The sequence below is a fragment of the Crotalus tigris genome, unplaced genomic scaffold (genome assembly GCF_016545835.1).
Source record: "Crotalus tigris isolate CLP2741 ecotype Arizona unplaced genomic scaffold, ASM1654583v1 scf7180000018544.1747854, whole genome shotgun sequence".
Classification (NCBI taxonomy): domain Eukaryota; kingdom Metazoa; phylum Chordata; class Lepidosauria; order Squamata; family Viperidae; genus Crotalus; species Crotalus tigris.
In genome coordinates, this window is record NW_024097068.1 from 14,490 (window position 1) to 587,329 (window position 572,840).

General features: G+C 40.6%; 6 protein-coding genes across 14 annotated transcripts; 2 read left to right on the top strand and 4 right to left on the bottom strand.

The window, feature by feature from the left end:
* Nucleotides 1-3,233: 3,233 nt before the first annotated feature.
* RARA (retinoic acid receptor alpha) lies at nt 3,234-251,317 on the top strand. 5 transcript variants are annotated; one of them, XM_039353972.1, is made up of 9 exons: nt 3,234-3,512; nt 66,552-67,039; nt 219,360-219,508; nt 222,323-222,464; nt 234,829-234,989; nt 235,997-236,173; nt 236,879-237,083; nt 244,519-244,677; nt 245,145-251,317. In XM_039353972.1, the coding sequence occupies exons 2-9, from the start codon at nt 66,865-66,867 to the stop codon at nt 245,357-245,359; spliced, it is 1,383 nt and encodes a 460-aa protein (XP_039209906.1). In that variant the 5' UTR covers nt 3,234-3,512; nt 66,552-66,864; the 3' UTR covers nt 245,360-251,317. The 5 variants fall into 5 exon arrangements, with proteins under 5 accessions (XP_039209906.1, XP_039209907.1, XP_039209909.1 ...); XM_039353971.1 differs by lacking the exons at nt 3,234-3,512; nt 66,552-67,039 and adding exons at nt 172,282-172,747; nt 173,812-174,018; XM_039353976.1 differs by lacking the exons at nt 3,234-3,512; nt 66,552-67,039 and adding exons at nt 172,569-172,747; nt 173,925-174,018.
* Nucleotides 251,318-261,882: 10,565 nt separating this feature from the next.
* Nucleotides 261,883-280,760, bottom strand: GJD3 (gap junction protein delta 3). 2 transcript variants are annotated; one of them, XM_039353978.1, is made up of 2 exons: nt 280,357-280,760; nt 261,883-266,556 (listed from the first exon to the last, which is right to left on the bottom strand). In XM_039353978.1, exon 2 carries the CDS (start codon nt 266,552-266,554, stop codon nt 265,637-265,639), a length of 918 nt encoding a protein of 305 aa, XP_039209912.1. In that variant the 5' UTR covers nt 266,555-266,556; nt 280,357-280,760; the 3' UTR covers nt 261,883-265,636. The 2 variants fall into 2 exon arrangements, with proteins under 2 accessions (XP_039209912.1, XP_039209911.1); XM_039353977.1 differs by having other exon boundaries at nt 261,883-266,559; nt 280,357-280,757.
* Nucleotides 280,761-292,129: 11,369 nt separating this feature from the next.
* On the bottom strand, nt 292,130-328,880 carry TOP2A (DNA topoisomerase II alpha). The gene is made up of 34 exons (XM_039353979.1): nt 328,634-328,880; nt 326,385-326,534; nt 324,225-324,315; nt 323,912-323,975; nt 323,485-323,630; nt 322,789-322,886; nt 322,282-322,494; nt 321,980-322,153; nt 320,889-320,990; nt 320,144-320,281; nt 319,885-320,023; nt 318,737-318,894; nt 317,682-317,807; nt 315,604-315,714; nt 315,388-315,493; nt 313,898-314,007; nt 307,518-307,610; nt 306,741-306,855; nt 306,284-306,405; nt 305,649-305,797; nt 303,862-304,093; nt 303,324-303,458; nt 303,004-303,204; nt 302,196-302,391; nt 301,719-301,810; nt 301,293-301,442; nt 301,116-301,199; nt 300,535-300,732; nt 300,323-300,425; nt 300,100-300,237; nt 299,059-299,155; nt 297,545-297,603; nt 294,480-294,694; nt 292,130-293,723 (listed from the first exon to the last, which is right to left on the bottom strand). The coding sequence occupies exons 1-34, from the start codon at nt 328,661-328,663 to the stop codon at nt 293,580-293,582; spliced, it is 4,479 nt and encodes a 1,492-aa protein (XP_039209913.1). The 5' UTR covers nt 328,664-328,880; the 3' UTR covers nt 292,130-293,579.
* Nucleotides 328,881-338,711: 9,831 nt separating this feature from the next.
* LOC120312790 (collagen alpha-1(XVIII) chain-like) lies at nt 338,712-375,770 on the bottom strand. 3 transcript variants are annotated; one of them, XM_039353980.1, is made up of 21 exons: nt 375,543-375,770; nt 374,636-374,754; nt 370,495-370,605; nt 369,198-369,266; nt 363,087-363,143; nt 362,026-362,226; nt 360,435-360,794; nt 360,113-360,232; nt 357,688-357,714; nt 357,502-357,570; nt 356,405-356,443; nt 355,874-355,945; nt 354,388-354,429; nt 349,957-349,984; nt 348,446-348,498; nt 347,301-347,435; nt 346,888-346,950; nt 345,691-345,762; nt 344,428-344,622; nt 340,745-340,866; nt 338,712-340,134 (listed from the first exon to the last, which is right to left on the bottom strand). In XM_039353980.1, the coding sequence occupies exons 1-21, from the start codon at nt 375,688-375,690 to the stop codon at nt 339,927-339,929; spliced, it is 2,310 nt and encodes a 769-aa protein (XP_039209914.1). In that variant the 5' UTR covers nt 375,691-375,770; the 3' UTR covers nt 338,712-339,926. The 3 variants fall into 3 exon arrangements, with proteins under 3 accessions (XP_039209914.1, XP_039209915.1, XP_039209916.1); XM_039353981.1 differs by lacking the exon at nt 357,688-357,714; XM_039353982.1 differs by lacking the exons at nt 357,502-357,570; nt 357,688-357,714.
* Nucleotides 375,771-391,239: 15,469 nt separating this feature from the next.
* Nucleotides 391,240-432,647, top strand: IGFBP4 (insulin like growth factor binding protein 4). The gene is made up of 4 exons (XM_039353984.1): nt 391,240-391,705; nt 428,449-428,615; nt 429,202-429,336; nt 431,626-432,647. The coding sequence occupies exons 1-4, from the start codon at nt 391,357-391,359 to the stop codon at nt 431,758-431,760; spliced, it is 786 nt and encodes a 261-aa protein (XP_039209918.1). The 5' UTR covers nt 391,240-391,356; the 3' UTR covers nt 431,761-432,647.
* A 47,438-nt stretch (nt 432,648-480,085) lies between these two features.
* TNS4 (tensin 4) lies at nt 480,086-543,294 on the bottom strand. Of its 2 annotated transcripts, XM_039353986.1 has the most exons (14): nt 543,084-543,294; nt 540,734-540,825; nt 537,422-538,006; nt 514,989-515,391; nt 513,322-513,743; nt 511,605-511,691; nt 509,331-509,438; nt 506,915-507,007; nt 505,527-505,604; nt 505,145-505,213; nt 491,544-491,712; nt 490,068-490,136; nt 481,698-481,724; nt 480,086-480,896 (listed from the first exon to the last, which is right to left on the bottom strand). In XM_039353986.1, the coding sequence occupies exons 3-14, from the start codon at nt 537,888-537,890 to the stop codon at nt 480,767-480,769; spliced, it is 2,124 nt and encodes a 707-aa protein (XP_039209920.1). In that variant the 5' UTR covers nt 537,891-538,006; nt 540,734-540,825; nt 543,084-543,294; the 3' UTR covers nt 480,086-480,766. The 2 variants fall into 2 exon arrangements, with proteins under 2 accessions (XP_039209920.1, XP_039209919.1); XM_039353985.1 differs by lacking the exon at nt 540,734-540,825.
* Nucleotides 543,295-572,840: the final 29,546 nt, after the last annotated feature.

The following is a 572,840-nucleotide window of genomic DNA, read 5'->3' on the forward strand; positions in this document are numbered from 1 at the left end:
GGTAATCTTCTGACAACAGGGTAAAAATGGTTTGCAATGCCTTCTTCCAAAATACTTTTTTTTTTTAAAAAAAAAAAAAATCCAATCTGGTTTACAAATCTGGGAATTCCTGGTGGTTTCTTCTCCAAATTATTAACCAGGTCTGACCCCGTCATTAAATATTGAGTGCTAAAATTAAGCAATAAGGTTAGAAGCATTTTCTCTTATAACTGTTGAACATGTAGTCCAGCAGAGAATTTGTTATTTACTGATTTACTCACCAAATTTATGTGGCTACCCATCTCATGAATAAATGATTCTGCATGGTGTACAGTATAAAAATATAGACTGTTGCTTCCTGTTGATTAACTCAACACCAAATTTTGGCAGTCTTGTTTGTATTCTCTTGGCTAAAATATTGGATTCCACATTGATTCTTGCTATATTGTTTGAAACCTATTAAATTTCTACCCAGCATTAGACAAAAAGGAAAATAAAGATCTTAGCACTCAGTCACTTTAACTCATATACAGGCAGATCCATTTCATTGCCCCGATGGAACCCCAAATGAAAATTCCCTCCCAACAACACAGTCCCTGCAATCTTGTAAAAACTTTGCTGATCCTTATTAAATTGCATGTTGTCTATTTCAAGGTAACTTAGCCCATTCTCTCTTTCCCCAGTCCTGATACCTAGAAATATTTGCCTAGCATCAAGAGATATATCAAGACTGGGCTAAGTGGAGACGGGACGTTTTTCATCTTACTTCTCCTCAGCCTCACATCTGTTCCTTGGTCTCTTTTTGGCAATTAATATAAATGAAGAGCAAGTTTGTCAAGGTGAAATGCAGCCATTGCCACTGTATACATGTATGTATATGTGTGTGTTTGGGAGGCCAGATGGAGAATTGGTTAGAAGATATTGCTTCTCAATATACTGAATTAAAAAAAAACTTTCTTTAGTATTGTCCAATCAAACAACTACCGATTCCAATCCTGCTTAATTTTTTGAAATTAGTTAAAGATGGAAATCAATAAAAATGGAAATTGTATTGACAGATATATGTCTTCTAGCTATGATCCGATGGTAAATTACTCGATTGTATTTTTCTGGGACCTCTAGATAATAAACAATTTTCAAAAGAGTGTCCACTTTAAGGCAACATTCTGATGTATTTATTAATTTATATAAGTATATTCCTCTCCATATCTAATCTAAACTAAGATGTAATAAAGGAATTTAGCACACCCCAAGTGTTTTACACATTTAGCCTCAAATAAATTCCATTAAATTTGAGATTTATTTCTAAATAGAGATTGTATAGAATTATACTTCCTCATGAAAATAAAGAATTACATAAAAGCCACATTTTAAGCCTAATCAGTCTATTTTTCCTATTGATGCTCTCTAGAAATAGATTATAGAGCTTTCAGTTATCAGAATTTTGGAGGTTAATACATCTAGAGGCAACAGGTTGACAGAGACTGTCATAATCTTTGGACATGGCAACTATGTTATTCTATGGTTATTTTTCCATGTATCTTATAACGCAGAAGTTTTCAAAGGGCAGTCTGGGCCCAAGACCCTTTCAAAGACTCTGTATGATCAAAGAGCATACACATTTAAAATTTACTCAGTTTTATTTCTAATACAGTAAACATTGATGGATATAACCCACATAAACATAAGCTCTTTGGGGTTCCCAATAATTTATAAGAACATAAATGAGTTCTGAAGTCAAACTGTTTGAGAACCACCGGGATAATAAAACATTTTAAAATTATTTATCGAATTAGCAATAATAAAACTATGCTGGAAGAAAAGGACAAATGTTTTCATTTAACAATTAATGATTGGGAAAACCATATTGAATTCACAGTGTGAAATCAAGAGCTGAATCTTGAATTCCAATTCTGAGTTTTGGGTCAGCCCTGCATCGCATGGGGGGGGAAGGCTTTAAGACAACCCCCCCAAAGAAGCTGCTCTTCCTCCCTTCTCTTCCCTTGCAAGTGTGATTGGCCTATCACTGTTTCTTTCCATCTGTCTTGGTACCTCTAAGCTGCAGTCATATTCACTACAGGGGGCAACTTCCCCAAAGCCCTGGTGCAGCCTCCAAAGTTCACCAAGTTTACCACAAAACTGTAATGTTAAAGTCTGCAAGTTATATTGCAGCAGTTTTCTATGGAAACCCATCCCCCCCCTCCCATGAAAAGCAGGCTAGAAATCAAGTACTCATAACAGAGAAAAGATTTTAAAACAGGACCCGAGAGTGATCATGTTAACAGTGTATACTTTTAATTACATATCAATTAAATCAAATACATTTTTTTCTTAGCCCCATCACGTTTTGTGAGTGCAGAGGGAAGCATGGCTCCCAGCACACCAGAAAAAGCCAAAAGTTGTCCTTTGCCTGAAAAAAAAAAGTACTAGATAAGGCTTTCAAAAACAGTGAATTGATTTGAATAAAATGGGATTTATTTCTAAACAGCTATGGATTGGAGTCCACTTTTCATGATGCTCCCCATAACTCGTTATAGTCTTTATGCTAACTATAAACTAGGCCTGTGGTTATTCCCCACGTTGCAGGAGACAGAGGCTTGTTGAGAATCACACAAGGAATCCGTGATGGAGAACCGAACGAGGGAATTTCAGACTTGCAACTCCGTTTCTTATTGCAAGCGTCAACTTTTGGCCCCGGCATCCTATTTTCTCAGGAACCACCTTTTAAGATGCGCACACAGACCGGGAGTAAATGTGATGCTCCCGAGCAATATATAAGGTTTCTTAGCCCGCGATGACCTGAACGGAATACCAGATGAAATCCTCAGCAGAGTTTCTCGAATAATACTAATACGTACGTCGGTGTGGGGAAAGTCTCAATTTGCTTTCAATAGAAACTGCAGATTGCCCTATGCAGGGTTACATTCTAAGTGGGGCTGACTTTCAATTAAGTGCCCGTTGAGCCTTTACAAGCCGGGGTCACTGCAATGTGTGAGTGCTGTTTCCGAAGGGAGGACCGAAAGTTTCCCTTGCCCAGTTCCATTAAAGGCAGAGACTTCAAAGGGTTACTTCTGTAACGACCGAGGGTAGAGCTTTCCCCGTTCTTTTCCTCGTTCCGACCCCCTCCTCCTCCACGACCCCGCAGCAGAATCTATTGGCTGGGAAAAGGGAAATGGGCGTGGCTTGGCCCACCTCCGTCTCCTCGTTCATTCTCTCTGTCTCGCTTCCCCCCAGTCCCTCCCCAACTCGGTTCCAGTGTAAAGTTTCACTGAAGCACATGACTGGCTTTAATGGCTGCTGAGCGCTGGGGCGCGCGCGCTGGCTAGCGCAACGTTGCGTTCTCTCCTCCCTCCTTCCCCTCCGTCCCATTCGGGTCAGGCAGCCGTTCGGTGTGGATTTGCAGAGCTGGGACCCTTGAGCGTGTATCTCTGTCTTCGTGAAAACAAGACTGGCTTGGTGGGGGGGGGGGAGATTGGCGAGAGTTTTGTGCATGCCCTAGAAACAGAGAGAGGGAGAGGGAACCTGCTTTCCAGGTAAGAGTTTTGATTACCTGCGCCTCTTCTTTTTGCCGACTTTATTCTGGATATGTGTTAGGAAAGCAACGGGAGAAACGGAGAGTTGTCTTTATTTTTCTTCGTTCTCTGTACGTTAACTTAACGGCTGGAGAAGAAAAGTCTCTGTCCTTTTTGTTTTGTTTTGTTCCTTCTAGATTCCGATCGAAGTCTAGGATTACATTGCAGCTCCCCATTCCTTTTCCTCCTCCTTCCCCGCTCTCTGTTTGTGCCCCATACAGTACCTGTTTGAAGTTGAATGGGGTTGCTTTTCTTTATCTCCTTTCACCTCAGTGTACCCATCTTCCCAGTTTCCTGAATAGCATTTCACATCAGAGGACATTGTAGGTTTCTGAAAGATCTTTCTGGGGCAATTTGCAGTTGCTGATAGTTTCCTGAAGTTGTAATTATTCCTCAAACTTATTTTGATGGATGTAGCTGTTCAGAGGTTCCAGTGTGGGGGACAGTGAAGATTGCATTACTTTATTTCTGTTCCATACTCTTTGGGCAGTTTCTTAATAAATCTTAACTGTTGCTTTCAGTCTTCCTATTCAGCTGTCATGGGGCTGCCCTCACCCCCTGCTGCCGTCTGTTGCAAGAGTTAATCTGGCCAACTGGAGGTGGAGATTTTGCCTACAGAATCTAATATTCTTGTCACCAGGCACCCCTGTTCTTCCTTTGGCCTGTTGGCCTCTTCACTGTTCTTGATGTGTGAATATAGTGAGATTCTCTCAGTAGAGAGACATCCAAGGTTTGAGCTGCTGGTTTGCCCTGAACTCTCTGCTGATTAAGTGGCAACTTTACAGTGGCAGCCACATTCTGGGGTAGGCATAGACAGGATTGCACCACAAATGTTTTGACAGTACTTTTCAGAGTCCTATCTCCACAGAGTGAAGGAAAGCAGAGGAGAGGGAGACTCCCCGTTTCTTTTCTTTGAGCAGTTCCCAAAGTTTCTTTCCTTTCAGATCGTGAAAGAAATTATCGATCTGTTCTTCAGTGCCACGTGTGGGTGTGGCTGGCAATTCTGCTGCTTCCAAGTGAAATTTTGTGCTTCATATTATTGGCAAAGGAATTCCGGATCCTCCCCCTCCCCATTATACTTCTTGTGCAAAGGGTCTGTTTATGTGATTCCTTCTCTTTCACATTTAAAATTCAAAATGCTGTAGAAATAGCTCTGGTTGTGCCACTTCTCTGCCATAAAGTTTTTGGCCTTTGTAGGAAACCTTGGAGTCAAAATAAAAGACAGAGCCAGTGATGTCTTTCTTGCCAAACTACCAGTGGTTGGTCGACCTGTGGGTGGAAAAACAAAACCTTGGCTTAGCTTTCAAGAGGATGTTTCCAACTTGGTCTGTGTTTTTGCAGTGTCTGAGCAGCCTTGTGGGTGTGAAATTGGAGCCATGGCTCTCACATATTTTTTCATGCCCAGGTTTCAGAATTGGGATATCTAGTCCTGTGGGGTTTTAGACTAAGCAGCAGTTTGGATACTTTTTTTTTTTTTTTGCATGTCTAGTGTTAAAATGTGGTATTAGGCCTGACCAGGTCCTACAGGTGGCTTGCGTGGCAGCTGTGAAATGGGTTTAACACTTAAGGGAAAAAATAGGTTGGCAGCTAAACCCACATAAGATGGTCTGCAGCTGTGTGGAAGCAGTGATGGTTACCAGCCTCAGTTTGTATTAGAAAAAAGAACTCTAACTTGTGGTCAGGTACTTTGCTGTCAGTCATAAAAGTAAATCTGTAAAGAGGGAAGCAGTCATCCATGTAAAGAAATTAACAGCTGGTTTGACTTCAGACACCAGGCAGGAAGGGAAAGAGCACGTCGGGTGTATGTTTGCATCTGTGTTTGGATCTGTGTTTAATTCCCCCAGCTTTACAACTTTGTTCAGTTTCAATACTTGAGGTCCTTGGCTGAAAAGAACTCTTGAATGGTATGAACATTTGTAATCATGGCTTTCTTATTGTAGAATATTAATAAAAGTGATGGGAATCCTTATACTTTATGTAGCATGTTCATTCACAAACTGCTTCAAGTTCAAAGTCTTACCATGGTATCCTTAGCATATTGCAAGTGAGGGTGAGAAACAGGGTTTGTGGCTGAGGACAGAGTTGGAGCAGAGATCTTGATGTTCTTAATTTGTAGAAGTTCTATTTTTAATTTTTTTTTAAAGCATTCCAAGGTTTTATTTTTCTGGGAACTTGAAAGCACTGGAACAGTTTAAGATGTATGTGATATGCAAACAGTGAATAAGTAGCATGTTTCTAGATTACACACATTTCTTCGCTTGTAGTTTTTAAAAATCCAGTTTTATCAGTGATATAACTTTCCTTTTAAAACATCAATTAAGTTTCACAAATGGTTAACTTAATTTTATAATGTATATCACATGAGATCCTTCAGAATTATTACCTGCTATAATTGCTAGTCTTCTTTCTGACTGACAACCAAGGTCTCTGACTATCTTGAATATGCAAGATTGCAGATCCCATTTGGGAAGTAAGTGCCTTTCAAAGGAGTGAATCTTTTTTATAATTTCTGCTGGGATTGTAAAATAAGTCTGCTCCTCATGTGATCTTTCAGGATCAGTTGAGTTAAATACTGCCTATGTGGTCAATTCAAACTACTATGGACGTGCAGAAAACATAAACTTTATAAAAATGCCTTTATGCAGTCAGATCAAAGATGATCTCCGCAAACAGTGTTTTGTCACATTTCCTTGAAGAGGACAGGAAGCCCACAAGGAAAATTAGGTGGAGACAGGCTTTCTTATTCCCGTAAAGAGTCATTAGGGACAAAGTGTAGTACATCTACATCTGGATATTTCCTTTTCAATTATCGTGGCAGAAGGGAAACACAATGGTAGAATCCTGATTCTAATTTCAAGCCCATTAAGACTGTTTTGTCCATCTCAAAACATAACCAGTTTTGGAAAAAAACTTCTTGAAATATTATAATCGGAGCTGAGTTTCATTTAGTCCCAATCCAAAATGCATTTTGTTTTTTTGGCTTACTGTCAGACTCACCCCTTCCCACCCAAACTCTATGGTTTATATACCATAGTGAATAGTTATAGTAAATGAATAAAAACCCAATAAACCACATTATGCATTAGCTTTATATGGGGACCATTGGTTGAGTACAAACATTGTGAAAAACATGTGTTTGGTTTTGGTTTAACATAATGTGTGAACCAAACCGTTTTTGGCTTGTAACTATTATTTATGGCTTAATGTTATATGGGAACCAGCTCTGTATGCTTTGTTCAACTGCAGTGGTTAGAAAAAATGTTGATGCAGTAAACTGTGTGAATTCAGCATGTGTCTTCCCTAAATTTATTTAATCCCATTTTTAAAAGCCATTTAAGCTTTTCACTGTTGTATCTTACAGCTGCGACTCTGTTATTTACTCAGTGCATGGTGAAATTATTTCTATTGTTTTGTTTGATCTATACAGAATATTCTCATTGTATATCATTCCCAAACTCCTAGATCCCCAATGCCCACCTCTGAGGGGTTGAAGTCCAAACATCTTGAAGTTATTGTGGTTGACAAACCCTGTTCTAGGAGATAGGATATAAAGTCAATGCTCTTTTGTCTGACTTCCGTATAAGGAATTACAGTACCATCTATCCCAATGGTTTTCCAAGTCTCTTTTGGGCAATTATGCTTATTCACAAGTCTCCAAATCTTTAACTTTCTGCCTGAGTAGGAGATATTGAGAGCAAAACCAGGGGACCTTCTATATTAGAGAAATCCTTGACTTGTGGCCACAATTGGAACTGGAAATTCTGTTGCTAAGTGAGGCAGTTGTTAAGTGAATTATCACATGTCTATGCCTGATATTACAATGTTTTTGCTGCCATCATTAAATCTGACTTTGCCTATTGATTTTGCTTATCAGAAGTCCTCTGGGAAGGTCGCAAATGGTGATCATGTGACCTCAAGATGCTGCAACTGTCATAAGTACGTGCCTATTGCCAAGCGCCCAAATCATGACCACGTGATGATGGGGATGTTGCAATAGTCATAATTGCAAGGACTGATTGTAAATCACTTCTTCAACACCATCATAACTTCAAACATTAGTTAAATGAATGGTGGTAAGTTGAGGACTACCCATATGACTTCTAATAACATGCCAAGTTTAATTTTATTATTTTAAAAATCTTGTTACACATTAGTCTAAAAAAAATTTATTAACCTGTAAATATATTTGTTAAACTACTTTTATGTGCACTTAGCTTAATCAGTCATTCTATTTTACAATCATGGATAATATAATAAGGGGGTCATTCTTCAGCTGGCTTGTGGCAGACGCTGACACTGCTTTTGGGCTAAAATAAAGAGTGACTGACCTAAGGTTATTTTATTGGTTCATCTGCTTCTAGCCACCCAGATTAATTGATAACAACAACAATAACAATAATAAGAATAAAGTTGGAAGGGACCTTGGAAGTCATCTAGTCCAACCCCCTGCTCAGGCAGGAAACCGTATACCATTTCAGAAAAATGGCTGTCCAATCTCCAGTGTTGGAGCATTCACAGCTTCTGGAGGCAGATTGTTCCATTGATAATTTGTTCTGTCAGAAAATTTTTCCTTAGTTCTAGGTTACTTCTCTCTTTGGTTAGTTTCCATCCATTGCTTCTTGTCCTACCTTCAGGTGCTTTGGAGAATAGCTTGACTCCCTCTTCTTTGTGGCAGTCCCTGAGATATTGGAACACTGCTATCACGTCACCCCTTGTCCTTCTCTTCATTAAACTAGACATACCCAGTTCCAGCAACTGTTCCTTATATGCTTTAACCTCCAGTCCCCTAATCATTTTGTTGCTCTTCTCTGTACTCTTTCTAGAGTCTCAACATCTTTTTTACATCGTGATGACCAAAACTGGATGCAGTATTCCAAGTGTGGACTTACCAAGGCATTGTAAAGTGGTATTAACACTTCACGTGATCTTGATTCTATCCCTCTGTTAATGCAGCCTAGCACTGTGTTGGCTTTTTTCACAGCTGCAGCATATTGCTAGCTCATATTTAAGTGATTGTCCACTAAGACTCCAAGATCCCTCTCACAATTGCTACTATTAAGCAAGGTACCACCTATACCAGTGATGACGAACATTTTAGAGACCGAGTGCTCAAAAACTGGCCCCGCCCCTGCTCTACCCCCATCCCCCGCCCTGCCTGCCCACAAGACCACTCACCACCTCCAGGGCCCACCACAGACCGCCCAGGCAGCCCAGCAGCGCCATGATGGCCACACCCTCTGCCCATGCCCCTCAGCATCAACTGCATGATGGGGTGTGAGGGCAGAGTCTTGTCTACGCTGCCTGGCTGCCATGTCCTTGGCTGCGCTGCCACATGTGGGCCACGCTCGAGGGCAGTTCTCCTTCAGAGGGGCTGCTGGAGAGGAGGGGGTCACGGGGGGAGGCAAGGCTGGGGCAACAGCATGTGTGCCCACAGAGAGTGCTCCGATTGCCATCTCTGGCACCCGTGCCATAGGTTCGCCACCACTAACCTATACTATACCTGTGCATTTGATTTTTCTTGCCTAAATGTAGGACCTTACTTTTTTCACCATTGAATTTCATTTTTTTAGATAGCATCCAATGTACAAGTCTGTCAATATCCTTCTGTATCTTAAGCCTATCTTCTGGAGTGTTGGCTATTCCTGCCAGCTTGGTGTTGTCCGCAAATTTGATGAGTTCCCCATCTATCCCCTTGCCCAAATCATTGATGAAGATGTTGAAGACCACTGGGCCCAGAACAGAGCCCTGGGGTACTCCACTACACACTTCCCTCCATGTAGAATGCAGTTCCATTGAGGACCACACATTGAGTACCGCTGGCCAGCCAGCTATGAATCCATCTGGTAATGATGCTGTCTAACCCACATTTTCTATCTTATCAAGTAGTAGGTTGTGTCTGCTTTATCAAATGCCTTACTGAAATCCAAGTAAATTATATCCACAGCAGTGTCCTTGGTTGATCAGAATTCCATTGCTAAGTGATGCAGTCGTAAAGTATAATATCACATGACTGTATCATTTAGCAATAGGGATTCTGTTGCTGTTGTTAACTAAATTCCACCAGTCCTTAGCTGGAGGCCCACCCCAAGCCAAGCCATTCGGTGCTTAGCCCCTCCCAGCCCCGAGCCTCAGTAAATTAAGGGATTGCCTCCTTTTCAATTCCCTCCACCTGCCCATCTCCCCCCCATTGCTGCCTATTGGCTGCCCTACACCCTGCCTTGGGGGATGGCAAGCAGCCCCAGAACCCCACATGACTCTGAGGCTGTTTGCCCCACTAGCTTGGCAGTTCACGGTATAGCTTGGTTCTGGGGATGCATGAGGCCCCTGAGTGCAGTGCAATGCAGTTTAAAGCATTAGGCACCCCAACAAGCCTTAGCCACCATAGCCCAGTCACCCTCTCTGCCCTGTACTCTGAGACCCCTGCCATCCTGCACTCTGTTCTCACTACCCATTGCTGATGAGACATGCCTCCCTCAGACCATTTGTGAGACATCTGCTGGCTACATGATGCCATCTTTCTCAGGTTGGAAGGATACTGCCATGCACAGCCTGGGGAACAAAACCTCATGTGGCCAACCGTTGCATCACAAAGGTCCAGTATGAGCATGATTGATCAGCAGTGGGACCAAGGAGAAAGTGAAGGATAGCGAGGGCATCAGGAACTACAGAGTGCAGGGAGTCAAAAGGGAATAGATAGGGGAGGGGAGATAGATGGGTGTGAGAAGTTGAAGCACTCTCGCAGTCATACGTGAGGGCTGGCTTCCAAGCACCCAAATTTTGATCATATGACCCCAGGGATGTCACAATATCTGTAATTCAGGGACTGGTGGTAACTCCACTCAATGTCACTGTAACTTGAAACAGCCTCTGAACAAATAATTGTAAGTTGAGGACTATTGTATACCATTTTGGCCCTTTACATTATTACTACTAACTAGTTATCTACTGGTGATTCTCACATATCACAGGTAAAAAGATGATTGGCTCTTGGTAAATCTGGTTTATATATTTATTTTCATGGGTGATTTTCAGTTGCTTCAAATTTCAGAGTTCCTATTAAATATCAATAACGAGAGAGAGGTTTAGTTCAAAACATCTATAGGGCACCAGGTTAGTTGTCTCTTTCACAGCCCTAAAAGTTTAGTAAGGTGAACTTATTTAACCTTCTTGTTCATGTGAATGAATATCAGCCCTGTTGGAGCCGAGAAGCAGCTACCCAGTATCTCTAATGTTCATTTAAGAAGTTCCTGTGATGATATAAATGGAAGTATGTGCAAAATACATTATCCACCAAATGTATGTTATTCACAGAGAGAAACTAATATGTTAAATTAATAATTACTGTATGGAATTATTGAATTATCTATTTTGTTCAAGATGGCGGAAGATCACATATTTCTACTACTTTCTTTATGCAAAGTGCATTAGTTGGATTTAATAGAAGTTTTTTTTCTTAAATGATCCCTTCTTTCTTCTAAAGAACTTAGGATATAATTTGTATCTTTACAATCAAATTCTGCAGAATGAGCCTGCATACCTAATTAATGTAGTACTTATATGAAACTTGAATATTGATTCCCATGTCCACATTCACTGTATCATAGCAGGTATTATGACAGTTCATGTGGCAAGCACATAACAAACTCCACATTATTTTTTCACATCAGCAGATCTGTTGGTGTATTTTCTTTTTCTTTGGGTTATTATCAAAACTATGGCATCATATTATGCACAGAGCTATTGTTTTTCTACTTAAATGCATCAGGAAGCTGTTCCCTATTTCCACTTTCCAATGTGTGTGTCAGAATCCGGAAATATAGAGATGTTGCTATTGCACTGCACTTAAAAACATTTCTGCGAACAAGTGCAGACATGCATATGCCTTGGAAAGTATAATTCTTTGGTTTGCAAACTGTTCCATTTACTGTTCCATTTTTTTGGGGGGGGGATCTTTCCAATGTGATACAGAAATGGAGCTCCTGTCCTATAGCCTTCTCAGTTGTGCTTTGCTCCAGAGACAGTCCTTCCTCTTGGGAATTTTTTTTGCTGTGGAACTGCTCTTGTTTGTAGAGCAGAAAATTATCCCGTGTACCCATCTGAAACAACAAGCAACACATGTATTTCCCCTTTAAAGCAATATTTAAGTTGCTTGGTATGAGTGCATCCAATCATATGGTTTGAAAAGGAAATATTTGTTTTAGAATAGGAAGACCTAGAGGTACTCATTTTCATACTATTCTGCTAGTACTTTATACTGATCAAATTCCTCTTTCTGACCTCCTTGACACTGGGGCATTGTATAATGAAGGGCAATATAGAATGATTCAGACAAGTAGAAAATTTGTATAACTCTTGATGACTTATTTTCCAAAGTGTCTGAAGCTGAGTTGAGGCTATAAGTCTTTGTTAAGTTTAGTGCCTCAAGGGGATAACTGGAGTTTTCGATCAGCTCATCAGAAGAATGTCAGATTGGGGAAAAGTGCTCTAGGTGATTCTGCTTTATCCCCTGGAATCCCATGTGAAGGCAGGATGCTCAGGGAAAAAAACATTGGCTCACTAAGGGTCCATGTGAGGTTTTGTTCTGGGCAACTGGAATTATGGAAGAAATTCAGTCAGGTGATTTATGGGCTGTTTCAGATAGGAATCCTTCCTGAATGGTGGTATTATGGTGGCTATCCTTCCCTCAATATGTTTTCCAGATGTGGCCTATAAAACATTTTTATCTCAGGGTTGAGGGATTTGGATTATAATATTAGTTTCATCCTGAAGGATTGGATAATCATATTTATTTCCCAAAAATTTGGAGTATTTTTGCTAGGTAATCATCTTTTTGTTCCTTTGCCGGGTGGCAGTCTTTTCCTGCACTTCAGGGAAATTATTTGCATTCACATAAACTGTGGACTTGGAAGCCACTTTATTTGTAGATATCGGCTAGCACCAACATTTATTGTTTCTGAAAATCTCTGAGTATTATGCGGCTTGCAGCTGCAGTTGTATGAACTTCTGGGTCCCTGCCTTTACTCACGGAAATGACTCCCTGTGAGAGTAGAAAATGCTCTTATTGTTCCTATTGAAATTATCCAATGGTTAATAGCCACCAGCTTTAATTGTCTAAAAGGTCCGTAACAATATAGACCTGGCAGTCCTTGTATGTATAGTAAGCTAACAGATTGAGTTTTGGGAGCCAGTCTGAAGAAACAAGTCCAGATTTTGATTCAAATTTTTATTTTTGTCTGCATTTTATATCACATTAAAAAATGGATCCATTACAGCACATCTGCAAATTTTACAATTCCTTAATTGCGTAAGAGCAGTGTTTAAACTGAATTTACCTCCATTTTGGTCCTACTTATGGAAAGTAGGAAGGATGGAGACACATCATGGAGATTGTTTTCAGTTTTATTATCCTTTCTGTATTCTAATAGAATGAGTCTATTCAAGGCTATTCTAAATAATTTGCATGTAGGAAGTTTTGCCTATAAGATAGGCATTAAGAATTTTGTGTAAACTTTTCAGATATTTTCTCCATGTTATAACCATTAAACAACAGTAATTTTCCTACCTCCCATAAAGTGAATATTCAATAGGAATGGCTCTCTCCATCCCCAGTTCTCCAAGAACCAACAGTGCTACACATATTAGTTTTTGATATCCTTCAGACTCTATCTTGAGTGATTTGATGGCATTAAGCCGTCATCACCCTTTCATGAAACAGAATTTATTTTCTTCTTATATATTGTAATTTGGGTCCCATTGAGAGGCTTTACCTAACTATTGCTTTCTAATTATGATAAATTACCATCCGAATATTACAGAAGGTGAAGTTCACCAGTGCTGGAGGGAAGGCTATTATAGAATATGAAATGGAACATATATATGGTCTGCATGTACATAAATATTAAATTGAAGGGATAGATGTTCTTAATCTCATCAATGGATGTTCCCAGTTCCCCTCCATTCCCTGGCTGGTGTTGATCAATATTCTCACCATGAATATCTATAGTGGTACCTTCTCACATACATTGCATTACAATCTCCAACTGTCTTAAGACATGGCTGGCTGGGAATTATGGGAAACACTATTCCAAAACATGTGAAGAATGCCAAGAAAGAAAAGCTGCACTTTTGGTGGAAGTTAGTAATCCTCTTGTGCTTAGTTGTTGCTCTTGTTTTCTGAAGGAGAAAACTGATGCTATGTGGTAGCAATAGAAAACAGATTGTTCTAAACCATTTCAAAGGCCAAGTCCCCTGTCTTGCCATTTAATGCCACTGTTCATTTGTCAGTGTAGATTAAATCCAGAAATTCTGGGTGCTTTCTGCTTCTTTAACTTACATTTCATGTCTTCCCATCATCTCTTTCAGCTGGGCTTCGAACTAAGCACCCAGCTATCCTGGGATACAGTACTTCTGCTGGAGCTCACAATCTTCCCTTTGATGTAGAGCTCCATTGCAGATCTAAAAATGTGAGATATTTGTGAACTGTATTAACTGCCAGCATTGAGAGCAATCAGTTAGGTTGTGCAACCCAATCAGCAGTTTGCAAAATGGGGTAGCAAAATATTAAATAAATTGGTTGTCTCTTTAGTGTAGTGTAGTGTAGTGTAGTGTAGTGTAGTGTAGTGTAGTGCTGGCCTGCGGGCCGGTTTCATCATATCGAAGCCGTGCCCACCCAATTGCCAGCAATGCAAAAAGAGTTGCGATATATCGCAACACATCACATGATGTGGCGAGTTTGACACCCGTGGTGTAGGTGATAGAATGGCTATGGCTGCAGCTAAGAGAAGCAAGTTATCCTTGCTACAAGAAAGATCTCCAGTATTTTAGTTGGCCTTTATTATGAGTTAGTTCCACTTTATTTTTTTAACAAAGCATAATTAAAAAAATGGAAAAAAGAAAGAAAAACATACACAAAAAAAGGAAAAAAGGGAGACATAGACCCAAAATGAACAAGGTTATAGGCATCATAGAATAAGATTAACATTTAAAAGTTTCAGTGATTAATTTTAAGTAATTGAATGTAACATATTTTAAAAACTCAACCATTATTAAAATTCAAGTATGTGAATATCAACAGCAGTGCCAATAGTCCTCAACTTATAACCACATGCTTAACGACCATGCAAAGTTACAATAGATCTGAAAAAAGTAACTTACAAAAAGTTATAAATAAAGTTCATCAGATGCTCTGGATTTTGTGTTACAAGGTTTTCAAATCTGCTCAAGTTGGTTGGGTAGTCCTGGCCGTACTGAAGAAAAAGTCTAGGATAATTTTATCTTTGTCTTATTAATAATCCAAACCTGCCACTTACAGGAGTCTGTTCACTGAGTGAGTGGTTTTTTTCCTGCTTTTCTCTTCATGAAAATAAATATACAATATAAGTAAAAGGTAATAAGCCTGTTTTTTATTCATGTCCTGGTTTTATCTCAGATGTTCATTGTTGCATAATCTCTTAAAAGTTGTATGCAGGTGATCTTTGAGTTATCCATTCAGTGGCCGTTTATAGTTTGCAGTGCTGAGCAAATAATTCTTGTACTCAGTCTCCAAAGTTAAGGCTGTTGCAGTGCTTCTTTGATCAAATGATCAAAATTTGGGTTCTTGGCAGCCCCTTCACACTTATGGTCACAGGGACACTTCAGTTCTCCAAACCCTCCTACTCCCTCCCTTACATCTCTGCCCTTTTGGCCATCCTGTGTAGCACTGGCACTGTGGCTAAGGTAGAGGTCTTCAGCAGTCTCAGCCACCCCTCCCCTGTGCCTCTACTTCGCCCCCAACATACTTAAAGCTCCACACTATGGCCACCCACCTCAGTACCACAGCACAGAGCCTCAGCCACCCCTGCTGCCCTGCCACTCTGCACTTCGCTTATCCCGCCAGCTTTTCTTTTCCGTGCTCTGCTACTTCGAGCTGTTTTTGTCCTGCCGTATATGCTTCGCTCACCCTGCTGCTTGTGCTCCACTCATCCTGTCATTCTCCTAGCCCTGTCAGCCTTGCTGCCCTGCTGGCACGGCCACTCCAAGCTGATCTGGTATTCTACCTACTGCTGCTGCTGCTGAGGAGTGTCTGATATGGCTCTATGCAAGGCAATTGCTGGACATGTCAGGCCTCCTTCCTGACGCCATACTCATTATAGGCTATTTGCGCCATTCTCCAAATAACACACATCATTCTCAGTATGCTTTGGAAGGCTTCTGAGAACTTCTAAAACTATGTGAGAAGGCTACACTTGCTGTTCCCCAAACTCCTGAAGATTTCTAAAAGCATTGTGAGGACAGCGTGTATTATTTGGAGAGAGACCCCCAACAATGTGCTGTGAAGCCACAGTATCCTGGGAAGCCCAAGAGTGCAGCTCAGAGCCACAGCGTCCTGAGAAACACCAACAACACGGCCATAGCATCCTGAATAGCCCAAGCAGCATGGCACAAAACCACAGCCCAACAGTGCAGTGTGAACCAGTAGTTGCCCCAGAAAGCCCTAGCCCTCACTGCCATGCATCCCAAGACCCCGACACTCTGCACTATGCCCCCCACCCCCCACTCCCCCGCTCACCTTTGCTGTGTTCTTGCTCCTGCTGCTCCTGAGACATGCACCCATTAGTCTTTTGAGAGACTCATGCTGGCCACATGAGGCCATCTTACAGAGGTCTCATGAGAAGACCGCCATGCACAGCCATGTGAAGAAGGATGCAGCCAGTAGCTGTCTCACAAAGGGCCAGGCCAGGCATGATTGGTTAGCAGAAGCAAGAAAACAGTAAAAGTCAGCTAGGGTGCAGGGGCTGTGGAGTAAATAGGTGGAGATACGTGGGGAAGGGAGATATGAAATTCCTCTCTGGTCATAAGTGTGCATGGGCTGCAAAGCATCCAAAGTTTAATCACATGACTGTGGGAGATGCTGTAAGTTGTACATTATTTTCATTCAGCACCATCATAACTTTGAACAATCACTGAATTAATAGGTCATAAGTGGAAGACAACCTATACTTTAAACTTCAGGGCTACCAGATCACCATCTTTTTCAAATCTTGTATCTTAAATTCTTGGTCTTTTAGAAAGCCATTTAGGAGCATTTAATCTCTGCCACTCATTTAATATATATTTTCAATTTCATTGCAATAAATTTAGAACAGAAAATTGGTAGAATATTTGTTTTAATGCTGCAATTCTTCCTAAGCTAGATACTTTTAACTTTTTTCATCTTATAAATCTTATTATACTTTTCCAGATTTGTGAATATTATTTTTAAATTGTCTTTAGTTTTTTGTGTCAGATACATTCCCAGGAATTTTAATGATTTGAATTCTGAATGGGTCGACTGAGGCTGATAAGGCAACCTTGTGGCTTTGTGGGCTTCCTTGCATCAGTAAGAAAATTTAGCAGACTTTAATTGTTCTTTGTCTTATTATGTTTTTGTTTTTCCAAAATATAAGATACTTAGCAGATGGCTAAGCCAGTGATTTGGGACAGTTCGATTTATCTGGATGAAGATATTGAGATATGCTTGAAAGGACAATCTGGCTTTGGTAGGTGCAAAGCCTTCTGAATGGAAGATGGATTTAGGAGTGCTTTTTTCAGTATCACTTACGCAAAGTCCATCTCCTTCTATCTAAGAGGGAGAGAGCAGGCTAGAGAAATATCTGGCATTGGGAACTAGGGCTGAAGGTCAGCATCTGTGGCTTTTTGCACAAGAGACAAGCTAAAAAAAGCCGAGTCTTGACGTCACGGTCTCTTTAACTGGACCTTTCCCAATTCTGAGCTGAGTACCCGCTTGACTCTTCAAGAGCATATTAGGTTGATGGAAAGGGAATGGAAATATTGTACATGCACAGGTGGGTCTATTGCCGCAGGAAAGCACTCATTATTTTAACTCATCAGTCCTTTCCTTTGGTGTTGCAAGGTCTTGGAAATCTTCAGTCACAATCTCCAGTTTTGGGGGCATGTGATGACAGATCCATTACATTAACTCTGAATTTTGGGAAGGGTCTCCAGCAAGAAAAAAACTGGCACCTGTTCTGACATAAAAGCTGCCTCTACTCTGTGAGCATGTCCTGTCTTTAAACTGACAGACAGGATATTATAGAAGTGTGCTAAAACCAAATCCAGGCTGCATTTGCACTTTTAACAGAACTGAGCAGTGTTTCTCAACCTTGACAATTTTAAGGCATGTGGACTTCAACTCCCAGAATTCCACAGCCAGCATTGCTGGTTCACATGCCTTAAAATTGTCAAGGTTGAGAAACACTGGGCTAGAGAGCTAGTGACAGGGGCAACATGATGCAAGAAAAGTTTAAAACAGGTGACAGAAAGGCAAACCAGATGAATATGAAGAGCAATATCCTATTGTAGCTGAAATACTGGAGTCATTTTACAAATTTGAAGAAAGTGTTGGTTGCACTGATCATCCTTGGAATTCTCCTGTGTTCTTGCCAAAGTCACTAAAACTTAACGTTTAACTTTTTTTTGTATATCCCACTTTTCCAAAACAATTAGATAATTTGCATAAAATACCACATTTAGTTGAGAAAGATATATGTTTATATTATTTTTAGTATTACATATGTATTTTGAGTACTGCAAAGATAACAAAACATGTAATCTCATTAATTCAACTTTTTTTCCTGTTGTATTTCTTGTACTGTATTTTTATGGGTTTCATAAGCATTTTTAAAGAATAGTAACAGGAGATGACTTTTTTTTTAAAAAAAAATAGAGCCACTTATTCAGAAAAGCAGGCAAAAGTAAACTGGGGTAATAAAGAAATTTTGAGAGGCTAAAGCAATCTCATGATTTTGCCCTTTGGGGAATGCTGTAGTACAGGTAGTCCTCGACTTACATTTAGTGACTGTTCAAAGTTAAAACAATACTGAAAAAAGTAACTTATGACTGGTTTTCTCACAACTGTTGCAACATCCCTACAATCATGTGATCAAAATTCAGATGCTTAGCAAGTGACTCATATTTATGACAGTTGCAGTGTCCCTAGGTGATGCGATTATCTTTTGCAACCTTCTGTCAAGCAAAGTAAGTGAAGAAACCAGATACACTTAACAACCATATTATTAGCTTAACAACTGCAGTGAGTTGCTTAACAACTATGGCAAGAAAGGTCGTAAAATGAGGTGAAATTCACTTAACAACTGTGTTGCTTAGCAACAGAAATTTTGGGCTCAGTTGTGGTCATAATTCGAGAACTATCACTTAGCCAATTGTTTTGTTTATAAGTTGCTGCAATCAGAACCAATTCAAAGTAGCTTACAGTGCCTCCAAATTTATCTATTGCTTGGCATGGAACAAGGCCCAGTTGGGGAGGTTGTCCACAGTTTAGATCCCACCAGATTCTGTTCCAAATGGGACTCCAAGTACTGATTTGTAGTATTGCGAGCTGGACCTTTTGTAGTCTAGTTTTATTTGTGACTATGACCCATGAAATGGTTATTGAAACTGGACTTATGAGAGGTCACAAAGATAGTCTTTTAGAGACTGCTTCATTTTATGACCATTTGCAGTTACGATGGTGATGAAAAAGCAACATTGTGACCAATGCCCATGCTTAAAACGTTGCAGATGTGTAAAGTAAACTAAGATTATAAGCATAGTTGTGGTTTCATTTAGCGACTGCTTTGTTTAACAACTGAGTTGTGTGTCCCATTTGTGATTGCTAAATGAAGACTATCTGTAAATAAAAAGGGAGTAAATATGTTTTGTTCTCTGTGCAGACTTGAGAAGCTTATGAAGCAGTCAGTTTGTTTTAAATTCCTCTCGGGTTTTTGAGTTGTGTAGGACTGGGCAATCCATAACTATAGGGTGTTACACCTGGCTCTTGGCTTAACTTCACCCAGACTTCAACTGTCTTCCAAGATACCTTTGTGAACAGTCAGAGTGGACCTCTGGAAGCTGGTGAGGGTATGGTGCAGAACGAGGGTGCGAAAGGAGTGCAGGCAAAGAGAAGGAAAGTAGTTTTGGTTTCAGCTTGGCCTACCTTGTGGCAGTCAGGAAAACTATTCCTGACAGAAAAAAATGGCCCGTACCCCTGAAGCAAGGGAATTCACAGCTACCAGTTCAAAAAGCAGATTTCCTGAGATTAGAAAAATAATCTTCTTTTTTAAGGAATAGTACCTTCCTTTTTTAAAGGGCAAAAAGGAACTCTGGGAATCCCCCTTTTAACATTTCTTGATAAAAAGCTACTTGCCCTGCATTTGATAAATGCACAAATACATTTGTCCTCGCATAACCCTGGTAAAAGTATCCAGGGTTATCATGCCCTACTTTCACTTTTACACCAATGATGTAAATAGAGAGAATGCAGTTAAGTCTCCAATTATTATTGCAATAAGGTCGATGTGGATGAGTTATCCAAGATAGTTTGATTAAAAAAGGGAAAATGGATTATTGTGCAATGTGTGAATTTTGTTTTATTTTGTTGTTATTTCTATTTTTGTTTTATTTGGTTTGTCCTCCTATCTTTTTAAAATAAATAAAATAAAACCTTAAGTTGAATAAATTAATTATGATCTGAAAATGAGTTGTTATTCTTCTTTCTTCTTCCTTTCTTCTTCCTCTTCTCCTTTTTCTTCCTCTTCCTCCTCGTCTTCTTACTCCTCCTCTCTCCTTCCTCCTTCTCCATTAATGTACTGTACAATCATAGTATACTTTTCACTCTATAGTACTCTTGGGAGTTTTACATCTAAATCTGTAACAGATGTTTGTGACTAGGTATATGCAAATACATTGATTTCTTTCAAGAAATCCTTTCAAGAGAGATGGTTGTCTGTTTAGGAAGCAGGAGGGATGAAGAATAAAAGGCAGAGGGGGAGTAAAGTCTTCTGAAATGAACATCAGATGTTCAACCTTTTCATGGCCAGAGGTTGCATTTAAAGCAGGGGTGGGCAACTATGGCCTCTTTACGACCTGTGGACTTCAATTCCCAGAATTCTGTCTGGTTGGCTTAGGAATTTTGGGAATTGAAACCAACATGTTGTAAAGGACTCATAGTTGTTCACTCCTGAATTAAAGGATTGGTGGGCAAAGGTAGGTTGAAGCTATAAAGTGGGCTGTGTTATGTCACACTCAAGAATGGAGCTATGATTTTCCTTCTTCTGCTTCTGAGGATCTTTTAGAATCTGTTTTGTGAACTTTCATTTTAAAACATGCCAAGTTTATTTTAAGACTTACAGGGCAGTTTTCATGTGTTTAGTGTCTCAAAATGGCAGGAAAGAACATTTTCACCAGTGAGATGAAAGTATCTCCATAGCAGCAGATAACGGATTCAGGGTTGCATGAGTTTCTGGGTTCACTTTGCCTACCCATATCTTGAGAACGTTTTTACAGTGTTAATTTTCATGGAAGCCGTCCCTCTATATATGATTACCTTACGACAGACAGACATAGAGAGGCAGTCCTATATGAATGAATAGACTATACTTTAAGGCAGGGGTCCCCAACCCCTGGTAGGTGAACCAGTACCGGTCTGTGGCGTGCCAGTAACCGATCTGCACAAACAAGCAAAGCCCCATCCATGAGATGCAGGCAGCACACAAAATGACGCACCCTCCGGTCTGCAGAAAAACCTCTCTCCACAGAACTGGTCCCTGGTGTCAAAAACATTGGGGACCTTTATTTTAAGGAACTTACAGCTTAAGTTACTTAAGGTAAAGAGTAGCCTAAAGCAGTGTTTTTTAAAAACCTTTTACCAGGCTGGGAATTTCTGGGAACTGAACTCCACACATCTTAAAGTTGCTGCAGTTGAGAAACATTGCCTTAAAGCAATCAGACCAAGGCCCTACATATCTATCATAGATCTAAAGCTATGATACTTCTCTGTTGTATATACTTCTTCACTGCCAAGATACACTGCTATAAGTCCTAGAGCAAGGCTTTTCAACCTTTTCACCCATTGTACCACTTTTTGGATAAGGCCATATCCGAGCACCACCACTCGCCCAGTAAGATATCAAAAACGTGACCCAAAAAAAGAGGAAAAAAATGAGAAAGTACAGGTAGTCCTCGACTTACAACAATTCGCTTAGTGACTGTTTGAAGTTACAACAGCACTGAAAAAAGCGAATTATGATAATTTTTCACACTTATGATTGTTGCAGCATCCCCAGGGTCATGTGATTTACATTCGGATGCTTGGCAACTGATTCATACTTACGACGTTCACAGTGTCCCAGGGTCATGTGACCAATGGCCAGGGGCGTGGCCAACTGATCACTCAGGTTGCAGGGTGCCTGTGGGGGGGAAATCCGTGGGTCTCTGGGATGGGACTGGGGTGGGTGCCTGCCTTCTTTCCCTCCCTTCTCTCCCCTTGTGCCTTTTTTCCTTCTTTCCTTCCTTTCTTTCACCTCCCTCTTAGTCTCTTCCTCCTTCCTTCCCTCTCTTCCATTGTCTCTTCCTTCCTTCTTTCCTTCCTTTCCTTCCCTTCTTCTTTCCCATTGTCCCTTTTTTCCTTCCTTTCCTTCACCTCCCTCTTAGTCTCTTCCTCCTTCCCTCCCTCTTTTCCATTGCCCCTTCCTTCCTTCTTTCCTTCCTTTCCATCTCCCTCTTTGTCCCTCCTTCCCTCCCTCTCTCCCTTTGTCCCTTCCTTCCTTCCTTCCTTCCTTCCTTCCTTCCTTCCTTCCTTCCTTCCTTCCTTCCTTCCTTCCCTTTTTGTCCCTTCCTTTCCTCCCTGCCATTGTTCCTTCCTTCTTTCCTTCCTATCCTTCACCTCCCTTAGTCTCTTCCTCCTTCCCTCCCTCTTTCCCATTGCCCCTTCCTTCCTTCCTTCCTTCCTTTTTTGTCCCTTCCTTCCTTCCCTCCCTCCCTTCCATTGCTCCTTTTTTCCCTCTCTCATTGTCCCTTACTTCCCTCCCTCTTTGTCCCTTCCTTCTTCCCCCCCTCCGTACCCAGGAAGGGACAAGGGGAGGGGGATAGGCTGCCAGTGTGGCTGGTGGCTGTGCTGCCAGTGGTCATGGTGACATGCCAAACCTGCCTGTGCACAGGTAAAGGCAGAGGAGAGCTCCACCCAGCTCACTTGCTCATGCTTCGCCAGAAAACATGCTGCTTGCTAAGTTAGCAGAAGTGCCAGGATCAGCGCCGGGCTACAGCTGATTCACGCTTCTGCTAAATTAGCAAGCAGCATGTTTTCCAGCAAAGCTCGAGCAAGTTTGCTGGACAGGAGCCCAGGAGAGGAGCTACAGTGGATCTGCGCTTCTGGGCTGCTCTGCAGAAGCGCGGATCAGCCCAGATCCTGGGCTCTTGCCCAGCTCGCTTGCTTGCGCGAGCGAGAGTGCAGGGGCACAGAATTGGCATTTCTGAGCATACGCCGATTCGCGCCCCTTCATTCTTCTGAATGAAGAATTTTAGGGGGTGTGGAAAGCGAAACAGACTTAGGGCTGTATTAAGACCATAGATGTAAGGAGAGTGGAAGGGAGGCGAATTTGGAGTGGAGCAGAAAACACGGGGGGGGGAGAGTTAGGAAATAAGCACCAAAGTACATGGTGCCTTGCAAGGGATTCCCGAGTGTTCTGCAATTGTTTATCCTCTCTCCTCTGCGTGGGAAAAACTTTTGCGGCATAGATCTGAAACCAGGTGAGGTTTCTGTGAGGTGGCGCAGGAGGTTGTTGGGAGAGACGAGGACAAGCTTGGCATTTCCTCTCTCCCAATTCCCCTCCTCTTCTTCACCCCCTTCCCCGGCCTGCCTGCAATCTGAGCTCACAGCTCCATGGCTTTTCTTTGCCTAGCCTAGCCAAGCTTTCTTCCGCCCGCTCCATTCCCGGGAGCATCAAGGAGGTACGGCAGAAACATGTGAAGGGGAGAAGTAAAAAACAAAACAAATGCAGAGTTCCAGCCAGCAGAGGTTTGGCAGCTCGGCTGCCGAGGAACAGGAGAGTGCAAAGCCGAGGAGAAGAAGGTGGTGGTTTCCTCCTAAAGGGGGCTCCTTTTCTCCATCCCTTCCCCTGGGTTGTGGGGGAGTTTTTCATCTCTGACGCTGACAGGTGCTCCTTCGAGCCCGCTACGAACTCTCTCGCTCCTTTGCTTCTCCCCCCGCTTTTGTGAGGATTGTGGCGCCCTCGGGAAGCTGATCATGCTTTGAACCTTAGGAGAGGAGGAGGAGTCGCTTCTTCCTTCCCTCCCTCTCTCCCTGTCAAGCTCCCCACAGGCTTGACATGAATGGGTGGGGGGAGGGGTCGAGGATGACGTGCGGGGTGGCAAAGGAGACTGGCGACCGTTGCCAGACCTCCCAGCTGACAAGCACAGGTTTGGGGGGTTGCCAGCTGACGGGCACAGGAGTTCAGCGCTGCGGCAACCTCCCCTTCGCTGACCTGTGTGCACAAGAAGAAGTCAATCCGGTTGCTGCACAAGGAGATTCTGGGGAGGGCAGGGCCTTGCTCTACACCTGTGCTCTTCACACGCCCCCTGCAGGGCACATTCGGTAGAGTTTGTGGAGGCTGCCACCAAGCAGCATATTTTCCACAAACAAGTGAGCTGAGAAGGAGCGCAGCGGGGGGGAGGAAGGTGATGCCGCGTACCACCAGCCAGGTGGTCGCGTACCACCAGTTGAAAAGCCCTGTCCTAGAGGTTCCTCTTAGTGGTTCTCTTAATAGCCAGAGATGAGCCTAGCATCCTGAGCAGCTAGCATGAATTACACTGTTGTAGCAGTGGATTTTGTAATAAATTAATCATGGTATGCAATAAAATGCTTCTCTTTTATTGAACTAGAATGTAACATTAATTGAGATTAGATGATATTGAGTTGTACTAGGATAGTAGTGTGTTCCAGAGTAAAAATTACACAAATTCAATCCTTCTATTCTAGAATTTAATTCTAGAATTTAATTCTAGAATAAATCAAATGATTTAAGTAAAATAATCAAATATGTGCAAACTGCTTTGTGTCATTTATACATGTTATCTTAAAGGTACAAATACCAGGAAACCAGGATTTTAATTATTTGTTAAATAGGAGGCACTCCAAGGGTGAAAATAGGTGTAAAATTCTGCAAAATGCAGAAACATGTACTATTGAATACACAGTTCATTTCATGAGAATTTCAACTTCATTAAAAAAGAAGGAAGGCAATTTCTGATTATTATGCATAGCCAGATAGAGAACTACTTCTTAAGATATTGGAAGCTGAATGCTGTTTCTAGAGTTTGACAACAGGGTTTCAGTCCCTTTTATTATAAATTTTCTATTCCATCACTAGCAAAATTAAATTATATTTAATTGCATGTATGTATGTATAAGCCCCAGATTATACATTTTTCTGGTCAGAGCTTGGTTTTTCAGAATCTCCCATTTCTTGACCTAGATCCGTGGTGGCGAACCTATGGCATGCGTGCCACAGGTGGCACACAGAGCCCTCTCTGTGAGCACATGCACCATCACCCCAGTACTAGCCTTCAGCTGGGTTTTATAAAACCTTTGCGCTTTAGGCCTCCACCACTGTGTGCAAAAAAAAAAAAAAAAAAAGGTTCAATCAATCAATCAATTTCAACTTCTCAGTGGGAAAAAAAATCTTGCAAAGTTGGAATTGATTGATTGAACTTTTTAGACCCATCCAGTATGTGGTTACCACTGCAGCCACGCCCACCCAATGGGCCATGCCCACCCAATAGGCCACACCCATCTAATGGGCCACACCCACCCGGCACCCAATGATACATAAGTAGGTTTTGTGCTGCAGTTTGGGCACTCGGTCTCTAAAAGGTTCGCCATCACTGACCTAGATTTTAGAATGCCTACCAGCTCCAAATAAGATGTAGTGAAATTACAGTTCTGTGTTGTGGAAGGCTTGGTATCTGCATTTTGATGGCTGATGAAAAATATTGGCAAGATATTCCGTGTCATCTCTGAATTTTTAATTATTTTTTGGGGGGGTAAGAAAACTTGGACATTTAAAAAAAACTTTACAGAAAAATTTGGCTCCATTGAAAATCTTTTTCTACCTTTTTAAAGATAGTCCAGTCTGTAGGAGAATTGGATAGGTCCCAAACAAAACAAAATCATCAAAATGTTACTCTGTGTGAATACCATCAGTTTGTTTGAATCCATCATCTTTAAGGATTCTTAGATTGTTCTTTGCTTAATAAAGTTAACATCTATGAGGGCTGAATCCTGATTGGTAATGCTTAGAGGAGTATGTGCATATCTGAATGGACAATAGAAGGAAGCACAATATGGACTGTAGAAGGATGGATGTAAAGATAAATAGGAGCTTTTATTGAGGATGGTGGATTGGCCTTTTAATTGCACTATTGCACTGCAATTATTGCAGTGATCTGTCTGAAGAAGGAGGAAGCTTAAAAAATAAGTGATTGCAGCTAGAACAAAACCTATGCTTGATTTAATGTAGATTTACATTAACTAAAATAGAACAGTATGGTAACTCTCCAACCATCTATTTAGTCATTTCCCAACTGTATAAACTTTCTTCTAGTGAGGCATTATTCCCTTTTCTCTGGGTATTCAAAGGGATATATACAGTTTAGTACTTTTTCCCTCCTACTGCTTTCCCTAAGAGCAACTCCGTGCAGTAGGTTGAGCTGAGAGAGTTGCTGTTCTCAAAGGCAGCTGCCATGGGTGAGGATAGTGCAGAACCTGTTCTAAATCTCAACCGTTCTAGTTCAACACCTCAAGCGCTACTCTTCATTATGAATTCAAGATTATAAATGAGTACCTTTTTATAGTTTGTTTACGGTGAAAGCTATGGGATTGTTCATTTCTAGTGTAAACATTTACATTGATGGCAATAACCATTTTCCTTATTGAACAGCTATTTCCCATGCCTACTCAGGGGTTGGCAAATTGGGTAAGAAAGCTGTCAGACTTGATTTCTGCTTCCTCCACCCTGCCTGCTCAGAGATGTTCCTCTTTAGGTGTAATGAAACTATATGATGTGGGTGACACCAGGAAATATTGCGTCAGGCTTGATGACTGCTTCTTGTCAACTAGTTCTTTTTTCTTTTAAAAAAGGAACTTGGGTTTCCCTGGGAAAATACGTCTGTTTTTGTGTGTGCGGGGGGGGGGGAGGGTGTAGGCATCTGTAACACAAATTGAGAATTTGTTTCTGTGATATACTTTATCATGTTGTAGGTAGGTGGAAATTCAAAGTTAAGCCTTTTGGAAATTGGCAAGCTTCATTTAATTTAGCCTATATTAAGAAAAATAGTGTTTCTAAGATAAATACAATTCAGTTGCCTATGGAACTCCTTGCCACAAAAAACGGAGGTAATCACTAGCATTTTAATTCAAGAACTAATCACAAGGAACTTGAGGCTGCTCTTCAAATCTTTTCCCCAGTTGTCTGTCTGGAGTTGGCAGTGATGGAGTTTGATTTTAACTCCTAATAATAATCTTTTCAATATTGAAAAATATTTTTATGGCAGAGTGAGAGAACAGGTCATTTGGCTGCCTCAGTAATCATCATAAACAGAAGATTTGTGGAGGTAATGGATGAGATTAAGGGTTAGAGAAGATGGTTGAGACTCTATCCTGCATTGGTGGATATTTTTAAGGAGAAAAACTGAACTAGATGAATATGTATCTGTCTCAATACTGGTTCTGGACTATTTTTTCCATCTTGAATGTATCATAAAACTGCTGTCTTTAATGTCACATTTTCTGTTAGGTCAGTGGTGGCGAACCTATGGCACGGGTGCCAGAGGTGGCACTCAGAGCCCTCTCTGTGGGCACGCGCATCGTAGCCCCAGTCCTAGGCCTTCAGCTGGGTTTTATAAAACCTTTTCGCTTTAGGCCTCCACTGCTATGTGGAAAAAAAAAAGGTTCAATCAGTCAATTTCAACTTCTCATGGGAAAAAAAAGTTCTTGCAAAGTTGGAATTGATTGATTGAACTTTTTAGTCCCACCCAGTCTGCCGTTACCACGGCAGCCATGCCCACCCAATTGGCCATGCCTACCCAATTGGCCACGCCTAGCCAATGGGCCACACCCACCCGCACTCGATGATGCATAAGTGGATTTTGCGTTGCAGTTTGGGCATTCAGTCTCTAAAAGGTTCGCCATCACCGTGTTAGGTTGTCAATCCTTTCATACAAAACATGATACTTTAAATAAGAATGCAATAATAAAATAGTACATTTGGAATTATTCCCCCAAAGACATAAACCAGTGCCTGAGTTCATGCTTTTAACCATAGTTTGTAGAACTAACTAGAGTGGCTTGGATCATACATAGTAAGCAATAAGTAGTGGCTCATAAACCACATTAATTAGTTTTACATAATGTGCTGAGCCAAACTCAAATTAATGACTGCTTAAAGCATCTGTATTAACTTGTTCTCCTTGTATTGGCTAATTTCCCCCCTACAGTTGCTTTTTATTTTTATATTGTGTGTATGTGTGCGTGTGTGTGATAAAATGAACATAGGAAAGGAATTTTGTAAAATTGTGTTTGAAAAGAGAATTATCTGGATCCTTTTTGGTCATGTTTCAGGCCTGAGCATTTATTTGGACCGCACTGATCTTGTAAATAACTGTGGATTGAGATGTTAGAGAGTTTAATACTCTTGATAGTCCTGGACCAAGAAAAGTTACATGAAGGAGTTCATTTATAGATATAGAGTCAGATACAGTTAGTATGCTGATGATAGCCACAGAGCCAATCAAGAGATGAGATAGAAGTTCTGTCCTGGTGTCTGGCGGCTGTTGGGATCTGGAATAAGCAGAGTGGAATGTTGGTGAGTGAAGAAAGGAGTCAGTTCCAGTAATTTTCCATCTTTTCTCCTAGAGAGGATGGCACTGCCTGTACAGGGTTGACTAGTGGTCTGGATGTCTTGTTGGATTCCTGCATGAGGATAAGGTAGTAGTTGTGGCCAGTCAGGCTTTTGCACAGTCCCCTCTGGTGTGCCAGTTATGGCCATTTCTGTATCAAGAAGCTCTGCTCGGGATTATTGATGCATTGATTTCCTCTGGATTAGACTTGAAGGCCTACTATACATGGTGTTCTTTAAAGACCAAGTGAAAGCCTAAAGGCTACAGATGCAACCAGTTTTGGAGATATTGCTAGTTTGAGAGCTGCACCGACTGCCAGGTAACTTCTAGATGCAATTCAATAATGGTCACCTTTAAAGTTCTATATGGCTCAAGACTTGTATCTTAGAAACCTTTATTCCCAGTGCCATCTACTCATCAAGCAAAATCTGGAGGAAGGGACTTCCTCTGGGACCTAGCCATTTGGGACTATGTCATTGGGGCAGGTGTTCTGTATTGCAGCTCCTTTTCTCTGGAACAGAGATCAAAACAATCCTAATGCTGCTGTTTCATATGACCATCAAGACCTAGCTCTTCCAGAGAGCTTTTGGGGAGGGTACTTATGGGAGAAGAATGCTAGATTTGATGGTTTGTTTGGCTGTTATATTTTTTGTGCCCTGGAATATTTGTTGCAATTTGTGTGCTGTATCTTAGTTGTAATCCTTTCAGAGTTGCTCAATTGGGGCAGCATGCAAGTATAAATGTATAAAAGAAGTTATGAAAGTTGTTTGTCTTCTAAATTATGACTTGCCTATAAGATTTCATCAGAATATTAGAAGAAAGGGTTCCATTGCTTTATCATTTCTATAGTAATTAATGTGACTAAAACAGCAGCTAAACAAAAAGCTAATCTTAACATATTTTCCTTAAAAAAAAGAAAAGACAGGAAAAATAATTTTATATAGGAATATTCCTTTTAGCTTGCAAAAACCTGAATGACCTCTCAATAGCAGCAAAGAGTTACAGAAAACTCTACTACTTTTCTGCCATATATTGTACTAGTCATTTAGATTTTACAGTTTAGCTATACTATGGACTCCAGAATTTGCACCATAATTTCTTCCAGATACGTTAGTTGAGCCACAGATTATCCATCAATGCTTTCTAAAGGTTAAAATTTTGAAATTCTCCAGCATGATGACTGAAGAATCTACCAATGGGTTATTTCAGTCTTCCTGCCCAATCAGACTAAGCTGTCAAGTTGTCATGCCCGTCCTTGACTGGAACATCCCAGTTTCATCTTAGTCTTTCGCCCATGAGGACGTGATAACTTGACTCTTAGGCTCTTCAGGCAGGTTAGACTATTAGAAACTTTTCACCCATTAGTGGATTCTTCAATTTGGAGAATTGGAGGCTCCCAGCCTCTGATTAGTTCCATACAGGGAATTCCGTTCCCTAAGTCCTTTAAGCAAGGGGGGGAAATAAAGCCCCTTTCTCCCCTATTCTGGGGGTGGGGGTTTTCCTCTTCCTATAACCCAGCAGCCAGCTGGTCTCCTTCCCAGCCCCTTGCTGATCATTGGGGGGGTGGTGGCTTCTCTTCCTCTGTAGCTCAGCAGCCAGCTGAGTTCCATTACCAGTCCCTTCAGGCCAAACCATCGCCGGGACACGGAGATTGCCTCCGTCGGCACCTTAGCTCACGCGGCCGCCATTTTGATGCCGCTCAGCCTTTTGCTATTTCCTGGTCTCCGTCCACACCCAGCCACTTGCGGCCGCCATTTTAAGGCCGTTTGGGCCTTCCAACCTGGACGAAGCCTCCTTCGGCCCAGCTGAAGGGCCGAAATCATCAAATCAGCAGCACTGCGGGCGATAAGAGGGCGATCCTCGAATTTCCTCTCTCCGGCTACCTTTAATGATGGAGGCCCCAATAAAGCACTGTGAGCACAGTCGCGCCTAAAACGCTTTAGGTGCGAACCAGCCAGCATATCCTTTTGAGCTTAAGGGACCTTAAGTCAATAGAACCTTGCTGGGGAGTTTCTTGCTACACCGAACCAGGTTCCTTCTCTCCCCCCCCAAGGGTTAGGTGTGACAGCCATTTTGCGAGGCATTAGTAAACTTCGAGAAGCTTCTAGAATTTGCCTCTCAGTGGCGGGCGCCATTTTGTGTGATCTGGTCACACTAATTTAAAATAAAGAAGATATTTTTCCTTTGGACTCAATTCTGGTCACAAATCTAGGGCTGTCTGATCTAATTGAGTTAAGTTTTTGCAGTCACAACATTTGTGGATCCTTGCCAACTAGGCCCTGCTTGCCTAACATTCCTTCACCTTAGCCTCTGCCACTCTGCATCTAGTGGTCGTTTGCCAGGACCTGACCATTAGCCCTGGTGACAAGCGCCTTGAGGCGTCCAGCGTGAGTATGGCTTAGCCAGTGGGCCACTCACACTAATCCACATGCAGTCAGTCCCTCCACAGGGGGCAACTGACGTCTCTTGCAGAGCGAGCCAGTTCCAGAGCCTCATCTGGGACACTTCTTGATTGCTATGAGCCATAGTCTCTGGACACTGACATTCAATCCGGCCAAATTGATCCAGTTCCAGAGGCGCCTAAGGGAAAGGCCAAGGCAAAGTCCAAATACAGAAGGAAGGCAAGCAAGGCAAGCGACAAGCAGGCCGATCGCACGCACAGAGCCCTGGAGAAGCAATTCTCCCGGGCCCAGCACCTGTCAGCTGGGCAAGGACATATGTCTCCGCTCCCCCCACCTGCAGTTCCTGAGGTAGGAGTGCAACTTCTGGCTTCAACAAGGGCGTGGTCACCGGAGTGTGAGCATCAGCAGGTCTCAATTCAGACCTTTGGTCAGGGAGGACCACCGCTCTTTGGGGAGGACCTCGAACTGCCAGGCCCCTCCATGGCACCCTCAGTGACATTCACACCGTCTGCTGCGGGCCTTCAACCTCAACAAGAGCCTTCCTTTGCCGACCACCTGCAATCATTGATATTGCAGGCGATTTATCAAGCCATGGCCTCATCGGGTCATCATCATCAAACGCCACCCATACTGAGGTCCTCATCAGCACCCACTACCTCATTATGACCTACACTCGATCATTCCGGTATGGTCTCACCATCCCACTCACCGGATTCTGAGGTTTCCAGCGCTTTGGATTATGACGAAGGTGCAGACTGGTGGTCGGATTGCGAGGAGCCTCCACAAGACTCCCAGCCCATGGCAGAGCTCTTTAATACTTCTGTTTTTCCTTCCTTACTGCGCAGGGCTCTCAGACCCGGTCCCCATCCCAGAGTCTTCGACCGTTCAAAACACAAATCCCCTGTTCGCTGAACCAGTAGTTAGACGCCTACAAATACCCTGTCCCCCCTTATTCCTGAAGAATATTCAGGGACAATGGGAATCACCGGCAACTCAGCCATCCCAGGGAGTGGCTGAGCACAAAATTGTGGACATGGCCCAAACTTTGACGGACTTATTGGAGGTGCCCAAAGTGGATGAATCCCTAGCCCCACTTTTCTCAGCAGCCAGTCTTCCAGCAGATGTTTCTGATGCCCTTAAGGCGGAAGATAAGAAATCTGAACTAGCATTGCGCAAAGTTCACCAGGCATCTGCATGGGCAGCGACGGCGGCAACTTCCACCTCATTCTTCGCTAGAATCTCCCTTACCTGGCTTAGACAGCTACAGGACCGAATTCCCCTGGAGGAGGTCAGGGTCCACCAGGACCTGACTAAACTCATAGCGACCTCTGAGTATATAGCGGATGTCTCCTTATACTCTGCCAAACACTCAGTCTAGGCAATGGCTTCCAACATAGTCGCTCGGAGGCTACTCTGGCTTAAAAATTGGAGGGCCGAAAGCAAACACAAGTGGCGAGCGGCCACCGCCCCTTTCAAGGGAGGCAGATTATTTGGGGAGGCATTAACTCCGTATCTCATAGAAAATAAACAGAAGCAGAAAGTCATCTCTCATTTGATGAAGAGAGCTAACAGGCGCTTCCTCCCCTATGGTCGCTGTCAGTTCTTTTGAACTGGCGCTACGGCAGAGACGGGACAATCCTACTGGCCTTCAGTTCCCAAACAGAACGTACATTTGACAGGATGAGCTATAGGGACCAGTCCCGGTATCAGACCCAGAACAAGTCTTCCTTTCGTGGCAGAGTGGGTCGTCCCTTCCGTCGTACCAAGTGACTTAGGGGGGACCCCCCCATTGGCAGCAGACTCACTCTTTTCATCTGCCAGTGGGAAAACACAACAACAGACTTCTTATGGTTCTGCGCACCATAAGAGAAGGCCTGTCCCTGGAGTTCAAATCCACACCTATAGACCATTTTGTCTCTTGTTCAACCATGAGAAACCCAGTAAAAAGAGGGCTCATGGAGGACGCCATTTGACACTTACTGAGCATCAAGGTCATAGAGGAGGTCCCCCTGAACCAGGTGGGACAGGGGTATTACTCCATCCTATTTGTAGTCCCCAAACCCTCGGGGATGGAGAGCAATTCTTGACCTCAGAGGTCTGAACCTCCATCTCCAGTACCGGAAGTTCAAAATGCAGACACTCCATTCCATCTTGGGCAGTGTCAGGCAAGGAGATCTCATGACCTCAATAGATCTAAAAGAGGCATATCTGCACATTCCCATCCTCCTGGAGCATCGCAGGTTTCTGCGGTTTTGTTATCTCAGCCGCCACTTCCAGTACAGGGCCCTACCATTTGGCCTTTCCTCCGCTCCCAGGGTCTTCACCAAGATCCTGGGGTGCTGGCAGCTCACTTGAGATTGGTTCCGGTGCGCGTCCAGTGTTACCTGGACGACATACTGATCCAATCACATTCCGTCACGACAGCCCAGTCGGACTTGGCCCTCACTATCAGGACTCTTCAGAACCACGGGTTCCTGATGAATTTCAAAAAGAGCCAGATATCTCCCTCGACCTGGTCTCTGTAATAGACACAAACTCTTGCCATGTGTTTCTGTCAGCGGAACGGCACAGGAGCATTAGAGACCTGGCCCTCAAGGTACGCAGGAGCAGGGCAGTGACACTAGCTCTCCTTTCCCAACTCCTGGGAAACTTGATATCCTGCATAACGATAGTGCCATGGGCCCAACTACATGCCCAGACCCTCCAGTGGTTTCTGCTCCCGTACCAGAGACAACACACCAGTACCTCCAATCAGTTGGTCCGCGTCCCTCGCCAGGTGTGTCTCTCTCTCGACTGGTGGACATCTTTGGCCATCCGCAAGGGGACTCTTTTCAAGGAGCCTCACTGTATCCTTGTGACCATGGACGCAAGTCTCTTCGGTTGGGGTGCACACCTCCAAACTCAGATGGCTCAGGGACAGTGGTCACAGGCAGACCTGAGGCACAGCATAAATTGGTTGGAGCTCAGAGCAATCCATCTGGCTCTCAACCATTTCCAAACAGTGATCAAGGGGCAACATGTGCTGGTCCTAACAGACAACGTGGCTGCAAAGGCTCACGTGAATCGGCAAGGGGGCACTCGATCCAGGTCACTTATGACGGAGGCTCGGGCACTGGGCTCCTGGGTAGAGAGCAACTTGTTTTCCATCAGGGCCAAGCACATCTTGGGAGAGGTGAATCATCAGGCAGACTTCTTCATCAGGTCGATAGTGGACCATTCGGAGTGGAGGTTACAGCCGGATATCTTCAGGGAGATCTCGGACAGGTTTGGTCATCCGATCGTGGACCTGTTCGCCTCACAGGAGAACCCCAGCTATCCAGATTCTTTTCACGCTTCCCCTCTCGGGGAGCAAAGGGGATGGATGCCCTATGCAGCCCGTGGCCGCAAGGCCTTTTGTATGCCTTTCCCCCGCTGCCTCTGCTTCCAGCAGTTGTCAGGAAGATCGTGGAGGAGCAGGCGGAGTTAATCTTTATTGCACCTCACCTTTATTGCGCCTCTCCACCTCAGCTCCGTGGTGGATCCCCGACAGTCGCATACGGTTAACGCAGGGGGATCTACAACATCCAGACCCCCAATGGCTACAGTCTGCCGCCTGGCACTTGAACGCCGCACCCTGATTCAGGAGTCATATTCATCAGGGGTGATTGACATGATCCAGACTGCCAGGAGACTGGCGACTAATCATATTTATGATCATACTTGGAGGAACTTCTGTCACTGGTGTGACAAGAATCACGTGAGTCTGTCCCAGGTAACCATTCCAAGGGTATTAGACTACTTGTTGGAGGGTGTCAACAAGGGGTGTTGCCCAACACCATTCGTAGACAGGTAGCGGCTCTCTCCATGGTGCTTTCCTGGGACTCATCAGAGTCCTTGTCCCAGCACCCTGCGGTCCACTCCTTCCTTAAAGGAGTTACCAATAGCAGACCTCCCGTAGTTCACAAGTATCCCTCCTGGGAGTTACCCCAGGTTCTTCAGGCACTAACTTCCTCACCCTTTGAACTCATTACTGTAGAACCTGATCCTTGCGGTTCCTGTCACTTAAGGTCTCCTTCCTGATAGCCATTACCTTCGCCACGCTCATCTCGGAACTGGCCGCTTTATCGATCAGGAAGGACCTGTGCAAGTTTCACGAGGACAGGGTGGTTCTTAGGCTAGATCCCTCCTTTATCCCTAAGATAAACACAGTATTCCATAGATCAGAGGAGGTTATTCTTCCAGACTTTTGTCCCTGCCTGTCACATGACTTGGAACGGCAATGGCACTCATTGGATGTACGTAGAGCCTTGTGCTGTTATATCAAACGCACGGCAGCCTTCTGTAAGTCTGAAGCCCTGTTTGTATCCTTTCAGCCTTCATCCATGGGGTACAAGATATCCGCCTCCACCATAGGTAGGTGGATCAGGGCTTGCATAGCAGTTGCGTACGTATCACTTGCCCTGCCTGTTCCTACTCATGTGATGGCACACTCCACCTGCAGTGCTGCCACATCGGTGGCATGGGCAACTCAAGTGTCCATTGAGGACATTTGCAGGGTGGCGACATGGTCCTTGCCTTCCCCTTTCATTAGGCATTACCGTTTGGACAAATTTGCCTCGGCTGAGGCCGCCTTCAGTAGACGAATACTCCAACAGGTAGTGCCAGCATCAGGGTTACAGGCCCCAACTGACTCCCTCCCATAGGGACACCAGGAGCTTTGGTATGTCCCATTGGTGGATTCTTCAGTCATCAAGCTGGAGAACGAGCATTGGCTTACCTGAACACCTCTTCTCAGCCTGATGATGAAGAATCCACGCCCTCCCCTCTAGAAGTCAGTTAGGTCTATGCCAGGGACTTGTTTTTTTCCTTGTACCTGCTCTGAGAGTCATTACGTCGAACTGTTGTCATTGGCTACGCTGTCGATGAAACTGGAAGGTTCCAGTCAAGGAGGGGTGTGACAACTTGACAACTTAGTCTGATTGGGCAGGAGGACTGAAATAACCCATTGGTGGACTCTTCATCATCATGCTGAGAAGAGGCGTTCAGGTAAGCCAACGCTCCTTCTAATACTTTTGACTGTTGATGAGAAATTCTGTGTGGCGTGGGGTGGGGGGTTGTAGAATGCCTTACATGTGGGTTTAACAGGATCAATATACCTTGGCTATATTCTGCTTTGTGATAGGGCATTCTTCCCAACTATCATTGTTGCCAGTTTTAAAAATCATCTTTAGCCTAGGGCAGTGATGGCGAACCTTTTAGAAACTGAGTACCCAAAAACTGGCCCCACCCCCACCCTGCCTGCCTGCAGGGCCACTCACCGCCTCCAGGGCCCACCGCAGATCACCCAGCAGCTCTATAGCAGCCATGCCCTCTGTCCACGCCCCACATCAATTGTGCGCAATGGGACATGAGGGCAGAGTCTTGTCTACGCTGCCTGGCTGCCATGTCCTTGGCTGCACTGCTCTGCATGGACCACGTTTGGGGGCAACTCTTCTCCAGGAGGGCTGCTGGAGAGGAGGGGGTCACGGGGGGGAGGCAAGGCTGGGGCAACGGCATGTGTGCCCACAGAGAGGGCTTTGAGTGCCGCCTCTGGCACCCGTACTAGGCAGTCCTTTTATGATACTTGGATACAGAATGTTGGTAGGACTGTGTTTGCTTTTTGCTTTCTTGATTTGTTTTGCTTTGAGAGGCATGGCATGGCATGGCATTAACTATCTTGAGTAATGATTTTACTTGAGTATACTCTGCCTTTCCTCTTCTTATATGATAATAGTTGTATGCCTGCATGAGAATATGGCAGGTTGGTTGAAAATCTCTTTTGTGTCCAGCATGGCAAAACCAGAACACAGAGAAGCCTGGAAAGGTGTCTTATTTTCTGATTTAGGAAATGTTAGTTTACCACAACTTGCCATGGATCTCTGAAGCTCTTTTCCTCTTGTCTTTCCTCCTGTTACCTGATCAGTTTGATCTTTTGATAGGATGGAACAGTCCTCATGTGCCTGGGGAAGAAAATGTAAAACAAGTTTTGCACAGAATAAGAATTCAAGTTGAGGAACTCTGGGAGGGCTTGTTTAGCAGTAAGTAGCCTGAAGGGCTGTGCAAAGGCATTTGAAAGAGGCAGAAATGTATGTGTGGAAGCAAGAATGAAGCACCTCTCTTTAAATTGTTAAAAGACCCATACTTTTTGCAAGACTGCTTCACACTTGGATTCAAAGAGAGGTGCTTTGTTTGCATGCCCACATGTTGTGGAGCGCTTCTTTCAAATGTTTGCACAGCTGTAGTGGCCACTTCAGTAGAAATAAACCCAGCTGTCATTAAGAGCCTGATTTAGAGAAATTGGTTATGTGGACCAGAGAGTGACAGATTCTCCAAAAAGAGAACTATGATGTTTTGCCTAAAGCTTCCATTGGTATCTGTTGACTTCCAAACATTTTGAGGAAATGCTTTCTGTAGGAAGACAAATATTTGATTTCCAAGGAAATGGATTTTTTGTGATCTTTCTTATTTATTTTTTTAAACAAATTTGTATCCTGACCAACTCCCATGACTCTAGTGCCCAACACATTTGATTGAGAAATAAGAATGGCCACAGCCAATCCATGTCCTTGGAAATTTTAAACTTTTTTTTAGAATTTCAGGGAAAGGGGTAAAACTTCAGATTATATATAATCCCTTTCTGGAACCTCCAAAGGGGACCAACATGTGGCATTGTGATATGACTTTTTAAAAAAAAGAAAGAAAAGAAAAGAAAAATAGATGAGTTAAGCCTTCAATTACTTGTACAAAAAAATGAAAATAAAAAAATAGATGAAAGCAAGATTACCTGGCTGTTTTATAAAGATTTACTGCTTACAAAGCAATTGTATCCAACTTTTGGCTTGGGAAAAATTCCAAATACATATTAGGCCAATGCTAATATTAATTCCAAGTTCCAGGAGCTGGACCTTTAGGCTTTCAGCTGCTTCCTTTGGGTTGCCAGTGGTGGAATGACCACTAGGCAGAATAATTGCCTGAGATATTAGCTTTGTCAAATAAACAGTCATAGACAACTAATGGCAACTCTAGCAAGATGGAATAAGAATAAAATATGAAAAATGATACTGATTGGATAAAAATGCAGCATTTCTGTCTATTCCCCCCACCCCAACAAGGAGAGTGCTGTAACTTGGTGAGTAATATAGTATCATGGCAAATAAGTGTATCCCTAATAGAGAGCAATAGCCCTACTAGTGATAACTACAAGTAGAAATTAATACAGTAGTGGGACTTCCGGTGGCGACGGCCGCGTCAATGGCAGCTTTTTTCAGCCGTCCGCCCTGGGATGTATCAAAGCCAGCTGAGACAGAGAGCAACAGCTGTCTTGCGGCTTGGAACCTCTCTCCCCAGGCGAAGGGGAGGAGGTGAGCTTTCCTCAAGTAGTGGTAGAGCTCCCCGAAACCCCAAAGCTTTCTTTTAGGTGGTTGGAGGGTGAGAGCTCCCATGGAGTCTGAGGTGTCCTCCACATTCCAGGATGCCTTTGCCCTGATTTTTATTCAGGGCAAAGCTAGACGCTGCTTCCACATCTGCGCTTAAAATGAATTTGTGAGTAAAATTTAAAGCAGACAGAGCTGACCAGGAGAGATTAAAATGGTGATTATTTCGAGACTTTAACTCTTGAAAAGAATTTATCTTTTCCTTTTTTTTTTAATTAAGAGTGGTGAAAAATGGCGCTGAGATGTTGATTCTTTGAGTGAAAGGACCGGAACTTCTATTTGAAACAATGTAACAGATTTTGTATTTATATAAAATGCAAGATTCTTCTTTTTTCTTTTAAGGGGGCTTTTGTCTTTCCCCCCCTTTTTTGGTATTTGTTGATTTTATAAGTTTTTAGCAGACTTTTTAACAAGTGGTCTTAAAAATAAAATGGCTTCAAAGCGTCTTGGAGCTTCTATTGTTTCTAAAGCCTCGATCTTCCCGGTAATGCAGACAGCTCAGCAAGTTAAGTTTAAGTTACCACCACCTTCTCCATCGTTACCAGCATCTATACTTAAAGATTTATAGGAGGCCTTGGGAAATAAGGCAAGACAGATTAAAGAAGAGATGGAGGAATTTCTTGAAAATAAAATTAGGGAACTGAGAGAGGACATTGCGTCTGCGTTTCAAAAGTTTGTTGGTCATATAGATCGACTGGATGATTATATTGATGATGTTGTGGAAAATTTTGAAAAACTGGAAGATCGAATTGATAAAGTAGAAAATAAGGCGGAAATAATACTGGATGAAATTACTATGTTACAATATAGAGACATGGAATTTGCTTTAAGAATAAGGGGAATGAAGGAAAACATGCAAGAGGATTTGAGACAAGTGGTGGTAAAAGATATAGCTTTCATTTTGGGGGCTGAGTCTGAAGAAATACTGAGAGAGCGGAAAAAGTTTTTAGGGTTAATTCAAGGGTTGTGAGGCAGAGGAATTTGCCACAAGACATGGTTATTTATTTTTCTAGAAGATCACTTCGTAATGAAATTTTACAGCCTTTTTATAAGCAGAGATTTCAAATTGCAACTCAAGATGTTATAATTTTAAAAGAAATACCTTTAAAAATTCTTAGAAAAAGAAAGGATTTTGCTTTTTTGGCTGATGAGCTCAAAAAACGACAGGTCTGGTTCAGATGGGAGATACCGGCTGGAATAGCGGTGAATTATGCGGGGATATATCATAGACTTACCACAATTTCAAAGGTGAAAGATTTTTACACTTCTGTTTTGAAGGCAGGCTCTCCATCATCTTTACGACCTGAGATTACAGAAGAAAAGTCGGAAGGGCAGCCGGTTGAAGGTGTTATGTTATTGGATGTAGGAGACATACAGGCTGAACCTCTGCAGCAGTCTCTTGTGACAGAAGATTTTTTAAAGAAACCGAGAATGACTTGGGCAGCCTATAGACGTAAAGTAAAAGAACAGCAGAAGGCGGATGTTGGAATAAAGAGAAGGAAATGATGAACTTTTGTAGCAGTTTTTTGAGATAGAAGATGTTTTAAAGGAATACTGAATGATTTGTGTAATATGTAGAAGTAAAGAAAAAGAACAATAAATAGTATGTTTTAAAGGAATAGTGAATGATTTGTGTAGTATGTAAATGTAAAGAAAAAGAATAATAGAAGGTGACGATTTAGTGGAAAAGTTTAAATATTTGGGAGTATATATATTATAAATTTTTTAATTTAAAGTATATAAAAATAATTATGCAATATTATGGGTAAATGTGTGAAAGAAATTCTAATGATCTCTGTTGGTGAGAATTTTAGTGATTAAGATGAATGGTTTGTTGAAACTTCTTAAGCAGGAGGGTATTAATAGATTTACTTAGGGGGTGGGGAAAAAGCAAATAGCCAAGTTTATCGAATGTAAGTTTGTTGGTTGGGTTATATTGAAAGGAAAATGTTGTGTTTATTATGGATGAATGGTTGTTTAAAAGAAATATACACCTCAGCGTGGAGAAGATGGATAAATTATATGTAGAGTAAATAGAATTGATATGGGATTAAAAAGTATTATTTAGATTATGAATAATTTTTAGTTTTTTAATTTGGAATTGCTTATATTGTTATTTTTGTTTTTTCTTTTTTTATATATATTTTATTTGCTTAAATTTGTTTTGTATTCGAGTTAAAGTACATTATTGATTTTGTTATTTGTATAGTTGGATAAGTTTATTTAGAATTTGTTTGTTTATTTGTAACCCTGTAACCAGCTCTGGGAAGTGAGGGGGAGGGAGGGAGGGGGTTATTTTAGGGGAGGATATTGTTAAAAACTTGTATAAAACTTTTCAATAAAAAGGAAAAAAAAGAAATTAGTACAGTAGTTTGGAATGGGTGTAGAAACATATGCAGTGATAGAGATAAATATATATTCATATAGTAACATAATAGTAGCATGAAGGCACTGTGACTGGGAGATCCTTGTACATTATTTTCCAGAAAAATCATCAGTAACCAAAAATGCTATGTACATCATTTACTAAAAATGCAATATCCTCATTCTGTATAGTGACATCAAACATATACCAGGTAACATTAAAGTTAAAAAATCTGTGTGTATGTCTGTGTGAGTCTGTATATATTTTAGGAGAATTTGTTTTGAAGATTGAAAACCTCACACTATTCCATCTTAGATTTTATATATATAACCTTGAGGTCCTTAGTGGAGGGGGTTTTCAACCTTCAAAAACGGCCTTCTCAAAAACCTGATTCCAGGTTTTAATTAGGGCTTTTCCTTGGGCTTGCTGCGATGAAGATGCATATAATTTTAATCAGCTTTTTAAAAAAATATAAAACCTCTTGTCTCCTGTTTGAAGAAAACCTGTTTTTTTCATAAGTGAATTAAACTAGAGAGGTTTTTTTAAATTAATAAGTTGGTCCTTAAAATATAGTTTGAGTTGATTTCATATTTAAAATATATTTGAATACCTTCAGAAATAAAAAATAAAGGAGCAACTTGTACACAGTTTTGTTTTTTAAAGATTAGTATTTTTTTTTACTTTTGTGTGGTTCTATGGTTCTAGCTGTCAAAAATATTTCATCTCTATGTGCAAGTACAGTAATTTATTGTTATTAATGATTTTTTCTTCTTCTGTTCATGTGTGTCCAATTCTTGGAGATTGCCTGCACAAGTTCTTGCAGTTTTCTTGGCAAAGTTTTTTCAGAAATAGTTTATCATTGCCTCTATCCTAGAACTGAGAGAAAGTGATTGGCCCAAGGTCCCCAACTGGCTTTTTGCTTAGATGGGACCAGTGTTTCTTGGTTTCTGGTCTGATGCCTTACTCACTATATCAGATTGCTTTTTATTAATAATTAATAAATGAATGCTAACTCCAAATTGCATTGGGGGGATGTTAAGTGGCCCCTTCTGGTTCAGTCATATTTAAGATAACTTTACATCCTATGCCCTGTGTCTTTAATGAGGAGATTTCCTGGGTTCTATTAGTTGACTTCTGTTGCTGATGTCTTATTTAATCCTTTCTGCTGGGGATGTGTATGTGTGTGTGTGTGTTTATGTCTGTCTGTCTGTCTGTCTGTCTGTCTCCTTAGGATGAATCTAGCATAAAATATTCCCTTTTTAATTCTATCTGGGGTTCATTCTTTACTTTTTATTTATTTATTTATTTATGAGACTTATATACCGCTTTAAGTGCAAGCACTCTCTAAGCAGTGTACACCAGTAAGCAATGTATTTATATTTTACATTGCCCCCAACAATCTGGGTCCTCATTTTACCTACCTCGGAAGGATGGAAGGCTGAGCATCAACCTTGAGCCGGTGAGATTTGAACCGCTGACCTGCTGAACACAGTCAGCTAAAGTGGCCTGCAGTACTGCACTCTAACTGCTGCGCCACCTCGGCTCTTAATCTTTCCAATACACTTTTGCCTTTTGACTTCATTAGCTTGCTTGCAAACAGCATCCCAAGTCTTCCAATCTGGAGTAGTTTCAATAGAATTAAAAACTTTAAACCTACAGTAATGATATTTGGGGTTGGGTCATGTGTATTTATCCACCCAGCTGGATTTTTCTCTGTTCCTTTGAAATCTTTTCTTCTTGCCTCTCATAAGGAGTGAGATGTCTCTATTTGCAGTGCTTCGCTTGATTGGATCCAAATAGCACTTTGAAATGGGGTAGTGAGCAAGCAAGCTTCTCCTTTGAATGATCAAGCTAGAGATTGTGGATAAAGGTGTGATGAACTGAATCAGAGTTCTACAGTTCAGCGGAGATCTTATGCTGCATGTTTAAGAAATGTGCCAGTGTTGTTACATTGGGAATGAATGAGCTGCCATTCTTGGGATGCCTGATTATTGCGGAAAATCATTGATAGATGTAGAATTAAAGCACCTGAAAAAAGACTTTGGTTAGGAAAAGGAAATAGCATGAAGTTGTTAAGGAGGCTAACATGTACTTGAAAGTGAATTGGGGAAAACCCAGCAAAAGCTCAGAAGTGGAAGGGGAAAGGAAGGGAGTTTTCATTGGTCAAGTGGAGGGATTTCATTGAATTGTCTTGTCTTGCAAATGTTCTCATGGTTAGCAGAAACAGAATGAGTTGTGCAGAATAGAGCATGCATGATACAGTAATATCTGTGAAACTTTTTGCAGTGTAGTGTATGGAAATTGCAGCTTTTCTGGAGCTAGTTTGAGATAACACAGAATATGGACAGCCCTAGGTTTGGATGCACGAATGCTCTGTTTTGTTGTCATGGCTGCATCACAAAACTAATCTCTGTGTTAGACTGAGTTCTGTGTGGCAACTTATTTCCCATTTGCAAGTGCTGTATTTTGAAATATTTGCATAAAAGGGCCTTGATGCAGGAATTCTACAGGTTACACTATACAGAATTCTTTTTCCATTATCTTCCTGTCCCCCTCCAGAAATGTTTCAAATTGTCAAATAATCATGGTTTTTGTCATGGATGAGCTCTTCCACTGACAACAGTTTAGAAATTATATTGTTGGGAAAGTGAGATTGCGACTCTCAGAATTCACAGGCAGCATGTTGTCTTTGATGGTGAAGGCTGCTCTAGAAGGCTGCTCATTCTTTTAGTCTCAAACTCCAGATGTTGTGTTGTCTCCTCTCCTTGTCATTATATACAGCTGACATAGCTGCCTTCTGCTATTATATTCTCTCATCCTGGCCGGGCCCACAATAGGAAATGACTTTGTGTATTTCTAACATGCTGTCATTAGAGTACTGATGTGTAAACCTTTCTCAGGTTTTCATTTCGATTCAATTTTTTAAAAATATAATTACCCACAGACTAATTCTGCTTTGGGTTGCTGAATAAATTGGAAGGTAATTTATTTTTAACATTGGAGGGCATTGGGCAGAGAGAGTCCCAGATTCTGGGGCTAAAAAGGCAATGATATGAAACTCTGGCAGAGCATGACCTTAAAGCAAAAATCCTTGTATTTATGAGTTGTAGCAGTATGTAGTTGGCTTAGTTTTGATGGTGGGTAAGCCTGGTTGGTAGGATTTGAAAACCATGGCTTATGTTTTAACCTTAGTGTGTTGAGAGAGTCCATCTGATTATGACTCATTAAGCCATGGCTTAGAGTGACACATGGCCAAGCCATGCTGTGAAGTTAATGATCCACTTCCATGGTATAAACTCATGTTTCTGAAGGATATATATTGATGTGGAATGTCCCTCTTTCACATGATCCCAGTGGAAAGCCCAAAAATATAAATATGAAATTTTTCCCTCTTGCCCGTCTTTATTTATTTATTTATTTTCATTCAGGAGCAGGAGTTGGGGAAGATGTTCCAATATGTTTTGTTTTTTTTTCACCAGAGAGGTCAAGGAAAATGAGACTAGGAGAGGGAGCAATACTGCCAGCTTTGCTTCTGCTCCCACACAGCCTTGATCCCCATATCTTGACAAATAGTAAAAGGGACAGACAGCAAGCATTCTTATTGGTCCTGAGGTTGGCATTTCAAAATGTTTATATCTATGTGGGTGGCAATATTTGCAGAGGGAAGAGGAGAAAGCAGACACTCGCCTAAGGATTCCCGTAATCAAAAGGCACACCGTCACAGCATCAGATCACCCTCTATAATTTGTATGTGGTCCCTAGTGCTGGTATTATAAACCTTTATCCTTCTGCGCTCCATCTCTTGGGGTATCTATTTATAACTGGGAAGCTGCTTATGTTGCCATGTCCGCTGTTTTCTGCCCAGACTGTGCCGCTGCGGACTGGTTCTCTGCCTGCCTTGTATCTTCCAGACTCTTCCCCCCCCCCATCCCACTCCACAATATGGATTGGAAATAGTTTATTCCCGTATTTGAGCTAGAGAAATGATATTTCTAGCCTTTGTTTCCCTCCCCTTCAGCAAAGACCTGGAGATGAGGGAGCTGGGCGCCAGGATTGCCAGCGTCTCTCTCCCCCCACTTGTAAGCAGTTGGGGAGGGTTAGCGCTGTGATGAGAAAAGGAGAGATTTGGCAGCCAAAACTCCCTTGGAATGGCTTCATTGTCTGGGAAGGGGGGGGTTAGGGAAGGAGAATGGGTTTTGTGGATGTTGGTGAAGAACTTATACATTGCTGGGTGTTTTCATCCATTGCCACTTAAGTCTTTATCACATACCTGTTCTCCTGTTCTCCAATAAAAGTCAAACTCCTGTTCTCCAATAAAAGTCAAATCTTTAAAAAATCCCATGGGTTTATAGAAATATTTGGACTTTTTAGTTTGGAGTAGATAAAGGACAAAGTTTTTTGGTTTTCATTATTTGAAAGACAGGTGGAGAAAGCTGGTTTTGGGGTGACTCATTAATGTTCATGTGGATATGTGGCTAGATAGATTCTTGAATGATACAGTTATTGTGGCTTCAGGACATTATGACAATCTGGGCCCTATTTATTGGGTGTTGCGTACTCATTATGAAAGTATGAATGAAAGTTACTATCAGTCCAACCTACCACATAGGAGTATAATTGTAATGAAAAATGTGAAGGAGAACATTTTATAAGTTGCCTTGAGCTCCTGACAGGAAAGCAAGACATATATTTAACATATAAATAAATAAAGAGCACCCACTGGCTTTCCTGAGGCCTCAGTTGACTCTTGTGGGAATTGAATGCCGGATCAGAGAGGTTTTTGGTTTGATCTAGCAGAGCTCTTAAAGGATTCCCCCTCCCCCCATTTTAATAGTGGAGCAAATAAAGTTGCTGAAACATGGACTAGTGGATCTGAAGCCAGTCATAATCTAAAACAATATTCTAAGAAAAGATTTTCAGTAGGTTTAGCAGCTGCTTGAGCTGTTGGGCATAAGGAGTTCAATTTGTTTCTGCCAAATTGCTCCATATACGTTCAGCAAAATATACAAAACCAAAGAAGGATCTTGCCAATATAAATAAAAATGTTCCAAAACTGGAATGATGGATGTGAATTACAATGAGAACTTGGAGAAGGGGGGACTCTGCAGGCCTGAGATTTACTGAATAGAATACATCAGATCAAGTGAAAGTATCTTTGGGCCACTAAGAGATAATACAAGTCATTCTTTGTAGTTGACCCAAGGAACTATCTCCCTCATGTTCCGAAAGCATTATTTCTAGCTCTTCTGATCCTATAGTTCTGAGAGGATTGTGTTTTGCCAATTAACGATGCTGCACTTTTGTATTGTTAGAAAGATATAGATCTCACAGTTTGATCAAATGTCTGAATTTATTTAGCTTGTCAGGGAATGAATTTTTTTTTGTTAAGTTTTGACTGTTTTGTCCATCATGAGCTTCCTATGAAACTGTCCTTGATAAATGCATGTTACATGCAGCAAGGAGAACCTGCTACTTGAAGCTTCTTGTGTATATTAAATAGGCACCTCATGTGCAATGTATTTACCTGATTTTTACAAACAGGTCAGTTTGTTCAAACAAACAAATAAAAACAGTTATATAGTGTTTCCTCCTTAATCCTCACCATAACCCAGTTAGGTCAAATAGGCTAGGAAACTAGCCAAAAATCATGGAATAAACACTCATGGATTGGAAATTTAATCCAATACAAAACTGAGTATTCAGTGGCTTTATTTATTTATTTAGATTTATATCCTGTCTTTTGTAGAGGAACTCCATTCTAGCCATCCCTTGCTTACATAATTTTTTCATTTTTGTTATTGAAGTGGGAAGGAGCAGGTATGGAACGAAAGGAACAGGTATGACAAAAAATATGGGGGAGAGATTATGGAGTTCTGAGCACCTATTTGAAAGAAGCACTTAATCTCCAAACCCTTTCTTTCAGATGTTTCTCTGCAGCCAAAGAGACTATGTGCTTAAAAAATAAATGAAATGAATAAAATCAGTTTTCCTGTAAAGGCTACTACTGGCCTTCTGTCTTAGGGGTATGATCTATGGCCATCACTAAATAGCCTCACAGCAACTGGAATCTTGTAGCACCAAGTAACTCTTGGCTGATCGGTCAATTTGGGGCGGGTGGAGGGGAACTCTTTGCCCTTTGTGTTTAAGGGGGGGGAGTGGGGAGTTGCATTGATCTTGCTTCATCTTTATATTTCCCCAGACACAGCCCTTGGCGTTGGAATGTTTTCTCTGGGTGTGCTCTTGAAGTAAATGAGAACTGAGTGAATAAAGTGACCACATTAACAAGACATAGGCAGCCCTGCCATCCCCAGAGAGGGCAGGAGTAATTACCTGTCCGTTCCTGTATTGTTGCACCTCCCCCCCAGTCTCGTGCATATGCGCTTGCCTTTCCCACTTCCCACTGGTCACTGCACACTCAGTTGGGTAGCAAACTGTAATCACATTTACGGTGACAAATGTGGTTATTAAAGAAAATGGGTTAATCCGCCTCCCACAATTGGAGGTAGCTTAGTGAAGATAGAGAAGAGAAGGGGGTTTCTCTAATATCAAAAGGGGCAGGCAGAGTGGACCAGGAGAGAGATCAGTGGATGAGTGGACAGCTTCATTTAACCTCCTTGATGTGGCAGGACAAACAGAAAAGGGATGGGTGAGCTGTAGGTCAGTTCTTTAAACAGACTTGGTTGACATACAATAACTGCTGAGTCATTCTCCAGTACAGGAGATGGAGAATCCACCAATGGGTTTTCTCTGTCTGCCTGCTCTTGAGACCAAGTAGCCAAACTTGACACGCCCCCTCTTGCTAGAGATCCAGTCTTAATTTGATCTCAGCTCTTGAAGACATATCAGATTTGGCTCTCAACAGATAGCAGGTTAGAAATCCATTGGTGAATTCTCCTTTTTCCTCTAAATTGATGAAATATTATTTGGAATCCCCCCTTTATTCTAAATTCTAATTTGAAATCCTCCCTTAAAATCTTTTAATAACACTGGGATCAGTGCTACTTTTAATTAACAGAATTGGGGAGTGGGAGGTGGGGAGAGGCTTCTGCAGTTTGCCTTTCCTGTTTTCCCCAGGGCTCTGGGGAAATACTTTAGGCAAGTTTGCCTGGAATATTCCTTGTTCTCCTCCCCCCCCCCCCGTTTCTTTAAACCGTGCAGGATCTCACGCTGCAGGCTTGGAATTTTTTAGTTCAATTCGGGCCCTCCGGATCATCCCCGACAGCCAGGAACACCCACGGGTGCCATTTTGGTTGCCGTCAAAGGCAACAAACTCAAACTGACCAGGTTTTGCCTGCTGTTCGGAGGCTTCCCTTCTGAGCTCAATTTCGGCGCAGCGCTTAGCGCTGCCATTGCGTCTGCCCCAGCACCTGAATATTCATTTTTGAAGCCTCCAGTGCTGTTCCCAATGGGGAGCAAGTTGCGGCCACCATTTTGGGGCCGCTGCCCAGCGAACGGAGTAAAGAAACACTTGAAATTTCACTCGTTTGGGGCCTTTTCCTGAGTTCTTGGGAAAGACCTTTGGTGTTCTGGGGGTTAGGGTCCTTAGGTCCCACTGCAGCCCCGTGAATTTAACAGCATTTTCACAGACCCATTGCGGCCGCCATTTTTAAAAATCGCCACGTGGTCATTCATCTAGGCCACATAGGAGCCCTGACTCAGGAACTGTCTGCAGGCCTCATCACATTACCATAGTGAATTTTTCATTGGCAGATTGGCCAAATTTTCAATCCACCACCATTCTTCATCGCAAATCATTTATCACAATTTGGCCACATTGATCAGCCGCCATTTGAACCTGATTCCTTCGTGCCAGGCTTTGTCTCAGGCCCTCTGCGCCCTTCATTGGGAGTTTTTGTCTTTTCTGGTGCACCTTGACTAGCCACCTAAGGCCTCTGGATGGAGCCCAGAGCGGGTCCCCAACCGTGCCTTCGGCATCTGACGCAAGTGCCGTGACCAAAGCCCAGATAGAAATTTTTTCTGGTAGGTGGTCAGGGAAGCAGTCTTGTTACTTGTTCCAATTTCGCTTCCGCCAGCTGCTTGCCTGCCAGAGCTTTGTCTCAGTTTCCCTGAGACTGCTCAACCAGGATGGAGGACTCAACAATGCCTCCCCATCTTCAAGTTACGGCCGGCACAAATCCTCTGAACAGGAGGCGACAGGCAAGCCCAAATCTAAGGCTAAGATCACTCTTAAGAAGCCTTCTAAGTTGGCAGAAAAGCAAGCCAACTGTAGGCACCAGGCTCTGGAGAAGGAGTTCTCCAGAGTGCAGAGACAGGATGGATTGGAGACAGATCAGATGGCAATTCCTGAATTTGACCTTCCTCTAGGACCTAGGTCCTTCAATCTCAGCTCAAGGTGTGTGGTGTCTCACAGGGACAGCTCCCCTTCGGCATTAGTCCAACAGACAACAACGGTCTCAAGCACAGCCCCAGAGGCAACCTTTACTCCTATGGCCGCAGGACTCAGGAGTCCGGACATTGGAGACATTTTCTCCGACGGCCGTCTTGAGGCCTTACTATCTAAGGTTGTGGACCACACCCTAGCGGAAAGGTCCCTTCCTCCGTCTGGGCAAGGGGCTTCCACATCGACCATGCCACCATATGTCCCCCCCCCCCATGAGGTTTCCTATTCCTCAGGAACCCACATCTCCTGCACACTCCTCCATGAGCGGATACTCATCTCCGCAAGGTGAGGAGCAGCCGGAATTTAATCTATCTGAGGAGGAGGAACTTCCACCTGAACCCTCCCCATTGGGAGGTCTGTTTTCCCTCTACTTCGCAAGGCCACATCAATGGCAAACATAGGGTCCGACCAGTTCCCTCAGCCACAGGCAACTTCGGAGTCCAGTCCAAATCCAATATTTTTTGAAACGGTGGTAACCCAACATCATGTTCCGTGTCCTTCTATTTTTCTCAAGGGGATCAAAAAACACTGGGCCTCCCCTTCCTCCTTCCCTTCCATAAGCGGATCTGACAAAAAAATTTTCAGCACCTCCACAGACCTCATTGATGCCCTGGAGGTCCCCAAGGTTGATGAAGCCTGGACCCCTCTGGTATCTCAGACCGCGGTTGCTGGAGACATGTCGGAAGCGCTTAAAGAGACGACAAAAAGTGGGACTAGACTTTCCGGAAGACCCATCAATTAGCAGCATGGGCAATTAAAATGGCTACTTGTGCTTCATTTTTTGTGCGTACCACCCTTTTATGGCTGTGTCAGCTTCAGGTCAGCGTCCTTGCTGAGGACATTAGGACCATCAGGATCTAAGCAAAATGGTGGCAGCCATTGAGTATGCTGCAGACGCAACGCTCCAGTCGGCCAACAAACTGCATGGTCTATCTCTCCCAGGAGTGCTTGGTCAGCATCAGGGATCTGGCTTGTCGGGTGTACAGGGACCGTACCGTTCCACTGGTCTTACTCTCCCAGTTCCTGGGAAAGATGGTTTCCTGAATAGCCATTGTTCCCTGGGCCAGGCTCTACTTGCAGGACCTCCAATGGTTCCTCCTACCATTTCAGCGGCTGAATTCCAGTGCATCAAACTGTCAGGTCAGGCTCCCGGTTCACATCCTCAGATCTCTGCGCTGGTGGTTCTCACAAGCGGTGACCAAGGGATCACCCTTCAAGGAACCGGACTGCATCACCATTACGACGGACGCTAGTCTATTCAGTTGGGGAGCCCATCTACAGTCTCAGTTCATGCAGGGCTGCTGGTCCTGCGCAGACTTGAGACACAACATCAATTGGCTGGAGCTCAGAGCCATCCACTTGGCTCTTTGCCAATTCAGGCACTGGATCAGGGGACGTCATGTTCTGATCCTTACAGACAACATGGTGTCCAAGGCATACGTCAATTGTCAGGGGGGCACCAGGTCCAAGTCCCTCATGTCCGAGACATGGCTCCTGGGTTCATGGGCAGAGTCAACCTGGCCTCTTTCAGGGCCGAACACATCTTGGGAGAACCAGCAGGCAGACTTTTTGAGTCGCTCTACGGTGCACCCCTCAGAGTGGGGGTTGCATCTGGATCTGTTTTCCGAGATCTCCCACAGGTTCGGCCATCCAATCCTCGACCTGTTTGCGTCGTCAACCAGTGCCCAACTCCCCAGGTACTACTCTAGCTATTTTCTTCCAGGGGCGGAGGAGATGGACGCCTTGCGGACCCCGTGGCCACAAGGTCTCCTCTATGCCTTCCCTCCCTCCCACTCATACTGGCGACCATCTGCAAACTACTCCAGGAGCAGGCGGAAGTGATCTTCGTGGCCCCATACTGGCCACAGAGGCCGTGGTTTGCTGACTTGGTGAATCTTTCCTGGTCTCCTCCGTGGAAGATTCCTCCACATCGTGTGTCCTTACACCAGGGGTCCCTCCAACATACGGACCCTCAATGGCTACAATTGACCGCCTGGCACTTGAGCACAGCATCATGACACAAGAATTGTTTTTCCCCCGTTCAGTTACCATGATTCAGATCTCTCATTGCCCAGCGACCAATCACATTTATGATTCTACTTGGAAAATTTTTTGCCATTGGTGTAGAAGGTGACAACTTGATATCTGCAAATTGACCATCCCTCACATCGTAGATTATCTTCTGGATGGTCTGGTCAGAGGCCGGGCCCCTGCGTCTATTCGCAGACAGGTGGCCCTGTCAACATTACTCACTTGTGCAGATTCAGTTTCCTTAGCTCACCATCCTAGGATTTGCGCCTTCATCAAGGGTGCATGCAACACCAGGCCTCCAGTGGTACACAGGTACCCCTCTTGGGAATTGCCTCGCGTCCTTCGCGCTCTAACAAAACCACCTTTTGAACCCATAGCGACTATCCCGTTACGGAACTTGTCTCTTAAGGTTGCGTTCTTTATCGCCGTCATGTCAGCCAGACGTATCTCAGAGCTGGCTGCACTCTCGGTCAGGACCTTTGTATCTTCCACAGTGACTGGGTGGTCCTTCGTTTGGACTCCACTTTCATGCCCAAGGTCAACTCGCTCTTCCATAGGGCACAGGAAGTCATTTTGCCGAATTTTTGCCCCAATCCTTCCCATGACTTGGAGCACCAATGGCACACACTGGACGTCCGGAGGGCACTGCGGCATTACATGAAGCGCATGGAGCCTTTTTGTAGATCTGAGGCCCTATTTATCTCCTTCCGTCCGGCTTCTCTGGGACAGAAGGTGTCCGCTGGCACTATTGTCAGGTGTATTAGGGCCTGCATTGCGGAGGCGTACCAGTCCTCTTCCCTGCCGTCTCCAAGTCATCTTACTACCCATTCCACTCGCAGTGCTGCGACCTCGGCAGCATGGGCCACTCAGGCGTCCATTGAGGAGATTTGCAGGGCTATGACATGGTCCTCGCCCTCCCCATTTGTACACCATAATAGGATTGACCGCTTCACTTCCGCGGACGCCTCCTTTGGTTAGAGGGTCCTTCAGCAGGTGGTCTCTGAGGACATTGTTCCAGCCTTATCTGTTTCCCATCCATCGGGACAGTGAGGCTTTGGTATGTCCCATTGGTGGATTTTCCATCTCCTGTACTGGAGAAGGGGCGTTGTCTTACTTGAACGCCTTTTCTCAGTACGGAGATGGAGAATCCACACCCATCCTTTCGGTCAGTTAGGCCGATATTAGGGAATTGAGAACCAACACCTCGTCCTAGCATCAGCCACTTTTGCCCTCGTTAAGACTGGATCTCTAGCAAGAGGGGGCGTGTCAAGTTTGGCTACTTGGTCTCAAGAGCAGGCAGACAGAGAAAACCCATTGGTGGATTCTCCATCTCCGTACTGAGAAAAGGTGTTCAGGTAAGACAACACCCCTTCTCACCACGGGCAATCACCATGATTCAGGCCTCTTGTAAGCCGGCGACCAATCACATTTATGATTCCACCTGGAAGAATTTTTGCCATTGGTGCGGAAGGCGGAAACTGGATGTTTACAAATTAACTATTCCTCAGATTGTAGATTACCTTCTCGACGGTCTGGACATAGCCCCTGTGACCCTTCGTAGGCAGGTGGTGGCCCTATTGACGTTGCTCACTTGCGCGAATTCAGTCTCCCTAGCTCACCATCCTAGGATACATGCATTCATCAAGAGCGCATGCAACACTAGGCCTCCCGTGGTACACAAGTATCCCTCTTGGGAGCTGCCTCGTGTGCTTCGCACACTCATGAAACCGCCCTTTGAGCCCATTGCTAATACACCATTGCAGGCCTTATCTCACAAGGTCGCATTCTTAATCGCCATCACGTCAGCCAGGCATATCTCCGAGCTGGCTGCTCTTTCGGTCAGGAACAATCTTTGCATCTTCCACTGAGACCGGATAGTCCTTCGGTTGGATCCCACCTTCATGCCCAAGGTCAACTCACTCTTCCATCGGGCACAGGAAGTCATTTTGCCAAACTTTTGCCCCAATCCTTCCCATGATTTGGAGCGGCAGTGGCACACACTGGACGTCCGCAGGGCCCCACGGCATTACATCAAGCGCACGGAAGCCTTTCGCAGATCTGAGGCCTCCTTTATTTCCTTCCGCCTGGCTTCCCTGGGACAGAAGGTGTCCGCTGCCACTATAAGCAGGTGGATCAGGGCTTGTATCGCGGAGGCATACCAGTCTTCTTCCCTGCTGACTCCAAGTATATCACAGCCCATTCCACTCACAGCGCTGTGACATCTGCGGCATTGGCCACTCAGGCGTCCATTGAGGAGATTTGCAGGGCTGCGATATGGTCTTCGCCCTCCCCATTTGTACGCCATTATAGGATTGACTGCTTCGCTTCTGCGGACACCTCCTTTGGTCAGAGGGTCCTCCAACAGGTGGTTTCCGGGGACGTAGATCCGGCCTAATCTGTTTCCCACCCATTGGGACGGTGAGGCTTTGGTATGTCCCATTGGTGGATTCTCCATCTCCTGTACTGGAGAAGGGGTGTTGTCTTACCTGAACACCTTTTCTCAGTATGGAGATGGAGAATCCATACCCACCCTTAAGGTCTGTTTGGCCAGTATTAGGGGGTAGAGAGCCAACACCTCGTCCTAGCATCAGCCACTTTCGCCCTCGTCAAGACTGGATCTCCTAGCATCAGAGGGCGTGTCAAGTTTGGCTACTTGGTCTCAAGAGCAGGCAGACAGAGAAAACCCATTGGTGGATTTTCCATCTCTGTACTGAGAAAAGGTGTTCAAGTAAGACAACGCCCCTTCCTTTGGCTTCACTATGTGATTGTATGCATGGTTGGCACACATTTACAGTCTTCTTGTATTTATGCATTCTCTAAGGGGGGAGAGTGAATCCCCTACAAGGATTATAGTGGTGATGGTAAGGAGCAATTGTCTTTTGACCATTGCAAGAAATTATCAGCCAGAGGGTTGTCACACAAAATGGGCAAGCATAGTGGTGGCCAAGATTCTCCAAACAGATGCCATTTAGATGCCTTTGACTGCAAATCGTATAATTTGTAGACTGCATATCAGAGGCCTTGTGGATTTGGTATGTGGACATATATTTCAATCTACTCAGTGTGTCTTTTAGCTTTCATCTGGGGGAAGGAAATGTGTGAGTCATCAAGGGGCCTGCCAGTGAGATTGTTGCCAAGCAAAATGGGCGCTTCCCTTATCTGTGTCTAGTCCTGCCCCACCAAGGGTTTAGGGATGGTGTGGAGAAGTCCCGTTTACAGCCTCTTTTCTGTGCAGATGAATTTGTCCTGCTGCTCAAACCAAGCAGATTGCATAATCTGAATGCATGTCTTTCTACACTAACTGCGCTGCATCATCTGGAGTTGGGTGACTGGCTTTACATCCTTGAAAGTAAGATTCTAGACTCCGGAGCAGCTTGAAAATTTGTGGTCAGTGTTTTCATGAGATTTTTTTTTCCTTCAAAAAAGGCTAAATATGTTGTTTTCTGTTGTTCAAAAGATGGGAATGCAAAATACGCAAATCTGTGTAATATTAATTTGTATAAGTTATTCCAATTGTAAAATTTGGCTTTGGAACTTTTATGACCATAATACATCTTTGTCTGTTATTTCTAGTGTTTTGTCATTAGAATATATTTAATTCAGGTGTGTAAATAGTCATATGTTTACTCAGTGTCTGGATGGTCTCCTGGATGTTAATCTTTTAAATCATGGGAACTTGAAAATGTTAGTCACTTGTAGCTTTGAAAAGAGTTAAACTAGTTGTGTGTATTCAGGTGTGCTAGAAAACATTTTTTGTGGTAGCTGGTGTGGAATTGTTTGAATGGCTGGATGAATAGCCTAGCGTTCTTTAATCCTGAGCCATCTTATTGGCTTGAATAAATCTCTGTGTGATGCCTTAAATACGTATGCAGGGAAGTCAAGCTATTTTCCAAAGCGCTTGAAGGCAGGACAAGAAGCAACGGGTGGAAACTAACCAAAGAGAAAAGCAACCTAGAACTAAGGAGAAATTTCCTGACAGTCAGAACAATTAATCAGTGGAACAACCTGCCTCCAGAAGCGGTGAATGCTCCAACACTGGAAGTTTTTAAGAAGAGACTGGACAGCCATTTGTCCGAAATGGTATAGGGTTTCCTGCCTGAGCAGGGGGTTGGACTAGATGACCTCCAAGGTCCCTTCCAACTTTATCATCATCATCATCATCACCATCATCATCATTATCATTATCATTATGATGATGATGATGATGATGATGATGATGATGATGATGATGATGATGATGTGAGGTTGAAGTATGTATGTTTTGTCAAGAATTGGTAGTGGATAATTTCTCCTAATTATTGATCAATAGGCAGTAGCCACAGAATAATTCTTTTCATTTGTAGTAACATACAGTAAAAGCTTTGACAATAATTTCACTTATAAGGAGAAAAGAAACTCTAAACCATGGAAATTCTTCTCATTAATATTGCATTTCTCCTTTTCATTTCACATTTAATGTATGTAAATAATAGCATAGTTTCATATTTATATGAAATACTATCTACAACACAACTGGAGTGCCCCTTATTATGAGAGAGATTAACATTTTTGTTCAGTAAAGTTGTTAAACAAAGTTACTGTTTGTGGCTCTTTGCACACAATCCCATTTCTTGGAATTTCCCTTGAATATCTGAAAGCTGATCCTCTTTTTTTGGCTCTCTCACCTCCTGCCCTCCAGAGGTTTGGGGAGCACAGGTGTAGGTTTCCTAACTTGATTGTAGAAGGCACCATCATGAGGAAAAAGTGCACAATTCCTAGTACTGGTACACAACACAAAATCTGTTTTGTAGATCTGAGTATCCAGTCTCCTTTTAGTTTATTATAAGCAGTAAAAAGCAACCTTCTAATGGTCAGAAGCTTACCTGATGTTCTTTAAAAAAGAGGGAGGGAGGGAGGGAGGGGGGAGAGAGAGGGGGGGACTGCCATGATAATAATTTGGCTGGCAAAAAATGACTTCAGGGACTGATCCTGGACTGTTTTGGGATGCATTTCTCCAGCAATTTTTTGAGATTATCTCAACTCCTGGAGATTTCATGGATCCATAAAAATGGTTGATCTACAATTGTCTGTTTGGATTTTTTGTTTAATGTTTAGAATAGTAAATTTTCCAGTTGGTGTCTGATCCAAATACTAGGGAAAACCAATCCTGTTTAGCTTTTTGAGACTTTCTAGATTGGGGTCTAGCTTCCTCCATTCTGGGGTGTAGCTGAAAGCAAAGTTTAGTGTGTTCCTTGAGATAGAACTTGTGTATCCCTATGTTTCAGTTCTAAAATAAGGGTTAACAAAGCAGTTTGTTGTGTTCATTTAACACAGTTTATGTATTTGGGCATAGCAAATTGTATTTTATTGTGACTTGATTTATACAATGTATTGTACTAAGAGTTGCTTGGGTGCTGAACATGCTGAATTATAAATTGCGCATTTCCATTTTAATTTAGTTTAACAGTTTGTGCAGAACTGGATGCTAATTTACCTTTTAAGGGTGGAGAATAACATATCTGAAGAAAGGGATATCTCAAAGGAGCTGCTTTCTCCTCTTTTCTCTCCCAGCTGCAGCCAAATTCTTCCAGCTTCTTCACACTGCTCAGTTGGGTTTTTCTAAAGATAAGACTATTATATTCCCCCCCACCCCTATTCTCCTACCCCCGATTCCAAATACCCGTAGCCTTTTTCTGAAGGCGTAGGAGGATGGGTGGGGTCCTGCCACCTGTTCCTGAGGCAGCATGGTGCGTCTGAGCCTTCTCTGGGGTAACTGGAGTGGTGCATTCTTGGTGGTAATTTTAGCTGCTGAAGCTGAGCTGCTTCAACAGGTGGAATTTCATTTTGCTATTGAAAGGCCTGTTGTTGGGAGGAGGGGGAAGCTTGTCTCTATTGAGGCTGGGAATGGGTGGCAGAGAGGAAGAAGGGAATATGCAATAGATGCTGGATAAAGTATTAACATCCCGGGGACAGCAGGATCACTTCTTTTTTATCTCATGCCATTTAAGCGTTCCCTATATCTAAAATTTCCTGGGAATTTATTAACTGTTGCAAACTGCCCAGTAGCTTTCTAGACTAGGAATTGTTCAAATGATAGACATCCGGTTTCTGAGGGGGCTAAATTATTTAGGGAGCAGGGACTTTTTTTTTAAAGGAAACTCTAAGGCAGTCTGTGTAGTTTACTGTAAGGCACCTAGAGAATGAGCATTGCTAGTCTGCATAAAAAACATGTTATAGTAATCCACCTTCTTTTGTTTGTTAGTGCCACTTGGGCGATACATTTTGTTTTGTTAATATAAAAACCAAGGCAAGTCATTAATTAAAGAGGCTTTTTTCTTTTTTCTTTTTGCTTGCGAGAGGCAACATGGTATGCAGGAGAAGGAGTATTTTGAGATAAAAGCTTTTCTAAGTCTACTTATCTCTTTAACTTATGCCCAAATAAGTAAGCATTAAATTATGTTGAAAACTGTGAAGCTTTTGATTAAACCATTGTAGGACTGATATTGTTTAATGGGAAATTTGTTTAATGGGAATAACAATTTTGATTTTTACTATTACATTAAACATCAATACACTTTTATCTTGTTAGCAAATAATAGGGTATAATCACATTGAGATTCCTGTCCCTCTCCTTTTACAAAAACTTTCTCTTTTGAAAATCCAAACATGTATCTAAACATGTAGTAATTTTTAATCAAAGATTTAACATATTTAATAGTCATATTTTAAGTAACTCCACTGAAACTAAATTAATTCCAGTTTACTTATGTCTCTATCTGGTTGCTGCTAAGTTTTTTTATTTGGTTTTTTTGAAAACTTTAGTAGTTTTTCAATGAGAAATAGTTTTACTATGCTGTTTTACCTATTTCTTAGCAAAGCTTAGAATAAAAATAGATGAATAAAATTTTACTTGTGTTGTATGAAAATAACGTGATAGAACATCTGAGCCAGTTTGGTTTAGCAGTCAAGGCAGCAGTCTAGAAAACAGGAGGCCCTGAGTTCAAGCCCTGCCTTCAGCATGAAAACCAGCTGAGTAACTTTGGGTCTCTCTCTTATCCCAACCCTCCTCTCAGTGTTGTTGTGGGGAAAATTAGAGGAGGAGGAAGGTGTGTTTGGATATGTTTGCTGCCTTGAGTCATTTGAAAAACAATAAAGATGGGATACAAATAAATAAATAATAAAATTATATCAAGTGAATGAGGAAATTTTAATGTAATGTCTAAAGAGATACCTAGAAAGAAACAGTTGGAGATGAAACCAACTTTTGCCTATTAGTGTATGTTGGATGCTTCACCATATACCCTCACTGCAAATATAATGTAATCTAGATGGTTTGTCCTTGCTTTCTTACTCTTAATGGGGTGAGGATAAAAACTCAGTAGAAGCCTTATTTTTTTTCTTTGAAGTTAAATATTTGTTATAGCTTTATATTATTTATGATGCTTTGCAGATTAATAGAAGGGATCTCTGTGCTGAGTTTCCATCCAATAATTTTGACTGTATTCTCAGCATCAAGTTCTGGTCTAATTTGTTGTAAAAGAATTGATAAGCAGTGTGGTTAAAGGTATCATTGATTTGAACTGAACCTGGGTGACCTTTTTTGGTGTGGAGAAAGAGATCTGATTGTTTTTCTAATACAGATGAGTGGGAAGAGTGCTTAGTTAAGTTACGCACTTTGAGTCATTTGTCTGACTATTTTGTCTCAGAATTATTAATGTGTTTCTTCTTTAGTAGTTAGGAAATATGATAGTCAGAACCAACAAACTGATCCCCCATTCTGAGCTGTTTAGCATAAAAGTAGCAAGCTCAAAAATTATACATAATTTTTTGCCAGGGGAAAAACATGGGAAAAAATTGGAAATGAGAATTAATTTCATTTTTCCAATTCCCCTAGTTCTGATGGAGTGGTCTAATGCTTTCTTGCCAGAAATATTTGGATTATATTTTCTCTGTTGTGTACTTCCTTTTATGATGATCATCTTGGGTAACTTAATGCCCAGATAAATATTTAATGAAGGATATCCATCATGGGTCCGCTGACTGGAGGTGGTGAGAAGGAAAGCTTCCAGCAAATATAATCCAGTGCTGCTCAGTTTGATGAAGCTTTTATTGCACAGTTGCTTCCTTCATTCACAAAATTTTATGTTGAGCAAGGGAAAAATGGCAGCCAAAAAAGGTACTCTTTTAACCTTTCTTTTTCTATTGTTTCTTCCATATTCAATTTTTTCTCTCCCATCCACCCCAAAATAACTCTTTGGCGCTTTTGATTAGCGTTATGGGAACTATCTGAAAGTCCCGCTGATCTCCTATATGGATGCCACCTTACTCAGCCTGCTGGAGAAGCCAGGTCCCCCTTCTTTTACACGTTCTCCTGTGTGCCAGCTATGAGAGCCATGGGCCAAGACGCGAATGGAGCAATCTGCTGTGGTATATGTTCTTTTCTTTCCCCCCATCTCACTCAACAGCATGACTTATGACTCAAATGCAGTAACATAAATTCATCTTCCTGCTCCATTAGCTCCATCCCATTTGGACATTGATATCCTCAACTCTCAGATCAAGCAAGGTTTTCTTAATAATCATACCATACTCACCTCTTGGGAAGGGTGGGGGTTTTGTATATTGTCATCTCACTCTCTTTGAATCTGTGGTTCCACTCCCCCCTTCCCCGAAACAAAGTTGTTGTCGCGTGTCAGGCCAATGCCAGATACAAGGAGGAAATCCACAAAGCTGTGACCACACATCAGATTGTCATCACACTTCCTGTTCTGTCCCCACTTCACATTTACTGGGGAAGCAAGGGTGGAGGAAAGAGGGTGGCATTGCCATAGCAACAGCTTTAGTGTTGTCCTGTTATGCCTGTCTAACTACGGTAGCTGTTGTGTTATACTAGCCAGTGCTCTGAAACATGGTATCTACAGTCCACTGGGTTGGGACCAGAACTCTTTTTTCCAGTGCAGAATGGGAAGTTGCAGGGATGCAAAATGCCTAGCTTTAAAAAAAAAAATTGCCCAATTTTTTTTTTAATTCATTGGTGAGGTAGGAGTGCAGAAACCTGAATGTTCTTATGAAATCTTATTTCTTTAACATGCTGAGAAGTAATGAAGGATCCTAGTCGCTAAATTGAAGAATGCTATGATTTATACTTTCAAGATTTGCCATTTTAGATAAATAAGACCCAGCTATGGAAATTCATCAGTGAGAAAAAAAGAGTTGCACACAGTCCTGAAATTGCCATGCATCATTTCAGTTCTTGAATGAACTTTGAGGTACAACATTTGGTTAATATTATTGATACTAAAATACAAGAGCATGCTTGAAAGAACAAGATATATTGTGGTATATAAGTTGTGGTTTTTGTTCAGTATTTGTGGCACTTTCTCTACCTGAAGGGGGTCATTAGTCCAGCTTATTTTGAAGACCTGGAAAACACAAGACAGGCACTGATTGTAGGTCTTGGAAACTATATTTGATGAGGAGAAGTGAAACTGGGCAACACTGGGAATTGAAATTGATGACAGGGAAGTTGTGGTGGGCACATTCTGGTTGCAAGCCTAACAGGAGGTCCTTAATTGGAGCATGCCAGTATATGTCAGCTGGTATCTCTAATAACTATTCTATACCATAATGGTGTTACTTTACCATCAGTCTTTCAATTGTAAGATGGTGAAATTAGACAGTATAATGTCACTTCTACAATTTAGTAGGAAGTCATGAGGTGAGTTGATTTAAGTGTGTGGTAATGTAGCAAACCTTTAATTCATTCTGGTGCTCTCTGTAAACTCGTCTGAGTTTTGTTTAGCAGTTATCCAGTGGAAACAAAATAAAGGTTTAGTAGCATGCCTATGTGACCATTCCTGGTCATTGTTCAGTTTTTGTTCAATAATTAAATACAGGCCATATCAAAGATGGCATCCCAGGTTTTTAAGCAATGTAATTAATTTTAAAGTAGCTCTTTGGCTAAGTTATCATTTCTCTTCCTGTGGTTTTCTGAATAGTAAAGTAACTAATAACCAACAAGTCTCCTTCCCACACTCTACTATCCATAGTATATTATGTGCATGTATACACACCCTGCCATGGTGCTGCTCCTTCCTCTTCTACCCCCACCTTGCCTAAGATTATGAAGCTATCAGAAGAGTATATACAATCTACTTTCCCTTAAGAGCATAGAGATAACAGATAATTACATTATGTCATATATGGGTTTTTACTTAACATCCACTTTCTTTTTATTTTTATACACATTTATCCTGTGAGATATTTTCAATGACATTGACCACCAAGAAACACTGGTTTCATCCTTATTGGAACTCCCTACATGTGGGTAGCTTGATGTTACCTCATGAGGTTCAAACCTTGTATGGAGAATTTAACTCATAGATCTTCAACTTCATACTGTACTTTAGCTTTAACAACTATCCTATTCTTGGCACTCGGTAGTTGAAGTAAAGGATTTCTGGAAGGATAGGATTATGAAATATGTTAACCCAATCTACTTTGAAATGAAACCTGTTTTTTAAAATAAAAATAATATATAGTTGGCATTTTGTCTATACTCTATTCTTTTTATTGTTTCTTCCCCAATACATGGGATTAAAACACTGTTTTAGTTGTTTTTTTTTCTCGTCCCCCTCCTTTGTTTCCTTTTCTTCTCTCCTCTTTGGGTTTACACAATCCCACTAGTGAATTATTGTATCCTTCATGCTTGGTTGCAGTTTTGTTCCTTTTCTGGTCTCCTATCCATTACCTCTGTGGCAAAGCACTTTCCACAATAAGCTGTAGCAGTGGGCAATTCAGCAGTTGTCAGTTGAACGGGGCTATATTGATTTTTATTACTTTGCTTTAGTACAAAATAAGTAAATTCTTTCATGTTGCTTGCAGTCATCTTTGGATTTTGTGTAAAGGATAAAATTGGTTGCATCCTTAAAGAATTTGAGTTAGTTTTAACATTTGGCAACTCCTGGACAAAATCCTACTGTTGTCTTGCCAAGATTTTTTGCCCTTTCTTCCTTTCTAGGGCTAAGAGAAAATGACTGGCCCAAAGTCACCCAGCTGGCTTCTTGCCAAGGCAGGACAATAGCACATGGTATTCTAGTTTCTAGTCTGTTGCCTTAATACTGTACCACTGAACTCTCTTAAAGATTAAGATGTATATGTGCATGTGCATGCAGTTTTAATTTGTTTAGCCTCCAAGTGTGCAGGGGGAGTAGTTGAAAAGGATTGAAGATGGCATGCAGATTGCCCATCCTTTCTTTAGAGGGATTTTTGGGCAAAGTTATCCAAATCAGGCACCACGTGACGGGGTGAGCTCCCTTTTTTACCCTAACTCCTGCCAACCTAGCATTTCTAAATCATGCAAAATGCGAGCAGATAAATTGGTACCATTTTGGCCAGCAAGTAACACCTGTGTACCTCAGCATATAATCATGCTTGTCATATGACCACAGAAATGTCTTGGGACAACACTGGCCCCCTTGGCTAAGAAATGGAGATAAACACTGCCCCCTAGAGTTGGACATATTGGATTGGGGAAACCTTTATTAATGCTGTAATTTCACAGCTGCATCAAATCATTATTAATGCTGTAATTTCACAGCTGCATGTATAACTATTCTCTAGAATGTTTATTCTCTTTAAATTTAAATCTAATGTTACATTTTCTTTTGATTCAATGGTAAAATATTAATAGTGAGAAAAATTAATCCTCTAACTTTACAACTTATTCTCTGTGCTTCCTCACAACAATGCTCTACATGGCTTTATGGATATAGAATCCAAAATAATAAACAGCATAACCAAAAGCAAAATAGAATACTTAAAAGCAGCCCAAACATGAAAAAAATACCATAGTATTCCTAAATGCTATCACATGGTCTCTGATTAATTTGTTTAATTTAATTTGTTTAGATCAGTTCCCAAGACTATTTATATTATATAAAATATCTTTGTGACTGTCATTTCTGGATGCTGGAATGGCTGTGAGGCAATATCTAGGAAGACAGCTCTGTAACTGAGTTGTCACTTAGAAGGCTGGCAAAAGGTGATCCTAGCAACTTCATGGTTTTTCATTGAGCTGATAGCAGTTAGAATACTCATTCTAAATATATAGTGGTTATTTTTAAATGTAAGCCACTAAACAGTCCTTTTGGTCATAGACTTTAATGTAAATGGAATAAATAATTGATAGAATTGAATCTGTCCCAGCAGGGATTTGGGTTAAAACCTAAGCAAAGTCTGGTTAATACTTGGATAAAAGAAAGCCAGGAACTAATATAAGTTTAGGCTGGGAAGTTAGAAGCCATCCCTGAAGAATGTAGCTTCAGGTGTCATACGGAGATTGATGATTTAGGGGTGGGATTTGCTTTTTTAGTGATGGCTTCTAGTCTGGGGCTCCAATCTGTTATCTTTCCACTTACTTGGCTTCAACTAGCATGTTTCCTGTTTTCTGGATTGGCTGAGTTTTTGCTTCTTAATGTCAAGCAGAAGAAAGGTTCTGGCCAACTTACTTGGCCAAAAGGAAAAAAATCTGCCTTGCACCTTTCTTCCCAGGGCAAAATACAAACTTTTTGGACCTTGGGAAAGGGAAGAGTACTCTAATAGAATAAGTCCTTACTGTTTTCAGTGTGTTGTGCAGCCATCTGGAAATATGCCCAATTCTCCATTTAATTGGGAATGTAATCTAATCTACCCCTGGGAGTTCTTTTTGCATAATGTTTTTTAACTATTCTGCTGTTTGTTTTGGGGGGGGGGAAATCAGGTCTGAATTCCACCAGTCTTATAATATAGTCCCTGCCTCCATTTCTGAAACATTTATTTTTCTAAAGTTCCAGTTGATTTATTAATCAGATTTATTAGTACATAATGCTCCCACTTCTTATTTTCTCATAACAAGAGCCTTATGAGGTAGGTTGGGCTAAAATAGTGACTGGCTTATGATCAGCCAGCTTTAAGGGAGGACTAGAAATCTTTAGATCAGAGGTCTCCAACCTTGGCCACTTTATGACTTGTGGACTTCAGCTGCCAGAATTCCTCAGCCAGCCTGAGCAGAGGGTTGGACTAGAGCAGTGTTTCTCAACCTTGACAATTTTAAGGCATGTGGACTTCAACTCCCAGAATTCCACACCCAACATTGCTGGCTGTGGAATTCTGGGAGTTGAAGTCCACATGCCTTAAAATTGTCAAGGTTGAGAAACACTGGACTAGAGCATGGCTGGCTGAGGAATTTTGGGAGTTGAAGTCTACAAGTCGTAAAGTGGCCAAGGTTGGTGGGGAGCCCTGCTCTAGATCACCATCTTAAACATCATACCAGGCTGGCTCTTAGGAAGGCTACTAATACCCCAAAAGAAAGGGTTAGCAAATTGTCAGCTATCTCATTATTGATCCCAAGCATGGAAAAGTTTTGAGAAGCTGCTTTGTTTTAAGTCATCCATGTGCAGCAGTGTAAAATAGCAATATGTAACTAAGCTGAGATCTGGAGTCAAAAGTTTGATTTAGTTTAGACAGCTCACTACTGTAAATCATTTTTGCTGATAATTTATTGAATTGTCAATAGTAATTTGGATTTACATAATATCCTTACCTAAGACCAAATAAACCTCTGCATGGTTTAGGACAGTGGTTCTCAACCTGTGGGTCAGGACCCCATTTGGGGTTGAACGACCAGTTCACGGGGGTCGTCAAACAACGCAGTCCGCCATTTTTTCCCCTTTTCCTTAGCTGTGCTACTCCCTTTTATTCTATTGGCTTTTGAAAGCCAATAGAATAGACTCTCTTGAATAGAGTCTAATTCTATTGGCTTTCAAAAGCCAATAGGAATTGTCCAGGCTGTCTCTGCCCTGCTGAGCCCGCCAAAAGTCCCATTCTGCAAACGGTGTTGCACCGGTTGAGTAGTCCTTGACTTACGACCGGTTGAGTAGTCCTCGACTTACAACCGGTTGGGGGTCACGGCATTAAAAAGGTTAGAACCACTGGTTTAGGATATTGCATAAATACATGAATGGAGATAGAAGTGTACTTGGTGATATGAAGCAATAAAGTAGATGGGCAATCAATCTGTGGGTTTCCCTCTGTCTCCTGGCCCTTTTCCTTCGTAAACTCTAGTAAAATGCACAGGAGCCTCGCAAAGGCTCCATGTCAGCTGGATCTGAGGACAACTTTCCAGTAATGTGTGCTGTACTTTTGTCAGAAAGGCAATTTTATATTTCTTCTCTTGGGCATGTGATGAAGTAAGTGGAGCATGGGTTTTTGGTGTGGAAATGGTAGACTACAGTAAGGCCAGCTCCCCTCCCTAATTTCGGTTCAGACTTCGAATTTCAATTCAGACTTCTATTGGAATTACTTCCCTTCATCTGTTTCTTTCAGGAAGGGGAAAGCAAAGAGGCCTTTCATTTTGTTTTTCATTAATCAGCATTTCCTTTAGTGTTCTGGGCTCCATTCTGTTCCCCCTCCCATGATTTATGGTAAGGCAAGGGCAGCAGGTAGCCAAACCTTCCGACCTCCAACTCATTTGTCTGGAGGGGCTGGGCTACCTGTCACCTCCTGTCAAGGGAGAGCTATAAATGGTCTCTTTTGGTAATTAAGTGGGGGTGGGGATGGGGGTGGAGAATAGGGGCAAGACATGGTGTTGATAGCAGGACTAACTGATAAGAAAGTCAAAGAAGAAATTATACTCAGTGGCATGTAGGAAATTATATGCAGTGGAATGTAGGAACAAAATATGATTTGGCAGCAGGGGTTGAGCATTGATTTGAATTTTCCCTCATATTCTGATGGATCCTCCTCCCTGCTGTAATCCCAATTACTTGACTGAGATCAGAAAGTCACAGAGTGTGTCTCTTCTTCTCCCAATAGCTCTATATGATAGTTGTGCTCCTGTAATAGCTGCTGTAGGTAAGTTTGCCAGCAGCATTACATTAAGAATTGTAATAGGTAAGGTGGAGTTTGCTCAACTTAAAGTTTTCTTAACTTTTCTCTTTGCTAAATAATTTATTATGGTTAAATGTATTTTGTTATGGCTGTAAAAAAAGATTAAGCCACTTTTTTATAGCTGTTTTAAAAATTCCTTTTATATATATTTACCAATACTTGTTAAAGAATTATCTTTATTCTGTGTTGATTAAATGTAATAAAAGCATTGAGGGCCTTAAAAAATACAAAAAGGGCCAAACTTTAGCATATTGGCAAAAAAAGAACAGTAGTATGTAAATCCTTGTCAGGATGATGGAATTTTATTTTACTTTTTTATTTTGTACAATAGCAGAAAACAAACTCTTCTTCACTTCCTTAAATTGTACAACAGGAATAATATGGAATATATTGGCCATAGATATCTTATCTATTGGAGTATGCCCTTTATAAAAAAAAGTAAATGAAATATATATTTATTTGTATGTACCAAGGAAATCTATATAGATTACAAGATAAAATGTGAATCAAGGTCTCATATAAACAGAAATCGTTTCCAACATTATAATAGTTATGTTGATATGTTTTTCTTTTTATATTCTTTATATTCTTTGGACTAAAAGTTCCCAAAGCTTCGAGCTACATCACTGTTTGAAAAAATCCACTTCTTTATGACTGCTAATTATTTGAATATAGTCTGATTTTGTAATGCAGACCCTTGCATCTTTGCTTACTCTTATCTTTCTCTTTCTACAGCTCTATCACCACCTTGCGCAGAGGACTTTGCAGCTTCTCCTACATGCTTTTTTTTAGAAGATCTGTTCCCAAAGGCACCTGAAATATTTTTGAAATCTTGAGGATACACTCTGCTTGCCTGGGGAATTTTCTGGTGAACTGAACATATTTCTTCTCCTTAACTTTGTCCTGAACCCCAAGGGAAGAGGAAATTTATTGATTTTGCATCAAAGTTTCATGGTTCTGGGCTGCACCTCTATATTAAGTACTTTGCATTCAGCCCTTATGTGAGTCTTTTTTTTATCAAGGATCAGGCCTGTGGATTGTGCCAGCTATGGCGAGCAACAGTAGCTCCTGTTCTACACCAGGGAGTGGACATCTCAGCAGCTATCCGGTTCCGCATTATTTCTTCTTTCCTCACATGATTGGAGGCCTCTCACCTCCAGGAACTCTGCCTGGAATGCAACACCAGCTGCCAGTCAGTGGGTATAGTACACCTTCACCAGCTAGTAAGTAACCAAGTTCAATATCTAAGTGGTAGTAGGGGTGAATATGGGGTGATGCACACTTAGGATAAAGAGGCTCTTACTGTGTTTAGAGCAGATTTGAAAACACCATCACAATATTTGATACAAGCACATCCTTTTTTGTTGAATAAAGCAAAAATGACCATTGGCTGATGTATTTCATAAGTGCTCTGTTCTGTTACAATTCAAGTGACAACTTATGGAGGAATTGTGAGCTATACAAGCTATTTTTGGTTTCCCTACACTTTTGAGATCCTGAACTGTACTGTCTTCTTCATCTAGGAACTCCAAAATGGGTCTTAGCAGTATTGTCTCTGCTAATATGCACATTTTTTAAAGTTTGACATCCTTCCTGAATGCTACATTTGAAATGTTGTCCTCTTTTTCAATTTTAAAGTTTTGATATATAATGTTTATTATACATAATAAATCTGTAATCATTATTTTAGGATATTATTTCACCACTTTCTTATTAACTAAAAATAGATTTGACCATTCGATTATCAAATCTGTGGTTAGATGAATTGACACATGCCTTTTGAAGCTTTTTTTTAAATCAGGTTTAGGAATTTCTTCAGCTTCAAAATGTGTTTGGAACTCTGTTGTTTTTTATAAATTGGATAGTTTGTGTTGACATTCAAGTTTTCTCACAGTAATTGACATACATGTGAACAAGCACTATTCTAAACATCTTAGGTTTCTTACCGTACTCTCATCCTGAATACATATTTATTATTATTTTTATCCCAGTTTTTCTCCAAAGATACTGAAAAAATGATGTGAACTCATAACAACTCTGTGGGTCAAGTTAGGCTAAGAATTGCTGAATTTGTATCTGAGAGACAAAGTTAATCTTGAATGTTATGTCAAAACCAATTTGTGTTCATTTCTATATGCAACCATGCTAAAGTGAGATTGCCCTGTTTGTTACAGAAGAGAGTAAACTGTAGTTGGCAGCTTTGGTGACTTCATTTTGAACCTTGCTCTGTCATTCTCTTCTTGAGCAATTTTGGGCAAATACTTGTTTCTCATGCTTCGTTCCTCTTTAGAATGAGGAATGATGTAGTTTTTGAGAAGGGGATTAGGACAAATTTAAGATTACACTTGAGCCTACAATTTAAAAGTTCAAGGGGTCAAAAAACTATAATAGAAATCTGAGTTTGGGAAGTTCTAGAAATAACTTCACAGACAGATCTGGAGTTAGCTATTTTAGATAAATTAATTTCAGTTTTAGTGTATGGGCATAAAAATATGCTGATGAAGAAAGTTTTCCCAGTTGTTTTGTACAGCCTAGACAGTTATTTAGGTGCATTTCTGGTTCTGCTCTGAGAAAAACTCCAGAAGAGTATCTAAATGTTATAGAGGTAAAAATGTGCATCAGTACTGATTCTGTTCATGGGAAACAGAAAATGTTAGTTCTCCTGATCATTCTTCCCACTATCACTTGAATTAAAAATAATCAGTTCCTGAGTTATATTCTGCAGGAAACCTTTTTCAGAAGGTTTGAAATGTCCCAAACGAGAGGACTCTGCTCACATTGAGTTGCAGATTGATACAGTATATGCCCATTATGATACCAGTGTTTTGCATATTCAGTGCAGCACTTCTCCTTAAGAGAATAGGTTCTGAAATGAGAATTGCAGAGTACAGTGTAACATGGTATACAGTGGTGGTGAACCTATGGCACAGGTGCCAGAGGCGGCCCCCAGAGCTCTCTTTGTGGGCACGTGTGCTGTCGCTGGGTTTTATAAAACCTTTTCGCTTTAGGCCTCTGCCGCCATGTACAAAAAAAAAAGGTTCAATCAATCAGTCAATTTCAACTTCTCGCGGGGGAAAAAAAGATCTTGCAAAGTTGGAATTGATTGATTGAACTTTTTAGTCCCACCCAGTCTGCTGTTACCACCGCAGCCACGGCCACCCGATGGGTCAAACCCACCCGGCACCCAACGATGCATAAGTGCGTTTTGGGTTGCAGTTTGGGCACTTGGTCTCTAAAAGGTTCACTATCACTGGTATAGTACAATATAGCGAGAAAGGCATCTTTGGCAACAACTGTAAAAGCAACCAGTGCAATTCGAAATATGTTGCCACTTTAAAGCCCTACATTGGAGAGTCAGATTATTTGCTGAGTCACTTATCCACAATGATTGCACATTCTTTGGGTCCCTTTGGTAAAGCAATGTCATCTAGTAAATACTGGAAATATGTCTTCTTGTCGTGATGCCTGCCTTATGAAACAGGTTTCCTCCGGAGATGTGGATGGCCCCGACCATACTGGTCTTCAGTGAAAAACCTAGCTTTTTCCCCAGGCACTGGCATAGTTATGTGTTATCTGTTGGTGATGAGATTTTTGTTGGAACCTTAACTTCGTCAATCTTCTTTCTTTCACTTGAATTTGTATTATGTAAGCCTTTATTTTGTTTACTGTCCAAAACATACTTAGCTCTTACTGTGAAAAATAGAACTGATGTGACACTGTTACCAGATCACATTTATATGAGTCTTGGCAATGAGATTAAGTCATGAAATTATCCTGGTTACAATTTAGTCGTCCTCCTGATTTGTTTATTGTAGAACAAGACTACAATAAACTGGGGAATGTATCAAGCTGGATAGAAAGGAGCTATCAGTATACTTTTCTATGGTGAGTATACTGATAGATACTAAATGGTGTCTTTTCATTTCAGTCAAAAATCTCTGTACAAAATTCACGTATATTTTATTTTTTTATTATTATTATTTTTATTTTTAACCAACAAAACAAAGCAAAACATAACACACATACACACACAATATATACTCCTCTCCCCTTTTTTTACAGTGATTGCGTAACGGTAATCTATTTATTTACATTTCCCCCCTTATTCTTCTTTAGAATATTTGTCCTTATTGCCCCGTTATTTCTTATTTACATTTTTCTTCCTTCATGTTCTACTTCTTACTAAGAATAATTCATATTATTATTATTATACATTATTATACACATATATTCACTTTTGACCTTTCCATATTTATTCTCCTCTATTATTTCTAGTCTCCAACCAGACATACCACTTGTTCCATGTTATATAATACTCTGTGTCTTTTCTTTTATCTCTTTTGTTAATTTGTCCATCTCAGCACAGTCCAGGATTTTTTTTTATTACTTCTTCTTCTGATGGTATATTCTCATTTTTCTAGCACTGTGCATATGCTATTCTTGCCACCGCTATTATATGTAAAATTAAGTACCATATTTCTTTACTATATTTAAAATACCCAACAAAAAGATCTCTGGTTTCTAGTCTATGGGTTGGTCTATTATTTCTTCGATCCATTTTCTTATTGTAGACCAGTATTTTTTTGCAACTGGGCATGTCCACCATAAATGATAATATGTTCCATGTACTTTTTTACATTTCCAGCATGTTGGTGTAAATTCACGTATATTTTAATATTAATTTAATTCCCACCCACCTACTCACAAAAAACCTTAAATATCTGGCTGATCTTGAAAAACTGAGTAAGGTTGGAATTGCTTGGCATTTGGATGGAAGATTACCAAGAAACCAGAGGTTTGGGCTAGGAAATAAAAAAATCAATCCTAAGGAAGTAAATGACATTTCTTTATGTTACTAAGAAAGCTATATAGTCATATCCAGTTATGCTTAATTTGAGGGTGTATTTACATTTTTCAACAGCTGGCAATACTTAGCTGATCTTGGAAAATAAGTAGGAGTCAGTCTAGTTGGGGACCTATCTGGGAATTCCAGAATTGTTGGCTAGGCTTTGGAAGAAGAAAAAAAATCCCGGAAAAGGGAATGGCAAACTGTGCCAATAATGCTGCAGACAATGTCCATGATGCATTCAGTTGATTTGTTTGTGTCATGATACCATATATATTCTTGTGTTAGGATCCCCCCCCAACCAGATATTTGGATGTTATACCAGTTGAAACAAAAATATAAATATTTCTTTATGGTTTTGTCATGATGACCTGGAGACAACCTTTTATAGAATGTAATTTTGCTTGTTAGTAAACCACTTGCATTGAAGATTATTTGTTGCAGCTATTGAAACCCTATGCTTCTTCTAAGATTTCTGGTTTCGTCATAAGCTGCATCTCTTAATATATCTGATGATGCAGCTGAGGAAAGTATAGGAACATCATTGTATGACAAAAAAGGAATTACACATAAGTACTGAACAAGTGCTATATTTTTGTTGAATAAGATTTAGAAGAGCAAACACCAACTCCCAAAATAATTTGACACACATTATTATAATTCTTGCAATCTGTTTTTCTTTTTTTGAACTAGCTTTAAGTAGCTTATTTTTTAAATAAAATTAAATTTCATGTGTTCTTAGTAACTTTGCTGTGGCATAATTGCTATACCACATATCACATGCTCATTGTCACTTGGTGAACATCCTTAATTTGAGGAGATTCATGTTTTTCAAAAGCAGTAACATTGCTTACAAAGTGTTAAAATTATGCATATCCCAGAGTTTCTTTTGTATTCTATCTTGATTTTGACCATTATTGTTTAAAAATGTTTCTAGTCCCAATTAGCTAAAATATTATATGAGTTTTTGTTCATATGCTCTGTTTTTCATAGAAAATATCCTCTGATCCTTCAAACCTGTTCCATCTATTGGTCCCAAATCTTTCCCCATTTATTAGTAACAATAAAATACAGAGCAGTACAACAGCTTGTTTTATAGAATAGTTCCCCCTTGTGATAGTTATACAGAACTTTTATTTTTAATAGATACATTCCAAATTCTGCATTTATTTAGGTAATAAATAATTTAAATTTGAAAATAAGGCTACCTTGCATAAAGGAAGGCAGGAGTCTGAAACCTATAAATGGATGACAACTACAATATGTAAATGAAAGTTTGTTTATTCTTCCAACAAATAATTATGAGACAGAACAAGGAGCTATGTAAAACACTTTTGCTATAATGTATCTCTTAAGAATTGGAAATTGTACTTAAATTTTGGCTGTTAAGGTATTGCCTATATCTTTTCAAGCTGATCTCTTCAGTTAAAAGTATTGGACCATTTTTTTGAAACAAAGATACATGTATGAAATTTCATGTTTCTGCATGAACTGGACCTTTTCACTTCATAAGGTTGAAGTAAACTGAATGGTTAACATCTTTTAAAGGGGTGCTGGGAAGTTGTCTCCTTTTTGGGGAGGGTTATGTAATAAAAATGTTGGTTTATATGCAGTGTAAGAATATTTAGATATAGTCAACATAAAGTTGTTGCAGGCCAGGATTCCAATGTCTCGGACTAGATTTTCACAACTCAGGGTGAGTATAATATTCAGACATTTTGTCTGAAGGTGAAGGCTGGAGAGACCTAGAACATGGATGGGCGCAGAGGGTTCTTGTACTATGATAAAATGTGACCAGGCCCAAAGCTGGGGTAGCTATTGAGAAATGTTTTCTTACTCTCTAAAGCAGGGGTCTTCAAACTTGGCCCTTTTATGACTTGTGGACTTCAACTCTCAGAATTCCTCAGCCAGGCATGCTGGCTGAGGAATTCTGGGAGTTGAAGTCCACAAGTCATAAAAGGGCCAAGTTTGAAGACCCTGCTCTAAAGCAAGGATATCCAACCTTAGCAACTTTAAGACTTGTGGTCTTCAATTCCCAGAATTCCTCAGCCAGCCATGCTTAAAATGGCTGGCTGGAGAATTCTGGGGAATTGTGGAAGCTGAAAATGGCTGGCTGGCTGGCTGGCTGGCGAACTCTGGGAGTTGAGGCCCATAAGTCTTAAAGTTGCCAAGGGTGGGCTCTAAGTTTATCTTTAAAAGTCCACATAATTCCTCTATTTTTTTTCCTCTGGTTCTTTCTTAAATTCTGAAGATACTTATAGGCATGGGTGTGCTCTTCATCCTTCGTAGGATATTTGTGTGCATGAACCCTAATTTATGAAGGGAGGAATTGAACTGAAGTAAATGGGTATACTAAGTAAATTTTAATCATTCCTGTTTGGTAATGAATTCATTTCTAAACAATTATTTTATTTACTAAAATGTTTAAACTGAAGCTCTTTGTGTGGTTTACAGGAAATATACTAATAATACTATACTAAAAATACTAAAAATGACTAAAATGTATATGATAAAATCAGATGGTCACCACAATATAAAAAAGATGTTGAGACTGTAGGAAAAGTACAGAGAAGAGCAACAAAGATGATTAGGAGACTGGAAGCTAAAACATGTAAAGAACAGCTGCAAGAACTGGGTATGTCTAGTTTAGTGAAAAGAAGGACTAGGGATGATATGATAGCAATGTTCCAATATCTCAAGGATTGCCACAAAGAAGAGGAGTCAAGCTATTCTTCAAAGCACCTGAAGGCAGGATAAGAAGCAATGGATGGAAACTAATCAAAGAGAGAAGGAACCTAGAATTAAGGAGAAATTTCCTGAGAGTTAGAACAATTAATCAGTGGAACAACCTGGTTCCAGAAGTTATAAATGTTCCAACACTGGAGGTTTTTAAGAAGAGATTGGACAACCATTTGTCTGAAATGTTATAGGTTTCCTGCCTGAGCAGAGGGTTGGACTAGATGACCTCTAAGATCCATTCCAACTTTATTATTATTGTTGTTGTTGTTTGTTTGTTGTTGTTGTTGTCATATAAAAGGCAAAATAAAAGCACCATATAAACTAGGCTGCCATGAAGCAGTCACTCAAAAGCAAAGAATTAAAAAGAAATAAATGCCAATAAAAAGGCTTGGGAAAATAAAGTTTTAATTATTGCCAAAATATGCTAATGTGGTTGCTATTCAGGTTTCTGTGGAGGAAATTCTATAAATGGGGTCCCATCACAGAAAAAGCTCTCTTCTTTGTAGATGCCCACCTGGTGAGGAAATCTGGAGACAGCCAACATTAGATAGATAGATGAAATACCAGACTTCTATCCAGAACACTTTGACCTTTATAAAATATATTATTTGGGGATTGAGGACTTTTATAATTTAATGATTAAAAGCATGATTCACATACTCCATCCTTCAGAGATGGGACATCTATATTAAAACTAATCATGGACAAATATAAGAAATCATTATGACCTGCAAGGACATACTCCTACACTCTTTTGTAGGATCTTGAAAAGATGTTTGAAGTAGCTTTGACTCACATCAGACTTGACCTTCAAATAAAAGACTATATTTTCCTATTGCATTGCATGATAGGTGTTCATCATAACCATGGAAGAAAGAAAGCACATGTGAGGCATTCATGTGTCTTTCGGTATGTATATGCATTTTAAGTTTTGCCCATTGATTATATTGGAATAGAACGGAAAACTGGGAATTGGCTATTTAAATGATAAACGCATGCATGTTTGTGCTGATTGATATTAGTCAAAAGGGCTTGTATCTGGGAATCTGTTTTCTCAGTAATACAAGCTCACTTCATTTTGGAATTTGGTTTTGTGCTTGTTAGAAACTCTTTAGTCTCTGTGTCCATGGCAGCATTTGGCTGAATTATATTTTTATTTAAAATTCTCTCTCTCTCTCCCACCCTCTTTTTAATAAACCTTCTATGGTGATTAGCTATCAATGAGTCTTATTAAAAGGGATGTCCAGAAGATAGCCTTGGGAAATAGGTTTGAACATCATCTCTCTGCCTCCCCTTTTAGAAATATTTCTCTCTTATTTCTTATTGTCTCCTCCCTTTCCAGGCAAGAGGGCCCTTTTTTATAAATAGCTTGAATAACAGGAAACAAAGGTTTAAAAGGAATAAACAAACCTCTTGACATAACACTGAGGCCAAAGAGGCAGTGCTTAGGAGTGGGTGGTGTTGAGTAGAGACTAGAGAGATGAAGTGAGAATCTGTATTGATTGCTCACTCCCACATCATTTGTCATCCGGTTCCTTTGGATATTGTAAGAGTTATTAGGATAGAGAAAATCAGGGTGCCTAGGTCCCAAAGAATTTACTCAGGAGCCCATATACCTCACTCCAAAGAAAGTGTTCTGCATTTGCTATGGTGGATAGGATAACTGAGGCTGAAGGAAATGTATTAAGACTAATATACTAGGGTACAATCTTTTAAATTATATTATAAAATAAGTGCAGGCATAGATATAATTATCTGACATAGATAAACATAAATAGGAATAGTCATTAGTTTAATTTCTTACATTAAAGCAGTGGTTCTCAACCTTTTTAATGCCGCGACCCCCAACCGGTCGTAAGTCGAGGACTACTGAACCGGTCGTAAGTTGAGGACTACTCAACTGGTGCAGCACCGTTTGCAGAATGGGACTTTTGGCGGGCTCAGCAGGGCAGAGACAGCCTGGACAATTCCTATTGGCTTTTGAAAGCCAATAGAATTAGACTCTATTCAAGAGAGTCTATTCTATTGGCTTTCAAAAGCCAATAGAATAAAAGGGAGTAGCACAGCTAAGGAAAAGGGGGGAAAAATGGCGGACTGCGTTGTTTGGCGACCCCCATGAAATGGTCGTTCGACCCCAAATGGGGTCCCGACCCACAGGTTGAGAACTACTGCATTAAAGGGATAGTGAACATTAGCAGTTCTATCAGCTTTGCCAAAGCAGGAGCCCTCTGAAATCTCTTTGTTCAGGAATCATGAAGGTAAAATCCTGCTTAGTAGAAGGCACCAGGTAGTGGAAGACTGACATATAGGTAGCTTTTTCTTAATGGCCATAATTAGGACTGGAATCTCAGTCATTCAGTGAAACTTTTCTTAGGTGAGACATCACATAACTGCTTTGCTCAATGGCTTAAGAAATTATGTGGGTTGTAAAATGGAGCTTGGGGTGCCTCTGAGAGTGGGGATAGGGAGACTCTGGGAGACTCAGTTCTGAGAATCCTCCCTATCAAAATTCAAGCAAGATTTTTCAGAGAGAGAGGGAGAGAGACAGAGAAATACAGGAGGGGAACCTGCACCAGATCTCTCAGGGCCTCCTCCTCCTTTTACTTGAGGCACCATGAAGTCCTTATCTTACTACAATGCCTTCCCATTCTTTGCTTGGATTTTGGCTCCTCTCATCTTTAGGGGCTGGCTGAGAGAGCTACCTAATGAAAGAGTTTGCTCAGCGGTTCTCAACCTGTGGGTCGTGACCCCTTTGGGGGTCGAACAACCCTTTCATAAGGGTCGCCTAAGACCATCAGAAAACACATATTTCTGATGGTCTTAGGAACCGAGACACTTCTCCTCTATTCGTCTCCACACTGCTTCGAGCTAGGGGCCGTTGAGCATCTCCTAAGGGAGGCTGCGCTGCTTCACGGCCCTTTCTGCGGAGGAGGCTGAACTAAGCTCTGCCGGCGCTGTCGCCCTCTTGGCTCTCTCTCTCCCTCTCTCTTCCCCCCTCCCTCCCTCCCTCTCTCCGCCTGGGCGTTTCTCCAACCAGGCTGGACGGAGCCGGCCTTCCTGCCCCCCCTGGCCAGCTGGAGCCGGGCAGGCCGGCAACCTTCAGAAGTGAGGTGAGGACAGGCGAGGCGTGCTGAGCCCCCGGCACGGCGGGTGAGTGGGTGGTGTCGATGCGCGCTTGGAGAGCCCTTAGGGTTGGGGGTCACCACAACATGAGAAACTGTATTAAAGGGTCATGGCATTAGGAAGGTTGAGAACCACTGGTTTAGCTTTATCTTTGTGCAGAAAAAGCTGCTTTTTGTGGGGTGCTGGAATGGAGGTCAGAACTTTAGGACCCGAAGATCATTTTTCCACCCTACTGAAGGAGTTCAGCTCCCCTCAGCAGGAAGCCTTCTCAGCCAGTCCCCAGAGATGAAAGGGAATCTTCCTGTTAGGAAGCAGCAGCTTTCAATGTTCCCTGCTGGTCCACATTGACGTTTTGGGGAAGCTGTCAGAGAAGATGGCAAATGGTAATCACATGACTGCAGGGCACTTGGCAACTGTGAACAGGTTGCCAAGCACCCAGATCGCAGTCATGTGACTGGAGGTGCACATAATATCTTTTGATGGATGAAAGTGCTTCATGGATCGTAAAAGATCATTTCCTAGGCTGTCATAACTTTGAATGGTCATTAAACAAAAAGTCAAAAGTTGAGGATTATCTGTATCATTTTGAAAGTCAGTGCTAAAGTAAGTTACAAGAAGGATTAACTTTTTAAAACAAGAAATTCCACACAGGCAGCCTATCAACACCAAATGTCAAGAAAAAATATTCTGTGTTTAAATTATTTTGTTTTCCAGGTCATGATGCTCCTTCATCAGAATGTGTTTGCATTTTTCCTGAATAGGAGAGAAACTTACTCTGTATCCTCTTTTTTTTTTTTTTTAAACAGTGAGAAACCTGATATCCTCCCACAATATGTAGTATCTTTGGGTTTGAAGCTTGTATTAATAGTTGTATGAATTCCTTTTGCTGATCCATGTGGAATAGTAGCCTATCCTTTCTTGGGATCGTCACTCTTATAATTAGGCTTGCTAAATTGCTGAGTTAACTGGACTTTATGGGAAAATTGCAAGCTTACAGTAACTATTCATATAGGTTCTGGGACTGGATTCCAAGTAGACCAGCCTTCAGCAAAAGTTCAGGTGAGGAATGTGTGAAATATAATGGCTAACTTGTGTGAATATTTAAATACAGCTGCTTGGAACTTGTGTCATTTGTTCTGGAAATCCCTGCTCCTGACATGTAGGAAGACAAAGGCTGTATGTACACAAAGCACTGTATTCAGTGTTGTATGTATTGTGGTTGCTCAGTTCTTCGATCTATCATATCACATAAGAGGCAGAGACATTACATTAATCTCCATATTCTCATTAAGCCTACATTTTCAGAACTGCTACATATTGTTTAAAATAGATTCTTCCATTGATATAGTCTTCAAGTGCCCAGGCTCAATTTTTATAACAGTTGAATTATAAAATAAGATTGTAGCATGAAAAATTCAGGTAGTCCTTAAATTATGGCCACAACAGAGCCAAAAATTTCTGATACTAAGCAAGACAGTTGTTAAGTGAGTTTTGCCCCCTTTTACAATCTTTCCTAACAGTTGCTAAGTGAATCACTTCAGTTTTAAGTTAAACTGAACACGGTTCTTAAGTAAAACTGGCTTCCCCATTGACTTTGCTTGTCAGAAGGTTGCAAAATGTTCAGTGGTCCTAGGTCTGAAAAATCATGATAAATCACTTTTTCCAGAGCTGTTGAATAATCACTAAGCAAATGGTTGTAAGTTGAGGACTACTTGTACCTAAAAATTTGGGACATACTTGTAGGAGGAAGGACCTGAAGTAAGACCTGCCAGCTTCAGGTCACAGACCATCCAGGAACTTGTAAGTCCTTCTCCCCCCATCCCCAAGCCATTAGCTCACCCTGCTCCCAGGTCAGAGAATTCTGTGTCTGAATCTGGCTCCCAGCCCTTCTTTCCACCTACTTGCTTGAACTGTCGTCACATTCTTAGCATTTGCACAGTGGGGCAAAGTTCACCCACTTCAGCTTTTCCTGAGCTGCCGAGACTAGTTCCATTTTCCTCAGGCTCTGACTTGCTTTGGCATTGTACCCATGTCTTTCTCAAATCCATTTTGGAAAACAAAACAACAGTTAAAGTATTGTTTGTGTTTTTCTGAGATAAGAGGTACCACAAAACATGATCTTGAAAACTACAGAGCCTGAATTATTGTAATTAGTGAAGGGAAGATTATTTGTTTATTGTATCCAGCTTTTAATATTTTTACAAATAGCCCAAGGTCGCAAACATATCTAATATTCCTTCTTCCTTCTCCAGAACAGGAGATGGAGAATCCACTAATGGGTTAGCTCTCTCTTCCTGCCTATTAGACCAAGTCAACCAAACTGTGGTGAACACCCTTGATGAAAGGCCGAATGGGAGGGCCCTATATTGGTAGTGATAGTCTGCATAACAGAACCTGAGGAACTGCCGGTAGTCGGGAAGGATGGGGATATGGGGATATGGAGATACGCCTCCATGAGGTCTATGGACGTCAGGAAATCCCCATTCCTTACGCTGCCCAGGATGGACTGAAATGTTTCCATCTTGAATTTTCTGTATGCAATATGGGAATTCAGACCTTTGAGGTCTAGAATCTTCCTCCATCCTCCCAGGCTTTGGGAACCACAAAGAGGATGGAATAAAATCCCTGCCCCTGTTGACCAGCCAGCACAGGTTCTATGGCCCTAATCCGTCCCATGCCTTGGAACGGCAGTGGCACACACTGGACATTTGCAGGGCGTTACACTACTATATCAAGTGAACGGTGCCCTTCCGCAAGTCTGAAGCCCTCTTCGTTTCCTTTCACCATGCCTCTAGTGGACAGAGGGTGTCCGCTTCAACCATAGGCAGGTGAAATAAGGCTTGCATTGCGGAGGCGTACTGGTCACATTCCCTGCCAGTGCCACGTCATGTCACGGCACATTCCACTCGCAGTGCTGCGACCTTTGAGGCATGGGCCACACAGGCCTCCATAGAGGAGGTTTGCAGGGCAGCGACATGGTCCTCGCCTTCCCCATTTGTACGGCATTATAAGATAGACCGATTTGCATCTGCGGACGCATCCTTTAGAAGGAGAGTTCTTCAGCAGGTGGCTTCTGGGGACGTGGCTCCGGCCTCCTCTGTTTCCCTCCCATTGGGACAGTAAGGCTTTGATATGTCCCATTGGTGGATTCTCCATCTCCTGTGATGGAGAAGGGACGTTGTCTTACCTGAACGCCTTTTCTCAGCACGGAGATGGAGAATCCACTCCCACCCTTAGGGTCAGTTAGGCCATGTGAGGAGTCTGGGAGCCAATACGTTGGACTGTCGTCAGCTACTTTCGCCCTTGTCAAGACTGGGTGTGTCCTAGCCCAGGACAGGCATGGCAAGTTTGGCTGACTTGGTCTAATGGGCAGGAAGACAGAGCTAACCCATTGGTGGATTCTCCATCTCCATGCTGAAAAAAGGCGTTCAGGTAAGACAACGCCCCTTCTAATTTCTCCACAAAAACAAACCTATGAATTGAGTTGGGCTAAGAGAGTGTAACTTGCTAGCTTTCATGGCTAAGACAGGACTAGAAGTCATGGTTTCACGTGCCTTAACCATTAGACTAAAGTGGCTGTCAGATACATTGTGCTTCAACAGTATCAGTATTTTAAAATAAAGCGTTGCCATTAAAAAAAAACTTGAATAATGGTTTTGGCCTAATTGTGTCTCCTCCTTTCTAAGAGGTATAGATTTGATGTTTAAAGATTCTTGATTTTCTAGAATCTAACTGGGATCAGTATCTAAGCCAGTGGTGGCGAACCTATGGCATGGGTGCCAGAGGCGGCACTTGGAGCCCTCTCTGTGGGCACACATGCTGTTGCCCCAGCCTCGCCTCCTCCCACCACCCCCTCTTCAGCAGCCCCCCTGAAGGAGAGTCACCCCTGAGCGTGGCCCACGCGGAGCAGCACAGCCAAGGGCATGGCAGCCAGGCAGTGTAGACAAGATTCTGCCCTCACACCCCATTGTGCACAGTTGTTGTTTCAGGGCGCGGGCAGAGGACGTGACTGTCATAGCGCTGCTGGGCTGCCTGGGCAATTTCCAGCGGGCCCTGGAGTCGGTGAGTGGCCCTGCGGGGAGGCGGGGTGGGGGATGGGGGCAGAGCGGGAGCGGACAGAGGGTGTAGTGGGGGCAGGGCCAGTTTTTGGGCACTCGGTCTCTAAAAGATTCACCATCACTGATCTAAGCTCTTTCCTGTAAGTAGCTTCATGCAGCTTCTGGTGTCCTCAAGGTGAGTTTGATTGACTGCTCTAATTCCCAACCAGTCTTGATGAATTCTCTGGTGCTATCAGCTTTTGTTTGAATAAAAAGAGGCCATTTTGATTTTCTTCCCATAGCGATACGCCAATAAATTCAAAGCTGTTGTCTCAAGCTTGAAGTTGGGTCTTCCAGCAGCTCCAGAAGTTTTTTGAGTTGAAACAATTCTGTTTTAAATTTGAAAGAGGTGTTTGGGCTTGAAGCAATGTTTTTAGGCTTGGAACATTTCCGGGATGATCAGAACAGTGTCAAAACACTTCTGGCAGGATTGGAACATCTGTTTCCAACTCAGAACAGAGGATTTCAAACTTAACATGTAGTGTTTTGCATTTGAAATGTTTTGCACACCACTAATTCTCCAAAACATATGAAATAGAAGTGCATTGGAATGAATGCAGCATTTTATGCTTATAATATTTGGGCATCTGAGTTGGAAAATTTAAATTAACTTTTATTTATTTATACACTATATGGGCTGCCTTATTATGGAAAGTCCTCTGGACAGTTTAAAGGGATTAGAACTAACAAAAAGCAGCAAAAAAACAGAGAACTGATGTTTGTCAGCACCAAAAGTTATTAAAGTAGCAGCTAGGCAAACATTTCACCACCAAAGGTATTATATTGCTAAAATTAGTCTATTTCTACAGTTAGTTGTAGCTATCTGCTAACTGTTCTTTGTAGAAAATGTTTGGATAAATGATTCCTAATGGCATTCTGATAAATCAGTAGTATAACAGGGAAGGATTGTATAGCCTATGAGTCATAATTGATAAGATTTGTTTTTAATGCCCCTGAACACTCACTTCTCATTTCCTTTTTTAGGGACTTTTCAACTATTTCAAAATAGATGGTTGTAGTCCTTCTAGCTTTGTGCTTCTGTTTTGCTTTTAACACATACATGTATACCAACATGCTGTTTTCTTAAGATATCGTACATAGTGCAGAAAAAAGGGTATAAAATAAAAAGAAAATTAGTAAAGCTAAAACTAGTTTACACCATTTATTGTGTCTCTCTTGTAGTGGCCTTTGGTTGTGCACATTTAAGAAATAGGTTTCATGTATCATTTCATGCATTTTATTCTTGCAAATCATTCTTTTTTCCACTACAGATAATCCTTGTCTTACAACCATAATTGATCCTGGAATTATCATTGTTAAACATCTGGTTGTTAAGCAGGTCACTATGTGATGGCACCCGATTTTATAATTTTTTCCGTGGCAGTTGTTAAGCAACTTTCTTCTTTCATACCAACCATTCACTGTTGTGTATTAAAATTACATTCATTTATAACCAATTTATTGTCCCCTTTCCTTAATTATACCCATTCTAATGGCAGTCAGTTGCTATTATGTTACTACTGATACATCCAGCTTTCTTTTCATTTAACATTGGGGATAGAAAAATGCTCTTAATATGAGTAATCAAGAATGCACATCCATTTTTTGGCAAATATTTTCAAGTCTTAAAATTTCTTCATTCAGTTTCTCATCTTGCGTAAACGTTCTGACAATGTATATAAATTCATCAGTTTCCTTTCTTTGTTACCCTTTACGCATAACTACTGTGAGATTATTCATTTTGGTCTTTGATACATTATATGCTTCGTAGCATTATATTATCTAGCATTTACTGAAAATTATTTGGATTCTTAAACAACAGCATGGCATCATTTGCAAAGAATATACGCTTTCATGTCTTTAATCAACACATCTCTAAGTCCCTACAGGTCTTCTTTAAATAGTTATTGATAAGTACCTTAAAATAAGCAAGAAGATTTCCTCCCTGCTCAGTGTTGATCAATTTGCTTAATAGTCCATGGTTTGTTTCTAATTTATACAGCTCTTAGTGCACTTGGTAACCAAACTTGCTCCCTTTTGGCATTAAACATCCCACAATTCAAGTCTATTCATTGTATTATATACTTCTCTAAATTACAAACATACAATTTTCTTCTCACATGTATACTTTTGTTAGAGCACAAAATCTGGGCTTCACACCCTCTGCTTGGCCACTGCACTTTCCAGATGCTGTTCGTTGTGTTTTCTCGTATCTATTCAATCAGGATTCTGCCAAACACTTTCAAGGTATACTAAACAAACTAATTTCTCAGTAGTTTTTGCATTCACTCTTGATCTATTTCCTTTGGCATAAGAAAAAAATAGTACCCTTCCAGTCAGAGGCACTAGTGCAGCCACATAGCACTCAATTAGAAAACCTATATTTTAAGATTGAATACTATTTAATCTGGTATTTTTATTTGATATGCTCTTCTAGCATCAGCCCTGTGAGTAAATTGAGATGAAAAAGAATGGCTCAATGTTGTCCAGCAAGTTTCTGTGGTTGAGAGTCAATTAAAGCCTGTATCTTTGAATTTCTAGATATTTTTAGATTGATGTTAATTCCTTTGACATACTCATATGAATAAACTGTAATTTCAATTATATTACTTGAAGTATATTACAGAAAAAGATTTGTTTCTTAAACACTCATTAACAGTCACCATTCTAATTCAGTTTTGGGACTCCAAATAGTCCAATAACATTTTCCATACTCATCTTGTTTCCACCAATCTATTCATATCACCTAACAGATTGTTTTTCTTGGATTGAATTAATTCACAATGTTTACACATTCTTTTCCAGATTTCATCTCTGTTCTTCCATTGTCTCCATTAACAGGGACATAACATACGGTTATCACTAACCTTTAGATTAATACTCTGTCTTGCCCCTGTCTCTCTCACACTTACACACCCTAGATCAGGGGTGTCAAACTGTCGGCCCACGGGTCGGACGCATCATTGGGAAGCCACGCCCAGTCCATTGCCGGCAATGGCAAAACTCTCCTGATACGTTGCGCCACGTCACGTGACGTCGAGAGTTTGACATGTCTGCCCTAGATGGTACCAGTTTACATTTTTTAAAAAATTAGAAATTTTTTGCTATTTCATTTATAATTAAAACAACACTTTTGCTTCTCTGCATCTGTTCATCAACTCAATTCTTTAAGAACTGTGATTTAGATTTACAGGTAGTCTTTGACCTATGAATGGTCATTTAGTGACTGTTTGAAGTTATGACAAACCCTCCAAAAGGTACTTACATCATAGTTTTGAAGTTTTGACACGCTGGGCCCCTCTCCATTATATGATCATATTTTAGGCGCTCAGCAGCTGGCTAACATTTACAGCCATTTACAGCATTTCACAGTCATGTGATTACAATTTACAATGTTTATTGCCAGAAACTGGTGTTTACTTCTGCTTTCTGGCAAAAAATGCCTATTGTGTGAGTTTGCTCACACCTACAGCATTTGCTTTAACAAACATGGCATTTACTTATAATCATTGCATTCAATTAATAATTGCCACAAAAAATGTAAAATTGGGTTTCTCATGTAATGGCCCTTTTAACAAATATCATGAGATGCAATCATAATTCTGTGCTAGATTTCAGTCAGTTACCTATATTGCATTTTTTTTAATTTGACATCCAAAATCCTCTTCCCTTCATGTTCTTTACCACTTATTCTTCTTCCATCCCATCCGAAAACATTCCATTTGCTAAAAAAAAAACTCACAAGAAAAAATAGAGACCCACGTTTTGTAAACATATAATAAAGCACAATATTAAAACATTTATTGTGTCTCTCTTCCAATGCCTTAATGCAGAGAAAATCCTTTTTCAAATCCTTGGTTTGTGTATTGTATAGAATAGAAATAAAATGAGCATACTCACTTTAAAAAAATGTTGTTGATTTTAATCTGATTTCTTGCTATATCTTTGTGGTATCTGGGAATTTCACTTCTTAATAGTCTGCTACACATTGTAGATACGTGTTTAGATTATAGGCATGTCCTAGAAGAAGTCTTTTCTGTTTTATTTTTAATGCAATGAGTTAAAGGGAAAGTTAATGTAATTTTAATGAAAGAAATTGAATGCATACTCCTCCTTCTCTTATAGTCTTCCTTTATTTGATAATTATAGTGTTTATGTCTCTGCCAAACTAATAGTCTGGCTGGATCCAGTTAATACAGGAGAACTGAAGTAGGTCTTGCTTCAATTAGGGGTGAATGGGCACATGCCAATATTCAAGAAGGGGAATGAAGGGTCTGGCCTAGAGGAATGTTGATGAAAAGTCCATGGGAAGAAGGATGAGATGTTCTTGTTTTGGTCTTGGATTCAATTCATGTGTAATGGTTATGATGCAGGTTTCATGGCCCTCCTTAGGCATGGAAGAAGACTGCATGACATTGGGCCCTTCACTCATTCTCTATCCAAACTATGTTACAGAGTTGCTGTTATGTGAAAAATATGAAGGGACAGCTTTATTTATATTCCCTTGAGTATAAGCAAAGGTGTAATATAAATTTAGTAAATAAATAGCAAATTGTAGTCACACATGATTTTTGAGGCATGGCAGTATGACAATGTTTGCATGACAAGCTCACATGTTTAATCAAATTATGGTTTATTCAAACTGGTTGCTTTGGTTCACATTGTATTCTGAACTATAAATTAATCGGGGGCTGGCTTTGCACATATTTTGCAAAAAGGCATTTGACTAATTTGTAATTCATATAAATATAATCTGTTTGCCCGTAGCTTCACAAAAAGGAAATTTCCTGGGCTTTATCAGATATAGAGGATTAAAAGGACATTGGTTAACATTTGAGAGGGGAAAAAAGAGGCATTGGGGGGGGGGGGAAATCAGTGCATTGCCAACATTTTCCCAAGGAAATTTTGGACAATAGTAGATACCTTGAAGCTTTGTTGTCCAATGCAATCCCCAGATCCTTTCTATAATCGATAGTTCCTAGATATCATGGTGAGAAACATAAAAATTGTAATGTAAGCTCTAAAGAATGCTTAATATACAATAAGAAACTCCTCTTCAAATCCAAATCCAAATAATAACTTCATGTTCAGATATCTTATTTTGAAAGAGGGGAGAGATTTTTGAGAGGAAAATGTATTGCATACTACCTGCAGTTAGCAGCTTTGCAGCCAAATTCCAGCAGCATAAATCTAGGGGTTCTTTGGGAGCCCGTAGTTGTATTGAGTGATGATGACATCTGATCCATGGGCTGCTCATGTTCAATGTGAGATCCAGTTTCCTGGGTTCTGTACTCTTAGGAATAGAGAAGGATATTAGGGAGAAATGTGAGAGGAATGTTGGGGCACTACCAGGTGAATAAATAAGGTGTGTTAAGAATTGAGGGGAATGGATGGGAAACAGGGCTCATAGTTCTTGGAGTAGCAAATAGCATGATGCCTGGGAATTTATCTCCTGTTCCCCTAGCTGGAAGACTGAGGGCAGCAGAAAGATTCCTCTCTTTTTGCTTCCATAATCACTAGCTCTGTTTTCCCTGGCTCTTTCTCTGTTCCTTCCTCCTCCTTTCTGTATGCTTGATGCTTACAGTACTCCAGAACAGTCCTTTGATGCCAACTTGAGGTCATGGTATAGGCCATGAGCTGATTAAAAGCACATGGCCCTTTCTTGAGGCCTCCTCTCTCACCTCACAAACATTCTCAGAGTAACTTCCTACTACTACTCCATAGCAATCCAGTGTCTGCAAAAACATTTCTTTTTCTCCTCCTTTCTCTTACAGATGACTTGTATGATCCAGGGTTTTTTTTGTTCTCCCTCCTGCTCCTTACCACGAGCTAGAGACACGTCTCCAAGTAGCATAAAGACAATAATTAAATCCTGTAAAAAGAAGTTTTGAGGGGGCCCACATTGCCTTAGATGCTTTATAGGATACATATAGGGATTGATTATCTTGTGTACAAAAGAAGCAACGTACATTTTTTAAAATATTTCAAATATTGTGGCACTGATTCATTTGAGGTAAAAAAATTGGTCTAGGAATGGGATTCATAATTTTATTTTTCATGAATTAAAATATGATCATGGATCAGAAAAATTTGAATACAAGCAAAAAAGAGCTGCAAATGAAAATCACAGCCTAAGATAGAGTAGTATCTATTTGAAGAAAGACTTTGAAAAACAAATCTAGCAATTCAGCATTTTTTGAGTTGGAAGTCTTTTTTAAAAAAAATATTATTAATTTTCTATTGTTATATTTCATTAGTGCTTGATAAACATTGTGTTATCTGGGTCACTTTTTGTTTTGCTTAGTAATACAAATTATATTCTTAGTTTCTACACTATTTTTTCAACCATTGATAAAATAAATTCCAGATGTGAGGGTCTGGATGGGGGTGAACAGGCTTAGACTCAACCCTGACAAGACCGAGTGGCTCTGGGTCTTGCCTCCCAAAGGCCAACTGGATGGTCCATCTTTAGTCCTGGGGGGGGGGGCAAATTTACCTCCCTCAGTGCAGGCACGCAACTTGGGTATCCTCCTGGACTCACAGCTAAATCTGGAACAACATCTATCGGCTGTGGCCAGGGAGACCTTTGCACAGGTTCGCCTAGTGCACCAGTTGCGGCCTTATTTGGACCGGGAGGCTTTATTCACAGTCACTCATGCCCTTGTCACCTCAAGACTGGATTACTGTAACGCGTTCTACATGGGGCTACCCTTGAAGGGCGTTCGGAGGCTGCAGTTGGTTCAGAATGCAGCCGCGAGAGCGATTGTGGGCACGCCAAGGTACGCCCACGTGTCACCTATCCTCCGCGAGCTGCACTGGCTTCCTGTGGGTCTCCGGACGCAATTCAAGGTGTTGGTTATCGCCTTCAAAGCCCTTCATGGCATAGGGCCAGGTTACTTACAGGACCGCATTCTGCCGCACGGCTCCCAGAGACCAGTGAGGTCCCATAGATTGGGCCTCCTTCAGGTCCCGTCGGCCAGACAATGTCGGCTGGCAGGCCCTCGGGGAAGGGCCTTTTCTGTGGTGGCTCCGACCTGGTGGAATCAACTCCCCCCCGAGGTTTGAACTACTCCCACCCTGCCGGCCTTTAAGAAAGCCGTGAAAACTCTCCTGTTCCGGCAGGCCTGGGGCTGATGTCCCCGGGGGGCCGGGATATGATCGGACTCGCGGTATGACTGTATTATTTTATTGTTTTATGATTGTTTTAACTTTGTACACCGCCCTGAGTCCTTTGGGATTGGGCGGCATATAAATATTTGAAAATAAATAAATAAATAAATGTTTGAAAATATTCTGTATCTTCTTTCTCTTTAATCCTCAGTGTGAGTCTATCCATTTCAGCACAGTCCAATATCTTCTTAATTATCTCTTCATCTGATGGTGTTTCTTCCTTCTTCCACTGCTGAGCAAATACAATGCTCACTGCTGTCAATACATGCAATGTTAGATATATACTTTGTTTATCAAATTTTTCTGGTACTATACCTAATAAGAAAAGTTCAGATTTTATATGTTTCTCTAATATTTTTTCTAATCAAATGTGTATTTTAACCGAAAATTTTCTTGCTTTACCACAAGTCCACCACAGATGGTAATATGTGCCTGGTTTTTGGTTACATTTCCAACATTTACTGGACATGTTTATGAACATTTTTGCTAATCTAACCAGTGGTAAATGCCATCTATAAAACAATTTATATAAGTTCTCTTTATAAGAAGTTGCCATAGTCAATTTATAATATCTTTCCTACAGATTTTGCCATTTCTCTAATTTTATATTATATCCAAAGTTTTTTGCCGTTTGTATCATTGTTTCTTTCACTTGTTCATCTTCCATTTTCAAATTTAATAAGAAATTATATAATTTCTTGATCAGTTTTTCATCAAAGATCGGCAATATCTGATCAAACATTGTTTGAAGGTCTTTGAGAAGTATAGTAGTACAAATCAGAAAATGTAAAAGAAGAGCTGAAGTGTAAAGTTAAACATATCACTAGCTTAGAATTGTTGGATTCCCACAAGTGCTCCAAATGCATTCTGTTGATCCTTGTTGTTATTGTTAGTTGCGAAATCATGTCCGACCCATCGCGACCCCATGGACAACATTCCTCCAGGCCTTCCTGTCCTCTACCATCTTCTGGAGTCCATTTAAGCTCATGCCTACTGCTTCAGTGACTCCATCCAGCCACCTCATTCTCTGTCGTCCCCTTCTTCTATTGTCCTCAATTTTTCCCAGCATCAGGCCCTTCTCCAGTAAGTCCTTCCTTCTCATTAGGTGGCCAAAGTACTTGAGTTTCAACTTCAGGATTTGGCCTTCTAAAGAGCAGTCAGGGTTGATCTCCTCTAGGACTGACCAGTTTGATCACCTTGCAGTCCAGGGGACTCACAGGAGTTGATCCTTATCTAGTGCCAATTCAGTGCTGATCCTCAGTTAACCAGATTCTTATATATAGGCTTGAATAAATCTTTTATATGCAACCTTAATGAATGGTCCTGATTATTTGTGCCTGGTGGAAAAAATAGAACTGAGATTCAGAGTTATGAGGTATGCCCATTTATTACAATATAATCAAGAAGAATATGCTTTTTTGTATGGATGTTCCTTTCTAAAAAAAAAAAAGAAGCAAAAAAGTTCTGCCTTGAAACCACACATAGTAATGCTGGCACCCTCAAAAACTGCAGACTGCATAGCAAATCTGTTTCTCAAGAGGACCACTTCAGATTGCCGAAATGTCATATCAAAGTTCCTCTACCCCTAGGAAATGGAGCTAAAATTTTTCTTTCTGACAGTTTTCTAGATCAGAGACTTTCAAAATTTTTCAGGCTACAAAACGCGTTAGTAAAATAAAATGTTTTTCGGAGACCTATGGTCAAGAGGCAGAATACCAGTGATAGAAAACTGGTAATAAAATTAAAAGGAAACTACAAAATTAATATTTGCACTACTTATACAGAAAAGAATAATAAAAATAGAATTTCTCAATATAGGTTAATGTATTAACCAAGAGAGTTATGCCTTGGGGCATTTTTTCTTGTTACACAAAAATGTGCAAAAATACTATTTTCTTCTTATGGAATTTTGCCCATTTGCTTTGGAAATACCCAGGAGGTTTGTCCTTTAGGTGGAGATATTTGGTTTCCAGATGTCTTTGTAATTTTGCACAATTCAAACTACTGTGACTCAATATTTGCTCACGTTCAGCAGCTATCCATTTGATTTGTCTTTCTTTTCACTCTGTGTAAAACTAAAGTTCATAAAATTCTGCTCGTATTTGCACTTCTTTCTTGTGCTTAATTTCTCAAATGTTTTTCCTTAAGAAGCAACAGTAACACAGCAGCACAGGAATTCATTTAAGTTACTGGGTTTTCACCTTTTTTGTCCTGTCTGCAATTGTACTGGTTTGTAGCCAGTATTCCCTATCTGGAATAATACTTATGAGACTTCACCAAAAACAAAATGAAAATAATATGCATATATTGAGGGATATCTAGGATAAGTGTTGATATCATAGATATTTTCCATTGTGAATGCTTGGCTGATGCCACTTAACACTCTCTTCCTCCTTCCTGACTGCAAACCCATTTGCATGTACATTATGTTTACTTCAAAGGAAGTCCCCCTCCAAAGGGATTTGAGGCACAGGTGAACTGCAGGCTAGCAATACAATCCTAAATTTATTAATTCCCACAAAACTCAGTGGGACTTATTCCTAAGTAGGTGAGCACATAATACTATCTTGGTGATTAAGATAGTCACTTGGGGACAGACAAGTATTGTGCATACACACAAGTATTGTTGGCAGCCTACAGTTAAAAATTCTCTGTATACCTATTTAATGCAAATATTATTCAGGTACAGATATATTTATTTCTAAAACACTTCTATAACTACTTTTGTAAGCTGCTGCACTTTGTATAAATAATCCTATATTTCATTATATTTGTCCATACAAAGATTACAGTCTCCAGAGAATCCACTCATAGGTGGCAAATATAATTAGGTCTTCAATCCATTGAGTGAAAGGGGCCATACAATTTTGTTTCCAATGCTGCAGTATCAGTCTTTCAGCCATAATAAGGGCATATTGAATTCATTTGTATCAGCTGGTTGTCAAATTCCATGTAATAGATTATGTAATTCAAGACTATATTATGCTCTGAAAATTGTAGTTTTTGTTGCAGTTATATTTATATAATCTACTATTTTTACCCAGAATAGCACAAGGCAAGGATTCCATGCATTTAAAAAGGAAAGGTGAAAAAGGGCATTTATTTATTTGAAACATTTATACAGTCACCCATTTATATAGTTGCATCAAACTCTGGTTGGCTCATATCCTTGTCTAGTAGTAATAGTACTACTACTACTAGTAGTAGTAGTAGTAGTAGTAGTAGTAGTAAAGAATAGAATAGAGCTCGAAGGGACCTTGGAGGTCTTCTAATCCAGGGCTTTTCAACCGATGGTACGCATAACTGGTGGTACACAACCATCCTAGAGAAGTAGCAGAGGAGGGGAATGAGCTGAAGTGGCTGTAGCATGGCATAAGCCTGAGCAAGAGACGGCTAGAGGCTCAGCAGAGGCGCCAGGATCAGCACCATGATCCAGCTGATCGGCGATTCTGCAGGGCTCAGCAGAAGTGCTAGGATCAGTACCATGCTCCAGCTGATTGGCGCTTCTGCAGAGCTGTCAGGGCTCAGCAGAAGTGCCAGGATCAGCACTGGGTTCCAGCTGATTGGCGATTTTGCAGGGCTCTGCAGAAGTGCCCTGATCAGCGCCAGATTCCAGCTGATTGGCACTTCTGCAGGGCTTTGAGGGCTCAGCAGAAGTGCCAGGATAAGCACTGGGCTCCAGCTGATCGGTGCTTCTGCTGGGCTCAGCAGAAGCTCCAAGATCATCTGTAGCCTGGCGTAGATCCTGGCACTTCTGCTGAGCCGCTCAGAAGCTCCAATCAGCTGGAGCATGGCACTGATCCTGGGGCTTCTGCTGAGGCCCGCAGAAGTGCCAATCAGCTGTCAGGACTCAGCAGAAGTGCCAGAATCAGCGAAGGAAGGAAGGAAGGAAGGAAGGAAGGAAGGAAGGAAGGAAGGAAGGAAGGAAGGAAGGAAAGAAGGAAGGAGATGGGAACGAGAAGGAGGGAGGGAGGGGAAAAAGGAAGGAAGGAACCCCCTCCCAATGGCAACCACAATGCTAATGTGGTCCTCAATGAAATTGAGTTTGACATCCCTGATATAAAAGGTTGTTAAGTGGATCTGGTTTCCCCATTGACTTTGCTTATCAAAAGATTGCAAAAGAGGATCACAGACCTTGAGACACTACAGCCATCATAAATATGAATCAGTTGCATAGCATCCAAATGTAAATCACATGACCCTGAGAATGCTGAAATGGTCATAAATGTGAAAAATGGTCATAAGTCATATTTTTCAGTGCCATTGTAACTTCGAACAGTCACTAAGCTAACTGTTGTAAGTCGAGGACTACCTATACTTTATCACTTTTTTCCTTTTTTTTGGTCATCAAGTTTTTGACACCTTGCTAGGCAACTGTTGGTACTCGGATATTGCCATATACTAAAAGTGGTACAATGGGTGAATGGGTGTTCTAATCCAGCCCCTTGCTCAAGCAGAAGAACCTATACAATCTCAGACAAATGATTGTCTAGTAATAATAATAATAATAATAATAATAATAATAATGATGATGATGATGATGATGATGATGATGATGATGAAGATGCACTGAAATTAGTATATCAGGAAGGCTTACTGACTACTGGAGAGACCAAACTGGCCTACAAGAAAGACCAAATGAAGAACAGAATAGAGGCATGGGAAAACAAAGCACTACATGGCCAATACATGAAAAAAATAGCTGGGAAAGCAGATAATAACAAGACCTGGCAATGGCTAAGAGCAGGAAAATTGAAGAAAGAGACCGAAGGACTAATTCTGGCTGCACAAGTCCAAGCCTTAAGGACAAATGCATATAAAGTCAAAATTGAGAAGACAGCAACAGACAGTAAGTGCCGCCTATGCAAAGAAGCTGAAGAAACAGTGGACCACCTGGTAAGCTGTTGCAAGAAGATTGCACAGACTGACTACAAGCAGCGGCATGACAAAGTAGCAACAATGGTGCATTGGAAGATCTGCAAAAAATATCATTTGCCTGTAAGCAAAACTGGTGGGATCATAAAATAGAGAAAGTCATAGAAAATGATAAAATTAAACTGCTCTGGGACTTCAGAATTCAAACAGACAAGCACATGCAACATAACACCCCAGACTTAACAATTGTCGATAAGAAAGACAAAAAAGTCTGGATAGTGGACGTGGCAGTGCCTAGAGACAGCAGAATAGAAGAGAAAGAACTGGAGAAGATAACAAAATACAAAGACCTACAAATAGAAATAGAAAGACTGTGGCAAAAGCAAGCAATGGTAGTACCAATAGTCATAGGCTCCTTGGGCGCAATCCCAAAACAACTGGAGCACCACTTGAACACCATTGGCATTGACAAATTTGCCATTAGTCAATTGCAAAAGGCGGCCTTAATAGGAACTGCTTCCATCCTGCGACAATACCTGTAATACCATCAAACATCCACATCTGCCTATACCAGGTCCTGGGAAAGGACTCAATAGGTAGACAAAATGCCAAATCCAGTCTAAACATCTGGCTGACTGTGCGATGATCCATAATAATAATAATAATAATAATAATAATAATAATAATAATAATGACAAAAAAGTCTGGATAGTGGATGTGGCAGTGCCTGGAGACAGCAGAATAGACAAGAAAGAACTGGAGAAGATAACAAAATACAAAGACCTACAAATAGAAATAGAAAGACTGTGGCAAAAGCAAGCAAGGGTAATACCAATAGTAATAGGCTCCTTGGGTGCAATCCCAAAACAACTGGAACACCACTTGAACACCATTGGCATTGATAAATTCGCTATTAGTCAATTGCAAAAGGCGGCCTTACTAGGAACTGCTTCCATCCTGCGACGATATCTGTAATACCATCAAACATCCACCCAGCCGGTGGTCACCCTGCGCCGTTGCTGCCCCTTGCCCACTACACTTTGGACAGCGCAAGGGGCGGCACCACGCATGCGCGGCGCTCCTGGGCAAGGAAAGTCCTCGACTTACGACCGGTTGGGTAGTCCTCGACTTACAACCGGTTGGGGGTCGCGGCATTAAAAAGGTTGAGAACCACTGCTATAGGAAATCCATGCAATCCCGGTGTTTCACCATTTGCCATTTTTACAATTATTTAATCTCTGCCTCAAGTATTAGGAGAAATAAAAGGTATTTTTGTGTATCATTTAAATGGGGTAGGTTATTTTTATGTAGAAAGGCCTCCATATTTTCATTTTACACATTCTTTGGTTTATTATATAATTCTGATCAGGATTTTAAAAATTGACAATTGATATCCATTGAAGTTTTATATATTTCAAATATTCTATATATTATACTTAGCTGTAACCTGGAGAATGAATTGAAGTGAGGAGGAAGGGAGGATTTACTTTGACTGTTCTCATGCTGCTAAGTAAATTAGAATAGTGGTTTGGGGGGGCAGGCAGAGAGATGGGCTTTGTGCATGTGGGAAGACAGGAGGTTCACATGAGGTGACAAACAGTTGCTTCCTATGCACATTGGGGGTGATAACAAATGCTGAGGACATATAGCCAGTGAGAGGGGAATGAAGACTATTTGTGGTTTTGTTTTGTTGTTTTCCTGTAACCCTTTGTTAAACCCCTTCTTCACAGAACCAGTTTTAAAAGCCCTCTTTTAGATGTTTAATCCCTCCCCTCCTTTTGTGCATAGATGCAAACAAAAGGGTTTAAAGCTGGTGAAGTCTGAAGTGGAATAGTCCAGCAATGCACTATTTGTGAGAATTGCCTTCTATTTCAGAAGAAAAGGTGGGCATGAGATTAGAAGTGCACTCTCCATGTGATCTGATATTTTTATGAGTATGTAATATAGACTACATTAATATATCACTATTGCATTTGTTTCTTGGACATTCATATGACACATTAGGTTATAAAAGACTTAGAAACTACATTGCCAAGTTCATACAACATTACTAAGGAAACCAGGATATGTCATATAGTTTGAAAATTACTTTGTTTAAAAAATGTAGAACTGGATCATCTCTAAGGAATTGATTCTACAGTATTATCAACTGAGTTTTATCATGAAGACATTTCTCATAAAATTTGGCTATAATCTATTATCTTCTAATTTAACTCTATATTAGATTTTGTCCTGGGTAGTTGAGAGCAATGTAGTTTTAGTATCTGGTGCTGAAAACAGATAGTCTGCCATATCTCTATGTTGGCTTTTTTTTCTTTCTCTCTGTGTACAAAATACATGTCAATGCATTCTTTAGGTGTTGTCATCATCATCATCATCATTATCATCATCAATTTGGCCATTGTCTATCCACTGCAGGATGAAGGCCTCTTGTTTCCAATCAATATGGTCCTTTTGCAATTGGGCCTGCAATACTTGTTGATGTCGTTAGTCCATCTTGTTTTAGGTGTCTTTTGTGGATTCTTTTTATCAAGTGGGATCCATTCTATGACTGCCTTGGTCCATCAGTTTTTCTTGTTATGTGACCAGTCCATTTCCATTTCAATTCTTTTACTCTCTTGATGATATCGTATACTGTTTGTTCTCTAATCCATGTGCAGATCTTTCTATTTGTCTTGTCATGTCATGTATCTTTCTCCAGCAGGATGGCTGTAGAGTCCAATGGATGGGTTCTATGACAGCCTTCCTGCCTGGCAGACTGGGTAAAAACTTTGGCCACACCCTTCCCTTGGGCGTGACCCCAGTTTTGACTCAGTCTCGAAGCCCGTTAGCAGCTAGAAATTTAGCTCCTGACAGAAAGATTTCAATTAGGCCTAAAACCCTCTCTCTCTTTACAATTTCCAATTTTATTAGCAAGCTCTCAGGGAGGCAGGTTTTCTTCCTTCAGCCTTGGCTCGGGGCTCCGAGCAGCCGACGGACCGCCGTTCCGTGCAGGCGTCGCCTTTGGAGGTGGTGAGAGTATCAAAAAAAAAGATATTTATATAGCCAAGGGAAGCGGCGAGAGGCAGTGGAGAAGCGCCGCTGACCTATATTTGCTAGGATCAGCTGGGGCGCGCAAGACCGAAGCCCTCAGACAGCGGGAACCGCGTCGACGGGATTAGGGAGATTATCGGCCAACGGGAACGCGGCCATTGCACGAGTCGCTAGATCCCCTGGGGAAGAGCGGTCCGTACCCGGGGGGCTCGTTAAAACAACTTTAACACTAGCCTCTGCCGCGCCCCAAAGCCTCCCCAGCCGGCGGAGCGTTCGTTGGGCCCAAAACCGCCATTTTGAGCGGCAGAACAACCATTGGAGCCAGATCCGCCATTTTGAGCCTCGTGTTTCTCCTTGGCAGTGAGTGGGAAGGCGTGGCCTCCACCAAGCCTCCATTTTGGGTGGTTCCTTGTTCGCATAGCCTCCATCTTAGGTGGCCACATACTTGCAAGGTCTCCACAGAAGGACAGAGTGAGAGAGAGGGCGAGGAGAAAGAGTTTATTAGCACACCCAGTGGACTGTCTTTACAGCCACATAGTGGGGAACTCATATTTAACTCCATCAAACCATTGCCCTCTAATCCGGGCCGTTACAATTGCCATCGGTGAAGGAGAGGGAGGAAATAAAATTGGTCCACTGTTCCTCAGGGTGACCTTTAGTCACTGCCCCACAGGATCCTCCTGGCAAGGGACCTGTCTGTCCGGCCATTGTTTTTCTTCTGTGCAGAATAAGCCTTGCAGGCTTGATTCATCTGCAACCGATCTGCGTACAATTTATTCGCCACCCCAGGTATTGCCTACTCGGGATACCTGGTCACAATGGCAGACACTGTCTCGCATTCAGCTATGCAGGGCCCCCAATTGCCTCCCCCACAACAACAAAAATGCAGATCCTCAGAATCTGAGGTGGGGGGGAAGAAGAAGGCTAAAACCAAGCACCTGACCCAAAGGGGCCCATCCAAAACAGCTGAGCGAGAGGCATCGAGGAGACATTTGGCTCTAGAAAGACAATTTGCCAGGGCCCAGAAAACCAGTTCCAATGGGACAAGCATGGTTTCCCCTGTCCCATTGGTGGCCCCTAATACAGAACCTACTTCCCAGGAAGTTCTCAGGACTTGGTCTCCTCTGGGGGAAACTGAAGAGTTGGACTCCTCCCGCTCCTCTTCACCTGTCTCTTCACCAGACCATACTCCTACTGTGGCTGCGTCCACGGACAGAGCTCAGGAGGACATATGGTCTGCCCAATTTCAGGCATTCATGCAGGATGCCTTTTCCCAGTTTATGGCCTCTAAGGGCCAAGTAGCTTTTCAGCCGTCCCTTAAGGGACAAAGTAAGGCTCCGGCTACAAACATTTCTGAAACTTCCTCTCAAATAGGAGAGGGGGAATTACTAGACCTAGACATGTCTGATATGCCCCTCTCGGAGGATGAAGGGACCGCTCCTGAGCAGGCAACAAGCTCTGGCCTCTTTGATCCAGCTCTTCAAAAATCACTTTTGATAAAGGCAGTCTCTACGGTCAATTTGACCTCAGTTCAGGAGGAAAATCCTTCTACTAGCAAGGAGGCAAACCCTCTCTTTGCCAAGAAAGTTCCACAGGACAAGTACATTCCTTGTCCTGAGGTTTTCCACACCACGGTAGAGGAGCAATGGGTTTCTCTAGCAACACCACCAGCACCTAACAGTGTGGAAAGGAAACTATTCAATGTTTCTCCTTCCTTTTCGGGCATGTTAGATGTCCCCGCAATAGATAGTCCCTTAATCTCATTATTCTCTACTTCTGCAATTCCAGGGGACATGGCGGAGGCCTTGAAACCAGAGGAAAAGAAATTTGAGCACTCCCTCCATCGTTCCCACATGGCCGCAGCCTGGGCGGCAAAGGCGGCAACATCATCATCCTTCTTCGCCAGGGCGTGTATTATGTGGCTTCGCGAACTACAAACCACTGTACCTCCAGATCAGGTCAGAGCTCACCAAACTTTGGCCAAGATATTGGCGGCCTCACAATATGGCTGACGCCTCACTTCACGCAACCAAGTATGCGGCAAGATCTATTGCGGCCACAGTGGCCTCTCGCAGATTACTGTGGCTCAAAAATTGGAAGACAGATCTGAAGGCCAAGTGGCGTCTTTCGACGTCCAAGTACAGTGGGTCATTTTTGTTTGGATCCATTCTGGATCCGCATGTAAGCGAGAGTAGGGACAAGAGGAAAATTCTAGTCTATCCATCAAAGAAATTAGACAGGAGAGGCAGTCAGGAATTCCGGAGACAAAGTTTCCGCCCAGGCAACTCCTGGGACTGGAGACAGCCCTTTCGATCAGGGCAATCCTGGGACTGGTCTAGAGGCTCACGATCCTTCTATTCAAGACAGGATCATTCCCAGGATCGCCCAAACATGGGAGCCAGAGGCCAATTCCAGTCCAGGCGTCCCTTTAGAGGATCGGGAGGCCAACCCTTTAAACGCTCCAAGTGACGCCAGACAGGACACTCCCATAGGAGGTCGGTTAGGGAATTTCATCGAGGTCTGGGAGCAGACCACTACCGACGCCTGGGTCTTGGAGACAATCAGGCATGGCCTGACCTTAGACTTTTGCTCTCCCCCACCAAACCGATTCATCAGATGTCCCATCTCCAGAAAGGCACACAAGGCAAGGTTAGTAACCTCAGCCATAGCACACCTCTTGTCAATTCAGGCCATAGAAAAGGTACCAAAGGGAGAGGAAGGAAGAGGATTTTATTCCATCCTCTTTGTGATTCCAAAGACATCAGGAGGGTGGAGAGCAATATTGGACGTAAAGGGCCTGAATTATTACATAACTTACAGGAGGTTCAAAATGCAGTCCCTGAAATCCATCCTAGCCAGTGTCAGGAAGAGCGACCTCCTGTCCTCAATAGATCTCACGGAGGCGTACCTGCATATTCCCATCCACCCCAAATACCGCAAATTCCTCAGATTTACCTACGCACACCGGCATTACCAATACAGGGCTCTACCCTTCGGTCTATCCTCAGCCCCAAGGGTATTTACCAAAATTCTAGCAGTAATAGCGGCTCATCTCAGGTTGATGCCGGTGCGTGTACAGTTTTATCTAGACAACATCTTGATTCAGTCCAGCTCACATGAGCAAGCAAAATTAGATCTCCAGACCACAATCCACGTTCTACAGGAACACGGATTCTCAGTCAATGTAGAAAAGAGCCATCTCACTCCCTCAAAGAAGCTACAGCATCTGGGAGCGGTGATAGACTCGTCCCAGTGCAGGGTATATCTTTCCCAGGAGCGTCGAAGCAGCATCTCCAAGCTGGTCCATCAAATTCGAGGAGACAAGAGAGTACCTTTGATACCTCTCGAAGCTCCTGGGAAAGATGATATCTTGCATGGGCATTGTCCCATGGGCAAGACTCCACTCAAGGGAGTTGCAGTGGTTCCTCCTCTCCTATCAGAGGAGGAGCCTCAGTACCTCCAGCAGGAGGATCTTGGTACCAAGATATGTGCTGAAATCACTGAATTGGTGGATATCCCCCAAGATGCTCAAGGGGAGTATATTCAGGGAGCCGAACTGGATCACGCTCACGACAGACGCAAGCCTATTCGGATGGGGAGCCCATCTGGGAACTCAGATAGCGCAGGGCCAGTGGAATCAGGAGGACCTCTCTCACAACATCAATTGGCTGGAGCTTCGGGCCATTCACCTGGCTCTACGTCAATTCTCCCACATAGTAACGAGAAGACACGTTCTCGTTCTAACAGACAACGTAGCAGCCAAGGCCCATGTCAACAAGGAGGGAGGAACATGATCCGCGGAACTAATGAAGGAGGCATCAGCTCTGGCTCAGTGGGCAGAAGCAAATGTGAGTTCCATCAGAGCGGAACACATCTCAGGGGAGACAAGTCACCAGGCAGACTCCCTGAGCAGAGCCAAGGTGGATCAGTCGGAATGGCGTCTGGATCCGGCTCTGTTCGAGGAGATCTCCCGGAGGTTCGGACAATCACATCTGGACCTATTTGCCACTCCGAAGAACACTCAACTCCCCAGGTTCTTCTCCAGATTCCCGACTCAGGGATCGGAGGGAACGGACGCTCTCAGGTGTCGGTGGCCAGCGCAACTCCTGTACGCCTTTTCACCACTCCCATTGATACCGGCAACCATACGCAAATTGATCCTGGAAGGTGCAGAAGTAATCTTGATTGCTCCACATTGGCCATAGCGCCCGTGGTTTGCCGACCTCGTGGATCTTTCGATATCACCCCCATGGAGGATTCCCTCGGAGCGAGTAATACTCAGTCAGGGCAAACTTTTACATTCAGATCCTCAGTGGCTACAACTAGCCGCTTGGCATTTGAGCGGCAAAGTTTAGCCAAACAATCCTATTCCTCAGGGGTGATATCGATCATACAAGCATCAAGACGACCTTCGACAAACAGGATCTACGATGCTACATGGAAAGGTTTTTGCAGGTGGTGCGTCCTACTTCACCTAGATCCAACCTCAGTATCTATTCCCAATATTCTAGATTACCTATTGGAAGGACTTAATAAGGGCCTATCAGTCAACACTATTCGTAGACAGGTATCGGCCCTCTCAACTGTACTTTCCTGTGACAACTTAACCTCTCTAGCGCAACATCCAACGATTTTGAAGGATGCGGCCAATACTAAACCTCCTGTTATACACAGGTACCCGTCTTGGAACGTGCCCAAAGTTCTTCAAGCTTTGACATCAGCACCCTTTGAGCCTCTTGACTCATGTTCTTTTCATCACCTATCATTAAAGGTAGCCTTTCTAGTGGCTATTACTTCAGCGAGAAGAATTTCGGAACTAGCAGCACTGTCAGTGAGGAAGGATCTCTGTAACTTCTTCAAGGACAAGGTTGTTCTTAGACCAGATCCTGCATTCATTCCGAAGGTGAACAGCATCTTCCACAGATCTCAGGAACTGATTCTTCCTGATTTCTGCCCAAAACCCAGACATAGACTAGAACATAGATGGCACAAGCTGGATGTACGTAGAGCGTTGTGTTTCTACGTAAAGCGCACTTCATCCTTCCGTAAGACGGAAGCATTATTTGTTTCCTTCCAACCATCAACTATGGGAAAGAAGGTGTCATCTTCTACCATAGGTAGGTGGATCAGAGCCTGCATAGCCCAAGCCTACGTCTCGCAGGCACTCCCAGTGCCCCCACACGGGACGGCCCATTCAAAACGCAGCGCAGCCACATCTGCTTCGTGGTCCACACAAGCATCGGTGGAAGAGATTTGCAAGGCCGCAACCTGGTCTTCTCCCTCCGTATTTATTAGGCATTACCGTTTAGACTCCTTTGCCGCAGCGGATGCTGCCTTTGGTAGAAGAGTGCTACAGTGAGTTGTTTCTGCTCAGGATCCAATGGCCTAAACACTCCCTCCCAGGGGGACATGAGGGCTTTGGTATGTCCCATCCATTGGACTCTACAGCCATCCTGCTGGAGAAGGGGCGTTGTCTTATCTGAATGCCTTTTCTCAGCAGGATGATGTAGTGTCCAAGCCTCCCCAGGTATTAGGTCTAGGCAGGTATTGGACAAGGAGCTACTATATCGAATCCAACAAACAGATCTCGCCTCAGTCAAAACTGGAGTCACGCCCAAGGGAAGGGTGTGGCCAAAGTTTTTACCCAGTCTGCCGGGCAGGAAGGCTGTCATAGAACCCATCCATTGGACTCTACATCATCCTGCTGAGAAAAGGCGTTCAGGTAAGACAACGTCCCTTCCATGGCTCTTTGTGCCACTCATAGCTTTTGTTCTTCAGGTGTATAGGATATATTTTTGATATTTGAAGTACCTTTGATCTTGTTTTATTGTTTTTCCCATGACAACTATATGAGAACCATTTTGGGAGGGGGAAAACTATAATTTTATCTCATCCTTCAAGAAACTCAGGAGGGAGGAACTTCAACCAATTTTCCCATTGTCCACAGTTGTTTTCTCACTTCTCTGTGAAATTAGCTTTATCCCAAATTCTGTGCAGCAGTGGCTGATATTCTCTAAAAGATGGTTTTTCTGTTATGGCATCAACTGCTGTAAGAAACAGCCTGCTTTGTAAAATATCTATGAAAGCAAATAAATATTGAACAATTATGCAGTTTATAAATAAGCACTTTTTGCAAAATGCATGCTTATAATTGCAATAAACTGGAGGATAGCTCCAAATCATGGTTACCCTTCTTCCATCTGATCTGGAGTTTATTCTTCTTGTTTGCACTCTCATTGGAGTGAAATTTCATTCTCCCCTTTTAAAAATAAATTGATATAAGTTCCCCCTGTGTTATTTTCTCTCATTAAATTAAAGTTTTGCTTGACAACAGAACTTAGAATTTGCACATTTTTGTCTGCTTCAGTTGATAGCAGAGTAAAGGTGGGTAGATGGAATCTACGTGGGCTACTTTCTCTGTTATTGCTGTTGCTTTCCTTAATTAAATTGAAAAATTAAACCAGGGACATGAAACAAGAAATAATGCCATTGGGCCTTAGGAATTAAAGAGATGGGGAGGGACCCCAAGACTTTAATTAGGCCTTTAAATCCATGTGTAAAATAAATTTAGCCCAGGGACAGTAATGTTGAAATGATAAAACTCTTTGATAAAAATGCCATATTCTTGGCAAATGGCTGAAGTGGACAAAACAGTTCCCCATTCGCAAAATTAAAAAAAAAATGTTCTCTTTTGTCTTTCCCACCCCCTCCTAAATGATGCCCCAAGACTTTGGAGATTATTAATGGTGTCTTTTGTTCAACCTATAGTGCTCCCCCCATTGAAATGTCTGCTTGCCTCAGGGCCCCTGGAAGCCGAGATTGGTAAAAAGTGATAAATACAATAATCTTGTCTGCTTCTGATTAAATTTATTCCTGACAGCATCGTTTATCACAAAGAGGCCGGGATAATCACAAACACTCTAGGAAGGTTCTGCAGTATGTATGTTGGTGAAATGGGGGGGGGGAGAATTGGAGGATATTGAGCATGGTGGCTGCACACTTTTGTTTTTTGACCACAGAGAAAAGTTAGTAATCTGCAGAGAAGTGCTTGTTCCTTTTCCAGGGAGCAGAAATTAGGGAGACAGAAATTAGGGAGTGAAAGGCAGAAATGAAGTTACAAGGCACTTGCAACAAAGTCACTATTCAACTATACCCTAAGATTTAAGACAGGAGAGAACTTGAGCATGGTTTATTTTACTTCTTTAGGCAAGCACTGCTTTGGGATGACAGTTGACTTGCATTTTATGTGGATTTATCACATCAACACCCATGCTTGTGGTAGAAATGGAAACTCATCTTCTATCAGCCAGGCACATCTTTTAAGGAAATGGCAAATTATTCTGCAATTTCAAAGGTGGCGGTGGACGAGGCGGTGTGGGTGGCATGGCTCCACTGGCGGCCACTGGCGAACCCTGGCTGGCGGCGGGGGGGTGGTACTATGGAGGTCGTAGATCTGGGCTGACTCCCCCTGCATCAGGCAGGAGCAACCCGGCAAGGGCAGCTAATAGCAGCATGGCCCGGAGGGCAAAGAGCCCCCACGAGGCCAGCAGCAGCATGGGCAACTGCTCAGCGGCCAGCACAACACCCGCTATGGCTGAGAAATGTCTCACTAACAGGGCCAGCAGGCAGGGCTGGCAGAGGCTGGGGTGCGCCAAGAGCTTGGCCCGCTGAGAGCTTAGCTCCATGAAATCAGCAGCAGGGCGGTGGCCACAGCCAAGGTCAGGCAAGGCAACAGTAGGTCATGCAGCAGCCACACGACCAGCACAGGGAGTCGCTCCCAGCACTGCCCATTGGTCTGGCCAAAGAACAGTCCAGCCCAGGTGCCACCAGCCCCCAACATTAGCAGTTGCAGGAGGCCCAGCAGTTGTGCCTAAGGGCTGACCAGGCAACAAAGGCAGCTTCTGAAATCAATCAGAGGAAGAATGGATGGCTGAGAAGTCATTTCCTTCTCTTTCAGCCTCTTCTGCAGTTGCTGAAAGAGCCAAGCAGCAATTGCTTAGGGAGAAAAAAAAGGGGTGGGTGAAGAAATCTTCCCTCCCCCCCCCACAGGTGCCCCCCCATGCGAGCGACATCAAGCTGGCCACGTCACCCCTTGCAACCACAATACTACCGTAAATGTGTCTGTCTGGCTGATGATTTAACTGGAACTTATTTTTGGGGTAGGGCTTATAGTACAAGCAGCATGAAAAGTCATGCTAGGGCTTATTTTCTGGTTGGATCTTATTTTCAGGGAAATGTTATGAATTGGGTGATATCATGCTGGCCACATGACCACATAAATGTTTTCGGACACCGTTGGCTCAATGTTATTGAAATGGAGACGAGCACTCCTTATTGTTGGCAATGACTAGCAGACTAAAATCTGCAAGACTCCTTTACCTTTTACTTTTCTCTCTCTTACAAAGGCTCCTATGGAAAAAAAGACCCTTCTGTGTACAATAAGCAGAATGCAGCCAGGTTGCACAAAGATGTCAGTGGAGCAAATAAGTCTAGACCAGCGGTTCTCAACCTGTGGGTTGCGACCCCATTTGGGGTCGAACGACCATTTCACGGGGGTCGCCAAACAACGCAGTCCTCCATTTTCTCCAGCAGGATGGCTGTAGAGTCCAAATGGATGGGTTCTATGACGGCCTTCCTGCCTGGCAGACTGGGTAAAAACTTCGGCCACACCCCTTCCTTTGGGCGTGACCCCAGTTTTGACTCAGTCTCGAAGCCTGGTAGAAGTGCGAGAGGCAGCTCTCAGAACAAAACTAATTTAACTCAAAAAAAAAAAAAAAAGAAGAGAGAGAAGGAATCCCCTCTTCCTCCAGTTGAAAGAAAAGTTTCCTGGCAGCTGATAGGACTCGAGAGAGGCAGCCAGGATCGGCGGACTCGTGAGTGGGGCGTCAGGGACTTACGGGAGGCTTGGAGCCGGGCCGGATCGCTCGCCAATTTCCGGCCCGCCGAGCAGCTGTTTGGCGCGGGGGCCTCACACCGGGTTGCTCGTCGCCCTCCGGTTCCGCCAAACAGCTGAGTGGTTTGGCCGATAGAACGAGGCGCCGCTCAGCGCGAAACAGCTGAGCCGCGCGGAAGGCGGCAAACCGCGGCGCCGCTCGGCATAGACCAGCTGAGCGGCGCGAGAAGCAGCCCGACAAGAGCAGAACTAGCGCGAGAATTTCTTTCTCCTTAGAGGAGAGGCGCAGCCCCTTAAGACTAAAGGAGTCTTACTGATTGCCAAAGTCAAAGATCCGCCATTGTTTTGAACCTCGTGGATTCCCGGGCTACCATTGGGAGGCGTGGCTTCTTCCCCATTCGCCATTTTGAACGAACGGATCTACCCGCCGTTTTTCCCTTGGGGGCGGGGCCACCACCCGGATTCCATTTCCCTGCAGACAAAGGGGGAGCCCTTATGCTAGGATCTGTGGTTATCTCAAGAAATTGAGACAAGAGGAAGGAAGAGGGAAAAGAAAGAGAACCGTTCTGATCGTGGTCTGTTGCCACAGCCACAGACTGGGGGAGAGAGAGATATAAACTGCACTTTGTCTGGACTAGGTGAGGAGGTGAGGAGGAGCATTTTTCCCTGACTGTTCCTATAGTGGCCTTTAGTCACTGCCTTGCAGGATCTTCTGTCCAAAGACTCCTGTCTGTCCGGCCATTGTTTGTATAGGCAGAGGAGGGCTCAGCCCCAAGCATCTGCATCTGATCTGCGTATCTTGTTCCCCCACTCCAGGCATTACCTACTCGGGGTGTCTGGCACAATGGCAGACAATGTATTCAGTCACACAGGTCCCTCAATTGTCCCCCCCACAGCAACAACAAAAACGCAGATCTTCTGAATCAGAGGTGGGGGGGAAGAAGAAAGCTAAAACAAAGCACCTTTCTCAGAAGGGACAGTCTAAAACGGCTGAGCGAGAGGCTTTGAGGAGACATTTGGCTTTAGAAAGACAAATTAGCAGGGCACAGAGAACCAATGCCAATGGGACAAATTTGGTTTCCCCTGTCCCAGCGGTGGCACCCAGCACAGAACCTACTGCCGAGGAAGTGCTCAAGACTTGGTCTCCTCCTGGGGAAACTGAACAGTTAGACTCCTCCAATCCCTCCTCACCAGCTTCTTCACCCGACCACACTCCAGCGCCTCACTCCAGCGACAAGGCGCAGGAGAACATATGGTCGGCACAATTTCATGCATTCATGCAGGATGCATTCTCCCAGTTCATGGCTTCTAAGGGGCAAGTGGCCTTTCACACACCCCGTAAGGGTCGGGCTAGGCCACCCCCTACCAGCACCTCTGAAACTTCCTCTCAACTGGGAGAGGGTGACTCAGTGGACCTTGACATGTCAGACATGCCCCTCTCGGAGGACGAGGAGACTGCACCTGAGCAGGCGACGAGCTCTGGCCTCTTTAACCCAGCGCTCCTAAAATCACTCCTGGTAAAGGCTGTTTCCACAGTCAACCTAACATCAGTACAGGATGAGAAGCCCTCAACAAGCAAGGAGGCCAATCCTCTGTTTGCCAAAAAGGTTCCACAAGATAAGTACATTCCATGTGCGGAGGTCTTTATGACCACGCTGGAGGAACAATGGTCCTCACTGGCAAGCCCACCGGCACCTAACAGCGCGGAAAGAAAGCTTTTCAACCTATCTCCCTCCTTCTCTAACATGTTAGAGGTTCCTACTGTAGATAACCCCTTAATTTCATTATTTTCTACCTCCGCGATTCCAGGAGACATGGCGGAGGTCTTGAGACCTGAGGAGAAGAAATTTGAACACTCCCTCCGGCGTTCCCATATGGCTGCAGCCTGGGCGGCCAGAGCAGCCACTTCATCATCATTCTTCGCGAGGGCCAGTATCATGTGGCTGAGGGAACTGCAAGGCACGGTGCCTCCAGACCAGGTCAGAGTACACCAAACATTGGCCAAGCTCCTCGCGGCCTCGCAATTTGTCTCTGACGCTTCACTGTACGCAACAAAGTATGCGGCTAGATCCATTGCGGCCACAGTGGCCTCACGTAGGCTACTATGGCTCAAAAATTGGAAGACAGACCTGAGGTCCAAATGGCGTCTTTCGACGTCCAAATACAGTGGAGTAGCCCTATTTGGTTCCATTCTGGACCCACATGTCAGCGAAGGCAGAGACAAGAAAAAAATCCTAGTACATCCATCAAAGAAGTTAGACAGGAGAGGCAGTCAGGACTTCCGGAGACAGGGCTCCCGCCCAGGAAGCCCCTGGGAATGGAGACAGCCCTTTCGATCAGGGCAATCCTGGGACTGGCCCAGAGGCTCACGATCCTTCTACCCCAGACAGGATCGAACCCAGGATCGCCAGAGTCCGGGAGCCAGGGGCCAGTTCCAGTCCAGACGCCCATATAGGGGAGCGGGAGGCAGATCCTTTAAGCGTACCAAGTGACGCCAAACAGGATACTCCGATTGGGGGTCGGTTAGGAAATTTCATCGAGGTCTGGGAGCAGACCACGACCGATGCCTGGGTTCTGGAAACGATCAGGCATGGTCTGACCTTAGACTTCTGTTCTCCCCCACCAAACCGGTTCATCAGATGTCCCATCTCCAGAAGAGCACACAAGACGAGGCTGATAACTTCGGCCATAGCCCACCTCCTGTCAATCCAGGCCATAGAGAAGGTACCAAAGGAGGAGGAGGGAAGAGGATTTTACTCTATCCTCTTCGTCATCCCAAAGACATCAGGAGGGTGGAGAGCAATCTTGGACCTGAAGGGCCTGAACTATTTCATAAAGTACAGGAGGTTCAAGATGCACTCCTTGAAATTCATCCTAGCCAGCGTCAGGGAAGACGATCTATTATCCTCAATAGATCTCACAGAGGCGTACCTACACATTCCCATCCATCCCAGCTACCGGAAATTCCTCAGATTTACCTACGCGGGTCGACATTACCAATACAGGGCATTATCCTTCGGGCTATCATCAGCACCAAGGGTATTCACCAAGATCCTAGCTGTAATAGCGGCCCATCTCAGGTTGATCCCGGTTCGCGTTCAGTTTTATCTGGACGACATCTTGATTCAATCCAGATCTCGGGAGCAAGCAAGGGCAGATCTCGAGACCACAATCCGAACCCTACAGGGGCACGGATTCTCGGTCAATCTAAACAAGAGCCACCTCATTCCCTCAAGGAGACTGCAGCACCTGGGCGCGGTGATAGACACGTCACAGTGCAGGGTATACCGTTCCCAGGAGCGACTGATCAACATATCCAAGCTAATTCACCAAATTCAAAGGATCAGGAGAGTGCCCTTGCTACAACTCTCGAAGCTCCTGGGGAAGATGATATCTTGCATGGGCATCATCCCATGGGCAAGGCTCCACTCGAGGGAGTTGCAGTGGTTCCTCCTACCATACCAGAGGAGGAACCTCAGCACCTCCAGCAAGAGGGTGCTGGTACCAGCACAGGTGATGAAATCACTAAAATGGTGGCTATCCCCCACGACACTCAAGGGGAGCATATTCAGGGAACCGAACAGGGTCACACTCACGACAGACGCGAGCCTGTTCGGATGGGGGGCCCACCTGGGAACCCAGATAGCACAGGGCCAGTGGGGACAGAAGGACCTGTCACACAGCATCAACTGGCTAGAGCTCCGGGCCATACGCCTGGCCCTCCGTCATTTCTCTCACCTAGTAACGAGGAGGCACGTCCTCGTGCTTACAGACAATGTAGCAGCCAAGGCACATGTAAACGAGGGAGGAACGAGATCAGTGGAACTAATGAAGGAAGCATTGGCTCTGGCCCGATGGGCAGAAACCAATGTGAGTTCCATCAGAGCGGAACACATCTCAGGGGAGACAAACACCCAGGCAGACTCCCTGAGCAGAGCCAAGGTGGACCAGTCGGAATGGCGTCTGGACCCGGTTCTCTTCGAGGAGATCTCCCGGAGGTTCGGACATCCGCACCTAGATCTATTTGCCAACCACAAGAACACACAACTCCCCAGGTTCTTCTCCAGATTCCCGTCCCCGGGATCGGAGGGAACGGATGCTCTCAGGTGCCGGTGGCCGGCGCAACTCCTGTACGCCTTCCCACCGCTGCCATTAATACCGGCGACCATACGCAAGATGATCCTGGAGGGCGCAGAGATGGTCTGCATTGCCCCTCACTGGCCACGGCGCCCGTGGTTTGCCGACCTCGTGGACCTTTCGATATCACCTCCGTGGAGGATTCCCCCGGACAGGGTAAAACTCAGTCAGGGCAAGCTTGTACACCCAGATCCCCAGTGGCTACATCTAGCCGCTTGGCATTTGAGCGGCAAAGCTTAACTAAACAATCTTATTCGGCAGGGGTGATATCGATCATACAGGCATCACGAAGAGCGTCCACTAATAGGATTTACGACGCTACATGGAAGGGATTTTGTAGGTGGTGCGCTTCGCTTCACCTAGACCCGACCGCAGTATCTATCCCTAACATCCTAGATTACCTATTGGAGGGTCTTAATAAGGGCCTGTCAGTCAATACCATCCGCAGACAGATATCGGCCCTCTCAACTGTACTCTCCTGCGACAACTTAACTTCCCTAGCACAGCATCCAGCGATTAGTGCCTTTCTAAAAGGGGCATCTAACACAAAGCCCCCAGTCATACACAGGTACCCGTCCTGGAACCTGCCTAAGGTCCTTCTAGCCTTGACATCAGCACCCTTCGAACCTCTTGAAACATGCTCACTCCATCACCTATCACTGAAGGTATCTTTCCTTGTGGCAATTACTTCAGCAAGGAGAATCTCAGAACTTGCAGCACTGTCAGTAAGGAAGGATCTGTGTACCTTTTTCAAAGACAGGGTCGTTCTTAGACCAGACCCGACCTTCATTCCGAAGGTAAATAGCATCTTTCACAGATCTCAGGAACTTACGCTTCCTGATTTCTGTCCAAGACCCAAACATAGGCTAGAACACAGATGGCACAAGCTAGACGTGCGGAGAGCGCTGTGTTTCTACGTGAAACGCACCTCGGCTTTCCGAAAGACTGAAGCATTATTTGTGTCCTTTCAACCAGCAACTATGGGAAAGAAGGTATCTCCTTCCACCATAGGCAGGTGGATCAGAGCCTGCATAGCACAGGCATACGTCTCACAGGATTTGCCAGCACCCACTCAGGTGACTGCCCACTCAACTCGGAGCGCAGCCACATCTGCGGCGTGGCTAACACAAGCTCCGGTGGAAGAGATTTGCAGGGCCGCAACCTGGTCCTCACCTTCGGTTTTCATTCGACATTACCGTTTAGACTCCCTAGCAGCAGCAGACGCGGCTTTTGGCAGAAGAGTTCTTCAACAAGTCGTATCTGCTCAGAGTTCGGTAGCCTAGACATTCCCTCCCAGGGGGACATGAGGGCTTTGGTATGTCCCATCCATTTGGACTCTACAGCCATCCTGCTGGAGAAGGGGCGTTGTCTTACCTGAACGCCTTTTCTCAGCAGGATGATGTAGAGTCCAAGCCCACCCAGAGGATAGGTCTAGGCAGGGAGAGAATAACGATATAATAAAGAGCTGCAATGTTAATTCCAACAAAGTTTCTCGCCTAAGTCAAAACTGGGGTCACGCCCAAAGGAAGGGGTGTGGCCGAAGTTTTTACCCAGTCTGCCAGGCAGGAAGGCCGTCATAGAACCCATCCATTTGGACTCTACATCATCCTGCTGAGAAAAGGCGTTCAGGTAAGACAACGCCCCTTTTCCCCCTTTTCCTTAGCTGTGCTACTCCCTTTTATTCTATTGGCTTTTGAAAGCCAATAGAATAGACTCTTGAATAGAGTCTAATTCTATTGGCTTTCAAAAGCCAATAGGAATTGTCCAGGCTGTCTCTGCCCTGCTGAGCCTGCCAAAAGTCCCATTCTGCAAACATTGCTGCAAGTTGTCTGCAGTGAAGGTGAGCTGTCTGGAAGTTTCCACCCCTCCCTGCTAAGCAACTACTAAAAATGTAAGTAAAAGAGGGCCAGGGGTGGGAGGTGGGAGGCCGGCGGGCGCAGGGAGGGTTGCTGGCGCACGTGGGGCCCGGCGGGTACCTTACCTCCCTTGGGCTGGGCCAGCTGGTGGCCCAGCCGGTGGTCATCCTACGCCGTAGCTGCCCCTTGCCAGCTATGCCTCAGTCGGCGCAGGGGGCGGCACCACACATGCGCGGCACTCCCGGGCAGGGAAAGTCTGACTTACGACTGGTTGGGTAGTCCTCGACTTACGACCGGTTGAGTAGTCCTCGACTTACGACCGGTTGAGTAGTCCTCGACTTACGACCGGTTGGGGGTCGCGGCATAACTGGTCTAGACTAAAGATGAAGATAACTCTGACAGGTCCTGATCCTGAAACTGGCTTTTATTGTTTATAATATTGTTTATTGTTCTTTCCTGTAGGAAAGAAAAAAAGTCAGTTCTGAAACTGTGGGATGTACATGCATATCTTTAGTTGTCTCCAGTCTGAAATTACTTACCTTTTGTTTCATCCTCATATCAGCCTGACTCCAATGATATCATCCAGATAATTTGAAAGTAGAATTTTAACTTTTATCATACCTGGAAACTATGGAGTTGAAGTCCAACACATCTGGCTTTCCAGAGCAGAGAAAAATAGCGTTTCTCAGACTTTTTCTTTCATTACTCAAAATTATATCAGCATGTCTTATTAAACCCGGTCATAATCCTCTTCCTTCAGCATTTTTGTAACTTTGAACAATTGATGAACAAACGGTCATAACACAAGGACTACCTGTATTATAGAAATTATATCACTGAATGATCTTCAGATCATTTCAACAAATCTGATATAATCAATTTTCATTTTAATAGAAATACTTGAATATATTTGAATATATGTGTCATTCTTTAAGTCAATTTAAGTGATGGGTAATGTTTGTGCATTGTTACCCAAGAAAAGCCACTGATTTAAGGAAACTTAAATACCAACCAGGACTGGTTTAGTATACTTAAGTGCTTTCATAATGTCTTCTCATCATATTTAAATCTTCTATTATATAATATGTGTGTTTTGCATAGGGGCAGATTGATTAAGGGCATGAGTCTGGCACTTGTATCTCATTTGGCTCCAATTAACAATGAGCAGTTCACATCCAGAACAGCTGCGTGTCAGTCGCTTTTAATCATCATATAATTCGTGAAAGAAACTTCTCTGCTTAGAGATATTATACTTTTTTAAAAAAATATGTTTTATTGATTTTTAACATAATCACCTTAATATTTGGTAAACAGCGTGTTGCCTGGGTTTATATTTAAAAAACAATAACAATTAATTTCTATAATTCTATAGTCCATATAATGGCTTTGCTTGATTTTTCTCTTCTTCCAATAATCTCTTTTGCCAATCTTAAATTAATACCGTTCTTATTATTTGAATAAATTACAATTAAATATAGACATTTTTCTCACGTTTCTGCAAATAATAACCACATCAATATAAAGCTTCTTTTCTAATTGATCATCTTGATTGCCTCATCATAGATTCTGTTTACAAAATTCTTATTTAAATTTGTTTTCCCCACAACATTCAAAACATTCTTACTGGTTAAGATTTTCTCAAAATTAGTTACACTTAAGTATTTAAGTCTTTTTTCTCATAGAAGCCATCCCATCACTTTTACATTTCTCATACTTTAAAACAAAGAAGGGGAAAAAACAGAGAAAACATTTCTTTTATGTAAACCATCCCAACATTTTTATATTTCTCATGTCAAAAAACAAAACACAAAGGAGAAAAGAAAGAAAAAATATTATGTTACTTAAGCGGTTCCTCCCTCTTAAACTAATCTTCATTTATATCCAAAATCTTTCTATTTTTTAAACCATATTCAAATAGATGTTTAATTTTTAAATATTCCCTCTGGTAGATCCCATCATCTAATTTCTTAATTCTCACTTTAGTCTTTTTTTTTTGCCAAACATATTTCCTCATCAATATGCTTCACTGAATCAAAGAGTCTTCCCGGAATCTTGTAAATGTTGTTGCAGGTACAAAAGGCAAAACAGGTAAGATATTTTTATAGGAAGTTCTCCAGCATGAGGATGGAGAATCCACGAATGGGTTTAGACTGTCTTCCTGCCCAATTAGACTAAATCTGATAAAGTAACCACGCCTCCTGCTGGGCCCTAGCACCTCCGAGACACGACTTAGTCTTCAGCCCAGCAGGACACGATTGTGGTTGGCTCCTTTATCAGACTTCTGAATAGGTTGTAACTTTCCTTTTTCCCCTTCTTGGATTCTCTACCTTAATCTATAGTGCTGGGATCAGCAGTGCCCCAAATGCCCAGCAGCCTTATTCCTTTTCACCCAATTGCCCCAGCCTATTTAAATTTAAATTCAAAACGCTGGGCTCAGCGTTCCCTGTAGGGAATAGAGGGCCTTCGCTAGGCCAGCAGAAGGTTGGACAGCCGAACGCAGGCCTCAAGCCAGCTGAGAGTTGGCCAGCTGAACGCTGACCTCAAGCCACCGTGGCGGTCCCGTTTTTGGTGCGCCGATCGCGGCCACCATTTTTGGGACCGCACGGTCAGCCTCCTTTGCGCCCAATGCCGCAGGGGACCAGTGAGGAGAAGGGGCGACATCGCTAGGCCAGCAGAGGTTTGGTAAGTCAAGCCTCGGCCCCAAGGCTTCTGCTGTGGTCCCGCTCTTGGCGTGTGAGTCGCGGCTGCCATTTTGGGGTCCATGCGGCCAGCGCAGCCTTGTTTTTTTTAAAAAAAATGCCGCTTCAACCGGAGGCCAGCTGATCGGCAAGACTCCAGGCAGTGGGGATATTAGGTTTTTGGCCCCGATCTGGCGCTCAAGCCCAGCAGGCTCAGGGAGCTCTGCTGGGGCCCCTGTCCGGCAGCTGCCATCTTGGATCAGCCTCAGGCCGGCCTGGCCTCCAGCTAATCCCTCCCAACAAAGGCAAATTGCATAGGAAAAAATTAGTCCATGGCCCCTCCTCCACTAGCAATATCAGCTTAACTGATGCAGAGCTCCTGCAGGTAGTATCAATCCCTGAATCTTTCTATTCCTCTTCCCTCAAAATACCTATCAGGGGATCAAGAGGATCCTAGCCTGTGATCCCACAGATCACTGCAGTTCAGGCCGTTAGCCATAGCTAAACTTCACAACATCAGAATGTGCAGGCACATATCACTAAGGTGATTTGCTGCCACTAACAAAGGGATGTGCGTGCCGGCGTTCGCCAAATTGCGATTCTGGCCTCCCGTCCGCCATCACTGCACCATCAGTGCGCTCTCAGGCATTGATAGCCATCAGGAGCATTTTGGTGCATGAGAGGCCAATACTGGTCCAACGGCCACCATAGTCTAGAGCAATTACTGGCTCTTTCCAGTATCTGGGATCACAACCATACCCAGCGCTCTGCTCCCATACCTTGAGATCCTCCCCAGAACAACACTGAGGGATTTCAGTCATGATGGCAGACAACACAGCACCTCAGACCGCGCAGGGTGCTCCTGGCACTCCTGTGCCAGGGAACCCCAAGTGCTCCAAGTTGGAGGCTGCAGGAAAGCTTAAGGCCAAGGCCAAAGCTGTTCCTGGTAAGAAGTCCTCTAAGGCATCTAAGAAGGAGGCCAGCAGGAGACACCTAGCCTTAAAAAAGCAATTCTCCAAGGTTCAACAGCTGAAAACAAGTGGGACGGTCCACGCTACCCAGTCCCACACGAAGGTTCACTATTTAACGCACAGCTAGCCCCATCTGGCTCCCTAGTTCAACGAGCCTGGTCCCCAGAAGGTGAAATCAGGCAGGGAGAAGGTCCGCCTCTCAATCAAGGGCCAAGCCGCCAATGGGTGGCCCCTTCACCCAGGGCCCAATTGGTGCCAGAGGCCACATTCACAGGCATTACTCGCTCAAGCATTTGCCCAGGGCATGGCCTCCTCGTTCAGCCAGAGGCCCAGGCCAGAATTCGTGACACCCACAACTCCTCACTACCGGGCAGAAGCCCTGGGATATCTTGAATCTGTCTCGTCTGGTCACTCCTCTCAGAACAGAGACTCAGGTCCCGAGGAGTACGGGTCAATGGACATCCAATTATCCGAAGATGAGGAGTCAGTTCTGGACCCCTCTTCCTTCGTTGGTCTGTTTGACCCAGGGTTTTTTAAGTCACTTCTACTGAGGCAACTACCTTGGCCAAAATTTGCCCTGATCAGGAGCCACATTTGGTTCCTTCCACCAGCCAGGACTCAAAGCCCCTTTTCTCCAAGCCCATGATTACAGAAAGACATATCCCTTATCCCCCCTTCTTCCTTATCACCATTCAAAAGCAATGGGGGACTCCTGGCTCCCTCCCATCACTGGAGGGAATGGACAAGGCGCAGCAGTTAGAGTGCAGTACTGCAGGCCACTTTAGCTGACTGTGTTCAGCAGGTCAGCGGTTCAAATCTCATCGGCTCAAAGTTGACTCAGCCTTCCATCCTTTCGGGGTAGGTAAAATGAGGACCCAGATTGTTGGGGGCAATGTAAATATATATATACATTGCTTACTGGTGTACACCGCTTAGAGAGTGCTTGCACTTAAAACGGTATATAAGTCTCATACATAAATAAATTTAACATCGCCCCGGTCTTGGAGCTCTTGGAAGTTCCGACCGTTGATGAGTCGCTAATAATGATTTTTTCTTCTTCCACTGTGTCAGGGGACATTGCTGAGGCCTTAAAAGCAGAGGACAGAAAAATCTGAGTTTTCCTTATGCAGGTCTCACCAAGCCTCGGCATGGTTGGTGAAGGCATCCACATCCACCTCCTTCTTTGCCAGGACTTCCATAATATGGCTTTGAGAGCTCCCAGCCATAATTCCCCTGGACCAGGTTCGTGCTCACCAGAATCTGGGTAAGTTAGTGGCCACATCGGAATACATGGCAGACACATCACTACATGCCACCAGATTTTCATCCCAAGCCATAGCCTCTAACGTCATAGCCCGCAGGCGCCTATGGCTCAAGCAATGGCGAGTGGACTTAAAATCAAAGTGGCGCCGGGCAACCGCCCCCTATTGTGGCGGACAATTATTTGGAGAGGCACTCAACCTGTACCTGGTGGAAAACGGACAAGTGCAAGGTATTGGCCCACCTTAACAGAAGGGCGGACAGGCAGTCCAACTCGTACTCCCATAGGCCGCTGTTTCATTCAGGATCAGGATCAAAGTGGGCTCAGCCTCCTCGCCCTTTTCCCTCCAGCCCTGACCGCCAATCAGAGCGTCCCGCTCCGAGGCCTCACAGCAATTCCAGGCCAAGCGGCCCTTTTGGGACACGGGAGGCCGTCCTTTCAGAAGAAACAAGTGACTCCAGGACAGCCCTCCCCATAGGTGGCAAACTCAGCTTTTTCATTCACAAATTGGAGGCCACCACCACATACGCCTGAGTGCTCAACACCATCAGGTGTGCCTCCCACTCGAGTTTTCATCCCATCCCCCAGAATGATTCATTTCTTGCCCAACTCCCAGAAATCCGTTCAAAATAGGGCTCATGAGCGAAGCCATTCATCACCTTCTAGAAATCAGAGCCATAGAACCAGTACCGGCGGGACAACTAAGAAGGAGGTTCCATTCCATTCTCTTCATTGTTCCAAAGGCTTCGGGAGGATGGAGAGCAATACTAGGCCTGAAGAGACTAAACTCTCATCTCGTCTACAAAAGGTTCAAGATGCAGACACTTCAGTCCATTCTGGCCATCATCAGAAGGCGTGATCTCCTAACGTCTATCGACCTCACGGAAACGTACCTTCATGTCCCCATCCTCCCCGACCATCGAAGGTTCCTCAGGTTCTGTTACCAGTAATTCGGTCTTTCGTCCGCTCCAAGAGTATTTACCAAGATCTTGGCAACCCTGGGGCTACCTAAGACTGGTCCCAGTACGGATCCAATGTTACCTGGACGACATCCTCATCCAGTCCACCTCCTTGCAGAGGGCTCGAGCGGATCTGGCTTTGTCTATCAGGACCCTTCAAGACCATGTGTTCTCGGTGAATTTCCAAAAGAGCCAGACAGAACCTGCAACCCGCCTCCTTCACTTAGGCACGATCATAGACACCAATCTCTGCAAGGTCTATCTGTCGTCGGAACGTCGGGACAGCATCCGGGCCCTGATCAGGCAGGTACGAAGGGAGCGTGTGGTCACACTGGCCACACTTTCCCAACTGTTAGGAAAAATGGTTTCTTATACGGGGATAGTGCCATGGACCAGGCTATACTCCAGAACCCTTCAATAGTTCTTGCTCCCATTTCAGAGACAGGGCACCAGCTCTTCCAACCAGAGGGTAATTGTTCTGTCTCAAACCCTAGAATCCCTTCAGTGGTGGACCTCCCCAGCAGTAGCCAAAGGCTCTTTATTCAAGGAACGAGCCAGGCTTACCCTAACAATGGACGGCAGTCTGTTCGGCTGGGGAGCACACCTACACTCACAGTTAGCTCAGGACCGATGGTCACAGTCGGCCCTCAAACACAGCGTAAACTGGCTAGAGCTCAAAGCCATACATCTGGCACTGTGCCACTTCAGCGACAGGGTGGCGGGACAATATGTCCTAGTGCTCACAGACAATGTGGCAGCGAAAGCCCATGTGAACCAGCAGGGGCGTACTCGGTCCAGGTGCCTCATGATCGAGGCCCAGCTGCTGAATACTTGGGCAGAGACCAACCTCTCCTCCCTCAAAACAGAGCACATCTCAGGAGAGGCAAACCAGCAGGCGGATTCCTTGAGCAGGTCGACAGTGGATCACTCAGTGGCGCCTGCATCGCGATCTATTCAGGGAGATCTCGGAGAGGTTCGGGCTTCCAGTGTTGGACCTGTTCGCTTCCCCGGCGAATGCCCAGCTCCTGAGCTTTTTCTCCTGGTTCCTGGCTCCAGGGACAGAGCAGGCGGACGCCCTCCACAGTCCATGGGCCAAGAGTCTGCTCTACGCCTTTCTCCCTCTCCCTTTGCTCCCGGCCGTTATCCGGAGGATACTGCAGGAACAGGCAGAGATGATATTAGTTGCTCCGCACTGGCCAAGATGGCCGTGGTTTGCTGACCTCATGAGCCTTTCCATCTCCCCGCAGTGGAAGATTCCTCCAGATCATGTGGCACTCAGCCAGGGGGCTTTGCAGTACCCCAACCCTCAGTGGCTCCACTTAGGTGCCTGGCACTTGAACGGCGGCTCCTGACCCGAGAGTCCTATTCGGCAGGCGTAATCTCCATGATTCAGGCCTCCAGACGCCCATCAACTAACAGGATCTATGACTCCTCGTGGAAGAACTTTTGTCACTGGTGCACAAAGAACCGCCTCGATCTCTCGACCATCACCATTCCGAAAATCCTTGAGTATTTATTGGAGGGGCTCAACAAGGGCTTGCCACTCAACACTATCTGCAGGCAGGTGGCGGCTCTATCCACGGTGCTTGCATGTGACAATTCAACGCCATTGGCTCAGCACCCCATGGTATGGTCCTTTATCAAGGGCGCGACCAACACCAAGCTACCCGTGGTTCATTGTTATCCCTCTTGGGAACTCCCGTGGGTCTTGCAGGCCGTAACCTCGCCACTGTTTGAGCCCATCAATACATGTTCATTACGGTTCTTAACCATGAAGATAGCCTTCCTCATAGCTGTCACGTCGGCCAGACGCATCTCGGAACTAGCTGCTCTCTCTGTCAGAGAGGACCTATGTGTTTTTCACAATGACAGGATGGTCCTCTGACTAGATCCGTCCTTCATACCGAAAGTAAATTCTTTGTTCCACAGATCACAGGAGGTGATTCTCCCAAATTTTTGTCCTTGACCATCTCACGCGTTAGTGCACCAATGGCACACCTTGGACATTCAAAGGGCATTGCACCATTACCTCAAGTGAACTTCAGCCTTTCGCAAGTCGAAGAGCTCTTTATTTCCTTTCAACATTCTTCCATGGGGCAGAAGGTCTCGTCTTCAATGATAGGCAGGTGGATCAAGGCATGCATTGCAAGAACATACCAATCACATTCCCTGTCAGTTCCAAGCCATATCACCGCTCACTCCACCCGCAGCGCTGCAACATCAGCAGCATGGGCATCACAGGCATCCACTGGGGATATCTGTAGGGCGGCGACCTGGTCCTCACCTTCCCAATTCGTGAGGCATTACAGGCTGGATAGATTCGCCTCTGCGGAAGCTTCATTTGGCCGGAGAGTGCTCCAGCAGATGGTACTATCAAGTGGGACACAGGCCCAGACCGATTCCCTCCCATAGGGACAGGGTAGCTTTGGTATGTCCCATTCGTGGATTCTCCATCCTTATGCTGGAGAAGGGGTGTTGTCTTACCTGAACGCCTTTTCTCTATTTTTATTTTCTGAGAATGTTTGTGTTGTAAAGTTAAATTGGAAATATGTTCATTTATATTTTCGAAGTTATTTTTAATTTCCACGTGGTTTGAGATCATTGTTGTTTGAATTAGTTGCAACATAGCATAAATCTTCTTTTGGAAATTATTTGGTTTTTTTGGTATATTCTTTCTGCAGATCTCTGGTTTTCCATAATAGGCAAAAATCAGGGTTTTCCTTTCTCTGCAGACAGCTTTAGAGTCCCAGTTGAGTTAGAATTTGTAATCCAGAATGGTCAATTTTTTTTCTAAAGTTTATAATTCTCACTTTATAGATAGCCCAAAGCTGTCACAGCTGTCCTCTGTTATGAAGGCATTGAAGGTCACCAAAAACAAGATATCTTTTCCTGGGCTTTGCCAGTTCCTGTAATAGAGCAACTACTGTTGTATATTTTCATCCACCACTAGATGTTAGCACCAGTTCATTTTTCAGTAATAGACAATTGTTTTCTTCTATTTTCATGGTTTAAAAGGAAAATCTTAACAAATTCCGATTTCAAACTTATCCAAATTAAGTCTTACATTCATTACATTTCAGTATATTTCTGTTGCCCCTGAAAAGTTTAATTCTCCGCTTCCATCTGTAGAAGGATGGGGCAAAGATCCCCCTTCTCACTTTTGGAGGCTTTTTGCTTCTTGGGGTTTTTCTTTTTCTAGGAAATCAATTTTCAAGTAGAAGACAGAAAATCACTGTTCTTACCCAGTTCCAAACACATTGTTTACAATCAGAGTAGTGCTTTTGGGCCTCGGCTGCTTGTAGCTTGGCTAGACTCTGAAGTTAAGTTAGCCTTTCTTCTGCTGGTTTCTGAAGGCTTTCCCCAAACCGATTGGATCAACTGCCATTTCTCCACAATCAGTGGGACTTCCTTCATTCTTTGTTGTCTCTACGGGGCAACTTCAGGCCCATTTAGGGTCCCCTAGCAGGCAGAAATCGGCCATAGGGTGTGGAGCCCTATCTAAATTTGTAGTTTAGATAGATCCGTGGTCAGATATATCAATGGATCATTTTACTTTTGAAAGCACCCTCCTCCATTATAAATATACTTTCCCTAAATTTCCAGTGTCAGAGATTGATGCAATTAGAGAACATTTACTTTTTTAGCATTGATTGAAACTAAGTTTACTAATATTTAAAGTTATGGTTCATATTGATATAAACTATATTTCTCATTTTAAAAATTTAATCTATGTAAATAATTTCAATTATTTGATACAATGTAATGATAATATTTTATAATGCAGAAAAACAGTTAAAACAAAGAAATTGTTTGCTTTTGATAATCTTTTAAATCTAAATCCTAAAATTATTTTGTTTTAGAAATATAACTCCCCCATAGCTTCATAGTGTGCTATGGGCTAGTCCAGTCCCCACTTGGCTCTTTCTCCTTTTTTTTTTTTCTATTCACGTCTCTATCTATCTATAGAAAGGAATGCTAAATTATCTAAAATCTGCACCTAAACAATGCAAAGCTAATCTGTGAAGTAGCTGTCATTTAGTTCTGCTATAGATTGAATGGGGGGGGGGGATCTGAGGCTGGGGGAAGGAATATCACCGTATGCTATCGAGGCTGAGGGGAGGGGGAATTATAATATTTCTGATTCCTAAATGTCAGGCTTAAGAGATTGAAGAGAATCAGACAGAGTTAAGATTTGTGAAACTTGGAAAATACTAATCATATATTTGATCAGAGCTTGAAAAACAAGCTAGCACATCTTACTGTTCTGCATTAGTGTGAAAGGTTGAAAACCAAAGGGGGCCACTGGGAATTTGAAAGAACAGAAAACAGGGCCACCAGGGTAGAATTGAAGGTTAACATGCAGCGAAAATGGAAATGTGGCCCACATTGCCTTGTTTGTCCTTCTCCTTTCTCTATATCATCAAATTTGTTTTGTTTTGTAATTGTATTTTTCCAACAAAATGTAGGTTATGGGAAATTTGGAACATTTCCATTGATTATAAGTTAGGAAAAACAGAACTGATTTATTTTTATTTTTTTAATCAACATAGATTTTCTGAGCTGTATTTGTGTTGGGGGTAACAGTGGAATGTGTGTGTGTGTGTTTGTGTTTATCTATATCTACATGAATGTGATTGCAGGTAGTCCTTAACTTGAGCTGTTTGACATTGCTAAAAAAGTGGTATGCTCAAAGTTGCAGCCATTGTAGCTCCCCCAGGGTTATGTGATCAAAATTTGGGTGCTTGGCAGCCCACCTGCATTTACAATTGCAAGGGTGCCTTAACTCTCCCCCATCTCTCTTCCTCTCTTGTACCCTATTGGTTGCCCTGCATTTTCCCTTGTGGGGTGACAAGTAGCTCCAGAATTATAGGGCTCTGGGGTTGTTTGCCACACCCCAGAAAACCTCAGCTACCTTAGCAAGTGCCAGCAAAGATTTATTTGCCCAGTTGCTTTATCTCTCAGTGCCTCATACTGGCCTTTTGCCTATTGCACTCAGTTGCTTGAGCGAAGTAAAAGCATCTTGCTGCATTTCATGTCTCCTTTTTAAACTCAGGCTCTGTACAGACATTTCCTACATGTCACTCCCTGAGACTTTGGAACTGAGTTGTCTTTGGAAAGACTTTGGAAGAGTGCAGCTTTCCAAAGGCAATGCAGCTTTCTGGAGACTTAGGAGGCCACATGTAGGAAATGTCCGAGAAACTGGGCCTGAAAAAGGAGACAACAAAGGCAACAAGACACTTTTGCTTTATTCACAGCAGCTGGATGAAAAAGGGAAAATCTAGGTGCAGGGAAGTGGGAGAGAAGGCAGTTAGGCAACAAATACTTGCTGGGGCGAGCTGTGGTGTCTGATCCTTCTTGGGGTGTGGCAAGCAGCCCCAGAGTTGCCCAGTACTGGGGCCACTTGCTGCTCCATAAGGCACGCTGCAGGTTGGCTAAAGGGCAGAGATGGGGAGGGAAATAAATGGGTGGGGGATGTCACATCCCTTACTGAGGCTTGGAGCTTGGAGGGAGCAAGTCTAGAATGGCTTGGATTGGAGTAGGTGCTCACTTAATGTCCAATGATTGTCAGTTAATAACTCCAATGGGGAATACCAAGAGTGCTGTTATAAGTCAGTGTGGTCATTTGATATCTCACTCTGCAACTGCACTAACCTATGATGGCAATTCTTAGTCCCCATTGCATTCATAAGTTGAGGAAGGTTAAAGGAATATCTGTACCATCAAGTTGGTGTCAACACTTAGCAACCAGATAAATTTTCTCCATGACAATCTGACCTTAATCTGGTTTTTCAGGTCTTCCAACACTGTAATTGAGTCTACCTATTTGGTTGCTGGTTGTCATATTTTACTCTTTGTTTCCACCTTTCCTAGCATTAGAGCCTTCTCCAAAGAGCAGGTCTTCATACACTGTATTTCAAGCAAGATAATTTGAATTTGATCACTTGTGCCTCTAAGTGCAAATTCTGGGTTAATTTGTTTAGTGATCTATTTTTTACTTGTTTGGCTGGCTGTCCTAAGTATTCTCAGGAGTCTTGTCCAGCTTCAAAATTCTGCTTCTTCAAGTCCACTTTCACTTCCATTGAGAGTCACAGAAAGTGCCTTTGGTTGTACTGTTTTCATAGTTGTATAGTTCTATATGACAACTTTTCGTGAAGACCATGAAATGTTCTGAGATGCTTATTTTTCTAAAAACATTCAACAGTTTGAAACAATGGTCACAATCACAAGCCTTTGAAGCATGTAGTGATTTCTTTTTGACATTTAACGTTTCATATCTCTTTGACTTCTCTAAAGCTAGCTTCAACATCTGGCATCTGTTTTTCCATGTTAGAGCTTTAATCTTTGGTTGATCCTAAGCATTATTTTGCTATCATGTTAAATTAAGGATGATGTATGATATTTTGCACACTCTGGTAAGCCTCTTGTTTTGATAATGGAATTTAGATATATACAGAATTCTGAACACAGAGGGGTATTTCTGAAGCCATTATTTGATTTGTTTGGTACAAAAACAAATCTATAAAGCTTATTGTCCAATTGTTGGACAAACTTTCCTAGGATTGTGTGTTCCCTGCATTGGAGATCTTCAGGCAGAGCAAGCAATAATCTGTTCTATATATTTTAGTTTTCTTTCATTGTAGTATTTTCTTCAAAGTCCTTCCAATGTTACTATTCTAATTCCTATAAGCTTTTGTACATGGAGACCTCATATTTTCACACTGTCTTTTGAAAGTAGGAGGTGTAGAAAGTTAGAATACGTTTACTATAGTTTCTCACTTAGTGGTTGCTTGGAATGTTTGATTTTTCTTTTCTTTTTTCTATTTACCTGCATTTTTGTACATACAGGAGATGACTTAAATACTCCCCGCATTTTCTGCATCATAATCCTGATTTAGTTTTGGATTTTTCTGTATCATGATCCACATACAGATATACACACGACATAATGAATGGGAGCAGCTCTGTAGCGGACAAAAAAGCTCTACAGAGAATTATTAAAACTGCCCAGAATATTATCGGACTCCAGCTACCAGCCCTAGACAACATTTTTGAATCTCGCTGTTTGAGGAAGTTGCATAACATTCTCAGAGACTCTTCCCATCCTGCTTACAATCTCTTTGGACTGTTGCCTTCTGGCAGAAGATATAGAACATTTAAAACTCGGACCACACGTTTTCTGAATAGTTTTTATCCCAAAGCTATAATTGCACTTAATAATGAACTAAAGAGCCACCATCAGTGAACTGTTGGACAGTATTACTTGGTCTGTTGGGTGGATATTTGGGCGGTTTTAGGGGTGGGGAATTGTGGTGGGTGGGAGTGTGTTTGGGGATTATGTGTGTGGGACCTAGTCTTTGGGTATCACATAAATTTCGTTGTATATGTATACTGTGTATACACATACAATGACAATAAAGTTTATGTTGTTGTTGTTGTTATTATTATTATTATTATAATGAAACGTTTAGAAAGTACTGTTTGTGATTTTAAAATGATTACTTAAATCAGGGGTGTCAAACTGCCGGCCCGTGGGCCAGTTTCATCATACCGGAGCCACGCCCACCCCATTGCCGGCAATGGCAAAAAAGCTGTGATACGTTGCGTGATGTCACGAGTTTGACATGCCTGACTTAAATGGATTGTGCATTCAGAAAAGTTTGCCACAGGGGAACACAGCATTCTACTAAACTGATGTTTTCTCATAGTTATCTGCCACCTCTTCTTGGCCTCCCACAAGGCACTCCCTATTGTCTCTGTTTACCTTTGCTCTTTTCCTGGAAAAAACAGGACATATTTCTAAAATGATGATAAAAATTATGGTGCAGGTAGGTGCTTTGCATTTCATCACAGCAGTTTCCATTTTTGTGGTTTAATTAAATACTCTCTCTCGTGCATGTGTGTGTGTGTAGTTAACTAATATATGAACACATGTGATGTGTGTGATTGAGTGTGTCTGTCTCTGTCTCTGTGTATGTTGGTATTCCACACTCACATAGGAACCGTGATGCTGCAAGTACCATAGTCATGTAGGAACATGATGATGAAGCAAGGAAGACAGCAACATCCAAGTGCCACCAAAGATAAGATTCATCTGAAGAGCAACAGCTCATTGGGAAGAACAAGTTCCATTCCATTAACATATATGTTGTCATTGTTCCGATAGATGAGACCAGTAGGAATAAGAGCTCTGAGGCAATTGTTTTCCTCAAAGAACACTTTTAATGGCTAATATTGGCACAATCAAAGGTGAAACCAAGACTGAAAGTCTCCCCCAGGATACATAATAACAAGTTGAACTTCCCACCCCTGTAATATGTCATAAATCACAATTCCCAATTAACTACTTTGGCAGGCTTTCTAACAGAAGTTCCAGCCCGCCAAAACTTAGGTAGCTTGACCTTGGTTCCCACAAGAAAGTTATTGTTATGACTAAACTAGAAGAATGCATCTCCACTTCTCCCATTGCTGTGGCAACCAAAAACGAAGTGAAGATGGCTGCAGCCAGAATTGTTTGAAAGTTTGACAGTCGGATCCTCTAAAGAAGAGAGAAATCCTGTAAGTAAAAAAGGAGTTAGAGTCAGGAATCATCCCTAGGCTTATTCAGATGCTTATCATAAAATTTACATATTGATCTATCAGCCTTTACATCAGCACTTTTTACCAGGTGGCCTCTGATAGTGGGTACCCTTTCCACTGCACTATACTGTAACTTTCCCTTGTAAAACCTTGAATCAAGGATTTGTTTTATTTCATAATGAGTCTCTCCCTCCATGACAAGGGGACCAGTTGCCTGCTTAGGAAGATGTCTCAATGAGGACTCTCTGTATGGCTTCAAGAGGCTGCAGTGGAACACAGGGTGAACTTCCCTAAAAGAGGAGGGAGCTTTAATTCCACAGTGACTGGGTTTATAATCTGCACAATGGGGAAAGATCCAAGGAATTTTGGTCCCAATTTTTTTATTAGGCAGCTTGAGTCTTAGATATTTTGTAGAGAGGTAAGCTTTTTCATCCACACGAAATGGCCTCTGGGGGGGCCCTTCTCTTGTCTGCCTGCTCTTTGTATATTTTTGAGGCTTTTGTTAGAGCTACTTTCGCATTGTTCTATACGGTTTTCCAAGAAGTTACCCATTGATCTAAAGTTTGAGAAACAGGATGGTCCTGAGGGAGTTCAGGATGGGAATGAATTCCCTACCAGTAGCTATTTTAAAAGGAGTGAGTCCGGTGCTGCTATATAGGGTATTATTGTAAGCCACCTCAGCAAAGAGGAGAAGGTCAGCCCATGTTGTTTGCTGGTAATCAACATAACACCTAATATATTGTTCCACCATAGAGTTAGCTTTTTCAGCAGCTCCATTAGTAGATGGATGAAAAGCCTGTGACAAACCCTGCATGAATCCAATCAGTTTTAGAAAGTCTCTCCAGAACTTGGCAGTGAATTGCACCCCCACTATCTGAAATAATCCGCTTTGGAGCTCCATGGAGTTGGTAAATATGTTTGAGAAACATTCTTGCCAGCTTCTTTGTGGAGGGAAGACCTGTGCAGACAATGAAGCAAGCTTGCTTAGAAAAAAGCTCAATCACATTCCATATTACTGTATTTCCTCTACTTTCTGATAATTCCACAATAAAATCCATGGCAATTTTTTCCCAAGGTTGGGAAGGGTCTGCAACTCACTGCAATAGCCCAGGGGGCTTACTTGGACATTTTTTCATTGTTGCACAAGTTGCACAACTTTTCACATAATTCTCAATGTCTTTCTTCAGCCCTGCCGTTAACTTAAATGCAAAGGTTTTAGATAGCTAAAGTGACCTGTTCGTTTGCTATCATGGCTGCATTGGAGGGACTAAACTCTGAGGGTTTTTGGTAGATAAAGTTTGGACCCCTTCCAAGCCAATCCATCCCTACAAGTTAGTATGGTTTTATTTGCCAGGAATCAGGAATTGGTTTTCAACTCCCCTCCTTTAGCCTCTTTGTTAATGAGCTGTCAGGTTCAGTTAGTTTTGCCTGTGATGGCTCCCCTGTTGTTACTTGAGAGATTGACTCTGGTTGCAGAATAATGGAGTTCACAATCTCCTCTCAACGGCTTTTGTATTGGGGCAATCTGGATAAGGCGTCAGTTAGGAAATTTTCCCCCCCTGGGATGTATTTTAGTGAAGTTGAAACAGTTAAAATACTGGGCCCACCTAACTTGTTTAGGAGATAACTTATGGGGGGGGGGTTTCAGTGCCTCTGGATTTTTGTGATCAGTCCATACTTCAAAAGGCATGTCGCTCCCTTCAAGGAAATGACGCCATGTAAGCAGAGCCCACCTCACCACGAAAGCCTCTTTCTCCAGCACAGGAGATGGAGAATCCACCAATGGGTTTTCTCTACCTACCTGTTCTTGAGACCAAGTTAGCCAAGCTTGACACGTCCCCTGTTGCTAGGGGATCCCAGTCTTGACTTGGTCTCAAGCTCTTGAAGACATGTCAGGTTTGGCTCTCAGGTTTCAGAGTAGATTTAGCAGGTTAGAGATTCATTGGTGAATTCTCCTTACATCTCTTATTTTCCTCAATCCATGTCAGTAAATCCACCCTTGTAATTTCTCCCAGCTGTTTCCTAGGAGTGCTGGATCAGCGCTGTCTCAAACCGGCCGATTTGAGGCTTGAGGGGTGAGGGAAGGACAGCTGCAGCTTTCCCCTTTCTCCTTCCCCAGGGCTCTGGGGAAATTCCCCTTAAACATCCTTCCCTCGTCAAGTCCCTTGAACAGCTTCCAGCCTTACTGTTGCGATCAGCAAATTGTTCTCTGAGGCCTCTGGAGGCAGTCTTTTGATGGGGAAAGTTGTGGGCGCCATTTTGGTTGCCGCTGAAGGCAACAAACTTCAAATTTTCAACGGAGCTCCCTTTTTCCAGCTGATAGGAGGTTTCCATTGTCAGCCTTCCCTGCGCAGCGCCTAGCACTGCTGCTGCGATCCCTCTGATTGCTTAAAACTTGTCTTCAAGGTCTCCGAAGCGGCCCGAGGGCCGCGGCCGCCATTTTGGTTGCCTCCAAAGGCAACAAAGTTTTAAATGGACTCCCTTTCTACTCTTTATGGATCCCTCTCGGATAAGTAGCTCCGTTCTTCACCCTTTCAGAGCAAGGGCTCCTAGCTCTACTGCATAGCCCGAACACTCGACAAACTCCTCACGGAGCTTGCTGTGGCTGCCATTTTGGATGCGCCACGTGGTGCTTCCTTTAGGCCTCACAATAGCCCTGCTCCACTAACTGCAGATCTCAAACCTCTTACAAGGCCCTTTCCTTTGTCACTGGCCCCATTACTTCACATTTGGCAGAACAGCCTACCAGGCCCTTTGCACCCACACCTGGGCATTCTGGTGCAACTTGCCTGACCACCTAAGGCCACCGGATGGAGCCTCACAGTGGGTCCCAACTGTGCCTTTGGCTCAACTTTCAACAGCCGTGACTGTAGTCTCAGAGAGATTTGCCTCCCTAGTCAGGTGGTCAGGGGAGCAGCCTATTCCCTGCTCCAACTACTCTTCCCACCAACTGCTTGTTTGCCAGAGCTCCCCCTCAGCACTCCTGAGATAGCTTGAACCAGGATGGAGGATTCCACAGTATCTCAACCCATGAGCACCGCCTCCCCATCCTCAAGTCATGGCCGGCACAAAACCTCCAAACAGCAGGCAAGCTCAAGGACAAGTCGAAGGCCATCCTCAAAAAGCCTTCAAAGTTGGCGGAGAAGCAAGCCAGCCGTAGGCACCAGGCACTGGAGAAAGAGTTCTCCAGAGCGCAGACAGGCCAGAGCAGAGACGGATCAACTAGTAGTCCCTGACTTCGACCTCCCTCTGGGTCCTTCTACCTCGGCTCAGGGCGTGTGGTCTATGATGGAGGCCCCAACCAGACATAGCCCCACCTTTGTGGCAGCTAACATCACTGCTAACCAACCACCGACATTTCCCTAACAAGCTCTGATTTTGGGTCCTGAGGCCACCTTCACCCCAATGGCAGCTGGGCTCGGGGGCGGATCTCCTGAACATTCTCTCCGATGGCCGCCTTGAAGCCCTGATTTCTAGGGTTGTGGACTGCATTCTTACTGCCTGGTCTTACCACTTACCCGGGCAGGAAGCTACTACACCTGTACTTCCGCCTTATGTTCCTCCAGCTGGGGTCCCCACATGGCAGGAACCCCCGTCTTCTGCTCGTTCCTCTATTAGTGGCGACTCATCCATGACGGGATATGATCAGCCGGACTTTCCCTTGTCCAAGGAGGAGGAACTCCCCCCAGACCCCTCACCACCTGGAGGTCTGTTCAGCCTGGCTCTCTTCCTTCCATTACTGCGTAAGGCCACCACGACAGCCAATATAGGGTCCAATCAGTTCCCTCAGCCACAAGCCACATCCGATTCGAGCCTGAATCTGGCGTTCTTCGAAACTGGCAGTGCAGCATCATGTCCCCTGCCCTTCTATCTTCCTTAAGGGAGTTAAGAAGCAATGGGTGTCCCCATCTTCTTTCCCCTCCATGGGAGGTACAGACAAAAAGTTATTTAATACTTCTCCAGACCTGACTGATGCTCTGGAGGTGCCAAAAGTGGACGAGGCCTGGATCCCTCTGGTGTCTTTGACCGCGGTCTCAGGAGACATGGCCAAGGCACTTAAGGCAGAAGACAGAAAATGGGACTTGACCTTCTGCAAGACCCATCAGGCGGCTGCGTGGGCAATTAAAACGGCCACGTGCATATCCTTCTTTGCCAGGACCACCCTCCTATGCCTCCATCAGCTTCAAGCCAGGCTTTCTCCCGAGGATATACGGATCCATCAGGACCTAAGCAAAATGGTTGCAGCGACGGAGTATGTGTTGGATGCAACCCTACACTCAGCCAACTTTACCTCCAGATCCATAGCTTCCAATATCACGGCCAGAAGGATGCTATGGCTCAAGCACTGGCAGGCAGATGCCAAGTCAAAATGGTGTTTAGCTACGGCCCCCTACCAGGGCGACCATCTGTCCGGGGAGGCCCTGAATCCATTCCTCGTACAAAACAAGGACAAACAGAAGGTCATGGCCCACCTCTCCAAAAGGTCTGATAGACGCACCACTACTTATGGACGTAGGCAGTCCTTTCGGCCAGCAACCGTCCATATGACAGGTCAGGCTTTAGACCCAGACAACAAAATCAGGGCAAGAGGCCATTTCAAGGGGGCAGTCATCCCTTCAGGAGGTCCAAGTGACTCCCAGACCAACCCTCCCATAGATGGCAGGCTATCCCTTTTCTTCCATCTGTGGGAGCTCACCACCATGGATGCCTGGGTCCTACAAACTATTCAATTCGGCCTGTCCCTCAAATTTGTGTCCAGTCCCCTGGTTCATTTCATCTCCTGTCCCACGCCCCGAGACTCAGCCAAATGACAAGAGGCCATTCACCATCTTCTGCACATACAGGCCATAGAACTGGTACCGCCAGATCAGAAAGGAAGGGGATTCTACTCCATACTCTTCGTGGTTCCCAAAACCTCAGGGGGATGGAGGGCAATTCTAGACCTCAAAGGAAGAAATTCAAGATGCAATTGCTCCAGGGGGCATCAGAAAAGGAGACTTCCTGACGTCTATAGACCTCACGGAAGCATATCTCCACATCCACATCCTTTCGGACCACCGGCGGTACCTCCAGTTCTGCTATTGGGGCCGCCACTTCCAATACAGGGCCCTCCCGTTTGGTCTGTCCTCGACTCCCAGGGTGTTCACCAAAATCCTAGCTGTGCTTGTTGCTCATTTACGGAAGGTACCGGTACGCGTCCAGTGCTACCTGGACGACATCCTTATCCAATCATCCTCCTTCAGGGCGGCTCAGTTGGACCTGAACTTAACCATCCAGGTCCTCCAACAGCACGGGTTTTCGGTGAACTTTCTAAAGAGCCAGATGGTTCCCTCATCCAGACTTCTGCACCTGGGAGCCATCATAGACACTGCAGATTGCATGGTCTATCTCTTCCAGGAGCGTCTGGTCAGCATCGGGCCTAGCTTGCCTAGTGTACAAAGACCGCACCGTCCCACTGGTCTTGCTTTCTCAACTCCTAGAGAAAATGGTCCCCTGCATAGCCATAGTTCTCTGGGCCAGGCTGCATCTACGGAGCCTTCATGGTTCCTGCTTCCATTCCGGTGGTTGAACATCAGTTTATCCAGCAGACAGGTGAGGCTCCCAGTCCAAACCCTGATGTCTCTTCGCTGGTAGTTCTCACAAGTGGTTGCCAGGGGGTCGCTATTCAAGGAGCCCGACCGTCTCACGATCACGACGGACGCCAGTCTGTTCGGTTGGGAAGCTAACTTATAGTCTCAGTTTGCACAGGGCTGTTGGTCCTGTGCAGATTTGAGATACAATATCAACTGGCTGGAACTCAGGGCCATTCACCTAGCCCTACGCCACTTCCACAAACAGATCAGGGGTCGACACATATTGGTCCTTACGGACAACATGGTGTCGAAGGCCAACATGAACCGACAGGGGGGCACCCAGTCCAGGTCCCTCATGTCCGAGGCCCAATTGCTGGGCTCCTGGACAGAGTTCAACCTGTCCTTCCTCAGCGCCGAACACATCTCGGGGGAGAAGAACCGGCTGGCAGAATTTCTGAGTCGCTCCACAGTAGATCCCTCGGAATGGGGTCTCACCCGGATCTTTTCACCGAGATGTCCCAAATGTTCGGCTGACCGGTCCTTGACCTATTTGCATCGTCGAGCAAGGCCCAGCTCCTGAGATACTTCTCCCGCAATTACTCCCCAGGGGCAGAGGGGACGGATGCCTTACGAACCCTGTGGCCACAGGGCCTACTCTACGCCTTCCCTCCCCTCCCATTGATTCTGGCGACCATCCACAAGCTGATACAGGAGCAAGTGGAGGTGATCCTCGTGGCACCTTACTGGCCTCAGAAACCCTGGTTCGCAGACCTGGTGAATCTCTCCTGCTGTTCCCCATGGAGGATTCCCTCAGATCGCGTGTCCCTGCACCAGAGGTCCTACAGCATCCGGACCCTCAGTGGTTACAATTAGCTGCCTGGCACGTGAGCGCAGAATCATGATTCAGGAGTTGTTCTCACCAAGGGTAATTTCCATGATTCAGGCCTCTCGCAGGCCGGTGACCAATCGTATTTATGACGCTACATGGAAGAATTTTTGCAATTGGTGCACAAGGCGGCAACTGGACATTTCAAAATCAACAATCTCTCAGATCGTTGACTACCTTCTTGATGGCCTAGATAGGGGCCTAACCCCTGCGATGATCCGTAGACAGGTGGAGGCCCTATCCACCCTACTCACCTGCGCCAACTCTATTCCTCTGGCCCATCATCTCAAAATACTCGCCTTTATCAAGGGCACCAGCAACACCAAGCCACCCGTGGTACAAAGGTACCCATCTTGGGAGTTGCCTCGAGTTCTACGCGCACTCACTAGACCGCCTTTTGAGCTGGTCACTACTATAGCTTTGAGGTCCTTATCCCACAAGCTCGCCTTCCTGATCGCTTTCAGTCAGCCAGGCACATTTCTGAGCTGGCGGCTCTATCGATCAGGAATGATTTTTGCATTTTCCACCGGGACCGGGTGGTCCTTCGGCTGGATCCCATATTCATGCCCAAGGTCAGTTCGCTCTTCCACAGTGCTCAGGAAATTATTTTGCCAGATTTCTGTCCCAATCCTTCCCATGACTTGGAGCGGCAGTGGCACAAACTGGACGTCTGCAGGACGCTACGACGATACATCAAGCGCACGGCATCTTTTCGCAGGTTGGAGGCCCTCTTCGTCTCCTTCCTTCCATCTTCTATGGGGCAGAAGGTGTCTGCTTCCACCATAGGTAGGTGGATCAGGGCTTGTATTATGGCGTGTATCAGTCTTCTTCACTGCCAGCTCCAAGTCATATCACAGCTCACTCCACTCGCAGCATGGGCCACTCAGGCGTTCATCAAGGAGATTTGCAGGGCTGCGACATGGTCTTCTCCCTCCCCGTTTGTACGCCATTATAAAATTGACCGCTTTGCTTCAGCGGACACCTCTTTTGGTAGGAGGGTCCTTTAGCAGGTGGTTTCCAGGGGCGTGGAGCCGGCCTCTGTTTTCCACCCATTGGGACAATGAGGCTTTGGTATGTCCCATTGGTGGATTCTCCATCTCCTGTGCTGGAGAAGGGGCGTTGTCTTACCTGAACGCCTTTTCTCAGCACATAGATGGAGAATCCACACCCACCCTTAAGGTCAGTTAGGCTGGTATTAGGGGTTTGAGAGCCAACATCTCATCCTAGCATCAGCCGCTTTCTCCCTCGTCAAGACTGGGATCCCCTAGCAACAGGGGGCATGTCAAGCTTGGCTAACCTAGTCTCAAGAGCAGGCAGACAGAAAAAACCCATTGGTGGATTCTCCATCTCCGTGCTGAGAAAAGGCATTCAGGTAAGACAACGCCCCTTCTCCCAGATCGCCCACCTTCATTCAATGTCCGTTAGCTTTTTGGAGGTGTAGCACAGGGCTGCAAATCCCCACTCTCGTTCTTCTGCAAAAGAACGGCTCCTGCCACATTGCTGGCATCAGCCTGGATGATGAATTATTTTTCAGGATTGGGGTGTTTAAGAATAGATTCTGCTGCAAACAGTCTCTTTAAGTTCTCAAAAGCAGTCTGGCATTGTATGGACCAAGCCAGGGGCTGGCAGGGTCACGGCTTCCATAGTTCGGTAATTAGTAAACCAATCTCAGCAAAGAAGGGGATAAATTGCTGGTAGAAGTTTGTGAACCCCAGAAAACTCTGGAGTTGCTTATGGGTCTGAGGAAGCTACCATTCTAGCACAGCTTTCACCTTAGCCAGATCCATCTCAATGCCTTCACTGGAAATCCTATATCCTACATAATGCAGGCATGTCTGATGGAACTCACATTTTGAAAGCTTAGCATAAAGTTTAGCGCTCAGCAGTTTTCTGAGTACTTCATGTACTAATTTGACATGCTCCGCCATAGTCTCTGTGTAGATTAGGATGTCATCACCCTCTTTTATACAGGTGACTATGCAGTACTTAATTTATCAATTGCATGAACACAGCAAGTGCCTGATCTGCCCTACTACCTATCGAAATTCTCTTATGTACTCTCTTGCGGGCCGACCCCTCTACTTAACATCATGGATGTCTTTTTCCATTTGTACAGCCTGGATTCATCTTTGAATCTAGCCCTCAACCCACGCATGAATAGATCAAAATTCCATAGCTCAGGTGCCTGCTCCTCTTGTAGGCCAGACATCCAATCTGCAGCCTCCCCTTCCAAGTTTGTGGCTACAGCATCATTCATTTTGGCTTTGTCTAAGTAAGCCCAATCATAACGATTCACATGAGACCACACCTGGTTCAGGAAAATAGTCACCTTTTTGGGGTCTCCACTGAACGTGGGCTTGAGGGAAGATGGATCTGCAGGACAGCGATCCCAGAGAGCCTTTAGCAAGTCAGGCAACTGTGGTTGGAGCTGCTGAAATTCTCTCCAATGGAAAACTCCTGGCAGAGATCTTGGGCTGGCAGGATGCCAACAGTGGTCAGGACTGGCATGATGCCGATAGGGATTGATATCACCTGGGTGTTAGTAGTGATCTGGGCTGGCCGGGTGCCACCAGTGCTCGGAACTGGTGTAGCACCGATAGTGGTCAGGGCTTACTGGGTGTTGGAAGTGATCAGGGCTAGGAGAATGGCATCATTGATCTGGGCTAGCGGGATGCCTGTGTTGATCGGGGCTGGCAGACTGCTGGTAGTATTTGGGACTAACCTATTGTTGGGGTTGATCTGCACTGGTGTGCGTGGTGTGGTGCCGATAGCAATCAGGGCTTTGCCAGTACACTTGGCTCGATGTCAGGTCAGGCTTCAGCAGTGGTGAGGCACCCCCTTCGCTCACTGTAGGACTGGGAGTTTGCTCTGAAGGCCAGTAGAGGATCTGAACAGTAGGGAAGGGTACAATGTAAATCTGAAAAATAATCACTGTTTCCTTAACTCCTTCTAGTAAGGACTTGTCATCATACACACTTCTAGGCCAACTTCCAGAAGTGTGGAGAGGATTGAGTTTTAGAAGTGAGGAGGGGAATGTATATTAGACTGAGTTGATTTCTTTAAACTCATTACTCTGAAAGTGGTTTCTGTAACAATGCAGAGTGTCATCTGCCAATACAATATTTATATGGCACTTAGAACATAATGGATATTCAATGCTAGGTTTGTGAACTGGATCTCTCAACCATGTTGTAATGGATGACATTGGTTGTAACCCATCTATATATCTTCTGAAATCTAGGTGAGGGGAGCCTGCAATAATGTTGGACTTGGAGAAACTTTTCAGCTCATTGTCACCAATAGTGACAGACAAGCAAATGATCCCAGCTGCCTTTACGCTGTCAACGACTCTCTTCTCTGCCAGTTTCGTTCATTAAGATCCTCAATTATTGATAGAGGCTGGGGATGAAGTGCCTGCCTTACCACTGCTGACATAACAGCTTTTAATAAACCTCATGAATGCTTGAATTTAGATTGTGAATGGGGGTTGGAATATACTCTGGACAGTTTTTCCATTTGCTTTTTTAAAAAAGCAGGGGGCAATGAATACCCAGTGCAAATCAATGTTTTTCTATAGGGAAGAAAAAATATATCTTCATTCAGTCTATTTTGAAATAAGTTGATTATTAAAACCATAGATTTCATGTTGGAAAAGTACTATTGTTTGTGGGAGTAGGATTGGGATTGCGAGCATTGACAGATCAAAGCAAAAAAAAATGTTTAAAATAATAAGGCAGCTCAGAAGAAAGCAAATTGGAAGCCTTAGGTGTTTTGAACTACAGTTCCCACAATCTCTTGGACCATGCTGGATGGTATAATGAGATTTGACATCCAAAATAACTGGAGGGCTCCAACTCACCTATCCCCAGAGCAGTATATATGATTAAGAGCACAATCTATGTCTACTTCCTCAAACTTGGTACCCTCCAGATGTGTTGGAACTATATGTCTCATCCAATGATGGATGGACATTTTAGGAATTGCCGACCCTGTACAACATATCAGCTTGCCATTTTGTGGCAAGCTGACATAAATGTTATTCAGAAAGCCCATCAGCCAGAGTTTATGTGAAGATTTTTGATAAATAATAGGATTATAATACTGGCTTACCTTAGAGGGTTCTCTTGGTGATCGCTCATATATACAATGTGAAATATATTGAGTACTTAAATATTTTTCCCTTGGTTAAGTGAGAGATTTATTGGCAACACATCTTGGATTCAATGTAAGTAATGCCTTGGAGAAACTTGAAGTGTCTTAGCCTGGTTTATAGTATTGTTAAGTCACTGCCTTCTCTCTCTTGCTCCCAGCACTCTATCTGTGTCCGGATAAAACTACAACTGCTTTTTGGACTTCGCTCACCTTAGCAAATAATTTGAAAGTCTCTTCTTTTTGACAGCAGTCTAGTAGAAGCAATTGGAAGATGTCTGGGACTTTTATTTCTTTTATACATTTTTCAGTGTTTCTATTGTTTAAATGCTGACTGTGGATGTTTTTATTAGTTGTATATTTCTGTAAACCATTATGAATCTGAATGGATCGATAGATAGTTAGACATCCCTAGATTAAAAACATTTTTATTTTCCAAGCCTTTTAAAATGTGTTAATTGATTGCACAGCTATTCTTAATTTTATTCTTTATTTTATTATTATTTTTTATCTTGTATAATGTTTTAGTATATGTTTTATGTCCAATTGATTTCCTTTTCTATTCATTCATTTTAATATCTTTGTAAAATTTTTTGCAATGATATAGGGTCTCTTACTGAAGCAGGGGTTTGGACTTGGAGGAACCTCCAAGATCCCTTTTAAACCTGTAATTCTATGTTCTTTACTCCATCTAGCCCTTGCAAAGGATGGGGAGCAACTTCTCACTGTATGCTCAAACATTAGGAGTAGGCATTATGACTAATACTTAGCAAACAGAGAAAGGACATCTAAGCCATAACATTACTCATATACTATATTGAATAGAAATAAAACTGTGCAATCACTGGTGACCTTACCCTTGTAAATAAGGTGGCATTAATTGATGTAAGATGCTGCTAGTCATAAAAAGGGTAAGCTGCAAAGAGTCCCTTTATTGTGAGATGAGTGGTTATATATGTGATAAATACATAATAAATAGCAGCTAAAGCTGGAAAACTGAAATAGTGCTCTCTGGAAATCCTACAAATAGTCTCTCTTTAAATTCTACTTGTTCTTTCATCTGTTCTTCTCTTAGCGTTTCTCTAGCAACCTATACTTTGAAAACCTTTACAGCTATTAAAATCTTATTTTGTATTGATTATTTTGCATTTCTTTGAGTCTGTTGGTAAAACATTACAATACATGTAATTATGGGAGAGCAGCCATTTCCTTTGTATGTAAATGTGTACTTTTTATGGAGGATAAGACTTCTGAAGTCTTCAAAGTGAAAGCTTTTGCTAATTAGTAGTTCTTATCATATGATTATTAAGTATATTTAGTAGGCATGATAAGCATGATGTCCTTGTCCCTGGCCTTCCTCGGTTGATGTGGAGAGAGGGACCTTCCTAACATCCCATATGTTGAGTGATAGAGTCAGTATAGGCCTTGTGATGGCTACCATCAAGTGATGATCTGTGTTGTGGACAAGCCCTTGGAGATCAAATAATTGTATGTCATCTGCTACTGTTTCAGAAATGAAAGACTTTTTGGGGACGAAGGCATTAATCAGAAACCCTCAAGAGAGACAAAACATGAAAATATGGTGTGAATTGCATACTTTTAATTTAAAAAAACCCTTTCTAGCCTTTAAGTACCATGAAGAAGATATGTTTAAAGAATTGGATGAGATAATGCTGAAAGGGGCCTGAGCTGAGGCATTCATGTTCTCCATATAAGTAGATGCATGATTATACAATTTAGTTATGTAGAGATGCTAGTCTAATTGCTTTATATTATTGTTTGGATTGCAGAAGCAACTGTGGAGTCTGATGGAACCACTTATACCCTGAGTGTCTTGACATAAGCTTACTCTTTGTAACTCTCCACTCCTCCCCCCCTTCATTTCTTAGATGTATTTCAGGGTGACAGGAGTTGAAGGGCTGATGAAATTGCTTCTCCTTGTCTTTTTGGCTGAGTGATGGGAATTGAATCCTCTTTCTCCCCCTAGTTTTGTTGGGACTTTGTTTCCAAACAGTATTTGGGAAGGCTAAGCCGGGGTAGGCATCCTTGGCTTTTTTATGACTCGTGGACTTCAGCTCCCAGAATTCCTGAGCCAGCTGTGGTATTTGAAGTCCACGTCATAAAAGAGCCAAGGTTGCCTACCCCTGGACTAGGCCTTTCTACCTTCTGCTGACTGCATTTAAAGAAAAGGCTTTGTCTTCTTGTCCCTGGGAAATCCATTCCCTATTTTATTCATTGTAAAGAACTACGAGTTAAATTGTACATTACTTCAATTTGACAAAAAAATCCCTTTTCTCCTAATGTTTGTTTTTTCCTGATCTGTGCAAAAAATTGCAACTGTTTTAAAATATGTATTAATTCTGTGAAAAAGTGATACTGTAGCTTAAAATAATATCCCATTTTTTTCTCTCCACTTCAACTGAAAGTCTTTTTTTTCTCTTCTTCTTATCTTCATTCTGATTATATCTCAAATTCCTGAAGCATGAAGTCTTTTAGTGCTTTTGGACCATACTATCCTGAAATGGTAGCATATCAGGTTCATTGAATTATAACTGCATTAATTGATTTTTTTTATGGTTAATCCTATCATATTTGTAAGCTGCTCAGAGTCTCTGGAAATGTGGCAGCATGTAAATTAATATAACAAATAAATTAATAAAAATGAATTGTGTACTGAAAATGAGTAGGCTTTATATCTTCTTAATTACCATGGCTTCCACTATCATTAGAATTGGGGAGAAACTGGCAGGAATTTCAAGCCCAAGAGAGCCTGTTCGTTTCCCTTTATTACTATCTCCAAATTATTGTTCTTTGGGGAATGAGGATGACTGTGTTCAAAATTCAGTAGTGAGTTTCCATGAGCAGCTGGAGCTTGTTTCCATTCATATAGGAGTTAAAGACATTTTTTTCTCCTCTCACCTGTAACCCTTATGCACATCATTAAAACTAGCTCTTGAATGTCTCCCAGGCTTTTGAAGGAGATTTTGATGTTGTTCCAGAATCTGTGAGAAGAGGAAGATGGGGCAGTGATCATGATGATAGGAAACTGTTCATGGGAAAACAGATGTTGAAGTAAGGTATTTAAGTTTTACCAATTCTCCCTCACAGAAGCAGGAACATAAAACAATTTCATCATTATCTATGCCACTTGGGTGAGTATAGCATTATATATTTATGTGAAAAATGCTAGAAGTTTTCTAGCATTTTCTCTGTGCCACTGTTTGCTTGAATTCTTTTTATTCATCCTAATCTTAGAGCATGTTCTGTTCTCCACATCTGTGATTTTTATGACTACAGAACAGAACATAAATAGAACTTAATAGTTTTTCACTCATTGTAATTAACTAGTGTGTGCACTACTTTTCTGAGACTGTATTTTCTTGTCTAAAGGTAGTTTAAGATGTATATCATTTTCATAGAAGTTGCAAACAAGCCACAGAGAGAGGAAATGTTAAAATGAGTAAATTTCCCAAGCCTGAATTAAGTATTTTCTTCCCAGGGATCACATTTTGCCTTCTGTATATTAATTAAAGAGGTGAGGTGAGATAGGCAGCATAAAGCTTTAATAAGTGAATAAAAGAATAACAAATAAAGAGCATAATAAGGAAAAATGAAAAATACTGAAAATAAATTTCAGTTGCAAGAGAAGGTATCCCAGTATCCTGCAAATGTATTAGACTTTGAACTTATAATCTCTCTCCAGTCAAATTTAATTCCTGAAGAGCTGAAATCTATCACAAGTTTAAAATAGTTTCACTAGGTTGCTAATGATAAGTTGGTGAGAAGGAATGCATTTGCTGATATCTAAACAGTTTCCTGGCTCCCAGGTTGCTTCAAGCACAGCACAGTGCACAATGTTGTAATAAAATGTTGCATGGATTGGAATCTGGATATGTGAAGAATCACCTACTCATCAGCTGCAAGAACAATCAAAGGAAAGCCACCCATGGTAGTCATAAGGTGCCTAGGCCTGCCATGTATTGAAAATCAGCATGCACATACCTTTTAAAAATAGCAGTTTTATTATGTCTAATGTAACAAAATTCATGAGAGCTAGTTGGACCAGTCATTAGGTTTATGGGGTTTTCTGATAGTAATTTTACACTAAGTACCCAAATAATGAATTTATTTGCTAATGATGTTGGATTCAGAAAAGCAGTGATACCATCACAATATAAAAAAGATGTTGAGACTCTAGAAAGAGTGCAGAGAAGAGCAAAGTGATGAAGGGACTGGAGGCTAAAACATATAAAGAACAGTTGCTGGAATTGGGTATGTCTAGTTTAATGAAGAGAAGGACGAGAGGGGACATGATAGCAGTGTTCCAATATGTCAGGGGTTGCCACAAAGAAGGAGTCCAGCTATTCTCCAAAGCACTTGAGGGCCGGATAAGAAGCAATGGATGGAAACTAATCAAGGAGAGAAGCAACCTAGAACTAAGAAGAAATTTCCTGACAGAACAATTAATCAGTGGAACAACCTGCCTCCAGAAGTTATGAATGTTCCAATACTGGAAGTTTTTAAGAAGAGATTGTTCAACCATTTGTCTGAAATGATATAGGGTTTCCTGCCTGAACAGGGGATTGGACTAGAACAGGGCTTTTCAACTAGTGGTATGCATACCACTGGTGATTCGTCAGCACCTGGCAGGTGGTACGCTTGCGATGGGTAGAAAAGCACTGTAAAAAAAAAGGTGTAAAAAAAAAGTGTAAAAGTGTAGCATGGGGATGAACTGAAGCAATGGCAACGCAGTATAGACCTGTGGGAGAGTCAGCTGGAACTGCGGTGTTACTGGGGCTCTTCTGAGCGCCCAGAATCCGTGCCAGGCTCCAGCTGACTGATGCTTCCGGAAGCTGCACGCAGCCTGGGGAAAGGAGTCAGTTGCAGCTAAACCGAAGAGAAAAGAAGGGGAGGGGAAAAGAGGAGAGGATATAAAATAGACATGCCCACAGGGTATTTACATTTGGCCCAGGCTGCCCTGGAGACAGCAAGGGCCCACCCACCCCATCCCTCAATCAAAGGAAAAACCCGAATCCAGTGGGCCAGAAAGCAGCCCAGCCACCATGCCCCTCTGGTTCCTTCTCCTTGCTCCCTGGGCAGAGACACAGTTACTGCTCCTCGCCATAGCTGGGGCTGGACTTCAGGTACCTCCATCCACTTCATTCTGCAAAGCGGCACTTCTCCGGCGCTCCCATCTGCCACCATGCCGGCAGTCCCGATTAAAGGCTGCATGCTCCAGCCTCGCCCAGCCAAGGAAGGGGGCGGCAGCTGAGACTACACCAGATTTGCAGCTTGTCAGGGGTACTCAGAGCCTTCCTGATGCCGATGGGCCTGCCGGCATAGTCCGCCTGCTTCGTCCTGCAAAGCACAGCTCACCTGGTGCTCTTGCTTACCGCCATGCCAGCAGGCCCGTTAACTTCAGGAAAGCTCCAAAGGAGGTAGCTCCAGGGGGTAGAGGTAGGAGGCTTTCCAGCAGGTGCCGTCATGCCTGCAAACACAGCGCTGCCCCTCCGCTTTCCAACCCTGAAATTCTGGGGTAAAGTTGGGCAGCCTTTGAGTGCTGCTGACAGGCTGCAGCTCTGCTATACCTCGGCTGTTGCCTCCTTGGCTGGGCGAGGCTGGAGTGCACGGTGTTTAGTTGGGGCTGCCGGCATGGCGGTGGGTGGGAATGCCGGGGAAGCGCCGCTTTGCAGGATGAAGTGGGCAGCGGTACTTGCAAGTTCAGCCCAGCTGCATCTGTGCCCAGGGGGTGAGGAGAAGGAACTGGAGGGGCGTGGTGGCTGGGCTGCCTTCTGGCCCACTGGATTTGGGTTTTTCATTTGATTGGGGGCATATGGCCTGACCCTTACCGAAATGCAAATCCCTCTCTAAGTAGGGATTAGGAGGCTGAAGGTATCTACCTTTGTGGCCATGTAGTTCTGAAATCCATGGGCTGCTCTGGGGAGGAGAATCAAAATAGGGCAAAACAAGTGTAGTCCACCACAGTTTATTGATTGCAAAGTTTTCTTCGGGTTTTCCTATCCCTTCCTGAGCTATTAAAATCACATTGTCAAGGTCTGTACTGAACACCTGGCTGCAAACTACTCAACCAGATTTTAGCCTAGCCCTTTGTGCAGTCCCAGGCCACATTCTGGAGGTAAGAGGATGTAGTAACAGGAGAGAGCTGCAAAATTGATTCGTTATTTATTCTTACCTTTAGCAGCAATAACTGCGTTCTTTGACGACTTTGCTAGCAACCTGCAGGCTGTGAACTTTCTTTTCCTCCTTGGAAAAAGAATTCAGAAATGCTAGATTTATTTTTCCTGCTAATTATAGTATACCTTGTTGGTTTTGTAAGGAGCTTATGAGAAAAAGATGTGTCTGAAAATTAAAGGATGTATGGATTGAGTTGTGAGACAGGAAAATGGACTTATGCATTTCCAGTTCCTGACAAGTGTGCCACTAATATTCTGACTGGACACCTGCATACTCTCAGAGCCCCAAAATTATTTTCATTCTTCATAGGATGGTAGTGTGGATTAACTAAATTTTTCTGGGTTCTGATTTTAAGGTGAGTATTCTGAGCTACGGAGGCCTTTGATCTTCCTCTTAAATACATAAAAATAAAATAATAAAACTAAAAGCTCAAAGGAGACGCAGATTAAAAAGAACAAGACCTTTTGAGGTCTTCAATTCCCTTCCTGTTAAGAGTTCCTTAATAAGGTTTACTCTTCCTTCCTAACATCAATAAAGATGGTTTTTCCAGAAAATATGTGAAGAACTGTAATTAGTGATTTAAATATGTTTTCTCAGAAGGAATTAATTAAAAAATCTTTTTTGGATTATTATCAAAACCTATACAAATCTACTAATGTATAACTGTTAGATATAAATAAATATTTAGCTGAGGCAAGTTTTCCTAAACTGACTGAGGATCAGAAATATGAAATTAATGGTTTAATTACTAAGGAGGAAATTGCCTCAGCAATTCAACAATTGAAATTAGGGAAAGCACCTGGTACGGATGGGTTAACAGCTGTTTATTATAAAGCTTTAATGGAGGAGATGATTCAACCATTAAATGATCTTTTTAATGGTATCTTACAGGGTTTAGAGATTCCTCCTTCATGGCGTAGTGCTTTTATATCATTGATTCCAAAGGAGGATCAAGATCTTACTTTACCAAAAAACTATAGGCCTATATCTCTTTTAAACGTGGATTATAAGATATTTGTAAAAATTTTGGTAAATAGGCTTATGAGGGTGGTGCATCATCTTGTGCATAAAGATCAATCAGGGTTTATAACAGGAAGGTATATGAAAAACAATGTTAGACAAATTATTAACTTATTAGAATACTTAGATAAGAACAACCAAGTTCCTGCAGGGCTCATATTTTTAGATGCTGAAAAAGCATTTGACCAACTGAATTGGCATTTTATGCTAAGAGTAATGGAAGAAATGAATTTTGGTGAAAACATATTACAAGCCCTTAAGGTAATATATCAAAAACAAACAGCACAACTTATTGTTAATGGAGGTTTGTCGGAGGTTTTCACAATAGAGAAAGGTACTAGACAGGGGTGTCCTTTATCGCCATTGTTGTTTGTTTTAACATTGGAAATATTATTGATTAAAATTCGAGAGTCTCAGGAAATTAAAGGAATATATGTTAATAAAAAAGAATATAAGTTGAGAGCTTTTGCGGATGACTTGGTTGTTACTTTGTCGCAACCTGATTATTCTGTAGTAAACTTATTACAGTTGATTCACCATTATGGTTTGGTCTCGGGTTTTAAGATTAATGTAAATAAGACTAAAATTTTACCTAAAAATTTGTCGAGTCAGGAGAAGCAGATTTTGGTTAACTCGACGGGTTTTGAGATTGTTAATAAGGTAAAATATTTGGGGGTGATGCTGTCTGTTTCTAATGCAAAACTATTTAAAAATAATTATGAAAGGTTGTGGGTCGGGGTACAGAAAGACTTGAAGAATTGGGAAAAGCTGCAATTATCCCTCATGGGAAGAATTGCAGTGATAAAAATGAATATTCTACCCAAGTTTCTTTTTTTGTTTCAAATGTTACCAATTTTGAAAAATGAGATTAATTTAAATGAGTGGCAGAAGGGTCTCAATAAATTTATTTGGGCAGGGAAAAAACCAAGGGTTAAGTTCAAAATTATGCAAGACTTCCGTGAGAGGGGCGGACTCAAGGTACCAAATTTGAAATTATATTATGATGCGGTGGTTTTAACATTAATTAGTGACTGGGTAAATTTGACAAATTCTGAGATACTTTATCTAGAGGGATGGGATTTACTTTATGGGTGGCATGCCTATTTAATATTTAATAAAAAAATAGATTGGGCTTTTAAATCTCATATTTTAAGAATTTCTTTACTTAGGATTTGGAGAAAATATTATAAAAGTGATTTTAAAGTACCATTATGGGCTATACCTTGGCATGCGATAGAAGGAATAAAAAGAGGGGTTAAAATGGATATGGTGTCTTACAGACAGTTACTTAAATGGGATGGACAAAACTGGCAATTAAAATCACGGGAAGAATTAGCACAAGAAAATTTTACTTATTCTTGGTTCCAATATAGGCAACTACTAGATAGATGGAAGATGGATTGTAAGGTGGGTTTTCTTAGAGAAGATGAAAATCTTATTAAGCAACTGAAGGATCAAAGACAAACCCACATTAAGAGAATTTATGGGGTTTTAGTTGAATTGGACTCAGAAACGGAACTAATTAAAGATTGTATGATTAGATGGGCGCAGAACTTTGGTGAGCCAGTTTCATTGGACACCTGGGAAACTATTTGGGTGAGAAATGTCAAATTTACTCAAGCACAGAATTAAGGGAGAATTTTTATAAAATGTTTTATAGATGGCACCTTGATCCACAAAAAATGTCTTACATGTACCCTGACGTGCAACCTAAATGCTGGAGATGTGGTTATAAGGAGGCTTCTTATTATCATATTTGGTGGTCATGCAGAGAGATAAAAGCATTTTGGATCAAAATATGGTGGAATATCCAGAGAATTTTTAGAAGGAGGGTAAAATTTACTCCGCAATTATTTTTGTTAGGTATTGTTACAGATTGTGATACAAAGGAGGTTGTATTGATGTTAAATTTGATCACAGCCGCGAGGCTGTTAGTTGGACAATATTGGAAGAAGGAATCTTTGCCTACATTGCAGGAATGGTTTTTTAAAGTAGCTTATCTGGCGGAAATGGCAAAGATTTCGGCTTTCTTAAAGCAACAAACGCAAGAGAAGTTTTTTGCTATCTGGGACAAATGGATAAAATTTATACAATTTAGATTGGGTATACAAAAATATCATATAGTTTTTTCATAAGTTTTATTTTTATATATATTATAGATATCTTTTTTGTATATATAAATATAAAGTTTTTAATTTAATTTTTATTTTTTTTTACTGCTTAAGCCTATATTCTGCTCTGGGAAGCTCAGGGGGGGGGAAGGGAGGGTTTTTGGGAGGGGTGTGGGGTGGGGGTTTTTTTTTTTTTATATGTATTGTTTAATTTTCTTTTTTTTCTGTATATGTTGTTTTTTGTTTTGTATTGTTCTTGTTTTTTTTGTAAAATTTATAAAACTTTTAATAAAAAAAAAAAAATATGTTTTCTTTTTGGCTGTGTTATAATTTATATATAATGTATGTTTAATTGAAGAGGGCTTGGAGAGGTAGAAGTGGCCAATATGGAGGCTGCACCTTGCCCTCCAGATCTCTTTCTCCCTGCAGATCTCTGGAGAGAGGAGGAGGGGTGGAAGGGGAACTGTGTGAGGGAAGGCTGCCCCAACAAGCCAGCATCCTTTACCATGTACGATTGGAAATGGAAATTCCCTTTTGAGAAGAGCCAATCTCCCTTGTGCAGGACCCGGGAACGCTGTTCCCCTGCAGCCTCCTTTTGCTCTCCAGAGATCTATCAAGACAGAAGTTAGACTTGGAGGAAACTACTTCCTGCAAATGTCCTTCACCTCTTGCTTTGCCGGGAGGGGGCACCGGGCAGGGAAACACCAATGATGTTTTGGGATTGGGAAAAGAACATTTCTTTAGAGTGCTATCCACACACACACACACACACACATTCCAAGCTTGGAGTATCCACATCTGAGCTAGTAAATTGCCAATCATGCCTGGGCTTGGGGAGAAGGCACTCTCCTTCCTTTGTAGATAACAGTCCCCAAACCTGGAATGTGGTGTCTGTGTGCAGTCATGCTCTTGGCTGCTAGCAGTTTGGGGAGGCGAGTTTGTGGAGCACTGAGTTGTCCCCACATTGAGGTAGACGGTGCAACTTGTTCTGTTCCGACCCAGCTGTCTCAAGTCAGCTGTGTCCAGTGAGCAGGCCATGCATTGAGCAGGCCACACCCACCTACTAGACGACTGGTGGTACTTGAATATTGCCATATCCTAAAAGGTTGAAAAGGTTGAAGTCCTGGTCTACAAGACCTCCCAAGATTTCTTCCAACTCCTATTCTATTCTATTCTATTCTATTCTATTCTATTCTATTCTATTCTATTCTATTCTATTCTATTCTATTCTATTCTATTCTATTCTATTCCATTCCATTCCATATTAATGGCTGCAAGAAATATTACCAATACTAAATGTTTGTATATTAATTTTCCTTCAGTTAATTAATTGATTATTTAATGGCAAACAAATGCATTGATTAAAGTCTTGGCAACTGAAAGTCCCATCCTTCGAGATGAATGTCATGCAAGAACTGTCAATAGTCTGTTACGATGTGTGGAATTGATGTAGAACATCCCTGATGTAAGAATTTGCTAGCCCAAGTACTAATGCCAGGTCTTCTTAACTTTGCTCCACCTGGTGCAGCCATTCTTTGAAAGTTCACCCTGCCTTCATCCTGTCCTGTGCAACTGTAGACTTTGGCCCATGGCCCAGCTTATCTGCACTTGATCTGGATTCAGTTTCCCATTGTTGGTATAATTAATTAGATACTACAGTATTGACAAGATTTTTGTTGTTGTAGATTTAAACTATGGTGTGATTTTTAAAAAACAGATCTGATTTTATATATATACTTTTTAAAGATATGTAAAACATACATTGCATTATATCAACTTTCCTTTTTCCACCTTTTATATTTTTGGTGGCATAATAGATGAATCAGTGACTGGTGAGGAAGTTGGAGAAGCATGTTATGGTGATGTTTTGTAGAGAATGAAGTTTTCACAGAAAAGTAGAGGCTATTTCCCTAAGATTGTAATTTCAGAGTTTGGATATATATGTCTAATTGGAAGGATTTGGGATTTAGGTGAAAAATGCAAACGTATGCATGTAAAATGGAAATATGAAATATTAGGAAAAGACCAATGTAAGCAAGAAATAATTTTCTAATTTCACTATTATTTTTTCTTTCCCTGCATGTATGTTTATATCCTGCATGTTAGAATTTTGCTAAGAGGGAGAAATTCCAATTTTCAGGGTAGTAGAGAGACTCAGCTATTTAAGTCGTTCTCCTCTTAGCTCACTTTGCCATCTTATTTCTCCCTCTGCACCCCACCCTGTTTGGTCTGGAATTGAATTAATTCTCTAGTTCTATCCACCCTTCCAGGTCAGTAACATTTAAAGTGTTGCCAGTTGAACATCTGATGTGATCTAAATCGTCAGCTGCATTCAAGGGGTGTTATTAGTGAATCTCTTGGGCTGGCCACTGTGTTGAGGCTGCGTGGGAATGAGAGGGTTGATGGAATAAAAGAGGGGCTAAACTAAGTTTACTATATAGGTAGAGGGGTGGGGTGGGAAGTTAGTTCTATTTTTATCTTCCTTCCCTTATCTCCATATGTACGATAGAACCAGAAAATATGCTTGTTGTCATCTGCTTTTCCAAAATTCGTTTAACCTAAGTTTGTCTCCTTGTTTGTAAACTTAGTTGTATTGAGACTCAAATGAAATATGAAATGGGAACACAAGGACAATATTGATGGATTAGACCATGTCTTTATTTAGTTTGCATTCCTCTAAACTTGTCCTATCAGAAGCCTCTGAGAAATTGAGAACAGAACATCTGTTTGTTTCCTTCATGCAGTGTTCAGGGATGTACTGGTTTTGAACACGGAGGTTCAATTAAATTATTGCTGTTAATAGCCTTTGACAAGCTCATCTGCATAAATATTTTTTTTCTTTGAAGCTGTTTAAGCTAATGGACTTGGCCTCATCATGTAGCATGGAATTTCACTGATGATAAGTAGTGAGGCAAATTATGAAAATAAAGAAAATGGGGTAATGTTAAATCAGAAGACAATCATATTAATTGCATTTAATTATATGTAATTGTATTAGAACAATCACATTTATTACTTTGCCCTGACCTACATTTTCTCTTTCTTCCGGCTACTTTTAGAGTTACACAAAGGCGGAAATCAGCCCTTGTCCTCCAAAATAGTGGGATAAATAATTACACTGTGTAAGTTTATATCTGTGTTAGGAAGTTAAATGTGCCCAACTAACACCATGTTGTCATTATTCTTACAACTTCTCACTCACAATTTTGTGAGTGCTGGAATGGGGAAAGAAGGAATCTTAGGCAGAACTTTGTTTCCAGATGGACTGAAAAATATAGCTGACTTGTATGTCTCTAGGAGGCTTGGGATGTTTGAGGAAACTATTTTGTGTATCTTTGAAGAATTAGTGTTTCCACCAGCCCAAGAAAATGCCAAAGGAGGAGGGGGGTGGAAGGGTGAGAAGTGTTGTTGATGCAACTGCTGGGAATGGGGACATGTTGCTATACTGGCATATGAAAGTAGGTCAAAAGCTTATCACTCTGCAGTTATGTTGGTGGAAAATAACAGGTTGGAATGGGAGGTGGTGTATTAGGGATGGAAATTTAAAAAAATATGTCAAGAAATTATGAAGTAAAAATATGACAAGAAACCATAACTTTCCTGACATTTAAACAAATAAGATAATACAATTATTTAAAATATCTTTAGCTTTTTTGGTTAAAATGAATAAAAGTAAGATACCATGGCAAGTTGGCTATCCAAGATCTTGTAATGGTACCATGAACCAGTCATAGCAATCTATCTGAAACAAAATATCTTACTTGATATAAGGTAACTAATGTATTTCCATTCTTATTACCTACTTTGCCACTTATCAACCTTGACAGTTTCAGTAATGTAGTATCCTGAATTATCAACCTTGACAGTTTCAGTAATGTAGTAAGATTTGAAGAAGGCTGATATGAATACAAGGAAGCAGGAATTTCCAGCTTTGTGGACCAACTGGGAGGGGGAGGGTTCCACGTGACTGGCAGGTAAGCGTGCACACATGCTCAACTGCCACTTTCATGGCCAGTAGTGAGTTGTGGCCCGGGGATTGGGGACTCCTGCTCTTGAGGGTCAGAATGCACTATCCCTGATCTAAGGAGCTATTGGTATTGTAGGTGTTATCTACAGGGTTATATAAATTGCAATCCATACACATTTCCCGCCCAGTTGCAATTTTTAATGTGATTATAGGGAAAATGGCCATATGTACAGGGAATAAATACATTAATTGTAATTAACATTTAATCAAATTTAGTTTCATCATGGAATATAGTCATAATACACATGATGCTTAGAGTCTGTAGACTGAAACCACATATAAGCTCAAGTACTATAATTACATACCAATTCAACACAGAACAATTTAAGATAGCAAATACACATTTTGTGGTATCACAAGCAGAACACAAAATTAAAATGCAGAATTTAAACAAAGAGTACAAATTGCAAACAGAATCACAACTTTATCTCAATAGTTCTGTTCCATCCTGGTATGGAGACCTATGTAAAAATAGCCATACCAGATCAACAGAAGACCCTATACTTGCAACTGATGTTTGAAGGCAACAGACACTCCATCTAGATAATATTTAATCCCATGACTAATAGCTGTTGGATGCATCTGTCCTTGTCCAATCACATTTGAAAGGGCTACTTAATATTTGAGAACCTTGGCTGTGGTTTCTTACTTTTATGTGCAAATAAAATTCAGTCTCTTTCAGATTTAATGTTGGGATTGAAGCACATTAGATCTAGAACAGCGGTTCTCAACCTGTGGGTCGCGACCCCATTTGGGGTCGAACGACCATTTCACAGGGGTCGCCAAACAACGCAGTCCACCATTTTCCCCCCCTTTTCCTTAGCTGTGCTACTCCCTTTTATTCTATTGGCTTTTAAAAACCAATAGAATAGACTCTCTTGAGTAGAGTCTAATTCTATTGGCTTTCAAAAGCCAATAGGAATTGTCCAGGCTATCTCTGCCCTGCTGAGCCTACCAAAAGCCCCAGTCTGCAAACGGTGCTGCAAGTTGTCTGCAGCGAAGGCAAGCTGTCTGGAAGCTTCCAACCCTCCCTGCTGAGCAACTACTAAAAATGTAAGTAAAAGAGGGCCAGGGGTGGGAGGTGGGAGGCCGACGGGCGCAAGGAGGGTTGCGTGTGTGAGGCCTGGCGGGTACCTTACCTCCCTTGTGCTGGGCCAGCTGGTGGCCCAGCTGGTGGTCGCCCTGAGCCGTCACTGCCCCTTGCCAGCTACGCCTTGGCCGGCGCAGGGGGCGGCACCACGCATGCGCAGTGCTCCCGAGCAGGGAAAGTCCTTGACTTACGACCGGTTGGCTAGTCCTTGACTTACGACTGGTTGGGTAGTCCTCGACTTACGACTGGTTGGGTAGTCCTCGACTTACGACCGGTTGGGGTCGCGGCATTAAAAAGGTTGAGAACCACTGATCTAGAATAAGTTGCTTTATTGAGCTAAATCAGGGGTCTTCAAACTTGGCCCTTTTATGACTTGTGGACTTCAACTCCCAGAATTCCTCAGCCAGGCATGCTGGCTGAAGAATTCTGGGAGTTGAAGTCCACAAATCATAAAAGGGCCAAGTTTGAAGACCCCTGAGCTAAATCCTTCTAACATCAGAACTACTGTAGGCAAGATTATAACCAGAGATCAGAAATCAAACGGTACCATTTCCCATTGCCACATATGAAAAACAGTATAAAAACTGACTCTTTGTCTCTCTTAATTCTACACACATTCATTCTGCTGGGGACTAGTGGATTTCCCAAAATAATTTGTTTGGCTACTATGTGAAACAAAGATGCCGAGTGCTGTTTATGGATTATTTGGATTAATCCGGTAACATTCTTTTATGTTCTTTTTAATACCAATCTATTAGGGCACCGAACATCCTCTATTGCCTAATTGCAGGACTGGCCTTATATGTCTGTGTAAGAGAGAGTCAATCCCAATTCATAAAACACTAAATACTTCCAGTTTTGCTAAAAGATAAATTAGCATACCTTTTCCTCTCAGCATTACAAGTATCTTTCTCTCTCTCTGTCTCTTCCTCTCCCTCTCCTCCTCTCCCTCTCCTCCTCTCCCTCCCTCCCTTCCACTCTCCCTCTCCTCCTCTCCCTTTCCCCCTCTGTCCCTCTTCCCATCTCCCCCCACTTCTTCCATGGCTTTCCTTTCTATTCCTCACTGTGACTGTTTTCTTGCCATAACAGAATGGGACCAGTCAAGTGTGGCCAATAAAATATTCATCTCCCTTGTTTTTTTAAAAGGCTTAGAAAGGGCTTCGAACTGAGCGTCCATTATTTAGGACTTCCCATGCATTATGTGATTGCTTCTGGGTAAAAAGAAATAAAAAGGGATGGCAAAGACGTTTGTCTCTTAATTAAGAATGGTGCTGGGTAAAGATGCCGGGGAACATATGTGATCCCTCCATGTCAGATGTAACAGAACATTTGAGTAGGTTAAATTTCTGGGTCCTGCATTACACAACTATTTCCATAATTCCACATAAACTGGCATGTTCAAAGCACCGGTGATTGAGCATGGACCAGACATTTGAGAAGCAAACACAGACTATCTAAACTTGTTTATTGAAAAACTGAAATTTTATTGAAAAACTGAAAGTTCTCTTTCCTAAGTAAGATATAGGATGTTGACATTTTTTTAACTGAAGAAAAAAAAAGCTCAAAGAAAAGATATTTTAGATGTATCAATTTACTTTTGTGCTTAGTGCAACTGTAGAATAACAGTGCACATAATCCTGACCGTTTTTCTCTATTTTCTGCATTGTCAAAGCAGATGTCTATAAAGTACAATTAGTCCTCAGGTTATGACCAGTTGTTTAATGACTGTTCTGCTTGAAGTTATGATAGCCTTGGGAAATGTGCTTTAAGTACCCATAAAGCACTTCTGAACAAGCACTTCTGGATGTGATAAAACGCACCCCACAAGTTTCACACGACTGCATTTTTGGCATTTGGCAATGGATTCACATTTACAAAGGGTTGCAGTGCCCTGTAGTCACATAACTACAATTTGCAATATTATTAGCCCAGTCACTATTTGAGAGAATAGATTTGCTTAATGACTGCATGATTCGATTAAAGGAGATCTTGATTTGGACTTAAAACCAAGTGATTTGCTTAACAATCACAGTAAAAATGGTAAAAAAAAGAAATCAGGTCTAGTCACGTGGGTGCCTCAACATAACCACAACAACTTATAATCAAAATTCTGGTCACAGCTGTGGTTGTAAGTCAAGTTGAGAGCTTTTGCTCTCATTGTACTGTTGCATGCATGCATAGATAGTTTTTATTTCTTTAATGTCAGTACCAGTATAGTCCATTAATGCCTCCTGTTGACACCCTGATTTTTTGCTGTCAACACCCTGCCATTCTGTCTTTTCACACTTAACCGCCAATACGTGTAAACTTTCCTCCCCATTTCAGTAGTACCAGCCACCTTTTTCCCAGTTCAACAGTGAAGAAAAATAGTCAGAGGGAGGCATAGTTGATGGCAAGAAATATTATGCCATTCCCTACATTGCACATCCCATTATACTCATTCCTGGGCTTTTGGGGGCTCTCCAACGGTTTTGATTTGTCACCTCTTTCCTTGATCATGTCTGTCGTATGATTACAACTCTTCCAAAATCTTTTCTCTTTTACAGAGTGGTGGAAGAAAAGAACACAGAGTTTCACGCTTTCAAAACTCTGATCCTTTGCTCACATTTTCCATGTTTGCAGAAAGAAACCTCTGTTCCACACAACATTTCACAATACATGAGTTTCCCAAATCAGACTTTCTCAGGGTAGATCTTCAGATCTCTAGGGAGCAGAGCTGGGATTGCTTTTGAAACACACCATCTTTTCCATCTTCTATTTCACTATATTCAGCACACAGTCTTCATCTCCTAAGTGCTATCTGGCTCTGTGGACCTTAAAGGGACACTACTGATGTATTTCCAGATGAAGCTTTATTATAGAGTCACTCTTATTTACGTGCAGAATTTTGCAGTTGTCCTGCTTTTGCGATCTTCCTGGGTTTTCTAATATTTTTTTCATTGTTTTGCTTATAATACCAAAAATTTTAAGGAGCAGAAGATAGGACAGCTTCAGAAAAATATTTTAGGCAAAAGTTACTTAACTTACTAACTTATTTATTCTGTTTATATAGTGCTCATGTTAAACACAAGTTGGCTGACAGAAATTAATGTGATATTTTTTCAAGAATAATAAAAGTGTTTATATAAAAACAATTTTGAAAACTGTACAAGCAAGGTTTCTATATTACCTTCTTTGCCACCTTGCTCGGTTACGTGAGTGAGCTGGATATGTATGTGAGAGTATTTTCCAGGAGATGAGGCTGGAAAATATATTTTTATACTCTTAATATAAAGGCTAACATTAATAAGACTTAAAACCTGACAATTTCAAATGAAAAAACAACAACAAATGTATTTCCCAACTGAGTACTTTTGTAGATATATTGGACTGACCTTCCAGAAATTCTGACAATGCTGATTGTGAATTCTGGAATTCGCAATCCAAAGATACCTAGAAAGTATCAGTTTGAGGAAGATTAATATATTCTTTTTCTTTTTAAAGTTAATTTATAAAGACATCTAAGCTTATTCTAGCTTGCTTCCTTATACAATCTATTTTGGTGTGGTAAGACTAAAATACAAATGTCCACTAGTGATAATCTTCTAAGAATATGCTTGTTTAAAGTATAATAACACATTTGTTTTATTTTACAAATAAAATACATTCTTCAGTATAGACAATTTTAGTTGATGATCAACATTTTTGCTACAGAAAAATAAACTGGTGGCCAGATTTGTGTTTGTAGATGGTTGGTTAGCTGATTTATTTTCTTTCTTTTCCCATGAGTGCTGGATCCACTTTTGAGTTATTTTCCACTTTTAAAATTGGTCTGAATTTCAAAGTACAACGGAATTAACATTTGTATAGGCATTGTATGGATTGTTGTGATGTCACAATGAAGACACCTACAATTGAAATGAGTAGTTCGGGAGGGGGGCTTAGAAGGGGGCAATTTTGTATTGTATTATACTAATATTCTGAAGACTTCTGCCTAATGAGATGAGACTTATTTCTAAAAAATTACCAGACTGATTTCTTTAAAATTTGAACTGAAGAGGTATGCCTCTTACTTTTCAAATTCTACAGGGGGGGGGGAAGCAAGAAGGAAGCATCATATGCCTAAGAACTATATGATAGTTTGTGGACTCTAATAAGTTCTTATGATATTTTTCCAATGAGGCTGAGAATAAAGTAGATTCTTCTCTGATCTGATCTGATGTTCCCCCTTTTCTTGTTTGCCACCATATCCTTTCACCTGCCTTTCTCCCTTTTGATGCAGTTAGATTAATTATAACTGGTCTTCCCCAGCTGGGATGTTCAGGGGATGGGAAATACCCATTAATAGAAGGGTGGCTCTTTATCATTCTGTCAGAAGCTGGTAGTACTGGAGGACCTCATAATTCTCTGCTTGGAATTTGCCTGCTTTTAAAAGGGGCCTGCTGAATTGGATAAATGAGTTTTTCTTATTTGGAGGCGGTGGAGTAAGGAGGGGCTGACAGAAACTGCAGGAGGGGAGAATCCCTTGAACAAAAGCTAAAATATTTCATCAGAGACCATCCTTTTAAAAAAGAGAAGAAAGGAGGAAGTGAATTGTACATGACAATAGCCCTCACAGTGCTTTGCTGAAGGAATACCATGCATGTGCTGATGAATTTCTACTTTGAGTTAATGTTTATCATAGACAGGTTGGGAAGCTTATGTGTCCTGTTTCAATAGGGAGGTTGATTGGATAGAGAATCCTTCCTGGTATTTGGCTCAAAAACATCTTTTCTTTTCTCTCTTGGTATGTGGGTGTGGATGTGAGTATGAGATACAGCCTCTTCTTTGAGGCAAATAGCAGTGAGTTCTTTCATTTTGCAAATGAGGTCTTTATGTTTTATAAATGAAATCTGGAATTTTCTTCTGGCATAATTGTAGCAGCACAAAAATGCCTTGAGAATATTTTTAGAATTCTATGGCTCCTATGTTCCTTTCTGGGAGACATCAGGGTCTAAAATGCAGAACATCAAGCCACCTTGAAGGCTATTAGTGTTCAGTGTTTTTTTTTTATGGATGTGATTATGTATGTTGTGTGAGAATTTGAATCTGGAAAGCTCAATGAAACTGGTTAAGAAGAAATTGTCTATTTTCTCAGTAGATAGTCTTGCATGAATGCTATAATATATTCTCAATATTCTCTTAACTTTAGATATTCTTGCAATCTGTCTCTTGCAATAAAGGAGAATATTTGTAGCTCTGGATTGAAATTAAGGATCCTTGGTGCTCTCCAAGCTTGGTTGTTTTCTTGAAGATGTTTCATTATCCAGACTAGGTAACATCATCAGTGCTGATCAAACTAGGTAACATCTTCAGTGCTAGTCTAGCACTAATGATGTTGCCTAGTTTAGGTAATGAAACATCTTCAAGAAAACAACCAAGCTCGGACATCAGCAAGGACTTCTAATCTGTTTCTTGCTTCAGTTCTCCTATCTGTAAAATGGGAATAATTATATTTCCCTATTATTCAAATGGTCAGTGTGATATTTTGATTTTTAAGTTATATTTTGTTGTAAAACTGCCTTGATTATTCAAAAGGCCAGAAAGGCAAGGTAGAAATGTACTGTAAGATTGGTGTAGTGCAGGGGGCCGGTTGCATCATGCGGAGGCCACATGTGGAGGCAATGCAAAAAAAGTTGAGATACATCGCGACACGTCACGTGATGCAGCGAGTTTGACTCCCATGGTATAATGGGTTTAGGTGGTGGCCTAGAAACTAGCAGATTGTGAATTCTTATTCTGCTTTAGGCATGAAAGCCAGTTGGCTGACTTTGGGCCAGTCACTCTTTCTCAGCCCAACCCACTCACAGGTTGCTGTGGGAAAATAAGAGAAGGAAGGATTATTATTTCTATCTACTGCCATGCTGTTTTCTTGCATTTATTGACTTGATTTGTCGTCTGGAAAGAAATAGACAGTAGACAGAAAGGCATTTAAGTGCTGTGCAATTCAACTGATGTCATAAGTTCTTCAATAGATACTAAGGTCAACTGCTGATATGTACTTTAAGCATAAGTAAGTTATGTCCATGCCCCGGCTCAGAAATTCCTAGTTCTGTTCTGAAGTGAAGTCTTGATATAGGCATTAAAAAATTTGTCCTTTTATAAACAAGTTTTAAATGCCTGTTGCAACTCCATTTACAAATTTGAAAGATGAACTTTGAGACCTTGAAACTCATCACGCCCCAGATGACATTTTGGAAAATGTCTCCTAGATGCTTTGGAGAAGCATGTCTTGAACTGGAACAATTAATCTATGAGAGAAGTTTATGATATTTGGAGCTTTTTAATTTAGAAAAATAATGAGTAAAGTGGGGGTTGGGATTTTAAAAATGTATGGAATAATTCATTGTGTGACTAGAATCAATAGAATATTTTTTCTTACTGTAAGCATAGAGATTATCTAATTAAGGTAAAGCTTAAGAGATTGTGAAAGAACAAAAGGTCATCCCTTTTCACTTCAGACTAGATAATTATAAAATTTACTATCTCAAGTTAGTGATGGCCATAATCACAATGGGTTTTAAAGGAGGTTGTATAATTTACAGCAAGTGGGATGTTCACTGGCTACACATCAAGATAGTTGCTTATTAGGACTGTAAGCAGGTCAAATAGCAATTTGCTGGGGAAGACAAGTGAAAAAATGTTACTATTGTAAACACTTCGGTTTGCTTCTGGGCTCCCAGTTGACCACTGAGAAACTAAAATGGGCTTTGGTCTGCTCCATCTTTTCTTATTTTTGAAGTTAGGTGAAGGGATAGAGATTGTCATTTTAGAGAAATTAAAATGGATACACTTACCTGAAGCATAACTGGAAACCTATTTCAGAAAAAAAAGGACACATTGGTTTTAAGAATCAGTGGACTTCAGCTATTTTCAAAACATGTTTAAGCAGCCACAGTTTATTCAACGTGCATCATGGTTGAAAATTAACATTTGAACTAATTTTATTGAATGTGTATGCTACTGGTATAATGGCTCCTGTTTGGCATGCTGATGACAGATTCGCATGCCAGGATACATTACAGTTGTAAAGCATTAGACATGCACATATGAATCAGCCTATAGTTAGCAACATCTTGCAGACTTGATTGACCCATTATCTTTGTGACCTTCACCTAGAAGAAAACTTTTTCTTTCAGTAATTGGTGGATTTCCAAGGAGTAAACTTCTACCTATGTTTTGCTTACGTTACTTTCTCTTGTTGTTTAATTCACTTAGTGCCTGCAAACATCAAATCCTTGACATCAGTTTGAGATTTATTCATCTGAATTGAGAATGCTGGTCTGGAATCTCAACAATTCAATCATTTTTGCGCTGGACCTTCTTTTTCTTTGCTTTCTCCCTCCCAAAGATCTTAGTTCCACTTGTTTCCATCAAAGCCTTTTTTCAAGCTTTATTTTTTAATTTTTAAAAATATTTTTGCTGCTATAGCCTAGGTTAGCTAAAATCCCACAGCAAATTGGAGCAAAGATTCTACACCTGTCCCCCGCATTTCACACATCAGGATTCATGATTTTGACTTTGCCCTAGTTACATATTTCAAATGGATCATAAATTTCATATCTTTGGACATGATTCTCTCTCTGTGTATGTATATATGCATGCCTGTACTGGTTGCTTAACATGAGGAGTTATAGCAGGTTTAGAGAGTATTGTTTAGCACAATGAGAATTGAGTGGGTCCTGTCTCTTTCCCAAGCTTTATTGGTTGGTGAAAAATGTTTGATGATGATGATGATGATGATGATGATGATAATAATAATAATACCATCAAACATCCACATCTGCCTATCCCAGGTCCTGGGTAAGGACTCAATAGGTAGACAAAATGCCAAATCCAGTCTGAATATCTGGCTGACTGTGCGATGATCAATAATAATAATAATAATAATAATAATAATAATAATAATAATAATAATAATAAAGTTGGAAGGGACCTTGGAGGTCATCAAATCCAACCCTCTGCTCAGGCAGGTAACCCTATACAATTTCGGACAAATGGCTGTTCTGTTTCTTCTTAAAAACTTTCAGTGTTGGCGCATTCACCGCTTCTGGAGGCAGGTTGTTCCACTGGTTAATTGTTCTAACTGCCAGGAAGTTTCTCCGTAGTTCTAGGTTGCTTCTCTCTTTGGTTAGTTTCCATCCATTGCTTCTTGTCCTGCCTTCAGGCACTTTGGAAAATAGCTTGACCCCCTCTTCTCTCAGAGGCTTCAATTAAATGGAAAGAGGTTCTATGCAAATTTAAAATAGTTATGATTCTGGAAAGTGAGCTCTACAATAAAGTTTAACTGGGAATCATTAGGTTTGTGATAATCAAACTGATGGAAATTTAGTAACTGGGAATTCCCTCAACTCCCAGTTCACTTGTCAGGTAAATTACCCATTTTCTGATTACATAATTTTAAGTGTTCATAGATATGTAAAAGAAATTAAAATAGTTTTTAATCTACATTGTAAAATGGAGGGGAATTGCAGGCAGATTGGAGGAGTGCTATTCCTCTGAAAAAGTAATGTATCCTTCCTAAAATGAAGCCTCTGACTTAAAAAATTGTCATGTTTTCATCCATGGAAAATGGGGTTATCTCAAATCCCAAGTCTTCTGTTGGAGTTAGGAGCTCCAATCATAGCAGAAACAAATGCTTAGTCTTCAGCATTGCAACCAATAACAACCAATATACCTCTTTATATACATTTTCCCATTTTTACTTAACAAATTTGAGGAAGATGGCCTGCCAGATTCTTAAAATTTATTTCTATGTGAATTTAGTTAGTTGGGAGTTGCACACTTGCCTACCATATACAGAAAATATGCCATCTTATCCCTGTTTCGGTGTGATGAACCCCATTAGAGAGTTCACATTAAACACCTCACATGTTAAAACATGGGTGAAACGTATAGTGTTCTCCTGGCTATACAATTGCCATGCAATTAACTATGTTGTCTTTAAGCCATATGTTCATTAAGAGTTAGAAGCAACCATACAGTTAACAGGATATATATGTGCAGAAACCTTCCAAGTAAGGGGTACTTGAAGTACAGGTAGTCCTCGACTCACGACCACAATTGAGCCCAACATTTATGTTGTTAAGTGAGAAATTTGTAAAATGAGAAATTTGTTAAGTGAATTTTGCCCCATTTTATGATCTTTCTTGCTATAGCTGTTAAGTGAATCACAACAGTTGTTAAGTCACTAAAATGGTTGTTAAGTGAATCTTTGCTCATCAGAAGGTTGCAAAAGGTGATTCCATGATTCTGGATTCTGTAACCATGATAAATATGAGCCAGTTGTCAAGCATTCAAACGTAAATCATGTGACAATAGGGATGCTGCAACAGTCAAAAATGTGAAAAATGGTTATAGGTCCCTTTTTTAGTGCCGTTTTATTTTTGAACAGTCATTAAATGAACTGTTTTAAGTCGAGGACTATCTATACTCAGACTTTCTTCCTGTATGAAAGGATCCCTACAAGCATATTGTTCCTCTTCTTTCTTTCATACTACAGCCTGGTATACTTTTGGTGCCTGCTTTTGCTGAATTCTGCTGTTATCATCCCTTCAGAAGCTTTGCAATGGAGAGGTCAGAGGGAAGGGTTCTTGCTATCTGAAGATTATGTGGCAAATTGTGAATTACATACTGCATGAGATTTCTGAATTAGCTAGACCAGGGGTAGGCAACCTTGGCTCTTTTATGACTCGTGGACTTCAGCTCCCCAGAATTCCTAAGCCTGAGCTAGGCCTATAACAAAACTAGAAACTTGGAATTCTGCAGAGTTTTTCCTTTGGATGGGTGCACATCTATTGGTGACAGCAGATTTGGCCTGCAACAACTAATCTCAAGTCCTGATTCAAGAGGGTCCTTCTGAGCAGCACTAATATTGTAGTTACTTGATAGATGCATGATTCAGACAATTGCACTACTAACTTAATAACTATAGTGATTCACATAAAAAGTATGACAAGAAAGGTCGTAAAATGAGATAAAATTCACTTAACAACTGTCTTGCTTAGCAATAGAAATGTTGGGCTCAGTTGTGGTTGTAAGTCAAGGACCATCTGTATGAAGTATCTTTTGGCTTGTTATATCTCACCTTATGATATGTGCTCAATACACAAAAAGAATTTAATTTACTCAAAAAGTATTTTCTTTTGAATCTTAAAGACTGAAAATGCTATATGTGCTTAGCTGGAGCTCAAGGTGCATCAGATTTTAAAATTATTTACATTGATTGTGTTAATACAATCTGCTAAAGTTTAAACGCAGGTTAAAACATCACTGGTTTACTTTTTATTTATTTAATTGTTTATTTACTATTTATTTACTGTATGGCATATCATACATCGACTAGCAATATAAATTAACGTTTCAACTAGATTAATAGAACCCAATATAATATCAATGTTAAAAGGGTCTATGTTCAAATACCAATGTCTAGGCCAGGGGTAGGCAACCTTGGCTCTTTTATGACTCGTGGACTTCAATTCCCAGAATTCCTGAGCCAGCCATAAAAGAGCCAAGGTTGCCTACATCTGGTTTAGGCCATTTAACCATTGAAGTACAGCATCATTTATATTAAAAAAAAAATCAGATGACCGGTATATGCCCTCAGATTACAGCTGGTTACAATGTGACCTACAGTTTGACATGGGTCACACCAAGGGGAGAATACTATGCCCCATTATACAGAGAGTTCCGGCAGACACCATATCAGGTACAAATCCTATTCAGGCTTATAAATTGTTGATGTGGTAGTTCAAAGCTTGACACCTTTTTTGTGGGGTCTTTTATATGTCTTCCTATGTCTGGGTGTTCAGTGACCCATTTGGCTTTCCATAAGGAATCAATGTTAAAGTTGTTGGGAGATGATATGCAAGTGCCGGTGAGGGCTTCCTGGATTTGAATTTTCCTGCTGATAAATGAGGAAGGTCAGCATGCACCGGTAGGAGTGAGTTGTTCATAGTTTTTTTGTATTTTCTCACTAGTGCATCTTGCCTTCATAAAGCTGGTGGTGCTATATGGCTCAGAACAGGAAGCCAACAAGTTGGAGTGGTTGTAATACATGCGTTCATAATCCTTATGTGTCATTGAGTCCAGCTTACTAGTATGGCAGCTGTTAGGAGCACAGTATTCTGCTGTGGAGTAGACCAACTTTAGGCTGATCGCCTGAGGGTGGCAGCTGAAGCTCCCCATTTAGTTTCACATAATTTCTAGAGTATGTTGTTCCTAGTATCGATGTTTGCCACCATATTCTATAGGTGTGTCTTGTAGGGGGGAAGTCCAGTCCAATGTTAATCCAAGGTATTATAATCTTATTGGATTATAGGGGAGTAAATTGCTGTTTAAGTAGATCTTTGGGGGTTCATATGCTAGTTTGTTATTAAGGTGGAAGTACGTAATTACTCTTTTGCTGGTGCTAGGAGTAAGCCTCCAGTCAGTGAAGAATTTTCTCAAGTTTTTAAGATCTTTGGACAGGAGCCTGTCAGCCATCTCCATATGTTTTTCTTGTACTGCTGTGGCCAAATCATCAGCGTATCCAAATTTGCGTCCCATTATTGCCAGTATATCTGATATATATAACTTGAATAGCCTTGTGGAAAGCCACTGTTTAATCTTCTAAACTTACTTATATCCCCTTTTATTATCTGAAAGGACTATCATTCAGCAATTGCCGGCAGCCAGACTACTCTGTAGACTTTCCTGGCTTTCAAAATACATAGCAACGAAAACAAAAACATTACTGGTATATTCACATGATATGTTATCTCTTCTCAATAAGACCTAGTTCTTATAATTATGCTAAGGCGATGGGTAGCTTCCTGTAGCCCCCTGCATAACAAATTACTCATCCTGTTTTAGTGTTGTCTGTAGCATGTTCTGTGAATCTCTTTAGCCACTATTATGGAAAGGCTTTGTGTTTCGATCTTCTAAATTAATTTTAAGAGTCAGCTTTGAAATTGAGAAGATAGAAGTGTTGTGTGTCCTCTCTTTCTCTTTGATCACACAATGTTCCCCCAGTATCATTTTTATATTTATACTGTTTTGTCTTTTAATAAATTCTCCATTTCATTTTTCTCTCCTTACAGATTGGCCTGTAAACATGCATTCAGAGAGCTTAGCATTTTAAGATACTTAGGGAGAAATAGCATTTTAGGAGTGAGTATACGGATATTGAAATGGAATCCACAAGCATTTTTGAGGGGATTTCAAAATTGGATAGATATGGTATACACTATGTTTTGTGTTTTAAATAGGAATTGTGCATTAAAAGAGATTATGGAATCATAGTTCAATATTTCTGGAGGGCATCAAAGCTGGAATGGGAATAAATCACTAACTTCTCTCTGAGTGAACACAGTACAATTAAGTTGTTTTGTAAATTGAACTTCGACTGATTCTGGCATTCTTTGCATCAGTAAAATCAATACTAATTTTTAGACAGGGTACAATGTAAAGCATGCCTGTATTCCATTTTAAATTCATTGTTAAAAGTAATCACATACGTATACACTTTCACACATGAGAGAGGCTGAAAGGTGGATTTCATATCATTCATTGAACAGTCTTGTGATGCATAAATATTTGTTGCGAATAAAGTCTCCTTGCATGCAAATAGTTCTGCTTTCATGTACAGATCTCACCAGGAATTTTGGGAGTTGTAATCCTAACAAATCTGCAGGATATCAGTTGAAGGGTGAATTACACAACTTGCCACATCAACCATTTCTCATGATTGGTGAACAAAATCTGTTTGTAGAGGCTGAGTGCCCAGTGGAGTAAGAGGGATAAAGAGGATTGTTAAAGATGAAGTAGAACTGCCTGAATGAGGCCTGGTTCTCTCTCTTTCTCTCTCTCTATATATGTATATATATATATATACACACCATAAAGCGAAGAAAGAACTTTCCAGAATTAAAAAAAAAACAACCCCTGTAAAACAAACTTAACAGGTAAGGAGAAATTAGCCCATCTTCTTTCTTGAAAATGCTGGTTTGTAATTGAAGGGGTTTATTCCTTAAATTTCCAGCATTTTCAAGGCTTCAGAGTACTTTTAGATAGAGAAGGAATTTTTATAATGCTGCTCAAAATTGGCCCTGGAGTTGTCAATTATGGGCAGCCTTGCCTTATACTTACTAGATATAAATTACTAAAAACCTGCCCCTCTGCTTTTGCTGAATCAGTAGAAAGCAAAACAGGAATAGTTAAGAGTGCTTAAGTTAATATGTGTTTTGTGATCTTTCTTATATGTGCTTTGAATTTTTGTTGTTTTTTTATACCTGTTTAAAAGGAAGGTAGCCACAACTATACACATTCCCTGAGCAAGTCCCCATAGATTTAGAATATTTATCCCCATTCTTCTACTCTGATGACAGAATGTATCCACAGATAACATTTTTGTAGATTCACTTAATCTCATACAAGCCATGCAGTTGCACATAAATACAAATAAAACATACAAGATTATCACATACAAATAGTACTCGACTTACAACAGTTCATTTAGTGACCATTCAAAGTTATAGCAGCACTGGAAAAAGGGACTTATGACTGTTTTTCATACTTATGAGCATTGCAGCACCCCCCATGGTCACATGATCAAAATTCAGATGCTTGGCCACTGACTCACATTTATGATGGTTGCAGGGTCTGGGGGTCATGGCAATCGCCTTTTGATAAGCAGAATCAATGGGGAAGCCAGATTGACTTAAGGACTGTACTAACTTAACAACTGCAGTAACAATTGTGGCAAAAGAGGTTGTAAAACAGGGAAAACTCACTTAACAAATGTCTCGCTTATCAACATAAATTTGGGGCTCAATTGTAGTTGTAAGTTGGGGACAACTTGTATACTATTAACCGTATATGTTATATGACCAAAATATCTGGGAACACTAGAAATGGCAGCTAAAATGTATTTTCAAATGAGGAGTTGATATTGATATTGATTTATTCTTGAAGAAATTACTCTGCCTTAAATAACCAAAGGAATTGCATAGTAATCTAATTTCACTTAATCTAACTAATTTACTTTTTTTATTAGAACCTGGAGCTCTACCAAGTATTGTCTGAAGTACAATAATGATTTAGGCCAGTGGTTCTCAACCTTTTTAATGCCGCGACCCCAACCAGTCGTAAGTCGAGGACTACCCAACCGGTCGTAAGTCGAGGACTACCCAACCGGTCGTAAGTCGAGGACTTTCCCTGCCCGGGAGCACTGCACATGTGTGGTGCCGCCCCCTGCGCCGGCCGAGGCATAGCTGGCAAGCGGCAGAGACGGCGCAGGCCAACCACTGGCTGGGCCACCAGCTGGCCCAGCCCAAGGGAGGTAAGGCACCCGCTGGGCCCCATGCATGCCAGCAACCCTGCCTGCGCCCGCCGGCCTCCCACCTCCCACCCCTGGCCCTCTTTTACTTACATTTTTAGTAGTTGCTCAGCAGGGAGGGGTGGAAACTTTCAGACAGCTCGCCTTTGCTGCAGACAACTTGCAGCACCGTTTGCAGAATGGGACTCTTGGCGGGCTCAGCAGGGTAGAGACAGCCTGGACAATTCCTATTGGCTTTTGAAAGCCAATAGAATTAGACTCTATTCAAGAGAGTCTATTCTATTGACTTTCAAAAGCCAATAGAATAAAAGGGAGTAGCATAGCTAAGGAAAAGGGGGAAAAAATGGCGGACTGCGTTGTTTGGCGACCCCCTTGAAATGGTCATTCGACTCCAAATGGGGTCGCGACCCACAGGTTGAGAACCGCTGATTTAGGCAGAGAAAGACATGTAATAAACCTTAAGGAACATAGGAATATATAAAGCATAGGAATATATTAAAGTATTAGAAGCAAATTCACATATTTTTCCATATGAAAATCCATTCTTCCTGAAAAGCCCTGCTATATCTTTTTCTCTCTGTTTTGGTGCGTCCGCAGACAAACATTTTTCAGCAACTTGTTTGGAACTTTTGGTTGTGGCAGCAACTAACTACACTTGGGTGATCTGGAAAAATTAAGTAGGTTTGGACTTGACTGCTATTTGGATGGGGAGCAATCAGGAAATCCTTAGGGATTTCGTATATTGTTTCCAAGGAAATGCATGGATATGTCCAAGCATTCACTAGGAATTGAACTGAATTTGAAGGATCTAAGAAAATTAGGAAGCCATGATTTTAGCAGGATATTTTTTTTTAATTTTTATTTATTCCTTTTTCACTATACAACAAAAAATAAAAATGAAAAGTGAAAAATACGTTTTTTCCACTTAACAGAACTGTGTTATACATCTCATATATATTGTATATTATTTACTGGTAGGCCCCAAGCTTCCTTTCTGATTCAGGATATGATCTAGCTATAATTTTTTTTAATTCCATTAATTTTGGTGGGAAAATTAAATAGGAATTTTATTTAAATTAAATAAAATTAAATAAAATTGTTCTACTAGCAAGATCAGCAGTTTCTCAGACTTTTTTGTATTTTCCTCCTCCAACATAATCTCCTTTTCTAAATATCAATTGTATTCACTCTTCTTTTTTAAAATTTTTTAAATTTTTTAAATTTTCCTTATTATATGTTTCAGTCTTTACCTGTTTTCTTTTATTCTTGTTTTAGTTGCTCTTTCCCCTTCTTTTTTTCTTTTACTTTTCCTTCTGTTCCTTCCTTGTCTTATGTTGCTTTTTTCTTATGCATATCTTCTTTTTCTCCTCCTATATTTAATCTTTCTTTTGGTCCCTGATTTATGCTCTATTTTCTTTCTTATGCTTTTTTCTTTCTTTGTATGTTTCCCCCTTTCTCTTTCATGCCAGTCTTTTACTAAAGGAGTCAAAACAGACATTTGTCATGTTCCCTACAGGAAATTTGGGGGTTTTTTGTTGAAAATCTGCTGGTTAAGCAGAGTCTCTGACTTTCTATTATTATTTAAACAGGCCCCACTGAGCTTTTTCTGTTGAATGCAAGCAGCATATACATGCACATAAGCTGAATTTTTCTGTTCAGGTTGGGGGTCAGATTTAAAAACTCAATCTTTAAAAATTAATAATTTCAGTTGTATCAAATCTGGTTAATGCTATAGAAATGCTTATACAGGTTTAATATTATACATATGCTGATGTCATATTGGGAAGGAGTTATCAAAGAAGTTATTCTCCTAGGTTTTGCATTACAATTATATTAACCCTTTGGTTTTTCTGGTCAGCTGTATTTTTTTTTCTTTGATAGATTTTGTTTTCTTTTTAGTTTTAAAATCTAAGCTGCCCAACTCACTGTGGAGTCACTATATAGAGTCAAAGTTGGAATAGTAAAATAAAGTTAGGAATCCTCCCAGATATACTGTATGGTAACTAACATAACTCATACAGTATTTTTAATCCTTTCAAAACATATAAATTTAAATATTGGAATCCCAGGTGTGGACATTTAAAGTCAATAAAAGGTTTTTTTGGGTGGGCCAGAAAATGAACTTGCTAAACTGGATATTCTTCTTTATTGAAGGCCCTGCATTATGTTGCATGTATCAGCATAAAACTAATTATTCCATGATCAATTTGTGCTGAAAATGAAGAAATGGAAGTATTTTGATTCTCTACCATTAAGGTTTAAGCTAATGACTTTTTTATGAGCAATAAGAACCTTTATAAACATACTGGTATAATAGATTTCTAAATCATATTGTAATATTGTGTATATTATCATTATTTTCATTAATGTAAATCAAGCTGATTAGACTCAGCCATCACATTTAGTATTGGATTTAATCATGTATTACAATTTTGTGTATTTCATAAAATGTGTTATTTGTTGTTATAACTTCAATATTTTTAAAAATGAGGATAAACTATGCTTGCTTCTTTTTCGTTTCAGCTACATAAAATTTGAACAGCTAAAGTATTCATTACACATGTTCATTAACTTTGAATGCTTTCTCTCTCTCTCTCTCTCTCTCTCTCTCTCTCTCTCTCTCTCTCTCTCTGTGTGTGTGTGTGTGTGTGTGTGTTGTGTATGCTTTGCACATGGAGGCAAAGGGATGTAATTCATGGTCCCAAACCTTATCACATTTTGAATGATATTTTTTAAAAGTATGGGATAACAAGACTTTTGAAGGTTTGAAAAGGCCTCTGTTTATCTGTTACTGTTTTAACCAGAATGAGCATTGTCCTGTGAAAGAAAGAAAAAAGGCATTTTTTCAGTGATCTTTCCCATATACAACTCCCACATATTATAATGTTTATGTATCTTGTGCAAGAATTTCTTTTTTAGGAGGGAGAAGAGAATGGGGGTACGTGCGTGTTGTTTCTGAATGTTCTTAGGAAAAATCTGAAGCCTTGGGGGCCTTGGAAGGCACACTTATGTTGGATTAATATATGTTTATAGGATTGTCATAAGAACACTTTCACACTATATCAAACAGTTTGACACAAAGCTCTTAGGAGTTTCCTTATCAGATGAAGAATTATTGCTATTTTTTTTTCTCTGTGTTTGGATTTTAGAGTTCTTTTTATTTCTCAATACTAACTTTTTTTTTGAAAGTAAGACAGAAGTGCTTGTCTGTTTCAGGTTTCTGTTGTTGTGACTTCTGGCAGAGTTTAACTTATAGGAAAATATGGTTTGAGCATTTCGCTGTTTGAAAACTCATCCTTTCTTTCAAGACTCTGTTCCTCAGTGCATAAGATTTGTTTTCCTCTGTCCCATGATCCTTGATAGAACTTGGCATTTAACAAATATGGAAGGCCTTGATATTAATATTATAAGTATTGCACAAATTAAATATTGCATCTGACATTATCCATTGCCTAGAAATGTAGACTTAGTGTTTTAGAAAAGATGTTGGGTGGACTTCACATAAACTTGCTGGATGATTAATTTGATTCTGGTGATATACATGCACTATGGCAAGCATTCTGTCTTTTCTGATACATGGACATCTGGAGAAAATTTGTTTCAATATATGCAAAGAAGAGCATAAAAAAATCTTATTTTGAGAAAACCAGACTTATCTACCTAAACAGGTAAATTCTGCATAACAGTCCAGCATGCACTAGTATTTGCATTACATGGGCTTTGTGATTGTATCTATGAGTCTGTGCATCTTTCTGTGGGTTTGTGGGAAATTATAATATTTATTGCAGATACGGAAGATTGAACATTACTTAAAATGAGGGGTGGAGATTGAGAATTAATTGTAGGGAATGTTTGATGAATTACTGTAGATAACTATCTCTGAAAAGCTTCCTATGGTGATGCTATAAATTCTTCAAGAGCTAAGGATAACATTTCACATTAGAAATGAACTGCCTCATGAGTCAAGTTGACTAAGCAGTCTGGGGCAAGGAGAAATGCAAAAATGATTGTCTTCACTGCATAGTTTTAACTTGTGAATTATCTGTTTGGCAGTCAGTGTAAATGTTGAACATGGTTTTTTTTTGGAGTTCTCTTTTGATTGGGGAAATCAATATTGAAATAGAGATAGCATTTTAACAGATGTTTTGCCTCATGTTCCAACAAGGTTCTTGCAGGGCAAGTATGGGTTGCTTTGCAATATTGTGGTCTCTGTTGAATTTGAATGGGGGAAGGAACTTCTTCGGTTAGTGTTGGAGTTTTTTGGGGAAGTATCAATTGATTGGTGGTTAGTAAGAATGGTACCAAGTCTATTTTGATTATCCCTCATCAGTCTGTTGGGCATGGTTTAAATCAGGCATTTGACTAGATGATAAATTGTATCTTGCTCCATTGATCCAATGATAGTTCCTTTGTTGGAGTGGTAGAATTCAAGATGAACTCTTTTTCAGTATTAATCTTCCTAAGCCCAAAGAAGCCCAGTTAAAAGTCTTTGCAACAAATCTGGGCTATTGTTATCCCTCCAAATTCTTGTAAATATTGACTGTGCCTGATGTATACTTACTCTGTCTTGAAAAAGCTTAATTATGTGGTCACAATTCTGCAAGCCCCATTCTCTCTCTGAGAAGCCATTCTAGTTTCTTGTGTTCAATCATTATTCCATACTGTAAAAGTTACACAAATAATTCAAATAGAACAGATCTTTCTTGAAGAATTTATGCCAGTAATACCTGGAATATAAATCCATGAGCAGTATGTTATCTGAATTCCAAGACAACAAATTTGAATTGTTCAGTTTAAAAAATTTAATTTGTATAACTTGTTTGGTTCCTCTTGGGCAAGATAGAAGCATTGAATTCCTGACTCCCAAACATCTTAGTAGTCTTCATGTGGCTTCATCAGATATTATTTAGAATGTAATGTTTCAATTTTAAGAAGCATATTTTTCTTTTTTAAAAAAAAACCCAAAATCTAGAGAACTATTACATGGAGTTGAATATGTGACAGTTATCCTTGCCCTACAAAGGGCTCATATCTGTAGTCCTGGACTGCAAATGGTGTTGGCTTGCAGATTTCATCATCATAACTAATCTTAGTCCAAGTGTTTTATATATAGTTTAGCACTAAACTGCAAAATGTTGCTTTAGAGCAGACATGTCAAACTTGCGATGTCACGTGACGTTGTGTGACATATCCGAACTTTTTCCCCATTACCGACAATGGGGTGGGTGCGGTTTCCTCATGACGCGTCCGGCCCACGGGCCGGCAGTTTGATACCCCTGCTTTAAAGAGTTAGCATAATTTCCCATTCATGTATACAGAATGTGGCTCAGTGGGTCTGAATCAGTGCAAGGCTGCTTCCTTGATTTATGTGATTAAAAACTTGCTCTGAAGAGATTTAGGGGGTTTTCTTTATCACTGTTGCTCCTCCTCTTTTTAATTAATACTCTCTATTGTGAAAATTTCAGCCTCCTTCATGCAATTTTTGTAAATCAAATCTTTAAGAGAAAAGCACATCTTATTGAAAGAAAAGAACAGTGGAAGTAATGGTGAGATACAGAAACTCCTGTATGAGGAAAGGCTAAAGCTTTTGGGATTTTTAATTTGAAGTGAAAGTGGTACAGAGTCTGTTGCTATCAGCTGCAGTGATGTAAAATTAACGTGGTTATAAAACAAGACTGAGCAAATTTGCGGAAGTTTGGGCTATCATTGGGTAAGTAGTCTTAATAATAATGATGATGATGATGATGATGATAAAGGGAGGGGAAGGGACCTTGGAGGTCATCTAGTCCAACCCCCTACTCAGGCAGGAAACCCTATACCATTTCGGACAAATGGCTGTCTTCTTAAAAACTTCCAGTGTTGGCACATTCACTGCTTCTGGAGGCAGGTTGTTCCACTGGTTAATTGTTCTAACTGTCAGGAAGTTTCTCCTTAGTTCTAGGTTGCTTCTCTCCTTGATCAGTTTCCATCCGTTGCTTCTTGTCCTGCCTTCAGGCATTTTGGAGAATAGCTTGACTCCCTCTTCTTTGTGACAACCCCTGAGATATTGGGACACTGCTATCATGTCCCCCCTCATCCTTCTCTTCGTTAAACTAGACATACCCAATTCCAGCAACCGTTCCTTATATGTTTTAGCCTCCAGGCCCCTAATCATCTTTGTTGCTCTTCTCTGTACTCTTTTTAGAGTCTCAACATCTTTTTTGGTGGTGACCAAAACTGGATGCAGTATTCCAAGTGTGGCCTTACCAAGGCATTGTAAAGTGGTATTAACACTTCATGTGATCTTGATTCTATCCCTCTGTTAATGTAGCCTAGCACTGTGTTGGCTTTTTTGGCAGCTGCAGCACACTGCTAGCTCATATTTAAATGATTGTCCACTAGGATTCCGAGATCCCTCTCACAGTTACTACTATTGAGCAAGGTACTCCCTATACTATATCTGTACATTTGGCTTTTCTTGCCTAAATGTAGAACCTTACTTTTTTCACCATTAAATTTCATTTTGTTATTATTTTGAGAATCAAATGCAATACAGGTAATCCTCAATTTACAACAATTTGTTTAGTGACTGCTCAATCTTACAATAGTACTGAAAAAAGTGTCATTTTCCACCCTTAATGACCATTGCAGCATCCCCATGGTCACAGGATCAAAATTCAGACACTTGGCAACTGGCTCATATTTATGACAGTTGCAGTGTCTTGGGGTCATGTGATCCCCTTTTGCAACGTTCTGACAAGCAAACTCAATGGGGAAGACAGATTCACTTTACAACCACGTGACTAACTTAACGACTGCAAGAATTTGCTTAACAATTGTAGCAAGAGAGTTCATAAAATGGGACAAAATTCACTTAACAAATGTCTGGCTTAGTAACAGAAATTTGAGGGTCAATTGTGGTCGTAAGTCAAAAACGATCTGTATCTCTTAATACCAACTACTAGGGAGTTAACAGTGGAAGAAGGCTATTGCAAACTTCTTGAATGCATCTGGTTGGTCACCTTGGAATACAGAATTCTGGACAAGATTAGCCACTGGTGTTCTCCAGTAAGCTCTTAATGTTCTTATCTATCTGGTGCATGCTTGTTGTAACAAAGCCTACCATTTTATTCACTGCAAGTGCTGTGCTCATTTTGAACTCATGATATTATTTGGATAATTACGTGTCTAGAATGGAAGGTTGCAAACTGGCAGTTTGGAGATTGTACAAAGACTGAATATCCCTTTTGATGAGGAGATTGTACAAAGACTGAATATCCCTTTTGATGACTAAATATTGCTGAAAGCATGTTACAGCTATTCAGTAGACAGATCTATTGTGAGATTTAACATTTCAATTGACCATTCAAGATCTTTAAAGAAAAAATAAATGATTTTAGCGTGTTAATACCCTTTGCTTTAAAGGCAACACAGTACATACAATTGCAGAATAAATATATGTAATACAGTAGAAACAAATTTAAAAATTTGTAACCCCTGTTAGTAAGGCTCCATCAATTAAACATCATGTGTTCTCTCTCTCTCTCTCTCTCTCTCTCTCTCTCTCTCTCTCTCTCTCTCTCTCTCTCTCTCTCCCTCTCCCTCTCCCTCTCCCTCTCCCTCTCTCCACCCCCCCCCCATGTCTTTACTCCTTGTGTGTTTGTGTGTGTATGTCCTTACTGCTCAGCTACTCTTCTTTTTCTTAAATATATGAACAGCTTACCAGCTTCCTGAATAGACAAAACACCTCTTAATCTGTTTGTGGTAGGTCTGCTTTTGGCTCAGTGGTGTGGCTGCCGCATGCTGGTGGCTGCCCTGGCAGGCGAGGAGGAGGAGGAGGAGGAGGAGGAGGAGGTGGTGGTGGTGATGGGGAGCGCCCCTGTGATGTCACTGGGAAGGAGAGGGCCTGTGAGTGGGTCATTTGGAGGTGAAGCTTTTTGTGAGGAGAGTTCAGGCGGAGTTCAGCTGCATAACATTACGCAAATAGGGATGGCTGAAGGAGCAGCAGAAACCTCCGATTTGGAGACGGGGTGATGCAGGCAAAACAGGCGGCCCTGGCCAATTCCTTGCAACAAAAAAGAGGGGAGGGGTCTGCTTGCTTTTTTTCCTTGCAGAACTCCAGGGATGGAGAATACACACGATGATGAGATGTCTGCAGTTTTTTAGCTACAGACAGCTGCTGGAGAGGCACTTTTTTTTTTAACGCCAGTCCTTTTTCTCTCCTCCCTTCCATTCCTCCTCCCCTTCCTTTATTTCATTCATTCATTTCTCTCTGTTTCCTTCTTCCCTCCTCCCCCAGCCTATGCTTTTCCACATTTGGTTGGGGCTGCGCAAGACACAGCACGCAGCAGGTAAGGAAAGAGTTAAGCCGGTTGAGAGCCGACTTTTTGAGTGGAGGAAAGATTTTGTGCTGCCTTTAATCTATCAGTCCTATACATCTCACACACACACACACACACAAAACACATGCGCGTGTGCTCTCTCCCTCCCTCCCCCCCCCACACCTCCCTTTTTCCCAGGGAGAGAAAAACCAAGCGGCTGGAGAAAAATCCTTCTGCATCCAAGGCAATTCAAGGGTTTCAGGCCTCTGGCATCTTCCCAAGCATTGAGAACCTGACATTTGTATAATTCCATTATTTTTCTCCCTCCCTTTCCCTCCTCTTTATGCGGTGGGATAGAGATGCAATTTTAAAACATGTAAATATAATCCATGATTGCCTGCAGTTATCTGAAAGATAAGAAAACAACTCTTGAATTCTAGCAGGAAGTCTTATTTTTGTATGCATGTGTGTTTGAAACTTTTTCTTCCATTTTTTTTTCTGAAAAGAGTTTCTGCAAAGAATCCCTCTCCCTTCCCTCCTTTCCTCTTGTTAGTTTGGGGGAAGGAAGCATGGAAATGAATGGTGGAAATGTGTCCAAAATGCTATCTAATACCAGGGAGCTACTTCTATAAAGAATTTTACTCTTTGGAAGGCAGAACGGCTTGGATTCTATTATTTTTGTAGAAGTAAAAATACCAATTTTTATTTTCTAAAAAAATATTTGTTTGGATTTATGAATCTATCTTGATTGTGAAGCATACTTCAGGCTAACTTGCTAGCCTAATTTTCAAGGGATGCTTTTGGAATAGAAGATTGGGGAGTTGAATATTGTCCTTTGGATGTTTTTTTTTAAAACTTCTGTGACCAACCTGGTCTGTTTGGTGGATTCCCCAGCTGCTTTTGGATTCCCTAAATACCTCTCCACCAGGGATCAAGGGGGTGGGGGAGTGTAAGCAAGCAAGCAAGAGCAGCGCAGAAAACAGAAAACAACCAGTCAACTTCCCCTCAGCTCTGTGAATTCAGTATCATTATAGAATTTTGCTCTTTCATCACCAAAGTTCTGTTCTGATTGCCTCATTCCCGTTCCACACTAGATCCCAACCCCTCTTACCCCTTGTTCTGCTTGGAGAAGATGTACGAAAGTGTGGAGGTAGCTGGTTTAAACAGCAGCCCTAACTCCTTCTTCATGATGGATTTTTACAACCAGAACCGTGCATGCTTGATCCAGGACAAAGGAGCTGTGAACCCCAATCCCTACAGCACCCCTGTTCGTAACCAGCACTGGAACAGTTCCAACCACTGTACGTATAATGTGATCCTCTGGGACCTGACCGTGTTAAGTTGACACCCCGTTGCCCTGTTTCGTTATTCCCAGCTTTTAAGGTGACCTTATTAAGAAAGATAGAGAGCTATACAATGGTGCAGACATTTGCAGTATGGGAATCTGTCATCCATGGAATTTGAAATCCTTGGTTGGTTTATGGCAAGTGAAAACCTATTCTGTTGTATTATAGGATAATTGAGTGGGTGGAGGTGAGGATGAAGGATTGAGAATGTATTGCTTTTGTAGTGCTTGGATACTGCTTTTACAAAGGTATGCATATTGAGATCTTGCTTTCCTTCTCCTTTCCCCCTTTCCCCCATCTTCCCATGGTAGAGGTCTTCCCAATATACTTTTCTCCTTAAATGCATCACATCCTAACCTCTTGTTTTAATCTGTGAGAAGTATTGAATTCTGCTTTGGTTATTGGATGTTTTTTTCATTTTATGAAAAGCCGCAGAAAGCAGAATGAATCCATTAAAAAATAGAAATCCATATTAGAGCAAGAGTATTATGGTATTTAAAATAATTTTGCATGAATCAGGCATTTCTTTCTAATTCTTGTGAAACTTTATGTTATCATCACCCCAGATTGAAATATAGTCCTCCACATTTGCGTGGAGGAAAACTCTCTCTGTTCTTCACATATACATTTTAGTACTTTTTTTCTCTTCTTTGTGCCTTTCTAACTTCACAGTTTTAGATATCTAGTTCCACAACCTGTTTAATTTGTTCCTTCTGTTGTTAAGCCATGTTTTTTAGGTAATACTTGAAACTTAAATTTGTAAAGGGTGTGTGTGTGTGTGTGTGTGTGTGTGTGTGTTTGAAAAATATGAACCAGTTTTACTGAAGAAAATATAAGAAAGACTTGTGCCAGATAAGCTTCTCTCTCATCTTTTTTCCATCTTGGTGATCTGATAAGATCTCTGACAAAATCCAATTAACTAAAGAGTACACCACGTCTTTAATCTTTCTATATATACATATGTGAATTGCCTCTAGGTAGATGAATAAGCAAGTGGAAAAAGGAAAGTAGTATTTTGGGAAATAATCAAAAGTTGGGTGTAGTCCTTCAGGATCTTTGTCAGAATATATATATTTTTTAATATTGCACCCCATTGTAATTTTTCCTCTACCACGAACATTCCTTAAAATCATACATCTTTCTACCGAAAATATGTGAATGTACTTTTCTCCCTAGCTTAAATATTTTCTTTAAAAGTAAATATTATTGTTTTAGTCCCTTCCCTAATATCTATCCCAGATTCTTCCTGGAATATACAGACTAATGTGCTATGATTTGGATTTTAATTGTATATATTTCCTTCTCTCTCTCATTTTTTTTCTTTGTTCTTTCCTAGAGAGATATAGGCTTGTTCGTTTTGAAATTAATTTATTTCCAAAAGGGTAGACATGGGTGGGAACAGGGACAGGGAATAATCTGTGAAGCATAATTTGACTCTGACTTGGGAAGCAGCATTGAGGGTGGAGCTTGCAGCAATTAAAAAAAAATACTACTTAGATAAATTGTTTTGGACCTAACAATAAACTTTCTCTTTCTCAAAGTTCAGAGAAATCAGCATTTCACAGATATAATGTTATGCCTTTTGGAATAATTGTTGCATAAAGTGTTAGTTTGATTTGCTAATAACCTTTAACACCTGTTTTATTCTTCAGTAGGAAGATTTAAATCAAGGAATAAATATAAGTTTGGATTCTTCATTTGCAACTTCCCTCTAGTACCTAACACCTTTGTTTTCATGGACCCTATCAGACTATAGGTCCACTTTGTCTTTTCCTAATAATAAAAGTTTCTGAGATTCCAAAACATTTAATATATTTTAATTTAGAGGCAATTGTACAGTCAACAGAATTGAGCCATGCCAGCTCAGCCTAGAGATGAAAAGGTACTGTGTTTAATGCTTCCCTAAGGGATGTTATTCTATCTGCAGAAAATCAACATGTCAGGGAGAGTTGAGTTCTAGTATAATTTTCCTAATAAGCTATTTTCTATGTGCAGAAAAGGATTCTATTTAATCTTTCTTACTGATCAACACACAGCTGTCTTCCTGCAGTGAACAATCCAGGGCAAGTTTGACAAGTTGGTAATGCTCATTGTTTGAATCTGTTCCAGGCAGTCCATACAGTTATATACAGTGGTGGGATTCAGCCAGTTCGCACCACTTCAGCAGAACCAGTAGCTAATTTTTTGTTGCCCAGGCTCAGAATGGACTTTCGGAAGCGGCATCCACACAGAGAACTGGTTGTTCACATATTTATATATAACACATATTTGTTATATATAAAGCCAGACTGTGCAATCTCCATTTTGCAAAAGTAAGACTTGAAAATACAAACTTATCTAAGACCACCCAGTGAGTCCATGTCTCACAGGAACTTTGAATGAGGGAAATCTCAGTTATAAGAGTGATCCCTAGGAATCATAGGTTAAAGCTAGACAGATCTACCTTAATAAACACTGTGAATACTGTTATTTCTATTTATACCTTTGATCATATGCCAATCATCTCTGGTAAAACAAGAATAACTTGAATATAAGATTTTAGTGAAGCCAGTGACATAAAGAAATGGTAATAACAAACTCCTTGGTGTATTATCTCTGCAAAAAAAATTCCTTTGGCAAAATAAAAATTTGCATTGGGTCTTACACAACAGATATGGATGAGTCTCTGATATTGTAGTAATAACTCTGCTCAACCATTGTTAGCAACAGCACTCTGTAGTAAACTTCTTGCAGGCCTGACTATTTAGTACCAACAGCCATTCTTTCAAGTGAGAAAGCTAGTATTACAGAGCATCTTATGAACTGAATGCTGGAACAAAAAGGTAGAATATACATCTCCATGCAATTCAACAGGTTCATAAGAGCCCTAGTGGCACTTCCTCTGCCCCACAATTACTTATCTGCTTATGCTATAGTTGAGTTCATATTGAATCACAGGGACAAGAATGTAGCTATATTTGAAAACACGTTAGATAACAGACTCATTAACAAGGTTGCTAGGAGGATAAAATGAATAATCCCCTGTGAGCCACCCAGAAGACTTTGGTAGGAAGAAAGCATACAATTGTAAAAAAAATCATTTTGCTGTAATCTCTTCTCTTTCTAACACTCTGTTTGTGTGTCATGTAGGTGGAATTTGGACAAAGCTAGGATACAATTGCCCCAAATCCACTAGTGCAGTGGTTCTCAACCTGTGGGTCGGGACCCCATTTGGGGTCGAACGACCATTTCACGGGGGTCGCCAAACAACACAGTCCGCCATTTTTTCCTCTTTTCCTTAGCTGTGCTACTCCCTTTTATTCTATTGGCTTTTGAAAGCCAATAGAATAGACTGTCTTGAATAGAGTCTAATTCTATTGGCTTTCAAAAGCCAATAGGAATTGTCCAGGCTGTCTCCGCCCTGCTGAGCCCGCCAAAAGTCCCATTCTGCAAACTGTGCTGCACCAGTCGAGTAGTCCTCGACTTACGACCATTGAGTAGTCCTCGACTTACGACTGGTTGGGGGTCGCGGCATTAAAAAGGTTGAGAACCACTGCACTAGTGATTCTAGAGTTGAGGTTAATCCTGAATCTTGGTTCCTTGACGATTCCAATAGTTTAATTTATTGCTAACTCTTTTTTTTAACCACAGATGATCAATCTAATCATGGTGCCTTCCCTAAAGTTTATGTATTTATTTAAGATAGATTTCTGTTAAATAGTTTATATATCTATGTCTTTTATCACAGTATAGATAAAGCTAATAAACATTTTTAAAAGGCCCTTCTTATTTTAAAAGGCTTAGCCTTTTGGTTCTCAGATAGAGGCGTCCCATACCCATGTTTTCCCCAAAATAAGACCAGGGCCTTATATTAATTTTGCTCCAAAAGACACATTAGGGCTTATTTTCCAATTAGGTCTTATTTTCAGGGAAATATGAAATATGTCTGTCTGGATGATGATCTTAATTGGGGCTTATTTTGGGGGTAGGGCTTATATTACGAACATCCCGAAAATTTATGCTAGGGCTTATTTTCCAGTTGGGTCCTATTTTAGGGGAAATACATTAGAAGAGTCACTATGTTCAAGGCTTTCATAAAACATTTAAATTTCCCTTCGTTTTAGCTACCATTCTGGACAGGTTAGGTTGTAGCATATGTGGCTCCATTGATCATGAAGAATTAATTAACACACTCGTATAAAGAATCTTCAGGCATTAACATTGAAATATACAAGATTATAAAGAATGTTAAAATAGAGAAGCATATGCTTATTCAAGAACCTATAGCTAAGAAGGCATGCCCTCAAGCAGTTTGAAATGCCATTAAATAAATCCTTACAATCAAATACAGAAACTGACTTGCTCAAACATAGGCTCCTTTCAGCCTCACAGTTCAGTATTCACATGTATGCAGTTCATGGTGTGACCACATGTGAGGAAAGCTATCTGACCACAGCATGTGAGCTATATTTATAAAATATTTTAATTTTTGTATTGTTTTATTTATTTTTTTTAAAAAAATGTTCACTGCCCAGAATCACTTGGTAAGATGGGTGGCCATATAAAACAAATAAACAAACAAACAAATCATATTGTTTCATGTGGAAGAAAGGCAGAGGAGTAAAGATTTGTGAGGCACAATACATGACTGCTATTATTAATATTTTAAATTATTTAATAGCTTTTCTCTTCTTTTCCCGTGTTTCTTCAAGTAGCAAAATAACATCAAATTAAAAATCAACAACTCTTGCTCTCCAAAGGGGATTGTCCGTATTTTTTATACAACTAGGATTAATAGATGTTGAAGAAAATACTATAAAAAAAACCTGCCGTAGAGATTCCCTTTGGCCTGTAATCTGCAAGTGAGCTCGTTAGATCTTTAAGAGCTGTTTTTATTGGATCTTCTTTTTTTTACTTCACCCATTTTTGAAAAAAAACATCTCTCCTAAATGCTTGACATCCCCTCACTGTCTACATTGGATTGGCTGGGGAATTCTCCTTCAGCCCCACTTTTTTTCTCTGGCAGTCAGATTTGTTTGCTTTGCTTGGCTCCTGGTATTTTGTTCCCCTCCTGTGAATAGACACTATCGAATAAAACAAGAGAGTTGCCCCCTGGGATAGCTGCTTTGCTAGTTTTCACCCAGGTTCCACTCCTTGTCACCCCTATGTATGTGTTCCTGCAGTTTTAAAGGAAAGCAAAATAAAACAGAACAACCCCTTCTTCAAATCTGTACCGTTGTAAGTAAATGCATATGGATGCATAAATATGTTTATAGCTCAAGGATGGCTATATAGAGCACCAGTTGTATTTTTTCTGTGTATGGAGGGGGAGGGAATATTTGATATTTGTCTTTCTTCCATTCTCCACTTGATTTAAGTGTTTCCCATGAGAAAATCGGGGTGGGAAAGAAAGAAACCCCATATTTGGCTGCTATCTTTGTGGAATTTGCATTCTTTTTTTTCCTTGGTAATTTTCATCTCTGTCTTTGAAGAACTGGCTGGGAGGGATGGGCAGGCAGCAGGAGGGAGTTGCAGAACCGGAAGTCAGGGATGTCTGCAGAGGGGTTATTTATAGCTGAAGCTGGCTTTCTTGATGCTTTGCATGGCGCAGAAGGGAAATCTCTACCAGTTCCGTAAGGCTCACTAGGGAAATCCTTTTGGCACAGATTTAAGTGGGAAAAGGAACCCTACATCATCAGAAAAGATGGTGAAGTTTTATCACAAACTCTGTAGGACTTTCTTTCTTTTTCTTTTTTCTTCATGGGACAACTTCATATTTTTTTAAAGATCCAGTTAACACTACGTATTTGCTAGTCTATTGCTGCATTTCTGGATTCAAACGTATTTTGTATGTTCTCCTGTACATCCATTATGCTTTATGTTTGTGTACTGTACAAACACAATTATATCAATTTATTATGCATTATATTGTGCGCTAATCATACTTCAGCCTTAAACATCAGAATTTAGCAAATAAAACAAACTACTTCGCAGTGAATATTGTAAAATCTGCTTTCTTTTGTTTTAAATTTGGATTTTTCCTATAAGAACAATAGGGATGGAGAATGTGCAAGTAATAGGAACAATGGCTATTAAGTATATAGATAATCAAAGTTCATACTTCTAATTGTAGGAAGTTTATTCTAACCCCAATCGTGATCTTTTGGTTACAACATTTCCAAGGAATAAAATTTGTTTATGTTATAATATATCCAAAAACTAAAACAGGAAATTATTTGGAGGAAGAAATTTTGTTTGCTTTTACAGGAAGTCAAGTTAAGGGCAGTTTCAGAGCCCAGATGTTTTAACCTTTGTAGACCTTTTATAGAGACATAAAATGGATTTATGACAACCTAGGTAATATTTAAGAATCTTTTCAGACTTAGGCTTGACTTGCCTTTATCTCTATAAAGATATTGCATTGAAAACTTTCTTTGCCGAGACAGCATTCAGCAGTTACAGAGTAGGACTAAAGTTAATTTGTATGTTTTAGAAGCCTTCTCCAGCTAGCATTCATTAAAAATATAAGCAAAAATTCTATGTTCAGATCAAGAAGACAAGATAAAATTATAAAAACTGTAATACGCAGTGAAAATGAACAGGAACACATAGGTTTAGAATTTTAGGGGAATATGACAGAATACTGCGTACTATTTTATTCATATTTAATAGAAGACGCTTTAATTTCTGCAGCTATAAAAATATATACCTTTCTTTATTGATTATTAAAATAAATGTACCATGATAAAAATTTTGCAAACAAAAATTGCAGTGGCTATTAAATCCTTTCTTTTAGCAAATTTGACTTCTGCCTGAGTTCATATTTTTAACAGAATTGATGAAATATAACCAGAATAAAAGGTCCAATATGAAGAGTATAACTTTGTTTTAAAACAAGAAACAGTTTCAGGAGAATTTCTTAATTGATGTATGGAAACAATTACCTTTCAGTTTTTTTACATAACTGTAAACATTTATTTTTTAAACCATAAAATGCTATATATAATTCCTGAAGGATAATTATATTAATAATATGTTGATAGTTATAATTGTTCTAATAGACATTAATTCAGTCTTGAAGATATAATTGTCAAAAACATGTGATGATAAATGAGAACAGAAAGCAATCAAAGCTATTAAGATTCTGAGAAGTAATAAAACACTAGGGTTTTGCTTTATGTCAGGATATTAAAATATATTAAAGATTTCTGAAAATTAGGCAGAAAATTAGCTGTTAGCTGATTTTGCTTAAAATGAATTATGATATTGAGCACATGGTAAAATATGATGTTTGTAGATTTAGGGCAAATGTTTGATTCATAAATATCATAATTCTTAATTGCATTGTGGCTCAGTTTAGTTTGCATATAAGAATACACACTGATCTTAATCAGGCTTCTTAATGTGCAAGAAACCAGGCTACATATAACATTAAGTATGAGCCAACAGTGTGTTGCAGGGGCCAAAAAAGCCAACACAGTGCTAGGCTGCATCAGTAAAGGGATAGTATTAAGATCACATGAAGTGTTAGTACCGCTTTAACAGAATAATAAAGTAAGAGTTGGAAGGGACCTTGGAAGTCTTCTAATCCAACCCTGTGCTCAAGCCAGAAACCCTATACCATTTTAGACAAATGGCTGTCCAGTCTCTTTTTAAAAGCCTGCAGTGATGGAGCTTCTGAAGGCAAGACATTTCACTGGTTTATTGTTCTTACTGTCAGGAAATGTATTCTTAGTTCTAGATTGCTTCTCTCCTTGCCTTCTGGTGCTTTGGAAGATAGACTGACTCCCTTTTCTTTGTGGCATCCCCTCATATATTGGAAAACTGCTATCATGTCATCCCTAGTCCTTCTTTTCACTAGATTAGATTCACTAGACAATTCCGACAACTGTTTTTCATATGTTATAGCCTCCAGCCTCCTAATCATCTTTGTTGCTCTTCTCTGCACTCTTTCTGGATCTCAACATCTTTTTATATTATGGTGACAAAAACTGGATACTGTATTTCAAAAGTGATCTTACTAAGGACTTATAAAGTTGTACTAACACTTTATGTGATGTTGATTATATCCCTCTGTTAATATAGTCTAGGATTACATTGGCTTTTTTGGCAGCTGCAGTACACTGCTGGTTTTATACTGAAGTGTTAAGACCACACTTGGACTACTGCATCCAGTTTTGGTCACCATATTCAAAAAAAGATGTTGAGACTAGAAAGAATGCAGAGAAGGGCAACAAAGATGATAGGGGACTGGAGGCTAAACCATACAATGAACAGTTGCAAGACCTGGAAATATCTAGTCTAACAGCAAGAAGAACTAAGGGTGACATGATTGCATTCTTTCAATATTTGAGACACTATCACAGAGAGGAAAGGGACAATTTAAAAGCACCTTAGAACAAGACAAGAAATTGCAGATGAAATTCAACTTAGAATTAAAGAAAATTTCCTGTCAGTGAAAAAAATTAATCAGTGGAATGGCTTGCCTTCAAAACTTGTGGGTGTCACTGGAAGCTTTTAAGACAGTGGTTCTCAACCTGTGGGTCGGGACCCCAAACAACGCAGTCCGCCATTTTTTTCCCTCTTTTCCTTAGCTGTGGTACTCTCTTTTATTCTATTGGCTTTTGAAAGCCAATAGAATAGACTCTCTCAAAGAGTCTAATTCTATTGGCTTTCAAAAGCCAATAGGAATTGTCCAGGCTGTCTCTGCCCTGCTGAGCCCGCCAAAAGTCTCATTCTGCAAACGGTGCTGCACCAGTTGAGTAGTCCTCGACTTACGACCGGTTGAGTAGTCCTCGACTTACGACCGGTTGGGGGTCGCGGCATTAAAAAGGTTGAGAACTACTGTTTTAAGAAGAGATTGGACAGCTATTTGTCCAGAATGATATAGGGTCAGGTAGAGTCCACTGGATGGGTTCCATGACAGCCTTCCCGCCCGACAGACTAGGTCAACACCCTTCCCTTGGGTGTGACTCCAGTTTTGACTTAGTCTCGTAGCCCGTTAGCAGCAGAAAAATTAGCTCCGCAGATAGTCAGAAAGCTCTAATTTTACCTTAATTTAGTAGTCATCTGAATTTCTCAGTGAGCACAGGAGACGATCCGGTTATTAACTTGGAGCGCCAAGCTGGTCCGTTTGAACCTCGTGGTGAACGTATCTGTGCAGATCGCACAGAGAGACGGCCCCCTTTAAAGCCTTGCTCCGTTTTTGTTAAACAAACAAACAAACAAACAAACAGCTGAGACGCACGGCTCCCGCGGCCCCCCAGAGCGACTGGCAGGTCCGCGGATCACCGTTTTTCTATCAGACAGGGATCCTTACAGGCCTCCTCGTTAGGAAAGAGCTTTTTCCCCTCAGCGGCAGCGCGAAGGGCCCGTGATCTCCGGAACGCCAGGCAGAATCGCGGATTGCTCCATTGGATAAGTTACAGCATTATCGGCTCAAAAAGGGGATTTTTGAACCCCCCCTTCAACTTACCTGACGGGGGTTACCCTAGGGCCTGAAATCGCCATTTTAGCCTCGTGGCTTTGGCAGTTGGCAGTTAGGGGGCATGGCCTTCTCCCTCATCGCCATTTTGAGTGTGCTCACCGCTGTCCTCCATTTTAGGTGGTTCCACCACCCGAAGTTTTTTTCTCTCAGGCACCTCCATTCCTTCCTTGGGAGCAGGCTGACACACACAGAGAGAGAGGGAGAGCGAAGTTTTTTCACTTCCTCGGGACTGTTTTTTAACAGCCCAGAGAACGGGGGACAATACAATATTTCCATCCAATCACTTCTTAATTAATCTGTGTTATTTCTAATAATTAACCTGGTGAAGGAATGTGAGGGAATTCTCAATTTATCCCAGCTGTTCTTTAAGGTGACCTTTTGTCACTGGCCTTACAGGGCTTTTCCCATCAGAGAGGTACCTGTCTGTCCGGCCATTGTCTGTTTTCAGAGTCAGGCTTGCAGCCTTCATACTCTGTAGTTGATCTGTGTGTCAGTGTTTTCCCCCATTCCAGGTATTGCCTACCTGGACACAATGGCAGACAGTGTCTCGCATTCAGCTACACAGGGTCCCCAGCTAGCCCCCCCACAACAACAACAAAAGCGCAGATCCACAGAATCTGATGTTGGGGGGGGGAAGAAGAAGGCCAAAACAAAACACCTTACCCAAAAGGGACCCTCCAAAACAGCTGAGCGAGAGGCCTCGAGGAGACATTTGGCTCTAGAAAGACAATTCTCGAGGGCCCAGAGAACCAGATCCAATGAGGCAAAGGTGGTTTCCCCTGCCCCATTGGCGGCCCCTATACCAGAACCTACTTCCAGGAAGTCCTTAGAACTTGGTCTCCTCTAGGGGAAACCGAACAGATGGATTCCTCTCATTCCTCATCACCAGCATCATCACCGGACCATACTCCCACTATAGCTACGTTTAATGACAAAGCTCAGGAGGACATATGGTCCGCTCATTTTCAGGCATTCATGCAGGATGCCTTTTCCCAGTTTGTGGCCTCTAAGGGTCAAGTAGCCTTTCAAACATCCCTCAAGGGATGAAACAGGGCCCAGGCTACAAATATCTCTGAGACCTCCTCTCAAATAGGAGAGGGGGAATCAATAGATCTGGACATGAATGACATGCTCCTTTCGGAGGATGAGGGGACCACTCCCGAGCAGATAACAAGCTCTGGCCTCTTTGATCCAGCTCTTCTCAAATCACTTTTAATAAAGGCAGTCTCTACGGTCAATCTGACCTCAGTTCAGGAGGAAAATCCTTCCACAAGTAAGGAGGCAAACCCCCTTTTTGCCAAAAAAGTACCACAGGACAAGTACATCCCTTGTCCCGAGGTTTTCCGCACCTCTGTAGAGGAGCAATGAGTTTCCCTAGCAACGCCACCTACACCTAACAGTGTGGAGAGGAAACTATTCAATGTGTCTCCTTTCTTTTCAGACATGCTAGATGTCCCCACAGTAGATAGTCCCCTGATTTCATTATTCTCCACTTCTGCGATTCCAGGAGACATGGCGGAAGCCTTGAAACCAGAGGACAAGAAATTTGAGCACTCCCTCCGTCGCTCCCACATGGCCACAGCCTGGGCGGCCAAGGAGGCAACTTCCTCGTCATTCTTCGCCAGGGCCTGTATTATGTGGCTTCGCGAGCTGCAAACCACTGTACCTCCTGATCAGGTCAGAAATCACCAAACTTTGGCCAAGGTACTGGCTGCCTCACAATTTATGGCTGACGCCTCTCTTCACGCAACCAAGTATGCAGCAAGGTCAATTGCTGCCACAGTAGCCTCTCGCAGACTACTGTGGCTCAAAAATTGGAAAACAGACCTAAAGGCCAAGTGGCGTCTATCAACCTCCAAGTACAGTGGGTCACTCTTGTTTGGATCCATTTTGGATCCACATGTAAGTGAGAGCAGGGACAAAAGAAAGATTCTAGTCCACCCATCAAAGAAACTAGATAGGAGAGGCACTCAAGAATTCCGGAGACAAGGTTTCCGCTCAGGAAACTCCTGGGACTGGAGACAGCCCTTTCGATCAGGGCAATCCTGGGACTGGTCTAGAGGCTCACGATCCTTCTATTCGAGACAGGATCGTTCCCAGGATCGCCCAAACATGGGAGCCAGAGGCCAATTCCAATCCAGGCGTCCCTTCAGAGGATCGGGAGGCCGACCCTTTAAACGTTCCAAGTGACGCCAGGCAGGACACTCCCATAGGGGGTCAGTTAGGGAATTTCATCAAGGTCTAGGAGCAGACCACTACCGACGCCTGGGTATTGGAAACAATCAGGCATGGCCTGACCTTAGAGTTTTACTCTCCCCCACCAAACTGCTTCATCAGGTGCCCCATTTCCAGAAAGGCACCCAAGGCAAGGTTGGTAACCTCGGCCATTGCACACCTCATGTCAATTCAGGCCATAGAAAGGGTACCAGAGGAAAGGAAAGGATTCTACTCCATCCTCTTTGTAATTCCAAAGACATCAGGAGGGTGGAGGGCGATACTGGACCTAAAGGGTCTGAATTATTATGTAACCTACAGGAGGTTCAAAATGCAGTCCCTAAAGTCCATCCTAGCCAGTATAAGGAAGGGAGACCTCCTATTCTCAATAGATCTCACGGAGGTGTACTTGCATATTCCCATACATCCCAAATACTGCAAATTCCTCAGATTTACCTATGCACACCGGCATTACCAGTACAGGGCTCTACCCTTCAGACTCTCCTCAGCTCCAAAGGTATTTACCAAGATTCTAGCAGTCATAGCAGCCCATCTCAGGTTGATGCTGGTGCGCGTACAGTTTTATCTGGACGACATTTTGATTCAATCCAGCTCATATGAGCAAGCAAAATTAGATGTTCAAACCACAATCCGCACCCTGCAGGATCACAGATTCTCAATCAATTTCGAAAAGAGCCATCTCACTCCCACAAGAAAGCTTCAGCATCTGGGAGCGGTAATAGATTCATCCCGTTGCAGGGTATATCTTTCCCAGGAGCGTCGAATCAGCATCTCGAAGCTGATCCATCAGGTTCAGAGAGACAAGAGAGTGCCTTTGGCACAACTCTTGAAACTCCTGGGGAAAATGATATCTTGCATGGGCATTGTTCCATGGGCAAGACTCCACTCAAGGGAGTTGCGGTGGTTCCTCCTTCCTTATCAGAGAAGGAATCTCAGCACTTCCAGCAGGAGGGTCTTGGTACCAAATCACTTACTGAGGTCCCTGAATTGGTGGATATCACCCTCGATGCTCAAGGGAAACATATTCAGGGAGCCGACCCAGGTCACAATCACGACAGATGTGAGTCTATTCGGATGGGGAGCCCATCTGGAAACTCAGATAGCTCAGGGCCAGTGGGAACAATCGGACCTCACTCACAGCATCAATTGGCTGGAACTTCGGGCCATACACCTGGCTCTACGTCAATTCTCTCACCTAGTAACGGGAAGACACGTTCTCGTTCTAACCAACAACGTGGCAGCAAAGGCCCATGTCAACAAGGAGGGAGGAACACGATCCATGGAACTGATGCAGGAAGCATCAGCCCTAGCTCGGTGGGCGGAAGCAAAATTGGGTTCCATCAGAGCGGAACACATCTCAGGGGAGGCAAATCTCCAGGCAGACTCCCTGAGCAGAGCCAAGGTGGACCACTCGGAATGGCATCTGGATCCGGCTCTGTTCGAGGAGATCTCCCGGAGGTTCGGGCGACTGCACCTGGATCTATTTGCCACCCCAAAGAACACACAACTACCCAGGTTCTTCTCCAGGTTCCCGACTCCGGGAACGGAGGGAACGGACGCTCTCAGGTGTCGGTGGCCGGTGCAACTCCTGTATACCTTTCCACCACTCTCATTGATACTGGCAACCATACGCAAATTGATCCGGGAAGGCGCAGAGGTAGTCTTGATTGCTTCACACTGGCCATGACGTCCGTGGTTTGCCGACCTTGTGGATCTCTCAATATCACCCCCGTGGAAGATTCCCCCGGACCGAGTAATACTCAGTCAGGGCAAACTTACATCCAGACCCTCAGTGGCTGCAATTAGCCGCTTGGCATTTGAACGGAAAAGTTTAGCCATGCAATCCTATTCCTCCGGGGTGATATCGATCATTCAAGCATCAAAGCGTCCTTCGACAAACAGGATCTATGACGCTACATGGAAGGGGTTCTGCAGGTGGTGTTCTCTACATCACCTAGATCCATTTTCGGTAACTATTCCCAATGTCTTAGATTACCTGTTAGAAGCCTTAATAAAGGTTTATTGGTCAATACCATTCGTAGACAGGTAGCGGCCCTCTCAACGGTCCTTTCCTGTGACAATTCAACTTCTCTGTCGCAACATCCGGCGATTAGCGCCTTTCTAAAAGGAGCAGTCAATACCAAATCTCCTGTTATACATAGGTATCCTTCTTGGAATTTACCTAAGGTTCTTCAAGCCTTGACATCAGTTCCATTTGAGCCTCTTGACTCATGTTCTCTCCACCATCTATCCTTAAAGGTAGCATTTCTAGTTGCTATCACTTCAGCTAGAAGAATCTCAGAATTAGCAGCATTATCAGGCAGGAAAGATCTCTGTACCTTCTTCAAGGACAAGGTGGTCCTTAGACCGGACCCTGCATTCATTCCAAAGGTAAACAGCATCTTCCACAGATCTCAGGAATTAATTCTTCCCGATTTCTGTCCAATCCCAAACACAGGCTAGAACATAGATGGCACAAACTGGACGTGCGTAGAGCTCTCTGTTACTACGTAAAGCGCACTTCGTCTTTCCGTAAGTCGGAAGCTCTTTTTGTTTCTTTCCAACCATCAACTATGGGGAAGAAAGTTTCATCTTCAACCATAGGTAGGTGGATTAGAGCTTGTATAGCCCAAGCCTATGTCTCTCAGGCAATTCCAATGCCTCCACACGTGACTGCTCATTCAACACGCAGCGCCGCCACTTCGGCAGCGTGGTCCACACAAACCTTGGTGGAAGAGATTTGTAAGGCCGCAACTTGGTCTTCTCCCTCCGTTTTCGTTAAACATTACCGTTTAGATTCCTTTGCAGCAGCGGATGCTGCCTTTGGTAGAAGAGTGCTACAGCAGGTTGTCTCTGCTCAGGATCCAGTGGCCTAGACACTCCCTCCCAAGGGGACATGAGGGCTTTGGTATGTCCCATCCAGTGGACTCTACAGCCATCCTGCTGGAGAAGGGGCGTTGTCTTACCTGAACGCCTTTTCTCAGCAGGATGATGTAGAGTCCACACCCCCCCCCCCATGTAAGGGTCTAGGCAGGTCTCGAACAAGGAGCTACTATATAGAATTCAACAAACAACTCGTCTCAGTCAAAACTGGAGTCACGCCCAAAAGAAGGGTGTGGCCAAAGTTTTGACGTAGTCTGTTGGGCGGGAAGGCTGTCATGGAACCCATCAAGTGGACTCCACATCATCCTGCTGAGAAAAGGCGTTCAGGTAAGAAAACGCCCCTTCTTGAGCAGGGGGTTGGAATAGAAGACCTTTAAAGTCCTTTCCAACTCTGTTGTTCTGTAATTCTATAATTAGATTCCTGTAGGAATATGAGAGAAAAGACACAACAGTTTTAAAGACTGCATGCAAGTGCTACATTTATAATTTTAAATGGTCTCAAATAACTTTTTTTAATTGAATCCTACAATGTTACACAATCCTAATTAATGTTTTAGTGTACTTTGCAAAGAATATTTATAATGAATCCCATTACCAGGAACTTTAACAAGTCTAATTCCTTTCACACATATGTTTGTTGACATAATCTTTGCACGGATCTTAGTGATCAATACAGGAAACCTGAAGAGACGCTGTATGAATAAGGGACTTGAAACTGACAACTTTTATCTGTTTTGTGTGCTACCTTTATAATAGTTCTCCTATTGGTTGGTGTTGTTTTGTGTGTGTTATTGTCTTGACAAACTTCTTTTATTTGTCCAAGTCTTTAAAATAATATTTATATATTGGGCTGTGCATAAGTTGTAATTAAGTTTTTATTGTTGCTATTATACTTTATTAGGGAGATATATAAGGCAACTATTTGGAAGATTAGTTACTCTATCAATATTTTATTGCAAGCCAGATTTGTAGGGTTTTGGCAGCACTGGAATATACAATTCACTTATGCACTTGAAAGAGACACCTAGAAAAACTGGCCAGAACCTTTCATGCACACGCTAGAAGCCACTCATCAAGCAGGGTTTAATTTATCAGTTAAAATCATTGTGAAAGGAGCTAGTTGTAGAAGGTAGAAGATATAAAAAACACACAAGATACCCCCTCTCCTTCAAGGCCATCTCCTGTCAACAAAGCAAATCCTCTTGATCATTAATGAGCTACATTGTGTCTAGGTTAATTTTTTGCTCCTTTTTTTATATTGGATAGGTACCTCACTTTAATGCTTAATGCAATATTCTAAGCATCTCCCAACCTTGGAATAATTTGAAGGCATGGCATGGATGAAGGGGGCAGTGCTAAAAGAATGGGTATGGTAGAATGGTGAGGTTGGTCTGTTCAGTTTTTATTTCAGAAATACAGACCTAGTTGAATGGGGAAAGAAAAATCTAGTCTCCAAGTTTTGGAGATTCTACTTTGGATACAGAAAGTTCTAGGTCTAACCTCTGGCATTTTCGAAAACAAGAAATATTTTTACCCGAAAATCTGAGCTAGTCAATTTTGCCAATAGAGGACTTGGCTGCAGATTCCTAGGTTCCCAAACGTTTACGTCAGTTGTACTCTTTGCAGTTTAATTGGGAATTCATATTATTGATTGTTCCTTCAGCAATTTGAAATGTCTCCACAAATTTAAAAATAGCATATAAGAGAAAAGGAAGGTTATCTAGATTTTCTCCCTGAAATATACTTTCCAGTTGTACAGGAAATTATATTGCTTTGTATCAAGGAGGCGGCTCAGTCAAATGAGCATTTACAATTAAGACAAATAACAAATGTATGGGTTCAACAAAAATAAAGTTTCAAATTCAATTCTCCCTTGGACGGCCTATCATATCACAGTCAGTCCTGTATCACAGGATTCTTATGAAGATAATATAAGATAGCCTCGTGAATGTGAATTGTTCTTTATTCTCCTATAGAGGCTGAAGTTACTACTATATACAATTATGAGAAATATAATATATAGCAAGGGGAGATTGAGGAAAGTAAGACTGGATTTCCTTGAATCTGAAACATCCCAGGCCGTTATGATCCTGCATTAGACTGCTCTTATTGTATTTAATGGGTGAAAATGAGATAGGAAATCATGCTTTAATAACTCTACTTTTTGCTATTCTGTTCTCCAACTTTATCTTGTCTTGCTTTTCCCCACATCTTTTTAAAACCAAGATCTCTGGTGGTATACCCATTTTAATCTTGCAATAATTTTAACACTAATTTTTCACACATTATATAGACTGAAGTACTTGAGTACTTATATCAACTATCATCCTTGCCCAAATTGTAAATGAAAGGCTTTCTGGCTTGATTCTTTCCTCTACCACAAATACTTAGGAAAGCCTCTATTATCTCATGTTTTCTTAATGTTACTGGTTCAGACGTATCATAATAATTACTTAGATAATGTATGAATAAATAATTTGAACTCTCAAAAGTAATTGTGGTCATTAGGCCTTCTATCTTTCAACTCAGCTATGTTATCACAGTTTCCTCCTGATGTTTTGTAGTCCAAGATTAAAAAAAAAACAAAAAACCAAATGTTTACTTACAAATTAACAATGAGGCCTACTAGGAAGTTTTCTTGCGCAAGTCCTGCTGAGAAGGAAAGTAGTTCAAGAAGAAAGTGCCTATGTGTATTTATTAATTTCTTCCCCATTCTGCCAGCCTTAATGTCGCCTTCTCTTTGCCCTTACGTCTTTCCTATGAAGTTATTAGTGCTGTAGGGCAAGGGAGTAAGGCAAATGTGAATCTTCAGAAAGCAACAATAGGTTTCTTCAGTCTTTTGATGAAGGAGTTATATTTCTTGGTTTGGATGGTTAGTGTAAAATGCCTATGTAGCTTAATTTTGCTTTAGTTAAGGAACAGCACAAAAACTATGTTTGATAGCCATCCACCCTGGGACTAGTTTAAGGCCTGTGCCTGCTCAGTTGTTTATCTCTTGGATCTAAATAGCAAGTATTCAGGACAGGAAGAGTTGGAGTAGAACATTCTACTCTATTGATTCAATATGAATAATAAAAATAAACAAGCAAGAGCAACTAATGAATAGAAGTAAAGAAGATAAAGGAAGTTAGGATTTCATTGGATTTTTACCAGGAAAAGATAAGTGAAACATAATAATGATAGCAGATTATAACGATAAGATAGAGTTATGTAAAATTTTAAAATGTTAAAAATCGTGACATGTATTTGTTTTATTACTGTCTGCCAATATCGATTCTTAAACTGGAAACTGAGAACATTTGGTATTATATGGGAAAGGTTTATAGAAGAATCATTGAAATGTACTTTAAAAAAATATTGTGAATTCATGCATATGCTACAACAATGCCGAGTAATTGCTCCATTAACTGCTGCATTTCTACAATATGTTACTGCTTTCCTTGTTGACTTGATTTGATTTCTTTCATATTGTCCACGATATAACAAATGATAGCTTTTTTTTACCGAAATGTAACAGTAAAGATTTTTTTCAAGGGTTTTTGATCTAATCTAGTCAAACAGTGGCCACACAAAAAGACCCCATACCCATTTCATTAAAAGGAAATTAAAAGTGCTATTTGTGAGAAAGCAAATTCTCTCTTTGGGACTTACAGACAGGTTAATAAAGAAATGCAGCTTGTTTGCTTGGTGGATGACTCTCAGTGGAGGAGTTGGAGAAGGCTCTTGGCCAAATTGATGAAATGTAATAATGTTGCTAATGTCCCCCTTGCTTCCCCCTCCAGTGTTTGCCGTGAAGTAGAGGTATGATGCCACTCAACCAGATGGGAATCTGTAAATTCCATTTTTATATGTGTATAAAAGAAGGAGATATTTAGAAACTAGATAGGTAATTATATATCTATATATATTAAACATCATGGGGCAGAACAGAATTTCAAAATTTCAGGGCTCTGAAAACTGTTTACTTTTCTTCCTGTAATATATTATACATTTGGTACCCTAAGCAAATGTAGGTTTTCATTTGCATAATTGTATACATTGTGAGATGAGACTTTTTTTCCTTATGTGCCACTTTAATATCTGTTTATTGTCATTGTGTAATATAAGTACATTCTTGTACTGATCTCTGGAAGTTCTTGGGATACTATTTAGGAATGTTGACCAGTACCTTTTATACAGATTCTGAGAAACCTCAGTAAGGGAAAAAATGAATGGTGCATCAGTTTTATTGAATTTTGTTGGTTCATTTGTTTTTGCCTGAAAGTGCTCAAAAAGTATTGAACATGCTGTAGGACAGATATTGTGTATATGAGGTTATCATGAGGTCTTCAGGCTTGGCCTTCAAGTTGCTTGAATATGACCTCCAGAATTCTCCACATGTTGCAGCCATATAGGCATTCCTTAACAGATAAGTATCCTTTGAAAAGAATGTTCTAGATCACCAGTAGTATTTTGTCCTCACATTGAACTGTTTTTCTATTTGACCCACATCCTGTGATAATAATATTAATGCTTACTGACTCTCACTGACTCTTAATGATTATTCTGAGACTAATTTAGGTTAGCACAAACTATAAACATTAAATAAAATTCAATTGTAAATGTATCAGGCCTATTAACAACAAGTAGTCCTTGACTTACTCTGTACTTAGCAATTTCCATTGCTAAGCAAGTTAAAGTTGTTAAATGAGTTGTGCTGGATTTTATGACCTATTTTGCCAAACAAATCAATGCAGTTGTTAAGTGAATCTAACTTCCTCCATTGACTTTGCTTGTCAGAAGCTGGCTGGGAAGGTCACAAATGGCAATCATATGACCCTAGGCTGCTATGTCTGTTGTAAATACATGTCAGTTGCCAAGCACCCACATTTTGATCATGTGATTATGGGGATGCTATATCAGTTGTAAGAACAAGGTCTAGTCGTAAGTCATTTTTTTCAGTACCATTGTAACTTCGAATGGTCATTAAAGTTGTAAATCAAGGATTTCCTGTATATAAATGCTGACATAGCAGTAATAACAGTTGAGGGAGGTAAACTCAATAAGCAAAATTTCTATAGAAAGAAGAGAAACCCATTCATTGAAAATTATTAGAGTTCCAGTTCTAGAAGCCACAACTGTAGACTTGGAAGTCTTCCCTCCGTACTGCCACATTTAGAAGGAAGTATATTTTGTAAGGGCTGAGAAGAATGTATTGCCAAGGGTGAGCCCATTGCTTTGTTGAATATATGCAGAATCCCCTGAGTCCGGAATAAGGGAAGTTTTAAGACACTCAGCTCAATGAGTTTTCTGGCCTCCCTGGTTGTGTTATCAGTTTGCTGTTATTTGTAAAAGACTGGCTGGCTCTATGCGCTTTCCAACCAGCACAGGAATGCGAAGCATGCTGGGGCCCTTCTGTGCTGAGATCTTATCATTAGTCAGGAAGTCCTTGCCTCCCAGCCACACCCTGAGATGCAGCTGCCCTGAATCAGAAAGGAGAGAGGTTAGAGTCTTCTTTTTTCCAATCCAAATTACTCCCAACTTTTGAATTTTAGATTCTGTCCTTTTGGCTAGATTCTTCAGAAAGGAACTGATGCGGAATAGATAAATATGCAAAAAATAATCCCCAGATAGTTTCAGGCATTGTTGCTGAAAAGGATAAATATGAGACAAATAATCTAATATATAGCCCAAAGTTTAAATCCACATTGACAACCCAATTCCCTTATGAAATAGGGAAACAGTATTCTTTTATGTCATTATGAGTTAAATGGCTTTTAATAAAAATTTAAATCAATTTTACTAACATTGTAAGCAAGCTTGAAATCTTTAGTAAAAAAAAAAAAAAAAAGGTCTACCAAACAGATATATGCTGTTTTACAGGATTTCTAGATTTCTCCTCTGCCTAAAGATCCTTTTGCAAGTATTATGAATAAAATATTAATATTGGTCCATGGCTTTGTGATAATGGAAAAGACGAGCCCTAACTCTGCCCACACTGATCATGTAAAGAATACTTAGGAGTAAATAATTTTAGGAACCCATGGGTTCTTTCATTTGCCTGTACACCAACTGATTTTAATAATCAAGAAACCAATGAGTGATGATAAGTTTTCCCCTATTTGGCAGTGCAGACCACAGTACAGAGATGCACAAAATAATCCCATAGTCTCACATAGCCTGCAAAATTTTGAGGATGTTCTGAAGAGCCTACCAAAAATTGCAATGAAACCATTATTTATAGTATGAGGGAAGAAAGAACTAATTAAATTGGTGATGTAGTATTAAGTCAAATTATTAAGATTCAGCTCATAGCAAACAGATAGATTTTCTCCAGGAAGATCTGTCCCCAACTTGGTCCTTCAGGTCTTCCAATGTGCATTCATCATGGCTATAATTGTCCATTTTGCTGCTGGTTCTCCTCCTTCTTTCCACCTTTCACAGCTGTATAGATTTTTCCAGGGGACTAGATCTTTAGTGCATAACTTGTTTGAAAAATAATATTTTGAACCTGCTTATTTCTATCTTAGGTCAAACTCTGTGCTGATTTGTTCGATGATCCATTTGTTTTCTTGGCTGTCTGGGGCATTCTCTGGCATCTTCTACAAGTTCAAAAGCATATATTTCTATCCTGCTTCTTCACAGTCTAAATAATTGAATTTCCTGGGGAATAATGCAAACTCAATTTAATTTTAATTGAATGTAAATGTATTTTTGTCTTTTTTTCCTCTCCCTTCACCCCCCCCCCCAATGGGGAGTGTGAATGTGATATACCTCTGAAAAGCTACATTTGGTCCTTGATTCCAAAATATTAAAAGATAAATCAATATATATCCCACACACATTTCTCAGCAGGACTTGATTGGTTTTTATCCTCAAAATGCAATGGGAGTGATGATCGTTAAATAAATTTCAGTTTGATCAAGTTTTGTCCATGAAATTTACAGACAACACCAAGCTGGCAGGAATAGCCAGCACTCCAGAAGACAGGTTTAAGATACAGAAGGATCTTGACAGACTTGAACACTGGGCATTATCTAACAAAATGAAATTCAATGGTGAAAATGTAAGGTTCTACATTTAGGCAAGAAAAACCAAATGCACAGGTACAGTATTGGTGGTACCTTGCTCAATAGTAGTAACTGTGAGAGGGATCTTGGAGTCCTAGTTGACAATCACTTAAATATGAGCTAGCAGTGTGCTGCAGCTGCCAAAAAAGCCAACACAGTGCTAGGCTGCGTTAACAGAGGGATAGAATCAAAATCACTGAAGTGTTAATACCACTTTACAATGCCTTGGTAAGGCCACACTTGGAATACTGCCTCCAGTTTTGGTCACCACGATGTAAAAAAGATGTTGAGACTCTAGAAAGAGTACAGAGAAGAACAACAAAGATAATTAGGGGCCTGGAGGCTAAAACATATAAGGAACAGTTGCTGGAATTGGGTATGTCTAGTTTAATGAAGAGAAGGACGAGGGGTGATACGATAGCAGTGTTTCAATATCTCAGGGATTGTCACAAAGAAGAGGGAGTCAAGCTATTCTCCAAAGCACCTGAAGGCAAGATAAGAAGCAATGGATGAAAACTAACAAAAGAGAGAAGCAACCTAGAACTAAGGAGAAACTTCCTGACAGAACAATTAATCAGTGGAACAACCTGCCTCCAAAAGCTGTGAATGCTCCAACATTGGAAGTCTTTAAGAAGAGATTGGACAGCCATTTGTCTGAAATAGTATAGGGTTTCCTGCCTGAGCAGGGGGTTGGACTAGATGACCTCCAAGGTCCCTTCCATCATCATCATATCATCATCATCATCATTATACAGTTGGAAGCATCTTTTTTTTCTTTTATTTTTGGACAGCAAAACATCCTGGAAAGACTTACCTTGGAAATCTTAAAGAGATGGGAAGCATGGAGGCTAGATTAAATGATTTTGGATTCTCATGTGCTTATTTTGTGTGGATGGTGTGGATTTAAAATAAGGAGTACTTAAAAATTAGAGTTCTTCATTCTCTTGCCTTTTTTTCCTGAGTCAGTGAATTATAGCAGGCTTGTAAATAGTCACTTTTCTATGGCAACATAGAATTGCAACCAGGCAATGATTCCTCCTCCCATCTTCTTGCAATCAGAAACTGCAGATAAGGACAGTAAAATCTTCTATTTTAGATGATATTTTAAGATTCCATAAGCTGCTTTGAATAATGTTTGAACAAGCAAGCTATAAACATTGTAAATAAATAAATAAATCGCATGGACATATTGGCAAAATTGAATTAGAACATAAGAATGTAGATTCTCAGTTTCCGGCCTTGCTCCCTTTTTAAGTATGATAGGCAAAGCTCATTGTGGGAGCAATAAAAGTCTAATGGACACACCTTTAAAACTAACAGTTTATTTAAATAATCAAAATTACATTTGTGTCTCACAGCATAGGCAGAGACTTTTATTTCTCAGCAATCACAATCAGTTCTCTCACTGCCATGGCCTTCCTAGTTGGAGATTATGGAAAAGATAGAAACTATAATCTCAACAAATTAAAACATTTGTGTCCATATTTTATAGATATCAGTCCTTTATTTTGAAGATCTGTCCAATTTAAATCTTTCTTAAGTCATAATGGAGAATGGGGCTGGAAATTCTTCAGTTGTTAGCCCTTGGATAAATTGAGGAGCAGGCAAATGTCCCCTTGTTAGAGTTGCTGTTAGAAAGGTTATTACTTATTTTGATTTATTGTATAATAATTATAAATGTTAATTTATTGTTTAAATTTCTACAGGTATAGCTTAACAAATGTGCTTATCTGTATTCTTTTTCCTCTTGACTGTAGATATCTTAGTTTCAGAATGAGATAGTGTTAATCAAGCAGACCGGAATCCCAATATTTTGTATAATCTCTCTCTTTTATTGAAGCTGAAGGTTGTATTTTTGATATTGTTCCCTTTTTTTTAGGATGGGTTCGTAATATACTGCTCACAAAAATAAAGGGAACACAAACATATAGGATCCTATACGTTTGTGTTCCCTTTATTTTTGTGAACTGTATATATACATCTTAGGCATGGGGACAGAACTTGATTATTCTTATATTCTGTATATCATTTACTTTATAAGAATTAAGTGCTATTAAATTAAGTACTGGATCTAAGCAAGTTGTTTTATCTTTTCTCTGTCCTTGTTCCAAGAACTAAATGCAAACACTACCAGCTAAATTGGGTTGTGCAAAAGGGTATCTGTTGATCCAGCTGTGAGATGTAATGTGTAGATGTAATGTCCGGGACAAGGGTCCTGTTTATTCAGTGGCATCTCAGTGGCTCAGAGGTGGAGATTCTGGGGTATGGTGAAAAACATGCAGTTGGCATGAGCTATTCCTCCTGTGAAGATGCCTGAGTATGTCTGATCGGGTCTCCTGTGTAAAGGGCTCAAGGAAAGCAAAGTTTTGTGGATTTCAGGCAGGCAGATGAAGCTGTTATTCCTCTCACAAAGAAAGAGGATTCTCTTGGATGCAGCCTTAATATCTGATTCAAAGCCAAACTTCTGTTTCCATACTTATCTGTTTGAGGGGAAAGGAAACAGAAGGCTAGTAGGTTAAAACAGAAAATGTGGAGTTTCTTCAAGGCAAGCACATGCATACAGTCCCTTGTTTATTTTAGATTAATATATATCAATAAGTCCCTGCCTTCCCCTGATATATTTACATGGGGGCAGGGCATGATTCTGTTCTTACTTGCTCCTGTTCTGTTTTTTTCCTTTTTGTCTATTCCTCTGACAGTGGTTTCTATGAGGTAAGACACTATTCACTTCCCTTCCCATAGTAAGGGGAAAATGAGGGCAAAATTATACTGAGAGCTTCTTTCATGGAGGTTTCATAAAATGCCCAGTTTGCCCCTTATATTTATTCCATAATTGTAGGATGCTTTGAACAAGACCAAAGATGGACTCTGCCTTTCATTCACTTTATTATACATATAGAAACAGAAAGATCACAGAAAGTTACGAGAACTTGTTCTTTCTTAATTTTATTTTGTGGAGAGAGAGAGTGAAAGTTCTTGTGTGTGAGGATAACATTTTGTCATTTTTATTTAAAATCAAAGATGTAGGGTTCCTGCCTTAAGATTGTAAAGTATTTAGCGTGATCCTTTTTTTTACATAAAACTTAAGTTCCACCACTTAAAGACTGTAAGAAAAATAACTTGTAGTCCAGTCTTTTTCAAACTACTATAGTGTCCTCTGTAAGTGTTGGATTGATTGGGAATTCTGGAAGTTGGGGGTTACTGTCTCTGAAATGGGTGGTATAAAATTTCAGGATAGAATTCCAATGATAGAATCATTTAAAGCACAAAGTCCTGTTTGATTCCCTTTAGGGTAGGGATTGGTACAGAAAGACCCCAAGGACACCATCACAAAAAGCAGAAGTAGCTGATAAATCTAAGGATGTCACTGCTAATTTCCTCTATAACCTCCCTTGGGGAAATTAATCAAAAACTAAATTAATCTTTCTAACAATGAAAGTAACATAGGTTTTTTTGCAGGCAACTGATTTAAAATGATATATTGATCACAAGGTGATCGCCAAGTCTAAAGCTAGTTTGCTCTTTAGTTAGCACCATGTCTTGAATTATCCCATTGGTAAATTTCGGATATAGGTGCTTAAGGTATATAATGATTACATGCTTAATATGCTGCTTGATAAAAACAAATGTGTCAGATTAAACTTTTACCTTTTTTAAAAAGTTGAAATTCATAGGAATCTAGCAATCTACCACATCTCAACTAGCTTTGTCATTTTTCACTTGTGTGGTAAGCTTAATGGTCTCTGAAATAATTGCAGGAGGCCAATTAGGGGCAAAGCTAGGAACCACCATTGACAGGTTAGATTTGCTAGGTGCTATATTAAATAGCTCACAAAAATGTGTGACTTATGAGTTAGACATGATTGAAATCTCAATCCTGAGCTAGATTTTGGAGCTGAAGTGGCAACACATCATTGGAAGCAGTAGAATCAAGTTGGCCATGACAACTTCTCTCCATTGGGCACCTTTTTTTCCCAATATGTTACAGTTTTTTTCTCAAAATTTAAAAAAATATCCTGAGACTATTACTCTTTATTTAATGTAGAGGCTCAACATGCATCAACTGACTTAGTTTGGGTTAAAATATATTTTATATTAAATAATGGCTTGGAAAATTTAATGGTAAATATCTAACTGGGAGTGATCTTGGACTTTTATATTCCATGAGATCAATCATATATAATGTTGATGCTGAGTACTCACATAGTAGTTGTCACTTCTAAGAATGCCCCTAAATAATTTGTTGTGATGGAAGTAGAGGAGATTTGCATTGTATATGTGTTTTCAAAAAAGATGTTAACATCCGCAGATATTAAACAGCAACTGTATATTTATCATCCTTTATGCTGATGATATCATCATTCTGTACCAAATTCAGGTTGGCTTTTGATCGATCCTAAATATTCTAGAAGATTGCCATGACAAAAAATAAAAAATTAATTACTTAAAAATGAAAGTGGCTTTATTTACCAAGTATTGTGCCAGCTGCCACTACTAGTACAAAATTAATGACATTCAAGTTGAACAGATCAAGGTTTTTAAATATCCAGGAATTTATTTTTTAATGTATCACAGCTTGGAGCAACAAACTCAAAAAACCACAGGCTATACCCCTGAGGCTTCCAATTCTGTAAATAGATTTGCTAGTTGCAACAATAAAAACCTGGTTTCTGCAACAGTAAATTATTTAACACCAAGATGCTCCCGCTATATGAAGACAGTTTTGCATTTATAAAGATACAAAAGCCTTAGAAGTAATTCAGTAAAAACGTATGTGTCCTCAGTCGATGCCAAATGTACTTATTTGGCTTGAGCTGGGCTTCCTCTTTTGAAGCCCCCAAGATAATTTGCTGTTTGAAATATTGGGTAGATTGATTTTCTGGGGTGGGTCCTTAGTCCAGTCATTTTGAGAAAGTTAGCTGGAAAAGTATTTAGCTTTGGAATTGTCTTACTGCACTTTCTCAGTCCAATCTCTGCTACTGGTTTGTCCCAAGGAAAGCCATGATGCAGATCAAACTGAGTGCTCCTAATTTGAATCTTCAGAACAATAGATCCAAAATTTCAAATAATTAATGTGGAAACTTCTATAGTGGACTTTTATATAGACTGATTGTAAATATCTTTCTTTCATTCTTTTCGTTATACATAGGACAGGGGTAGGCAACCCAAAACACTTAAAGAGCCACTTGGACCCGTTTCCCACCAAAAACAAAACACTGGGAGCCGCAAAACCCTTTTGATATCTAAAATGAAGATAACACTGCATATATCCTTTTTTACCTTTATTATAGGTGTGTGTATGTGTATGTGTGTGTGTGTGTGTGTGTATGTGTATGTATATATATATATATCTCCTTAATGGGTATACACACACACACACACACACACACACATATACACATTAAAAATAAAAGTAAAAATATGACTCTTGGGAATATACATACTATTAAAACAATGATCACCAAGAGAATGCTTTAAGAGAATAAAATTACATACACACACAGGTAAAAAAAGGATATATGCAGTGTTATCTTCATTTTAGATGTCAAAAGGGTCTCTCTCTCCCTCCCTCTCTATCTGCCCTTGATCTGCCACTCCTCTTCCCCCACTCTCTCTCTCTCCCTCTCTCTCTCTCCCTCCCTCTCTATCTGCCCTTGATCTGCCACTCGTCTTCCCCCACTCTCTCTCTCTCCCTCTCTCTCTCTCCCTCTCTCTCTCTTTCTCCCCCCCCCTCCTATCTGCTGCTCACCTGGCAAGCTTCAAGCTGTTGTCCAACAACCTCCCAGGTAGGCAACCTCGTCTCTTTTATGACTCATGGACTTCAACTCCCAGAATTCCTGAGTCAGCCTAGCTGGGCTAGCTAGCTCTCTCCTGCCCTTCCTGCTTCCTGCAGAGACGCAGCAAAGGGAGGAGCTCCGCCCAGTAAGCTTTTCAGCTCCTCGGAGAAGACTGTGAGTGCGCTCTCTTTTACACACACGCACACACACACACACACAAAACACACACAGAGAGAGAGAGAGAGAGAGAGAGAGAGAGAGAGAGAGAGAGAGAGAGAGAGAGAGAGAGAGAGAAGCAGGGAAGTACAATTGCCTCTCTCTGTCTCTGTCTCTCTCTGCAAAGGCAGAGGAGGCTGGGAGCCACAGGGGAAGGCTCAAAGAGCCGCATGCGGCTCCGGAGCCGCAGGTTGCCGACCTGTGACATAGGAGGATGTTTGCATTGGCAACAATTAATGCTTTACCTTTGAGTATGTTGGAGGAGTCTGTCAATAATATGCTCGCAGAGCCTCTCTCCATGCTTGGATGAAGCTATTGCGATAATTCCCTATGACTTCCTGTACCACCCTTATATTCTATACTTGGAACTTTGTTTTTCCCTTATTACTAAATGCACAGGATGGTTTGAATTTGAGATTGTGCACTTTTTACTAGGAGACTGATCTTTTGGTTGCAACTAGAAGATGCTGGGTTGCAACTAGAAGATGCTGGGTTTGAACTGTGCTCAAGGTTGGATAAGCTGATTAGTTTGTCTTATGTGGAAGGTTACAGCAATCAGAGCTAACTTTTGTCCCCATAACATGGTAATTGCATATTTTGTTTATTTTGTACTGTACTATCTTTTTTGAAAGAAAGAAAGACAGTTTTTGTGCTGTGTTCTTTGTTACTCTTAACAAGTAGAAATATTTTTTTAAAAAAGAAAATAATTGTAAATTGGCATTAATTATACCACTGTCAAAAACTTATAATACAAAGTACTTTAAATCCAGTCATGTTCTTTCTTTTTTCTAAATCTCATAAATCCTGTCTGAACATCTGGAAGTATGGGAAGGGAGGATATATATGAATAAATTTAGTCATGTTAGGATGCAGTTAAACAAGCCTCAATAAATGATGTTGAGATAGGGGAGATATTACTTAAATGGCCCCCCCTGGGAAGAATGTATTTCTGGATACCAGATGCTGTTGGCAAATAATTGATAAAGGAGGGAATGCAATTCATGTCCTGCTTATGCACATCCAGGCATGAGATTTGATGGTTAGAAATAGTATACTAGACTAATTCTTGGATATTCAATTTGATTAAGCTAGGTTGTTCTTAAAGTATTATATTGTACATTAAGTATTCAGGTAATCTGCCATTCCAGATAAATCACCTGGTCCAAATTCCATCATGGTCTTACCTAATGAGGGATACTTTAGAACTTTCAATCAAACCTCTTTATCATTCTACTGGATGAAAGGAATGCTCCAGTATCCTTGTATTTGTGAGCAACAATGCCAAATATGCAAAGTATTTCTTATTTTCTTTATTTTTCTGTTTGAAGGAAGTCCTTCATCTTCAGGCCTCGTTTCCCTCCAGCGACAGGCCACCATGCATCAAAACCTTGTCAAATCTATACTTTGCTGGTGTTTGCTCTCCACTGAGGAAGTTCTTAAATTATATAAAAGAAGTGATAAATTATTGACACCTCTCTCTCCATCACTTTAATGGATCTCCTTGCTCAAATGGGAGCTGTGATTTATTCAGTGTACAGGCCCAGGGGATGGGGAGGATGTTCAAAAGAAGTGCTGTGTGTGTAGTTTTACTATGCATTGAAAATGGCTTCTGTTCTCCCCAACCTGTGAACACAATCTTCATTACCATTCCAAATGTGCTGAGTACACTCCAAAGGTACTTTCAAAAAACAGTAGGCAGGCCTGTGTATTAAGATTGTCTAAGATATTCAAGAATAGTATGAAAACTTTGAGGGGAGATTGGGTTGAATTCCTTTCCCACATGGTGAACTGCTGATCCCTACTGTGCAAAAGGGATACCAGAGCAAATTAACTTTATCGGTCAGGTAGCTCTTATGTTCTTTATGTTTTTCCATTGCAGTTCTCTCAGGGAAGGACTTCTGATAAAGTTCTAAACTAGGTGTGGAGAATCTTTCAGTCAAAGGCTACAATTCTTTACAGTTAATCTAGCATAATGATTTTCTCTATTCATCTGATGAAGACAACTATAGCACCTGAACATTTAAAATTATGCTTTTTGATGAATTATATCTTTTGTAGCCTGCAAATTCTTACCAGACTAACAAAACGTTTTTCCTGCAGTTACTACATGTTTGTTGTTTGTTGTAGTTTTGTTGTAGAGCCTCTTTAGAAATTTCCAGAGCTTCCAGAATTCTTGGTAGGTGTTCCAACTTACATGCATACAATGCAATAATAAATAAATTCCATTTTAAACAACTACAGGAGTAGCATATTCATTCTCTAAGCTCACAATTATATTAAAATATTTCTTTATTTTGTTCTTTTTTTCCTCTGTTTGAAAAGTTTTGGTCTAGATCAGGGGTGTCAAACTGCCAGCCTGTGGGCTGGATGCGTCATCCAGAAGCTGCACCCACCCCATTGCTGGCAATGGCAAAACTGTCCCGATATGTTGCGCGACATCACGTGATGTCATGAGTTTGACATGTCTGGTCTAGATATTATTAGCTCATAGTTTTATAAGCTTTCTGAGCTTAAACATCCAGTCTGAATAGGGAACGTATTTTCTTTGGAGCCAAGGCAATTGGTCCACATTAAAATCATTGCAACATGGCATTTTTTATAATTTGGAAGGCACATTGAGCTTTCGTGGATTTTGTATGAAGTAGGAGATCGTATCAAACAACATTGTGGACCATAAATAAGTTACAGATATATATATACCGATCACCCTATGTACCACCTTATCCAAGTGGGTAATTAAACAACAGTACCCTGGGTAACCAGCTTAGCAATGCTAATGCACCATAGTCTTTTCAAAGACCATTCAAGATTAAACCAGTTGTATGCTTGTCACATTGTGATGACTTTTATAGTCACAACTCATTCTCCTATTGTATTTTATTTGCTGAAACTTTCTTATTTCTTCAACCATCTCAATCCAACTTACTGTTCATCTATCAAGAGATAGTGTACTACCTGCACCTCAATTTCTTTCATTTCACAGTTTGGAGAATTTGATACTGCCTATTCTCAAAGCCAAAGTAAAGGAGGTACTACTAATTTTTTGAAATCCATTAGTGGGAGTTTTTACAGTAGAAATCAGGCTATGTGTGCTCAGAATTCTACTTCTCAGAAACTCTTCCCATATTCATGCACTAGATAACATTAGAAGCCTCACAGGTTCAAAACTTCTAGGTAAATTGTTTTGTAAAAGACAAGAAAGGAGTCATACATATGTGGGAGACCTGCTTAATGCAAACATTGAAGTCAAGTTAGATAGATATTTATATAATGATAATATCAGCCCTAGGATTTAAATTTTAATTCTATTCCTCCTGTCCTTTCATGCCTATGAACTTTCAGCATTTCTTTGAAATTGGAAGGCACTTACATTATTTATATCATGATTATTTCTGACCTGAGTGTGAGGGTTGCTGCCACTTTAGCTTCAGTCTTTCCATACATGCAGTGCAAGAATTCTTTGCAGATGTTATTGTGCCTCCCCTCCCCTACCCTCCTCTCCTCTCCTCTAGGTAAAGCTTGTCATGAAAGGTTTGGTTTCACTTTTATTTGTCTATTTGTGAACTTCTCTCATTTTGCCCCCCATGAATGTAAAATTGATGTCTACTATTTCTAATCATCTCCTACTATGGAAGATGGCATTTTTATCTGCTACGACATTGCTCTTTCAAATGAAGGTGTAATGTGCCTTGCATATAAAGCCACCTATCCTTATTCTTCATAGGAATAAAAATAGTTCTTTCCTTAAATATCTCCAGTCTTTCAAAATCCATTTTTGCATTCCATTTAAACTAGGTCATTATATTACCTCCTTTTTCTTAAATTGTTTGATGATAAAGGAAAGATTGTCATCTCTTCACTATCTTGATGTCCAGAGATTGCTGGCTTTCTTCATGTACTGAACAGCATCATTACAAAGACAACATCACTTATTTTGATTTTCTATGGTCCATCTAAAGCACGGGTGTCAAACTCAATTGTGTCATGTGACATATCGTGACGTATCATGACATTTTTTGCCTTTGTGGAGAAAGGGTTGGCATGGCCTGTGTATGGTACATCTGGTCTGCGGGCCGTCAGTTTGACACCCCTGATCTACAGGGTTGCTTTGTTCTAACATTTGCCCAATCAAATAGTGATGATTATCAAAATTTGTTATGAGGTGGGGAAACAATAGTGCTCCCTTCAGTACTCCATGAAAAAGTAACGGGGACATCTGTATTTTTCATCTGCAAGCCTTTTCACTGAACTAATGCCAGACAGCTTTGTGGGCTCACACTTTCCTTTCACATTGTCCCAGTTCTGAGAAAGATGCAGCAATAATTGTTCTCTACCCCCCTCCTCCCCCCTTTGGTTACCTTATTACTAGATACTCCACCAAGTAATAAAGCTTGTTACTCAGCTATGTACATGAATCAAGGACCAAAATGAAGAGCTATATGAGTGAAGTTCTTAGTCATCTCTGAATTTACCCAACCTGCCTCCAGTTGTGTCAGATGACTTTGCTGATCCTTCTTAGTTCTTCTCTGTAAGTCTTTTGAGGTTAGGGATTAAGGTTTTCCATTACCTTAATTGTGAGTAGTTTGCAGTGATTAAAATATAGTTTTCCAAGTGCTGACCGAAAATTATGAAAGTGGTAATACAGCACAGAGAGGCATGAGAGGTTGCTCTTGGCTCTTTTATAGTTGCCTTGCAATTTCTAACTTTCTCCTGTTCCCCACCATGAATAATCTGGTAACTCCAAAAATACCTAAGAGTAATTTATGTGATTGATTTGTAAAAAAGCAGAAGAAGAGATTTTTAGTTTATTAGCAATTGGTTGACAAGCCATCCACTTCCTCTTTTGTAGATTTTTTTTTAGATTTTTTAGATAGAGAATAGAGTTGTCCAGACCTCAATGAATCAATTAGCTCAGTTAGCACAGCTTTGATTGTATTTTGAAATTCAGATGCTCCTATTTTCCTCTATCAGATTTAGTGTGCTCAAGAGTAGCACCTAGAGCAACCATACCATGATTAAGTTGAAACTTCTAAATGAGAAAAAGGCTCCTTCATCTTCTGATAAAACAATTTTAAAAATCAGCAATTTTCAAATGCTTATTTCCCAACTAAGAATTTTTTTTGTCCCTGCCTCCCTTTATCCCCTAAACTTTCTCAGTCATTCTTTTGTAAACTAGAAGTTAAACAATCCTGGGGAGTAATATTAGTTGACTCATTTGGTCAAATAAAGGTGTGCTCTATGAACACAAAAGTAAAAGCTCTTTTTGTGGCCTCTTAGTAATCCTTCTGGAGAAGACAGAGTGGGAGGGAGAATAAGCTCCCCAAACAATTTTGACCCTGGTTATTTCAAAATCAGGACTTGTTCTCCTGATTCAAGGAAAGTAGTTATGTTATGGAGTACAGTAAGAAAAGGGATGACTTTGTTTTTTAATTCCATTTTTTAATGGTTTGAAACTAATGCTGGTATGTTTCCACCACTCAGCTGGTCCAGGATCCAGCTTATAATACTGAGTCATATGACCACCATGTCTTTGGACCATGCTGGCTCCCTGGGCTAAGAAACAGAGTCAGACTGGACAGAGGAAACCTTTACCTTTACTATTAGTACAACTATCTTGGTATTGTAATCATTCAGTAGCAAAATCTCTTTTTTAGAGGGATGTAACAGATATTTGGGGGGATCATATGAATGAAGAAAGTTTGTGTACTTATCTGAGATGGGCATAAGAAAAGGCTCTCCTGTATTCTTTTTGTGTACTTATTCTATCCCAATCTCTTTAAACTCATCTACATACACTTATACATATGGTATATACACATGACATTATTTTAATTACCAGCCCCCTCAAAGACTTTTTAAGTTGGCTATGCAGTTATTTTCATTATTAATCAATGCTTCTTTTCAGCTGTGAAACCATCATTCAGTTAGTGCCCCATTCTAGGCTAGATTTTGGAGGAAAATGAAGGCCCATATGGAAAAACTTAATAAAATAAATTCCAAATGCCATGCTCCACCAATCCATGTTTTCAGGATTGGTCCACATCTGTAGCTGGCTGAAAAGTTGCTCTAGATTCAATATAGGTGCATATCTTAATGCACATTCCCAAGACTATAGTTGCCCATTTCTGTTTAGGTATCTGATTGCCAGAAAAAGTTAACTGTGAAGCTGCCAATTCACCATTCTTTTATTAAACTTAAAGACTAACTGCTTTCCATGGTGGTGAAAAAATAATGTGTTGGCTATTTTGCAGTGAGATATTTTTTTTCTCAGTAACTGTGATTCTGTTTGCGTGTTACATTTATGACTATATGGAGAATAGGGTGAGATACCTTATCATCAGAGACAGACATTCTAAACAATAACTACAGTCAGTTACCAAGACAGGAAGCTTAAAGTTCCCTATACTGGGATGTGGGAACAGTTTTGCAGCAATAAAAAAATCCCATCACTCCCATTATCCTAGACAAAATGGAAAGAAAAGAAACTTGTAGCAGTCTCAATCCATGCAACAGTTATTCAAACAAAACAAAGTACAGGATGCAACTGGATTCTTTGCAGCCATCACTCCCTTTTCAAAAAGAGATGGGAAAGTTAGCACTCCTGTCAATTTCTATCTTTTTGTTTTACTTGTGAAAACAGAACAGTTGCAAGGATCTACACTTTCAAAACAGATCAAATCAATCAAGTCATCTTACCTTCTAAGGACCTTTTAATAATGCTACTTCATCTGCAAAGTCAACCAAAAATTCTTGCTTTTGAGAAAGCAGAGACTTTGGTCTCTTTGCTGGCAATGGGAAGGTTGAACCTTTTTAATGATTTTGAATACTTCACAACTGAGCTACAAATAAATATGCTCAGCAGCAGAACATAGACAATATAGCGAAAACACACAATTCTAGAAATGTGGAAGTGTTTCCATTCTGTCTAATATAGTTTTAAAAAGTTATGACCACAATTGGACCAGAATTTCCATTGCTAAGCAAGGCAGTTGTTAAGGGAATTGCGCCTGATTTTATAACCTGATTTGCCACAGTTCTTAAGTGAATCATGGGGTTATTATATGAATCTGACTTCCCCCCATTGACTTTGCTTGTCAGAAGCTGGCTGGGAAGGTTGCAAATGGTGATCACTAGATCAACTATCGTAAATACATGCCAGTTGCAAAGCATCCAAATTTCAATCAAGTGACCATGGGGATGCTGCAGTGGTTATAAGTGTGAAGAGCAGTTGTAAGTCACTTTTTTCATTGCCATTGTAACTTTGGATGATAAATGAATGGTTGTAAATCAAGGACTACCTGCATGCATCTCTCCTATTACAACATGTTTTTTTAATAGATGGAATTTTTAAGGAGAGTTGTATGACTTGAACTCTACTGTCTCTTTGACCCCAGGAAACCTGGGCAAGATACATGTTAAGAACAGTGAGGAAATAATGATTTAGGATCAACAGCCTCCAGCAATCTTATTAATAGGATTGTTTCCTGACCTCTAATACTGTGTTTCCCCGAAAGTAAGACCCTGCCTTACTTTCTTTTGGGCTCTGAAGTAAGCACTAGATTTTACTTTCGGGGAGGGCTTACTTTTTGCCTGTACCAGTACCAGTAGGCCGCGAGTGTGCGGGTGTGGGTGGGGCCTGTGCATGGGGTGGAAAGCAACGCGACAGTGAGAGCATTGTGGTGGACTAGTTGCTTCCCTCTGCCTGCCAGACACTTGTCGAAGCTGCATAGGGTAAGATTGCCATGTGGGAGGGTGGAGTTGCTTCCCTCTGCCTGCCAGAAACCTGCGAAAGCTGTGCCCCTGCCCAGATGCCCTCACCCCTCCAGCATTTTTTTTACTAACCTGCCTTTCAGCTGCATTGCGTTTCTCCATTCGCTTCTCAGCCTTCACTGCATGTTTGTGGGATTACCGGTTTAAAAAAAAAAAGTTCAATCAAACTTTCTAACTTCTTGAGGTCTCGTGAGAAGTTAGAAAGTCTGATTGAACATTTTTTTGTCCCACAAACACGCAGCCAATGGCCCGGCCATGAGGCCTGGCGGATTTCCCCCATCTGACCCATGCAAGTCCATAGCCAGGCCTAACCCCCACTGCCCCCCGACCCTAATGGGAGATGGGAAGCCCTGGGGAAAAAAACAAAAACTTGGGTGGGAAGGAAAATGGTTTTTACTGTTTGTTTCCAAAGCAAAACACTATATTTATTATATTATTCCCTTTAAGGAGTTTTTGAGGTAGGATAAAATAGATAAGTTATGCTGAGAAGTAAACATTAATAATGATGTTATCCTCTGAGCTACACAGCTGGAGCAGTGAAATTGGTCTTGATACTAATCCAATGCAATCTAGCCTTGTGTACTCTTGACATAATATACTTTTGCTAGTTTTAGAACTGTGCCTAGATTGTGGCTTTGGCTCACCTCTGATTCATTACATATATTTTATATTTTGGATGTGTCCTTTTAATGTGTTTGAACCATCTTTGTGGTGTGTATTTTATGAGCTGTGTGTTCTGGTCACTCACACATACAGATTTTTCTGTTACTTAAGTGTGCATTTGAATGATCTTGTTATGAATCTACTGAGGAAGACAAATTCTGAATATGCTCAGAATTCAGATTCTCTTTTTTTTGGCAGTACATATCTTTGCAATCTGAAATATACATTAAAAGCTTTCATTCAACTCAGACCAGAATAAATAGATTTGATTTTTATTTCTGAAAAAGTAAGTCAATTCTCCCCATGAAAATTGCTTGGATATTTACTTTTAAGATGTTTGTCAACTTGCTTTTAATCTCTGTTTCCTCTCATTTTCTTAACCCTGTTCTACTGAAATGTGTGTTGTTTAATTATATTTTATAATTAAGATAGTGATTGAAAATGAGAAAATTCAAAATCAAATTTAAATTACTTTTTTCTTTAAAATATAATATTCTTCCAAATTCAGTATAATAATGTTGCCTTCCATTGGAGAGGCTACAGATATTAGTTTTTTCCTGAAAAAATAGCACTTTGCTTGTTTTGCTCACAATAGGTTCTTAGCTGCTCTGTTTGAAAGGAGGTGAATAGAGAAAATAGCAGTTTTCAGTTTACTACTCCTAGATAATAGTGGACAATAATCTAATCTCATATAAAGCAGGTTTCTGCAAAGGTAATAAACAAGAAGATGGTGATAAATTTTCAGAGCGAATGTCTTTTAGGAAGGTATTGACATTTAATATGTGATAAATGTACTGCACTCTATTCTGCCAACCACTGACACATTTTTTATGGATGAAGAAATTCCCATGAGGCACAGTAGGATCCTATTTTCTCCCTCTTTGATGTACACATATGGAAAATCTCCATACCAGGTCATTTCTAGGAATGAGAAGTTTATATTTCCCCATTTCTTCTGTCCACCCTTCTCTGTCAAGGGCTTGGTCTTTGATATGGGAGGCATATACAATCCTCTCTTTCCTACAGTGATCAAATGCAAAGACTGTATGTGCACTGCCCACAGAGGGATTTATCTGTCACTGGGCTCTCTTATGCCCCATCAGATCCTCCCAGACGTATGTACTACACTTACAGCAAACTTTTGCGTTCAGTCCTTGATGCAATCTTGATGCAATAAAACCTTTCATATATGTCTTTTTCCATTCAAAGAGATTCCTCAAAGAATGTTTTAAACTTAGTTTTCCTTAGTTAGGTATGCATAAATATGTGCAGAGAATTAAATTATAGTTTCTATCTTGCCGTTCTTTATTTTGAACACAGGAGACAGGCTAGGCATTCCTCAGGCATTTCTGGATGAGGGAGATAATTCACTTAGCTTGAATTCACCGTCAACTCTCTGCTAGAATCACTTCTTTTTTCCCCTTTATCATGCAGTGACTCTATCACTTTGGTGTATCTCCTAGCCTGCACTTTTTGTCAACTGCTCTTTTTAATACCTCCCCTGCTATTGGTTTCCCAGTAGCTTTGGAAATGAACTCCATCTTCCTCAGTGAATTGGCCAGGAGGTATTATTTCTTCACTTTATTGGTACAGGGTATAGATAGAAAAATATTTTCGTCTTTCTCACAATACTGTAACAATCTAATAATACCTGTTTGGCATCTTGATCAAGATAGTCAGAAGGAACTTTACCACCGAGTATATTATTAATTTATAAAACATACTGGCCTAAGACAATGTCTTATTTATCTATAGTAGCTCTTATGATACCTGTTTTGTTTCTTAGTTAATAGAGCAAGTATTCCTGGGCAAATCCTTTATCCTGCATTTTATAATTAACAAGACCTTTTCCACTTTTCTACATAGTACCGAAAAGCAGAGTTAAGGAATTAACATTTGATAGTTAAGGAATCTTCTAGGTGGCTCTGTTTTCTGGAATACCAAAGTTGATAATACATTTTTCCATTTTTAATTTTACAGTGCTTTCCAGTGCCCATTAGTAAATAAAATTTGTGAGATGGAAAAGTGGGCTATTACTTCTATAATGTCACTTGCAGTAGCTGAGTTTCATCTGAAAGTGTCTCAGATGTTCTCCACTTGACTTCTGGTTTAGTTGGATTGTCAAAAGATATTACTGGCATTTTTCTGCCAAATGGGAACAGTCTTGTTCACATTCCTTTTTAGTTATTTTCTTAAGAATTTTCTTTTAGCAGACTGACTAACCTTTTTGACATTTGCTCCCTTCCTATCCCCATCCCATTCATTGAAATTAAGTGGAAAGGTTGTGGAGACTGAGCATAAATGTTATCAAAAATGAAAGAAACAGCTTTAAGGAGTTCAAAAGAGTTTTGGATTATGTTATTAAAATGCTTTTTAAAGTATTTTGCCAGATTTTATTAAGAAAAGTGAGACAATGCTAAATCTGCCTCATGTTCTAGAAGCAAACTCTGGTTCTGAAGTGCAAGTCTGTGGGACAGTCTTCAAGGATAAGGGAAGATATGTATGTGTGGTCAGAAGTTTTCTTTTTATTCGTTCACATCCATTATTTTAAGTACTTAATAGGATTAGTGGCACATGCTGCTAAATGGATGTGGCTAAAGAGAGAAAATGAGCACTCTTTGCACAAGTTTGTTCCAAAAGGACTGAAGAACTCACACTTTAAAATATGATTCTACTTTGGAAACACTTCCTTTTTTACAGTAAAAGTAGAGGATTGTGAAAACTTTACTTAGAATAATTCTCCCTTTCTCAAATTCTGTGACTTAAAAGGATGAATCTGAGAATAGGATGGAGAGCATGATGCCCCAGTCTGCAAAGTCCAGAAGTATGGACTTCTCCTCCCCCACCTGCAGTTTTTGTCAAAGAATGCAAAGTCTGTTTTCTGCCTTTGGGTAGGAGGTGGACATCGTAGGAGGTGGGCATCATCCCAGTAAGAGCATGTCAGGGAACAGTTAATTTGCTCCTCTATGGGCATAATTGGGTAACCCAACAATCATTCTCTTGGCCAGGGGAACAGTCACTCGTTGTTCCAGCTACTAACTTTGCCTTTTGTCTTTGTCTGTAGCAGCGGGGGTGCTGGAAACAATCCATTCTGAATTATACATTCCTTTTTCTAGGGCTAAGCCCTGTTTGTAAGGTGCTGAATAGCCTTTTCTTTTGGCAACTACCCCATTTTGAAGAAATAAGATCCTAAGTTAGGTAGATTGGGCAGCTACTGTCCTTAAAATCTGAGGCAAACTACCTGAAAGATGAAAAAAATAAGTGTTGTTACTGGAAATATTGAGTCCAGAAAATGGTAATTAATTAGAACTTTATAGTTGGTGTTGGATCTTTTGCTAAGATGGTAATATTGCAAGATTGCTTTTGGTATGGTACTAAAATTGATAAGATTGGTAAGATCAGTGTGGAAAGAAAATTTGGGAAAATGCTTATTTTTTCCAAGTTGGTTGTTGGAGCTAGAACTCTCCTTTAGAACATTGGTTTTAATATATGGTCTTCTAGAACCTTGGGGATCCCTGAGATTATGTCAGGGGTCCTTAAAATCATTTGCCAGTTTATGTTGAAAAATAATACTAAATAATATTTAATAATATTAAAATCCCATCAAACAATTGTATCAAGTGGTAATGTCAGTGAATGCATCTATTTTAGATTTTATAACAGTAAATATCAGTAAGTATAACCCATATAAACCCATATCAGTATAACCCATTTAACCCATATAAACAAAAGCTCTTTTGGGGTCCTCCATCATGTTTAAAATTGCATTGGGGTCCCAAAAGAAAAAGTTTAAGAAACACTGCTTTAGAACATATTGTAGTTATGTTACTAGGAAGCATAGGCTGCCTCCAAGTTCTTTCCTCTAAATCAACTGAAGAAGCTTCTAGTTCAAAAATCAATGTACATTATCCATTGTTTCAGGTTTAATTTGGTGACATCAATGTTTATAAAACTTTAATGTCTATGGCAAAATTGCAAACATTAGAAAGAAACAAGAAATGGCAGATATTAGCAAGGAAACAAGGTATGGCATGTGTTGTGTGTGTGCCTTCAAGAGAATATCTCAAAGAGATCTAGAACATTTAAGAGCGAGGAAAAGAGAAGCAGGCAATCAAATAGAGAAAGATATAAATTCACAAGCTTGTTTTTTTTCTTCAGGAATAGTGAAGTAAGAGACATGTGTGTCTTATTTAAAATATGTTGAATTATATACACTCAATGTCTTGACCATAAATACCTCAGAATTATGTTCTCCTATATTTCCCAAACTTCAGAATAATGATGAAAAGTCTGTGACGCTTGAATAATTTTATTTTACACAGATGACAAGGAATGGGAAAAAGGGAGGAAAGAGGATTGCAGAAGTAGAAAATCTAGACTTTCCCACCTACTCTTAAGTTGCCCACTGTTAATCACTGCTGGATGGCAACTCTTGGCAGAAAAGTGGTCTTCTCTCCATTCCCGAATCAGAATATGTTCTTGCACTTCAGGATATTTGGGTTGTTCTTCAAAGAGAAAGAGTGGTAGCTGGATTAAGATTTATCTGTCTGTCTATCTGTCATATGGTACATTCACATCACATTTTGATAAAAACACGGGAGATAGAAATACAAGATATGAAATATAAAATATTATAAATGTATGTCTAGATTACAGGTATAGTTTTTGCTTCAGGCAGGAAATTAGCAAAGTCTCCGTTAGAAGCTTTATTTTGTCAATCTGATACTATATGTTGGATAGTTTGATTTTCCACCCCACAGTCACAATTCCGTGATGATATTTTATCCCACTTGTAGAGAGCATCTACGCATCTACCATGGCCAGTGCAAAGCCATCTTTCAATAGATTGAGAAATATAAATAATGATAAAGATAGGACTCTGAAAATTTATGTATTGGACCTTCGTCATTTTCTTCCATGGTTTATTTTCTAGATTGAATTATTTTCAAAATCAAAACCAAAGACTCGGCTTCCCAAATATCCATGTTTTTCCATCCCAGAAGGCCACAGTACACTCTTAATATAAGAGCCCTAATTTTTTTCCCCCACCCAAACATCATTAGTTCTTTTCCAGTGTAAGAAATTCTGAGCTTTAATAAATTTACTCAGCAGAATTATATAATAAAACCTTTCCTGGATTATGCCACATTGGCTGAGGGAGGCAATCACATTTTGGAATCCTCCAAAATACAAGGCTGTGTAGCATTTCTGATTTAATTCCCAGAGGTCCTTCAACTTAATACGTATCTGCAACTCTTTAAAGCAGTGATGCCTTCTTGTGGACTGCATAGCTAATATTTACTTTCAATTCCACAGATATGCAATGAATTTCTGATAATACAAAAGAGTTCCTTTGATCATCTGCAGCGTATCTTTTTACCTTATAGTTAACTCATTGTCATAGTTTGTGGACTCCAGATCAGACAGACTTCTAGCCTCTCCTCCTAGTTGACCATGGTTATCCTGCCCAGAATTAGGAATGGAAACCAAGCCTCACTTGTATAGCTGTCTTGCCTTATTGCTTTTCTGTGGCAAGATGTGTGCCTCTAGTCTCCCTTGCAATTGGCTCTGGGCCATACCTATGTGTGTTAATGGAGGGAGAGATTAGTCCAGAGAAACCTTGTGTTTTGCACTGTCAGGGTGGGGATGTTATGGGCTGTGAGTAGGTGGAAATCCTTAGGGTGCATTCCCCAGCTGTGAGCCTCTTCCTGAGTAGAGGCCCCATTCAATGCATCCCCTTTCATGTCTAATCTCCTGGCATGTGCCAGCTCTTTTGTTTGCTGGGTTCACATCCTGGCTCCTTTCTCTGTGAATTGTGTGTGTTTGTGTTTGTATGTGTGTGCATGCGCACATGTACATAAGTACGTATAGGGGATTACTTGTTTTTTTGGCTAAAAAGGAGGTAATCAAAGCCATCCTTGGGGGACTGGCCTAGAGGCCTTTCCCATCTGAAGGCCTGTTCTCCCTGAATGGGGCCAAACTTTTTAATATCCTGTCTGACTGGTTTACTCCGGACTATAACTTGAAGAAAAACATCGGCAGACATCCTACAGGAAAAGAGCTGTGGATGTGCAGCCAAATGCCTTAACCTTTTCATGTCTGGGAGAACAGCAAACACTTTACACATGTGCTGGCTATTCTTTTTTGTTATTGTTGCCCAGTGCACATGCAAGTCTGATCCTGCCATTATGGTTTGACAGGATTCATGTGACTTCTTCCCTTGCAGCTTTTCAGCGCAGCAGTGCAACCTCCAAGTTACTCTGTCCCCAATTTTTTCTCTGCCCCAACCTTAAGATCTTTTTTCCCCAGCTTGTTAAGGAAAACAAATAACCCTGTCATATTTGTCTCTGGAGTCAGGGCTGTTTCTTCCATCAGGAGTCATGGGAATCAAGTCTTTTGAAATAAGCTGTGCCAGAGTGGAAGCTATATCAATAAACCTATTTATGTATGTGAGTGTCAGTAGGATTGATGTATTTCATGGAGCTAGAGGACAGCCTGCTGGAAGTTTAGAGGGTGGTCTCCATCTGAACCTAGATGTCATTGGATAGAATTTTCTTTAGAAGTGTCTATGTGGTGTTGATCTGTGGTGCAAACAGGTTCTAGATAAGTTATATAACCACATACAATTACATTACACTCTTATCTTTTATGTTATCTTATGTACTACATTAGGGTTCTGCAAAATAACAACAAGACGTGAACATTAATAAAAATGGTAAACTATTAATTTTTAAACCAAATGTTTTGTTATATGGTAATAGAGTGATCCTACTTTTTAATCTTTTTTTATGACAAAACACCTAAATAAAATAACTGAGGCTATGCCAACATTCAACATTCAATGGAAGACTGTAGTCCACCCTGATAGATGGAAGAAAAGACTAAAAATTACCTTGGAAGGGTAAACATTGAGAGGAAAAGGCCTTCACCCGTTATACCATAGAAGGTCTGCCAGTGATCTCAGCATGATAGCAGTATTGTAGGAAAATCAGCCATCCTCCAGATGGACTGGTCCCAACTTATTACGGTTAGAAAAATGAAAAAAAGTTTTTTTTTTGAATTGGAAACAAACTGCAAACCAGTCCAAATTCAAAAATGTAGAGCAATATATTCTGTGTAACAGATCTCCAATGCCACCCAGGCAGCAGCATTTTACATTAGTTGTTTTTTCCAAATGTAATTAAAAAGCAGCCCTCACTATACTGATCCAACCTGAACATAGCCAAGATTTATATGACAAATTAGGCTGGCTTCTAGCAAATTCAGGCTATCCTCCCTACAACCTTGAAGACTGAGTAAACAGAGAAAATGAATGTTGTATGGACATCTAGCAAGCTTCCTGACCAATGGGAATCTAAATCCAAAGCTCAGGCTAATGTCTTGAACACAAAGCAACATTAGCTTACCAGCCAAAGTAGAACAAAAATATTACAGCCCCTGTTTAACACTTGACAGGCATGGCCCAAGGCTAAGTTCTATTTCAATCAAATTGAAATATTAAAAAAAGGACCTGCAACCCCAAAATAGAAGAAGTTTCCTTGCTGATAAATACCACCCTTTTATCTGGATTGACCCAACCACCCTTTCCTTCACTTCTTTAAGTGGCTCTTTCATTTTGCCTGCGGATGAGTTCTGCATAACTTGGAAGCTTTCATGATTTTATGCTGATGGAATTTTGATGGATGGAATTCTTTCGTTGTCTACTTTTGAAGACTGGCCTTTCAGAATCCTGGTTCTCCATTCCCCATGTTACTCCTTTTCATTTTAGAAGCTGAGATAATAGCCACCTCCCACTTCATTAACCATATCCCAGTTAAATGAAACCATTGTTAATTCTTATGCTATTTATCCATTCTTCTCTAGAAATTATTAATTAGGGGCTTTAAAAATTGTTTAAGCCTGCTTGCTATTAATCACTTCTATGTTTAATTAATATTAAATATCTCTTATGACCCAACTTAAATTTTCCCCCTTTCTTGTCCTTTGATGGACAGATGATTCCCTATTTTGTACTGTATATTGCTTAATGGAAATTAATGTGAACAAGAAGACGAAATTAGTTATTGTTTTGCTGAAAGCACTCTGTGTGTGCTCTGGAACACTTCTTCTTTATTATGGTTTTATCATGCCTCACTCAAATCCAACCCTTTTTGCTTTCAATTCCAGGAAACCTAATTATTGCTATGCTGCTTGCCTTCCTTTCCCTTCTGCTTCTCTCCTCCATCACCTTAAGCTGCAACACCAAGATTTAATGTACCTGGGACTGGTTATGGCTGACTTAACTCCACATTTTATTTCCCTGGCCTGAAAATGTCAGATTGCATCTTGAAGAGATGCCATCCCTACCTTGCAGAAAGCATGCTGGAGGCGGCTTTCAAAACTTCCAGGCCTTCAGGTTTACAGAATTGGGGCTTTTCTTGCTCACTGGGCTACTACATTCCTCTTCCATTTTTCTTGTGAAGTATGTGCTATGTTAAAAGCTTCTTTGGGTTGCAAAATCAGTCTGGCCAAAATATAAGTTACTGGAAAGCATTTCCCAGCAGGACATACTGAGATGGTTCATTCTTAAATGATGTTGTTAAAACCACAAAGTGGTGCTCCCAAGAAGCTAGCTGGTATTTATATTGAGACTGTCTTTGATCAGCAACCTTCACAGGCTTTGCAGAACTTTCCCCTTCTCAATTTCCATATTCTTTTCTGAAAATCCATAGTCAGTGCAAGGGGTCCACTTGAATTACAAAAACAGCAATCAGTTTGTTATTGTAGATAATTTTATACAAGTATCTTTCTCTTGTTATTCATGCCAATAGTTTTCAACAGAAATGTTGGAGGTTTTTTAAAAATCTAAAATTATAATATGGTAAGGTAGAGTAAGCATTTCTGCTATGCAAGCATTTTAAGAACACAAGCTCTTGCTAAGCCTTCTCCATTTATGTCCATTTTGCAAGTGATCGGCATCACATTCCACATCAATATCTCTGTACGTGTGAATGGGAAAACAAGATAGAACTCTGTGGACCAATCTTCCATCTTTTTCCCCCCTAGAACATATTAAACCATATCCTTTTAACAGCATTATTTCATATCAACCACTGGAAAATCAAGCAATGCCATGCACGTTTGGCTCAAAAGTAGTGTAACTAAAGTGAATTGATTAAGTAACTCACATATAAGTTCCAGATAGATTTGAAACCTCACCAGTTCTTTATGTGATTTTTTTTCTCTCTTTTTCTGTAGCTATTGAAACACAAAGTACCAGCTCAGAAGAGATTGTACCCAGCCCTCCTTCACCACCCCCACTGCCCCGAATCTACAAACCCTGCTTTGTGTGTCAGGATAAGTCATCTGGCTACCACTATGGTGTTAGCGCCTGTGAAGGATGCAAGGTGAGAGTAAAAATAGATGGAGGGATATGTAAGCAGGAAAGCTAAAGAGAAAATGGGTCACTCAAATATACAGGTTCCAAAGAAGAATTGTGAAGAATGCAGAATGCTAATACAAGCACTGAGGTTTAGAGGAAGTCACAAATGTTAGAACACACTTTTTGGTATCAGCTATGACTAGTGTATTTTTCCTGGCCCAGGAAGTACCATTTTCTCTGTCTTTTCCAACTATTCCAGAGGGCTTCAAGAATGTTTGTGGAAGTGTCCAGTAATCATCTGGCAATTGTCATCATGGGCTTTGCCCATGTCCTGTGACTTTAAGAATGTGGAGGAGCAGAACTGTGTTTTTTTACAGAGCTGGGAAGATTTGAGAGTGATGCCTAGCTCTCAGTCCCTCTATTTCTCTAGGAAATGCTGGGTTTTGTGCTTCGTTGGCACTTTGATGCCCTTCGATATTTTGGGTTACAACACCCATTGTCTATAACCATTTGCTTTATGGATTGCTTTTTGTAATAGAGGCTACTAGTTAATTATTTCTTCTCTATTCCATTCTTGATACTTTATCTGTTATTTTTAAACATACTCCTCACTTCAATATCAAAGAAAGATGAACTGCTGTGACATTACCTGTTCAGGTATGTGCTCCCACTTGCACTAGGCCATCACCATGACTTTGTGTGAGTTAAGCTGTCAGAGATCAGATTGGGGAGGAAGGCATGGCCCAATCAGCTGATCTTTCCCTCAGTTAACAGAGAACTCTACATGCCTCTGACACAAAAGAAAGGGTTTTCTTTCTCTCCACCCCAAATCCCTTAATCTCATTAAGAAATTCATTCCCCTGGTTCTTGAACAGTCTGGCTGCTTCTGTGGTTACCATCTCCTCCTCCTTCCTTTTCCATATCCATTAGCTTCTGCTTTAAGTGATCAGTCAGGTGCATCAACAGCCACCTTTTTGTTAAAAATAAAAGCCATTTCTCGTACTATTTTTTGGTTGCAAAATCAGATTAAAATTGTAAGCTTACTTTTAGAAATTGGTTTGAAATGGTTTATACATGTGTGGGCTTTTGGTTTCAAACAGAAGGTTTTATTAAGTTATTAAATAATTTAAAATAATAATTGTTAAAATAATTTTTCCATTTCTCCTCTTCCTTCTCTATTAGCTTTTCCTTGCTAAAAGCTTTAATCTCTTGCATTGTTTTGAGCATAAAATCTGTGTATTCCAAGTTAGATGGGTTGTTTTTGCAGGAAACGTACAGTCCAAGTTATGAAGCCCTTCCAACCTTTTAAAAATTATTATTATTATTATTATTATTATTATTATTATTATTATTATTCCCAATTTGGTCTAGGCGGGGCTAAGACATCATGCTATAAGTAGGAAATCATGAGTTCTAGTTCCACTTTAGACACAAAGGCAGCTGGGTGAACTACTTCTGATATGCATGTATGTATGTATGTTTGTATGTACACACACACACATACACAGGGAGGGAGGGAGGGAGGGAGGGAGGGAGGGAGGGAGGGAGGGAGTTTTAATGGACTAGTAGGGCAATGGAGCATCCATTAAAGCTATATATCTATAAGTGGCAAATGGCCTTTTATGTACATATATCCTGTATTTAAAATGTGCTTAAAATTATAAAGATTTTACAGGCTTATTCATTTGTTGTTGTTGTTATTACTGACTAAACTGCAGTTTTTCTCCACTGAATTGAAGATTAATGGCGTTTCTTTTTAAATTCCACAATTTTTGGGAAGACAGAACAGAAGACTAAATTGATTCTCAGAACACCATATGCAGAAAGATTTCAGTCTGTAAGAAGGTAGCCTGTGTGTATGAGAGAGAAAATCTTACGTAATATGCACACTCAGCCATTACTATCTTTCTAAATTATCTCTCTATAATTTTAATTCCAGTTAATTCTGTAACAGATCTAAGATGGGTCAGGAGTTATGACAATTATTCTAGAATGTTGAGGTGGAAGAGAATAAGGCATGTCTGCTACTGACTTTTTAGTATTTATTTTCATCTGCAATATGAGATAAAGGTATTCATCTATTTTATTATAAGGATTATTGAGAAAAAATACACGCACTATACTATCTGGACAGTGAAAATGCTTTGGGCCCAGAATGTAATATAACTTTGCCATCTTGTTGAATCTAAGCAGGTTTTGGATGACAGATAATACAAAGACCTCATATTACTGTATTTGTATTGTATTTGTATTAATGGTTGTTTTTTCACAAATCAAAGCAAATATAAAATTGTTTGTTTTTATCCTGTCTACTTATTGACTGTTTATTTTGTATTTTTATTGTTGATTTTTTGCTGCATATTTTTTTTACTCCTGATAGCCACCTAGGGTCAGTTTGAGATGGGAGGCCATATAACTTGAATGAATGAATTGACAAATATTATGCTGTCTTGAATACATTGATGAACATGATAGATAATTTAATGTGCTATGTGCCATTATTGATTTTTGACCCCATTTTAATACCTAAAATCTCAAAACATTATACTCAATTTTTGAAATGGTTGAATTGCAACATTTTTAATATTATTAGCTAAATCTGCCCAGAAATATTAGTAGCAAGTGACATAATTGTCTAAAGACTAGCATGAAAGTTATGGTTAATTCTGAATTGGAGACATTATGATTTTTTTTAATGCTACACCTGCTCTCAGGGAGCAAGGATACTATGAGAAGAGGCCAAGCCATATGTTTTCATACCATGGGAGAGAGAGAGAGAGAGAGAGAGAGAGAGTTGATTTGCTCATGCCATTTTTTTTTTCTTCTCTGAACTCTACAGGGCTTTTTCCGTCGTAGTATCCAGAAGAACATGGTATATACCTGTCACCGGGACAAGAACTGTATCATCAACAAAGTGACCCGGAACCGCTGTCAGTACTGCCGCCTACAGAAGTGCTTTGAAGTTGGCATGTCCAAAGAATGTGAGTGAGTGGTGAAGGGAAGAAAGATGAGGTGGCCAAGTTGTTGCCATTAATATTTTGTTATAATAGCAAATTTCAAATGTCTATCCATATGAAGACCAAGACTTAAATCTCAGTTATCCATTAGAAGCCATTGTTTGCTAAGGCAAATTATAATTCAAATCAAAATGCTGTATAAAACCCCTAGCTATATAGAATTCTGAAGGTGAGAATGACAGCAGTCCTAGAAGGAAAGAAGGCAAAGAACTGACAGAAAGGGAGAAGTTGAAGTTGAAAACAAAGTTGAGACAACTGCTGATTCTATAGTATATATAGAGAAAAAAATTAAGATGAGAGAGGCAAATCATCTAACTACAAAAAAACCCCCCCCAGATTTCTTGTTATCATTTATTATGGAGATAATGATTACTCAATTACTCTTACAACAAAAATTAATCTCATCTGATACTATCTGCAGGAACTAGATTCCAATTCTCATAATTCCCAACTAGCAATTCCATATTAAGGGAATGGTCCCAGTAAAGCCAGAGAGCATTAGCTAGGAAAAAGACTGATTTGCTGGTTCTAATTTTTTTTAAACAAGATTGTATGTTAGGTAGAAGAAATGGATGACTCTTTCCTCCTGTGACTAGTTCTTAACTGAGCTACTCTTCAGAAAGTTGACATTAGCATATTTTGTCAAATAGCATTCTCTTTCCTCTTAAAAGAAGAAGAAACCTGGGAATTTTTCTAGTTTTTCCCCAAAGACATGGTGCAGGGGACTTACCCCTCTGCTTTGTTCTAATTTTGAGGGTGTTTCCCCGGCAACCATGATTGATGATGTCAGAGATAAATGACGCAGACAGGACCCTCCTGGCATCTGCAGTGCTTAGTTGTCATGGCTCCCGACTGTAATGGGGCGGGGGGACAGAACCCCAGTTTGCCAGGGTTGGACTGATAAATCCATGGAATGAAAAGAAATGTCTCAGATGTGTAGAGAATCAATGGTTAATTTGGGGCATCCCAAATCCTATTGTCTCTTTTTCCCTGTTCATTCAAAAGTGAGGAGAAGAGGATGATGGAAAAGGGAATGTGGGCAGACTGTATTCTTTGTGAGTTTGTGTTCTTTTTGGCTTGCTAACAATATAGAACTGTATATTTCAAAGAACTAGGTCTGTCTGTCACAAGAGGGTAGAAAAAGTGGGGGTGAGAAATTGGTTTTGTTCCCCAGATTTTAACAAATAGGGCATGCTACCTGCTGATGAAGTCTGTGGCAACAGGGAGACTAAGGACTCCATTATAAGCAAGGACTTTCTGAGGTCTCAGTGAGAAAATGGAAACATCCATCTAGGATAGAGAGCTCCACCTTTCTCCTAGGCATTGTGGGGAGAAAGGAGAAATTTCTGGTAAGCAAAAATATGGTGTGGTAGAGAGAGGCCAGGAATCGAAAATGTGGACCACTTTAACCGAGACGGCTGCTTTTTAAGATGTGCCGTGTGCACACACACGCACACACACACAGCACAATGTGCTTTTGAATCCCTCCTTTACTCATTTCTCTTGGTGTTCTTCACTTTTTCTCATGACAGCTGCTTTTGCTTACCCCACACCCTCTATGTGATGATGGATGCACCATTCCTCCCTCCCCCTTCCTAACTGGCTGTCTGGTCTGCGCTTTATTGAATTTGCCAGGCAGACATGACTGATTTCCGAATTATCCCCCGCCCCTCCTCCATCAGGCAGGACGGTGATATGTACCAGCATACCCCAAGCAAAAGACACATCTGGCATTCCCTCACCAGTTGTATTAATTTAAAGGAAGATTCTTTTTCCTAGAAAATAAGAGTCAAGAAACCTTGCAGTTTGAAAAAGATTGTTTTGCTTCCTCCAGTAGGATATTCTCATATGGATTCTTTATAAAAATACATCACACAGAAAACAACAACAACAAACAAGGTTTTGTAATGCTTCCATAAATCCAGCATGCAAAAAAGCAGTGCCTCAAATCTGATACACTTGCTTATTGTTTTTTGCAGCCAACAGAACTTAGTTTTGTTTTCTGTAGATTAATTTCCATTATTTTAGGAGCTGCTGTCTGAATTTCTTTTGTCTATTGGAACTTGAAGTTTCACTTATTTTAAAGTTTTTATGAGGTTAATTGTTTTAAGTTAAAATGTAGAATAACATCTAATTAATAATTAGTCAAGAGAAGTAAAATTCTGTTAACTTAGATTAGCTCATTCTTACACATCAATTAACAACTCACATTGAAAATGGTCTAAGAATGTTCTTGTTAGGTTAGTGAACAGTAGTAGGTAGGTAGTAAAATGGCAGGCTGAAATAGGCCTTAGGAAGCACTAATAGAGAGAAAGAAGAAGATGAAGAATGAGTGGAGCATAATAGACAAGGCAGAGATCATGAGAGCAGGCCAGCCTAGGTTGGAAGGGGTTTTGCCCCATTTTTTTTCCTAATTAAGATAGTTCCCTTGATTCAAAGATGTTTGTATGTATGCATGCATGCATGCATGTTTATTTATTTGTTTGTTTGTTTGTTGGTGAATTATCAGGTGACTATAATGGACTGAAAGTAATTGCTTCTTTCTGACAGTCAGCAAAAAAAGTACATTCAATAAAACAAACACAACTTCCCCCACAACAAGAACAATTAGCAGCCATTTGTGGGTCACATTTACACATAATATAGTAATATTTTGCTACTTTTAGAGAGATAAATATATTGTGATTATTTAACAGATAAAAGTTATCAGAGTGCCCCATAAATGTAAATTAAAGAGGGGTAATCAGTTAGTGGCGAATGTCCCTGTAGATCTGACAATACAGAAGGAAGGAACTGTAGTTTCTTTTCTATGGTACCCATATTACAGGGGCAGTATTGGGTTTCATGCAGGATTTTCTAGATTTCCCTTCTAGGACAGCTGTGGGGAGAGCATTCAATCAAGCTAAAGATCTCTTTAGTTTGTATAAATTGGTAGAAATACTTCCTCAGTCTTTTGGTTACGGTGTGCTTTAATTGCTGTAATATGTGGAGAAGACCTTGGAAGAAGGCTTGACAGTGACTGCTTTTAATCTTGAGTGCTGAGTCGTGCCTCCTGGCATGGACAATGGATAGCAAATTCATAATCATAACCCAACTGCATTGGGTATTGAACTGCTTCTAGGCTGAATTCTGAAGCCTGTACACTTTGGGAAGACCTCTTCCATTTATTCCTCCTGGGTCCCTTTGATCTTCTCTGTAGAATGGGGCTATTAACTGTGATGAGAAGCATATCTGATAGTGCTCACATTCTGGAATACCTGTTTGTAGTGAAGGCATATCAAAGTGTTATTTGGCATTTCAATGTCTTCTTAAAATTTCTGTGTTCTTTAGAATGCTTTTAATGATGTTTCCTGACTTTTATGTTAATAGTTTAGATTGTTATTAAATTTATATATTTTAGTTCTTTTTCATTGATAATTGTTATTCTTCAAATGCTGCTTTGGCAATTTGAAATTGAATTGTTGTTGTTAGTTGCAAAGTCGTGTCCCACCCGTCGTGACCCCATGGACAACGTTCCTCCAGGCCTTCCTGTCCTCTACCATCTTCTGGAGTCCATTTAAGTGGAATTGAATAAGTAATTAGAATAATTCAAAAATGTTGTGCGAATAAAGAACTCTCAGAACTAGATAGGATTATATTTATCTTTAAGATTTCTTTTTTTATTGCCTGGGCTTTAGTTTGAGCATATTTGTGCACATACAATAATAATAATAAAGTTGGAAGGGACCTTGGAGGTCATCAAGTCCAACTCCCCTGCTCAGGCAGGAAACCCTATACCATTTCAGACAAATGGCTGTCCAGTCTCTTCTTAAAAACAGTGTTAGAGCATTCACCGCTTCTGGAGGCAGGTTGTTCCATTGGTTAATTGTTCTAACTGTCAGGAAATTTCTCCTTAGTTCTAGGTTGCTTCTCTCCTTGATCAGTTTCCATCCGTTGCTTCTTGTCCTGCCTTCAGGCGTCTTGGAGAATAGCTTGACTCCCTCTTCTTTGTGGCAGCCCCTGAGATATTGGAACACTGCTATCATGTCCCCCCTCGTCCTTCTCTTTGTTAAACTAGACATACCTAATTCCAGCAGCCGTTCCTTATATGCTTTAGCCTCCAGTCCCCTAATCATCTTTGTTGCTCTTCTCTGTACTCTTTCTAGAGTCTCAGCATCTCACCGGCTCAAGGTTGACTCAGCCTTCCATCCTTCTGGGGTAGGTAAAATGAGGACCCGGATTGTTGGGGGCAATGTAAATATATATACATCGCTTATTGGTGTACACCGCTTAGAGAGTGCTTGCACTTAAAGCGGTATATAAGTCTCATAAAAATAAATAAATAAATAAATAAATTTTACACCGTGGTGACCAAAACTGGATGCAGTATTCCAAGTGTGGCCATACCAAGGCATTATAAAGTGGTATTAACACTTCACGTGATCTTGATTCTATCCCTCTGTTAATGCAGCCTAGCACTGTGTTGGCTTTTTTCACAGCTGCAGCACATTGCTAGCTCATATTTAAGTGATTGTCCACTAGGACTCTGAGATTCCTGTCACAGTTACTACTGTTGAGCAAGGTACCCCCTATATTATACCTGTACATTTGGTTTTTCTTGCCTAAATGTAGAACCTTACTTTTTTCACCATTGAATTTCATTTTGTTAGATAGCGCCCAGTGTTCAAATCTGTCCAGATCCTCCTGTATCTTAAGCCGTCTTCTGGAGTGTTGGCTATTCCTGCCAGCTTGGTGTCATCTGCAAATTTGATGAGTTCCCCATCTATCCCCTCGTCCAAATCATTGATGAAGATGTTGAAGAGCACTGGACCTAGAACAGAGCCCTTTGACACCCCACTACATACTTCCCTCCATGTAGATGTGGTTCCATTGAGGACCACATGCTGAGTATGGCCGGTCAGCCAGCTATGAATCCATCTGGTGGTGATGCTGTCTAACCCACATTTTTCTATCTTATCGAGTAGTAGGTTGTGATCTACTTTATCAAATGCCTTACTGAAGTCCAAATAAATTATATCCACAGCATTCCTCTGATCCACTAATTTTGTCACTTGGTCAAAGAATGCAATAAGGTTTGTCTGGCATGATCTATTTTTGACAAACCCATGTTGGCTTTTAGTAGTGATTTTGTTTGCCCCTAGGTGTTCGCTGATTCGTTGTTTGATTATTTTTCCCAGAATCTTTCCAGGTATTGAGGTCAGGCTGATAGGTCTGTAATTTCCTGGATCCATTTTTTTTCCTTTTTTGAAGATGGGAACTACATCAGCTCTTTTCCAGTCCTCTGGTAGTTCCCCAGTGCTCCAGGATCTTTGAAAAATATAGTTCAGTGGTTCTGAGATCACATCTGCCAGTTCCTTGAGAACCTTGGGGTGTAATCCATCTGGTCCTGGTGATTTAAACTTGTCTAGGCTGGACAGGTGCTCATTTATCATTTTCTTGCCTAGCTTAACTTGTGTTTCTATACTGTTTTTTATGGCACTATTTTTGATAGGTTGGTCTGTTTTTTCCCTTCGTGTAAAGACAGATGTAAAAAACGAGTTAAATAGTTCTGCTTTCTCCCTATTGCTTGTCACCTTCTTGCCATTTTCACCCACTAATGGACCAATCATTTCCTTCACTTTTCTCCAGCACTGGAGATGGATAATCCACCAATGGGTTTAGGCTGTGTTCCTGCCCAATCAGATCAAGTCAGCCAAAGTTGCAACGCCTGTCCTGGGCTAGAGTGTCCAAGTCTCGACTTGATCTTGCCCAAGACAGACGTAGCAAGTTGGCTCTTAGGCAGGTACAGTTTCCATTGGCAGATTCTTTATTCTCTATTCTCTTCAGTCTTCTGTGACAGTGCTGTATTCAGCACTGTGTTTTTTCCTCTCAGTTGGCTGAAGAACTGTTTGCCTTTAACTAGGAATGGAGGCCTTCGTTCCTCCCCCCTCCCCACTTCCAACCCTAAAGGCTTGAGGCTGAGGGGACTTGCTTCCCCTCTGTAACACAGCCCTCCTTCTCCTCTTGGACAGCACTGGGCTCAGTGCTGCTCCTCAGCCCTCCACAGTTCCCCATTGCCTGGAAAAGCCTCTGGACACGCGTGAAGGCTAAAAATGGCCGTTTGCAGCTGGTGCGTGTTCAGAAGGCCGATTACCTCTTTTCCAGCCTTTCTTCGTGATAAGAGCCAGAGAGCATTCCAAAGCTCCGTTTTTTTCATCTTGGAGGGCTGCTTGGTTTAGGGTGGAAGGGGGTGCTGACAGCAATACCCCCAGACCTCATGCGGCCGCCATTTTGAGTGTGGTGGCCATTTTGGTTGTGGCTGCCATTTTGAGTGTGCAAGCCATTTTGTGGCAGGCTTTTTAAGTGTGGCTGACATTTTAAGCTGACATTCGGAGTGTGGCAGCCTTTTTGGGTGTGGCCGCCTTTTTGTGTCCCTTATTGGGACTGGGTCTTTCTTGAGGCAGCCATCTTGGGGCCTGCTCTACGCCCTTTTCTCTCCTGCGGCCACCATTTGAGGCCTCTGGAGCCTCAGTTTGCACAGGGACCCTGCACGGCCACTGTTGCCTCAGAATAGGCCTGCTAGCCTCCTCAGGCCTACTTCCTTCATCTGCTCTAAATACAACCTTACATAACACCATTCCAAGGCCTGTCAGACCTCAGTCAGTATTTGATCTCCACAGCCACTGAGGCCTGCAATATATCAATTTCACAGCCTACTTAGCAGGTTTGGCTCTATCTGGGTTGTTCCTTCATGTGCATTTAATCTCCTTGGATTCAATTTCTGGTTCTTGGTGTCTCCAGGTCTCCCTGAAAACCAGGATTAGTCCATTGGGATCCTGGGCCTAATTATATTAACAGTTCTATCTGGATTCCAGGCGTCCCCTATCGTGCACCTGTTCTTATCCACACAAACAGCTCTATCTGGAATCCAGCGCCCCCTATTGTGCGTCTGCTCTTATCCACACAAACAGCTCTGTCTGGATACCAGGTGTCCCCTACCGTGTGCCTGTTCTTATCCACACAATCAGCTCTATCTGGATTCCAGGTATCCCCTATAATGCGCCTGTTCTTATCCAACCAATAGCAGTCTTCGGATACCAGGGGTCCCCTATCATGCTCCTGTGTTACCCGAGGATGGAGGATGCTAGGTCCCCCACAAAGGACGTCTTGCCGTCCTCCTCGACTGCTAAACGCCACAAATCCTCTAATCAAGAGACCGCAGGTAAGATCTCTACCAAGGCCAGGTCTACCTCAAAAATCTCCAAGGGAGCTGAAAAACAGGCCACCAGGAGACACCAAGCCCTAGAGAAGGAATTCTCTAAAGCACAGAAGCTAGCCAGGTTGGAGACCTCACAAGCTGAAGTGCCTTCTGTTGATCTGCCCCTGGGGCCCTCTGCTTCTCCACTGGGGATATGATCAACAGGAGAACTATTTCCTACACCGAGGGACATCGACAGGATTCATCCCATCACTCAGCCCTCCGCTCCACGGGCTCAACACGTGGCCCCTGAAGCTACTTTCACCCCCACTGCGGCCGGACTTAGGCCAAGTGAACCGGTCCCCCTCCCCACGGAGGACCGCCTAGCTGAGATGATTGCACAGGTGGTAGAGCGTGCTCTTGAGGCCAGATCACAAGCAGGTAGGTCACCCGCGGTCACCTTTTTACCCACCCACCAGCCGGCTACTGAGTCCTATCATGCGCCTTTTCCCCCTTCGCAGTCCATTTACTCTGGGGACTCGTCATCTCGTGAATACAAGGCTGATCTGGAGATTCTGATGTCTGAGGAGGAGGAATCCTCCCCTGAGACACCATCACTTAGCGATCTCTTTAACCCTGCCTTTTTTGTGCCCCTGCTTCATAAGGCCACTTCCATGGCACATCTCGGACCTGATCCTTCCACGCTGGCAACTTAGACTTGGAGGCAGATCCAAATTTCACCGAACCGGTAACAACACAATACCGCATTCCTTGCCCTCCCATGTTCCTCAACACAGTCTGAAAGCAATGGGTCTCTTTTCCCCTTCCAAGTAGCGATGAGAAAAGACTTTATAACGTGGCCCAGGACCTGGAGGTGGCTCTGGAGGTACCCATGGTAGATGAACCTTTAGGACCCCTTGTGTCTCCAACTGTCATTCCTGGCGACATTTCTGAGGCTCTCAAGGCTGAGGACCGTAAATGTGAGCTCTCTTTCCATAGAACACATCAAGCGGTGGCTTGGGCTATCAGAGCAGCTACCTCTGCATCCTTTTTTAACAAATCTGCTCTCCGCTGGCTTAGACAGCTTCAGGCCAGGATACCGGCGGAGGATATCCACACGCATCAAGATCTAAGTAAGATAGTGGCAGCTACAGAATATGCTTCTGATGCCACCCTCCAGGCCGCCAGATTTTCCTCCAGAGCCATGGCATCCAACGTCACTGGCCGCCGTATGCTCTAGTTGAAACACTGGCATGCTGATGCCAAGTCCAAATGGCACTTGTCAGCAGCCCCTTATCAGGGAGGGAAATTGTTTGGTGAAGCTCTGAATCGTTACCTCATTGAGAATAAGGATAAATGTAAGGTCCTCAATCATCTCCTTAAACAGTTAGACAAACATCCCAACACCTACTCACGGAGGCAGCCCTTTCGCGCTGGAGCCAGGTCCAACTACTCCTAGCCCAACCGTTCTTTCCCTATCAGACAAGACAGACAGGACAGTCTGACAGACAGGTTTCCAGACCCAGACAACAATTTCAGGGCAAACGGCCCTTTCGTGGGAGCGGCCGCCCCATCTGCCAATTCAGGTGACTCTCAGGTGGATCCTCCCATTGGGGGTAGACTCTCTCTCTTTGCCCGCCAGTAGGAAGCCACCACCATGGATGCATGGGTCCTAAACACCGTGCGTCACGGACTGGAGTTCATCTCTAACCCCCCGAATCGCTTAATTTCTTGTCCCCAACTAAGAAATCCAACAAAGAAAAAACTAATGCGAGAGGCCATTGGTCACCTCTTAAACATATGGGCCATAGAACTGGTGCCATTGGATCAGAGAGGTCGGGGATTTTACTCCATTTTCTTCGTTGTCCCCAAGGCGTCAGGAGGATGGAGAGCCATCCTGGATCTAAAAGGATTAAATTATCATCTTGCATACCGCAAATTCAAGATGCAAATGCTCCAGTCCATCTTGGAAGCGTAAGAAGGGGGGACTTCCTGATGTCTATCGACCTCATGGAAGCGTACCTCCACATCCCCATCTCTCTCACCCATTGCCAGTTTCTAAGATTCGCTCACAGGGGATATCATTATCAGTACAGGGCACTCCCGTTCAGTCTATCCTCGGCTCTGAGAGTCTTTACCAAGATCCTGGTGGTTCTAGCAGCTCACCTGAGATCCAGGCGGATCTCAAACTGGTGATAATGCTGCTCCAGAATGACCGGTTCTCGGTGAACTTCTCCAAGAGCCATTTAGTCCCCACAACAAGGTTATTACACCTAGGGGCCATCATAGACACGGTGGAATGCCGGGTCTATTTATCCCAAGAATGCCGAGACAGCATCAGGGAGTCGATTTTCCAATTGCGCAGGAGTCAAACGGTGACGTTACATGTTGAAAGAAGCTTTTTTTGTTGTTATTTTTGACTTTGGTCGCAAGCCTTTGTTCATTATGAGCCTTAGCTTCCTCACTTCATCTTTGCAGGCTCGGGCTATTTATTGATATTCTGATTTAGTTATGTGCCCCTCTTTCCACTTTCTATACTTGTCCTTTTTATCTTTCAATTTATCAGAGAGTTCTTTATGCAGCTATGCTGGTTTCTTTTGAGAGCTGTCATTTTTCCTCTTTGTTGGTATTGAGCTAGGCTGGGCTAGTTCTATTATCTTGCTTTTCAAAATTTCCCAAGCTTCCTGAGTTTTTTTCCCCTGGAGGATTCTCATCTATGGAATCCTTCCCAAGCCCTCTCTAAATTTATTGAAATTAGCTCTCTTGAAGTCCAAGATTCTAGTTTGACTATGTTCTATTGCTTGTGCTTCCATAATGTTGAATTCCAATATTGCATGATCACTACCTCCCAAGGTTCCTGTGGCTTCAACACCTTCTAACATTTCATTTGATGCCTACATATGTATCATAAAATCACATTTTGTTTCTCCACTTATGCTAAGGCATTAAAAATATTACAAAAGGCACAAGTTATTGACATAAATATGATACTGTGGTGGATTGGATGAATTATTTGCTTATATTCAGTAATATGCAAGAAGTATTTTTATTTCCCATGCAATATGACGTTGCATCATTGTAACGTGTTTAATCTTACTTGGAGCATATGACAGCATGTATTGGTTTGGGGCTAAGAAGGAGACATTTAGGTCATCTACAAGAGGTGAAGAAATCAGTCTGTAGCTCTTTTTGAGTTCTTGGGAACCAACAGTCCTAGGGAATATCAGCTTCGTGATAGAGAGATCTGCTACAGTCTTGTATTTCCAAGTCTGATTCTTTCTTCCAGAGAAGATGGTGATAAAAAAAAATCCATTACTGGGTGAAATTTCTTCTGTTGTATGAATATATTCTGGCCTGGGTTTTTTTGTTGTTATATATGTTTTGTTCTATCCTTCCTTTACTGAGCTTGCTTCTACACAATATGGGAAATTATTGCAAATTTTCTAGTTAACTAGTATTCAAATTCTAGGAATGCATAATTGTCCTGGGAGTTTCCTCCTTTTAATGTCCCCTTTTAAATGCATATTTTAAATCTCCATTTCAGCACCTTCTTGCAAATGCCCCATTGCTTCTTTTGTTCTCTGACTCCTGCTGCTTTCTATCAACTCGCATTCCTATTTAGTTCTTCTTCCTAACTCAGCATCTTTGTTGTTCTTCCTTCTCTTTGCCTTCTCTCTGCATTCTTTCAGGAATACAGTTTTGTTTTCTTTTTTCAGTCAATTTTTAAAGATTTACAACTATCTGGATAGTATCTCTGTGTTCTTTTCTAGCAATTACTTATTTATTAGGCAGGTGGCATAAAAAAAATAAAAGCATAATACATTTAATAACTAACTCTTCAGTTTTCCTTCCTTGTCTCATGCTTACTATTGAGATTTTCCTTACCAAAGCATGATTTTCTACATGTGATAATGTGAAGATAGATACATGCACTGGAACAATTCTAGTTGACAGCTTGTGACCTAAGCCTATATTTACATTATAGAAAAAAGCAAGCACAAAAACAGTCTGGGATTCTGGTAAAACTTAGATTCATCAGGAGACCTTCCCTGCCTTCTGCCAATACCCAGAATGGTATTCCTCTGTTTCTGCCTTCCCTGATGTAAGAGATGACCCAGGCTGAGCCCAAGGGAGGGTCAAAGGTGTCATCAGTTTCAAGTCCCTTCACACTCACAAAAGATTTTAAGTCCAGCCCACCTGAATTCTGTTGACTCGTATTTACTGCCAATTTGCTTTGACCATTAGTAGCTTAGATTCTTGCAGAGAGCTTAAGCATACAATAAATGTATGTATTCATTTGAATTGCTTGGGTTTTCCTGATTTTCTGTGCTTCACACCTGACTTGGTACTGAATAGATTACAACTTCCATAATTTCCCAAAAATATGACCAGGTATTGTTGAGGAGAAAAGTTGAGGAGAGCACCAGGTTGGGAAATGCAGCATTATCTTTTAGCATCTCTTTATTTTTGGAGTTTAAATGAAATCACCTACATTTTGGATAGGAAGCACCACTAATAAAAATTACCTTATTTATTTGAGAATTTTTAATTATATAATAAAAAAGAAGGTGAGGGGGTGGGATGAGATTCACAGAAGATCAGCAATCAGAAACAAAGTGAGAAATATGTATCTTTCTTGAAAAGGAAAAATAAAGTTGTATCGGCTGTATTGCTGTCATTTGCAGAAAAGCAGGACACAGCTTCCTTTAGCCAGATCACCTAACCAGTTCTCGCTAGCGCGACTAACTCTGTTTTCAGAATTGATTATCTGATTCCAAAAATTCCTATTATGTCTTAAATTAACTATATCATCATCAACAACAACAACAGAGATGTGCTGGTGCAGTGATTAGAATGCAGTATTGCAGGCTAATTCTGCTGACTGCCGATTCCCAGCAGTTTGGCAGTTTGAATCTCACCAGCTCAAGGTTGACTCAGCTTTCCACCTTTCCGAGGTTGGTAAAATGAGGACCCAGATTGTTGGGGGCAATATGCTGACATTGTAAACCTCTTAGAGAGAGCTATAAAGCATTGTGAAGTGATATATAAGTCTAATGCTACTGTTATCATTTGTATAAATCTGCATGAGGAATGGATTGGTTGTTCATTGAAGCTTTTGATTATATATTGTCCCTTTGCTTCTCTTTGCAGCTGTCCGCAATGATAGGAACAAGAAGAAAAAAGATGCTCCAAAACAGGAATGTTCAGAGAGCTACATCATTACACCTGAGGTGGAGGATCTCATTGAGAAAGTGCGCAAGGCTCACCAGGAGACCTTCCCTGCCCTCTGCCAATTGGGCAAATACACCACAGTGAGTGACAGCGAAGATAAGGGCCAAAGAAGACTGGGTGGGAAAGCTCAGCAGGACAACTTTGTCCAAACTCAGTGTCCTCCAGATGAATTGGCATCTTAACATCTATAACTCAAGCCTTTGCAATCCCTCAGAGAAATTTGTAAAATAATAGATGATTCAGAATTCAAAGTCTTAGATGTTCTGAACAGAGATATACACAGTCCCCTATTTTGTTAATGAAATTTTATGCTACTGTTTAGACTAAACAGTCTATCTAGCTTTCTTGGTTTTCATCAGGCAATTTTCTACATTTTAAAAAATCATTTCTTTAAGCAATAAAGATGAAAAGTCACCTTGACCATTCATTTAGTTGGTATAGAAACCACTAAAGATGACATTCAACACATGTTTTTTGAAAGTAAAAGCAGAGGTCCTCATTTTTGTTGCTAGAATTGGCTTAACTATTCCCATATTATTAAGGATTATTTTTATCAGTTTCTAACTTCATTTTTAATATGTAAGATTTAGTTATGTTATAGCCAGAAGAAAATGACAAGGAACTTTAGACAATTTTTGAGGGAGAATGAGCAATTTAGAAATGTGATTGATTGATTGATTGATAAAGTGAAAAGCTGTTTATTTCATGAGTAGACAAAATATCTGGACCACCAGGAATAACATGGGAAACAATTTTTTAAAAACCACCACTTTAATACATCGTGTTAAGCCCTGAGTTATTATAGGCATGGATCATTGAACAAATTCAAGTCAATTTTTTAGACAAGCAGTTTAATTGTGGTTTGTTCAGCCAATTCCTTGTCTGCTTTTTCTCCTTTTTAACTGTTTTTTGTGTGATTACAAAACAAATCAAAATAAAGTCAGGAAACCATCAAAAGAAACTATTGACTTTCTCACATCACACAAAGAATTATAACCAATAAGCTAGTAATGAACTGTGGATTTATTGCTGTAAATCTAATCCACTCATTCTTGTTTCTCAAATGCAATTTCCCTGTCGCCAATAGAACAACAGTTCAGATCAACGGATATCTCTTGACATTGATCTGTGGGACAAATTCAGTGAATTGTCCACAAAGTGCATCATCAAGACAGTTGAATTTGCCAAGCAGTTGCCAGGTTTTACCACGCTCACAATTGCTGACCAGATCACACTCCTCAAAGCTGCCTGCCTTGACATCTTGGTAAGTAGGTGATCCTTTTTCTTTTCAAATAAAGCTCAGCAATAAAAAAAATGAGGAAATGTATAGAATTATGGAGTGAGAGGAGTTAATTAGCACACAAGCCATACTTTCACAGGATCAGCCCAAGGCTAAAGAAGAAAGATATGGTGGTAGATGATAGGTCTCCATTTCTTATATATAATCATTATTTGGAGAGCCAATTTGGTCTAGTGGGCAAGGCACTAGATTAGAAATCAAGACATTGATTTGAGTTATATCCTGCCTTCAGCATGAAAACTGGCTAGGTAGCTGTGGGCCAGTCACTTTTCTCATAACCAATGAATCAATACTTGGTTGATAAAAAAGCACAGCCTGCACTTGCAAAAAAATGTTGGGAAGAAACAAAAAGTGCTGTCCATCATAATTATGGTGATAAGCTCAGGACAGGTGTTGGGTCATACACAACAATGTCCAGCAGAACAGAGTGGCCAGGATGTTAAAGAGTATTGTATAAAAGGTAGCTATAGTGTCTTCCCAGGGATCTGCCACCTGAAACAAATGACCTACTCTGTTTAACAATATTACAAGTCCTGCAGCTGAACTTTGATCACATTTAGTGTGTAATATATTAATATTACACACTAAATGTGATCAATATTATAGGTAGAACATAGAAAGGATGGGGAACAACTGTAATGCATACCTCTAACATACTTTCCATCACAGATCCTTCGGATATGCACACGCTACACACCAGAGCAGGACACCATGACCTTTTCTGATGGCCTGACCCTCAACCGCACTCAGATGCATAATGCAGGCTTTGGACCCCTCACAGACCTGGTCTTTGCCTTTGCCAACCAGCTGCTGCCACTTGAGATGGATGATGCTGAAACAGGACTCCTCAGTGCCATCTGCCTCATATGTGGAGGTGAGTGCCATTACTGGGCCAATAAATAATAAATAAGATCAAGATTAAGTTTTGGACATTTGCATATTTTCAGGGCTTGCCTATGGAATGCACAGAGGCATTGACCCTTACCTGCCAAAGGCAGAGAGCAAGCTATACAAGCATATGCAGCTAGGTACCTTGATTTCAGACAAGAAAAATGTACATTGGATAGCACTCTGATGATAAGTGTCATAATACCTTCTCAGACCTACTGTTTCTATGTGTAGCAGCTCCTGAGTAAATATGAAAACTCTGTAAACTCCACCCACTGTCACAATTGACCCAGAACTAATTTTAGGTAGTTCCTAATAGTATTAATATTCAGTTTTATTCCTTTTTCTTGCTTTTGTGTCTGGAAATCTTTGGAATTCTCTTCCACCATGCCACTGTTGCTACAAAATGCAGTGGTGTTAATATATATGATCTAGGCTTCTTAATATGTTGTCTCTCACATTAGCATTTCTCATTTTCATGCTGTCTGGAGAATTCTGGAAATTGAAGTTCATACTTCTTAAAATCCTGAGGTTGCAAAACATAGGCTTGCATGATGATTGCCTACTGTACTTGGGTATGAAAGGAGTAGTCCAACAATAAGGAACACATTAAGTTAGGGAAGAATGAGATATGCATTCTATATTCTAAACAGCCAAGTACAGTTGTATCTTGGTACTCGACTGTTTTGAAACTCATCAAATTTGGTACTCAATGCATGGCTCAACTACATTCTCTTTTCTCTTATGAGAAAAGTTTGTTTGGTACTGATCATTGTTGGTACTCATCAAACCTCCTGGAGCCAATGATGAGAACCAATGTAGCTAGTTCTCATTGGGAAAGAATGTTTGTGAGCTTTCTTATTTTGAAGTAAGGGATTTCATCGTTCCTGCATTATAATCTTTGCTGGTTACAAAAAAAAAAGTGAATTTTCAGTCATATAAACCTCTAACCACAACCTACATTCCAAAGTACCATACCATCTTTTTGAAGTTTACTTTTATTTATTTATTTATTAATCCAAGTTTCTAATTGTTTCTTTCAATGCAGACTTTCAATCAAAATAATGCATGGGAAGAAAAAATGACAGATTAAAAAAGAAGTGAATTTTCAGTCATATAAACCTCTAACCACAACCTACATTCCAAAGTACCATACCATCTTTTTGAAGTTTACTTTTATTTATTTATTTATTAATCCAAGTTTCTAATTGTTTCTTTCAATGCAGACTTTCAATCAAAATAATGCATGGGAAGAAAAAATGACAGATTAAAAAAGAGTAATAGATAGATAAATGTCAGACCTTTTAAAAAGAAAAAAAATCAATCAGCAAAATTGTTAAAGACAAATAATAATAGTAGAAACAAAGCCCATTAAGAAGGAAACAGCAAAACAAATGACCAAAAGTGTATATGTATGATTTATTATTTACATTTATTACGGCCACCCAACTCCAATGTAGTGTAGGCTTGCAATTCAGATTAGAACATAGAACATAGAATCATACGGCTGGCAGGAACCTTGGAAGTCTTTCAAGTCCAACCCCCTGCTTAAGGCAAGAGATCTTATACCACCCCATCAAATGGTTGTCTTGCTATTTTTGAAATCTCCAATGATGGCACACCCACAGCTCCAGGAGATAAGCATTGATTAATTGTTCTCACTGTCAAAAAATTTCTCTTTACTTTTGACAGAATAACAGAGTTGGAAGTTCTTCTAGTCCAATTCCCTCTTCAGTCAGGAAGCTGTCTATCTCTTCAGACAAGTGGTTGTCCAATCTCTTCTTAACAACTTCCCGTATAGGAACAGTCAATGAGTTCCATTGATTAACTGTTGTAACTTTCATGAAATTTCTCCTTAGTTCTATATTGTTTCTCTCCTTGATTAGCTTCCATCCATTGCTTCTTGTCCTGCCTTCAGGTGCTTTGGAGAATAGATTGACCCCCTGCTCTCAGCTTAAAAGTCTCAGTTTTAATTTTTTTTAATCCCATTGTCTTCTTGCCTTATTTGATATTTCTGTTCAATACTTCAAGAACCAAAATAAACAACAAAAGACAAAAGCCTTGATTCCTTCTAAATATCACATAGTTCAACCATAATTGGAGCCTTCTGAGGCATATGTATCAACTTCAATCCTTGAATAAAGTTCTTGCCAAAGTTCATATCTTCCAGAATTTTAATTTTAAAAAAGGCCAATTCAAATTATTAAAATTTTTCTCTGCATCTAGGATTAATGTGGCTTGTTTTACGTTATGTTGTAATATTCTTACATCCAATACAGTTCTTATATTATCTTTTAATTATATTTTAGATAAAAACCCACACTGAATAAAGTGAATAAAATCTTGTAAAAACATTTTAAATCTACAGGCTATATAATTAATGTGAATAGTTTACAGTTATTCAGTAAGGTAATTGGTCTGTAATTTTTAGTAGAGGTTAAGTCTTGTCCTTCCCTTGGTAACAAAATTGGCCTCTTTCCAGGATTCTGGAATAGCATCTCCCTGAAAATAGATATCTTTCTCTTTTAAGGGTTCATTAACTCCAAATAACCACAATTTTCTCTGTCTCTTTCTTTTTCAAGAGCCATTTTTTCCCTTGTTTTGTGATTTTATCTTGATTCATTCTCTATATCAGGGGTAGTCAACCTTGGCTCTTTTATGACTCGTGGACTTCAACTCCCAGAATTCCTGAGCCAGCCATGCTGAGGGGGAAGGGAGAGGTTTCCAAGCTGAGCCATGCTGGCTCAGGAATTCTGGGAGTTGAAGTCCACGAGTCATAAAAGAGCCAAGGTTGACTACCCCTGCTCTATATCATCAGACTGCTTACCCATACGTTTTTCATACTGTTCATTTAGCTTCTGTATTCAATCTAGATTAATTACCCCACCTTTTTAAAATAACTGATTTCCATTGTATGCAATTTACTTTTATGTTTCTTCTGAGATATCCAACTCTTGCTTTCATATAACAATGTGGGAAGAAGCAGTTTGATATTGTCATGTACTGGATTATAATTTGTAACTGTCACCAGCCAATGGATTCCTGCTTTCTTGCACACCATTTTGCTTTTTCTGACCTATATTTTAGTCCTTTTATTTCTAAATTGTCTGCAGCTTCACTCATCTACATGTGTTCATCAACTCTGCAAGATTAATCAGCTCTGCTCCACAAGATCGACAACGTTCAGTCATATCTATTACAACCTTCTCCTTTATTTTACATCTATTTTTCTTCCTTAATTCATTTTATTTTTTTAGTTTATGGTATTTACTACTGTGTTTCCCCCAAAATAAGACCCAACTGGAAAATAAGCCCTACCATGATTTTTCAGGATGCTCATAATATAAGCCCTATTCCCAGAAGAAGCCTCACGTATTTCCCCGAAAATAAGACCTAACCGGAAAATAAGCCCTAATATGCCTTTTGAAGCAAAAATTAATATAAGACCTGGCCTTATTTTGGGGGAAACATGGTACATTCTAAATCACGATTTCCATATAACATTCAATTATCAATCAAATCTTTATTACGACCATGGACTAACATTAGAAGGATGGAACACAGTATTTTTAAAAATTAAAAAAAAAACATAAAATATAGTTAGTTAAGATGGATTTTGTATTATGATAGATTTACTTAGCTATATATTAAATTTTGTGGGGGGGATTGTGTTTGCTTAGTGCTTTTAAACTTTTTAATAGATTTTTTAAACAATATTTATGTCTTTATATTTTTTAATTTTAAAAATCTTTTTTTAATTATTTTTCTAGCTTTTAAAATTATTATTTGTATTTCACCCTTCTTATGCTAGCTTACGACCGTAATAAAGATTTGATTGATTATCCATATGACACAGTCAGGATCAAATAAATCCATAGACCTTATGGCTTTGATCACTTTCAGTTTTTATAAATTATTTTCCAGTAGAATAGTGGGTAGATTTGATTACCAGCCTTGGTGGTACCTTTGTTACATACCACATTCTCTATTAATGATAAGGACAGTAATGGTCACTTTTTGCATATCTTGGCCAATATGGGACAAGGGTAGCCAGAACCCTATTTTATTCTCAGGATGTTCACACTATTCTGTGCATGCTAGGATCTAGAAATTTTCTTGCAAGCCAATACACATCGCCTGCATTGCACCAACCAGGGGGTATATGTAGTGCCTTGATATGCAGAGTTATACTAATAGGCAATTCCTGTGATTTATTTGCTTACTAAAGTCACAATTGTATGTAGAGAGTGATAGATACAGCTTTTTACTTGTACTATATGTGTACATTTCTAGAAAGAAAGAGAGGCTAAAAGTAATTGCGCTGTGTCCTGACCAATAGCACCACCAGGTGGTTAGAATTAAAATAAATCTGTAATGATTGGTATTTTTTAAAGCTTTTGATAAATGCAATACGATGTGGGAAATGCCTGGATCCATTTATTCTAATTCCTTCAAATATTAATACTATTGACTGAAAAGGTAGAGGAAATCTGTTCATAATATCATGTGTTCATCTCAAACTGAAGCATGCGTTCGAATGGTGCGGGAGTATGGACAAATTTCCAGAAAGAAATGCAGACTACAGGAACCATTTGCGCTTCAGCTTAAGATGCAGACAACACAGACTCATTCCCAACAGCCTGCATCTGTCTTCAGCGGTGAAGGGACACAGCGCAGAAAACAAACCTCTAAATGGTCTCAACAGCTCTAAAAGAATGCAAATGACCAGCTGTCTACAAGGAATACAACTCTTTCCATGCCCCACCATCCAATCAGAGCTGAAGAAGCTTCTTGAATGAGAAGCAAAACGTCTTCAAAGAAAAACAAGAAAGTCCAGTTGCCTCATGAAAAAGCACCTTTGGGACTTTGCTTAATGGCAATTCTTTCAGTTTTAATAGTGGTACTTATGACCAATCCTCAAAATTCTAGCCATCGTAAAGTCCCCACAATCATGTGATCGCAGGTGTTTCGCAACCAATATGCACATAACAACAGTTGCAGTGTTCTGTGGCCATGCTATCACTTTTCAAGATCTTCCCTGCTGGCTTCCCATAAGCAAGGTCAATATTTGGGAAAGTTGCAATAGCTCTGGAAATCCCTCCTTCCTCCTGCATGCATGCTGCAGTACCCCGTTTTCACCAACTCATGCATGGCTTGTGCTGGCCCTCCAAGACCTATCCTTGCTTCCCCCATGCCCCTCAGTACTGCCATGCTCTTTCCATGGGATTCCCACCCCTTCTCATTAAGCAAACATTACATGTTTTGGTGTTATGATGGCAACCAGGTTTATCAGGATTGTCATTGCTAAGCGATGCACTCATGTGGCAATGTGCTTTAAGATTAAGATAAGATAGATAAGCTTTATTGTCATTTTTTACTGTGGGCACAATGACACACATCAAAAATGAAATTTAGTTGCCCACTCTCAAAGTGAACTCATACATGAGACACACCTAAACATATTATATACAACATATACATACTATATACAACATATATATAGACCTACACCGCTAGATATACATAACATATGAATATTAAACACTGTCCGTCTTGAATATATAACAGAAGGAGGAAGCTTGAAAGTTCACAAGGTTTATATTGTATGGAACAAAACTGTGGCTGAATCTGGATGTTCTGCTTTGGATACCATGGAGCCTCCTCCCAGAAGGTAACAAGGAAAACAGGTTGTGAAGAGGATGTGTAGTGTCCCAGACAATTTTACGGACCTTGCTCAAGCAACACTTCTGTACTATGTCCTGGATGGGAGGGAGGGAACTGCCAATGATCTTTTCGGCCATCCTCACCACTCTCTGCACCGTCTTCCTGTCTGAAGCAGGAAGTGATGCTTCCAAACCAGACTCTGATGCTGTATGACAGGATGCTCTCGATCATCCCCCTGTAGAAAGTGGTAAGGATAGGGGAAGGAAGATGTGCTTTTCTCATACGACGCAGAAAATGCAGGCGCTGCTGTGCCCGCTTTACCAGTATCTCGCTGTTGAGCGACCAAGACAGCCTACTTGTTAACTGCACACCCAGGATTTGATGCTGGTAACCATTTCCCCAGGTGAATCATTAATGCACAGAGAAATGTGGCTGTGCCTGCCTTTTCTGAAATCAAGAATGATCTCTTTGGTTTTTCTAGCATTTAAAACTAGGCTGTTCTCCTTACACCAGTTCACCAACCCCTCAACCTCCTTGCGGTAAGCATCCTCATTGTCGTCATGAATAAGGCCCACTACTGTTATATCATCTGCGAACTTCACAAACCTAGCACAACAGTCATGGGTCAATAGGGTGAACAGCAGTGGACTTAAGACGCAGCCCTGAGGAGAACCTGTGCTCAAGAAAATGGTGTTAGAAGTATTTGTTCCAACTCGCACATATTGGGGCCTGTTGGTAAGAAAATCAAGAATCCAATTGCACAAAGGAGTGTTTAAGCCTAAAAGACCCAGTTTTCTATTAGATGCGGGGAGTGATTGTGTTAAATGCTGAACTGAAGTCGACAAACAACAAACGCGCATGAGTATTTCTTTCCTCTAAGTGCTTCAAGCTCAGATGGAGAACAGAAGAAATAGCATCCTCCCTAGATCGATTTGGTCGGTAAGTAAATTGAAGTGGGTCAAATGCTGGCGAGAAGCTAGATACAATAATGTCCTTTATCAGCTTCTCAAAGTATTTCATAATGATGGATGTCAGTGCAACCAGACAGTAATTGAGGCCTGTAATTGTGGACTTTTTTGGCACTGGCAAGATGATGGCCATCTTAAAACACAATGAGAGATTGAAAATATCTGTGAGAACACAAGCCAGCTCATCTGCCAAGCAATCCTTGTCCCAATTGCTGTTGTAAAATGAGGACTCTTTGTTCCCGTGACAAAACCTTCATTGGATGCTGCTAAACATTTACTTTCACTATGGAAGGTAAAAACATAAATATTATGGGTTTGTTTTTTATTGATATTCCACCTTTATTTTTTGTTAATTTAAGTTGGTGAGCCTAGGACTCCCTTCTCCCACCACCATAACAACCCTGCAAGGTAGGTAATAGAGGTTGACTAGGTCACAGTTACCCACCCTGTTTCCATGGCTAAGGGAAAACTAGAACTCACAGTCTTCCAGCACTTTAGTCACCACAGCAAACTTACTCTTATGCTCAGTTTTTGTTAAAGGTGACAGTGGCATACAGGATTATTTGATTATGCACAGGTAGAAGTCAGCTACCATCCCCTATAAAGTGCCTTCCAAAAGATAATGGGAACTGAAGTCAAGCACATCTGGAGGATACCAAATTCAGAAACACACAAAAAAACGTTAAGTGATACATTTTAAGGCAAAGACTGTATTACTATAGAGAAGATATGAAAAGTAGAATGTGTTCTATTCACTTTTTAATTGCCTCATTTCTCCCTCCTCTCCAGACCGACAAGATCTGGAACAACCAGACCGAGTGGATCAATTGCAAGAACCATTGTTGGAAGCCCTGAAAATTTATGTGAGGAAGAGGAGACCTAGCAAACCCCATATGTTCCCCAAAATGCTGATGAAGATTACAGATCTACGGAGCATCAGTGCAAAAGGTAAGGACAGAGTTTCAGACCCTGCAAAAAAAAAAAAAAAGTTTTCTTCTTTCTTAGATCTGTAAGGAGCAGAGGTTTAAAAAATGAATTCACAACTAAAAACTTTCTGGTATGTAGGATCATGTTGAACATCATGTTCAGTGATGGGATTCAAATATGTGAACAACCGGTTCTCTGTGTGGATGCCACTTTCAGAAGTCCACTCTGGGCCTGGGCAACAAATAATTAGCTACCAGTTCTGCCGAAGTGATGCGAACCGGCTGAATCCCATCTCTGGTCATGTTCAAAACTGAAAGGTAATTCTGGGAATACAGTGAGTCTTCTTTACTATATACTGCACTTTTGAATGTTTTTAAAAGTAAACTATATTGAGTACTGCTTGCACCCTCAGTATATTCTCTTAGCTTACTTGGAAAATGCTCTGGTTATGTTTTGTATTGGTAAATCAGCTGTCTTCCCTCCTGCAGGTGCTGAAAGAGTGATAACTTTGAAAATGGAGATTCCTGGATCAATGCCACCCCTCATCCAGGAAATGCTGGAGAACTCTGAAGGCATGGACTCTTTGGGGGGCTCAACAGGAGCTCCTTCCCGTATCAGTAGCTTAGCTCCACCTCCAGGCAGCTGCAGCCCTAGCCTCTCGCCCAGCTCCAACAGAAGCAGTCCTGCCACACATTCACCCTGACCATGCTGGACCCCTGAACTAGTTGCTTGAACCCCCCCCCCTCTGCGCACATTGGTCTTTTGCTTCCTGGGTCTGCCTGGACACTCGTCTCAGGAGGAGCAGAGGTGGGGTGAAGGCAAAACAGTGGGACAGACTGCCGCAGCAGGCATTCTCCTCCCTCTCTGTACCACATCAGTCCTGCTCAGACCCAAGAGGGAAGGCTTCTTATGTTCTCCTGTACCAGCACACTATTTCTCACTTAGCTGTTCAAACAGGGTTCTGCTTGCAAGGGAGGCCCCTGTTCTCATGGAGGGAAGCCCAGACCTTCTCTGAAAGCAGATCAGCAAGTAGATCTGAAGAACGGCTGCTCAAAATTAGGAGCAAGATTTTTTTTTTTTAAAAAAAGAAACTAGTTACAGAAAAAAAACAACCCTTCTCTGTGGCACGCATCCCTCCCCCACTCTTCAGTCTTGTCATGCACACGTACATGCCTCCACAAAGATGTTGCTTGCTTCTTGTTGCAGTGAAAATGAAGTAGTGGGGGTTTTTTCCAGTTGAGTTTGCATTTCAGATATTTCGAGGAAAGGGTATAACATTTTTTTTAAATTGCTCAAACCTTCTCTTCATCCTCAATTTGACCGTGCAATCTTACCTCTTTTCTTGCCTCCTTCTACTTCTTGTCCACTCACATATTCCTAAAAATGTCACCAGCAATTTTTTTTAAAAAAAGAAACAGTTCCTCAGTTTCTTTTTTTAAAGTACAGTACAACATGGAGGGAAGGATTCATTTAAGAAAGAATATCTGTTATATATACAAATATCTATAAATATATATAAATACATTTGAAAAAAAAAACTTTGTACAGGTTTGGAATTTGAAGAGTTTCTAAAAAGAGGGTGGCAAGCAAAAGGCCAGAAAAGCCAAACCAAACCATGGAGATTCATGTATGGGGTTGGTCACGCTTCTCATTATAGATTCAAAACTATTATCTAACCAGAGTTACGTACTTGAATTTGGTAGCCACTCTTCTACAAACACTGTGCCAGGAATGACCGAGATACCTGGCATTGGTAAGTAATAATCAGCTCATGCACAGTTGCTCATGAATTCTGCTCAGTTTAAACAGCCAGAAATGCACAATGGGGAAAAAGTTAGCACTGCATTCAAAACTGAATTCTTGGCTGGTCTCTTATTTAACAATACAGAGTCTAAAGAGCAAGGCATATTTAAAAAAAAACCCCACAAGCCACTGTTCTAATTTGCTTTGGTCATATTTTCAGGGAGAGCTAATTAAAAGCAATAGGACAACATTCCTTGCTGCCAGAATTTCCTGGAGTGTGTTTAAGTTTCAGTGTTTCCTGCAACTGTGACTAATATGAGTTAAAGATACTTAATTTTGGCTAGTGGTGTACTTATCTGGCTGCTTTTATTTGCAATATATCTTGTTTGGATCACATGGATACAAAGCCAAAATCTCACCATTCTCTTTTTTATTTCGATTTTGGCAAATGAAAAATTGAGAAGTGAGGGGGTTCTGAGCATTGTGATAAAAGTATTGTTTTGAGCAAAATGCTTTGTTTTCTAAAGGTGTGTCTGTGTGTGTGTGTGTGTCAAAAACACATTGTTACATGTTCTTACTAACAAAAAGCCAATTTCCCCCCTCTTCCTCAACTCTTAATTCTTATTATAAAATACTTTTGAAAGGGCAACCCTTAATTTTGTAAGGCACAGAATTTTATCAGGGGAAACATCTTACTTTTTTTTTTCTTCACTCCACTGCCCTTTGTTTACTTTACTGGTTTCTGGGTTGAATAATTTGAATCTTCTTTTGAAGGAGAAAGATTAAGGGCTGGGGTCTAAAGAGTTAATGTTAGAAGCTTTGTGGTGTGTGAAGGGTTTCTTTTCTATAACAACTCACACAATCTGAATTGCCCTATCACCAAATAACTTGTGTCATGTGGACCAAGAGTTTGGGGAAGGATTGCTTTTCAAAGAGAACAAGGCAGGTGGACAATCACTGTAGTCCCTGAACATAATAGGACTTTCTTCTAAGTTCCATGCATAACATGACACCACTAGACTTCCTCCCTATGCCTATTTATCTAGAAATAAGGATTGTTCTCTAACTATACAATCCTGCTTGTGTTTATGCAGAAGTAAATCTGCAAAGCTTAGTTCCAAGGCCATGGAAATAGAAATGAGGTCCTTCAAAATCTTGCCCCATTAGGTTGAAAACAACTTATATGGGTGGATTCCTGATTTATCTATAGAATATACAGAATGCTTTAAAGATATAGCCAGCTCTAAATCTCTTTAGGGCAGACTGAGGGGATTTCCAGCATGATTTATTCTTGCTTCTTTCTTTGTGTTGATATTTGAGTGTGTAGAATATGTAACATAACATTTAAACAGAATTGGGTAGGGTAGCAACAAGATTTTTATTCTCACAGAAGCTCCTCCCCAGGTTGTAAGGCATGTGCTCCACATTTCTCAGATATGTATATAAAGCTGTTATTTCATATAAGAAATGGTGAGTTTAAATTGTTGAATTAGATGGGGATGGGCTGATGAGATGTCTTATCTCTTTTCCTTAAAGTTAAAAAAATGACTATCTCATGTAAATGAATTACCTTGTTCTCAGCCCTATTGCATTAGTGATCAGCAATTTATTGAAAGGTTAAGTCAACAGGGGTTAGCCATGGTAATCCAATGCACCTTTCACATGACAAGATACTATACTTTTAAATATTAGGTGCCAAGGAGTAACAATAAAGGAAACCTCTGTGTGTTACAATTATTTTTGAAATTTCAGAAATATTTGGCTGGTTGCCCTGAAAATAGAATTAGACCAATGATAAGGTAAATCCACATCTTAGTTCTTATTACACCAATTTACAATATTGTCTATAACCTTGCACATAGCAAAGGATGCATCTATAAGGACACTAAGGTGGAATTTTGATGGCATAGTGAGCTTTGTTTAGTAACCGTTTACTAAATGAACTACAACTACCCAATTTTATGTTTTTGGTAGTAGAGGCAGAACTACTCTGCATGGCAACTCAGTGCTGTCCAATCAAAGTGGAGAAACATGACCATATTTAATCTATCATTAATGTAAGGATTAGTTATAAAAACCATACATTAACATTAATGTATGGATTATGAAAACCATGTAGTACAGAAGTTTGGATGGCCTTTTCAGATGAGTTTGTCAGAATCATTCTGGGCTGAGAATAATAAATAGGTTTAAAAGTAAATAATTACCTATACTCTTTTCAAATCATTTGCCTGAACTATGTTAAAATAACCCCACAAAATATTGGGCTAGAAAGATTCTTAAAAAATTCTCTCATTTAGAGTTGTGTGTAATCCTTAAAGTCATATTGCAGCATTCTAATAGGAAACCAGCTGCTTAACGTTGTAATTCTTTTGAGCATCTCTTTGATGAAATTGAAATGTTAGCGGGATGAAGTTTAGGTTCATAAAGCCCCTTTCTTCAAGTTGTTGCCTCCAGTTATGTTGGACTACAATCTTCCAACATATAGATACTAATAGCATTTGAAAAACACCTTGAGAGAAAAACCAATTTTCCTCATGCTTTTGTTTTAGAGAATATGACATTTGAGAAGGCGGAAGGTAATCCTCTGTTCCCAATTCATGGGAACAAAATGCATCTTTTAACTAGCAAAATGCACTGTTTGTGGTTGAACATCTGACTTGCAAGGCTCCTAAAGAAGTGTGATGGTGCTTTTGAATCTTTTGTAAAATTCTCATCCTGTAGAGAGATGATTGGGCAACAGCTTTATTCCAATACTCCACTAGAACATTTTAAGAATAGTGCAGGCAGAAATTCTACCAGATACATTTTCTCTTGTTTGAAGAAAATGGAATGAAGAAAGAAAAATAGAAATGTCCATTTTATAGTTGCCAATAATCTCCTGGTACCCCAAAATTGTGATTGCAAAAATAAGCTAAAATATTTGTTGGGTATACTTCACATTATTTCACATTCAGAAAATATACTACATTTGTTTGATCATTGACAGTTCTCAAATGATGAGATTACGTTTGTTCCTGGAGTTTTCTTCTGTTACAGGCAGTGGCATTTTGTTCTCCTTTCATTAGTGTTTCTCTTAAAACCTATTAAAGATTGGAGGTTGACAATCTGAGTAACATTTTGTTGCACAGAGTCGTGACAACAACCCTAATATGGATCAGTTGTCATGTGCATCACCTCTTGTGCTTCTGTGCTTTTACATTTGTTTACAAAAGGCAGACAGGTTTGATGGATCAGGCTTACCAGGCTGCACCCCTTTAATGTAAGGATGAACAATCTCTTTTTGTTATGATCTTGCTTATGATGTATTAATGTTGAATGGACTCAGAAGAATCACGGGATTTAAAGTAATCCAATCACATGATTCAAGTAGATGGAGTTGGAAAATTTTGTCCCTTTCTATTTTCTTTTTGGTGATGGGATTTATTACTGAATTTAGCCTTTTGTGAGGTTTGTCACCCCTTATCAGTTATACAATATGATGTGGTGGGCATAGTGACCTAAGAGATATAGAGGCTATTCAACCTTGTTTTAATGATGCCAGCATCTAGAATCAAGTCCAGGAAAAGATGGAGTTGCTTTTTCACCTGTTCAGCAGTGGACATAGAAATGAGGCTAATGGCATTTTGTTATTTAATCAAAATGGAATAATTACAGCTCTGGAAGTGAAGTTCAGTCCTTCCTTTAAAAACTGCAACTCTTAGCCCTGGAAAACATACTTTGTAAGAGTTTGTAAAAATGAAATAAGGTGTCAATACCTCTTTTAAAGTGGAGGTGACAAATATGGAGGCTGGCTGAGTATGTGGCGGGGAAGGGAAGAATAATTTCTACATTGTGCTGCAGTACAATAGTAACTATATCAAATACTTGTGTCAACTTTCATTTATGAGATTTCATCTGATTTCAACCTGTATAAGTGTTTTTTGCTTCAATTGTTCTAAAGCCAAATCTTTGCTTCTGAAGACTCAGGGTATATTTGGTACACAACAGTGTAACGTGGCTGTAATTGCCACTCATTAACCAAGCTTCTTTGCCAAGTACTGTGAGAAGGTAAATTACCAAGTATGCAACATCTCATGTATGCACAATGCTCCTTCCCTCAATATAGGACCCATAGGTAAACAAGTTTAACATTGAGACTACAAATGTAACAGAATATAGGCTAGAGCAGGGGTAGGTAACCTTGGCTCTTTTATGACTGGTGGACTTCAACTCCCAGAATTCCTGAGCCAGCACAGCTGGCTCAGGAATTCTGGAAGTTGAAATCCACCAGTCATAAAAGAGCCAAGGTTGCCTACTCCTGGGCTAGAGTGTATTAGTGTGTCTTGAATAAGCCTATTCCACAAAGACAACATTTTCCTCCCCCCATCAGTTTAAACATTTGTATCCTGGTCACTATTTCTGCTATTTCAAAATTTCATTGGCTTGGTCCAAATTGATCCTATTCTGTAACATCCTCCCTCTTTCTGTGTACAAAGGGAAAGATGGGGGAAACAACAGACTTGACAAATGCTAGTTTCCTGTTGAAGGTCAGAGTGAAGCTGTCAATGGCACCCCTGCTGCTTTGCCAGGCTAGTGAGGAAATTGCAAAGCTGTGAAGCCGGCATTTCCATTTCAGGACCTGAAGCTTGAGCTTTTCCAGCTGAAAAGAACTTTCAAAGCAGGTTCTATTGCACTGCAGCTGAGCCAGATGTACATCATTTCTGGAGGCATAAAGAAGACAAAAGCATGGGATTACTGTACACAAATGTGGAATCATTCCAAGAATGACGAGAACACCACTGGTGCAAGTCCCAAAATGATGGACAATAGCCAAAGATGGGGAGGGCTTTAAAATCAAAGAAATGTAAAGAGAATTATGGGAATGGTTGTGATAAACTGCTTCTGAAATAAAGAGAGAATTTGAACTGGAGAATAACTCTGATGAGGGAATGTGATTAATCTTACATTTGTTTTAAGAGAGAATGGTATTTGAGTTCTTTATCTTTGGAAGCCTTGACCCAGTATTTTACCAAGAAGACAGAGCAAAAGACTCCCAGAAGCAGTTGACATACACAAGCCTTTTGGCGACATCAAAGCCAGTCTGAATTTTCATAAATGGAATTATTCAGAAGTCACTTGAATTAATCTGGAGTACTGATAGTTGCACCACCAACTTTCTTCTTATACATCGTGCAGCCTTTAGTCAAGCAAATAGGGATAGCAAATGGATATTTCCCAGTAACTTAGCAGAAGGAAAAGGATGGCCAGAGAAACTGAATAGTCATCTGAATAGCTGCTGATGGCGGAATGGGACAACTCACTGTGGCCAACTTGCTCCGGCCAACTCACCATGGCCAACTTGCCACAGACAACTCACTACAGCCAACTCATAATAGGATGATGAAGGACAACTTGCCATGGGGCAACTTAACAGTTCAATTCAATTATTTAAAATAAAAAAATTAAAGTTTTGTCATTCATTCACATTTCATTTTGTCCCTGTTGTTGCATCCCTTCTTTAATGATTCTATTCCACCATTTCTTTGCTATTAGTGTAACTCTTGTCCCGCAGTGAGTTGGCCTCTAGCAAGTTGTCCTGTGGTGAGTTGGCCACGGCGAGTTGTCCTGCAATAGTTGGCCATGGTAAGCTGGCCATAGCGAATTGTCATAGACCCACTGATAGTCCATTGTGGGTGACTGGGAATAGGATTCCTGCTAAGTAAGCAGAGACTAGGAAGAATACAAGGTAGCCAGGTTCCAGGGAATGAGCTGACTGTGTGAACAGAGAATTTAAATAAACATTTTCTCATGAAATCTCTAACTTTCTAAGTCAAGCACTGAACTGCACTAACCTGAGAACCTGAGAAGGGAACAAGAAATAAAAGCTGGTGGTTAGTGATGTCTGAATAACCAAACATGCAAACAAACCAAGTAGTTACACTCATGACCTGCAATGTTTATAACATTCTTGTATTCTTGCCCCCAACCCACCTGGCGTATAGTAGTTGCATCAAATGCAGGCTTGTAGCAATTGCTGCACGCTGGGGGGTGGGGGTGGAACAGAGAGTCAAAGGATTGGAGCAGCGATCAGCCATAATTCAGCCAATAGGACTGTAGGTTCAAAAGTTTCAAAGTAACTTTCAATGCTTAGTGACTTAATGAACCAATCCATCCTGATAACTGAACAAAAGTGATGTGCCATTATTTTCCACTATGGTTTTTTTTCAACTTTCCAAACTACTATTACGTACGTTCTTGACTTACGATCCAATTGGGATCAGAATTTCCACTGCTAAGCAAGGTGGTTGTTAAGTGAATTGCACCCAGCTGTACAACCTTTTTACCACAGTTGTTAAGTGAATCACTGCAATTATTAAGCGTATCACACTGTTTGTTGTTCAGCAAATCCTGCTTCCCCCACTGACTTTGCTTGTCAGAAGCAGCCTGGGAATGTTGCAAATGGCAACCACGTGACCCCAGGATGCTGCAATTGTCATAAATGCCAGATACCAAGCATGATAACATGAACGTGAAGGTGCTGTGGACTGTTTGTAGGTGTAAGGGACAGTCATAAAGTCCCTTTTTTCAATGCAATTGTAATTTTGAAAGGTAGCTAAAAAAATACTCTTGAGTCAAGGACTACTTGTATTTGAACAATTGGATATGCAAATGGGGTTGGTAGGAACCATTTACTTCTGGAGTTATGAGAGTTATCTAAATGATGGACTACTGGCATGAGTTATTCCTTGTAAGACCTGGTAAAAATGTTTTTTGGCCAAAGCATCATGAGCTAGATGGAAGGGCTTTTAATTGAATCCTATAAGAGATGGAAATGAAAATTCTGAATGGGAATCTTAAATAAAGATTTTTGACTTCTATAGGAAGAGTTGGGAGTGTAAAACTTGTGAAAAATTGTTATAGCTGGTGTTTTCTCAAGGAATTGCAGATAATTCTTTCCAAAAGCAAACTGCAGGTTTCTTAAATAATAGGGGATGTTAATTACACCTACTGGAAAAGAAGTAAATTCCTAACTTGTGTCACTTACGATTTCTCCTTCAGGTGATCGAAGAAGTCTCAAGAGCATTTACTCTGACTTGATACCAACTAATAAAGATAGTTGAGGAAATAGAGGAAGTAGAAATAATAGAAACATTAGAAATTGGGTTTGGGATAATGATAATGTAACCATGAAATTATTGATTATCAGGCAGCTAAATATATTCAAATTCAAACCTTGGATTTCAGCCCATACAGTTTTAACACTTTTAGCAATAATAAGTAGAATTCCATAGCAGGTAAATGGAAAAGGATTCAAATTTAGTCTGAATTCCTACAAAAGGAAATGCTGAAAAAAAATTACAAATAAATTCCAATGGGAAATGGAATAGGACAGTAGAAGAAACCAGTGCTGATACATAAAACTTGCAAAGATTTGAAACAAGTGAAAGGAAATGTATAGAAAATGGAAACTAGAACACGTCACCAAGAAAGCAGAAATATAAATAGATCAGAACTGTAGAGATGGGGTCAAGAAAGCTAAAGCTCAGTGTGAACTTAGCTTGGTAAGGAATATTTCAAATATCACAAAGGTCATCCTTAGATGTCTTCAAAATAGAAGGAACAGAATCCACATACTGTCTGCTAAATGAAGTAAAGTAACAAAAACAGAGTCACTCATCTCCTATCAGTATTTTGGCTCAGTCTTCTCCAACAAGATGTAGTTGTGAGGAGCAGGCGAAGCACGAGGTTAAAGATAATTTCAACAACAGCTCAGTCTCCCTGTTTATTTCAAACAAGTTTAAATCTCAGGCCCAGATGAATTGTTGAGTTATTTGGAAGTCTTGCTGACGTCTGATAAACCTTCCATAGATAGCGTTTGAGAAGTCTTGGAGATTTCTCAAACGTTAATGAATAAAGAAAGTAAGTAGTTTAAAATTTGTAGATAACACAAAAAATATTGGGATAACAATGCAGAAATGGCAGGTCTTTGAGTCCTAAAGGCCTCAGGGAGAGGAGTGGCCATGTTTGTTGTACCTGTTGGTGCCTGATTAAAGAAGACACACCTTTTTGTGGACTTGAACTGTAGCTCAGTCCCATGAAAAGTTTTTCCTAAATAAAAAATGAGAAAATGATGCCTGTCTCAGTGTTTTAGCCCTCCTACTTAGGCATTTTTAAAATAAGGTCTGTCAGTTTCAGCTGTTGATCTTACTATTTATGCAATGTCAGCCCTTTCCACTCCTAAGCTGTTTCCCTTCTCAATCCTCTCCCATTAAACTGGCTGCTGATGAAGTGATAGGGAGTTGCAGCTCACTAGCCTTGGAAAATGCCTTTGGTTTCCTTGTTTTTATTCTATCCAATCCTAGAGCAGTTTTGCTTAAGTTAACACATAAGTATCTAAAGCCTTGTCTAATTTAACCTTAAAAGGTTGGTGATCTGAGTATGCAGTCATCACAAACAACACTCAGAAATAGCTATTTATTTATTGCTGCTACTTTTGGCCACAAGAGGCCAGCAAAAAACAATATGATGACAATATGATGAAGATACATTTCTAGCACCTCAGCAGGACAGACCTTGCATGGCAGTAGCCTTCCTTGTTAATGTTCTGCGAATCCCAACCACACAGTAAGAAGAAGATGCTGCTGTTTAGATTGGAAGATGGACATGCAGCAGAATATCCAAGAGGTAGAGTCAAAAAAGTCAAAATGACAGTCACTACACTGTGATGGAAATTATGCTTGGTCTATGTGTCAAATGTGCAGAGCTCCCATCATGTTATTGTGTGATCAGGCATCCCACTATTGATGCTGCCATCTCAATTTTTTTGACCACACCTGTGTACCCTTCCCCCCCCAATGAACTCAGCTATCCAGGTCTCCTCCCAGGTATTCTTAGCAGAGCGTCCAGTTCCTTCTAAATGCCTATGCAGCTGTCCATTTAATTTGGCTGTTGAATTAAAGCTTAAAGTGGGGACTTTAATTTGTGAAGAGCCAGTTCAGTCTAGTAATTAAAACCCCAGACTAGAAAACAAGAGACTGTGACCTTAACCATGAAAGTCAACTGTGTTCTTCAGCCCACAACCCACCTCACAGAATTGTTGTGGAGAAAGCAAGAGGAGGAAGGTGGGTTGGATGCATTCACTGCCTTGACTTGATTATATCAGGGCTTTTCAACCTTTTCACCCATTGTACCACTTTTAGGATATGGCAACATCCGAGTACCACCAGTCGCCTAGCAAGGTGTCAAAAACATGATGACCAAAAAAACTGAGGAAAAAAGTGATGAAGTACAGGTACTCCTGGACTTTCAACAGTTTGCTTACTGACTGTTCAAAGTTACAATGGCACTGAAAAAAGTTCCCCCCAAGCCACAGCCGAGCAAGACACTTGCTTGCCCACCCGGCGGTGCTCTTCCTCCTTTCCAAGGTTTTCATTGTTGTGAGCATTTCTGTTGAGGATTGGCAGCGGGGGTGGGGTGGGTTGTGTTTGGTTTTTATTCCCCCCATCTGCTGGGTGTTTGCAGCAGGTTTTGGTCACTTCACATGACCCTGGGACACTATGGCTGTCATAAATATGAATCAGTTGCCAAGCATCTGAATGTAAATCACAAGACCCTGAAGATGCTGCAACATTCCAGCTGATCGGTGCTTCTTCTGGGTTCAGCAGAAGCACCAGGATCAGCGCCAAGATCCAGCGCTTCCACTGAGCCCTGACAGCCCTACAGCTCCGTACCACTGGTTGAAAAGCCCTGGCTTATATGACCTTGAGGTGCTAGAATATAGTAAAAACATTTCTAAAAACAGAATAATGGTAAAAAAGCAGCCTACTTCCAGAGATGTGGTAATTGTGTCTCCCCCAAATCCCAACCATTGTCCTTGCCATTCCTCTAAAAATACCAGATGGATGGCTTGTACCATACAAACAAGTTTACCCAATGTGAATAACAACTATTGGCTGCCTCTTGGGAGCAGAAATGTACAATGTTGTCTCCCATCCCATCCCATCCCATCCCAACCAGACTACAGGTAATCCTCAATTTATAACCATTCATTTAGTGACCTTTCAAAATTACAAGGGCACTGAAAAAAATTACTTATGACTGTTTTTCACCCATGGTCACGTGACTAAATTTGGACTATAAGCAACTGGCTCATATTTATGATGGTTGCAGTGTCCTGGGATCATGTGATCAACTTTTGTGATTTCTGACAAGCAAAGTCCGTTAATAACTGTGCCACTAACTTAACAACTGTAGGGATTTACTTAACTGTGGCAAAGAAGGTCATAAAATGCGACAATTGTAATCATGAGAGCTGTTGAGAGAGACTTGAGTTAATATTGGCATTTGAGTTAAAGGCTAGTTGCATTCTTATCCACAAAGAACCTCAAGAATCACAACCAGTGGTCTCATCCCATGGCTAGCTAAGCATTAACACAGAAGCCTGGCTCAGAAATGATTGACAGACACCTTGAAGCATATAATAAAATAGGATGGGCATATTTCTAGAAGCTACAATTCTTTCTTTAAACATCCTTTGCGGTCCCTGGGGAAAAACATGAAACAAATGCCTATCTCCAGACAAAGATAAAACTCAGACTAAACTATATGAAGTTGTGGGAACTTGGTTGGCAGACGCACCTGGTCTCAGGATATGGGAAAACAGCGCCCTTGAGAGCCTCAGATAGCTGCAGACTGAAGCCTATACAGATAAGCTCTGCTGATACTGTGGTTACTCACTGTGTCACCAGACCTGACTATTTTTTTTCCTTTTCCCTTCCCCTTCTCCCTCTCTTCTGTCCTTGAGAGGTGCTTGGGGCTGTGAACTTCACTGAAGCCACATCCCTGGTAGAGCAGCATGCTTGATATTTTCTTAACATGCCACTTTTGCTTTTAAAATCATTTCCCATTTTTCCCCCACCACTGAGGTTGAAACAGAGATTTCATAAAGTTGGGGCATAGGGGATAGCTGATACTTCCCTATTCTAAACTTAACAACCACCACCACCCCAGCCTGAGTCAGGATGACTATTCTCAGGATACCCAGCCAGTGCAGGGATGCCAGGCAAGGGGTGATACCCTTATCATTAGGCCAGGTCTCTCTTTTTGCTTAAATTCTGGAAGCTGTAATTACCACTGACATCAAAAGTAGTAAACTGGACAAGGTGAGGTTACAGGACAATGCATACAATGCATGATAGGAAGATTTCTCAAGTATTTATGCATCTGGCACAATAGAACTGCAATTATTATTCACCATGGCTGTTCCTCGTTAGGAAAATCCTCAGAAATCATCACTTTTTTGTTCTTTGTATCTCTATAGGTGAAATCTTCCTAAACCTGTGTTGAATTCCTCCCTCCCTCCCTCCCTCCCTCCCTCTCTCCCTTCCTTCCTTCCTTCCTTCCTTCCTTCCTTCCTTCCTTCCTTCCTTCCTTCCTTCCTTCCTTCCTTCCTTCCTTCCTTCCTTTAGGACTGTAGCACAATATGTATGACAGTCATTTCTGGCAATTCACTTTAGTTATTCTAATCCTTACAGCAATTGCGTTCGAATACTTTGAAAAAAGCTGAAAAGAAAAGGATCTATTTGAGCAGGTACTTCTTGAGATATTCCCTTTTGCCCAGCATTTGAAATCAGTCAATAGTGCTGAATTGAACTAAGTAGTCCACTGATTTTTGACAATTTCAGAGGAAAGGTTGACATTTTAAGGAAAATAAATAATTAAAGACAGAGAGATCAAACTCTTCCTGCACTGAGTACCAGCTTTGGTCCTGTTTTGGGGAGTGGATGCCATTGGAGTTTTTGATGGGGAGTTGGCGAGGCAAGGAAATCTTTTTGATTTTAATGAGTCTTTTTTGGCTTTGACATGTCACTGTGAAAAATCTGAAGCTATTGGTTCTGCAAGTCTTCCTTCACTTATGTTAGTGAAGTTGTTTCCCTTCAATAGTAGCTCCATGCAGCTATATTGAGTGTATATGTATATGGAGGAAAGATGCAATCCCCTTCAGCAGCCTGTATTGCCAAAAACTAGGAAGCTCAAAGACATCATCTCTAGAAACAACAACAACAAAAGTCTGGATGAAGACTGAAGGGCAAACAGGGAATGAGATAGTGCAAGTGGAGTGATTGGAAGAGAATGGTGGTAGAACATTATTTGCACTGCTCTGATATGAAATGCTCAAATCAACCTAGAAAATCTATACTTTATATTTCAGTTCCATAATTGTTCTACTGCAAGTTATATATGCATGTCAAGAAAAAAGGGGTTAATATGAGAACAAAGGGGAGGGTGAACTATGCCAGATGACTCTGTTTGTTTTTCTTTTCACTTTCCTCCCCTGACAGCCCCCTTTGAGTTTTGGGTCCCATTCCATTTGCAACAGGAAGCACCATGGTTGGCCCCTGGCCATCATATCTCTACCCCCCACCCCCCACAGGGGCAGTCCCCACCCCCAAATAGCAGTGAGTAGTATTGAAACACAAGACAGAGGAGCAAAGGACAGGAATTGTTCCTTATTGCAAACACTTTGGCTTCCTTTGTTTTACAACCTGAGATCTGTAGCCATCCATCTATCACTCCTCTTTACCCTCTTATGATTCAAAATGGAACACAAGCAACAAAACTAGGTTGCCTAATGAACAGGATAAACCATGAACCCGCAGATGTTATGTGTAAATTAAATAACATTGGGTAAGCTAAGAGGAGTTAGTAAAATACTGGATCAAAAAATATTCAGGAAAAAAGTAATGGCAAACTATGTATTTTTATTTGTATTTTATTATTTTTGAAGGCAGAGAACATATCCATCATACCATAGATGTGTATCATTTCATGTAAGGAAAAAAGTCAGCAGGAGCTGAGCTTGACTCAAAGGAAACTTTGCCTTTACTTTAAAATAGATGCCATTTAATTTTTGAACCCCAGAAGCAATGCTTTTAATTGTATTTATCATCTCTACTTTGGAATAGCACCAGCCCTGGAACCTTGATTTGAAGACAGGATACTGTGAGACCAATGGAGCACACCTATGGTGTACCTTCAGAACATTTACATTTAAAATGCAGCTTAGAAGGTCATTCCCCATAATAACTTCTCAAAGATTGGCAAGTGTTGACAATAATGATAAATGCAGGCCAGGATCAACTCTGAGGCCAATTTGAATAGGTTGAAGTCCACTGAGAATCACTATATCCCTCTTCTGTCCTCTGCCCATTCAAATGAAGCTGGTAGCTGGTTCCCTAACCCTTTCTGGCCAGGGCTACCACCTGCTCCTGGAGGTTTTTGGGACAGTGCCACCCCATCCAAGACCAAAGATGGCAACTGTCCCTGGACCAAGAAACCCCTGGGCTATTAGGTTAGATAGTGGTTTATAATAATCAAAACTTGGAGATCTAATCTGAAATAGTTGATGGGGAGCAGGAATAAAAGAAGGCATTCCTTCTACTTGGCCATTCTAGAACATAAAATGCTGAACTAGAGTATTTTTGTTTGATCTTGCCATCTTCTCTTTTATTCTTGATGGTGGCAGGTATGAGATTTGTTTGAACATATTTCTCCTTCTATCGTATGATGGGATGCTATTATTCATTAGACAGGGTAAAGGCTTCCCACTTAACAATAAAACGTTCCCAAATTGGATCTGTTTAAGGCATTGTTAAATTGGTTTTAACATAATGCCCATTTCTCATAGTACCTGCCCAGTCGATCTGGCAGAATTGGCACACTCTTTCAATTAAGCAACACTATCTATCAGGACCTTATAAATGTGCCTTCTCTTTCTCAGTTCTTGTCCTCTGGAAAGGGGTTACCCTTTGAAATCTGAACACTCTCCCCCAGCTCCAGTCTTCCTGGTGTTTCAGAGGGACCTAAAGCCCTGATTTTTTGTCTAGGCCTTTGGTGGTTATGAGTGAAGCCTCCTTTTAACCTAGTTTGTTTTTTGTTTCCACCTGTCTGATATTCTGCCATGTCTCCCCTTTTTTGTTTGCTATTTTTATTGTCTTGTTTTCATGTTTTAAATTATTTGTAAACTATCAAGAGTTTCTGGGAATTGGTAATAATAATAATACATTGATATTGACAAATTCGCTATTAGTCAATTGCAAAAGGCAGCCTTACTAGGAACTGCTTCCATCCTATGACGATATCTGTAATACCATCAAACATCCACATCTGCCTATCCCAGGTCCTTGGTAAAGACTCGATAGGTAGACAAAAATGCCAAATCCAGTCTGAACATCTGGCTGACTATGTGATGATCAATAATAATAATAATAATAATAATAATAATAATAATAATAATAATAATAATAATAATAGGAAGCTTTGCCAGAAGTTTGGGTTTGAATGCAGCAAAAATTACTGGGAACACCAAATTGATAAAGTTCTTGAAAATGAGCAAGTCAAGATCTTGTGGACATCCAAAGAGACAGACATGTGACTCACAACACACGTGACATCACTATCGTGGAAAAGAAAAAAGTCTGGTTCATTGATATTGCAATAGTAGGTGATGCACGAATTGAAGAGAAACATATAAAAATATGGAGCTTGAGTGACTGTGGAGGAAGAAATCAATAGTAATAGGAGCCCTTGGAGCAATACCCAAAGGCTGCCTAGATACAAAGAGATTTTGAACTTATTAGACCTGAATATCCTGACTTTACAAAAAACCACCCTACTCAGAGCTGCCTATATACTCAGACGGTATCTTAACAGCTCTTAGGTTCTTGGATAAGACTTGAACTGTTTTTACCAGTCCCAGACTATGACTCAAATCGAAGATTAACCATAACAACAACAATAATAATACATTTATGTCTGTGATGAATTTTTGAAAAGTGATATAGAGAGTTGTGAATTACAATGTGCCTAAACAACTGAACTTATTGGGCCAGAACTAGGAGCAGCAGCTTTCTTCACTCTTTTCTGTTGAAGAGGGAAGGCATCAAGCAAATAGGATAAGGTTAAAAATAAGTCTACAATCATCTTTTTATTCTCTGTTGTTCAAAGTTCAAAAGACAATTTCTGGACAGCTTTGAGGGGGTGAGATTCTGGAGCCTGCAACAGTTGTGGTTTGAAAAGATGCCTGTTTGGCAGTGTAATTCCTTCTCCATCCATAAATAGATTAGGTACTAAATTGTCTCTAGTACAAAGATATGCTTTCAAAATTGTAACCCACTAGGTGAATTAACTTTAATGCATAAAGACTGAAGTTATTAACCCTCATCTTACTGAATGCTACACAAGAGTTAATACAGTAGAGAGAAAAAAAACTGCTTTTAATCTAAAAACAATTGGCCAAGGAAATAATGCCCCAAGGGAAGAGAAGAGGAACATTTGCCACTGGAAATATTAAAAATAGTGTTGGATAAATATATATTTTTGGAAGGGCTGACAATTTTGGTTTAGCATACTACACGACCATGTCCAAAACCACCTCCCTGAGCTGCTCATTGCATGATGAACAAAACGATTTAGAAAAAAACCAGTGCAGAACATTTAAAATATATATAAATGAATTTCTTTTAATGAAATATTCCAAGTTTAATATTTTGATATTAACAGGTTAGAGAGAGGAAAAGGAAACAACTACCTCTTCTACTCCATGGGTCAACTGTTATGTACACTATTTATGTATGTCTATGTACACATAAGGATACATAGTATATAAAGGTCAGAAGGACCTTGGATATCATCTTGTCCAACCTCTGCCCAAGGCAGAAAGCCACCAGTAAAACATCCTTGCCAAATGGCCATCCAAAGTTTGTTTAAATGTTTCCAGTGAAAGAGTGCCCACCACATCTCAAAGGCAATCCATTCCAGCTCTTAGGATTAGAAATGTTTTTTTCCCCAGTGTTATACCCAAAATTATTGTCATTTAAATCCATTGTTTTTTTTTAATCCTGTATTCACTATTCCACCCTGTCTTCTAGAATGAGAGCCCTTGTGGTAAGTCAGGGTAGCCATTAATTCTCCCAGGCTAAACATGTTCTGTGCCTCCAAGTGTTCCTCATTAAGTTTTTCTTCTGTCCCTTGTTATTTGGGTTGCTGCTATTTGGGTATGCTCCAGTTTATCAGTTCTTCCTAAAATGTGTCCAGAATAGGAGATAGTATTCTTGACGTGGTATGACCAACACATAATAGAGAAGAAAGATAGGAGAATGGTGATTCTTCTTGATCTTGACACTATACTTCTAATTGATGTAATCTAGAATTTAATTTGCAATTTTTTCAGCTGCATCAAATTTTTGCCTCACATCCAACTTGTGAGTTACCGAGACATCCAAATCCTTTTCACACGTATTGCTCAATGTGATTCTTACTTTTTCCTTGTGTCTTTCATTTTTCCTACTCAAATGTAGAATTTTGCATTAGTCCTGATCAAAATTCATCTTGTGGGTTTCTACCTATTGTTCCAGTATGCCAATGTTCTCCTAAAGCTTCAAGCTGTCCTCCATGGGGTGTTCGTTATCACTCATCTTTGTATCATTTGCAAATGTCAGAATTGTATTTTGTAGTTCATCATCCAAACATTTATAAGTAAATTGAACAACATTGGCTCTAGAATGGAGCCCTGCAGTACACCATTTGAAGTTTCCTTCCAACTTGACATTGGTGTATGAAAGGCACATGAATGCTTTACCAGTTGTCTATCCATAGAATGGTAATTTAATCAAGCCCACATTTTGTCTTTTTTTCTTCTCTAGGATATTGTACAAGATTTTGTTGAACGCTTAACATTGTATCCATCAGATTCCCATAAACTGATCATTGACTAAAAAAGATGATATACTCCAGAATGAAAAACGTTATGGCACTTAAATTTTGTTAGCCTCAGGAATTTAGTTCAGCTTGAGTTAGCATCATGGAAAAAAATGGCAAACCATCTCTGGTTACCACTGCATGGATTTGGTTATGAAGTTATCAAATTATTTGACCTGAAGATGTTGTCGTCTCAAAAATATTACATATCATACAGACATCTGGAGAATGCTGCCTTTGGCTGTAGACACCTTATGTATATGGTTCAAACTGCACTTCTTTTTAAAAGCAGATGAAAATATTCCCATTGAGACTTTTGGGACAAAAAATTGGACCATGTGGAAAGAAAGTACAAGGAGCTAGAAACAGAAGCTTTTGTCACTTCTCCATATAGACTGATCCACTCTATTTTTTACTTCTCACTCTTTCTCTAGCATCTTTCTCCGGTTCCATAGGTACAATGTTTCTGGCTCTTTATTTCTTTAAAAAAATCATTTCCTGTAATTGCGATATCTGTGTGCATTCCCAATGAGCATTTGTTGTGAGAGCAGAAGCAAATCTGCAAAGGCCCCAATGCTTTAATTTTTCTTATCCAAATGTAGGACATAATAAATGGCATAATGGTATAGTTAAAATCTTTTGAACAATTGATTTAAGTACACAGTGTAATAGGTAGCTATTAAAATGAGTACATTACTCACAGAAGCCTTAAGTTTTATGATGAAACTTATTAGTTTTTTCAATGAGATCAGAGCAATACTTTTGATGTAAGGTGGAGGGACAGTCCACTACTGAGCCCCCCCTCCAAGATCTCAATAGTTCCCAAGATGGGTGCTTTCTAGGGTTGAGACTATGATATAAGTCAAGCAAAAAAAAAAAAAAAGATTTGCTGTTGATGGATCCCGAGTATAACCAGCCCTCTCGCTATCTGTTCTATCTAAGTTAGCTCTGGAGCTGTGTGACAGCTAGGGAACAAAATGAAATGCAGGCATGCTATCTTTTCTCAGAACTAGCTATCAAAGATTTGGTGTCCATAATATGTATCGGTAGTCGTTGCTTAGTAACCACAATTGGGAGTGCTAACTCAGTTGCTAAGCAAATCGTCATTTAAGTGAAAGTGCAATTGAGTTTGATCTTACTTCAGCTTTCTTTTGCCAAAGGTCTCAAATGTGAGTTATTTTTTCATCACCATCGTTAAGTGTGAATGGTAATTAAATGAAGGTTACATGTAGTTGGATTGCCCCTGCCCCAATAAACAGCATTCAAAGGTCTCTTTATGATTCAACTACCGAAAGGCAACTCCATATTTCAATACACTGCTTTGGTAGGGTTTTTTTTAATTAAATATGGGACAGCTATAGGGTACAGATTTATCCTAAATACTTTTTTGAGAGGAAAAACTCCCATTGAACACATGGGCAAAAAAGCTTGGTATAAGTATTCTTGAAATCTTGAGAGCATATAATGGATCAAATCAGAAAACAACTGCCTAGAGGGATGTATGATTGGGTTGGGCTTACCCTAAAACATCCCTGTACCCAATCCTTTAATTAGATCAGGTTGTTCCCTTTTATAATTCTAACAGAATGACTTCTGTTCTTGGCTTACTTGTGCGATATTTTTAAGCAAAACAACATCTAGCCTCTTTTATATGTAAAGAAAGTCCATGAGTCCTAGATGGGATTCAAAGTCATCCTGGGATCATATTAAAATGAAGCTTTACTCTGCAACATATTATAACCCCCCTCCCTCCCTGTGATTATTGTTTTTTAATGTGAAACACACATTTAATTTTTTTTAATTTAAATTCTTCAGCAAAGGTCCCTCATGCTTTCTGTGCCAATGGGCAGTTTTTATTTCTCTGGAAGATAAACCACAATGAGAGTGCATCCATCACCACATCTACCCAGTTTTCTTTTGCACATTAAGCAGTACTGGATATCTCAGTAGAAACCAGGTAGTCTTGTTTTTGAACAATGGTTAATACCCCTTAACTGATTTATAGTCCTCTGACTGGGAGGACCTCTGACATCCATTGGCCTGAATTTTCTTTGCCCTGGCATTTTATAATTCCATGTATATTCACTTAAAAATAAAGGTATCCTTGCTTGTTTTTTCACTGATATATTCTTCTACAGCCAGATAAATTCCAGCTTCAAATGGGAATTGATCAACTACTTAGGAAAATCCCAGAATACTGGAAAATAATCTTATTCCTTTACTCCTTCTATTCTAAAATATTAGGATCCTTCTCAATTTATTTTACATGGTAGTAAATTTAAGCATTTTTAGACATATCAATCTACCCTTAATATGTATGTGAAAGTAAATAATGAATTGTCGCAAATATGACCAAGTCCCATAGTGCAGAATGTTGCATTTTAGATCTAAGTTATTCAGCTTCAGCTGAAAATAGAGGTCCATTCATATTCCAGCCCTAGAAGAATCCAGCTCATCCAGGGAACAAAACAAAGAGACAAGAAAGTATTCTCTGCTCTTACACTGTTAAGTCGCCTCTTGCTGAAGAGCGAGAAGATCGGCTGCTCTTGGTGGAATTCTTATGATGATAATGAGCCTTGGATTCATAATGGTTAGCTATCCCATCATGAGAAGATGTCCCTATGGTACCTCCCTCAGCTGGGGCAAGAAAGTGCTGTGATTTCTCTTGTTTCTGATTGGACCAATTGTCCTGCTGTTCATATGATGTAGTTACAGGAGTAGTGATCACATGACATCTCCGGCACCGCTTCTTGAGCAACAGGTGAGCTAGCTCCGCCAGGCTGAGGAAAGCTGAAACAAGCCCCACCATGAAATAGAACTGAATGAAGATGGTCTTCTCAGTTGGCCGAGATACAAAGCAATCAATGAGATGAGGACACATACGATGCTTGCAGATGTATTGATATCCTACTTGGAAGCCATACAACATCCACTGTCCTACTAGAAAGCCCATCTCAGCCAAGATTCTTACTATGACATTGACTATGTAGAAAGTCTGAATATTTCGGTTTCGTTGACTGGGCTGGAGTTCAAATTGTTCCTGAACTTTCCTCCCTGACTGATTGGCTTCCTCCTGATTTCCTTCAATTTCCTTCAAGCCACGGTTGATCTTGGTAGTCTGGTGCATAGAATAGATGACAAACAGAACAGCTGGGGCTGAGAGCACTACAATGTGGAAAACCCAGAAACGATAATGGGAAATGGGGAATGCCAAGTCATAACAAATCTGTTTGCATCCCACCTGCTTAGTGTTGCACTCAAACTCTTCCTGCTCATCATCAAAGACATCACTGCCCACTGTGGCTAGAATGAGTATACGGAAGATGAGCATCACCACCAGCCAGAAGCGTCCAACCATGGGTGAGTGCTCCTGCACTGCATCTAGCAAGGAACTCAAGAATCCCCATTCGCCCATGGCTGCTGCAAGAGAAAGGAAAGAAGAACAGAAAGATCATCTTCAATAACGTTCAATAAAGGGAATTGGTGTCTTGCTAAAAGCAAATGGTCATAACAAATTGTTATTCTGAAGAGGAAATAGAGGACAAATGCAGTCAAATGATGGACCTACACAAGCAGTGAATAATTTGGTATTATCTATTAGCAGACAATTAGATAGTAGGTAATATCCTACTAGTAATGGAGTGTAGAATAAAATGAATGATTTTGCAATAGCAGATCTTGCTGTTTCAATTGTGAGCCTCTCTGCCTTCAAAGAGGAAGGTGGAGGTGATCTTGGTAGAAGCTTAAGATTGCATTTAAAGTTAAATTAAAGAAATAAACACATTATTGGGAATAACCTTTGAGCAATCTAAGAGGTACATGACAGTTTTAAGTTAAGCAACCTCTAAAGTTATCCATGGTTTGCTGTTGTAACTGAATAAAATCCTGAATAGATTTTTTTTTATCAAGCTCTGTTAAACTAAGTGCTCCAATATATCTAGATACATGGTGACTTCTCAGGAAAATAACTGAAATAACCAGTATGGTGTATTGGTTTAGGAGAAGAGATGTCTGGGTTCAAATCCTCTTTTAGAGATAATGCAGATTACGTGATCTTAGTCTAGATTTATTCACAGAATTGTTACACACCTAAACAAAGAACATGCACCGTGAACTGAATACCCCTTCCCCAGCCATGCAATAAAATTCCACACGAACTTTTTATTGCTGAAAGCTGTGCATCTAAATCAACTTAAAGGCACTATAATACTGCATATTTATTTACTGCATATTTATTTACATTTATGCAGCATATTTTAATGCTGCTGAACTCCAAGCAACTCTGGGTAGTGAACAATAAAAAGTATATGCCGAAAATACACAAAGAGGGGACCCCATTAAGGCCCATTGTGGCATTTAGGGGCACACCCATGTTTGGCCTAGCTAGATGGCTAAGTCGGTAGCTGCAACATCTGGTGGAGGATAGGGCAATCACAGTAAAATCCTCACAGGAGTTTCTACAGAGGCTTAAAGCAGTGAGGATACAGGACGATGAGACTATGGTCTCATTTGATGTGACATTACTATTCACATCCATCCCACAAGAACTGGCTTTCTCAATAATAAAGGATTTATTACAACTAAAGGGATTGCGAAGTCAGGGTTCCCTTAGGATGGAGGACGTTGTCAAGTTATTACAATTATGTCTGAAAACACACTTCACGTTCCAGGACACAATGTATGAGCAGATTAAGGGCACACTGATGGGATCTCCCATTCGGGGATCATCGCCGAGGCGGTCCTACAGTGCCTGGAGGCTAAGGCAATGGCTGATTACCAACCAGAATTTTGGGCCAGATAGATAGATGACACGTTCGCCATTATCAAACGAATGAAAATAACTGCCTTTATGGAAAGAGTGAACGCAATATTCCCGGACATACAATTCACGGCGGAGGAGGAAGCCAATGGAAGTTTGGCCTTCCTGGATGTGTTGGTCACACGCCAAACCAATGGTGCCCTCCACACGACAGTATATTGGAAAGCAACTCACACCGATAGAATGCTGCATTACACGAGTAACCATCCAGCAGCCCATAGGATTACATGTGTTTAAACATTATTCGCACACATAGACACGCACTGTAACACTAAAAAGGCCAAGCAAGTGGAACGTGCCCACCTCCATCAAGTGTGTAGGTGGAACGGCTACCCAACCAGCTTCACCCGAAGATACAGCAAATGCCAAGAACCCCGCAGGGCACCGGATGACCCAGGGACAACATCCTGGACAACGATACCGTATGTCCAGGGAGTATCAGAGGCAACAGCATGCATATTAGTGCCTTATAACATCAAAGTGGCTCACCGACCCAACCAAACACTTCAGAAGAAAGCGATGCGTCCCAGGGAACCGCTACCAAAGGAAGAAAAGTCATTGGTCATATACGGGGTACACTGCAAGGATTGCCAATGTAACTATATGGGGGAGATGGCCAAACAGATAAAGACCAGAATACATGAACACAGATTGGCTGTCAAAAGGCAGGAGCAGTATTCCCAAATATGGACGCATATGGTTAACAGTGGGCACTCATTTGATTTCAAGGGAGCAGAAGCCATTGCCCAGGATGCCTCCAAAGGAGGACACTTGCTGAAGGAGGCCTGGCTTCCAACATGGACTCGATCAATCAATGCATAGAATTGCCCCCGGCGTGCCAGACATTAAAAACACATGAGGAGCAAGTCAGGATGCGGATGGTGCTTGCCAGAGGCAGAACCAGAACTGGGGAAGGCAGTCATTGCATGGCTAGGCAAAGAAAGGATTTGGAGGGAATAGGGACTATAGGGATGGATGGTGAAATATTGGAACCACAGATGGATGGATGGGGTGAAAAGGAGGGAGAAAGTGAGCATGGGAAATGGTTGATGTTGCTGGATCCACGCATGCGGTCTAGGGTGACAACTGAGGGAGAGGGAAGATGAGTGAGGAGCACACTTCCAACGGCGACGTCAGGAAGAATAGGGGCAACAAGGAGGAGAAAGGATGAATCTGGGGATGGATTAGCAAGCAGACCAGCTGACCATGGACAGACAGGGTGGGGGGTAGGATGTGTCAGGGGGAATTGGAAGCAACAGGGTTGGCAAGGACGGAGCGTGGAAAGCTGGAGGTGCGTTAGGATCAGTGTCAGCAGGGGGGAGGAGACAATGAGGGAGCATTGGGAATGCCGGACCTGGCCGTACGACCCAAAATACATAGGACAGGGATACCAAAAAAGATAGGATTAGCCAAGAGGGAGAAGGAGGGGGAAAGGGGTGAAAAAGGGGGGGAGGTTGGACTCAAAGAGGAGCCGGCGGATAGTCCAACTGATCGTAGGCAGATGGAGCAGAGAGACAGGACACGATTGTGCGCATGCACAGCCAGGTGTGAAAGGAAATTGGGGGAGATAAGGCTAACAAAGACGAGAGGGGCTGAGTCTAAGAGCAAGCCGATAGGCATCCCCACCAGTCATGGGCAGACAGAGCAGAAGGATGAGGCATGATGGACCGTGCACACAGCCGGGGGTGGAGGGAAATTGGAGAAAAAAAGACTGACAGGAATGAATGACGGAAGGCAGGAACAGTGTGTAGACCAATGGGCTAGAAAGGAAGGGAGCGCTGATGGCAAGCCTTTTGGAACACTGGATCTGAATGCGCAGCCTGGAATGAGCAGGAGGGAGCGGTTAGAGAGAACACCGGCAGCAATGGTGCTGGGAGGGAGGAGATTGACAAGGATGAGAGAAGGGAAAGGTGTGGAATTGGAGTGCAAAAAAGAGAAGGCGGGACAACCAAGGCAATTACGGTTAGCCAGGAAGGATGGCCCTATCACACGGGCAATGAGTAAGCAGTTAGGCCAGCAAGGTGTATAAAAAAGAATCTCCCCACCCCCTAAGCTTTACTCTGAGGATGCTGGCAGGGGACCACCAAAAGCTAAGTTGTTTCTTTTAACATTGTAAATAGTTGTTTTTATTGTTTTTAAATATCTTTTTGTCAATAAACAACAGGTTTATACCTCTCCCAAAGATCGAAGGCTGTGTTATTAAACACACACACACACACACACACACACACACACACACACACACAAACACACACACACACACACACACACATCTTTGGTTATTCAGGTTTTCTCTAGTGTCAAATTGGAATTATATATATAATTATGTTAAAAATGCGAATCCTGGGTAAATCCATACTATAAAATAATCTGAACACCAGGATAACACTAAAAACAAAATTGTTTAATTAAAAGCTGAGCCTTTCGTCGGTCAACACTACTGACATCATCAGAGTGTGATGCAAGATTGCTGGGAGTCCTTCTTATGCTGCCCGGCTTCACAGGTTTATAAATAACCAGTACTTCAAATTGCACCAAGAAGCTTATTGGCAACCAGTGCAGCTAACAAAGCAGAGGTTTACATGGGCATATCAAGGCATAGCTGTATTTTGGACCAATTGTAGCTTCTGAGCAGTCCTCAGAATGGATCATATATCCATGTAGGATATATGATCCAAGAGTCCACATGTGTTCAAGAAAATGGGATTAAATGAATGAATTAGTTACACCATAAATAACAACAACAACAACAATAATAATAAAGTTGGAAGGGACCTTGGAGATCATCTAGTCCAACCCCCTGCTCAGGCAGGAAACCCTATACCATTTCGGATAAATGGCTGTCCAATCTATTCTTAAAAACTTCCAGTGTTGGAGCACTCACCACTTCTGGAGGCAGGTTGTTCCACTGGTTAATTGTTCTAACTGTCAGGAAGTTTCTCCTTAGTTCTAGGTTGCTTTTCTCTTTGATTAGTTTCCATCCGTTGCTTCTTGTCCTGCCCTCAGGCGCTTTGGAAAATAGTTTCACTCTCTCTTCTTTGTGGCAGCCCTTGAGATATTGCAACACTGCTATCATGTCCCCACTTGTCCTTCTCTTCATTAAACTAGACATACTAATTCCAGCAGCCGTTCCTTATATGCTTTAGCCTCCAGTCCCCTAATCATCTTTGTTGCTCTTCTCTGTACTCTTTCTAGAGTCTCAACATCTTTTTTACATTGTGGTTGTGTCCTGAGCCTGCAAAAGCAGGCTCGGGATGTTGCATTGGTCCCGGGCATTCCAAAAGCTGCCCGGGACCAGACTGAGTGGCGCCAACCTTGCGCGCATGCACAGGGCATGAAAACGCTCTGCTACTTGTTCCCATTGTGTCCAGGTCTCTGGACAGATAAAGAGAGGCTTGTGTGCCGTTGCATTGTTGGGATGTTGCTGTTAAACGAATAAAGAGCTGTTAACTACACAATGAGTCTTCATCTTTCACCCACGATCAAAGGACTTAACACTGGCGACGAAGGTGGGATGCTTTACAAGCTGAAGAAAAAAAAACTTTAAAGACTTACCCAAGAAGTCCTGAAGAGGGGAAGACGGTGTGGGAATCAGTGTCCCAGCCTGCCAGTATAGTGTCGCTGGAGGGTAAGCTTGGCTGAAAGACCCTTTCCCCAATAGAAGTTGTAGAGAAGCGAGTGGTGAAGGTTGTAAACTACAGGATGGCGAAGATTGGTCGTTTATCCGAATTTGATGTCTCACATCCAGAGAGATGGGAATCCTACATTGCAAGGGTGGAGAATTACTTCAGGATAAACCAGATTAGAAAATATGGCTTGAAGGCTGCAACCCTGTTGTGTGTCTGTGGACAGGAAGCTTTTGAAATTGCAGGAACCTGGTGGCCCCTGCACCTCTGGAGTCAGTAACTGACTTGAAGAAACTGCTGAAGGAATATTTCCAGCCCAAGTTGTCTGTTATTACTTGGAGGCACACGTTTGAGCAAAGGGACCAGAGGGCAGGTGAATCTGCTAAGGATTTTATTGCTACCTTAAGGCGAGCAGCCAGACCGTGTGAGTTCAAGGATCTGGAAGAGAGGCTGCGATATCGCTTTGTACATGGTTTAAGGAACAGAGTCTTACAACAGAAGATTTTTGCAAAAGAAGATGTCTCTTTCCAAGATGCTCTACAAGAGGTGACAGCTGAGGAAGCAGCAGGTGGGGCAGTAAAGACTTTGCGGCCCACCAGGAGCCCTCCAGAGGCAGCCACTGTCCATCAAGAGGACGCCCGAGAAGGTTCGGAAGCAGATCCTGAAGAAGAGGTGGATAGGCTTTACCAGACAGCTGAAAGGAAGCAGAAGGAATGTCCAGACAAGGCCCCAGTAGCTCTTCAATGCTTCGGGTGTGGAGGATGCCACAAGCGAGCTTATTGCAGGTTCCACTCCGCCATTTGCAGAGTGTGTGGCAGGCAAGGCCACATTGCATCTGTCTGTTTGGGTCACCAGAAGGTCCAACCTCATGAAGAATTGCATCTGAAAGGTACCAGGGTCCCCAGCCAACATAGGGTGGGTTTCTGCGCATCGCGCAGGAGTATTTTGAGGATAGGCACACATAAACCCCTAAAGAAGAAACTGTCCATTAAAGTAAGGTTGCAAGGGGTTCCTTTATCCATGGAGTTGGACACTGGGTCTGCTCTCTGCATTATTTCTATTAAGACATTTAAAAGGATTTGCAACAGCAGTGGCCTTCGAGCCAGACTCAGGCCATCCAATATAATACTCACAGATTTTCAGAATTCTATGGTGTGTGTTAAGGGGGAGGCCACCCTTAAGGTACAGCACAAGGATTTTGAAGGTCCCCTAGATGTGGTGGTTGTTGGGGGTGAACACACACGTCTTATTGGACTCGATTGGTTCGAGGTTCTGGGAATCCAGGTCACTGGGCTGCACCATTTGCAAATGTTGAGCCTGGCAGAAGTCTGCAAGGAGTTTGCAGATGTGTTTAGTTCAGAGCTTGGATCCTATAAGGGGCCTCCAGTTTTGCTACGGTTAGACCCAACCATCACGCCCATCAGGGTTAAGCCTAGGAGGGTACCTTTCGCCCTCAAAAGCAAGATTGATGCTGAGCTGGACAAATTGCTCCAGCAGGGTATTTTAGAACCTGTAGATTCAAGTCCATGGGAAACCCCCATATTAACGCCTCTAAAGGCTATGTGCAGACTACAAGTGTACACTGAACAAGGCGCTGTAGCAGCACGCTTATCCAGTACCTGTAGTAAGTCACATACTGGCCTCCCTCAAAGGGGAGCACATTTTTGCGAAGCTTGACCTGGCACAGGCCTATTAACAGCTACCTGTTGATGAGGCAGCTGCTGAGGCCCAGACTATTGTAACTCACAGAGGGGCCTTCAAGGTCAAGAGACTGCAATTTGGAGTAAATGTAGCCCCTGGCATATTCCAAAGTGTCATGGAGAGCACACTTTGAGGTATTCCTGGAGTCTGTTCCTATTTTGATGATGTCCTCATTGCTGGAGAGTCATCTCAAAACTTAGCAGAGAGATTAAGGGCTGTCTTGCTTTGTTTTCGAAAAACAGGCCTTAAACTAAAGAAGGATAAATGTAAGATAGGAGTCACTTCTACTGACTTCTTAGGATTCAGGATAGATGCTCGAGGCATTCATCCTGCTGAAACTAAATTGCAAGTTATTCAGCAGGCCCCAAGCCCTAAATCTAAGAGTGAGCTACAAGCCTTTTTGGGGTTATTAAATTTTTATCATGCCTTTCTCCCACATAAAGCTGCAGTGGCAGAGCCTTTACACAGGCTCTTGGACAAGCAGGCTTCTTGGCAGTGGACTAAAGTCCATGACAAGAGTTTCAATGAGGTTAAGGCCTTGCTCACGTCTAATGCTGTTTTAGCACATTTCAATGAGCAACTGCCTGTTTGTATCGCCTGCGATGCATCTCCTTATGGGGTGGGAGCTGTACTTAGCCATATGAAGGCTGATGGGACACAGGTCCCTGTGGCCTATTATTCAAGGACTCTGTCTTCTGCAAAGCATAATTACACTCAAACTGACAGAGAAGCATTGGCTATAGTGGCTGGCATTAAGAAATCTCATGATTTCTTATACGGCTGCCATTTCATGGTCTATACTGACCATAAGCCTCTGCTGGGGTTGTTTACCACTCACAAACAGACACCACATATTATTTCTCCTCGTATGCTGAGATGGTCCATTTTCCTGTCAGCATATGACTATACATTGGTTCACAAACCAGGAAAAGAAATGGGTCATGCCGATGGTCTGAGCAGATTGCCCTTGAACCAATTGGAGCCTGATCCTGCTCCAGCCGTTAATATCCTGTCCATTTAGGAATTGCCTGAGTCTCCCCTCAATGCTAGGGATGTGGCTGCAGAAACTGCCACTGATCACACGCTTACATGCATGCTGACATGGGTGTTGTCAGGATGGCCTGACAAATGCCCAGATACTGAGTTCCAAAGCTTCTGGCACAAGAAGCATGAGTTTTCCACTTTCAAGGGATGCCTGTTATGGGGTAGCAGGGTAGTGATCCCAGCCTCATTAAGGTCTAGAATCTTGGTCTCTCTGCATGAAGGACATCCTGGGATAGTCAGGATGAAAGCGCTTGCGCGCAGCCATCTTTGGTGTCCTGGACTCGATAAAGCCATCGAGGCCAGGTGCACGGGTGCCAAGTGTGCCAACAGTCTCAGCCTGAAATGCCTCAGGCCCCAGTACATAGGTGGGAGGAAATTCAAACCCCATGGTCTAGGGTGCATATAGATTACGCTGGGCCCTTTCAGGGGCAATTCTTCCTGGTTGTTGTTGAAAGCCATTCCAATTGGCTAGAGATTGTTTCTGTGTCCTCCTCTACTACTGCCAGGACCATCCAGGTGTTGAGAGGAATTTTTGCATCACACGGCCTTCCAGATGTTCTGGTTTCAGATAATGGTCCTCAATTTACCTCTTCTGAGTTCCAGGCTTTTCTTCAGGCCAACCTGATTCACCATGCGACTACGGCTCCCTTCCATCCATCCTCCAATGGATTGGCAGAGAGAATGGTGCGCACCACCAAAGATGCCCTCAAGAAACTGACTTATAGTAACTGGCATCACAGGTTAGCAGATTTCCTTCTTGCACATCGCACCACACCATGCACTGCCACAGGGAAGAACCATGCTGAACTCCGCTGGAGTTGCCGTCTCATCACTAAACTGGACAGGCTGCACCCCGACCGGGTGGCTTCACAGGTGTCACAACCGCGGGCACCTAGGAGACTCCAAGTGGGCGATCCGGTCTGAGCACGGAACTATGGGCCTAGTCATCTCTGGGTCACAGCTGTGGTCTGCAAGGTCTCTGGACTGCTTTTATATGAAGTAGCCTTGGGAGACAGCCACATTCTTCGCAGACACATTGACCAACTGCTTTGGAGACTGGACTCTCATTCCACTCCTGGCTCTGCTCTGGGGGGGGGGAAGGACCATAATATGCATTCTGAGGTTCAGTTTCACAGGCCATCATTAGCTGCTGCTGAGGCTATGGGGGAGTCATCCCAAGGTTCCATAAGTACTCCAGACAGGGAGTCACACAGGGGGTATCCACATTATTCACATATGACATAGAGTGCTCCAGACAGGGAGACTGACTGGGGGTATCCACATAATTCACAAACAACAAGAGAACAAGAAGTATAGCAGGGGTGCTGGCCCAATTCTGCAATTGCTCCCAGAAGGAGGTCAACAGGGAAGGGGGTAGCCAGGGAGGCGTCTCCTGACTCTGGCGCTTCTGGCAAGTGCTTGGGGGCCACAGAGTACTTGGGTACTTCAGCTACCCAGCACTCTCCATCTGCTGGCCTTGGGTTAGAGGGACAGTGTTCCCAAGAAGGGTCCATTGTGGATCCGGGGACTACCATCTCTCCAAGATATGCTGGTCTGGACTTAGAGGGTCCAGCCAGCCAGCAGATGGGAGGGTCAACCGGGTATTTGGGGCAGTAAAGTCCTGGCCTGCTGAGCCTGGTAGGCGAGCAGGTAGGCCAGGCAACAGCACCAGGGTCATCTGGTAATTTAGGGCAGCAACGCCTTGGCCCACCTAGCCGGGTAGGTGAGCAGGTGGGCCAAGCAATCTCTCCTGGTCCGAGGAGGTTGCAGCGGGCTAAGTGCCCACCCAAATATCTTAGGGAATTTGTGAAGTTGCTGTCAAGTTCAAAGGGGACTACTCATAAGGGCCCTGAATAAAAGGGCATGGTTATTTTGTATTATTTTCTGATTTTACATTTATTCCCAAAACAAAGTGGAGGGGTTTTGCATTTGATTTATGGAACTATATATCACTTCCCCAATGTAGGACGTACATGAATGTGCAGAGAGATGTTCCATCTAGGGGGGAGGGGTGTTGTGTCCCGAGCCTGCAAAAGCAGGCTCGGGACGTTGCATTGGTCTCGGGCATTCCAAAAGCTGCCTGGGACCAGACTGAGTGGCGCCAGCCTTGCGTGCATGTGCAGGGCGTGAAAACGCTCCACTACTTGTTGCCATTGTGTCCGGGTCTCTGGACAGATAAAGAGAGGCCTACGTGCCGTTGCGTTGTTGGGGTGTTGCTGTTAAACGAGTAAAGAGCTGTTAACTACACAATGAGTCTTCATCATTCACCACGATCAAAGGACTTAACAGTGGTGACCAAAACTGGATGCAGTATTCCAAGTGTGGCCTTACCAAGGCATTGTAAAGTGGTATTAATACTTCATGTGATCTTGATTCTATCCCTCTGTTAATGCAGCCTAGCACTGTGTTGGCCTTTTTGGCAGGTGCAGCACACTGCTGGCTCATTTTAAATGATTGTCCACTAGGACTCCGAGATCCCTCTCATAGCTACTACTATTGAGCAAGGTACCCCCTATACTATACCTGTGCATTTGGTTTTTCTTGCCTAAATGTAGAACCTTACTTTTTTCACTATTGTATTTCATTTTGCTAGATAGCGCCCAGTGTTCAAGTCTGCCCAGATCCTCCTGTATCTTAAGCCTGTCTTCTGGAGTGTTGGCTATTCCTGCCAGCTTGGTGTCATCTGCAAATTTGATGAGTTCCCCATCTATCCCCTCATCCAAATTGTTGATGAAGATGTTGAAGAGCACTGGGCCTAGAACAGAGCCCTAGGGCACCCCACTACTACACTTTCCTCCATGTATATGCGGTTCCATTGAGGACCACACGCTGAGTACGGCCGAACTAAATGAACTAAATATCTACACTGTAGAGGTAGTACCAAAGATCAGGGTGAATTAGCCTCTCCATTCTCATTTCAACTATTGCACAGGAGATTATTTTGCTTTGAAAAGAACATGAAAGTCTTGGCAACATCAAGACAGGTAAATGACAACATCAAAACAGAGATGGATTTTCTTTCTTTCTTTTTTTTTGGCCTGTTGTTAACCTATCTGGAAAGAAGGAATTTCAACTACTATCTCACAGCTTATCCCAATCCCAACTAGCTAAGTGGGTAAATTGCTTTGGGGAGAGATTGCTTCATTAGGCTGAGACAAGAATTTCCACTGGACATTGCAGAGACAGGAGCAGTTCCTGGAGAAAATCAGTGCCTAGAAGCAGTCATCAAGATGGGCTAAATGTAGACTAGGAAAATGAAGCATATCTTTTGAACTAAAAGAAGAGGCCAAGTATACCTTTACACTTCAAAAGTTGTGCTTTTAGAGTAAGGGTTCACAAACATTGGGGGTTAGTGGATAAAATTAGAATTTTGAGAATAGGCACACTCACAAAACACCTTTCTATGAACATTGCTCTCTTTCACTTCAGGGATCTTTCTCTGGGCAGGGATGCACTTTTCCAACACTATTTTTATCTACCATTTTTATTTTCTAGGAATGGCTCTGGCTTCTGAACTGGAAAGTGGTGCTAGTGGGGAGCGGGAGGTTTTCATGCTAAAAATAGATTCTTTTTCTCAAGAAGTCTCAATTAAAAAAAATACATCTACCACTGGGTAGATCAAAATATCTAGCCCATCCTAACCAGTCCTGCTTTCCATGAAAGAACTTTCTCCAGCAAAAAAGTAGGAAGAAAGTTGCCAAAACCTACAGAATCTAAGCTGTGAACATGAGAACATTCTGGAACCACGAGAGGCTTTGTATGGCTGTCCTCGACTTACAACCACAATTGGGACCAGAATTTTCATTGCTAAGCAAGGTTGTTAATTGAATTGTGCCCAATTTTATAATCTCTTTTGCTACTGTTGTTACGCAAATCACTGCAATTTTAAATGAGTGGTTGTTGAATGGAATCTGCCTTCCCCTGTTGACTTTGTTTGTTGGAAGCTGGCTGAGACGGTCACAAATGGCAGTCACACAACCCTGGGATGCCATCAAAAAATACATGCCAGTTGCCCAGAGCCTGATTTTTGGTCACATGTTCGTAGGGATGCTGCAATAGTTTTAAGTGCAAGGACTGTTTGTATGTCACATTTTCAGTTCAGTTGTAACTTTGAATGGTTGCTAAATGAATGGTTAGCCATTAGTATTTCATGGGAGATTGTTTACCACAAATATACTATGAATTTTGTGAGGAAGTAATCCATTCTGAATTCTTCTTTTCATATAGTTTTAAGGAATGATTGCTTCTGATAGAACAATAATAGAATAATAAGAATTACTCAGATTTTTTTTATCTCACACTGAGCAGATGTTTATGTATAGTATGCTCATTTTTGCTTCTTATTTTAAATTATTCTAATAGGATAATTCAGCACCAAAGATTTGTATGTGGATTAAATTAGAATATATTACAGAATATATTGCAGATATCTTTTTTTCTACCCCAGATTAGCTTTTGTATACTAAACTGTACATTATTTCATATTATAAGGAAATAATAGTATTCATGTGTACTTACACATATTTATAAATTTATCAGGCTATTTATTTATTTATGAGACTTATATACCGCTTTAAGTGCAAGCACTCTCTAAGCGGTGTACACCAGTAAGCAATGTATATATATATTTACATTGCCCCCAACAATCTGGGTCCTCATTTTACCTACCCCGGAAGGATGGAAGGCTGAGTCAACCTTGAGCCGGTGAGATTTGAACCGCTGACCTGCTGAACACAGTCAGCTAAAGTGGCCTGCAGTACTGCACTCTAACTGCTGCGCCCACCTCGGCTCAGTACCCAAAGCCTTAATCCTAATTCATTGATTAATAATTGTATGCTTCACTATAGTTAATTTATAATATGCATGGTCATTTATTTGCCTATGAGCTTATTTTCATTAATAGCCACACATATACAAACAAACAAACATAATTTCAATGCAGTTAAAAAGCTACTGCATAAATGTTTAGGAAACAAAAGAATATTTGTGTATTTATAAGAGGCATTGGGAAATCTTTTTAACAAAATATAAATGTCTCCATGAAATTTCTTTTAGTAACAGTGATGATTATACCTAGAATGATTCTTAATTTTTCAGCACATATAAATTTTGCTAATTTTTTCAGGGTTTTAACTATTCGTATTTTATTTGAAATATTAGCTGCTTGGATCACTCTAGAAACAAGTGAATTATAAATGCAAATAAGAAAATGAACTGAACAATAATCTGAACAGTTAACGGAATAAGGTATGTTTAGCCTAAGAAAGAGAAGGCTTGTAGTGACATCATAGCCATCTTCTAATAGTTGAAGAAGGAATCAATTATTTTCCAAAGCACCCGAGAGCAGGACAAGAATCAATAGGCAGAAACTCATCAGAGGAAGAGCCAACCTGGAACTAAGGAGAAATTTCCTGACAGTGAGAACAATTAATCAGTGGAACAGTTTGCTTCCTGAAGGTGTGAGTGCTCCATCACTGGAGGTTTTCAAAAAAAGATCGGACAGCCGTTTGTTTGGAATGGAATAAGGATTCCTACCCTGGACAGGGGGCTGGACTAGAAGATCTCCAAGATCCCTGCCAGCCCGACGATTCTATGATTCTATTCCTGTAGCTATTTCTCTACTATTTCTTCCTATGACCCATCCAGAAAAAATGGTTTGTCCCTACTTCGTCCTGTAAAGTTTATAAAATAGAGGAAGGCCCACATTATCCCTGAAATCATTGAATATTTGCATAAAATCAGTTGGGAGTAATGAGGAGAATTAGTAGACTTTTTCAGCCCAGTCCTTTCTATGAAATATTTGCTTCTGATAATCTTCACTCTAAGAAAAGACCTGGAAGGATCATACTGCAAAGGTATATGCACAAAGTATACACATACATCCAGCAAGGTGTTCTTCTCCTTTAGACTCCACATTGCTTTGCTCTGCATTGCCTAGCCCACTTTTCTAAATAAAAATATTCACATGGCAGTGAAATTTTCAGAGGACTATTTTCGGAAAGCACATATAACTTTTCTTCATCTTACCTGTATTTCAGCTCTGATGTGGTGCCTTCCTTCTGGCTTGGTCAGGGATCTCAGCTCTCCATTATATCTTGTCACCTGGGATGCTGGCACCTGTTTTACCTAAAGCTGGGTTTTGTCTGGCATCTTTTGTTCTCTTCCTGCAGACTTCAGCTCTAGCTGGGACAGTGGCATGGAGAGAAAGAGGGTGGGCTTTCCCTTTAGCTCAGCCTGGAAATATTCAACTGTTAAAGTGACAGGGCTGTTACTCTGGCCTGCCTAGTGGTCTTCCCAGCAAGTGGACAATGTCCCATCTCCCCTCCTCTCCAGGAAGCAGATATTTTTTCATGCTTTAGGGGCAGCAGGCAGCGGTGATGTCTATTCAGATTTTAATCTCAATTTTAAAAGTAAATAGAATTCTGCCCTATCTCTTAACACAACTAAATGTTATAGTAATCTCCAATAAAAGATAATAGACTAGAAAAAAACTTTAGAAGATTATTAAAAAAATATATTATTAGCCCTCCTCGTTGTTCCTCGTTATTTTTGATTCTGAGGCTCCTGCCCTCTTACATTTAGAAGGGACCTGGAAATGTCTCCCAAGAGGAAGTTAGGGACTTCTCATTTCTCAGAATTGGACTTTTTTCTTTCCCCTTTTGGCTCTGTAGAAAAGATCTTTGTAGGAAAGATGCCAAGAACTAAACATAAGACCTTCAGATAGATGTACCTCTGAGCTGCTGCCAATATCTATCTATCTCATAGCTGGAGAGATAGAGAGGATTTTAAAAGATCATCTGGTCCAGACCATTGCCAACTTCTGCTGTGGAATTCTATTTGGGATGCTCTTCTGCTTTCCACTTGTGGAACGGACCTGTTTCCTTCCATAAACAGAGCCACACCAGGTTTGACTTTGTTTCCCCCCCCCCCCCAATCTCTCTGCCTGAAGCCAGGAAAAAGAGAGAGAGATCAGGGAAAACTCTTGACATCCAGAAGAATGGTTGTTTGCAGAGTGAGCAGCTGATGTCTTGGCTTCCAGACTGTAGCTATGACATCATGCCCTCAACAATAGTTTATAGGCCTACCATCATTAACAAGCTGTGCTTCCCTTAGAACATTTACTTGTTCCTAATGCATTATTGGGTCCCAGTATGGAAATATTGGTTGCTGGCTATCAGTAGTGAGAGTATTTTGGAAACATATGAGAACATATTAACCTTTGACCCAATTTCATTGATTGGATTCACTACTAAACCATAGTGTGGCATTAGTTTATTCTGAAGTTATTAATATGTGCTTGCCTTCCAAGGTAATACTGAGTTGTTTTCTGCTAGCTATCCTTAAAATTAATATTGATAATTTTACCATCTCGTCCTTTTCTAACTTAACATGTTTTTTCTTTCTATTGATTATGATCTCACATGGTTGTCCAGCATTCAAATTTAAATACAGCCTTTTAACACACCTGAAGAGTAGTTCTCTATAGCAGGGGTGTCAAACTGCCACCCTACGGGCCGGATGCATCATGCTAAAACCACGCCTACCCCATTGCTGGCAATGGAAAAAAAGTCGTGATAGGTCACAACGTGTCACGTGATGTTGCAAGTTTGACACTCCTGCTCTATAGCTTTGAGGGCTTTCTTCCAATCTTTGAAGCTGAAATTAATCTGATAACAGACATTGCCTTGTTTTGTTTTTTGTTTGTTTATAAGAAGCAGGACCAGTATAGAACGTTCATGACTTTATCATCTGGCTTAAAGGACACTTCTGAAATTTTTCTTAAATTCTGTAAAAACAGAAAAATCATTTGTACATAAAATAATAGTGAGCTTTTTTCAATTGCAAATAACAGTGGCTACGTTCAGGGAAGGCATTAAGCCAGTAACAATGAAAATACACAGCTTTGTATATTGATATCTCTTAACTTTCCATACTGCACATGATTATTATGAAAACAAGGGGAGAGTAAAGTAGACTATACATGTTATGAATAAATAACTAAAAACTGTTTTCCAGCAGGACATCTGTACTGAGTCCAACAGCACATCCATAATTCTGAAAAAGCTCTTGTTAGACAAAGGAATTGGACATCTGGTTCCTTCATAAGGTGCATTCAATGTTGCTGAGAGTTTTCTTAGTGATTTGAGAGCCTTTAAATAGCACAGTCCAGGAGATTGGAGTGTTGGTTGAAACTCTGCAGTTATCCCTTTCCATTCCACACCCTCCTCTCTCCCCCCCCAGTGGAAACTCTGACAGCTCTTTCGACACTTGACTGCTTTCCAGTAAACACTTTGGTCTAACTGATAGAGGGCCCTGGAATGTCATTTGGATGATCCATGCTGGGTGGGGAGGAAGGGGCCACACCAAAGGTCCGGGCCAGATAACATCATGCTCAGAATCTGTGTTTTTTCAAAAATGAAAGATTCATCAGTGGAAAGAAAGCAAAACATACAGTTCGGGGTTTGGCCCTAAAGAGGCTTTCTGCATAACCTTTTGCAGGTGATATATTATTTTTTCAAGGCTGTGGAGTTATGTTGCTATCACTTGCTCTCACTGCTGCCATGTGACAAAATTATGTATCTCCGGAGCTGCCTGTTATGTACCTGTATGAATCTCTGCTCTAGATTTTCTGCCTTCCAATCTGGTGCTTATTTATGTGCTCAAATAATGCAGAGATTCGGGGAGGAGAGGGTACAAGATATTTCTTAATAGACAAATATTTCATTATTCCAACATTTTACATTTCAGCTTGATGGGGCGTTGTCTTACCTGAACGCCTTTTCTCAGCATGATGATGGAGAATCCACAAGTGGGTTGTCTTAATCTTCCTGCTCCAATAAGACTAAGTCTGAAGTGTAGCTACGCCTCTGCTGTGCAAGAACACCCCAGTTTGAGACTAAGGCGAGACACAATCGTTAGTCTGACGCGTGTGCTTTCCTTACACTGGAACCAGGGCCAAAACTGCCCCTAAAAGGGAGAGAGTGGATTCTCCATCATCATGTTGAGAAAAGGCGTTCAGGTAAGACAACGCCCCTTCTCCAGCATGATTCGATGGAGAATCCACAAGTGGGACATACCAAAGCCCTGCTGTCCCTAAGGGGGGGAAATAGTGTGGGCCTGGGTCCCGCTGGTTGATATTACATGTTGCAATACCCTGCAACCAAATCAGGCCTCCGAGGAGGCATATTTGTCAATTTTGTAGTGCTTGACAAAGGATGAAGGTAAGGACCATGTTACCGCCCTACAGATTTCCCCGGGCTGTAGTGGCGCCATGGGTGGAATGGGCCATGATGTATCCAAGAACAGTCAATGATTGTGACCGGTATGCTAGGGCAATGCAAGCCCTAATCCATCTCCCTATTGTTGAGGAAGAGACCTTCTGACCCATGGAGGAAGGTTGAAATGAAACAAACAATGCTTCAGATTTACAGAAGGCCGAAGGCTATTTGATGTAACATCACAGGGCCCTGCGAACGTCCAGAGTATGCCACCATTTCTAGAGATCATAGGAAGGGTTAGGGCAGAAATTTGGTAAAACCACCTCCTAGGACCTATGGTACAATGAATTGATCTTGGGAATAAAGGAAGGATCTAGTCTGAGGTTCACCCTGTCTGCATGGAAGATGCACAGGTCCTTTCTGATGGAGAGAGCGGCCAGTTCTGAAATTCATCTGGCTGACGTGACCGCCACGAGAAAGGCCACCTTCATGGACATTTTAAAAGAGCGTGTGTTAATGGGTTTGAAGGGTGGCAAGATGAGGGCCTGCAACACCCGGTGTAGGTCCCAAGAAGGGTATTGGTGAACCGCTGGTGGCCTGGCGTTAGTCACTCCTTTTAAAAAGGAACGCACCGTAGGATGGTGTGTCAGGGGAGCGGAATTGTCACACAGGAGCACCGTGGATAGAGCTGCAACTTGTCTGCAGATGGTGCTCGGGGATAGCCCCTTGTCCAACCCATCCATCAGGAATTCCAAAACAATCGGAACAGAGATGTCCAAAGTTCCACTTTATGACCAGAGCACCAGGTACAGAAACTCCTCCATGTGGCATCATAGATTCTATTCGTTGAGGGGCGTATGGATTGCTGAATCATGGCAATCACCCTCAATGAGTATGAGTTTCGGTCAAGGCCTGCCTCTCCAGTGCCAAATGGTTAGTTGGAGCCACTGTGGGTCTGGATGCTGAAGTACTCCCTGAGTAAGTGTAATACAACATGCGGGGATTCTCCACGGGGAGGAGATGGAGAGCTCTACCAGGTCGGCAAACCACAGACATCTCGGCCAATGTGGTGCAATCAGAATGACCTCCACTCGTTCGTGCAGGATCTTGCGGATCGTCGCGGGAAGGAGTGGCAAGGGAGGAAAGGCGTACAGCAGCTCTCTGTCGGAGACGAGAACCTGGAAAAGAATCTCGGGAGTTGGGAATTGGCTGGGGAGGCAAAGAGTCTAAAGTTGGGGGACCAAACCTGTCCATGATCTCCCTGAACAATCTCGAGTCCAGGTGCCATTTGGCGTGGTCCACAGTTGATCTGCTTAATGAGTTTGCCTGCTGGTTGGCCACTCCGGATATATGTTCTGCCTTGATGGAGGTAAGATTGTTCTCTGCCCAAGACCCCAACAATTGGGCCTCCTCCATGAGAGACCTGGACCTGGTCCCCCCTTGTCTGTTCATGTGGGCCTTTCCAGCAATGTTATTTGTAAGCACCAGGACATGTTGTCCCGCTACCCTGCTGATGAAGTGTCGTAAGACTAGACATATGGCCCTGAGTTCCAGCCAGTTTATGTTGTTTTTCAACTCCTCTTGGGACCACCGACCCTGAGCCCATTGAGACTGGAGATGCGCTCCCCAGCCGAAGAGGCTTGTGTCCGTGGTCAGAGTAATTCTGGCAGGCTCCTTGAACTCTGTTCCCCTTGACATTGCTGGGGAGGCCCACCATCGAAGGGAGTTCAATGCCTGACGCGGAACTCGAACCTTCTGGTTTGAAGCGCTGATGCATAGCCTCTGGAATGGAAGTAGAAGCGACTGCAGCTCCCTGGCATGAAGACGTGCCATGGGATGATCTATATACAGGACACCATCTTCCCCAGGAGTTGTGACAATAAGGCTACGGTGACCACCTGCTCCCTCCAGATCTGATAAACTAGGGCCCGTATGCTGTCCCGTTGGTCCCGTGACAGATAGACCGTGCAATTGTTCATGTCTATGACTGCCCCTAGATGCAGGAGACAGATTGAGGGAACTGTATGGCTTTTCTGAAAGTTGACAGAAAACCGTGCTCCTGAAAGGTCCTGACAGCGAGGGAGAGATCCGACTGAAATATCTGGATGGAGGGGGACTGTATCAGTATGTCCTCCAGATAGCACTGAACCCTGATCGGGATCTGTCTCAGGTGGGCAGCCAGCATTGTCAATATCTTTGTAAACATTCTGGGCATTGAGAGACTGAATGGAAGGGCTCTGTACTGATAGTGTTGGTGGGCATAAAAAAAATCTGAGAAATTTGTGATGTCCAGGGAGAATAGGGATGTGTAAGTATGCTTCCATTAGGTCTATCGATGTCAGAAAGTCCCCTTTTCTGATGCTGGGTAGGATTGATTGTAGTGACTGCATCTTGAACTTCCTGTACATCAGATAGTAATTTAGACCCTTTAAATCTAAAATTGCCCTCCAGCCCCCCGAGGACTCAGAACAACAAAAAGAGTGGAATAAAACCCCCGTCTCTTCTGGTCTTCCGGTACTGGTTCTATGGCCCGTATCTGTGACAAGTGGGAGATGGCCTCTGACATGAGGTCTGCTTTGTTCTTGTTCGTGGGGGGTGGGGCAAGACCGGAAATGTTCTGGTGGACTGGACCAAAATTCCAGCATTAGACCTTGAGCTATGGTGTTCAACACCCATGAGTCCATGGTGGTGGCTGCCCATACGTTGGAATAAAGGGACAGTCGACCGCCTATGGGTGGAGTAAACTTGGAGTCACTTAGCTCGTTTGAAAGGGTGTCCTTCTGAGCCTCGAAAGGGCCGCTTGGATTGGAATTGTGGCCTGGGTCTGGATGCGGGACGGTCCTGCTGGCACTCTGATCTCTGGTAGAAAGGACAAGAGGTCTGGGGCCAGTCCCAGTTTGAGGCTGCCCAAAACGACTGCCTATGATAATAATTCTGTGAAGCCCCGCCACTCAGTCACTTATCCCCCTTCTTACTGGTGTTTATAAGAGTCTTGAGTTTGTCCTTGCCCTCCACCAAGTAAGGGTTGAGGGCTTCACCAAAGAGGTGTCCCCCAGCGTAAGACTTAATAGCCAGGCGCCACTTAGCCTTTAGGTCCGCCTGCCAGTTCTTTAGCCACAAAAGTCTATGGGCTGAAATGTCTGCCGCTATGGCTCGCAAAGAGTATCTTGCAGCATGGAGGGAGGTGGCCACATCCCAGTATACGGTGGACACCTCCCTCCATGCTGCAAGATACTCTTACCCAGGTTCTGATGAACTTACCCAGGTTCTGATGAACACAAACCTGGTTGGGAGGGATCATATCCTGAAGCTCACAAAGCCACAAGATGGAAGCCCGAGCGAAGAAGGCCATGGATGTGGAGGCCTTGATTGCCCAAGCCGAAGCCTGATGTGATCTGCACAAGGCAGCCTCAATTTTTTTGTCCTCTGCCCTGAGTGCTTCAGCCATGTCCCCTGGAATATTAGAGTTGAAAAAACGAGAGTTTAGTGGTTCATCAATTAGAGGGATCTCCAGCAAAGAGGCAAAAGAGGGAGCCACATTAAATAAGTTTTTCTGTGAAGTCCCCAGATTGGGGATGGATCCCAGGTTTCCCCACTGCTTCTGCACTGTGTTGCGGAAGAAAGGGGGGCAGGGAACATGCTTTTGTGGCACCACCAGCTCAGCATACAGTAGATTGGGGTCCTTGGATGTAGAAGATGTTGGCTGGGCGTCCTGTTCTGGGGTGAGGTTGTCTGCCGTAAGGCCTTGAGAGGTAATGAACTGAAGAGGGATTGATCAAAAAGGCCAGCGGGGAGAGTTGGATCCAATGGTGGGACGTCCTCATCATCCGACAGGATCAGCCCTGAAGTGTCGAATTCCGCAGAATCTGACTCCAAAGAAACCTCCTGGGTGTAGTCTGGCGTTCCTTGAAGGAATGGTCGAGGAGGTGCTGTGGATGGGCCTTGTTGAGGACATTGGCAGACTGATGAGGCCATCAACTGGGCGAAGGCCTGAGTCATCATAGCCTGAAACTGGTCAGGCCATACTGCCTGTGGTTCATGGGGCGGAGCCCTGCTCAGTAGGTGTAAAGGTAGCCTGCGGCCCAGATAGGAACATGCCTTGGACCGCACCCCTTTGGGCTTCTAGGTCTATCCCTGAGGCAACGGGTCCTACCTGTGTTGCCTCCCTTGGGGGAGACCAAGCTTCTGGGGCCAAATTACAAGGGACTGACTGGGGCTCAAATAACGAACCTCCAGGTGGAGTAGCATTATGCGCTTGACCTGAAGTCAAGTTCCTTGTCCTGGAAATTTCTCCCTCTAAGCTCTTCTGACACATGTTGCCCTCTTTGTCAGCTATTTTAGGCTTTTTAGAGGACTGAGCCCTGGCCTTTGCTGTGATCTTCCCCACAACCTCCAGAGAGGAGAGCTTGTGTTTCCTTGTGGTGGGGGAGTCAGTACTGTCTTGTGAAGTCTGGGGAAGGGAATTGTCTGCCATGTTAACTGCACAATTCCCCTTCAAATATTATTCTTGGATAAGGATCCCCCTACCTACTGCTTCCAGTGAAGTCTGAAAGCACAGGCCCCCTTGACAGGTCCAATTTCAGTGTTGTAGTGCCCCCCTAATGCTATAAGTAGCCCCTGAAGGAGCCACCACCCTCAAGGACAGCGGTTCTCAACCTGTGGGTCACAACCCCTTTGGGGGGTCGAACGACCCTTTCACAGGGGTCGCCTAAGACCATTGGAAAACACATATTTCCGATGGTCTTAGAAACTTAGTCTAGGATGCGCGACGGTGTTCTTTTGCATCTCAACGGCTGCATCCACCTCGGGATCGGGGAATGGCTTTAAGTTTAAAGGCTCTCCATGCGGTCCCGGATGTCCTTTGGCTGAATCAAACAGGAACGCTTTTTCCAGGGAAGCCTTTTCACAGCCAAGCTGGTCTCTCCTCGTATTCTGCGGAGGAGAATGTGACATTGCTTGGCTTGGTCCCACAAACCACGGAAGGTCGGCTTAGTCCAAATGCTTCCCGGATGCAGGAAGGCACCGAGTGGTAATAACCGGAGTTGGAAACTTCCTCCGCTGCCCCGATCGCTAGTTCTGGTGGGCTCAGTGGGAATCACCTGCGCTAGATAGGAATGGCACGTCTGGGGGGGGAGTAGAGAGCCCCGGATTCCGTGAGGGCCCAGCAGAACCAAGCGGAAGGGAAAGCCATTGATTTTCATTCAGCCAGGCCCGGAGTTCTCTGAAGGATGTTCGATTTCATTCTGGCTCGGGGAAGCATCGCTCCCTCAGGGGGATCGTGATTTCCGGCAAGCGGCCAGTTATCGAAGCTCGGCTTCTTCCTATCCCCTTACCGCCCTGTGCGTGCATCCCCCCCCAACTCTGAGTCCCCTCCTCTCTTCCATCTTTTACTTCTTGCCCTGCAGTGCGATTGGTGCCCTTTGCTTTTCCTCAACGGCTAAAGACAACTTTGCTCACCAGAGCTTTTTCCTCTTTCCACGGCAGCTGATTTCCCCCCCCTTGTCCTCTCCTCCTCTGAGATCCCTGCAGCCCTCCGTAAGACAGCACATACTTTTTAATTCCTGCTGCTCAATCCCTCCTCCTCCCCCCCTTGATGTCTTCCTACTTGTGGGATGCAGGGGAAGGGAGTGCCAGGTGGGAGAAGGAAAACTGGTCCAGGCAGTGAAAAGGGAAGAGATCAAAGGGGGAGGGGCTTTGGAGATTAAAGCTGCTTGGGAGGATGTTTTGGTCTGCAGCATGTGTTTCCCTTTCCCCTCCTGCCTGCCTTTTCTTGGTTTCCTAGTGTGCCTCTGGAAAGCCGGGAAGGGGGGGGGGCAAAATGAATCTGTTCCTAGTGTGGAATCAAAAAGCTCCAAGGGGCCTTTTCTTGCAGTTGCTGCAGTAATGCCCCCCATTCTTCCTGCCCTGGCTGTTGCTCCAAAAGCAGTTGATTATTGCTCAGTGGAACCAGCTGTGGGGTGGGAGGAAGGAATGGATTTCCCTTCTGCTGCCTCTGTCTCAATGGACAAGACCTCCTTCCAAAAATCTCTCCTAAGATTCTGGCAGGCACAGCTCCAGAACTGAGCTATGCTGGCTCAGGAATTCTGGGAGTTGAAGTCCACGAGTCATAAAAGAGCCAAGGTTTCCCTTCTGCCTTCTTCAGAGAGAGAAGCTCTGAAAGTCATTAGGATCAATTGTCCTGGAAGGACAGGGGTCCTTTTCCACACCCTCAGTGAATTTCAGCTGGAGGTAGAAAAACAGGCAGTGGCTCAGGCTGAAGAGGCAAATTGTGTGGGCCACATCACACACATGGACAACAAATGTCTACAAATATAGCTCCCCTTGAGAATCACCTCAACTAATCCTTATTTTCTCCCCCCCATAAGCACCCCCCCTCATACACAATCATATTAATTTTTCACAGGTCATGCTTAACCTAATCAGGCAACTTCAAGGGCTCATTTAAAGAAGAGAAAAGATCAGGTCTCCCTTCAGACCCATAAATGGAGCAGCTGAAGGTGTGATTCGGCACCCATGCTTCAAGACAAAATTTCATTTATTTGTAATTAGAAATAAATATTTCACAATATATAATTACATATTGTTTTTGTGATTAATCACTATGCTTTAATTATGTTCAATTTGTAACAATGAAAATACATCCTGCATATCAGATAGCTACATTATGATTCATAACAGTAGCAAAATTGCAGTTATGAAGTAGCAACGAAAATAATTTTATGGTTGGGGGTCACCACAACATGAGGAACTGTATTAAAGGGTCACGGCATTAGGAAGGTTGAGAACCACTGCTCTAGGAATACCCAATCCCAAGGGATAGTGAAGAATTGGATGAGGCGGGAGGTGGTGGGGGTAGAGTGGTGAGGCAATGCGTCCTTGTAGGGATGAGCTTGCCCTCCCCAAGTACCGAGCAAAATGCCAAGGCAGTAAAATGAAGAAAAAGATGATCCCCAGTAGGCGCGGCTATCAAAATGGCGGTCGCGATTCAAGCACGCCAAAAGCAACTGTTACTGGGGCTGAGGCTGGGATAAGCCTAGCTGAGCCTTGCCCAAAATGGCAGCCGCGCCTCACTTGTGACAAAGTAGGCCATCAGGGGAACCCCTGAAGCTGCAAGAGTCAAAATGGCGGCCGCGCGGTTTCACGCCTAGAAACGTTACCTGAATTGCCTGGAATTTTGCCCTGATTGCTGATCTGCGCTCCGCGCTGATCAGCTGGCTGGCACTCCCGTGGAGACCTCCGGATAGCTTTCTCCTTACTGTGTCCCAGCCGGGTCAGTAAAGTCAAGAAATTTAATTTGGGAAGGTGTCTGGAGGTGCCGTGCTGACTCCCCTCAGCCTAGCCCAATGATGGCAAACCTTTTAGAGTCCGAGTGCCCAAACTGCAACGCATAACCCACTTATGCATCTACGGTGGTAATGGCAGACTGGGTGGGACTAAAAAGTTCAATCAATCAATCCCAACTTTGCAAGATCATTTTTTTTCCCTGCGAAAAGTTGAAATTGACTGATTGATTGAACCTTTTTTTTTTTTTGCACATGGCAGCGGAGGCCTAAAGCAAAAATGTTTTATAAAACCCAGCTGAAGGCCTAGGACTGGGCGATGGCACGCGTGCCCACAGAGAGGGCTCCGAGTGTCACCTCTGGCACTTGTGCCATAGGTTCGCCACCACTGGCCTAGCTGCTATCGCCTGAACGTTCTAAAGGCTCTAGGGCTCCACGCCGGTCAGCTGGTGAGTTAAGCAATTCGGCTGTTAATGGCCTTAGGAATGCTAATTGAGGGAAGAATGGTTCGTATGAGCGGTCCCAATTCAGGCAGGCAACTGCCTGTAGGAATCCCTACAATTAAGGCCTTCCTGGCCAGAAAGGAAAAATGCCAATCAATTTTTCCCCTTTTGTTTAATTATTAACTAAAGTCCAGAATGAAGGGAAATTCCACAAGTGGATTATACAACCTGTTGGTAATCTGAGTGATCAATATGCGTCTGTTGAGCAAGAGACTAAGTCTAAAACTGGGGTGCTCTTGCACAGCAGAGGCGTAGCTACACTTCAGACTTAGTCTTATTGGAGCAGAAAGATTAAGACAACCCACTTGTGGATTCTCCATCCAATCATGCTGGAGAATGTAAATATTCTCAGGATTTTAGATTGATAACATTTGCTTTTTAATAGTCTCCAAAATCTACTTAAACTTGAATCTTTGCACTCTTTTTTTTGGCAATGCTGTCTAGCATTTTGTAAATATAATTGTGCCTTGGATTTCCAAGCAAACCCCCACCCCACCCAATACTTGTACTTCTGGCAAATAAATTCCTTTTGAAAGGACCCCTGAATGGCCTTTCTTACTATTTCTTCCCTTCTGCTAACCAGAACTGGAGCAAGAAAAGAAAGGCAGATTTTATTCTTAGGCTTTTGAAGTTGCATTCTAAATAGATTTGGACTACTGTACCCAAATTACTAAGATTTTCTGCTTGGACCACAGGAAGCAACAAAGGTAAATGACTGTTGACTTGAAGCCATTAAATACCTTAAGAATGTAGTTTTTCAGTAAAACTTCCCGCAGTAATGAATGAGTCACTCAAAATGTGATGTCCTGAACTGGAATTTATTAAAACAATTGTCAAGCTGGGATTTCCTTGGAGAAGTCTGCAGAAATCAATATATTCAATTTTAATTGTGTTTAGATAAAGCACAGTGCTGATATTGCTCCCCACCCCAAATGTTGTCTTAGTGGAAGGACAGCTTTCTGAGGCAGCACTTAAATTCAGATGTGTCCTTCTGTGAATAAAGGCAATACATGCATTATGCTGTTAATAGGTTTGACCAGGGAAGAGGAGCTTTGGAGTACAAGGAGCACAAGCGCAGCACTTAACTACAACTCATGAAAGTAACTGCCTTTTTGTGATTATCTGGAAAGCTCAGAAATGGTTGAAAGTGATTTACCATCTAATTAGAAGAAGGGAGCATTTTGTAAAACATTTTCCCCCTTGAAATGAAGAAAATATCTAAACAAGGCTTAAGTGTAACTGTTCAATTCATGATGCAGTTAGAGAATATTAATATTGCCGAGTGTTTTTTTATGGAAAGAAATTCAATAAGTATCTTACTTCAGGGCTTAACTTTCCAGATTCCTGGCTGTTAAGATGCTAGGCCCTCAAAAACCCTTGTTAGATCAGAGGACAAGCCAATCTATCCTATACTTCTATGAAGTAACCAGATAATCACAAAAAGGAAGTTACTTTCATGAGTTGTAGTTAAGTACTGCACTTGTGCTCCTTGAACTCCAAAGATCCTCTTCCTAGTCAAATCTATTCTAATGCATGTATTAACTTTATTGCCCAGCCTTAATGTTTTTATATTCCTGACTCAGAGAACTTTCATCCCCCCCCCCACTTCCCATTGTGTCTGATGCTCAGAAACTCCCTGACCCAAGCACCTACATTTTTCTTGGCAAGGTTTCTCAGAAGTGATTTAGCACTGCCTCCTTCCTAGGGCTGAAAGAAAGTGACTGACAACTGGCTTTGTGCCCAAGGCGGGACTAGAAATCACGGTCCTTGATTTCTAGCTTTATGCCTTAATCCCTACATCAAGGTGGCTCTCACCATTCTCCTTCACAGCAATTTAAATGGCAATAACTCTTAAGTCATAAATACTGCTTAGCATTTCAGTTGCCAAAGTGCGTGCAAGGAACTTTAGAATGGCAATCTGGATGGAACAATTCAGAGAGAGCTTTGAGATCAGATGTTCTAATATCTGAATGCTGCTTTTGAGCCCAGAGAATAAAGCATACACATTTTACTACCGAAAGACAGGAAAAAGGTAAACTACCACTTTTTATTACTTATGGTCTTATCAAGAATAAAAGTGACTGCTATAACTATAAAAACACAGAAAAATATTTACAGCATTAGAAAAAAGACATAACATTTTATTCTATCAGGTAGCCCCTCAAAAGTATTTGGAATCAACTGCTGTTTACTAAAGAATTAATTTTTCACTACAGTAGAAAGAAATGCAAATATATTTTGCTGTTAGATTAGAACTGCTCATCGTCCGACTGCTCCAGATACTGAATTAGCTTCTTGCTGCGAATTGGTTTTTCACGGATCAGGGTTGGAACAGGAAAGTCCTCACTAGAGCTCAGTTCAATGACAAATGATTCATCGACATCCTTGGATTTCTACAACAATAAACAATAAACTCTCAGGACAGCTCCATGTGTATCACTGCAATCGTCTATATAATGGATGCCACAATAATAATTATAATATTCTAGGAAAAGAAATGGGGTGATAATATTCAGGGTAAGGGGCGATGCTAATTGACTCAACACTCCATGTCTCCATAATCAGTTTGTGCTTTCTTGAGCACCAAGAGACAAAAACCCATTGTGATATAATATCCATTTACCAAACAGGGAAAAAGGAAGGCAGCAGTTTTGGGGGAATGCTGCACACTAGACACCAAACCATTTTTCAAAGAATTTCATAGAATTCAAATAATTCTGCTCTAACTTGGTGGGAGCCTCTCCTGTCATTTTCATAGTTGCTATAGGAACTATATGTCAGGATTAAAAAGCTCTTTGACTCTTTGTCCTTGCTTTATAAAGGTCTTAAGGAGAGGGGAAAGACTTCTAGTTTACAGAATAAGCATCTGAGCTAGAGAAAGATATATTAGAATATTGTAACATTACTTTTCACAAATGACAAGTTAGGTTTGTTGCAGCATAGGAAGCTCCTACTCAGTATGAGAAACTCAGGCAACTTATTTGCGTCAATTAATGCTCAGTTTTTACTCAACTGCCTGAAAAATACATATATTTATCCTAAACATGCCAAATAAGGTTTGTGATCCAATAAAGTAGGTTTAATCTAGGGCATCTTTTAAAATTACTTTAAACGATTAGAGATAATGATGAAAATATGAACAAACAAACCTTAAGTGCTATTCTTTTTTTAAGGCTTTGGCCAAAGTCAGGATCAGAGTCTTCTTCACTACTGCAAGAGGAAGGCAACCTTCTTTTAGCAGCTTTCCTCATTCTGGCCAGCCTTTTGGGAACATCATCTGAACTGGAACTTGAAGTCTTAGTCTTGCTGTGTTTGGTTTTTGCCTTTCTCTTAGTGAAAGCCTCCTGAATAGAAGGCTGGTTTCCTAAAGGAAGAGAAACAAATTTTTGTGGGCACACCTTTAGCTCCTCTCTACCAAGAAATACTGATAACAGCTTTGGAAATGCTTATTCCTAAACAATAGGTTGCACTTCCTAGTTGTTCTACTAGACAGAAATAAAAAAAGCCCAATCCCTGTCTAAGAAAGTATGGTAGAGGATAATTATTTGTAGGTCCCAATATTCCTTTGGGCAGAACTCTGAAGATTCCAGTTGGTGGTCTTTTCACTGAATTTCATCAGCCACTTAACCATACATCTTCCCCAAGAATAACAGAAGTGCAAGCTCCTCCATGGAAATGAGAGTATGGCCTCTGAGAAAATGAGGACAAGGCCAGGACCTTTCCTTCCATGTGTAAACTGTGCAGCCTATTCCTCTCTTGGATCTAAAACAGTGGTTCTCAACCTGTGGGTCGGGACCCCATTTGGGGTCGAACGACCATTTCACGGGGGTCGCCAAACAACGCAGTTCGCCATTTTTTCCCCCTTTTCCTTAGCTGTGCTACTCCCTTTTATTCTATTGGCTTTTGAAAGCCAATAGAATTGACTCTCTTGAATAGAGTCTAATTCTATTGGCTTTCAAAAGCCAATAGGAATTGTCCAGGCTGTCTCTGCCCTGCTGAGCCCGCCAAAAGTCCCATTCTGCAAACGGTGCTGCACCAGTTGAGTAGTCCTCGACTTACGACCGGTTGGGGGTCGCGGCATTAAAAAGGTTGAGAACCACTGATCTAAAAGACCTGATGAGATATGCTATTTGTCTTAGATGTCCTTATAAGTCTTACTGGAGACTTTGTTACTGCACATGCTCCTCTACCAACAGCTTGGGGGTGAATGTAATCATGTTACATATGAAATTGTAATATAGAGAACATATCTCTCAAATTTATTTTACATACATTTAAAAATATTTAATTCCACAACAGGAAGGAATTACTGGGAAATTCTCTCCATCAGCAGCTGAGAATATATATTCAAGGTGGTTATTAGCATTTGATTTGCATAATGTCTCCACAGTGCTACTCTCATACAAATTAAATTTTGCATATTGTTCTCCTTTTACTAGCAAAGCTTCTACAAAAAGGAGTCTCCTCTGCAATCTTCAATCTCAAGAGTCAAGGCCTAATTGAAAGAGAAACATCTCTGGTGTATTTTTCAACAAGAGATTGTTTCTTTACTATCAAACTGATATAGAGGAGCAGGTAGAATGTGTATACAAATGACAAATCAAGAGAATGACCTCTTGATTATTATTAGATGTATAAAAGACTTGTTAAACCCTTGAAGAAGTGTGTGCCATAGGATAAAAATAATTAGAGAAATTAAAACCTACAGTATTGGATTGGTTGTCCTTTTGTTTGTACACTGGATTTTCAAGGATTTTTTTTTTTTGAAGCATTGCTGTCACTCACTGGAATGTTAACAATGACTAAGCTCATAGAAAAGAATGTGCAAAAATCAAAACTGCAGAATCTGAGAAACATCTCTAATGTTCATGCTGTTTCAATTTTTTTTGTGTTGCATTTGAGTTCAGTGAGGGAAACAATTGTTCTAAAAATGCTTCAAAAATTAGATGAAATACAGGTAGTCTTTGACTTACAACAGTTTATTTAGTGACTGTTCAAAATTACAACAGCACTAAAAAAGTGACATGATTGCATTTCATACTTATGACTGTTGCAGCATCCTCTAATCACATGATCAAAATTCAGATATTTGGCAATTGACTCACATTTGCAATGTACCAGGATCATGTAACCAGCTTTTGTGACCTTCTGACAAACAAACTCAGTGGGGAAGCCAGATTCACTTAACAACCACATTATTAAATTAACAACTGCAGTGACAACTACATTTAAATTGGGCAAGAAAGGTAATAAAATAGGGCAAAATTCACTTAACAATTATCTCAGTAATAGAAATGTTGGGCTCAATTGTGTTCATAACTTGAGGACTACCTGTATTTTGAACCAATCTTTAATGCTTTATAGCATTGTACTACAAATAGATGGGGAAGAAATGGAGATAGTGACAGATTTTATTTTCCTGGGCTCCAAGATCACCTCAGATGGGGATTGCAGCCAAGAAATTAAAAGATGTTTGCTCCTGGGGAGGAAAGCTATGGCAAATCTAGACAGCATTCTAAAAAGCAGAGACATCACCTTGCCAACAAACGTGCATATAGTCAAGGCCACGGTTTTCCCAGTTGCAATGAATGGATGTGAAAGTTGGACCGTAAGAAAGGCTGAGTGACAAAGAATTGAGGCCTTTGAACTATGGTGCTGGAGAAGACTCCTACGAGTCCCCTGGACTGCAAGGTGATCAACTCTGACTGCTCTTTAGAAGGCCAAATCCTGAAGTTGAAACTCAAATACTTTGGCCACCTAATGAGAAGGAAGGACTCACTGGAGAAGGGCCTGATGCTGGGAAAGATTGAGGGCAATAGAAGAAGGGGACGACAGAGAATGAGATGGCTGGATGGAGTCACTGAAGCAGTAGGCGTGAGCTTAAATGGACTCCAGAAGATGGTAGAGGACTGGAAGGCCTGGATGAATGTTGTCCATGGGGTCACGATGGGTCGGACACGACTTTGCAATTAACAACAACAGTGTAATGTAGTATAATCCATGACAAATAATAATCCTGTATTAAAGGAGAACCTAATAGGATGCCTTGTTACAACATTGGCTATAGTCCACAGACATATTATAGACTCATTGCGTGGCATAATATCTAGGGCTATGTTAGGTAGTACCTAGCATTAAAAATGGTAATGGGTGAATGAATTCTGGATTTTATAGGCTAAACGGAGATTATGATACAAGTGAATTATATACTCACCCAAGCTACTGCTCTGTACTTTGGATGATTTGAATTCAACTTCCTCTTCCTTTGTTTTCCTAGAACATAAATTCTGTATTAAATTATGCATTTATTTTGCATCAGGGCCAGCAATACATGCTCATAGACATTCCTAACTGAAAAAAAATTAAAACTTTACCAAGAGATTGTAATTAATCTTGGGATTGATTTGCCCAAATTTTGAGATTTAATCCATTTTAAAATTATTTTCTTTTCCAATATTTGCACCACTGCAGTGAAACCAAGCACCTGAAAAAGGTTGTGAACCTCTTGAATTGCATTCCATTGTTGGGTTGGAACTATAAAACAGAAGCAACTTATTGTAATATTATGGTTAAAATTAAAAGTGGTATTTTTCATAGAACATTTGAACATAATGCTGACATCCATCTAGCAGAAAGAGCAGGATAATACAACAAGGTTTGAATATATTTAAAATAGAAACAACAGGTCACTTTTGTATGATCAGTTGATGAGATGTATGGACCTAAAGTTTGTGGAACTCTTCATCAGCAAAATGGGGAAACTGGAAAGGCCCATCTCAGTTATGGTGCATCTTTCTGCACGCAGATGATTCCAGGTTCTAATTTTACAGATCCTTCTGATTTGGATAACTGTCTAACATCCTGGAAAACAATTGCCTGTCTGCATAGATCAGGGATGGGTAATTAATCTTCTCTGTGGCCACATGAGATATGGCCCAAAGCAATAGGACTGTGAAGATGTGTAGGCACGCATGCACGAGCATATATAATTTTTTTAAAAAAGCGGTCGTCTTCAAAATAAAAGCAGTACAATAGTATTGTGTGCATGGCATAGGAGACCCTGGTCTACCAGTCCTCTGGTGGGACTAATCTACAAGCTCTGCAATTTCTGACGGCCTTAGGAAGGATTGGTTTATTGTGCATCTAGCAGCCCAAGGAGGAATCTAAATGCCTCCTGGAGTGCAAGAAAGTCCAGCCTGTTGGGCTCGCCTGTTGTAACTTCTGCCTTGTTGGTATTTCTGGCAGCAAAACCCTGTTTAATTTTTGACTGACATCATGTGGACGAGAAAGATCCAACCCAAAGGTGAATGTGGCCTGGGTGTAGTGGTGGGATTCAGCCGGTTCACACCAGTTCAGCAGAACCGATAGCTAATTTTTTGTTGCCCAGGCCCAGAATGGACTTCCGGAAGCGGCATCCACAGAGAACGGATTGTTCACATATTTGAATCCCACCACTGCCTGGGTACCTTAAAATGCCCACGTCTGACAGAGCTGGTACAGGTCGAAAAGAGCAAATAACCTGACCTTGTACATATTGACTTTTTTTTAAAAGGAAAAATTATTTCTGGTCTTCTCAGCATTTCTGTGTAATAAACACGAAATATAACAAATCTTTGCAAAAACTATTTTCTCAATTCTGATTAGCCTTAAAGTGCTGTCTGTTATCTAGGCAAATATTTTTTAAGAATCAAAGTAGGAGAATCACATCTGCATTTTGAACAAACTTACTTAGGAACAGCCTTTGGTTTTACTGTTGCTCTCGCAGAGTCTTCAGCCATAATAGCACCTTCATCTGTATCCGAATTAGAATCCTGCATACGTGTTGCTTTTGCCAAACAGGGGAAAAAAAAAAATCAGCTGCAACCCAAAAATGTGGGAAGAAGGAAGGCTAAATGACAGTACAGGTGGTCCCCACAATTCATTTAGTGACCATTCAAAGTTACAACAGCACTGAAAAAGTGACTTATAATCATTTTTCACACTTACGACCATTGCAACTTCCCTTGGTCACCTGATCAAAGTCCAGATGTTTGCAACTGGCTCATATTTATGACGGCTGTAGTGTCCTGGAATCATATGATCAGCTTTTGCGACCTTCTAACAAGCAAAGTCAAGTGAAGCCAGATTCACTTAACAACCATATTACTAACTTAACCACTGTGACAAGAAAGGTGGCAAAACTCATTTAACAATTTTTTTTTTGCTTAGCAAGATAAATTTTGGGCTGAATTGTAATAGTAAGTCGAGGACTAACTGTATATTCTTAAGCAACAGGGGAATATAGCAAATGGGGAAATGTTTTGTTCCAATTACAGCATAAATAATTGCATTGTGAAATTTTTATTGAACTGTTAAGCAACCATGGTTTGAAAAAACTGGAACAAAACCTGGGCAGAACAAAGCTGGTGCACCCCGGCCTTCACTCTCCATTCCACCTTCCAGATCAATTTATTGGATTGCTGAGCTGAGGCATCCCCTTTATCTACTTAGTCGCTGTTATTGATGTTTTTGGCTTTGTCCCATTCTCTCTCTCATTCCACACTTTTATTTGGGCCACAAATAGCTCAAATGGATCAAAGCAGCTGTGTTTCAGTTCAAGCATAGGACAACTAGAAACCTTCTTGTACAGTTTGGTTTCTGTGTGCAACATTTTGTATTACCTTACTATGAACTGTGGACTAGGATGTTTTATAGCTTTCTAAACATGCTTTAGAAAGGTGCCACCCAAATTAAGATTCCAAGCTGATTTTAAATTCTTTGAAAATTTACCTGTTACTTGGTGTTGTGCATGAGAATCAACCTCGGGGTCAACAGCATCTTCATTTCCATATTCTAAGTCAGACCAAGGACTTACTTTCATTATTTTTTTTACTGGCTTGAATGGCAGTTTGGACTGTTTCTTGGCATCTGAAATTCAGCAGGTTTGTTAGGCTACTTATAATACATCCCATAGAAAACATAAACCCACAGGGAAAACGCAAAAGGATTTTACCTGAATCCATTTTCAGTTTCTTCATTAATCTTTGTTTAAGATTCTTTGGTTCCTTGCTGGTCCCTGGGAAATCTTGATTCTCATCAAGCTCAGTTTTTTCACTCTATAGATGAGCAAATGGAAGGAGTTTATCATTACTGGAGATAGGTAAAAGGAAGTTATGAAGCTAGTTAAGAAAACTAAACACATACACCCATCCAAAGGCTGTTTACCTTGATTTTTCTTTTTAATTTCTTCTCTGCCCCCAATTTCATTTCTTCAGTTATTCGGGGGATAACTCTCCTTCCTTTGGGAGAAGGCAGGATTTCCTGAAGCTGCTGGGTTTTTGGTTTCGCTTTCCCTCCTTTTTTTTTGTTAGGTTTGCCTATGATTTCTAACTTCTCATCCTGTTTTTCTTTTTCTTCTAACACCTAAAGCGTGGATGATAAAAAGAAACTAATACCTTGCAATATTTGGTTTTGCAACTGTGAAATTTGACCTAAAGAAAATGGTCCTATTGAGGGCATTTCTGCTTTAGCTTCACTCTGCAGTTCTGCACAAATGGAAGAGAGAAATTCTATATCTAAATCTGAAACAGGTAGCAATTTCTGCATTAATTTTGGTGTTATGTATGCATCTAAGCCTTGTTTGTTCTGTAAGCTTACTTTAAAACTTACCACTACTCTCAGCATTTCAGTTCCTCTTTTTAAATGCCAGCACCCTACCCAAACGAAGACACGGAGCTATTGATAGGGAATGTTTCACTTAGACTGGAAATTGATTGTTTCTGGCCCAAAAACCCAAGTTTACCTACATCAAGTTCCTCAATAAAAGCAGCCAGATCTTCTCTCCATAAGTCAATAGGATTCTTCTGTTTCAGGTTTTCTAGCTCCATTTCCTAATAAAAGCAGCAAGAAACAGTTAGGTCCATATTTGACCTTTCAATACTACTGCACCACAAACATTTTTCTCTAAGAACTCATCCACCTACTTTATTATCCCGCTGCTTGCACAGTTCATCCTTTTTTTCTTTTGTTAGGTACCAGAGGGGCATGTTCAGAAGGTAATTAAAATCTGGTCCAGTGGCCACAGTAGGTTCATTTTCTTTATCAGTATCTTCTTCTGCATCTTCATCAATGTCCTGGCATGGCAGAAGAGAAATGTAGCCAGGGGTTAATAGCATAATAGCTGTTATTTAGTATTTGTCCTTTCAAGGGGATCAGTCAATAACCCATCCCTTTCTCACAGTTCTTTCCTTTAGAGTACCTATCTGCTTCAAAAAACCAGTATTTGGCATGAAGATCTATTTTCCTTGCTGCAGTACCCACTATAATATCATGGAATTGGCTTTTTTAAAGTTACTGAGCCAAACCCTTAACTATTGAGTGGATTAAAAGGAAGAGCTTGAGAATCATACCTTCTGTTGAGACTCTTTCCATGTCTTTACTGGATCAGAATCATAACCCCTTTCTATGAGAACCTTTATTAATTCTTTCTTGGGCTTGTTCTCTAGAGAGGAAGATCAAACAAACCCAGATGAGCCAGCAGCCAAAATAAAGCATCACATTTGGCACCATGCTAAGAATATGTTAACTTGCATGCCACAAACACAAAAGCCACCCCAAAAGTTTTGGGATTACTCTTAACAGAAAGCAGGAAAGTAAACACCCATATACATTTAGTATTTCAAGTTGTACATTCAGCTTAGATTTTATTGTATAAATTATTTAAGTTTTTATTTCTAGAAAAGTAAGCTTTCTCTGCCTGTCAGGAAAAATAATTCTTTGGTTTTTGTTTTGCCCATTCTGACCCAGAATGGGAAGCTAGGAATTATTTCTGTAAAAGTTGTTCTACTACCTTTCATGGCTTGTAACAAAATCCTAACAGTCCTTACCTATCACTATTTTGCCTTCTATTTTTTCAAGGATGAAGCGAGCTTGATTGTTTATTTTTGCAGATTCTGCACCCAGCATGCCAGTGAGCCAATCCTTTCTTAAACAGTAATAACGCAATCTGACTTGATAGAATTCCAGCAGAATATCCTCTGCGGTCTCATATTTTTTTAGGCAGCCAGCATGGTCGAAAAGTACCTGGAACAAAGAGTAAGGTCCCAAAGATCTATAGATTGTAGGGCTGCATTTAAAAGCTGGATGTGATTCCTTTAACCATTACATGGCCTACCCCCACTCACCTCCATTTCTCATTATGGTGTCTTGTTACTTTTTAGGAATTGTAAATGTATCTACATGCCTGGTTTCTAAAACAGGTCCTTACTTACAGTTAAGTGCAAATCTCTCTCAAAGTGACAAGAGCAAAAAAGCTTTCACTATTTGGAAAAAAGCAGCTCTCCATTCCCAAGGCAACAGAGATAAATAACTAAAATGGAGGAACAGGCAGGCATAGTTAAATCTATTAACAAGACTGATTTTCTACTTCTCCAGTTTTACCTGAGAATTTGAAGTCTAAGATTTCAGTTAAAAACTATTGATTTGATCTTGCCACAAAAGGATCCTACTCTGAGATTCTGTGTCTTAGCTGAATGGAGATGGCTCCCAGAGAGTGTCATCCTTTGTTCTATAATTTATATTTGTTTAAAAGATATATATAGCCTGTATATGTGTGCGCATATGAGAGAGACAGACAGACTTTCTAGGTATGCTTATCCTGTTACAAAAATAGAAGCCTTCTGAATTGTTACTTACCATATTGCTACAAGAAAGAGGACTTTGTAATTTGAAGACCTTATGTAGACCAATAGCTTCTGCCTCCACTAGTTTCTGTTCACTCATTGTTATGATGAATTTGACCGTAGTGTCTGTGTGGTACTCTTTATAGTCTGTTATGAGTGAAGGAGTCTTCTCTGTGCCAATCAGCATAGGCTCCAGAACCTGTTCTTTATAAGTCTTTTGGAAGACGGGAAGAAACAACATAATGATTTTATATTTTCTCTTATATGGTGAGTTCAGAAACATATTGTTATTATGGCTCAGAGAGCATAGTACAAAAATAAAACAAACCTTACCTGTGTCCATGTCCGAACAGGAAGCTCTGAAATTTCAATGGTGGTTGAATTAAGGACTGACACTTCTCCATTGATAAGGAAATGGTTTTGCCCTAGTTCATCTATTGTCCCCTTGAAATTCTTGTAACTAGGAATCTAAAAATATTATTAGCTGAATTAAAGTAAGCCAGGGTGAACATGTATCTTGTTTGCATAATATAATAAGAATCCAAATTAAGATAACAAGGGTGATAATTTCAACAAAGGCTTCTGAAAATAGAAGAGAGGTTGTAGAGAAAAAGTCATAAATAGTTTTATAAAAAGCAGTACAAAAATCTCCAGTACAGAGATAATATTTATTGACTTCATATTGCTTTCTTTTAAAGAAAGTGTCATTTTAAACTTTACTGCATACTAGGAAGGTAGCTATAGGCTGGGTTTTTTTTTATAAAAAAAATTAAATTGTAATGGCTCTGACGTCCAAATAAAGAAAATCCAATTGTATCTTTGTCTACACACAGAGATCATTTTTATTTAATTATTGATGCATTTTTTTTACCATTGCTAATGGCTCATCTCCATCAAGCATACGTCGAATGTTATGAACCACTTCTCGAATGTCATAATTAGGAACTTTACATGACCAGCCAGTTCCAATGCCTTCAGCACCATTGATCAGCACCAAGGGAACAATGGGAATATACCATTCAGGTTCAACTCGTTGATTATCATCGTACATAAATTTCAGCACATTGTCATCTACTGCTGGGAAAGCCAATCGTGCCAAAGGACTAGGAAAAATGAAAAGCTTAAATTAAAGTTGTGGTTAAATATTTCTAGAAATAGGTTTATGATTATGGGGTCTTCTCTGCAGGTGAGGAGAAACAAGGAAGAAAAAAAATAGCCAGAGGTTGTCAAGGAAGTGAAGAAATGACAGTAACTTTCAATTCTTTACTTTCCCTTTAAAGCAGGGGTTCTCAACCTGTGGGTCGGGACCCCATTTGGGGTCGAACGACCATTTCATGGGGGTCGCCAAACAACGCAGTCCACCATTTTTTCCCCCTTTTCCTTAGCTGTGCTACTTCCTTTTATTCTATTAGCTTTTGAAAGCCAATAGAATAGACTCTCTTGAATAGAGTCTAATTCTATTGGCTTTCAAAAGCCAATAGGAATTGTCCAGGCTGTCTCTGCCCCGCTGAGCCCGCCAAAAGTCCCATTCTGCAAACGGTGCTGCACCAGTTGAGTAGTCCTCGACTTACGACCGGTTGGGGAGGGATCGCGGCATTAAAAAGGTTGAGAACCACTGCTTTAAAGACACAAGAGAAAAGAAAACCTAAAGGGGGTGGGGGAAAAGACCCCAACTACCAAAGACAAAGCATGAATGTATTGATTGATCTCGTCACTTAGAGAATAAAAGTTAAACTTTTCTTTTGATTCCTCTTTTGTTGACAGAGAAGGAAATCTTGCTAAATCTCTTTAAAATAGACTTTTACACATTAAATGTGTATTAAACCCTTGATTAAATGGAGTATGGGAGTGTCTGTGGACACTGGCTGTTGAATATTGAACGGATATTTTGGCTGTTGAATATTGAAGGGATATTTTTTAGGTACAAAAACACATCTGAACCTGAGAAAATACTCATTTTGAGGGGAATTACTGAAAACAGTAAACTTGGTTCAGATTGATTTGTCCGAGGCAAAAACTATTATTACCTGAAATTCAAACATGTTTTGTCTGTTAGACCTGAAACTTTTAGATTATGATTTGTTAAATAGAAAGTTTACTGCATTTAAATTCACAAACAAAGTAAATCTAAGATCTATAAATCTAAGTACATCTGAAAAGACATTTCCATCTCAAGTCAGCCTTTTTGTTTGGTTATTCAGGAACTGTAGTTCCAACATCACTAGAATACAGGTAGATCTCAACTTATTACCACAACTGAGTCCAAAATTTTTGTTATTAACTGAGACAGTTGTTAAGTGAATTTTGTCCCATTTTACAACCTTTCTTGTCAAAGTTGTTTAGATAGTAACATGGTTTGTTAAGTGAATCTGGCTTCCCCATTGACTTTGCTTGTCAGAAGGTCACAAAAATTGATCATATGACTGCTGGACATCGCAATCATCATAAATATGAGTTAGTTGCCAAGCATCTGAATGTTGATCATGTGACTATGGGATGCCACAACAATCATAAATATGAAATAGAATCGTAAGTCATTTTTTGTTGTATCTTTGAACAGTCACTAAATGAACTGTTGTAAGTCGAGGTCTTCCTGTACACTAAGTTGGAAGGGAGTATCTAAGTCTAAACTAAGAAAAGCAACCTGCTTTTACCAACCTGAGCATTGTAAAGATATATCTAGGGCTTGCAGCGTCTTTTCCACCATGCAGCCTAGTTCCAAACTGACCAATGGGTTGAAGTAAGTTCAGGTTGTTGCTGCCCACAAAATTTTGAGCCAAATTAATAATAGTCATCATCAGTGAGTTCTGAAACAAAGTAATAATTATAAGTGATGCATCACCACCAAAATCATCAAGCATCAATACAATGAACAGGATAAGCTAAGTCACAAATACTAGCCAGAAAAATCCAAAGTCACTAGAAATCTACTTCTACCTTATTCCAAATAAACTCTGCTTCAACTATTGGCCAACTGACTTGTGGTTGGAGAATTACAGAGGAAACTCCATCTCCAGGCTTTGTTACCTGCAGCTGCAACAGGTATAGGCAACCTATGGATTTCCAGAAATCACTGAATTTCAACTCCCAATGGCCTTAGGCCAATAGAGCAAATGATGAGCATGCTGGGAACATAACTTAGTAATATTTATAAGGTCCCAGATTGCTGATCACTGGGTTAGAAAATGAAAAATCATGCTCACCCTTCCTTGTAACAATTTCTAATGCTCATACTCCTTGCAAACTATATTTTTACTTGCTACTTTTTGAGATCCCTTTAATATTTTTCTTACCTCTCCATGGTGATAAGAGGACATTTCTGCAACTGATCCAGCCAGCTGAGCTACTTTTACCTCCCGTTTGTCATTTCTTTTCAAGCATGTATATAAAACTTTCCTCTGACCTGGTTTCATTCCTGAAAGAATACATTAGTAATTACAACTTCTCTCCATAGTGAGCCTCTTTTAGCTAAGGCATTCACAAAAGGATAAATTTTCCAAATTAGATTATATATTAGTTTATTGCAAATATATCTGCTTTATATCTAGACAATAAATATACATTTTCTGATGCATTAAAACCTTCTTCAGGCAAGAATGTTTAAGAATATAAAGTTTTATAAATGTTTATTTGCCAGTTACAAAATTTTCCCTATTAAGTCAGCTCTTTGTGGTCTATCTCTTTCAAAAATATGATGCACTAAATTTAAAGTACACAAAATCTTATTTATTTGTAAAAGAAAACCCTTACCATCAACTAATGATGGAATAGATCGCTCATTATCAGAATTTGAAAACAGCACAAGTTCCTTGTTGATAAAATCATTGTAGGTCAGGTAATTTGTAGTTTTCCCATATAGGTAATCCTAAAGAAGGTAAGGCAGTTTAAGATAAATCCTTAAATAGTATCCAAATGCTTTCTTCTACTGAGGTGTTATCATTTCTAATGTCTTGTGGATTTTTTTTTTTTAAACAAAACACAGGAATCTTTCCCTTGAATCACACATCACTAGATATGAAAGGAAAACCTTTATACTTGGACCACATATTGCTAGATGCATCCTTGTGGCAGAAGGTTCATAAAGAATGCATATGCATCATTTGTCCTTAATAGATCATTTCATTAATATACATAACAACTCCCTCCATCAAATCTTTGTAACTGATGGGTGAAAAAGTTTTCACTTAGGAAACATCAAACTTAAAATAAGCTATTCTGACTGCAGTGGAAATATGTGAGACTGAGGCTTCTAGTGAGGTTGAAACTGGCTGATTTTAGCTCAGAAATTTTTAAAACTCAAACGTTTATATGTTTCTATTACTAATTATTTTTTACTTGCTACCAAATGTTTAGTGATAGTCAAAGATAAGGACATCTCACTGATGCTAAAGTAATAAAAAGAAACCATCTGATGTATGTATGTATGTATGTATGTATGTATGTATGTATGTATGTATATGTGTGTGTGTGTATTGTTCTGCCGAAACCATATAGAAGGAATCCCATTTTACTCTGTAAAATACTTACATCTGGCAGACCAAGAAGTTTCCGTTGCCTTCGGTCTTCCATGAAGTTTGTCAGCCACTCCTTTCGGTCATCCACCTTTTTTTTACTAAAGGCCTAGAATGAACAAGAATCTTACTAAACAATAGTTTTCACTGCCAAGTGCTTAATTAAATCACAGACGTTTTGATAAGTAAGGAGGAAAAAGATGCCAAAAAGCAGGAATTGCTGCAAAGAACTCCTCTGAAAAGGTATTTATCACCATATTTTTAATCTCTACACATCTGCTACCTTATTAAAAGCCTCAACAACTAGAAAAAGCTGAGGAAATTCCAGGACATTACTAATAATCAAAGAAAATAGAAGGAAGGGACATCATACACATTCTGCAACACAAGCTAGATCCAAACCCACAAAAAGTTGAACCTACCTAAGGAGCAGATAGCCAACTCCTGTAAATATTCTTATTCCCTCAAATGCTTTGTGAATATGATGGTTTAGAGATGGATTTACAAGCAACGGTTGAAAGTCAACAGCTTATAGATCTCTTCTCTTCAATGGAAGAGAACTCTCCATCCCCCCAAGCACACTGCTGCAATAAGCAGTTAATACAGGATAGTGTGAGTATCTAACCTGATAAACTTAAAAGAACAAAAATGTAAACTAAGTCTGCTGACGGCACAAACGGTTCTCTCTATCTTTGACTAGCCCACAATTAAAATCAAAGTGAACTCCTTAAAAGAGGAACCGTAAAACATTGAGAACCAGCCAAATAACAACCCTACCAAAGCACATATCTGCTGTATCACGTGTGCCCCAAAAACACCAGCTGGAAAGCCAAGGGCAAGTTTATCCCTACACCAAGGAAAAGAGAAAACAATCAGAGACAGCTGACCACTCCTGTGGGAAAGGATGGGAAACAAATTTTCAGTGGGCACGTAACAAAGGGGGAGAGCTATTTAAATTGTAAATATTGTCTACAACCTAAATAAATCACCTTACAAATATTAAATAATAAAGTAAATACAGATCAGTGGGGAATAAAGAGAACAATTGTCTTGCGAGAAGCATCTGATTTGATTTAAAGCAGGATGACCGACTTCCATCTAGAGACCAAGAACAAATTCTACACACATTTGGGCAACCCACAACTCCTAGTATATTGTTTAAAATAAGGCCTTTTCTGTATACTTTTTGCTGTGGCTTTCCTTTCACAGTATCTGAGGGCTGTAGGGATCTGGATGGGAACAACAGGCTTCAGCTGAACCCTAGCTAAACAGAGTGGCTGAGGGTGCAAGGGACCTCATGATCCAATTGTTTATCATTGTTAGTTCTGGATCGGTCTGCATTGGATCCATCTATGGTTTTTCCTGGAATCACAACTCCTGTTCAAAGAGCAGGTGACAGTCATGGCTAGGAGTCTTTATACAACTTCAAGTTGTGCACCAGTTGCATCCTTACCTGGATCTTGAGGTTCTGAGCATGGTCATTCATGGCCCGGTCAACCCTTGATTGGATTACTATAATGTGCCCTACATGGGGCTACCTTTGAAGAGTATCTGGAAGCCAGAGCTGGTGCAGAATACAGTAGTGTAATTCTGAGGGCTCCTAGGTGGCACATATAATAACACCACTGTTGTGTGAGCTGCAGGTTGCCAGTTGCAGGTCGAATTCAAGGTGTTGTTTATTTCTTTTAAAGTCCTATATGGGATGGGTTCAGTTTATCTGAGCAGTCGTCTCATCCCAAGGGACTAGACCGTCCCCCTTGCGCCAGAAGAGGCCTGCTGCAGATCTCATCTGCTAAAGAATTCCAGTGGGTGCGGCCAAGGAAAACAGCCTTTTCTGTTGTGGCCCAAACTCTGCGGAATGTTCTACCACTGGAGGTGAGAACTGCTCCCATTCCTGTGGCCTTCTGGAGGGGTACAAGCAGTCCTCAACTTACGACCACAATTGAGCTTAAATTTTCTGTTGCTAAGCAAGAGAGTTGTTAACTAAGTGTTTTCCTCATTTTATGATCTTTCTTGCCATAATTGTTAAGTGAATCACTACAGTTTCTGGGACACTGCAACCATCATCAATACATGCCAGTTGCCAAGCATCCGAATTTTGATCAGGTGACCATGGGAATGCTAAAATGGTTGTAAGTGTGAAAAATGGTCCTAAGTCACTTTTTTCAGTGCCGCTGAATAGTTAATCCTTGACTTATGATCACAATTGAACCCAAAATTTCGGTTGCTGAGACATTTGTTTAATAAATCTTGCCCCATTTTATGAACTTTAATTCTTGCTACAGTTATTAAGTGAATCACTGCAGTTAGTAGCATGGTTAAGTGAATCCGGCTTCCCCATTGACTTTGCTTGTCAAAAGATTGCAAACACGACCCTACAATTGTCATAAAGTTACCTGAATTTTGATCACATGACTTTGGGAAGGTGGCAATGGTCGTAATTGTGAAAAATGATCACAAGTCATTTTTTTCAGTGCTGTTATAACTTCAAATAGTCACTAAATGAACTATTGTAAGTTGAGGAGTACCTGCAATTCCAAATGGTCACTAAAGGAATGGTTGTAAAATGAGGACCATCTGTATTATAACTTGGCTTTGCCAGTCAGCTTGGGGGCCTGTTGGAGATGGCTGATGGGGTAAGAAGACCTCATCCCTGTGTTGTCCGTCTCTTAGTCCTGTTTTAAATTTTTAATTTGCATAGTTTTCTATTTTTTTTTTAATAATCGGAAAGCTGCCCAGTGTCGCCTTATAATGGAATGGGCAGCATGAAAATGTAATAAATACACACTTTTTCAATCTTTTAAAAATGTGTAGTAGGCTCAGAGAAACTCAGCCCACTCCTAAACCAAATCTGGCCTCTATAGCGACTTCAGATAATCTCAAGGACACTTTACCAGTTCATCCCCCTCTTCCCCCCATGATAGTCCAGGCGAAAAATCTCCTCTTCCCACAGCAAGACACAGCACAGATGACCTGGGGAAAACATCTTAACTCTTTCAGTGTCCTGCCAGATTCAGAACAAACCGATATTCTCAAAAGAATGGACATTTGAGAGAAATTCTGGTGACATCACATAAAGTAACCAGAGCTCTACTTGATTTGGTTTTACCAACCGTCCAAGACAGTTGACATCATTTTGAGAAAAGACTTGTTGGCATGGCAGTCCCCTCCTGATCTATGGAATCTAGGGGACTGGATTAGGGGACACACTATTATTCATTTTGACACTATTGCTTGTCCATATTCATTCATTTACCACTTTACAATGCCTCGGTAAGGCCAAACCTGGAATACTGCATCCAATTTTGATCATCACAATGTAAAAAAGATGTTGAGACTCTAGAAAGAGTACAGAGAAGAGCAACAAAGATGATTAGGGGACTGGAGGCTAAAACATATAAGGAACAGTTGCTGGAATTGGGTATGTCTAGTTTAACGAGGAGAAGGACGAGGAGGGACATGATAGCAGTGTTCCAATATCTCAGGGGCTCCCACAAAGAAGAGGGAGTGAAGCTATTTTCCAAAACACCTGAAGGCAGGACAAGAAGCAACGGATGGAAGGAAACTAATCAAGAAAAGAATCAATGTAGAATTAAGGAGAAATTTCCTGATAGTTAGAACTAATTAGTAGAATAACTTGTCTCCCAAAATTGTGGGTGCTCCAACCCTGGAGGCTTTTAAGAAGAGACTGGACAATCATTTGTCTGAAATGTTATAGGGTTTCCTCCTTGAGCAGAGGGTTGGGCTAGAAAATCTCCAAGGTCCCTTCCAATCCCGTTATTCTGTTAAAATAAACTGAGAGCAAACCCCATTCCTTATTAGCATTGATGCTGATACTTAGTTTGGACAATGATAGATCTGCAAGAGAACCAAGCTCAGAGAACATCAAGGACACCCCAGCCCCATAGAGTCCCGTACTTTTATAAGTTACTTGTCCCAATTCAACGTCCAAGAGACTTGGTCAACAAATGATTACTTTACTGGGGGATATAAACCATTATTTCTCTTAACAGGTCCTGGCACTGTATAAGGGAGACATTGTATTGGTCTGAGTGTCCATATCTCAATCATTCTAAATACGGAGATTATGTCAATAGGCTCATTTGAGAACCTAACACAAACAGTTATTCTCAACTTTTCTAGAGAAATTGTTTCTCATTAATTTCTATATACCTCTCAAATTTGGGGAAGATTATATCAATGTCTTGAATTATGTTTTCCCACTGCTCATATTGTCACTGAAAGGGACTTCGATGCCAGACTAAACCCAAATGATAATCAGCTATTTGCCAAAGTTCCACCTAATCAGCAGACTATCTCTAAATAGCCAATCTCTTCATTTGCTGAAACTGGGAGAAACACAACTATTCTTTTGTATGCAAACAACACTGTGCTGCTTTCTCAAACAGACTGGCTTGAACTGGGTGCTCCAAATATTAGCTGAACACTGCCAAGAACTTCCAATTACACTAAAACCAAGGTCACAGTCTTTGCTAAGCATCTAAGATGCATGTATAGTGACTAATAACTATCCAACAGAGCAAGTCAAAACATTTAAATAGGCTAACTAGTCATTTGCACACAAAAAAGTGTTGGCTTTACAAAACTTTTACTTCTCCAAAGGAGCTCAACATATGCCTGCAGCAATTAGTCTCCTCAGCTAAGATCTGAGCCCAGCTCTGTTTGGAGCTCTGAAGGGTCCCTACAGGTCATTCCTGTCTTTGGAAAAATTGAGCCCATGTTTTTGAGAACCATCTTTCAAGAACCCTCTATATTTCAAACATGGTCCTATGTTATTAAACTGGTCTTCTTGAAACTGAAACTTCTGTCTGGATTTACATCTTCTTCCAGTGGCTTAAGTTCCTCTTCTTTCCAGTTGGTTTGGTCCTTTAACTATGACTGACAGTTTTCAGTGTTCCTAGAACCAGGCAATACATGCCAAATTGCAACTCTATGGCTATTCAGGACTAGCCATTATCTTTTGAGCTACAAACATGCTCTAGCTCAGCGACCCCTAACCTTTGAGGCTTGGCAGCCCAGCGGAAAAAGGGGAACTGGCCTGCATGAATGGTGGGGCAGCGCAGATATGCATGTGCACACAGCCTGACTTCCACAAGTAGTGGGCCATGGCCCAGGGGTTGGGCCCCCCTGTTCCAGCTGATTTCTAACAGTGGGCTATTGTTTTAGAGTTGCAAGCAGATTTTCCAGCACTATCAATAAACACCTTGAGCCACTCTGAACTTTCTCTCCAACCAAGTAAATATCTGTTGCATAACAATCCTAAAATTCAGAAGGGGCTTTTTTTTTTTGCCAGATTCAAGGCCCTCCCAATAGCTGTTACTGAAAGAAGATACAAAAAACAAAAACCGCCTCTTCAAACAGAGACTGGTCCACATGTGGAGGGATAATTGAATTGACAGAACATGTCAATTCTCTATTGTCCTCTCTATACAGGAGCATGACAGAAATTATTTCCACTTTTTACTACAAATACTGATCATTTCAATCTGTTTGATCTCATGATGTTATTATCGGATCAGTATGATTTTATTTTTCTGACCACAATCAAGTACTGTTTTATAGTTTGCATATAAGTTGTGGTATTAATGTTAAGCCTTCCCCCCAGACATATATCCTTTTATTTTAACTAATTATGACTTTTGTATTCTATTGCTGGTCTATGACCAAATAAAGATTTGATTGATTTTATAAGCAAATTAAATTTATTTATTTTATTTATTTTCAGTATTTATATGCCGCCCAATCCCAAAGGACTCAGGGCGGCGTACAAAGTTAAAACAATGATGAAACAATAAAATAAAGCAGTCATACCGCGAGTCCGATCATATCCCGGCCCCCCGGGGACATCAGCCCCAGGCCTACCGGAACAGGAGGGTTTTAACGGCCTTCTTAAAGGCCGGCAGGGTGGGAGTAGTTCGAACCTCGGGGGGAAGCTGATTCATGTTAAGTTCCACTAAATTATGCCTAAACTATTATGTCTCTCATAGTGCCTGCTGATAGGAAATTAAAACCTCAAAATATGATTGAATTAAGTGGAGTTTATATAAATCCAACAATATTTAGGAAGAAAAGTTAAAGTTACAGAGTTCATATATTTTGCAAACACAAAAATGTATATTTATCCAAATTTATCCAAGTGATAATTCATTGTGTCTGCAGTATATTTTAACTTTTATAATTGCTATTAAATAAATGAAGCTTAATTTCAGGCACCTAAATCCTACATCTAAAAACTGCCCAAATCCTGTGGCAGGGAATAAAACTACCAACTGGGGTTAAAAAATAAAACTAAGCAGAAGGGCTTCTGGTGATTCATTGTCCAAACAAGTTTGCAAACTCAAAGGAACAGAGGGATAAGAAGAAAATTTAATCTACCAGGGTGATTGCAGCATCATCTTCAGGACCAGAGTACTTGAAAGGTATTCGATGCCTTGCCATTGCTGCAAAATATTCTTTTGCTTCCTTTGAAGTGCTGGTACCCAGACCTAGGGAGATAGAGAGTCTGTGTAAAATTTTTTTAGATAAGACAGTCATATTTCATGTGCAACTTTTATTTGTATTTAATTATAATTTCAGTTTCAAGGTTCCCCGATTCCATAGTTACTCTGGATGGCTTACAAATAAAAATTAAAATAAAACAAAATAGAAAAAAAGAACAAGAAACAAAATTCCAGTCAGATTGCTTCAACAGCAATTCATTTTCTTTGCACCAATGAAAACAGTACTTAGTACTATAATCAGATTTAGTGTACGAATAGTAAAAGAAAAACTATTCACAATTATTCACAAATGCAATAGCAGAATCATTTGGTCTGAACTTATTCTGTATCCATCTACACTAACAGGTAAAAAAACCCCCCACTCTTAAGCATTCTCCTATAATTTGCCACTCTTCAGATGTTGACTATGACCAGGGCTTTTTTTTGGGTCATAGAATGGAGTTCCGGCACCTTTTTGGGATGGAACCTTGTAGGGTAGGCAAGGTGGGTTGTATGACATGTGTGAACTCCTGCACCTTTTTTTTTTAAACAAAAAAAAAAAAGCACTGACTGTAACTCATTGACTAGGTTAGATAGAGTTCAACATGCTTGAGGGCATGAGGCTTATAAAGGTTAAATTAAATGTTTAACCAGTTGCTTTTCTTGTTAAAACTTTGCAATCAAAATGACTACTTGTACCTACTGAGGCTTTACAATTTAAGTAGAGTTTTTATAGATTAGGATACAGAATACAGCACTTACTGAGAATGTCTGTCACTTCGCTTCAATTACTATATCACAATCAAGAACATTTTCATTCGATCTTGGTGTTATGTGCAAAGTGGCGCAGAGCCGAGGTGGCGCAGCAGTTAGAGTGCAGTACTGCAGGCCACTTTAGCTGACTGTGTTCAGCAGGTCAGCGGTTCAAATCTCACCGGCTCAAGGTTGACTCAGCCTTCCATCCTTCCGGGGTAGGTAAAATGAGGACCCAGATTGTTGGGGGCAATGTAAATATATATATACATTGCTTACTGGTGTACACCGCTTAGAGAGTGCTTGCACTTAAAGCGGTATATAAGTCTCATAAAATAAATAAATAAATAAATGTAGGACAAATTAAGCGTTTTAACATACCCATTCAGCCTCCTGTTTAACATTCAACCTGACAGCTAGGCCGTAGAGAAAGAGCTTTTCTCATCTTTATCTTCCACACTTTACATGGAACACATTTCTTGTTTTGATGAGTTAGTTTAAAATAGTTGACATATAGCCCCTAATCCCTTGATTCCAAGTAAGGTTAAAATAGTTCTATCCAACACAATGTATTCTTTCTAAATTCTAAAGTTAGCCTTATTTAGTTCATCTGACATTACAGTTTAGCCAAACCTTTGTAGTATTTGATTTTCCAGTTTTTGTGGTTAGAGTTGCTGTTCTTCCATTCTTGAAATTCAGGAATGCTGTAGAAAGACATTTCTTCTCTGTTTTTGGAAACCTATGGAAAAGCCAAATGTCTCATTTTGAAGAATTAACAATATAACTAAGGACATTTAGTAAGAATATTTTCAGTTGCTAGTTATCACTCAAAGGGGTGGGAAAGCTCACCTTTACAATGGGAGTAATGAATTCTTCTAGGAAACGATGCTTCAGAAGAGATGGCCAATTATGGTGAATGAAATTAATCAATAAACCTTTGATATGGGAGCCATCTTGATCCTACAAAAGTGTTCAGAAGACAAGATTTCATCCATTGGTGTTGGAAGAGTCAAGAATCTTACTAGCTTTATATTCTGAGGCCAATATTAATCAATCTTTTAATTATGGCATTTGTTTGTCAGTTTTGCCCATAGTGTCTTTTGTCACTTTGTAATGTTACATTACAACACCTCTAATTTCTAGTCCAGTGTTATTTATGGATTATGAAGTTCAGCACTTCTGGAAGGAACTAAGAAGAACAAGATTGTTTTATAGTGCAAAACCAGGTATGATTGTTATGTCTAACAACAGACACCAGCGATTCACTGACCACTTGTTTACCCTGTAACTGATAAAGAATTATGGCCTGATTATTCCAGTCATAATCAGAATGCTAATATAGGATATCTTCACAGAAATAACAGCACAATAGAAATACTCCTTTACTAATCTATTCTAGTTATTATTAAATATTTTTGAGTGCTTGATTTCTACATTTCTGGGAGTTGGGAATGGTTTACATCAGGAAGTACTTTTTTCACATGGTCCCTGTCCAGTTGCTGATGAGATTCTGTTCTGCAGCTTAGTCATCTGAGAACTGAAGGAAGTTATTCTCTTTTTGTTTCTTTGATAGCAATTTGTAATAATTTGGGAAGTTGCATATACAAGGAAAAGTAGTAAGAAACCACATGCAATATTCTTTTCTAAAATCTCCTGTCTGGAACATCAAATATTTGCAGGAATACTACTTCAAGACAAGACAAATATTTTCCAGGAGGAAATGTATGCTGTTGCAACTAATTCAAATGATAAGTTGATTAAAAAAGACATTACATACTGATGTTATTGTTAAATACTACAAAAATGTTTATGCTCAAATTCGTATGTATTGATAGTACTAAGAAATATATTTGCTATAGGAGAACAATATTGGAAGAGAGGACTAAGGAAAGGTATTTCTAGTTAGCATCCCAATTATGAAAACATAGAAATTAACTATTATTGACTGCTGTTAAATATATGAACCCAAACAACACATTGTTTACTAAGCACTAAAGATTGTTATGCTAAAAAATTAATAAAATATATTAAAAAAGAGAAAGTTTAACATTTACATTAAATTACAATTTAAAAGAATTTTTTTATAAGATGATGTACTGCTGGTATTTAATACCAGGCAAATTGGCAAGAATGTTTAAAGGTATCTCAAAAATGAATGTTGGAAATGTAAATATAAATAAGGAACTTTTTATCATTTATGGTGGACATGTGATAAAGGAAAGAAATATTGGAGTAGGATTCACATCTTAATACAGAAGATTCTTAAAGTGAATATAAAGATAAAACAAGATACTTTTTTGGGGGGGTTTAATGGATAAAGAACTGGGAAAAAATGGAACCTTGATGTTATATATGTTGACAGCAGCAAGAATACCTTATGCACAAAAATGGAAGGATACTTTTTCTCACAATGGACAAATGGCTACAAAAGTTGATAAGAATTAGAAGCTATTGTTTAATTGATTGCTTTGATTAAAGAAAAGAATACAATCAATTTTCTTTCTACCTGAGAACCGTTTTTGGACTTTCTGCCTTAGGTGGAAAAAAAAATGAAACTTTGATTTTGGGTTTTGCTGATTAGATAGGTTTATTGTTATAGAAATGGTTATTATTATTTAAAGTAAAATGTTGAGGAGGTATGTTACATTCTACTGCACCAAAAGGACTTGGAAGTCAATGCTTTTCTTCTTTTTCACTCTTTTACCCTAGATTTTTTTTTTCTGTTCCCCGTTTCCTCTCCTATTCTCCCATTATTTTCATTTTTCTTTGTATTTCTGTATTTTATATTTTGATAAACTAATAAAATATGAAATCCAGAACACCTAAATGAAGAGACATATTATATCAATTGAAGGCTTTGGAAAAGACTGGCTGGGAAGTCCCTTTTGCCTGAATACAATACCATTGTCTCTGACATTATGACTGACCTGATCAGTCATGATCATGATCTTTCCATAGCGGAGGCTTTTGAGCGAGTCTTCATCATCATAGCTCTGCTTATATTGGAGCCCCACAATCTTAATAATGTTGTTAATTTCAACATTCTCCATTATCTGAAAAAAAACAACCCAGAATTTACTTAGATTCAGAATATGAATTTATTCTGCTCACTTTAACCCTGGAGAGAGGGCATTGCTAAGTACCAATCAACCCAACCCACCTATTCATTTTGTCAATGGCTGATGGCAACTCAAAGCAGATGGCTGGATAAAGGAGAGATATCATCAAAGGAAGTAGGGATGATACTTTTAGACTGTTTTTTTTTGGGGGGGGGGGGGAAGACTGTTTTTCTATTTCAAATATTTATTGACAAAGAGAATCAAACATTCTTCCTGATATTTTATTACTGATTCTCAGCAGCATAACTTGGGGAGGGGGGGAAACCCCTCCAGGTACTGCAAATAACCTATATATACAGTCACATTTCAGTGAAGATTCACTTGGGTAGAGGAATAGTCATTATACAGTTGAAGAACAATAAAACTCTAACTTCAAGAACTAATCACAGCATGGTTTTATAAATGCGCTTTTGAGCTAAAATTTAAATGAAGGCTAATGCTTCTAGCTTTGCAGAACATTTTTTTTTTAAAAAAAAACCATTTCAAATACAGGTAGTCCTCGATTTACAACCATTCAATGACCAAAGTTACAATGGCACTGAAAAAAGTGACTTATGACTATTTTTCACATTTACAAACACTGCAGCCTCCCAAGAGTCATGTGTTCAAAATTCATCCATTTGACCCATACTTATGATGGTTGCAGTGTCATGGGACCAAGTGATCTCCTTTTATGAACTTCTGACAAGCAATCGGTGAGGAAGCCAGATTCACTTAACAACTGTAGCAAGAAAGATTGTAAAATGGGACAGAACTCACTTAGCAACTGTCTTGATTAGCAGTGGGAATTTGGGGCTTTATTGTGATCTTAAGTTGAAGACTACCTATAAGGACCACATGTTTGCAAAGTATTGCTAACTAACCTGTTTGTGGGAGGCTTCCCGTACGTTCAGAAGTTTTCCTCGCAGTGGAAATACTCCAAATTTGTCCCTACCCACAACTCCAAGGCCAGAAACAGCTAGTGTCTTAGCTGAATCTCCTTCTGTCAAAATGAGCGTGCAGTTGATAGAATTCTTGCTCCCTAAAAGAGAATTAAATATCATAACCCAGAGCTCCATTTAATAGTACACTACAGATGCTCCAAATCTTGTGATTCCAAGAAGTAGAGATTTCATTCATGTTTTGGTAAAATATAATTGATCTGGGGTTCAGAAGAAGGAGATGAATAATTTTGAAGAGTTCTTGCTGCTCCCTGAGCTTGTTTTCTTGTAGATGTTTTATTATACAATTTATTATATTAACATCATCAGTACTAATAAAAAGTGGGGTTTGTTCTCAGTGTTATATTCAAGTGCTTGCCCTGTCAGCGTTGATGGAAATGGTCTTGGAAGTTCTTTGGCTGGGCTGCTTACTGCTAGCTTGTTTGGTAGTTCTTGATTGGTGCATTGTTTACTTCTTGTTCATTGGTCTGTGTTGCTCTTGATGTTACTCTCTGCTTATCTAGGCGTTGATTGCTAGTGAGGAGGTATTTTGGTCTTTTTGTTCCCTTTTTTGGCTTATTATTTTCTCCTTTGAATGATATATAGATGTCACCTAGTTTGGGTAATGAAATTTCTACAACAAAACAACAAAGCTCAGAGAGCATCAAGGACCTATTTCAATTCTGAGCTATAAAAACTCGTCTACAGTGTAAACTGCCCCAAAGTGAAGATTTGGTTCTTTTCTATCTATTAACCCAAGTACCCTAATCCTCCACACAGTACCTACACCATTTCTGTAAATGTAAACTAAATTTGAACCTTGTATTCAGGAGTAGCATAGTCTTACAACAGAGGTGAATAGCCTTCTTACAATCTGGAAGGGCAGGACCAACATTTTTAGTATTATTATGTCCTGACATTTGAGAATTTCAGTTGTTTTAAAGGACACAAAAAAGGTTATGCCAGAAGCATTCAGCATCCTCATCTTGAAAAAATTATTGGGGTGTCAAAAAGGTGGCTGAAGGGCTGAGAGACTGAAGGATTACTTATCCCTGTACCCATCAACTTAAATATAACACTTGAACACATACCAGCATCATTGGCATCATCCAGTTTAGGAATTCCTTTAATTCGAGTGTGCTTAACAGCAGAACATTTTTTATTTAGTTGTGTCTGGGCTTTAAATCTGACCCAGTTCAAAATGCTTTCCACTATGCCACAACCGATAGCCTAGAAGGAAGTGAAAAATGTTGTTGAAAGAATTCTGAATTGTCTTATTCCTGGATTGATTCATTTTTTCATCATCAGAATTCACAGAACAAATTATGAAGCAAATTGTTTAGTACTTACCCCCTTGATGAACTTCTCACTGAATTTGCATGTTGAACCAAAATTCTTTGCTTGAAGAGTCATATTCTCCTTTGTTTGGGAGTCAAAAGTTGGATTTTCAATCAAGCTGTTTATGAACACCCACATATGATTCTTCACCTGGAATTAGGAAGCAGGTAATATTAAAGATTGTATGTTGGTCAATCACTAAATAAAACAAGCTAAAAGTAGGATTTCTAAAGGCAACATTTATTGGCTTAAAATGCTATACGGCATCTGAAAGCTAGGTTATGCAAGGCTTTAGATTCAAAGGCACAAATGTATTTTAGAGCACGTAAGAACATACACAGTGAAGTTGTCTGAAACTTTTTAAAACACATTTTCCTGAGATTATGTAGCAACTGCAGAATTACAAGACACATTCATTTTAAGGAATAGACAAATGCTACATGAGCGCCTTCATGTGCTACAAAGCCTCTTCTTGCCTTCAAATCTGAAGTGTGGCACGGTCCTAATAAAATATATATTTTGTAATTACTTTTCTCCCACTCAGGCTTTTTGCATCCCATCATGCTATCATTGAAAATATTCCTTTATTTGCACACTATTTTACCCAGTCTATATTTATTATTGGAGCATAGTGAGGACAGTTGGACAGAATTACTAAAGATTTAACTATTTTTGTATAAGACTGAAGCATTAAACATAAATTTTTCAATTCGAATAAGTATGAGATGGGTAAAAAAGAAACATTTGAGAGTTATACCTGAAAAGGCTTTACTGCAACTCCACCTTTGTTTTTTTTTTTAACTACATCTATGAGTTTGTTGATAATCTGATCAGCAACATAGTCTACATGTCTGCCACCCTAGAAGAAAAGTGATTTTTAAAGAGGATATTACATGTATTTTGACAATGCAGACACATCAAAGTATAAAAGTAGTTATTAGCACAGTAGCCTAAAATATTTACACAAATTTTATTAAGTAAAATCTGTTTTAATAGAAATTTGCTATACAGGTAGTCCTTGACTTATGACAATTGGGCCCAACATTTCTGTTGCTAAGTGAAACATTTGTTAGGTGAGTTTGCCCTATTTTACCATCTTTCTTGTCAGTTATTAAATTAATCACTGTGGTTGTTAAATTAGTCATGTTGTTAAGTGAATCTGTTTTCCCCATTCACCTTGCTTGTTGGAAGATCGCAAAAGGGGATCACATGATCCCAGGACACTGCAACAGTCATAAATATAAATCAATTCCCCAAGCAATTGAATTTTGATCACATGACCACGGAGGGGGGGAGGCACAACAGTCATGTGAAAACTGGTCCTAAGTCACTTTTTTCAGTGCCGATCACCAAACGAACTATTATAAGTTGAAGACTACCTGTATGTGTTGTTGTAACAATCAATCATTTATTTCTTCATAATTCTCATTACAATTTCTCTACATTGTTAATTAGGTTCAAAGAAAAGCTTAAGAAAAAATAACTCCAATGTAGCCTCAAAAAGTCTACAATTAGAGTCCATTTTCAGGTAATGATCTTGAAATTGTATTACATTACCTATGTATTTTAATTCTAAACTATGGCAGGAAGATTAAGTTTAATAAAACACAAGATGCAGAATTGTTTATTTTATTCTATTATATACAACATGGATATATTTAACAGTTTAGATACTTAAGCAAAATTTTAACCTTTCAGAAATGTTCAGAATAAAAAAAAGCTGCAAGTCATCTACCAGAACAAATAGATGCTTAGTAAGAAAAGTTTCTTTTCTTCACTGAATGCTTCGATAAGGTATGATTAGATGGCAGATTCACAATACCCTTGTATACTTTTGTAACTGTTTACCTTAGTTGTAGCAATACTATTGACAAAGCTAACTTGTTGGAAGCCCCTTTCACTCATGGTTAGACATACTTCCCATCGGTCATTAACTTCTTCATGGATTATTTTCAGTGCATTGCCAGTTTCGTCCACTTTATCATTTAAGTACATGTCTACATAACTACGGAATCCTTTGACCTACAGAGACAAGCGCAAATATTTCTACTTTAAAAAAAAAAGTTGCCTTGACTATTAACATGTGAAAAAAACGGGCCAGTGAATTTTTGCATACTAGCAGATTTGGTTTTGCCCATTTAGTAACTCACAGGTAACTTCTTTCCATTTAAGAATACTTGGATGTTTTTAGCTGATCCTGCAATATCATAGGCTCTGCGAGACATAAGAGCCACAATATCTTTATCCAATGCAGTCATTTTAAATTTGGACAGGTCAGGCTGGAAAGTAACACATGTGAAGTCCTGGCCATCAAAATTCTTCAATTGTGTCTCTCCTGCTTTAGTCATATTGTCAGTCCAAGTCTGCAAAGGAATCAAGACCAACAGAATTGTTAGATATATTGGAGGGGGAGGATACATTCCTTCTACAGAATATAGTTCTTCATCTAGGCTTAAAATGTATGTAGCTTGTTGGCCCAAACTATCTTGATTTCATCCCTTATACTTATCACTAAATATTTGAGATATGCTTATCTCTAAGTGTTGAGATGCTGAAATAGATGAAAAAATAAAATAAAATATGAAACAAATTTAGGAGCTTTGGGGCCCATAATTTAAAAACAGTGAAATCAGTTATTTTTGCAAAGTCTCTTATACCTGTTTAAAAAGCTTTTTATATTCGTTGCATGCTGTTTCCACTGTAAATTTGTTACTGAATATATTGCACAACTTTGCACCATAACCATTTCGACCACCTGGAAAATATTAATTATACACAATAATATTTTGTAACATTGAAGAGATATACATTTCAGTTACAGGGCACATATGTTTACTCATAATCCCCCACTAAAATCAATAAAATTATTTCACAAATATGCATGCATGCAGTGGTATTTCTATAAATAATTGATTAGACTCCATATCCTGTTGCAGACAAAAATGTATGGTTGCTTTTAGAAAAATGGAGCACTACTTGCTCCTTTGCTGTATTCAAAGAAAAGTGAAAGAATAAAGATAGGGGCAGTTCTCCATCTCTGCAATAAGACAAATGGTAAAAATTAAGACATACAATTTTAAATAATCCATGTTTTCTTATCTCTTATTTAGCTACCACTGATTCCAGTGCACTCAATAAAAAATAAGAGGCTTCATTTATTCATGTATTTTTTGTGTGGAAGAGATTGCAATATAGAAACAGAATGTAGATGGAATAAAATTTTGATTTCCTGATCATTCACATCTTGCAGTTGTGTAGTAGAAACATAATTGTGAAACTTCAGATGCAACTATTCATATGAGAGGCAATTAAAGATTTAAAAGTGACTGCCTTGCAGGTTTTTTTTTCCTGACCTGTGACTTTCTTTTCATCATCATCATAGTTGCTGGAGGTTAAAAGATGTCCAAAAATAAGAGCTGGCACATAAATTTTTTCTACTTGATGCTCTACAATAGGGATTCCTTTTCCATTGTTCCACACAGAGATTGAATTATTCTCCCTAGAAAGAGAAGATTAAACTGATATTCAAAGAACTGCAAAGCAAACTTCTTGTCTCTCCAGATTAAACAAAAAAAGATATTATTCACTGAATGATAGGAAACTCTCAACAGCAAATTCAATTACACTGTGATCAGAAAGTCAAATTCTATGCTAATCATTACACTATTATTTAAATCTACAAGAATACAGATTCAGTTTCAGAGAAATGCATATTCTATTCCAATGAACCAATCTTCAACGAAAGTCAGAAATATTAAATAATATTAAAGCAAGACTTACGGGTCAATTGTAACTTTGATACAAGACATATTCTTATCTCTCTGTTTGTTATCAGCAGCATTGACTAAAAGAAAGAAATACAGTTTTTTAGTGATTGTTAACACTTGCAAGTTAAATTTAGTCTTCAGTTTATACAACACTTAATTTCAACAAGTTTTTCCAAACAAGAGCAAGCATTTTGTAGCCTTTTCATGAAGCCAATTCAATTGCAAAACTTTTGTATAGTTATTCATCAACTATGGACCTAGAAAAAAATATTCTCATAAAATATTTATGCCTTCACTACGAATATTTTATCCACGTGTCAACATACCTAATATTTCATCGAAGATTTTATAAAGTCCAGGAACAAAGGTGACATCCCTGTAATTCAGTCCTTCATCTTCATCAAACACCCACATTTGCTAAGAAGAAAAGAGTAATTTTATTTATCTGCTGCAATATCTTTAGGTACCCTGAAATATATATTTTAACCGGTGTATTAATTTTAATAAAAATCTGTTTTTTAAAAAGCATACTTTTGTTTTCATAAATTTAGACAATTGTGTTCACGTTAATCATAAATGGTTTAATAAATGTTTAGAATAATATTAATAAAGTTTCAAGTGACCTTGGAGCTCTTCTAGTTCAACCCCCTGCTCAGGCAGGAAACCCTATACCCGTGATGGCAAACCTTTTAGAGACCGAGTGCCCAAACCACAACCCACTTATTTATCGCAAAGTGACAGGGCTGCATCAGCATTGTGGTGCCCTCAGGGGGGCAGGGGGCATGGCTGTAGTGATCACAGCAGACTGGGTGGGCATGGCCACCTCAATGTTGCTTGTGGAGGAATTCCTGTGGGGGCCAGGCAGGATTAGGGAAGATCCAGGGGATCTCTGGAGGGTGGGGTGGTGGGCAGGAGGCTTGTCCTGTGGGGTGAAGCGATGGCGGGGGCATTGCCGTGGGGCAAGGCAAGGCGAGGCAGCTGCTACCTGACACCATTGGCCCCCACACACCGAGGCCAGCAAGCACATGGGGCCAACGGTGTCTGTCAGCAGCCATAGCCTGCTGGCCCCTCAACCAGCGCACTCTGGGCTCCGCAGCCCGCTGCCAAAACTGGACCAGCCCAACAGCAAGCAGAGTAGGGGAGGGGCACATGATGCAGACCGCCAGACACACCTACTCCGTCCCATCTGTTTTTGCTTGTGGTTGGAGAGCATGTCGTTGCTGGTCATCTCCTCGACCCCCTTGAAGATCACCATGACAACGATAGGGATCCGGCTTTCCCTGCTCAGGGTGGCCTTTTGCCTTCTGAGTGTGGTTTACCACCTCTATGTGGGGCTTCCTAGCCAACCGCTTCGCCTCCTTCGTGCTGGGCGGGCCTGCAGCTCTGGGTGGTGACCTAATGGACCTGCGTGAGCAGCTGGTGGCTGCAGTAGGTATCAAGGTGCATGAGGGGAATACGCTCCACCCGCAGGCCAAGGGAAAGACCCTTGAGGGAGCTGAGGAGATGGGATGGAGTAGGTGCTACTGGTGCCGCTGCAGCACTGCTGCTGGAGCTGCCAGCTGCTCGCGCAGGTCCATTAGGCCGCTGCCCAGAGCTTCAGGCCCTCCCAGCATGAAAAAGCAAAGCAGTCGGCTAGGAAGCCCTGCGTAGAGGTGGTAGAGCACACCCTGGTCCAGCAGGCAAAAGGCCACCCTGAGCGGGGAAAGCTGAATCCCCATCGGCATCATGGCTGCCTAGGCCCAGCACAGATGGGGGATGGGGAGAGGCACACAATACTAGCTGGGACAGGGAGGGCCATATTGCTGATGGGGATTCGACTTTCTTTGCTTGGCGTGGCCTTTGGCTTGCCAATTCTCCTTTGTGCTGGACGGGGCTGCCGCTTCAGGCAGCGGCCTAATGGACCTGTGCAAACTGCTGGCGGAGGCACGCGTACCCAGAGATGGCTCTGAGTACCGCCTCTGGCACTAATGCCATAGGTTCGTCACCACTGCCACGTCTCTTCTTAAAAACTTCCAGTGTTGGAGCATTCACAACACTGGAGGCAGGTTGTTTCACTGATTAATTGTTCTAACTGCCAGAAAATTTCTCCTTAGTTCTAGGTTGCTCCTCTCCTTGATTAGTTTCCATCCATTGCTTCTTGTCCTGCCTTCAGGTGCTTTGGAGAATAACTTGACTTCTTCTTCTTCGTGGCAACCCGAGATATTGGAACACTGCTATCATGTCACCCCTAGTCATTCTCTCCATTAAACTCTTTCTATAGTCTCAACATCTTTTTTACATTGTGGTGACCAGAACTGACTGCAGTATTCCAAGTATGGCAACAAAGACAAACAGATATTAATTATAAATTACTTGGCTGATAAAATATAGTTTGTCAAGAAAAACCTTAATTATAATTTTAATTTGATGGCACATTATACTTAGGAAAATATTTTACAATTTAGGGCAATTTATCTTGTCTTTCCCCCAAACAAAAGATTTTTTACCTGAGTGACTTGCTCCACAGATCCAATGTATGTATCCGGCCGAAGCAATATATGCTCCAACTGAGATTTCTTTTGATAGATTCTTTCAACAGACAACCTCCTTGAATTATCATTCTTTATCTTCCTCACTTTGGGGTTCACATCAAGAACCTCAATGGAAATAAAACAAGAAAAATTGCAAAGAGAAATTCATTCCCTAAATGCCTGCTTGTTTGTAATAGGAATTCAGGTGGGACTAAAATACATAGAACATATATGTCAGAGCTAAATGTTGAATGAACAAAACAAACTGAAGAGAGTAAGGAGATAGATGCTGCTGGAGGTCAGCTCCAGATTAAACATCTTAGTTGGCTGGGTATTGCAGGAAATAAACATTGTACAAAAGCAGCTTCACATCAAATTGAAAAATGTCCAATGCATACTGCAAAGTCCATTCCATGTCCTGTCCTATCCACATAAAAAGGTGAAATGCAATCTTATGTTGCTTCCTCATTCAGAACTGATATGATTGGGTCAATACTGATCCCCAGTTGTTCTCTGTAGGAGAATACGCACAGGAGAAAGAGATATTCTAGGGAGTGAGTGATTAAACATGCTGCTCTCCAGGATAAAATCTGTCCCCAACCTATCCTTCCATAAGAACCTAAAGTCCTGGCTCTGCAAATTGGCCTGAGGATTCAATGGGGGAGCTGTACTTTGGAGGTGACTGCTAGATTGACAGTAGATTCTATCTCTCACCCTAGCTTTCTGCTCCCTACTTACCCATCTTTTTTAGTAGTTGCATCAATATACTCCCTTGTTTTCTTTTTCCTTATTATTCTATTATTTTACTTTTGTTTAAATTTCTTTTTTTATGGTTGTAAGTTGCCTAGAGTAGCCCTATGTGAGATAAGCAGCAAATATAATTAATAATTATAATTAACTGCAACACTAAAGCTGATCATGAATGAATATGTGTGTCCCTGAATAATGTTGCAGGATCCAATCTGGGTCAGTCCCTAGTAAGATAGAAGTTCCTTGAAGATGGGCTCCAGAACCATTCGAAAAGCTCAGAATACAAAACCTCTGATCCTGGTGACCGACCCATATTGGATCCTGCAATTAAACCTGATGTTCAATTACATCATCAGGGTCTATCTGCCTTAAAAGGCTCCTGCTCCATTTAGCATGCTTGTAGTTTATCTGTGCCTCCTCCATACCAGTATAGGTGGCAAGTTGATTGCCTCCCACTTGGAAACTTGCTGTCTGCCAGCTTGGCCAAATTATTCCCCTCTCTACAATGTAATTCATTAGCCTTTAAAAAGATTTCTATTTCTCTAATGGAACTGAAAGAAAAAAACAACCTTGCTGATTCTGTTAGACTTGAAGAGCTAACCATTTCAGGTTGACCTGATCTTTTATAATAGAAGGCACAAACTTGGTAGTGTCAGTTGTAAAATAGGCTTAAACACTGTGTATACACATTCAGAAAGCAAACATCTTAGTTCCATTCATAGATTCAAAACGATCCAAGTGAATATGCAACACTCCCATCAGATAATATTGCTTAATAAATTAGATTTTAAGGGGCAAGTAGAAATGATGAAAAAAATGGTAGTTCTTTAGGAAGCCCTCCATAGGTGAATTGCACCCAGAAGCTCAGCTGTAACCAGTACATCTTACTTAGCAGAAATGTTGCATAGGTATAGGAAGATATGCTCTTAATGCTCATACTGATACATTCTGGACTAGCTGTAGTTTCTTAGTGATGGTCAAGTGCAGCCTCCTGTGAAACACATTGCAACAATCCACATACAAGGTGGCCAAGACATGAGTAACTATGAGTAGGGATTCTTTGTTTAGGAAAGGGTGCAATTGGCACATCAGATAAATTTGGGCAAAAGTCTGGCTTTTATTGCTCTTAGATATAAGCTTTTGCAAATTAAGCCTCTTTTCATTAAATATAGTTTATGAAAACGGAGGCTTTTTAACTTTTCTATTTTATGACTCAAATACGGTGACCTGGATCCAACTTGTAACACTCAGTAAGTCAGCATCCCTTAAACTACCTTACCATGTCCATCAAACACAATTCAAATGGGATACAGATGATGGGAGTCATAATTTCAATATAGCTCAAACCAATCAGTGGGAGAAGGATTCTGATCCCAATCAGTTTCAAGGTAAATCAAAACAAATAAAAGAGAGAAAAATCGCGTCAGAAAGAATGGAAGAAAGGCGGGAAGCCCAGGATAGACAGAAAAGCTTACCTTGAGAGGAGAGGAACAGTCGAGATCCATAGTAGCTTCAGAAGCGAGAAAAAAAGCGGATCGGGATATCTGGCTTTCGCAAAAAGTCAAACCAAGCCAGAAAAGGAATGTCAGCGCCTCAAAATATTCGCACTGTTGGGGGATAGAGGGGTGGGGGACTAAGGTTTGCGACGAGAAAAGCCGCGGTCGCCTCCCCGCCAACCGCTCTCCTAACCAACCGCTCCCGCGCGTTTTGCTTACACAACGTCTGAGCAAAAGAACACTTCCAGTTGAATCAGAGTTCAAAAAACACGGTTCAACCCGCCAAAATACATCTCACCAATCAACGAAGGCCTCCATATAGACCTGACCAATCCTTGCCGAGGACAAGAGCGGATAAGCAGAACGAAAGAGGGGAGGGACGTTTACCCAGCCAATAGAGACAATACTAGAACATTCAAACACACGCACGCGCACGCGCGCACACACACACACACACACACACACACACACACACACACACACACACACACACAGACACACAAAAAAAAAAACAAAACAAAACAAAAAAAAGTTCGTGTGTAAGCGACGGGGCCGTACTTCGGGATTCGTGATGCTGGCTCAGGAATTCTGGGAGTTGAAGTCATAAAAGAGCCGAGGTTGCCTACCCTGGTATAGGTCAATGAGCCTAGTGCTGAAACAATGTCTAGCGTGCGACTTAGTTTGCAAATTAATCTCAATAGGCAATGCTTAAATATATTCTGTTGGCACGCGTAAAATATTTTATTTCTATACGTAAGGCAGCGATTATTCTAAAATAAGTAATCTAGGAGTGTAAAAAGATCGATCTTGGAAAAAGGATCATAATAACTATTTTTATTAACCCAACAACCAATTGAACAAAGAGCAAGCTTTAATTTTAACGTTTTACCTCACTCCTTTTGGCTGGTTCCAACTGGTCTGTCCCGCTTACTGACTTATATTTTGTTTTTGGGTTTTACTCCGATTATTGTCAACTGCCCGGAATCATTGGAAGTAGAGTTGCATACAAGTTTAAATAATAATGCTTATCAAAAAAAGAAATTTGTTGTGCTATCGTGATTGGAGTCCTTGGAGCAGTTCCTAAAGGACTCCTTCGATATTTGAAAAATTTGAATTTGTCGGATCAAAACACTCAAATTAAAAAAAACCGGCTAGAAATTGCCTGTATTTTCTGATTATCTTAATAATTCTTACGTCTTTGGTTATGACATGAATTATTAGGCTTTCAGTCTTTGAATGTGGATTTAATTATGGATGATTGATTGATTGATTAACTGGTGCTTTTGAAGAGGGGGTCAACTTATTTTCCAAAGCATCAGCGGGCAAGACAAACAATGGAAACTAATGAAGGAGAGAAGCAATCTGGAACTGAGGAGAACTTCCTAACAGTGAGGACAATTAGTGGAACAGCTTGTCTTCAGAAGTTGTAAGTGCTTTATCACTGGAGGCTTTCAAGAAAAGACTGGACAATCATTTATCTGAAAGAGTATATGATCTGGTTGTGCAGGGGGTTGGACTAGAAGATTGTCAAGATCCCTTCCAGCTCTATTCTGATTGATTGATTATCCTCAGTAATAATAGTATTAATAACTTCAACAACTGATAAAATGGAAAATATTTTAGTAGCTGTTTTGTTTTTAAGGGAATGAGTTGATAAATAATACACCGAGAAGTGTTTGCTGTATCTAATATACTGATAGAAATACCCCAAAAGCCATTAATACTTTAACATAGTGAGGAAAGTCAGCTCCCCAGAGAAGAAAATATTAAAAGGGCAAAAAAATATACCGTATTTTCCGGCGTATAAGATGACTTTCTAAAGCAGTGATTCTCAACCTTTCTAATGCCGTGACCCCATAATACAGTTCCCCATGTTGTGGTGACCCCCAAGTGGGTGTGGCCACCAATAAGAGGGAGTAGGACAGCTAGGGAAAAGGGAAAAAAATGGCGGACAGCATGGTTTGGTGACCCCCGTGAAATGGTCATTTGACCCCAAATGGGGTCTCGACCCACAGGTTGAGAACCACTGTTCTAAAGCATGCAAATCAGCTCCAAAGTTGGGGGTCGTCTTATACGCCGAGTTGTCTAATATGCCGGAAAATACGGTATTTCCTCAAAAAGGATTTTAAAAGCAGAAGCCAACTCTGCCCCCAAGTTTCTCTGTCCCAAGCAGAAGCTAGCCCTATATAAATGCAGATGTAAACCATCAGAAAGGCCCCAGCTAGAAGATCAAGAAGACAAAGACCTAAAATCTGTATACCCCACCTGAGATGGGACATAATAAGACTAACCCATCACTATCAAGAATACCAGAGAGGCACACCTAGATTCAGGTCAAATACATACCACAGGAAATAGCCTCAAAGTTCATGCCACAGGAACAGGAAACTATTCCAAACAAAAGGCTTTCAGAGGGTATAAAAACTTACTCCACATGTGCTCAGCCCTTTTCTTTTTTGTCTCCTCTCTGCTGCCAGAACCATCTTTCTGTCTGGCTCTTCAATAAACTGCAACTTTCTTTCTAAAGCAGTCGCCATGTTGCTTATTTATCCCCGGTTTGGATGAATCAGGATGAAGACTTTTCTTTCAACAATAGAACATAGAATAGAGTTGGAAGGGACATGGAGGTCTTCTAGTCCAACCCCCTGCTCAAGGAGACCCTATATCATTTCAGATAAATGGCTGTCCAGTCTCTTAAAAGTCTCCACAACTTCTAAAAGCGAGCTATTCCACTGGTTCATTGCTTTCACTTTAGGAAATTTCTTCTTAATTCTAGGTTGCTTCTTTTTTATTAGTTTCCAATAATAATGATACTAAGGAAGCTGATTACAGGCAGTACTTGACTTATAATTGGCTATTTAGTGAATGTTCAAAGTTACAATGCATCTCCTGAGGGCTATGTGCACACACCTGTGGTGATTTACGTTTTTTGCTGGAAATGGTATTTACTTCCAATTTCTGGCAAAAAACACCTGTTGTGGACAATGAATTTGCTTAATGATTGTGACATTCACTGCTGCAAAAATGTCAGTCATGCTGGGAATGATCAGTGGAAAAAAAGAGAAGGTGCTGTCCTAGTATCCTTTGGTTGGAACACTATAAAGGATGACACCGGGATGACCATAACAGAATAACAGAGTTGGAAGGGACCGTGGGTCTTCTAGTCTAACTACCCACTCAGGCAGGAAACAAATGGTTGTCCAATCTTTTAAAAACCTCAGGGTTGGAACACCCACAATTTCCGGAGACAAGTCATTCCACTGATTAATAATTGTTCTGTCAGAAAACCTCTTAGTTCTAGGTTGGTTCTCTCCTTGATTAGTTTCCTTCCATTGCTTTTTGTCCTGTCTTCAGGTACTTTGTAAGATAGGTTGAATTCCTCTTCTTTGTGACAGTCCCTTGGATATTGGAACATTGCTATCGGTATCATATCACCCCTAGTCCTTTTGTTTATTAAACTAGACATACTCAGTTCCTGCAACCATTCAAATTTTTTAGCCTTCAGTCCAATCATAATCATAATCATCATAATAATAAAGTTGGAAGGGACCTTGGACGTCATCTAGTCCAACCCCCTGCTCAGGCAGGAAACCCTATACCATTTCAGACAAATGGCTGTCCAGTCTCTTCTTAAAAACTTCCAATGTTGGAGCATTCAGCACTTCTTGAGGCAGGTTGTTCCACTGGTTAATTGTTCTAACTGTCAGGAAGTTTCTCCTTAGTTCTAGGTTGCTTCTCTCCTTGATTAGTTTCTATCCGTTGCTTCTTGTCCTGCCTTCAGGCGCCTTGGAAAATAGCTTGACTCCCTCTTCTTTGTGGCAGCCCCTGAGATATTGGAATACTGCTATCATGTCCCCCCTCGTCCGTCTCTTCATTAAACTAGACATACCCAATTCCAGCAGCCTTTCCTTATATGCTTTGGCCTCCAGTCCCCTAATCATCTTTGTTGCTCTTCTCTGTACTCTTTCTAGAGTCTCAACATCTTTTTTACATCATGGTGACCAAAACTGGATGCCGTATTCCAAGTGTGGCCTTACCAAGGCATTATAAAGTGGTATTAATACTTCACATGATCTTGATTCTATCCCTCTGTTAATGCAGCCCAGCACTGTGTTGGCCTTTTTGGCAGCTGCAGCACACTGCTGGCTCATGTTTAAGTTATTGTCCACTAGGACTCCGAGGTCCCTCTCACAGTTACTACTATTGAGCAAGGTACTGCCTATACTATACCTGTACATTTGGTTTTTCTTGCCTAAATGTGGAACCTTACTTTTTTCACCATTGAATTTCATTTTGTTAGATAGCACCCAGTGTTCAAGTCTGTCCAGATCCTTGTGTATCCTAAGCCTGTCTTCTGGAGTGCTGGCTATTCCTGCCAGCTTGGTGTCATCTGCAAATTTCATGATTTCCCCATCTATCCCCTTGTCCAAATCGTTGATGAAGATGTTGAAGAACACTGGGCCCAAAACAGAGCCCTGGGGTATCCCACTACACACTTCCCTCCATGTAGATGTGGTTCCATTGAGGACCACACGCTGAGTACAACCGGTCAGCCAGTTACGGATCCATCTGGTGGTGATGCTGTCTAAACCACATTTTTCTATCTTGTCAAGTAGTAGGTTGTGATCTACTTTATCAAATGCCTTACTGAAGTCCAAGTAAATTATATCCACAGCATTCCTCTGATCCACTAATTTTGTCACTTGGTTAAAGAATGCAATAAGATTTATCTGGCATGATCTGTTTTTGACAAACCCATGTTGGCTTTTAGTAATGACTTTGTTTGTCTCTAGGTGTTCGCATTCGTTGTTTGATTATCTTTTCCAGAATCATCTTTGTTGCTCTTCTCTGCACTCTTTCCAGAGTCTCAACATCTTTTTATATTGTGGTGACCAAAACTGGATGCAATATTCCAAGTGTGGTCTTATCAACACATTTTAATTTGTATTAATACTTTGCATGATCTCAATTCTATCCCTTTGTTAATGCAGCCTAGGACTGTTGGCTTTTTTGGCAGCTACAGCTCACTGCTGGTCCATATTTAAATGATTGTTCACTAGGACTTGCAAGATCCCTCTTGCAGGTATTATTATTGAGCCAGGTGCACCTATTCCATACCTGTGTATTCGATTTTTCTTGCCTAAATGTAGAACTTACTTTTCTCATCACTAAATTTCATTTTTTTAAGATAATGACTCAGTGTTCAGGTCTGTCAAATCCTTCTGTATCTTGAGCCTATTTTCTGGAGTATTGGCTATTCCTCCCAGTTTGGTGCTGTCTGTAAATTTGATAAGCTCTCATTTTATCCTCTCTTCTACATTATTGATGAACATATTGAAGAGTACTGGGCTTAAGATAGAGCCTTGGGGTATCCCACTGCATACATGTAGATGCAGTTCCATTAAGAACTACACATTGAGTGCAATTGGTCAGCCAGTTACGAATTCATATGGTAGTTATGCTGTCCAATCCACATTTTTCTATCTTACCAAGTAGTAGGTTGTGGTCTGCTTTATCAAATGCCTTAGTGTAGTCCAAGTAAATTATATCCACAGCATTCCTCTGGTCCAGTAATTTTGTCACTTTGTCAAAGAATTTGTCTTGGCACAATCTGTTTTTGACAAACAATATTGGCTTCTGGTTATGACTTTGCTTGCCTATAGGCGTTTGCTTGATTATCTTTTCCAGAATCTTTCCAGATACAGATGTCAGGCTGGTAAATCTGTAGTTTCCTGGATCCATTTTTTCCCCCTTCAGATTCCATCAGATCCATGGTGGATCTGAAAGAGAAAGTGTGAGACACAACTGAATGGCTGATGATGATGATGACACAACAAAGGTTGTAAAAACAGACACAATACATGGTGACCTGCTTAATGATCAGCACAACTTAGAAACCATAATTTTGGGCTCAATTATGGTTGTAGGTCATGGGCTACCTGTACAGAACAGAGGGACGATGGCATGCATTTCTTTCAAAATGATGCCCCTGTCAAGTAATTTTAAGAAAAATATAACATAAATACCAGGACAATTTAGAAATAAACCACCGTTTGAGCATGTGCAAGAAATAGGCGGGGATAGTGATGCCCATCATATGGCACCATGCGCAGTAGTTCAGTAGGCAGTGAGGAGTGGAAAGAGAAAGTTGGTTGCAGTTGACATGTCCACTAGATCAATTTTTAAAATGAAACAGTGGCTTGCATTGCACCACTTCAACGATGACAATACACTTCATGATGCTATTACAGGATGACTTCATTCCCAGTCAGGAGATTATTTTGCAGAAGGAATTTCAAATCTTGTAAGATGTTATAAATGCCTCAATTTGAATGGCAATTATGTCAAAAAGTAATGTAATGTTGTTTTCTAATATGTATAATACAAGTTCTGTGTCTGCAAGTGTCTGTCATTGATAACCAAGCAGAGGTTTATTTCCGAATTGCCCTCATATAATAAGATATTTTGCCTGACTCTATTCTAAGGTTTGGATCATGTAACTGAAGGAAGTAAAACGAGGAACAAAAACATTTGAAATCAATGAAATCTGATGATTTCAAAGAATTTACAGCAAATGTGAGGAAGGTTGTATCTAATCCCCAATAATATTTGACAAGAATAGGCGGAATACAGTATCAAATTAAAACTCAGAAATAATGTTCCCTTATATGTCTGACTGGACTCACTTTTTCTCAACTAATATTGTTGCAGTTTGTGCAACTACAGAGGTTACCATTCAAAGAAGACAATACATTCTGATAATCTGACATTTATTTACAGGTGATCCTTTGACCTACAACCATAATTGAGCTTGGCAATTACAGTCATAGTTATGATAGTCATAAAATGGGTTGTCACATAACCAATCCAATTTTATATTTTTTTTTCCAGTGGTCATGGAGTGAGCTCTGTAGTCATTAAGTGAACCCCTTGTTTGCTATGGGCCGATTTTTACTGGAAACAGGAAATAAATCCTGGTTTACCTAAAGAAAAATTATAAATTGCAGCCATGTGACTGCGGGATGTTGCAAATTGCCATAAATGTGGGCTAGTTGCCAAACGCCCAAAATGTGATCACATGATAGTGGAAGATCGGAGGGTGGCCATCGGAGCTTCGAACTGGGTTGTAAGTAGGATCTCTACTTGCGGGATGTCTACTGTAATTTCAAATAATTGCTAAGAAATTGGTCATAAATTAAGGACTACCTGTACATCCCAAATACTAATCTTTTTGTCATTAATTTTAAAAAATCTATCAGAATATGCAGACTACAGACCCAAAGTTGCATATTCTTTCCAAAGCAATTGTGCCTTTGGAGTTCTTCTGACTGCCAAAACTTGTGGCATGGCTTCCTACTGATTTGAAGCACAAAAAGATATGAAAGCACAATAGAACCTAAGTAAACTCCGATTTCTCTCAAACTGAAACACAATAACGTGTTTACTCACTTGTGATGAGGTCCTATGTTCAGTGGCCTTTTCTCCTATCTGCTTAAAAATCCCCACATATGTTCATAATAGGGGAGCCTGAATTTAACATAGACTTAGAAATGGTCAACAGCAATGTTCTGATTGTATTTATTTATTTGTTTGTTTATTTGAAATACCATCTTTATTATTTTTACAAATAATTTGAACCAGTGAACATATCCAATACGCATTCTTTTTGCAAATTTCCTTCCAACAACCATTCTGTGAGGGGGAGGGTTAGAATGAGAGAAAATGACCGGCCCAAAGTCATGTAGCTGGCTTTCATGGCTAAGGCATGTCTTGAACCTGCTGTCTGTCCTAGTGCCTTAACCGCTAGATCAAACTGGCCAATGTACCAAATTTCATAAGGCAATTCCGCGGTTGTTATGTCCAAAACAAGCTAACAGTAAAAAGCTCAACCTCCAAGATCTCTTCTACCAACAGGGCAAACATTAGAATATAAACTGAGACCAAACAACAGTCCTTACTAGCACATACCTAGTTTGGGTATGAAACATCTGCAAGAAAACAAGCTCAGAGAACATCAAGGACCCCTCATTTCAGCCCTGAGCTACAAATATATTCCATTTTTAATTATGTCAAAAGGATAACTTATATCGTACAACCCTCACCATAAGATTATTTGTTTACCAGTAATCCTCAATTTATAACCGATCACTTAGTGACTGTTCAAAGTTAAAACAGACCTCCCCAGGAGTATTTATGACCAGGTTCCATAATTCCGATGGGCCTTTCCATTACATGACTGCAAGTGAATACTTGACAACTGGCCTGCATTTATGACCATGTTTTATGATGTTTTGGCAAAACCCAGCATTTATTTCTGATTTTCAGCAAAAATGAAAACAATGGGTTTGTTTAACATCCACTGCAAAAAAATAAAATAAAATAAAAAATAGGAAAATTGGGTTGATCATGTGAGTGACCCAATTTATGATTGTCATGACTTACAGTCGTAATGGGCAAGCTCCATTATGGTCATAAATCAAGGGCTGCCTGTATTTTATAATATTTGGCATTAAAACTAAACTTTAAGGCCTCCCCCCAAATCCTGATTAAATAATCAGTATGCAATGACTCCCCCATTGACTTTGCTTATCAAGGTCCCAAAAGCTGATCACACGATCCCAGGACACTGCAACCATCACAAATACATCTGGAATTTGATTACGTGACATGGGGATGCGACAAGGGTCGTAAGTGTGAAAAATGGTCATGTCGCTTTGAATGGTAACTAAACAAACTGTTGTAGGTTGAGGACTACCAGTATTGGTCTTCAACCAAAAGGCTTTCAGAATAACTATAGTAATAATTTATAATTACTACAAAATAATTTGTACTAATAGAGGACCTCTGTTCACAGGTTTATATCTAAAAGACTTAGCACAAAATATATTTTTTTAAAAAAATACATAGCAAGAAGTTGCTTTATAGTAGTAAGCAATTACAATATGGAAACATATATCAAAACATGATTTCAATTTTTCTAAATAGGCATTTTTCTTTAAAAAATATTGTTTTAAATCCTTTTAAAACTATTTTTTTTAAAAAATAAAAAAAATCTACAAATATAGGTTAAAAATTTTAATCTCAGTAAAAGGCTTTTATTTTGCAGACTTGTAACTGATAGATTCAGAAGATATTAGGAAACAGAGAGCAGATTTAAAAGCCAAAGAACAGCTATTAGTTGAAAAATGGCATTAGACAAATGAGAATTTTAAAAAACAAAATGGGTAATGTAATTGAAATTTATTTGAAAGACATAATTGTGAAGCAGTTTAAGTAACATATAAACAGCACCTTCTCTATACAATAGGAAAATTCAGAATTTATTTTGATTGTTTCCATAACTTAGCACATATAGTAAAATTGCTGGAAGCCCAAGCAAATGTAGCACCTCCATTAATTCTAAAAAAGACTTCAAGGCAGTCTTTGGAGGAGAGGCTTCCAGATCTTCTCTAGAATCTGGTAAACAACAATTTCAATCCAAAGCAACAATGTGGTTCTGACAAATAGGTATTGCCGTTTCAGGTAGCATTGCTGGGAATCATAGTTTGCATATCTTGGATAATGCTTTGGTACTTAGGCCTGATACCACAGAGAGAAAATGAAAAGAAATATAAAGATTACACCTATGCAGAATTTAGTGATTAGAATGAAAGTAAGTTTGTTTGAGGTGGCCATTTCAGGGGGTAATAAGTTGTGGAAAGGGTCCTTAAACCTTTGCTCTTTTTGCAGTTTCCTTCCCCTCATTTATTTTGGTCAACCACTATGAATCAATGACAAATGGAGATCCTGAGAGTTTCTGTAAACTGTATAGTTTGTGAAGACATCAAATAACATTTTCCTTGGCAAGAATTCTTTAGTTTTATCTTTTATCTTTCCAGGAAATGAGGGGGAGCATGAAAAAAAGTAAGTCCCCTCTCCCCATTAAATATTATACTATTGCTTCCAAACTCAGACACCCGGAGTTTGGTGTGGAGCTGAAAGAACTTGGTCCCTGAATCTGAGAGACTTTTACTTTTGCAAAGAAGCTTCTTTGCCCAACTGAAAATACAAATCACCATTTATGCAAAGCAAAAGCATTTATTAAGGGGAGTCAAGATTCTGCAGTACAAAAACAAATGATACATACATTTAGTATATATAATATATCAGAAAGCAATAAAAATATTGGTTACATGTAAGACCTGAACAATAGAAAACATTGATTCTAGACAACGTTCCACAAGTGGCAAACCTTTGGGTTACGTTACTCTTTCCAGCTGGGTTTGTATCTTTCTCAAAATTTCCAAGTGTATTTAGGGACTTTCAGAATATGTTTCTAATGTGTAGTTGCTGAAAAAGCAAGTTCTCACACATATGAAACAAATGGCCTTGACTCAGAAGAGAAATTAAAAAAGAAGTCCAGACTGCCATGTCAAAAGTGCTAATAACACCTTTTAATGTTAATAATGAAGCCTAAAATTTGAGTCAATATCATGGACACCACTTTTGCATGCCATTAATGTATTTTTTTGGAGATTTACATACAAGAGTATAGTTCCAACTTTATTATTGTTATAAACTAAGTTATACTCTACAGAGATGATTACAAAAGCTCTTTCTTTGGCTCTTTTCCAGATATGTTAATTTGACCAATAATATTTTAAGTCAGTGTTTCTCAACCTTAGCAACCTTAAGATACATAGACTTCAATTTCCCAAATTCCATAGCCAGCATGCTAGTTGGGAAATTCTGGGAGTTGAAATCCACACATCTTAAAGTTGCTGAGGCTGAGAAACACTGCTTTCTCTACATGCTATGTTTTTTGGGAAGAGAATATTTAGATTATTTATCTCATTAGTTTTTGAAGTAACAGCTCCATGATATTAAAGAGTGTACGTGTGCTATTAACCCATCTGCAGACCTCTCTTTGTCAGATACCACAGAATTCCCTTTTCAGGAATTTTATAGAAATAAAGGCACTTAATATTTCTTAAACATAACCATGACTAATGAATGTCATATTTTGACCAAGAAATGTATATATGAATATATATGTATATGCAAATATAATATTTTAAAATCGTCTCTATCTATATACTGAGACCAAAAGACAAGCAGTTCTGGCAGCTTGCAGTAAGATAATGGGTGGCCTTGCTTCTTTACACAATTCTTTTCTCAGCATGTGCTTTGCATCCTAATACCTTAATGCACGGGCCTCTTTCATTCAATCTGTTCCAACCTGGATGGTAACTAAGGCCTTCTGTTGTTCCCTGCCAGACTAATGATGTTTCTCCTAGGTGCTAATATCAAAAGTATTTTCCACACACAAAACTATCAGGGAATCTGAGCATCTCCAGCTGGTCTCCAGGAGGAATATACCCTTAAGTGGAATAGAGGCCTGTCCTCTTAAATATTGGGATGCTTTTCTCCAGTTTTCACAGTCTTGAGATTTGGAGTGGTTCACCTGAAGCGCCAAGCCATGCCAGACAGCTTTATAGATCCTGAAAATACAAACAATAGGAATTATACAAAAGAGGAAAGATGAAGTCAGCTTTTCACAATTCTTGAGCAGACAGTCTCTTGTGGAGGGAAAGCCTAGATATGCAAATAATTTCTGCTCTCCTTGCCTGTGTGCTCAGAAATATGTCTCAATAATCTTCCATGTGATTGACGGAATTAAATCATGACCTTGCTGCCAAACCTATGTGGGCTTCATCATTTCCTTCAGTGTTCAGTACAGGTCATGTTGTTATTCTTACAACACTCCTGGAGAGGTTGGCGTTACTCCCAAATGTATAGAAGGCAATAGAAATGAAAGATGGCCTTGACAAATTGCTATTTGCCGAATTATTTTGATGTGCCGAATGGAAAAGTATTGCTTGCCTGAGAAAAGCATTTATTTTTTTAATCATATTCTTATTTTTTTGAAAAATGTAACATATGCTTAGTTTCTCATGTAGCTTTTCAAACATTTCTCTAATACTGCTTTTTCTGCTTTATATTGGGGACTTGTTCTTCACTTGAGAAAAAATGAATTATATTCTTAAAATCCAGTTGGGTAATTTTCCAAAATTACTTATCATCTGGATGCTCTTTCTATATTTTACTCACCATGTAGGGTCTGTCATGACATTCAGCCCATTGAAGGCATAGATGGGGTACTCCATGGGGTTGAAATCAGAAATTCCATGTTTAGTGAAGAGGGAATTCCAGCTCTTTGCCAATAGCTGACCCTGTAGCAGAAGTGAGATTGAAAACTTCTATGCGTGCATCTAACTATGGCAGGAATATGGTGCAGCAAACTCTTTTTTTCTGCCATTTTTGATGTGACTTTCATCTGATGCCTGAGACACCATTAAGATTTCCTGAATTGTTTCTGGATTAAAGGAGTATTTTCTATTCTAACCCAAATCTTTTATTTTTGTTGTGATTCCAGTTAGGCATGTTTAAGCAAAACCTATGTTGGAGATATTGCCAGGTGATCCTTAGATGAAGGGAGTGGTCCCCTTTTACTGGCTAGCTTAGACAAGTGGGCATGCCTACCCCCTCTACGTCTCTGAGCATTCCCCTCTGGGAGCATTCCGGTCTGGCTAAGAGAGTCAACGTTTTTTTAAACCAGTTTCTCTTCCAGTATCTGCCAATTTTCTAAAGTTGGGGATTGGCTTCATGCCTGGCTCTGAAAGAGGGAACACCTTAAGTAACGAGAGGCAGGCTCTGTGGTATGAGGCCGCACAAAGCAGCAAGAAATTTTCTTCCTGCTTCACAATGCAAACCCTCCCCATCAACCTGTCATCTGCTAGACAGCTACTTTTAAGTATGGGTTTACTGCTTTTTGAAAGGGAGTGAAAATCTTGTTTAAAAATGAACTGACCTAGCAGGCAGTGGGATGGAGAGGTGTTGAATTATGAAGCAGGAGAGAAGTTAAGAAAAATTATCTCCCTCTGCAGTACACAGAAAACAATACTGCTATTTTGAAAAGCCATTCAAAAACAGCTGATAAATATTGTGCTCCTCTTTTCCCAAAACTGTAGAAGTCTTGCTATTGAAATGTTAGGTGACACCTTGCTGATGATAGAGAAGTGATGGTGAATTTATGACAGGTATATCAGAGGTGGCGCTCCACAAAATTTTGGGTGACATGCCAATATTCATCAACACCTGACAATAATTATTCTTGAAAACATATGATTTTTAGTGGCTGTGTAAGCTGCTTGAAAATGAGGTATGCTCTTATGCCAACTCCAGAGCTTCTGAAAATCAGGCAAGAACAGGTGTGATTTTTGCACAGTTTTCAGAGGCTGCAGAGGTCTGGAAGAACGTTCTCTGGAGTCACTTCAAAAACAAAGGCCTTGTGTGACTCAGAGCCTCTTCAGGTAGGCTGCAGGGGCCTGTCAACAGAAAGAGACTAGCGCTTAAAAGTAAGTGGCACACAGCAGATCATGGGGATCACACATGATTGGACTGATTTTTTTTTAAAAAGAAATGAATATGTAAAGAATTGCTTCTTTTTTGTCTGGGTGAGTGTGACATGCTAGCAAAGTCAAGTTTAGAATTTTCCAAATTTTTGATATGCTGAATCCAAAAGCCAACACAAACACTATGACAGAATTAGGTACTGAGATCTGCCTTGCTTTTATTGGCTCTTTAGGATGCTGTAAGCATAGTCACTCCACTTTGGTTGTGGAGGGCATTATTCCTCCCAGCCATTCTGTCTAGATAAGCTGGATACCTACCTTGTGCGGAGACATCTCCCAGTGTAACACTAGCCTGTACTTTCTGACAGTCCATTTGGATGGTCTACATCAGGAGTGTCAAACTCAATTTCATTGAGGGCTGCATCAGCATTGCGGTTGCCTTTGGGGGGGCGGGTGGGTGTGGCCAGGGTGGGTGTGGCCTACTGGGTGGGTGTGGAGTGGGTGTGGCCTACTGGGTGGGAATGGCCAGCTCTACATTGTTTGCGTCAAGGGTGCCTGTGGGGGCTTGGGCAGGAGTGGGGCAGATCTGAGGGTCTCTGGCAGAAGGGGGTGGGACCGGGGCAAGTGCCAAGGCATGATCCATTTCTTTATTCCTCACAAAGGGTGACACCTCCCCAGCATGCACCCAGGGGGCGGGGCCAACACGACAGGGGCCAATCCCTTGCTGTTTCCAGACGGTTTTGTGGAGCTAAGACTGAATGCGTTTCAGCATAGATGGCCACCACAAAATTGCACATTGGCTCCTGGCCAGCCTGGGCCAGGGCCAATGCAGTGGGGGCCGTTCCCTCACTGTTTCCAGGATGGCTCTGCGGGCCACATGAAACCACTTCGCGGGCCGCATCTGGCCCCCGGGCCTTGTGTTTGACATGTCTGGTCTACATACTCCATATATAAATAGATTTGCCACATAAGGGCAAACTTTAATCCCCTTTTAAAGGAGCACAACCCCTTTTTAATGAAGCTTTAGAAAGGGGGTTCTGGTTTTGGAAGAGGGATGCAGTCAGTACTTTCATTCAATCTATCTGCAGTTCTGCTGAGGTGGACTGCAGATAATTCCCCCACCTCTACTTTGGTTAGGCTCCACAAACTTCAACAGTTGCTTGTCTTTATCCCATCCAATTCATCCAGAAATCAGGAAAAGCTGCCCATAAAACTGACTAAAGAAGGGGTGAAACTGATCAAGTCTGTGTCGACACAATCAACCATTCGTTTTCCCCCCTTTTGCATGTTGAATTTTAATCATTTTTCCTTTTACAACCTCCCAAGCTTCTCCCCATCCCCCCAAGACTACCTTGAAGTCCTTTTTAGAATTACTGGAGGTGCTATAAATAATAGTATATTTGGGGTGGGTTTTTGTTGGGGGGAGTATCTATTCTAGAATAGCATTATATGTGTCTACATATTGATCTATCCATCTGTCAAAATTAATTTTACCAGCCCCAATCCCATTGAATGTTAAGGAGACTGACTAGTGGTGCTTTTCCTATAGAGTGTAATGCTCAATGGGAAGGGAAACAAAGCCAGAAAAATCTGCCAATTACTTCCCTTCATTTATCCCACATGAAAACTATACAAATAGTACCACTACCTGACTTCATTGTAGAGAGGACTTTGCAATGAGGACAGTATAATTTATGCCAGTATAATAAAGACTGAAGATGCTGGCTAGAAACCAGGAGTCTGTGAGTTCTAGCCATGCCTTAGACATGAAAGCTAGTAGGATGAGTTTGGACTAGTCAATATCTCTCAGCTCAACCCATCATACAAGGTTGTTGTAGAGAAAAATAGATAAGAGTATTATGTATATGTTAAGTATGTTTAATTGGGCCATAGTGTTTTGAATTTTGTATTAATTTATTTTTTAAATTTATGTAGTTTTATTTTTTGTGATTGTAAACTGCCCGGAGGTAAGTTGGGTGCCCTATAATTTTACAATTAAATAAATAAATATGTTCACTGTCTTGATTTGACTAAATATATTAAAAATGTCTACAACTAAGAATAATAATAATTTTCTGCCAATTTAGGGATTAGGGGACTACATATTAATATGGGTATGAGAAAGAGACTTTATTTCAAAGTTTAGATTAAATTAAATAAAACTTTATTTCAAAGTTTTTTTAGATAGTTAAGGAATTTTACAACAGCTTTGTTGGCTTTTCCTGTACAAATAGAATTAAATTCTCAACAACTTTCATTTAGAAACAAGGCACTGGACTTAGTTGGGCAACATAAACCAATCTTAATCTGCCTGCTTTTCCATAATCCTATCCAAGAAAGATGTACTGACTCAAGAGCCAATAAGAATCTGTTACTAACCTTAAGGTTAACAAGTGGCAAATTCCTGTCTGTTCTCTTTACAACTGAGATAAGGCTTTGGGTATTTCCGGACAGGAAGGTTCGGAAAGTTCCTTGCAGCTTTGCCTCTTGTGCCTGCTGATGGCACTGTAGGTCCACTCCACTAATCCCATTCAAGTTACCAGTCAAAGGGAAATTTAGTGCCACTAGGCGGAGCTGGAAAACGAAAGAAATCCAGATAAGTACCATACATGGCATCGAAGTAGAATCTAATTCAACAGAAAAATTAGCTGATACTCATCAAGTTTTATTCTTTATCTTAAAAACGTTGTTGCATTTTAGCATTGAAGCCAAGTTCAATCATATAACCAACCAAGGACCCAAGAGGATGATAATTAAACATTCACAAATTATCCCACACATTAAAGCTATTGTTCCCAAGTATTCTTGGGAAATCTTTACAGTTAAATCAGGGGTGTCATGTGATGTGTCGCGACATATTGCGACTTTTTTTTGCCATTGCTGGCAGTGGGGTGGGCACGTTTTTGCTATGATGCATTTGGCCTGCGGGCTGGCAGTTTGACACTCTTGAATTAAATGAAATCCATGTGGGTCTATATTTTCCATGCTACTACATTCAATGACTTGCTTTTTAGAAAAACAACAACAACCAAAACTATAGCTCTAAAGATAAATATGAATGATATACAAATATATTTATCCATTCTTCATTTAGATCAGGGGTCTTCAAACTTGGCTCTTTTATGACTTGTGGACTTCAACTCCCAGAATTCCTCAGCCAGCATGCCTGAGAAATTCTGGGAGTTGAAGTCCACAAGTCATAAAAGGGCCTAGTTTGAAGACCCCTGATTTAGATATGAATATGAATTTAGATGAATTGCCTATCAAATATAATAAACATTTAACTCCCTTGACTTCATTGATTCCAGCCTGTTAGGAAGGGCAATGAAGACAATTGGGCTACATAAACTTTATCCAAAATGAAAGCCCCCAAATATATACTGCAATTTCTAAAATTTTGTAGTTAACCTCTATCTAGAAATGTGGGGGTGGGTGTATATTCTTAATACTTCTAAAGGGCACTGAGTTGAAAACATTTCAAAGCAGTTTCTGCTTTTCTGAATGGGCTAGGATTGCTTGTTTTGGAAGTTTTTGGTTGTCATATAGCAAAAACCAATTTAAATTGTATTCTGTTTGTCCCAGAAGGGATATGAGGATTTTTTTTTATAAGATTGTGCCAATGATTTGTCTTGCTGAACTTACTGAAGGAATCCTCTGGGGGACACTAGTTGGTGCAATTGTCAGAACTGTTATGTTTATTTCATCAAGCTGAACCTAAGAGAAAAGGATTATTATATTACTCTGTATATGGAAGATTTATAGATCTTTTGATCAATTCTTTATAATAAGATGCTAACACAAAACCCACCCAATCAAGCCAGCCCTTAATTTTTTCACTGTCTACTGCAGTTGTCAGAAAAAGCAATGACAATAAATCACTAACAGATCACTTTGTTTAGTCTGTCTCACTTTACTATCACTTTTCTATAGGATACTCACTACTACATTGAATGACAATCAGAATGAATCAAAATAATTGATTTATTTTCTGTTTGGGAAAGAAAATGCTGATGCAGCAGGATTAATAATCCCAGCACCCAATGAGATTGATAGTAGAAAGAACTTCTGTCACTGGATAGCTCTCCTTTAATTTATACCTGCTCAGTTTAAATAGAAAATCACACTAATTTTAATAGCACACATGCTTTTAATAATTGTCTATTATTTGCAGCATTTCTTTGGCATGCCATTCAATATTCCACATATGAAAAAAGATTGTAGGTTGTAATGGGAAACCTTACTGAGCCTTTATGTTAAAAAGGCTGTTGCAGGAGTTAGTATTAGAAATTTGTCATCATTTTGGTCAGATTTACCATATTATAAATAGGAAATGAAATTATTCCAGGAAAATAAAACAGAGTTTATAGATACCTTCCACATGTGCAGTTATCAAACAAGGAAACAAGAGGATGTTCACTGATTTTTGTGTGTGTGTTCCTCAACTTTTTAATCCAAGGAGTTAGAATATTCAGGATTATTTTGTAATACTTCATGAAATGTTGCCATCACAAATTAACTATGCAAATATATTTTGAAAACATATTTCTTAGGTTTTGGTTTTGTCAGTGGACCCTGACAAAAGTTTCCTCAAGACTACTTACAAAGTCATATTTTAAGATAAAATAACTACAAAAATCACACAGTAAACATTTGCATACATCCCTTTACCATTATCAATCTTTCTTCTCAAAAGTGTCATCTAAATGGCCCTGTGCAAAGATTGCAAGCCATTTTTTTTGCCATCGTTGTACCAAAGTAAACTCCTTAAATGCAATACTGATTTAACAATACTATTGTGCAAGCACTGACATGGCATAAAATGCTGGAAAAAATTTTCACCTGATCATTTTCCATAGGCACCAAAGGGTCATCAGCTGCAAATAGAAGTGCAGAATCCTCCATCTAGTCAAGGAAACACATACAGTACAGGAAAACAAGTATAAAATTTAGCAGGTTTGCCACATAGTTCAAATAAGCAAGCCAAGATTCATCATGAAAATCTAATGACTGATAAATTCAGTAGTTAATCTGCCTTGAAAAAATGAAAACGATGCTTTCCAATTTATATTATGGAATATAAGAAGTCAGTCACATTAGCCTAAATAGCTATCTAGTTCAGCTTTCTGTAATCCACAATTTTAACCAGATATCTGAATAGGAAAGAAAGCAAATCCAATAATGTAATTCCATAATCTTTTAAAACCAATACCAAATTCTACCCTAATAAAAGGGATTATTACAATAGCTCCTACCAGAATTTTTTTCCATCCTTTGGAGGTCTTGAAGAAACCTTCAGCCTCTTCAGTGATGTAGACCAAACTGCCTTCAGGAATGGAGGAAGTAGATTTCAACATCATCTCTTTTGAATTGAAGGTCCAGGTGGGATGCTGAAAGGAAAGCAGAAAATATACTGTATCACCTCTCTTTTAATTAAAAAAATACCACTGGATCATATTTAGCCAGTAGTGGGAAAGATTTATAAACATTTTTGGATTAACTGATCAGTTTTGATGTTTAGTAGTGCTAGAAACTATTCCTAAAATTTACAACAGCTGTCTGACTTGCAAACATTGTAGCAGCTACTACCTTGAACAGCTATAGATTTCTTTGATAGAAAATCATTATTTTGTAATGAAAACAATATAAGCACTCCTAACAAAACATAGTACATAGTTGCCCCCATCTATTAAGACAGTGGTTCTCAACCTTTTTAATGCTGCGACCCCCAACCGGTCGTAAGTCGAGGACTACTCAACTGGTGCAGCACCATTTGCAGAATGGGACTTTTGGCGGGCTCAGAGGGCAGAGACAGCCTGGACAATTCCTATTGGCTTTTGAAAGCCAATAGAATTAGACTCTATTCAAGAGAGTCTATTCTATTGGCTTTCAAAAGCCAATAGAATAAAAGGGAGTAGCACAGCTAAGGAAAAGGGGGAAAAAAATAGTCGTTCGACCCCAAATGGGGTCCCGACCCACAGGTTGAGAACCACTGTATTAAGAGAATGGACTGAAAAAATATATGATAAGCACCATTAGCCCTGATAGGTCTATGTCAGTTCAGAAACTGATGCTGAATTTATTTGTCCTACATGCATAATACAAAGAGTATTTGAAAAATACTAATTTACTTTTATAATTAAAAAAGCAAAATGTGTGCATTAAGCCAACTATTTTCTACAGCTTTCCTCTGGCATAAAAAATCAAGAGAAAATAAATGGGTAATAAATACTTTTGAATGCCCCCCCATGACATCTTTGTATCATAACCAAAGTTCAATATAGCTTTCAGAAGCCAGATTTTTTTTTTTAAAAAAAAGTTCAATCTGTAGCCTTAAATATTTGCCTGCTCTTACTTTGGGAGAGAAATAAAAATGGAGAAACTCGTAGTAATAACAAACCTTATATCCATTCTGGCTTTTGTAGGGAGAATCCTTCATAGGGGGCTCTATATCTGTGCAAGAAAAGCAAGTTTGAATGAATATGCCTTCCCATCCAGAATATAAATATTTTCCTCTATACAGACTAGGAATTTGTTTCTTTCCTACACATGAAGTATTAGTACTGCTTTATAAATGCTTAGTAAGACCACACTTGGAATACTGCATCCAGTTTTGGTCACCACATTACAAAAAAGATGTACTTGGAAAAAGTGCAAAGAAGAACAACTAAGATGATTAAAGGCCTGAAAACTAAGACATATGAAGAACGATTGCAGGATTTGGGTTGGCTAGTCTAAAGAAAAGAAGAAATAGGGGTGACATGATAGAAGTATTCCAGTATTTGAGAGGCTGCCACAAAGAAGAGGTTGTCAATTTATTTTCCAAAGCACCAGAGGGCAGGACAAGAAACAATGGTTGGAAATTGATCAAAGACAGCAACAATCTGGAATTAAGAAGAAACTTCCTAACAGTGAAAACAACCAGTGGAACAACTTACCTTCAGACGTTGTGAGTGCTTTATCACTGGAGGTTTTTAAGAAGAGACTGGACAGTCACTTGTCTGAAATGGTATCGGCTCTCCTGCTTGAGCAGGGAGTGGACTAGAAGACCTCCAAAGTCCCTTCCAGCTCTATTCTGATTCTAATTTTACAGATGCCAAACATGTCCTAAACACTAAATTCATGCCAAGCTAGAACAGAGGAGGATGATGCAAGGAAAGAAAGTACCTCAGGTTTCCTCACAAATGCTCTGATGAAGGACAGAAATATTTCTCTTTAACACCCTGCCAAAGTCACATCAGGTTGCCCTGCTTTGTACCTATGTTCTTCTATTTTTCTATTGTACAGATGGTCCTCAACTTACGACCTCAGTTGAGACTGGAGTAATCATTACTAAGTGGTGCAGTTGTTAAGTGAAACATTACATGACTGCACCTGATTTCATGACTTATTTGCTGTTGTCATTAGGCAAATTGCAATAGTCATTAAGTGAGACATCACATGATTGTAACTTATAACCTTCTGGCTTCCCTATTGACATTGTATATCAGAAACAAAGGTTGGGAAGGTTGCAGGTAATGGTCACATGATTTCAGGACACTGCCCATTTTAAATTGTGACAGTTGACAAGTGTCTGAATCACAATCACATGACTGCAGGGATACTGAGATGGTCGTAAGTGTGAGGACTGTTTGTAAGTCACTTTTTTCAATGCTATCATAATAAAAGCAAACAGTTGCTAAATAAGTAAGTCAAGGACTACCTATAATCTTGACAATTCAGCTAGGAACTATAGCTATAGTAGGTTGCATAGCCAGAGAAAACATCCAATTGATCAGTCCTCCAGATTGCAGGATTGATATGTGAACAACAGATTAGGAAATACTAAGGAATTCTTACAAGGTATTGCACAATAAAAAAAAACATTTCAGTGTATTTCTGTTTTAACTAAAACGAAGAATAAAATAATACCTGAATCAAAACATGGATCCTGGTTCACCTGAAAGGAATAAGAACTGAGACTGATGCCATGTCATGGGGAAATACTCCTAATTTTTTGAAAGATTATAAACACATCTTTCTTTCACCAAATTTTTATAATTATTATACTGATTTTATATGTTATTTTTAATGTGTTAATTTGTTCTGCCTAAACTACTATAATAAACAGAAAGGTGAGGTATATTTTCAATAATGAAGAACTGAACATATTAGTCAAGATACACACACACACACACACAAACATTCACTCACGCACATACACACAGTAACACACACTAGTTTGTAACAATACTTTTTCAGTTTTAAGTGCAGGTTGGAACTATTGATTAATTTGCTTTTTAGTTTGCTTTTTCCCATTGAGCAAGAGGTTATTTAACCTCATTTTGTCCCTTGTATGAATGTAGCTTCTTGGAATTTAGGATCAGCAGAATTAATTTTTTACAAAGAACCAGCATTCCTTATTTATTTTGGCTGTTGTAACTTTTTTTATTGAAAATTTTTACATTTTACAAAAACAAATCCCCTTCCCATACCCCCCCCTACCTCACCCCCCCCCTTCCCAACCTCCCAAACCCTCCCCTGGACTTCCCAGAGCTGAGTACAGGCTTAATTAAAAAAAAAAAAAAAACTTAAAACACTTTTAAAACCTAAACAAATTTAAATACAATCATCATTCTATATAAGCTCCCTCCAAAAACACAAATTTAAACATTACTTTCTTTGAATATCTATATCTATAATATAAAATCTAATTTCTCCCTCTTTCTTTATCCTAAAACGAAAAAATAAACATACAAATCTTTGTTATACCATTAAAGCTAAATACTCTTAAAGAACTTAAAGTAAGTACATATTTCCTTCAATCTTCATAATCTTCTCTCCTATCCAAAAAGAAAAAAAAAAAAAAAAAAACAAAAAACAAAAACTTAAAAAACCTATAAGTCCTAAACAAATCTAAGCACATTTAATTAAACAAATTATTTTGTCTTAAAAATATTAATAATAATATTTAAAAACTAAAAACACTTTTAAATCCTAAACAAATCTAAATACAATCATCACTCTATATAAACTCCCTCCAAAACCACAAATTTTTAAAATTTAAAATATTAGAATCCACTCACTAAAATAAGCAAATTATAATCCCTTCAAAACACAAATTTAAACAATATTATCATTAAAGGTTCAAAACTTAAAACAACAAAGTTAATAAACACATTAAACATTTCAATCTTCACCAATAACTAATTCCATCCGTAAAAAACTACATCCTTATCAATCTCAATTATATTAGTATTATTAATTATTCACATTCCAGTTTTTTCCATTCTCCATTCTTCCATTCTTCCATTTCCCTTCTCCATTCTTGTATCAAACTCGTAAGAAATGCTGCAAGTTCTGCCTTAGGAGACTGCTCCAAAATTCCTGAATCTCCCATCGACTCCGAAGCCAATAAGGGTTCCTTAAATTCCTCCTTGTATTGATCTTTACAATTGTAAGTTGTACAAGTTATCCTCTGCCCGTTCCTCTCTTGTTGATGCCCCTCAGACTGAGATTTCCCAGTTTCCATTTCAGGCAACAATTCCACCCTTAAAGATTGCTCCAAAGACTTTGTAGGTCTAACATCTCCCAGAGATTCAGAAACCACTAAATATGAAACTTCCTTAACCTTCTTCTGTTGCTGCTTTTCTTTGGGATTATATACTGCACAAGTTGTCTTCTGCTCCTCAACCTGGACTTGTTGAGGCCTCTCACACAAAGATTCTCCAGTTTTCATAAATATAGGCTCTTCAAACTGTGATTCTACATTCTTTTCTTCCAAAGCTTTAAACTTAATTGATGGCGATGCACATACCCCCAGGACCGAAGTATAAAAATCTTTTGCTTGAGAAACAGTATTAAGTCTATAACATGTCCCCAGGTAATTCACCACCATTCCAATCGGAACATCCCATCTAAATGAAATTTTTCTCTTTTTAAGTTCATTTGCTAAAAAAGCAAACTCCTTTCTTCTTCTTAAAATTTTAGATGGGATCTCTTTAAAAATTATAACATCTTGTGAAGCAATTTGAAATCTCTTCTTATAATAGGCTTGCACAATTTCATTGCGTAAAGATCTTTTACCAAAGTAAATTACCACATCTCTTGGCAGATTCTTCTGTGCTGCCACCACAGAGTTAACCCTAAATAATTTTTCAATTTCATTAAGTATTCCCTCTTTTTCTTTATTCAAAATCAATGCAAAGTCCTTTGCAACCATCTCCTTCAGATCTCCTTGCAAAGACTCTCCCAGGCCTCTAATTCTTAAGGCATATTCCATTTGTCCATATTGAAGCATAAGAATCTCATTTTCCATTTCTTTTTCCATACTTTCAATTTTCCCCTCCATTATGTCCACTTTTTCAGCTACCTCTTCCACATGGGAGTTCACCTTTTCAAGAACAGAAGCAACACCTTCTAAAGCCAAAACAAAATCTTGTCTCAAGATCTTATTGTTTTCCTCTAAAATCTTTTTCATTTCTGCCCTAATTTGAATTATAACATCTCCCATCATGTCTTGCAAGTCCTTCATAGTTATTAGCTGACCCCCAGAAGAGGGTGAAACTGTTGATTTAGAAACTGTAGAAATCCCTGGACGCTTTGGAGCCATCTTAAAGAAAAACCTTTAGTCCTTCTTAAGCAATTATAAAAATTCCTTCAAAAATATAACTCCCTCCAAAGAAGGTCATTATAATAAAAAGAAAAAAGGGAAAAAAAGGAAGAGAAAAAGAATTAAAAAAAAGTTTTACTCCTTCTTAAAAATTACAAAAAATTAAACAGAAAAAAAGTCCTTCAAAAAAGGGTCATTACAATAAAAAAAAAAAGGGAGTTCAAAGGAAAAAAAAAGGGAGAAGGGGAAAAAAAAAAATAATTAAATAAAAAAAGTCCGTTCCAAAAAAAATACTTAGAGATACCAAAAACAACCATTCCAATCATAAGGAAATAAAAAGAGAAAGGGAAAGGAAAGAAAGAAAAACACCAAAAAGCCTGCCGGTCAGCATTCTAACTTCCAGAAAAAAAAACACCGAGGAGTTTGCCGATCGCCATTTTACTTTCCCTTTCAACAAAGAAAAAAAATAAAAAGAGAGAATAAAAATAGAAACAAATCTTAAAACTTAAAATCCAAATAAGTCAAAGAAAGCAAAAACTAAATCCTCTACTCAGCTCTGTCCATTTAAAAAAAAAAAACTCACCAGTTCTCTTTAAGCACGGAGGTGTTTGCGGCGGCTCGTTTTGTCCCTGAGGACAAAAACAGCTGGGAAGCGGAGACAAGTCTGAACTCCGTGGGAGCACTCCTTTCACCCCCCCAAAAAAAAAAACTTGGGGGGTGCGAAAGAGGCTCTACCACTATTCAGACACTCTCTACCCCCCCCCTTTGCCCGGGAGGGGGATTTTGAACCGCTGAACAGCTGATATCTGCTGTTCATAGCGGTTCTTACACTTACCCAGGAGGACGGCTACAAAGTAGCCGCCATCACGCACGCAAAATCCACCGGAAGTCTCGGCTGTTGTAACTTTGTTACACTTGCAAAACAGAGTTTAAAGATATATTTTATGTAAATGCCTGTTCTACCTTGAAGGAATCCTGGACAGCAAGGAAAAGCTCAGGCCATACCATGCCAGTCATAATTCCAAGTACTGCAATTATTGTAAAAGTCAACTGAGAAATGGTATGAGAGTTCTGACAGCAGGATTGTTGGGCAGCCAATTGGTTTGGCACAACAATAGGAAGGCCTAATTACCATATTTTGTTTTATGCTAAACTTTTCTCCATCCTCCCAAGTAGCTTCTTGCTCGAATTGGTAAAACATAGACTTGGCAGAAGAGAATCATCAGCTGACATGACCTTAGGATAACTTCAAGTTAAGAGTTATATTGTGTATAGAATGGTCCAAGAGATAACCACAGAAAGGGATAAAGGAGGGATTAAAACAGGGCTAGTCAACCTTGGCTTTTTTATGACTCATGGACTTCAACTCCCAGAATTCCTGAGACAGCTAAAGCTAAGTTGCATAAACCTAAGCTGGCTCAGGAATTCTGGGAGTTGAAGTCCACAAGTCATAAAAGAGCCAAGGTTGACTACCCCTGGATTAAAAGGAGGGATACATGGAAGAACTGCTCACTATCTTTTGACTAGGTAGGACTAGACATCCATCTAAAAGCATCTCAATGCCCTGTCAAAGCTGCCACCTCTGTATCAATTGCTTTTGCATAAGAATTCTGTGCAGAGCACCTTCTTATTGGTTGTCTTTCAAATAGCACAGGGCTTTTTAAATAAACAATGTGATGGGGGAACTATAGAGTACCTGCCTTTGCATGATGTGACTATAAAGAGACAATCTTATGACTTAGTCAACTCACCGGTTGCTTGCAATGTGGCCTGGGTCGGACTGGGTACACTCTCTGGAAGGATACAAATTCTCTTATTATAAACCATATAGATAAAGAGGAAAAAGGTTTTTGCTCCCCCCCCTCCAATTTCCTTCTTTGAACAAGAAAGACATTCCCATTTCCTAAAGTATTAATTAATTTCCTATTTCATTTCAACTTTGGTTTTGAGCTGATATGAGTTTAGTCAGTCTAATATGGTCTGAGCAACAAATGAAAATTTCTTTCGCATTTTAAATATTATCTACCACTTAAAGGGAATGATAAACTATTATTTTGTTCTACTCATAAAGATCAATCCCATCATATGCAGGTTGAAATCCTCAAAAGCACAAAAGCTTTTGGCTACTCCTATTATTCATCTTTCATGGGACTAGTCTCCTCCTATGGATGGTACCACTTGATCCCCAAACAATAATAAATATTGATTCCATAGCAAATGAAAACAGATGTAAAAGAGCTAAAAGCAGGCAAGGAAGGGGGTATTTCTTCTTCCTTATGCATTACTTATGTGCCATAATTGTCTCCAGTTTCAAAAAAGACCAGTGTTCCTTAACAGCAACCAATGGTAAAAATTATGCATAACATTTATGCAGAATACCTAAAAAGCTGGATTTCTAGTTTTCAGAAAAGAAAATAATAGAATTAGAAGGGATCTTGGAGGTCTTCTAGTTCAGTCCTCTGCTCAAGCAGGAAATCCTATACCGGGGTGTCAAACTGTTGGCCCGCGGGCCAGTTGCATCATACAGAAGCCACGCTCATCCCAGCTCCAACAATGCAAAAAATGTCACAATATGTCATGACATGTCACATGATGTCACCCGTGCCCTATACCATATCAGACAAATCGTTGCCCAGTCTCTTCTTTAAAAGCTCCAATGTTGGAGCACCTGTAACTTCTGGAGGCAAATCGTTCCACTGATTCCTTTCCATAAAATGCTTGACTTCCCCTCTGCCCCTAATACTATGGCATACAATGAGTGGGATCAGATGGTAAGACCTTGATGTGTAATTGTTCTGCCTTGAGAAAGGATCCCCACAGTAGAGCGTTTCTCAGCCTCAGCAACTTTAAGATATGTGTATTTCAATGCTTCAGCATGCTGGCTGGGGAATTCAGGGAGCTGAAGTCCACCCGTTGTAAAATTCAGAAACACTGCCATATTGAGTTACAGCATTTTCTGCCGTCATATAACATTATGAGTTAGTAACACAACATAATAGTAATGAGTCAAACTTTTATTGCCTCATTGGTAACGGAGATTCTATGGCACTAGAAGATTCTGTAAATCACAAGGCAGTGGGGGTGGAGTAAGGATCCTTCTTAATTCATAGAATTTTATAAGCTGTCAAATATCCTGTGTTTGCAATCTAATCCTGCAACATATCCTGAAAAATCCATCAAAAAGGAAAAGACAGAATAACTGAGTGTTGGCAGAATTAAATAGAAGAGTTCACTCACATTTATATAAAGTACACCGGGTGGTCCAGGAGGGCCTGGAGGGCCAGGCTTTCCTGGGAGGCCTGGAGGTCCCTAGAAGAGATAACAGTATTATTTGCATATTTTCAAATTAAGCTTTGCAGATAGATAATTTCCTGCAAGTTATTCCTATGTGTGTGAATGTTTTATGAGGCAGATCCATAAACACTAATATTCTACCACAGTGTTTCCCAAACTTGACAATTTTAAGGCATGTGGACTTCAACTCCCAGAATTCCACAGCCAGCGTTGCTGGCTGTGGAATTCTGGGAGTTGAAGTCCTCATGCCTTAAAATTGTCAAGTTCGGAAACACTGTTCTACCACAATGTAAATTGTAGAAGCATGCTGCCTATACAGTATGAAAGTATGCACAATTCATTCAGACAAGGAATTTTCTTTGAGGAAAAAGCTGGGATGGGATTGAAGACTTCCCAAAGACAAAAAAACAACACATATTTTTTATGGGACCAAACTGAAACTTCGCAAGTAATGATAAATTGGATATGACTTACGTGGTTGGGACCATACATCTCTAGGTCTTCTTTGAATTTCTGGAAGAGATAGAGATAAAAAGAAGTAAACTGACTAATCATCTGTACTGACATATTGCATCCATCTACACTATATTCACTTAAACTATACATTCCTTAATTTATTTTATACATTCCTCAATTTATTTATTAATATTGATGGAAAACATTCTAAATTACAAATATATAGGTAGTCCTCAACTTACAACCATTCATTTAGTGACCATTCAGAGTTACAGTAGCACTTAAAAAGTGACTTATGTCCATTAACACACAACAATTGTGGCAACCCCATGGTCACATGATCAGAATATGGATACTTGGCAACTGATATGTATTTATAATGGTTGCATTGAGCTGCGGTCCAGTGATTCTTTTTACGACCTTCTGACAAGCATCAGCAATATGGAAGACAAATTTATTTAACAACTGTGTTACTAACTTAACGATGGCAGTGATTCACTTAACAATTGTGGCAAGAAAATGGGGCAAAGCTCACTTAACAGCTGTCTTGCTTAGCAATGGAAATTTTGGAGTCAGGACTACCTGTATAGAGATTTTTCTTGAAATGGGTATCTGTGGGCAACCAAAGAGAATTAAATCCACTATATAATTAGAAGAATGCCACTTGAATTGAGAGAAGCATAAAGAGCAAAAACATGCTAACTGTTTCTAAGTAGGAGAGTGTAGCCTTAAGATGTCTATGTAAAAGAACTCTTGGAGAATTTAATGCAGTTTGCTAAGTTGTTATATGTGCAACAATATCTGTTTGCCTACATTATGTCCTGGTTTTGGTTTTTGTAAATGGAGCAAATAATGAAATGGCCTACAAAAATCTACAGAGCTGTTTCCTTTAAAAGAAATCAAATTATATTATATCTTTGGGCTTCTCTCCATGAGATAAAGTGGATAATTTGCCAGAGGAATGAAAATTCTGCCCAGCAGTTTTCCAGATTTCCCTGGATTGATGTTTCAGAATGGGAGGACAGTAGAAAAAGTTACTTTGATTAGAAGGGAGTAGTTGGAATTACTCCCCCAGACCAATGGATCAAACAGGGAATACTATCTCTCTAACATACCTTTTGGAAGACAAAAGCTACCCAAGAATCAATGTCATTTCTTGCCTCCTTGCAGCAACTGCTACATTCCTGTGGAAAAAACAAGCCTTTTAAAGCCTTCTAGAGAATTCTAAAGTACAATAAAAACAATTTATTTTCCATCAATGAGCCTTGAAGTATGGGATACTGTTTTCTATGACTACATACCACTTTTCCTGGTTCTCCCTTTTCACCCTGCAGAGAAATCAATCAATCAATCAATCAAAAAAAAAATCAGATCGTAGGATTGCAAGTTCTTGATTTTGCCTTCTGGAAAGCAGGATAGAAAAGCTGTATTTGAGGTATGGGAGGTGGTCTTTTTACTACAAAATGAATTTGTGGTAGTTAGAGAGTCTTGACATGAATTTCATTATAGAAGCTGGAATGCATCTACATTTTTGCTGTTGTAGCTTGTAAAGCCTCATTTAACTCTGGGGGTTTCAAACAGCACTTGTTTTGCCATCATTGCTGTTTTGCAGTAAATTGCTAGCAGTATCAAAATAGACTTTTTGCATGGCTAGGCAAAGGGAGACATTCTAGATCAGCGGTTCTCAACCTGTGGATCAGGACCCCATTTGGGGTCGAACGACCATTTCACGGGGGTCGCCAAACAACGCAGTCCGCCATTTTTTTCCCCTTTTCCTTAGCTGTGCTACTCCCTTTTATTCTATTGGCTTTTGAAAGCCAATAGAATAGACTCTCTTGAATAGAGTCTAATTCTATTGGCTTTCAAAAGCCAATAGGAATTGTCCAGGCTGTCTCTGCCCTGCTGAGCCCGCCAAAAGTCCCATTCTGCAAACGGTGCTGCACCAGTTGAGTAGTCCTCAACTTACGACCGGTTGAGTAGTCCTCGACTTACGACCGATTGGGGGTTGCATCATTAAAAAGGTTGAGAACCACTGTTCTAGATGTTCTTGAACGAAAGTTTCCAACAGCTTCAGCCAGCTAGGCCACTGATGAAGGATGCTGAGAACTGCGATACCTGGATTGCCTTGGATTATCTATTTTTCAATGCCATCTATCTATGGCTGTTGAATTTGTCCTGGACAAGAAAAGAACAACAACTAAATTTGATTAATTGAAATGAAATTCAAGAGGTTTACAGGATTTTTCTTCGTATGTTCAATCAAAGAACAATGATAATTTGTTATGTATATAACTGGCGGTTTAAGGAAGGTCTCAGAGAGTTACAGGGTCGTTTTCAACATACAACCATGATGGAACCTACCCATCAGGGTTGTCAAAGTGACCGACCAGCTTTACCATTTTTTTGTGGCAGTCTTTAAGAGAACGTGGCAGCTATGAAGTGAGTGCTGCAGTCTTTAAGTGAACACTGTAGTCATTAAGTGAACCAATGGTTTGCTATGGGAACAATTTTGCTAACAAGTGGAAGTAAATGCCAGTTTTTTTGGGCACACTGTTGTAAAACATAGTTACATGACTTCAGAGTGCTGCAAAGAGTTGTAAATACAGACTGGTTGCTGAGTGCCAAAGTTTGGTCACATAACTATGAGATTTTGGTGTGTGCACAGGTGTGTATGTCTGCTGATTGTCAGTACTTCAAATCTAGGTCATAAATAGCTCCAAGTAGGTAGGCCTGTTGTAACTTTGAATAGTTGCTAAGTGACTGGTTGTAAGTTGAGGAATACAAATACTGAAGCTTTAAAGTGTATGGGACATATATTGCTGGGACTACAACTTTTTTTCCTGTACTTTAGGAAGTTTGAATCCAATGCACACATTAGAAAGACAGCCAATAGCTATTGGATATGGTTAAGACCACTACTCACTTAGGACCAGGAGGCCCTTGAACACTTGCTTCAGAATTATACTAGAGAGAACAAGAGAAGGGATCAGTGCAGCCCTTAGAAATAGCCCAATCCCTATTATTAGTGTGTACAGATAACAAAACTTTTAATCTTTCTTATGTGTACTCTTGTCAGAATGCTGTGTTAATGGCTAGAGACAAACAAAAAAACTTACATCAGACAATGAAGAATTATTCTAACTATATTCATGTATTCAAAAAGAAGCTTTGTTTATAAAATTTCCCCTCTCCTCTCTAGGAATAAGATTTTTTTTTCTCTTTTGGCATTCATTAAAGGAATGGACAATGGGAGGCAAATAGTAAAACATAATTTTGAATCATGACTTGGTATAAAAAAAAAGCCCATTTGACTTTTTGGATCTTTCCTTTAGCCCACAATAAGAGTATAAAATTAGTTTAATTCTATGATATTCTGTCCTGCTGAATATTCTAGTGACACTGGGATATCATTAGAATTGCATTTGTATGCAAACACAGAATGTATGCAGGACAAAGAATCCATTTAGCTTCTTAAACTTCCCTCCTATGGGATTGCAAGTAAGGGGATGGAGCACAAGTGGTTTACAGGCTGTGAGCACCCCACTCTGTCTCCAAAATAAATAAAGCATCTGTAAGTTTCAGGTTTATAACTTTTAAAAATGGAATAAGGGTGTACATTTTTGCTTCTAGATGCCAGTTCATAGTGCCCATGACAATGGAAACACCTTATATGGAAAACAAATGGGATGTCATGCGCTAGCTGGAGGCTGGGTTGCTTCTACTCACCTCATTATCACCAGGTAAGCCGGGAGGACCTATAGGCCCGGGTGGGCCCTGTGCTCCCTTTTCTCCAGTCTGTCCTGGTTTGCCTGGCAACCCAGGTTCACCGTGGTCTCCTTTCTCCCCCTGAAAGGATTTAATGCTCACAAATTAGCATAGCAAGTCCAAAAAACAAAACAAAACAGATCTCATGAAGTAACAATCAGCTCTGAGCACTTTGTTTCTTTCATAATTATATCTTGATGATCAATAATTTTATTTTGTTTTTTTCTGAACTCATTCCTCTACCCACATATCCCCAAATTCTTATAATACAGGCAATGGTTACCTTTGCTCCATTCTTTCCGGGAGATCCATTTGCTCCTGGAGGACCTTCCGGTCCAGGGAAGCCTGATAATCCTGGTAGTCCAACCTGGCCTGGAATTCCTGCATGACCTTCAGGGCCGGTGACTCCTGGAGGACCCTCTGGCCCCACTGGCCCTGGAATTCCTGGGGCTCCTGGGGCTCCTGGAGGACCAGGCTGGCCTGGAGACCCAGGAAGCCCTGGAGCCCCCTGCTGGCCTTCATGTCCTGAGAGGCCAGGGGGACCTTGGGGGCCTTCAGGTCCTGGGTATCCCTGGGGTCCTGGATGACCTGGATGACCAGGTAAACCTGGTGAACCAGGAGGCCCTTCTACAAAACTGACTCTCTAGAAAAAAAGGAAGATGACAGAGAAACAATTGGAGAACGGAAAAGACTAATTTAGCATGTTGAAAACTCATCATCGGTATCTCCAGAGATATGGTCTTGTCAAACACTTCAGTGATATTCAAAAGTTAAATAGGTTCAAGAGGTACAACAGTCATGAGGGATATTCCTTAACTTCAAGCCATACAGTACTAAATTAGATGCCATTCAAACTTATTAAGACATAAGCCATTTTCATTTACGTGTACAATATAGTATTTTTCCCCCAGTCTATCATTTATAAATTCATTTGTTGTATTTTTTTTTAAAAAGATGATAGGTTACTATCATTGTTCATCCTTGTTGTGATCAATGGGGAAATAATTTCTTTATATATTACCTTTTATTTTTCTTTATTATATTCTTATTTTTTCTTTTCTATTTTTCTTTATATTTGTTCCTTTTCTGCACTTTCTATTTTTTTATTCTTTTTTTAAAAGTTCATATTGTTTTTTTTATCTTTTTAATTTAATTATTAAAAAAAAGAATTTTGAACTGGCAACATTATCTTGGCAATAAAATTGAAAAGGACATAATGTTGGTGTATGTTTCTTGCCTAGGACTGATAACTGGGTGTGCTTCCTCCTTCCAGTCTCATGCTGGGCCCATAATACAGGGTCACGATATTGTGTTGTTCACATCCCTATGTATAGGCTGGTGAGGAAGTCCAGAATAATAAAAGTTATTTGGTATGAAGGGGAAGCCAACTTCTTTTGGCTTAGAATTGTGTGTCCTCTTTCTGCCTTAACATCCATATTTTTATGGTTCGGTGAAGTTATGATTTTACTGTAGTGGTGAGAAATAATCTATTCCTTCTTCCCTCATTTTAGACTTTTTAAAGGAGCACTGAATTGTGGTTGTAAGACTGGCCACTTTTCTTTTTTACATTCTAGTCCCCAGCAAACAAAAGCTTAATCCCTTTGTCCCTTCCAACTATGGTATGAAGTCCTCTGGAGGCAACAAATGGATTTACCATAATCACCAGATAACTAAAACAACACCAGGTTTTCAAGATCAGCGAAAACAAAAGCAAGCAAGCCAATAAAAACAGATCACATTTTGAATGAATGTGAAGCACTATGTGAATTTTGTATAACAAGAAAGGTGAATATAGTATCTTTGCTTGGTGAACATAATATTTTTATATTATTGTAAAAACATTGATATTGCCTTAGTCTATCAACAAATCTCACCTTTTCTTCTTCGTCCTTGGTATCAGTGAAGTCTCTTATATTAGGAAGAGTTGAACTTGATAGACCTGGTGGACCTGGTGGACCTGCTGGTCCTGGTAATCCCGGAGGCCCTGGAAGGCCAGGATAGCCAGGTTTGCCAGTTGGTCCAATTTTTCCAGTTAGTCCTTTTTCTCCTGGTGGACCTTGGTCACCCTTTGCTCCCTGTTATAAAAAAAGAACTTTGGATAAGAAGTACAGTGCACATTCTGACAACATGGTGGCTGGGGAATTCTGGGGACTGAAGACCAGACATCTAAGAATTGCCAAGATTGAGAAACAGCAGTCTAAAGCATAATCTAATCTAACCCTTTTCAACAGATGTGTTTGGAAGATAGCTGTCTGATAATTCTTGGAGTTGTTTCTGAAGGATATCAGGTTGGAGAAACCAGCTCAGATCCTCAAGGTTTCTATTTAAGTGTCTTTTAGCAACCCACACTCCCATTGCATCCTTGGCAGACATTTTATGCCATTAACTTTAACAAATCCATGACAGTAAATGTAACTTAATAACTTCAACTCATCTCAGCAGAAGGAGAAACTAACAGCTGAATTTTTGACTGACAAGCAACTTTTAAGGCACAATACTATTGATTTTTTGGGGTGGTTTGACAAGGTAATTCACAGCAGTAAATAACACAAGTAGCTTAATGTGATTTAGTTTACATTTGGGGAAAGATAACAGATGTTTTCTTGTCTTGGGCAGCTTTCTCAAGACAGAATGAAACTTTGAAATGTAGACTTAATGCCAGCTAAATTGCAAAGGTACTGTATATGCCGGTGTTTAAGGTGACCCGGCGTATAAGAGGACCCCCATCTTTGGCGCCGAGTTGTATGCCTAGAACATCGTCTTATATGCCGGAAACTATCAGTATTTCCGGCGTATAAGACGACTCGGCGTATAAGACAACCCCTGTCTTTGGCGCCGATTTTAATGCTTGCGGAAGTCACCTTATACGCCGGCATATGCGGTACCTAGATTTGTTGTTTCCACTAAGGAAAAAATAAATATATAACATACACACCTTTGGACCAGGTGGACCAGGTATTGCAGGACAGACACACTGTGAAGTAATATTAATCTAAGAAAGAGAGAAAAAACAGTTAATGATAAACCATCTCTTTAAAAAGCAAGAAGGGAGAAAAGGAATATTGACCTCGTGGAAGTACTTATTTAAATACATAAACAATTATGTTGATCAAATGGAAAACATAGTTTCTAATTCTGTAGGAAATTACCATGCACAAGTATTGGCAGGTAGCAGTATTATGTTTGCGGGTTGGAGGCATTAAGAGGAGACATATCATGTAACAACAAGTCTTCTTTATTGTTCTCATCCACAACCAACAACAGCCAAAATGGCACAAAGGCCTTTTATAGTGTCCTAGCCCCGGACAACGTCAACCAATGATTGCAGAGGTTGTTTCCTGCCTTGCGCATGCACGCAAGACTGGAGACAGCCAATCTGGGCCCGGGTAGCTTTTGGTCTGCCCGGGACCCTTTGCAACATTTCTGAGCCTGCTGAATGCTACTACATACCTTACTATGTAGTAGCACAGGTACACACGTTCACTGGACTGGGTATTATTATGAAGCACAATACGCCTGCACACAGGCAGAACACTCTTACATTTATAATTTTTCACAGAAAAAAAATACAACAAAATAATATGCTGGGAAGAACACCCTTTACTGAGTGTTTGTTCTGCATTTGTTTAAGGATTAATAAGGTTCCCTTGACTTGACAGAAACCTCACATAGTCCTCAAGATGTTTGGGTGGGCCCTTGGCCCGCTGTGACCTTCTGATGGCTGGTGAGTGTGCTTGGCCTGCCAGCTCGCCTGCCAGGCTAGGCAGACCAGGACTTTGATGCCCCAAAGACCCAGGTGACCCACCCAGCTACTAACTGGCTGGTTCCTCTGAATCCAAGCCAGGGTTCCTTGGGTGGGTAGAATTCCCCAAGTCCAGTGGTGGGGTGGAATTCCCCAAATCCACAATAGACTCCTCTTGGGAGCAATGTCCCTCGAGCCCAAGACCAGCAGCTGGAGTGGCCTGAGTGGCTGATGTGCCCCAGTAACCCATGGCCCCTGTGTATGTGCCAGAGGTGCCAGAGTCAGGAGCCACTTCCATAGCAAATCCCCTTGCTGAAGCCTGGGATGACCCCTGTTCTGGTGCAATAGCTAAATCCTGTGAATGTCCCCGTTCTGCCATGGGAACATGTGTGGTAGCATGTGAAAACCCGCTGGAGCTGGAAGACTATGGGCCAGAATAAAGATTATAGTCCTCCTCCCACCCAAGAGCAGAGCCAGGAGTGAAAGTGTTGCTGGGCAGCCTCCAGCGCAGTTGGTCTATGTGTTGTCGGATGACGTGCCCATCGTCCAAGGCCACTTCGTATGACAGCGGCCCAGAGACCTTGCAGACCACTGCTGTGACCCAGAGATGTCCAGGACCGTAGTTCCTTGCCCAGACCAGATCGCCCACCTGTAGTCTCCTAGGTGCCCGCGGCTGTGACACCTGTGAAGCCACCTGGTCTGGGTGCAACCTGTCCAGTTTCGTGATGAGGCAGCGACCCCAGTGGAATTCTGCTGGGATCTTTCCTATGGCTGTGCAAGGTGTGGTGCAAGAAGGAAATCAGCTAACCTGTGATGCCAGCTGCCATAAGTGATCCCCTTGAGAGCATCTTTGGTAGTGAGCACCATCCTCTCAGCCTGGCTGTTGGAAGATGGGTGGAATGGAGCTGAAGTTGCATGCTGGATCAAGTTGGCCTGTAGGAAAGCCTGGAACTCAAAAGAGGTAAATTGGGGGCCATTATCTGAGACCAGGACATCTGGAAGTCCATGAGAAGCGAAGATTCTTCTCAACACCTGGATGGTCCTAGCAGTAGTAGTGGAGGACACAGGCACAACCTCTAGCCACTTGGAATGGCTGTCAACGTGGAGAAGGAAGAATTGCCCCTGAAAGGGCCCAGCGTAATCCACATGTACCCTTGACCAAGGGGCTTGTGTTTCCTCCCACCTATGTACAGGGACTTGAGGCATTTCAGGCCTTGACTGTTGGCACAATTAACACCCGTGCACCTGGGCCTCAATGGCTTTATCGAGCCCAGGCCACCAGAGATGGCTGCATGCAAGCGCTTTCATCCGGACTATACCCGGATGTCCCTCATGCAGAGAGATCAAGATTCTAGACCGCAATGAGGTTGGGATGACTACCCTACTACCCCATAACAGGCACCCTTTGAATGTGGAAAGCTCGTGCTTCTTTTGCCAGAAGCTTTGAAACTCAGTATCTGGACATGTGTCAGGCCATCCTGAAAATACCCATGTCAGCATGCATGTAAGCGTGTAATCAGTGGCAGTTTCTGCAGCCACATCCCTAGCATTGAGGGGAGATTCAGGCAACTCCTGAATGGAGAGGATGTTAACAGCAGGAGCAGGATCTGCCTCTATCTGTTTTAGAGGTAATCTGCTGAGGCCATCTGCATGGCTCATTTCTTTTCCAGGTTTGTGAATCAGTGTGTAGTCATATGCTGACAGGATAATTGACCATCTCAGCATTCTGGGAGATATTATATGAGGGATTTGCTTGTTTGTAGTAAACAATCCCAGCAGAGGCTTATGGTCTGAAGTGGCAGCCATATAAGAAATCATGAAATTTCTCTATGCCAGCCACTATGGCCAAGGCTTCTCTATCAGTCTGGGCGTAATTATGCTCTGCAGATGACAGAGTCCTTGAATAGTAGGCCATAGGGACTTCAGGTGACTGAGTACTGCTCCCACTCCATAAGGGGATGCATCACATGCAATGCACACTGGCAATTGCTCATTGAAATGTGCTAAGACCACATTTGAAGAGAGCAAGGCCTTAACCTTATTGAAACTCTTTTCATGGACCTTAGTCCACTGCCATGGAGCCTATTTATCCAAGAGCCGGTATAATGTCTCAGCCACTGTAGCCTTGTGGGGAAGGAATGCATGATAGAAATTTAAGAGTCCCAGGAAACCCTGAAGCTTGCTTTTGGACTTGGGACTTGGGGCCTGCTGAATTGCTTGAAGCTTGGATTCAGCAGGATGGATGCCTTGAGCATCAATTCTAAAGCCTAAGAATTCAGTGGAAGTGACTCCAATTTTGCATTTATCTTGCTTCAGTTTCAGACCCACTTGGCAGAAATGAAGCAAGACAGCCCTTAATCTTTCAGCTAAGCTTAGAGATGACTCCCCAGCAATGAGGACGTCATTGAAGTAGGGACAGACTCCAGGAATACCATGGAGCGTGCGCTCCATTACACTTTGGAAGATGCCAGGGGCTACATTAACCCCAAACTGCAGTCTTTTGACCTTAAAGTCTCCCTTCTGCGTTATGATTGTTTGAGCCTAAGTTGTTGCCTCAACAACAGGTAACTGTTGGTAGGCCTGTACCAAATCAAGCTTTGCAAAAATTCACCCCCCCTTGAGGGAGGCCAGAATGTGATTTACCACAGGCACTGGATATGCATGCTGTTGCAGCGCTTTGTTCAATGTGCATTTATAGTCTGCGCAAATTCGGACTTCTCCATTAGCCTTTAGAGGCATTACAATGGGGGTTTCCCATGGCCTAGAGTCCACCGGTTCTAAGATGCCCTGCTGGAGCAGCTTGTCCAGCTCTGTATCAATTTTGCTTTTGAGAGAAAAAGGCACCCTTCTAGGCTTAATCCTAATAGGTGTGATAGCTGGGTCTAAGCATAGAGCAATGGGAGGCCCCTTGTATGAACCAAGCTCTGAGCTAAACACATCAGCAAACTCCTTGCAGACTTCTGCAAGGCTTAACGTTTGCAGACTGTGAAGCCCAGTCACTTGGATCCCAAGGGCCTCAAGCCAATCGAGTCCAATGAGACTCATGCGATCACCCCCAACTACCACTACATCTAGTAGGCCTTCAAAAGCCTTACGCTGCACTTTGAGCATAGCCTCTCCCTTCACACTGACTCTGGAATTTTGAAAGTCAGTGAGAATTAAGTTTGATGGCCTGAGTTTGACTCGAAGGCCACTGCTGCTGCAAATCCTTTTGAAGGTATCATGTGAAATGATCGATAGAGCAGACCCTGTGTCCAATTCCATTGACAAGGGAACCCCTTGCAGCTTCACGTCAATGCGAAGCTTTTTCTTAAGGGGCTTGTGTGTCCCTGTCCTTAAAATGCTCCTGCGCGATGTGCAGAAACCCACCCTCTGTTGGCAGAGGACCCTGGTACCTTTCTGAAGCACTTCTTCCTGAGGTTGAACCTTCTGGCGATCCAAACATATGGAAAATGGCGGAGCAGAACCTGCAGTCAGCTTGCTTGTGATGTCTTCTGCACCCAAAACACTGAGGAGATGCTGGGGCCTTGTCTGAACGCTCCCTTGGCCTTCTCTCTGCTGGCTGGTGCAGCCTGTCCACCTGCTCTTCAGGATCCTGCTCTGGATTTTTTCGAGTAACCTCTTGATGGACAGTCACAGTGGCTAGAGGTTTTCTGGTGAGCTGCAAAGCCTTCACAGCGCCACCCGCTGCTTCTTCCGCTGCAACCTCTCTCAAGGCATCTTGGAACGAAACATCTTCCTTGGCGAAGATCTTCTGCTGCAGCTCACGACTCCTTAGGCCACAAACAAAATGATCCCGCAGCCTCTCTTCCAGGTCCTTGACTTCACAAGGCCTTGCTGCTTGCCTTAAGGCAGCAATAAAGTCCGCAGCAGACTCAGCAGGCCTCTGGTCCCTCTGCTCGAACGTGTGTTGCCAAGCAATCACAGAAAGTTTGGGTTGGAAATGTTCTTTCAGCATTTTCTTCAAGTCTGCTTAAGTCACTGACTCCAAAAGTGCTGGGGCCACCAGATTCTCTGCTATGTCAAACGTTTCCTGTGTGCAGACACACAGCAGGGTATCCGCTTTAAGGCCATCTTCCCTTATCTGACTGACCCTGAAATAGTTTTCCACCCGCTCCACATACGAATTCCAGCGCTCCGGGTGTGCAATCTCAAACTCTGACAAGTGGCCAATCTTAGACATCTTCTGTAACTCTCATTAATGCCTTCGTTGCAAGCCTGTTATCTGGGGAAGGGGTCCCTTGGCTGAGCTCACCTCCAGCGATGCTGTACTGGCAGGCAGGGTCGCTATGCTGGAGGCTGAACTTCCTAGGACTTCTTGGTAAGTCCTCTCTTCTTCGTTGTTAAATGTGGCTTACAGTGATCCCACCTTCGTCGCCACTGTTATGTTTGCAGATTGGAAGCATTAAGAGGAGACACATCATGTAACAACAAGTCTTCTTTATTGTTCTCATCCACAACCAACAACAGTCAAAATGGTGCACAGGCCTTTTATAGTGTCCTAGCCCCGGACAACGTCAACCAATGATTGCAAAGGCTGTTTCCTGCCTTGCGCATGCGTGCAAGACTGGAGACAGGCAGTCTGGGCCCGGGAAGCTTTTGGTCTGCCTGGGACCCTTTGCAACATTTCTGAGCCTGCTGAATGCTTCAGCAGGCTCAGGACATAACAGCAGTGATGACATCAAAATGATTAAACATTCGTAACATCAGAGGACAAGTTTACTCTTTTATACCTGAGTTGCAAAATTGCATGCAAAAATGTAAGAGGCAGAGTTTGCATTACAATGCAGTCTGCCCTTTGCTTCCTTTCTATCTACGTCTGTGCACTCATATACAGTAACTGATCCCTCATATTCAGTAATTTCTTAAGTGGAAGCAATTATGGATTCAATTGGGATGCTATTTTAGCCCTTCCTAGAAAAACGAAGTAGTGTACACTTATCTTGATTGAATTGATGCATCTTTGATAAAGTTTCAAAAACAGTAGGTTGTTAAAATACAGATTATTGAAATCAACAATAGTATTCCTTAATGTCCATTTATTCCTATTTTTAGAATCTTTGATTCATGATCAACTTGGTCTTGAAAACCTTAAACCTGAAATTGAAAACCTGAAATTTATTAAATATTGTGGATTTCAACTTGCACTTCCAAACTCATGCATTTATGATCAGGTCGATGATTTAGGAGTGATGGGAAATTTAATTGGTTCATCTGCTAGAATACCTTCTATCTACAGATAATTTGATGAGATTCTTAATCTACAAGAGTTATATAATACACATTTGGTAATTTTTAACTTACTGGTCTTGCCATAAAATCCCCTCTGGTAGAGGACTGCTGATCTGAAGTCATGAGGACTTTTGAAGTTGTCTAGGATAAAAAAATCATGGCAATAAGGAAATTAATTTTTAAAGCATCAGTTAGCCCCAGGCTTCTCGTTTCTCATCTAAATTTTCCTACCCAACTAAATCCTAGTACTTTTTTTTTTAGAGAAGAGGAAATCCTAGTAGCTGCAATATTTATAAATTAAATTTTCACTGGTTTGAAATACTATATATCAGTGGTGGCGAACCTATGGCACGGGTGCCAGAAGTGGCACTCGGAGTCCTCTCTGTGGGCACACGTACTGTTGCCCCAGCCTCGCTTTCCCCTATGACCCCCTCCCTCCAGCAGTCCCCCTCTGCCAAACAGCAATGGATTGTTCAGCCAGGAACCTTGGATCTTTAGGGAAGAGGAGAATGCAAATACAATAAAAAGTTGTGGAGCAGAGGGAGTTTGTCCTCACTAATATAACACATGATGTTTCAACAGAACCTACAGTTCTGGGATAAAAATAAAGTAGGCATAAGATGTGAGTCTTAATCCTTTCCTGTAAACAGAAAATGACTAATTTCATACAAATAGAAATGGCAGGGGACGTGGTTGCTTTGGGAGCCCACAAGTACAGGTGCATGATTGCCCTTCATCCTATTCCTTGCCCCACATCTTTAGTAATGCTGGTGTTTTTTTTTTCTCAATTGGGGAAGAGATACTTTATGATGCTTGAGGAGATAAGAGGAGACTCTAGGTAGGCTGCTAGGTAGGCTGTGGCCTACTGTCGACTTGGCCACACTTAGTTGCTTCAGAGAGCTTCTGTGTCTGATCAGAAAGCCTCTCTATGTGATTCCCCTTGGATCTCAGAGAACTCTACATATGCTAATGATTCTTCAAAGTAACAGAAAGAAGCAGTAATGCTGACTTTTATCAAACCAAAATAAAACAAATCTATGGTTGAAATTGTTATATCTCACATTTTTGAGATGTGGGGAAGCCTTTGTGGTGATGCTTGCACATATTTGGATACAATATTAAGAAATCAGCCTTCTAAATGCACCAGACAGGCAAAATCCTAAATTTCATAACCAAAACTGCTTTCAGACATGCAGACTAGGAATTTTAGAAACTGTAGTGTCCACACTTTGAAATGGCACTAGATTGAGGAACAAAAAGACAGTAACTGCTGTGGCCAGTGCTGACGAAAAAAAATCCAGAACCCAACCCAAAGAATTGGATGTATCTGCCAGGGCAAGATTTGGACAATCTTTCTATGGATTGTTACCTGGACCGTTAGGAATTCAGACTCTTCTTCCTCTGCGCTGCCCTCAAAGAAGGTTGAAACAGGAAGGCTATTATCAAAAGCGTCTTCCTTTGTTATACCTGATGAACTTGTCTGGGGAAAAAAGGAGTAAGCTTGTAGTTATTTCTGATTAGGAATATTTGTTTATTGCTTTATATCTAGACTCTTATAGAAGTGCAAGATAGTACGCCCCTTATAATTTTATCTTTACAACAACCGTATAGTAAGTCCCAGCTGGAAGGTGCATTGTTCCTATTGAGTTTCATTGCAGGGTAGGACTTTCTGATTTTTTGATCCTTGATCCCTGTAGAAAGGAGAAATGAGGGGGGAGGATTTTGCTCACCAATTCAGGTCATTCTGCCACAGCACTCAAGGCTTTGTTGAGTCTGACAAGACCCTGAGTGTTGATAAGGCACAAGAAAAATGTCAATGTGAAATTGTGCAGAGACAGTGAGAAGGAGCCAGAGACTGTCACGTGATGCGAGAGAGCTGGCCTTGGGACTTTGGCCTCCATCTCTGCATCTAGAACATTCAAATTATCAGTGGCTGAGTCTCAAGTTTTCATGTGGGATTGGGGGGGGGGAGAATGTAGAAAGCTATGAGGCAGCTGCTACTAACTTAAGAGAAAGTATTAATTATGCTGTCTGTAACTGAAAAAAAAAATTGAGCAGTTGCTTCTTCCAAATAATTTACTACTGCTGCTACTGCTGTTGTTGCTACTACTACCTTTTTCAATGTTTAAGGCCACTGAATCAGAAAATTTTAAGATGGCGTCCAGAAGCCCATCCCAGTTTGCTCTGTGTTGGAAGAGAAAGAGAAGGAGAAGCAAACAAACCAGGTGTATCCAATCTTGACAACTTTTAAGTCCTGTGTACTTCAACTCTCAGAATTTCCCAGCCAGCATGTTAAAATTTCATAAAATCCTTACAGAAATATGAGAGTGTCATCTTAAATTTACTGAAACTATGATAATGGATAAACAGCCAATGTGATGTAATGTTCAGGAGCAGGACTGGGAGTTGGAATACCCAGGTTTGAGTCCTCCCTTAGACATGGAAGCTCACAGGAAAGACTTGAGCCTGTGATTCCCTCTTAGAGTAGGATATTTTAAAAAATATATCCCAGAAGAGCATAGGTGTCAAACTCGCCACATCACATGACGTGTTGCAACATATTACGACTTTTTTTGTATTGATGGAGCTGGGGTGGACACGGCCTCCATATGATGCAACTGGCCCATGGGCAGACAGTTTTACACCCCTGCAGAAGAGGGAAATGGCAATCTATTTCCATATAATAATGCCAAGAAAACTTTACCTGTCCATGAAGTAACCAGGAATCACTCATTGTTTCCACTCCCCAACATCCCACAATATAGGATGTTGGGCAACCTTTGTACAGCATTGTTACCTGGATCCTTAAGAACTCAGAGTTTGAAATTAGAATGGCACTGAAAAAAGTGATTTATGATCATTTTTCACTTTTACAACCATTTCAGCATCCCCATAGTCAATTTGATCAAAATTCAGATGCTTGACAATGAGTTCATATTTATGAAGGTTGCCGTGTCCGAGGGTCATGTGATCACCTTTTGTGACCTTCTGACAAGCAAAGTCAATGGGGGAAGCCAGATTCATTTAACAACCATTTTACTAACTTAACAACTGCAGTGATTCATTTAACAACTATAGCAAGTAAGGTTGCAAAATGGGGCAAAATTCACTTAACAAATGTTTTGCTTAGGAACAGAAATTTTGGGCTCAATTGTGGTTGTAAGTCAAGGCCTACCTGTATAATTTCCTAATGAATAAATCTTCACCTCTGAAATGCAACTAAAATAATCTATAATGAACACAAAGTAACCACTTTTCTTTTTTGCTTTAGTGGACAGAATTTAGTGGTTCTATATTCACCACTCTCATCATTATAGATTTTGCTTTTAGTCCTTAGTAATGTCAACTATTACTACTACATTCCAAAGAAGTTATGGAGGGAATTGCTCAAGTTACTTGCCCTCAGGGGGAAAAATATTCTTTCTGGAATGTATAATTCCAAAGAACTTGGTTGGTCTAGTGCAGGTAGGCAACCTTGGCTCTTTTATGACTCGTGGACTTCAACTCCCAGAATTCCTGAACCAGCCATGTCATAAAAGAGCCAAGGTTGCCTACCCCTGGTCTAGTGGTTAGGGCACCAGGCTAGAAATGTGAATTCTAGCCCTTCCTTAGTCGTGAAAGCTGGCTGGGTGACCTTTCGCCAGTCACTTTTTCTCAGCCTCATTTACCTCACAGGGTTGTTGTTGTGAGGAAAATGGAAAGAGGAAGATGTGTTGGATATGTTTGCTGCCTTGAGTTATTTGTAAAAATAATAAAGGTGGGATATAAATACATAAAAATAAATACAGAAAAGGTCTATCTGATTTATCAGCATCTATCCAATCTCTAATTTTTATGACTGTAAATACTACAGTCATTAAAGAATAGCCAACCTTGTTATTTTATTTTATTTATGTGCCTTAAGCTGGCACATGGTTATACACTCATACACAATTGCTAAAAGTAGTATATGTAAGGGAAAATAGCAATATTTAAGCAGAAGGTTGGACTAGAAGACCTCCAAGGTCCCTTCTAACTCTGTTATTCTGTTAATTCAGTGACAGGCTGAATGTTTTTCCATGAAGAACAGAGGTCCCCAACCTTTTTGGCACCAGGTACTAGTTCTGTGGACCGGAGGGTCCGTGGTTTTGTATGCTGCCTGCATCCCACGGATGGGGCTTTGCTTGTTTGTGCAGACCAGTTGCTGGCATGCTGCGGCCTGGTACTGGTCCACAGACTGGGGGTTGGGGACCCCTGACGTAGAAGATAGCAGATGCAATTGATGGTCATCTGCTTCTATCATTAGATAGAGTGAACTTACCTCCTCAACCATCAGGTGTTAAGAAAGGGGCAGGAAGACTGGTATGAGATACGGGATGAATTGTTATGGGCATTATGTAGTTTGTTTATCCCAGCTAAATTGTTCTTCAGATGAATGGGCAATAGATTTGACTTATCACTGTATACAGGTTCTGTTTGTGGATTGGGAATAAACAGCATTTTATTTTTGCCTCAGGTAACAAAATATGTTAAATGTTCATTTAGGACAGATTTACATAAAAGAATGTCGCTAAATCTCTAGTTAGTTGCTTCTCATAAAGAGGGCCTGAAGTGTCATTATTCAGGGACACTGAAACTAAATTTCTGAGAATTTCCCATGCATTAGGACTATTAGTTGAGATAGCTCTGGGAATTGCAGCCTCCCACTTGTTCTCTCAAACACACACACACACACACACACACACACACACACACACACACACAACAACAACACAAAAAAACAAGCCCAGACTGGGAAAGATGATCAAGGATGGGAAATTTTTAGCTGTCCAGGTGTCTTTGAAATAGCTCTTGGTCATGATTAGAGATGCTGGGAACTTTCGTTCAATGATATCAGAGGATTTCAAGCTTCACCCATGACCAAAACAACTACGTAGCAGGAATTATTTTGTGTAGATTATAGTATAGTGTGATGGTTCTGAACTTCTTGAATGTTAACTTTAATAATTACATGGAATGAGGAAATAACTGTTCTTTCAGATTAATTATTATAGAAGGGTGTGTTTTGATATATGCATCCTCCTTCTGCTCTTTTTAACATTATCTCACATAATGACATGTAACTTTCAGATTATTTAATATAAATAATGACTATATTTTCATAACTTTTGTTAGCAAGCAAAAGACTTGTAAAAGCTCAATGTGTCTTCTGCTTTACCCCCCCCAACACACAAACACTGCCAGATATTTTTTTGCCCATTCCTCAAGTGATTTATGCATTTCCCATCAACATACTCATAAAGAAGCATTTAGAGCATATCATATTCAAGTATTTAAAAATAAAGGACACTGAAAAGTTATATTTCCTATATGTTTTTTTAATCAAATGTGCAGTTTTTTGCTATGTGCTTTTGAAAGGCAGCACACAGAACTCTGGTCACCCTTCATTCCAATGTTACTATTCATCTTAGTTGCTGTATAAGTCAAGAATAAGTTATCATCTAACCCATAACCATATAACAAATGCTCACCAAATCCAGAATCTGTTCAGTAGTGGTAGCTTCCTGTGCAGTTGTATCTGGTGCATTATGAGTAATGGAACTACTTAGGACTGTAGGCATAGAAAACTGCTTCACATCAGTTTTTGCCTCTGAGAAAGCAAAAGGAAAGCAGATTGGAAACTACATGTTTATACTACCAACACATAAATGTAATTGCTCTGTTCCTGACACTGATTTTCCAAGAATGGAAGCAAGAAGAACAATAGAGAAGACACAATATTAATTACACATTTTTTTTAAATAGTTGAATTTCATCTTTCTTAGAGCTGACAACCAGAGTTGCAATAACCCTGTGAGGAAAGTAAACTAACGATTAAATTGTATGAAGACACTCATCAACAAGAATCTGAATCTGTCTTCCTAATCAACATTATGAATGTTACACAGCCTCCAGTTTTCTCCTGTAACTCAGCTGATGCACAACTTTCCCCATGCATAAAGCCTTATCTATTATTCCATCTCCTTTTATTCAGTGAAATTCAAATTCTGTGAATGAGTCATCTGAAACTGAAGTTCTAGGAAATGTGGAGAAAGACAGCCACTCTGATTTCAGGTAGCCTAATGGCCAAAGCAATCTAGATCAGCCTTTCTCAATCTAACATCTTTCAAATGTGTTCACTCCAACTGGAAAATTCTGCAAATTACAGTTCAAGCACAATTTGGGAAGGTTTTATTAGATACATTATTGCCCAACCTAGTGTTACTCCCATGAGCCCCAACCCATATTTGACTTCAAAACATTCTATGGCCCAAATAGAGTACTCTTTTAAATGGGCTTTTCTGGATTTTATTTGGCTTTCCAGTTCTTTCCACACAGAAATAAATTGAGAAATGGGCAAGGAAAAAAAACAAGGATAATCATACCTTTCCCACTTACCTTGTGGAATCATAGCAGGTGTGGTCATAGCCTTAGGATTTGCAAAAGGCCACCACTGGTACTGAGCAACGCTAGGGGGAGTAAGCCCCCCTAACAGCAAGACAAGGCAGAGGAAGCCCAATGGCTGGCTTCCCCTAAGAGTCTCCATTGGCCCTGCAGTTGTCTGCAGCTTAGCTGTCTCCACACTAACCTTTGGCACTTGTGATCCAAGTTCATATTATTCCAAGATGCCCGCCCACCAGTCTCTCTCTGCCAATCAGCATCTCATTTTAGAAGTCATGTACTGTGACTAAGTAGCCTTACTCTCTCCTCCCCCCCCACATGCTTGACAGAAGAGTAGATTTGTTGTTTTACTTTGCATTCCTTTGCATTTTGAGTCTCTATGTACAGAGGGGATGGGGAAGATTGATATCAAATTATATGGACTTATTTTGCTTTTCAGATCACCTTATTTATCTTATTACTAACTTGTGTTATTGTAAAGGGCAATGTCAATAACACATTATTGCATTTGATTCTCTATTTTTTTCAGTTCCAGAACCATGTGCATTGGCCACTTGTGAACTTTTAACTAAAGATGTATCCAATGAAATGAACTGAAGTTCATGAATCTTTATGATGCTAAAATATTATTTTTGATGAATTATGTTTAGTGTTGGAGTAATCATCCAAAGCAATCCACTAATTTGGATTCACCAGCTTTCCAAATATTGCAGAACCGTAAGTTCCAGCACTTCCCAAAATCGAATATTCTCTTTGAGGCTGACAGCTGTTGTGATTCAGCTGCACCTGAAGTCTGACAGACATCCTATCCTGCCTTGTCATGCAGCAGTTAAGATGTCTTTTATTTTAAAGCTTTCTCTTTGCCAGCTGATTAAATCTGTTGTAGAGAGCCAGTTTGGTAGTAGTAGTTAGGGTACTGGGCTAGAAATTGGAAGGCCTTAAATTCTAGCCCCACTTTAGGCACAAAATTAGCTGGGCCCCTCATTCTATTTCAGCTGTAGGAATAGCAATAGCAACAGTACTTAGACTTATATACCACTTCACAGTGCTTTGCAGCTCTCTCTAAGCGATTTACAGAGTTAGTTATTGCCCCCAACAATCTGGGTCTTCATTTTACAAACCTCAGAAGGATGGAAGGCTGAGTCACCTTGGAAGGAGGCAATAGCAAACCACTTCTGAAATCTTGCCCAAAAAACTGCAGGGACTTAGTCCAGGCAATTACCTGGAGTCAACACTAACCCTAAGGCACACAATTAAATAAAAAATAAAAAAACCCAGCTGTAGTAGAATTAAAATTTCAAAATGTAGAACTCTAACCTCAAACAGTTTAAGAGGACCACACATTACTCTTCTGAATTTAGTGTCTACTATATGTAAATGTTCTTGTATCTTTAAATGTTAGTGCATCAGGAAAACTTATTGTCTCATTTGGGTTTAAGGCAGGAGTGTCAAACTCACAACATCACTTGATACGTTGCGACATATCGTGACTTTTTTGCCATCGCCACCAATTGGATTGGCACGGTTTCACTATGATGCATCCAGCCCGCGGGCCAGCAGTTTGACACCCCTAGTTTAAGGCAATTACACTGGTAATTCTGAGTATGATTCACCTTTCTATTTCACAAAAACTCAATGAACAATGTTTCCTTGACTTGGAAATTTTGGAGCAAAAAAAAAAAAAAAAGGTTAACATTCATCAATAATGACGAAGTACTTGAAATGTGGGGCTAATAACAGACCTCTGACGTTGTTAGGCCAAACATTTAATTACTTAAAACCATCATTTCCATTTTCCCCTTTGCCTCTCTCTGATAAGTGCAAACCTACTAAATAATTTAGACTAAATACCATTCTTGGGCGTCAGTGCTGATAAAGAAGATTCCTGTGACACAGGGCACCACTTTGGGTTTTGAAAACAGCTCAAGGTTTCTTTAATGTGATGGAAAGAAGGAGAGCTGGAGTGTTCAGAAATTGTTTCCAAAAACTGAGGAATACCATACTTCTTCCATCAAAGTTTTTTCTGCAACCAGCAAATTCATATTTATCCCTATATAATGTATACAAATGTGCATATTAGTTGCATATGGATCAAATTATCTCTGAGGAAGAAATATGACTTGGCCTACATTAAATAAATGCTTGAAAAGGAAGAGAGGGCTCTGAGTGCCGCCTCTGGCATGCATGCCATGGGTTCGCCACCACTGAGCTAGACCGCTTTTGGGTAATCTGGAATTAATAAACTGGAATAATGTGAGATAAATGGTCCTGCTACCAGATGACTTCACAGTTAGCTATGAACATGTGATCCCTAATGAGGCTATGTCCACAGGGAGGGATGCATGCAGTGGAATATCTACAGGTTCTGTGCTGGGTAGAGTGCTCTTTAATATCTTCACCAAAGATTTAGATGAGAACATAGAAAAAATATTCATAGAACATATGGATGAGTCAAAGCTGAGAGGAACTGCTTGTACCTCAGAAAATAGGCTCAAGATTCATAAGGATCTTGATAGACGTGAATGTGGGGTCCTACTTCACAAGATGTTTAGTGGTGAGAAATGTAAAGTTCCGCACTTAGGCAAGAAAAAAGTGGTGCAGAAGTACAAGATAGATGGTACTTGGCTTACCAATGATACTTGGAAGAAGGTCAGGATGTTCTGGTAGACAGTAGATTAAGCATGAGGTAGCAGTGTGCTGCAGATAGGAGACATGATACCAATCTGTCAATACACAAAAGGATGTCTTGGGGAAGAGGTGTGGTTTTATTCTTCAGTACACTCACAGCTAAAGCAATGGACAGAAGATTAGAGAGCTAAACTTGAAATGAGGAATTTTTTGGCTATGAGAATAATTAAGTAGTTAACAGTCTGCTTCCTGAAGTTGGTTTGGGATAAAATAGATCTACTCATTTGATAGCTAAGAATGATGGAAGCTATAGTCTCAATACATGAAGAAGGTCCAAAGCTAACAGATTTTGATGTTATAGTTCACTATGATAATTTGTTTCCTCTTTTCCTTTTTTATAGTGTGTCTCATGTGGACATTTGTGAGAAGATAGATGGCCTAGTACTCAAGAATCCACTTTTTTTCTCCAGAATTAGCTTAATAGTGATAAAAGTGAGGCCCTTTCAAAGAAGAAAATTTACTCATATTTTCTTGAAGAAGAGTCTCTCTACTCGTTATATTAAAACCATTTGACCTTAGCCAGAGATTGGAACATTTGGTTATTTTTTTCAATTCAATATACAGTTTCTTACCTATGTGTAACTTGAAGGTATATTCAGAGCATTGCAAGTCTCCTAGCTGGTGGAATATGAGCAGCCCTATGTTGGTTTACTAGGTAGACTCTAATTTGTACTGAATAGAATGATGGTATGGTAGCAGAATAACAGAATAGCAGAGTTGGGAGAGACCTTGAAGTTCTTCTAGTCCAAATCCCTGCTTAAGTAGGAAACCCTATACCATTTCAGACAAATGTTTGTCCAATCTCTTCTTAAAAACCTCCAGGGTTGGAGCATCCACAAACTCTGGAGGCAGGTCATTCCATTGATTAATTGTTCTAACTGTCAAGCAATGTCTCCTTAATTCCAGGTTGCTTCTCTCGTTGGTTAGTTTCCATCTGTTGCTTCTTGCTCTGCCTTCGGGTGCTTTGGAGAATAGATTGACTCCCTTCTCTTTGTGGCAGCTCCTTAGATATTGGAATACTGCTATCATGTCACCCATATTCCTTCTTTTTATTAAACTAGACATACCCATTTCCTTCAAACTTTTTCATATTTTTAGCACTCAGTCCCCTAATAATCTTCGTTGCTCTTCACTGCACTCTTTTTTTAAATCTTTTTTTATACTGTGGTGTCCAAAGCTGGATGTAATACTCCAAGTGAGGTCTTATCAAGTCATTATAAAAATAGAAGCAAAAGTAATAATTGGTTGGGTTTCTCTCACACTGGCCGAAGTGTGACTGATCAATTTTAAGGAATGCTGCAGGTGACATAGATATGACCAAGGCTGGTCACTTCATCTATTTTTCATCCATCTTGCAAAAAAAGGTCATGTGAAAACCTTAGTTGATCAAAGCAATGATGGGCAGTGGAGTCTGATTTTTATGAATCTTTTTGGTACTAACATGACATATTGTAACATGCATAAAAGAATAGTAGACAGTAGACATCCTACAGTAGACATCCTGCAAAGGATGTAGGCAAAGAGAATGGAAAAAGTAAAAAGAGGCTATTGGCTGTTGAAAAAAACAAGGCTGCAAAAGTAGATGAACTAATTAGAGAAATGCTTACATATTTCAAGTTATTATAAATAAATTAGAAATGTTAATTTTTCATTAGATTTTCATACTATTGCATTTACATGATTCTTGGTGATATGCAGCATAAAATATTTGTGCTGATATTCTAATACAAATAATACAAGAATTAAAGCAACTTCAATAAAAATCAACTATAACTGAACAAACTATAAAATTCCAATACTATGTCTAATCAATAAAGAGAATATCTGTTATAGTTATTTAATATAGGTGTGAAAAGTATATATATATACATACATTCACACACACACACACACACACACACACACACACACACATATATATATATATATATATGTATGTATATATGCTAGTAGCAAGGATGGGTGCAAAATCTAGGAAGGGAGTAGTTTTTGAAGGCTGCTGAAGAAAATGCTTGGCAGAATTGTAATAAACAGGGATAATGAGCAAAGTTATTGGAACTGCAGTGCAGCTTTAGCCTTGATAAGGAATGTGCAGGTCAAAGGTTTGCTCTTCACCAAGTGGCTGAGAAATTACAAAATGAGAAAGTTTAACAGCGATCATGGAGAAAGTCAAGTATATTTAATGTCCCTTGATTGTTTAATTACATATGAATAAAATATAGGGAATGCTTTGGGAAGATGTTAGAAGTGTGTTGGTCAGGGACATAAATATTTATATATTATTTACATGCAATGCAGTGTTTTTGTTGGAGAAGCCAAATACCTGAATATGCATCCCAAGTAACAAGGAAGACAAACAAAGAGAAAAGTTATCTATCAAAAGAAGTAAAAAGTTATCTATCAAAAGAAGTATACCAGGGGTCCCCAACCCCCTGTCTGCGGACTGATACAGGTCCGTGGCATGCCAGCAACTGGTCCGCGCAAACAAACAAAGCCCTATCCACAGATGCAGGCAGCACACAAACCCATGCATTCTCCAGTCTGCGGAAAAACTTTTCTCCACGGAACCGGTCCCTGGTACCCAAAAGGTTGGGGACCTCTGCTCTATACATTATATTATGTTGAATGCAGAGGGAATGGAAATGAGTATATAAAAATGTCTGTAGTAAAACTAGAAGAGATGTGGTCAAGAATGAATAAATAAATATGTAATAATAATAGTAATAATAGTCAGGGCTTTTTTTGTCACAGAACGTCCAGAACGGAGTTCTGGCACCTTTTTTGGATGGAACCTTATAGGGTAGGCAAGGTGGGTTGCATTCACCACTTCTGGAGGCAGGTTGTTCCACTGGTTAATTGTTCTAACTATCAGGATGTTTCTCCTTAGTTCTAGGTTGCTTCTCTCCTTGATTAGTTTCCATCCGTTGCTTCTTGTTCTGCTTTCAGGCACTTTGGAGAATAGCTTGACTCCCTCTTCTTTGTGGCAACCCCTGAGATATTGGAACACTGCTATCATGTCCCTCCTCGTCCTTCTCTTCATTAAACTAGACATACCCAATTCCAACAACCTTTCCTTATATGTTTTAGCCTCCAGTCCCCTAATCATCTTTGTTGCTCTTCTCTGTACTCTTTCTAGAGTCTCAACATCTTTTTTACATTATGGTGACCAAAACTGGATGCAGTATTCCAAATGTGGCCTTAACAAGGTATTGTAAAGTGGTAAATAAATGAATTAATATGGACAAGCAATAGTGTGAAAATGAATAATAGTGTGAAAAAAGACATTAAGGTAGTTTAATCATATAGAGATAATAAATAATGATCCAATCACAAAACAAATGCAGATAGTCCTCAATTTACAAAAGTTCATTTAGTGACCATTTGAAGTTACAATGGCACTGAAAAAATTACAACTGATTCATTTTTATGATGGTTGTAATGTTCTGGGGTCATGTGACCATCTTTTGCAACCTTCTGACAAACAAAGTCAATGGGGAAGCCAGATTCACTTAACAGTCATGTTACTTACTTGACAACTGTAGTGATTCACTTAACAAGTGTCTGAAGAAACATCATAAAATGGGGCAAAATTCACTTAACAAATATCCCACTTAGCAAGATAAATTTTGGGCTCAGTTGTGGTCATAAGTTGAGGACTACCTTTATATGAACGAAGAATAAGCAAGCTGAGAAGAAGAGGAAAACAAGAAAGCCTTGGATGAAGTTGATGAGAATCTCAAAAAAGAGAGAGATAAGCAATATAAAGACCAAAAGACAATTTATGAATTAATATATGAACATGATGGAAGAAGCAAATTGATTTGCAAGAATGGAAAGGTACAATGAATATTATTGGTGTAAACTACAGGTACATGCATTTTATTTTCTTGTCTCTGATTCCATATGTTTGATTTCTTTTTTCTTTTTCTTTTTGTTTCCTGTTTCTTTTTTCTTTTTCCTGCATTTTCAATAAATTTGCTTACTCAAAAGAGTCATGGGTATATATGAAGCTCTGTAATTCCTGATCCAACATCATTAAATATGTTGCTTATTATTTACTCTGCAATGTTTCTTCATATCTGTGACTTGTTCCAGGAGTTGGCCACTTGGTATATCAGGATATTCTGGTTTATAACGGATGTTGTCTGAGAATCCTGAAAGGATATATTCTCAAGATGTTTAGACAATGGAAAGTTGAGAAAGGCTGCATTAAATTATTTCTGCTTTGTGGAAGATTGGAAGCCTGGTTTCAAGGGTTTTTGAAAGAAATGCGCCACCTGTAGGCTTTTTTTTGCAGTTTTCAATTTCAAATACTACTGGTATATATACTTGTGGAAGCTGACAAATTTCCTTTCCATAGAGCTTCCAATTCATATTGTTGTTAATTTGAAAAAAAGAAGATAAAAGATAGAAATCAGGAAAGTTTAACAATGAGAAGAACTTCACTCTTTTGGTGAATTCTGGGACTAATTTGGTGAATTCTGGGACTAATGGGGTCTGCACCTGTCCCCAACTAAGGCGATAAAACATTTTGTATGGTATCACATGAGGGCGCTATTCCCAAAGACTTAAGACATACCACATTTGCATATAACTGGAAGGTATTTGAAAAGGAGATTACTTATTTTCTTCATAATACTTGGAATTTGACACATTATAGGCAAGATACCATTGCTGGCTTAATCTGGTCAAGAGAAGAAAGATGGGAGAAATTTAGAAAATTTTGCATAAAAGGAAAGCCATAATAGGTATCTTATTTTGAAAGTGTCTAGTGAATTTTTATTTCTTTTCAGTTGCACTTCAACATCTTCACCACTTCTTCTTGCTAACAAAGATATTGGTTTCTTTTGTGGTTTTCCTATCATTCAGAGAAAAAATTGTGCACCAAATATAGTTCTGTTTTCCAAAGATGCTCTTTATCGGCTATGGCTGACAAGCATCATCTGGCTCAAAAGTTCCTGAAATCCTTGAGAATGAGGTTTTCAGTGTTGGTGCAAGTTTGTTGCAACTGGAAACATATTTGTATGTGCATTTGTCTCTAATGTCCCCACCTCAGTGCTTGAAGGTAGAAAAAGGGGGCAGTGATAATGTAACAACTTTCAAAGAATTGGGATATTCCTCAGTCAACCAGTGTGGATGAATATCTATCAGTGAAAAATCATATTGCCAGCATTCGGAAGTTGGACTGCTGTGGATAACACAGTAGAAAGGTGTGATAGCATTAAGTTTGATAAAGCAGATAAAGATAAGTTTAAGGACAGGGCAAATAGAGAGAGAAGGCAAAAATCCCTTCAACATTTAGAAAAACAGTTATATTTCATCCTGCTTCCTATAAAACTGTTGGCAGAACAGTTGCCAGCTTCTGAAATTAAAACAACAACAACAACAATGGTGTATGTGGGAAAAATACAATGGTATAATTCATATGAGATCCAGGATAGAAACCCCATTGGGCTGGGGGTTAACACCAGCGCACAGCTGTCCGTTTAATTGAAAGAAGTTTGCCTGCTTACTAAAAACTTTGGGAATTGTACTTCAGCATATCTGGAAAATGTGGGTTAGGAATGGTGTTCTAAAATGTCCAACCATGAGTTGGAAAAGAAAATAATCTAGCTTGCAACTTTTTCCCATGTTGCTTAGTGATCTTATTCCTAATACTCTTATATTCAATTGCATTAATTACATTAATGCTCTGTCATTCATTCATTCATTCATTCAATTCACTCTCATATTCAAGCATGCTGGCTAGTACAGCAGTAGCTTTGAACAGCATATTTGTAAGATTTGTAAGGTATTTTTTCCTTTCAGGCCCCCTCTTTCATAATATAATTTCATGCACATTATTGGCGAGAGGTATTCTCTTATATTTTTCAAGCTTTTTTCTCTTTGTAAATCATAAAATATTGTGGATTTCCTTCCTTCCCTGAAATATTTACAATATATGGAGATCATGGAGCTGTGAAAAATACATGTTCTAATTTAGAAGATTTGCACTGATAGATATATAAACACACTATTTGGTCAGTTTATGTAAACTAGGCCATTTTCAACCCTCTTTTTAATCCAAGAAATAGAATTACATACTGATTTATGCAGGCAAACTACATTTTGAATTCTTAATCTGGAATAAGGAGAGTCTCATCCTACCAGCCTCTCTGAAACAGGATGATAACCAGAGGCAACCATCTTCTGTGGACAAGTCCATCAAAATTTTTTTACAGGGATGTCCAGCTCTCTTTGAGGCTGAGTTTGAGACATTTATGCACTTGGGTGGCTCAGAGACATCCCAAAGATCCTTTAGGATGACTCTGGGCTATGTTCCCAAACACAGATTTGATGGGCTTCTGTAACATAATAGAGCTGGGCAATATCTATTTTAATGTGTTGTGATGGGACTTAGCTATTCTGTACCAACTATTTTGCACCCACCAATCTTGGAGAAATCCCACAAAACTACAAACATAACCAAAGATTCTAAATCATCTCCCCAATCCATTTATGCTTTTATTTCTACATTCCATTCCATTCACTTGGGAATTATTCTATATATTCAGCTCATATATGCAATTGCATTATGTTGACAGAGTGGTCATATAGCCCAGAACTATCAAACTGATTTTAGTGAAATAGTTCTCCTAGCAAAAGCCTGGGATAGGTGACTGTGATTATCCAGGTGAGCCTATTTCTCTCCCATAGCCCGTACCCCAAATCTGAAGCAACAGCAAAGCAATCCAAGATTTGGCCACATGTGAGAACTGGCCTTAAACTTTATGAATCATAAATACTATTCAAGTAAATGAGAAATAGTTGTGGTGCAAATAAAATTCTGATCAATGCGAGACTCATGAAAAATTCACAAATAAGTAAGTCTATAGCTGTGTTTTTGTGTCAGCTTGGCCAGGTTCACACAAAATAAGCCATAAAGAAAGAAATGACACAGCAATTAGGTAGGCCAATTTTAATTCTCCAACATTGCTATTATTGATTGTCCCCTCAGTTCTGAAGTTTTTAAAATCCAGATTATCATCATTCATGTGACCATAAGTGGAATTTCTTATATTTTAGTTTAGAACAGTTTTCATTTATGGAGGGAAGTATAGATATTTGGTAGGACCCAATCCCTTTTGAATGATGATTTATTGATTAATTTATCAAATTTATATAGCCACCTATATCACTGAAAGTGACTCTGATGGTACACAACAGTTCATTTCAAATAAACATATATTTTCATTTTAAAGATTTGACAATCTTTTTGCACATCTTTGACAAAGTGATAGAATTAGTGGACCAACAAAGTGCTGTGATATAGTTTACTTGGACAACAGTAATGTATTTGATAAAGTAGTCACAACCTACTTCTTGACAAGATAGAAAAATGTGGGTTAGACAGCATCATCACCAGATGGATTCATGGCTGATCAACCACACTCAACATGCAGTCCTTAATGGAACTGCTTCTACATGGAGGGAAGTATGCTCTGGGGTACCCAAGGGTCGGTCTTAGGTCCAGTATTCTTCAATATCTTCATGATTTAGATGATGGAATAGAAGGGGAACTCATCAAATTTGAAGACAACACCAAGCTGGCAGGAATAGTCAACACTCAAGAATATAGATTTAAGATACAGAAGAATCTTGACACACTTGAACACCAGGCCCTATCTAACAAAATGAAATTCAGTGATGAGAAAAGTGAAGTTCTACATTTTGGCAAGAAAAAAACAAATGCACAGGTATAGAATAGGTAGTATCTATAACTGCAAGAGTGATCTTAAAGTCCTAGTGGACAATCATGTATACAAGACCCAGCAGTGTGCTGAAGCTGCCAAAAAACCCAGCACAGCCCCAGGCTGCATTAAAATGTTTATACCACTGGGCTTCCAGTTTTGCGCAGTAGTGCAGCAGCCAAGGGATTGTGGGGCTAGGCACCCTACGGCTGATTTCTGCCTGTTAGAGGACCCTAAATGGGCTTAAAGTCGCCCCAGAGAGGCGCTGAAGGAGGAAAATCCCATCAACTGCTGGTCCAATTGGATCCAATTGATCCAATTGGTCCAGTAAAAGCCCTTCAGAAACCAGCAGGAGAAAGGCTAGCTTAACTCCAGAGTCTAGCCCAAGCTACAAGCAGCCGAAGCCTGAAAGCACTATTTTAAGCCGATTGTAAACAACGTGTTTGGAACTGGATAAGAACATTGACTTTCTTTCTTCTACCTGATAATTGATTTCCTGGGGGGAAAAAACTCCAAGAAGCAAAAATCCTCCGAAAGTGAGAAGAAGGGGGATCTTTGCCCCACTCTCCTACAGGTGAAAGTGGCAAATTAAACTTTTTATGGAGACAGAAATATACTGAAATGAAATAAATATAAGACTGAAATCTGGATAAGTTTGAAATTGGTGGAATTTGTTAAGATTTTCTTTAAAGTCATGAAAACAGAAGACAGCAATTATTTTGAAAACTGAAAAATGAACTGATGCTGACATCTAGTGGTGGATGAAAATATACAATAGTAGTTGCTTCAATACAGGAACTGGCAAAGCCCAGGAAAAGATAACTTGATTTTGTGACCTTCAATGCCTTAATAATAGAGAACAGCTGTGACAAAAAGAAAAAGAAAACATTTTGGGCTACCTACAAAGCGAGAATTACTTTAGAAAAAAAATTGACCTTTCTGGATTATAAATACCTACTCAGTTGTGACTCTAAAGCTGTTTGCAGAGAAAGAAAAACCCTGATTTTTTGCTATCATGGAAAACCAGAGATCTGCAGAAAGAATATACCAAGAAAAAACAAATACTTTCCAGGAGGAGATGTATGCTATGTTGCCACTAATTAAATAACAATAATCTCAAACCACGAGGAAATTAATAATAACTTTGAAAATATAAATACATACATCTCCAATTTAACTTTACAACAAAAAACTCTCAGAAAATAAAAATAGAGAGTGAGCAGATAAAATAGACAACTGAACATAAACCAGAGGAAAGAAATTTAAAGATGGAACCTAACAACAGAAGAAAGTATGACTTAATCCAGGTGGAAAATACTTGCAGGAAATATTGGATATGGAAAAGATAACTTATATTCTAAGGCAGTGGTTCTCAACCTGTGGGTCGGGACCCCATTTGGGGTCAAACGACCATTTCACGGGGGTCGCCAAACAACACAGTCCGCCATTTTTTTCCCCTTTTCCTTAGCTGTGCTACTCCCTTTTATTCTATTGGCTTTTGAAAGCCAATAGAATAGACTCTCTTGAATAGAGTCTAATTCTATTGGCTTTCAAAAGCCAATAGGAATTGTCCAGGCTGTCTCTGCCCTGCTGAGCCCGCCAAAAGTCCCATTCTGCAAACGGTGCTTCACCAGTTGAGTAGTCCTCGACTTATGACCGGTTGAGTAGTCCTCGACTTACGACCGGTTGGGGGTCGCGGCATTAAAAAGGTTGAGAACCACTGTTCTAAGGTCACAAAATAAGTCTGAGGACAAGAAAAAAATTCAACAAAATGGATTACAGAGCAGTCAGGAGAACCATGAGAACTTGAAAGACAAAAAATGATAAGAGAAATTAAGAGAGAAAGAAAGGAAAGGATATTTAATGAATATGAAGGGGTGAAATCTTCCCATAAAAACATCTTACTTGATTTGTCTTTTGTACCTACAACAACATCTACAAGACTATGGGAAGACTCTTTCATTCAGCAGAGCACATTGATCAGGAAAGAGTTTGGCAAAAAAAAAAAAAAAAAGCTAAAATGAGAATTAAGAAATTAGATGATGGGATTTATCAGAGGGAATATTTAAAAATTAAACATCTGTTTGACTAAGAAATATAAAGATGTTGGATAGAAACGAATTTTAGTTTAAGAGGAATGAGCCCCTCAAGTAACATTTGAGTATTTTTTCTTTTTTTTCTTTTTTCTTTTGTTTTTTGACATGAGAAATATACAAATGTTGGGATGGTTTATATAAAGGAAATATTTTAGATACTTAAGTGTAATTGATCTTGAGAAAACTTTAATCAATAAAAATGTTTTGAATAGCTCTAAAAGATTAGGTAATTGGATTTATTAAATGGAACATTTAAAGATTAAACATATGTTTGAATATGGTTAAAGAGAAGAGAAAAATTCTGGATATAAATGTACATTAGCTTAAGAGGGACATGTATGAGGAAAAAAATACTTAAGTGTAATGAATTTTGAGAAAATCTTAATTGGTAAGAATGTTTTGAACATTGTGGGGAAAACAAATCTAAATAAGAATTTTGTAAACAGAATCTATGATGAGGCAATCAAGATGATCAGTTAGAAAAGAAGCTTTGATGTGGTTATTATTTGCAAAAATATTAGAAAAATGTCTATATTTAATTGTTATTTATCAAAACAATAAGAATTGTATTAATCCAAGTGTTCTGCCCAGACGGAACTCGTGGCTCTGATTCCAATCTAAACAGTCAGATAACTCACAAGCTTGGCAAAAGAGAATATTATTGGAAGAAGAGAAAATCAAGCAAAGCTACTATGTGAACTATTTAATTATAGAAACTAATTGTTACTGCCTTGGAATACTGCATCCAGTTTTTGTCACCATGATATAAAAAAGATGTTGAGATTCTAGAAAGAGTGCAGAGAAGAACAACAAAGATGATTAGGGGACTAGAGGCTAAAACATGTAAAGAATGGTTGCAGAAATAGGGCATTCTAGTTTAATGAAAAAAAGGATTAGAAGTGGTGTGATAGCAGTTATCCAATATCTAAGGGACTGCCACAATGAAGATGGGGTCAATCAAAACACCTAAATGCAGAACAAGAAGCAATGGATGGAGATTAATCAAGGAGACAACCAACCTACAATTAAGGAGAAATTTCCTGACAGCTAGAATAATTAATCAGTGGAACAACTTACCTCCAGAAATTGTGGGTGCTCCAGTCCTGGAGATTTTTAAGAAGAGATTGAACAAGGATTTGTCTGAAATAGTATAGGAGTATAGAGTTTCCTGCTTGAGCAGGGGATTGGACTAGATCATCATGTTTAAATGTATTTTGGCTGAACTAGATTACGGCTACTACATGCAGGTTGCAAAAATCCAGAAAACATTAGATAGTGGCAAAGAATAAAAATATTTGTATTTCTCACTGCCTTTTGGTGGCAGTCTGGATTTTTGTCTCCAAAATTTGATAGGTGCAAGCTAGAGAAGATGCCAGTTGAGATGAAATGTAAAGGTGCAGTCTTCTGAATGTCAAAGATATCTATATCACTCTGGAATTTTTGGCAAAAGGTAAAATTTCTTATGCTAAAAAAGAAAAGAAAGAGAAAGAGTGAAAGGGTAGAGCTCAGCCTCTTTAGCATAGGCAGGAAAGGAAATTTTAAGAGGATTGTTCAGTAAGCTATAATTAATGACATTCCCTCTCCTCCTCTTCACACAATATTTTATAGTGAAGAATGAAGTTGTGTCCTCCTTTTGATCTTGCTGTCCTGAACAAAAATACTGTGAAGTTTCACAGAGTTTTACTCTGGAATTTATTTTTAGTGCCAAAACCAACTCTAGGAGCAGGCAAAAAACTAAGTATAAGGATGCCCTTGAAGATATTCAGGGTGGCTTTATGGTACCAGGTAACCAAAATCAACCCAGAAAGATCTAAAATTAACACCCAGCATACAGAAAATGTTCAGGTGAGTATTTTATTGATAGGAAATATTTTCTATTCTCTAAAGTCCAAATTATGTCTTTAAAACTTTGCAGGATAATAATTATCTTGAAAGGTGTTCCCAGGTTTAAAGCTTCTCTTCCCATAATTCCAAGGACTGGATTCATGAGTCATACTAAGTCACAATATGATTGCTTGTTTGTGGCTTAACATGATGTATGAACCAACCTTTATGGTTTGTAAGCTATGATTTATGCCTTAATGCAAAGATATCCAACTTTGGGGGCTGATGAACACATCTAGAATCTTAAGAGCATGCTGCAGGCAATCTTTTAAATGATCAGGTAATAATCCTGCTTTTCCTTAATCTGGTGCCCTTCAGAGGTGATGCAATAAGCATTTCCAAAATTTTCAGCTAACACAGTCAATGGAAGGGTCTCACTTGATAAAGAATGGCTACAATCGTAGGCAATGATGTTCTTGGGCTTGCAGAACTGAGAGTGACCATTTTGTCTACCAGAATCAGTTCTCAACCTGTGAAGTAAGAGACAAACCAAAGTGAATGTTTCTTTAGTGTCCATCTTAGGTATCTTTAGATGTTGTGGCATATGCATGGTAGAGCTGTTTATTCCCCCCCCCCTTAAATGCCTATACAGAAGGAACCTGTGCATCTTTCTCCAAGGAATGTGGAGAAGTTCCAGACACATTTTTGAGCATATTCCAAAAACTCACATTTTGGGGAGTGACTTTCTGCTCAAGCAAGGGAATGCAAAGAGAAATGTGTATCTACTTTCCCTTGTTTCTAGAGAATCACAAAAGAAATGCATTTCTGCAAAAATAGATAATGGCCATCCACCTAAATTTATGAAAAGGAACTTTAGACAGTTCATGAAATATGCAACACAGTAATTAAGCTGGAACTTCCAAAGTCAAAGGCAGTGTATCTCAGTTTTCTATTGCTGAAGAGAACAGAGAATGACCTCACCTTGGAGGGTTGGCTGAGAAGCAGAGCACTGGATGAGTTGTGCTTTTTATACCGCGTGCTGTACATGTAACAAAAGAGTTTGTGAGAAACCTGTTGGGGAAGTGCCCTCACTCATAACTTACTAAAGTAACAGGGGAAGCATGGTGGGAGGGCTGCTGCTCCTGTTGCTGTTTTCCATTCCTAGCACAGGTTTCAGTCTTCGCAGCTGTGGCAGGCTCTTTGTGCTTCCTTCCTCAGGGCAAATAAGGTCTTTTCTGGGCTGCGGGGCAAGCTGCCTCAGTTATGTGGCTGCTGTGCTGTTCCTTCTCTGCTTCTCCCTAGAGCAGGGAGGTGTGGCCAGAGAGTGGTATAAAGTCCAAAGAATGAGCTTCTCCCCCCTTCAGTACAGAGTCCCCCTCGCTGGAGATCAGGCAGTCTGCTCTAGCAGCAAGACTATTCTTTGCAGCCTTTGTTTCTTGGCCCTTCACTCTCCAGGACCGTAGCCTGCCTACCATGCCCTCCCACGGGGTGTCTGTTGCCCTGCTGCTTTTAGCCCAGGTGGGCTTTTCTGTGAGCCTTGAGGCTATCCAGTGCCCTCCATGTTCTGAGGAGAAGCTGGCACGCTGCAGGACACCCTCTGGATGTGAGGAGCTGGTGCAGGAACCAGGCTGTGGATGTTGTGCCACGTGTGCCTTAACAAAAGGGATGCTCTGTGGGGTATACACATCTCGCTGTGGTTCAGGGCTGCGATGTTACCCACCACGGGGAATGGAAAAGCCCTTGCACACACTCATGCATGGCCAAGGTGTTTGCATGGACCTGTCTGAAGTCGAGGCGATTCAAGAGAGCATGCAGTCAACAGGTAAGGTGCCATCAGGTTATTGGACCCTTAAGGCTAGAAGACATCATTTGTGGCATGCACTGTTTATTGGGAATGATTTACAGAGCTATTCCACATGGGGAGGAAAGATTGATTTGGAGTACTTTAGATGAGAGGGCAATGATTTGAGCACACAGAATTTAAGATGCTGGTGCTGCCCACATCTACATCTCTTAACCAATGCCTGGAAGGAAATTGGCATCAAATTTGCATTCAGTATGTTTAGTTTAGGCAGGATTAAGTGCTCTGTAATCTCTCTGGGAAATCCATCAGAACTGTGTGTTGTATTTATGGCTAGCTGTATGTTAATTTGGCTGATAGTACAATGGCATGTTCTTAGTGGTGATCCTAAAATGATTAGTTTCAAAGAGCAAAGGGTTGGAAAGAACATTACTGAAGGGAGTAAGGATTTTGCTGTAATTATTTACTGATAGTAGTAAGGCAACACTGTTAGCAAGGTAGTTATTACTGTTAATGATGTGGTATACTTCAGGGTTGTAATAAAAAGGAAAGCTGCAGAGAAATGATCCTGTGTGAATATGGTCTCACATTGCCCAATTCCTGGCCAGGAAGGAAGCCAAATGGTTATACTCCAGGAAGGCTGGAGAAATAACTTTCCTACCTGCTCTGGCTTCTATATAGCTGAATAGGATTAAAAGGTGACCCATTTTAAATAATGACTTCAAACTAAAAAAACCCAAACACTCTCGTCTTCTTTCACATTTTACTCATATCACTCAAATAAACTTATTTTACTCAAATAAGTTTCTATTGGATAAGTAGGATAGCAAAAAGAGAATTGCAAACTGGGGCAGCATAGGGTTCATATGCTGAATAATAATAATAAAAAGCTGCAAAGAGTTCCTCTTGGATAATATGCCCAAATTGTGATTTGTTTTGAAGTGGAAAATGATACAAGCAGGAAAAAAAGAGAGTAGGAGAGAAATTTGTCCCTTGCTTGTTGCACTGGAGAAAGTTTTGAAAGCCACATGTATCTATTTTGTCCATTTATATATCATGCTGTCTAATAACAAATGGTATTTTTCACATATACAAATATTCAGAGAGATTAGTATAAGGATGAAGATTAAAAAATATCTTCAAAACTTTCTTGATAGAATTTGGAAAAAAAACTGATTAGACCATTTCTCTTCTTTATACAAGTTATGAAGATGTTTCACTGTGGACTAAAATGGTTTCTTCTTTGTATGAATCCGATATTTTTTTTTATCAATGATAAGAAAGTGGACTATACTACAATCCTAATGGTCAACTCACTAATCAATAAAGTATTTATCTGATGGTACATGACTAACTGAGAAATAAATTCAAATAAATTGAATGAGATTAATCTTAAAATAGATGGAGTAAAACTCTATCCTGAATGATATATTGATATATTGAAAGACTGGTTGGGTTTCTTTTTTTCTACATGCATTCTCAAGTGGGGAAATATGTATGAAATGGTATATTTATCATACACATACACTCACACATACACTCTCATACACACACACACACACACACACACACACACACACACACACGTACATTCAGTACTGTAATTTTGTATCCCATAGTAATGTGCAATAATTATTGCTCTTTAGGTCTTTTTGTCCTAGACAAAGTGATCCTCAGATCACTCAAAAAGCATATAATGGATGGCTAAGTGTTATTTCCAGTTTGAAGTTCTTAATGGTAAAAAGCAGCAGAGGTTTTCAAGATTACAAAGGCATAATTAATATCCATTAAGTGATAATTCATATGCATTAGATTGATATTCATACTTCCCTTTGAATTAAATAAATCCATAATAATAACTATTTCTTCTCTAGACTTGTCCTAAACCACTTAACCACATCATTGCTTCTGCTATAGCTACAAACATGCATTAAAAAGAGCAAGGTACACATCTTTTAATTCTTTGTTAATGGTTTTCAAGGATTTCCTCTCCTCAATTTTTGTATCTACCAGCTGCATGGAATAGGTGAACAACTCCTGTGATGATATTTCACCCATCATTACATTTTCTGGCTAATAGAGGTTTGGTATCTGCTGGAATTGCTCCATGTGGTGCTGCAATGGAAGACACTGAAGTTATGTCTGAAAGAATAAAGAATATTGTAATTTTTTTCATCAACCTTCATGTTATGGATGAATTTTTTTCTCACATTAATTATAGGCTTGTAAGAGCCACTTTTTGTGGACAAGGTCATTGCAGAATCCATGATCACAAAGGGCTGGTCAGGTGTGTAGGTTTCTCTCCTGCATTTGTTAATCTGTCTCATCTAGATCAGCTCAGATTTTATAATTCCTTATTTAATAATTCTTACTTAGTCATACAAGTGCCTCCTCAAAATAGAATAAACCTATGCAGAAGTGCCTCCATGCTGCTGGAATGGCATGCAAAGAGTTATAAGAGGCTTATTATTTCATGTTAATCTATTTTATATGACTTTTAAAAATACACCATTAGTTATTATGAGGATATGCACTATGGAACCCATAGGATGTTGCTCCAAATGAATTATTCTGGAATAAGGAAGGGTTAATTTTGCATATGCAAGACAGAACTAATATTAAAATCAGGATCAGAATGATTGTGTTGTTATGATCAAGGAAGAAGATAGAATAAAAGTTTTATATACAGTACATGATATGAAAAAATAGTCTTTGGTTGACAATCTTATCATGAGTAGATTCACATGCTAGGACAAGCAACAAACACATGGTGAAATAATAATAAAAATTATGACTTGGTGTTGCTATAATAGATACTAGTATTTAATTAATCAGAGAAAGGCATGGCAATTGTGTTCTTATAATCAATGAGTTTAGAAGATGCAAATTGCTTATACAGCTTGGAAAACCTTCCTCTTTTAAATAATTACAAAATGTACAGGTAGCCAAATCGTTACAAAAAATAAGAAAAGGGGAAGGCTGAGAATTCTGAAATCTGCATCGGCAGCGTCTTAATGTAAAGTTTGTAGGAAAGCATAATAATTCAGATTAAACTCTCTATTTCTGTGATGATATAAGATTGTACTCTGTACTGCTCTAAGGTTGCTGGGCTATAGAAACTTGCAAGCAATGGCTGAACTTTCATTTCTGAAAATATAGAAACCAAGTATCTTCAACCGCATCTTCATCCTTGGGAAAACACATGGATTTTTTTTTTGATAGGTAGAAAATAGATGTACAGTAGATCTATGACCAACTTCTTTGTAAACTAAAAATTAAATATAAAATTGACAACACACTTTTTAAAAAGATCTGCAGTAAAATTAATTCAGCATAAAAAAGAAAGTCTTGTAACAATGTGATTCTCAACAACAATACATTATGTATGTTCAGGCCCTAAGTTAAGATTAAAAACAATCCAGCTCCCCCAAGTATGGGCAAAACCTATAAGGTAATTGCCATTAATAAAAGTATTGTGGCAATTATTCTAGTTTGTGATCTTCTAGATACAGTATATTGGGAATGCAGTCCCAAAATTTCCCATCAGTTAAATGGTGAAAAATACAAAGGATGTGTGTGTGTGTTTGATGACTTGGCACATCTGCGAATCACTAAACTAAAAAAGACTGTTTCACACCCACAGAAAGAACACAAATACAGTTAACAAGTCCCCAATACAATATTCAAAGCCAATCATTGCATGAAGATCTGCTGGTGTTTTAAGATTAAAAAAAAACAGAACTAAGATAAATGTAATACAGAATGTCCATGTAAATGTCCCATCCATGAGGGAGATGGATGTTTTTTAAATGTGATATATAAAATAAATAAATAATGGTCACAGGCTTCATATAGTCCAAATAATTGGTCAAAGAAACTTGAGCTATAGTGGTACCTGGTTTTTAAAATTAAGTATGATTATGGATCTTTCTGTTCATCCTTCTAATAGAGTTCTTTTAGATTCTCCTCTTCTCACTCCTGGTAAATTGCACACAATTCTTTAGCTATTTGTTTTAAAGAGAACAGAATCTCCTTTTTGGAATTTTTGTTTTGAATCATGACATCCTGAAGCATTCTATCCTGGAAGTTGCTACAGGAAGCTGACTTTCCTGCTCAAATAGGTTGGGGCGATTAGACATCTGGAAAACAGCTGGATCATCAGAGGAATATCCTTTTTGAAAAAGAAACTTGAGCAAGGACTTCCTCCGTAACTGGATAGAAACAGCTTTTTGAACACTAGGTATGAGTGATATATTTATATTGTATCACACTTGTAAAAGTAATATGCAGACATTTAGTTGTTGTTGCTATGATCATTTGGAAAGTCCATGAATGCTCTGCTATTTAAGGAACAAACATAATGGTGTCTATTCAGTTTCACTAAGGTAAGGTTAAATTTATAATTTGGCTGCTGGAATTAATACATGTCATAAAAATGAGTTGTCTATAAAAGGGCAAGAACTAGAATTGTGACTAAATTCTGAAAAATGCAGTACAGGACTGGGCAAATGGTTGGCGTGTGGGTGTTCTACATATCGGATATTAGAGGACTATAGTGGAAATTTGGTATTGCGAACTAGATACGTGTATAGTATATAATATACATGGGCAGGTCTAGAAAAGTAATTTCTTCCTGCTTTCTGAATATAGCTGAAGTTTATTTTGCTTTTAAAAATAGTGTTAAGTCTATCTGATTAAGATCACCAGATATCCAGCAAAAGGAGGACATGTTCTCCTTTTTAACCTCATGTCCTGAATTCAGAAGGCATAGCCTTAAAATCAAATATTGTCTGCTCTTTGGAGTATTTGAAAGTATCTCTTTTGCTTTTCAAATAAGTGCTAAGTGCAAGCTAATAAGCTCTAGCTGATTAGTACTTTCCATTTATGCTGTCATCAGTAACATACTGAAGATTGTTGTCTTCTATAGGCTCTACTATATTCCTGCCACTGAAAAACAGTCTTTCTGATGTTGGAAAAAGTACTTCGTATGCAGATAGACTTATTTTTTGTTTGTAATTTTTCACTGTAATTTTTGTTGTAGATGTCAAGAAAGTTAAACAATATGTACTCCCCCTCCCCCTCCAAATATATATGTGCTTCTTTCTTATTGTTTATGTCCTTCTTTCCAGCTCACATATGTAGTAACTATATATTTGGGAGCATTGTTAAAATTCATAAAAAATTGTTGTGCACCAATTGCTGACCTTGATATGCTCAGAAGAAAGAGCAATGATATCGGTGGCTAAAAAGAAGATATAGAATGCGACGAGGCAGGGAAATATTAAGAGAAGGGCAGTGGAGAAACAAAAATGTACATGGGGAAATTTATGTCCTATAAAAATTGAGAGTATAAGAAAATTAACACTGGCTTTTAAAAGTCTAACAACATGAAATAAAATAACCTCCCCCATCTAGAAATCCTAAGAGATTAATGAATGTTAATGGGGAAGATTAAGATATAGAAATAATCAGTGGTGGGATTCAGTCAGTTTGTATCAGTTCGGTAGAACCGATAGTTAATTTTTTGTTACCCAGGCCCAGAATGGACTTCTGGAAGCGGCATCCATAGAGACAATCAGTTGTTCACATATTTGAATCCCACCACTGGAAGTAATCCTAGTTTAAACTCTTCCTAGTGACTGTTTGCAGTTATGACAGTGATGAAAATTAAGTTTGGAACCAATCCTTGTATTTGTGACTATAAAGCAAAGGAAATCTGAAGTAAGCTTATAATTGTAGTTTTACATAGCAATTGCTTTGATTAATGACTGAGTTGTTGGTCACAATTACGATCTATAGGCTTATGTTTCTATTTAATTGGGTTCTCCATTATTTACAGCTCCTTAGCAGGCAAGGAGTATATTAAAAAAAGGGTATTGTTTAGATCTCCTAGAAGAGAAATATTCCAGAATGTAAATGACCAATTATCTAACCAAACCCTCTCTTCTATTAATAGTCTTTTTAGTTTGAAATGGTACCATTCTTGAAAAAATATTTCTATTTAACATCACAGTTTTTGCAGTGGGAGGCATTGAATATGACTGTCTGAAAACTATTCCATCATCTATGGACTTTTCATTAAGGATTATAATTGAGTATTCTAAGAACTTTTTATGATGCTTATAACCATCATTTGATAATTCACACAGTAGATTATGCTGTCACAATACTTGCAATATAATTTGTGCTCCACTACAAAAAGTTTGTTTGTTTGTTTGTTTGTTTATTTTCAATTTCATATACCGTTTTCAGCACTACCTCAATGTTTTCTATTTTTGTGCCTTTATATCTATTTCTAGATGCTCAGAATAGTAACATGAGAATTTACTCTTATTCTATTTTAACAATCCTGAGAAGGAGGAAGACTTGAGAAATAATGATTAGATTCACACATTATACTAACCCATAATTTTGTAAAGATTGTTTCTTGAAGCCATAGTTTAGTGGGTTTGATTGTTATGCTAAACTACATTGCATAAAGGATATGGCTGGGATCCTACATTATAATAAAATACAAAAAATAAACAACGATTTAGTTTAACGTGTATTTTGAAATTAGTTACTTATTGTCCCATAGTAAGCTCTGGAGTTGAATAAAAGTTCCCAACCCAGTTCAGCATTAAATCACTAGTCTTATCTACACAGATTCTAACGGATGTAATACAAAATGTATTTCAAAAATTATTTTCTAAATCGTTTCATGATTATGAATACAGCTATAGAGTCTAAGTGTCTGACTATTTGCCATTTATGCAAGGGTTATTGGAGGTAAGATAAAGAATATCTTACTGGATAAATATTTAATTCTATATGTACAAGAGGGATTCCCCTAGTACATTGCTTTTTGTTCAGCTATTATATTTTAAAGTAGATTTTTCCCCCCCCATTGCTTACACTTATATAAACTCAGACATACAAGATGCTGGGTATACTTTGCAGTAAAATGGGATTTACAGTCTAATCTCTAACCATTTTCAAGTAGAATAATGGGGGATGACTAACATATTCATAATATGTTATACAATATAGCACATTTGCAGGTGGAACAAATGGCTCTTAATGTTCACGGCTAGGGAAATGTGGCGAGGTATTGGAACAAAGTAGGCTGAGCATAAACACAAAAAAGAATAATCACAGAATATTTACTATGCTGTGTACGTTTTGCTAGTTACTAATTTGCTGGACTGGAGAAGGAATAGTCTGTAGGCTGAAATCCCAACTACCCATCCTACAAAATAGTTTGCAAAAAAACCCCCTTTTTTTTGCTATCTTTTTTTTAAAGGTTAAATTAAATTAGATTAAAGTTAGATTGTTTGAAATATGAAAAACTGAACATGCAATATATTTTGTATAAGAAAACTAACGAAACAACAGATGGCAATATTGTAAGATAATAACAAAGATAAAATAAAAACAATGGTCAACCACTACTTTTGCCACTGTCATTAACAAGACACGCAAACCATTATAGTGGTCTGTTCTATATAATTGAGAAAACTGTTGTGAGCTGCTTGGAGCCGTAGTTCAAAGATGGTTACACGTACAAGTCTTTTAAATAAGTAAATAAAAAGAGAGTAGACCCATAAAAAGTTCATCTTCCATATTGATGATTTTGTAATTAGCGCAGAAGTGATTAACTGTGCTGCCTGAGGCAAATTTGTTGTAGCAGTACTGGCAACTAATATCACATTATTCTAATTTTTGAGATTGACTCAATTTCCCCAATCTGGTGCTTTCCACATGTGTTTGGGTTGCAACTCTCAAAATAACAGCCAGTTTGGCCAAAAGCTGTGGAAGACTGATTATATAAATATGCGGAAAAGCAGATTCATTACTGGGTCCTATGAGAGTCATGTAACCATTCAGAGATTACCCAATATTAGAGTTCAGTGACCATAGATGGAATCAAACCTTCCTGAGATACCTGGCTGCCATGCTAGACAAAGCCAGAGGTGTCTGCAAGGAGAGGGTAAACATGTTACGAGATGGCCATAACCATGCTGTCAAAGTCTTTGCCCTTTTTTCTACAACTACATAATTATGGCTATTATTTTTAACCCTGTCCCTGCAGGCTGCCTTGGACAAAACCCTGATTTAAACGCCAAGTTTCAGACTTTCAAACCTAAAAGTTCAACATGGTTGAGGAGATGACCGACTCATAGTACTTTCTTCTCTATGGCAGGTTCCCTTGGCAGGCAGGTTAATGTGTAGTTGAGAGCAAACATTTTTGCTTAGTGTCACCCTCAATACCAGGAATAGGTTTTCTGAAATTGTTATTTTTGGTGATGTCATTTACTGAGTGAGAAGGACAAATCAGTGCCCTTGGCAGAGTGGAAAAAGGTCATAACAGGAAAGAGGAGCAGGCAGGAGTGAGCTGAGTTGTGATTTAAATCAACAATTGAAGTATTTTTTTCCTCCAGGAACCCAAATAGAGAACTAATAGAGAGTAATAGGAATAGCTAGGAACCAAGACTAGATAGGGAAAAAACTTTTTGAATAATAATTGACAAGTAACAGAGACACCATGGGACTTCTTTTCCTGTACTGTGTGCGGCCAGCAGGTAACATTGAGACCATGTGTTCCCTTCATCTCACCTGGTGGTTGCTAGGTAACAAAAGGCAGAATGGCAGCATAACCTTTAAAACCTACTATATTTTAACGGAAGGCAATTCCTTTGTTTATTTATTTTACTCCCTATCTTCATGCTCCCCCCCTCCCCCCCATTAGATTCCTCCACTGCCAACTTAATTTTGTGGCTTTTAACCAAAGCTTTCTTTTCCCTCCTTATTTTAAATCTGTTTCTCATTTAGTGTGGCCCTTTTCCTCTCAGACAAGCCCCCCTTTCTGGCTCTGGTGAAAGAGCTGTTGACTTGCCCTGGATTGATTTCCTCTCTATTTTGTCTCCATTTCAGTCATGCAAGTCTGAGACTTTCCTCAGTGAGGGTTAGTCAATTTGCCCAAGCCACAATGTGATTTTTTAAAATTACAATAAAATAATACCAACTGACTAAAGGAAAGTGGCTGGTAAACCTGGGAATGTTATGCCTACTGGAGAGTATGATCTCTTTTGGTTCTCATCTCAAACTTTCCCACTTCAAATACAGTACATTCCACCTTTTTTTAAAAAATAAATAAATTATGTTTAATAATGTCACCTTGCACATTAGAACAATTATATCAGTAGTATTTGTCCTGATATAAAAATAATTTCTTCGTTGGCTATGTACATGCAATTACGTTAGATCATTTATTTTTAAATTTGAGAGCTTAGAATAAGAACAAGTATTGTATACATTCCCTTCCCTGCCTACCTGCACAGCATTTTCCACCTTAGGAACGAAGCCAGGAAGCAATGCTTACCTTGACAGGTTCAATGCAGAACAAAGAAAAGGAATTGGTGGATTCCTTTGGCTTCCTTACCCCTCCCAACAAGTAGCACATGTTGGAGGGGAAAACATGCAAACAGGAAATACAGTCTTTGTCTTTGTCTTATGACTACGATTCGGACCAGAACTTCTGGTTGTGGAATTGGTTGTGGAGTTGTGCCTGATTTTATGACCTTTTTTCCTTGGTTGTTAAGTGAATTACTCTGGTTATTAAGTGAATCATATGATCATTAAGTGAATTTTACTTCCCACATTGACTTTGCTTCTTGGAAGGCAGCTGGAAAGGTTGCAAAGAGAGATCATATGATCCTAGGATGCTGTGTCTGTCATAAATACATACAGGATGCCAAGCATCTAAATTTTCATTATATCACCACGGGGATGCTGTGACAATTGTGTGGGGTAACTTTTTTCAGTGCTGTGTAAGCTTGAATGATTGTTAAATGAATTGTTATAAGTTGAGGACTATCTATATTCTGTTTAACATATGTCAGTTTCTGGGAAAGTGGAGGTTGGTGCTTTAAACAGCATATATAGTGAATTGACAAGGAGACGGGGTACTTTCCATCTGCAGGCTCTCAGATTATTCTAAACCAGTCTTAACCCAGCTGACAGGCCAAGGTAGGGAGTAAAGCTTGGGAAGAGAATCCGGGCCCTTCTTCAGCTTCATCCTTTGCCCCATTCGCACTCTTGTCTCAGTCAGGTGTGGAAGAAGGAACAAAATCAAGTGAGAAGGAATGATCACTAAAGAAAGAAAATACTGCAAGAGAACGTGAGCAAATGGTTGTGGCAGGCAGGAAGTGGAAAGGAGCTTGTGGAGTAGGCAAAATGGTGCTTCCTCAAAGTAAAAACAAGTAAAAAAGCAGTCACATGAAATCTCTTGTTGGTGGAACTGTTCAAAAACCAATTGTGGGATCACTTGGGACAGAACAAGTAGCACATAGCTGACAGAATTTATCTAAAATATCCATATTTGAATCAATTTTCTGTGCAGCATAGGATTCCTGTTTTTTTCAGCACAGGTCTAGCCCTCTTTCAGAAGAGCACCAGATTCATGCATATAAGGTGGGTCTGACAAGGACCAGAGTCAGGCATTATGTGAGTAGATAATTCTGCAGAAGCCTGATGACCAGTATATTTCCTGGTTATAAAGAGGTGTGAAATTAGTCCACAACAGTCTAAGCTGTACTTGTCAAGAGAAAATGTTGGATTCTAGCGTAGCATGTTGTGTGACTCTAACCCCCTCTCCCCCCCTTTGCAAAACATAGGGATAGAGAAAAAAAAGTTGCTGAAAATGTTGCTCAGCATTTTCAGGTCAATCATGAAAACTGAAGTGAAGACTTCCTCATTAAGACAAATAAAAGGAAGTACATTGTCCACAGGTTGCAAAACCAAGAAGAATTCTGTGGAATACTTGTTTGAAAGTATTAGATGACACTGAGCCATTCCCTAGAAGCAGTTCTTGGCACCACTCAATCCTTGCTGTATTAGTTAATTAATTATTTCAGGACATTATTGTTGCCCACCTTTGCAGTTTTGAAACATTTCACAACACAACACAGAGCTCTATGAGTGACAGAAGTCAAATGAAGTTTATCAGTTGCTTTTATTGGACAACAAATTCTTCCAGAATTTCACAAACAGTGGCAAATCATACCACTGTTTCAAATGGGTTTTAAACAAGAAATTTAACTATGAGAGAATTGCAGAGTTGCTCCCATTATTAAATCTCTAGCAGAGTCCAGATTTTGAGGTCCAATGATTTCATACTTTCTCCTCTATTAATATTGCTATGCAAGATTTCTTCCATCTTTCCTTCCTTTCTCTATGCAATTTTAGGTTTAAAATAAAGATTGTATGATTGCTCACAGCTGTTCAATTATGTAAGCATAAGAAATAGTGGTGATGGTGGGGAGAGAAATGGATATCCATTCTGAAAATTCTTTCTGACGTTAAAATAGTTTAAAAACTGTTTTCCCCCTCCCCCCAAAAGTAATAATGCATATAGATTATACAGCATGAATTGGATAGTGGCAGAAAATTGCAGTCATTTAAAAATGCTGGTTAAATACAGTTTCTCTTGGGCAGCGGGAGGACATGGGGAGATAAATAACATTAGGAGAAGGAATATATGTTCAAGTTATCAGACAATACAATATAATGAGAAAATGATTGGGGCAGAATTGCATACCTTTTATTCATTAGGTCAAGCACAAACAGTTAAAATGTCCAAAAAATTAGAAAAAATCAGTTACAAATCATACTAGAAAAATAAGTACTAGTCATTTTAATAATTATGATAGGAATGATAAAAAGCAAATAAAAATACCAAAATAAATATAAATATAAAAATACAATAATATAATCTTAAATTAATTTAAAAAAAATGAAGTTGGCGACCACAGCTAACCCCCAAATATTCTTCAGAAAGATTTCATATTAAGTAGTTTTGGGAATGTTAGAAGACAAGCTTTGTTAGAAAACAAGCTTGAATTCTAGGGAGAGGCTACTGCACAAGGCCAGAGCAATGAATGAAAAACAGCATCTTTTCTTTTTTCCTACTTTCATTGAAGCATAGACATTACCAAAAACATCTCCAGCTGGCTTGTTCTGCCCAAATCACTGAAGCAATAGTATCTCAGTGAGATAATGGGGAACATATAACCAGGGAAGGTCCTTGGCAGGATCAAGATTTTAGGATTTTCTGAGGGAACCATTTAGAACAGAGATAGTCAACCTTGGCTCTTTTATGACTCGTGGACTTCAACTCCCAGAATTCCTGAGCCAGCTGTGCTGGCTCAGGAATTCTGGGAGTTGAAGTCCACGAGTCATAAAAAAGCCAAGGTTGACTACCCCTGATTTAGAACATTCAGGCAGCAGTTTAATGAAACCGAACATCTGGATCAAATGAACATACATTGTAGATGGGAATGGTCAACCTTTCCTTATTGGGGACAATAATTAGATAGAAAAAGAAATTTTAAGAAATACATATTTGTTGCATCTCAGTGCTGCTAGAGGTTGAGGTGGTGCTTCTACAGAATAAAATGCTATATACTTGGAAGACCCAGTGTGCTTTTCGAATAGGGCCATATATGATCATTTATAGTAAGTCAATATATTCAAATAGGCCTTTCTCTGTTGGTAAATAAATGTGCAAGTGTATGAATAAATACACTTTTATTACTTACTCAACTTTTTGCTTGTACCTGAATGCAGAGCAAAGAAAAAAAGCCACAGAAATATTTAGATTCAGAGCAACTCCCTGATGTAAGAAATTTCATCAGGTAAATTTCTTCTTGCTTCTCCCCAGTTGTTAGTCTGAACAGGTGTATTGGGGAAAAAGAGAAATTGTAGAAAAAAAGATACCAAAATAAGAAAATACTATAGTACAGTATGTTCAGTTATAATAACTAGCTACTAAATTGAAATAAACTATATTGGACTAGGTGTACATTTGATTTAACTTGCTAGAAGGTTGCTTTGTATAAGCTTTGTAAAAACTGTAACCATTCTGAATGTTTTGTTTCTTTAAAAAGATTGCAAAATACAGTGTAAATCCTGCAGCTTATATTTGGTGAAAGCTGTTATTAAATTCATGTCTCCATTCCAGTTATATAGGTTGTTATTAGGATTTCAAGATAAGATTTTTTTAATTTTATTTTTTAATCCATATGAGCTGCTAAAGAATTGAAAGTGTGGAATAGCTGCCTATTAGCATGAGTAAAAAGCTAACAAATTGGGAATGGATCAGTTGTCCTGATGGAGAATAGCAAATTAGGGTCAGCTTTTCTTTCCAAATCTGCATCTGTGATCAAATTTCCTTCACCACTGCCCAGTTTTCCCTCTTTTTAATCTTGTTCTGTGTTCCAATGACTTTATTTAACAAGCTTTTGTTTGCATCTGGCTTCATTCAAAATGTTTTTATTTGCTCCCATTTGAATTCAACACTTTAAAAGGGTGACTTAAATTTTTGCAGAACTGGCCAAGCCAACTTCTCTGCCCCGAGTGAACGGGCATTAATCAAGTTGCAAGGGAGCATATAGAAGTCCTGCAATTCCAGAAAGTATGTGTATTCTTTTTTTTAAAAAAAATGGTCTAGTTCTGTGATTTTGTTGGTCTAACTACCATGTGGTTAATAACGCAGAAGGGCAGCAAAAAGCTGTTAAGGCTAACATACTTGGCCAAAAAATCAAAAGCCAACAAAAATATTGAAGCACAGAAATGAAATTAAATTGGCCTGAAGCTGTTTCAACTGCCAGGTTTTCTTCAAGAAAATCTTAATAATTACTGAATAGTCCTATAAGGTCTTGCATGTATATATGCAAAAGTATGAGATGATATTATTTTGAAAGAATAGAATGGATTTCAAGTTACAAGTGAATATTTTAACTTTTTTTCTATGAAGAATTAGCAGAGGAAATGGACTCCATTAGACAAGAACATATTTGTCATTGTTTAAATGTCTATAGTGTAAAATGATTTCCCGTGAGGAAAACATTTAAGCACAATATGCATATCTGTCAAGAGGTATAGCTTGTTCTGCCAACTCTGAGTTTTATTAGACAAGGTCTGCTAAAACCTGTTGAGAGCTCAGTGCCCAGCAAGGTGCCTTAGGAATGATGATTCCTTGAAACTCCTGCACTGGAGGGCTCAGAGTTCCTGTGTTCATCACACAATATGTTGGAACAATGCTATATAAAAGGATTGTGGCAAAATTAAATATATCAGTTGTTACTAATGTTAAATGGATTGGTAGAACATGTCCACCAGAGGGCGCTTTGATAAAACCTCCTTAAACCTGGACCTTTTTCTATTACCGCTTCTTTCTGTTCCATCTGTAAACCAGACCAAGGGCTATTGAGTAATGTCCCCAGCAAAATAATAAGCAGGATTCTTGCCTTATTGTAACTTGAACTCCAATAACACAGCTCTTCTGTCTCCCATCACACCATTAAGCGAGTCCACACTATTAGTATTTTTTTAACCTGTTTTTTTAATTCTATAAAATATATGCCATTTTGAGGGGGCTGGCAGATGTTATCTCAGAATCACTGCACCATATCTTTAAAAAATCCTGGAGCACTGGGGAAGTACCTGAGAATTGGAAAAGGACTGATGTGGTGGTTCCCATCTTCAAGAAAGGAAAAAAAAAAAAAAACAGACCTAGGAAACTACAGACCAATCAGCCTAATATCAATACCTGGGAAAATCCTAAAAGATAATCCAAAAACAGATTTGTGAACAACTAGAAGCAAACAACGTTATAATTGGTAGCCAGCACAGGTTTGTTAAAAATAGATCATGCCAAACCAATCTTATTTCATTCTTTGATAAAGTGACCGAATTAGTAGACCAGCGAAACACTGTGGACATAGTATACTTAGATTTCAGTAAGGCATTCGACAAAGTAGACCACAATCTACTGCTTGGCAAGCTATAAAAAGGTGGAATAGACAACAACACCTCTAGATGGATTTGTAGCTGGCTGACAAACTGTACTCAACAAGTAGACCTCAGTGGTACTACATCCACATGGAGAGAAGTAATCAGTGGGCTACCACAAGGCTCTGTCTTAGGCCTAGTACTCTTCAATTTCTTCATCAATGACTTAGATGAGGGACTAGAAGGGAAACTCATCAAATTTGCAGATGACACTAAACTGGCAGGAGTAGCCAACACCCCAGAAGACAAGCTCAGGATTCAAAAACATCTTGACAAACTGGAACAATGGACCCTAGCCAGCAAAATGAGTTTTAATATGGAGAAAAGCAAAGTTATACAATTAGGCAGGAAAAATCAAAGATATAAGTACAGATTAGGTGAGACCTGGCTCAAAAATAGTAAATGTGAGAGGGACCTTGGAGTCCTAGTGGACGATCACTTGACTATGAGCCAGCAATGTGCAGCTGCAGTCAAAAAAGCTAATACAATCCTGGGTTGCATAAACAGAGGCATAGAATCAAGATTACGTGAAGTATTAGTACCGCTTTATAAAACTCTAGTCAGACCACACCTGGAATACTGCAATCAGTTTTGATCATCATACTACAAAAAAGATATTGAGACCTTGGAAAAAGTTCAGAGAAGAGCAACTAAGATGATCCAAGGCCTGGAGACTAAAACATATGAAGAATAGCTGCAAGACTTGGGTTTGACTAGTCTAAAGAAAAGAAGAAATAGGGATGACATGATAGCAGTATTCCAGTATTTGAGAGGCTGCCACAAAGAAGAGGGGGTCAAATTATTCTCCAAAGCACCAGAGGGCAGGACAAGAAACAATGGTTGAAAATTGATCAAAGAAAGAAGCAACCTGGAATTAAGGAGAAACTTCCCAAGAGTGAGGACAATTAACCAGTGGAACAGCATGCCTTCAGAAATCGTAGGTGCTCCATCACTGGAGGTTTTTAAGGACGGTCACTTGTCTGAGATGGTATAGGTTCTCCTGCTTGAGCGGGAGGCTGGACTAGAAGACCTCCAAGGACCCTTCCAGCTCTATTCTATTCTGTTCTGTTCTATTACTCTATTCTGTTCTGTTCTACTTTAGCACTTTCTAGTTATATATTTTTATCGTATTTGTGACCTCATTTATCTTGTTTAAAAAGACAGGAGGCAGCTTCCGGTTCCAGTTTGCGATGTTTCTAGTCACACGGGGAGACTCGTCTCCTCGTCAGCTAGCCTTCCCTCCGCTGGTCGACCCTTATACGGGTCGAAAGTCGCCCTGGAGGGTGCGACCTCCATCGAGGAGGCTTTAGCTCGGCTACGGAGGAGTGGTGGCTCCTCCAGCTGTCCGGGTGATCTCTGAGGGCCAACGGAGAAGAAGATTGGCCAGTAAAATGGCTGATCACCCTGCTGCTTCAAACCACAAGTCAAAGAACATCTAAGCTGTAAGAACCCCCGTGGTAAATCCGGGTGAGACTTTTCCTTGTTACTTTCTCTATTTTACTTTGCTTTTGGAACCTGTAAGAGCCTTGTTGGAATTATTTCCCTGGCTTGAGAAGGCAGCTTTTATGTGTTTGGGAAAGAAGACTTTTTTTAAAGACTATATCTTATTTTCATACTTTTTGGGATACAGAAAATTCTGTCTCCTTTTTTCTAAGAATTCCAACATCATCTGATGTTGGAAAATTATTTCTTATTTCACACTATACTTTTAAAGACTGGAAAAGACTTTTTCTTAACCTACTGAGGACATCTAGTGGTGAAAATTTAACATTGTAATTTCTGGTTATTGTTTGGAAAGTTTTGACCTTCAAATTATTTTTGAAAGAAGATAAGCTTTGCAGCTGTTGGGAACTGTGGGGGTGGACACTGACTAATCTTTATCAAATACAGTCCCCACAAAAAAGAAAAAGAAAAAAGAGATTTTTTTCTATTCACTATTAAAATGGAGGAATTGCATTCACAACTAAACTATAATCTTATACTGGAAAAGATATATGAGGCCACTGCAGAAACTTGTGCCCTATTGAAAGAACCTATTACAGAACTAAAATCCAGAAATCTTACGTCAAACATTCAAATGGATGCCCAGACTACATCTGATTATTTGACAAATCAAAACATACTAGAAGAGGAATTAACAGAGATAAAAGAGGAACTCATCATACCTTATAAATCTCTCATTTGTAACCTTGAGGAACAGAAGAAGCAAAGACTGAGATTTGAAATTACAAAGCAACGATATTCTAAGGAGGAGAGAAACAGACACTTGACACAGAGGATGGGACTCTTATTCTTTCAAAGCTCACTGCAAGCAACAAAAATAGATCTACTGGCTGAAAGGGAAGCGTCTTTATGGAAATCTACCTGGCATAGGAAAAAAGCCAGAATTAGATTACTTTTGAATGTTTGACCACCCAAACACCACGCTGGGTCTTGAGTACTTTTTCTTAAGAAATTAAAAAACCAATAAAATGTGTTTTTTTTTTTAAAAAAAAGACAGGAGGCAAATAAAATAAATAAGCAAGACTGTAGAATTCCTCCTCTCCTATTTCCTTCCTGATCTGTTCATCTATCTATCTTCTATCTATCTATCTTCCTCACTTGCTGTGCAACAAATTGCGTATTCTGCTCACAGCAACATGTTGAGGAGGGTGGGGGTAAAGAACAGGAAGCAACAGTAGCTGTTTAGTGTTCCATATCAACATATGCTTTGAAAGGTTTCTCTAGTTTCCAGGAAATGTTAATTCCCTGGATATCTTGACAGAAACTCTGATAGTTAAATTGAAACAGGTTTAAATACTACATTAGATGCATTGATACACATTGTGAAACTTAGTGATCCTCCAGTGTATTTCCCTTTCATATTTATGATTTATTAAACAAGCCAAACATCACAATGTTGAATAAATGTATAAACTGGCTTCTGGAACAAACCTCAGATACTCATTTAGTTATCACTCTAAAAATCCATGTTAATTTTTGAGCACATGGATCTGTAATAAAACTGTACATAGAATAAATCAGAATTCCCTGGATTTTTTTTATTTAATGGGGAGTGAGGAGATGAGCTCTTGAATTTTTGTAAAAAATGCAATATAGCAAGACCTGGACTATGGTTTCATTTAGTTCCTTCTCCATAGGATCATAAACTTAGCTTATAAGGAATTTTCTGGTATCTGTCTTCAAGAACCCTTGTAGGGAATGTATGAAAGTATGCTAAGCTTAGTACATTCTGGGGTTTAGGAACATCCACAATGCCTTCTCAGTTCTGTGTCCAGGCTTGAAACCTAATTAGAAGGAATGCAGATAATCTGTTTCATCTGGACCCTCTGAAGCAGCTGCCCACCAGAAAGGAAAGTTACAGATGGGCTGGAAGTAAACCACCATTACTGGGTCTAATCATGGCTTCTTGAGGAGGATATACATCACCTACTCCTTAAAATCAGGAGGAACCACCACTATTTTTCAAAAATGAACCTACCACTATTTAGATTCAATCACATATCTCCTCTTGGGAGGTTTTAAGCAACTGGGAGACACATGGATCTAACAAGCAGATAGATGGCTGTGCAGCAACCTGGGGGACTCTGTTCACTTTCTTGGAACATACAGGCAGAAACGCTTCCCCGATGATCATAGCAGACTATACTTCAGTCAGTTCCAACCAGTTCTGCACAACCCAAGTCCAACACAGAACAAATCTGAATGATTTTATTTAACACAGGATCCAATAATCCTCACACTGGGTATATGGATATATCAACAACCTGGTTCTTAATATGTTTTTTTTCTGTTTGTTGATCTTTGTATATTTTTGTAACAATTTAAATTGTTTCTTCTTAAGTGGCTTTGGTTCTGGATAATCAAGGCTTGTCAGCTGTGTTTTTGTTCTAAGAGCTCACAAAATCAATATGTCCCATTGATGGGACTTCCCATCCCCATTTGACTGTTTCTCACAGTGTTTCATGTAGGCTTCTGCAGAGAAGGAGCCTATTGGCAAGGGGCCTGGCATTCTGGAAGAGACTTTTGTTTCATTTCTGTTCACAAGAGATGCTCCTCCTCACTGCAAAAGCACCATGGAGCTTTTTTGTTCACAGAGATCGATAATTCAGTACAGACTACAGTGGGTGTGGGAGTATGTGTTTAAAGGCATGACATCTCGACCTTACAGCTGCAGAGAAGTTCAGCAAGAAGAAAGTAGAACACATATGCATACACATTGGGGAAAAAATCATGTTGTGCTCTAGCAAAATATTAAGTTTAAAATGCCCTGAATTCACAGTATCCTACATTTGCTCTTTCTTCTTCTTTTTTTTTAAGTTAAACTAACCAGATGTGCTCTCTTGACTCTTGCTTTCTGGGTTGCCAACATCTGGTAATCCCACCACTGGAATCACATTTAGCCCAGAAAATGGTTGCCAAGACTCTCCATAGTTGTTCACTTTGATACTCTTTGCCACAAATCCCTCCCCCCCATCCTGTTTAAGAACAGGATGAGTTCATAAGTGCTACTTATTGTACAGCGAGCATCCTTTAATCTGCCCTTCAATTTATATACTCTCCCATAATGCTTTACAACACTCTCTGGGTGGTTTACAGTGTCAACATACTGCCTCCAACAATCTGGAGCCTTGTTTTACTGACCTTGGAAGGATGAAAGGCTGCATCCCATCAGGATTGAACTCCAGGATGTGGGTAGAATTAGCCTGCATTCTAACTACTGTGCCACCATGGCTCTGTGTGAGCTGAGGGGCAAAATGCATAGCTAGATCACAGCAAGGACACCATCAAGTTAGCCTGTAAGTTCAAAACTCCATCCTGTGTTCATTGTAATGAGATGGATGGGGTGGGATGGATGGGAGACAGTAGGTTCTTTAAAATCCACTCAGCTGTTTTCCTGGCACTGAGCCTTCTGTTCACACAATGAGAAATTGCCAGAAGCAAAATGGTTAATAACTTTTGTCATGGTTACAAGCTTTTCTAGAGCACTAGTGAGGTCTTTGGCTAAAAGGCAATTTGAAAGAGGCCAGCATAAAATCGACATTATCCAACTTTTCCCCTTGCGGAAAGAAAATAAAGTATATGGCAACATCAGTAGAAAATGAGCATCCTCGAAGGTCTGATCTTTGAAGCTACATACAAAACCTGAAGAATCTTACATTCACTCGTCTGGATGATTGAACTGTAGTGGATGGCTGAAGAACAGTTGAATGGATAGCTGAAGGAAGAACACTGCCTCAGAGGAGAGGGACACCAGAGGAGGATCGCCCTGGGGCTTTTAGGGCAGGGCAATTCATTCAAGTGTAATGGGCACGGGGTGCTTAGACAGGAGGCAAACAGCAGACCAAGAGAAGGGAGCCCCAATGCTTAAGACTGACCCTGCGAGCTCATGCCCAGACCCATGGACCACAGTCCTTCCTACGTCTGGGTCTTCAGTTGCTGCAGACAAACATTAGATTGGTTAACAATAAGGTACCATCTTATCAGGGAGGAACAGGCTGACCCGGTGTGCATTATTAAGACTTTGGCTAATCCCAGACGGCGGTGTTCCCCTTTTGGAGATGTGTCCAGCCGGGTTTAGAGTTGGAGGGGAGTCTCTTTTGATCTCTTTTAATCTTCAAGGGCCATGCTCCCCATGTTTTAAGATCTGAGACCATGTTCCTGAGACTGGGCTTGCAGGATCAGTTGGGACTGTTGCTGTCATTCCAGCTTCCTTGCTCTGTAGTAACCTCCCTTCCTAAATTGCTGGACACCATCTGAAGGTTGGCAGTGGAGTTCTCCAGGCTTATGGTCCTAGGGGACTTTGATCTGCCATCCATGGGTTTGGCCTTAAAAAGGGTGTTCATGGCCATAGGTTATCATGGCCCAACTTGAGACAGTGGCCACACTCTAGATATTAACTTCTTCTTGGATTAGTAGTAATATGACCTGTTGGGGGGATCTGTCAGTGTCCCCTCTGCCAAGAAAAGACCACACCCTGGCTGCCTTGAGATCCTCTTATGCTGCACCCCCCTCTGCAGGGAAGCTGGACCTATTAGAAACCTCAGAGATTTATCCACTGGGGTTCCAAACTGGGGAGACCCTGGGGATACTGCGGCATGTTCCTGTGGAGGCTCTGGTGGCAACCTGGAATCCGGATTGCACTATGGACAGGATTGCAGCTATCTGTCCTCTCCTGGCCCATTGACCCAATACTCTTCGTGGTTCATGTAGGAGCTGAGGTTGAAAGGGACCAAGAGACATCTAGAGCACTGTTGGAGGAAAACAAAGAACAAATCTGACCAAACACAGATTAGAACTGTGATTAAGGCATACCTTGGCAATAAGACTGGTGAAACGCCAATATTTCTCTGCATTTATTGCATCCACAGAGTGTCACCTGATAGCCTGGTTCAAAGTCACCCTTGGGAAGGAAGGCTCAGGCAATCATCTTCAGGGCTGTCTGGAGGAGTTTATGCAATGCATGATGGATAAAATTGCTCAGATTTGCTCTCAGATTCTTCTCTAATGGAGCAAGTCCATTAGAGATGCTTGGAAATGAACTCACCCTGTTATCAGGGAGCAGCCTGGTCCTGAGGAAGTGGACAGGGTCCTCAGGGCAGTCAGCATAATTACTTGCTTATTAAACCCTTGTCCTTCCTGGCTATTGAAAGCTTCAGAATGGTGACTTCTGGGTGGATGCATGCAGTGGTTAACAGATCACTGCTTTAAGGAGACCATGATCTGCCCCCTCATGAAATCATCATTAGACACCAGATAGGATAGTATATTCATTCTTACTCTCCTTGATATCCTGGCAGCTTTTGATATAATTGATTATGGTATCGTTTTGGACTAGCTGTGGGATTTGGGATTGGGCAGTGCACTGATGGGGTGCTTCAGTTCCTTTCTCTGTGACCACTTCCAATTGTCCACCCCCCCTGCTGCTCCTTTGTGAGGTGCTACAGCATTGGTATTCTCTCCAATCCTTTTAATATGAAACTGCTGGGTGAGATTATCCAACATCATTAGATCAGGTACCATCAATATGATACTTAAATTTGTATCTCCATGTCTGGTAACCCAAATAATGCTGTGGTTGCCCTTTTGTGTCTGATGCCAGCTTTTGCTGGTTGTTTGCAGGTTCCACATATTATATTAAGCCTTACCACATTAAGAAACTACAAAGACTGGATTCAGACAACACATTAAGCATAAGCAAACCATCTCCATTATATCTTGGCAGAGAGTATGAATCTGCCCAATTGAATGGCAGTGGCTCTTACAAGCTTCCAGCAGGAACTTTTCTAGCTCTACTAGGAAATGACTGGAATTCCACTGGAAATTCTCCTTTGCAAAGCAACTCTTCTGCAAATGAGCCATTTTTTTCTACTTTAAGCTGATGGATAGGGCCATTGAAAAGGAGGGAGATTGAACTTGGCACCTATCTCCCACAAATGAAAGGTAAGAAATCTGTGTCTTCCAATGTTGCTCACTATAATTCTAAGCAGCCCCAGTTAGCTTGGTCAAGGATAAGTGATATTAAGCCTATGTTTCAAGCAACCTATGAAATACCAAAAAAAAAAAAAAAGATCATCTACTTTCAATAGCCATTTGCCAGCATTAATGAAAGGGGATTTAAGAAATGAAGGCTCACAAATCTTAATCGTTAAGCATGTTGAGGCTAGCATTTTGCCAGTAGTGCTCATGATTAAAGCAACATGTGTAGATACTATAGTGGTTTATAATCCACAAAGCAGCCTTAAACTTTATCAATCTCTCAGTCAGGATGATAACCTAGGGAAGTTATTATTCCACATTAAAGTTTGTGAAGTCTCAAATCTTTGTATAATTTAATCCTATTAAAAAGACCCCAGACTCCTTATTAAGTGGATAGAAGAAAGCAAAAAACTTTACTCGCCAATTTCTTTGTGAGCAAGTGAGAACAGTTGGTTTATTATAAAATTGATGTCCTTAAATACATATTTAGTCAAGAGGAATGCCTTTTGTTAGTAATTCCTGAGACCCCAATGAGCTGGCTTATGAAAAGTTTGTATGTGCAAGACAATTTCTTGAAGGATAAATTTTGCCCAATTTTCAATGATCTTTTAATTTTAGCGTTACATATTTTCAGCAAATTAAATAATTCATCAAAAATAAAATCATACACAGCCCTTAATATATCATCCGTAGGTAAATACCAGATTAGTACAGATAAAATCTTACAAGTTCTAAAAGATTTAGTCTGAAAAAAACAAAAATTCATGCAGAAATTATTATAAGCAAAATTGAATGAAAGGACTATGCTAAAAACTTAAATGAAAAGATTGTTGTTTATATTATGGAATTGATAACCTTACTTCGAATTCTTGTCAATAGTAATATGTTTCAACTTTTTCTGATTTATTCCTCTCCATATTTGTTGGGCTATGATTTCCATAACTGACTCCCAGCTAAAAGCCTTTTGAGTTATCTTGTTCCATCAAGATGAAGATAAGATGAGCCCTAACCACAAGTATCCACCACACGAGAGGGCCGAGAACAACAGATGACAAAAGTGGCATCACAACATCACAATGGAAGTTACTTTTGTCTATTTATATTCAGTGTTGTGATGCAAACATAAAAGGGCAAAACTTGTGGTATGATAACATATTGTGCATTTTGCCATTTTTGGAATCACAATAGATAGGAACAGACATCATGTCCTAATTGTAGTGATCAATTAATGCAACTCTCAAACTATATGAGGATTGAAAATTTTGTTATTTGCACTAAAGTGGTCTGAAAAAGAATGTATATCTAATTGTAGTCAGAGATGGGATTTTAGTTTCTCTGAAACATTGAATTCCATCTCTACACACAGCTGGAATTTGGAGAAAGAAAATAAAAATAGTTATAAACTGTTCAGTCTGTCCAGGAACTGTCCCTAGACTTATTGTACTAGAGAAACAATCTAAAATATTAGTTGTTGCCTAGTTTGGCAACAACTTGTCATTTGGAAAAACAAGCTGCCCAAGCCATCTTAATATAAGATGGGAGGTTGTATGAATGTTTTAAATTAAATAACAAGCAATTTGATTTTTTTTCATTATTTGCAAGAAAATAATGGAGACAAATACAATTGAGCAGGTCATTTTGCCAATAATAGAAGAGCTAATAGAGGCTACAGTGCTGAACATGCACAGAGGGGTCATCATCTGCCATCCTTAAATTCCTTAAGACCACTATATACCTATACTAGTACTAGCAGAAGTTGAATCCAGCTGCTTCCAACCTAGTAGGAATGTTAAGGCCTATGGAACAAAGAGAATTGGGTCAATTTCTGCTTCTGAATGTACCTCTATGTTTAGAGCTTAAAAACCAACAATTAGTGTGATGTGAGGATTTAATATTTTTCACTACCAGATCGATAACTATGGTTCTAAACTGCTTCCTGAGGGATTTTTTTTTTTTTGGTGCTATTGCATAATCTGTACTCAATGTGTACACAAAAATGCTTTTTTTTCCTGGAAGGGGAATCTATTTCATCAGTATATAAAAAGCTGTCCATGCTGCCTTGCTATGATGCAAAAGAAGCTTGAAGAGGTTGTATTGCATTCATTAAAGTCTGGGATAAATTTCCTTTTCCGCCCAAAGTCAGTTGATGAGAAGGAAAAGTAATGACTTAGGAAGAAGAAGAAGAAGAAGAAGAAGAAGAAGAAGAAGAAGAAGAAGAAGAAGAAGAAGAAGAAGAAGAAGAAGAAGAAGAAGAAGAAGAAGAAGAAGAAGAAGAAGAAGAAGAAGAAGAAGAAGAAGAAGAAGAAGAAGAGAAGAAGAAGAAGAAGAAGAAGAAGAAGAAGAAGAAGAAGAAGAAGAAGAAGAAGAAGAAGAAGAAGAAGAAGAAGAAGAAGAAGAAGAAGAAGAAGAAGAAGAAGAAGAAGAAGAAGAAGAAGAAGAAGCAGCAAAAATGGACTTTACTCTCCTGGGATGTTCTTTCAACTTCTCAATTGGTGGTGAGCATACAGCCCTCACATTTCCTGGTGGTCCTCCATCAAATATTAATGAGGCCCAAACACCCTTAGCTTTTATGAGATCAGCCAAGGTCAGCTAGAAACCAATATTTCTCTTCAAATGTATTTCTGCAGATATTGCTTTTGTTTCTTAACATAAATCATGAAAATAATTTTTATCTGCATTCTAAGTGTTATGTTTGGTGTTCGGTGAGGCATCGACGACACAGTAGGTGAACAAACAACTCTTTATTGCAGGTTTAAAACAGAAGCCAGGATAACTGCAGCTCCACCCTTATTTATACACTCAACAACTAGGTGGCAGCCAATAGAATTCAAATATTAGTTCCTGCTTTAACACAAGATAATTAGCATGTAGACAGCAAGTCTGGCTCTTAACTGATAAAGTCTTATGACTGTTTTTTTCAACAATTCCAAATTCTTTACCTCAATACATTGCACCCCTTTCCCCTAGATAGTTCATAAGGTCATATGTTGAACATAGTCCCTTAAATACATTGGTGGCCTTTTCGCCGTTCTGAATGCCTCGGAACTGCTGGAGGCCCCTGGTCAGTCAGCTCACCTGCCAGACTTGGAAGACCAGGGCTATGGGACCCATCTATCATGGGTAGTGTTGTGTCCTGAGCCTGCAAAGGCAGGCTCGGGACGTTGCAATGGTCCCGGGCAGTTGCAAGCTGCTCGGGACCAGACTGGCTGGCGCCAGCTTCACGCGCATGCGCGAGGCGCGGAGCACGCCTAATTGTTGCCATTCTGTCCGGGGATCATTGTTAAAAGGAGCTGGGAGGCCTGTGAGCCTCAGAGCTGTGATGGAGTGGAAAAGACTGCAATAAAAGACCTGTTGGAACCACGAGATGTTCTGTGCTCATTCGCCATTAAGCCAAGGACTCAACACTGGCGATGAGGATGGGATGGCTTACAACAGATAGAGAAGAATTGTAAGCTTACCCAGGAGTCCGGAAGAGAGGAAGACGGCGTTAAATTCAGCACCTGGCCTGCCAGTACAGCATTGCTGGAGATAAGCTGGCTGATAGACCCCTTCCTTACAAAGAAGAAAAATGGCGAAGATAGGGAGACTGTCTGAATTCGATGTCATGCACCCAGAAAGATGGGAGTCTTATGTGGCCAGGGTAGAAAACTATTTTAGAGTAAATCAAGTAAGAGAAGATGGCTTAAAGGCTGCTACTTTGCTGTGTGTCTGTGGTCAAAATGCATTTGAAATTGCTTAAAATTTAGCAGCTCCTGCTCCTCTTGAATCTGTCACTTACACAGATTTAAAAAAAGTATTGAAGGAACATTTTCAGCCCAAGTTGTCTGTTATTGCTTGGAGACACACTTTTGAACAGAGGGATCAAAGAGCTGGTGAATCAGCTAAAGAATACATTGCAGCCTTGAGAACAGCAGCTAAGCCTTGTAATTTTAAAGACTTAGAAGAAAGGTTGAGAGACCAATTTGTATGTGGGTTTAGGAACAGAGACTTGCAGCAGAGGAAGACATATCATTCCAAGATGCCTTGAGAGAGGTCACTGCAGAAGAGGCAGCAGGTGGGGCAGTTAAGAACATGAGGCCTATCAGGAACAACCCAGAAGCTGTTTCCGTGCACCATGAGGGAGTCCAGGAGAGCTCGGAAGAAGATCCTGAAGATGAGGTGGATCATATCTACCCAGCCAAAGAAAGCAAGCAGAAGGAAGGCAAAGAAAAGTCTTCAGCTGTACCCAAGTGCTTCGGGCATGGAGGTCGCCACAAGAGGACCGACTGCAGGTTCCGTTCTGCAATCTGTAGAGCATGTGGAAAGCAAGGCCACATAGCAGCTGTGTGTCTGGGCTGTCAGAAGGTACAACCCCGAGAAGAATTGCGCCTGAAAGGTACCAGGGTCCCCAGCCAAAACAGGGTGGGTTTCTGTGCATCATGAAGAAGCATTTATAGGACAGGCACACACAAGCCACTTAAAAAGAAACTGTCACTTAAGGTGAAGTTGCAAGGAGTTCCATTGGTTATGGAACTAGATACTGGGTCTGCACTTTCAATTATTTCATTCACACATTCAGAAAGATTTGCTCTAGCAGTGGGTTCCAGGCCAAGCTTAGGCCATCCAATATAGTTCTAACAGACTTTCAAAATTCCAAGGTGTGTGTTAAGGGGGAGGCCACCCTTAATGTACAATACAAGGATTTTGAAGGTCCATTAGATGTATTGGTAGTTGGGGGTGAGCGCACGAGTCTCATTGGACTCGATTGGTTTGAGGCCTTGGGAATACAAGTTACAGGGCTTCACAGTTTGCAAACATTAGGTCTACAGGAAGTCTGCAAAGAATTTGCAGATGTCTTCAGCCTTCAGCTGGGTGCATACAAAGGCCCCCCAGTTTCCTTGAAGCTGGATCTCACTGTCACTCCTATCAGAGTAAAGGCAAGGAGAGTTTCCCTTTGCTTTGAAAGGGAAAATTGATGCTGAACTGGATAAATTGATTCAGCAAGGTGTCTTAGAACCTGTTGACTCAAGTCCTTGGGAAACTCCCATAGTTACGCCTCTTAAGGCTCATGGGGACATTCGCATCTGTGCAGATTACAAATGCACTCTAAACAAGGCATTGCAACAGCCTTGTACCTGTAGTCAGTCATATTTTGGCCTCCCTCAAGGGGGGGGCGTATTTTTGCAAAGCTGGATTTAGCACAGGCTTATCAACAGTTACCTGTTGATGAAGTTGCTGCTGAAGCACAAACCATTGTAACTCATAGGGGGGGCATTCAAAGTCAAAAAGACTACAATGTGGCTCCTTCCAAAGCGTAATGGAAAACACCCTGAGGGGTATACCAGGAGTTTGTCCCTATTTTGATGATGTCTTAATAGCAGGAGACTCCACTCAAAATTTAGCTGAGAGGTTGAGGGCTGTTCTGCTGCGTTTCAGGAAAACAGGCCTCAAACTTAAAAAAGACAAATGTAAAATTGGAGTGTCTTCTACAGATTTCCTGGGATTCAGAATAGATGCCAAGGGCATTCATCCTGCTGAGTCTAAATTAAAGGCTATCCTGCAAGCTCCTAGGCCTAAGTCTAAAGCTGAATTACAAGCTTTTCTGGGCCTCTTGAACTTCTACAATGCATTCATTCCTAACAAAGCTAATGTAGCTGAGCCACTTCATCAGCTCTTGGACAAACAGGCAGTGTGGCAGTGGTCACAAACACATGAAGCAAGCTTCAATGAGGTTAAGGCCTTACTTACATCCAATGATGTGCTTGCACATTTTAATGAAACTCTTCCTGTGTGCATCGCTTGTGATGCTTCCTCATATGGGGTGGGAGCAGTACTTAGCCATCTAAGACCTGATGGAACTCAGGTTCCTGTTGCATATTACTCCAGAACCTTGTCTTCTGCTGAGCGAAACTCAGATAGACAGAGAAGCCTTGGCCATTGTTGCTGGGATTAAAAAATTCCATGATTTTTTATATGGCAGACATTTCACGGTCTACACTGACCATAAGCCTTTGTTGGGGTTGTTTATTACAAACAAACAACCCCCCCATATCATCTCCCCCAGAATGCTGAGATGGTCCATCTTTCTGTCAGCCTATGACTTTTCCTTGGTTCACAAACCTGGCAAGGAAATGGGCCATGCTGATGGCCTTAGTAGATTACCTTTACAATTGGTAGAGGCTGACCCTGCCCCTGCCATCAACATCCTTTCCATTCAGGCGTTGCCTGAGTCGCCTTTAAATGCCAGGGATGTGGCTGCTGAATCAGCCATGGACCTTACACTCACTCATGTATTATCCTGGGTTTTGTCTGGATGGCCAGAGAGTTGTCCAGGTACTGAGTTTCAGAGTTTCTGGTTTAAGAAACATGAGTTATCCATTTTTCAGAGTTGTCTGCTGTGGGGCAGTAGAGTTGTTATTCCTACCTCAATGAGGCCTAGGGTCTTGGCTTTCCTTCATGAGGGCCATCCTGGCATTGTCAGAATGAAGGCACTTGCGTGCAGCCATTTGTGGTGGCCAGGATTAGACAGGGAAATAGAGGCTAAGGTGCAAGGATGTCACCTGTGTCAGCGCTCACGCCCAGAAATGCCCCAGGCTCTTGTACATAGATGGGAGGAAACACAGTCACCTTGGTCTAGGGTGCACATTGATTACGCTGGGCCCTTTCAGGGTCAATTCTTCTTGGTCCTTGTTGACAGCTATTCAAAGTGGCTTGAGGTTGTACCTGTCTCTTCAACCACTGCTGCCAAGACCATTCAAGTACTGAGGGGGATTTTTGCTGGACATGGGCTTCCTGATGTTCTGGTGTCTGACAATGGCCTTCAATTCACTTCTTTCGAGTTTTAAGCTTTCTTATAGGCCAACATGATTCGCCATGCCACCTCTGCACCATTCCACTCCTCCACCAACGGTATGGCTGAATGGATGGTCCGCATCACCAAGGATGCTTTAAAGAAACTGACCTACGGGGACTGGCACCACAGGTTGGCAGACTTTCTTCTTGCTTACCGCAACACCTTCAACTTCCACTGGGAAGAGCCCAGCTGAACTCCGTTGGGGGCGCAAACTGATCACCAAGCTTGACAGGTTGCACCCAGACAGACTGCCTCCTAAGGCCACCCAACCCAGGGCACCGCGGTATCTGCAAGTGGGTGCCCCGGTATGGACCCGTAACTAAGGGCCTGGTCACTTGTGGGTTCCTGCTGTAGTATGCAAGGTTACTGGCTCTTTGTCATACGAGGTCTCTTTGGATGACGGTCGTGTCCTTCGGCGGCATATCGACCAGCTACATACAAGACTGGACTTACCCTCTGGAACTCCTAGGCCTTTTCCAGGGGGGGAGGGGGACCACTATGGGCAAAGGGAAGGGTGTTGGCAGCAGCCGGGGTCAAACGGAGAGGCCACAGACAGCCTATTCCAAGGTTCCGCAAGTGTTCCCAACAGGAATCCAAGGGAACAAGAAACCACACAGGCACCAGTGCCTACTCCAGCCAGGGAGTCACCCAGGGGGCATACTCATCATTCACAAATACCATTCAGCACTCCAGTCAGGGAAAATAACCAGGAGCATCCTAATAACTTAAACATTGCAAGAGAGCTGGCACACAAACAGTCAAGTTGGCCCAGTACTGCTACTGTTTCCAGAAGGAAGCCTTCACACAGGGAGGTGGTCGGAGAGACAAATCCCAATTCTGACACCTCCGGCACAGATTGGGGGGCAACTGAGTTTTGGGGAACTGCAGAAACCCCAGACAATCCCATTACGGGGCTTGAGACTGAAGGGATGCGTTCCCTTGATAGGTCCAGTGTGGGCTTGGAAGGCTCTACAGAAATGCCAAACAGTGGCAGGCTTACAGAGAGGCCAGAGAGCCTACAATTAGGCAGGTCAACCAGTTTCATGGGGGAGCAAAGTCCTGGTCTGATGAGCCCAGTGGGCAAGCAAGCAGACCAGGCAATGGGGCACAGTTCACGGGGACCACCAGGGTTTGAAAGAGGGGGTAACTCCATGTCATCCTCTGTACAAGAGGAAATAGGGGATTCTCAGAATCTAAGGAGGTCACAGAGAGTAAAAAGATCTCCCAAGTATCTTGAGGACTTTGTAACTCTGCTGGCAAAGCAGAAACAGTGAGAGGGTGCCTGCTGTTGTGGAAATTGGAAGTATGGGCATTGGGTATTAATCCCAGAACAATAGCCCTGTACCATTTGTGGCGTGGGTATGGCACAGCTGTAATAGTTGTGCAGATTTGGGGGTGGCACACCAGGCTCGTGTTGAGGTCGCGTATAACTACCAATATAGTTTTAAGTTTCAGCCGGGGGGAAGGGGTGTTGTGTCCTGAGGCCCGGGACGTTGCAATGGTCCCGGGCAGTTGCAAGCTGCCTGGGACCAGACTGGCTGGCGCTGGCTTCGTGCGCCTAATTGTTGCCATTCTGCCCGGGGATCATTGTTAAAAGGAGCTGGGAGGCCTGCAAGCCTCAGAGCTGTAACAGAGTGGAAAAGAGTGCAATAAAAGACCTGTTGGAACCATGAGATGTTCTGTGCTCATTCGCCATTAAGCCGAGGACTCAACAGGTAGACTTGAGTCTCTGTGGCTGGGCTGTTCTGGTAGGCCCAAGCCAGGGTCCACAGGTGGAACAGAGTCCACCAGTCCTGAAAATGGAGCCATCAGCTGGCATTGTCCATTGGTTGTGGTATCAGTGGTATCAGTGACTCATCAGACACTTGAGTCTTGTCCCTTAGTCAGAGAGCTCTATTGTTGCTGGCACAGTCTGATGTACTACTGCCATCGTGCTGCTCCTGAGTTTGACTGTCACTAGAGTCATGAGTTATTGGCTGGTTTGCTAATCTCTGCCACAGTTGGTTAATGTGCCTGCGTAGCATGCGACCGTCTTCCAGGACCACTTCGTAAGAAAGTGGCCCAGTCACCTTACAAATCATAGCTACCACCCACAGTGCCCCTTGTCCATAGTTCCTTGCCCAGACCAGGTTGCCAACTTGCAAGTACCGTGGTGCCTTTGGCTGTGTTGCTTGTGAGGCAACTCTTATCTGGATGTAGGTGATCCAGCTTTGTGATCAAACGTCGGCCCCATCTTAATTCTGCTGGGCTTTTGCCCATAGAAGTGCATGAGGTTGTATGTTGGCAGAGTAGAAAATCTGCCAGTCTGTGTTGCCAGTTACCTGAGACTATCCGCTTTAAGGATTCCTTCATTGTTCAGACTGAAATTCTGAAGCAGTAAACAGGGCCCCATTGTCAGAAACTATCACATCGGGTAACCCATATGTGGCAAAAATCCTGCGCAATTCTTGTATGATCCTGGCAGCAGTCATGGTGGGGACAGGTGCGAGCTCTAACCACTTGGAGTGACTGTCCACCACAATGAGGAAGAGTTGTCCCTGGAAAGGCCCTGCATAATCAATGTGGATCCTGGACCAGGGGGCGTGTGTGGTTTCACATCTGTGGACTGCGGCATGGGGCATCTCTGGCCTAGATTGCTGGCAAATGTGGCAGCTATGTACCTGAACCTCAATATCTTTGTCCAGCCCAGGCCACCAAAAGTAGCTTCGCATGAGTGCCTTCATCCGGACTATTCCCAGATGTCCCTCATGCAGAGAGTCCAGGACTCTAGTCCTCTGTGAGTTCGGGACTATAACCTGACTACCCCACAAGACCCAGCCCCTGTGAGCTGACAACTCATCCTTCCTCCTACTAAAACTCTGGAAGTTAGGCCCTGGACTAGTTTCTGGCCACCTGTGAGCATCCAGTTTAACACGCAGTTTAGCGTTGTGTCGGACGCTGTCTCCGCAGCTATGTTCCCTGAGTAAGGGGAGACTCAGGCAGATCCTGGATAGCCAGGATGTGCATGGCTGGAGCGGGGTCAGGCTCTAAATGTGGCAATGGCAGTCTGCTAAGGCTGTCTGCATGGCCCATTTCCCTACCTGGTTTATGAATCAAATTGAAATTGTATGCTGACAGAAATATTGACCACCTCAACATCATAGGAGATATGATCTGGGGTGTTTGCTTGTTCGTTGTGAACAACCCCAGGAGTGGCTTGTGGTCTGTGAAGACCATGAAAGTCCTGCCATACAGATAGTCATGAAACTTCTTGATCCCTGCCACTATGGCCAAGGCTTCTTTATTTGAGCGTAATTATGCTCTGCAGAGGACAAGGTCCTCGAGGAATAGGCTATTGGAGCTTGCCTTCCATCAGTCATTACATGACTCAACACAACCCCAACCCCATATGGTGATGCATCACAAGCGATGCAGACAGGCAGCTTTTCGTTAAAATGCATCAAAAAGGAGTTTGAAGACAGCAATGATTTGACTGCCAAGAAGCTCCTCTAGTGGAAGCTGGTCCACTTCCACTGTGCATGTTTATCCAAGAGCCGGTGTAACTGCTCTGCCACTGCAGCCTTGTGAGGTAGGAAGGCATGATAAAAATTGAGCAGTCCTAGGAACGCTTGGAGCTCCCCCTTTGATTTTGGACTGGGTGCCTGCTGAATTGTTTTGAGCTTGGATTCAGCAGGATGAATGCCTTGGGCATCTATATGGAAACTGAGGAACTCAGTTGAAGCTACCCCAATCTTACATTTCTCCCACTTCAGCTTCAGCCCTGCTTCGCCGAAATGCTGAAGGACAGCGTTGAGCTGTTCTGCCAATTTTTTTTACTGTTTCCCCAGCTATGAGGACATCATCGAAATATGGGCACATGCCTGGAATATCCTTAAGTGTGCGCTTCATCACTCCCTGGAAGAGGCCTGGGGCAACACTGACCCTAAATTGTAGGTGCTTAACTTTGAAAGCTCCCCTGAGTAACTATGGTTTGAGCTTCCACCATGGCATCATCCACCAGCAGTTGCTGATAGGCTTGAGCCAAATCTAACTTGGCAAAGATGCGACCTCCCTGTAGTGACTCCAAAATGTGGCTGACTACAGGCACCGGATATGCATGTTGTTGGAGTGCTCTATTGATAATCTGTAATCTGTGCATATTTGTACTTCTCTGTTGGCCTTAAGTGGCATGACTATGGGGGTTTCCCATTGACTGCTATCCACTGGCTGAAGGATGCCTTGCTGCACCAGCTTATCCAGCTCTGCATCGATCTTCTGCTTGAGGGTGAAGGGCACTCTACGTGGTTTGATCTGTAATGGAGTTATGGCAGGATCAAGCCGAAGAGCTATGGGAGGACCTTTATATTTCCCTAAGTGAGGGCTAAAAACATCAGCAAACTCTCAGCAAACTGCCACTAAGTCCACTGCTTATGTGCTGTTTATTCTAGTTACATGGATTCCCAATGCATCAAACCAATCAAGCCCAATGAGGCTTGTGTGGTTGCCCTCAACTACTATGACTTCCAGGGGGCCCTCAAATCCCTTGAATTGCATCCAGAATGAAGCTTCCCCCTTGACTGTTACTCGGGAGTTTTGGAAATCTGTTAAGACGAGGTTCGACGGCTTTAGCTTAAGCCTTTTGCCCCTGCGACTACAAATGTGTTTGAAGGTTCCCTGGGAAATTATGGATAATGCAGATCCCATATCTAGTTCCATGTTGCATGGAACTCCCTGCAGCTTAACTTTGAGCTGCAGTTTTTCCTTAAGAGGGTGATGGGCACCTGTTTTAAGTACGCTTCTCCTAGTGGCACAATAGCCCACCCTGTGTTGCCCCGGGGCCCCAGTATCTTTCCGAGGAAACTCTTCTGGTGGACTCACTCTCCAATGACCCTGACAGACTGCAGCAATGGGGCCTTGTTTGCCACACGCCCGGCACATTGCGGTGCGGAACCAGCAGTCCGCACATTTGTGTCGGCCTCCACACCCCGCACATCAAGAGAAGGGAACTGCCTTGTCAACTGGATGTGGTGATCTTCTTTCTGGAAGCTGCTGTAAGTGATCGACCTCTTGATCCAATTTGGAGTCTTCAAGCCTCTCAGTGCCCTCCTGGTGGACAGCCTCATCTGGCTTTTCTGTAGCCGGGAATAGCCCTGAAATTGGCCAGGCTGGTGGAAATTTGCTGACACTGCAGACAGACAGCTTTCTAGTGGGGGACTGAGCACTATGCTAGGCACTATTTTTATTTACTTTAGAAGAGGTAACAATGGTGGCCTAAGTTCAGGTAATGTAGGAAGAAAGGGAAAAGATAGAACATAGAACATGATTTTTCTTACTTCCGGCCTAATCTCAGTAAGAGGTTTTTCCTTGGGCAGGCCACCTGGGTAAAAGCTGGAAGTGTAGATCAAACTGAAAGCCAGAAGTGAAGTTGAAAAGGATCAACAAAATATACTTTTGCTTAGAAACATGAAGTGGGATAAAACTAGATAATGCTGGTTTTGCCTTAATGTGCCTTTCTACTGGAACATCAGAAGAGGCAATTCTTGAAAATAGTTGCTACTCACCTGGCCTGTTAGCTTCTCTAGGGCTATTGTACGTAGGTGGCAAAGATGCAAGCAATCACTAGATTTTCTGTAGTTCTAGGCTTCCCTCTATTAAGGCAGTGCAAACTGTTGAAAAGAGATCTTTCATCAAGTACGTTTGTTTTCAAGGGCACGTAATTGTAAAGCCCTATTTGGTATGTTGATGAAGATTCTCAGTCATCCAAGTAGGACTGCCTGAAAATTGAGTCCATGGCAACTGGACTTATTTTTGTTGATCTGAAACATTTGGCTGCTTATCCAAGCAGCTTCCTCAGTTGAGACAAGTTAAAGAGTCATTAGAATGTACCAACTCCTCCTGTACAAAACTCAGGGTTTCTTCCCCAAAGTGTGTAACAATATGTCAGTGAAGATTCTTAGTCATCCAGGTAGAGTTATCTGAAAATTGAATTGTCTGGGTTGGTGCTGGAGGAGTTGTACATTCCAGTGACTCTCTGGATAACCAACATCCTCAAACTGAGGAAGTTACTTAGATGAGCAGTGAAACATTTCAGATCAGCAAAAATAAGCCAATTGCCATGACTCAATTTTCAGATACCCTTTGGAATGTAAAACAAAGTCATAATCATTCAACCCACTAAGCCCAACTTAGTCAATTATGGTTTAGGGAATAATCTATCCTGGCTGGATTCACACAATGTTTTAAGAAGTAAAGTGAGTATATAAATTATGCTGGCTAGGTTTAAACAACATTGTGCCTTAGCATGTGGTATGAGTCTATTGGATGTTCATTCCCAATTTCTTGGGAAAAAGAATTTCTTGGACAAGACAGGTGTTTAAAAAATCTGATGCTTACTATAGTTTGTTCATGTTATGCTAAATGATAATATGAATGCTGTCCCTTAAGACAAAGGAACTTTTGACTTAGGAGGCTACTGAGTCTGATAAAGAGTTGTCATATCCAAAACACCTCCTTCCCTGGAGTTGATTAAACAGAAGCTGGACATCTTTCTATTGGAGATGTAGCAATAATAGATTTCTGGATTGGGCAAAATATTGGACTAGATGATCTAAAAGTTCTTTCCAAATTTTTTCAGTGAAAATGCTGAAGAACATAGTTTTGGGGTGAAACAAATAGAAGGAAACCTCACTGATGAAGAAAACCTTGTCTCCTTGTTTGACAAACATGCAAGTCCATCTCCGATGTTTGTCAGCTTATGAGAAGTTGAGCCAAAGTTTTATAAAAATTCTTGGAAACTTGGGCTCAGATTTTTTGGAAAAGGAGAATTAAAAAGAGAACATGATCATAGTTTGGAAACTCAAACACAGCCAATTGGACAAAGTTTTGAAGAGACAAATGGACTAGGAGAGAAAGCTTTAGGCAAAATACAAATGGCTTGTGTGTTAGCGAAAACAGAATTTAAATGAGGTGGGCAAAAAAATATTTTGGTAGGTCACTTTGCTGGAAACATATTCTTCCTAGAATTTATTTGTGCTAAGCTTTATTATGTCCATATGGATCCAAGCTAGTGTTCTGACAGCCAACAGTATCAAAAATAATAGCTTTTGAGTATGTATTCCAGTATTCAAATGGTGCTTACTTTTGAGCAGACTTCAATAGATTGTCTGGAAGCTGTAAACTGTTGTAGGAACACAATGCAATAATATAGTACAGAAAGTATTTCTATCATTGTTAAACCCACCCACGGACATAATTGTGAACTTATTGGGCAAGGTTTCTAGACTGCAGGTTATGAACTCCAAAAAGGATTCAACCATTTTTCTTTAGAGAAACTGAGAACAAAAAAAGCTACCATAGCTTGGCTGCAAAAAAGGTCCTAGATGGAGGCAAAAACATAAGAGTGTCTTTAGCGGGTCTTTTGATTTTGGAATCTGATTTGGGAACCCTCCAAATGAATTGAGGCTGGAACTACTAGAATTCTCCCCAATATTCCTGTTAACAGGAACAATGCACACAAGAAACTTTTATGCAGCCAGACTTTCAGAAACATAGATAACAATCTGGACAGGCATGTTTTTAAAATACACCTTCAAGACCAATCTGCTTTGTTTTGATCCTTGTCATTTCCTCGGCTCCTATTTAGAGCAGGCAGAGCTTGAGCTCCCTCCCACCAACAACTTCAGTCCCTGCAACATCCATGACCGTAAATGCCTGCAGAAACAACAAGCAAGAGCACGGGAACGAATAAACATTGGTGTCAAGATGAGGAACCATGGGAGCCTCATGCTCCGGGAGGATATCCGGCCAATGGTGAGGGGCTTTGGTCTTTCTTCAGAGAAAGGGGAATAGAAACCATATTTCGTTGAATTAGGCTCTTCCCATTTGCTGTTCAGTTTTGCTCTTCATTTCCTAACATTTCAGATGCCTTCCAGATGTGTTAGAATTACAAGTCCCAGAATTACCCTGCCAGCACAGCCATGGAATTTCTGGAAATTTTAGCCTTATGCATTAGGAGGATTGAGGACAATCTGATTAAGAACACCTATTTGAAACATGAAATACTTGTGCTTCTATTTCTAATTTTTGGTACTTTATAAAATTCATTCCCAATTTGACTCATTGTTGGTTATTGCTAGTCCTTTAAATCAATGCACCAGCTGAACTCATGGAGGTTTCCCTGTTATATCCAAAGTCCCCTTTTGAATATTTCACTAAGCCTGGCTAATCAAGGCATGGATGGCTCATTAGCTATCTCCATACCAGGGAGAAGTAAACTGGTCAGAATAAAAATGTTCAGATAACATGATACTCAAATTTACTATGAGAGATATTAGATGTATTCACAGTTCCTATTCCTGTGTTCTGACTGCAGTTCCTCCTATTATTTTGCCAACAGGTTCAAGGCTTGTGTCAGAGTGAGCTTCAAAGAGCCCTAGAGAGACTAGCAGCTTCCCAAACCCGAACCCATGAGGACCTTTACCTCATTCCCATCCCTAACTGTGACCAAAATGGAAATTTCCACCCCAAGCAGGTAACCCTGAAATATGGGAGGGCATGGGTAAATTTTTATTTTGTGTGGGATGCATTCCCCCCCTCCAAATTCTCTTGACCTACAAGCAGATTTTTAATTCATTACAACTCAGATCTGCATAGCACATTCTATGAATTATTATTAATTGTCATTAAGGCAACCCATGGGTGTTTGCTTTGTGTTATGGAACTCCAACAATGTGTCAGCATAATTGAGAAGCCTGGGTGCAAAAATAAACATAGAAAGAGCAACAAGCTTGCATTTTCTTTTAATCTATGGGGTGATGAAAAGTCCCTATTGATGTTAAATATGATATTATAACAATCAGCTTACTGTTCTGACACCTCAAAAGCTGGAAAGGGCATTGCAATATTTAATAAATAGCCAGTTCTGACTCTGAGAACTGGCATGATGTTGTTCAGCCTTTTCCAGCCTAACACCTTTCTGATAGGACAGATTACACAAGGTGGAAAATTTTAGTGAGAACATTCTGAAAGTATATTTTCGGCATCTTCAGTAAATAATTGTTATGATGGCCATAAGTGGTCAGAGAACTTATCAAGAAGCTGGTGAGATGACTATCCATCATCCTGGTAGTACCCTCTGCTATTCTATTTGCCTTTGTGGAGTTGGTGGCACAGTTCAAGATAAAACACTAAACATATTGCTATTTAAAAGTAGCTCTGGACCTCTGTATTCCCACAGTATCAGTTGTATATTCCCACAGTTGTAGAGTGGAAACAGCTTGGCATATAAAGAACCAAGGTATCTCTCTCTCTCTCTCCCCCCCCCCCCAGTTTCTAGCCTGGTGCCCTAACTAATAGACTAGTGATTACAAACCTCTTGGCCTTAGCCTGTCAAAAATTCAGAAAGTGCCTAACCTGACTCTGCTGGTAACAAAAGATAAACAATTCTTTATCTCCCCATCACCAAATCCAGACCACCAGAAACAGCAACACTTGGTGATAGTACTGAGGCCGGGCCTGAAGTTGAGGCCCGGGCCTTGATTTCAGCCCTAGAGCCACCACTGTCACTCAAAAAGGCTGCCTTTTGCCATTCCCCATTGTTCAATAGCCTTGAAGAAGGGTAAAATATCCCTTGTGCTTCCTAGGTTCTGCTGTGTACCACTTACTTTTACATGGTGTTCTCTTTTTATTGACAGGCCCCTCTGGCTTACTCAAGACTGTTCTTGGTTGCACAAGGCCTTCATTCTTGAAGCAGATTTGGAGAAGGTTCTCCTGCAGTCTCAACATCCCAAAACTGTGTAAAAGCACTCACCATTCCTACATAACTTTCAGATGCTCCGGAGGCCATGCAACAGCATTGCCCTTTTGTGTGACTTCTGGAGGGTTTGGAGACTGCAAGGAAAGCACATCCCATTCTTATGCGGCCTCTGCAGTCCTCAAAAATTAAATGAGAATGGGTTGTGCTTTTGAAAATAGTTCTTGGATATTAGCGAACACTGATATATCACCCAAAATATCATGGTGTATCATTGGTTTGCTATCACTACACTACATCAAACTGGCTCTAATGAAGGCCATGAGGTGGGATGTGGAGTAAAGTGGGAGGGAGCAATCAACAATGAGTGAATTCTATCCTCCACTTGTGCTGCAAGGGAATGGCAATGCTGGAAGCAATTTCTGTCTTTACGGCCAGCAGCACCTGGAAATACTCTGGAGTTAGTCATGGACCTGGAACTGAATAGTTTCTTCCACTCCTTAACAAAAGCAGTGAAAGGTATAGCCATACAAACTTTTTGTTAGCAGCAATGAAAAACCTGGAGTCTGTTAGTGACAGAATAAGCATCACTAGTCCTTTTACTGCTTATTGAACTTCTAGTCCTTTTACTGCTTATTGAACTTCTACGCAACGTAGTACTAACACTCTTTTCCTGCTTTTTAAAAATATAATCCTAGTGGTTTTTTTAAAAGAACGCATTAACCCATATTTATAAAGAAACATGGAAGACAACTGATTCTTTGAAAGCTTTGGTTAGGTATTATGCAGGTAAATTGCTTGCAGCAACTAAAATGGACAATAAGAGTTGGGTAGGTTCCCTTTTCAATCACACCACAAACTACATTGCTGAAATTGTATTGTCAGCTAACATTGTGTTGAGAAAAGATGGAACAACTGAAGTTTTGTGTTGCCTTGGCTGTGGGTAAAATGAAGGCAATGTTATAAGGATATGATGTCAAAAATAATTGGGAGCAGAGGAATGTGAGAATGAGATTGTTTTATTTTTTTCATAATTATGAGAATTAATCTTCTATCTTTCTCTTTCAGTGTCACCCAGCTTTGGATGGGCAACGAGGGAAATGTTGGTGTGTGGATCGGAAGACAGGGGTTAAATTGTCAGGAAGTTTGGAAGTGAAAGAAGATTTGGATTGCCATCAGCCTGTAGATGGAGTGGAAGAGTGACCAGGCTGATAAGTGGACAATGAGACTTGCCTTGACAATCTGCCAAGGGAACTTGTTGTACTTAGTGTTTGATAAGTAGATGCAATGCAAATTGGGAGTTACCACAATGCCTTTTTTCCTGAGGGGGAATAATAGCAGTATGGCTGCCTCTCTCATCAAAATAACTGCATTAATCTAAGCATGATGTGGCTTAGTCAACCCGTATTTCTCTGCTGTTTAACTGGATAGCTATTTGCATCCATGGATCATTCTTCACTCACAATGGAAACTGTATTCCATGTGAGTGATCACTGGCTTTAATCTTGAGTACCTCAATAAGTCTTTTGAGAGTTTCCTCTGAGTAGACCTGCTCTTGTTTTTGGGGAACTTGCTCTTCTTCTACTGAGAAAGGGAAAAGAAAAACAGGGGACAAAGCTCTTTCCCCCACTTTTCTTAAAGGTCCACTAAAACCCAAGCTGTTTCAGTAACGCCTAGATTTCTTCCATCCTAATATACTTTATCTCCTTAATGCAAGGGATAAATTATATTTAGGATGAGAAAAAAAATTCTCTAGCCATGATACCAGTCTTCAGTCCTGGAACCAATTTTTATTGTCATGGCTTAGTCTTGAAACATGTTAAAGCAACAACATAGATTAGAGCATTCTTGAACAAAATGCTCCAATTTATATTGACCAAACAATTTTTTTTAAATCCCATGTCTCTCCAACAGGACTAAATTCACTTTGAATTTAGAATGCTCTTTTCAGGCATAATTTCTATTTTTGCTTTAATTTAAAAGAACTACAATTGTTAATTCATATTCCAAATAGAGATACAGGAATACAGTTACAAAAACTCAAATCATAATATATAGTAATTAAAAATATCCTTCTATATTAAAAAAAATCAGAAAAAAAGATAGCTGGTATAATCCAGATGATGTGCTATTTTTGCGCAGTAATTTACTATTCAGTATATTTTCAAACAGAATAAACTAATCTTTGATGCATAAGATAGTATCTTTGAAATCTAGAAAAATGAGATTCTAGGGTATTTGGTAAAAATAATAATGGCTTCCAATTTGTATTAATAGTGACAAAATAACTTTTAGAAATTGGCATGGAAGCTGGACTATAGCAACATTTTCAAGGATTGTATTTTAGCTTATTTGAATAAAATAAGGGTATGGGAGGGAAATCCTAAAAATCGGTCTATATATTTATTTAATTTACATTGCTGGTAGGATTCGGATTCACCTGATACAATTATTTGCTTTCTTTTCTCTTCCTGTTAAATGCAGAGTAATATAGCCTTCATATTAAGAGATGTACCTAACCCAGGAATACTTCCAATCTGGAAACAAAACTGAAAATGTTTAGAGCATCCAAGACTAATTTTGCCAATTCTAGAGCCCAGACCCATTTATTACTGAAAACAAGGCCCCTTTTTTTTCTAGCTTACAACCTTCTTTTGAGTGTTAAAACATTTCTAGTTATAGAACAATAAAATTAACCCCATCAAGCAATCTTGCTGCAGAACAAGGAATTTCTTCCTCAAATGAAATGTTTCTTATTAGCAAATAGAATTTGCATCATTGGAGAGGGGGAGTTCAGAGACTCCAGCCCCCTTCAGTTTGGGTTGCCAAAATTTGTTGGTAAAACCATTAATTTTCTATGGGGCAGCTTCTCACATTTTGCTGTTAAAAGGACAAAATAGATTTCCATGAGGTGCAAAGTAATTCATTATCTTTTTCTTAATTATATCCCTCAGATTAGGATGTTCTTCCTTAGTTATAAATACATATGTTGGTCTAACTCAGTGTTTCTCAACCTTCCTAATGCCGCAACCCTTTAATACAGTTCCTCACGTTGTGGTGACCCCCAACCCCCCATCCAGTTGGCTGGGGGATATCAAAAACTTGACCCCAAAAAAGAGGAAAAAAATGGGAAAGTATAGGTAGTCCTCGACTTATAACAATTTGCTTAGTGACTTTTTGAAGTTACAACAGCACTGAAAAAGCGAATTATGATCATTTTTCACACTTATGATTGTTGCAGCATCCCCAGCGTCATGTGATTTACATTCGGATGCTTGACAACTGATTCATACTTATGACGTTCACAGTGTCCCAAGGTCACGTGATCAATGGCCGGGGGGGTGGCCAGCTGATCACTTAGGTTGCAGAGTGCCTGTGGGGGGGAATCTGTGGGTCTCTTGGATGGGACTGGGGTGGGTGTCTGCCTTCCTTCCCTCCCTTCTCTCCCCTTGTCCTTTTCTTCCTTTCCTTCACCTCCCTCTTAGTCTCTTCCTCCTTCCCTCCTTCCCTCCTTCTCCCATTGTCCCTTCCTTCCTTCTTTTCTTCCTTTCCTTCACCTCCCTTAGTCTCTTCCTCCTTCCCTCCCTCTCTCCCCTTGTCCCTCCCTCCCTCCCTCCCTTCCTTCCTTCCCTCTTTGTCCTTTCCTTCCTTCCCTTCCTTCCATTGTTCCTTCCTTCCTTCCCTCTCTCATTGTTCCTTCCTTCCCTCCCTCTTCGTCCCTTCCTTCCCCCCCTCCATGCCCAGGAAGGGACAAGGGGAGGGGACAGGCTGCCAGCGTGGCTGGTGGCTTTGCTGCTGGTGGCCATGGCGACATGCCGAACTTGCCTGTGCACAGGCAGAGGCAGAGGAGATCTCCGCCCAGCTCACTTGCACAGCTTTGCCAGAAAACATGCTGCTTGCTAAGTTAGCAGAAGCGCCAGGATCAGGGCTGGGCTACAGCTGATTTGCGCTTCTGCTAAATTAGCAAGCGGCATGTTTTCTAGCAAAGCTCGAGCAAGTTTGCTGGGCAGGAGCCAAGGAGAGCTGCTACAGCTGATCTGCTTCTGGGCTGCTCTGCAGAAGCGGGGATCAGCTGTAGAGACTCGCCCCAATCCTGGACAAGAGGGAAGGAAGGAAGGAAGGGACAAGGGGAGAGAGGGAGGGAAGGAGGGACAAAGAGGGAGGCGAAGGAAAGGAAGCAAGCAAGGAAGGGAGAATAGGAGAGGGAGGGAAGGAGGAAGAGACCAAGAGGGAGGGAAGGAAAGGCTTGGCAGCCCAGCAGCCGAGGAACAGAAGAGCGCAAAGCCAAGGAGAAGAAGGTGGCGGTTTCCTCCCAAAGGGGGCTCCTTTTCTCCACCCCTTCCCTTGTTTGTGGGGAATTTCTTGTCACCAACACTGACAGGTGCTCCTTCGAGCCCGCCGTGAGCTTTCTTACCCCTTTGCTTCTCCCCCCTGCTTTCGTGAGGATTGTGGCGCCCTTGGGAAGCCAATTATGCTTTGAAGCTTAGGAGAGGAGGAGGAGTCCCTTCCTCCTTCCCTCCCTCTCTCCCTGTCAAGCCCCAGCGGGCTCGACATGAACAGGCGGAGGAGGAGTTGAGGACAGGTGGGGTGGCAAAGGAGACCGGCAGCTGTCGCCAGACCTCCCGGCTGACAAGTGCAAGTTCGGGGGTCGCCAGCTGATGGGCACAGGAGTTGGGTGCTGTGGCGGCCTCCCCTTCGCTGACCTGCGTGCACGAGAAGTCAATCCGGTTACTGCACAATGAGTCTCTGGGGAGGGCGGAGCCTTGCTCTGCACCTGCGCTCTTCATGCGCCCCCTGCAGGGCACATTGAGTAGAGTTCGTGCAGACTGCCGCCAAGCAGCATATTTTCCACAAACAAGTGAGGTGGAGTGGAAGGGGGGAGGGAGGCACCGCCGTGGGGAGGGAGAAGGCGGTTGACAAGCCCTGCCTAAGACTATCAGAAATATGTGTTTTCCGATGGTCTTAGGTGACCCCTGTGAAAGGCTCGTGCGACCTCCAAAAGGGTCGCGACCCACAGGTTGAGAACTGCTGGTCTAACTTTTGATGAAGTCCTTTGCCTTCCAAGAGTGTAAGACCTCATTACTCATTACAACAAGCATGGGGTGTAGTTCTTTCAAGTGGAAAAATCTTTGTTTGGACCTTTTTGCCTTTATTAGATGACTGGTTTTAGAAAGGGAACAGTCTTAGTAAGGAACTGAAACTGTCAGCTGCAGCCTTTCTTCCTGAAATGACAGTATTCTAAATGTAGGTTCTTTTTTTAGAATGTACTAAGACAATAATATATCAAAAGATAGAAACAAAAACACGATGCATGAACAATAAAAAGGGAGGAACGGACAAACAGGAAAGGAATAAAAGGAGGAAAAACCGAAAATAATCCATAACACGAGGAAAGGACATACATATGGTTGAACCTTATCTCAATTAATCTATAAACATCAACTATCTCCCAATAAACCTGTCAACTTGATATCTAACAGAGCTAACTAGGGAAAAAGAAATAAATAGTTGATCATCCACTGTTTCCAAATCTAGGCTGCTCAAAACAGCATTTGGGTTTTATTGTATGGTAAACTTTTTATTGGCTTTAGGGTATTTATTATGTGGATTTGGGGAACCTAATCTTTTCTGGGAAATGAAGGGGAGGGTAGATTCAGATCTACTGAATCTGAAGCTGGCTGCAATCCACTGCTGGAAAGTTTTGGATTTCAGTTTAATTCCTTTCAGGCCAATGGTAATTGCTTGGGGCTCTTCTGGTTTATTCCAATCCTTTAGGAATTCCCTAGTCATTTTCAAGTTGTTGGACTTCTATTTTCATAATTTCTAACAGCATCTGGTGAACAACAATCTGGGAAAACCTATAACTCCAAATTTAGCTTTGGCACAACCAAAGTCAAAGATGAAAACATGTGAACTTCCATATGGTCCATAACGGGGCATATTAATTATTGCTAGCTAGCTTTACATTGCCTGTGATATTTTTTAGAGCTACACATTATGGCCTGTGCTTTCCTACAGATGTGAGTAATCTTTTTTCATCTGCAGGCTGCTCTAACACAGACATGTCAAACTCGTGACATCACATAATGTCACGCAACGTATTGGAACGGTTTTGCCATTGCCAGCAATAGGGTGGGCACGGCTTCTGGATGATGCATCCGGCCCGTGGGCCAGCAGTTTGACACCCCTGCTCTAACGTTCATGGCAGTGTTCTTCATCCTTGGCAATTTAAAGATATTGGACTTCAACTCCCAGAATTCCGCAGCCACTCTAATAAGTGGCTCAATTGTGGAAATTAGTTAGAGTCAAGATTTCCCTATTTCTCCCCCCTGAGTTTACAGAGAAAATTTTCTCTTTTTAAAAAGAGTTGTTACACTTCTTTGAGGGAGGGGTAACAGTTTTGTAGATTTTCCTGCCTCAAAATGGCACAACCAGTTTTTGACAACTGTGGTGCAAAGGGGCTCGATGGGTCACAAAAAAGAAGTTGGAAGCCTCAGGCTGCCTATCTTTTCTTTATTGCTTTTCTATAGGTTCAGTGCATTTTTTAAGCTGCAGTTATCTGAGAGCCAAATCCACTGAACTCAGTGGAATTAATATTTGAATTGCTATGCATTCTACTGCACTATTTCATATTTGGCTACATCAGACATACCATCTTTCAGCATAATCGCAAACAACGCTCAGCAATTACACTTCTAGGTGTCAAGAATAGAAACAGTGAAGATTAATTTTTGTTGAGAGGAAATACTCTCTCAGCACCAGAAACTACCCTTCAAACATGATTCGGTTTGAAAATTAAGTCAACTCTTAAAATAGCAGCACATTTTAAGAGTTAGTCTCTTTAGCAGATTATTTCAGAAGTGCAGAGCAGTTTTTCTGAATCCATTTTGAAGCAGGTACAGTCTTATTAAATGCCTTGTGTTTTATATCTGGGAACATACGTCATTTTCACACAACACATGTAATCCAGTCAAATCTGGTAGTATTGTATACTTCTATTATGGTGCCTCTCTTTATCCTGTCAAGCTTTTGCATACAATAAGTGCTGTGATTATCTGCTAGTATATTGGTTGCAATGTTTTTGTTGCTGTGAATGTTATTGCTCTTAATTCTATTTTTTTTAAAAACAAACTTTTCAAATAATACAGTTGTTGTATATCACTTAATTTGAGCATTTCTGGGAAAAGCTATTTATAAATGGTAAAAATAAAAGAAAAAAATAAACCAAAAATGTTCAGAGTGGATATTTTTCACATTTATATTTCCAGGTTTCTTTTTCACTGGGGATGATGAAATATTCCGTGTGCTCCAGATAATCCAGTGTTTTTTTTTTGAACCTGGCAACTTTAAGAACTTTAATAGATCTAATTTGCCAAGTTTGAAAAACACTGAGATAATCCAAAGGAATACAAAGGAAGAGAATCACCATAAATAGTAAGAAAAACAGGCATTTGAAGATGTTGATTACTACACACACACACACACACACACGCACACGCACACACACCAATTTGAGGGAAGAATATTCAAGTCAAACTACATCTTACTTGAAAGTATAAGCAATGTCCTTTTCCTCCTTTTTCTTCAAAAGGAACAGAGGTGAATTTCTTACACTTTTAACCTGAAATGGTTCCAAAGTAAGGGTAAGAAAGAAACAGATGGGCCTAAACTAAATGCAGTTTATTAAATGAAATATTTGCACTCTTAAAAAAACCAAAACCCATAAAGTAACCTTGAGATTTCAGCGGTCATGGAGAAGGAGTTTAAATATTTGTTCCCTGAACAACGTTTGCTCTTCTGAGAGATATCTAAAGACAAATTTTCTTCATAGTGTAAATAACCTCTTTAGAAGAGTGCTTTTCCAATAACAAAATTCCAATAACCCACTGTTCCCCATTTCCCTCCAGCGTGTACCTTTTTATATTTTAAAAAGAACAATCTTACATATGAAAACTAAAGGCATGTAGCATTACAGGAAAGTGGAGTGCAATAGATTTATTCAGGCATAATTTGGAATTATATGAAGGAGCTCTAGGCAGCCCCAGACTAATGTGCTTCTTCTGTCTCTTTTCTTTATTCATATACAACTATGACAGATCCTTGTTTATGCAATCTGTTGTTCAACATTGCATCTGATTAGTTATGCTACAGTTGGTCCTTGCCTGTAAACAAGATTTGTTGAAAGTAAAGATGAGAAGAGAATCACAAAAGAAAGGGGAGGAGGAGAATGCAGGAGCCCAAAGATACACATAATTCTTAAATCAATGAGGATGGTAGTACTGAAAAAATGGCGGTTGACTGGCATTCTCCCCTCAACTTCATTCTTTCCTAACTGAATTTCCATTTCAGGGATGAAAAGAAACAAAACAAAACAAAAAAAAAAACCCATCCCATGTCCCATCCATCATTCTTCCCAATGTTTTCTCTGGAGCAATTCCTAAATGCTATGTAAGCTCCATTTCCTCTATTTAGGCTCAATTTGTAAAGAAAGGAATGATTAAAAAGACATCATGAGTCAATCTCCAAACCTCTCTCACCCAAACAAAAATAAATCTAATAGAACCTAATCCAACATTCAGAATATATTATTTTTTCCCCAAAGAGTAGGAAATGCAGAATGCTTATTTGCAAAGTGGAAATTTCCTTTGGGAAGAGAGCCTTGAAATTTTACCATAGCTTAGAAAATGTAATTGAAATTGCACATGGGACTTCCTACAGTAAAGAGTATCTATATGTTTCATACAACATTAGCAGAATGCAAATATAATTAATGTGCAATGTGGAGGCTAATTGTATAAGATTTTAATGGGGGAAATAACATGTTGGATTAGGTTCTCTCTTATCCTACACGGTAGCTAAAAAATAAAATGAAATAATTTCTTTGGTTAATTGGCAGAGGAAGATTCTCATTATGCTGCTCTGCGTTGTAACATCTATTTAACAGTTTAACATACAACAGACAATTTCCGTATACTATATATTTTTGTATTGTTAGCTTTCCCAATTCAATGTAGAAGTGACATCAATGAAGGCAAGGGGATCTAATTATATTGCTTCCTATTGCTTCTATTGTTTAGAAAAGATATAAATATAAGTGTTATTTTCCACTGTAAGCCAAATAAACACAAACTATGACTCTAAGGCAGTATTGACAGGAAATTCTGAGACTTGAAATCCCCACCCTCTTAAAGTTGAGAAACATTGCATTATGATGTTCTGCTTAGGTTAAATTGATTTATTTGTTCAACATCTTAGAGTCACTTTATAGGGGAGATGGGCATATAGCAATAGCAATAGCAGTTAGTCTTATATACCACTTTACAGCACTCTCTGGACAGTTTACAGAGTCAGCTTATTGCCCCCAACAATCTGGCTCCTCATGGAAGGCTGAGTCAAATTTGAGCTGGTGAAGATCAAACTACAGGCTACTGTAAATTTAAATAAAATACATTCTTTTTTGAAGAACCTGAAAATTGCATTAGCAGGCTTTACACCCAATCCCTTATTTCACAAATTGGGTTCTCTATGGCACTTCCACAAGGCTCCTGTTGCATTCCCCTAACACTGCAGAATTGTCTTGGTGGAAGAGGCTGCATATGTGCAAACATACTGAAATGTGATGGAATAGCACTCATCGATTTCCACAAGGGGTTTCTAAATCATCCATCCACAAATGGCTGTACCTTTTCCATAGCTTCTGGAAAAAATGATCTACTCAAGAAAAGGCAAGTTAGTAATCTTCTTTCTTCAGCAGGTTGACCTGACTGGAGGATGTGTGCTACAGCCTGTTCCCTTACCCTAAAATAAATGTCATTGGCTCATAATATGCTAAGGAATTCATTTTGAATATCAAGGTGAAATAACTAAAGGAAAGTGAAAGCACAAAACAAATTACAGGAAATTACAGACCTATCAGCCTGACCTCAATACCTGGGAAGATCCTGGAAAAGATAATCAAACAACGAATCAACGAACACCTAGAGGCAAACAAAGTCATTACTAAAAGCCAACATGGGTTTGTCAAAAATAGATCATGCCAGACAAATCTTATTGCATTCTTTGACCAAGTGACAAAACTAGTGGATCAGAGGAATGCTGTGGACATAATTTACTTGGACTTCAGTAAGGCATTTGATAAAGTAGATCACAACCTACTACTTGACAAGATAGAAAAATGTGCGGTAGACAGAACCACCACCAGATGGATCCGTAGCTGGCTGACCGGCCGTACTCAGCGAGTGGTCCTCAATGGAACTGCATCTATATGAAGGGAAGTGTGTAGTGGGGTGCCCCAGGGCTCTGTTCTGGGCCCAGTACTCTTCAACATCTTCATCAATGACTTGGATGAAGGGATAGATGGGGAACTCATCAAATTTGCAGACGACACCAACCTGGCAGGAATAGCCAACACTCCAGAAGACAGGCTTCAGATACAGAAGGATCTGGACAGACTTGAACACTGGGCACTAACGAACACAATGAAATTCAATGGTGAAAAAAGCAAGGTTCTACATTTAGGCAAGAAAAACCAAATGCACAAGTACAGCATAGGTGGCACCATGCTCAATAGTAGTAACTGTGAGAGGGACCTCGGAGTCCTAGTAGACAATCACCTAAATATGAGCCAGCAGTGTGCTGCAGCTGCCAAAAATGCCAACACAGTGCTAGGCTGCATTAACAGAGGGATAGAATCAAGATCACGTGAAGTATTAATACCACTCTTCAATGCCTTGGTAAGGCCACACTTGGAATACTGCATCCAGTTTTGGTCACCACGATGTAAAAAAGATGTTGAGACTCTAGAAAAGAGTACAGAGAAGAGCAACAAAGATGATTAGGGGACTGGAGGCTAAAACATATAAGGAACGGTTGTTAGAATTGGGTATGTCTAGTTTAACGAAGAGAAGGACAAGGGGGGACATGATAGCAGTGTTCCAATATCTCAGGGGCTGCCATAATGAAGAGGGAATTAAGCTATTCTCCAAAGCACCTGAAGGCAGGACAAGAAGCAACGGGTGGAAACTAATCAAGGAGAGAAGCAACCTAGAACTAAGGAGAAACTTCCTGACAGTGAGAACAATTAATCAGTGGAACAGCTTGACTCCAGAAGCAGTAAATGCTCCAACACTGGAAGTTTTTAAGAAGAGACTGGACAGCCATTTGTCCGAAATGGTGTAGGGTTTCCTGCCCGAGCAGGGGGTTGGACTAGATGACCTCCAAGGTCCCTTCCAACTTTACTACTACTATTATTATTATTATTAAATTGAAGGTGAAGACTTGAAGGAAAAGACATTATATTTAGGTCAAGTGAGGGTCTCTGTAAAGACACACATGGGGCAGAAAGTTACACAGCTTTCACCTGTGTAGCTCAGATCTCAGTCCATAAAAGAAGATAATTGCATACAGCAGCTAGTTTTTCCCCAAGTACCTTGCTGCATAATTCTCTGATATCCAGTCTGGATTTCTATAGACTGAGGCTTCCTTTCTTCTCTATCTGGTATCTCCTAAGCAGAGCAGAGGAAAAAGAAAACCATTTTCTCTCCCCCTCCCTTTTTAAAGACTATCTGAAATTTGCGAGACATATATGTTTGAATGTCTCTTGTCCTTCTCCTGGGTTGACAGATTCAGTCCCCCCCCCCAATTCTACCAATGCCTGAACCTCTTGTCTGGATGGCTGCAGTCATCCTGACTTTTCTGAATTACCTGTGGATGTTCCAGGACTGGGTGTACCCATTATGCTAAATTATAATATGATTGACTTGATTTTTGCTTACTATTTTTGCCATTGTGGTGTGCAAATCATAGCTTGCACATTGTTTGAAGCTAGCCATTATGGTTTATTCAATTATGCATGGTTAACAAATTATATGATCAGTTCAAGATGTGCACCCAGATACTATTTCATCTGGGGTAACACAGAATGTCTCTTTTCATCAACACATAATACTGCTGACACATGTTCGATATGTTATCAAAACTAACATAATTATTATTGGCAGCTGCTACTGCTCAGCTAGTTATTCCCCCTTCATCCTATCCTCATCCCCAAATTTGGCAAAGTGAGTCTTGGCTTTAAATTTTTTTTGCCTGTTGTTACTTTTAAAAATGAGAAAGACTGGGATTGTTTTCCCAACTTGTAGGAAAGCTCTAGCAAGATGAGTGTACAAAAGTTAGATTTATGTCCTTATTCTGTACCCTCCCCATCTTTGTTGCCAACTAATAACAAATATTATGTAGACTTTTGCATTCATTTTAATGGGCCTTTCATTGGGGAATGACATGCTGATAAGATAAATGTCATTTGCAGCTGCTCCTTCATTTTCTTGGCAAACTATCTTGGAATTCTTAGACTGTTTGTTCCCCCCAACCCACTTTTGTTGAAGGACTCAGCTGATAAACACACAGAGAAAAAGATGTTCAAGATGGGGGCAGAGGGCCAAGGACCCCATCAGCATAAATTCTGAACAGGAGCCAACAGCTTGCTAAGTCTTCTCTCTTCACCTCTGGCAGCAGCAGTTTTGCGCAGTTCAGACCTTTGAAAAAGAAGAGAAACAGGAAAATCTTTAGTTACTAAAGAAAGATTCAAAAGGCCTGCAAACCGCTGCTCCCTCACATGTAATCTCTCTGAGGGACATGGTAGGTCCCTGAAGGAGGGTCCCTATATGCACTCTTGGTGCACATAGAATACAATAAAATGTTTTCAGTTCTTGTTCTCTGAGCACAAGAATGGCTCAAACTGGCATGAATCACAATAGTCTATTCTTGACCATCCTTGAATGGGTGGTTGTGTCTCCTAAGCTCTACAGGACTTAGTGGAAAAGCCTTATGTTGCTTGTATTCCCCCTTCCTTCCTACCCTTTTAAAACAGATCTGCTTCCAAAGGACAGATTTACAATGCACTAGGATTTTCTAACCTCATACAGTGATGCTACGTCATGCTGAATGGCTTGAGAGAGATGGTTCCTATAATTCAGTCCAACCCTTCACTGACTGATTTATTGTATCAATATTTTTTCCTTAATATTTTGGGATAATTCTTTTTCTATAATACTTGAGGTGAGTCAAGTATCTGAAGGCTTGGAATGCAGATTTAGTGCTTAGGAAGCCTTACTGTGCATCTTAGCTTTAATGAAAAATTGTTATCTATCAGGAGCAGAAATTTTTTTTTTAAGTCCCCAATTATTTGCAAATTTTTCTCTTTATGGTTTATTTCACACATTGGTCTGTAGCCAAAAAAGAAATCACTGCACAATGTCGACCTTTCTGGAGAAAGCTTTGAGATGGACCTTTGTCAGCCAGGATAATAGCAAATGTTTTGCTATTTGAAATTCTGCCCTGAAATATCCTCAGGACTTTCCAAATGGAAAATTTGGTTGTGGTGGTTCCACTAATTTTTAATTCATCTATCATTACCAATTGTCTCCCTAAGAACTATGAAATATTTCCAATGAATCCCAGCACAGAGCCAATCAATTTTTAAAAAATGGATTAAACCAGTGATTCTTAGACTTTTATGGTTTTATGATCATGAAGGTGGATCATGAACAGTAGGACTTTTGCCTCAACAAAGTCTTTCTCCCTGCTTCTTGCAAGGATGGGCTCTCTATTACATAGTGACATCCTGGCTGCATTCTAGTTAGTTTGTATATGTTTGTACCATTATGCTTAATGACGTATTTGACCCTACCAATGTATTGATTATTTTTTTATTTGCAAGAATCTTTTTTGACAACCTTTTTTTGCCTTTGCATTTTCTTTTTTTCATTTTTGAATGAAAAACTTTCATTCAAACTAATCAGAATCCCTCCTGTTGCAATTCACAAATATGCCCACATCTCATCTACTTCTGCATACCATTAAAGCTATGTGTTCTACTATTAAAACATCTTGGATTGAATATGACAAATCGTTAGACTGTTTCAGCATAATATAACTGAATATGAAAATATCTTCCTATATGTCACTCCATATAGACTTTACCCATTCTTTGTTTAAACTATTTTTAGTATTGTTTTGGATGATGCTTGTGCATTAGTAGACTGGTTTGCCGAGTTGTGTTGCTCTCAGAATAGAGTGTTTGTCTAAAGTTGCCATGATCACTTGCCAATCATACTACATAATCATTTTCTTCTCAATCATCTACTTACTGGTCCAGAGAAGTGAGAAACCAACAAAATGTTAGTCTGCCTGCTCATTGGCTCTCTTCTAAGCAAGAATGCTGGATCCGAAAAATTTAAAGAAATGGAGCAGCTGCAATTTTCAGTAGTTTTTTTTTTTTTTAAATAGACTTGCTTAGGTAGCTTGCTCAAGTCTCCCTCACCTGGGTTTGGAACTGGAGCTTTTTCAGACAATCACATTTCCAAAGTTGTGGGGAAAAATAGTATCTAAAGTGAAAATGTGGGAATGGTATGATATAGCCTATTTGATGTGTAATGACAAGTTAAATATAATATTGCTGGAACTATATATTAAGAAAGTTACAACATTTTTGGAGAGACATCAGTTAGAATCTTCAACCTATATGAACAAAGCATAGCAGGCAATTTTGCACAATTGTTCTTATTTCCACAATTAGTTTTGCTTTTCTTCATCCTGAGATGGGACAAAAAGCTTTCCAAAAATTGAAACCATCACCTGAATCCTTGCCTGCCCTATCACTATCATGAAATCTTACCACTGCTGCTTCATTTAAAAAATATAGGTGTTTTATAGATGGCACCTTGATCCACAAAAAATGTCTCTTATGTACCCTGACTTACAACCTAAATGTTGGAGATGTGGTTGTATGGACGCTACTTATTATCATATTTGGTGGTCGTGCAGAGAGATAAAAGCATTTTGGATTAAGATATGGTGGAATATCCAGAGAATTTTTAGAAGGAGGGTAAAATTTACTCCGCAATTATTTTTGTTGGGTATAATTACTGATTGTGATACAAAGGAGGTTATATTGATGTTAAATTTGATTACAGCCGCAAGGCTGTTAGTAGGACAATATTGGAAGAAGGAATCTTTGCCTACATTGCAGGAATGGTTTCTTAAAGTGTCTTATTTGGCGGAAATGGCAAAGATTTCGGCTTTTTTAAAGGAACAAACGCAAGAGAAATTTCTTGCTGTTTGGGATAAGTGGATAAAATTTATACAATTTAAACTGGACATAAAAAATATTATATAGCCTTTTCATAATCTTTATTTTTATATATATACATATATATCTTAATGTTATATTTTCTTTTTTTTATAAACATAATTTTTAATTGTTTTTTAATTAAGCCTATATTCTGCTCTGGGAAGCTCAGGGGGGGGAAGGGGGGGTGTTTGGCCGGGGGTTGGGGAAGGGGAGTTTTGTTGTGTAATGTTTAGTTTTTTCTTTGTATATGTTGTTTTTTGTTTTTGTATTGTTTTGTTCTTTTTGTAAAACTTATAAAACTTTTTAATTAAAAAAAATATAGGTGTCATTTGCATTTTTTTTCATACTCAGAGCTTCAATAAAACTTTAAAACTCCTGAAGTGAGAGGTTGAACTTTATACCAAATGCCACATCCTGCATTTTCACAGTGCTGTCAATTTATGACAGACAATGTGACCTAAAATACTTATGGGCAATCTGTAACAACTTTAGATTATGGAAAAAGAATTTTGAAATGGACTTTGGCTTTGTGCATGTTCAAAATCTGGGATATGCAATGTGTGAACATTCACAAAAAATATTGCAAGTATTTTGCAAAATATTACAACATTGCAATAGCACTTCTAGACTACTACTGCTTTTACTTCAGGAGTGTCTATGGGAGAGGGGAGGTGTAAAAGAAATCTATATGCCAGCTGTAATTACACAGTTGAAGTACTGCTCCTTTTTAATATGTGTTAATTATGTGATCATTTTAACCCCTCCTTGAAGATGTACCTGTTCCAATCTCTCAAAAGCATCCCTTGCCAGATGTTTATTGCTGAAGACAAGGAACAAAAAACAATGTGCTTGAGATGTTCAAGATCAGGGGTGTCAAACTCAATTTCATTGAGGGCTGCATCAGCATTGCGGTTGCCCTCGGGGGGGCCGGGTGGGTGCGGTCTACTGGGTGGGCATGGATGGAGTGGGTGTGGCCTACTGGGTGGGCATGGCCAGCTCTACATCGTTTGCGTCAAGGGTGCCTGTGGGGGCCTGGGCAGGAGTGGGACAGATCTGAGGGTCTCTGGCAGAAGGGGGTGGGACCGGGGCAAGTGCCAAGGATGCACCCAGGGGGCGGGGCCAACACAGCAGGGGCTGGTTCCTCGTTGTTTCTAAACGGCCTTGTGGAGCTAAGACTGAATGCGTTTCAGCATAGATGGATACCACAAAATTGTACATTGTACATTGGCTCCCAGCTGGCCTAGGCCAGGCCAAGGTAGCAGGGGCTGTTCCCTCACTGTTTCCAGGATGGCTTTGCAGGCCACATGAAACCACTTCGTGAGCTGCATCCAGCCCCTGGGCCTTGTGTTTGACATGTCTGTTCTAGATCTTGAGGAAAAAATTATTTTCACTCCTACTTCATGGAAAAAAAAGAAACAACACTTCTTATTCCTCTTCAACAGTTTTACTTTGCATTGCGTCCAATAGTTAGTTGTATAAAGGTGTATTGGACTACTGCTCCCAGAATCTCCATTGAGTACTCTCTTGGCAGGGTGGGTTTTGCAAGGCATTTTAGTTGCTTGGCTCTAAGCCCACAACACTGGCAAGATTAATCAGAACAGTGGAAGGTCCAGTGGAAGCACTCACATACCACAAACCATGCAATCTGACTTGGGGCCACTCCAAAATAGCACCTGCTTCTGGGAGGGCCCCATGTGGTCCATAGGGATGGCCAGGGACAAATCTTCCTGCTCTTCTTTCACAGTGAAAGCTTAGAGTTGGAGGCCTTGGGATGCCTAGCCAGGCAGACCTGGACCTATGCTAGGCCTCCCATGTCCTCTCCACCATGAGGCACCCCGTGCCCTGCTTAACTACTTGCATGGTCACTTACAACTGCATCAGGGGGAGCTGGATTAAGGGTCATTAAATGAAGTGATTGATTGCTTGCTTCACTTAATGACCATCACAACTTGCAACTGTAATGGGTAGACTCCATTGCAGTCAGAAGTTGAGGATTATCTGTGGTATACCTCATGCGGTATTCATGCTCGTTTGCTACTATATCATCGGTGAATGAAATCTTATTTTATTTAGACCTGGTTGAATGTTTATGGAGATTCTCAATCATCCAGGTCACGGTTGTCCCAAAGTGCTTTTTTGGTTTTTTTCTTTGAAAACATTTTGCTTCTTATCCAAGAAATAGAGAGCTAGTGACCGACCCTCAGAGTGCTAACGACCAGATGATTGCAAAGAATATAAATATAAATTCTTCTGTTCCTCACTATTCAACTGAAGAAGCTTCTTGGATGAGAAGTGAAAAGTTTTCAAGGGAAAAATCCAAGAAAGTTCAGTTGCCTTTTGGAAAAGCACATTTGGGATATTTAGACCTGGCATTTATCTGCAATAATCTCAAACCAAGACAGCCAGTGATTCACCTATTAAACTTAAGGAAAACACCACTATATTAGAATTGGGGGCTTGCAGCAAATTGCTGATCTCTTTTTTTTTGTAATAGCCAACCCAGTGGGTACATGATCTCCCACTTAGAGCCCCCACACTTTTGATAAGTTATAGACTTTTGCAGATAACAGTGTTAGAGAATTAAAATATTAAATGGAGAAATTAAAAGAATTTGGTGCATTGTCAGGTTCTAGGATTAATATATGCAAGATGATGTTTATGAAAATGTGAAAATAGAAGATCAAACAGAACTCATAAAATATATTTTAAATTGAGAAGAAAGTAAAATATCTGGGTATCAGTATGACAAATATGAATTGTATGTTATTTCAAAATAACATGTTAAGATAGAGAATGAAATTCAACTAAAACCCCATAAATCCTCTTAATGTGGGTTTGTCTTTGATCCTTCACTTGCTTAATAAGATTTTCATCTTCTCTAAGAAGACCCACCTTACAATCCACCTTCCATCTATCTACTAGTTGCCTATATTGGAACCAAGAATAAATAATATTTTCTTGTGCTAACTCTTCCCATGATTTTAACTGCCAGTTTTGTCCATCCCATCTAAGTAGCTGTCTATAAGATACCATATCCATTTTAGCACCTCTTTTTATTCCTTCTATCGCATGCCAAGGTATAGCCCATAATGGTACTTTAAAATCACTTTTATAATATTTTCTCCAGGTCCTAAGTAAAGAAATTCTTAAAATATGAGCTTTAAAGACCCAATCCATTTTTTTATTAAATATTAAATAGGCATGCCACCCAAAAAGTAAATCCCATCCCTCTAAATGTAATATCTCAGGATTTGTCAAATTTACCCAATCACTAATTAGTGTTAAAACCACCGCATCATAGTATAATTTCAAATTCGGTACCTTGAGTCCACCCCTCTCACGGAAGTCTTGCATAATTTTAAGCTTAACCCTTGGCTTTTTCCCTGCCCAAATGAATTTATTGAGGCCTTTCTGCCATTCACTTAAATTAATCTCATTCTTCAAAATCGGTAACATTTGAAACAAAAAGAGAAACTTGGGTAGAATATTCATTTTTATCACTGCAATTCTTCCCATGAGGGATAATTGCAACTTCTCCCAATTCTTCAAGTCTTTCTGTACCCTAACCCACAACCTTTCATAATTATTTTTAAATAGTTTTGCGTTAGAAGCAGATAACATCACCCCCAAATATTTTACCTTATTAACAATTTCAAAACCCGTCAAATTAACCAAAGTCTGCTTCTCCTGACTAGTCATATTTTTAGATAAAATTTTAGTCTTATTAACATTAATCTTGAAACCCGAAACCACACCATAATAATGAATCAGTTGTAATAACTTTTCTGCAGAATGAGTAGGTTGCGACAGAGTAACCACCAAGTCATCCGCAAAAGCTCTTAATTTGTATTCTTTTTTATTAACTTCTATTCCTTTAATTTCCTGTGACTCTCGAATTTTGATCAACAATATTTCCAATGTTAAAACAAACAACAACGGTGATAATGGACATCTCTGCCTAGTACCTTTCTCTATTGTAAAAACCTCTGACAAACCTCCATTAACAATAAGTTGTGCCATTTGTTTTTGATATATTACCGTAAGGGCCTGTACTATCTTTTCACCAAAATTCATCTCTTCCATTACTCTTAACATAAAATGCCAATTCAGTTGATCAAAAGCTTTTTCAGCATCTAAAAATATCAGCCCTGCAGGAACTTGGTTGTTCTTATCTAAATATTCTAATAAATTGATAATTTGTCTAACATTATTTTTCATATACCTTCCAGTTATAAACCCAGATTGATCTTTATGCACAAGATGATGCACAACCCTCATAAGCCTATTTACTAAGATTTTTACAAATATCTTATAATCCACATTTAAAAGAGATATAGGCCTATAATTCTTTGGTAAAGTAAGATCTTGATCCTCCTTTGGAATCAATGATATAAAAGCACTACGCCATGAAGGAGGAATCTCTAGACCCTGTAAAATATCATTAAAAAGATCCCTAATGGCTGAATCATCTCCTCCATTAAAGCTTTATAATAAACAGCTGTTAACCCATCCGTACCCGGTGCTTTACCTTGTTTCAATTGTTGAATTGCTAACGCAATTTCCTCCTTAGTGATTAAACCATTAATTTCCTGTTTCTGATCCTCTGTCAGTTTGGGAAAACTAGCCTCATTTAAATATTTATTTATATCTAAAATTTGGACATTGGTAGATTTATATAATTTTTGATAATAGTCCAAAAAAGATTTCTTAATCAATTCCTTCTGAGAAACTAATTTACCCTGATAATTTATTTTATCTATTATTCTCTGTCTCTGTTTCTTTCTTAACTGGTAAGCCAACCATCTCCCTGGCTTATTAGCGTTACAAAATGTATTTTGTTTCATAAACAATAAATTGGTTGCAGCCTGATCCGCTAACAACATATTAAATTGTGTCCTTAATAACTTTACAGATTCTTTAATACTTTCATCAGAAGGATTTAAAATCAAAGACTTTTCTTTTAATTTAATTTCATCTTCCAATTCTTTACGTTTCTGAGTCTGCTTTCGCTTATGACAATTATTCATTTTTATCAAGATGCCACGCATAAATGCTTTGCCTGCATCCCATACCATTGACATTGAAGTCCCCTTATACATATTTAAAGCAAAATAATCCTTTAAACACTCCTTTAACTTTTGAACATTCTTTTCTTGTCTGAATAGATTTTCATTCACTCTCCAGGATCTTCTCTCCTCTTTTTCTTGAGTCAGCTCCATCCAAACTGGACTATGATCCGTCAGCGACCTAGGAAAAATCTTTACATTCTTTACTCTATTATATAAGTCCGTTGTAATAAAAAAAAAGTCAATTCTTGAGAAGGATTGGTGTCTATCTGAAAAATAGGTGAAATCTCTCTCCTCTTGATTACATTCCCACCAATAATCCCTTAGTTCCCAGTCCTCTTTCATGTCAAAAAAAGCTTTAGGTAATTTTGCTTGTTTAAAAAGAGGAGAAGAACCTTTCTTATCCCTTTGTATATCTAAGACACCGTTCCAATCACCCATTAGTACCACGGATCTATAGTCCAGCAAAGTTATTTTTTGATGTAACAACCTATAAAATTGTTCCTGTTGTTGATTTGGTGCATAGAGACCCACTATAAGTACTTTCTTACCATATAAGCCAAGTTCAATCATCACATATCTTCCTTGGGGATCTGATTCTACCAGACAAGCTGGTAAACTTTGCTTCACATAGATAACAACTCCCCCCTTTTTCCCAGGAGCAGAAGATACAAAATGGGATCCCAGACGAGCATTAACTAAATATTTCTGATCCTTATGTAAAATGTGAGTTTCCTGTAAACAAATAACATCATTGTTGTGTTGCTTCAAATAGTAGAAGATTTTTTTCCTTTTCTGAGGAGAATTCAATCCATTAACATTCCAGGTCAGAAACTTTGCCATCACCCTTGGCCAGGGGCCCGGAGAAGACACCTGCGAGATCTGCCATTGCTGCATGTGTTGCATAACTCTTGGGTCTTGCTCCTCCCACCGGCATTGATACACTTTCAGAAGAAGCTTCTTTAGCCTCTTTCTTACGTTGCTCCTTCTCTTTACGTTTATAAGCTGCACGGGTCATTCTCTGCTCTTTAACCTCCGTTTGACGTTGCCATTCAGCTTGCAGCATCCCAGCGGAGACCAAACCTAATGCCTCAGATTGCTGCTCCGACTCTTTGTCACTCAAAGATTTCTGAACAGGTGGGGCTGAGCCTGCACCCAGGACCGTGTTGTAAAACTCTCTGGCTTTGTCAACCGTATTCAATCTGTAACGTGTCCCCGCATGGCTCAGAACAATACCCATCGGGATTTCCCATCTGAATGGCATCAATCTAGCTTTAAGCTCATTGGCTAGAAAATAAAAATCTTTCCTGTTTCTTAAAAACTTTGATGGGATTTCCTTTAGAATAATAATATCTTGAGAAGCAATCTGGAATCTCTTATTATAGAAGATTTGTACAATTTCATTACGCAGAGACTTCTTTGTAAAGTAAATCACCACATCTCTGGGCAAATTCTTCTGCTTCGCAATCCAAGAATTGACTCTATAAATTTTTTCCACTTCTCTGCGTAATTCTCCTTTATCCATATTCAGAGCAACAGCTAAGTCAGTAAGCACCATCTCCATCAGATCTCGATTCATATCTTCCTTGAGGCCTCTAATCCTCAAGGCATACTCCATCTGTTTATACTGGAACATAAGAATATCTTCTTGTGAAGTCTCCACCTTCCTTTCCACATCTTGAATTTTATCATCAAAAGAATCAACTTTATCTTCCACTTCCTCCAGTCTTACATCCAGCTTCATCACCACCGTAGCCAAGCCTGATACTGCTGCAACTATATCTTGTCGCAAAATAGTATTATTAGCTTCTAATAAGCCCTTTATCCCACTTATCTCTTCTTTAATGTCAGATTTAATATCAGATTTAATCTGTATAACAAATTGCTTCATTTCGTCTCTCATTTGAGACATAGCATCCCCCATTATACCTTTAACCTCTTGTGCTGACAGGCCTGGCAAAGGGGGGGGTGGTGGTGGCTGAGCCGGTGGTACATGTTTAAGTTGTTGTTGTGGTTGTGCAGTAAGAGTTGGATTCAGAAACGGAACTAATTAAAGATTGTATGATCAGATGGGCGCAGAATTTTGGTGAGCCAGTTTCATTGGACACCTGGGAAACCATTTGGGTGAGAAATGTCAAATTTACACAAGCACAGAACTTAAGGGAGAATTTTTATAAAATGTTTTATAGATGGCACCTTGATCCACAAAAAATGTCTCTTATGTACCCTGACTTACAACCTAAATGTTGGAGATGTGGTTGTATGGATGCTACCTATTATCATATTTGGTGGTCGTGTAGAGAGATAAAAGCATTTTGGATTAAGATATGGTGGAATATCCAGAGAATTTTTAGGAGGAGGGTAAAATTTACTCCGCAATTATTTTTGTTGGGTATAGTTACTGATTGTGATACAAAGGAGGTTATATTGATATTAAATTTGATTACAGCCGCGAGGCTGTTAGTAGGACCATATTGGAAGAAGGAATCTTTGCCTACATTGCAGGAATGGTTTTTTAAAGTGCCTTATTTGGCGGAAATGGCAAAGATTTCGGCTTTTTTAAAGGAACAAACGCAAGAGAAATTTCTTGCTGTTTGGGATAAATGGATAAAATTTATACAATTTAAATTGGATATAAAAATATCATATAGCTTTTTCATAATTTTTATTTTTATATATATACATATATATGTTAATGTTATATTTTTTCTTTTCTTTTCTTTCTTTCTATAAAGATAATTTTTTAACTGTTTTTTAATTAAGCCTATATCCTGCTCTGGGAAGCTCAGGGGGGGGAAGGGGGGGTGTTTGGGTGGGGGTGGGGGGAGGGGTTTTTTGTTGTGTAATGTTTAGTTTTTTTTCTTTGTATATGTTGTTTTTTGTTATTGTATTGTTTTGTTCCTTTTGTAAAATTTATAAAACTTTTTAATAATAATAAAAAAAAGATAGAGAATGAAATTAAAATATATATGTTAACATAGGAGAAACTACAACTGTCATTTCTGGAGAGAATTTTTATGATTAAAAATGAATGTCTTGCCTAGAATGATGTTGTTGTTTTTTGTAAGCTGCCCAGAGTCACTTTGGTGAGATGGATATTATCAAATTGTGATGAATGAATAAATGAATGAATGAATGAAATTTGCTTCAGATAATATCTGTTTTGACAATTGATGCCCCATTTAAACTATATCAGGATAATGTGTAAATTTGTTGATCAGAAGAAAGAAATCCCCATCAATTAAATATAAGGTGTTACAAGATACAAAGGAAAGAAATTTATCTGATTTAAAATTGTATTTTGTAGTTTGCTGTTTGCTTTGGATGAAAGAATTGATGTTGATGAGAAATAGAAGGTTTTTGAAATGAGAAGGTCATGTATATAATAGAAACAAATCCAAATTACATCCGAACACATCTTTGTTGATCTCAGCACAAGACAAATTGAGAAATAATAGGCAAACACAAATGGCTAACTTACTGTATTGTGAGATACTAGAATTTTGTCAAGGAGAAAATTAAGAAAGGAGCTGGTAGCAGTAGGATATAGTTGTCAATGTTCTCTTATTAAAGTTAGAAAGATTTAATGAAGGCAAGAGAATTTATGGTTTTGAACGTTGTAAGACTAAGTTTGAAATGGAATTATATACAAATTATGAAGATGTAATTTCTAAAATGTAAAATTTTATTGAAATTTGAAAGAGAAGAATGTGAAAGAATATGTCATAAAATGGGCTGAAAAGTTTGGCTATAATATACAGAGGAAATATTGAGAAAATATGTGATTGAAAGGACTGAAATTTACAGTATGTTATAATATATTTTTATGAAATGATGTACAGTTGGTATATGTTTCTAGAGAAATTGTCTAGAAAGTATAAAGACACTTCAATTCTATGTTGGAAACGTGAGTAAAAAAACATTTTATCATCTGTGTGGACATATAAGAAAGCTAGAAATTCTGGATTCAAATACATGCATTGATTTTAAAGTTTAATATACATCGAAGCCTGAGGATTGATGGATAAACAGTGGGGAAAAAATCATGGAACTTTGTTTTGTATATGATAACTTCAGGGTGAGATTATTGTATGCATAAAGATGGAAAAATTTGACAATGTAGGAATGGTTGGTGAATATGATGGAACTTGCTGAGACAGCTAAACTGACCTCCTTAATTAGACAAAAGACAATATCTATGTTTACTGCTGATTGGAAACCCCTTGTAGACTTTTTTGCATAAAACAGAAAAAAATAAACGTATGAGTTGTGGTTTTAATAATTAGTCAAGATAGATTATAGAAAGAAGATCTATTTTTCTTTTTCTTCTTCTCAATTTTTCTTTTACCTTTTCCACTTTCTTGCATTTTTAGGTTTCTCTTTTATTTCTTTCTTCTTTTCTCTTTCTTACTTTATATTAGCTTACAGCCTTTGGTTGCCATGATATGAGTATAATAAATTTGTCATTATAATGAATTTTGTTTTCTATTTCTCATACTGAAAGAAGCATTCCATGATCTTATTTACTAAAGATATCAGTTGTGTAAGGATAGGTAATTATCTGTACCAGATCCTATGTCAAATCTTGTTTTTTGTAAGCTGAATCTTGCAGGAAAACATTACATACCACTTAAAGTCAAATAATTGCAGCAAGATCAGGCATTCCTTGGCTTTGGCCCAAGATGCCTCTGTCCACAATAACACTGAAGGCAATAGGATTCCACACCTAAGCCAAATCCCCCCCCCACTTCATTGGGGGCATCTCATTTGGCGTTTCTGACTCATTGAGCATGAAGCTATGAAAACAAGATCATCAGCAGGGAATGTGGCTATCTGTTTTCATAAGGACCGATGTAAGAAGGGCTTGGAAATTTCTCCAGGTTCAGTTATTACAAAAAAAACACCAGGAAGAACGTGGGGAACTACAAGGGAGCCTGGGACCTGGAATGGTGCAATTGCCAACAGTAGCAAAGGAGAACAACTTTAGCAGGAAAAGTTGAGGAGTAGAGCCAAAACCAAGGAGAGGCATCCCCTTTCACCTACATTGGGTTCTTCCCAACCTATTGCCTTCAGGATGAATTGGGACTTTATCTCTTAACATTCTCATATTGGGACACTAAAAGTTGCAGGCTAAATGGTATCAGGCTGTGGAGGGGCTCAGTGAGCAAGTAACCTGGGCAATTTCCAAATCATAAACACTATTTCCTCCCTTCAAGTGCCTTATTGCTTATGTTTTAGCATGATTGCAATTTGTGAATTTATGGATTCATGAATTTTATACCTCTTTCCTTCCAGAAAACTAACAGTAATTACTAGTTTCCTGGGAGAATAATGTGGTGTCCTCTTTCTGGACTCCTAACCCAGAAGTTATAGATAAAAGAATAAAACATTGCAGAAAATCTGCCTTCAGAACATACTTTATGTGGGAATAGTAGAAATAAGCAGGGTTCCTTTTTTTAATGTTAAGGCAAAAATTGCGTTCTGTATAATATTCCACTTTAGAAGCAATTATTATGACCTGCAAGGGGATCATGACAATGGATAACCTGCACATAACTAACAGCAGGAAAAAAGGGGGAAAAACTTAGATTTCAGAGCATGACTGCATGATATCTATTACACTGTTTTCTTTTTATTAAGCTGGATAAAAATGATACACTTAATATATGATTATGGGGCAGAAACTGTAAAACAAGTTTAGTTCTACTTAAAATTCCACCCCAGTTTAAAACCAGATGCTCAAACAATAGACTTGTTGAGAAAATAGTTTGCTATTTGAGATAGTGTGACTTCACTTTGGCATTGAGAGGAACCTTTGCCTCCCCCTCCCAACTCCTGAGCTTCTGATTTTGTAAGATAAATGTTTATAGTTAGCTACACTACCAGGGGTCAACATCTGATCAGTTTTTTTGTTCATTGGGATTCCTTAGAGGTAAGTAGAGAAAAGCTAGCTTAACATCTTTGTAACTCCCCAGCATCAATTCAGACAAAGGAGCAGAAATAAAATTTACAGAGGTGGGTCTGTTTTCTGTCCTGTTTTGCAGCAGGTGAGTTGATGTACTGAATGAAAGGCTATTAATATTTTCCTATTCTAGGTAAAAAAGGGATGAGGATGAGTTACTGTAGGACTTTCTGTAGCTCTGAAAAGGAAAGGGATCACTGATGCTTGTTCATCTTCTCAGCAGTTTGAGTCAGATTGTCTTCAAACTAATTCTGAAGTCAGGGTGAGCAGATTGTCTGCAAATTGGTTCTGAGTATTTAGGGTGTGCAAACAATGATAGTGTGAAAGTGGGATAAGAAAGTGCACCAGAAGCGACACGAAACATTTTTAAGTGGCATAAATCAGCATCCGAACCAGGTTTTCCCTATATTCTTTTCTTCTTATTGGCGAGAATGATGGGGAAGGGTTGATATCAATAATGCATGTATGTCCATATAACTTTCACAGGACCAGTGAAAGAGCACCTCATTGGCTTAAAATCCCTTTGAACAGAATCTAGAAATAACTACTTTGTAAAAGTAGTTTTACACTACACCATCATTTTGTTGTGGGAGGGGAAGAAGCTATACCCACTTCCTGCCCTGATTTTGAGACAGCAACTTTTCAAAATTTCTAGATGATTGAGAATCTAGAAGGGGTCTAGGTTGGGAAAATCTAGATTAAAATGCAATTCTGATCTATTTCTAAGATTCTTATTTTCATCAGGGAAGTCCAGCAACCTGAGGTTCTTTCTATTTTATATACATTATTCTTTCTAAATAATTTCTGTTTCTACTTTGCTTACTGGTTTTCTTCTTCAGTATAAAAGATTACCCTGGATGGGTTTTGAAGGCACTTATAACAATAACAATAGCAAAAGCACTTAAATTTATATACCGTCCCACAGTGTCAATACTGGTGGTCTTCAAGTGGTGCTCCAGATGTTTTGGGATTACACTCAGGTACTATGGACTCTGAACCCTATTGCATTATCTTTGCTATATATACAGTGTTAAGCAGCAATTCTCTTTCAGATAGTATTTTTCCATACAATTTTAAATTTTCTATGTAAAGGAGTTGGGATAGTCTGGAAGATGTTTTTAATGTTTGATAGCCCTTGCCTGATTATTTTAGCATTGTTGGCAGAGGAATCAATGCAGTGAAAAACAATGGAGGCAATAGTGAATATTATAGGTATTGTTTTAAACTTGTTGGCTATCCGGCTCCAGAGGATTACTTTTCTCTTTATATATTTTATCTTGAAGAATTGCTGAAATAGGCAATGAACATGGATACATTCCATCTGCCTTGAAATGGGTAGGCTGCGTTTCCTTTGTATTCTTGTAATGGGATCCTTAAAGGAACAAAAAGCAGTTTGGGTCTCACACTGGGTAAGACTGAACAAAAGAATAGAATTTCTGTTGGAAAGAGAAGAGGAGAAGAAGTATTGTGGTGGAAAAAGGCTGATAGTTCATTACAGGAACAGCAAGAAGAACTCTTATCTACTCAGTGAAAGTGTTCTCCTAACTGCTTTCCTAACTCTGCTTCATTAGTCACAACCGGATTAATGGGACTTGCATGCAGTAGCATCTTCATTATCGCCTTTGAGAAAGCCATCACACTGCAGGATCACATGGCATTTCTAAAGTTAAATATACAGTATATTGGAGACAAAGCACTCCTATTAATCACTCCCAGATCTGCAATTACCCTTATTTATTAAATGATCTGATTTCTGACCACAAAACAACAACAACAACAAATCGTTATTCCAATGCTCACATTAACTTGGAAAAAGAGCAAATAGTTTTGTGGCACATTAAAGAAGAATGGCATTTTGACTTTTTTCATCTAATCATGATACAAACATGACCTTTTTTTTGCAGCAGTCCCATGACATCATCTTCATCTTGTCCTTAGATCACCTGTGAGGTAGGCTTAAGTTATCTTTAGCTGTACTGGTATTAAAGTATACAGATAGTCCTCAATTATTACAGATAATCCTCAATTACAATTATTCATTTAGTGACCATTCGAAGTTACAACGGCCCTAAAAAAGTGACTTAGGACTGTTTTTTCATACTTATGCCTGTTGCAGAATCCCCAAGGTCACATGATCAAAATTTGGACAGTTTGGCAACTGACTCATATTTATGACTCATATTTATGATGGTTGGAGTCATGTGATCACCTTTTGTGGCCTTCTGACATACCAAGTCAATGGGGAAACCAGATTCATTTAACAATTGTGTTATTAACTTAACAACTGCAGTGATTCACTTAACAACTCTGGAAAAAAAGGCTGTAAAATGGGGTAAAACTCACTTGAAGAATATCTTGCTTAGCAAGATAAATTTTGAGCTCAATTGTGGTTGTAAGTCGAGAACTACCTGTAATTCTTTTCAGCCTTTATTTTGATGATGTCCAGGAAGCTTTAAAGTACATAAGATTTATTAAACTCTGTCAGCTGGTATTACCAGGGAGAGTAGTGGCTGGTAAGAGATGCAATAGAGGCAGGAAATCCCAAAGATCCTTTCTTTTAAAGGCAACGACTTTCTTGTTTTGCTAGAAGACATTTCGCTTTTCATCCAAGAAGCTTCTTCAGTTCTGACTGAATGGTGGAGAATAGAAGGGTTTATATTCCTTGCAGTAATGTGGGGGTTAGCCCTGTTTCTGAGAGTCGTTAAGGCCACTTGGAGGTTTATCTGTGCCCTCAAGGTCACCTGAATCCTGTAATCAGCATTTTTTTTCCTGGAAACCCTTTCATACTCCTGCATCATTTGAAAGGTGTTCATCCCAAAGTGCATAGTTAAATATCTATGGAGACTCTCAGTCATCCAAGTTATGGTCACCCCAAAGATGCTTTCTTTTAAAGGCAACTTTTCTTTTAAAGGTAATTTATGCACTGAAGACAAATTCCTTGTGTGTCCAATCACACTTGGCCAATAAAGTTATTCTCTTCTCTTCTCTTCTCTTCTCTTCTCTTCTCTTCTCTTCTCTTCTCTTCTCTTCTCTTCCCATTTCCATTTCCATTTCCATTTTATTATTTCTATTTCTATTATTTCCATTTTTATTTCATTCTTCTACTGTGTTCCCCAAATATTTGTTTATTTGTTTGTTTGTTTGCTTGCTTGCTTGCTTATTTACTTGACTTAGCTGTCACACGATTCCAGGCTTATTGTGGACAACTCATAGTACAAGACTTTATTTAAAAAAAGAATCCAATACAAGACACTATATGTAGCTTAGGTTTGGATTGTGGAGTTTGGTGCTGTCTAGAACTGGGACAGACTGGTCCAAATAACTACAGTAGGTAACTAGATTATTAGATACTGATGAAATTACTTAGTTGGATAATAAAACAGCTGCAAGCAAACAACCAAGCTCAGAGAGTACCAAGTACTCCACAATAAACAGATGGCAAATCCAGGCAACACATAAAATAGATACAGCCAGCAATGTTTCTAATGTAGGAGCAGAGAGACATTGTTATTGATGATGTGCATAACTATGATGCTTAATGTGGATTAGCTTATTATCAGATATTGTAACAATACTATGGCACATTTACACAATAGAGAGTAATCACAAGGTATAGTGCCTTTCCTCTTGCTCTTTTACTCCTTGTTTGTCTATATGGTATGGGGTTTAATCTTGTTCATTAATTTTATGACTTCTCGTATCTACTGTTTCTTGGATGGCTGTATAGTTGAGCCAGGGACAGCAGCATCATAAATATCTGCCCCAAGCATTAAGGTTTCTGGTCATGAATTGGGTTTAAGGTCTTCCAAAATTAACTGTTGTTCACATGGTGCTCAACACAATGTGTGAGGATACATCATTCACTATTCGGAGATAACAGCCTGTTTTTACCCAAATACATTTTTGGAAACAGGAGACAAAGTTGTCATGAGCCTGGATTCTGACAACAATTTGAAGAAGACTCAGGTGACTAAAATTATAACTTTCTCTCCTTCGCCCCCACTGAAGCATTTTACAGAGCATTCAGCCAGAAATAAAGTTTGGAATTATCTTGTACAGTATCTTTACACAATTAAAAAAAAAAACAGAAAAGGGGTAGGGGTTAACCTGTTGTCCCCTTTTTAAAAATGCAGAGGTTTCAGAAGAATAAAGAGTAACACGAGGGATGAAATATATCTGCAAACTAAAGTTTTCCATTTTGAATTGCTTTTGGAACATGTCCATTACAAATGTTGGATGGGAACTTCAGAGAGATTCTAAAGATTAGAGAAATGGTAATTGGCATGAGTAGCCTAGTGAAGAACTGTAAATGTGTTTTCTCTAATTCAGACAGAAAATCCTTCTGTTAAATTGGAATGACAGATAGGAAGATGGATTATTCATCCAAAAAGGGCCACAGTGGGTTAGAGGGATTGCAAAGCTTTGGATTTGTAGTCATAGGAGCAGTCTTGGAAATAGCATATGATAGGGCACTTGCTATGCCCTATATCAGTGATGGCGAACCTTTTAGAGACTGAGTGCCCAAACTGCAACCCAAAACTCACTTATTTATCACTGGGTGCCAGGTGGACATGGTCCACTGGGTGGGCATGGCTGTGGTGGTCATGGCAGACTGGATGGGTGTGACCAAGGTGGGCGTGGTCATTTTGATGTTGCTCATGGGGAGGGATGCCTGCAGTGGATGGGCAGGGCTGGGGGAGATCCAGGGGTTCTTTGGCATGTGGGGTGGCGGGCAGGAGGCTCGTCCTGCTGGGTGAGGTGAAGCAAGGTAAGGCAGGGTGGGGGTGCCATTGTCACAGGGCAAGGTGAGGCAGGGGTGGGGCGTCTGCCTGCCACCATCAGTCCCCGCACACAGAGGCCAGCGAGCCCATGGGGGCTGACAGTGTCCATCAGCAGCCACAGCCTGCCGGCCTCTTGACTGGTGCACTCTGGGGCTCCGCAGCCTGATGCCTGCAGTTCAGAGAAGGCGCCTTTGAGCTGGACAGCTGGTCGACAGCTGAGGAGGCGATGCAGTGGGTTGTGTCCGGGAAAAGGAGAGCATGCGAGGCCAGGAGGGATGGGATGGGGGGAGGGAAACCAGCCATGCTGGGATATATCCAGCCACATGGGACCTTGGTGAGTTAGCAGGCAGCTGGTTGAAGAAGGATGGTTGCCATCTCTGGGCATGGTGTGTATACCCACAGAGAGGGCTCTGAGTGCCGCCTCTGGCATGCGTGCCATAGGTTCGCCACCACTGCCCTATATTCTAGTAAAGGGGGAAAGGCATATCTTGCTTATATTTGCATTGCTGTCAATTTATTTGCATGCGAGGCCAGGAGGGATGGGATGGGGGAAGGGAAACCAGCCATGCTGGGATGCATCCAGCCACATGGGACCTTGGTGAGTTAGCAGGCAGCTGGTTGAAGAGGGATGGTTGCCATCTCTGGGCATGGTGTGTATACCCACAGAGAGGGCTCCGAGTGCCGCCTCTGGCATGCGTGCCATAGGTTCACCACCACTGCCCTATATTCTAGTAAAGGGGGAAAGGCATATCTTGCTTATATTTGCATTGCTGTCAATTTATTTGCTCTGTCTGACTGACCAAGAAATGTTTCTGACCCCATTCTTAAGAGATGATTAATGGCAAGAGCAACAGCACTTAGACTTATATACCACTTCACAGTGCTTTACAGCTTCTCTCTAAGCGGTTTACAGAGTCAGCATATGGCTCCCAACAATCTGGGTCCTCATTTCCTAACCTAGGAAGTATGGAAGGCTGACTCAACCTTGAACCCCATCAGGATCGAACTCCAGGCTGTGGGCAGAGTTTGCCTGCAATATTGCATCACTTGGGCTCCTAAGGGCAATGAAAAGACAAATAAGTTCATGGCTGCCACAAACACATGAGCACTTTGCACACTACACAAAAGCACAATGACATGGGATGCCAAACAATGGCAATTGTCCATGGTTGCATTGTAGGGTGCCAGTTGGGGGCAGGGGAAGCCAAGCCTGGCCATTACTGCTCTGTGCATCTGTGCATATGCTATAGAAGAAAAGGGAGAACAAAGCATTTTCTGGGAAACTACAGCTGTTATGTAAAATGGCTCTATGCTCCCTTATCAAAAAGCTTTTTGCACAGGTCAGAGGAGTAAAGACAAAATGACAAGAGTGGTGATGAGGAAGAGGTCAACATTTTAAGAGCATTTTGTTTGAGAAATTCTCAAGCCCAGAATCTATCCTTCCTTGATAGAACTAAGAACTGGAACTAAGAAAAAAACTTATTTCAGAGATCCAATCTGGACAGAACTGATGGAGTACTAATGTACTGTTTGAAATACCATATCCAGAGATGGATTCAAAAAAAAAAATTAATGGCTTGAGTATACAATCTGGTAAAATCTGATTTTGCTGAAGGTTCAATAAAATTTGGTTTAATGTTAGACCACTTTATTAGTTAGATCTTTATTAATGTTAGACCACTTTATTAGTTAGATCTTTCAAATGCAAACCACCTGAAAGCTCTCTTGAAGACTAAATTAGAAGAACAGAGTGCAGCTAAATTGTTTGCTAAAATAATCTGCTTTCTGGATTTAGAAACAAGGGGAGGATGGGGAGGTTGCAAATAACTAAAAGTATTTCTAGATATCTGATCATTGCTGGAGTTTTCTCCATCCCCTTTTCCTGTAAAAGTGACTGATTGTGGAAAGTAAATACTCGGCTTTCATGGCAAATGAAAGTTTATGAAAAACTTTCCAGGATAGAAGACATGCCAGCCATGGACACTTTTATTATACCTCTTTGTCACTTTTACTTTGAATATAAATCCTTTTGGCTGTAAATATTCATTGAAGAAAAAACTGTTGTATGGAATGGGATAACGCCATAGTGTTAACAAAAAGACCTTTCACTCCACTGAGACCCAGAAGTTACTTCAGACTGTTTGATGGATAAGAGTTCCTGCATTGTCATATTTTGATTTCTTTTTCATTTATTCTTCCAAGCTGAACTCAAGCATAAGGGTATGTGTGTGTAAGCCATTTTTAAACATCTAAGAAGTGTCAGCAAACAGCAGTAACAAAAAAAAAAAAAAAAAAAGCAGAATAAGCTGCAAACTGAGATGGACTTATATTTTTACAATAGATCCTTGAAACTGGATACACACAAAAACCTTCCTTTGCAAATGTTTTCCTTAGCTGGGTTTTGAAGCCAGTGATAATGGAGTGGGGCCTTGGCCCGGCCTCCCATCTTTAAGTTCATCTTTAAACTGTTTTCTTTTCTTTTCAAAAAGCGATTAAGGAGAGCACAAAGCCAAGCAAGAGCAAACATTCCAGCCTTAAAGCCCTTGGACTCCACTTCACATTCCAAATTTCCTGTTCTTTGTCATCACTTTTTTTGTTAGACCTCATGGGTGAGAGAGCCTTCCTAATATGCCAGAATCTGGTGCTACACTTACCATCTCTCCAAATTGGGATTTTACACTGATATTTCTATGGAAATTATTTTTCTTGCTTTGTTTTTTTTTTTATCAAAGTGTGCAAAAGCATCTGGTATCTTGATAAATTGGGCTGTGCATTGGTGACCTGTACACCTGTAGTTCGGTGGATTGATAATTAGAAGACACACAACCTGGCCCTGTGTGGTTTTTGTAGAAGACAGCCCTCTTGTGTTCAGTGAAGCTTTTCCCAACAAAATGTGCAGGCAGCTTTATTTACATAACATTTTGGACTCATTTGAATTCAAAGAGCTTCAGGTTCATTTTCTGAGTTATCTTTTTCCTCTTTACCTTGCATCCTCCTAGCCAAAACAAATCTGGAGCAGAATAATTAAACTAACGTTGGTCTCAGCTCCTGCCCTCTGGAATGGGGGTACCTCCGTCCCCCAGTTCTGGAGGGGGATCCCATCTGACTTTGGAGAGTCTTGAAGACCTGGCTTTTCATCAGGCCTTTTTCTTGGATGGGAATAGCCCCTTCCAAGGGGCGTGTTTGTGTTTTGTTGCTGCCCAGTTTTGCCATTTTTGTTTCTGGGGTTTCTTTTTTATTGCTATATTGTTTCCCATACTTTTTGGTGAACTTTTGGGTGAGAGTTGGGCAGGTATAAATGGATAAAATAAAACGAATGATTAAATGAGAAAGACTTTGTTGCAGAGTGCTATCAAAGGAGAGGAATGCACTTGGGTACTTCTGTGCTGTGATTTTTTGTACAACAATTTGTCCAAAGCAATGAAGCACTCCCTTGAACTGACCAATAAAAGAGGGCATTTGGTCAGGCACCTATACCTCAAGCACCTTCAGCTGCTGGTATAATAAAGTTCTCCAGGCCATTCGTTACACACAAACAAACACACAAACATAAATGAGGGTGTGTAGAATCTGAGCGGCTGCTATGATAAAAATTTATCCAGCTGCAAATGTGCCTTTTCTTCTGTTTTTATTTTAAAAAAAAATCTCTGTGAGTTCTGAAGCAGAAAGAACAGCATGCCAGCGTTTTTTTCTAATCGGGAGTTTTTCACAACAGTTCTAAACCATGTTTATTTGTTGCTGTGGCAGCAGAAATGAGGGAACACAATCTGGATGATAAGGGACTGCTTTCCACTGATCCAGATCTTGTAACTATGATCTGGGTGTACTGGAGTGCAGATGAAGGAAACCAGTGAGACCTTGAAAAGCGTTCTCTCTGTTTTCCCCTTTCCCTGTACAGAAGAAAATGCCAGGATTTTACTAAGGGTTTTTTTTTTTTTTTTTTTGGGCCAGTTCTTGAAATGTGAGATGCTGGTGATACATCCTATGCTGTATGAGAAGGTCAATAGCTGGGAGGTGGGTGAGGCAAAAGATCCTGCTAGTGGGGGAAACTGGACTGTCCAGAAGTTTAGTGTTCCAAAACAACACATAACTTTATTGTAATATACAAAATAGAGCTGAGACTGAATTGGCTTCACTGTTATAAACAGCTGGAGTTATGAAATCAAAGAGGTCCAGAAGCGCTTTTAAGCTGATGCAGAATCAGTTTGTATGAAGTGCCCTGCTCTTAATTTTAAGCAAGTAGGAGGGAGGAAGGGAGGGAAAGAGGGAGGGAAGGAGAGAGAGATGGCTATTCTTCAGCCAATAATGCTGTCAATCAGTGCTTGAACTGACAGAAAATTACATCATCAGATAAACCTAAAAGCCCTTACGGGAGAATAGGAACAGGTGCTGTCTTTATTTATGATATACAGTATAAGACACATTGAGAACAGGCCAGGATAGGTAGATTCTGCTGGGTTTGTTTTTCTCCAACCATTACCAGCCAGTGGGAAAACATTCATCAATCTGTTTATCAGCAGACACTGCAGAAGAAAAAGACTTTTCCAGATGATTGTGCCACAATTAGATGGAGGTCAGGAAAGGCTCATAGACAGGAACAGAAAGAGCAATGCCAAGTTTCAAATCTTGACTCATACCTTTCCATTAGAAGGAAAGTTTAGTTTTGAGTTCTAGCTTATTTGTTCTTGCTTGAAATAAGCAGCTATAGAAAAAAACAAACACATACATACGTACATACATACATACGTTCATACATACATTCATACATTCATACGTACATTTTCTTAGCTATGTCCTATCAGCTTTAATTGCCCCAAAACCCCCCGAGAAAAATGGGTTTTTAGGAGAAAATAGGTTCTGGAATTGAACTGAATACTTTATTTGGCCAAGGAATTTGTCTCTGATGCAGAAATCTCAATGTATATGCAAAGCAACAGAATAATGACAATTATCATCATGATAATACCAATAAGAGGGTGGAGTGAGAAGGGTAATAAGAAGGATAAAAATCTTGCAGCCATACTACTTGGGTTAAATATACATAGACATTAGACAACACCATGAGAATTAGGTGCTCAGCAGAGTGATGGCCTGCCCTGTGTCTAGTTGTTTTGGCCTGCCTTGCCCAGCAGCGCTGTCATTAGGGGAGGATTTGAAACAGTTTATGTCCAGGATGTGAGGGGTCTGCAAATAACTTTGCAACCCTCCTTCTGGCCTGCACAATATACAGGTCTTCTATGGAAGTCAAACTGGTTGCAATTATTCTTTCTGCAGTCTTAACTATCTGTTGGAGTCTGTACCTGTCCTGTTTGGTCGCTGTACCAAATCAGACAGTTGTAGAAATGCATATGACAGACTCAATAATTCCTCTGTTAAACTGTATCAGTAGCTCCTGGGATAGCCTGAACTTCCTGAGTTGATGTGCATCATATGTTCCATGAACCTATTTCAGGGATTCATTGTTGGAGATATTGCTGTTTGCCCTCTAATAAGTTGTTCTCATTAACAACTCATTCTAAGACCTTTCAAATTCTCCTGATGTACTTGTATATTCCTGATCTGATTTCCCTGATTTAAATCTGTATTTATGTTTTGACAGAACTTTGTGGTACTTGTCAAACATGGTCTCAAGTATGCTTTCTCTTAAAGCTCAGTTGGCTATCAAAACAATTCAAAGGTATAGGTTGAAGGAGTATCAGCAGAAAATGCTACAATATGGCCTATGTCTGCTTCTTTGGCTGCCTGATTCTGATTTTTCTGTATTATCAAAATCTTCAATGTAAAGAAAAAGAAAAGAAAAGTACTTCTGGATACAGAGATGAAACTAGACTTAATTAGTTTTAGCCTTTGATTTTTAGTAGGCATGTGGTAAAGTCCACACTAGAGGCCTATGCAAGATCTGATGTACATTAGAGTTAGATTCAAAAATGGGATTTTCTTTCTCCTTTTTCTCTTTTTTGCTGATTGCTGATATAACAGCTGAAAATCCTACTTAATGGGCTAAGGAGATTTTTAGAGATATTGATTGATTTAATATCTAGGACTTAGATCTATAAAGGAAATAAAAATTAGTTATTAGACTATAGTTTTGAATTGTAATATGGAAGTGAGTTTGTGACAATGAAAGATATTTTATTAGTAAATGATGAGCTACTAGGACGAGAAATAGAATATATTTGTGAAAATGTAACTATTCGAATAATATATGTATTTTATACACAATAACTATTTTGTAATGAAATTAGGGAAATTTGGGTTACCAGAAGTTTAAATATTATGGTTATTAAAGGCTAAATTGGAACACAGTAATTGGAACTAGGTGAAACTTAAAAACAGGACTTGGATATGTATAAGTAAAATTATATTGATAAATGTATTGAATGACTAAGCTATAATTAGAAATGTATTAATTTGAATCTGATACAATAATTAAGGGAAATAGAGAGGGAACTTTTAATGATGCAATCTGAGTTATGTACGAAAGATTTTGTTATTGGACTATTGATTACCCTATCACCATGCTGCTTCCTAAATACCTGGATGTAAAATTGAAAAATTAATAAAACCTGTCCTGCTTTAGCAAGAAAGCTGGCTGCTGCTATTATCATATATAGCTGGGTTGCCAGATTGCTTGCTTGTGGGGGAAAAGTGTCATCAAGAGGCAAGCCATGACATATGGGTAGACAATATGTCAAATGCTGATCCTTCAGGTAGGATGGATGTGTTTATGTGTATGTGAGTGTGGTTCTGTTTAGTAAAATTGGCTATACTGTCCCAGTGCTTTCCCGAGCAAAACTCTGTCCCCAAGGAATTGAATTCCAACTGTGTTAGCTGGGCTCTACTTGATAAAGGAATTGAGTAGGGATGTGTGTGATTGCTTCTTGGTAGAGCACAAGATAATGCTGTCCTTTTCTGGACATGCCCAGCAACTACCTGGGACAGCCTGTAGAGTAGTGACCCATGTCTAGAAGTCTTCCAGAGGTCTGTTACACATGAGTTCAAAAGACTGTTGGAAGTGTGTCAAAAATACTTTGTTCTGTACCCTCTGGCTAGCAAGTCTCTCTCTCTCTCTCTCTCTCTCTCTCTCTCTCTCTCTCTCTCTCTCTCTCTCTCTCTCTCTCTCTCTCTCTCTCTGTGTGTGTGTGTGTTTGTGTGTGTGTGTGAGTGAAATGGCTCTACTTTAGCAGTTATAAAACTAGTTCTCAATTTTCTGATCCAGTAGAACTGGCCTGTAGGAAAACTAGGGGTTAAAGAGCCACTTACCCTCTCCCCCATCCCACTCTTGGGACTGGTGAATTGACTAAGATAATTTCATTCCAAATGTCTCCTGCATCCTGAGACATCCTGGGGCAGGCTGGAAGAAAAGTGGGAAGAGATGGCTATTTGGTAGAGCTGGAAAGAGCTTGAAAGAGCTGCATTCTGGCACTACTAAAAGTAGAACAATCCTGGGAAACAGCGTCCAGACATGAAGGGGTTCTTCTTTAGTTTCAGGTGGTTAATGGGAACTGGCAGGAAGGAACTCTTGACCATGTAACCAACACATCACACTAAAAGTATCATTCATTGTTCGTAGAGTAAGATTTGCCTGATGATAGACGGAAAATATTATTTCTAAACTGTAACAACCAGTTAATAAGATAACTTCAGTCTGCATTTAACACAAGAGGCAGTCCTTGACTTATGACCACAACTGAGCCCAAAATTTCTGTTACTGAGTGCGGCACTTGTTAGAGTTTTGTCCCATTTATGATGTTTCTTGACACAGATGTTAAATGAATCATTGTTAGGTTAGTAACATGGTTGTTAAGTGAATCTGGCTTCCCCACTGACTTTGCTTGTCAGAAGGTCGCAAAAGGGGATCACATGACTCTGGGACATTGCAGCTGTCACAAATAAGAGTCAGTTGTCAAGTGTCTGAATTTTAATCATGTGACCATGTGGATGCTGCAACAATTGTTAAGTTTGAAAAATGGTCATAAGTCACTTTTTTCAATGACATTGTAACTTTGAATGGTCACTAAATGAACTGTTGTAAGTCGAGGACTACCTGTGTGAGGAAGAAACCTTTATGTTGCCTTTCCCCTCTCTGGGGACCCTTTAGAAAAATTGGCTTCAGTTTCAGGATTCTTAAGAATAGCCAACTATTGTTCTCTGGGGATCTCTAGGAGTTTCATTTACGTTGGAGATAACAGCATTTCTACTGGCCAATTTCTGCAAAATATCTGCAATGGGGTGATTACAGTTATACCCAGTTCTACATCTAACCTTGTTTCTATTTTAGGGAAGATTACTATAATAGTGCTTATGATGTTCTTGGAGCATTTTGGAAAAACATTATCCAGCCATTATCAATAGAACTTGGATCTGAGCTTATATATATAAAGCTATAAAACAGATACATACATACATACATACATACATACATACATACATACATATATATATATATATATATATATATATATATAATGTATCTGTTTTATAGTTCTCAATTTATGAGTAGTTATTTCTAAATTGAACTAAGATCAGAGCAGTTTTATATAAACATGTGTCCTTCTTTTGTGGCTGAAACTTGAATATAGATGCTAAATTCCCCTCTTCTGCAAATTTGGAAGAAGTTTCAAGAAAAAGGAATTCTAATTCACGTTATAAAAAAGGACTAAAATGAAAGTCAGGGAAAAGAGCCCGTCTAGAAAACCTCTGATTTTATTGATATCTGGGAAATCAAAATGTTAATCTCTTCATAGCTCTCTTTACCATTATAAATGTGTTTTAATGAGGTGGAGTTATCATAAATGCGAGTAAATTAAAAAAGTTTTTGTTCATAGCTTTCCAGGTCCCCTCAGAGAAATAGATTGTAATCTGCCAGGAAAAAAATAGCAAACTTGAACATTAGCAAGAGGTTTTATTTTAATCAAAACCGGACTGCATTCAGCAGGAACTTAAACCTCTGTTAAATGTTCGACCTAGTGAATAAAAATATGATAGAGCAGAAATATAACTCATTGGCACCCTCTGCAGAACAAGAGTAGTAAGTTTATTTTCTCAGCAGGAACTTGTGATCTAAATCAAGTAGTTTTAATGAAGGGTAGAAAATCTGCACCCACCCCTGCTCCTAGAGAAGGGAATATTTTGGAGAATATTAAAAAAGGCAAAGGAATAATAGAAAAATCTTATAGGAGGCAGAAACAGCCCAAGTTTCCCCAGGCAGAAACTGAACAGGCCAACTCTGTAGAAATGCAGATTTGATAATCCTATTCAGAAAGACTGGGCTACCTATTCATAAACCAAATGCCTTTAGCCCCATCCCCAGAGAAAGTTTGAGCTGATAGGATTAGAAAAGCAAAGACTCCAAGGACAGGAACATGCCCTTTAGGACATAATAGGATTAACCCACCACCATTAGAATACTAAAAGGGCACACTCAGGAACAATCTCAAATACAAAACCCAAGAAGGTAATAAAAATCCACCCACTCCCAGCTCCATTTTGTCAGCCACCCCAGAAACATGTTGTGTCACTGAAGTTTCTAGTAATTAAATAAACAAGAACCTTCTTTCCTAAGCAGCCTCCATTTTTATTTCCAGCATTTTAGCCTCCATTTTGTTTATACCCTGCATGGACTGGACTTGATGATTTTTCTTTCAACAGAAGGAAAAAAGAAAAAGCTGTCGAGTTTTCAGAGCAGTTTTATATAAATGTGTGGTTCCTCTATGGCTTTTTAAAAATAAGTTGTTACTCTATTTCTTCATCAATGAAGCCAAGAAAACATTTCCTTCCTTCTCATTAAATTATTGTCACTTTTAACGAAGTATATTGACTAGTAACAAAGATTGAATTGTATCTGATTTGGGGACACAACTGGATGGAATCTGTCCAGAAAATGTACCCAATCAGCTTGTTTATTGAACATAAAATTAAGGTATCCCCTGTTCCATTTCCAATTCATATGTTACATGTTGTGTCCTGGGCCTGATGAGGCAGCTCAGCAGGCCCAGAAATGTTGCAAATGGTCCAAGGCAAACCAAAAGCTGCCCGGGACCAGACTGGTTGGTGACAGCCTTGCACGCAGGCGCAAGGCACGAACAAGGAGATTTATCATAGACTGTTTGGGAAACTATAAAAGGCCTGCAAGCCTGTTGGGTTACTGAGTGGTAACGTGGAATGAATAAAGAAGAACTTGGTTACAACGTGAGTGTGTGTCGCGTGAATGCCGCGAACCTCAAGACGTAAAAGTGGCGACGAAGGTGGGATTGCTGCAAAGAAGAAGACAACTGAAGAATCTAGCATCTGAAAAAGAGCTGGAAACTGGGACACTCACCTGCCACGTAAACGCTGGAGGTGGGCTTGGCAAATGGGCCTCTCCCCCGCCGAAGTTGCAGCGAGGCTAAGAGAAGCTATCAATGTCGAAGATCAGCCGGCTGTCCGAATTCGACGTGTCTCACCCGGAGTGTTGGAATTCTTACGTGGCTTGGGTAGAAAACTACCTTCGAGTTAACCAGGTTCGAGAAGACGGCTTGAAAGCAGCAATCTTGCTGTGCGTCTGTGGTCAGGACGCTTTCGACATAGCCGAAAACTTAGTAGCTCCTGCACCGCTTGAGTCTGTAACATACACAGACTTGAAGAATATGTTGAAGGACCATTTTCATCCAAAGCTATTTGTGATCGTGTGGAGGCATGCTTTTGAGCAGAGGGACCAGAAGCCTGGTGAGTCTGCTGCAGAATTCACTGCTGCCTTGAGACAAGCAGCCAGGCTTTGTGAGTTCAAGGACCTAGAAGAAGGCTTACGAGACCATTTTGTCTGCAGCCTTAGAGGTAGAGAGCTGCAACAAAAAATATTGGCTAAAGCTGAAGTCACCTTCCAAGATGTCTTATGCGAAGTTGCAGCTGAAGAGGCAGCAGGAGGCACTGTGAAAGCCTTGAGACTCGCCAAAAGCGCTACCGCAGTCACATCCGTCCATCAAGAAGATGCTCAAGAAGATTCAAAAATGAATCCTGAAGAGGAAGTGGACAGACTTCACCAGCCAGCAGAAAGAAGGCCAAAAGGGCGTCCAGATAAGGCCCAGCATTTCCTCAGTGTCTTGGGTGCAGAGGACGTCATAAGCGAGCTGACTGCAGATTCTGCTCTGCCATCTGCAGGGTATGTGGAAGACAAGGCCACATTGCCTCCATCTGTTTGGGTCGCCAGAAGGTCCAACCTCAGGAAGAATTGCTTCAGAAAGGTACCAAGGTCCCCAGCCAATACAGGGTGGGTTTCTGTGCATCGCGCAGGAGTATTCTGAGGACAGGGACACACAAGCCCCTTAAGAAAAAATTTCACATTGATGTGAAGTTGCAAGGGGTTCCCTTATTGATAGAGCTGGACACAGGATCCGCTCTATCAATCATTTCACTGGACACCTTCAAAAGGATTTGTAGCAGTAGTGGTCTTCGAGTCAAACTCAGGCTATCGAATTTAATCCTCACTGACTTCCAGAATTCCAAAGTCAGTGTCAAAGGCTCAAAGTGCAGCGTAAGGCTTTTGAAGGTTTCCTGGATTTGGTGGTAGTTGGGAGTGAATGCACAAGTCTTATTGGACTCGATTGGTTCGAGGCCCTTGGAATTCAAGTGACTGGGCTGCACAGCGTGCAAACATTGGGCCTTGCAGAAGTCTGCAAGGAGTTTACTGATGTGTTTAGCTCAGAGCTTTGCTCCTACAAGGGGCCTCCCATTGCATTACATTTAGACCCAACTATCACGCCCATCAGGATCAAGCCTAGAAGGGTGCCTTTTGCCCTCAAAAGCAAGATAGATGCAGAGCTGGACAAGCTGTTCCAGCAGGGCATCTTAGAACCTGTGGACTCTAGTCCATGGGAAACCCCCATTGTTACTCCTTTAAAGGCTAAAGGCTCCGCATATGCGCAGACTATAAGTGTACATTGAATAAAGTGTTGCAACAGCACGCATATCCAGTGCCTGTGGTGAGCCACATTCTGGCCTCCCTCAAAGGGGGGCGCCTTTTTGCAAAATTTGATTTGGCACAGGCCTATCAACAGTTACCTATTGATGAGGCAATTGCAGAGGCCCAAACAATTGTAACACATAGAGGGATCTTTAAAGTTAAAAGACTGCAGTTTGGGGTTAATGTAGTCCCTGGCATATTTTAAAGTATCATGGAACGCACACTTCATGGTATTCCTGGGGTCTGTCCCTACTTCGATGACGTCTTCATTGCTGGGGAATCATCTCAAAATCTAGGAGAAAGATTAAGGGCTGTCTTGTTGCGTTTCCACCAAGCAGGCCTTAAAGCAAGATAAATGTAAAATAGGAGTTGTTTCCACTGACTTTTTAGGCTTCAGGATTGATGCTCAAGGCATCCACCCTGCTGAATCTAAGCTTCAGGCGATTCAGCAGGCCCCAAGGCCCACATCCAAGAGTGAGCTACAAGCTTTCTTGGGACTCTTATATTTTTACCGTGCATTTCTCCCACACAAGGCTGCAGTGGCAGAGCCGTTACACTGGCTCTTAGACAAGCAGGCTCCATGGTAGTGGACTAAAGTCCATGACAGGAGTTTCAATGAGGTTAAGGCTTTGCTCTTTTCAAATGCTGTATTAGCGTATTTCAATGAGCAACTGCCTGTGTGCATCGTATGCAATGCATCTCCTTATGGGGTGGGAGTAGTATTTAGTCACCTGAAGGGACACAAGTCCCTGTAGCCTACTATTCAAGGACTCTGTCATCTGCAGAGTGGAATTACACTCAGATTGACAGAGAAGCCTTGGCTATAGTGGCTGGCATAAAGAAATTCCATGATTTCTTATATGGCCGTCATTTCACGGTCTACACAGACCATAAGACTCTGCTGGGTTTGTTTACTACCAACAAACAGACACCACACAGTATTTCCCCACATATGCTGAAATGGTCAATTTTTCTGTCAGCATATGATTATACACTAATCCACAAACTGGGAAAAGAGATGGGTCATGCAGACAGCCTCAGCAAACTACCTCTCAAACAAATAGAGGCAGATCCTGCTCCTGCTATTAATATTCTTTCCATTCAGGAGTTGCCTGAATCTCCCCTCAATGCAAGGGACGTGGCTTCAGAAACTGCCACAGATCACATGCTCACACGTGTGCTGACACGTGTCAGGATGGCCTGACACGTGTCCAAATGCTGCGTTTCAAAGCTTCTGGCAAAGAAGGCATGAACTGTCTACATTTAAGGGGTGCCTGTTATGGGGTAATAGAGTAGTTATCCCAGCCTCACTGAAGTCTAGAGTCTTGTCCTCTCTGCATGAGGGACATCCAGGCATTGTGCGCATGAAAGCGCTTGCACGCAGCCATCTTTGGTGGCCAGGGCTCAATAAAGCTATCGAGGCCCAGGTGCACAGGTGCCAGGTATGCCAACAATCACGGCCTGAAATGCCTCAGGCCCCTGTACACAGGTGGGAGGAGACACAAACCTCTTGGTCAAGGATACATTTCAGGGGCAATTCTTCCTTATCCTGGTGGATAGCCATTCCAAATGGCTAGAGGTTGTACCTGTCTCCTCCACTACTACTGCCAGGACCATCCTCTTGTTGAGAGGAATCTTCGCTACCCATGGACTCCCTGATGTCCTCATTTCTGACAACGGTCCTCAATTTACTTCCTTTGAGTTCCAGGCTTTCCTTCAGGCCAACTTGATCCGGCATGCAACGTCAGCTCCTTTCCACCCTTCTACCAACGGGCAAGCTGAACGGATGGTGCGCACCACCAAAGACGCACTCAAAAGAATCATGCATGGTAGCTGGCATCACAGGTTAGCAGACTTTCTTCTTGCATATCACACTACACCATGCACTGCCACTGGAAAGAGCCAGCTGAACTCCGCTGGGGTCACCACCTCATCACGAAGTTGGACAGACTGCACCCAGACCAGGTGGCTTCACAGGTGTCACAGCCGCGGGCACCTAGGAGACTTCAGGTGGGCGATCAGATCTGGGCAAGGAACTGTGGTCCTGGACATCTCTGGGTCACAGCTGTTGTCTGCAAGATCTCGGGGCCCTTATCATATGAAGTACCTTGGGAGATGGCCGCGTCCTTCAGCATCATATTGACCAACTGCACTGGTGGTTGTCTCCCGATGTTTCCGCTCCTGGCTCTGCTCTTGGGGGGGAGGGGGCCCAGGAACAAGGTCAAACTTCAAGTCAAAATCCTGGGAACCAGTCTTACTGTGCCTGGGATTTTCTGCAGGTTGCTGTTGATGCCTCAGTGGAGGAGCAAGGCATCCTCACTATTCAGCTATTGCTCTGAACAGGAAGTCATCCCGGGGGTGGCTTGCGCATCTTCAAGTGCGCCACACAGGAATTCTCCTGGGAGGGGGTTTGCCATAGAGGCGGCTCCTGACTCTGGTACCTTGGCCACCTACACGGGGGACTGCAACTATTGGGGCACAGCTCCAACACAGGTCATGTCCTAGACTGGTCGCGGGTTTGAGGGACTAAGTTCCCAGGAGCAGTCCATGATGGGAGACCTCCGCTCCACCATTGGGTTTGGGAATTTTCTCCACTCCAAGAGAACTTGGCTGCAGTCCAGAAGACTCAGCCAGCCCGCCGCAATGGAGATATTCTGCCTGTGTGCTGGGCAGGGGAATTCTTTTTTTTTTTCCCTGCCAGGAAACAAATGTAATTGTGTGTTTCATCTAGTGAGGAGGGGTGTTGTGTCCTGGGCCTGATGAGGCAGCTCAGCAGGCCCCGAAATGTTGCAAATAGTCCGAGGCAACCCAAAAGCTGCCCGGGACCAGACTGGTTGGTGCCGGCCTTGCGCACAGGCGCAAGGTGCGAACAAAGGAGATTTATGATAGGCTGTTAGGGAAACTATAAAAGGCCTGCGAGCCTGTTGGGTTACTGAGTGGTAACGTGGAATGAATAAAGAAGAACTTGGTTACAATGTGAGTGTGTGTTGCTTCAATGCCGCAAATTGACTAGTAACAAAGACTGAATTATATCTGACTTGGGGACACAACTGGATGGAATCTGTCCAGAAAATGTACCCAACCAGTTTGTTTATAGAACATAAAATTAAGGTATCCCCTGTTCCATTTCCAATTCATATGTTACAGATTCTAAATAGCTAACGAATACTTTTATAAAAATGCCTTCATTTTATTGATAGCTGAGAAAGTAACTCCAGATGGGCTGATAACACATACAAAACAGAAAAGCATAACAGGAAACTCAGAAAATTATAGCTCATTCTGAACACTTTATTGCTTCATATATTTGTTTATTTTCCCAGAAGAAACAAATGTCTTTCATATTGGTGCCAAGAAAACAATATTGACATGTTCATGAAGTCACTGGGAGTTGGGCTCAGGTTGACGGAAAACTGTATTTATTGAGTATTTTAAAAATTTCCTGGATAGCTCTAAGGACAATGCATAATGAAACATAAACACATCCCCTATGCATAAAGTGAAGTAATAAATCAATTAACATAGCGATTTAAAATCAGCAAAGATTAAAACACTACCAGATTAAAAGTTTAAGTACTATCAGAAAATCCCAATATATGAAAGACATATGAATCTTAAAAATATTATGCAACAGCAGATAAAAGAATTAAGGATTAAGAAGGGATTTGCCTAGTACCCCAAAGATAACAAAATGGGGATAAGAGACACTTCTATAGAGCATGTTTTACAAATGAAAAAAGAGAGTACAAGATGAACAATGAAAAGTTCTCTCTTCCTAAAGAAATTATTGAAGTACTTCAGCATGCAGTGGTGTTTAGAAGAAGCCCTCCATACCAATCTCAGGCATATGGAAAGAGGCTCTCTTTCCTCTAATTGTCCTAGGCCAGGACATTTTGTTACCTTTAACAATATGAAATGGGTATAAAGATAAATGAGTTAGGAGCCATCAGAACTACCATGGTTTGCATGAAAGGAGTCTTCTAAAGACTCTTCAGGAGCAGCTATGGAGGGCATCTGCATGTTGGTGGTTGTGATATAAAAGTTAAGATGGCAGGTACGTGATCAGATATTAATTGAAACTGAGGTGAACATAATTCATTGAAGCCATCACTCCTCATGCAAAGCCATAATATGGTTTCCATAGCATTACCTTGCATCTGTAAACATATTTTCATTAATTCAGTGAAGCACCAGTTTATAAATCAAAATAGTTAATAAGCCTTGGCAAAAGGTAAGCGTGTTTGATGGCTCTTCTAAAAGCAGAGAGAGCTGATGGTCAAGTATAGTTCATGAAAGAACACATTATGTAATTGCAAAACAAAGCAGGGAAAGGCATTTCCCCCCCCCCCCCAATATCATGCTTCTGAAATTGGAAAGATTTTCTGAATGGCCTTCAACAGACTTGAGGTTATTCAGAGATGCCTTAGCTGATTAGAAAGCATTCTATATTTTGATTGGCCACAACCATTGATGCAACCTTTTGGGAACAAATCACTTTCCTGTGTCAGTGATTTTGGGTTAGGTGCAGACTATTTTCCACATGGCCCATACATTTCAAATATTACCCGCCCCCCCCCCAACTCACAAAAGTTTCTGAATTATGCTTGCTGTTGATTTGTGAACTCTGCCATTTGTAGGTTATTGAGCAAACCCTATTTAAGCAGGATATGAAGGACTGGATTTCAATGACAGAAAGTCAGAATTTTATTGAGTGTTGAAAAAAGCTTTTTAAGGATAAAAATAATTTTGACATTAAAAAGTAGTATATTTCCCTTGGAGGCTATTGGAGGCTAGACAGTCTTCTGTTTGGGATGTTTTAGTTTCAATTTCCACACTCATTAGGATGGCCTCCTGCACCTTTATGAAGCTATAACATAGAACTAAATGTGAGCCTAGTTAGCTCTTTAAGTCATTCATACCCAGTGCATTAGCTTAAGAGTTAAAAAGTGCTCCAAACCCCAGAAATGCTTGAGCCTTTAATAATAATTATGCACTATCCACAAGATGTAAAAAGTCTCTCTAACCTCATACTTCTTCTTCAATATACTGGACCAACTCCTAGATTAGTTGGTGATTATTGACTTTCAGAGTCCAACTCATGAGGATGCTTTCAAGTTGTAGAAAGTTATAAAATGCAGCTACTTCCACAATAGGCACAACATGATTTAGTTGGATAAACCATGCCTTAACAATAATATTCATTTGTCTAATTTGAGATTCAATTAATTGGCCTCCATCCAATTAATTACAATGGCCTTGGGATCTGTCTATATTCATAGGCATATAAAATGAAAAGAAGATGGATGCAAGAAATAGGTTATAGAATTGTTTTTATTATTATGTTTTCTTGCATGGGGAAATAATTCAACACAATTGAAATCAGTGCAATGGTATGTAGGTAACTATCTTTCTACAGTGAAAATGATTGGCTTACCTTTGTGATTTATCCATTCTGATCTTGAGAGCCTTCCTCTCTTCTTCTTCTGATCCTACTCCAGCTTTCCTTTCAAGGAAAGGGCAGATGAAAAGACTGTCTAACAACGTGGAGGGAGAATAATTTGGTGTACCTAAGAAAATGCCATTGATCTGACAGTCATGGTAGCGGATGGAAGTAATGAAGTATACCCCATCCAAAGTATGGTTCAACAGTTAAAATGACCAAGGGAAATAAAGAAATATAACTATATTAATGAATTATTTTCATAATCCCATAGGACAGTGGTTCTCAACCTTTTTAGTGCTGCGATCCCCAACCGGTCGTAAGTTGAGGACTACTCAACCGGTCGTAAGTCGAGGACTACTCAACTGGTGCACACCGTTTGCAGAATGGGACTTTTGGCGGGCTCAGTGGGGCAGAGACAGCCTGGACAATTCCTATTGGCTTTTGAAAGCCAATAGAATTAGACTCTATTCAAGAGAGTCTATTCTATTGGCTTTCAAAAGCCAATAGAATAAAAAGGAGTAGCACAGCTAAGGAAAAGGGGAAAAAAATGGCGGACTGCATTGTTTGGCGACCCCCGTGAAATGGTCGTTCGACCCCAAATGGGGTCCCGACCCACAGGTTGAGAACCACTGCCATAGGATGTAATGAAAGAAGGTATCTCAGGGAGAAATGGAGACTTAAAGTAGCATTCAGTTCCCCGGGCCTCTCAGAGTCAAGGCTATGAACTGGTCTTCTCACGTCTCCTGAATTTATAGTACAATCAAGGAGAATTCCCAGCTATATGTGTCACATTCGCAGCTCCAACTGCCTGTCCTCTCATGCTCTGTCCAGCAGCTTTCATGATACAGAGTGTCTATACTTGATGCAAATTAATTATAGCAAGTCTCATGCAGGAAGTGATAAACTCTTACATTCATGTTTCTCTTAATGTTTAAGAATTGTTCTTTCATTGCATCCTATGTCCTTATAATTCTCTGTTATGTTATTGAGGCCAATGGCCATATAAAAGGGAGTATATGTGAAAACCCCAAAGACTGAGGCAATAAGAAAAGGCTGAGTATTTTTGTGTAATGATGGAAAAAACTTTCTGACAACAACAACAAAAAGGATTTTGAAACTCTGGGTATTTAAAACTTCTTTACAAAGTGGGGAAACATAAGGTTGAGAAATTGTTTCATTCATTAATGATGAAGCTATAGTAGGTATTCTTGCTTTGGATTTTTTTAAGGGTAAAATTGCATGTTTATTACATTTCAATTTCATTTCAGCACAAAGTAGCTTGCAAACTTAATTTATTGGACTTCCCCACTGGCCATTACAATAAATGAAGAAGTGAAACATAATATACTGTATATCAAAAAGGTGTTGAAATGGTGTTCATAATCTATTACATCGCTATCAGCAATCTTGTTCCCAGTACTTGAGTTGTTACCCCCCCCCCAAAGTAACATTGGTTGTTACTTATCTTTTCCAATAAGAGGGATAGGTTTCTGATAAATCAGACAAAAGACTATTTTAGAGAAAACAGAAGGTCAGAAAATATAATGCTAGTCTATCTGTAGATAGGACAGAATATGCTTTTGGTTCTCTGTTAAACCATTCCTATAAAGTCCTCTCATTTCTCATTGCAACTATTCAGTTGTAACAGAGAGAACTGATATTAAATAGCCTGATTATTGTTTCAGATAAATCAATTCCCAGCCAGCATTTTTTTTTGTTTGGAGATTATGAAAATTGATACCAACAACCTTAAGTGGTATCTTACTGATGAAAATCAATCTGCAGCCTCAAAATACAACACAGCAGCTTGAAGAGGTAACATTGTTTGGCACATTGCACAAGGCAAAGAATTTGCTAGAAACAGACATTTCAGTACTGTGGCAGCCTTAGACCTCCAGGAGAAGTTTCTGGATATAGTCAACTATGTGAGAAGCTGGATGCACTGCATCATATTCTGCAAAGAGGTGGCAAATATTTTCAGAATCAGCTGGGCTCTTGGAAACAACACCAAATATCCTACGGTGAAAGACAGAGAGGAAGCATTGTTTGAAATAATAGATTTACCACTTTATAGTTATGACTAATGATGATGAAATGGCTTCAACAAGAGTGTGGAGAAGGTTTTTATATTACACTACTTTTCTTTTACATAATACATTTTGTTTCTGGTGTTCCACAGGAGGGGCAAGATGCTATGAAAGGCATTTTAATCCTTTGTTCAAATGGCATCTGGTCTGGGCTTGAAATCTCTAAGGAATAGGAATACCCAAACTGACTCACTGATCTTATGCACTCAATTTTCCTCTTTCCTTTCATTGATTCATTATGTAAATCATTTAAGAAACAGTAGAGGCAGCAATAAAGATTAAAATTTAGATCCAAAATTAATTAAGAGTATAACTACAAAATGGGAGATGAGCTGTAATGTTAATCAAGTAGGTACACGCAACCTCTTTGAAATTAATGGAATTTATATTTAAGTAGTAAACACTATCAGAATCTAGATGTTGGTTCAACAAGGAGGCATTTATACAACTTCAATGCATTTAAACTTTATTTGTGTAACTGTTTTTTTTTCTTTTTAACCTTTACTTGGCCAATAGCTTAAAAAACCTCCCTGACTAACATCTAATACAGGAAAAACTGTGGAAGGGATATGAGTCAAAAAAGTTAAGTCGGTACCTATGACTGTACAATCAAAGCCCTCCCCCACCTTATCTAGCCTGTCTTACATCTGCAATACATATAAAAAAGGGATGGGTTTTGACTGTGCAATCAAGGCCACCATCTTTGATTCATGTCATCCATATAACATACCTTGAAGTTTTGGAAAATTTTTGCCACCTTAAAATAAAAAAGAAATATTAGATTTAATACACATGAACTCACAGAAATAACTAAATTAATAATATAGGAAAAAAAAAGGTTTGCTTCTTTTATTCTATGGCTGAAGCCTGGTGAAAAGAAATGGAATAAGGATAGGTGATAGGTGATCTTCCCAGATTTTGAACTTAAAAAAAAGGTCCTACTTTCTTACTGAGACAATTCTGTTCTACACATTTTGACCTTTCCCCGGCAATTTTGATGTTACATTGCACTAAAAAATAAATGCATGTTCAGAATAGTTTTTTAACCCCTCTCAGTATTCAAGATTTTTTTCCCCTGTAATTCCAACAAAATTTTATCCAAGAACAAACCTGAATTTCTTACACTAAATATCTGTATTGGAAGCCTAGTTGAAAACCCCATAGATGGGTTATCTGATGTAGTTCTAGCTCACAGAACACTATAGATTTCAAAATTACTTCAGATCCTATGTGTATGTGTGTGTGTGTGTGTGTATATGTATATAGTTTTAAACGATCAAAGAAACTTGATGAAGATACCTTAAGGAGAATACGACCCAATGATTCTGCGCTCCCGAGGTTTTATGGACTGCCAAAAATCCATAAGCAGGATATTCCACTTCGCCCTATCGTGTCGTTTAGAGGCACTCCCATCTCAGGGTTGGCGAAGTGGCTTAGTGACCGCATATCCTACCTGGTCGATGGCAGCCCCACTACAGTCAGATCCGCAGAGGAATTCCTGGGGAGGATCAGGACCCTTAGGGTGGAGGAGGATGAGGTGATGGTCTCTTTTGACGTCACCTCACTCTTTACCTCCATCCCCCAAGAACTGGCCCTGAGAGTCCTAAGGGATAGATTAGAAAAACTAGGAAAAACCGGACACCGGGATTCCCTCCAACCGGGGGACCTAACGCAACTCATTGAGCTATGTCTTACAACTTACTTCTCCTTTCAAGGGAATATATATGAACAGGTCAAAGGCACACCGATGGGCTCCCCAATATCCAGCGTGGTGGCAGAAGCGGTTCTACAACAATTAGAACACGAGGCTATGACCCGTCAACAGCCCAAGTTTTGGGCACGGTACGTTGACGACACTTTTGCGGTCATCAAACGAGACCATTTAGCCGGCTTTATGGGAGTATTAAATTCAATATATCCGGACATTAAGTTTACGTTGGAGGAGGAGGTCCGGGGCTCGATAGCCTTCCTGGACGTACTGGTCCAACGTTCCCCAGATGGAACTCTGAACACCAAGGTCTATCGGAAGCCCACTCGTACGGACCGCATCCTCCATTTCCATAGTAATCATCCGGCCTCCCATAAGGCCAGCTGTATTAAGACCTTGTTCAAACGGGTACAGTCGCACTGCAGCACCATGGAAGCTAAGGCAGAAGAAAGAAAACATCTATTCCGCATATGCCGAATGAATGGGTATCCCCTGAGGTTTATTAAGCGACACAGTATGGCACCCGGACTACATAATGGACAATCAAGAGAGGACCTCCAGACACGGGTCATACGCGTGTCACTACCGTACATCAGAAATGTGTCAGAGGCTACAGCCAGGCTTCTGGCACCCCACAACATACAGGTAGCCCACAAACCCACCCAAACCATACGAGCTAAGGTGATGCGCCCCAAAGATCAGCTCCCCACCGCCGAGAGATCAGCCATAGTTTATAAAATCAACTGTGCGGATTGCCAGAGTAATTACATAGGCGAGACCTCGAAAAGACTTAAGACCCGCCTACATGAGCATAGGCTAGCCATCAGACGGGGTGAACAACACTCCCAGATTTGGGCTCATGCAGTAGAATACGGCCATCGTTTTGATTTTGAGAATGCCCAAATCTTGGCTAACGATATCACAAAAAGAGGCCGCTTATTAAAAGAGGCATGGTTCTCAGAAACTGAATCCATCAATAGGCGTGTGGATTTGTGTGCAGCACACCAGGCTCTGAAAATATGGAATGCTGGTAGCCGCATTAACCAGGAGAGGGGACCTAATTCAAAGACTTACTATCCAGAAGACATCGCCCGACCCTCCTCCTCATGTAATCACATTAATGCAGCCCCCACTGATGGCCCCCCCTTCCTGGAACAACTACAGACCAGTCCTGGCAGACAACTGCGGACGGATTCGCCACGATCCGTAGAGAACGGAACAGCATGGAGATGGAATGGAAATGGATGGGGATTCGAGAAACTGGAAGAAAAACGGAATACAACCAGGTCCGGTAGAGATGAGGAGAACGACGATGAACCCCCCCATGAGGAGGCTACCAGACACAGCATGACAACTCGATCGCAATCCAGCAGGAGAATGCACCCCCCTTCGACACCCCCAGCGCAAAGTTATGGGATGAAACAGCGACTACAATTAAAGGGGAAGAGCACCGTATGGAGTGGGAATGGAGAACCAAGGACAGACGGTAACGTTGCCCACCGGCAACGGATGGAACAACGAGCCACTGACAATAGGACAACGACAAAAAACATCTTGACGGTGCTCAAGACAGAGCGTGTGGGAACGAACAGCGGACCGTACAGGGGAACCCAGGGGAAGAAGGAGGGGAGGAGGAACAATATGGGCGGGGGTTATGAATCTAGGGCACAATTCCGGGAGACGGATAAACAAGACCAAAATAGCCGTGAGGCTTGTAAGGATACTGAAAGTGATAATTGCCCACCCCCACTCGTAGAGGGAAGTCGTGTGTGGGATGGTGGTGGGGGGGAGGCTATGAGCAAGGAAGGCAAAAAGATCTGGACTCCCAACTCTGAAACAACTTATGACAGAATGCAGATTAGTAATGTGGGATGTAGGCTGGAGACCCAACCCGATCAGCTGGGGCCTATGACACGCTCCAGGAGCCGGAAGCAGACACTAAACAGCTGTATATAAGACTCTCCCCCGGCACTTACCTTTTAACCCTGACGATGTCAATTGTGTTTGACGAAAGCTCGGTGGATTAAAATTCTATTTTTATAGATACTCTCTTGGTGATCATTACTATTTGACTAACATATATATATATATATATATATATATATATATATATATATATGTGTTTTTTGAGGTTTTCGCGGGTATTTGTATGTAGGTCTTTGGTTGTTCGGGTTTTCTCCCGCGTAAAATTGGAAGTGTCTTGGCGACGTTTCGACGAAGTCCCATTCGTCATCTTCAGGCTGGTGTTTTCAGCTTCGTGCTTTGAGCAGCAATGTGTGGTCTTAGCTGTTTCTTCCTTTTAACTGCCAGTGGGGGTATGAACTGATTGGGTGGGAGCTTGGCTGTGTTCTGATTGGGTGGAGGTGTGTTCTGAATGGTTAGGGGCTTGGCTGTGCTCTGATTGGCTGGGGGAGTGTTCTGTTTGGTTGTACTCAGGTTAGTCTGAGTTGTAGAGGGGTTTGAGATTTTAGGCTGCCTTGCTATTTTTTGGCTTCGCGTTCGTGGTCGTGCTTCCTCTTCATGGAGGGTATCAGTTTGCTTCATGTATGGATTGGAGGGGTTTAAAGTGGCTAATGATGCAGCTGTGGTCTAGCTTCTGGTTTGTGGTCGTGCCTCATCAGAAAACAAATATCAAACCTCTACGGGGAGGAAATCCACCATCTGACCAGGACCTATGAAAAACTTGAAGTCCAAAGAGCTTCCATTTTATGCGACCTCGCATTCCTATGCAACTGCTGAGATCAAAATCTAATCCCCACATGTTTCCAACTGAAATTCCACTCCAACTCTGCAGCCACCAAACGGATCCTGAAAAGAACAGAATTGGTCCTAATCAGAAATGAACTTCACACAAAAAGATTCCTCCTAGACCGAATTAACAAAGATCTCCTCACACTCCACCTCAAACTCAGCAACAAGATCCACCCCGCACTTTGGGACAAATCCAAACAACTCGCCGTCTGGAGAGCCGAAACACAGACCACCCTCAAGACAGATACACACACCAACAAACTCCGAAGACTACAAGAACGCCAGAAACAAACCCCTCCTCCCTCACAGCCACACATGAAACAAACAGTGCATAACATCTCAGATAGGATCCTCACCAAAGCCGAAACCAATGTCCTTTCCAAAGGATTCAACTTTGCAGTCGCTCCCAAACACATCCCCACTGAAACCATTATATGTGGAGTTGAAACCAGCCTGACCAAAATCAACCCCGACGACGCTAACAGAATCAGACTCGAAATCACCAACATCCTCTGCACCAGCAAGCCACCCAAAAGCAACTTATCCAAAGAGGAACAGACAGCACTACGTAACCTGAAAGAAGACACCAGCATAATAATCCTACCAGCAGACAAGGGCAACGCCACGGTGGTTATGAACACATCTGACTACCAAACCAAATTAACCAACCTACTCCAAGACTCCACATACAAACCCCTAAATACAGATCCCACCACCTACCTGGAAAAAACCACCAGATCCAAAATAAAAGCCTCCCCCATTAGCGAAGAGATCCAGCAAAGAATCATTCCCAGAGAGAAATCATCCAGATGCCCCAAACTCTATGGTCTCCCCAAGATACACAAAGAAGGAACCCCACTCAGACCTATAGTCAGCTCCATAGGCTCACCTCTACAAAACCTAGCCAAATTTCTCGCCAAACAACTACAGCCCTATGCAGAATCCATCACCTCACACGTAAAAAACTCATTCCAGTTTATAGAGATCATAAAGAAACAAAACTTACAGCCCAGCGACCTACTAGTGAGCTTCGATGTCATATCCCTCTTCACCCAAGTGCCTATCAAAGAAGCCTTGACAGCTATTCAAAACAAATATAACCCCCCCAAACACATCTTAGATCTGACCAACCACTGCCTATCCAACACATACTTCATCTATAATGGACAAAAATACAAACAAACAGAAGGAGCACCCATGGGATCACCCCTCTCACCTGTCATTGCCAACCTCTACATGGAACACTTTGAAACCCAAGCTCTAGAAAAATCGGATCACAAACCCAAACTCTGGCTCAGATACGTAGACGACACCTTCATAATCTGGCCACATGGGAAAGAAAAACTGGACAACTTCCTCACACACCTCAACAGCCTACACCCCAAAATACAGTTCACCATGGAAACAGAAGCTAACAACCAACTTCCCTTCCTGGATGTCTTAGTCTACAAGAAATCCAATGGCTCCCTAGGACACACCATCTACCAGAAGAAAACACACACAAACCGCTATCTGCACGCTCTCTCACACCACCACCCAGCACAGATCAACTCTGTAGCCAAGACACTCATCTCCAGAACAAAACGCTTAGCTGACGAACAACACCTAAAACCCGAACTACACACTCTCACCAATGTACTAACATCCAATGGATTCCATAGAAATAAGATTACAAACCTAATCCAAAAAGAAACCCCCACTAAAATCCAAGACAAAGAACAAGAAAACGGCAAAGCCCTCCTCCCATACATAAAAGGCACCACAGACAGAATCAGTAAGATCCTCCATAAACACAACATCAAAACAGCATTCTGCACAAACAGAAAAATATCCACCATCCTTAGAAACCCCAAAGATAAAATTGAATTAGAAAATCAAGGAGTATACGAAATCCCATGCACCACTTGTCCCACCACATACATCGGACAAACCAACAGAAGAATAAGTGCACGCATTGAAGAACATAAGAACTCAGTCAAAAAAGAGGAACCAACATCTTCCCTGGTCCAACACCTTAAAGCCACAGGACATGAAATTGACTTTAAAAATACCAGAACCATTGCCAAAAGTGAACATTTTAATAACAGAATAATCAGAGAAGCCATCGAGATAGAAAAACGCCCACACAGCATGAACAAGCGAGATGATACCTCCCGCCTACCAGCCATTTGGAAACCCGCCCTTATTGACAAACGACTCCCTAACACAAAAAATGATACCAGACCCACACTCACAAAAACCACACAGGATGTCACCACCACACATCCACGCAAAAAACAAACCCAAAGCCACACCGATGACGAGGCACGACCACAAACCAGAAGCCAGACCACAGCTGCATCATTAGCCACTTTAAACCCCTCCAATCCATACATGAAGCAAACTGACACCCTCCATGAAGAGGAAGCACGACCACGAACGCGAAGCCAAAAAATAGCAAGGCAGCCCAAAATCTCAAACCCCTCTGCAACTCAGACTAACCTGAGCACAACCAAACAGAACACTCCCCCAGCCAATCAGAGCACAGCCAAGCCCCTAACCATTCAGAACACACCTCCACCCAATCAGAACACAGCCAAGCTCCCACCCAATCAGTTCATACCCCCACTGGCAGTTAAAAGGAAGAAACAGCTAAGACCACACATTGCTGCTCAAGCACGAAGCTGAAAACACCAGCCTGAAGATGACGAATGGGACTTCGTCGAAACGTCGCCAAGACACTTCCAATTTTACGCGGGAGAAAACCCGAACAACCAAAGACCTACATATGTATATGTATGTGTATATATATATATATATATATATATATATATATATATATATATATACATACATACATACATACATACATATACACATACATATATATAGAGAGAGAGTTTAAAATTAAAATTAAAATTTGAAAAAATTCACAAAAAGAGAATCTGGTTTAGATAGTGATTTAAATTTCGTTCATATAAGGCTCTTCAAGCTGAAATTGATATCATGGGTTCAGTCAGTTATAGAAGAATGCAGATAATATTATTACCAAATCATTGAAACTATTTTCCTTGTTTGCAAAGGCTTGATTTAAATATACTATTTTGGACTAGCAAAATGCCATTGATGTATCTCATACAGGCAATATTGATCACTATTGCCATCTTGGCAATAAAATACAGTTATTTATCTTGTTGCTTTTAAACAGACCTGCCATAATGTCATTGCTATAGCTTTTATTTTTCTTCCCATCTGTGAACCATCCTAACTACAATTAAGTTTCAAGTTTTGATCCATGCACTACTAGACCATAGATCTTTTCCATTAGAACAATGAATAATATCTATTACATTTCTCTTGTTTTTAGAAAGTAGATCCCAATGTCTAAGGACTTGCAATTATATTTCATTATTATTCACTTTTGCTTTTATCATTTGATAAGCACCAGAGATTTGCTGTAGAAAAATTGTGCAATAAAATTAAATTCTATATTTTCTTAAATTTATACAAACATTTTAGCAGTGCTAAAAACCCTTTTAAAGCAACATCTTCACAATAGTGCTTGAATTCCAGACATGTCATCAAGACCTCAGTTCTGTTGTTATGTAGACCAAACAATTCATTTGGAACTATTTCCAGGTGCAGGCAAAAGATAAAATGGGTTGCTGGGAAATAGTCCCACGTAAAAATAACAGATAGTATTATTTCCCCAAAGATCATATATGTGGAAAGAAAAGAAGTAACCTTGATAAAATATTTTAAATATATTACTAAAACAAACACTTAGGGGAAATAAATCATGGGAGGACCTGAATATTCTTCTACATTCTGAAGCTTCTATACCACTCCAAAATCAGTATCTTACTGAGTTCAGCAGTAGAATTAAACACTGGATTGGCTGTGGTATATTTGAAACCTCCATAAAACAAGTTATTATCTGTGGAGCTTGTTGTTGGCCTGTGTTTGTATTGTCTAAGAAAACTATGTTTATTACTGGCTGAAAACCTCTTATAGATTTTTTTTTGTGCATGAAGCAGAAAAAAAATGGACTTATGATTTATGGCTTTTAGGATTAGAAAAAGTAGATAATATAAAACACTTTTTATAATCATAGAGTAAGAATTAATTGTACTTATATTTGTTGCAAAGAAAATCTGAAGCTACTACTTTCTACTTCTTTTTACTTATACTTTTTCTCTTTTTTTCTTTTTCTTTACTTTATAATAATTCTTGCTAGTTTTCAATCTTTTATTTAAAACTCTTCATAAAAATTATAAATAAATAAATATTTGCATAATAAAAAATATGCAAAATTATTTCAGTATTTGTGAGAACTTTTGATTTCCCTTACGTCTTAATCCTGGATATTAGCCATCTGAAGAGAAGGCCTTTCAAGGGAATGATAAATTAGCAGCTCTGCAGCTTCCCAAGATTGAAATCATTTCAATTTTTTTCAATGCATACAATTGAATACGTGGCTATAACATGAAATAAGGACATTAATGGGCTGTATTATGCAAAACAATCCATTTTATAATTTTCTTTGTGATGGAGGATTCTTTGTTACAAGGATTTGCTGCAGCTCAGGGTATGGCAATATTAAATATTAAATCAGTTCAATCTTCAATGTTTGCTATAAGATTTAAGCTGAAGAGTACTCACTTTCGATTTTCAGGATCCATGTCACAAAAGCTGATGGTAGCCAACGGATAATGCCGTCTGAAAAAGATCCTGTAGGGAAGGTGTGTTTGTGTGTGAAGAAAGCAAGGAAGAGATCCAGCAAACATTTCTGTATTCCTACTAATAAGAACTATAATGATATCTAATGGTGAAATGGCCCCAGTCAATGCTTTCCAGGCTAAGGGCTGAGGGTCACTGAATATTATATTGGATGCACATTTTAAAAATGTTTATAGTTAGTTAAGAAAATAAAGAAAAATTACATGTTGACAATGATAAGTCAATGAATAAATTCAATAAAAACAATTCTTAACCTTACTTCAAAGATCCCACTTATATTTAATGTGTAGCATATATGTAGTAATCCAGGTATAGGTTAATAGGACAGCAGCCTTAATTAATGTAATTTAGTTCTAGTGAAATCATTGTGAAATCACTGGGATATAATGCCAATCATTTTAATGTAGCTTTAAGATAAAGGAGATTAAGCTGTACAAAGTGTTTGTTATTTCATAGGAATGCTTTTTCCGTCAGTCAGACTGGGCTGGATCCAGTTTGAGTGACTCATGATTTAATTCATTGAAATACTGTAAATAGTTATGATTTATTTATGACTAATTGTGCCATTGATTTCAATAGAAATAAAATATGACTAATTTCTTTATTCAAGACTGTAGTCTGTATAAATTAAACCAAATCCCAAATGCCATAATAGCATGACACATAAAGTTGGTCACTGACTCAGGCAGACATTGTGTTTAAACATAGTGCCAAGCCAAGATTCTTAAGTTACGAATTGCTAAATAATTCATAGTGGCCAATTTCATATATAATGTGAAAACAGATAATGGCTGGGCTCACATACTGCACTAAAACCAAAGTAAACAAATCACATTTGGGTTAATGTGGGTGTAAACCAGCCCCCCACAACTTGTACTTATATTGGTGATAGGAGCTGGAGTTGCAAGGGAGCAGCTTTCCACCTAATGTTTTGGATGCAACAGACTAACTTGGCCACTTCAAAGGGAAAATAAACAAAAATAAAGGTAAAGGTTTCCCATGTCGTCATGTCTGACTCTTGGGGGCAGTGCTTATCTCCATTTCTTAGCTGAGGGAGCCAGCATTGTCTGGAGACACTTCCATGGTACACAGAATGCTGTTATCTTCCCACCAAAGTGGTACCTATTTATCTACTCGCATTTGCATACTTTTGAACTGTAGGATGGGCAGGAGTTCACCCCATAGTGTGCTGCTTAGGCCTCAGACCCAGGCTATCAGTTTTCCAGCTGACAAGCTCAGGGTCTTTATTATCTGAGCCATCGTGCCCCCACACAAAAGTATATCTATTTCCCCTCCGATAAATTTTGAAAAAAATATGCCATCTTTTCCATTTGAAGCTTTCTTCTGATAGAGATGGCTATAGAAAATGGCTCCCCACCCTCAATGCATCTTTCTTACTTTCTCTGGATGTCAGTCAAAGTTATTCCTAATGCAGTAACTTTGAAGTGGACAATGGTAGGTGCGGGCAGGATCTCTTGTTCAAAAGTGGAAGATACTGCTTTCTGAACTGCTGCTTTGCCAGTGAGGGTTTCCATAGTCATTGAGTGCAGATACAAGAGATTACATACTATAAGACAAAAGGACAAAAAAAGAAGAAAAAGGTTATCTCTGGTGGCTAGTTTTGAGAAATTAAAAAAATGAAGCTGACATTTTCAAAAATATGGAAGGAAACCAAGGATTGTGAGATATTATCAAAAGTCACTTTCTACACTGTGATTGCATAGTATATTTTAAAAATAGTAAAACTTGTGAAAAAAACTGCAGGCTGGCTGGAAAAGTGCTGTTAAATCTCTAATCAAACAAATTCACGTTGGATAGGATGGAGCTTTATTTGGAACTGTGATTGTGATAGCTTTTTTTAAAACAACAATAACAACAACATCCCAAATCATTTTTTTTAACTGAGTGGAGGACAGAACATATTGGATTTCAATGGGCTAATCAAGAAAGAACTAATATGTGCTTTACAGGGGGTGGATTGTTGATGGACATTCTTTGTGATCATATTGTGATACTTTTGGGTTCTCATACAAGTTTTTGCTACATAATCTTACACAGATGAAGTAATGAAAGTACATCATTTGGGCTTGCCTCTGCCATTGTTGTAAGTTTTAGATTTATACAGTGGCACCTCTAGTATTTGTAAGTAAGCAATGACTACAAGATCTCCAGTTCTGTTCTGCTTCATGTTTCCAAACAGACCAACCTATCAAAAATAGTGCCATAAAAAACAGTATAGAAACATAAGTTAAGATAGGTAAGAAAATGGTAAGTGAGCACCTATCCAGCCTAGATGAGTTCAAATCACCAGGACCAGATGGATTACACCCCAAGGTTCTCAAGGAACTGGCAAATATGATCTCAGAACCACTGAACTATATTTTTCAAAGATCTTGGAGCAGAGGGGAACTACCAGAGGACTGGAAAAGAGCTGATATAGTTCCCATCTTCAAAAAAGGAAAAAAAATGGATCCAGGAAATTACAGACCTATCAGCCTGACGTCAATACCTGGGAAGATTCTGGAAAAGATAATCAAACAACGAATCAGCGAACACCTAGAGGCAAACAAAATCACTACTAAAATTCAACATGGATTTGTCAAAAACAGATCATGCCAGACAAACCTTATTGCATTCTTTGACCAAGTGACAAAATTAGTGGATCAGAGGAATGCTGTGGATATAATTTACTTGGACTTCAGTAAGGCATTTGACAAAGTAGATCACAACCTACTACTCAATAAGATAGAAAAAAGTGGGTTAGACAGCATCACCACCAGATGGATTTGTAGCTGGCTGACCGGCCTTACTCAGTGTGTGGTCCTCAGTGGAACTGCATCTACATGGAGGGAAGTGTATAGTGGGGTGCCCCTGGGCCCAGTTCTAGGCCCAGTGCTCTTCAACATCTTAATCAATGATTTGGACGAGGGGATAGATGGGGAACTCATCAAATTTGTGGATGACACCAAGCTGGCAGGAATAGCCAACACTCCAGAAGACAGGCTTAAAATATAGGAGGACCTGGATAGATTTGAACACTGGGCGCTATCTAACAAAATGAAATTCAGTGGTGAAAAAAAGTAAGGTTCTACTTTTAGGTAAGAAAAATCAAATGTACAGGTATAGTCTAGGGGATACCTTGCTCAATAGTAGTAACTGTGAGAGGGATCTTGGAGTCCTAGTGGACAATCACTTAAATATGAGCCAGCAGTGTGCTGCAGCTGCCAAAAAAACCAATTCAGTGCTAGGCTGATTAACAGAGGGATAGAATCAAGATCATGTGAAGTATTAATACCACTTTACAATGCCTTGGTAAGGCCACGCTTGGAATACTGCATCCAGTTTTGGTCACCACAATGTAAAAAAGATGTTGAGACTCTAGAAAGAGTACAGAGAAGAGCAACAAAGATGATTAGGGGACTGGAGGCTAAAACCTATGAGGAACGGTTGCTGGAATTGGGTATGTCTAGTTTAATGAAGAGAAGGACAAGGGGGGACATGATAGTAGTGTTCCAATATTTCAGGGGCTGAGATATTGAAGTGAAGCTATTCTCCAAAGCACCTGAGGGCAGGACAAGAAGCAACGGATGGAAACTAATCAAGGAGAGAAGCAACCTAGAACTAAGGAGAAACTTCCTGACAGTTAGAACAATTAACCAATGGAACAACCTGCCTCCAGAAGTGGTGAATGCTCCAACACTGGAAGTTTTTAAGAAGAGACTGGACAGCCATCTGTCCGAAATGGTGTAGGGTTTCCTGCCTGAGCTTGGACTTGATGACCTCCAAGGTCCCTTCCAACACACACACACACACACACACACACACACACACACACACACACACACACCTTAATTACAATTACAATTAAATATAATTATTGAATTGAAATTATTTGAACATTACTAACAGTGATATGAAAACTTATAATGTAAATAAAACATTTACATATAAACTTAGTGTTCTGTTTCCAAGTAAAAAGCATTGAGACAAGGCAGGAGTAACAACAGTCTTGTCTTTATTCAATTCACAACAGAACCAAAACAAAATGGCGTGGATTGCTCTTATACCCCTTTGCAGGGACAATATCAGCCAATCAATGCAAGGCAGTGCAGTATCAGCCTGTCTGGTCCTGGGCATTCACATGGTCTGCCCGGGCCTCTCTGCAGCCTCCTGCACCTGCTGAGTGACTCAGCAGGCCCAGGACGTAACACCCCTCCCTCTTGGATAAAACAATAAGCTAATACTTATTATTTTAAATTACTACAAACTATTCCAGTTCTTCATCTCCTTTGTTTGGGTGGACCCTTGGCCCGCTCTGACCTTCTTGTAGGAGGTGTGATTGCCTGGTCTGCCAGCTCGCCTGCCAAGCTAGGCAGATCAGGACTTTGATGCCTCCTAGACTCAGGCGACCCTCCATGCTGCTGACTGGCTGGATCCTCTAAACACAGACCAGAGTTCCTTGGTGGGGTGGAATTCCCCAAGTCCATTGGTGGGGTGGAATTCCCCAAATCCACAATGGACCCCTCTTGGGAGCACTGTCCCGTGACCCCAAGACCAGCAGATGGATTGGCCTGAAAAGCCGATTGCGAGCAATGTCCCAATGACCCAGTGCTGGTGCCAGGGTCAGGAGTGCCAGAGTCAGGAGCCCCCTCCATGGCAAGACCCCTACTGTTGCCTGGGAAATTCTGCTTTTGCGGAGAGACTGTGGTCCACAATCGTAATTGTGGTCCTCCCCCCCCGAGAGCGGAGCCAGGAGCGGAAGTGTGGCTGGAAAACCTCCAGCACAGTTGGTCGATGTGTTGACGGATCACCCGACCATCATCCAAGGCCACTCTGTATGACATCAACCCAGAGACTTTGCATACCATTGCTGTCACCCAGAGATGTCCAGGTCCATAGTTCCTTGCCTAGACCGGATCGCCCATCTGAAGTCTCCTAGGTGCCCATGGCTGTGACACCTGTGAAGACACCCAGTCTGGGTGCAACCTGTCCAGTTTTGTAATGAGTCTGCGACCCCAGCGGAGTTCAGTTGGGCTCTTGCCAGTAGCTGTACAAGGTGTGGTGTGGTGGCACAAAAGAAAGTCAGCTAACCTGTAATGCCAACTGCCATGAGTGATTCTCTTTAAAGCATCTTTGGTTGTACGCACCATACGCTCAGCTTGGCCATTGGACGAAGGATGAAATGGTGCTGATGTGGCATGACGGATCATGTTGACCTGTAGAAAAGCCTGAAACTCAGAAGAAGTGAATTGGGGTCCGTTGTCGGAGACAATGACATCTGGAAGCCCATGAGAGGCGAAAATCCCTCTCAACATCTGGATGGTCCTGGCAGTAGTAGTGGAGGAGACTGGAATGACCTCTAGCCACTTGAAATGGCTATCCACAAGGAGAAGGAAGAATTGCCCCTGAAAGGGCCCAGTTCATAGTCGATATGAACCCTTAACCAAAGGGCGTGTTTCACCTCCCACTTATGTACAGGAGCCTGTGGCATTTCAGACTTGGACTGTTGGCAAACAGTACACCCGTGGACCTGGGCCTTGATCTCTTGATCAAGCCCAGGCCATCAAATGTGGCTGTGTGCAATTGCCTTCATCCGGACTATACCCAGATGTCCCTCATGCAGAGAGAGCAAGACTCTAGTCCTCAATGAGGTTGGGATCACTACCCTGCTACCCCAGGGGACACAACCCTTGAAGGTGGATAGTTCGTGCTTCCTCTTCCAGAAACTCTGGAACTCTGTGCCAGGACACGTGTCAGGCCACCCTGACAGCACCCATGTCAGCACGCATGTTTGCGTGTGATCAGTGGCTGTTTCTGCAGCCACATCCCTAGCATTGAGGGGAGACTCAGACAACTCCTGAATGGAAAGTATGTGGTGAGCTGGAGCAGGATCTGACTCCACTAGCTGTAGAGATAATCTGCTGAGGCCATCTGCCTGGCCCATTTCTTTGCCTGGTTTGTGAACCAGAGTATAGTCATATGCAGAAAGGAAAATTGACGATCTCAGCATTCTAGGAGAGATGATGTGTGGGGTTTGCTGGTTGGTTGTAAACAATCCCAGCAGTGGCTTATGGTCTGTAAAGACCGTGAAATGGGGCCATATAAAAAGTCATGGAACTTTTTTATGCCAGCCACTATGGCCAAGGCTTCCCTATTTATCTGTGCGTAATTACGTTGAGCAGATGATAGGGTCCTAGAATAGTAGGCTACAGGGACTTGTGTCCCATCAGCCTTCAAGTGACTCAACACAGCCCCAATCCAATAAGGGGATGCATCACAGACTATGCATACAGGCAATTGCTCATTGAAATGAGCTAGAACCGCATTTGAAGATAGCAAGGCCTTGATCTCTGCAAAACTCCTTTCGTGGACTTTTGTCCACAGCCATGGAGCTTGTTTATCCAAGAGCCGGTGTAACGGCTCAGCCACTGCAGCATTGTGAGGAATGAATGGTAAAAGTTTAACAGACCCAGAAAAGCCTGAAGTTCGCTTTTGGACTTGGGACTTGGGGCCTGCTGAATTGCTTTAAGCTTAGATTCAGTGGGATGGATGCCTCCAACATCAATACGGATGTTGTGTGGAAGTGAGTCCAATCTTACATTTGTCTTGCTTTAGCTTCAGCCCTGCTTGGCGGAAATGCAGCAAAACAGCTCTAAGCCTTTCAGCCAGATTTTCAGATGATTCCCCAGCGATGAGGACATCATCAAAGTATGGGCAAACACCTGGAATATTGCGGAGCATTCGATCCATCACACTCTCGAAGATGCCCAGGGCTACATTAACCTCAAACTGCAGCCTTTTAGCTTTAAATGCTCTCCTGTGCATAACAATTGTTTGTGCCTCTGCCATTGCCTCATCAACTGGTAATTGTTGATAGGCCTGAGCCAAGTCAAGTTGGGCAAAAATGCGGCCTCCTTTGAGGGAGGCCAGAATGTGGCTCACCATGGGTACCAGGTATGAGTGCTGCTGCAATGCTTTGTTAAGTGTACACTTATAGTCTGCACAAATTCGGACTTCTCCATTGGCCTTCAGTGGCGTGACTATGGGGGTTTCCCATGGATTATTGTCCACAGGCTCTAAGATGCCCTGCTGGAGCAGCTTGTCCAGCTCTGCATTAATCTTGTTCTTCAACATGAAGGGCACCCATCGGGGCTTAATCCTAATGGATGTGATGGCTGGATATAAATGTAAAGCAATGAGAGGCCCCTTGTATGAGCCAAGCTCTGAATTGAACACATCAGCAAACTCCTTGCAAACTTCTGCAAGGCCTGTCGTTTGCAAACTGTGAAGTCCAGTCACTTGGATTCCAAGGGCCTCGAATCAATCGAGTCCAATAAGACTCGTGCGATCACCCCCAACTACCACCACATCTAGCAACCCTTCAAAATTCCTATGCTGCACCTTGAGTGTGGTCTCCCCCTTCACGCTGACTCGGGAATTCTGGAAGTCAGTAAGGATTATATTTGATGGCCTGAGTTTAACTCATAGGCCACTTCTACAACAAATCTTTTTGAAAGTTCTTGGGAAATGATCGATAAAGCGGACCCTGTGTCCAACTCCATCAATAAAGGAACCCCTTGCAACTTCACATTAATGTGAAGCTTCTTCCTAAGCGGCCTATGGGCCCCGGTTTTAAAAATGCTTCTACGTGACACACAAAAACCCACCCTGTTCTGGCTGGGGACCCTGGTACCTTTCTGAGGCAATTTTTCCGAAAACCAGTCCTTCTGGTGACCCAAACAGATGGAGGCAATGTGGCCTTGCCTACCATATGCCCGGCAAATGGCAGAGTGGAAATGGCAATTGGAGTGCTTGTGGTGTCCTCCACATCCGAAACAGCAAGGGAATGAGGTTGCCTTGTTTCTGAGCTCTTGAGGCCTTCTCTCCGCTGGCTGCTGTGGATGGTCCACCTCCATCTCTGGCTCCTGTTTGGATTCTTCTCGAGCGACCTCTTGATGGATGGAGATTGAAGTTGAAGGGTTCTTGGAGAGCCTCAAGGCCTTCACAGGTCCGCCTGCCGCTTCTTTGACTACAATTTCTCTCAAGACATCTTGGAAAGAGATGCCTTGCAAAGATCTTCTGCTGCAACTCACGACTTCTCAGTCCACAAACTAAATGATCCCGAAGTCTCTCTTCCAGATCCTTGAATTCACATGGCCTAGCTGCTTGTCGTAATGCAGCAATAAAATCCACAGCAAACTCACCAGGCCTCTGGTCCCTCTGCTCAAATGTGTGTCACCATGCAATCACCGAAAGCTTCGGTTCAAAATGTTCTCGCAACATTCTTTTCAGCTCAGCATAAGCAATTGATTCAAGTGGTGCTGGGGTGACCAGATTCTCTGCAATATCGAAAGTCTCTTGCCCATAGACACACAGTAGCATAGCAGCTTTAAGACCGTCTTCTCGGATTTGGTTTACCCTTAAGTAGTTCTCTACCCAGGCCATGTAAGAGCTCCAGCATTCCGAATGAGCTGTGTCAAATTCAGAGAGATGGCCTAGTTTGGATATCATTACTGCCCTGTAGCCTTGTCAAAGCCTCGTGCTGCAAAGATTGAGAAGGGGACCCTTTTGCTGAGCTGTCCTCCAGTGTTCTCGTACTGGCAGGCAGAGTTGCAGTCTCTGGATGCCGAACTTCCCAGCGCTTCAGGCCTCTCTTAGTGAGTCAGCCTATCTTCTTTCGTTGTTTCCCTTGCAGCAGATACCACCTTCGTCGCCAATGTTCTGTTTCCAAGTAAAAGGTATTGAGACGAGGCAGGAGTAACAACAGTCTTGTCTTTATTTAATTCACAACATATCCAAAACAAAATGGCGTGGATTGCTCTTATACCCCTTTGCAGGGACAGTATCAGCCAATCAATGCAAGGCATTTCTCCCGCCTTGTGAGACAGCCTGTCTGCTCCCGGGCATTCACGTGGTCTGCCCGGGCTCTCTGCAGCCTCCTGCACCTGCTGAGTGACTCAGCAGGCCCAGGACATAACACTTAGCAAGGTTAATTTTTTCATTTTTTACCCTGTTCACAAAAGTAATTATGAGCTTTTGCAAAAAACCTGAAACACTGAAAGATCATCAAAATATGCCCTTGCAACACTCTCTCCATCATTTGAACAAAGAAGCAGCCACAGCAGGCTTCTGTGGCAAGTGAGATTAGATAATAATTTGTATTAATTGCAAACCTGATGTGCTTTGTAGCAGTTGTGAATTCTCACAGGATGCTGAAATGGCACTCAGGGGATGCCCCCATGGCTGCAAGAAGTTTTGATAGATAACAAAACAAGAACATGTGACAGAAATACCAAAAGAAGCAAAACAAGAAATCTAGAACAATTCAAAAGGTTATAGCCATAGAAAGGGAGAGGGAAAAAATACATCAAGAAGAGACAAAATGATATTAAAGTCTATAGGTACATGGGCATGAAGTTTGCAATTATCATTGCTGATTCGTTTCTTGCCTATCTTTGAAAACATTGTTTATTACATTCCTGATTTCTGTACATGTAGTCCTTGGCTTACAACAATTTGTTTAGTGACAATTCAAAATTATAACAGCACTGAAAAAAGTGACTTATGACTGTTTTTCACACTTATGAGTGTTGTAGGTTTGTTGGCTTTCTGTGTGTTTGAGTGACTTAAATCTTGAGCATTCCAGCTGAGAACTCAGAGATTGAATCTTGTTCGTTTCAACAGCTAAAGGACTGGTTGGAGTTTTTGTTCCATAAAGCTGTGTAAAAATAAAAGGGGTTTATTTTAACAAGTCCTGCCTTGTTCAATGCAAAGGGGTTTTTCCTCAAGAGTAAGCGGTTGAGCAGTATTCGCGTAGGCTGGGACAGAACAGTTTGCCTTCAGCCCTTTACCCCCTACTACCATGGAGCAGTTACATGCAGAGAATGCCCAGCTCTCCCAACAGCTGGACTTGCTGGCAGCTCAGGTTGCTCAGCTTCAAGCTCCTGCTGCTCCACAATCCCGGCGGAAATGTCCAATAGCAGTGCCTGATAAATTTGACCGCACTCCGGATATGTTTTTGGGGGACTATGCCAATTCTTTATCAGCCTAAGAGTGACAGACTTCCCCACTGATCAAGATGAAGTGGGGTTTATGATCAGCCTCCTCTCTGGCCCTGTGGCCCATTGGGCCACATCCCTGCTGGTCCAGCCTAGTTCATTGTTGGATAACTTTGGGGGGGGGGTGTTTGTGACTTCATGTGTCTCATGTACAAGGACCCCATTAAGATACATACTGCTGCCAGATGCCGGAAAGCTCTGAAGCAGGGTTGATGCCCTTTACAGAGATATATCAGTGAGTTTAGGCTGCTTAGCCAGGATTTGGCCTGGAACAAAACTCATGGATGCTTTCCAGGATGGCTTTTCAGAAGAGCTGTTGGACAAGCTGGCCTATGTTGATGTTCCCCCAGACCTTAATGAGTTGATCCATCTCTGTTTGCAGATTGATGCTCTGCTGCAGCAGCATAGGAGTCATCATGCTCCCCCAGAGACCCCGGTTATGCGTGAGACTCCAGTTATGCGGGAAGAGCCTATGGAGTTAGATGCTGCCAGGCCTCACCTATCATTGGCAGAAATGAATAGATGACATTTGGGGGGTTTGTGTTTCTACTGTGGGGAACCTGGGCATTTGGCTACATCCTGTCCCAAGAAGCGACGAAGGGGTCAGCTACCAGAACTGCCCTGCAAATGTAACCTCATCTGTTGGGAAATGTCCCAAGCCCAACCTAAAAGGCATTTTGGATCGGGCTTCCCCCAACACCGAGCGGCGTCTATCAGATGCGGCACTCGGATCTCAACAGCACTTGATATTGGCGGCATGCTGGTTCCTCCCCAGTAGGCCCCAGGGGATTCTGGTACATGCCTTGGTCAGTTCTGGGGCCACTACGAACTTTATGGATGCTTCATTTGTGGCCAAATGGTCTGTTCCCCAATGCCTGGTGGACTATTGATAGCCAATTGCTCCTATCTGAGCCCACCATGCATCTGTGGGTATGACCCTCAGCTTCATGAGGAGGCTATTCAGTTTTACATAACTTTCGACCTGCATTTCCCCATGGTCTTGGGCTTGGTGTAGTTCCGGACGCATGATCCACCGATTTATTGGTCCCAGAACTTGGTCACCTTCCAAAATTTACAGTGTATGGACCACACCCACCAAGTCTATGCTGGCCAGGTGATGATTCCCCCAGGGGTTTCCCTGCCCTCCAAACTGGCGAGGGCAGTTCAGTGAGATTGAGGTGGTTCAATTGCCCCTGCACCGGCCACACAACTGCCCCATAGACTTAGTCCCTGACGTGCCTCTCCCAGTGGGGAGTTTGTATTCCATGTCTGATTCCAATGGTATATAATCAATACCCACTGCCCCTCATCCCCGGACTTCTGGATCGGCTCCGGGAGGCCAAAATCTTCACGAAACTGGACTTAAGAGGAACCTACAACCTGGTTAATATCTGGCCCAGTGATGAATGAAAGACAGTGTTTGGCACCTGGTACAGCCACTTTGAATATACAGTGATGCCGTTTGGGCTGACCAATGCCCCTGCAGTCTTCCAACACTTGATGAATGACATATTCCAGGACCTGTTAGATCAGTTTGTCATGATCTATTTGGATGACATTCGGATCTACTCCCCTTCGTGGGAGAGGCATCTGGCCGAGTGCAACTACACCATCTGGGAGCTACTGGCCATTAAGATAGCATTTGGGGCCTGGACACATCATTTGGAAGGACCTCGGCATCAAGTTGAAGTCTGGACAGACCATAAGAATCTGGAAAGTTTGCAGACTACCCAGAAATTGAACAGACATATTCAGTTGTCTCTCTTGTTTGTGAGGTTTAATTTTCACATTACATAAATACCAAATGGTCACAACCAAAGATTGGATGCTCTTTCAAGGAAACCAGAATACTCCTATATGGAAGACAAGCTTCTGCCCAGGACAGTTTTCCCCTTAGAGTCTTTCTCTGCAGTTTGGGAGCCAATAGATTTATGGGATCAGATTCGGGAGGTACAACAACAAGATGTGTGGGTGGATCAATGAAGGGAGGAGTTGGGGCCAGACTCTCCATGGACCATCACAGATGGACTCCTGAAATATTGCGATTGGCTCTATGTTCCGGGAGGGCCGCTCAGAGGGCTCATTCTCAATCAATATCATGATAATCCTGCGGTGGGACTTCTGGCCTTTTCAAGATGCTGAACCTAGTCTCCTATACATTCTGGTGGCCCCGAGTATGACACGATGTCCAGGTCTACATCACGTCTTGTGTATGGTATAGGCAGGCCAAGCCAGCGACGGGGCCCTCACCGGGTCTACCTCAGCCCTTTCTGATGCCCAAGAGACCCTGTGGGTGGTGTCCATGGACTTCTTGACAGACTTGCCCCTGTGTTCTGGCTTTATGATGGTGTTTGTGGTGGTGAACATGCTGACCAAGATGGCACATTTCATTCCTTGCTGTGGCTTGCTGTCAGCCCACACCACCACTCGCATATTCATCCAGCATGTTTTCTGGCTGCATGGCCTCCCTGATAAGGTCGTTTTGGATAGAGGGCCTCAATTTACGGCCCGTTTCTGGGAAGGGTTGATGAAGGCCCTAGACGTACAAATTTGCATGTCGTTGGTGCATCATCTGCAAACGGGTGGTAGGACCGAGAAAATAATCGGAATCCTAGAACAATATTTGCACTGTTTCGTGAATCAGCAAAAGGACAATTGAGCAGACTATCTTGCAGTAGCCGAGTTTGCTTTTAACAACTCACAGCACACCTCCACGTGTATGACACTGTTCCGGGTATCATCCCTGGCTTTTTCCCTCTCGCAGCTTGATGTGCCAATTCCCACAGCTAACGAATATCTGATCAAGTTACAGGCTATCCATCAATTGGTACGGCAGCAATTAGATAAGGCCAAGGCAGATTACCAGAAAGTCACTGATCAGTCATGGTGAGATATGCCTGTGTTAGCTGTGGGAGATTGGGTATGGCTTTCAACCAGGCACCTTCTGTCAGACCGGCCTGCCAAGAAACTGGACCACTGGTACCTAGGCCCTTTCCCTATTGAAGTCATCATTAATCTGGTTGTTTATCGGTTAACATTGCCATGTTCATTACGGGTACATCTGGTCTTTCACCGGTCCCTCTGGTCCCAGAAAAACCAGTGTATCTGCTCCACCAATCAGAACATCCCCCACCAGAACAATGGGATGGAGACAATGCTCCCAAGTATGAGGTCACCAGTATTTGATACTCCCGTTGGTTGAAAGGCCGATTCCAGTATTTGATTGAGTGGAAGGGCTATGGACTGGAGGAGTTCACCTGGGAGGATGTGACCACCGTGCATGCTTTGGTGATGGTGTTCCACAAACAATTCCCTTCATGACCACATCTGACCTATCAGAGCTGGAGGAAGGGTCCCGTGGTGAGGGATAGTGTTGGGAGTCCTTGCCTGCCAGCAGAATCTGGCAGCTGAGTCAGATGAATCGGATGAGGGAGAAGGATTACCTGGGGTCACATCGGAGTCCATGGAAGGCTCAGAGGAGCTTGAAGACTCAGAGCTAGATGTGACACCGGGCCCATCTACTCACACTCAGGCAGAAAGACAGCTGAGTTGAGGGCCTGAACTGAGCAAAGACGAGCAGCTGGGGCCTGTTCCAGATGTGTGGATGTGCAGACGCATGCAGGACAGCGGAGGGCGATGGGGCGGCTCTCCAGGAAAAGTAAAAGACTCTAAGGAGCCTGAGGATTCTTGGATATTTAACCAGGTTTGTCAGCTTTCTGTGTGTTTGAGTGACTTAAACCTGGAGCATTCCAACTGAGAACTCAAGAGACTGAATCTTGTTCGTTTCAACAAGACTGGCTAAAGGACTGGTTGGAGTTTTGTTCCATAAAAGCTGTGTAAAAATAAAAGTCCTGCCTCATTCAATACAAAGTGGTTTTTCCTCACGAGTAAGTGGTTGAGCAGTATTCGCCCCTTTGGTCTTCTAGATTGTCTACCATGTCCCATTGAAAGCTGAGCAGAATGGTGCTTCGTCCTTTGCAAGAAACTTGAAGCTGTGTATGCATGTGTCTTATTCCCAGTTGCAGGCTAAGAAAACGCCTGAACATTGCTACTCTCTACTCAATACTTAGAAAAACAAAACAAAAAACAACAACAAATGATCTGCATAACTGGGTGAAACTAACTTGGTAATAACCTTAGCTGTGCTAGAAGTTGCTACAAGTTGCTAGTGATGAAATAGCATAGACAAAGAAAAGAAAGGAAGGAAGCCTGGAGGGAAAGAAAAAAAAAATCACCCAGAAAGGAAATCAATGTATGCAACAGAAGGAAGCATGAAAGTGAGCATGAAATCACAAAGAAAGCCTGACAATATCCTTCGAACCTAATGAAATAAGTGAATGTTACCTATTAGCTCAACTTTACAGTATCTGATGAAAGCTTCTGTAGCTGATCTTCCTGGAAGTTCTCTCTTTGACCAGCTGTCAGTATGGGCTAAATGGGCTAAATGTATCCCTTAACTCTTCCCCCAAGCCATAGTCAGAAGCAGTCAGACTTGATAAATACTTCTGAAATTCATTTCTTTCTTTCTTTCTTTCTTTCTTTCTTTCTTTCTTTCTTTCTTTCTTTCTTTCTTCCTTCCTTCCTTCCTTCCTTCCTTCCTTCCTTCCTTCCTTCCTTCCTTCCTTCCTTCCTTCCTTCCTTCCTCTGTCTCCCCTCTCTCTGCCTCTCCCCTCTCTCTCACATACACACCCACATACAGAAACCACAAAGGATTAAAATCTATTATGCAATCACCATGCCTCCCCAAAATATATTTGTGTAGATACAGGATATTGTGGTCTGAATGGTAGCAAAAATGTAACATCTTTATAGAAGAGTGACAACAATGAAAAGAGGCAAAACATGTAGACAAAACTGCAGGTCATTATTTATTACTTTAACCTTTAGGATATGAAATGGTCTGGTTAACTGAAGAAAAATGCTTACTCCCATTATACTCACCAGCAGCTTTCTGAGACAAAGGAAGAGCAGCTTCTGAATCAAGGACTGGATTTTCATCATTGAGGAAAGCTAAGATAGGTATAACAGCACACAATTACAGCCACATTACAGAACATATTAAATTAAAATCTTGATGCACAATCATATCCTTTTCTGGAAAGATCTCTCAAAATCTGCAATTCTAATATGACGCAGAGTTCAGTTTAATACATTAATATATATTAACATTCTTTTCATTGAGGTTTTACTTGTTAGCAAATATATTTAGGTTTAAAAAGGAATTGTTGTTAGCTGGTATCTATAAGGTTTGTAAGAATTCATGCTGCAGTATATTATTCTTTTGATCGCTGCAGGAAATCTTGATCCAAGATCCTAAACATACCTTGACTAGAAATGATCAGTTTGCAGGGTAGTGCTAATGGCATAATGGTGTGTTGATATACAAATGCGGAGAGACTCCCTGTAATAAAGAACAAATGAATGAGATTGTACAAAGTGTTCTTAACATCTCTGTAGCCCACATTACTACCTCACATCTCACACTTTATGTCCAAATTATTCATTTTCAGGTAATCAACAACTGGGGTAGCAGTGTTAACAAACTGGAGATTTTATGAAACCAGCAGACCTCTTTGTCTCTTGAAAAGAATGGGGTGAGGAATTTGAGTGACTGGAAGGCAGTTCTTGAGGTGGTGGTGGTTTTCCATTATTAGGATGCTCCCTCCCTTGTTACTTTGAATGGAATGATAGATATGGATGAAAATGGTAAAACATTTGATGCAAATTCACTCGCTAAATCTAATTCCAAACCAGAACGCACTCTGTATAACACTATATATTTATTAAATTTTGCAAAAGCCCATAATTTTTTAAAAGATATCTGTACCAAAATTTATATATAATGGAAAGATTTATACAAAGATTTTTATACGTATTAGGAAAAGATCATTTGCACAGTGTGTGCATTTCTAATCCTTTAGAAAATATCCCCCCAAATAGATACCAATTTTTATGAGGATTTTTAAGAAGCTACATTGATTTGCGAGTAGGCCAATTGAATATCAGAGATTCAGTCTGAAATGGTAAGACTCACTCTTCATGATAAAGGAAGAGATGGAAAAGATTATCTGTTCTTCCCATATAAGACATCACTAGTAAAAGGTTAGCTATCTCTGTTTATTGGTTCTAGGATTGTAGACTATGTGAAAAGTTCCATTGCTTTCCAAGACTGCCCACTTATGACTTTCCATAGACTTTCCACTTTCTACTTAATTGAAATAGAACACTGAATCTATTTCAAAGGGAATGGGCATGATACTGAATGGCTAAAGATGCTGAACTGGCCAGCTGGAAAACTGACACCCCAAGTTCGAGACCCGAATGCTGTGGGATATATGAGCTTCAGTAGCTTCTCCCAGCTCCTGCCCAACTAGCAGTTCGAAAGCATGCACATGCAAGTATATAAATAGGTATCACTTTGGTGAGAAAGTAACAGCGTTCCATACACATGAATGTATAGTCATGCTAGCCACATGACTGCTGGCTCCCTCAGCTAAGAAATGAAGATGAATACTACCCCTTAGAGTTGGACATGACTTTACCTTTACCTTGCTGAATCAGATAGGCATGGCACTTTTTTAGGTGCAAAAAGCAACACAAATGCAACTGCCTGAACCTCAGCTAATCGCAACCCCAGCTAATAACTATATGCATGAATATATGGCAGTCAAAGCTTAAGCATAAGTAGCTGAAACCAACCAAGAATCTTACCAAAATAGGGTTCTTCTTCTGCTCCCTTAAGATGCACTCCTTTGGGAGAGGATTCAATGAGGAAGTGTCTAATGTGGTTACCAGCATCTTCTCCTTTAAAACAAAACAAAGGAATCTGAAATGCAACCTATAAAAAACCAACACCTTATATTGGAAGCTTTCCAAAGAGCTTTAAAAGTGGATTTTTTAGGCTTTATTCAAATCTGGCTTTCTTATTTTAATTTTGGTGCTGTTTATATTTAATATTGACATAATTCCTGAACCCAGTTTTATACACATAAATAGATAACACATTTTTTTTCTGATTTTCTGATGCCATTATCATCATCTTTTGAAAATTCTTTGTTACAAATTTAAACCAGATGAAGGAGCAGAATTGTTCTGACAACAGTTTTAGCTCATGAAACAAAGTGTTTCTGAATATAAATCAGTGATGGACTCATAGTGGAATTCCTCCAGAGATGTGAAAGTTAAATCTTTAAAAAAACCTAAACTCAATATCTCATGAAATGGGTTGTATAGTCTCTCAACAATTCATGTTCCTAAAATCTGGTTTAAAGAAACTTTATGTAACTGCAAATTCAGCAATGTGAGAATTGGATTGAATTTCAAATGCAAGCTAATGAGTTGGAGTCCTAAACATAACAAGATATTTTACCACACATGATAGAATTTGGGACTGGAATGAGACCCCCTGACCTTCTATCACAGTCATGAATGCAACCGTTTAAGGAACTTTTTCAGTATATGACAACAACAGAAAAGGCCTTCTATAAAGTTCATCCATACAAATAATCACAGAGAAAATATTGCTTTTGGCCTGCAAATGCAATATAAACCAAACAAAATTGAGAAGAAGCAAATGAGCAGAGATTCTTTAACCTATGTCTGTCCTCTCTATTTTCATAGGGATATGTGCATTTTTTTGCAGTCTTTTCCAGCACAGAGCCTCAGATGGGTTGGAATACAAATTCCATAATTCCCAATGACCATCCTGGGTAGAACTAATGAGATTTGTAGTTGAATATATTTAGAAGACATCAATGTGGCATGGTACAGTTTTACTCTAGTGATTTCTTTGAGGATAAACTCTTTCCCAACGTTCAAAAACGAAAGGGCAAAGTTTAAATGCTAAAAATAAATATTAATTTTTAACATTAAAACAAAGGTTGCGATATTAGCTAGCATTATTTACAATCTCTCACTGCGCTCTTCTGTTTTAAATAGATTATTTACGCAAGCCGACAAAATTTGCTGTTTGAGCCACATTGGAGAAAATCTTTTACAGTTGTGTAGAATGACATGGAACAGTTGGTTTCCCTCCTGCACTGCTCCTCTTAATGTTCATTAACTTTCATCTCCTCTATGCTTCATAACTCAGCTGGGGCACAGGTAGTTAATTAATAGAGAAGCTTACATTTCCCTTCAGCTGCATTCCCCTCCCTGAAGCTGATCCCTGCTGAAGTCACAGAAAGCTTGCTTGTCCTGGCTTGCAACTATTTTACCCTGAAATTGTTGCATGGACAGGCTCCAGCACATGAAGTTTGCTTTGTTTCTGTTTCATTTCCCCTGCGACATCTTGTAGGTTGCTTCCAATGTGAGAAGCAAAGTTTTCTCTTACTTGAACTTCTCATTGCTCTTGATTCAGAAAGACTCTGAATATAGTCATTTACCAACTTTCTATTGTTTTATTTGTTCACAGTTCCTGTGGACGCCTCATCAGTCATTTCTCCTCTCCTCTTTCATTTACTCTCTGGGGTTTCCCCTACTATTACTTTCCTGTGTGAAAAAACTTGAGATTTGTTTGGTTTTGATTTCTAAAACATGTAACAACAATTGGTTGCTTTTATGGGGATGCTGTGCTCTACCAGTTATAGAGCTCTGTTTTTCATTTTCACAGAATTTCCTTAACTGTATGCCACAAGGCAACTGGGAACATGCAGTGAGCAATATGTTGAATGATTAATTACAGCCATGACTTTGCAGCTTTTGGCCATGCAGGGAACTATCACCTCTCTGCATTAGCTGCAGTTGCATCATCAATCTTTAGAAAAATGAATGTGCTGCCTCTCTGCAAGAGTCACTAGCCTCTCTTGCTTTCCAACACTGTCAGAATTTTGGGAGTCTGCTATCTTTCCCTTCCTTGTCAGACTGGGAACATGCAGGTGGGAGCCTAAATAAAGAATCCCTTAAGTGGGGTTTCTGCACAGTTTGGCACCAGAGCAGCTTTTCTCAGTGCAGTGGCTTCCAAATATGCTGGAGCTGCAACTTCCAGACTTCCCAGCCAACTGGCCCTCTGCTTGGGAATTCTAGAATTTATAGTAAAATACATCTGGAAAGTATCAGATAGGAGAAGGTTGCTGTAGACCTTCTCTATTATCACCTCTTTGCAATTTGAAGCAGAAATTCTGAGTACCTGCTTTGTTGCTGAAAACTTTCAGGGCTAAGCCAAATGAGCCAGGATAAGATGTGCTGTCCCTCATAATAAATGTACCCGGTGGTTCATCCATTAGCAGTTGGATAGCTGTTAAAACATACACCAAAGAACAAAGTGTCACCATATCAAAGAATAAAGAGAGATAATCATTTGTATTTTTTGCAAACAGAATTTCCTGTGTTCAAAGCATTTCACGTGCATTACTTAGCAGGTACCTTTACAGTATCCCCATAGGTAAACCAATATTGTGATCATATGTTGCAGAGAGGGATAATGGCTTACCTAAGACCATTTGGCCATTACACAGAGACCAGATTGGAATCAGGAGTTTTTTGATTTATAGCTTAGTCTCTTTGCTGTTCGTTACCTGAGATAAGACTAGAAAGGCTTTATATTTGAAAGAATTGGGCAGTTTGAAGATCCTAGGAAGAAAATATTGTCTGCATGTCTTTATCTATTTTATTCTCATAAAATGCTTTTATGCTTTCCTTTCCCAGGTATGGTCTGCTATTACTGGCTTTGTATAGAGAGTTATATCCCAAAAGAAAATTGTGGGGAATTATTTGAAAGAACAAACAAAATGCCTTATTTAGCATGGATATATGTAACAAAAGCTTAAATAATAGCTAGGAAAAAATACTAGCTATATAGACAACATCTCTTAAAATGCCAGGACATGGCAGTGTGATTGGATACCAGTCTTTATCAATGGAGTTTTATCTTACAAATAAGAAAGTAAATGACAATTGATGTAATTATTTTGAGTAGCAGTATCAACTCAATTTGAATGTGACAAATATATGTAAGGCTGAAACTTACATCATACTAAAGAAATAAGTTGTCCCAAAGTTTGGAGTTTCAAACATCAGGGAGTAGGTAAATAGGTAAATAAATAGTAAATTGAGGCAGAGAAAAATAACCGAGAGACATTTATTTTGTCTCATCTAATAACTCTATCAAGTTTTTAATGCTCCGAACATTCATTTGTATTTCCAGAAGTTTCCCTGTTCCCAATGAGGAAGGGACGGCAAAGATTAAATCCTTTCACCACTGCATTCTGCAAGTTGATTCTTTCCCAAAATGGACATGTAAATCAATATAAATCTGGTACATTTTCCTTTTTGTATCTATGTGGCATTGCTTCAGGGTTTTTTACAGACTTAATTTTAATAGATCAGTTAAAACCATACTGAATTTTGTTAATAACTTATATGGAGCATTTGGGCATAGCTTTCCTAATGTACCTGTTATTAGCCCAAATAATTGAAGAAATCTCTTTTAAACACATTTCTCTGAAATTATTTTTGTTGCATAACTCTTTCTTATTATCCTTTTCACTATACCCATGTTCTGAGCCAAAGGAAGAAAAAGGCTAGGACAAGTATAAAGTCTAGGAGAGAAAAAGCACAGTGAAGCTGATTTCTATTGGTTGTTTTTTTTTCTCCTACTACTATAATTTCTGCCTCCACTTTCTACATCAGAAGTAAACTTGGAAGTCTCTGCTTCCAGGAGTACCATAGATGGATGTGCTCCTAGAAAGAAGATAAAGGTATGGTTCAGGTACAACACAGAATGTTGTTGCTATCCTTGAACCACACCTATGGTGAAGAAGTCAAAAGATGGCTGTTGGATTTGAAGTTGTTGTGGATTAAGTGCTCCTCAAGGATCCCATGGGCCATCCCAGCAAGGTTTATCATTTAACAACAGCAACAAAAGAATGAAATAGTCGTCCCTTTTTTGTTTCCCCCCAAAAGCATGTTTACTAGGATAGTAGATCCCTCTAGCACTGCTCAGTCCAATACTCTAAAGCGAAGCCTTAGATTAGGGGTCTTCAAACTTGGCCCTTTTATGACTTGTGGACTTCAACTCCCAGAATTCCTCAACCAGTGTGCCTGGCTGAGGAATTCTGGGAGCTGAAGTCCACAAGTCATAAAAGGGCCAAGTTTGAAGACCCCTGCCTTAGATGTAGCTGCCAGCAACTTCTTTTTTCTGAAATGGATCTTGGAAGTAAGTATTTCTAGCCTGCTTTCCAAGGCGAAAAATATGTATTAAAAAGCTGGACAACACCATGAATCCATAAAAAATCAGTAAAACTCCTTCCACAGAGATGGGAAGAGACATCAGCTCATGTAACTAATTCATGTAACAATCATATTTATCTCTGTGTCTGAATCAGGCCACATTCTTAGGTTTTTTAGCTTTCTTGCCTTTCTTTTATTTTATGTATTTGTTGCTTGCTGTTCCTTAGATTACCTTGGTCTCTTGTGATGCTGGGTTTAAACCAATATTTTGAGGTGTCCATCACAAACTTCATAGTTGTCTGGGCTTCTTTGGAATACCCTGTATGAATATATATATATATATACACACACATCTGAGTTAGGAAAAAGTGGTTAAAAAAATCAATCAGATATTTTTCATCATAGAGTTTTTTTAATCTTAGAAAAATTTCTGCGTATAAGGAAGGTTTATAAAATAAATGAAAACAAGGTGAGGGGAAAAAGAGATTGTCCATCCATTTTAATCTATAAATACTGAAATTGATGGACCTCACTGAGATAATGGGAAAGACCCAAATTCTTTCCAAATTCCCAGAGATCCTACTGAAATCCAGAAAGTTAAGTTAGAAATGAAATTTTCTTTTGCAATTAAGGCAAGGGCATAAGGGGAAGGGTTTAAAAATATCAAGATGGTTCAATTAATTTTTAATGAAAGCCATACCCTATGTTTACATATGTGACACATAATATTGCTCCCATCATTTCATTATAGCTTTCATTTTGAGGGGGAGAAGTTTTGATACCCTTTGCAGATGTCCAGAGGACTTTTATAAAGCTTGAAAGAATTTTTCTTTTGCACGGTGATATAACTAATTTTAAAAGAAAACAAAATTTAAAAGAGACTGCTTAGTTGTGACAGCTTAAAACACAACTTTCACATTCAAGGACTTTAATGAATCTCCAAACTGAATCTCCTCAAATCACATGCCGGAATTTTAAGTCAATTTTGCTGTTTTAGACCCAGCCTCTGGATTTTGTACTGCCCTCCTCTACCTCAAAAGTAAATACTGTTTAATTAGATTTCCTAGCAAACATTCAAAACCCCAACATTACATGTCAGGATTTAATATTAACAGAGTGACTAAATTTTACTAGAACATCTAGCTACTGTTAAGCAACAATATGCCATTCTAGATGAATTATTGATTGGATATCCCTGATCAGCCACCTTGTTTTTCTAATAGTCCTACTTTCTAGAAGGAGGATGCAGGGTTAATTTAACTTGCAAGTCTACAATTGCCCCTTCCTCCTTGGTTGAGTGATATTGCTCAGATGGTAGCAGAGAGAAGCATGTATGAGAATGGGAAGGCAAGGGAAGTCCATTTCTGATATTGGTGTTCCCCACTAGCTTCCTTCTCAAGCTGATTGTCAGATGGAAAATATAAGGAAAAAGGTTGCATTGAAAGGAATTTACTTTATCTTGATTTGTGCTTTTTCCTCACTAAGTTTCTTGAAATACTTCAAAAGACCCACAGGGGAAAATGAGGGAAGGTAGTGAATTAACAAATAGGGAATATGTGGTCAATTTAGGAAACTTTACCAGGCTGATTATACAGATTGGCCCTATTCCCTGACTTTTGTATAAGCAGGCACACTGCCATTTTTTACTTTGGATAACTTCCTCGACTTCCTACAGCAGGGAAATTTTATTTCACCCATCCTCTAGATTGGTATTTTTTAGATATTGGACCTCAGCTTCCAGAATTCTTACCAACATCCATGTTGGCTGGGGAAGGAGTGGCAATCCAGACTGGTGAACCACACGTCTGAAAGGTACACGATCTGAGGAAGGTTGTTTATTCCAAAAAGTTGTATTCTCTCCCAATTTTTAAAATAAAAGATTAATTTGCAGTCCAATTGGAAATGAAACAAAGATGTGAGCTTCTAGTCACAGGGATGGAAAAACTTACCATCCAGAGAAGAAGTGGAGGAACTTGAGTTGTCAGAATAGGAGTTGTTTAAACCATTAACTCCTGAAAAACTGCTGGATTTGGTTTTAAGCATCTTATCTTTGAAGGAACTGGAGCAGCCCCTGGAAAGTTGAGTAGCTGTCTCACTCTCTTCTGGGAGACCATTGATGAGTACTATAGGAATTGGGAGTGGGGGATTTGAAGATGAAAGAGAGTGGGTGTGGGTGACGGTTTGTCCCTTCTGGTATGTCTGAGTTAGAGGAGAATTCGCTTTCTGGGAGCATGTGGCTCTGGGGTAGGAAGAACCAGGGCTGTTGGATGCAACATAACACTGTGTCAGGGATTCAGTGGAGGAGGGGCTTCCTACTGACTTGGTTAAAGGTATGTCAGATTTATTGTTGGATAATGATTGGCTGCTGCTGCTGCAAAAGAGAAAAAAAAACATACAAAACTATTAAAGAAGATTAGGGTTGTATTACTGTTAGTTCTAAATATCCATGTGGGAGCAAATGCTAAGTACCCAAGATTTTAGAACTCTCTAATGGTGTCCAGTTTTGCTAAACATGTTTAAAAGACTAATAGAAACTCACCTAGATAAAACCAGTGTGATCAGCTAATTAGTGGTTTGTTCTTGTTTTTTAAACACCCATCTTTTCAAAAGTCTAAGTAGAGGTAAATGATATTTCTTTGGAGAGGGCACATTTTGATGATATTCCTCAACTAATTAATGGGGTATCATCAAGAAAATAGTTTGTTCTGTATTATTCCAGAATGCGAGACTAAATATGGTCTTAAGTTACAGATTCCACTTGGACATTAGGGAAAAAAACCAAACAGTAAAAGAGTTTGGCTATGGAAATAAATTCTTAGAGAAGTGGTATGTGAAACCACACCCCCTCTGATCCATGGAAAAACCTCTCCATGGAACCAGTTCCTGGTGCACAAAAGGTTGGGGGTCACTGCCATAGTCAGTGTAGACAAAGTGGGACTTCTGACCATCAACCTTCTGAAGGAGAAGGCACTTAAACAGAATGAACGGAACTGAATAGGCATTTGGATTCAGTGATTTATGTGGCCCCTCCATCTCTAAGATCTTTCTGCTGGATTCAAGCAGCAGATATTTGGTACATTAGTGGATTTGCTTAGGTGTCTATTGATTTGGCTCCCAGCCTTTCCTAAACTTGATTTTACAGAAGTGATTTGTAGTTATTTTGACATAGTGAGGGATGCAGAGGAGCTAAGTATTTTGGCTATGTCCAAAGAAAATAACATAGCAGCTGCCTTGAAATACATCTTCCCTTACCATGTAGAAGGTACGATACCCAAACAAGTCAGTAGGTGAAACCTACTTTTTTCCTGTCACTTCCCAGTTCCAGTTCATCTTTTCCAGCCACCATCTTTAAATATGCACAATTGCTGCTCGATTAGAGGTAGTGTGACCAGGCCAAGGTATCTTTTGAGGGAACTACTCCACTCTGATTCAGTTTTTTTATCATTGCTACTATTTTCTCCTGCCATTATTGTTGTACATTTTTTCCTCCTCCTTTCATCTTCCTGCCTGATAGTCATCTAGTGAGCCAGCACTGCAAAGTAGCTCAGGCAATGATTTTTCACAGAGAAGTGTGGAGTAATTACACAGGACAACCCCTTTTATAGAATGCATTTACCTTCCGAGAATGTAACTGGTGTCTGACCCAGGACTTGTTGAAAGCATTGATGCCTCACTGCATCGCTGTGCCATCCTCCTGAGCTGCAGGATGCCCGGAGAGGAAGCTAGGGAAGAATTTGAACCATAGGATGCAAAATTCTTCTGATCTCGTTGTGGAATGGAGATACTCTCTGATACTTGGATGCAAGTTGGTGACTGTCTTCCTGTAGGGGAGAAATGCTGTGCACTTCCAGAAATATTACCAACAGCATCATAGTTATAGCCAAGGTTGCCTCCATGAAGAAATAAATGACTGCGGTTTGGGGAAGACACAGAAAGTGGAGTGCTGCAAGGACTTCTTGAGCTCTGCCAAGACTCTTGATACTTGGTTTTGCCTGGTGACATTTCAATATATTTTATGTCTGGTAAAAGCAACAAGAGAAAATAAGACAAACTTCAAGAGTCACAAAATCAATTAGAACCCTTTAGGTTCAACAGTCCTAAATCATTTGTATGCCTCTCCATAGACAGTAGTCAACATCTTTACTGCATTTACATATATATATTTTAAAGACTTGTACTTAATGTATGTCAATACCTTATAATCAGCAGCACATGGGTGGGAAGGGGCAATTGAAATTAATGTATGAACTAACAAGATAGAAATCTTGGGAAAATATACCCTTCATATGAAGAATACAAGAGTGATGGGAGATTTTACTTGTGGAATTGATGAAAAATCCTGTGTGAAAAAGAATGCTAGAAATCTTAATGTCCAAGGAAAAATAGGATATTAGGAGAGAAGTGCCAGGGCCTGATGGAGTACTGGCAAGGATGTGGAAAATAAAGACCAAAGTCATCACAGTGGTGGTAGGAGCACTCAGAGCTGTGTCTTCTAAATTGGGAAAGGGGCTCCAACAGATCCCAGGAAAAACATCAGAGCTTTCTGTCCAGAAGAGAGCAAGAACAGCTAGGATATTGTGCTGAACCCTCAAACTTCCAGACCTCTGGTAGAGCCGCTTGAGATTGAAGAAGATGTATACCACCATAAGGATGAGGAAATTATTATCATATAATATCATATCGTATCATATCACATCATATCATACTATATTATATTAATAGTATCATATAATATCACTAATATATGGTGAGATTAAAAATCTAATCCAAATTAATATTCTGCATTTCAACTATCATCATCCATGACCATACTCCATGAGACGGTGAGAATAGTAGTGGCAGCGGGAGTAGTTTCAAAGGGATACTGGGTTGTCTACTGAAGACAGACAAAGAAATAAGGAAGCTCTAACCTTACAGAGATTTTGGATCATACAGATTATCATTGACAGTTGGTCAGATTGGCAGAGATTAATGGTCCAGTTACATCATCATATAGATCAATCTTCCATATTTCCCAACAAGAAAGAAATATGGCTAAGAATTCTGGGAATTGCAAAACCCCATTACCACTGCCATTAGAACATTTACTATCATTATTTCAAATTACTGTATAACCTGGCTTTTTTCCCCAAAGAACAATCATTAGTGAGGGACTAAAGCTGGTAAATGCAGATACAAATTTGTCTGATTCAGCATGAGGCAATCTTATATGCTCATGATTGATAATTCATTCCAGCACAAGAATACTGGAGTTAAAGACCAGACTATCTAGGTGGATAAACACCATTTTCAAGCACTTCTTTTTTCCAGGTGCAGATAACCTTCTAGTCAGACCTGGAAGTGGAAGAGCCCCCCCAACAATGTGTTTTGTAGAAGCATCCAAGCAAGCTTCATGTCAATGAGTCCATTACTTGTATAAAAGGGTGGGGATGCAAGCTTCAGTTGTTCTCCTTTCCTGCCTGTTCTAACAGCAAATGAGAAACATCTGGTTACTCCCAAAGAACATATCAGATACAAGTAAAAGGAGATTGCACAAGGCCATCTCCTTGTGCTGTTTTGACTCCATTTAAACAATGATCTCATGCTGACCTTTACCAATATGCATATAATTAGTGAATATGCATTCAGTTTCTTTTTCTAACATGGAGCTACATTTCAAAGCAACAAGGTGAGTTTATATTACTACTAGTGCTGCCAATGCTTTCCCTAGCATTTGGTTTTAGAAAAGAAGAACCACCATTTATTTGCAAAAGTCATTTAAAGATTTTTCATTTAAATTTCATATTGCAAGACATACCACTCTAGACACAGTTAGATTTTAAAATGTTTAATATACTAGATGTATATTGTTGTATACTTCGTTCGCGTGCGAATGATGAAGACACATGGCGATTGTTATGTCCTGAGCCTGTGCAAGCAGGCTCGGGGCATTGCAAGCGGTCCCGGGCAGGTGCAAGCTGCCCGGGACTAGACATGCTGTCGCCAGTACTTGTGTGCATGCGCAAGTGCTGGCGCGCCAAAAGTTGCAGATTGACCCGGGAATGGCCTATAAAAGAGGCCGGGAGTTCTGGGCATTGTCGGCGTCTTGTACCTAGTATGCTGAACTGAAATAAAGAAGTTTCCTGAGAACTACAACTGCTTCTCGTGTCTTGCCATTTCGCGAAGGACGCAACACTGGCGACGAAGGTGGGATGCCTTACATCAACAGAAGAAAGGTGTAAGCTTACCCGAGTGAGTCCTGAGCGGCAGGAACGGTGTTGACTCGGCAGCTACCCGCCAATCCAGCGAGCATCGGGGGTAGGCTGGCTGATAGACCCTTCCTTTCTACAAAATGGCAAAAATTGGAAGGCTTTCGGAATTCGACGTCTCACATCCGGAGAGGTGGGAGTCCTACGCAGCCATGGTGGAAAACTATCTCAAGGTAAATCAAGTAAGGGAAGATAGTTTAAAGGCTGCCACCCTGCTGTGCGTTTGCGGTCAAGATGCATTCAAAATCACTGAGAACATTGCAGCACCTGTTCCTCTAGACTCTGTCAGCTACGCAGATCTAAAGAAGTTACTAAAGGAGCACTTCCAGCCCAAGTTGTCCGTCATCGCGTGGCGCCACACCTTCGAACAGAGGGATCAACGACCTGGAGAATCGGCCAAAGAATACATTGCTGCTCTGAGAAAAGCCGCTAAACACTGCGAGTTCAAGGACCTCGAAGAACGATTGAGAGACAGATTTGTATGCGGACTAAGGCAAAGAGAGTTACAGCAGAGACTTTTTGCCACAGAAGACTTATCATTCCAAGATGCCTTGAGAGAGGTCACTGCAGAAGAAGCAGCGGGTGGCGCCATCAAGAACATGCGGCCGATCAGAAGCACTCCAGATACTGCGTCCGTGCACCAGGAAGGAGTCCAAAGAAACTCTGAGGAGGATCCTGACGATAAAGTGGACCGTCTCTACCCCACGAAGGAAGGGAAACAGAGAGGAAGCTTTTCAGCTCTCCCCAAGTGCCTTGGTTGTGGAGGTCGCCACAAGAGAACCGACTGCAAGTTCCGCTCCGCTATCTGCAGAGCATGCAGAAAACAAGGACACATTGCAGCTGTGTGCCTGGGCCGTCAGAAGCTTTCTTACAGGCTAACATGATTCGTCATGCCACCTCTGCACCTTTCCACCCGTCCACCAATGGTATGGCTGAACGCATGGTTCGCATCACCAAGGACGCCTTGAAGAAAATTACCTACGGAGACTGGCATCACAGGTTGGCTGACTTCCTCCTTTCTTATCGCACTACACCGTCCACTTCTACGGGGAGGAGCCCAGCTGAACTTCGTTGGGGGCGCAAACTGACTACCAAGCTTGACCGGTTGCATCCGGACAGACTGCCTTCTTCTTTCACACACCCCAGGGCACCTAGACAACTACTTGTGGGTGCCCCGGTTTGGACTTGTAATTATGGGCCTGGTCATTCATGGATCCCCGCTGCTATATCCAGGGTCACAGGTCCTCTGTCTTATGAGGTGTCCCTGGACAACGGTCGTGTCCTGCGTCGACACATCGACCAGCTTCGCCCTAGACGGGACCCCGCTGAGACTCCTGGGTCTTCTCCAGGGGGGGAGGGGGACCCCTTTGGGCAAAGGGAAGGATATGGGCTGCTGCCCATCATTAATGAGGAAGCTACAGACAGCTTATCCCAAGATTCCGCGAGTGCTCCAAACAGGAATTCAAGGAGCTCAACTAGATATCAGCATCAACGCCTACTCCAGCCAGGGAGTCACCCCGGGGGCATAATCACTTCTCACCCGCATCACTCAGTACTCCAGTCAGGGAGGATACCCGGGAACATCCCAATAAACCATTCCCTGCAAGATAGCTGGCACACACTCCTTCTAGTTGGCCTGACACTACCCCTGTCCCTAGAAGGGGGCAAACATACAGGGAGGTGGTCGAGGAACCAAATTCCGACTACAACACCTCTGACTTCACTCAAGGGACAACTGAGTTTTGGGACAGCACTGAAAACCCCACAAGCCTGGGGACAGAACGGGAACCAGGGGACAGACGACCTCCTGACAGGTCTTGGACGGACCTTGGAGGTTCTACAGAATCGCCCAACAGTGACAGTCACTTAGAGGGGCCAGAGAGCCTGCAGTTAGGCAGGACAACCAGGTCAAACAAGGAAAGAAGCCCTGGCCTGACGAGCCCGGTGGGCAAGCAAGCAGGCCAGGCATTGGAGCACAGTCCTTGGGAACCACCAGGGTGTAATAAGGGGACAGATACACATCACCCCTCAGTCAAGGGGTACTTGGCAGGTACCCAGAGGTTAGGAGGTCACAGAGAGCCAGAAGATCCCCTAAGTATTTAGAGGATTTTGTAACTCTATTGGCAAAACACAGTTAACAGAGAACATTCCTGTATACAGAGGAAATAGAACACTGAGACTGATGGAAGCAAAAGAAATGTATGGTTTAAGGTAGTATAGCACTACACTCGCAATGGGTTCTGTGTTAGTATAACATGATCAATAGTCTTAACCCGGGGGGAAGGGGTGTTATGTCCTGAGCCTGTGCAAGCAGGCTCGGGGCATTGCAAGCGGTCCTGGGCAGGTGCAAGCTGCCTGGGACCAGACAGGCTGTCGCCAGTACTTGTGCGCATGCGCAAGTGCTGGCGCGCCAAAAGTTGCAGATTGACCCGGGAATGGCCTATAAAAGAGGCTGGGAGTTCTGGGCGTTGTCAGCATCTTGTACCTAGTATGCTGAACTGAAATAAAAAAGTTTCCTGAGAACTACAACTGCTTCTCGTGCCTTGCCATTTCGCGAAGGACGCAACAGCGATGCTTAACAAACGCTTTATTCTCCTTCTACAACAACCAAGCAAAAGCAAAAGGCACGCAGGCCTTTTTATATGGCCAGAAGCCCGGACAGTTTCAACCAATAGGAACAGAGCGTTTTCGCGCCTTGTGCATGCGCACAAGGCCGGCACCACTCTGTCTGGTCCCGGGCAGTTTTTGGAATGCCTGAGACCAATGCAACATCCCAAGCCTGCTTTTGCAGGCTCAGGACAAACACCCCTCCCCCTAGATGGAATATACTTCACGTACATACATGTACGTCGTGCATTGGGAAGAGTGGCATACAGTTGCATTATTCAAATGCAAAGAGTGTGGAATCTCGAGTCTGCCCTCAGGCAAACCCCCTTCAGTATTTATTAATACAAATAAATGTATCCGAAATCAAAAATAATACAAAATAATCTACCCACGAGTTACTTCCCTTATTCAGAGACCTCATGAGCAGGTCCCTCATGATTTGACAGCAACCTCACAAAGTCTCTCAGATGTTTGGTTGGGCACTTGGCCCACTGTGACCTTCTAAGGCCCGGAGAGATTGCCTGGACCACCTGCTCGCCTACACGGCTAGGCAGGCCAGGACATTGCTGCCCTAAATCCCCAAGTGATCCTGGTGAGGGTGCCTGGCCTACCTGCTCGCCTACCAGGCTAGGCAGGCCAGGACTTTGCTGCCCCAAATACCTGGTTGACCCACCCAGCTGCTGGCTGGCTGGACCCTCTAAGTCCAAGCCAGCATACCTTGGAGGGGTGGAAGTCCCTGAGTCCACAATGGACCCCTCTTGGGAACACTGTCCCTCGAGCCCAAGGCCAGCAGATGGAGAGCATATGGGTAGCAGAAGTGCCCCAGTACTCTGTGGCCCCCAAGCATGTGCCCGAGGTGCCAGAGTCAGGAGTCGCCTCCATGGCAACCCCCTTTGCTGGCGATTTCCTTTTGGGAGCAATTGCGGAATTAGGCAAGTGTCCCTGATGGAATTCCTTTTCTCTTGCTGCTTGTGATTTGTGTGGATACCGGGTCAGTCTCCCTGTCTGGAGCACTATCTGACATATGTGAATACTGTGGATACCCCCGGTGTGACTCCCTTTCTGGAGTAATTATGGATGTGTGGGATGACCCCTTATCCAGTGAATTGCTGTTTGGAGTACTTGCGGAACCTTGGGATGAATCCCAAACAGCCTCAGTAGCAGCTAGTGAGGACCTGTTAGGCCTGGGAAACTGTGACCCAGAATGCATATTTTTTTTTAATTGAAAATTTTTTAAAATTTTACAAAAACAAAACAACCCTTCCCCAAAACTCCCCAACCCTCCCATTCCCTCCCCCGACCTTCCCAGAGCTGAATATAGGCTTAATTGAAATTTCTCAAAAAATCTTTAAAAAGATATAAACCATGAATAAATCTAAATACATTAATTGAACAAATTGTAAAATAATTAACAATAATATATATATATAAAAACATAAATACCAAAAGAAAAATACTTGAAAGGAAAAAGAATAAAGAAAAAGAAAAAAGAAAAAGATAAAAGAAAGTATAATAAAAATAAAAGATAAAAATAAAAAAAGAATAAAGTCTATAAAATATTTTAAATTTTAAATATAAGTTATTGAAAAACTAAATAATATTTTTATATCCAACTTATGTTGTATAAAATCTATCCATTTTTCCATACCGCAAAATACTTCTCTTGCGATTGTTCCTTCAAAAAAGCCAAAATCTTTGCCATTTCCGCCAAATAATAAACTTTAAAAAACCACTCTTGCAAAGTAGGCAAAGATTCCTTCTTCCAACATTGCCCTACTAACAACCTTGCGGCTGTAATTAAATTTAACATCAATGTGGTCTCTTTAGTATCACAATCAGTAACAATACCTAACAAAAACAATTGTGGGGTAAATTTTACCCTCCTTCTAAAAATTCTTTGAATATTCCACCATATCTTAATCCAAAAAACTTTTATATTTTTACACGACCACCAGATATGATAGTAAGTAGCATCCAAACATCCGCATCTCCAACATTTAGGCTGTAAGTCAGGATACATGCGAGACATTTTTTGTGGATCAAGGTGCCATCTATAAAACATTTTGTAAAAATTCTCCCTTAAGTTTTGGGCTTGTGTAAATTTGACATTCCTCACCCAAATAATTTCCCAGGTGTCTAGTAGAACTAATTCACCAAAATTTTGTGTCCATTTAATCATACATTCTTTGACTAATTCTGCTTCTGAATCCAATTCTACTAGCACCCCATAAATTCTCTTAATGTGAGTTCGTCTTTGATCTTTTATTTGTTTTAACAAGTTTTCATCTTCTCTAAGCAAACCCACATTACGATCTATCTTCCACCTATCCACTATTTGTCTATACTGGAACCATGAGTAAATAATATTTTTGTTATGTCCCGAGCCTTGCAAACGGGCTCGGGGCGTTTGCAGGCAGTCCCGGGCAGGTGCAAGCTGCCCGGGACCAGACAGGCTGTCGCCAATGCCTGTGCGCATGCGCGGGTGCTGGCGCGGGAAAAGTAACACATTGACCTGGGAAATGCCTATATAAGAGGCTGGGAGCTTTTGGGCGTTGCTGAAGCCTTCATCTGTAAGCTGAACACAGAATAAAAGAAAACCTGAGAACTACAACTGCTTCTCGTGTCTTGCCTTTCGCGAAGGACTCAACACTGGCGACGAGGATGGGATGCCTTGCACCGACGGAAAAGAAAAAGGTGTAAGCTTACCCAAGTGAGTCCTGAGCGGCGGAACGGCGTTGACTCGGCAGCTACCCGCCAATCCAGTGCGCATTCGGGGGTAGGCTGGCTGATAGACCCGTCTCCTGAAGATGGCAAAAATTGGAAGGCTTTCGGAGTTCGACGTCTCACATCCAGAGAGGTGGGAGTCCTACGTAGCCAGGGTGGAAAACTACCTCAAGGTGAACCAAGTGAGGGAAGATAGCTTGAAGGCTGCCACCCTGCTGTGTGTCTGCGGTCAAGACGCCTTCGAAATCGCGGAGAACCTTGCAGCACCTGTCCCATTAGAGTCTGTCAGCTACGCAGATCTAAAGAAGCTACTGAAGGAGCACTTCCAGCCTAAGATGTCCGTCATCGCATGGCGCCACACCGTCGAGCAGAGGGATCAATGATCCGGAGAATCGGCCAAAGAATACATCGCCGCATTAAGGAAGGCCGCCAAGCACTGCGAGTTCAAGGACCTCGAAGAACGACTGAGGGACCGATTCGTGTGCGGCCTAAGGCATCGAGATTTACAACAGAGGCTTTTCGCCAAAGAAGTCTTGTCCTTCCAAGATGCCTTAAGAGAGGTCACCGCAGAAGAAGCAGCAGGCAGCGCCATCAAGAACATGCGGCCGATCAGGAACAGTCCAGATGTTGCATCCGTGCACCAAGAGGACGTCCAAGGGAACTCCGAGGAGGATCCGGACGAGGAAGTCGACCGCCTCCACCCCGCGAAGGAAGGGAATCAGAAAGGAAGCTCTTCAGTTCCCCTTAAGTGCATCGGCCACAGGAGAACCGACTGCAAGTTCCCCTCCGCTATCTGCCGGGCGTGCGGAAAACAAGGACATATTGCAGCTGTGTGTCTGGGCCGACGAAAGGTACAACCTCAGGAAGAACTGCGCCTGAAAGGTACCGGGGTTCCCAGCCAGAATAGGGTAGGTTTTTGCGCTTCGCGAAGAAGCATCTTCAGGACAGGCACACACAAGCCCATCAAGAAAAAGCTGTCACTCAAGGTGAAGCTACAAGGGGTTCCATTAACTATGGAACCAGACACGGGGTCTGCCCTTTCAATCATATCCTTACATATATTTAGGAAGATTTGTTCCGGCAGTGGAACTCAGGCTAAATTAAGGCCTTCTGACATTGTGTTAACAGACTTTCAAAATTCGAGAGTGTGTGTTAAGGGGGAGGCCACCCTTAACGTACAGTATAAGAATTTTGAAGGTCCACTAGACCTATTAGTAGTAGGGGGTGAACGAACGAGTCTCATAGGACTCGATTGGTTTGAAGCCTTGGGGATACACGTCACGGGGCTCAACAGCTTACAAACACTCGACCTGCAGGAAGTCTGCAAAGAATTTGCAGATGTCTTCAGCCCCCAGCTGGGCACATTCAAAGGACCCCCCGTGTCCTTAAAACTAGACCCCACTGTCACTCCTATTAGAATTAAAGCAAGAAGGGTCCCTTTTGCTTTAAAGAGTAAAACTGACACTGAGTTGGACAAACTGATCCAACAAGGAATTCTAGAACCTGTTGACTCCAGTCCTTGGGAGACCCCATTGTCACGCCTCTAAAGGCAAATGGGGACATTCGCATTTGTGCCGATTACAAATGCACCTTGAATAAGGCATTACAGCAGCATGCCTATCCTGTTCCTGTGGTCAGTCATATCCTGGCCTCTCTCAAGGGGGGGCGTGAGTCCCTTCCTGTGTTCATTGCTTGTGATGCTTCCCCTTACAGGGTCGGAGCTGTCCTGAGCCACCTCAGGTCTGATGGAACTCAGGTTCCTGTTGCATATTACTCCAGAACATTGTCTTCTTCTGAGCGCAACTACGCTCAGATAGACAGGGAGGCTTTAGCTGTTGTTGCTGGAATTAAAAAATTCCATGATTTTTTATATGGCAGGCATTTCACGGTCTTCACTGACCATAAGCCTCTGCTGGGACTGTTTACTATATGTAAGCAAACTCCCCAAATCATTTCACCTAGAATGCTCAGGTGGTCTATTTTTTTGTCTGCATATAATTTTTCCTTATTTCACAAGCCTGGGAAAGAGATGGGCCATGCTGATGGCCTCAATAGATTACCCCTGCCAGTAATAGAAGCTGACTCTGTGCCAGCTGTTAACATTCTATCCATCCAAGCCTTGCCAGAGTCCCCTCTGAACGCCAAGGATGTAGCCGCTGAATCGGGAACAGATCACACACTTTCACGTGTCCTTTCTTGGGTTTTGTCTGGATGGCCTGAGCACTGTCCTAGTCCTGAGTTTCAGAGTTTCTGATCTAAAAGGAATGAGTTGTCCACCTCTCAGGGTTGTCTGCTTTGGGGAAACAGAGTTGTCATTCCCACCTCAATGAGGACTAGGATCTTAGGTTCCCTCCACGAGGGTCATCCTGGCATTGTTCGTATGAAGGCCCTTGCGCGCAGCCACTTGTGGTGGCCTGGTCTAGACAAGGACATTGAGGCTAAGGTGCATGCATGCCACCTGTGCCAACGCTCTCGCCCAGAGATGCCCCAAGCTCCTGTGCATAGATGGGAGGAAACACAGTCCCCATGGTCTAGGGTGCACATTGACTACGCTGGGCCCTTTCAGGGCCAATTCTTCTTGGTCCTCGTTGACAGCCATTCAAAATGGCTTGAGGTTGTACCTGTCTCATCCACCACCACTGCAAAGACTATTCAGGTACTGAGGGGGATTTTTGCTGCACACGGGCTCCCAGATGTCATTGTGTCTGACAACGGCCCTCAATTTACTTCCTCCGAATTCCAAGCTTTCTTGCAGGCCAACATGATTCGTCATGCCACTTCTGCACCCTTCCACCCGTCCACCAATGGTATGGCTGAACGCATGGTTCACATCACCAAGGACGCCTTGAAGAAACTCACCTATGGGGACTAGCATCACAGGTTGGCTGACTTTCTCCTTTCTTATCGCACCACACCGTCCACTTCTACAGGGAGAAGCCCAGCTGAACTTCGCTGGGGACGCAAACTGACTACGAAGCTTGACCGGTTGCATCCGGACAGACTACCTTTATCTACATCACACCCTAGGGCACCTAGACAGCTACTTGTGGGTGCCCCGGTTTGGACTCGCAATTACGGGCCTGGTCATACATGGGTCCCCGCTTCTATTTCCAGGGTCACAGGTCCTCTGTCCTACGAGGTCTCCCTGGACAACAGTCGTGTCCTGCGTCGGCACATTGACCAATTCCGCCCTAGGTGGGACCTTCTTACTGAGACTCCTGGGTCTTTTCCAGGGGGGGAGGGGGACCCCCTTGAGCAAAGGGAAGGGCACGAGCTGCTGCCCATCACCAATGATGGAGCCACAAACGGCACATTCCAAGATTCCGCGAGTGCCCCAAACAGGAATTCTAAGAGCCTATCCAACCACCAGGCATTCACGCCTACTCCAGCCAGGGAGTCACCCCGGGGGTACAATCACTATTCACCTGCACAGCACAGTACTCCAGTCAGGGAGGATACCCGGGAGCATCCCAATAAATCATACCCCGCAAGAGAGCTGGCACATAATCCCCAGAGTTGGCCTGACCTTACCCCAAGTCCTACAGGGGGTCAAACATACAGGGAGGTGGTCGAGGAACCAAGTCCAGACCACAACACCTCTAGCCCAAATCAGGGAGTAACTGAGTTTTGGGAAGGTACAGAAACCCACATGAGCCCGGACACAGAATGGGGTTTATGGGACAGACAGCCTCCTGACAGGTCTTGGACGGACCTAGGAGGTTCTACAGAGACGCCCAGCAGTGGCTATCACTTCAAGGGGCCCGAGGGCCTACAGCTAGGTGGGTCAACCAGGTCACAAAGTGACAGAAGCCCTGGCCTGACGAGCCCAGTGGGCAAGCAAGCAGGCCAGGCATTGGGGCACAGTCCTTGGAAGACACCAAGGCATGATAAGGAGAACAGGCTCACGTCACCCCTCAGTCGGGGAACACCTGTCAGAAACCCAGAGCTGAGAAGGTCACAGAGAGCAAGGAAATCGCCTAAGTATTTAGAAGATTACATAACATTGCTGGCTAAACAAAAGCCAGTAAACAGTAGGAGCACTGGGGAGTAGAACATTGCATTAAGAAATGATTGTATGTTGGTAGTAGTTTTAGCCCGGGGGAAAGGGGTGTTATGTCCCGAGCCTTGCAAACGGGCTCGGGGCGTTTGCAGGCAGTCCCGGGCAGGTGCAAGCTGCCCGGGACCAGACAGGCTGTCGCCAGCGCCTGTGCGCATGCGCGGGTGCTGGCGCGGGAAAAGTAACACATTGACCCGGGAAATGCCTATATAAGAGGCTGGGAGCTTTTGGGCGTTGCTGAAGCCTTCATCTGTAACCTGAACACAGAATAAAAGAAAACCTGAGAACTACAACTGCTTCTCGTGTCTTGCCTTTCGCGAAGGACTCAACAATTTTCTTGTGTTAAATCTTCCAAAGATTTTAACTGCCAATTTTTACCATCCCATCTAAGTAATTGTACATAAGAAACACTATCCATCTTAACTCCTCTCCTTATCTCTTCTATCGCATGCCATGGTATAGCCCATAAAATCACTTCTATAATATTTCCTCCAAACCCGAAGTAAAGAAACCCTTATGAGATTTAAAGACCCTATCGACCTTTTTATTAAAAATTAAATAGGCATGCCATCCAAAAAGTAAATCTCAACTCTCCAACAGGAGTATTTCTACATTTGTTAAATTAACCCAATCACTTATTAATGTTAAAACCACAGTCTCATAATACAATTTCAAATTCGGTACCTTGAGTCCGACCCAGAATGCATATTATGGTCCTCCTCTTTCCCCAGAGCAGAGCAAGGAGTGGAAGGGTGAGAGTCCAGTCTCCAACGCAGTTGGTCTATGTGTCTGTGAAGAACGCGGCCATCCCCCAAGGCAACTTCATATGACAACGGCCCAGATTCCTTGCAGACCAGATTCCGATAGTTTCTTGCCCAAACCGGATCGCCCACCTGGAGTCTCCTAGGTGCCCGCGGTTGTGACACCTGTGAAGCCACCCGGTCAGGATGCAGCCTGCCCAGTTTAGTGATGAGGCAGCGACCCCAGTGGAGTTCAGCAGGGCTCTTTCCTGTGGCTGTGCATGGTGTGGTGCGGTGTGCAAGAAGGAAATCAGCTAACCTGTGATGCCAGTTACCATAAGTCAGTTTCTTGAGAGCATCTTTGGTGGTGCACACCATTCTCTCTGCCAGTCCATTGGAGGATGGATGGAAGGGAGCCAATGTTGCATGCTGGTTCAGGTTGGCCTGAAGAAAAGCCTGGAACTCAGAAGAGGTAAACTGAGGGCCATTATCTGAAACCAGAACATCTGGAAGACTGTGTGATGCAAAAATTCCTCTCAACACCTGGATAGTCCTGGCAGTAGTAGTGGAGGAAACAGGAACAAACTCTAGCCAATTGGAAAGGCTATCAACAAGAACCAGGAAGAATTGCCCCTGAAAGGGCCCAGCGTAATCTATATGCACCCTAAACCATGGGGTTTGAGTTTCCTCCCACCTATGTACTGGGGCCTGAGGCATTTCAGGCTGTGACTGTTGGCCCAATTGGCACCTATGCACCTGGGCCTCGATAGCTTTATCGAGCCCAGGCCACCAAAGATGGCTGCACGCAAGCGCTTTCATCCTGACTATACCAGAATGTCCCTCATGCAGAGAGATCAAGATTCTAGACCTTAATGAGGCTGGGATCACTATCCTGCTACCCTATAACAGGCATCCCTTGAAAGTGGAAAACTCATGCTTCTTGTGCCAGAAGCTTTGGAACTCAGTATCTGGGCACTTGTCAGGCCATCCTGACAACACCCATGTCAGCATGCGTGTAAGCGTGTGATCAGTGGCAGTTTCTGCAGCCACATCCCTAGCATTGAGGGGAGACTCAGGCAACGCCTGAATGGAAAGAATATTAATGACCCATTTCTTTTCCTGGTTTGTGAACTAATGTGTAGTCATATGCTGACAGGAAAATGGACCATCTCAGCATACGAGGAGAAATGATATGTGGGGTCTGTTTGTTAGTGGTAAACAAACCCAGTAGAGGCTTATGGTCAGTATAGATCGTGAAATGGCGGCCATATAAGAAATCATGAAATTTCTTAATGCCAGCCACTATGGCCAAGGCTTCTCTGTCAATTTGAGCGTAATTCCGTTCTGCAGAAGACAGAGTCCTTGAGTAATAGGCCACAGGGACCTGTGTCCCATCAGCCTTCAAATGGCTCCCACCCCATAAGGAGATGCATCGCATGCGATGCAAACAGGCAGTTGCTCATTGAAATGCACTAAAACAGCATTAAAAGTGAGCAAGACCTTAACCTCATTGAAGCTCTTGTCATGGACTTTAGTCCACTGCCAAGGAACCTGCTTGTCTAAGAGCCTGTGTAATGGCTCTGCCACTGCAGCTTTATGTGGGAGAAATGCATGGTAAAAATTTAATAGCCCCAAGAAGGCTTGCAGCTCAATCTTAGACTTAGGGCTTGGGGCCTGCTGGATAGCTGCAAATTTAGTTTCAGCAGGGTGAATGTCTTAAGCATCAATCCTGAATCCTAAGAAGTCAGTAGAAGTGACTCCTATCTTACATTTATCCTTCTTTAGTTTAAGGCCTTCGTTTTGAAAATGAAGCAAGATAGCCCTTAATCTTTCTGCTAAATTTTGAGATGACTCCCCAGCAATGAGGATGTCATTGAAGTAGGGACAGACCCCAGGAATACCTCAAAGTGTGCTCTCCATGACACTTTGGAATATGCCAGGGGCTACATTTACCCCAAATTGCAGTCTCTTGACCTGTGAGTTACAATAGTCTGGGCCTCTGCAGCTGCCTCATCAACAGGTAGCTGTTGATAGGCCTGTGCCAGGTCAAGCTTCGCAAAAATGTGCCCCCCCCCTTGAGGGAGGCCAGAATGTGACTTACCACAGGCACTGGATAAGTGTGCTGTTGCAGTGCCTTATTCAGTGTGCACTTATAGTCTGCACATATTTGTATGTCCCATTAGCCTTTAGAGGCGTTACTATGGGGGTTTCCCATGGACTAGAATCCACAGGTTCTAGAATGCCCTGCTGGAGCAATTTGTCCAGCTCAGCATCAATCTTACCTTTGAGGGCAAAAGGTACCCTCCTAGGCTTTACCCTGATGGGCGTGATGGTTGGGTCTAACCGTAGCGAAATGGGAGGCCCCTTGTAGGATCCTAGCTCTGAACTAAACACATTTGCAAACTCCTTGCAAACCTCTGCAAGGCCCAGCGTTTGCAAGCTGTGCAGCCCAGTTACCTGGATTCCCAGAGCCTCGAACCAATCGAGTCCAATAAGACTCGTATGTTCACCCCCAACAACCACCACATCTAGGGAACCTTCAAAATCCTTATACTGTACCCTAAGGGTGGCCTTCCCCTTAACACACACCACAGAATTTTGAAAATCAGTGAGTATTAGATTCAATGGCCTGAGTTTAACTCAAAGGCCACTACTGCTGCAAATCCTTTTAAAGGTATTATTGAAATAATGGAAAGAGCGGACCCTGTGTCCAACTCCATCAGTAAGGGAACCCCTTGCAACCTTACATTAATGGAAAGTTTCTTCTTAAGGGGCTTGTGTGTCCCTGTTCTTAGAATGCTCCTGAGTGATGTGCAGAAACCCACCCTGTTTTGGCTGGGGACCCTGGTACCTTTCTGAAGCAATTCTTCCCAAGGTTGAACCTTCTGGCGACCCAAACAGATGGATGCAATGTTGCCCTGCCTGTCACATGCCCTGCAAATGGCGGAGCGAAACCTGCAGTCAGCTCACTTGTGGCATCCTCCGCACCCGAAGCATTGAAGAGATGGTGAGGCCTTGACCGGATGTCCCTTCTGCCTCCTCTCAGCTGGCTGGTGAAGTCTGTCAACCTCCTTTTCAGGATCCGCTTCTGATCCTTCTTGAGTGTCCTCTTGATGGACGGTAGCTGTGTCTGGAGGATTCCTGGCGAGGCGCAAGGCCTTCACAGCCCCGCCTGCTGCTTCCTCAGCTGCCACCTCTCGCAACATATCTTGGAAGGAGACATCTTCTTTTGCAAAAATCTTTTGTTGTAAATCTCTGCTCCTTAAGCCACAGACAAAACGATCTCGCAGCCTCTCTTCCAGATCCTTGAACTCACAAGGTCTGGCTGCTTGCCTTAAGGCTGCAATAAAGTCCGCAGCAGATTCACCCAGCCTCTGGTCTCTCTACTCGAACGCATGCCTCCAAGCAATGACGGATAACTTTGGCTGGAAATGTTCCTTCAACATTTTCTTCAAGTCAGCATATGTTACTGACTCCAGAGGTGCAGGGGCCACCAGATTTTCTGCGATGTCAAAAGCTTCTTGTCCACAGGCACACAAAAGAGTTGCTGCCTTCAGGCCGTGTTCTCTAATCTGATTTACTCTGAAGTAGTTCTCCACCCGTGCTACGTAGGAATTCCATCTCTCTGGGTGGGAGACATCAAAATCAGTCAAGCAGCCAATCTTCAACATTGTAAACTTTACGATCTTCACCACTTGCTTCCTCTGCAAGCTGCTGTTTGGGGAAAGGGTCCTTTAGCTAAGCTCATCCTCCAGCGATGCTGTACTGACAGACTGGGATGCTGATTCAGACGCCGTCTTCCCCTCTTCAGGACTTCCTGGGTAAGTCCTTAAATGTTTTGTTTCAGCTTGCAAAGTATCCCACCTTCGTCGCCAGTGTTGTATACTTTGTTCGCGTACGAATGATGAAGACACATGGCGATGCTGAACAAACACTTTATTCTCCTTCTACAACAACCAAGCAAAAGCAAAAGGCACTCAGGCCTTTTTATATGGCCAGAAGCCTGGACAGTGTCAACCAATAGGAACAGAGCGTTTTCGTGCCTTGCACATGCGCACAAGGCCGGCACCGCTCTGTCTGGTTCCGGGCAGCTTTTGGAATGCAATGCAAGCTTTTGCAGGCTCAGGACACAACATATATAGTACACATATAAGAAACTTTTATATGGATATGATTTTGAAGAAAGAATACAAAGAAAAATAAGAGACATGCAATTTTCCTAATGGTTTGCTCTTCTGTTCAAAATGCCTCAAAGTGGGTTTTACATTTTAGTTTACAAAGAATTACAAAGAATTATTATTGATTTTTTCTCCTCAAGGGACATATGATCTCTAGTTCAGTTAGAACACATAAACTTGTCAACCTCCTTTTTTTCTTTTCTTACATAGCACCCACATTAAAAAAGCTCAACAGTAGTTCACATTCTGTACATGCAAAAGATCAAGGCTAATCCCTAACAGCTGCCATTCTAGATGAATTATTGATTGGATGTAGCTGATCAGCCACCTTGTTTTTCTGATAGTCCTCCTTTCTAGAAGGAGGATGCAGGGTTAATTTAACTTGCAAGTCTGCAACTGGATTGGCAAAAGTTGCTGTTGGAAATCTGCTCAATTGCTATCACTCTATGTCAATACTGACCCAGAAGGATCAATAATTCAGTTTGGAATTGGGCAGTTTTAAAACATACTGATTTCAAAAACCTGCAAAGACATATCAGTTAAACTTGATCTTGATCTGTTTCATATATTAGCCAGGATTCTCAAGAACAGAGTCTTAAGTTGAAAATATAAATGTGTTTCATCTTTTATAAAAATGTATGTACATATATATTGTCTGAAGCACCTATAAAGAAGTGCTTCAGTGTCGGCTTCTGGTTTGCGATCGTGGTGCAGGTGGATTTACATTTTTGGGAGGGAATCTGGGGACCCAAAAAGTTCCTACTCTTAATGGGACCTGCTATTTTATTTACTTGTAAAAAAGAAGAAAAAAAACTGTACGGTTTCCTGCTTGAGCAGGGGGTTGGACTTGATGACCTCCAAGGTCCCTTCCAACTTTATTATTATTATTATTATTATTATTATTATTATTATTATTATTATTATTGCTGCTGCTGCTGCTGCTACTACTACTACTACTACTACTACTACTACTACTACTACTACTACTACAAGATGGAGGGCTTTGAAGATCAACAAGTACAGCTTACTGAAAACTTAAGACAATCAAATAACAACTACAAAATTGGACATGACTTTCTACCTAAACCAGAAGAAACCTGAGGAAGAAGACCAGATCAAATTGAAGACAACTATACTAGAGCAAATATAGGGATCTGAGCCACTAGGGCAACAACTTAATGATTATAAATGGGCCAGTCCCTCCAGAAAATTGAGAATTAGATAATAATAATAATAATAAAGTTGGAAGGGACCTTGGAGGTCATCAAGTCCAACCCCCTGTTCAGGCAGGTAACCCTATACCATTTCGGACAAATGGCTGTCCAGTTTCTTCTTAAAAACTTCCACTGTTGGAGCATTCACCATTTCTGGAGGCAGGTTGTTCCACTGGTTAATTGTTCTAACTGTCAGGACGTTTCTCCTTAGTTCTAGGTTGCTTCTCTCCTTGATTAGTTTCCATTCGTTGCTTCTTGTCCTGCCTTCAGGTGCTTTGGAGAATAGCTTGACTCCCTCTTCTCTGTGGCCGCTCCTGAGCTATTGGAACATTGCTATCATGTCCCCCCTCGTCCTTCTCTTTATTAAACTAGACATTCCCAATTCCATCAACCTTTCCTTATATGTTTTAATCTCCAGTCCCCTAATCATCTTTGTTGTTCTTCTCTGTACTCTTTCTAGAGTCTCAACATCTTTTTTACATCGTGGTGACCAAAACTGGATGCAGTATTCCAAGTGTGGCCTTACCAAGGCATTGTAGAGTGGTATTAATACTTCACGTGATCTTGATTCTATCTCTCTGTTAATGCAGCCTAGCACTGTGTTGGCTTTTTTGGCAGCTGCAGCATACTGCTGGCTCATATTTAAATGATTGTCCAGTAGGGCTCTGAGATACCTCTCACAGTTACTACTATTGAGCAAGGTACCCCCTATACTATACCTATACATTTGGTTTTTCTTGCCTAAATGTAAAATCTTACTTTTTTCACCATTGAATTTCATTTTGTTAGATAGCGTCCAGTGTTCAAGTCTGTCCAGATCCTCCTGTATCCTAAGCCTGTCTTCTGGAGTGTTGGCTATTCCTGCCAGCTTGGTGTTGTCTGCAAATTTGATCACCTCGTCCAAATCATTGATGAAGATGTTGAAGAGCGCTGGGCCTAGAACAGAACCCCGGGGGCACCCCACTACACACTTCCCTCCATGTAGATGTGGTTCCATTGAGGACCACATGCTGAGTACGGCTGGTCAGCCAGCTATGGATCCATATGGTGGTGATGCTGTCTAACCTGCATTTTTCTATCTTATGAAGTAGTAGGTTGTGATCTACTAGATGGTCTCCTTTAATTCAAGTTACATGTACAAGAATGAAGGGAGATCTATCTGACAATCTAAAAGCATTGGTATGGAAGCCGGGTTGGCATAAAAAGAAAGCCAAAGTTAGGTTTAAAAAATGAGGTCATTTGATTTATTTGAGAGGATCCTAAATTCTTAACTAATGGGCAAAAGGGAGATTTTAAGATGAGGGGAAATTTGATTATTAGATTTAAAAATTGTTGGAAAATAATAAAAAAATAAGGGAATAATTGGTGTAATATTGAGGACTTAGACTTACAAGGGAAATGAAAACTAACTATTAGGAAATAATTTTGAGTTATTGTTTAGCCCAGACAATATAGATGATGAATTGAGATAATAAAGGATACTCCATTATTAAGTAGTGATGTACTAGGATGAGAAATAGAAAATGTTTGTGAATAAAATAAAAATATATTTAAGTAAGTAATATGTGTATTTTAGATATTATAACTTTTATATAGTGAGATAAAGGAGATTTGAGTTACCCGAAACTTAAATACCATGGATATTAAAGGTTAAATTGGAGTATTATAATTAAAAATTAAAAATTAGGTAAAAGTTAAAAACAGGATATGGATATGTATAAGCAAAAAATGTATTGATAAATGTGATAATGAAGTTTTAACTGAGTTTGATATAATTAGAAATTCATTAGCTTAAATAGGATATAGCAAATGTTAAGGGAAATAGAGAAGAAATATTTGATGATGTAACCTGAGATATGTACTAAAGATTTTGTTATGAATTATTGACCAACCCAATCACCACGTTGCTTTCCAAATACTTAAATGTAAAACTGGAAAACTAATAAAATATTATTAAAAAAAAGTGCTTTAGTGTCCATAATCTTTTTTCTTGGTATTTTCTGCATATATTTGCAGTGCAGGTCAACGCAGCTGTTCATAAGAAGAGCACACCCAAGCAAATGATGCCATCCATTGGCATTCTACATTCCAAAATCTATGCCAAAGTACCAACTCTAATATGCCATTATGAGTCATGCTTATCTTCCTGCCTTGCCTTAAGGATTTGGTTACTGGTGCGGATTGATAGGCTGAAAATGACTACCTGGTCTATGCAACTGGAATGAGAACTGTAGTCATCTGCAGCCTGAATTCTAGCATTAAAAACTAATTTTGCTGAGTGAAAGCAGATGAAGAAACTTTAAGTTATTGGAGATTTGATTGCTCCATATGACAATGACTTTTTAAGTACTGTATGTGCAACAATAATTTCTTATGCTGGTCAAACCAAAATACAAATTATAGCATCTTGCCATTTGATAAATAATAACCAGTACTGTAATTATCTTACTAACAATCTGTAGTGTGTTCTTGAGCTGGAGCTGTATTGCTTTCATATCCTGATAGTGGCTGCTTGGATGGTACCTGGCACGCTGTTACTGACAAATGGATAATAGGCATTGCATATCTGGACAAAAGTTGGATCTTTTGTCTTATCCAGAATAAGTATTATTATGATCTACAACAATGGTAAAATTTAACTGATTAGAAGAAAGTCACACTTGCTATAATTTCATTGAAATCAATAAGGTTTATTTGTGAAAACCAACTTATTGTTTTCAGTGAGTTTACTTTAAGGATGACCAAACTTGGATAAAATTCTAATAGTACAATCATGAGCCATAGAATATGTGACATTTTCTGAATCCCTGCTTTTTATGTTGCCTTGCAAATTCCATTCTAGAATAATTACAGGAAATTTGCATAGGCTGAAACATTTATTAGCTAAATTGTTTTTTAAAAAAGTAAACTAATGCAATATCTATATCAGCAAAGCCAGAAATCTTGATTGAGTCATATACAAGAGATGTAATGTGTCAGCATGATAAGTGAACTGTTTAACCTGTAAAAAAAAAAAAAACCCTCTGCTTAGCCAACCCAGAGGAGATTAAATTTAACAGGAGGAGGAAGGTGTGTTGGATATAATTGCCTTGAGTTGTTTATGAAAATAATATAAGTGGGATACAAACAAAAAAAATAAATATTAAATTTGGTCCCAAATTGTCCTGGGTTAATTTGGTTTTAATTAATTTCCTGGTAAACCACTCAAATTTGCCTTGAACCTTGAGATGGGCAGCAAATAAATTTGATAAATAAAAATAAATACATTAACTCCTTCCCTGTTGAGTCAAGTCCTTTACTGAGATTAAGCTGACTTTTCTTATTTCCAAAACAGATAGCCAAAAAAGAAACTCTTGTCTTTGTTTCCTTAGTAGATTTCACCCCCCTCCCACTATCAGGGACATCTGCTGGGAAAGAAAAAAACGTCAAGTGAATTGAGCCTTTTCATCTCCTTCATAGACAGGACACCCATAGAAAGGGTTGGGGTTTCACAGCATTGTGAAATGTTGACCCACCTATGGATACCCTGCTCTCTTTTTATGGTGACATGATATGGGAGAGTGAAAAGGGAACAAAGAGATCCCTTCCCTATGCCTGTCTAATATAATTTTGGCAACCCTAAAAACACCATTGCCGATCTCCATTTTCATGGTAAAATAATAAAAAAGGCAGGAAGTAGGCAGAGATAGCATCCAGACAGCTTTGTGGCAGCTAATGGGTTAAAAGATTGCTAGCATATGACTGAATAGTCATTCTATGTCTCATTAAATGACTAGAGGAAGGATAACAGAGTTTGAGTTCTTCCTGTATAGTCTTTGATAGAATAATGTTTACTAGATGATCGCCAGACGTTAGCTATAGAATTCAATGGGTTGCCAAAGCCACAAAGTCTCAACTTGTAATCCCCCCCATCTATCTGCCATAATTTTCCTTTTCAGACAAAATCCATTAAGAGTGAAAAAACATATATGTTTTGATGTCTTTTTATTAGTGGCATCTAAGAGCCCCCGAATCACCCTTTCTTGCAGGGTCATTTCTACACACATTTTTAAATGCAAGAAATGGCACATTCATGGCAGTGTTTTTGAGAGGCTTCCACTCCACCCTCTAGGAACTGGTCTTGATTGTTTATATAAATTTTCAGAGCTTAAGAACAAGTAGTGCAGCTTTCTGAATTTTCTGCACTCAATTTCAATTCTCCAGGTCTAAAATCTCTACATGATGGGAAAAGGAATTACTTTTAGAGGAATCTCTTTTGGTTTGAGGGATTTCATACCTTACCTGATGTATCAGGTTCATGCTTTGCTACTGCACTGGTGTTGCTTTGTGGAACAATTTGGGAGGGACTGTCTGCCTGGTTCGGCTGTTGGAGTGGCTTGAAAGTTGGATCAATTTCCAAGATTAAGCGGTTCAAATTCTCAATAGATATATCCAAAGTAGGAGAGGCTGGATAGCTGTCTTCATTTGACCCCTTTGGCTGTTCCTGCTGTTTGTCCTCACAATCTTGAGAGGGCATGGGTGTGACTATTACAGTAGATTTAACAGATTTATTAGGTAGTGAACATTCTTGGGTTTGAGCCAACAAGTTCTCCCTGTCCCAGCCTTCCACTGTATAATAAAAACACTGCATTGGCAATGTGTGACAGGACAAACCATCGTTTGGGTGCTGCAAGCAGGCATGTTCCTCTTTGGGTGAAATACACACTGTCTGCCCAACCCGTACCACATGATTTGGGATGACTTTTGACATCCTGAAGCTATTAAATCTTCCTGTCTTTATGTTGTGTTTGATTCCAATTTTGCCAATACCTGTAAACTTTAGTTGGATCCTGATTCATTTATCGAGAAGTCCCATATGCATAGGACCTTAAAAAAGAAAGAAAGAAGTGCACTTTAGTTTCAGAGAAGGGAGGGGGAAGAGGGAAAGACACATTTTAGCACTAGGTGAACAACTTCCTAAAATTAGGATTGTCTCTGGGAATTGGTATGCAATTTGACAGATAAGTCTGTTCACTATGGAATTACACTTCATTTTATGGAATAGAGCTGATACTGGACAGCCACATACTTTCAAAGGTAAAGCCTTTTACCAGCTTTCAGATTTCTTTACCTGACAGACAGAAACCTCACTCTAGGAACTCATGCACTGCTATTTGTAGGGTAGATCTATGGAAATACACGCTTCATAGGGTGGCACTTGAAGATACTCTGGAAATGGCAATCAGCCAGGAATACTGCATTACATTTGATAAATAGTGTTTTTTGGGGGTCCTACATTGCCCCTGTATTGAAACAGCTTCATAATTGGTTGCCTTCCAGTCCAATTCAGGATGCTCACAATACTGTATGAACTCTTATATGGCTTAGGTCCAAGTTATGTAGGGGACTCTCTGTTCCCTACAATCCACTCCCTGCTGTTAGGTGAGGCATCTCATTGCTTGCAAGTCCTGCCATGGATCCACTGATCATTAACGAAAATTTTTACTTTATTTTACTTTATTCCTATCATGGCTAGTATTATGGAATAAACTACTATTGGAATTCTATCTTATGGTCACTTACTAAAAGTATATGCCTGAGAGAAGTTACAAGATTTAGGAGGATTTTTTTTTTCAATTCTCAAAATAAGATAAATGCTCAAAATTTATTTACTTTGGCTTTTAAACACTGCTGTTTTATGTTTTATATTGCTTTTGTTTTTATAGTTATTTCATCTCTATAAGTTCCTAAGAAAAATGGAAATAAGGAAACAAGCAGCTGTTTTCTTTTATTATAGACAAAAAAATCTCTTAATTATTATATCATGACTTCAAGGGGGAATTGTCTGTAGTCAATAGAACAGCTGTATCTCAAAGACATTAAGTAACATTGATAATCAAAACTCAAGGAAATCCCAAAGGGCAAAAGTTAGGTGCTAGAGAAATTAGGATAGGCCTGGACATAACAAAATTTAAACTTTAAACCTCAGAGATTGTATAATAGTCATGTAATCAAAAAATAGATATGGAAAGCTAATAAAATAATACTCATAGAAGGAAAAATATTTTTAGAAATGCAGAAGCAGCACAGAAAAAATAAGGCTGAGGCATCAATATACAAAATTGGTCATAATTACCATAATCAATTTCCATACTATGCATTATTTCTTTATTGCTTTGCCCCTTGGTCTTTGTCATATCTCCATTATAATGTCAGAGAAATCTAATGATGATATTTAGGTTTTTAAAAATCAAATACTTAAGCATATTCTTCAGAAGCAGACAAATTGGTGATGGACTGGGTATCATTCCTCTATGGTGGAAAAGCTCTTGATAGACATGTTATGACTAGTAATAGTTGACTAACTGCTTTGAGGGCTGATGGATGAGGTAAATGTAAAGTTTTGAGAAATAGCCAGAACATGATGTTCTAAGAATTATATAACAATTGGCCATGAACAAACAATTCCTTTTTGTTCTCTTCCTCTGAAAAGCTAGTCTGTACATTTTCAGGGCCATCCATAATCCTCATGCCTTTTTACATATGTAGTGATAAACAGGGAAGAGTTCAGGTGATGGTGGGAAAGGACCAAACTTTTAAACTTGCTCCTTACCAATTTATTCATTCTTGCCCCCTCCCACAAGCCCCTCAACAATTGATCATCTGCTTTATGTATAGAGTTGCATGCAATAGCTTGCTACAGACTACACTGCCTGAGAATTTTGATCATATCCTAGCAATAGAATAGAGATGGCAGCATTTAACTGTCCTTGGCTGTTCTTGAAAAAGCTAAGCAGATCTAGATGTAGTTTGTATTTAGCCAGTAGATCACCCCAAGACTCTAGGCTAGACTGGGAAGTAAAAAATATTCCAGAAGAAGACTGAATGAGAGCCAAAACACTGTATTGATCTGTCCAAGCTTGATTTTGGAAAAAGATTACATTTATTAGTTAACATGTTATAAATTCCAGGTTAATGTTTTTTATATAGAAGGGTCAAGAGGAATGAGCAAAAATTATTATTACTTGGAAACTCTTGTATTATTTTTCACAGCAAATAAAGCTTAAGGAAGTCAATGGTTATTTAAAGGAGGGGGAAGAATGATATTGATGGGAAATGGCTCTTTTGCAACTTCACAAAATTGTGGTCCAGCCCCATGCTAAATGCATAATGAAACATTCTGAGCTAGCTATCAACTCTCATTAAAATACCACTAATAAATCTTTATATTTTATATCTTGAGAAAAAAATAAAACTTATAAAAATACCTCTAATAAAGAAAACCACCATTCTTCAAAAGTATGGATAATTCTTGTCCTTGGGAAATGTTTCCTCCCTGCGTGGGAGAAGGAGCTATGCAGGGAAAACACTAATTGTAGGTTATCTCATTTTGGGACTACTGAGTTTGTTTCTGAAGTTTTTATAAGTGAGCACAATTAATTAGGCATTCGGTCCATTCAGATATGGCTTCTGAGAAAGGAAGGCCTCACAACCTTTGGGGCAATGGATAAGTTATTGGACTGGAATCAAGAAGAATGTGGCCTTCCGCGTGAAAAAGAAGCAAATATATTGTGCCAAATGATCAAGCATACCCAGTTTTCAAAGTCACGATACCTGGTTTAGGCATTATGAAGGAAGGCCAAATTCTGATCACCTTTGGGATGAATGTGCTTGTTCTGCCTCCCACACACAGAAGGCAAGAGCAGCTGGAAAGAGAGCAGAAATGACTTTTTTCTAGTTAAGAATTTACCAGGCCTTTACCCTTTCAGACAAGCTCCACAGTAAGAAGTCTGGGCCATGGTGGGAATGGGTTGGATCAGTTTCCATAATGCAAGCAAGGAGCTTATATTACACAGATATCTCCACAATCTCCACAATAGGACAATATTGTCTCTATATTGCAATGGGGGGACTGAGTTGGGAGAGCAGACTTTTTCTTGTTCATATTCTTACATATTACCTTAAACTTGTAATGTTTGACTATCTGGCTTTTAGTGATTCATGTGGAGAAAATGGAGTAATTTCAGTGAAGATACTGTGATATTTATTGTCATGCTTCTAGTGACATGTTCTTCATTTAATTGCACAATGAAACCTACTAGATAGACACACATAGGCAGCCAGCATCCCTAACTTTCATACGCTTCATGTGTATTTTCAGATGCAAGGGCTTTTTGTTCATATTCATACTAGTTGAGGTCCAGCAAATGATACTTCCTCTAAGTACATCATCTAAGGGTGCCAAATAAATGAAATAATAATAATTTGATACCTTGCTACGCCACCCAAATTATCCCAGTGAGGCAGAACTGTTTTTAATGGCAGGACTATCTTAATCTAGCTCAATATCTTTTTATCTGCAGGCAGGCAGACAGACAGGCAGGAAGGCTGGTATTCAATTACACAAACACACACATATACTTCAATATTCTTTGAATTCCCAAATATATGAAAGTCTAAGGCTTATATAATTAAACTACACCCTTGATAATATACGTCGTTATTATTTCTATTAAAACATAAACAAGTTTTGGTAGCTGTGGTAACTAACATTCTTGAATTTCACTGCCACACCTCTCCAGCAAGATGAGCCACACAGGAATCTGATAGTCATCCCCCCCCCCCCCGGAAATCCAGCTTCCTTTTATGCTATCTGAGAAATAAGGGAAAGTTGGAACCACCAATACAAATTTCTTTAAATGGTCCCTCCAGACGGGCTTCATTTCTCAGCATCTCCTGGTGCCGAATGCATATGCTAATGTATTTGGAAAATCACCCGGTTTGAAAAGGTTGGACTAGAATTAGAACCTGAACAAATGTTCTCCTCAATTGAATTGTATGTTAAATAGAGATAGGTACAAACATAGAGAAACTTTGTTTAGTATCATCAAAAGTTTGTATAAATTCTGCCCTCTAACTAACTAGTCTTCTGCTGTTGATGCATGATGAGGGAAAGGGAAGGGTATAATTCACCGGTGTGACCATTTATTGATTGGTATCTGTTCACCAATGTCTTTGCAGAGCATCATTTATCACTTTTTTAACTGATCTTTTAACTGGTGCTAAAATATTTTGAAGTTATGATTAAAGAAAAAATCATTCGCCACTGTAATGAATTGGACTGATTACATTCTAATAATAAAATGCTTTAAAACAAACAAAAGATAAACTCCAATTTCTACCTTTGTTACTTTAGTAAGGGAATCAGTGACTATATGGTAAAATCAAACTGGGCAAGTGTCATCTAAGACTTTACGTTATCCTGTGAAAGAACAATATATATAATTTATATTATTCATTAGAACTGATAGTATAGAGTATCACTAATGGCTTTGCAATACTACAGTGATGGCTGGATGACACTACAAATTGCTAAACACTCACTAAATGATGTTAAAGGAACCCACATTGCAAGAGATAGAACTGATATGAAGATTTCACTTGTCCATTAGCAAGGTTCCTCTTTGCATATTCAACATACACATTGAAACCCACTTAACTTTTTTATGCCTATGAATCAGTGTTATCCAGATGTTTTACAAGCACTGTCCAGAAAAAAAATGATTCCTCTGACCCCAGGTGAATGGCACCTGCATATTCAGGAAATGTCTAGGTCTAATAAATGTAAAAGCAGTGTTTATGTACTGCTTTTGTTCAATATAGATGTAATGCAGGATCTTTTTCAAGAAGAAACATAATAAGCTTTATTTTAGTGTGCTTTTTAAATCTCTGAATTTAGAGAAGATATCATATGATTTCCCCTACCAAACAACAAAAGCAAACACTTTAAATAAGGGATATAGCAGATTACAATTAATTTAACCTGATTTTATATCATTACTGGACAGAAATGGTGTGCAGTCTATTAAATGCAAAAGTGAAGTGTGACAAACCATTATGAAGCATAGGAGAAAGCAGATTGCAAGCAGAAAGAAAAGAAAAAGAAAATTATTTTCTCCATTACCTGCTGCTCTTTTCTCTGATGAATTCAGCCTTCAAAGTGTGGCAAAAAGAAAGTGTGAACAAATCTCAGTGCCTCAAGGCTGCTATTCCTTTAATGATAGCCCTGTCCCGCCTATGTCAGGTGAACTCATGGCAACCACACCTGGATTTTGTTAGGTGTGTCTCTAGGCTTATATCCAGGAGTGATGGAAAAACTGAAAGTGTTGATTGTGGAGTTGGCTATTAGCCAGGCAGATTCTGTCCTTCATAGCTCATACCTTAAGCAGGCAGGAAAGCATAAATCTTTTCACACAAAGAAAAATGAACAAACAGAAATATAGCAATGAATTTGAAATATGAAAGAAGAGTGAGAATCTTATCTAAATTTCTGATGAAGGAAGAAGGAAAGAAAACAATTTTCTGTTCATTTCCCTCACAAGCATAAATTTCTCATTATCTGTAGAGAGTTTTTTGTTTATTATATCACACTTGGAATTTCTAGAAGACCAAATGCAACAATAAAGCAGTGTGTTACCTTTTATTTTTCAGACGTGCCCCCCTCCTGCCAAATATGCTATCCAGTATATATCACTCTTCTACCTAATGTGCTCAGAACTAAAACCAGTATGACAATAAAGTAAAGTAACATATTCATAATTGTAATTACAACTATAAAAATAAAATAAGACACTAGAATGTTTATAATTTCAGAAGATTATACTGAGGAAAAATATTGTGTTTATATGTTATCCTTGACTTATAATCATTTATTTAGTGACCATTCAAAGTTAAAATAGCACTGAAAAAAAATAATTTATGACCAGTTTTCACACTAAGACCCTTGCAGCATCGGCATGGTCATGTAATCAAATTTGGGTACTTGACAATTGGTATGTATTTATGATGGTTGCAGTGTCCCGGGGTCATAAAGTCATTTTTTGAGACCTTCTGACAGTCAATAGGGAAGCCAGATTCACTTAACAACCATGTCACTAATTTTAACAATTGCAGTGATTCACAAATCTTGCTTAGCAACAGAAATTTTGGGCTCAATTGTGGTAATGAGTGGAGGACTATCTATATTATCTGCCCAAAGTGCAGTAAAATGAGGGCTTTTATAACTTCAGTGCTATAATACAAACGTTGTAAGAAAAACGTCCTTGTAAATTTATCTGGATGATGGGACATACATAGTGAATTTCCACTCACAAGTGCAAATTATATTAGTATTTCTGTTATCTTGGCCCTGACCTATTTAGGCTCTGTCAGTAAAAATAGGCCCCTTCAGCTGGAAACAAGTTAAAAGCAGCATATGTGATAAAAAAATATTAAATGGTCTTAAAGTAAACATCATGTGAAAGTACATTTTATATTAATTCTGAATAATTAGAGCTCTATATGGAGTTCATTATTGTAAATCAGATGCTACATAATTACAGCATGACTTAGTACAATCTGATCTTTTACCTCAGGAAGGATATTGACATACCAACCAAACTAGACAAACTCCCTTCCCCCATCATCTACACTTCAAAGAGCAATCCCATATTTCATATGACCATTCTCTCACCCCAGTCTATATACCTACTTCTTCAGCTGAACTGCTATCCCATCCAGATGACATTGTATTCACCATCACAGGCTAGCTTGTCTACTGATCAATAGGGCCTCTGTCTTATCTCAATTCAGTTGCAATTTATTTTTCCTCAGATTCATTTTAATGTTGTATTCAACAGTGGTTTAGGACCTTCAGTATCTCAAATATAGATATACACCTAGAATAGAATAAGAACAGAATAATAACTTTATTGTCGCTTTAAATGTACATTAATTGGCTTGCATTAAAATAAAATTTTGTTGCATTCAGCTCTCAAAGGGTCATCACTTCCGATATACACTACATAAATATGACAAAAATAAATAAATACAGAATAATGCACATATCCACATATATTATATGACACAGAGAAATAGCAGTCTAGTTTGGGTTATGTATACATGTGCATGGCAAGAAAAACAAATCTTGTGAGTTTACCAGACGGATGGCCTAGGAAACAAAGCTATTACAGAATCAGGTAGTCCTAATAAAAATACTTTGAAACCTCATCTTAGATGGGAGCAACAGAAACAGACCGTAAAGTGGATGTGTGAGGTCTCTAACAATGCTTTGAGCTCTAAGCAATACCACTTATAAGCAGCATCCTGAATACCAGGAAGCGAGCTTCCTATGATCTTTTCAGCTGTCCTTACCATTCTTTGTGTGGACTTTCTAGCTGAGACAGTGCTGCCACCAAACCAGACAATGATGCAGTTTGTTAAAATGCTTTCAATCGTGCCTCTGTAAAAAGTGGCCAGGACAGAAGAAGAAAGAGGTGCTTTCCTCAACCGGCACAGGAAATGCAGATACTGGTTTGCATTCTTAACTAAGGATGGCATATGGAGAGACCAATACCAGATTGTTAGTTAGTGATATAACTGAACCCAAAAATTGTGGATGAATTCTTCATTGAATCTATGTAGATGAACCCATATGTATTAGAAGAGATAGTTCTGAGTAATATATACCCAGCAATCCTATTCTGGAAACATTCTCTGAATATGATTGAAACCACCATAAAATGTTGCCTCCATCTAAGTTCAGCATCTGGGTTACGCAACATCACCACCAGATAGATTCGTAACTGGATGACCAACTGCATTCAATGGGTACTCCTCAATGGAACTGCATATACATGGAGACAAATATACAGCAGGGTATCCTAAGGCTCTGTCTTAGCCCAGTACTACTACTACTACTACTACTACTACTACTACTAATAATAATAATAATAATAATAATAATAATAATAATAGTAAAGTTGGAAGGGACCTTGGAGGTCATCTAGTCCAACCCCCTGCTCAGGCAGGAAACCCTATTACCATTTCGGACAAATGGCTGTTCAGTCTCTTCTTAAAAACTTCCAGTGTTGGAGCATTCACCGCTTCTGGAGGCAGGTTGTTCCACTGGTTAATTGTTCTAACTGTCAGGAAGTTTCTCCTTAGTTCTAGGTTGCTTCTTTCCTTACTTAATTTCCACCCGTTGCTTCTTGTCCTATCTTCAGGCACCTTGGAAAATAGCTTGACCTCCTCTTCTTTGTGGCAGCCCCTGAGATATTGGAACACTGCTATCATGTCCCCCCTCGTCCTTCTCTTCATTAAACTAGACATACCCAATTCCAGCAGCCATTCCTTATATGCTTTAGCCTCCAGTCCCCTAATCATCTTTGTTGCTCTTCTCTGTACTCTTTCTAGAGTCTCAACATCTTTTTTACATCGCGGTGACCAAAACTGGATGCAGTATTTCAAGTGTGGCCTTACCAAGGCATTGTAAAGTGGTATTAACACTTCACGTGATCTTGATTTTATCCCTCTGTTAATGCAGCCTAGCACTTTGTTGGCCTTTTTGGTAGCTGCAGTACACTGCTAGCTCATATTTAGGTGATTGTCCACTAGGACTCCAAGGTCCCTCTCACAGTTACTATTATTGAGCAAGGTATCCCCTAGACTATACCTGTGCGTTTGGTTTTTCTTGCCTAAATGTAGAACCTTGCTTTTTTCACCATTGAATTTCATTTTGTTAGATAGCGTCCAGTGTTCAAGTCTGTCCAGGTCCTCTTGTATCTTAAGCCTGTCTTCTGGAGTGTTGGCTATTCCTGCAAGCTTGGTGTCATCCGCAAATTTGATGAGTTCCCTATCTATCCCCTCGTCCAAATTGTTGATATAGATGTTGAAGAGCACTGGGCCCAGAACAGAGCCCTGGGGCACCCCATTACACACTTCCCTCCATTTAGGTGCAGTTCCATTGAAGACCACAGGCTGAGTATGGCCGGTCAGCCAGCTACGGATCCATCTGGTGGTAGTGCTTTCTACCCCACATTTTTCTATCTTGTCAAGTAGTAGGTTGTGATCTACTTTATCAAATGCCTTACTGAAGTTCAAGTAAATTATGTCCACAGCATTCCTCTGATCCACTAATTTTATCACTTGGTCAAAGAATGCAATAAGATTTGTCTGGCATGATCTATTTTTGACAAACCCATGTTGGCTTTTAGTAATGACTTTGTTTGTCTCTAGGTGTTCGTTGATTCGTTGTTTGATTTCCAGGATCTTCCCAGGTATTGAGGTCAGGCCAATAAGTCTGTAATTTCCTGGTCCATTTTTTCTCCCTTTTTTATAGATGGGAACTATATCAGCTCTTTTCCAGTCCTCTGGTAGTTCACCTGTGCTCCAGGATCTTTGAAAAATATAGTTCAGTATCTTCATCAATTATTTGCATGAGGGGTTAGATGGGGAACTCATCAAATTTGCAGACGAGACCAAGCTGGTAGGAATAGCCAATACTCAAGAAGACAGGCTCAAGAACAGAAGGATCTTGATAAACTTGAACACTGGTCCCTATCTGACAAAATGAAATTCAATGGTGAGAAAAATAAGATTCTACATTTAGACAAGAAAAACTAAATGCACAGATACAGAATATTATAAATAGTAGTAACTGTGAGAGGGATCTTGGAATCCTAGTGGACAATTACTTAAATATGAACCAGCATTGTGCTGCAGCTATCAAAAAAGCCAACACAGTCCTAGGATGTATTAATAAAGAGATATAATCAAGATCATGTGAAGTGTTAATACCACTTTATAGTGCCATGGTTAGAACACACCTGGAATATTGTATCCAGTTTTGGTCTCCATGATATAAAAAAGACGTTGAGACTCTAGAAAGAGTACAGAGAAGAACAAGATGATTAGAGGAGTGGAATCTAAAACATGTGAAGAACAATTGAGGAAATTGGGTATGTCTAGTTTAATGACAAAAAGGACTAGGGGAGACATAAGCACTGTTCTAATAGCTAAGGAGCTGCCATCAAGAGGAGGAGGTCAACCTATTTACTAAAGCACTTGAAGGCAGGACAAGAAGAATGGATGAAAACTAATCAAGGAGAGAACCAACCTAGAACTAAGGAGAAATTTCCTGATAGAACAACTAATCAGTGGAATGACTTACCTCCAGAGATTGTTGGTGCTCCATCATTGGAGGTTTTAAAGAAGAGATTGGACAACCATTTGTCTGAAATGGTATAGGGTTTCCTGACTGAGCAGGGGGTTGGACTAGAATATCTCCAAGGTCCCCTTCAACTCTGTTTTTCTGTTATTCTATTATTCTCTAGCTGATGTTATAAATACAGTTGAGAAGCATATATCTAATCACAATGTAGGTTATCTGCAAAGAAAGCCAAAACTGACTGATAATTAATGTAAATTTAGATTGATAAAGATTCAAATAATCAGCCTCATCCAATAAATCTGGAGTTTCAAGAACCATTCAGGAAAAGGAAATTTGAAGCCATCTTGAGAATTCATTTCAATAGAAAGGTGGGCCATAGACAAATAAATAAGTGGTTCAATAGTTGTCTAGTCATCAGGAGACAGTGAAAGGTTTTAAAATAAAGAATTTATAATTACTTCCTTCAGTGGAAATGAAATATAATCCTCCTTCAAAGAATGAATTATAATCTCTGCAATTTAATCACCTTTTATAAACTAAGATAATTACAGGTCTAAAAACATGAGACTAAACAAAAAGAAACATCCATTAAAATTGGATGCATGCCAGTCTCAATATTCTCAACATATTTGACTCTCAGTGTGGAGTCCAGCTTGGCCAGATATGAGCAATCTGAAGAGCAAAATGTATTTCTGTATAACTTATAGGCGTCTTCTCAGTATACGTGTCCAGAGCAGTTGTTGTTGGACTTCCAGAAATATTGGTTGCATTTGTAGAACATTTCTGAGCATTTCTGAAAGCAGGAAATGTTCTGGAATTTGTTTATTTATAAGATTTATATATGTACTGTCTGGTTATTAAGCAAATGCTATGATTGTTAAGTGAACCCATTGTTCAGTATGGGGGCATTTTGTTGAAAACTGGAAGTAGTGCTGGTTTTCACCAAAACCATTGCAAAATGAGGGCATGTGCTGCAGGATGCTGCAAACATCCATAATGCATCTAAAAGTGGTCATGTGACCATAGGGGGAGGAACCAACACAGCAACCATTTACCAATGCAATATTAATAAAAAATAGTATATTCAATGCATAATACATAAATAAGAGTTTATATAAAATAACCCATAAAATTTCCTTTGAAATATCTAAGTCTTAACAAATCTTCAGGAGGCTGTATGAATTGAAGCAAGCTATCCTAGCTTCAGCAAGGATCCTGAGACTTTTTCAAACAAACAGGCCTTATCAAGTCTTCAAAAAGCCACAAGAATGGTATTGCAGAAAAATTCTTGGCCCAAGTTAAACCCCCTTAACCCACACTTACTCAGGGAAACTAAGCCCTGGCTCAGCTATATGATTTTCCATTGGGCAATGCCCCTGTTTCTTTGTCTTTGAGTCAGTATTGACTTCAGAGACCTGGACCATTGGACTGCAGATTTTTATCATACTATGTACATTTGGTTGGGGTAGGGAGAATCTATCTGGGAAAGACAGTCTTGCAAATATCCAGATCTTCAATCATTATAGTTAAAGGGCAGTACCTTGCCAACTGGTCCAGTTCCTATAGCAGAGATACCATATGTCAGTAACAACACTATCCCTAAGAATGCAGGCTGGTGGTTGGATAGTCTTCAAGGGCAGCTTTACATAAAGCAAATTATAATAATCTAGATGAAAGATGCAAGGGCATGAATGATCTTCCTGGGTACCTTCAGCTCAAGATAAGCTTGCTAGTGCATTTGCCAGAGTTAAGTAAAGGGCCTCCTGAACATGTTTTTCTTCCAGCAACAGTTGTGAATCCAGAGAGACCCAAACTGTAAGTCCACATTTGATACTGAGAACCCAAGTTGCTACTTATCCAGAATCAGGAGGCTTTTGAATGAAAAGCCACTCCAAATTAATAATTGAGTCTGAGCCTCACTTGCAAACCAATACAGATCCACTTGCAGTCCTCACACACCACTTGAGAAGTTCTGCCTGTAAAAAAAATATAGACTTGGGGAAAGGTACGAAAGAGCCATTAAAATGGGTAGAAAGTAATGGGCTATTCAGGAGGGATGTGGAGAAGCAATTATGCAATCCAGAGATGGAAACAAGAAACTCCAAACAAACCTGCCTTGACTTGTTTGGTATAAGATGGAACAAAAAGAAACTCTGCCAGGCTCTTAAGATGACATCAGCCCTTCAAGCTTGGCCAGATCAAGAAACAGATACCACAGGGATTCCAGTTTATTTTTCTAGGGTATAATAACAGGATCTGGAAAGCATGTCCAAATTTCTCTCTGTTCTATCTTATACTAGACAAATCAAGGCAGAGTTATTTGGAGTTTCTTGGCCAGTGGTAGAGATATACAATTGGGTATTATCTGGATATTAATGATACCACATCCTGAACTGGCAGATGACTTCTTTCAATATCTATGGAGATTCTCAATCATCCAGGTCATGGTTGTCCCAAAGGTCCTTTTTTCAAAAGACAGCTGGACTTTTTTGGTTTTTTTCTTTGAAAACGTTTTACTTCTGAAGAACTAAAGAAACTTCTTGGATGAGAAGCAAAACATTTTCAAAGAACAAACCAAGAAATTCCAGTTGTCTTTTGGAAAAGGACCTTGGCGGCTTCTTCCAATAATTTCATGTAGATAATAAACAGGATATGGCATCCCATTACAGAGTTCCCCATTAAGCACTATTGAAGAAATGATAACATCAAGTCTGCCCTTCTTTGCTTTAAGGAAAGGATTGGAGGCAGTTTCTTCAAGTGACATTGGATGGATGCAGAAACAAGCAGGAAAATCTTGCAATGGATAAAAGGAGAAATTGAAAGAAAGAAGGGGAGAGTGATATCTTCTATCACCTTTGCTGGCTTAGGAAATAGTAGAAAGAGAGAAAGAGAATGGCTCCTTTGATGCTACTTCACTTATGATCTCTCCATGTATGACTGTTCACCATCCTACCTCTTTCCTTCCTCTCAGTTCTTTTCAGGACATAACTTTACATTCAGTGCTGGGATTCAGCTGGTTTGCATCAGTTTAGCAGAACTGGTAGCTAATTTTTTGTTGCCCAGGCCCAGAATGGACTTCCAGAAGCAGCATCCACATAGAGAACCGGTTGTTCATATATTTGAATCCCACCACTGCCTACATTACTTGATCGCTGTAGTTGGTTCAGTCTTTTTTTAAGAAACCATATTTTAAGCCAGCCCCTTCATTGAATAGCAGCATTGTACACAAGATACAAACTCTGGTCCTGTGATACATACACAGAAACACTGCATGCACATATGTAAGGAGTGGACAGAGCACCCTGCAAGGGGACTTAGCAGGAACATGTAACAAAAGCAACCTTGTATTCTCGGTTGTGTTTTGCAGTATATCTAGTGTATTCTGTCCAGACATTCTTAGTCTTTGTCTTGTTTTTACACTTTTAAAAGCTACCTAAAATTATTCTGGAGTTGGAGCATCACTCTGTCCCTTTTTAATATCCATCATACAAAAGGGGGAGAGTTTGCTTTGGAAGGATCCTGCAGATGCTTCTGTGGAGTTGCATTGTGATATCAGGAAACTCAATTTGTGCTTCTGATGAAATCCTGATATTCAATGCCTCATCCCAGGACACAGTCTTTTTATACTGGCACTGAATTAACTGTTCCAAAAACCGGATGCTAGACTAGATAGACTTCTGTTAGATCTTGCAGGTCCCTCTTATACACTAACTTCTTTTTGTGATAAATTAGCAAATGGTGTTCCTAGGAAATTTGTTAATCTCTTTCTTCCTTCTTTTCTTCAAGTGAGTCACATCACCTTGGATAATTAAAAGAAAAACCCATGTTGACTCAGAGTGGGTGGAACACTCTGCCCCAACGGTATTTGTTCCTCTGACTTTTTTTCTCCTGCCAAAGTTTAACATATCAGTGAGTTAATTCCATATTTAAAAAACAAAACAAAACTGGAAGCTGCCTCCAATTTCTGCCCATTTCTCTGCCCCCAGGTGGCTACATTCTATTCCATGAAAATCTAGACTGATAAAGAAAGTAAAATGTATTTTACGGGAACACAAAGGCAGTTATTTTAATCTTTCACAAAGAAAAAGGGGGTCAGTTTGATACTGCAAGATTCATTAGCTGCTCATTCCTGCCTGTTTGATGCAACCAACCATAACTGTGTTTAAAAATAAAACTTATTTTATAAGGGATCTAAAACCCATTGTGAAGTATGATTATGTATCTGAATAAGTCAGCCTGGCAATCTGTTGTCCTCAGATTTGCTAAGACTGTAACTCCCAGTCCTCTTGGCCACAAAGAGGACATTTTCTTGGGGATGAAAATAATTATTCTTAAAGGAAAACACTTTGATGCAGCACTTTAAAGCCATCAGGCTAGAAAGTAAGAAACTGTGAGTTCTACTCCCACTTCAGGCACAAACACAATTGCATCAATGCTTCTCAGCTCTAGGATGTCAATTTTTCTCAGTTCTAAGAAGGGAAGGCCTAACCACTTCCAAAATCTTGCCCAAACTGCAAGTAGTAGCCTGGGTAAGGTGACCAACCGTCCTCCTTTTGGGAGGACAGTCCTCCTTTTTTGAGTTCTATCCTCCCTCAAAAAGTGTCCTCCTAAATGTCCTCCTTTTCCATATACCATCCTCCTTTTGTGAGTTCTGTCCTCCCTCGAAAATGTCCTCCTAAATGTCCTCTTTTTCTATATTTGAAGACTTATCTGCAGAGGTTTTTTTTCCTTGTAGAATGCTCAGAAGGCGTTCTGGGACCTTTTTTTTTGATGTTTTTTTTCAACTTTTGCCTGAGCTGTGCTACTCCCCCTTTAGAAAGCCAATAGGAATTGCTGCTGAGTGCGCCAAAACACCCGGGCGGCAAACTTTGCACGTGCAAGTTGCAGGAACTTTGCACCTCTCACTGCTACCCAACTACACAATCTCCTACTTAGTTCCACAGATAGCTGGAGGAGACTGGAGCGGTAAGTTTCTCTTGATCTTCCCTGTTCGGTTCTATACAGGGATGCAGAGGGTAGGCGGTGGTGCTGGGGGGCAGTTGCAGGGCCAGAGCTGGCTCGGCTGGTGCTTTGAAAGCTGCAGGGCTGTCTCTCCACAGCAGGGCAGCGGTGCTGGCGGGGCAGCTGTGGGTGGGGGCGTGGCAGGCAATTGACCTTCCATGGGCTGCGCCAGCTGATGGTCTACGCAGTGCTGACCTGCGCTGCCACCACCTCACCCTGCGCACCTACGTGGCTGTCCTGGAGCACCTGGCTTACAACACCTGCCTCCACTGCCCACCCCTGCACAATCCAGCCGTGTAGATTTTTGGACAAGTGAGAAATCGAGATTGAATGTTGATACTCTAGCTGCAGCACTTGCCGTAAAATTCAATATGAAGGATATTTCTTGTTCAGATATTTCCAATATATTGTTAGAAGATAATACATTGACAAAAAATATTCATTCAATGGAAAAGTACTCATTTAAATAATTAATAGGCATGTAAGCATAATTACAATATAAAATGTTATTGTTACGAATGGTTTTTATTATGCATTTATCATATTATAGTGTATTCTGTATTATTGTTGTAATAAATACAATGTTTCTTTTATTTACGATATTTTTTCTTCAATTTATTTGTGTCCTCCTTTTTGTTGTAAAAAAGTTGGTCACCTTAAGCCTGGGCAATCTTCAAGAATCAACATATGGCTCAGATACACATTCAAATAGTGAGAGAGTAGTGGAGTGGTTGTATTGATGGGTATAAGTTCATTGTTTGGGAACTTTAAGTTGTATGGCCTTCAGCTGCCAGAATTCCCCAGCCAGCCATGTCAGTTGGAGAATTCTGGGAGTTGAAGTCCTCATATCTTAAAAGTGCCCAAGGTTGTGAAATACTGTTGTAGAGGATGAAATGGAACTGTTCTCCCTTGAGCAAGATAAGAACCAATCAGTGGAAATTGCCAGAAACAGATTTGAGTTAACATCATGAGAATGTTTCTAGGCATATGAAATATTAAATTGTGTGCCAGAAATTTTGGGGGAAATGGGTGTATTCTCCATTGCAAATATTTACTTAATCTGGATAGCCATTTTCTAGGGATGCTATGGAGGAGGGTTTGAATGATTTACAGAGGTTCAAAGTCCTTGAACAAAAGCAGTAGTGCCTTTTTCTAAAATTGATGGCTAAACAACAATGGTTGGAAGAAAACCAGTAATGGGTTTTTAATTGAGTCACTTGCAGTGGTGGGATTCAAATATGTGAGCAACCGGTTCTCTGTGTGGATGCCGCTTCCGGAAGTCCATTCTGGGCCTGGGAAATAAAAAATTAGCCACCAAAGTGGTGTGAACTGCCGAAGTGGTGTGAACTGGCTGAATCCCACCACTGGTCACTTGTGATCTTGATTCCAGCTACTGGCATGAATTTCTCACTTTTTAGTTAGTCTTAATTAACTTTAGCAACATGCATGTGTCTTTTTTTTAAAATGCCTGGTGCCATTTGGTGGACTTTGGGACAAGTAAAAACAAAACAGAACTTTATGCTTGAAAAGCCTGTTCTGACTGGTGATCTAGACTGCAGGACCTCCAGAATAATTTTCTGTACAATTCCACCCAGAAACAGTCAGACAGCCAACATTTATTTAAACGTATGATTTGGAGGCCAAACACAGAAAATGAATCTGCTGTCTTATAACTACTGCTATCTTTCTTAAACTGTCCAATCTGATATAACTAACTGAAGATAGGACGACTGAGATACCAAGGACAGGCCTTGGAGACCCAGATTGTGCCTAATAAATAAATGGGAGTACATGGAATTATATATCTTCAAGGAGCCATTTGAAAAAAGTCTGGCATGAGAAAGTAATCTTTCATTGCCTATTCTGACGTTTTGGGATCAAGTTGAATAAAATGTCCTGTCCTTAAGATGTCTATTCATATTAGGATAACAATGCTGGAACTTTTCGCAGCCTTTGAATGATTATGTTGATGAGATGAGGCAGGGTTGAAGTAAGCTGACTTGGAGACAAAACTATTCAGCAATTCCAACTGACAATGGAGATATCTTATCTGGAGGCTTGCCATTGGCAAATAATTTGGACTGTAATTCTACATAATAGTTCACTTGAATTCATGTGCCAAGTAGGTCTGAAAGCAAAAGTAGTAAATCCTGGATATAGTTGCTCTCTGCACAATAGAAAGTAAATATGTTGCACTGGTTTATTGGCTGAATCATAATAACAACTTGTGATGCTGATAAATATAACACATGGCCTTTTGTACCATATTGCTCATCTCAAAACTCAGTTGTAACATATACAACACAAGACCAGCAGAATTCAAACTATTTGATGCAGGATAATCAATTCACTTTTAAAAAACCAGAGTTCAACATAATGTGATATGATTGTTTAAATATTTCATATTAAATGCTCACTTATGTTCAAAATAAAATACTATTTTCAAAAATCCTATTAAAGATATTTTTAAAAATAATTTTTACAAATAAATTGAATGTAACAAAAAGCATGACTTTATATGTAGGCATGTTTTGTAATTGGCCATAATGATTTGTCTCGATAGCCAAATAGTATATAAGAACTCATAATGGGGTCTCTAAATTCCAGTGATCCCAAAATATTTGGATCTGTTTTATGACATTTTGCAGCATAATCTGAAGCATGCTGACTTTGAAGGAACTCCCACTAAATTCAAGCTACCGAGCAATCTGATCAGCCAGAATAGGGAAATCTGGAGATTTCTCATATCATGTCTGTATTATGAAGAAACTTTAGGATGAAAACTGGGGAGGACAGAGCCTTCTTCCTGCACCTACTCTCAGTAGAACAAGACTATCAGAACCATGAAAGAGCTATGGTTGGCAGTGGTTAGAATGCAATATTGCAGGCTACTTCTGCTGACTGCCAGCAGTTCGATTCTTACCAGCTCAATGTTGACTTAGCCTTCCATCCTTCTGAGATTGGGGACAATATGCTGACTCTGTAAATCGCTTAGAGAGACTGAAAACCACTGTGAAGTGGTTATACCATACCATTTGCTGGCTGAGGAATTCTGGGAGTTGAAGTCCACAAGTCTTAAAGTTGCCAAGGTTGAGAACCCCTGGTCTAAGTGCTATTGCTATCATGCTTTCTGATCCTGGAGAATTAGAAATGGGCAAGACAGATAGTCAGATAGTTTACTCTGTAGTATGCCAGTTTGAAAGGAACCATTTGGGCTACTAAGTTTATTCTTCACCCCATTATGTGCAGGAATTCAATAGGAATCCAGTACCTCTCCAGGTAATAGATCTCTTACCTGTTTTTACCATTAGCAGATTTTCCCTAAAGTTTAGCATGGTCATGTGGTTTTTGGTTGCACTATCATTTTTTTCTTCTTCTTTGATTAGGACTACCAGTTTTAGACTGCATCTTCATCTATCTTCAATAATTGATCTTCAAAGCTGGGAAACATTTTTTTTCCTGTTAGAGGAATATTTGGAAGATGGCAATGCTTTGGATCTAATCCTTCTTTGATCTCACTCCCTCCACCATCCTTTTGACTCTACCAACATCAGAATTCTGATGTTAAAGATATAAGATTATCTGTGGTTTCCATTGGAGTGGCAGGGATGTCCCCAGGGAGAGGTGTCCATGATACATATACAAAAGAGGTGGACCTTTGATTGCATGGCCATGGCGGTCATCTTGACATGTTGTATCCCCCCCCATCCTTGCAAGTATCCATGGGGCAGATGGGGCTTTTCCCCTCCTTTTTCCTCTCTTTGTCTCTGTCTCTCTCTCTCTCTCTCATTGGCAAATGTAAATGTTAATACTTATATTAGTTTTTTATGAGTTTTTCACAGGTAATTTAAATGTTAACACCTATGTATGAAAACATTTACAAGATGTATCTCTGGGTCTATATATATATGATAAAGACTCCCTGAGTTGAGCTTGATTTCAGAAAATTATCCTCCATGTAATCTTTGGCAGCAGTATGGAAGTGATGTGTCACTGCCTTCTTCTGTAGTCTGTTTGTCCCTGCTTCTTTCTCTGTATTTAGCCTTAACTCTAAGGCATAACTCTGTCTTTAAAGGTTTGCTTTTGTTTAAATTGCCACTGTTTTTCTCTGAATTCATGCTTGCACATTTTCTTACTTTACAGCATCAAATATGGAACTTATGAACACAGACAGAATCCCACTGTTACCTCGAATAAACTCAAAGGCAAATGCCTTACAAGGCAAGCAACGGACACTTTCATCTGTAAATAATCAAATGCTGAGTCACAGAGGGAAGAGAGATATGAAGTCCATGGAATGTTTCAACAATTGGCCTTCCAATGGCATGTCGATTGGGCTGCTGACCAAGACTCTTCTACTTCTGTTGTCCTTCTAGAGACCATGAAAAAGAGCATGGATATCATTATATGTAAAGCTTCTGCTACAATTCCCAACATGTCCCCAGTTTATGTAACAAGCTAGGGAGATGAGTCACGAAACCAGGTTATGCATTGTCTAGATCCCCCAGGGGATAAGTTATTTTATTCAATGAGAGAGCTGACTGAACTGCATCATTGCTTCTAGTGAGTCTCACAAAAGCAGGAGACTATATATGGCCCTAGGATAGCTAGCTAGCTATTATGTAAAAGGGAAGGGGATACAAGCTGAGCCTAGACTAAGGCATGTGGAAAAGGGCTTGCCTTTCCAGTAAGGAAAGTGATTCAACAGACCTGAGGCTGTATGCGCTCGAGACAAGCGTTAGCAACATTTTGGACCTGAGCTGTGCTGGCAGAATGCTTTAATGATTCCACAGTTTTGCCCTCAAGTGCAACAGAAAGAAGTGAACATTAAGTAAATTAGGATCCTCAGTTGAGTAATAGAGGATTTGCAATTGATCAGCAAATGTTTCAAATGATAAGATGTACCTACAGAGGCAACAACCAAGAAGTTCCATCTTGTAAAATGGATTGCTAAAATCAAGTAATTGGAGGAATGCCAGCACTGTATTTTTTTATGTGTGTGAAGGGCTTTGTGAATTTCTTTCTGGTACCATTCACAAGTTTTTGAGCTAAGTCAAACAAGCATTTCCCTCCCCAATAAGAAATTATTTCCCTAAGAAGCTGCTGCTTGGGTATTTCAACCTGCAGTTGAGACCAGGAATCCTTACCCTTCTGTATTCCCAGATGGCCTGTCTCCTTTCCTACTAGATATGGGAACACAGTGGGACTTTTCTCATGACACTGACTGTATCTTCTTGTGGGAAAAGCTGGGAATGGCACATTTTATAAGAATGGGATGATTTGCATTTGATGTTTCTGTATATGCAAATAAATGGTCACTGAGCATGGGAAACTCATGTGCCCCAGATTTTTACTGTTTTATGAGAGAAACCTTGTCCTGTCATTCCCATACAAATAGATGGGGTTCTTCCCATGAATGATGGAAAAGATCTTACTAAAATAGCAAAGCAAAACTCAGGAGGGACTATGATGTAAAATGATCAGGAAATGGTTGCAAGGAGAGTTGCACGGAGATGTATTTCAAGTCTAAACATTAGAGTATTTAATGTTTTGGTCCTTTTGGTTATTCTGTGTCAGCGGTCTCCAGACTTGGCAAGGAGATAGCTGAGGAATCCTGGGAATTAAAGTCCACAAGTCTTAAAGTTGCCAAGTTTGGAGACCTTTGTTCTGTGTAATCAAAGTAACAAAATCAACAAAGTTGCAATCGGTAGTTGCTGGGATCCCATCTCTGGGATCAGTTCTGCCTGGAGCTCTACCTTGGAGGTGGAAGAAAGCTCTCTTCAAAGAGAGAGGGGAAAATCTGACAGTGGAAATCTCTAACCTGCAGGAGTTTTTGGGACTGAGTCTTCATAGTGAAGGGTCTACAAAACAGCATGGGGGAGTGAGATAGTGAAGCCACTGGATTCAGTATTCAATGTTCCTTGAGTTCCTGCCTGATGATGCCATCAACCTTAGGGCTGCATATTTGGGAGAAGCACCAGTTTGAAGAGAAATTCCCTCCCCTGGTATAGAAGGAGAAGGAAATGGATGAATTAAAATACCAACTATGTTGGAACTTCCAAGACTATACATAGTATTGGCTTGCTTATGAATGATCAGAATGAGGTAATAAATTATGTTGTCCAATGGCAATTCTGGCAGTTCAGCTCACAATATGATGCTGAGGTAATATAAAAGTTGGTAAGAGAAGATTCTTGGAAAGAAAACACTAAGAATGGATTCAGAGAGTTTGGGAAGGAGAAAAAGATAATTCAGAAATTGTGGCACTAATTGAGCTATGGACATATATATGTGTGTTTGTGTGTGTGTTAATTGCCACTGCCTCCTGTCAGACAGTCATAGAAAATAGAACCTAAGTAAGATTTGAGGGTACATGCTCTTTTTTTTCTTTGTCAATAATTTGGTTTAGATCTAATGCTTGTTCCATGAAATACAAATCCTGAAATTGCACAGATGTTTGATATACTGAGAAATTTAGCCAGCCTGTAGAGGCAGAGAGGTTGGACTTTCCAACAATCAACCAGGCAAAATTGCTGCTAGGGAACCATAAACTTAATTTCCTGTTCTTCTCCTTACTAGCACTTTTACTGCTAATAAAAACAGCCCTGTGAGGAAACTAAATTCTAGATCCTTGGTCTGGCGTTTTCTTTTTAATAATCAAAAACATATGATGGGATATTTAGGCAATAGTTCTTTGCTTACTGTTTGTTCCAATACCTGGGACTCTGAAATCCACAGAATGTACTGCAGTAGCAGCAATATTTAATTATACTTGACCACCTGGTGCATTTGAATATTACTAAAAAATACTGAAATAAGTATGAAAAATATAAACATTTAAAAGGTAGTAAATAGATAAATTTTGTCACAGTAAAAGAAACATAATGATCAATGATCTAACAAGGATATCTCAAAGATGTGACAAGTGAATTGAGAGCCAGTACGGTGTAGTGGTTAAAATGTTATATGTAGTGGTTAAGACAGGGATCAGGAACTCAGAATAAGTTCACCTTCTGTCATGGGAGCCTATAGAACAGTGGTTCTCAACCTGTGGGTCGGGACCCCATTTGGGGTCGAACGACCATTTCACGGGGGTCGCCAAACAAGGCTGTCCGCCATTTTTCCCCCTTTTCTTTGGCCACGCCCCTGGCACCCGGTGATATATAAGTGGTTGGGGGTCACCACAACATGGGGAACTGTATTATGGGGTCGCGGCATTAGAAAGGTTGAGAACCACTGCTATAGAATGACTTTCGGCCTGTCACTTTTCCTCAACTCAACTACACCACAGGGTTGTAGTTATACAAAAAAAAAAACCAGGACAATAATTGGCAGCTGGGAGTTTGAGCAGTATTTCTTTGCATGCTAATCTTTGATTCTCTAATACAAGTGTGTCTACTTCTAGCTTATAAATCTGGAAGCATTAAGTACTTTGTCATGGCAGGCAGGCAGTCATGAGTCCTAAAATCCAGACTTAAGGTTCATGTTAAAACTGTCCACAGAATAGAGGCAGCAAGTGAAACCCCAGTGTTTCAGGTTACCATCTGATCATTTCTGGACAAGCAAAAACTCATTAAAATATTGTGGGAGAGCAGCAGGCAAGAAGAACATTTTTAGTTTACATCTCTGCATGATAAAATTGACAAAGCTCCAGTAGCTGTGATCAATGCTTATCTCCTCACTAAAAACATCATATCATAAAAGCTTTCAATAACTTGGATATTTAAACAGCTGCAATCAATATATAAATAACACGATTGCTTGACTATATCCTGAAGAAATTTGTTTCTCTCTTTTTAAGCCAATGTGGGCTTTGTTTGAACCCAGCTATACAGTCACTAGCTCAAACTCTCAGTCCCTGTTTGGCAACATTTTGAATTACTGAGCAAATCTTTTTGTTGGAATCTTTGCTGCATCTCAGCTACCCAACTGAGGAGCCCCCCAAAATAACCATCCTGCCCCCCATCTTATGGTCATTCTTCCAATACTGTATTTATTTTTTATGATAATGGAGAAAAAATGATTAACTTCTCGAAAAGTCCTTGTGTGGGTGGCCAGAAATGATGGGGAATGGGAACAAGGAAGGAAAGACAAGTCGACAGTGGAAATCAATTAACAAGAGTTTGGTTCAACTGTTAATGCACCAGGCATGTCTTAGCCATGAAAGCTAGTTGCTCTCTTGCTCTCTCTCAGCCTCACAGGGTTGCTGTTGTGGAGAAAATAGGAGAATGAAGGTGTATTGGATATGTTCGCTTCCTTGAGTTATTTGTAACAAATAATAAAGGTCGGGTACCAGTAAATAAATAAATACCTGCATGGTAGCTCAAGAAAAAACATTACTGATGTATATTTACAGTACTTCCCCTGGAAATAGCAGTTGGGACAGATGTCTACAAGATCCTTGGGTATAATGCCAATTGGAGACTGAAACAGTCCTTGTGTTACAAGGAGCCTTGGCTTCTAGAAAAGTCATTGCAGACTGTTACTGTCAGCTATGTTCAAATGTCCAATTGATGTTCTAAGGATAGATTTCCACACACAGTTTAAAAAACAGTATCACACTATGAAAAGGAGACTTTGAACTGCAGAAAATAAAGACTATATTATGTTGCCCTCTACTGTTCAATAAATTCCTAGGCTGGAATTGATTAATTTATATGATATACTTTCATGTTTACCTGAGTCTTTATAGTTTAACAACATGTGGAAGTCCACAAGTTCTTCAACCTTGCCTGAAAGTAAGTTATTGTCATTGCTACCACCACCACATGCAAGTATTTTGGCAAAATAATAAGCTGTTTATTTGTTGTCATCATGTGAACATTAAAGGGTTTCTTTCCATAGTGATCCCTTCTCACATGAGCAAAAATTGAGTTTTGTAATTCAGTGGAATTAGGAGATAATGTCAGCTATTTTGGTTGGTGGGAACAGTGTTGAAGTTTAAGACAAAGTTTATTAGTACTTTTTTTGATGCTCTCTGCAATGTTTAAATCTTTGTAAGGTCCCAAATGACAATATATAACACTATAACATCACTTCAAGGGGCAACAGGAGAAGGAGAACATTTTCCCATCCCCAAATATTATTCTTTTGAAAATCCATTGGAATAATTCTCTGTCGACAAGGGCTGGGCTTATTAGCCCAAGCTATGGCTTGCTTAACTCTGACTTACTGAAGAACAGATAAACAACAGATAAACCAAAACTAAGCAAGCCACATTATTGCTTAATACGATATGCAAAAGCAGTCATAATGGAGTTCTGAGGCATTCTGGGGATGAAAAATGTTATGTCCAGAGCCTTGCAAACGGGCTCAGAGTGTTTGCAGGCAGTCCCGGGCAGGTGCAAGCTGCCCGGGACCAGACAGGCTGTCGCCAGCGCCTGTGCGCATGCGCGGGTGCTGGCGCGGGAAAAGTAACACATTGACCCGGGAATTGCCTATATACGAGGCTGGGAGCTTTTGGGCGTTGCTGAAGCCTTCACCTGTAAGCTGAACACAGAATAAAAGGAAACCTGAGAACTACAACTGCTTCTCATGTCTGCTTTTCGCCAAGGACTCAACACTGGCGACGAAGGTGGGATGCCTTACATCGTCTGGAAAGGAAGAGGTGTAAGCTTACCCAAGTGAGTCCTGAGCGGTGGAACGGAGTTGACTCGGCAGCTACCCGCCAATCCAGTGCACATTCGGGGGTAGGCTGGCTGATAGACCCATCTCCTGAAGATGGCAAAGGTTGGAAGGCTTTCGGAGTTCGACATCTCACATCCAGAGCGGTGGGACTCCTACGTAGCCAGGGTGGAAAATTACCTCAAGGCGAACCAAGTGTGGGAAGATAGCTTGAAGGCTGCCACCCTGCTTTGTGTCTGCGGCCAAGACGCCTTCGAAATCGCAGAGAACCTTGCAGCACCTGTTTCATTAGAGTCTGCCAGCTACGCAGATCTAAAGAAGCTATTGAAGGAGCACTTCCAGCCCAAGATATCCGTCATCGCATGGCGCCACACCTTCGAGCAGAGGGATCAACGATCCGGAGAGTTGGCCAAAGAGTACATCGCCGCATTGAGGAAGGCCGCCAAGCACTGCGAGTTCAAGGACCTCGAAGAACGACTGAGGGACCGATTCGTGTGCGGCTTAAGGCATCGAGATTTACAACAGAGGCTTTTCGCCAAAGAAGTCTTGTCCTTCCAAGATGCCTTAAGAGAGGTCACCGCAGAAGAAGAAGCAGGCGGCGCCATCAAGAACATGCGGCCGATCAGGAACAGTCCAGATGTTGCATCCGTGCACCAAGAGGACATCCAAGGGAACTCCGAGGAGGATCCGGATGAGGAAGTCGACCGCCTCCACCCCGCGAAGGAAGGGAATCAGAAAGGAAGCTCTTCAGTTCCCCTTAAGTGCATCGGCTGTGGAGGTCGCCACAGGAGAACCGACTGCAAGTTCCGCTCCGCTATCTGCCGGGCGTGCGGAAAACAAGGACATATTGCAGCTGTGTGTCTGGGCCGACAAAAGGTACAACCTCAGGAAGAACTGCGCCTGAAAGGTACCAGGGTCCCCAGCCAGAATAGGGTAGGTTTTTGCGCTTCGCGAAGAAGCATCTTCAGGACAGGCACACACAAGCCCATCAAGAAAAAGCTGTCACTCAAGGTGAAGCTACAAGGGGTTCCATTAACTATGGAACTAGACACGGGGTCTGCCCTTTCAATCATATCCTTACATACATTTAGGAAGATTTGTTCCGGCAGTGGAACTCAGGCTAAATTAAGGCCTTCTGACATTGTGTTAACAGACTTTCAAAATTCGAGAGTATGTGTTAAGGGGGAGGCCACCCTTAACATACAGTATAAGAATTTTGAAGGTCCACTAGACCTATTAGTAGTAGGGAGTGAACGAACGAGTCTCATAGGACTCGATTGGTTTGAAGCCTTGGGGATACACGTCACAGGGCTCAACAGCTTACAAACACTCGACCTACAGGAAGTCTGCAAAGAATTTGCAGATGTCTTCAGCCCCCAGCTGGGCACATTCAAGGGACCCCCTGTGTCCTTAAAACTAGACCCCACTGTCACTCCCATTAGAATTAAAGCAAGAAGGGTCCCTTTTGCTTTAAAGAGTAAAATTGACACTGAGTTAGACAAACTGATCCAACAGGGAATTCTAGAACCTGTTGATTCCAGCCCTTGGGAGACCCCCATTGTCACGCCTCTAAAGGCAAATGGGGACATTCGCATTTGTGCTGACTACAAATGCACTCTTAATAAGGCATTGCAGCAACATGCCTATCCTGTTCCTGTGGTCAGTCATATTCTGGCCTCCCTCAAGGGGGGGCGCGTTTTTGCAAAGCTTGACCTAGCTCAAGCGTATCAACAGCTGCCTGTTGATGATGATGCTGCTATAGCTCAGACTATTGTGACCCACAGGGGAGCCTTTAAGGTAAAAAGGCTACAGTTTGGAGTGAATGTCGCTCCTGGGATTTTCCAAAGCGTAATGGAAAACACACTACGGGGCATACCGGGGGTTTGCCCCTACTTTGATGATGTCTTAATTGCAGGAGACTCCACACACATTCTAGCTGAAAGGCTAAGGGCTGTTCTGTTAAGGTTCAGGAAAACAGGCCTCAAGCTCAAAAAAGACAAATGCAAAATTGGGGTGCCTTCTACTGAATTTCTGGGGTTCAAAATTGATGCTGCTGGGATTCACCCTGCTGAATCCAAACTAACTGCCATTTTAGAAGCACCTAGGCCAAAGTCTAAGGCCGAACTTCAGGCCTTTCTGGGCCTCCTGAATTTCTACAATTCCTTTCTTCCACATAAAGCTAGTGTAGCTGAGCCTCTTCACAGGCTATTAGACAAACAAGCAGTGTGGCAGTGGTCACAAACACATGAGGCTAGTTTCAATGAGATCAAGGCCTTTGTTGTTGTTAATTGCGAAGTCGTGTCTGACCCTCGCGACCCCATGGACAACGTTCCTCCAGGTCTTCCTGTCCTCTACCATCTTCTGGAGTCCATTTAAGTTCACACCTACTGCTTCAGTGACTCCATCCAGCCATCTCATTCTCTGTCGTCCCCTTCTTCTATTGCCCTCAATCTTTCCCAGCATTAGGCCCTTTTCCAGTGAGTCCTTCCTTCTCATTAGGTGGCCAAAGTATTTGAGTTTCAACTTCAGGATCTGGCCTTCTAAAGAGCAGTCGGGTTGATCTCTTCTAGGACTGACCGGTTTGAACGCCTTGCAATCCAAGGGACTCGCAGGAGTCTTCTCCAGCACCATAGTTCAAAGGCCTCAATTCTTTTGCGCTCAGCCTTTCTTATGGTCCAACTTTCACAGCCATACATTGCAACTGGGAAAACCATGGCCTGGACTATACGCACTTTTGTTGGCAGGGTGATGTCTCTGCTTTTTAGTATGCTGTCTAGATTTGCCATAGCTTTCCTCCCCAGGAGCAAGCGTCTTTTAATTTCTTGGCTGCAGTCCCCATCTGAGGTGATCTTTGAGCCCAGAAAAATAAAATCTGTCACTACCTCCATTTCTTCCCCATCTATTTGCCAGGAATTGAGAGGGCCGGATGCCATGATTTTGGTTTTCTTAATGTTGAGTTTCAAGCCAACTTTTGCACTCTCCTTCTTCACCCGCATCAAGAGGCTCTTTAGTTCCTCTTCATTTTCTGCCATTAGAGTGGTATCATCTGCATATCTTAGGTTGTTGATATTTCTCCCGGCAATCTTAATTCCAACGTTTGATTCATCTAGCCCTGCCTTTCTCATGATGTGCTCTGCATATAAGTTAAATAGGCGGGGCGCAGTATACAGCCTTGCTGGACTCCTTTTCCAATTTTGAACCAATCAGTGGTTCCGTGTCCAGTTCTCACTGTTGCTTCTTGACCCGCATATAAGTTTCTCAAGAGACAAATGAGATGGTCTGGTACTCCCATCTCTTTAAGAACTTGCCACAATTTGTTGTGATCCACACAATCAAAGGCTTTTGCATAGTCAATGAAGCAGAAGTAGATGTTTTTCTGGAACTCCCTAGCTTTCTCCATGATCCAGCGTATGTTGGCAATTTGATCTCTAGTTCCTCTGCCTCTTCGAAATCCTGCCTGTACTTCTGGTAGTTCTCGATCCACATACTGCTGGAGTCTAGCTTGTAGGATTTTAAGCATAACTTTACTAGCATGTGAAATGAGTGCAATGGTGCGATAGTTTGAACATTCTTTGGCATTGCCTTTCTTTGGAATTGGAATGTAAACTGACCTTTTCCAATCCTGTGGCCACTGTTGAGTTTTCCAAATTTGCTGGCAAATTGAGTGTAGCACTTTTACTGCATCGTCTTTTAAGATTTTGAATAGCTCAGCTGGAATACTGTCACCTCCACTAGCTTTGTTGTTGCTCAGATTTTCTAAGGCCCATTTCACTTCACATTCTAGGATGTCTGGTTCGAGGTCAGTGACCATCTCATTATGGTTATCTGGGATGTTAAGCTCATTCTTGTAGTCAAGGCCTTACTCACTTCTAACAGTGTACTTGCACACTTCAATGAGTCCCTTCCTGTGTGCATCGCTTGTGATGCTTCCCCTTACGGGGTAGGAGCCGTCCTGAGCCACCTCAGGTCTGATGGAACTCAGGTTCCTGTTGCATATTACTCCAGAACACTGTTTTCTGCTGAGTGCAACTACGCTCAGATAGACAGGGAGGCTCTGGCTGTTGTTGCTGGAATTAAAAAATTCCATGATTTCTTGTATGGCAGGCATTTCACGGTCTTCACTGACCATAAGCCTCTGCTGGGACTGTTTACCACACGTAAACAAACTCCCCAAATCATTTCCCCTAGAATGCTTAGGTGGTCTATTTTTCTGTCTGCATATGATTTTTCCTTACTCCACAAGCCTGGGAAAGAAATGGGCCATGCTGATGGCCTCAGTAGATTGCCCCTGCCAGTAGTAGAAGCTGACTCTGCGCCAGCTGTCAACATTCTATCCATCCAAGCCTTGCCCGAGTCCCCTCTGAATGCCAGGGATGTTGCCGCTGAAACAGGCACAGATCACACACTTTCACGTGTCCTTTCTTGGGTTTTGTCTGGATGGCCTGAGCACTGCCCTAGTCCTGAGTTTCAGAGTTTCTGGTCCAAAAGGAACGAGTTGTCCACTTCTCAGGGTTGTCTGCTTTGGGGAAACAGAGTTGTCATTCCCACCTCAATGAGGACTAGGATCTTAGAGTCCCTCCACGAGGGTCATCCTGGCATTGTTCGCATGAAGGCCCTTGCGCGCAGCCACTTGTGGTGACCTGGTTTAGATAAGGACATTGAGGCTAAGGTGCATGCATGCCACCTGTGCCAGTGCTCTCGCCCAGAGATGCCCCAAGCTCCTGTGCATAGATGGGAGGATACACAGTCCCCATGGTCTAGGGTGCACATTGACTACGCTGGGCCCTTTCAGGGCCAGTTCTTCTTGGTCCTCGTTGACAGTCATTCAAAATGGCTTGAGGTTGTACCTGTCTCATCCACCACCACTGCAAAGACTATTCAGGTACTGAGGGGGATTTTTGCTGCACACGGGCTCCCAGATGTCATCGTGTCTGACAACGGCCCTCAATTTGCTTCCTCTGAATTCCAAGCTTTCTTACAGGCTAACATGATTCGTCATGTCACGTCTGCACCCTTCCACCCGTCCACCAATGATATGGCTGAACGCATGGTCCGCATCACAAAGGACGCCTTGAAAAGACTCACCTATGGGGACTGGCATCACAGGTTGGCTGACTTTCTCCTTTCTTACCACACCACACTGTCCACTTCTACAGGGAGAAGCCCAGCTGAACTTCGCTGGGGGTGCAAACTTACTACGAAGCTTGACCGGTTGCATCCGGACAGACTGCCTTCATCTACCTCACATCCTAGGGCACCTAGACAACTACTTGTGGGTGCCCCGGTTTGGACTCGCAATTACGGGCCTGGTCATACATGGGTCCCTGCTTCTATTTCCAGGGTCACAGGTCCTCTATCCTACGAGGTAGCCCTGGACAACGGTCGTGTCCTGCGTCGGCACATCGACCAACTCCGCCCTAGGCGGGATCTTCCAGATGAGACTCCTGGGTCTTTTCCAGGGGGGAGGGGGACCCTTTAGAGCAAAGGGAGGGGCACAAGCTGCTGCCCACCTCCAATGATGGAGCCACAAACGGCCCATTCCAAGATTCCGCGAGTGCCCCAAACAGGAATTCTAAGAGCCTATCCAACTACCAGGCATTCACGCCTACTCCAGCCAGGGAGTCACCCCGGGGGTACAATCACTATTCACCTGCACAGCACAGTACTCCAGTCAGGGAGGATACCCGGGAGCATCCCAATAAATCATACCCCGCAAGAGAGCTGGCACATAATCCCCAGAGTTGGCCTGACCTTACCCCAAGTCCTACAGGGGGTCAAACATATAGGGAGGTGGTCAAGGAACCAAGTCCCAACCGCAACACCTCTAGCCCAAATCAGGGAGTAACTGAGTTTTGGGAAGGTACAGAAACCCACACGAGCCCGGACACAGAACGGGGTTTAGGGAATGGACAGCTTCCTGACAGGTCTTGGACGGACCTAGGAGGTTCTACAGAGACACCCAGCAGTGGCTATCACTTCAAGGGGCCCGAGGGCCTACAGCTAGGCAGGTCAACCAGGCCACAAAGTGACAGAAGCCCTGGCCTGACGAGCCCGGTGGGCGAGCAAGCAGGCCAGGCATTGGGGCACAGTCCTTGGAAGGCACCAAGGCAAGATAAGGAGAACAGGCTCACGTCTCCCTTCAGTCAGGGAACACCTGTCAGAAACCCAGAGCTGAGAAGATCACAGAGAGCAAGGAAATCTCCTAAGTACTTAGAGGATTACATAACATTGCTGGCTAAACAAAAGCCAGTAAACAGTAGGAGCACTGGGGAGTAGAACACTGCATCAAGAAATAATTGTATGTTGGTAGTAGTCTTAGCCCGGGGGAAAGGGGTGTTATGTCCCGAGCCTTGCAAACGGGCTCGGGGCGTTTGCAGGCAGTCCCGGGCAGGTGCAAGCTGCCCGGGACCAGACAAGCTGTCGCCAGCGCCTGTGTGCATGCGCGGGTGCTGGTGCGGGAAAAGTAACACATTGACCTGGGAATTGCCTATATACGAGGCTGGGAGCTTATGGGCGTTGCTGAAGCCTTCACCTGTAAGCTGAACACAGAATAAAAGGAAACCTGAGAACTACAACTGCTTCTCGTGTCTGCTTTTCGCCAAGGACTCAACAAAAAATATAATTAAGAATAGGTTAGGGAGTGTCTTGAGTAGCTAGGGGAGCACTAGTTCATTTTTTTAATCTGGAGCCTGAAATGTGTTTTTCTAAATTATAAAATGGACAATTTTATTTTCCACATTCAGTGTACTCATTCCTACACCCTTACATCAAATGCTTGCCTTTTGAGACAGCATGACTCATGATTTTTTTTTTTTTACTTCAATACTGTTGGGCCAGGTCCCCTCTGAAGGATTTAATTTAATTAATTTAATTAACTAATTCAGATCTGACTTCGGCCAAAAAGGGAGAAGGATTGGATATGCAAGCTGTGTTTTGTGCTTTCATTCCTAGCTGAAACAAGGGAGGAAATGCTGAAAAAGTATTAGGTGATATTAGCCTTAATGTGCCACTTTATCTTTAAACTCTCTTGCAAACAAGTCTCAAAATACAGATCTAATACAACACTGCATTACTGTAAATCTCATTTATATATATATAAATTTGGCTTGCTGAATAAACCACAGAAGAGTGAATTTGTCTCTCAAGCAAAGCTGAGGTAATGATATGTGGGAAAAACCTTGAGAGACTGGGCAAAGAGATACTGCTAAGGGAACAGTCAGATATGAGATAGTATAACCTGCAGAGTTAGAGGCTCAGATAAGGCCTCCCTAATTTCTCAGGCTGTAACGGAGGGCAAGGGAGAGGACTGTAATTTCAAATTTTCAAGACTGTCAGTGAAATAGAATTAGCTTATCTGGTTGTGGTTCCTATCTAATTTATCCCAAGAGGCCAGATAGCCATAAATAATACATGACATATCACCAAGTAAACACATATTATTAGGTAAGCTATGCCATTGTTTAATGGATTTTGGCCTAGTTTGAATATAGGCATTAAAAAATGTCCTGCTTCATAATAGTTCTGGAAAAAAAACAGTGGCTTGGTTCACACATATGTGTGGTTTATTTAACCATGGTTTTAAAAGTAACTTCAGTTACTTTGGTTGGATTAGTGTAACTCACTAAATCACATATCACTATTAATCACCATTAATCCACCCCAATATCTGAGTTCATGTAATATGTAGTAAGATACAGCCAAACAAACCACACTGTCATGATGTGAAGCCACTCTGTGTATCTTCAATTTAATTCAAAGCTGTTCATTTCTGTGATTTTGGTTCTTGGCACTTGAGTCCCTAACCCCCAAACATTTCAAATAAAAAAGTGATCCTTAAAATGTTCATGTTCATAAAGCAAATCACTGGACATTTTCACTTTTTGTTTCCATCTGCACAATGCAAACCGGTCACAAAAAATTCCTCTATAATGCATCTGGATGGCCTTGATAGTTTTCACATTTTTTTCCTGTTTTTTAAAATACATAGTCTATTTTTTCATAGCCAGCAAATTTCATTTCTCATTTTCTCATCAGCCAATATTTGGATATAACTGAGTCTAAAAGTGATTTCTATTTATGTTTTAAAGTGCTTCATATTCTGAACCTTGTTTGATCACATGACTGGAAAGCAGAATAAGCAAGCAAGATGTGAAGTGAGGATGGAAACTCATATCATTATAACAGTTAATGAAGAGTTTCACTTCACCTTTTCTTCAGTGGTTAATACATCTGCAAGACAAAGGACTAGAACAATTCTTCTGCTTCTTAGCAACGTTTGGTCTAGTAATTAAGGCATCAGGCTAGAAATCAGGAGATTGTGAGTTATAGTTCTGCCTTCGGCATGAAAGCCAGATGATTCGCTTACAGCCAGTTACTTTCTGTCAGCCCAACTCACCTCACAGGGTTGAGGTTATGCGAAAAATACGAGTAAGTATTGTGTGTGCTTGCCACCTTTAGTTATTTATAAAAATAATAAAGATGAAAATTTAAAAATATCTAAAAATAAATAAAAGTATTTCACTAACATTGTTAGTACTCTTTCTGGGAATTGGCATAATACACTCATTTAGCATTTGAACAGAATGGTCTCCCTAATCCAATAGCTGACATTGTGCATTATTTCAAATATAGTAAGCACTAGTCCTGCCATGTTGGGATCTTCTCTTAGTTTTTGCCCCAAAGTCTTGTCCTGGTGTCACTCCTGCTTTTCTGGAAATCTTTTTCAAACTTGGACTATTGTCAATCTCAATCAACTTTCTGTTGAACACTAAATATAAGAGAAAAAGGCTGATAATGCTACTGCTTCTATTGTATCTGGACTTGTACCACTGAGATGCAGCTGATAGTTTGTAATAGAACTAGTCCAATTACTGGGCAGGCTGGTAGTGTGTCTCAAATTCTAGATGATAGGGTACCACTAAAAACGAACCAACAGGGTATTGATTCATTTTATTTTATTATGATGAGGAGTTTAACAATTGGAGAGAAGTCTAGGATCATCTCTGCTTTGTAATTACTCATATAATTTAGTTCATAGATTCATAATTTTGATTTAATCGTTACCCTGTTTTTATGCAATATTACACAATCATAATACTGTTTGATGCCATTTTTGGTACCCTATTTTGTCTGCTGTGTAGCCTTGTACTGTTACATTTTTTTTTTTTTTTGCTGGCTACAATATTCCAGTTATAAGATGGATCACTTGTGATGTTTTACTCACAGTGATATCAAGATAAACACAACCACGGCACTTATCAATCTATCTCAAAACATCAAAACTCTCTGCCACCTGATGACAACAAAGTGAGAAAACCTTTTGAAAAGGGATAGAAGAAAAACATAAGATTCTTTCTCCAGGAGAAAATAAACCCAAAATTTTAAGGAAATTGGAAGATTTTAGGAAGCATTATTTAAGGAGCAATGTCATATTTGGAGGGTAATCATTATAGATGGAGGTGCAAATTGGGGTTCTGTTGCTTCAGAGAAAGATCAAATCTCTCTCTCTTTTTTTTTCTCTCTCTCTCTCCCCCTCCCCTCCCCCTCCCCCTCCCCCTTTCCCTCTGTGTGTGTATATTTGTGGGGTGCAATGATCTTCCAAATCAAAAGATTGAGTAAGGCTTGAGCTGTGGCGTCCTTTTTTCTAGAAATGAAAATCTGAAACCTTGATTACATGTGATCTTATCTTCTTTTTAATATGCATACAGATCAGATCAGAAGAATAAGTTGTATAATAGGCATTCATGAATGTACATCCTCCTGCATTGTGTCTGATATAGAAAAACACATTTACAAGTAATTCTAAAATGCAGCAAATGAGGAAGGTTTGAGAAAAGATTCATACATATATATGTGTATGTATGTATGTATGTATGTATGAATGTATGTATATATATATATATATATATATGTATATATATATATATATATATATATATATATATATATATATATATATGTAGGTCTTTGGTTATTCGGGTTTTCTCCCATGTAAAATTGGAAGTGTCTTGGCGATGTTTCGACGAAGTCTCATTCGTCATCTTCAGGCTGGTGCTTTCGGCTTCGTGCTTCTAGGAGCAATGTGTGATTGTAGCTGTTTCCTCCTTT

Excerpts from the sequence above, each read along its gene's own strand:
- RARA (XM_039353971.1), top strand. The coding sequence starts at position 172,699 with ATGCTTTTCCACATTTGGTTGGGGCTGCGCAAGACACAGCACGCAGCA. Across the intron at positions 219,509-222,322 it reads GCGCCTGTGAAGGATGCAAG|GGCTTTTTCCGTCGTAGTAT; the intron begins GTGAGAGTAAAA and ends TGAACTCTACAG. Across the intron at positions 244,678-245,144 it reads ACGGAGCATCAGTGCAAAAG|GTGCTGAAAGAGTGATAACT; the intron begins GTAAGGACAGAG and ends TCCCTCCTGCAG.
- GJD3 (XM_039353978.1), bottom strand. The coding sequence starts at position 266,554 with ATGGGCGAATGGGGATTCTTGAGTTCCTTGCTAGATGCAGTGCAGGAG.
- TOP2A (XM_039353979.1), bottom strand. The coding sequence starts at position 328,663 with ATGGATCTCGACTGTTCCTCTCCTCTCAAG. Across the intron at positions 326,535-328,633 it reads ACTGTTCCTCTCCTCTCAAG|GTTCTTGATGTGAACCCCAA; the intron begins GTAAGCTTTTCT and ends ATTTCCATTGAG. Across the intron at positions 305,798-306,283 it reads CCTCTTATCACCATGGAGAG|AACTCACTGATGATGACTAT; the intron begins GTAAGAAAAATA and ends ACTTTGTTTCAG.
- LOC120312790 (XM_039353980.1), bottom strand. The coding sequence starts at position 375,690 with ATGGAGACTCTTAGGGGAAGCCAGCCATTGGGCTTCCTCTGCCTTGTC. Across the intron at positions 357,715-360,112 it reads GCTTACCTGGTGATAATGAG|GGTGAAAAGGGAGAACCAGG; the intron begins GTGAGTAGAAGC and ends ATTTCTCTGCAG. Across the intron at positions 357,571-357,687 it reads AGGGAGAACCAGGAAAAGTG|GAATGTAGCAGTTGCTGCAA; the intron begins GTATGTAGTCAT and ends TTTTTTCCACAG.
- IGFBP4 (XM_039353984.1), top strand. The coding sequence starts at position 391,357 with ATGCCCTCCCACGGGGTGTCTGTTGCCCTGCTGCTTTTAGCCCAGGTG. Across the intron at positions 428,616-429,201 it reads GGGAGGATATCCGGCCAATG|GTTCAAGGCTTGTGTCAGAG; the intron begins GTGAGGGGCTTT and ends TTTTGCCAACAG. Across the intron at positions 429,337-431,625 it reads GAAATTTCCACCCCAAGCAG|TGTCACCCAGCTTTGGATGG; the intron begins GTAACCCTGAAA and ends TTTCTCTTTCAG.
- TNS4 (XM_039353985.1), bottom strand. The coding sequence starts at position 537,890 with ATGTCAAAAGTCATCCCAAATCATGTGGTACGGGTTGGGCAGACAGTG. Across the intron at positions 505,214-505,526 it reads ACTGATCATTTCTAGTCAAG|CTTTCCTCAATGATGAAAAT; the intron begins GTATGTTTAGGA and ends TACCTATCTTAG. Across the intron at positions 480,897-481,697 it reads AAATTTTCCAAAACTTCAAG|GATATTTGGTGTTGTTTCCA; the intron begins GTATGTTATATG and ends CTTTCACCGTAG.